At 47.9% G+C, this 543,039-nt stretch overlaps 5 protein-coding genes, 3 long non-coding RNA genes and 1 other non-coding gene across 20 annotated transcripts; 7 read left to right on the top strand and 2 right to left on the bottom strand.

Annotated features, from left to right (window-relative positions):
- Window positions 1-9,908: 9,908 nt before the first annotated feature.
- Window positions 9,909-10,483, bottom strand: LOC108581542. The gene is made up of 2 exons (XR_001893820.3): window positions 10,137-10,483; window positions 9,909-10,035 (listed from the first exon to the last, which is right to left on the bottom strand). It is a non-coding gene; the product is annotated as an uncharacterized LOC108581542 (long non-coding RNA).
- A 7,711-nt stretch (window positions 10,484-18,194) lies between these two features.
- On the top strand, window positions 18,195-35,367 carry RNASEH1 (ribonuclease H1). Of its 3 annotated transcripts, XM_009183628.3 has the most exons (9): window positions 18,919-19,025; window positions 19,488-19,679; window positions 20,220-20,335; window positions 25,917-26,081; window positions 27,751-27,850; window positions 31,322-31,376; window positions 31,713-31,797; window positions 32,395-32,519; window positions 34,587-35,322. In XM_009183628.3, the coding sequence occupies exons 2-9, from the start codon at window positions 19,672-19,674 to the stop codon at window positions 34,671-34,673; spliced, it is 741 nt and encodes a 246-aa protein (XP_009181892.1). In that variant the 5' UTR covers window positions 18,919-19,025; window positions 19,488-19,671; the 3' UTR covers window positions 34,674-35,322. The 3 variants fall into 3 exon arrangements, with proteins under 3 accessions (XP_021780156.1, NP_001272431.1, XP_009181892.1); NM_001285502.1 differs by lacking the exon at window positions 19,488-19,679 and having other exon boundaries at window positions 18,799-19,025; window positions 34,587-35,367; XM_021924464.2 differs by lacking the exons at window positions 19,488-19,679; window positions 31,322-31,376; window positions 31,713-31,797; window positions 32,395-32,519; window positions 34,587-35,322 and adding an exon at window positions 29,231-30,650 and having other exon boundaries at window positions 18,195-19,025.
- A 27,189-nt stretch (window positions 35,368-62,556) lies between these two features.
- ADI1 (acireductone dioxygenase 1) lies at window positions 62,557-88,567 on the top strand. Of its 2 annotated transcripts, XM_031654908.1 has the most exons (4): window positions 62,557-62,917; window positions 68,322-68,441; window positions 85,859-86,038; window positions 87,938-88,567. In XM_031654908.1, the coding sequence occupies exons 1-4, from the start codon at window positions 62,798-62,800 to the stop codon at window positions 88,055-88,057; spliced, it is 540 nt and encodes a 179-aa protein (XP_031510768.1). In that variant the 5' UTR covers window positions 62,557-62,797; the 3' UTR covers window positions 88,058-88,567. The 2 variants fall into 2 exon arrangements, with proteins under 2 accessions (XP_031510768.1, XP_031510769.1); XM_031654909.1 differs by lacking the exons at window positions 62,557-62,917; window positions 68,322-68,441 and adding an exon at window positions 75,418-76,449.
- Window positions 88,568-107,469: 18,902 nt separating this feature from the next.
- On the bottom strand, window positions 107,470-215,633 carry TRAPPC12 (trafficking protein particle complex 12). 3 transcript variants are annotated; one of them, XM_031654904.1, is made up of 12 exons: window positions 215,478-215,633; window positions 208,171-209,239; window positions 195,355-195,471; window positions 171,665-171,778; window positions 169,065-169,203; window positions 144,626-144,738; window positions 130,077-130,149; window positions 127,302-127,375; window positions 122,640-122,738; window positions 109,740-109,840; window positions 108,117-108,204; window positions 107,470-107,819 (listed from the first exon to the last, which is right to left on the bottom strand). In XM_031654904.1, exons 2-12 carry the CDS (start codon window positions 209,233-209,235, stop codon window positions 107,577-107,579), a joined length of 2,226 nt encoding a protein of 741 aa, XP_031510764.1. In that variant the 5' UTR covers window positions 209,236-209,239; window positions 215,478-215,633; the 3' UTR covers window positions 107,470-107,576. The 3 variants fall into 3 exon arrangements, with proteins under 3 accessions (XP_031510764.1, XP_031510765.1, XP_031510766.1); XM_031654905.1 differs by having other exon boundaries at window positions 215,440-215,615; XM_031654906.1 differs by lacking the exons at window positions 107,470-107,819; window positions 108,117-108,204; window positions 109,740-109,840 and adding an exon at window positions 115,469-116,608.
- LOC101025232 (60S ribosomal protein L4) lies at window positions 172,171-173,604 on the top strand. The gene has a single exon (XM_031654907.1). The coding sequence runs from the start codon at window positions 172,228-172,230 to the stop codon at window positions 173,509-173,511; it is 1,284 nt and encodes a 427-aa protein (XP_031510767.1). The 5' UTR covers window positions 172,171-172,227; the 3' UTR covers window positions 173,512-173,604.
- Window positions 215,634-217,345: 1,712 nt separating the features above from the next.
- On the top strand, window positions 217,346-389,051 carry EIPR1 (EARP complex and GARP complex interacting protein 1). Of its 6 annotated transcripts, XM_009183639.4 has the most exons (10): window positions 217,346-217,625; window positions 234,941-235,024; window positions 250,750-250,882; window positions 267,410-267,511; window positions 322,299-322,455; window positions 363,734-363,833; window positions 381,207-381,343; window positions 384,080-384,247; window positions 385,706-385,873; window positions 388,516-389,050. In XM_009183639.4, the coding sequence occupies exons 1-10, from the start codon at window positions 217,584-217,586 to the stop codon at window positions 388,688-388,690; spliced, it is 1,266 nt and encodes a 421-aa protein (XP_009181903.1). In that variant the 5' UTR covers window positions 217,346-217,583; the 3' UTR covers window positions 388,691-389,050. The 6 variants fall into 6 exon arrangements, with proteins under 6 accessions (XP_009181903.1, XP_003908286.1, XP_009181904.1 ...); XM_003908237.5 differs by lacking the exon at window positions 267,410-267,511 and having other exon boundaries at window positions 388,516-389,051; XM_009183640.4 differs by lacking the exon at window positions 234,941-235,024 and having other exon boundaries at window positions 217,403-217,625.
- Window positions 389,052-390,568: 1,517 nt separating this feature from the next.
- On the top strand, window positions 390,569-408,306 carry LOC116270230. Of its 2 annotated transcripts, none has more exons than XR_004178158.1 (3): window positions 390,569-390,759; window positions 390,916-391,052; window positions 407,644-408,306. It is a non-coding gene; the product is annotated as an uncharacterized LOC116270230 (long non-coding RNA). The 2 variants fall into 2 exon arrangements; XR_004178159.1 differs by lacking the exon at window positions 407,644-408,306 and adding an exon at window positions 398,865-399,193.
- Window positions 408,307-435,602: 27,296 nt separating this feature from the next.
- On the top strand, window positions 435,603-443,686 carry LOC116270229. The gene is made up of 4 exons (XR_004178157.1): window positions 435,603-435,652; window positions 441,545-441,852; window positions 443,060-443,156; window positions 443,433-443,686. It is a non-coding gene; the product is annotated as an uncharacterized LOC116270229 (long non-coding RNA).
- Window positions 443,687-489,720: 46,034 nt separating this feature from the next.
- On the top strand, window positions 489,721-489,820 carry LOC116270442. Its single transcript, XR_004178477.1, has one exon. It is a non-coding gene; the product is annotated as a small nucleolar RNA U13 (small nucleolar RNA).
- The last annotated feature ends 53,219 nt before the right edge of the window (window positions 489,821-543,039 follow it).

Below are 543,039 nucleotides of genomic sequence, written 5' to 3'. Positions count from 1 at the left end.
CAGAAACATTACACTAGGTGCCCTCTCAGGATTCCCAACCACCTTTACTAAGCAGAGATGGTATTCATCTCACATTTTTAATGCTAGGTATGCTCCCGCCCCATGCTTCTCTAATAATGTTTTTTAAAAGGCAAGTGACTATCTCCTTGGAAAATTAAGGATAACTTGAAATTTCTTCCAAATAGAAAGGAAACTACAGCTGCGTCTACAGTCTCATCTGGGCGGTCATTCTGAGGCCCCTTGTCGAACTAGGTCCATTTCCTTACTCCACATGCACTTTTCAGCCTAGCTTTTGTCTCTGCTGCTCTATAAAAGTGGTAATCTAAAAGTTCATCCAGTAAAGCTCTTTCTCTGTGAACCTGTCAATTGAGAAAAAAAATTAAAGTTATTTCTGGTTTCCAGTCCTTTGTTGAATAGGAGTGGTGAGCAAGGACATCCGTGCCTTGTTCCCCATCTTAGGGGAAAACAGATTCAGTCTTTCACCATTAAGTATAATGTTAGCTCTAGGTTTTTTGCCGATATTTTTAATCAAATTCAGGAAGTTCCCTCTATTCCTATTTCTGAGGGTTTTTTTTTTTTTTAAATCATGAATGGATGTTGGAGTATGTCAAATGCATTGTTTCTACAAACTAATATGATTATGTGAGTTTCTTCTTAGCCTGTTAATGTGCTGTTAATATACATAAATGCTTTTCCTTTCTAACTCTTTAGCTTTGAGCCTCATGAGATCCTAAGAAATGTGATTTTTAAAACTTAGAACCTGATAGAAGTTGATAAAGGTTGCACACGTATTTTTAATAGGTAGTTTCAGGATCATAATCACAACTTAGAGGATGATTCTACTAATTTTATGTAAGGAAATGCCTACTAATCGTTACATTATATTTTTTTTTACTAGTCTTACTAGTATTAGCTTCTTTATTATTTAACCAAGCAATAAGTGAGTCGATAATACCAACATAATTGACAAGGAACAGAAATATCATCTATCCAATCCACTTACTTTTAGAACACTTTGTTAACTCTTTTATGTATCATTATGGACATGTGACATTGCAGATTTGCTATACATCAATCAATCTCAGCCAATATTTCTCCTTTGATCCTCAAATTGTCTCAGTTGTGACCAGGAGGGGCCCCTCTTAGATAAGCAGCCAAGTCTTGTCATCTCCATGAATGTCTGAACATCTTGTTTTCTGGCACAAGATATTCCAGGCTCCTCTTGTAATTTTCTGCCTGAGACATAGAATGAGCCTTTTCTTCTAAAAATGCTTATATATATATTTTTTTTTTTTTTTTTTTGAAAAATAGTATTGGAGACCAGAATTTTGGCAGCAGGAAGCATCGTGGGGATCCTCGTAAGCCATTTCAGCGGACAGAGCTTAAAAAGATGCATTTAAAATAATGTTTTCATAAAAGATACAAGTTCACATTGACATTCTCGATCCACTTCTAACAGAACGATTCCTTCTGAAATCCTTGATTCTACCATAGCATCTCCTTTTCTCCTGTAATAAAAACCTTGATTCCTAAACACAAAAATACAATTACTTGCTTTATCTGACACTATGAGAGAATACATTCAAAATAACAATTCAGGCAGGCTGCAGTGGCTCACACCTGTATTCAGGCGGGCCTCAGTGGCTCACACCTGTAATCCCAGCACTTTGGGATAATCCACCCCACCCAGGGTGGGTGAATCACTTGAGGTCAGGAAATCAGCCTGGCCAACATAGTGAAGCCCTATCTCTACTATAAATAGAAAAATTAGCCAGACCTGGTGGTGGACGCCTGTAATCCCAGCTACTTGGGAAGCTGAGGCATGAGAATCGCTTGAACCTGGGAGGCAGACGTTGCAGTGAGCCGGGATGGCACCACTGCACTCCAGCCTGGGCAACAGAGTGAGACTTTATCTCAAAAAACAAAAAATCAATATATATATATTTTTGAGACAGGGTCTTGCTCTGTTGCCCAGGCTGGAGGGCAGTGGCATGATCACTGCTCACTGTGGCCTCAGCCTCCCCAGGCTCAGGCGATCCTCCCATCCCAGCCTCCCAAGTAACTGGGATTACAGGTGTATGCCATGAGGCCCAGCTAATTTTTTGTATTTTTTGTGGAGGGGGGGTTTCACCCTGTTGCCCAGGCTGGTCTCGAACTCCTAAGCTCAAGCTATCCACCCACCTCAGCCTCCCAAAGTGCTGGGATTACAGGCGTGAGCCACCACATGCAGCCTAACAATTCAACATTAATATAACCCATACAATTACTTAATAAAATTCAAAGATTTCTAGTGAGATCTGCAGTCTGTATGCATTTTCCACAGTTTACTCATCATCTCTCACTCTGCTGTCTGTTGGTTCTCTGATAGTTTGGGTCAAGAGTTTCAGCTCGTATTCAGTTTGAGGATTAAGTTTACAAAAGCAGATGGCTTTCAGCTACTAGAAGAGAGAAGGTGCTATTCTACCTTTCAGTGATGGAAAAACTCAGCAGCTCAATCTCCAAAATTATTTAAATGGACTTATTTAGCTACCGTCTGGAGTTTTCCATCCACAATAACCCAGTACATAGTCGCACAGAAATAACTGCTAACTGAACTGCTCATTGCCTCCTGCTTTTAAATTTCTAGGATGATCAGAACTCAGGTGTTTCACATATTCATAAAAATCTCTAAATATCCTAACTCCCGTTTTGATCTTTCAAGCTTTATAGTTTTCTTGATGTTCATATAAGCTACAAGTTGTCTTTCACTTTATACTATACAATGTTCCTTTCCAATCTAACATACGTGGTCATACCAAGATCTGCAGTGTGCCAGCCAAATGATTCGCCTAATGTTTTGATCTTGATAATTCCAAACTCCAATTGCTGGAATTGAGCAAGGTACTCATTGTAGGGAGGAAGACACCACCCTGAGCAACTGTGGGGCCTCCGCTAAGGAGGTGTCAGGAAACACGAATAGGACTCGGTTTTGTGTTGGGAATTTGGGGGAGGGCTTGAGAAAGGGGGGCTTTGCTTAGCATTGGATGCTGTCACAAAGCTGGAGTAATTCTGTGGTTGGGTGTCTTAAGTTTCATTTATAGTGAGAGCAGACGAGCGCCAGTCCTCGGCTGCAGTTGCTAAGGAAGCAGCCGTCACTCCTGCTAACCAGGAGAGTAGGATGTTTGGTGTTTTTGTGGCCTCGTCAGTGTTCATATTTTGCCTGGATTCAGACATGATTTTGCAGTGGTCTTGTTTTTGTCTTCGTCAGTCATGGGTTAATGTAGCCTTATCTGATTTTTTTTTTTTTTTTTTTTTTAAGATGGAGTCTCGCACTGTCGCCCAGGCTGGAGTGCGGTGGCGCCATCTCGGCTCACTGCAACCTCCACCTCCCAGGTTCAAGAGATTCTCCTGCCTCGGTCTCCCCGAGTAGCTGGGATTACAGGTACCTGCCACCAGGCCTGCCTAAGTTTTTTGTATTTTTGATAGAGACGGTGTTTCACTATGTTGGCCAGGCTGGTCTCTAACTCCTGACCTCGTGATCCGCCCACCTCAGCCTCAGTACCAAACAAGTGTAGGACAGCAATACGATGGAATGCTATTCAGCAATAAAGATAGACAAGCTGCTAATATAAGTTACATCAGCATGAACCTTGAAAACATTATACAAAGTAAAGCATTATACAAAGTGCTAGGATTACAGGCCTGAGCCACCGCGCCCGACCTTGACATTCTCTGAAATCATTTATGTTCAACAGGAAAACTAGGACTGCTGGGGTGCTAGGCCAGCTGTCACAACACCAACGCCAGCTAGTATTCCACGTGGCTGCTGGAAGTCAGAGACTACTTTTCTCTTTTTACCCAGTACCAGCCAAAATTTTTTATTTTCCTACAGAAGGCTCAAGGAATCATCAAGTACATTAGAATTTCACATAATTAGCAAAGAATTCATGAACACAGAGCCTTGAATTTTGCCCCAAATCATCTTCTGACTTATGAGTCACAGCTCATAATTTATATTTATTTATTTATTTAGAGACAGAGTCTCGCTCTGTCACCCAGGCTGGAGTGCAGTGGTGCAATCTTGGCTCACTGCAATCTCCACCTCCCAGGTTCAAGCAATTCTCCTGCCTGAGCCTCGCAGATAGCTGGGACTACAGGTGCCCGCCACCAGGCCCGCTAATTTATTTTTTTTATTTTTATTTTTTTTTATTTTTAGTAGAGACAGGGTTTTGCCACACTGGCCAGGCCAGTCTTGAACTCCTAACCTCAGACGATCCACCCGCCTTGGCCTCGCCAATTGCTGGGATTACAGACATGAGCCACCAGGCCCGGCCTGAATTCAGAATTTATAGATGTATATCACTAGTATTCTTACTCTTATTAGAGATAACATAAATGTAGACCCCAGCTTCTCAGAAGACTGTGGATACACACACATATTCACTACCTTCACGCTAATCATTCCAACTTCCTAAAGCCAATAGGATATTATATAATCTATTCCTATATATCTGGCTAAGAGAAATTAAAATTTATGTTCACACAAAACATGTGTGTGAATGTTTATAGCATTATTACTCATAATAGCCAAAAATAGGGACAAACCCAAATCAATGGATCAATATACAAACGAGTGTGGTACAGCCATACGAAAGAATACTATTCAGCAACAAAGACAGACAAGCTACTAATATAAGTTACATCAGCACGAACCTCGAAAACATTATACAAAGTGAAAGAAACCAGACACAGAAGAGCTCATGCTGTATGATTCTACCTACGATGATTTACCTCCAGGAAATCTAGAAAAGCCAAATACGTAAGGGAAAGCAGAAGAGAAGTCCCCGGGGCCCGCGGTGGAGTGATGGTGCCCAGGACAGGGAACATTTGGGGGATGGTGGAGGTGTTCCGAGCCGTGTGGTGGGGATGACTGCACAGCTCTGTGGCTTTACTGAGAGCCATTGGACTTATACACACAGGGGTGTTTTGTTTTGTTTTGTTTTGAGACAGGGTCTCACTCTGTCACCCAGGCTGGAGTGCAGTGATATGATCACAGCTTGCTGCAGCCTCAACCTACTGGGCTCAAGCGATTCTCCCACCTCAGCTTCCCCAGTAGCTGGAACTACAGGTGTGCACCACTATGCCCAGCTAGTTTTTGTATTTTTTGGTAGTGATGGGGTCTCATTCTGTTGGCCAGGCTGGTCTTGAACTCCTGGGCTCAAGCCATTTGCCCGCCTCAGCCTCCCTAAGTGCTGGGATTACAGTCATGTGCCACCTCGCCTGACCCAGGGGTGAATTTTATGGTATATAAATTTTAGCTCAGTCAAGGTGGGTGTTTTGGTTTTTATTTTTTGTTTTGTTACATTTAAAACAATAGAAAGCAATCATGCGTTCAGTCTGATAGCCCCGGTTCTCCAGCACCCAGTGCGTGGTCTCACTTTCCTTCTTCCCATATTTGTAAATTCCTCCTTCAACAGTGAGAATCGGACTCCCACCCATTTCCACAGTGTGTTTCCTTGCTCAGTCCTGGAATGCACAACAGGGAGCTTCAGTGTTGCTAACTGTACGCTGTGAAAACACACTCACCCTCCACATTTCAGTACTGGGAACACACTCGCCGTCTGTCGTTCAGTACTGGGGACTCACCCTCCGCATTGCAGTACTGGAGGTTCTCTGTGTCTTTCACTGACACAGTCACAATCATATGACTAAGGTTGACCTGACTTACTACAATTACTTCAAGGCACCTCCCATCCCCTGCCCTGTGTGGGCATGATTCATTGGAAATCCAGATATATTTGTTGAATTAAGTTTTTACTCCATTTTGGTTTTCTCGCCCATCCTTGTTATCTCGGCTCACTGCAGCCTCTGCCTCCCAGGTTCAAGCGATTCTCCTGCCTCAGCTTCCCGAGTAGCTGGAATTACAGGCGTGCACCACCACACCTGGCTAAGTTTTGTATTTTTTAGTAGAGACAGGATTTCTCCATGTTGGCCAGGCTGGTCTCAAACTCCTGACCTCATGTGACCTGCCCACCCTGGCATCCCAAAGTGCTGGGATTACAGGCGTGAGCCACCGTGCCCAGCCCTTGTTGACTTTTGACTATGTGAAACACTCTGCTTCTGAAAATCAAAAGCCATCTAAGGAGGTCACTCCCTCGAGAAGGCCACACTCCACTGGCCTCCGCCTTCCCTCCTGCACCCAACCTTGCTTTCTGGTTATCCCCCCTGCACCCAGCCTTGCTTTCTGGTTCATCCCCCCTGCACCCAGCCTTGCTTTCTGGTTCATCCCCCCTGAGTTTCTTTTTGCTTGAATGTATATTTTCTTACTTCCCCTTCATTCTTACACAAAAGCGCATTTGATTTTTGCATTTTGTGTTCCCCTAAACATATTTCCTGGCAATCCCCCCATGTCAGCTCAGGCGACCTCCCTCATGCTTTTTTACCGTGACATCGCTCTGCACTGGGCAGTTAGACCACTCTCACCCTGCCCGTGTTCTGTGGAGACACTTGGACTGCACCCGAGTCATAACTGAAGTTTTGTAATTTTAAACAACGCCCCACAAACAAACTCGTGCATACGCGTTAGGATGCTTTTGGAGCAGCCCCTTCGGGATAAATTTCTAGAAGTGGGATCTCAGCCTCGGAAGGTAAAGCCATGAGTAATTTTGTTACGCACTGCCACTTTCCCTTGGAAAAGCATTGTGCGTCATACTGGAATTCTTGTTTTCCCACAGCATTCCCAACAGAATGTGTCATCATACTTTTTAATTTGTGTCTGTCTGACAGGTGAAAAATGAGACCGCAGTGTAATTTAATTTGCATTCTCTAATTCGGAGTGAAGTTGGCATATTTCCATGTGTTTCATATGTTCAAGGACCATTTTAAAGCGTTTAATACGTTTTTGTGTGACTTTTTTCTGCTCATATTGTAACCATTTCTCTTTTCTTTTTTTTTTTTTTTTCAGTTGAAAGCAAAATTTTAATAGGTAAAAGAAAGAGAAGACCTCACTGCTGCAGAGAGGAATCCTGGAGAAATGGGTTACCCTCATTTTTCTCTTTTTTTTTTTTTTTTGAGACGGAGTCTAGCTCTGTCGCCCAGGCTGGAGTGCAGTGGCCGGATCTCAACTCACTGCAAGCTCCACCTCCCTGGGTTCACGCCATTCTCCTGCCTCAGCCTCCCGAGTAGCTGGGACTACAGGCGCCCGCCACCTTGCCCGGCTAGTTTTTTGTATTTTTAGTAAAGACAGGGTTTCACCGTGTTAGCCAGGATGGTCTCGATCTCCTGACCTCGTGATCCGCCCGTCTTGGCCTCCCAAAGTGCTGGCATTACAGGCTTGAGCCACCGCGCCCGGCCTTCTTTTTCTTTTTTTGAGACAGTCTCTCACTGTCACCCAGGCTGGAGTTCAGTGGCACATTCATACCTCACTGCAGCCTCAACCTCCCAGGCTCAATCAATCCTCCCACCTCAGCCTCCCGAGTAACTGGGACTGTAGGTATTTAACTATTTTTCTATTGGGATTTGGTCTTCTCCACCCCCCACCACAGATTTTTTTAATTAGAGGGCACTTTTCCAAACAAATTATTCTTAAGGTCCTGCTATCTCTGCATATTATTTTTATAGAACAAGCATAACTATAATTGGATCAATCATCTAACCTTTCAAATCCTCAACTTAGTCTTCTGTTAATGAGAGGATTAAATCCATGAGTTAAATGATCTCTAAGAATCAGTGTGTCTCCAACTTCAGTAAACAAACAGCAGATCACCCAGGGATCGTGGTGGGACGCAGACACTGATTCCGCAGTTGTGGACTTGGTGGGGGTGGGTGCTGTCTCCGTCCATCTGGGCTGCTATGCAGAGTGCCACAGACAGAGTGGCTCGTGAACAACAGACGCTGTCACCCTCTGGAGACTGAAAGTCCAAGATCAAGGTGGCAGAAAATGCCGTGTCCGAAGAGGAACCGTTTCATTGTTCACAGCGTCTTCTCTCTGTGTCCTCATGTGGCAGAAGGGCTGAGGGACATCTCCAGGGGCCTCCTTCATGAGGGCATTCATGCCATCATGGGACTCCGCTCTCACGACCTCATCACCTCCCAAAGACCATCACTTTGGGGGTTAGGATTTAACATGCACTTTGGGGGGACACACACATTCAGTCCACAGCAGCTCCATCCAATATGGTGCATTTCTAATTAGCTCACAGGCAATGCTGATGATACTGGTCCAGGAACCATACTTCGAGTGGAAACAAACCAAATAGCCACAGAGAGGAAGTGATAGATGTAGCATTAAGGAAGAAAGATTCCTTCCAGTGCCAAGGAAACTCATCACAGTACCTACAATACAGTGTCATCCTGGAGGGACCAAGAGACCCTTGGCCCAGGACAGAATAGTGCTGGGGGTTTGGAGGGTGGCAGTTAAAAAGCCAAGATCTGTTTACCTGTTAAAATACATATTCTTGATTAAAATATATTTGTTATATATATAATTTATTCTCTATTATGTAGGATCCTGTGCCTGGAATGTCTAACCTCTGTGCTGCGGAAAGCCTAGAGGTCAGATAGGTGAGGGAGGCCACAGGCTTCTAAGTCATTCTTCCCCTCCGAATCTTAGTAACGGAGTGCCAGAAGGAAAGTTACTAATGAGTCCTTGCATGTGAAATAAATTTATGGACCTGTCTGCTTGATCAAGAATTAATGGATTGCATTTAACAGAAGGTCCTTTCTCTCCCCTCCACTTACAGCTGGCAGAGCCTGCCTTTATTACTATTATCATCCGTGGACTGATGCGAGATGAATGTGCAAGGCTGTAATGAGGGTGAACTCCTGGGTTAGCACACGCTTAACTGAAGCAAGGTCATGGGCTTGCTCTGTAAAGTCAGGCCACTTTTCCTGTATGGCAGTAAACTGTCTCTAGACATGGGTGACCTGTGAGTATATGGAAGGTCATTGCTCATATATTAATATTTAAAATATAGAAATATTCGCACTCTTGATTTTTATCATAAATTGATAATTTGCTTACCTTTGATATATCTCATCAAAAGAAACACTATTCTTACCATTAATTGTCACAAATTAATTGTCACAAACACTCGTTCTTTTCATCCTCTACATGCCCGGATAATTTTTGTATTTTTAGTAGAGACAGGGTTTCACCAGGTTGGCCAGACTGGTCTCAAACTCCTGACCTCAGACGATCTGTCTGCCTTGGCCTCCCATAGTGCTGGGATTACAGGAGTGAGCCACCGCGCCTGGCCAATTATCTCCATTTTTTCACAGGAGAGAACAGAATTGGAGCAACGCACCAGATGCACACAACCAGCAAACATAGAGCTGGAATCCAAAGTCAATGCATCTGAATGTCCCAGCTCAGAGAGAGGCGGCGAGCAGGAGAGGACTGGGTGAAAACGGTTCCCACATGCACCTTTGTCTTCATCATTTAGTTCTCCAGGGTGTCACATCGACAACGCCACTTGACCTCCACAGCAATTCTGTGGCGTTTGTGCACCAGGAACTTTATCCCCATTTTGCCAGCGAGGAAACTCAGGTTTGGAGCAGGTAAATCACCACACAAAGCCTTACTGAACAGAGCGCCAGGCCTCAACTTTTGCTGGCATTGTCCTCCTTCGCAGTTTACTTTAGGGCCTGTCATTTACTGGGGTAAAACACAAAAATTCCTTGTCCCTGAAAGACTGCAATTAAAGTGCCATTAGCACAGTAATGTACCAACCAGTCGTTCCTCGGGCACAAGGGGGCGTGTCTACTGCTATTCAGTCTCAGTGGGTAAACTGGAGAGTCCTCCCACAGCGAGCAGATTGCGAGGGGGGTGTGTACGTGGAAGGACTCACAGGGGTTGGGGAGGCAGCAGTGGCGTTCTGCGTTCTGTCCGAGCCTTTGTGTGTTGCTATAAAGGAATACTCGAGGCTGGGTAACTTATGGAGAAAAGAGGTTTATTTGGCTCAAGGTTCTGCAGGCTGTACAAGAAGTATGACGTCAGCATTTGCTTCGGGTGAGTCCCTCAGGGAGCTTCCACTCATGGCAGAAGGGGAAGGGGAGCTGGCATCAGATGGCAAGAGAGGAAGGAAGAGAGGAGTGTTGGAGGTGCCAGGCTCATTTCAACATCAGCTCTGGCAAAAACTAACAGAGCAAGAACTCACTCCTTCCCGAGGGGACAAGAGGATGGCACCAAGAGGCACATGACCCCAAGACTCGAGACAGGCTCCACCACCAACACTGGGAGTCAGATTTCAACATGAGATTTGGAGGGACCAGGTATCCAATCTATCCATCCATTCCAAGCATCCGTTTGACACCGAGAATGCACTATTTCAGCACCTGTATCCATTCAACAAAGGTATTTTCAATTATAATCATGTAATAGGAATAATCGTCATTTTCCTAATTATTCTTTGGGTTTCAAACCAAAAATTGGCAGGGCACGGTGGCTCACGCCTGCACTCCCAGCACTTTGGGAGGCCTCAGGTAGATCACCTGAGCTTAGGAATTAGAGACCAGCCTGGCCAACATGGCGAAACCCCCCTCTACTAAAAATACAATAATTAGCTGGGCATGGTGGCGGGTGCTTGTAATCCCAGCTACTGGGGAGAGTGAGGCAGGAGAATCGCTAGAACATGGGAGGTGGAGGTTGCAGTGAGCGGAGATCGCGCCACAGCATGCCAGTCTGGGTGATGAGAGTGAAACTCCATCTCAAAAACAAAACAAAACAAAACAACCAACAATTATACTTTTAAAAAGCAATACATTTCTTTCCTTTTTTTTTTTTTTTTGAGATGGAGTCTCGCGCTGTCGTCCAGGCTGGAGTGCGAAATGGCCGATCTCGGCTCCTGCAACCTCCCGCCTCCCGGAGTTCACGCCATTCTCTGCCTCGGCCTCCAGTAGCTGAGCCCCTGGCGCCCGCGCTTGACTGAGCCACAGCACAGTGGCTGTCACTCTGGTCTCGATCTCCTGACCTTGTGATCCGCCCACCTGCGGCCTCCCAAAGTGCTGGGATTACAGTGAGCCACGGCCCGGCCTTTTTTTTTTTTTTGAGACAAAGTCTCACTCTGTTGCCCAGGCTGGAGTACAGTAGTGCAATCACGGCTCACCGCAGCCTTAGCCTCCCAGGCTTAAGCAATCCTCCCACTTCAGCCTCCCAAGAAGTTAGGACCACAGGCACGCTTGGCTAAGTTTTAAATTTTTTTGTAGAGACAGGGTCTCATATGTTGGCCAGGCTGGTCTTAAACTCCTGGCCTCAAGTAGTCCTCCTCTGTTGACCTCCCAAAGCATGAGCCAACGTACCTAGCCAAAAAAAAAATTTCAATTTTATTTTATTTATTTATTTATTTATTTAATTTTTTTTTTTGAGACAGTCTTACTCTGTTGCCCAGGCTGGAGTGCAGTGGCGCGATCTCGGCTCCCCAGGTTCTAGCATTTCTTCTGCCTCAGCCTCCTGAGTAGCTGGGACTACAGCCCCGCACCACCACACCTGGCTAATTTTTGTATTTTAAGTAGAGACAGGTTTTCACCATATTGGCCAGGCTGGTCTCGAACTCCTGACCTCGTGATCCATCTGCCTCAGCCTCCCAAAGTGTTGGGATTACAGGCGTGAGCCACTGCTCCCGGCTAAATTTCAGTTTTAAAGACATTATTCGAATTCAGTAAAATACGTAATATATGAGCTGAAATCCTCACTATAACAGAAATATTTCACCTTGCAGTTCCCACTGCCCTGTTTCACTGATTCAAATTTTAAGCACAGGTGATCACATAGAATGAAGCGAAGTAAAGCAAGTGCTCCTTGTTTGTCTTTATAGTCACAGTGCTACCATGGTTTACTTCAAACCTGCTGTTTAAATGCAGGAGGTTGCGGTGCCCATGAGTTGGATCAGACCGTGCCTGAAGCTAGCACTCTGCTTCTGAACCCAATCAACTTCTTGTGGCTGAATGAAGATGTGTTGGAACCAAGTGCATAGCTGGGAGCCCTTGGGATTAATTCCCACGTAAGACATGTTCATTAAAAGATTAGGCATAAAAATGGAATTATACACATATAATTACAGGAGAGTTTTTTTCTGGGAAGAGTATCACTGACAGTGTTTAGAATTCCCAGTGCTCGGTTATAATAACAGAGCACTCTGACTTTCAGTCGGCTTGATCACTTTTTTTTTTTTTTTTTTTTTGAGATGGAGTTACACTCTTGTTGCCTAGGCTGGAATGCAGTGGCGCGATCTCGGCTCACTGCAACCTCCGCCTCCCGGGTTCAAGAGATTCTCCTGCCTCAGACTCCCGTGTAGCTGGGATTACAGGCACACACCACCACACCCGGCTAATTTGGTATTTTTAGTAGACACGGAGTTTCACATGTTGGTCAGGCTGTCCTTGAACTCCCGACCTCAGGTGAGGCTTGATCACTCTTTTTAGGTTCTCTATGGCTAAGGTGACCCCCACATTGCCCGCACCATAGTGAAGTTCTCCCTCCCCAACCTTAGGCATCATGGGTCATGGCAGGAGGTGAAGGTGTGGGGATTGTTGAATAATGGATGGAATGCGATTATGGATGGAGTTGCATCAGGAAATGGAGGCTTAGCACAGTGGCTCCCGCCTGGAATTCCAGCCCTTTGAGAGGCCAGTACAGTAGGATTGCTTGAGGCCAGGAGTTTGAGTCCAGCCTGAGCAATATAGTGAAACTTTGTCTCTACAAAGAATTTTTTTTCCAGAGACAGGGTCTCGTTCTGTTGTCTAGACTGGAGTGCAGTAGTGTGATCATAGCTCCCTGTAACCTCAAAACTTTTTTTTTTTTTTTGAGATGGAGTTTCACTATTTTTGCCCAGGCTGGAGTGCAATGGCGCCATCTTGGCTCACTGCAAGCTCCACCTCCCGGGTTTAAGCGATTCTCCTGCCTCAGCCTCCCAAGTAACTGGGATTACAGGCGCCTGCCACCACGCCTGGCTAATTTTTTTGTATTTTTAGTAGAGACGGGGTTTCACCATGTTGGCCAGGACGGTCTTGATCTCTTGACCTCGTGATCCGCCCGCCTCAGCCTCCCAAAGTGCTGGGATTACAGGCGTGAGTCACCATGCCCGGCCTCAAAACATTTTTTTTTTTTTAAATTATACAGGAGGCGCACACCTGTAGTACCAGTTATTTTGGAGGTAGAGGTGGAAAGATGACTTGAGCCCAGGAGCTTGAGGCTGCAGTGTGCTATGACTGCACCAATGCACTCCAGCCTCGGCAACAGAGCAAGACCCTGTCATGACAACAAAAAATTAGGAAATGGACGTTTATGGCAAACTACTTCTGCCCCGAGATTTCCTGTGGGTTCTGCATGATTGGCCCTCAGGGTGTGGGCAGCTAAGGTTCCAAACTGTACCGTTTAATCCTAGCACAGCACAAATGGCTTGCAGGGGATAAGGCGGAATCTCATCGGCACATCAGAGTAAGCGCCCAGCTATCAGGGGCCAGACCCACGGAGAAGAAGCTGTGCTCTGGGACCCCCCTCCTCCTTCACTAGAGGCAGCGAAATGAAGCACTAGCCCCTGCTCTGACCTTGGTGCTCCCAGAGTCCTTGTGGGTGCTAGTTACAGCCTCAGACTAAGAGCCAGAAGATCTGCCATTGAAGTTTCAGTTCCAAAACTAATGCAATGACTTTGGGTAAGTCATAAAACCTCAAGGCTCAGTTTCTTCATCTGTTAAATAAAATCGACATCTGCCCTGCCGGGCTCCCAGGGTTGTTGTAAGAAGGAGATGGAATAACAGAAATGAAGGAGGGAGGCCAGCTGCCAGAGGGCGGGGACCATCACACACCGTGGCCTCCAACCGGATGGTGCGTCAGAATCAGCTGGGGCTGCCCAAACACAAACCGCTGGGCTCCACCCCCAGGGATCCCCATGCTAAGGTCCAGGGTAAGGCCCAGAATTTCCATGTCTAACAAGCGCCCAGGTGGTGCTATTGCTGCTGGTCCAAGGACCACACTTTGAAAACCATGACTTAGGTTTAGGAGGATGGACTTTGGAGGCAGGTTTGAGTCCTGGCTGTACCACTTCCTGTCTACATGTCTGAGGGCAAGTGACTTAATCTTTACATTTCAGCTTTCTCAGCTACAGACAATATAATATTGGGAGTGCAAATTAGTTCAACCATTGCGGAAAGCAGCATAGTGATTCTGCAAAGAACTTAAAACAGAACTTCCATTCAACCCAGCAATCCCATGGCTGGGTATATACCCAGAGGAATCTAAATCGTTCTGCCATAAAGACACATGCAGGTGTATGTTCACTGCAACACTATTCATGATAGCAAAGACATGGAATCAACATAAACGCCCATCCACAGTAGACTTGATAAAGCAAATGTAATACATATACATCGTGGAATACCATGAAGCCATAAAAAGGAACGAGATCATGTCCTTTGCAGCACCATGGATAGAACTGGAGGCAAACTAAGGCAGAAACAGAAAACCAAACACCGCATGTTCTCACTTATACATGGGAGCTCCACAGTGAGAACACAGGGATATTAGGAGGGGAACGGTGGGCACTGGGGCCTACCTGAGGGTGGAGGATGGGAGGAGGGAGAGGATCCGAAAAAATGCCTATCGGGTACTAGGCTTATTGCTGGGTGATGAAATTATCTGTACACAATCCCCCATGACATGAGTTTACTCATAAAACAAACCTGCACGTGGACCCTCAAACCTAAAATAAAAGTTAACAAAAAATTTTCCTGACCAACCTCTTCAGGAAGAGGGGCAGTCCTCAGTGTCACAAGCAATGCCAATAAAGAACAGGAACGCCACCTTTTTCAACTCCTGGGAGATGAATCCAACGCCTGACCCTGCATTGCACGCACTCTCGCCCACATCGGCTCTCATCCCCACGCTCCTCGTTCCCGTCACCAGCCTATGCTGTAAACACCCTAGCAGTCACGATCAGTCACTTCTCTGTCTTACGGGTTTATTTCATTCTCTGTCCTGCAACCGAAGTTCTGCATTGTCTTACCCATGTTTAGAACAGCTCCATTCAATGATGTCACACAAGCCTTTTAAACTTTTCTGGTGGTCACATTTGAAAAGTAAAACAGCAACAAATAATTTCATTATGATGATTATTATTATTGAGATGGAGTCTCACTCTATCACCCAGGCTGGAGCGCAGTGGCACAATCTCAGCTCACTGTAACCTCTGCCTCCCGGGTTCAAGCAATTCTCCTGCCTCAGCCTCCCAAGTAGTTGGGATTACAGGCACCCACCACCACACCCAGCTGATTTTTGTATTTTTAGTAGAAACGGGGTTTTACCATGTTGGCCAGACTCGTCTCAAATTCCTGACCTCAGGTGATTCACCTGCCTCAGCCTCCCAAAGTGCTGGGGTTACAGGCATGAGTCACTGTGCCCGGCCACTAATTTTAAATGTATTTCTTTAACCCAGTGTATTCAAAATATTATCAGTTCAACCTGTGATCAATATACAAAATTAACAATGTGTTTTGTTTTTTTGGCAGTAATGAATGCCATGTTGGCTTTTATTATTACTTTTTTCTAATTTTACTTTAAGTTCCAGGATACAAGTGCAGAACATGTAGGTGTTATATAGATAAACATGTGTCATGGTGATTTGCTGCACTCATCAACCTGTTATCTAGGTTTTAAACCCTGCATACATTAGCTATTTGTTCTAATGCTCTGCCTCCCCTCGACCCCCCCCCCCCTTAAAATTCTTTTTGTTTTTCACACTGAGTCTTCAAAGTCTGGTGTGTATCATACAGCACATCTCAACAGCCACATGCAGGCAGGGTGCGGTGGCTCACGCCGGTAATCCTAACACTTTGGGAGGCTGAGGTGGGCATTAGACGATGCAGGTCTAGACGACTGCCTGGTATATTGTGGACACAATTCTTGAATGGACCCTGAGAAATAAGCAGAAATGGTTTTGTTATTCCTAATTTACAGAGTATAATAGATAATGGCAATAGCGACTTTTATTTGAGTTTATGTCATGTGTCAGGAATAGGCTATGCATACATTTATTATTTCATCTAAAATCTCATCCTCAAAACAAAAGCCTTTTGCAGTGGGAATTATCACTCCCATTGTTTTTTTTTCAGTAGAGAAAATTAAGTTTCGAAGGAGCTAAGTGACCGAGACCACATATACACTCATCTTCTGATTTCTGATCCTGTGTTTGCTCAGGATGAGAAATATCCTATATTTCTTTAAGCCAGAGATTAAGATAAAAAAGATTTTCAGGAGTAACCAGTCAATGAAAAGTCAAAATAAATAGTTTTGGCAGCCAGGCGCGGTGGCTCACGCCTATAATCCCAACACTTTGGGAGGCCGAGTTGGGCAGATCACTTGAGGTCAGGAGTTCAAGACCAGCCTGGCCAACATGATGAAGCCTTGTCTCTCAAAATTCAAAAATTAGCTGGGCATGGTGGTGCATGCCTGTAACTCCAGCTACTCGGGATGCTGAGGCAGGAGAATCGCTTGAACCCAGGAGGCAGAGGTTGCAGTGAGCCAAGATCACGCCACTGCACTCTAGCCTGGGTGTTGGAGTAAGACCCTGAAAAAAGAGAAAAGAAGAAAAGGAAAGAAAAGAAAGAAGGAAGGAAAGAAAGGAAGGAAGGAAGGGAGAAAGAAGGAAGAAAAGAAGGAAAGAGAGAGGAAGGAGGGAAGGACGGAAGGAGGGAAGGAAGGGAAGGGGAAAGAAGAGAGAGGGTTTTGGCACTATGAAAAGTCATGTGGATGATCCTGCAAACATCCTCAGGTAATTCCAACCTAGGACTTCTCAGGGAAGATGAGTCCTTGTGATACAGGACCAACTTGTATGCATAGAAAAGCAAGCCCTTGGTAGGTCAACCCCCAGATATGCGGGTGAGGTGGGGGCAGCTGTTGGGTCATCCTGAGAGCCTTCCTGGGCATCTCTGGGCTTCCTCAGATACCTACACAAGGGTAGGATGATCAGTCATCAATGGACTTTAGGGACAGCTGTGTGTGTCTTTTTATTTTAAAATAAGAATCTGTCTTGAAGTGCAATAGGTAGGAATGAGGAATGAAAGCTATGGCCAATTTAAATTAAAATTAGGAAAGTTGAACTGTTTAAAATTGATGTTCTTTGGCCGGGCGCAGTGGCTAATGCCTGTAATCCTAGCACTTTAGGAGGCCAAGGCAGGCGGATCACTTGAGGTCAGGAGTTCAAAACCAGCCTGGCCAACATGGTGTAACTCCGTCTCTACTAAAAATACATAAAAGTTAGCCAGGCGTGGTGGCAGGCACCTGTAATCCCAGCTACTTGGGAGGCTGAGGCAGGAGAATTGCTTGAACCCGGGAGGTGGAGGTTGCAGTAAGCCCCGATCGTGCATCGTGCCACTGCACTCCAGCCTGGGCGACACAGCGAGACTCCGTCAAAAAAAAAAAAAAAAGATGATCTTTGATTTCACAGAGGAACACAAAAACTGACCATGCCAATCTACGCGTCGCTTTTGCCTGGGCGGTTCCTTCTTCCTAGAATGTCCTGCTTCTTTCTAATTCATGTGAATGAAATTTTAAAAAAATTATTATCCTTCAAAACTGTATTGCTTAGTCGTTCTGATGTGAGGCCCTCCCGACCCTCCAGGTGCAGTTGCTTCTCTGCTCTGTGTCTCTCTCTCCTCCAACAGCTTGTTCCGCCTGCGCACTATTTGCTGATGTGTTATCTCCAGGGATTCTCGACTTTCTCACCTTCACCCCCAGGGCCTGACAAAACACATGGCAGGTGTGCAAAAGGCTTGTTAGAAGACCTTAAGAAAATTAAAGAAAAGTGGTTTAAAAATAATTGGATAAACAATGTTTGCCAAAGGAGACTTTTTTTTTTGAGACGGAATCTCACTCTGTCGCCCAGATGCAACCTCCACCTCTGGAGTTCAAGCGATTCTCCTGCTTCAGCCTCCTGAGTAGCTACAGGCGCAGGCGACCACGCCCGGCTAACTTCTGTATTTTTAGTAGAGCTGGGGTTTCATCATATTGGTCAGGATGGTCTCGATTTCCTGACCTGGTGATCCACCCGCCTTGACCTCCCAAAGTGCTGAGATTACAGGCGTGAGCCACTGCGCCCCGCCAACCCATGGAGACTTTTAAAATAACTTGATTTGCTTACAGAGCAAAAGGTCAAATAGGGAGCAGAATTCTAAAAGCTGCCTTCTCAACTCAGTTTTCTCCCGGGTCGTGGTGCTTGAGGCACTGGACACGCCCTGATTAAACACGCACGTGCAGTGGAGCAGGGAGGGGACGCGACCCTTCGGGAGTGTGCGCCCGGGGCAAGGCGAGGAATGCGGCTTCCACGGCCTCCCCTCTCGCCCTCCTTTGTGCTTATTCTAATTCATGAATCCTAACATCTTCCTTCCCACTAAAAAATGTGCATTCATTCATTTGGCCACAGCCCTGACTGCAGATCCGCATCCCGGGAGCTCTCGAGGAGCCGCGGTTACCGCACGTGGGCGCCGGGCGCCAGGGGGTTCAAGGGCTTCCCGCGGTGACCCGAGCGCGCCGGGGCTTGGCCCCCGAAAGGCAGCCTGGGGGCGGCGAGAGAAGGAGCCCACACGGTCCATCTCGACCTTCCTCTGCGGGGCTCTGGGCTTCAGCCCGGTCAGGTGCGCCTAAGGCCCCGCTCCCATGGGCCCCGCCCCATCCCAGACCTCGCCTGCCTTCGGGACCTCAGCCCTCTCCCCGCTTCTTCAAGTACCGACAGGAAGTTGACGAGTTTGGGCTCGTCGGGGACCGGGCTCCAGGCTCCGCCCGGCGACCCCTCCCCTCCTTAGGCCCCGGCTCTCATCAGGACGCCGCCCAGACGTGCGTCATCTTTCCGCGCCGCGGACGGAAGTGCTGCGGGGTCGCGCCCACGCTGGGCCGGGAGTCGAAATGCTTCCCGGTGCCGGGAGTGAGCGATGAGCTGGCTTGTGTTCCTGGCCCACAGAGTCGCCTTGGCCGCCGTGTCCTGCCGTTGCGGCTCTCGCGGGTTCGGGATGTTCTATGCCGTGAGGAGGGGCCGCAAGACCGGGGTCTTTCTGACCTGGTGAGTGCCCGCCCGCCTAGGCGCCTCCCTGCCGGCACCGGGGTCGAGGGGAGGCCGGAGCTCGGCTAACCCCGGCGGCGGGAGCCTGGCGGGCCTAGTCTGTGCCGCGCGCCGTGGCTGTGGGTGGTCGGGGAACCGCCTCGTATTCCTGCTCGGCCGGCGGGGTTCCAGGAGGCTCACGACCGGGGACTGGACCGCGCCGAAGACTTGTTTGGAAAGGGGTGGCCTAATAAACCCTGTGTTTAATCCTTCATCTTTGTTGCAGTTAAAGTACAACAAAAAGTGACACGCCCTGAGAACTAACCCCCGTTACCAGATTTTCCGTACCAGCTAAATTGGGACTGGAACTCAGTACCTAATCTAATCTTCCCTTTTTAAAAAGGTCAATTCGAATAAGCCAGTATTTGCAGTTGGATCCTTGTAACAACGCTTGGAGGTGAGAGGGATCATTCTCACTTGCAGGTGTAGTTCCTGTGGTCAGGAAGTTCCCAGGGCACGAACTGACAGAGAAAGGACTTCAGCCCACGTGTTCTGCCTCTACCACCAGAACTCTTCCCACTACAAGATACCAGAGGTCGTTACCTGTGTTCCACGGCAGCTATAGTGTTGAGGAAGAAGCATCTCAGAAGTTGACCTTTTTGTCGTAATGAAATGGTTAATATTTTTTTCAAAGGCCCCAGTATTTTGTTACGCTTTGAGTTTGACGAAAGCCTTACGGTGCTGGTGTGCTGGCTGGCATACAGTAGAACACAGGTGTAGAGTCTGACGTGCAGGATGAAACTATAAGGCATGATTCTGCCCTTTTCACACTAAAATTGGTCCTCCATATCCAGTTTGCATCCTCAGTTTCAGCTAACCATAGATCAAAAATATTTGGAAAAAATAAACGTAGAATACAGTTTTAAAATACCCATGAAAACACAGTACAACAACTATATACATTGTATTAGGTATTATAAACTGGAGATGATTTAAAGCATACAAGAAGATGTGTGTAGGTTATGTGCAAATACACCATTTTATGCAAAGGACTTAAGCATCCTCTGCTAGTGGTATCTGTGATGGGGGTGGAGGACTTCCTGGAATCCGTCTCCCTCAGATACCAAGGGACAACTGTATTTCCAACTTTAAGAATCTTAATAAAAAAGGGGATAAGTTAGGGAAGGAGGAAATAACATTGCACATCTTTTCCAGGAATGAGTGCAAAGCACAGGTGGACCGGTTTCCTGCTGCCAGATTTAAGAAGTTTGCCACAGAGGATGAGGCCTGGACCTTTGTCAGGAAATCTGCAAGCCCAGAAGTTTCAGAAGGTAGTCACCTCTCATGTCAGTCTGACATTTTAACCTATTCAAAGGCTTTCATATGCCAGATGGCATTTGATCTATATAGCTACCCTCTAGGCATGTAGAGAACCTCGAGTGATCATTTTCATTTTACAAATTAGAACAGGCTGAAAGCAGTTACAAATAGTGGTTCATATTACTTACAGTATTAGGGATAAGCCAGGACTCAGTTCTCCTGTTCCATTCAGCCTTTTATGCCATAATTCCTTGTCTTTTAAAAAAAATACTTGTCCAGCCTGGCCAACATGATGAAATTCCATTTCTACTAAAATGCAAAAATTAGCTGGGTGTGGTGGTGTGCACCTGTAATCCCAGCTACTTGGGAGGCTGAGGCGGGAGAATTGCTTGAGCCCGGGAGGTGGAGGCTGCAGTGAGCCAAGATTGCGCCACTGCACTCTAGCCTGGGTGACAGGGCAAGACTTGTCAAAAAAAAAAAAAAAAAAAACTTGCATAGTTATTAGACTGAATGGGCTACAGTTTATAGGAATGAGTGTGGTTCTTTCATGGCATGCACCTTTATGGTGTTTCCTTTTTATTGAGGACAGTCACACAATCTGAATTTTTTTTTTTCCCTTCCGTGAGACAGTCTCACTCTGTTGCCCAGGCTGGAGTGCAGTGTCACAATCTTGGCTCACTGCAATCCCTGCTTCCTGGGTTCAAGTGATTCTCCTGCTTCAGCTTCCCGAGTAGCTGGGATTACATGTGCGTGCCACCACACCCGGCTAATTTTTGTATTTTTTTTTAGTAGAGATGGGATTTCACCATATCGGCCAAGCTGGTCTTGAACTCCTGACCTCAAGTGATTCACCTGCCTTGGCCTCCCAAAGTGTTAGGATTCCAGGCATGAGCCACCATGCCTGGCCAGTTTCTTCCAATTTTATGTGTTATATAAAGTATGGTTATTCAAAGTTTAAAGCCCAATATAAGATTAATGCCCAATATAATTTGAAGTTTAAAGCCCATTATGCAAACTCAGATGAGTGGGTGACAACTTTAAAGCACAAGATTTTAAAAGTATTTCTGGATCTACACTGAGGAAGTGCTCTTACATGAATGTTACTTACAAACTTTTTACTCCAGCAAATTAAAACTGAGCAGAGCATAATTTTAATTACCTTATCTTGAACAGCCTCTCTGGAGGCCACTGAGATGCCTGAACACTGAACAACTGCTCCTTTGAATCATCATAACAATCCTGGACAAAGCACAATTCAGAGAGAGGAAGGTTATGTCCAGAATGGAGTCCTGAAGAGTTAGTTTCCAAAGTAGGGGCGACCCTCACTTAGTGCATCTGCTCCACCCTCTCGCTCTTCAGTAGCTTTTAAAGGAGGTTCTGCTTGTTTGAGAATGAGGACACATGAAAAAGGCTCATCGATGCGACAGTTCTTACTGCTTACTGCAATGACAGCCCATAAGCTGAGAGACAAGGTGTTGGGGCAAGGAAGGCAACTTTTTTCCGAGAGCCACCAAGCCAAGAAGGTGGTGGACTAATGTCCTGAGGAACCATCTTAAGTTAATATAACTGGAGACTTCTTCTGTGTTAAGGGAAGGGGAAAGAAAGGCGGAGGTGAGATCAGGAGGTGACCGATGAGCACAGACATCCTGATGGCAGCGAGGGTCCAAGGGGATTGTGAAACTTCTCTGTCCTTGGTCAGACCATGATGCTCCTATAAGTCTTCAACATAACATTGTTTTTTTTTTTTTTTTTTTTTGGAGACGGAGTCTCGCTCTGTCGCCCAGGCTGGAGTGCAGTGGCCAGATCTCAGCTCACTGCAAGCTCCGCCTCCCGGGTTCACGCCATTCTCCTGCCTCAGCCTCCCAAGTAGCTGGGACTACAGGCGCCCGCCACCTCGCCCGGCTAGTTTTTTGTACTTTTTAGTAGAGACGGGGTTTCACCGTGTTAGCCAGGATGGTCTCGATCTCCTGACCTCGTGATCCGCCCGTCTCGGCCTCCCAAAGTGCTGGGATTACAGGCTTGAGCCACCGCGCCCGGCCTTCAACATAACATTGTTACTTGTGTGTGCTCCCTCTTTATCTCCTTGGGGGTTAGTTTTGGGAAGGGACCACTGTCATACTTGCTTTAAACTATAAATTCTTCCCATAGTTCTCTCAGCCTATACAATCCCACCACGGGGATGTTAGGGGAGAATGGAGGCAGTAATGCTGAGCCTCATCCTCGCTGTTACAGCTGTTCATTTTTCTACCAGATGGAAAAATCAGTTTGAGACAGAAAGCAGGTTTGAAAATATGGCTCTTTCCTTCTTTGCTGGGTTCCTGATACTTCCTTTTCATAATTTTCCTTTTCACAAATTTTTTGTTTTTAACCAATGAGTAATTTATTTGTATCTCAGTTCTGCCAATATAAGTATGTTTCTGTTTTTATTAAGTACTCTAAATCTTAAAGCAAGCTAGTTCCTTGTGAATCTGCTTCTTAAAACTTCAGAGATCTCCTAGTCAGTGACTTACGACTATAAATTGAGATTTAGTGCTTTTAATGATTCAGATCTGTATCAAAGAAAAAGCATTAGCCCCTTTGACAGTTTTTTGTTTTTTAACAGTACTTTTATCCTTATTTTAGAATTATTGAGCTATTTGCTGGTTCTTATGGTTTATATAAGCTGATTTAAGGTTAATTTACTTAAAAACCACAATTTTGTGAAGTAAAACTTAACTGACAAGTGTGGTTTTTTCCTCCTTCAAAGTCTTGTCTGTTCTGTAGGAAGTGTCCATCTCTGTTACAGTAGGTAAAGCCAGTATTTGTATCAGTGTTACGGTTCTACGAAATGACACTTTGACCTGGAGCGGAGTATTTGTGTTTACTTCAGTAGAGCACCTAGAGGCAGGTTTTGGAGGTGAGAATGTGATAATGAAACCTGGCAGTGGAAACGCCGGCATTGCTGACGCCGGGCTGATCAGAGTCAAGTGTCGCCCAGGCTCCCTGAGTGCTCCGAGAGGTGTGGGTTGAGAAGCTCCACTAGGCTGGAGATTTGTCTTGTGCCTTTCTAGTAGGTGTTCTGTTTGTGCCCCATTTCTTCATCCTTGGTTTAGGAGTTGAGAGCTGGAGGTGAATCCTGTAGTGTTGAGTTAGGGTTGTTTGCAGGTAGGTGGTGGCTCCTGTGTCTTTATTTTCACACCATAAAATGATAGTGTGGGAAAAGTCATTTCAGATCATCTAGCCCAGGGCTTCATTTTACAGAAGCCCAGAGGGTTTAATTCAGTTGACAGAGTTCACAGCTGATAAAAGGTATAACACAAATTGAAACTCTGGTGTTTTGAGTCGTGGTCTAATTTAGTGATTCTACTTCAGTTTCCATAATATTACCCAGTGAGTGAGATATGGGCCCTTCCCAGATAACCCTGAGATGGTATTAAGAATCTCTTTGGGGCCGGGCGCGGTGGCTCAAGCCTGTAATCCCAGCACTTTGGGAGGCCAAGACAGGTGGATCACGAGGTCAGGAGATCGAGACCATCCTGGCTAACACGGTGAAACCCCGTCTCTACTAAAAAAAAAATGCAAAAAACTAGCCGGGCGAGGTGGTGGGCGCCTGTAGTCCCAGCTACTCGGGAGGCTGAGGCAGGAGAATGGCGGGAACCCGGGAGGCGGAGCTTGCAGTGAGCTGAGATCCGGCCACTGCGCTCCAGCCTGGGCCGCGACAGAGCGAGACTCCGTCTCAAAAAAAAAAAAAAGAATCTCTTTGGGACTGGGCACGGTGGCTCACACCTGTAATCCCAGCACTCTGGGAGGCCAAGGCGGGCGGATCACAAGGTCAGGAGTTCAAGACCAGCCTGGCCAAGATGGTGAAACCCCATCTCTACTAAAAATACAAAAAAAAAAATTAGCCAGGCGTGGTGGTGGGTGCCTGTAATCCCAGCTACTTGGGAGGCTGCGGCAGAGAACTGCTTGAACCAGGCAGGCAGAAGTTTCAGTGAGCTGAGATCGTGCCACTGTACTCCAGCCTGGGCACAGAGCGAGACTCTGTCTCAAAAAAAAAAAAAAAAAATCGATTTGGGATTAACTTTGAGTACACCCTGAAGAAAAACTTTGTTGCAAAAGAAGAACTGCAAGAGTGCCCCCCCTGAAGGGACCCAGTTGCTTCCTTTTAGTTTCTGGTCTCTGTTTCCTTCTCTTTTTGAGATGGAGTCTCGCTCTGTTGCCCAGGCTGGAGTGCCGTGGCGTGATCTCAGCTCACTGCAATCTCCGCCTCCCTGGTTCATGCCATTCTCCTGCCTCACCCTTCCAAGTAGCTGTGATTACAGGCGTGCGCCACCACGCCTGGCTAATTTTTGTATTTTTAGTAGAGATGGGATTTTATCATGTTGACCAGGCAGGTCTTGAACTCCTAACCGCAAATGATCTGCCCACCTCGGCCTCCCAGCCTGTTTCCCTTTCTTAATATGTCCCATTATCTGTTTATTCAAACTAAACTAACCTGTACCCTCTAAGCCCTCCTAGAGGTTCTTAATTTGGTGTCCATGTAGTTGTATTTGAGGCGGGGAAGGGCTGAACCATGGCCATGACTCATCTTTTTTTAGATTTATTTATTTTTAAGCAAAGGAGTCTCACTATGTTGGCCAGATTGGACTCAAACTCCTGGGCTCAAGCGATACTCATATCAGCCTCCTAAGTAGCTGGAACTGTAGGCATGCACCACTGCACCCAGCAACATCACTCATGTTATATACACAATTTTGGACCATGTTTTTCCTGGAGAAAGAGCCCCTTTTATTTCAAACTGTCCATGATCTCTAAAGGGTCAAGAACTCTTGGTGTCATTATCTCCATCAAAACCACACTTTACTTTCTTTTATTTTTTTTTCTTTGAGACGGAATATCACCCTTGTTGTCCAGGCTGGAGTGCAATGACGCAATCTTGGCTCACTGCAACGTCCACCTCCCCACCTCCCAGGTTCAGGCAATTCTCCTGCCTCAGCCTCCCAAGTAGCTGGAATTAACAGGCATGCGTCACCACTCCTGCCTAATTTTGTATTTTTAGTAGAGATGGGGTTTCTCCATGTTGGTCAGGCTGGTCTGGAGCTCCCAACCTCAGGTGATCCGCCCACCTCGGCCTCCCAAAGTGCTTGGATTATAGGTGTGAGCCACTGCACCCAACCAACCAGATTTTACTTTCAACAGAAGCCTTGCTATTGTCTTCTCATTGTCTTTACCAAACTTATCTTGAAAAATTTAGAATTATTTCTCAGAGTATCAAAGTCTGAGATGGTGTGAATGGGGTCATTCCCTTGTAAGTCTAAGATGGCGTGGAGGGGGTTGAGATAGGGTGGAGGGGGTTGAGATGGCGTGGAGGGGGTTGGGGCGGCGCGGAGAGGGGGTTGGAGCGGCGCGGAGGGGGGGTTGGGGCGGCGCGGAGGGGAGTCGGGGCGGCGTGGAGGGGGGTCATTGCCTCGTTTCCCTCGTAGGACCACATACAGAGGGTGTTTTTAAGTCTGATTTAATGATACTAAATAACTTAAGACTGAATGTCTTCATTCTCTAGCATTTCGTGTTATGTTCATTGTTTCCAGCTCACTAGTGGACTCTGTCTTTCAGGGCAGGAAAATCAACATGGACAAGAATCGCAGATGAAAGCCAGCAAGCGACTCCATGAGCCACTGGATGGAGATGGAGATGAAAGCGCAGAGCCCTATGCAAAGCACATGAAGCCGAGCATGGAGCCGGCGCCTCCAGTTAGCAGAGACACGTTTTCCTACATGGGTACATCTTCCTTGGGTTTTCAAATTTTAATAGAACCATCATGAGCATGTTATGTGTAAAAGGTGTTTCCCACTTAATGGGGAGAGTTTGAGCTGATGTTTATTATCTTCATTCTTATGTGTAAAGATTATTTAGAAATCACTAAGGCCATTATTTTGTAATTGATCAAGTGGTGCAGAATTAAACTTTTGGATGTTCTTAGGAAAACCCTTACATGTAAATGAACAACCGTAATCTTCTGAAATACCAGTGCTCCCTGTGCATGCAGTACTTAACGTTATTAAGATAAAATATGAAGACTCCAGCTTTTTCAAATAAGAAACACCCCGCACGCCACTGCTTGTTATGATTGATTAGCACCAGCATTTTAACCTTTCATACCCAGTCTTTGAAAAACAGGAGATTCTATTTTATCCTGAGAAGCAAAGTAGTAGTGAACTTTTCTGCTACCTTTCACTCCAGGAATCAGTTGTATGTATTTAGTGACTCACAGAATAGAAGTCTCCTTTGTGTCTTTTACATGAGCAGAAAATAGAAATAAGTAGCATTAAAAAATATAAATCAGTATATTTATAGGTTCTAATTTAATTCAAGGGAAACCAGTAGAAAATGTTTTGCCAAGCTGTATTATTTATAGATACGTTTTGCAGTTATGTAAAAAAAGATCAAACAAGTATTCTTTATTTGGTGATTTACTAGTAGGAATTGAAGCAAAGATTTGTGGAGTCGCAGGGAGATGAGCCATTTCCAGGCACTGACCATTGCTGGAGGCTCAGTGGCCTGGAACATGGCGGGTGGCAGGTGCTGGCTCCTGAGACAGTTCAGTCGCTGGGCGGCAAGTTTGTAGTCGTGCTCATACAGTCAAGTTCCAGCTGAACTGAGGAGCCGTGCCCGACACCCACACTCCCCTTGGCGCTCAGCCCCGCTCCTGTGAGGAGCACGTCCCCATCCCTGCCCCTTCGCCACTGCTGAGCTCAGTTTGCCGTCCTTGGGACACGTACTTCCACTTCCTGCGCATGTCACCTCTATTTGCCCTCTCTCCCAGCTCTTTTAACACTTTGCAACCTGACCTCTGCTCCCACCACACTGCTGAAGTGTCCTGGTCACCAGTGGCCTGAGAGTGCCCCCATCCGTCCTTTTTTACCTTGTTCTTTACAGCATTGGTGTGTCAATCACACCCTCTATCAAGAGGGAAAGAAGCAAAGACAGGAACCATATTTAACTAGTGGCAAATATACCAGGGAAGAAATTGGACCAGCCCTGGTCAGGAGACTGGGCCCTCTGGCAGGCAGGGTCACCGTCACGCTGAGGCACTGCTTGTCTCTGGGAGGATGCTCCCTAGGAGTGAAGGTGACCCTGCCATGGAGACAGAGTCATTGTCCTTTGAACCCTCAGTGTGGGATGTGAACAGTAGTTCTTTGCAGCAGGCCCTAGTTTGACAAAGTGACTGCCTTCGTCCTGAACCTGCCTGGCCTACCAGATCAAAATGTAAGCGGATTCCTAGCATAGATGGTAGGTGCCCCCTCGTAAGGAATTGAGCACGTTTCCCGTCTGCAGCGCTGTAAAATGCCCTCGGGTTAAAATGCTAACTCGACCTAGAGGATTTTTGAGGTGAATTTCAGTTTTCAGTAAGGTCAGCCCAGCAGTATTTACTTCCCTTTTCCCACAGGAGACTTTGTTGTCGTCTACACTGATGGCTGCTGCTCCAGTAATGGGCGTAGAAGGCCACGAGCGGGAATCGGCGTTTACTGGGGGCCGGGCCATCCTTTGTAAGTAAACAAAGCAAGCAGAGTTTTACTGAATCATGTTCCACAAGTTGTGAAAAGATGAGGCGGGATCTGCTTATTATTTGATTATTGGGAAAACCTGCAGATGAATAGCTCTGGCAGCGGGTAGCAGAGGAGCAGCTTTGGTTCGTGTTAGGGCTAAGCGGCATTGCTTCTCAGAATGTCAGGTACCTCAGCTTTACTTCCTTTGCTTTTTTTTTTTTTTAAGACAGGGTCTCACTCTGTTGCCCAGGATGGAGCACAGTGGCACAAACACAGCTCACTGCAGCCTCAACCTTCTGGGCTCAAGTAATCCTCCCACCTTGGCCTCTCGGAGTGTTGGGATTACGGGCGTGAGCCACCACACCTGGCTTTGGCATTTCTTTCTTGCCCTGTGGAGGAGTCTATTTTTTTTTTGAGATGGAGTCTCACTCTGTCAGGCTAGACACCCAGGCTAGAGTGCAGTGGCACGATCTTGGCTCACTACAAGCTCTGCTGCTCAGGTTCACGCCGTTCTCCTGCCTCAGCCTCCCGAGTAGCTGGGACTACAGGCACCTGCCACTGCACCCGGCGAATTTTTTGTATTTTTAGTAGAGATGGAGTTTCACCATGTTAGCCAGGATGGTCTTGATCTTCTGACCTAGTGATCCGCCCACCTCAGCCTCCCAAGAGGAGTCTTTTTTTTAGTAGAGATGTGGTCTCACTATGTAGCCCAGGCTGGGCTCACATTTCTGGGCTCACGCGATCCTCCCAACTTGTCCTCCCAAAGCGCCGAAATCACAGGTGTGAGCCACCACCCCGGCCCAAAAATTGCTCATTCTTTTAGGAAACTGGATCTCCTGGTGACCCCCATTTTAAATAACTTGTCTGAGGATTTTTTGGTTCCTTAATTTCATTTCCTCCGTTACTTCTTGGAGGTTTTTAGTAGCTTAGTCTTGCTGATGTGGCCTCACTTCCTCTTGACTCTGCAGTCACATGGCACACTGGGAGATGGTCTTCGGAGGCATGCACAAGGGGGCAGGGGCAGTCTCCGGACTTGGAAGCCGTCACATCACCAGACTGTCTTCGAGGTGATGCTTTGTGTTTCAGAAGGCACACAGGGTGAAGTGAAGTGCGATTATCCAAACACACCTAGCCCCTGGATGTGAATGAACTTGAACTGTAGTGGGTAGCCCTAAGATTCAGTGTAGAGGAGGAATTTCAGCCCTGCAAAATCACCATGCACCGATGCCGACCTGCATTCTCCAGTATTTACCTGTGCCCACGAACGCCGTGAGGCAGATTTGATGTAATTGTTCCATAATAATACCACTTTACATTTCTGCTGCACTGTACAGTTGACAAGGTTCTTTTACTTTCTTTCACGTTACCATTTCATTTTAGCTTGGAACCCTGGAAGAGGAGGCAAGCGTGGGTCGCACTGAGTATCCGTGGGCTTAGCGCTTGCCCAGGGTACATGCTAATGCCTCTCAGGTCCAGAAATTCAACTTCACTCCTGACTTCTGACTTCTGGTCCGGTGTTCCTTCTATGATACCATACCATGGTGTTTTTCAACAAAGTCTTCATATTGTGGGTTTGATTTTTTTTTTCCCTCATCGATTTCATAGTTTACTCTCATCACACTGGGCTGGGAGAGGATGGGGTTGTACCGCAGTGTATACAATTGCTATTCTGTTGTCTTTCATACAGAATTTCAAGATCTAGATTCTAATTGTAAGTTGAGGGTTTGGATCAGAGTCAGAAGACATCAGCTGCTTCTGTTTCTGCTGGGGGCTACTGGGAGTATGGCAGGAAACAGACCTAGAGCTGACCACAGAGGGTTCATGTTCCAGGGGTCCCGTCTGGATACCTCCATGGAGATCATGGCTGGGCTGGGAGCTGCGCCTCAAAGCAAATGGGATGGCACAGACCTGGGGCTGGTTCTCAGAAGCTGGAAGGACAGACATTGTCTGTTTGTTTGTATCCAGAATCGTGTGTGTGGCCTCTTTGGAAGCACGGGGCCATGGAGGCTCCTGGGCCTCAGGTTGGCCTCATGGGCAGTTCAGGAGGAATCCTTCAGACTTCCCGTCTGGGGACATTGTTACCAGCTCTTCTTTCTGTGCCTGTGTTTGAGATGCTGGGCACTTGATTTAGACCAGCAATCTCCAACCTTTTTGGCACCAGGGGTCAGTTTTGTGGAAGACGATTTTTCCACAGGGCATGGGGCGGAAGGATGGTTTTGGGATGATTCAAGCATACTTAACGTTTATTGTGTACTTTATTATTATTACATTGTAATGTATAATGAAAGAATTTTACAACTTGCTCCTAGAATCACTAGGAGCCCTGAGCTTGTTTCCCTGCAGTTAGACGGTCCCATCTGGGGTGATGGGACAGTGATAGATGATCAGGCAGTAGATTTTCATAAGGAGTGCGTAACCCAGATCCCTTGGGTGCACAGTTCAAGGTAGGGTTCATGCTCCTGTGCACATCTAGTGCCACTGCCCGTCTGACAGGAGGCTGAGCTCAGGTGGTAATGTGAGTGATGGGGAGTGGCTGTAAACACTGATGAAGCTTCGCTGGCTTGCCCACCTCTCTCCTGCTGTGCAGTCTGGTTCTTAGGCCACAGACTGGTACCAGTACATGGCCTGGGGGTTGGGGACCCCTGCTTTAGACCATTTATTATTCTTCTGCCTCAACTCTTTGCATTCAAAAAATGCCCATTCTTTTTTGTTTGCTTGTTATTATTTATTAATGAGACAGGGTGTCACTCTGTTGCCTGGGCTGGAGTGCAGTAGCATGATCATAGCTCACTGCAGCCTCAAACTCCCAGGCTCAAGTAATCCTCCTGCCTCAGCCTCCCGAGTGACTGGGACTATAGGTCCACACCACAATGCCCAGCTAATTTCTTTTTTTTTTTTAAGTAGAGATGAGGTCTCACTACGTTGTCCAGGCTGTTCTCAAATTTGTGGGCTCACGCAATCCTCCCACCTTGTCCTCCCAAAGTGCTGGGATTACAGGTGTGAGCCACCACGCCTGGCCCAAAAATTGCTCATTCTTTTAGGAAACACTGGATCTCCTGGTGACCCCAAATTTTAAATAACTTGTCTGAGGGTTTTTTCTGGTTCCTTGATTTCATTTTCCTGTTTTACTCCCTGGAGGTTTTTAGTAATTTCAGTCTGAAACCTCACTCTCCATTCTTCTTCCTGAGTTTTCTCCTGGGATTCTTCCCGCCGCAGCCATAGGGCCTAACCCAGGGTCCGCAGAGAACTAGCTCTTACTTCCTCTGCCCTAGTGGAACCCATGAGAGTCAGAACGTGCCCGAGTGTGGAAACCTGTTTGCTCCTGTCTGCTTCTGGGAGTCTCTCTGTTAGTTTGATTTTTATATGATACTTTTATATTTCAAATAAGTATACACACTAGTTTGTTATCCATTAAGAAGAATCACTTTGAGAATTCACTTTATAATTTTCTTTTGTACTGTTTTGAAACAGAAATGTAGGCATTAGACTTCCTGGGCGACAGACAAACCAAAGAGCAGAAATTCATGTAAGTTATCAGATACATTTAAGCCTCTCATTTTTGAGCGTTGAGTATGAACTTATAAAATAATTCTTTTTTTTTCTACGTATATATACAAGATATTTGAAGAAGAGACGTTGGTTTAATAGCAATTTTGAAAAATAGGAATTTTGTAGAAAAATTGTAAAAACTTATTTCAGATAGATGTCTGCACAGGAGAATTGTATGTATAGTAGTGTTTCATACAGAGAATACGATCATCACAGTACAGAGGGGATGTTTCAATTTTGAAGTACTTTTGAACCTCAGTAATGTCAAAGTTGAACATTTTCTGTAGCATGACTATCGACTTGTCTTTTCAAGGCAGCCTGCAAAGCCATTGAACAAGCAAAGGCTCAAAACATCAGTAAACTGGTTCTGTATACAGACAGTATGTTTACTATAAACGGTAAGCTTTCACGTTTGATTTCTTCTGTTTTTCCAGTAACTGTGAAGGGAAATTGGTAGGAGGTGTTGTAACAGGGCAGGACCCAAATGGGAGCGTTGAGGGGGATGACATTGGTGTGTCAGGTATCAAGCAAAGAGTGAGGATTTTGGAGTCTGCCTTCTGCTGCTCTGATGTTTTCCACATGCTTATTTCTTCGCCAGGCACTGGAGATGCAGTCAGAAGTGGAAGTGGCTCTGCTCTAGTGTTACTTCTAGTCTGTGTGTGTATAAGTCACTTAAGATGGCGTGTTGACTGCTTCTTTGGGAAATGCCCTGAATAGGAGCATGTAGGGGATGCTTATGAGACTGGGGAAGGCTCCTGGGAAAAATGACATCTTAAGCTGACAGCTGTAGGTAGAATACAAGTTAGGGGAAGGGGAAGAGAAGTGGGTATTTCAGGCTGTGCCAAAAGCTAAAGCGCTGAGGCCAGCTAAGAAAGTGAAGAGTCAAGGATGGTGACTCAGAATACAAGTGGGATCAATTATAAGAGGTAAGACTAAGGAGGTGAAAAAGGCAGGACACTCAAGATTGACTCACCAGTGATCATGCATTTTGGTAGGTATAACTAACTGGGTTCAAAGTTGGAAGGAAAATGGGTGGAAGACAAGTGCAGGGAAAGAGGTGATCAACAAAGAGGACTTCGTGGCACTGGAGAGGCTCACCCAGGGGATGGACATTCAGTGGGTGAGTATCTTAAATGTTCATGTCTTATGGCTATTATGACCAAATAAGCTAAGTTTACTAGAGATTAGTGGTTTATGTAAGTGGTTTCATGACATAACAATTTCCATGCAATTAATATCATAATGTATATTAAAACATATTTGAGGCTGGGCACAGTTTCTCATGCCTGTAATCCCAGCACTTTGGGAGGCTGAGGTGGGTGGATCACGAGGTCAGGAGTTCAAGACCAGCCTGGCCAGTATGGTGAAACCCCATCTCTATTAAAAAATACAAAAACTAGCCAGGCATGGTGGTGTGCGCCTGTAGTCCCAGCTACTCAGGAGGCTGAGGCAGGAGAATCACTTGAACCCGGGAGGCCGAGATTGCAGTGAGCCGAGATCGCGCCACTGCACTCCAGCACTGAGCAACGATATGAGACTCCAAGACTCTGTCTCAAAAAAATAAAACTATTTGAGGCTGGGCACAATGGTTCACACCTGTAATCCAGCACTTTAGGAGGCCCAAATGGGCTGACTTCTTGAGCCCAGAAGTTCAAGACCAGCCTGGATAACATAGTAAGACTCTGTTTCTAGAAAAAATAAAAAATTAGCCAGGTGTAGTGGTGCATGCCTGTAGTCTAGTTACTCAGGATGCTGAGGTGGGAGGATGACTTGAGCTGGGGAGGTCGAAGTTGCAATGAGCCAAGATTGTACCGCTGCACTCTAGCCTGGGCGACAGAGCAAGAGCCTGTCTCAGAAAAACAAACCCACCCACATATACACATTTGATTCTTTCCCTTATCATACAAGTAATACGGTTTTTTGGTTTGGTTTGGTGTGGTTTTTGAGACAGAGTCTCACTCTGTCACCCCAGGCTGTGGCGTGATCTCATTACAACCTCTGCCTTCTGGGTCCAGGTGATTCTCATGCCTCAGCCTCCCAAGTGTCTGGGATTACAGGCATATGCCCACACACCTGGCTAATGTTTGTATTTTTAGTAGCGATGGGGTTTTGTCATGTTACCCAGGCTGGTCTTGAACTCTTAACCTCAAACGATCCACCTGTCTTGGCCTTTCAAAGTACTGGGATTACATTTGTTTTGTGTCACTTCCTATATTATTTTTATTTTATGATAAAAAGGTTTACAACTAAATAAATAATCATGTCAACCTTTTATTTATTGTTTTGAGACAGAGTCTCGCACTGTTGCCCAGGCTGGAGTGCAGTGGCGCAATCTCAGCTCACTGCAACCACAAGTAATACAATTTTAGTGAGAGTATCACTAGGCATAGAATACATAGGCAGTGTGGTTTGAGGGATGTTCTACAAAACTTACATTTTGTTAAGAACACAAACTAACACCTAACCTGGGCACATGACATTACTATGACAGCTGTATGTCACCCTGTTCGTTTCTTCGGAATGCATCATAATGTTAAATAAAACTATCAGTGTATTTTGTTTCAAACAATAGTAAGGTTGTGTGATTAAAGTCTTGGTGATAGAACTTTTATTCCAAGATGGAAGCATTTTTTAAAATTATAGATTGTGTTTATTAAAAAGTTTTTTTTAAACAATACAGAACAAATTAAACTGCAACCATTGTCTCAACCCTGCCTTGTTCTGCCTTCCCGGAACCACTGATAACAGTTGGGTAGCCTGATGTGTAAATTTGCTTTGGCAACGTAAATGTAGACAGTAGTTAAATAAGTACATTGGTTTTTCTGACAGCACTGCAAGGGAAGCGTGTGTGTGTGTGTTGCATACATATCCGTCCACCCATCTGTACATACATGTGTTTTGCCTGGAAAGCTTATCAAGTCCCATTGATAAGTGGGGGAGGAAATAGCAATATGAATGGTAAAATCCAATTTGTAGAAAAACAAAATGGAATGTTTGTAAATACATCCGTTGCATAAACGCATGAAGAATCAACAGCGTGCTGCTGAGGATCACGTTTGGGGAGAGGAGCGTCGAAGTTGAGCTTACACTATGCAGTCTTCTGAATGTTTTTTTATGGTGAGAATATAGTCATGTGTCGCTTATGTAAAGATGAGTAAAAATAAAAGGAAAACATTTATCTTAACAGATGCACATTCCTGGTCATTCGGGATTTATAGGCAATGAAGAAGCTGATAGATTAGCCAAAAAAGGAGCTAAACAATCGGAAGACTGAGCCATGTGACTTTAGTCCTTGGGAGAACTTGAGCCAGTGGCTGTCTTGCTGCTTGTGCTTACTGGTGTGGAAAACAGCCTGCAGGTGGGACCATCGCGGTGATGGGCAGATGCGTCTTTCACACGGAATCAGGCACAGTGGCCTTCTGTGACATGTTTTCATAAAAAATGGTTAAGTATATAATAAATTGAACATCTTTGAGATTGGAGAATTATGTGAGATTTCTGCATTATATTTACTGGGTTCGATACTGTTCTTGCTTGTTTTATTGCAGGCAAGCAAGGCAAATGGCCTAAAATTCTGTGGCTTATATTTTGATAAATCAAAGAACCATTGGTTAAAAGATGCAACTCAGAAATCTAGAAGTGTTCTGGAAGCTTCCATTTACCATCCAGTCGACAGGACTGAGTCTCCTGCTTGTATAGGTGACTTGTGCGCATGGGTACCTTAGAGAAACATGCTGCCCAGGGCCTGGGCGCGCAGCTCAGTGGGCCGGGCGTAGGCTGGGTCTCAGCCCCATGTGCCTGCTTGCCGGGCACTTAGTATAGGGCAAAGCCTGCCTGCAGGCGACCCTGGCTGCTAGGCCATTCTCTGGGAACAGCTATGACTTGTAAAAGACTGAAATGCATAAATAAATCTTTCAAATATCTATTTGGCTCTTTTGTTTAAAACTGTGCAAATTAAAAAAAAAAAACACTGGTTTGGCACGGTGGCTCACTTCTGTAATCTCAGCACTTTGAGAGGCCAAGGTGGGCAGATCACTTGAGGTCAGGAGTTTGAGACCAGCTGGGCCAACATGACGAAACCCTGTCTCTACTAAAAATACAAAAAGTATCCAGGTATGGTGGCATGGGTCTGTAGTCCCAGCTGCTTGGGAGACTGAGGCACAAGAATTACTTGAACCAAGGAGGCGGAGGTTGCAGTGAGCCGAGATTGCGCCACTGCACTCCAACCTGGGTAACAGAGTAAGACTCTGTCTCAAAAAATAATAATAATAAAAGTTTGACATGATTATTTATTTAGTTTTAAACACTTTTATCATAAAAACATACAGGAAGTAACACAAAACAAATGTATAGCTTATGAATGATTACAATTGTAAGGTGAATACCTTTGTGTCCACCACCCAGGGAAGAAATAGTACTTTGCCAGATACCCCAGAAGGCTCTCCAAGTACCCTTCCAGCCATAGCCCCCTTGTTCTCCCGCTCCTTGCCCCCAGAAGTAATCCCAACTTTTACAGAAATGACTTTCTTGGTTTCTTGATGGCAGTTTAGTCTTGTCTGCTTTTTTTTGTTTGTTTTTTTAACTAATTCAGTATCCATTTGCAGTGCCGTCTGTCTCGCTGTTTTCCCTGCCATTTATCTGTTGAAGAGCCTGGGCTGTTTGTCCCATGGCTTCCCACAGGGTAGATTTTACTGACCGCATGGTCATGGTGCAGTTCAGCATGGCCCTCTATCTTTCCTGCACATTGGCAGCTGGGTCCAGAGGCTTGATGAGCCTCAGATTTGATCCCTTTGGCAGAAGAATAGGCGGTTAGGTGCTTTGCTCAGGAAAGCACCATGTTGACAGCGGCTGATGCTCAGTGCCAAGATCTGTTAATTATTTGGGGTTGTGAAATGGTGGTATTCTTATTCTGTCATTTTGCTTGCCTTTATTAGCTGGAATGGTTTTCTAAGAAAGTGTTTTCTTTTTTATGCTTGTTTGGTTACGCAGTGGTACAGTTCATATAGGAAGGGCAGGATAAATGCTTGATTCTTTGCTCTTGTACACTAAGTTTTTAAGATAATGCACTAGTTGTCAAGGAAGGTGAGCGGTGAAGGATTTTTACTTATATACAAGAATTCATGGGCAGGGCATGGTGGCTTATGCCTGTAATCCCAGCACTTTGGGAGGCTGAGGCGGGAGGATCACGTGAGCCCAGGAGTTTGAGACTAGCCTGGGCAACATAGCAATAACCTGTTTCTACAGAAAATTAAAATAAAATCAAGTGGATGTGGTAGTGTCTGCCTGTTGTCCCAGCTATTCTGGAGGCTGAGATGGGAGGATCGCTTGAGATGGGAGGATCGCTTGAGCCCAGGAGGTCGAGGATGCAGTAAGCTGTGACCATGCCACCGCACTCCAGCCTGGGTGACAGAAAGTCCTTGTCTTAAAAAAAAAAAAAAAAAAAATAGAATTTGTGGAGTTAAGCATATTTGGTGGATTTCAATCCATTGTGATTTTTATCTTTATTTAACTCAGACAAGCTTATTTGGTCAGTGAGAGGGAGCCTCTTCAGCTTGGCTCTTGATTTCTTTTGGTAAGTGTGCATACGTGCACATACATGTGTGCACAGACCACATGCACAGTTATTCATAGCTCCGTGCAGCCTGGCATGTCAAGATGCTCTAGGCCCATTTTATACAGTTTCTGCTCCAAACCTGTCTTAAAAGAAAAACCTTAGACAAGTTAGCAGTTTAATTGAGCAGAAAATAATTTCTTCAGCCGGGTAGCACTCAGGACCAAAAGTGGTTCAGAACGCTCGCCTGCGCATTGTGTGCAGGCTGTATTTGTAGCCAGAGGAAGGGAAAGACACACGTACCTGGCCAGACTGACTGCAGGTCAGCCTCCGCCTCACAAAGGCATGTTTTGGCAGCCGTCAGCCTGTGATTGGTGAGACTCGGCTGCTTGTACAGAAGTGTACTCTTAAGTCAGGTCCCAGTTTGTGTATACATTAAGTGAGGTTGTAAGTCACTATGTACAGAGGCAGTTTTAGGCCAAACTTAATTCCGTTTAACACTTGGAATCCATTATTTTTCCCAGAGTCTCTGGTAGAGATGGTATTTCAGATCCACAGTTGAGGATGCTCATTGCTATCGGGTTGGTCATTGTTTCTAGACTTTTTTTGGACAGAGCTTTTTTTTTTTTTTTTTTTTTTTTTTGTTGAGGCGGAGTCTTGCTCGGTAGCCCGGGCTGGAGTGCAGTGGCCGGATCTCAGCTCACTGCAAGCTCCGCCTCCCGGGTTTACGCCATTCTTCTGCCTCAGCCTCCCAAGTAGCTGGGACTACAGGCGCCCGCCACCTCGCCCGGCTAGTTTTTTGTATTTTTAGTAGAGACGGGGTTTCACGGTGTTAGCCAGGATGGTCTCGATCTCCTGACCTCGTGATCCGCCCGTCTCGGCCTCCCAAAGTGCTGGGATTACAGGCTTGAGCCACCGCGCCCGGCCCGGACAGAGCTTTAAAAAAATACAAACATTGCACACACATTTAAAGGAAAAAATATTTTCTGAGCCTATATTGATATTCCCAATACAAATTCAGGGTTCTGGGGCCTTTACGTAGCCTCTTCTATATGATATCTGTGCCTCCTGCACTCAGAATCCTGCTTCTCAAGACACAGGACGATGGCATGGAATATCCCGTAATCACTCACTTGTTTTATTCCTCTTTAACATTTTGCATTTAAAACAAATATAATACCGTAGCATTAATTGTGATGATGAAAACAGCACATTGTCAGAAAAGTCACTCTCTTTTACTGCCATTGACTCATTCCTGTGTTTTCAGTTCTCATAACCGGTCTATAGTCAGTGTCATCTTGGGGACAGTATTCCTTGAGTTTCTGATGTTGAATTCAGTTTTGCCGGATACAAAATTCTTGCCTCAGATTTTCTTTGAGTATCTTGTTTTATTCTGTTATCTTCCAGCATAAAGTGATGCATGAAAAGCCTGGTGAATCTTATTTTCTTCCCCTGACAGTCATATGCTGTTTTTACTTAGATGCCCAGAGGATTTTTTCCTTTTTCTGTCAAGCCGGCAGTTTGATTCGAACGTGGCATGTGTTGGTATTGGTTGTCCTGGTCCGTATTTGCAGGTGTGTGGTGTGCTCTTTCTATGTGTACTTCACATCTGTTATTTTAAGATTTGCTTGAACTGGAGTTTAGTGTTACATTTTTCTTGCTTTGGCTTTTTTCTTTGGGGTTTACTGTTATCTGTATGTTGAAATCTAAGTTGCCTGTTTCCAGTGTTTGCCACTGTCTCTTGAATCTCTTTTATCTCTTTTTTTGTTTGTTTGAGTTTTAAAAGTTGTTATTGTACCACTTTTGTTTTGTTTTGTTATTTAAAATAGAAACAGTGTCTCACTCTGTTGCCCAGGCTGGTCTTAAACTCCTGGCCTTAAGCGATCCTCCTTCCTTAGCCTCCCAAAGTGCTGGGATTACAAGTATGAGCCACCAAACCCAGCCCCACCTTGCTTTTTAAAACAGCTCTATTGAGGTGTAACTGACAGAATGAATTGCACATATGTAAAGTGACTGATGCATTTGCCTGTGAAGCTATCACCAGAACATGTCCATCACTGCCAACAGCATTTTCACACCACTTTCTAAACCGTCCCTGGTGTCCCCCATGCTTAGGCAACCACTGGTCTGCTCTTTCTCACTAAAGGTTAGTTTATATATTCTAGAATTTTATATGAGTGGAATCACAGAGCAAGTACCATGTGGGGAGGTGCTTCTTTTACTCACCATAATTATTTTGGCATTCACCCGTTTTGTGTATATCAATAATCCACATTTTATATTGCATGGATATACCGCAGTTTATTTATTTACTTGTTGACCAATATTTCAATTGTTTCCAGTTTCTAAGTAAAAATAAAGCAAAGCTGCCGTGAACATTTATATCCTTGTCTTTGTCGTCTGTTTCTCTTGGGTAAATGCCTTGGAACAAGGAATGCCTGGGTCATATGGCAAGTGTGTGCTTTTTTTTCTTTTGAGACAGAGTCTCACTCTGTTGCCCAGGCTGGAGTCCAGTGGGGCCATCTCAGCTCACTGTAAGCTCCACCTCCCAGGTTCATGCCATTCTCCTGCCTCAGCCTCCCGAGTAGCTGGGACTACAGGCGCCGCCACCATGCCCATCTAATTTTTTGTATTTTTAGTAGAGACGGGGTTTCACCGTGTTAGCCAGGATGGTCTCAATCTCCTGACTTCGTGATCTGCCCACCTTGGCCTCTTCAAAGTGCTGGGATTACAGGTGTGAGCCAGCAGGTGTGTGCTTTTTAAGAAACTGAAACTCCAAGTGTGAACTTTAAATTTTACATTCCCTCCTGCCAGGCAGGAGAGTTCCAGTTCACTCCACATCCTTGTCAGTTCTTGTCACCTCATTCTGTTACAAATGTCCGTGAGTTTTATGGTTTTGCTGTTTAGTAGTTCTATTTTTAGGTGAGGATTTGAGAAGATTCAAAAAGCAATCTCCTACTGCTGCCTCTGCCTTCTGAGAATCTGTGATTTAAAAAAAAAGAAAGGTTGAACCAGAACTGGAAATACAGAGATGAAAAGTTGTGCCTCTAGAAACTTTACAGTCTGGGATTTTCACAAATATGAATGACGTTGGCTGGGCCTGTAATCGCAGCACTTTGGGAGGCTGAGGCGGGTGGATCATGAGGTCAGGAGTTCAAGACCAGCCTGAAAAAGATGGTAAAACCCCATCTCTACTAAAAATACAAAAATTAGCCAGGCACGGTGGCAGGTGCCTGTAATCCTGGCTACTCGGGAGGCCGAGGCAGAAGAATTGCTTGAACCCAGGCGGCAGAGGTTACAGTGAGCCAAGATCACGCCACTGCACTCCAGCCTGGGTGATAGAGTGAGTTTCTGTCTCAAAAACAAAAACAAAAACAAAAAAACAAACAAAAAAAAGCTATGTCAGTACAGCAGAAAGCGCATGAAGCCGGAGGGAAGGAAAGGTCCAACCACTTTTAGTTAAAAGACGAATCATAAAGTTTTAGGGGGCAATTTTTTTATTAAAAGAAAATGAGAATCAAAAAATCAGCTGTATTTTTTATATCTAGAAGTTTACAGTGATACATAATTGCATCTTAATCAGCTCCAACTCAGAAAATATTTGAGTGACTGTTATGTCAGATTGTGCTACATGTTGTGGAATATATAAGCTTTCAACTGGTGCTACTTTAATGGGATGTTCGTGCCGTACAAATAGAGGCCGTCGAAGAAGTGCTCTTTGTGCAGAACTCCCTCCTGGTGTCTGCGGGTGCTGGAGCATCACGGTGTCACCCCATTGCTGAAGCCTGAAGGTAGCCACTCTGCCATCTTGTAGGACAGGCACAAAAGTGCACAAAGCCGGAGGTCAAACAAAACGAGAAAGAAAAAGCCCTCGTGGCCGGTGGACAGCTTGGGTAACTGTAAATAGGAACCAGTGGAATCTGCACTCCTGATTCAGGTGATGCTGTTCATTTCAAGTTGAGCAAGTCTGGGCCTCAGATGATGTGTCTGAAAAGGAGGACCTTGGTGTAGATTTCCGGTCTCTTTCCTAATTCTAATATTCTAGTACTTCTGGAGCGAGAAGGAATAGGTCACTCAACTGAAGCCCCTTTTTTATTAACGTGATGAGCTGACATTCAGGACTCAGGAAAAGGATGTCATCAGAACAAAACGTGTAGCAGTGATCATGGTGGTTGTGGTTCCTCAGTTCGTAAACACTCAGGAGTAACACGGGGAGGGCTGGCTACAGCTGCCCGCATTGTGTCTCCTGGCACACAGAAGACACTAACTATGCTGGGTGAATACCTGGCCAGCTTGTTACAGCAGCTTTCATTCCTAATTGCCCATGGAGAGACAGGAATTGGCACAAGGCGACTCTGATATTGTGTTGACATAAGTATTTGTCAAAGAACAACTTTCATCAAAATATGCCCCCAAATTAACATTCTTTGGTGATAGGGGAAGCCACCAGTATATGGTGGTAGGGTTTTGGACAAAGACAAATATGAATGAAGTGGGAAACAGGTAGAATGGGCTGCTTTCTCTACCCCCAGCTGACAGAGCTGTTCTCTAAACCTAAATATGCACAGATTCATGTATATTAAAGGCAGTACCTCAACCATAAACAAGGGCCTTTAACCTAGGATTTAACATCCAGCAACCACGAAAGAAGACTACGTATAAATAAAAAGCTTAATATAAAAAAGGGTTTTGAAGAGCCATAAGCAAAAACAAACTAGGAAAAGAATTTGCAATTCATATCACAAAGGACTAATTTCCGTAATATATAAGAACTAGAAATTGAAAAAACTAATAACTCAGAAGAGTGGATTGGCCAAATTGTTTACAGAAAAAGAAACATGGTCCTTTAGGAATGAAAGGATGCTCAACTTCACTCACGAGAGAATGCAGATTAAAACACCTAGACACCATTTCTCTGTATGATATTAGCAACGGTGCATACGTTGATGAGGCTGCCTGGAAACGTGTGCTCACCTGTGTTGGTGCTGAGTGCAGATCGGCACCACTCAGCACCAGACAGGCGTTGCCCACTGTCAGAATTACAAATGCTTTGAACGTTAATCCACCAGTCCCTACTCTGCAGATGGTCTGCTGTAAATACACCTTACACACATAAAAGTAAAAGACCAGGTTTTCAATATCAGAGAACTGGAAACAATACTGGGACCTGAAGCGGCCATGGAATAAACAGCGTTAGAGTGACAGACCCCATAAGTACCCACAGACCAGAAGGCTCTCTGGGCGCTGTTAAGTGGAAAAAGGAAAGTACGGATTCATGTTACAGCAGGCTGCCTTTTGCGTCAAAGAGGATAAATAAAAATTCACAAACACTGAGCTATTCCTCTATTACACTGGCAGTGGGAAGAGGATGCTGTGGGTGGGAACAGGGCAATGATGAGACCTCCTGGTCTGTGCATCTTTGTGTGCTGTCTTTTTATTTTTTATTTTATATATGTATATAATTTTTTTTTTTTGAGACAGAGTTTTGCTCTTATTGCTCAGACTGGAGTGCAGTGGTGCGATCCCGGCTCACTGCAACCTCCGCATCCTAGGTTCAAACGATTCTCCTACCTCAGCCTCCTGAGTAGCTGGGACTACAAGGGGCCCAACACCACGCCCGGATAATTTTTTTGTATTTTTAGTAGAGACAGGGTTTCACCATGTTGGCCAGGCTGGTCTCCAACTCCCGACCTCATGTGATCCACCCGCCTTGGCCTCCCAAAGTGCTGGGATTACAGGTGTGAGCCAGTGTGCCCAGCCTGTGTGCTATCTTTAAAAAAAAAAAAAAAAAATGTTTCAAGACAGAGTTTCGCTCTTATTGGCCAGGCTGGAGTGCAAATGGCACGATCTCAGCTCACCGCAACCTCTGCCTCCCGGGTTCAAGCGATTCCTGCTTCAGCCTCCCAAGTAGCTGGGATTACAGGCATGCACCGCCATACCTGGCTAATTTTGTATTTTTAGTAGAGACGGGGTTTCTCCATGTTGATCAGGCTGGTCTCAAACTCCCAACCTCAGGTGATCCGCCCGACTTGGCCTCTCAAAGTGCTAGGATTACAGGCATGAGCCACTGTGCCTAGCCAAAAAGATTTTCTTTAATCTTTTTTCTTCTTCTTTTGAGACAGGGTCTTGCTCTGTCACCTAGGCTGGAGTACAGTGGCGCTGTCATAAGCTCCCTCCAGCCTCAGCCTCCTGAGTAGCTGGGACTACAAGTATGTGCCACCATGCCCAGCTAATTTTTATTTTTCTTAGAGCTGGGGTCTCACTATGTTGTCCAGGCTGGTCTTCAACTTCTGGGCTTAAGCAATTCTCCAGCCTCGGCCTCCCAACACGCTGGGATTAGAGCCATGAGCCATTGTGCCTGGCCTTTTATATGTTATCTTGATCTTTGAATCATGTTGTAATACCTGTTAATAAATATTTGATAAAAAATATTTGAAAAGTCTGCCTTCAAAGAGGGCAGGTAAAGGGCATGGGTACGTTACCTGCAGAACTCTTACCAGCAGAAACCCGGGTGGACACGTGCCTAGCTGAGGTGTTCGGATCCCACCCCAGTCTTTGCAGCTCCCAACCGCTCTGTGAAACACTGTGACACGGCACCATGTGTGTGTATCTGAGATTCATATAATATGTAGTGTCCTCCTTTTAGGTAGACAACATGCTTTAACCTAACATTTTGAAACCCAGAGGAAAACTTACGGGGATCACAGCTGTTATGAACTGAATGGATCCCCCAAAATTCACGTTAAACCCCTAACCCCTGGTGTGGCTGTGTTTGGAGAGGGGCCTCTTAGGAGGTACTGGAGTTAAGGTTATCAGGGTGGGGCCCTGACCCGATGGGATTGGTGTCCCTATGAGGGGAGACCCCAGAGTGCTCGTGTGCCCTCCTGCCCCCAGGGGCACTCGCCCGGGACAGGCCACATGCCAGCCTCTGCGAGCCAGGAAGGAGCCTTACCAGAAACAGAATCGGCAGGACCCTTGACCTCAGACTTGCAGCCTCCAGAACTGTGAGAAAATAGATTTCCGTTGTTTCAAGCCCCCGAGCCTGCAGTATTCTGTCCCAGCAGCCTGAGCAGGCTGAAACGGTAGGTTAGGATGCTTGGTAAATAAAAACATGAATTATCCTTGTTAGGGGTGTGAAGAAGCATTATTCAAGGGCCCTCTCCAGTGAGGTTTTGCAGTAAAGGAGAGAGACGGGGGTCAAATCCGAGTACAGGGATGGGTGGGAGCTGACAACCCTGGAGCGGGGTGGGGACCTGTGGACAGAAATTCCTACGTGGAAACGTCAGGAGTCAGGACTCTCAGATGCCCAGCGTGGGTTTCCCCCAAGCAGGCTCAGCAGGATTTGCTCAAATGGAGCCAGCCCAGGACAGAGCCCAAGGTCAGAGCCTGGTCCACGAGGGGGACTCAGAGGGGTGGACACAAGCTTGCTCTGGGAGGGTCTTTGTCAAGGCCCATTTGTTTTATTTTGCAGGCAGGAAACTGCAGCTCTTACTGCCGCTCCTCAACGTGCTGGGAACACTCCTGCCTCAGGGACTTTGCTGTTCCACTGCCTGGGCTTTACTCAGATGGAACTTTCTTTGTAAACATTATTGATTTCTAAAATTATGGTAAAATATACATAACAAAGTTAACATCTTTTTTTTTTTTTGAGACAGGAGGGTCTCACTCTGTCACACAGGCTGGAGTGCAGTGGTGCAATCACAGCTCACTGCAGCCTCTGTCTCCCGGGTTCAAGTGATTCTCCTGCCTCAGCCTCCCAAGTAGCCGGGACTAGAGGCACGCACCACAACGCCTGGCTATTTTTTCTTTTTTCTTTTTTTTTTTTTTGTATTTTTAGTAGAGACAGGGTTTTACCATGTTGGCCAGGCTGGTCTCAAACTCCTGACCTCAAGTGATCCGCCCGCCTCACCGTCCCCAAGTGCCGGGATTACAGGTGTGAGCCACTGCGGCCAGCCCATCTTAGCCATTTTAAAGTGTGCAGTTCAGTGGTATTAGGTACACTCACACTGCTCTACAGCCTTCAGCACCCTCCATCTCCAGAACTTCTCATCTTCCCAGACGGAAGCTCAGCTCCTGTTGGACACAGACTCCCCAGCCCCGTTCCCCAGCCCCTGGCAGCACTGTTCTGCTTTCCATCTCTGTGAGTGTGACTCCTCTAGGGACCCCATATAAATGGAATCATGCAGGATTTGTCCTTTTGGGCCTGGCTTATTTCACTGACCCTAATGTCCTCAAGGTTCCTCCATATGGTAGCAGGTGTGACAATTCCCTTCCTGTTAAGGCTGGAGAATACTCCGCTGTGTGGATGTGGCACAGGATTTTCTCGGTGCCACTTCACCAGCCGGAGACCTCCGTGGTCGCTGGCGCCCCTGCCTGGCCTCACTGGGCCCAAGGCCCGCTGCTGGAGGTACTCCGCACACTCAGCCCAGTGGGCTGCACCTCGGCCCAGATCCCACGCTTGCCACAGGTACGCTCAGTCGGTGATGGGGCCAGGCGTGCCACGACATGCTTCTGCCCTGGGCACCAGTGTCTGGGTGAGGGGAATGTGGCGGTGCCCAAAAACCCAGAGACACCAGGAACCGCAGAGCCCCAAGGGTCTCACAGCTCAACCGTTCCCGCCACCCGTGGCTCGGCGATCAGGGCATGTTACAGCCCTGGTTCAGGGAGTTGGAGGTCTGGGCTCTTGGGAAACACTGCAGCTTTCCCGCTGCCCGCAACTTCAGCAAACAGGGGTGTGTGGCACCCAGCGGCTTTTTCCCCACTGCTCAGCAAGCAGGAGGGAGGGTTATGGTGTTACAGCCCTTTTTTGCGCCCACTGTTCTGCAGGTCCCAAGTTCTTGTCCCACATCCAGAAGAATGAACTTATGCAGACAACCGGAGAGTGAGCTTTTTATTGCATGAGGGATCGGCTCCCAGTGTTGAGGGGACCTGAGAATGGGCATCCGCTACCTGAAGGTGAGTAGTCTCCACCCAAAGGTGGTAGCCCCGCTGTGTGGCTGAGTCCAGGGTTTTTACCGGCTCAGAATGGGGGAGTGTGTACTGATTGGTCCATGGGTGGGCCTAGAAAAATCCCCATTTGATTGGCTAAAAGGTCATGGACTTCACCTGGAACTGGCAGCCCGGTTTTCCAGCTTCAGGCTGTCTTTGGCTTGAAGGTCGGTTTCACTGGGGACCTGCCCCAGTCTGCCTAGAATCTGGCTTCTGCCACTCTCAGAGGAACCACGCTTCGCTTATCCAGTCGCCATTCACAGGACCCTGCATTGTCCCTGCCTCTCGGGCTTCGTGAAGAATGCTGCTGCGGACAGGGGAGTGCCCCTGCCTGTTCGTGTCCCTGCTTTCCATTTCTTTGGGAGGGACGTGGAGGGGAGATTGCGGGGTCCTGTGGTCATTCTGTGTGTGGCTCTCGGAGGAGCAGGCATCCTGTTTTCCACAGCAGCTCTGCCATCAAATGGCACTTTCTTAGTGAGGCCTCCCGGATCTCTCCCCAAAAATATTGCAACTCCTGGCTCACTTTCCTTCTTCCTGTAACTTATCACTGTGGAACTATCAGATGTGTCCGCACCCAGGAGAGCCAGCAGTGAGCCCCCTTCCCCTCTCCGTGGTCAGTGCCTTCATACGGGGAGTTTGGAGGTGGCTGTAGTGGGAGGACTCACTCCACAGAAATCAGCCAGTGCTGCAGGTCAGGGGCCGCCATCCCCCAGAGCTGCTGTGAGACATTTACCAGCACACCGGTAGCCTGCTTTCAACGTCTTTTATTTGTATGTATTTTGGTCTGTTTCTCTACCTAGAAAATGAACTCCCTGTGGCAGAAGTTTTGTCTCTCTGCTCCCTTCTTGGTTCCCAGCTCTTGGAACAGAACCAGACTTCTAGCCAGGGCTCAGTCAACGCTTGCAGGATGTTTGTTGGCACCAGGGTGTGCCAGGAGAGGTGAGTTCTGAGAGGGCAGTGTGAGGAAGGAGCAAGCTTCGTGGCTGTCTTTGGAGAAGAGGCCTGGGTGACATTTCCTGCATCCTTTCCCTTCCCCTGAGGCAGCATGATCGGCTTCTCTGTGGGCACGGAGGCCTGGGAGGCCTGCTGCTCGCCTCGCTCTGCCTGAAGGGCCAGCAGCTCCTTCAGTCCTGTCTGCACGGGAGAGCACCTCCATGCCTGTTAGTGCAATGCTTCCCGGCCTTTATAATGTCAGGGCATGGCTAGAAAATGTGATTTCTACAGCACATTGGCGCCAAGTGGAGGGGGTTGGGCGCACCTCTGAGGGCCTCAGTGAAAATTTTCATTAAATTCTTTAGATGCAGTCATGCACTGCATAGCACCATTTCTGTCAATGATGCATATTCAACAGTGGCCTCATCAGATAACACCGTGTTTTTGCTGTGACTTTCCTATGCTTAGATACACAAATCCTTAGCGTTGTGTGACAATTGCCTGCAGGATTGAGAGCAGTGACCCGCTGGACGGGTTTACAGCCCAGAAGCCATAGGCTGTACCACAAGGCCTGGGTGTGTAGTGGGCTATACGATCTAGGGGTGTGAAATCACCAAGGACACCTTCCTTAGAACCCATCCCTGTCAAGGGATGTGAGGCTGAGTAACCGGGCCCTGTGGGAGTTCAGCACTCAGCATGTTTCAGTGAGTGACTGAAATAATGAGCGTTCCGATCGGGCCCTCTCTGGCTGGCACCTGTGAACCACTCGCTTTGCGCCCATTATTTCTTGTTGCCACAACATCATTATAAACTGCTGATCTGCTGTTTCTTTGTCAAACGGGAGGAGATAACGTCAGGGTCATGAGAAACGTTTGCAGAGGGAGGGAGTGCCTCGAAAGTGCTGAGACCAGGTGCGGACACCCGGAGGCCCGGTCGCTTGCGGGGTTAGCCGCACGGAATAAGCGCGGACTTTCCCTGCATCCCCAAAACTCCCCCTCCCTGGCTGGTCAGCGGCATCAGAACTCTCTCCTCATCTCTGCCAAGGCGGATGTGAGAAATCTTGCTCTCTTGCCTTCTTGCTTTGGCCAAATGGAATAAACCTTTCTCTGTCTCCAGACAGCTGTGTCACAGTGTTCGGCATCAGCTACACAGCAGGTACATGAACCTGGTATTTGGGCTTCTACAACAACTGTACTTATAACACCCATAAAGTGCAAAGTATTAGGGAAGACCAAAGACCGTAAGTAGCAAACTTGTATACAACATCCAAAGAAACACTCTTCAAACACTTCATGAGCAACTTCCAGAAACATCACTTTTTCCTATCAGGTTTATAATTAAAATAGCTGTAGACTTCCCATCCACAGCTTTTTAATGATGATCTCTCGAAATTCTTTTTTGCCTCACTTTGTCATCCAGGCTGGAGTGCAGTGGAGCAATCATAGCTCACTGCAGCCTTGAACTCCTGGGCTCAAGCAATCCTCCCACCTCAACCTCTTGAGGAGCTGGAACTACAGGTATGCACCACCACACCTAGCTAATTTTTAATTTTTTTGTAAAGGCAGGATCTCTGTATGTTGCCCAGGCTGGTCCTAACACCTGGGCTCACGCAATCCTCCTGCCTTGGCCTCCCAAAGCACTGGCATTACAGGTGTGAGCAACCTGCCCAGCCTCTTCAAATTCTTTTCTTCTTTTTGAGATGGAGTTTCGCTCTTGTTGCCCAGGCTGGAGTGCAATGGCACTGTCTCGGCTCACTGCAACCTCCACTTCCCGGGTTCAAGCGATTCTTCTGCCTCAGCCTCCTGAGTCGCTGGGATTACAGGCATGCGCCAACATGCCCAGCTAATTTTGTATTTTTAGTAGAGACGGGGTTTCTCCATATTGCTCAGGCTGGTCTCGAACTCCTGACCCCAGGTGATCCACTTTGGCTTCCCAAAATGCTGGGATTACAGGCATGAGCCACTGTGCCCGGCCCAAATTCTTGATAGTCACCACTGATAAGAAACTCTGTATGCAAAAACAGATGAAAATGTTAAACAGCCCTTCCTTTCTTTTTATGGAGAAATGTAAAGTTGCAATTAGATTTTATATCCACTCAAACATTTCCAGATCAAGAATTTTTTCATAGCATCAAAGCTCTCCATTGCAAAACACACATACATTATTAGTCACTCACCCTGCAACTCCTTTACGAGTCTCTAAAAGGGCATATTAGCCTCGAACAGTCTCCAAAACACAGCTTTTGGGCTCTGCCTGGAGCTGAGCCCCAGAGACCCACCAAACCATCTGCCAAAGCCCCCCATCTGAGCTGTTCTCCTCCTTCTTCTGCCTTGACCTCCAGCTCCCAGCAGCCCCAGGCCCTCGTCCTGAAGGTGCTTCATGGTCTGGGGCCAGCTGCTGAAATCGGGTGTGACCAGCACCCTTGGCCACACGAGGACGCACGTGCGTCAGCATGCCATTGGCTGGCTGTTTCCCAATGTGTGCATCTTCAGTGGCTGTCTGTCCTGCTTAGCTCCCGCCTGGGAGCCTTGAGCAGAGTTACTCCTGGTTCGGGGGCTCAGGCCACCTCGGGCCCCGTGCAGCTGCCCGGAGGACCAAGGGATCAGCATTCGAAGGCGTATCTGCAAAAGACTGGACGCTGTCTAATGCGCATTTGGGTGGCACTGGTGATGGCCCGGTGCTTCCCCCCTGAGAAAGCAACACACGTGTTTACAAAGGGATTCAATGACCTTTCTCCACATTGGTTTATCCTAGGATTGTAAATAACTTTATTCAATCTATAATTTTCTGAAACACTCTCGGGGCTTTCTTCTATTTCTTCATGTGCTAATTCCTCTCTAATTCAACATTACTGTCAAATACATTTTTCTTTGCAAAACCTCACTCGTTTCTAGAGAGTCACAGAAGATTATATGACTTTCTAAAAGGACAGAAAATAGCAATATGAATTTCAGTTCTAATTTCTCACTTACCAACCTCACACCCACCTTCAGCAGACCCTGCCACCCTCCCATGTGCCTGAGGGTCTGCCTGCAGGTGTGAGTTTGTCACTTTTCATTGTAAGAAGTTTGCCTTTTGTTCTTTTTAGAGTCTACTGGGCAGGTATTATATTGAGATTATTGGTAACAAGAGAATGAATCAAAACAGGAAAGAATGTGAAAGGTGACCTGGTTCCCTCCACAACATATCCTACAACGCAGCGCCCTAAGCTTTTTCTAAAGGCTCTGGGAAAGATTCTTGCAACATTCAACCCTAGCTCGTCGGCTGCCACATTGTCATGATTCAGTGCGACACGTGTGAAAACATGGCAGCGTTGCTGACCCGCTCAGAAGGGCCTCTGCGAGGGGCTCATTAGCAGTAGTGACCTTGGTGGGACTCACCCGGCACCTCCCTGTGATGCCATGCAGTAGCTTGCAGTGGGAGTCCCTGCGTCCTCTTCCTGCCACCTCCCCTGTGCACTTGTCCTCCAAACCTACCTGAAGACCTGCAGGAGGAAGGCCTGCGATGCTCTCTTCTTGGGGTGGGGGTGAGAAAACATTTCTTCTACAAGGAGATGGTAAAACACAACCAGTGATCATGGAACCTGCCCTGAGATTTGACCAAGATGGAGGGAAGGACCCCTATGTCCTTGAGACCCCAGGAGAGGGATAGAGAGGAATTGCTGGGTCATATACACCCGTTACGGTTACCGCACCCTTGTGGAGCTGCTTTCGCCCTTCCTAAGGGCACCAGAGTGATTGTGTACGCTGGGGCCGATGGAATCCTAGATCTGCTGAGATATGCGACTCGATCCAAAGACAATGTCTTAGGCATGGGGAGCTAGAAAATCCTGCCCTCGGAAGAGTGTCCCAGAGTTTTGCAGGGACTCAAAGTAAAATGAACAAAGCTGCTGTATCCAAATTTCTGCAAATGCTGGAAGCACAGGGTGGCAGCAAAGTTTTGGGGCACATTAAGTTCAAAGTTTTGGGGCACATTAAGTTTGTTCCAAGTTAATTTGCTTTTTAATGCAATTATTAAGGCTGTTAGAAACTGTTCTTGTTTATACGGAAAAGTCACTGTCTTTTGTAACAATACCTGCTCACTCTCCTACTATGTCTTAACACTTCTCCTGTTAATTTCCTTGAGTTTGCCAGGTATGCAATCCCATTATCTGCTACTAATAATACTCTCATTCCTTCTTCCCCGTCCTACTAATAATAATACTCTCATTCCTTCTTCCCTGCATTACTAATAATACTCTCATTCCTTCTTCCCACTACTACTACTAATACTCTCATTCCTTCTTCCCCGTCCTGCTAATAATAATACTCTCATTCCTTCTTCCCTGCATTACTAATAATACTCTCATTCCTTCTTCCCCACACACTACTACTACTAATACTCTCATTCCTTCTTCCTGTCCTTAACTCATTCCTTCCGATCCATTCCTTCCCAGATCCATTCCATTCCATTCCTTCCATTCCTTCCATTCCTTCCTTCCATTCCATTCCATTCCTTCCATTCTTCCTTCCATTCCTTCCATTCCTTCCTTCCATTCCTTCCATTCCTCCATTTCCTTCCATTCCATTCCCTCCTTCCTTCCATTTCCTTTCTTTTCTATTTCCTTCCTCCAACCCTTTACCTACTGGCCATTGCTCGACCTTTGCAACGACTGCTGTGGTATCTGAACATTGCACATTCACTGGCGTGATAAAATACCGACATCGCTGCTGGCGAACGCCTGACGGCTGCTGCGCTGACGTTGCCAGGCGGTATACTGACGCGCTAACACTGTGGCGGCTCTGAACGGCGCTTTGCGGTGCCGTAATAATACTCTCATTCCTTCTTCCCATCCTTTTTTAAATAATGCTCTCATTCATTATTCCCTATTAATTTTGCCCACGGATCTCCACGTCATGGCCCCTCATCGCACTCATCAACATTTTCCGTTCAGATTGATCAGTTGGTGGTGGAGTTATGCCTCCAAAACACCATCAGTTGAATCGTTTCTGGCTGGGAAGAGTTCCGCCGCATTTCAGCAGAAAGTGGTGCCTGCCTAAGCCCCGCAGTGGGCCGGGGGCATTTGCAGTGTGGACCACCCAGCCCAGTGGTGGCAGCAGGGCTGGGCCAGGGCATAGCGGTGGACTGACAGGGCTAGAGGGAGAGAGCGTGTGTCTGCTCTGAGATCTCTGGGGTTGTGTCCCAGGGCACCATACACAGAGGAGTGCAGGCAGGTGAGACGGGAGACAGAAGGCGGGGGCAGCGAAGGGCGATGCTTTGCCCTGGGTGATCCTGAGGCTGGCAGGGCAGCCAGTGCTGCCAGGCCCAGAGCTTTGCACCATGTGAGGCACACGGAATGGGGGCGTTTTGAGCAATTCATGAGAGACTGCTTCGGAGTTTCAAATGTCTTGAAATGTCTGTCAGACAGGGACATGCGGGTCCCACTGGAGATTTTAGTACATATTTCTTTCTTCCACAATTTGCACAGTAACAATCATGGCAAACAACTAATTACATGTGGTGGTTGTTGTTGGCCCAAGTGGTACGATCACGGCGCACTGCAGCCTTGACCTCCTGGGCGGGAGCGATCCTCCCACCTCTGCCTCGTGAGTGGCTGCGACCAGGGTTCAAACTACATATCCAGCTTCTGAATTTTAAATTAAAAAAATTAGTTCCTTCAGGCTAATGAAGATAACCCAAGTTTCGTGTGCATATGTGTTTTATGGGATATTCACTTGTTCCAGCAGCGTTTGTTGTTGAAGCTAACGTGATCTTAAAACTATGTATTTTTGAATAAGTATCGATTCACAGGCAGGTGCAGAAAAAGTACAAGGAGGCCCTGGGTCTCCTTCACACACTTTCCCCCCAGGGCAATGTCTTGCACAACTATAGATAATGTATGTTTTAATTTTATCTTAAGCAAATAATAACAGTGGATAAAGCATGAACAAGAATGTAACGTAAAGTCACAAACGGCAACAATCTAAAAAGCAACAATAGAAGTATTTACATAAACGACGGCTCCGCGTTGCAGTGGAGTCCTGCGGGTCATTAAGAAGTGATGTCCATGTGTGGCCGTGCGGCTCTTGGCTCTCAACGTGTTAGAAATCAACATGTGGCGGGCGAGTTTCCCAGACAAGGCCGTTTAGAGCTGCACCCGGGAAGGTGGGCACGAGGGAGGTGGCACAGGGGAGGGGGGCTCGCAAGCTCCCCAGGGGCGTGCACTGCAGTCTCGAGGAGGGCGACGCGCAGAGTTCCCCAGTGTCCTGAATGCCCCTGCACGTGCGGGCAGAGTGCAAGGCATGCACACGCGGGAAGGGGCACGCTAGCACACGCGTGATGGTCAGGGAGCAGGGCGCAGGCCTCAGCGGGGATCTTAGTGTGATGCGAGGCCAGGGTCTAGGCGTCACTCTGCGGGCAGGCGCGTTTCTCAGTGTGACACACCCCGGAGGTGGCCCGTGAGGTGGAGCAGCAGCTTGTACCCGCTTCATTGGAAAGTCAGCTGCTGCGTCTAACGGCAGAGACAGCGCTGTCTGAGATCGGCTCATTCCCTGTCCTCCCAGAGGTTTCAGGATGGCGGATCCCTCGCTGGGCTGAGGGGAGCGTCATAGCCAGGAGCCCGGCCAGGGGTTCCAGACTCCACCGAGCCCATCTGGCCCCCTGCTGCCTCCCTGACGCAGACTGGCTCCTTCCAGCACTCCAGCAGACGCAAGCGCCCACAACACACAACACATATACAACACACAACACACTACATACACACAGCATACCAGACAACACACCATACACAACACACACCACACCACACACAGCACATACCACATAGCAGCACACCACACATCACACAACACACACAACATACCACACACAGCACATACCACACAGCACACACACACCACACAACACACACCACACAACACACAACACACACACCACAGCATACACCAGACAAACACACAACACACCATACACAACACACAACACACCACACACAACACATACCATACAGCACACCACAATAACACACCACACACCAGATAACATACACCATACACAACACACAACACACCACACATGTACATACCATGAAAATGCACTACACCAGCACAACATCATTAATAATAACTCACAATAATATAACATACCACACAGCACACATACACACACAACACACAACACACAATACACAACACACACACCACACCACACACCGGACAACACAACACACCATACACAACACACCATGCACAACACATACCACACTGCACACACAACACACAACACACACCACACCACACCAAACAACACACCACACACAACACCACACACCATAGACAACACACACAAACACAACACACCATACACAACACAACACATAACACACCACTGAGTACACAAAGCACAGCACACACACCACACACACCATAGACAACACACACAACACACCACACACACCACACACACCACATACAACACACACCACACACCATACACACACATCACACATCACACATACAACACACCATACCATAAAGACACCACACAACATACCACACATACACCACACACCACACATCACACCATACACTACAGATACAACATATGCACACCACACCACACACATACAACACACTATACCACACGTACCCAACACACAACACACTATACACACACCACAGACACAGTACACTACACCCACATCACACACACCAGACATGCCATACGCCACACATACCATACAACACATACAACGCACCATACCTACATACACACCCCACCATACACACACCACACACATTCAACACACAACATACTATACATATACCACATACACCAGGCATTACACACACACCACAGTATACACACACAACAGACACATCACACACCACACAACATACACACACCACACCATATGAACACACCACTCCCCTCATACACCACACCATACACACACCACACACCAACGACCCCCCTTCCGCACACACAGCACTGTGCTCCCACCTGTTGCCTCGCTCTCTGCCCCACCCTGTGTGATTTTTCTCTTTTGGGGGGTGGCGGGGGTGGTGCCCTGCAGACTGGGGAAGAGTGCAGGCTGGGTGAGGGAGGGGTGCCTCTGAGCCCTGCGCCCTCCCTGTGTCCCGGGATGCCAAGCTCCCAAGTCAGGGTGTGTGGAGCCCATGCTGCCGGCCTGCCGGTGATGACTAGGCCAAGGAGCGTGGAGCCACCGCTCTGATTCCTAAAACGACTCGAGTTATTCTGCCTTCGTGTGGAGCCACCGCTCTGATTCCTAAAGCGACTGCAGTTGTTTGCCGTTCTTGGGTTTCTGCTTCCCTGCCTTGGCCTCCCCAGCCCCCAACACTGGTGTTCACCGAAGAATGTTCTGCGGAACATTTTCGGAGTCAGTAGATGCCTCTCCCCAAAGAGCCAACAGTTGTGTTACCTGAAACAGTGTCTTCATCGCAAGCCTTCCTGCTGCGCAGGATAGAGCTAGGATGGGATTTTCTCACATTTTTTTTTTAAACTTCAAAACCCTTTTTGCTAATCATCTCACAACTTAGGTGACATGAGACACATTTTTGGAAACGTTTTGGGGACACTGTGACCTTGAAGATGATGACAAATGCAAAATGAGATAGCCTGGAATGGATGTGTGGTTAGATTTCATCCTGGGGGCACTGAGGTCTGGCGTAATTCACTGAAATGCTGTAAACCAGCCTGCATTTCCTCCCAGAAAAAACCTCCATCTTTACTTCAAAGATGTATGAAGACCAAGAGAAATGTTTTCCTTTTAATTCATTTCAACCGCATTTTGCTGACTGTGGCCTCCAGGCAGCTGTGTGTGAATATGCTGCTTCTTTGTGAAGAAATCTATACCCACACTCCCTTTTTCAATTAAGAAAATTCACATGCACAGATGGGCTGCTTCTTGATTTACAGAGAACATACCTTTTTAATTTTTTTATTATTATTTTTCGAAATGGAGTCTTGGTCTGTCACCCAGGCTGGAGTGCAATGAAATGATCTCAGCTCACTGCAACCTCTGCCTCCCGGGTTTAAGCGATTCTCTTGCCTCAGCCTCCCAAGTAGCTGGGATTATAGGCGTGTACCACCATGCCTAGCTAATTTTTGTATTTTTAGTAGAGACAGGGTTTCATCTTGTTGGCCAGGCTGGTCTCAAACTCCTGACCTCAAACATCCGCCTCAGCCTCCTAACGTGTTGAGATTACAGGCGTGAGCCACGGCGCCCGACCTATAGATAACATAACTTTTTTAAAAATTGAGAATTTTCAAAAAAATTTCAACTACACAAGAGAATGGTTTGATGACCATCCAAAGACCTCTGTCACCTACCTTCAATAATGATCAACACTTGCTAACCTAATTTGGAATGGTATTCTGGAAGTGTTTTTTTTTTTCATGTGCAGTACTAGGCCTGACTCTGATACCGGAATCTATTACAGTCTCTTGTCATTTTAGGTATCTTCTGTGAACCTGCCAGGCTTCCTTGACTTGTAGGGTCTGGGACAGTCTCACTGGTTGTCGTTACACAGGTCTGATTGTTAACCCCAGGCTTATTTATAGAGAGACCCTTACTTTCACTGCAAACATAGTATATTTTTAGCCGTTAGCTGTCAACTGTTCCTGAAACGATCTTTTCACCAGATGCTCCTCCGCAGCTTCCAGCCAACCACCGTCTTCCATTATTTATGATGTCCCTGGTCCCTTACTGTTTTCTCTATTTCCCAGCAAGCCCTCCAGGCTGTTCCATGTAGAAGACATCAAGTCAGGTTTGGCCCTCCCAGCAAGCATGGTGTAGACCCAGCCTCCTCCACAGAATCGTGTCTGCCCCGGCGGCACTCAGACTGGGTTCAGCAGGGAACGGCCGGGAGGGTATGAGGCCGGAAGGCATGGTGTTGAGAGCAGCTTTGCTCGTCTCTTTCTCTCGCAAGCTGTTGGAAACACTCACAAGTAGGGCACCTTGGCAGCTGAGGATTTGTCGTGGACATCTGGCCTGTTGGTCTGCCCTTCCAACATCCCTCTCCCTAACCGATCATGGGCTGAGGGGCTGCCAGGCAGAGCAGCTCCCAGGCTGGGCACCCGGCCAGGCCCAGGGTAGTGGAGTCTGCACCTCAGGCTCCCACAGAGATCTAAAGGGCTGGGCAATCTGGAATCTCCCATGAGACTGGATATCCAATCATTACATAACAGAGCTCTTTTGCCTTGAATTGCAAGCAAGTGTAGTCTTAGAGCTACTGGCAGCTGTTTCCTGACCTATGCAGAGAACTCCTTTCTAGTAGCTGAGTATTCAGACAATGCACAGAGAAAAGAGGGTTGAGATATGGAGGAGAGAGAGAAAGAGGAAGAGAGAGAGACAGTAGGAGGGAGAAAAGGGGGGAGAGAGAAAGAGAGAAGGAGAGACAGAGGGAGGAAGAGAGAGAGACAGTAGGAGGGAGAAAGGGGGGAGAAAGAGAATGAGAGAGGGAGAGAGAGGGAGAGAAGAAAAGCTAAGTGAAGAGAGAGACACACACATACAGAGAAGATAGACCAAGAGACAGAGACAGAGCTGTTAACATGCTTTCAGCCCTGAATCCAGCCTTGCCCGAGGTGCGTTCTGCTCTAACCCTTCTCATTTATGTGATCCAACATCTTTGTTTCCATTTGTTTGCTTAGGTAACTTGTTGAACTTCTTTCTTTTCTTTTTTTTTTTTTTCATTTTTTGAGGTGGAGTCTCGCTCCGTTGCCCAGGCTGGAATGCAGTTGCGCAATCTCGGCTCACTGCAACCTTCACCTCCTGGGTTCAAGTGATTCTCCTGCCTCACCCTCCTGAGTACCTGGGATTACAGGCGTGCATACCCAGGGTTTCACCATGTTGGTCAGGCTGGTCTCGAACTCCTGACCTTGTGATCTGCCCACCTCGCTCTCCCAAAGTGCTGGGATTACAGGCATGAGCCACCGCGCCCGGCCAACTTATTGGATTTCTATCACCTGCAACCTAAAGTACCCCGAACAAAAAAGATGAGAGCTGTGGTTCTTACAGTATAGGGATGTTTGAAGTCAAAACTATTTTTCTCACAATGCCAGGATGACATGTACCTTCTTCTCTGTGTTGAGCATTGCTCTCATGGGTGCAAAGTCAGTGACGAGTTCAGCAATCCGTGCCCAAGAGAGCCACACCACGGTACACACTGTACCAGCATTCATTGTGTTTTTCACACACCCGCACTGAAGCAACAGAAACAAAAAGAAACCCCCGCTTCTCTTAAGAATGTCTTTAATGAAGCTGTAAAAATGACTGGTTTTATTAAATTTCAACCTTTGAGTAGACATTTTTTTAACATTCTCTGTGACAAATTGGGAAGTACACAGGAAGCATTTCTGCTGAATACCTGAGTATGACCAGTTATCTGGAGGAAAATATTTTGGTTCTCCCAAGATCAAAGTTCCTCCCCTACAATGCAACCCACTGAGAATGCAGGTATCATCCCTCTTTAAGTCCCCTGGTGGGGACTGGTGTTCAGGAGCCTGTGCAAAAATGCAGACGCTGTGGCCCCTGTTACCACTGTTGCTCCTGAGTAATAGGTTGTGTTTTGTCTCTGAGTCGGTAATCTCACGTCTTCTGTTAACACCCATGAATCTGGCACAGGCTAATTTCTTAGCTTGCAAGGAGGGTACACATCTCAGACTCTTGGCAGTTCTTTCCAAAGGCCAGAAGTAAAGTACACTTGATCATCAGATAAAAATTAGGTATTATTAATAGTGCACAGCAGGCATTGGCAAACTCCAGGCTATGAGCCAGATTCAGTCTGCTGCCTGTTTTTCTATGTTCCATGAACTAAGAATGGTTTTTACGCTGTAATATGGTTGTTGTACAAGTACCTATATAACATCTTCAATGTTGACTCTTGGTCTACAAAACCTAAAGGATTTACTATCTGGCCTTTTCCAGAGAAAACTTGCTGCCCTGTCTATAGAGCCTTATCTGTGTTCCACATCCCAGCAGTTTGAATTGTCCTGGTCTTCTGTGGCTCTGCTGTATCCCTGCACGGTTTGTTAACGTGCCCCTGGGTTGGGAGCACATCACAAAGCCCAGACGGATAACAGTCTGTGCAGGTCTGCGGCAATGGCGACCATCTGTCTTTCAAAACATCTAAACAGATTCTTCCCAAGTGTCTTACATTGGGGTGATAAATTCTGGTCATGAAACATATTTTTGGGCTACTGCTGGCTATTCTTCTGGAAGAGATAGTTCAAGTTCCAAAGATTTCCCTTCAAAGGAGGAATCCCTTGGGCTAGCAATGTCCGTATGTAGTAATGAGTGCTGTTCTCATCTGATGCTGCCACTTGAACTCCTGCCAGCAGCAAGTGCTGGGCTGCCTTGGAGATTCCTCAGAGCCTCTCGATCATCTTGCTTTTCTAAAGTATGTTTTTTATGGCGTAAAACTGTTTCCCCCATACCTAATAGGAAAAAAGGAACATCGACTGAAGACAGAGGCTGACAAACGGTAGATACACAATGGTGTGGGGCTGCTGCAGCCTGGGGGTGGCAGGGGAACTGGAAGAACTGTTCCAATTTCAAGATGAAGTTTATTCTACAATGGGATGAAACCCGTATCATTACTTCTTGTACTTGATTTTAGCAGTTATGTGTACAGACTGTTGGACTGGGCTCTCTGAGCTCAAATACCAGCTTTACTACTTCTGGTTGTGTGACCATAAGTTACTTAACCTATTTGTGTCCTAGTTGTCTCATTTGTTTTTAAATGATATGGGGTCTTGCTACATTGCCCAGACTGGTCTCGAACTCCTGGGCTCAAGCAGTCCTCCTGCCTCAGCCCACGTCTCATTTTTAAAATGTGAATAATAAGTCATACCAACTTCATAGTGTAATCATGAGGAGTAAAAAGAATAATATGCATAAAATCTTTAAAATGTTACCCAGCACACACTGCTATTATTATTGTCACAATTACTATTTTCTTTTTGTTTTAATACAAATATTTTTTGTAGAGATGGGGGCTTGCTGTGTTGCCCAGGTTGGTCTGGAACTCCTGGCCTCAAGTGATCCTCCCACCTTGGCCTTCCAAAGTGTTGGGATTACAGGCATGAGCCACTGCACCCAGCTTACTATTACTATTTTCTAGGGAATGAGAAGCATGAGATAGGAGTGCAATTACAGTCAGGTAGTAAAGACTATTTGGAGTGTTCCTCATCCTATCCCTTCATTTTCATTCAACAAACTTTTAAAAAAATTGTCTACTATGTACCAAGCACTGAAGGACCAATAAGACACATTCTCTGACCACAAGGTATATGTGGCACTCAACAATGCAGACAAATCCATTCATTCGGCACTCAACAATGTAGACAAATCCATTCATTCAGCAAGAACCAAACAACACATGGGGTGGTCAGTCCTATGGTGAAAACACATTAAGTCAACATGTCCTGACAAACTCTAACCTAGCACTATGAAAGTGTTTAAAAGGGAGAGCTCATCTGGTTGTCTAGGGAGTGGTGAGAGAAGGCTTCTCTAAGAAAGGGATATTTAAGCTGAAATCAGAATTTTGTACAGGAGAAAAGTACTTGGAGGAAGGAAGAGCGTTTTCAGTGGAAAAAGTGCATGGGTGAGGGGCCCAAATGAAGGAGGAGCATACGACTCAAATACACTGAAAAGCCAAAGTAGCTGGAGGGCAGAGAACAAGACAGGAGGGCGATGGGCTGGGAGGTGGTCAGGCCCAGGCTATAGAAAGGAGGGTTGAAGCAGAAAGGGGCTTGACTGGATTCCATGTTTTTTTTTGTTTGCTTGTTTTTTTTTTTTGTTTTTGTTTTTGTTTTTGTTTTTTTTTGAGACAGAGTCTTGCTCTGTCACCCAGGCTGGAGTGCAGTGGTACAATCTCAACTCACTGCAACTTCAGACTCCCAGGCTCAAGCAATCCTCCTGTCTCAGCCTGCAGAGTAGCTGGAACTAGAGGTGCAAACCACCACGGCCAGCTAATTTGTGCAGTTTTAGTAGAGACCGGGTTTCACCATGTTGCCTTGGTTGGTCAAGCGATCTATCCTCTTTGCGCTCCCGAAGCGCTGGAATTACAGGCGTGAGCCACTGTGCCTGGCATCTGGCTCCTATTTTTAAAAGGTCACTCTGGGTGCTGTGCATAGAATGGATTGCACTGGGGCAAAAATGGAAGCGGTGTGTGTGTGGGGGGGGTGGCAATTTCAGTAGTCAATTCCATCAGGCAAGAAAAGATGGCGGAAAGAGTTGGGCTGGAGAGAAGTGAACGGATCTGCAGTGTATTTCGAATGTCAAAGCAACATGACTTGCCGATACATTGGATTGGATCTTGAGGGTGAGGGAAAGCGAAACTGAGAGTACACCTAGATTTTTTTATTAAGCCACTGGGCAGTCAGTGCTGCCGTTCACTGAGACGGGAAAGGCTAGGGAGAGGCATGTTTGGGTGTGTGTGTGGGGAATCAGTTGTTTTGGCCATGTTAGGTTTGACATACTTATCAGCCATGTATGTGACACTACCAACTGGATACTCAAGCCTGAGGTTCTGGAATGAGGTCCAGGATGGAGATGTGGCTGTAGGAGCCGGCAGTACAACATGGAAAGTCGCCTGGAACGAGTGGATAGGAACAGGACGTGGAGAGTCCGGAATGCCCCACCAACCAGTGGTTAGAGGAGCAGGAGCTACGAGGGGCCTGAGAGGGAGCAGCCAGGATGCCCTCATGAAGGAAAATGAGAAAATATTTCAAGAAGGGCATGGGCAACTGTGATGAAAGTTGCTGGTAGGAACAGAAGTGCCGTGATTGGATCTGGCAATATGACAGTCATTAGCAGTTCTCCAGTGATGAGAAGAGAAGCCTCATCGCGGTGGGTTAAGGAGAAAATGCGAGGTGTGAGATTGCCATTAGACTCTTGCATGAAGCTGTCATGAGTGCCGCAGAAAAATGGGCAATGACGTGTAAGATGCGGTCTCGAAGGATGAGTAGAAGCTGGTCAAATGAAGAGGTGGAGAGGTAGGCTCTCTAATGAGGATGTATTTGCAAAGTCATTAGAGCAAGGGAATAGAAATGAAAGAAGTGTGTATTTTCCGTGCAATATTTCTGGAAGTTCAAGAGTCATTTGCATGCTTTGGGGTTGTGCTCTTACAGCAGTCTCATTTAAATCCTGTATGCTTTATTGTTATTTGCTAAAGACACTGAGGGAATGGCTGAGATAATCGGATCTTTTTGAGTTGGTTGGTTTGAAAAGACATCTAGGATGGTCAAGCGGCTGGACTTTATTAGCTACACTGAAAAATTCAGAATGGGATAGGGGAAGCTTGTTTTTATTCAAAGACTAGCACATTACAGTGTATGGGTAAGGGAGAAACGATGAAAAGAGGAAAAAACATGAAGTTTAAAAAGTACGGGATAGCATTGCAGAATGCCGATACTGCAAAAGTCTGAAGAGCGGGGAGGTGGAGGACAATGTCTCACCCCGTACCTGGGATCCCAGCTGTCAAGTCTCAACTGTACCCATATGGGTTGCATGAGCTTAACAAAATCCTTATTATTATTTGCATTTGCTTTCCTTGCTCTAAACACGTTTAACGTCGTTTGCCTCACAAGATTGCTCTGAAGGTGCAGGGAGACGGCAACGGCATACACAAGGCACGTGCGATGCCTACGGTGAGCTTCACCCAGCCCCCGGCGCGTCTGGAGAACTGCTGACCCCGGGCCATGGGCCTCAGGCAGGTCCGAGGGTGCCCAGGGCAGGGCCGGGGTTTGAATGCCTTTGCCTCCGAAAAGCGGAGCCGTGGGGCCTGCCCCGCGCCGGTCCTGCCTCCGCCCCGCCGCCCAATCCCGGCTTCTCGGCGCGTCTACGTCTCCCTATAAAAGAAAGCGCGGCCGCCCGGCTCCCAGCGCGGCCCTACGGTTCGAACACAGTCTCCGCTCTGCGCGTCATGGTGCAGGCCTGGTACATGGACGACGCCCCGAGCGACCCGCGGCAACCCCACCGCCCCGACCCCGACCGCCCGGTGGGCCTGGAACAGCTCCGGCGGCTGGGGGTGCTCTACTGGAAGGTACGCGGCCCGAAAGCTCGCAGAGCGTGCGGGCGACGCCGACCCCGAGCAATGCGCACGGCCCAGCCTCCTCCGGGTGCCAGGTAGCGGCCCGGGAGCCGCGGTATGCTGCGCATGCTCAGCAGCGGGAAAGGGGGTCCGTGGCCGCTCCCGGTGCCTGGGGCGGGCTGCTCTCTCTCAGCAGTGCGGCTGGACGGTCAGGGCCTCCTGCGCGGCGCCTGCGTGTGCTGCGCATGCTCAGCAGCGGCATTGAGAGATTGGCGGTCGGCTCCCAGCGCCTAGGGTGTGCTGCGCATGCTCAACAGCGGAGTTTAAGGGGTCGACGGTCGGCTTCCGGCGCCTGGGGTGTGCTGCGCATGCTCAGCAGCGGGGCTAGTGGGGGTCGGCGGTGCGTTTCTGTGGCCTGGGGTGTGCTGCGCATGCTCAGCAGCAGAGTTGGCTAGTGAGGGGCTTCGCACCCGGGACTCGCTGCGCACGCGCAGCCCCGGGATTGGCAGCGGCCTGGAGGGTCGGCCGGATGGGCTGCGAGAGTTGCAGGTGTCTGGCTGCGAGCTCGTGGGATGCTTGGCCTTGTCCGACGCCCAGCGCCCGCCTGGCTGCCCCGGTTCAAAAGCCCAGGGGTTTCTCTTATATCGGAGGAAGGGGGACTCCGCATGGGAGTGTCCTGGGGGAGGGACCAGGCACCTCCGGCTCCAGGCGGGGCCCTGGGGCCCTGCTGCGGTCTGTCGAGGGTCCTGGGGGGTCGCTCTCGGTGGTGGGGTGGGGGCGTCTCCAGCAGGCGGTGGAGCTGGCTTGGGTACTGGCCAGGCCGGGTGTCAGCCCTGCCTCTGTAACGCTAGCTTTGCAAGGCGCTGCAAGGCTTTGCACAGGTGTCCCATTGCTTGCACAGCACCAGTCGTGATACGCTCACCTTTGTTTATTTGCAAGTGGTTTTGCGGTAACAAAGGTTTACTGCAGAGGAGAGGGCAAGAGGAGATCTCAGGGATAGGCTGAGGGGTCACTGGATCTAGTGTGCATTCTTGTGATTTAAATAAAACACACAGGATTACCCGGGACCATTGATTGATTTTACAATCAATTTGTACAGTTAACACAATTACCACACTTTTTCCCTTGGGAAAGGATTATAGAAAAGAATATTCTAGCATAATATATTTGGAGATCATCTTGTCGTATCCCAAATAACAAAAGAGGGAAGTGACAATTGGCATACCAGTGCCAAACAGGGTATGCGTGTTAATGTTTACATAGTATTTGCCCTTTCCTAGGAAAAGATGTAACACCTACCTTGCTGGAGGGTACTATCTTCAAAGCAATCAAGTGGTTTATAGTTTTCCATTAATGAGAGGAGAATACATTTTGGCGTATAATGTCTTATTTATCCACAATCCAAAGAACGAGAGGGTTCACATTAATACACCTGGGGAGTTTCATTGTGCATTTGAGGGTTTTAAGAACAAGAATGAGATTACAGGTTAACTTCTAAATGTATTCAAAGAATAAAAAAAGATTTCATAGGCATCTTTTAGATTATTACATGGGCTCAAACAGTTTTTTCTACTGTCTAGTTCTGCTGAGTCAAAGGGCTATCAAATCATGTTTACTCTGTGGTTTTAATGTCCTGTGTATTTTTTGTATTCTTTTTTTTTTTTTTTGAGACAGAGTTTCGCTTTTTTTGCCCATGCTGGAGTGCAGTGGCGTGATCTTGGCTCACAGCAACCTCCTTTTCCCGGTTTCAAGCCATTCTCATGTCTCAGCCTCCCGAGTAGCTGGGATTACAAGGCGCATGCCACCATGCCCGGCTAATTTTGTATCTTTAGTAGAGACAGGGTTTCTCCATGTTGGTCAGGCTGGTCTTGAACTCCTGACCTCAGGTGATCTGACGTCCTTGGCTTTCCGAAGTGCTGGGATTAGAGACGTGAGCCACCACAGCTGGCCTGTGTGCTTGCTTAATATCCATTCTGGATCAGCGATGTCGGAAGACAAAATTACAACAAATTTAGTTAAAGATCTAATTGACTTTTATTCTTGATTCGTGAATAGGGCAGCCTCCATTCTACAAAATAGAATAAGAGCTCCACAGGGTAATAGCACAACAGTGGGTTTTGTGTGGGGGCAACAAAGAAACATAACAATAGGGAAAACAGCTGATTGGTTAACATCAAGTTACGTTAGGTTACTTTTTTCTAAGAGTTAAAGCAAAAGCGACTTCCTTATTCTGATTCAGGAAGACAGGAATCTTCTGATCTCAGGAAAAGCTGGTCTGAGATTCACCTGCTTCTTTAAAGTTTTAGTTTGATCATGTGGCATATGGCATGAGTGGCTCCATTTTGGTTTGGTCTCCTCGTGGGGCCTAGTGCAGTGGCTTAGTCCAAAACAATGACCTCTGCTGGGCCAGACATGGTGGCTTCTGTCATCCCAGCACTTTGGGAGGCCGAGGCGGGCAGATTGCCTGAAGCTAGAAGTTTGAGACCTCATCTGTAGAAAAACCCAAAAAACAAAAAAACCACACACACACCCCATATAAACATTATATATATATAACATCTCCCATAATTTTTAACAGAGGTAACACAAATGGACATGTTTGTGTATCTGTTACTAATCTGTTATTCGTGACACAGAGTTCTAAAAAGCCTTTTCGCATACATACAATTGGAAGATTATTTTAGCTTGAATAAACTAAATCCCTTTAGAATAAACTAAATACCTGCTGCTATAACAAAATGACAAAAATAGCTTAAACTGGGCAATTTATAAACAACAGCAATTTATTTCTTACAGTTCTAGAGGCTGAGAAGTCCATGATTAAGGTGCCAGCAGATTCAGTGTCTGATGATGATCCTGTCCTCATAGATAGCCATTTCCTTGCTCTGTCCTCATGTGGTGGAGGGGGCAAACTGCTCCCTTACGTCTCTCCCTGTCTCTCTCTCTCTTTTTTCTTTTTCTTTTCTTTTTTCTTTTTTTTTTTGAGATGGAGCCTCACTTTGTCACCCAGGCTGGTGGCGCAATCTTGGCCCACTGCAACCTCTGCCTCCTGGGTTCAAGTGATTCTCCTGCCTCAGCCTCCCGAGTAGCTGGGATCACAGGCATGTACCACCATGCCTGGCTAATTTTTGTATTTTTAGTAGAGATGGGGTTTCACCATGTTGGACAGGCTGGTCTTGAACCCCTGACCTCAGGTGATCTGCCCGCCTTGGCCTCCCAAAGTGCTGGGATTATAGGTGTGAGCTGCAGCACCCAACTCCATCTCTCTTATAAGGCCACTAATCCTATAAATGAGGGCTTGACTTAATCACATCCTAAAGGTCCCACCCCTTAATACTGTCACATTTGTGTTAAGTTTCCACATAAGAATTTGGGGTGGACACATTCAGACCACAGCAAATAGTACTGTGCATATCATGCAGTGGATGTGCTAAGTTTTAGAGTCATCTTTGTAGAAAATAACATATCTATGACTAGTACTTTAATACATTCTGGAGTATTGGGGGAACCCGCCCCCAATATTTCAACATAGGTTCTATTTTCCATAAGTGTCAGCCAGCTGAGAAATAAAGAGAGACAGTATAAAGAGAGGAATTTTACAGCTGGGCCACCGAGGATGACATCACATATCGGTAGGACCATGATGCCCACCTGAGTCTCAGACCAGCAAGTTTTTATTATGGGTTTCAAAAGTGGAGGGGGTGTAAGAACAGGGAGTAGGTACAAATATCACATGCTTCAAAGGGCAAAAAGCAGAACTGCTAATAAGAGTTTAACAAAGATCACATGCTTCTGAGGGAACAGGACAAAGGGCAAAAGCAGAACTACTGATAAGGGTCCAACAAAGATCACAAGGCAAAGGGCAAAAACAGAACCACTGATAAGAGTCTATGTTCAGTGGTGCACGTATTGTCTTGATAAACATCTTAAATAACAGAAAACAGGGTTTGAGAGCAGAGAACCAGTGTGACCACAGATTTACCAGGGCAGAGTTTTTCCCCACCCTAGTAAGCCTGAGGGTACTGCAGGAGACCAGGGCATAGCTCAGTCCTTACCTCAACCGCATAAGACAGACATTCCCAGAGCGGCCATTTATAGACCTCCCCCCAGGAATGCATTCCTTCCCCAGGGTATTAATATTAATATTCCTTGCTAAGAAAAGGAATCTTCCTTACTTGCACATCCGTTTATAGGCTGTCTGCAAGGAGAAAAATATGGCTCTTTTTGCCCAACCCTGCAGGCAGTCAGACCTAATGATTGTCTTCTCTTGTTCCCTAAAAATCGCTGTTATTCTGTTCTTTTTCAAGATGCACTGATTTCATATTGTTCAAACACACATGTTTTACAGTTAATTTGTACAGTTAACACAATTATCATAGTGGTCCTGAGGTGACGTACATCCTCAGCTTATGAAGATCCAGAATTAGATTAAGAGATTAAAGACAGGCGTAAGAAATTATAAAAGTATTATTTGAGAACTGATAAATGTCCATGAAATCTTCACAATTTATGTTTCTCTGCCGCGGCTCAAGCTGGTCCCTCCATTTGGGGTCCCTGACTTTCCACAACACTGGAGTTTGTTGTTCAGTTAAGTAGTGATGATATAATGTGCAGTTTATTGCAAAACATAAAGTGTGCTAAATTCACTGCCAGTGGTTTTAAGAGTTCAGATTAATTCTGTCTGGAGCTTCGTCAGGGAAGTGCTTCGTAAGGAAGGAACAGTAAAATTGAACCTTAATAGGGATAGAATTGTAATAAATGAAAATGTTGAATGGGAATTTTAGGCACAGAAAACTGTCATGAGCAAGGCTGTGGGGATGTTAAATATCAAATATTTTTAAGATAGCCAATCATCCTATTTGGTTTAGAATGTAGAGTTCTTTAAAAAGTAGGAAACAAGGAACAGATAGAAGTAGAAAAGTCAGCTGGCGCCAGATGATAGAAGGTTAATTAACTCAGCCTAATTAACTTGAGTTTTATTTGCAAGCTGTGAGGGCATACAATGTTTTGGCTCCTGGAAACAAATTGACCAAAGAGATGGCATTGAGGATCAATGAGACTCAGGAGTGGGATGGTGGCAGAGAAACAGGGCACAGTGAGGGACCTGTGGATAGGTCAGACAGGCTTGAGTTGGTGAGACCATCATCTCAAAATGGGAAAAAGAATTCCCCGGGATGGACTGTTGCAGAGAAGGGAGGCAGAAATCAAACAGAAATCCGTTGTATGTATAGCTGGTGTATTGGAGAATGGAAAATCCATTAAATGGATAGAAGAGATGAAGAGAGTTAGTTGATGGTTGAAAAAATAACAAATGATAAATTTAGAGTATGAAATCATATTGGAGATCCAGAAAGAGAATGTTTCTACATCTCCTTGTTAATCTGAGCTCTTGTTTGTGGTGGGTTAACTCTTTTAGCTGGATGCTGACAAATATGAGAATGATCCAGAATTAGAAAAGATCCGAAGAGAGAGGAACTACTCCTGGATGGACATCATAACCATATGCAAAGATAAACTACCAAATTATGAAGAAAAGGTAAGGGAGCCCTGGATTACCTGGAAAAGCAGTATCATTATATTCGCTACTAATAAATGCAATATTTTCTTTCTTTTAATGTCTGTATGAGGCCATTCTTGCATTGCTATAAAGAAATACCTGAAACTGTGTAATTTATAAGAAAAGAGGTTTAATTGGCCCACAGTTCTGCAGGCTCTACAGGAAGCATCTGTTTCCTGGCACCACCACCTGCTTCTGGCGAGGCCTCAGGAAGCTTACAGTCATGGCAGAAGGCAAAGTGGGAGCAGACACCTCACATAACAGAAGTGGGAATGAAAGAGAGAGCAAGGTGCCGCACTGTTTTAAATGACCAGATCTCACAAGAAATTACTCACTGTAGCAAGGATAGCACCAAGAAGATAGTGCTAAGCCATTCATGAGAAATCCACCCTCATAATCCAGTCACCTCCCACCAGGTCCCACTTTCAATACTGGGGATTACATTTCAATATGAAATTTGGATGGAGACACAAATCCTAAACTGTATTATTCTGCCCCTGGCCCCTCCCAAATCTCATGCCCTTCTTGAATTTCAAAATACAATCATCTCTTCCCAGTAGTCTCCCAAAGTCTTAACTTGTTCTAGCGATAACTCAAAAGTCCCAAGTTCAAGTCCAAAGTCTCATCTGCTACTCATCCCCTTTTACCTGTGAGCCTGTAAAATCAAAACAACTTAGTTACCCCCAAGATACAAAGGGGGTAAAGGCATTAGGTAAATATTCTCATTCCAAAAGGGTGAAATTGGTCAAAAGAAAGGAGCTACAGGACCCATGAAAGTTCAAAATTCAGCAGGGCAGCCACTAAATCTTAAATCTCCAAAATAATACCCTTTGACTCCATGTCCCACATCTAGGGCACACTGGTGCAAGGAGTGGGCTCCCAAAGCCTTAGGCAGCTCTGCCCCTGTGGCTTTGCAGGGGCTTCTGAGGCTGCTGTCATGGGCTGGCTTTGAGTGTCTATAGCTTTTGCAGGTGCAGGGTGCAAGCTGCCAGTGTATCATTCTTGGGTCTGCAGGATAGTGGTTCTCTTCCCACAGCTCCTAGGCAGTGCCCCAGTGGGGACTTTGTGTAGGGGCTTGAACCCCACATTTCCCCTCTGCACTGTCCTAGTAGAGGTTCTGCATGAGGGCTTCTACCCTGCAACAGACTTCTGCCTAGACACCCAGGCTTTTCCATACAGTCTCTGAAATCTAGTTGGAGAATCCCAAGCCTCAACCCTTGCACTCTGCACTCACAGGCTTAATAACACATGCAAGCCACAAAGGCTTATGGCTTGTGCCCTCTGGAGCTGTGGCCCGAGCTGTACCTGGGCCCTTTTGATCTGAGGCTAGAACCGTAGCAGAACCCAAGCAGTTGGGATGCAGGGAGCAGTGTCCTGAGGCTCTGCAGGGCAAAGGGGCTCTGGGCCTGGCCCATGAAACCATTCTCTCCTTTTAGACCTCTTGCCCTGTGATGGGAGGGGCTGCCTGAAGGTCACTGAAATGCATTTGAGGTTTTTTCCCCCATTGCCTTGGCTATCTTTGAAGTTATGCAAATTTCTCTAGGAAGAGGTCTCTGAAATGCCTTTGAGGTTTTTTCCCCACTGTCTTGGCTATCAGCCCTTGGCTGCTTTGTAGTTATGTAAATTTCTCAAGGAAGTGGTTGCTCTACAAATCTGCTTGAAATCCTCTCTCAAAAACTTTTTATTTCTTTGCCATGTGGCCAAGTTGCAAATTTTCCAAACTTTTATGCTCTGCTTCCCTTTTAAATATAAGTTCCAGCTTCAGGTCATTCCTTTGCTCTCGCATCTGCGCACAGGCTGTTAGAAGCAGGCAGGAAACATCTTGAACACTTTGGTGCTTAAAAATTTCTTCTACCATATACCCTAGGTCATCACTCTCAAATTCAAACTTCCACAGATCCCTAGGGCATGAACAGAATGCAGACAAGTTCTTTGCTGAGGCAAACATGTATGATGTTTGCTCTAATTCCCGATAAATTCCTCATTTCCATCTGAGACCTCATTAGCCTGGACTTTATTGTGTGTATGACTATCAGCATTTTGGTCACAATCAAATAACCAGTCTCTAAAAAGTTCCAGACTTTCCCTCATCTTTTCTCTCTCCTTCTGAACCTTCTACACACTTCTAATCTCTGCTTGTTACTCAATTCCAAAGCTGCTTCCATATTTTCAGGTATCTTTATAGCAATGCCCCACTCCTTCTGCTTCTAGAGAGGCCTCAGGAAGCTAATAGTCATGGCAGAAGGCAAAGTGGGAGCAGGTATCTCACATAACAGGAGTGGGAACAAGAGAGAGAATGAGGTGCCACCCAGTTTTAAATAGCCAGATCTTGCAAGAAGTCACTCACTGTGGTGAAGCCAGCACCAAGGGAGTGGTGTAAACCATTCATGAGAAATCCATCGCCGTGGTCCAGTCACCTCCCACCAGGTCCCACCTCCAACATTGAGGATTACTATTTAACATGAGATTTGGGTGGGGACACATTGCCAAACTATATCAGTGTCTTAGTTTGAATTTCGTATCAGAGTAATGCAGATCTCATAAAATGAGCTGGGAAGTAGTCCCTCCTGTTCAGTTTTTTGGAAGAGTATATGTAGATAGTAGTATTCTTTCCTTATGTTCGGAGATTCACCAGTGAAGCCATCTTGGCTTGTAGTTTTCTTTGTGGGAAGGTTTTTAACTGTGAGTTCAATTTCTTTACTAGACAGTAGGGCTATTCAGGTAACCCATTTTTTCTTGAATGAGCATTATTTGTTTGTTTCTCTCAAAGCATTTGTCCATTTCATTTGAGTTGTCAGATTTATTGCCGTAAAATTATTTGGAATATTTTCTATTATCCTTTTAATATCTGTAGAGTATGTAGTGCTGTCTTCTCTCATTCCTGATACTGATAATTTGTGTCTTCTCTCTCTTTCGTGAGTCTGGATAGAGACTTATCAATTATATTGATCCTCTCAAAAAACTTTAGGTTTCCTTGATTTTTCTCTTTTTCTATTTTTAATTTCATTGGATTCTGCTCTGACCTTTATAATTTGTCTTCTTTTACATGTTTTAATTTGCTCCTTTTTCTAAGTTCCCTAGGTGGAAGCTGAAGTCACTGATTTGAGTTCTTTCTTCATCATTATTTTTATTATTATTTTAGAAACAGACATTATTAGTATTATTATTTTGCTCTGCCACCCAGGTTAAAGTGCAGTGGTGCAATCATAGCTCACTGCAGTCTCGAATGCCTGGGCTCCAGCAGTCCTCCCACTTCAGCCTCCTGAGTAGCTAGGACTACAGGTATGTGCCACCATGCCTGGCTAATATATATATGTATTTTTTTGAGACGGAGTTCTGCTCTTGTCACTCAGGCTGGAGTGCAATGGTGCGATCTCAGCTCTCTGCAACCTCCGCCTCCTGGGTTCAAGTGATTCTTCTGCCTCAGCCTCCCGAGTAGCTGGGATTACAGGCATGCGCCACCACGTCCAGCTAATTTTGTATTTTTAGTAGATATGGGGTTTCTCCATGTTGGTCAGGCTGGTCTCAAACTCCCGACCTCAGGTGATCTGCCCGTCTTGGCCTCCCAAAGTGCTGGGATTACAGGCATGAGCCACCGCACCTGGCCTGGCTAATTTTCTTAAAAAAAGTTTTTGTAGAGATGGAATCTCACCAGGTTGTTCAGGTTGGTCTTGAACTCCAGGTCTCAAGTGATCCTCCCACGTTGGCCTTGCAGAGCGTTGTTTTTCTTTCCTTAGTATGGGGGTTTAGTGTTGTAAATTTCCCCCAGAGTACTGTTTTAGTGGCATCACACAAATTTTGATAATTTTGGTATATTTTTTATTTTTATTTAATTTTAAATACATTCTAATTAATTTACTTTTCAATTTTATCTTTGACTTGTGGGGATGTTTTGTTTTGTTTTTAGATATTTGTTAGTTTCCAATTAATTGGGAATTTTTCTAGATTTTTTAATTTGTTTCTAATTTATTTCCGGTGTAGTCAGAGAATAAACTTTGTATAATTTGAGTCCTTGTAAATATATTGAGACTTGTTTTATGGTCCAGAATGTTATCTGTCTTGGTGAATGTTTCTTGTGAGCTTGAGAAGAATGGATATTCTATTGTTGTTGAATGAAGTAATCTATGAATGCCAATAAGAACAGTTGATTGATGGTATTATTCAGATCAACTATATCTTCACTGATTTTCTGCTTGTTGGATGTCAATTACTGTTAGTATTGAAATTTCCAACTATAATAGTGGATTTGTCTATCTTTCTTTGCAATTCTGTCAGTGTTAGCCTCACATATTTTGATGCTCAGCTGTTAGATACATATGTGATAAAAATTGTTATGTTCCCTTGGAAGATTGACCCTTTTATTATTACATAATGTCCCCCTTTATCTCTGATGATTTTGCTGCTTTTAAAATTCAGATAGCTGCCTCAGCTTCTTCCCCTCCCTCCCTCTCCTTCCTTCCTTCCTTCCTTCTTTCCCTCCACTCCCCTTCTCCTCCCTCTCTCCTCCCCTCCCCTCCCTTCCCTTCCCTTCCTTTTCCTTTCCTTTCCTCTCCTTTCCTTCTTGCCTTCTCTTTCCCTTCCTTCTTCCCTTCTTCCTTTTTTGACAAAGTATTTCTCTGTCACCCAGGCTGAAATGCAGTGGTGCCATCATGGCTCACTGCAGCCTCAACCTCTCAAGCTCAAGTGATCCTCCCATCTCAGCCTCCTAAGCAGCTGGGGCTACAGGTGCACACCACCACAACTGGCTAATTCATTTTCATTTTTCATAGAGGTGGGGTCTCCCTGTGTTGCCCAGGCTGGTTTTGAACTCCTGGGCTGAAGTGATCTTCTAGTCTTGGCCCCGCAAAGTGCTGGAATTACCGGCATGAAGCATTCTTTTGATTAGTGTTAATATGGTATATCTTTCTCCATTCCTTTACTTTTAACCTATTTGTGTCTTTATATTTAGAGAGGGCTTCTTGTAGATGACATGTATTATAGTTAGTTTTTAAAATCCATTTTGATAGTTTCTGTTAATGATATATTTAGATCATTCATGTTTAAATTGGTTATTAATACAGTTGAATTAATGTCTACCATATTTGGGACTGTTTTCTATTTGTCGTGCTTGTTCTTTATTATTTTATTTTTATTTATTTATTTATTTATTTATGTTTTGAGATAGAGTCTCGCTCTGTTGCCCAGGCTGGAGAGCAGTGGCGCAATCTTGGCTGACTGCAAGCTCTGCCTCCTGGGTTCATGCCATTCTCCTGCCTCAGCCTCCTGAGTATCTGGGACTACAGGCACCCACCACCACGCCCGACTAATTTGTTTGTATTTTTAGCACAGACGGGTTTTCACTGTGTTAGCCAGGATGGTCTCGATCTCCTGACCTCGTGATCCACCTGCCTCGGCCTCCCAAAGTGCTGGGATTACAGGCGTGAGCCACTGTGCCCGGCCTATTGTTGTTTTTAAATATTCCCCTCTTTTTCTGCCTTGTCTGGTTTTAATTGAACATTTTATATGATTCTGCTTTCTCTTCTCTTAGCTTATCATTAAAAAAAAACTTTAGTGGTTGCCTCAGAGTTTATAGTATACATTTACCCAATAACTGAGTATTCCCAATTCCTCCCTCCCATCTCTTACAACATAGCTGTTATTTATTTTATTCTCCATATCTCATAATCACCTAATACATTATTACTGACATTACTTTGAATAAAGTTATCTATTAGATCAATGAAGAACAAATAAATCAAAGATTGTGTTTCAGTTTTCTGCTTATTTCTACTCTCTCTTTCCACTTTACTTAGATCTGAGATTCAGACTTACATAATCTTCTTTTTCATTTGAAGAACTTCTGTGAACATTTATTTGCAAGATAGGTCAGTCTACTGGCGACAAATTCTTTTCTTTTTTGTTTGTCTGAGAAAGTCTTTATTTCTTCTTCACTTTTAAGAGATAATTCTCCTGGATACAGATTGCTGGGTTGGTAGTTTTTTTTTTCTTGCTTGCTTGTATAGTTTCTGAAGAACGGTCTGATGTAATTCTTTAGTTTTTTTCTTCTATAGGTTAGGTGCATTTTTTCCTTTGGCCTTTTTCAAGGTTTTCTGTCTTTTGCTTTCTGCAAGTTTAATATGATATGCCTAGGTACAGATATTTTCGCATTTATCCTGCTCGGTGTTCTCTCAGTTTTCTGGATCTGTGTGGTGTCTGTCATTAAGTTTGGAAAATTTGTGGACATTATTTCAAATATTTATTCACTTTTTTCTCTTTCTTCTACTTCTGTTATACCGTTTATACATTTGTTACAACTTTTATAATTGTTCCACAGTTCAGGGCTATTTTATTCTCCCCCAATCCCCGCTCCGCATTCTTTTTTGTCTTTGCACTTCAGTTTGGGAAGTTTCAGTGGACATGTCTTCAAGCTTGCTGATTCTTCCTTCAACTTAGTCCATTTACTAATGAACCCATCAAAGGTATTCTTTCTTTGTGTTAGAGTGATTTTGATCTCCAGCATTTTCTTTTGATTCTCTCTGAGCTTCCCTCTCTCTGCTTATATTACCCATCTGTTCTTGCATGTTGTCTACTTTTTCCATAGAGCCCTTTGTATTAGTCCGTTCTCATGCTGCTATAAACAACTGCCCAAGACTGGTAATTTATAAAGGAAAGAAGTTTAATTGACTCACAATTCTGCAGGGCTGGGGAGGAAACTTACAATCATGGCAGAAGGGGAAGCAAACACATCCTTCTTCACGTGGTGTCAGGAAGGAGAAGAATGTGAGCTGACTGAAGGGGGAAGCCCCTTCTAAAACCATCAGATCTCATGAGAACTTACTATCACGAGAATAGCATGGGGAAAGCCGCCCCCCATGATTCAATTACCTCCCACTGGTTCCTTCCAGCCACACGTGGGGATTATGGGAACTACAATTCAAGATGAGATTCTGGTGGGGACACAGCCACACCATATCACCCTTACTATATAGCCACAATTTTTAAAATTCTCTATCTGATAATTCCAAAATATGTGACACGTCCCAGTCACTCTCTGCTGCTTGCATTGTCTCTTCACACTATATTTTTTCTCGCCTTATATCATGCCTTGTTATTTTTGTTGACAGCCTGATATGCTGTAGCTGTTAAAAGGAGCTGAGGTGAAGAGGCCATTCATGTGAGGTGTTGTGTTATCTGGGTAGAAGTTTTGCTGTGTTGAATGTTTGCTGTAGCTGTAGATGCCAGAGGCTTTGGTTTCCTTGTCTTGTTTTGTCTCCCCTGGATGTCTTTGCTTTCCTAAAAACTCCTTTGTTAAAAGATTTATTTCTTGCAGCTTTGATTCACTTATTGTTCTGGAGCCCTGTTGATGTGAGGGTGAGGCATTGGGGAGGAGAAGTGTTCTATAATCTTAGGCTTATGATTAGGGGTCTTAGTCTTTTACTGGGCCTGAGTTTTTGGGCTGACCTTCAAAGTGTTTCTTAGCCTCTTCTTTGTTCCTTTGGGCTAGAGAGGGCTGGAGTTGGCCAGCTGCCCTTCTCCCACGACAGAGAAGGCTCCGGCAAAGTTGTTTCCCTTGGTTTTTGTTATGGACAGAGTTCTGGGTTTTTAAAAAAATGGTTCCTTTTTCCCTTTTATTGCCTGATACATAAAGGGATTTTTCTCGGATCTTTGTTGTGAGCACAAGGTGGGGGTTTCTGGATGTGCAAACCCATAAAAGTGCAGTGTCCCTGTCATACCAGGCGCCCAAGATCTCTCTCAAGCTAGTCCACACTCAGCCTGCAGCAGTTTGTTCAAATTGCCTTGGAAGTGTTCCTACCAGTTCATGGCTCCTGGGAAACTGATCTCAGCTGTGGTTCTGTGTATCCGCGTCTCTCTCCAGATTCAAGGTGGTAATCTATCCAGGGACTTCAGTTCTGTGTTGGATCTAAGAAGGGGAGTAAGACTTCCAAGTGCTTTACGTGTCCAACCAGAAACCAGAAGTTTCATCCTTGACCGACCTGCCAGCCTTCAGGTATTAGTGCACCTCTGCATGTCGGCACAGCTTGAGCTTCTGTTTCTCCACCTCATCTTGGTGCCATTGTTTCAGACAATTGACTTTTTTTTTTTTTTTTTGAGACAGAATCTCACTGTGTTGCCAGGCTGGTCTTGAACTCCTGAGCTCAAGCGATCTGCATGCCTCAGCCTCCCATAGTGCTGGGATTGCAGGCATGAGCCACTGTGCCCGGCCCAGTTTACTTTTACAAACCCCACAGTACAGTGTTTTTATTTTTGTTTAAATAGTAAGTTACCTTGTAAAGAGATTTGAATAAGAAGAAGAAAATCTTCTCTGATTACCCGTGTAGCTCTCATTCCAAGTGTTCCTCATTCTGTGGTGCGGGGGCCATGTTTCTGTCTGACATTCTTTCCTTACTGCCTGAAGGACTTCGTGTAACATTTCTTGTAGTGCACATCTGTTGTTAAGGATTCCTTCAGCTTCTGTGCGTCTGAATGCTTTCAGTTTAAAACAATTTTTTCAGCCGGGCGTGGTGGCTCACGCCTGTAATCCCAGCACTTTGGGAGGCCGAGGTGGGTGGATCACAAGGTCAGGAGATCGAGATCATCCTGGCCAACACGGTGAAACCCCATTTCTACTAAAAATTAAAAAAAAAATTAGCCGGGCGTGGTGCCGGGCGCCTGTAGTCCCAGCTACTCAGGAGGCTGAGGCAGGAGAATGGCGTGAACCTGGGAGGCGGAGCTTGTAGTGAGCTGAGATCGTGCCACTGCACTCCAGCCTGGGCGACAGAGCCAGATTTTGTCTCCAAAAAAAAAAAAAAAAATTTTTTTCAAAAAAATAAAAAATAAATAAATACTAAGTCCAGGTGCAGTGGTTCACGCCTGTAATCCCAGCACTTTGGGAGGCTGAGGCAGGTGGATCATGAGGTCAAGAGATCGAGACCATCCTGGCCAACATGGTAAAACTCTGTCTCTACTAAAAATACAAAAATTAGCTGGGTGTGGTGGTGTGGGTCTGTAGTCCCAGCTACTTGGGAGGCTGAGGCAGGAGAATTGTTTGAACCTGGGAGGTGGAGGTTGCAGTGAGCCGGGATCACGCCACTGCACTCCAGCCTGGTGACAGAGAGAGACTCTGTCCCAAAAAAATAAAAATAAAAATAAAGTTTTATTGGACTTTGTTTTTTAGGGCAGTGTTAACTTCACAGCAAAATTGAGAAGCAGATATAGAAGCTTCCCATACACACCCATCCCCCTGACCTGCACAGTCTTCCCCCTTATCAACCTCTCTCCCCAGAGCAGTACATTGTTTCAACTGATGAACCTGCACTGGCACATCAGTACCACCCAAAGTCTACAGTTCACATTAGGGTCCACTCTTGCTGTTGTACATTCTGTGGATTTGAACAAATGTATAATGACACATGTCCACCATTCTCAAGTCATACAGAGTAGTTTCTCTGCCCTGAAAACCCTCTGTGGTCCACCTCTCCATTCCTCCCCGCCTAGCCCCAGGGAACCACTCATCTTTTCACTGCCTCCATAGCTTTGCCTTTTCCAGAATATCCCATAGTTGGAATCATACAGTTGATAACCTTTTCACACTAGCTCCTTTCACATAATAAGATGCATCGAAGGTTCTCCCTTGTCTTTTTGTGGCTTGGTAGCTCATTTCTTTTTATTGCTGAGTAATATTCCACTGCCTGGATGTACCACAGTTTATTTATCCATTTACCTACTGAAGGACATCTTGCCTGCTTCCAAGTTTTGGCAATTAATGGATACAGCTGCTGTAAACATCCTCTTGCAGGTTTTTGTGTGGACATAAGTTTTCAGCTCCTTTTGGTAAATACCAAGGAACACAACTGCTGGATAGTGTGTTAGTCTGGGTTCTCTAGAGGGACAGAACTAACAGGACAGAGGTATATATATAAAAGGGAGTTTATTAAGTATTAACTCACACAATAACGGTCCGACAATAGGTCGTCTGTAAGCTGAGGAGCAGAGAGAGCCAGTCCGAGCCCCCAAACTGAAGAACTTGGAGTCTGATGTTCAAGGGCAGGAAGGATCCAGCACAGGAGAAAGATGTAGGCGGGGAGGCTAGGCCATTTTTCCGCCTGCTTTATGTTCTAGCTGTGTTGGCAGCTGGTTAGATGGTGCCCACCCAGATTAAGGGTGGGTCTGCCTTTCCCAACCCACTGACTCAAATGTTCATCTCCTTTGGCAACACCCTCACAGACACATCCAGGATCAATACTTTGCATCCTTCAATGCAATCAAGTTGACATTCAGTATTAACCATCACAGATCGTATGGTAAGAGTATGTTTAGTTTTATGTGAAATTGCCAAACCGTCTTCCAAGTTGACTGTCCCAGTTGTTCCTATCATCAGGGAGTGAGGATTCCTGCTGCTCCGTACCCTCCCAGCCTCTGGTGTGCTCAGTGTTCTGGATTCTGGCCATGCTTCTGGATGTACAGTGGTATCTTCTTGTTGTAATCTGCATTCCCCGATGACATATGACATGGAACATATTTTCATGTGCTTATTTGCCATCTGTACATCTTCTGTGGTGAGGTGTCTGTTAAGGTCTTTGGCCCATTTTTTAATCAGATTGTTTGTTTTCTTATGGTTGAACTTTAAGAGTTCTTTGTATATTTTGGATAACAGTCCTTTACCAGATATGTCTTTTGCAAATATATTCTCCTAGTCTGTGGCTTGTCTTCATTCTCCTGATAGCAGAACAGAAAATCTAGTTTCCATGAAGTCCAACTTATCAGTTCTTTCTTTTTTTTTTTTTTTGAGACAGAGTCTCGCTCTGTCGCCCAGGCTGGAGTGCAGTGGGGTGATCTTGGCTCACTGCAAGCTCCACCTCCTGAGTTCACGCCATTCTCCTGCCTCAGCCTCCCGAGTAGCTGGGACTACAGGCGCCCATCACCACAACCGGCTAATTTTTTTTGTATTTTAGTAGAGATGGGGTTTCACCGTGTTAGCCAGGATGGTCTTGATCTCCTGACCTTGTGATCCGCCTGTCTCGGCCTCCCAAAGTGCTGGGATTACAGGCGTGAGCCACCACACCTGGCCCAGTTCTTTCTTCTATGGGTTGTGCCTTTGGTGCCATATCCAAAAAGTTATTGCCAAACCTAAGGTTGTCTAGATTTTCTCCTATCTTAGAAGTTGTCTTAGAAGTTTTATAGTCTTGTATTTTATTTCTGTATTTATTTTTGAGGCAGTGTCTCACTCTGTTGCCCAGGCTGGAGTGCAGTGGTGCAATCTCTGCTCACTGCAGCCTCTGCCTCTCGGGTTCAAGCGATTCTCCTGCCTCAGCCTCCTGAGTAGCTAGGACTACAGGTGCGTGCCACCATGCCTGGCTAATTTTTGTATTTTTAGTAGAGACAGGGTTTCACCATGTTGGTCAGGATGGTCTTGAATTCCTGACTTCAAGTGATTGGCCTACCTTGGCTTCCCAGAGAGCTGGGATTACAGGCGTGAGCCACCGTGCCCGGCTGAGTCTTGCATTTTATGTTTAGGTCTGTAATCATTAAAAACCTTTTTTAAGAGACTTTTTTAAATGAGTCAGTGATCATTGTTCATTGCTGCTTTAAACTCCTGAGCTCAAGTGACCCTCACAACTCAGCTTCCTATGTAGCTGGGACTACAGGCATGCACCACCATGCCTGGCTTTTTTTTTTTCTCTCTCTCTCTTTTTTTTAATTTGCAAAGATGAGATCTCTCTGTGTTGCCCAGGCTGGTCTCAAACTCCTGGCTTCAAGCGATCCTCTCTCCTCAGTGGCCCAAAGCACTGGGATTACAGGTGTGAGCCACTGCACCTGGCCCGTGATCATATTATCTTAATTTTTGTTAAGGGTGTAAGGTCTATGTCTAGAGTAATTTTTTTGCATGTGGATTTACCATTGTTTCAGTACCATTTGTTGAAAAGATTATTATTTTTTTCATTGTATTGCCTTTGGTCCTTTGTCAAAGGTCAGTTGATCTATTTTTCTATTATTTCACCAGTGTTGCAGTCTTGATTTCTATAGCATGATAGTAAGTCTTGAAGTCAGGTAGTGTTGGTTCTTCAACTGTGTTCCTCTTCAATATTGTGCTGGGTATTCCGGGTCTTGTGCCTCTGCAGATAAACTTCACCATCAGTTTGCTGATCTGTGCAAAACAGCTAGAACTTTGAATTGGATTGTACTGAACCTATAGATTAAGTTGGGAAAAATGGACATCTTAGCACTACTGAGTCTTCCTATTCATGAACATGGAATATCTCTCCATTTATTTAGTTTTTGATTTGTTTCATCAGAGTTTTGTAGTTTTCTTGTAGATCTCATGCATGTTTTGTTAGATTCATACCTAAGCATTTCTTTTTTGGGGGTGCAAATGTATATGGTTTTGTGTTTTTAATTTCAAATATCACCTGCTGTTTCTGGTGTATAGGAAAGTGATTAACTTTTGTGTATTAACCCTGTATCCTGTAAATTTGCCATAATTGCTTGTTAGTTCCGGGAGCTTTTTGTTGTTGATTCTTTTGGATTTCCTGCCTAGACAGTGATATCATCTGCGAGCAAAGGGAGTTTTATTTCTTCCTTTCTAATCAGTATGCCTTATATTTCTTCATATTGCGTTAGTTAGGACAGTCTCAGTCTTGTAGTCAGCCTGTGCCTCTGGGCAATGAACTTCACCAGTGTTTCTCAGACTCCTTCCTTTAAGTGGGACATGATGGCTGATAGCGGCTGGACTTGGGGTTTCCCTTCCTCTCCTGTCTTAGTCAGCTCAGACTTCCGTAACCAGATACCATAAACTGGGTGGCTTAAAACAAACATTTATTTCTCACAGTCTGCAGGCAGGGACGCCCGAGGTCAGGACACCGGCAGCTTTGGTGTCTTGTGAGAGCTGCTTCCTGGTTTATAGATGACGGTGTTTTTGCTGTGTTCTCACGTGGTGGGTAGAAGAAACAAGCTCTGTTGGGAGTTTTATGAGGACACTAATCCCATTCATGAGGGCTCCACCCTCATCACCTTATCTAATCCTAATTACCTCCCAGAGACACCACCTGCCAATACCACCACATTAGAGGGTAGGGTTTCAGCCCATGGACCCCCGGGAGAGGGGTAATTGTATTCAGTCCATAACACGGAATTCTGGAGGCGCTGGAGTTGCGTGTTTCCCTTCACCCGGGTCAGGCTCTCATGAAAGCCCAGCAGGCAGGGATCTCGCTGGCTGAGGTCTCCTGACTTCAGGCCTTCATAAGAACAGATTTCACATGTCTCCTGATAGACTTCAGAACGGCCCCCTTTCCCTCCTTCTGCCAGAAGCACAGGGAACTTTCTCTGATACTCACTTTTGGGACCTGGTAGAGCTTTTGCAAGTAAAATTTACAAAAGTGTGAGGCCCCTGATGACTGGGTCTGGAGTTTTTTTTAGCTCTCCGACTTGTCCACACTGAGCCCCCAGCTGGTCAAGTACAGTTTGGGTTTCTCGACCCCAGCCCTGGTTCCCATCGGGGTTTCTGCTCTGGTTAGGTGTGGATCTTTCTGTCTACCTTCTCTCCAGTGTGAGGGGTGGTGGTTTGCTCTGTGACTTCACTTCTCTTACAGATTTAAAAAGAGTTGGTTTTTCAGTTTGTTCTGCTTTCACTTGGTAGGATGGAGTGGTAACTTCTAAGCTCCTTAGAAACATACGCAGGTGAACTGACAATATCAGATAGAACTAAGAGCAGAAGAGCTTAAGAATGTGGAAATTGTTCAAAAATAGATCTGTCGTGTGATTCGAGTCCTTTTGCTCTATGTCAGATGATTCTTGCTGGCCAGAGTCCAGATATTGTCTTTATTGCTCACTGAGTGCTCTACGATTCACGAGATTCTGGTGGATATAAATGGCGTGACTCTGATGCGGAAGTTTAGATGAGCCGGCCTCTTCTCAGCCACGTTTGATCTCACAAAGTAGAGGCTGGCCGGCTGCTGATGTTGTAAGTTACATTAGCTTCACCATCGCCGTCTTCTGGAATTACTTCTCTCCTGGTGTAAAACCCTCCTGCTGATGCAGGCTTATCCTTTGTTTTTCTAAAATAACCTTATTTGCTGACGATCTTGTGATTGCCACTGGTTTCCTCAGTGTTAGACAGGTTGTGTGTTTGTATGTAGTGGGAATCCTACACAGTGGGCGGTGGCGTTGTGAGTAAGCGTGTCCGAGGGTCCCTCACTGCTGATGACAGTGTGACCTGGGTGAAGCCGGCGTCCGTCAGGTTTCTCCGTGGGGAAGTTCCTTTTCTTTTCCTCTGTAACCGGTAAGATACGTGTGGAGAGTTACTTTTAGACCATGAATATCCCATTTCCCCTCACACTTTCACCCAACGTTTTTAGTAAGTCTTGATGCTTCCTGCCTTTGTGGGCTGTGAGTGTCATGGCCGTGCAATGGCACTCACCCGGGGGTTGGTTTTCACCGTCAGGAAGCGTGTCCCCTTCTTCCCTGTTCACTCGCTGTCCACTGGGGCTCGAGGCCTTCTTGTTTCACTTGTTGGTCTAGGGTCTGTTCTTGCTGGAATTTATTTTGATCTTCACGTTGTTCCAGACCTCAGGCTTGGCAAGCAGGAGCCTCGTTAGCTGGCGTCTGTCCCCTGACGCATCCCCAGCCCATTACTTTCTGGACCCACAGCGTGTCCAGGCCCACCTCCTGCTTTTCCCAACCTCGTGCGGGGTCAGCTGCTCTTCCTGGCACCTAGCCCTGGGGTTTAGAAACTCGGCTGAGAGTCACTGCTCAGGTGCTTTCAGTGGGCGGGATTAGAGTGTGTGTGTGTGAATACACGCATGTGAGAGTGTGTGTATGTGTGCATATGTGTGTGAATGCACCCAAGTGTGTATATGTACATGCACGTGTGCATGTGTGTGAATGCACACGTGAGAGTGCATGTGTGTGCATGTGTGAATGCATGTGCATATGTGTGTGTGCATGTGAGTGTGTGAATGCACACATGTGAGTGTACGTGTGTGCGAGTGTGTAGCTGTGTGTGGAATGCACGTGTGTACATGTGTGTGTGTGTGCGAATGCACACATGTGAGTGTACATGTGTGTGGATGTGTGAATGCAGTGTGTGTACATGTATGTGCATATGAATGTGAATGCACATATATGTGTACGTGTGTGTAGGTGTGTGTGAATACTAGCATGTGAGTGTGTGAGCGTGTGCATGTGTGACAGTGCACGTGTGAGTGTGCGTGTGTCCGTGTGTGTGTATATCAAATAGTTCAAACAGACAACTCTAATTCCAGTGAAATCCACAGGGCTTTCCTTTGCCTTCCTCATCAGTATTTGTGTCTTTCCTCTCACTGTGAGAAGCCCGGCTCCCAGTCATACCAATCTTTTTCCCATCCTCTCAATCCCACAGCACACACACCAGCGTCAGCATGGCTGCCCCCAGACTGTGACGAACAGCAGGCCTACTGAGTGCAACCTAAGCTTGGGTTGTGGTTTTTCTATCTTAGCCTGAGGATGTAGTCAAAATAATATGTTCAAGATTTATTTCTGTTTGTCGCCGTGTGTGGTGGCTCATGCCTGTAATCCTAGCACTTCGGGAGGCTGAGGTGGGCAGATCACCCAAGGTCGGGAGTTCGAGGCCAGCCTGACCAACATGGAGAAACCCCATCTCTACTAAAAACATAAAATTAGGCGGGTGTGGTGACGCATGCCTGTGACCCCAGCTACTCGGGAGGCTGAGGCAGAGAATTGCTTGAACCTGGGAGGCAGAGGTTGCAGTGAGCCAAGATTGTGCCATTGCACTCCAGCTTGGGCAACAAGAGTGAAATTCCATTTCAAAAAGAAAAAAAAAGTTATTTCCGTTTCTCTTTTCTTTCTGTGTGGCTATGAATAGATTGATTTCAAATTTAAGGTTTTCCTTCTAATACTGTTTTCATTTTATTTATGATTTTGTAAAGCATAACAAAGTAGGCTGGGTGCAGTGGCTCATGCCTATAATCCCAGTGCTTTGGGAGGCCAAGGCAGGAGGATCACTTGAGGCCGGGAGTTTGAGACTAGCCTGGGCAACACAGTAAGACCCTGTCTCTAGAAATTTTTTTTTTTTTTTAATTAGCCAGGTGTGGTAGTGCACACCTGTAGTCCTGGCTACCTGGAAGGCTGAGGCAGGAGGATCTCTTGAGCCCCAGAGTTTGAGGCTGTGGTCAGTTATGATTGTGCCCCTGCACTCCAGCCTGAGCGACAGAGTGAGACCCTGTCTTTTATATGTGTGTATGTATATATATAAAATGTATATGTGTGTATATATTTTATATGTGATATATATATGGAAGCTTTAAAACACACAACACACACATACACACACACACACACACACATATATATGGAGCTTTAAAACCCCCCGAGTGGGAGATGTGGAGATATGAACAATGCAAGCAGAGTCAGATTATAAGGGCACAGTCTTGGTGAAGGGGGTATGGATATTTACAGTCAAATACTCTCCATGTTTTTGCATACTTGAATATTTTTATTATAAAATGTTAGGAAGAAAACACCTTCAGAAAGACACAAAAGTCAGACCAGGTGTGGTGGCTTCTGCCTGGAATCCCAGCACTGTGGGAGGCCGAGGCGGGTGAATGACCTGAGGTTAGGAGTTCGAGACCAGCCTGGCCAACATGGTGAAACCCCATCTCTACTAAAAATACAAAAATTAGCTGGGCATGGTGGCAGGCGCCTGTAATCCCAGCTACTTGGGAGGCAGGAGAATCACTTGAACTGAGGAGGTGGAGGTTGCAGTGAACTGAGATTGCACCACTGCACTGCAGCCTGGGTGACAGAGCAAGACTCCATCTAAAAAAAAAAAAAAAGAGACAAAAGTCAAATGTGAAGAAATAGAAGGTGCTTGTGGGGTCTGTGCCTGCTTCCCTGCAATGTCCACTGGCTTCTCACTCACCCTGTGTGTTGTGATTTCATGACTGCTGTGTCCAGCACACTGGGTGGGTGTGAGCCTGGGGCCAGGGTGTCTTTGGGGCAGTCTCGCTGTGTGAGGTTGGGCCAGTGACAGCCTCTCTGTGCCACCATTCCCGCATCTGTAAAATGGGGCTGACAGAGCAGCCACCTCGTGGGGCCGTGCGTGTTGGGTGAGTTGGCCCGTGTGAAGCCTCGTGGGGCCGTGCGTGTTGGGTGAGTTGGCCCGTGTGAAGTGTTCAGAACCTTTGCTGCAGGTCTGTTCACTTTCAGTTACTGCCCATTTGTTGACAGGTTTCATAAAATATTCTAGCTCTGGCCCTTATACTGTTAGGAAAATAATTCTTAGCAAGTGTAGTTTTCATTTTTATGGAGAGAAATCCCATTCACCTGAGTTCTGACCCACCAGAGGCTCAGGCTGCTGAGTGGGCAGGTGCGAGCTTGCGTGACAGGTCTCTGGTAGACTCACAGGAATGTTCGTGCTGCACTAGATTAAGATGTTTTACGAGGAGCATTTGCACTTGGACGATGAGATCCGCTACATCCTGGACGGCAGCGGGTACTTCGACGTGAGGGACAAGGAGGACAAGTGGATCCGGATCTTCATGGAGAAGGGAGACATGATAACGCTCCCCGCAGGGATCTATCACCGCTTCACTGTGGACGAAAAGGTGGGAGCGCTGTGCTTTGTCCCCAAGCCTGGCCTGTGTGGTGGCCCTGACTGCGGCATCCCTGCCGCTGAACTGCACGGCCTCCGCAGACTCTGAGTGTGGTCTCCGGGCTCGGGACTCCTCGACCTGTGCTTCAAGGAGAGTCTCTGTGGAGCTGCAGGCGGTGTCCGAGGCGACTGCTGTCCTGTGGCAGCCTCCGGGGCCCCTGCCTGCGATCCTGGTGGATCCTGCGATCCTGGTGCGTTTCATACCCAGGTGGGGGCAGGTACAGGTGGGGCACACCCACGAGCCTGGCCCTGCCCCAGCCCCTGCTTGGTGCTGAGGCATCTGCAGGGTTGTCACGTTGCCACACTGTCACTTTTAAAAACATTTCAGTTTTGGAATTGAACAGTAACGCAGTCCAGTCAGGATTGGCAATAAACGTAAATAAGGTAGTTTTGGGGTTCACTGGAGGTGACTGGGGCTAACGCTGAGATTTAAGTGTAATTTTTGAATAAATAGTAAATGCACATGGTTTAAAATTTAGAAATAAGAGAGGGGACCCGATGAAAGGTATCCCTCTGACCCCTGTTCCCAGCCCCCCACTTTCTCTCCTGAAAGGAACCAGTATTCCATTTAAAAAATTATTTTTAGGGTGACTTTATGTATATCCAAGCGCATGTCAGTCAGGATTCTTTTCTTTTTTCCTTTGAGACAGAGTCTCACTTTGTCGCCCAGGCTGGAGTGCAGTGGCTGGATCTCGGCTCACTGCAGCCTCTGCCTCCCAAGCTCAAGTGATTCTCCCGCCTCAGCCTCCCGAGTAGCTGGGATTACAGGGGCCCACCACCACGCCCAGCTAATTTTTGTATTTTTAGTAGAGACGGGGTTTCACCATGTTGGTCAGGCTGGTCTCGAACTCCTGACCTCAAGTGATCCACCCGCCTTGGCCTCCCAAAGTGCTGGGATTACAGGCGTGAGCCACTGCGCCCGGCCTGGTCAGGATTCCTTTTTTTTTTTGACGGGGTTTCACCGTGTTAGCCAGGATGGTCTCGATCTCCTGACCTCGTGATCCGCCCGTCTCGGCCTCCCAAAGTGCTGGGATTACAGGCTTGAGCCACCGCGCCCGGCCCAGGATTCTTACTATCCCCCTTTTCAAACAGGAGGCAGCAGACTCTGCCTGTGGTTCTACGTTTTACTTTTTTCTACATGATGTTCACTGGGGACGTTTCATATCAGTATCTCCCAGCCTGTAGCCCTGATTACAGCTGCACTGTACTCTGGCGCTGGACATACTCTACTGCATTTAACCATTAAGTTATTTCAGCGAGTCCTTGACCCCCAATAATGAGGACATACATTGTTCCCAATTTTTTGCTCTTGTGAACAGTGCTGTAATAAATATCCTGACATGCTTGTCATTTTGCACTTATGTGTTTTTCTGTAGGGTAAATTCCTAAAAGTGAAAACTGAATTAAAAGGCACATGCGTTTTTAGTTTGGACAGAGGTCTCTGAATTGTCCTTTCCTGCCCACCAGCAACACGTGGGCCCTGATGCTAGTTCTTAAGAAAACTGTAGCCAAATGAGGTGGAGAGGAGGTGAAGGGTACATGGGGCTGGAGCTGGTGCTTTTCCTAACTGTGCGTCTCTATAGAGAGTGCGGAGGTGCGGAGTTCAACACCGAGCCTTGGCTCCAGATGCTCTTACCTGGTGCGTGAGGACAGGCAGTGCCAGCTGCACCACCTGATACAAACTTTCCATCCGAGAATAAAATGTGGCCTAAATTGTTAAAGACACAGAATAAAAATAGCAAGGGAAGTGTTTATAGCAATTAATGTTAATAAGTTGATATGTTAATAAATAAAAGTAAGTAGAAGGCCGGCTGGTTTAATGAGATGCTGGGCGTGTTTGTCTGTTTTCCAGAACTACGCGAAGGCCATGCGGCTGTTTGTGGGAGAACCGGTGTGGACAGCGTACAACCGGCCTGCTGACCATTTCGAAGCCCGCGGGCAGTACATGAAATTTCTGGCACAGACAGCCTAGCAGTGCTGCCTGGGAACTAACATGTGCCTCGTGAAGGTCCCCAGTATGATGACTGAGCAGAAAATCCACCATTTTCTCTTTGCTTTTAGAGGATAGACTTGAGGCTAGGTTATCTCTCCTTTGTAAGATTATTTGACCAGAATCTTTTGTAATGAAAGGATCTAGAAAGCAACTTGGAAGTGTAAAGAGTCACCTTCATTTTCTGTAACTCAATCAAGACTAGTGGGTCCGTGGCCCTGTGTGTGTTCATGCATTCAGTTCAGACCCAAATGAAAGTTTCATCTCCCGAAATGCAGCTCCATAGATGCTCGTCTGGACGTGATACCGTACCTACCGTGTAAGAAGGTGCAATCATAGATAACAGCTAGCCAGATAGAAGACGCTTTTTTCTCCCAAAATTATGCCTTGGGGTGGGGAGTGGTATGGGGGAAGAGCTCGCACCTTAAGGGGCACACACTGAGTTGCTTATGCCACTTCCTTGTTCAAAATAAAGTGAATGCCTTAATCTTATGCTCATGGCTTGGAGTTACCTTATATTCAGGTATGTATGATATTTTGCCTAGTTTGTTACAATCGCCCCATTTAGATTCTTTATGTAATTATTCTTTTTTTTTTTTTTTTTTTGAGACGGAGTCTCGCTCTGTCGCCCGGGCTGGAGTGCAGTGGCCGGATCTCACCTCACTGCAAGCTCCGCCTCCCGGGTTCACGCCATTCTCCGGCCTCAGCCTCCCGAGTAGCTGGGACTACAGACGCCCGCCACCTCGCCCGGCTAGTTTTTTGTATTTCTTAATAGAGACGGGGTTTCACCATGTTAGCCAGGATGGTCTCGATCTGCTGACCTCGTGATCCGCCCGTCTCGGCCTCCCAAAGTGCTGGGATTACAGGCTTGAGCCACCGCGCCCGGCCTGTAATTATTCTTATATATCAATAATTTATATATGAGCTGTGTTAGTATTTTTTCATTGTGAGATCTCTGGATTCTTTCACAATCAAGCTGTTGGATTTTAACAAGAGTATTAGTACATAAATCTTCTCAACAATTCTGAGATAGGATTATGCCTAGTTTGTTACATCATAGGAAAACCCAAGTTAACTTCATGTTTCGGAAGGGCAGGTCATTTTTAAAGTATTTCCTTTTTTAACTGGATGAAAACCCTTCATGTCAGGATTAAGTTTTTAATCACCTCCACATTGGACAGAGGAAACTCAAGCCTTAAATGTTTAAGTAAACTCTGTCTCAATTTTAGGATTAAAGTGTCCACAGGTGGTGTGATGATAACATACATACCCCAGGGCTTGCTTCTGTCGAGTATGACTCTATTTCAGTAATTAAAATAAGTGCTGATCTACTGATTTTTTTTATGGATTCATTTCTAAATGGGCATTATAAATACAGCTTGTTCATTTTTAAGAATGAAACATTCATATGATAAAATATCACCTTAAATTGCCTTTCTTGCTTCATATAACTTTTCCCTGTCAGGATCCTTAGCGTTTGAAACTCCTCGTGCGGCGCTGGCTTCCTGCAGACTCCAGTTTTGTCTCCTTGTCCTCCTTGATGTGGCGCCTCGGATTTCTTCACTTCAGAGCTGTATTTTTACAGGCAAGAGTAAGTTACTGGGTGCAGTGGCTCACACCTGTAATCTCAGCTACTCATGAGGCTAAGGTGGGAGGATTCTTAGGGCCTGGGAGGTCGAGGCTGTGGAGCTGTGATCGTGCTCGCTGCCCTCCAGCCTGGGCGACAGAGCAAGGCTCTGTCTCAAAAAAGAAAAGAGTAAGAACTGACGGGTATAATAGAATTATAATAGAATTCGGCTAAAGCACTTAAGGTGAAATCACATTTTCTTTTCCCAGGATATTGCTCACGTCTTTCGTTTTTATTGAGGTATAATTTACGTACAATAAAATGCACTCATTTTAAGTGTTTTTGAATTTTGACAAATGCAACATGACCACAGGCAGAACAACGCAGGACATTTTCATCCCCCAAAAAAGGTTCTCCTGCCCCTTGTTAGTCCCGCCCACCCCATCCTAAGCCACCCGTGTGGGTGGGTTTTGGCTTTTCTAGAATTTGATGCGTATAGAATCCTGAGCATGTTCACGTTTGTGTCTGGCGTCTTGCGCTCCCGCTTCTGTTCCCTGATCCCTACACTTACACTGTCTCCTGGGTCAGGGCAGCCGCTTGTTAGTATCTTAAACACTGGAATGGTCTGAGGAGAGCTGGAGGGTTGAAAAACACGAAGCGAATGGAAACGGACTGTAGTAAGAAACAGCACTCTAGGCGGGGAGAGAACCTAGGGAGGTAAAAGGCTGTTCTTCCTGAAGAAAGTCGTGGGCGTCTCTGTAAGCCGAGTGTTAGAGAAGACGGATCCTTGGCTGGGCACGGTGGTTCACGCCTGTAATCCCAGCACTTCGGGAGGCCGAGGTGGGTGGATCACCTGAGGTCAGGAGTTCAAGATCAGCCTGGCCAACATGGTGAAACCCCGTCTCTACAAACATATAAAAATTAGCTGGGCATGGTGGCGAGTGCCTGTAATCCCAGCTACTAGGGAGGCTGAGGCGGGAGAATCGCTTGAACTCAGAAGGCGGAGGTTGCAGTGAGCCAAGATCCTGCCACTGCACTCCAGCCTGGGCGACAGAGTGAGACTCTGTCTCATTAAAAAAAAAAAAAAAAAAGAAGATAGATCCTTTATAAACACATTCATTAGATTCTAAATCAGGTGTTTTTTCCAAGGAGCCCAACTGTTAGTTTCCCAACCGGGACAGCTGTTGGTTTTCACTGCGTCCAAGTTCGTCACTTTAGAGCGGGCTCTGCCTGCTTGCTGAGTAAGAGATTCCTGGACATGTGTTATTTTTCAAATGTGCCCTCTTTTTACAGGCACAGATGTATGTATTGCCATGGGGTTTATGACTGGGATATTAATAAATCAGTATGAATTACTGCACTTGGGTATGGCTTCAAGCTGGTTAATGTGTTGGCATTTTCAAGACACTTCGATTTTTCCTTGCTGTCCTCCTACTTAAGGTAGATACTGCACTGCAGACAACACAGGCAACCCGATGAGAGGCCCGCCCAGGTTGAGGGGACTTCGCCCTTGTTTCTAAGGAGTAGGTGGATCATCCAGGAAATGTCCAGCCTTGTTCTGTCTTGCTCCCGATTCAACATCTTATCCCAGTGAAGACCCAGCCCCAGGATACTTGCCCGGCTTGGAGCAGCTGTTAAAGGCCTCGTCATTCCTGTGGTGGTTCATTTCCCTATTTGGTTTTTGTCCTCACTTCCAAAAAGTGAATAGGATCATCTTGTTTCTGATGTTTTATTTCTCTTCTTGCCATCCATTTCTTCATCTTGTTAACTAAAAGATGACATGATCTATAAATTTAGAAAACGAGACAGTTTCTTTTTCTTTTCTTTTTTTTTTTGGAGATGGAGTTTTGCTCTTGTCACCCAGGCTGGAGTGCAGTGGCGTGATCTTGGCTCACTGCAACCTCTGCCTCCTGGGTTCAAGCGATCCTCCTGTCTCAGCCTCCCGAGCAGCTGGGATTATAGGCACGTACCACCATGCCCAGCTAATTTTTTTGGTATTTTTAGTAGAGATGGGGTTTCACCATGTTGCCAGGCTGGTCTTGGACTCTGACCTCGGGTGATCCGTCAGCCTTGGCCTCCCAAAGTGCTGGGATTTCAGGCATGAGCCACCATGCCCGGCCTAAAGACATTATTTCTTGTAAAGAGTTACAGTCTGCAAGGTGACATCCCGCAGGCTGGGAAGCACAGTCTCGCGCAGAGACCAGAGACAGGCACTTTGTAGGAGAAGGGGTTGGGGCAGGAGCTTTATGCTGAACGGGTTGGAGGATCATATATATTCAACAGGTTACAGGAGGAGCTGTGAATATTCATAAAGGTGGTCCTGACGCATGTGTATTGAACAAACATCCACGTAACATACAACTCACGTTCACCTTAGAGAGGAGACTTAACATCTAAATGCGTCGCAGGCAGGCTCTGCGCTTCTAAAGTTGAAACAGGGACATGAAGGCTCCCAGCGCTCAGCCTCTGTCAGCCGGCCAGAGCCCATCCATGGGCTTATTCTTGTCCAGAGGAAGTTACTGAAATCAGTCTCTTTTTCCATCAAAGCTGCAGTTACGGCTGGTGGAACGGGGCCAGTTAGCCAGCATCGGGTGGGGGGTAAACTACAAATTGTTTCCATCTTGCTCATCTCGAGGCCATCGCTGGTTTAGCTGCTGGAGAAGAAAACCCTCATGGTGGCGAGGACGGTTTCTTATTTAAGTGTAGGGTGTGAGACTTCACTCTAGCCTGGCTGAACCTCAGGTCCTGTGTGTGATTTGCGTCTTATTGCCACAGTCTGTTCTGTGGTCTCGCTGTCTCTCTTTTAACACGAATGCTGGCCAGTGGTGGCTAAACCCCAAAGGGAGGGGTGTGAAGCGTGTCTGACCTCCCATCCCGTCGTGCCTGGGAACTCATTTTTTAAGGTTTCTCTGGGGTCTCCTTGGCCAGCGGGGTCCATTCAGTTAATTGGGGGGCTTAAGATTTTACCTTAAATTTGCGATCCTTACCATTCAAGTGTAGAAGGAAGACTGGGGAGCCCGGTGAGAGGCTCTGCTGGCCTCTGAGCAGCGGCTGTCAGCGGGTGCCCCTCCTTAGCCAGGGCGCCAGTGATGGGCTGTGTGTGTGAGCTGATTAAAAATGACGACGAAGAGGCCTCCACTATTAGCCAGGGCGCCAGTGATGGGCTCTGTGTGTGTGAGCTGATTAAAAATGACGAACAAGAGGCCTCCACTGTCAGCTCATGACCCTGAACTCTTCATTTTAAAAAAGCCTAAATTGACCTGTTACAGAAGGGAAGGATGAAGACAGACTCCTCATCAGACTGGAACGAGGTGGAAGCAGGGAGGAGCTAGGCTCACAGTGACTGCGTAGCTCGGTTTATGTCCTGCAGTCCCCATTTCTGACATTCTATCCTCTGGCCGTATATGTAGACCACGTATTCTAATTTTTGATTAGAAAAATATAGCTACTAAATTCAATTCTTGCATCAAAATTGTATTTTAAAATATAAGCCTGTTTAATATTGGTCCTACAGAATGAGCTGGTTGCTTTGTTTGTACACAGAGCTCACATTAAGCCTCACATCCAATCGTGGCTTGCATCCACTGCGATGGGCAGATTCTTCCTAGGGGCCTCCCCTGGCTGTCTCTCACCGTGGACGCCACCGCTGTCTCCCGCCCACCCCACTGCGACCTGGCTTACAGCATCCCCCCCTCTCCTTCCAGCCCAGCACAAGCTCAGGACGCCGGATGTCCACACTGCCCAAGCTGCTGTGTTTCACCCAAGACTTTGGAGGAAATATTCGTTCTTAAATTTGTGTCAATAAGCCAGACAGCTTTCCAGCTTCCTTAGAAGCAGTTATCCTGTGGAGAGTGGACTTCATTCTTTACCTCCTTAAATTAAGATGAACAGTAGAAAGGCAAACCGGGCTGCAGTGGGCACCTGACTGCACAGAGCGGCTGCTGATGTGCCGATGTGCAGATTAAACCCAATCCAAGACGGAGGGGGTCTCGCTTCTGTGCTCACATCCTCATGCGTGTGGTTGGGCTTGTGTGCATGCGTGTGGACCTGCGTGCCTGCGTGTGTGCGTGTGCTTCTGCGAGCTCTCCAGAGAGCCTGTAGAGGTTGGTGGTTATGAGCTGTGGGAGGTAAACGAGCCACTGTGGGCTCCACGGCCTTTCTTTCCCTGTCTGTCCCCCAAGGAGGGGCGTGTGAGGTAACCACTGCAGACGTTTTGCTGCGTGTTCACGAGGAGATCGTCTGGTTCTGTTGATGGAGGTGTTTTCCCTAGTTATGTGGTGAAGTTGGCAGCTTCAGACATTTCGTTCTCATGATGCAGCTCTGACAACTAAGATGGGCTCCCCTGCCTCAGCTGCGCTCCTCAGTTTCCCCAGAGTGAGGCCTCTGTTGGTCGATCGTGTTACTGGGTGGCTGTGAGTTATGCAACTCACGAAAACATCTCATCCGGATGGGCATGGGGTGGGAGGGCCACCCCAGGAGCTGTGAGTAACTTCCCAGCGTGCCGGCTTCTTGCGCCTTCCCAGAGCCTGGTGTGCGGTACCCCAGGTGGGCGGGCGGATGACTGCAATCTGGTTCTAGTCACACAGACCCAGAATGCGACATTTAGATGTGATCTGAAAACAGCCATTTTTCCGAAAGCTGTTTACTGTTGGAAAGTGTATCAAGCAGCAGTTTCTGGAGACCTGTAATTGTTTTATGATTTATGCAGTGAAAAGTTTATTACAAAAAGGATGGGCGCGGTGGCTCACGCCTGTAATCCCAGCACTTCAGGAGGCCGAGGCGGGCGGATCACTTGAGGTCACGAGTTTGAGACCAGCCTGGCCAACATGGTGAAACCCCATCTCTACTAAAAATACAAAAATCAGCTGAGCATCGTGGTAGGCACCTGTGGTCCCAGGTACTGCGGTACTGAGGTGGGAGGATAACTTGAGCCCGAGAGGCATGACAGGTGTGTACGGGGGCTGAGCAGCAGGTACTTTCTGAATCTCAAGGGAAGACCTGCAGCCTGCGAGCACTTCATGGGCCACGGATGGAGCGCCTGTTGTCATCCGCATGGGAGAAGTCTAGGGATGTGGCTATGCTGAGGCCAGCGGCCTGCGGGTGCACGGCCAGTGAGCGGGACTCTTTCCAGCAACACCTTCAGGAGACTCTTTGGTGGTTTCTTTTCTCCCTCATTCTCTGATAAAGATGACGCGGGGATGTGCCATGCATCCCATATCTGAGAAATGCTTGCCTCCTGTGTGCTGGACACTGGGCCATGTGCTGGTGAACGGACAGGGTGGCGGTGCTGGTGGACGGACAGGGCGGCGGTGCTGGTGGACGGACAGGGCGGCGGAGCTGGTGGACGGACAGGGCGGCAGAGCTGGTGGACGGACAGGGCGGTGGAGCTGGTGGATGGACAGGGCGGCGAAGCCAGTTTATCCTGAAAGTTCTTTGCACACATCTCTTATTACGTGTGTGTCGAGACTGAAAATAAAGTATGGAACCAGGGTGTCACAGATGGGGGCCACAGACACACAGCAGATACAGCATGGCGCTCCCAGCAGTGATGCGGGAGAGCACGTACAGTCCCCGGACTCAGCCTGTGCACAGCAAGAAATTCATTAGGGGATCTGTGGCCCCAGGTGCCACCCGGGAGCATGCGTGTGCAAGGCCACCTGGCCAGCGAGGGCCCTGGGATGGCCTGACCCGTCAGGAATGCTGACAGCAGGGGCTGGCTCAGTTACCAAAAGGGGAAACAAAGGCACTCCAGGGCTTCCCTGGGGCTCGCACCATCCTGAGGTCTCCAGTCCCCCTGGAGATGGAAGGGAGGTGGCCGAGTGGCCTGTGGCGCAGGGCTCTCTTGCTGTTCCTTGCAACCTGGGGGGGTCTCTGACTCTTGGAGCTGAGTGACAGGTGGGGATTTTTGCCCCTCTAAGGGTCTTTGGATGATCAACTCCCAACTGACGCTCCAGGCTGGTATCTACAATGCATGCTCTGAGGAAAGCTAGTCTGTGAAATGATGCATTAAAGGGTTCTGTTATGGGTTGGGGGTCCGAGTCCCTCTTGGGGAGCGCCGTGGTGCTGGGAGCAGCTGGAGGCCTCAGGGCCGTGCTTAGCTTTGCTTCCCCAGCTTTGCTGACCCCAATAAGCTCTTCCCCACGTGGTACCTGTCAGCAGCGCAACAGGAAGTTCTGTGTGTGTGAAACCACACGAGGGGTTCAGAGCTATCCTCAGGGCAGACCTGGAGTTTTTTCTGGTGTTCCTTTTTTTTTTTTTTTTTTTTTGAGACGGAGTCTCGCTCTGCCGCCCAGGCTGGAGTGCAGTGGCCGGATCTCAGCTCACTGCAAGCTCCGCCTCCCGGGTTCACGTCATTCTCCGGCCTCAGCCTCCCGAGTAGCTGGGACTACAGGCGCCCGCCACCTCGCCCGGCTAGTTTTTTGTATTTCTTAGTAGAGACGGGGTTTCACCGTGTTAGCCAGGATGGTCTCGATCTCCTGACCTCGTGATCCGCCCGTCTCGGCCTCCCAAAGTGCTGGGATTACAGGCTTGAGCCACCGCGCCCGGCCTCTGGTGTTCCTTAAAAGCATCTGATGAATATTGGGATTAATTTCCTGAAGAACTTGGAAGAGAGTTTCTCTCTCCTTTCTGAAAACTAAACGTTCAGATCAGCACATGATAGGAATCTGGATGGCGGAGAAGATTTGGGTCAATCTCCCCAGTGCCCCAAATCCAGTGAAATCACAACAATTTTTTAAAAAATTAAGTGTATTGTTTTTAAAAATACATCCACAAGTTTCTGACGATCTCCCTCAGTTTATCCTCCCCTTCAGCATGGTCTCTCGTGGTCACTTGTTTTTAATGAGTAGGAAGCGACTGGGGTGGCCGTGGGTGGCTTCTGTTGGCATGTGGTTTCCTGCTTGCTCTTGGATGCTGCACTCTGGAGACGCTGGCTGCCACATCTGCAGGACACTTGCGCAGCTCTCTGGGGAGGTCTGAGGCCTCTCCCAGCAATGCTGCTGGCTGAAGGTGTGTGGAAGCAGGTCCTCCAGCCCCAGTTGAGCCTTCAGATGATGCAGCCCTAGCCGTCACCTTGAGGGCAACCTCAGGAGAGCCCCAGCACTGCCCAGCTAACCCAGAGACCACAGGTGAGAATGTATGTTCCTGTTGTAAGGCACAAGTTTCAGAGCAGTGTTACACAGCGTAGTAACTGGTGTCTAAGTGTGACTCCCTAAGCATAGTGCTCACCTCCACTCAAGAAAGTGCTGATGGTGGATCAGACATCTTGAGAAAGAGAAACTAATGGAACAGACGTCTGAGAAATAGGAGTAGAGCTGTCCTAGTCAGGCAATGTCTGGCCTTGGAATGGATGGGGAAGGATGGAGGCAGGCAGGTGGGATCGTAGCGGGGGGTGCATTCTGTCCCCACTCCCCAGGCTATGCAGACCCACTGGGCAGAGGCTGCTGGCCTGCTCTCCCCTCTTGCATGGTGCCCAGGGCACCAGGCTTATGGGGTGCACTCTGTTAGTGGGCAGGTTAGAGGGACTAGGACGGAAGACCTCTTGTCCCAGGCAACCTGCAGAGGCAGGGAGCTCCGGGGGGAGGCCCTGGGAGGAGCCCTGAGGGAGGGCTCTGGCTCCGCATCCATCTGGAGCTTTGCCCCGGATTGCCGTTCCCGTCTTCCCAGGATTCCGACTCTGTGCTTCGAAATGTTGTGACATGATCTCTTCTGTTGTCTTAGTTGGGGCTCTTTCTGTTGCAAGTGACAGAAGCCCAATGTGAAGGAGCCTGTGCCTGGGGGCTTCTGCCCTGGGGGCTCCTGAGGTGCAGCCACCGCCCTTGGTCCCTGCTGTGCCACTTTCTGCAGATGGCTTTGTCTCTACTGCCAGCAGGACGTCTGCTCACCGTGGGACACGTGTAGACACAGTGTTGACGTCTTAAAGCCTTACTTCTCATTCCGCTATGCAGAGGAGTCACTTCAGCTGCCAGCCCTGGTTCCCAAGGCTCCGGGAGAGGTTCTGTGGGACTAGACCCGGGTCAGCGGCTCTGATGGGCACAGGATCATGCAACGCAGGCATGGCTGTCGGCCAAAGGGCTTCTTGTGCCCAGGCTGCTGCCGGCTCATGTCCCGGTCATTTCTCCCACGCCGCAAATCCTGCTTGCCCAAAGTAAAAATGGAGCTTGTCAAGTTAGCACGGTGGACATTTGTGCACTTATGGGACAGAGAAGGCTTGAACTTCATTCCGAGGGGAAAGAAGCCAGCCCTGGCGTTATTACTCTGTTAGATAACCCCGTCTCTCTGGGGTTTACAAGTATCTTCACCCCATCGCAGGTGACCAGGAAGGACTTCTGGGCCTCACCCGCCTCACTGCCGCAGTGAGTCCCTAGTACTGGTGAGATGACCTATGGGTTGGGTCATGGGCTCCTGGAGTGCTCTGCCTGTTATGATGCGTGAAGTTCTTCTATTCACCATGTCTCAGTGAAACTCGGTCCCCCAAGCCCCCCCGGGAGAGCTGGTTTTGTCCCGAGTGCCGAGATGCATAAGTGGCTGGTCGGTTCCTCAGGATGCCACAGTCCGGTAAGGAGAGCAGAGGGTGCAGCAGCCCTTACGGCTGGGTGAGGGGTATGGGGACTCCGGGCAGGGACAGCTGCTCAGAGAGAGGGGTCAGGACAGTCATGACCATTGGGTGGATGGCTGAGGCAGGATGTCACTGCAGGCTCATTGTCCCTAGTCCTGACCAGACTTGCTGTGACCACCTGGCTGGGCCCTGAAGAGGGCAGAGGAGTTGCTCAGGTGGGGCCAGGGCACAGGGCTGAGGCCTGCAGTCAGGCCGTGCCAGTTTGCAGAGAACATCCGGGGCACCCCTGAGCAGGCGGCTCTTCTGAATCGTTCTGTGTTCTGCTGTCTGTTTTCTGCCTTGGGAAGTGATTATTTTTCAACACGATCTCTTAAATGCGGCGGGGGCAGGGCACTAGAAGCATCCAGGCATGAAGACAGCCCCCAGGTCAGCGGGGCTGGGGGAGCTGGGCTGGGCGGGGGCTGCAGGGCAGGAGGCTGTGCTCCCATCACGGTCTGTCCCTGGCGTGAGCAGCGCTGGTCATGACAGTTCTGGGGTGGAGCTTGCTTTTCGACGGAAGCCACTCTCCCCCGGACGTGCCTGCCTGCCTGCCTTTATTATTATAGCTTAATGTCTCAGCCTGCCTGCCTTTATTATAGTTTAATGTCTTTCATTGTCCATGTTAAAAATGCTTGTGTTTATTTTGCACCAACTGTTCAAAAAACCCACCCATTCTAAAATCCAAATAGGCTTTCATCTGAGTTATGCAACAGCCTGGCAAAGGGCAAGTCAATGAAATCAATATGATCTGCCCTAGCGTCCGTGTATTTTCCAGCCTGCTCCATTGCTAATCACTCCTGAAGCCGCCTGGGTGCCCCAGCTTTACTGATTGCCCCTGCAGAAGAATGTGTGTGGGGGGGTCCCCAAGGACACAAGGACGTCACTGGCAGGGCCGGAGACAGAGGCACGCTCTCCAGACAGCGGCCACCCATCATGACATCGAAGCCGGCCCCAGAGATACCAGGACCGAGGCCCCAGGGCGGCATCGCCCGCTCCACCTCCGCGGAGAGACGTCCCTGTGAGCTTGGGGTGTGGAGCAGACCAGGGAGGAGCCCTCCGTAGATGCCTTGGGCTTGGAGGTGTCGGCATGGATGAAGGCTCAGATGGAATCACCCCAGTTCTGCTGCTCCAGTAGCTGTATGGCTGTGGGCAGGTTCTTCAAGCTGTGCCTCAGTTTCCTTGTCTGTAAAGGGGGATGTCATGTACCCTCAGAGCAGGGTTGAGGTGAGGAGTCCACCAGAGCCTGTCTGTGAGGCGGAGGGGCTTGAATAACGTCCACTAAAAGCTCGTGTCTGCTCGGAACCTGGGAATGTGACCTTTTTGGAAATGGTCTTTGCAGATGTGATTAAATAGGGGTTGGAGATGGGATCATCCTGGACTAGGGTGGGCACTAGATCCAAAGACTGGTGTCTCTGCAGGAATAGAAGACAGAGACACAGGAGGCGGCCACATGAACACAGAGGCACAGACTGGGGCCACGCGGTCAAAGCCAGGAGCACCGAGGATTGCCACGGTCACCATGGAGAGAGGCCTGGGACAGACACCACTGCAGAGCCTCCAGAGAACGCAGACCACCCGCAGCTCACTCACAGCCTTCTGACCCCTGAGCTGTGAGAAGAAGCAGTTCTGTTTTAAGCTGCTCTGTTTGGACACCTTGTTACAGGAGCCCCAGGAAGCTACTCAGTGGGCGTTTGTGGTCGGCCACCGATCATTCCCAAGATCATGTCCCCATCCTAAGCCCTGGGACCTGTTCATGTGACCTATTGTGGAAAAAGGGCTTTTGCAGATGTAACTAGCTTAAGGATCTTGAGATGAGAAGATTATTCTGGATTCCCGTGGGCCTCAAATACCATCTTCAGTGGCTCCGCCAGAGATTTGGCACACAGAGGAGGCTGTGTGACCAGAGGAGAGACCGCAGTGATGTGGCCACAAGCCAAGGGCACCGGGAGCCCCCAGAGGCTGGAAGAGGAGAGGAAGGAGCCTCTCTAGGAGTGGCCACCATCAGCAGCCACCAAAACGGGGAGGGAATCAGTTCTGTGGTCTCATACTTGTGAGTGTCTTATGGCAGCCTCAGGAAACAGGCGCACTGTTTCCCATTCGCAGCCTGGCCTCTATCCCCATCTGAGGGTTTCCCCGCAGCCTGGCCTCCCCCCATAGCCCAGGGTCTCCCCACAGCCAGGTCTCTCCCCATATCCTGGGGTGTTCCTGCAGTCTGGCTTCTCTCCACAGCCTGGGGTCTTCCTACAGCCTGGTATCTTCCCATAGCCTGAGGCCTTCTCACAGCCCGGGGTCTCCCCACATCCTGGGGTCTCCCCGCAGCCTGGGGCCTTCTCACAGTCTGGGGTCTCCCCATATCCTGGGGTCTCCCCATATCCTGGGGTCTCCCTGCAGCCTGGGACCTTCTCATATCCTGGGGTTCCCATATGCTGGGTCTCCCCACATCCTGGGGTCTCCCTGCAGTCTACCCATGGTGCCAGGGCAGCTCTTCCTCCTGACAGGCATGAGGGGCCCTGGGTGTAGAGAATAAACTCCACCCATCGGATGCGAATTTCAGCAGCCCTGGGTTGGGTGAGTTTCCTGGAGCTGTGGCTGAGGGGTCAGGGGTGCAGTTCGCTGACTCTCCAGCTCAGCACGCCCAGGGAGCTGGCGGGGTTCCCTGACACAGGGCAGCAAGTGGAGGCTGAGACAAAGGCTGAGACGCACCAGGCCCACTCCACAGGCAGCAGGACCCCAGGCTCACTGTGGGCATTTGAGTGGGTGTTAGGGCGGCCAGAAGCAGCCAGGGTGGAGGTCGTGGGGGATCATCTCGGTGGGCAGAGCCTCGGGGCCCTGGGGTGGAGGGAGTGAGGCTGGAGAGCCTGGCTGGCTGCGCTGGCAGGATAACGCCTAACACGGTCCCGGAGATGGCGCTTCTCCCACGGACAAGGGTGGGTAACGCGGGACCAGACTGTAATCAGGTTCCAGGTCCAATAAAGGTAAACCTCGAGGCGGAAAGGACCTAGCTGCAGGTGAGCGCAGTCCTCCATGTGTGAGTGCATGTGTGTGTTGTATGTGTAAGCGTGTGGCCCAGAGCCCGTCCATGGCAGCCCATTGGTGGGTCCGGCCCTGCCTGCAGATTCAGCTCTCCACTGCAAAGCAATATGCAGCGTGTGAAAAGGCAACACAGATCCGTGGCACCACCATGAGCCTCAGTGTTAGATTTGGAATGGAATCCCTCCCTCCCTCCCACTTTAAACTGTGAGTCCTTGGAAAAGTCACCTGACATTTCTCATGTTCACATTCTTACCTGTAAACCCTCCTGGAGTTGAAATGAGCCGTAAGTGAAACACCGTGTGGCAACTGTGGGGTTGGGGATGCAGGGGAGAGACGCGCAGTGGTCTTCGGGAAGTCAGTGGGGTTCGGCCTGCAGGGGAGAGACGCTCTGTGGTCTTCGGGAAGTCAGTGGGGTTCGGCCTGCAGGGGAGAGACGCTCTGTGGTCTTCGGGAAGTCAGTGGGGTTCGGCCTGCTGGAGAGAGACGCTATGTGGTCTTCAGTAAGTCAGCCCTCAGTACAGCAGTTGTGGGAGCCTCTGTGGTTCCGGATCCACACCAACTAGAATTCTATGTTCCAGGGAAAACTGCTTTCAGTGCTGACTTATACTCAACACTGCAAGGCCATCCATGGAGCAGAGTAAACATCCCATCCCATCATGCCCCACGCCCTCCAGAACATCCCATCCCATCATGCCGTGCGCCCTCTAGAACATCCCGTCCCATCATGCCCCACGCCCACACCCTCCGGAACATCCTGTCCCATCATGCCCTGCGCCCTCTGGAACATCCCGTCCCATCATGCCCCATGCCTTCTGGAACATTCTGTCCCATGCCCCACGCCCTCTGGAGAGTGAGGGCTACAGGGCCGGCATCTGCCTAGCCCGTGGCAGCCTCAGCCCTTAGAGAGCAGCCCTGGTCGCCAGGAACCCACTGGGCAGAAACCCATCCAGTGACCACTGGCAAAGCAGCAGTTCCTCTGCAGGGGCTTTTATGTGTTGGTTTCTTTGGCACCTTCCAATAGAAACAGAATGGGAGCCACAAATGGGCGCCACATACGTATAACTTAGTTTTCTAGTAGCCATGTTAAAAACGTTCAAAGGTCATCTTAATTTTAATAATATGTTTTATTTAATTGACTGTATCCAAAATTACTATCATTTTAACAGGTACTCACTATAAAATGATTAATGAGATCTTTTATTCTTTTAGAAGTGTTTCATGAAGTCTGCAGCAGCACGTCTCAGGTAGGACCTGCCACGCTCCCCGTGCTCTGCAGCGGCTCACAGCCTGGATGGCATTGCGGTGTAGACACTGAGCTGTGGGCAGGACTCTTCCTGGTCCTCGTGGCTGAGCACACAGTGCCAGGCCGTGCACGCTGGGGTACCATGGGCCGGGCTGGTCCTGGCTCTGCACTGTCCCTGTGACCCTCGGGATGTTGCTCAGCGTGTTTTGGCGATGGTTCCTTTCCTGTAAGGTGCGCGGCCGAGAGCATCTGCTGCTAGGAGGACCACGTGAGTTCATTTCGGTTGGGTGCAGCGCCCGCCTAGTAATCTCAGTGACCCTCGGTCGCTCAGCCAGTGACTGTGCGCACCTGACACCATCAGAAGATGGCGGACTTGGGGGTCAGGAGAGCCCTTCCAGGACTGCAGAAGCTGGTCCTTGGGGGTCTCGCAGCAGATCCCGGGGGCGTTCCCTGTGTGAGTGCAATGCACATGGGGGGCTCAGGACTGGAGGCCCATGCCAGCCCTGGGGCCTCCAGAGCCGGCAGAAGGCACAGCCCTGCATGGCCAAGGGTGCTGGGCTGCGTGGAGAATGTGTGGGTTCTGTTGTTCTGCCAGCTTCAGCGGTTTATCAAACCAAACAAAAAAACGATATGCAACAGGGACAGCATGTGGCTCAGGAGGCCTCAGATATTGACTCTGGTCCTTCACAGAACACGTGTTCTAGAAAGGAAATCCTAGCTCTGGGGCTGGGGGCTTGCTGGGTGGGGAGAGGGGTTTAGAACGCAGTTTGTCACTTCCTGTGAGGGTGACCCCACAGGACTTTGTGGAGACGGTGGCATTTAAGTGGTCCAAGAAGAACTGGAAGGATTTAGGGGAGCGGAGGGACCCGCCCCAGTGGGTGGAAGTCATGGCTGGGTGTCGCAGGCTCTGCGTGGCTCTGAGGGCAGCTCCAACTCAGGCAGGCGTGCCCCATGTTTAACGGCCATTGAGTCTGCAAGTTATAAACTTGGTTACCCCCAGAACGTTGTTAAACAGTACTCTGTTCTAGAACATGCTGAGATAGCATTTATGCAAGGGATGCCAGGGTGTGGAACGGATTAGTCCGGCGTTCTCCTCAACAGTCCAGGAAGAGGACAGGGAGAAGGCAGCATCGCTCCTAAGCGGGTGAAGCCAATTTCATCCTGAGTGACGGTGACAGTAATAACTGATAAGAAATGAAATCACAGCTTTTCACACGCAGAGTCTGACAAATGGCAGACCCTTCCTCCATCTCTGGGTGCTCACGCTGGAGCGAGAGGGGCCAGCCCTCCACTCCTGGGCCATCCCTAGGTGCTCATGCTGGAGCGTGAAGGGCCTTCTGTCCACTCCTCGGTGCACGTGCTGGAGAGTGGCAGGCGCTCAGCCTTCTTAGGGCGTTTGGGACCCCATCCAGCGTGGTTTTGCTCTAGTTCCCTGCCTGGGGAGAGGAGCTCAGCAAGCAGCACTGGGTTTATTCTTGCTCATTTATTCAAAAGAAAGCTACTGAGTTTGAAAATGCACCAAGCACTGGAGAGAAAAGGTGAGAGGACCTCGGGGCCGCCTGTAAGAGGCTCAGGATGTGGCTGGGGATGAGGCCCGGTGGCAACTCCAACGCAGGAGATGAGGGGGTCTGGATCCCACCGTCGGAGCACCCACGCAACCTGTCCACACCCTCAGGACGGCAGAAAAGGTCCATTCTTGTATTTCTTTCTAAGTTGAATTAAATCCATCTCTAGTCCCTGCCTCGGAACTGATGCGAGTCTGGCTGTTACTGGGCCTCCCCACCTGCAAGGGATGGAACCAGAGCTCGGGGCTGAGGCGCTGCTGGAGTGTTTAGTGCCTCTGCTGTCAGGACATCCTGTGGCCACTGGCACGCTGTCTGCCCACACAGTGCCCCCGACCAGCAGCACAGCCACCCTCTCTCCACAGCCAGGGCTGGGAGCCCTGGGGCCCGACTCGCCGGTCCCACATGCCTCACAAGGCAGGACATTCTGGGTCCTGTCGCATCCCCGGAATCAGGGCCCGGACCCTGGTCAGAGCAGGACCTGCAGGCGACCCCGGGTGGGGCAGACTGTCTTCTGTCCTTGGTGGCAGAGCCGGCGTTCTTGGCGTCATGTCTGCACGTATGCGTCTGAAGCCACGGGAACGCAGGGGCTACCTCTGGGCCTGCGCCTGTGGAGCAGGATTGGGGAGGACACACGGGTGGGCGTCTCAAGAACTGTTGTGACACAGCTGAGCCCCTGCAGCTCTGCTCTGTTGGGCCTTGCCCTCGGTGCTGGGTGCAACGCGTGACGGGATGGCACGGGAAGCTTCCCAAGAACGCTGGAACTGGGCGTTTGAAGACCTCATGGCGGCAGCTCCAGCCCAAGCGCTGCAACTACGGGGCTGTGCCAGGAGCAGGTGCCACGGAGCCTGTGTGGGTCCAGGGCGAGAGGTAAGGGGAGTATGGACAGGGCTGTGCATTCCTGGGGTTGAAGGCAGGCTTCAGGGGGTGCCACTGAATAGGGACTGGGAAGGTGCATGCCAGGAGGGGTCCAGGCAGAGACAACAGGTGGGGGCACGATCCTCAAGGGGAGGCAGAAGAGGCTGGCAGTGTAAGGCAGGACAGCGATGCCCACGGGCTCCAGTGCCTGCTGCGCAATCGGAATTCTGTCTGTGGCCTCAGGCGTCTGACACGCATTCTCACACGTGCATGAGCACCAGGAGCCCCTGGAGGGCTGTGCAGATGACACTGTTGGGCCGGCCCAGGCCCCAGCAGTTCTGACTCCTCTGTGATCAGAGGGTGGGGTTAAGGATGTGCATTTCTGACAAGTTCCCAGGAGACCCTGGCGCTGCTGCTTTGGAGACCCCACTTTGAGACCCCACTGCCCTCGTGGCAAACGCGGAATGACTCCAAGATTCAGCTGGATGGATCATTCAGGGAGGAAATTCACCTTTGCCACCGGGCACACCCTGGCCGTTCAGTAACCGTGGCCATCAGGGTTACTGACTTTCATTCACCACTGCATTCCAGCATGGGCATTTCCACAGTAGTGAGCCCATCATCAACTCAGCGACGTTCCCATTTTCCAGTTAGAAAATAAGCTTTCTGATGGTTAACCATCCACTCTACTTGGCTCTAGAAAAGATTTCAGGGATGTGTAATTTATGTCTAACATAAAGAAAAGCTGAGTGTAAACTAGATAGGTTACAGTTGTCCCAGACATTATAGACACTCACAGCATCGTTTTCCTCCTCTAGCAAAACAAAACAAAAAATTCTGCAATCATATAGGCAGTAGGAAAAAAAAATTAGCAGGACACCATGGCTCACACCTGTAACCCCAGCACTTTGGGAGGCCGAGGTGGGAGGATCACTTCAGGCCAGGAGTTAGAGACTGGCCTGGCAACATAATGAGATCCCCATCTTTATAACATTAAAAAAATCTGGGCATGGCGGAGCACACTTGTGGTCCTAGCTATTCAGGAGGCTGGGGGCGGGGCGGGGGGGAATCGTTTGATCGCAGGAGGTCGAGGCTGCAGTGAACCATGTTTGCACCACTGCACTTCAGCCTGGATGACAGAGTAAGACCCTGTCTCCAAAAAAAAAAAAAAAAAAAAAAAAAATCAGGCAAGAACTGAGGCAGTGATGCTGTCACCTGGCCTGGCCTCATGCCAGCAGCAATGGCTGGGAGTGCTGTTCAGAGGGAGGGTGGGTTTAGGCTTACCGGCTTACCAGGGAACCTTGATCTCTGTTTCTAATTTGCTGGGCTCATGTCTAGTTGGAGCCTGGGTACTGTTGTCTGCTTTTATGCACAACTGGCTGGGGACAGCTCTGAGCCACGGGCCTAGAAAGGACAGGCTCCATAATCCACTGGCAAATCCCGCAAGATGCCTGCAGTGAGGTGCCAGGTTTGAGCGGAGGAAGAGCCTTGCATCACATCCCTGAAGTCAGATTTGAAGGAAGACCCTCAAGGTGAAGGGCTTCTAGTTACATCTTCAGCTTTCTGGGCTTTATTATAACAATAGTTTCATTTTTCTTGTTGAAGAGAAAGATTTTGAAACCGCCTTGGTGTCCAGCTGTCCTTTTGGCTGTCTCACCTCTTTTTTCTTTTAATGCCAAATTAACCTAGATATCAGCAAATGGGCTGAGACTGTCTGGTAGAGGCCGTGTTTCTATGTTTCTACTCCATTACAAAAATTAACAGAAATATGGCTTCACTTTGTATAGATGTTTATATCACAGTCTCTAAAATGAATTATAATTAAAACTATCCACAAAGCTAGATGTTTAGAGAACCCTTGTCAGAGTTCTTTCGTAATGTGAAGAAAGTTTCAGGTACTTTCAGTTCTTCAAAAGCAGGAATAACTGTGAACGTGAAGGCAAAAGGCCTTTCAGGCCTGTAAGAACATGTGAAAACCACGTGTCTGGCTTCAAAACTGCCCCAGCCCCTGCCCGCCTGCATTTTACGTGCTCTTCCTTTGCTTGCTTATGCGTTGTGGTTCCTGTTCCACTCAGCTCACGCTCCACCTGGACGTATAAACTCTGGGAGAAAAGGTGACGGCCTCTCCTCCACCACCAGGCTGGCAGGGGTGTCTGGCTGGCATCAGGCCGGAGGAGACTCGGATGGGTAAGACCAACGCACTTAGTTCTGGGTGTGTGGGGAGGGTGAGAGGAGCATGAGCAGCGATCTGTGGGGGTGTCTTCCCTGTTGCAAATCCCCCTGCACGTGCAGGTGCATGGCGAGAGGGTCTCTATACCTCCCAGCTTTTCTCTGAGGATGTCCAGAATGAATGAGCAAAGCAGGATGGCCTCCAGAACAAAGGCCCTGAGGCTGACTCCAGATTTCCTGTGTCTACGAGCTGTGTTCTCCCAGCACGCCTGCCCCTTGTGTTCATGAACAGGGGCCGAGCTGCAGGGACTGTGTGGCAGTCTTGGGCTGGGCCATGGCTTGGAACCAGGAAGACACGCAGCCAGACACCAGTGAAGCAGCAGTTTTATTGAGTCCGTGTCACATTAATACATCAGCTTCATGGACACAGTTTCAAAGACCCGGGTCATTCTGACATAGTATGCTGGAGGCAGCTAGGCCAGCTTGAGGCACTGCGTGTTAAAGCTGTCCCCCTCCTTGCCGGCGACAGCCTCCAGCAGGGCCTGTTTCTTCTGCATGCTCCGCGAGGACTCCAGCTCGTACATGGTGGTCAGGTTGAAGAGCACGCTCTCGTGCAGGTAGTGCCTGGGGTCCTGCTGGACCATGGCCTCCAGCTGCCGCAGGGAGTCCTTGAGCTTGCCCAGGTAGAGCAGACACACAGCAGCGTTGTTGTTGGCCTAGGGAGGAGCGCACGCACAGGGTCGGCCCATGCAACCAGGACAGACGCCCGCCCGCTCCAGGCTGCGTGCTGGGCCCTGTGTTGGGGGTCTGGAGGGTGATGCAGAGCTGCCAGGCAAAGCCTAGATGGCCCCGATGGCCCCGTTGGGTCACTTCCCCCAAAGGTCACGGCCGCTGCCTGGCGCCAGTGGACTGGAGAGAGAGAGTGCAGGCCCCCGCTGAGATGTGTGTGGGTGCATGTTTCTAGCGTCTGTGAAAGGCAGAGGGCGGAGGATCCTGTGGCTTGGGGATCTTACCACTGCGTTTGTTGGATCCATCCTTAAGATCTCTGTGAAGAACCTGTGGGCTTCTGCAAAGTTATTCTGCCCGAGGTGAAGGAACGCTCTGGAACACAAGCAACGGTGGCAGTCAGTGGGGAAACCCCAGGAGCTGCTGTCCCCCAACAAAACCCACAGGGGCTTTGGACACCACACAGACCCAATGTGTGACCCTGCGTGGCCTGGGGTTCCTGATCTCCAGGCAGAGGCAGTGAGCTGCATTTTGCATTCAGGCTCGCAAATTAAAGCCACTCTAGTTTTACTTTTTTTATTTTTTAGATGGAGTTTCGCTCTTGTTGCCTAGGCTGGAGTGCAGTGGCGCGATCTTGGCTCACTACAACCTCCGCTTCCCAGGTTCAAGCGAGTCTCCTGCCTCAGTCTTCCAAGTAGCTGGGATTACAGGCGCCCGCCACCATGCCTAGCTAATTTTTTTGTATTTTTAGTAGAGATAGGGTTTCACCATGTTGGCCAGGCTGGTCTCGAACACCTGACCTCAAGTGATCCACCCGCCTTGGCCTCCCAAAGTGCTGGGATTACAGGTGTGAGTCACTGCACCCGGCCAAGCCACTCTGGGTTTTATTAGTTGAGAATAGAGTAACTTCACCTAAATGACTTCCTGCTAAAAATGGACACCTGCTTCATTTACGCTTTCTGATCCTGGGTGCAGGCTTTGTCTGAGGCGCGTTTCCTCCTCACAAACGTGCACTCGCACAATGCCGTGCGTTCTACCACAGAACACCAGAGCACAGGATCCAGAACGGCTGCTATGCCGGCAACGGTGACCTTTACACACACATATGCCGAAAACGGGGGCAATACAAGCGCTACTCTGAAGAACAAGGGGGAAACGTCTCCTTAAAAATCAGCTTCTGTGACTAAAAGAACATCACTGCAATTCCAGAAAACACCCGTGTACTTCTTGGGTCTCAGTTCTGAGAGACACAGGGCAAGAGGAGGCACAGAAAGAAGCGCTTTCTCTGGGGGGCTTTCCCACTCAGTAAGTGGGGCTTAAACGCCTCTGGGAATTTTGAGAAAACATATTTAGTTTTAAAATATTTACCTAGGCCGGGCGCGGTGGCTCAAGCCTGTAATCCCAGCACTTTGGGAGGCCAAGACTGGTGGATCACGAGGTCAGGAGATCGAGACCATCCTGGCTAACACGGTGAAACCTCGTCTCTACTAAAAAATACAAAAAACTAGCCGGGCGAGGTGGCGGGCGCCTGTAGTCCCAGCTACTCGGGAGGCTGAGGCAGGAGAATGGCGTAAACCCAGGAGGCGGAGCTTGCAGTGAGCTGAGATCCGGCCACTGCACCCCAGCCTGGGCGACAGAGCAAGGCTTTGTCTTAATAAATTAATAAAATAATTTAAAAATTTTATTAAAATAATTTAATTAATAATTATAATATATATTTTATATATAAATATAATATTTATATATAATATATAATATATAAAATATATTTAAAAAATATAAAAAATATAATATATATTTAATAATTTAAATATAAATATAAATTATTAATTTATACTTAATAAATATACATTAATATATATTTAAATATATAAATTTATTTATATATTTAAAATAAATAAAATATTTACCTGTTCATTAAGACCATGATTTTACCCTGTAGTCCATCTAATTTCTGTGTTACTTTCTCAACATCTTGAAAATACTTTTCAGCTGTTTTTATGTCTCCAATCTGCTTTGACAAAATTTAGTCAGTTAGTTGACAAAAGAAATATTAAGTCGAAACTCGTACATTTAGTTCCCTAATATCATGTTACAATATGAAGACATTTACATGTCAGGCAGAGGAAAACTTCAGTAAACATTTAGTAATCATTTTTTTATAAAAAGGCAAAAGACATTTAAGATACAGTGGAATGTTAATGTTCTATATGTCAGAAACTAAGTTGCTAATATACATGCCTTATTTAAAAGTCTTATTAGTTTAGTAATTTGTACCTTTTGGAATGCTGGCAGAGCATTACGTAAAATAACATGAATAACTAGTAAGATGAAACATAAAATACTTAAAATATTGGTATAATATGAGCAGGTCCCAAGCCAATTTATGAGCTACTTGTGGCTAGTAAAATGGTAGGTGCCACCACATTTGCAAATTTCAAAGTAATATTTTGACCAATAATATAGAATTCTACTGTAAAAAACAAGCCAAACCAAACCCAAACTCAAACCTACTCTTGTCACACATGTCAGGAAACCCGCCGCCCGCCCGAATCAAATGCAGCCGGACGCAGCAGGCTGGCGGTTGAGGAGGCCCGGGGGGTGGAAGGCTGAGCCCCAGCCCTGACTCCTGAGGCCACAGCCTGGTTTTACAAAGGCAGATGCGGGTTTTCTTTCACCTCCAGGAGCATAAGGAAGGGAATAAATGATCTGAGGCTTACAATAAGAAATAGATAAAAATTAAAGAAAAGTCCTATTATGGCCCAAGCCATGCTCATGAAGGAAAAGACAGAGTTGCCTTGTGTCCGGGGCGCAGCCTGCAGGAGTCAGGCTCTGCAACAGTGAGCTCTGCTCATGGCAGCAGCAGAAACTTCACAAAATGCTGTCCTGTCCCGAGGAGAAACAAGCTGAATGTGCGCGGCTCACCTCCGTGAGGAGGGCTGGAGGACCCAGCGCTATCATCGCTGAGCAGCCTAGTTAACTCTCAGACTTCCCACGCCAGCATCTGTCCAGCACGAAACAAGCCTGCTAACTTCTCAGATGACTGGTGGGGAGGTGGTTCTCCATGGCTGTCATGTATCTGCATGTCTTCCAAGCACAGACACTGACCTGACAGGGCTTTGTTCCAAGCATTTACACAAGGACGCTGTTTACAGGACAGCCTTGTAAGCTAAACCGCGTCCCTCTGCGGCGAAGGGCAGGCAGGCTCACCTCCCAGGAGCAAGGATTTGGGTGTTCTAAGTTCAGGATTCCTCTGCAGCCACACAGCCCACTGCAGGCATCACGAGGCCCTGGGTGAAGACCCCGAGGAATCAGGGCCCCGTGTCTGGCGGAAAGAATGCCACTCTGGCTGTGCTGCTGTTGCTGTGTAATACATATCCTTCGTCTCTAACCTAAGAATCTTACACTTTTTCGCCAGCATCCATAAAAATGGCAGCCAACTCTACAGCCTGCACATAGGATAACAGCTCAGGCCCTTCACAATAGCACAAAAGAAATACCACACGAGGAGGAAGAAAAACAGAATGAAACACAAAGAAAACAGGCGTGCACACACCCCACACATGGAACAGCGTTTGTCCATCGCTGCCCTTCATCTGCACAGTTCGAAGCGGTTTGAAGTCCACTACTATGGACTCCTACTTGCTGACTAAAAAGAAACCAAAGGCAGCATGGGCTCCATGATATGGCCCTCAGCTCGAATGCCTGCGTCTCCTGCATTAACTAACGTCTGTTTAACAGGACCGCTGTGATACTGATCTGAAGATGCGCGGTGGCTCACGCCTGTAATCCCAGCACTAGGAGGCGAGGCAGGCTGAATCACGGAGTCCAGGAGATCCCGGGGAACCATCTGGCTAACAGTGAAACCGTCCCTACTAAAAAATATACAAAAAGTAGCGCTGGGGCGAGGAGTGGGGTGTAGTCTAACTTTCCGGGAGAGTGAGGCAGGAGGGATGAAAAAAGAGCAAACCCGGGAGGAGTTGGAGCTTGCAGTGAAGCTGAGATCCGGCCACTGCACTCCAGCCTGGGCAACAGGGTGAGACCCTGTCTCAAAAAAAAAAAAAAAAAAAAAAAAAAAGACTGACCAAGATTAACATGTGCTGGCAGCTGCAGCAAGTGTTTCAAACACAGCTCGCCTGAACCTCGCAACAGCCTGTGATGCAGACGCTGTCACTAGCTTTGCTTCTAGATGAAAAAGTAAGGCTTGGAAAGACGAGACAATTTTCTGAGGTCACACAGCTACCACAGAACAGTGTGGGGTCAACACCCAGGCCTGCCCAAAGCCCAGACCATGTGCTGATCCTCCGCACCGCAAGGCCTCCTGAGGCTGGCATGGGACTTTACTGAAACAATGTCTTAGAGGAAGAGAACAGAGAAATCTTGGGAAATTCTTTGCTACCCACTGATCTTCCTGATGATTAGAAAGTAAGTTGACATTTTCAGAATTATTAACATGTTATTAGGATATAAAATGCTACCGATTTCTAAAAGTTAGGAGCAACTGAAAAAATTAAACATAAAAAGGCAATTAAAAGTATTCCAGAATATGTAGAAAACAAATCAGTAAAGGACACTATTAAAAAGAAAATACCATGGCTGGGCATGATGGCTTACACCTGTAATCCCAGTCCTTTGGGAGGGCAAGGTGGGAGGATCGCTTAATTTCAGGAGTTCAAGACCAGACTGGGCAACAAAGTGAGACCTTATCTCTATTAAAAAAAAAAAAATAAGCCAGGTGTGGCCGTAGGCCCCTGTGGTCCCCAACTACATGAGGGGCTAAGGCAGGTGGATCTGTCGAGCCCAGGAGTTCCGCAGCGAATCCTAATTGTGCCACTGCACTCCAGCCTGGCAGACAGAGCAAGACCCTGTCTCACAAACAAACAAACAAAAAACAAAAAATAGTAAGTGTATAAACTAATCCAGAAAAAGAAAAGCATAAACAGAAATGTAAAAGTAGAAACAGCTACAGGCAGAGAAAGGAAACTGAAGTGATAAGAGCACTGTCTTTTACTCCGTGCAAATCCATGAGAAAACAGGGACAAAGCAGGTGGCTTTCTAGAAAACTCTAAATTAAAAAACCTGTTCCCAGAAACACAGAAAAATCCTCAGGCACACAACACTAAGGCAGACTAATAATAAATTATGAAAAGCACACAGCACACCTCATGTGCTCAGCAAAGGCAATTCTTAGGTGAATACTCAAACCTTCAAGGACTAGATCATTCCACATTACTCAAAAGTTTTCCAGAGAGGGAGAAAGACAGCGTCTAACCTATATGCCGCCATATCCTTTTGAGATGTCACCTGTACACACACAAACCAGACACCAACATCACTCACAAACGCAAAACCCGGGGAAATGCCACCCCTGGAGCTCCAACCTACTGGTTCTGAGTTTAGGAGCAATACGTCGTTACTGTTCCTGTGGCAGAAACTAGAACCGTGCACTGGGTCTGGCTCCCCCTCCCTGGGCGCTGTGATGGTTAATACTGAGTGTCAACAACCTGAATGGATTGAAGGATGCAAAGTGTTGTTCTGGGTGTGTCTGTGAGGGTGTTGCCAAAGGAGTTGAACATCTGAGTCAGTGGACTGGGAGAGGCAGACCCCCCTCAGTTTGGGTGGGCACCATCTAATCGGCTGCCAGCGCAGCGCAGCCAGAAGTCGGAAAGGGCAGACTTGCCGAGTCTTCCAGCCTCATCTTCCTCCTGTGCTGGAGGCTTCCTGCTCTCGAACATCAGACTCGAAGTTCTTCAGCTTTTGGACTCTTGGACTTACACCAGTGATTTGCCAGGGGGTCTCAGGCCTTTGGCCACAGACTGAAGGCTACACTGTTGGCTTCCCTACTTTTGAGGTTTTCGGACTCGGGCTGGCTTCCTTGCCCCTCAGCTTGCAGACAAGCTATTGTGGGACCTCACCTTGTGATCGGGAGGCAATTCTCCTAATAAACTCCCCTTCATAGATTCATCTATCCTATGAGTCCTGTCCTTCTAGACAGCCCCGACTCACACAGGCACTGAGGGCTGGGGGTGCCGTGGGTCTGTGTCTGGCCTTGGGTGGGGCCCTCCCCTCTGGCAGCAACCTGGAGGGCACAGGTTCCAGATGATGGGGCCACAGGAGAGGGCAACCTGGGTCCCAGAACCACTGCATGGAGGGAGTGCCCTGCAGAGCTGCTGGACCCCTGGGACTCTGCCAGGGCAGGAGAGGCCACTGTCTCCCAACCCAGTGCATCCCATCTCGACCACTCTGTTCTCCACCTGGCAGCCCTCTGGATGGTGAAGAGAGCTCCCATTCTCAGCTCTTTCACCTGCTTCTCTGTCGCAGGTTTGGGATTCCTCACCACCTTGGTGGCACGGAAGCCGTTACAGATGGGCAATGGCCATTTTAAAGCTTTCTCAAGGCGGAGTGTCCCGCAGTCCGTGGCTGTGAGCTGTTGAGTAGAGAGGAAGGCAAGAACGATTTTTCTCTGTGGTGTGGGCATCAGATGATTTTAAACCATCCAAAAAGAGCACGACTATGTTAACAGCCGCATAGGTTGCTAGATGACATTAAATGCGTAGTCAGCCAGAAACCCCAGTTCTTTTCATATTTACCACTGATCAACTTCAGTCACGGAAACATAGGTCTGAAATTGATACAGAAAACTCATTTCAGCTGGGCCCAGTGGCTCATGCCTATAATCCCAGCAATTTGGGAGGCAGAGGCAGGAGGACTGCTTGAGGCCAGGAGTTTGAGACCAGCCTGGGCAACATGGCAAGACCCCATCTCTACAAAAAACTTAGCTGGGTGTAGTGGTGCATTCCTGTAGTCCCAGCTACTCGGGAGGCTGAGGTGGGAGGACTGCTTGAGCCCAGGAGGTCAAGGCTGCAGTGAGCTGCATTTGCGCCTCTGCACTCTAGTGTGGGTGACACAGCCAGACCCTGTCTCAAAAACAAACAAACAAACAAACAAAACCACCAAAAAAATCCTACCCAAAACCAACACAGGAAACTTGTTTAGTCTAAATTTTTATGTTATAAAACATTCTTATATTTTAAAGCTTATCAGAAAAACTGTTGCATTCCAACTGGGCAAATCCCCTCAGGCTAATGTACATACACCAATAAAAGATGTGATCTATTTCAGAATACCCTAGCTTCTCTTCCATGTTTTTCTTGAGTTCTCCTTCACCAGCTCCTCTTCCCCACCCGCCGTCGTGAGCACAGCAGAGCCGGCCCCAGGGGTCCTCTCCTTTCCTCTGACCCCCCCTCACCTGCTCTCTCCGCAGAAGCCGAGGGCCTGCTGGGAACCAGGCAGGCTGTCAATGCATAAATTAGGCTGTATCCGCGCAGAAGCCTCCTCTACTAGACAAGCTCGACCTTGGCTTCCTTCTCTGTCCTTGTAGAATCCAGTGTGAGAAGAATCCTGCTAAGTCAGTTTAAGAAAAATCCCTGCCCTTGGTGCCTTAACACCTGGAGATCCTACCACTCTGGCCAGCTGTCAGCGACGATCCTATCAAGTCTGCTTGGCCAGAAACCCCTTCTTGATGCTTCCTCTGGGTAATTTTCCATCCACTGACCCTGACCCTGACCCTGGTCATCAATTCCCGCCTGTCCTCCGTGAAGTCGGAGTTGAGTCCAGTCTCTTTGCCTTCTGCATGCTACTGCCATGCATTGTTTTTTTCTTTAGCAGCTGTCAGAGCTCTTTATAGATTCTGGATGTAAGTCTCTTGTCAGATACAGGATTTGCAAATAATTTCTCCCATTCTGTAGGTGGTCTTTTTACTTTTTCTTTATGGTATCCTTTAAAGCACAACAGTTTTTAGTTTTGGTGAAACCTCCTTTACCTGCATTTCCTTTTTCCTTGCACTTTGGTGTCACATCAGGATGATGAGGCCTGACAGGGTGGCAGGGGCTGGGGGACGCTCTCCCCACTCTTTCCCTGACCGGAGCCAGCACACTCCCCGGCTCAGGGTGGCAGCCACAAGTGAGTCTCTTCTTTCTCTATTTGAACGTCTCTGTTGAGCTGTGGCTGATGCACAGGAACCTGCATGTCTTCAGACTGTACAACCTGAGGGGTTCTGGTACGTGGCTGTGTGTGAAAACTACCCTCCTGGTTGAGACGGTCAAGGTGCCCACATCCCTCCTGGAGCCTGGGGTCATGCCCCTCTGTAAAACATGCTCAAGTCTTTCCCAGCTTAACAGTGCTTCCCTGACCCTTCCTTCCCTTCTTCCACCGCAGCGTCTCCCCACCCTGCCCTGGGTCCCTGCCCCCTGGGAACTCAGTCAGAGGTGACCTTGGTTCTTGCTGAGGTCCTCTCAGCCATAGCATTGAGTGGTCCTGCATCCCATCCCCCTTCGTCCTGCCTGGGGCGGCTGGTTTATCCCAGACGTCCCACCACTCCTGCAGCGGCAGCGGCTTTCTCCTGCCTGATCACTTTGGGCTCTGACCTTTGGTCCAGAACACCGAGGCCTGGGACTGGCCACAGACACTGCAGAACCACCCTGCACTCAGCTGCCCCAATGCCAAGCACAGGCCCCTCACCTGTGCTCGGCTGCTGGACTTGCACCTGCGCACCACAGCTACCTTCCCAGTCCCAGTGAGGAGCCTCTGAGTCCCAAGTCCCAGTGAGGGCCCTCTAAGACCCAAGTCAAGAGAGTCTGAGGAGGTGGAATCTAAGTTGCAGTGAAGTAATTTTAAGAAGTATGAATATAACGCTTCTTCTGTTTGAAGATCGATTGCTTCTGCCCTTCCTTAATTTCGATTATGTGAGAAACTCCTCTGGAATACAAATGTCTCCAATCTCGCTTACAACACAGATTTCTTTCAGAAGTGGAAATTCCCACGGGCCCCACTCTCTCTTCTCCTAACCCCCAGCCCCCTTTGCGTGTGGAGGTCCCAGTGATGAAGGGACGGTGGAAATGCTGAGCAGGCATGTGAGTTTTAAACACGACTGTCACCTGGCTGGAGGGTGTGCTGACAGCTGGCAGGGAACGTGGCTATGACAGTCCCGCCTGCAGGATGAGGCCGAGGTGAGAGATGGATCCTCCCCTATATGCAGGCATTAAATCCCAAGTACGATTCTGCCATTGGAGCCAGGGTTTCCAGCTGTAACGTGAACAGCACAAACTGAATAGATGACCCTTTGCTCAGTGCCCGGAATTATGCTCTGAACTTCTTGGAAAGAGCAAGGATTGCTATTCAACAGTAGAATATGTTTTGAAATATTAAAATAGAAAGTCTGCTCCTTGGAGCCCTAACACAAAGTGGGGGCATCTGGGCCATCCTTGTATTCGCCAGTGTATCTTCTCGTGTGTAATGGCAGCTGCTGGTGTGGTGAGTGAGTTTCCTATTTCTAGCTCGCATATTTTAGAGGCACCTACATTCACCACAAAATTTTAAACACAAAGAGGAGGTGCAGTGTCAGTGGTCTCAGCCCAACTGTATGGAATCATCTAGAACCTTGCTGTCCGTCCACCCCTTTCACCTCTGTCCGGCTGGGTCATCTCTGGAGTTAGCATGCTTCCTTTACAGCACGTTTTCCCAAAGGTGTCTGCATATTTTGTTTTAGTAAAATCATTTTTTTCTATTTCCGCTCTTTAGAATGAAAATGGAAAATACTTCCCTTTCAATTAGTGTTTGCTTTTTAGTGCTCTTGTTTAAATTTTCCCAAACTCAGAAAAGAAAAGTGGCTGTTTCTCAGACTCTGCTATACACACTCACGCACACACAGAACAGAAAGCTGAGGGCGGAGGTGTTCAGCCCACTCTTTCGCCAAGTATTAGATGTGACCTAAACGTTCAGAAACGTTTGAGGTTGCTCGTTACTGATTTGGCGACGGCACCGGTGGAGGCAGGATTGGTCGGCTTTCCATGGGAAGATTCACACTGCAGTGCGCACTGCCAGCTGAGAGGGTAATCAGGACACACTGCAGACAGCCCAGCAGGAACAGCGGGGACAGCACGCAGAGCAGGCCATCATCTGCCGGGGATGCCAACCACACAAAGCAGCGCCCTGGGACGCTGCCCTGGAAGAATAGCCTTTCGGCTCGGGTCCCTGGGGAGGGGCACGTCAGCTTCTTGTGGAACAGGTCATTCTTAGGAGCTTGACATCTGCCTTCCCCACGGAGCGGCTCTGCCTGTGCTGCCTCCTTGCTAGGGCTGATCTGGAAAACCACAGTTCTCGGAGCAGTGCCAGGGCATGAGCAGAATGGGTCCAGCTACGTGGGTCCCTCCGCCTTCGTGCTTTGCCAAGCATTTCCCTACCTGCTGGGGACATTTCCTAGCTTTCTCCCCGAGACCCAGCATCAACGCGATGCACACCTCATCTCCAACCTTCAGTGCTGATGAAACACAAATCCTCCTTGGTCTGGAGATCGCATTCAAGATTGCAGAAAATACCGAGCCTCCCTTGTATTTCCAAGCACCTAGAGTAGAAACTTTCATCTCAGGGAAACGAAATCAGTCTTATTCCACGCGTGATTAGCTTTGTGTTATATGACTTCAGATGTTACAACATGATTCGTAAGGAACGCTCATGATTGCTGCTGGCTGCCTTCCCCGATTCTGCCCATTTCCCACCTGTTAGGGGTCCTTTCAAGGAGGAACCAGGAGGCTTGCATTCCTACTCTTGCAGGACGGGCGCCCCCGCGGCCTGGGCCCCCAGAGAGACGCATGCACGTAAGATGACGGTGCCTGAGGAAGTGGAAGGAGGCCGTGTGAGGGACCTGGGGACCTGGGTCTTCAGGGTGGAGACAAGACTCTGAGAGGCCAGGCAGAGCTGGCAGTGCTGTTCTTGCTGGAGGGGCCTCTGTGACATGCTAGGGCATCCTGGCTTCATGGCCCTAGAATGGCCTGTCTCTGGGCCCTCATGAAGATTCCCTGTATTACTGTCCGTGAATAAACTTTCTGCTTATACCAGCCACTGTGGATTCCACGGACTGCAAGCAAAACCTCGTCCTGTACTTTCTAAGCACCTTCAGTATTATTTTATCACTTGAGGAACGGTTACTAGTATACGCGTTTCTTATGAAATGTAACCCTCTGATATCCTGACAGCACAGCACACAGGCGCTGAGAGTGCATGTGATACTTCTTTGCTTCTGTACAGTGGCACCAACTCATTTCAGAATGGCTCGCACACAGCCAGTTTAGAGACCGTCTAATTAAGATACAGGTACTGGTGAGGTGCTTCAGGGAGAACAGCACTGCGGGAGCTGGAAAACACACGTGCTTTCTTGAAAGTGATTCTCTGAGGGCTGTTCCTCCAAGAATCGAACCACGGCTGAACACCCTTGAGTGTAAAGTGCTCACTCAGTGTGCGTCCCTTCGGAACAGAGCCTGCACTGGCTTTGCACGTCCCTTCGGAACAGAACCTGCACTGGCTTTGCGCGTCCCTTCGGAACAGAGCCTGCACTGGCTTTTACGTGATCACTCAATTCGAGTTCTTACTCCTTAAAACAGAGTAGAGTCAACTCTATCTACATTTAGTTCAGGCGTTTCTGCTGGACTCGAGTCCCCATTCAACCCCATCCTGTCCTGCACTGCTGACCTCACATCGCCGTGATCTGCCCCCACGTGGCATCTTCCATTCTGTGCTGAGACAGTGTTGGGGGTGAGTAGGGTGCACTGGCAGGAGCTCTGAGGCTGGCGCGTGGGGTCTGAGTGTCTGGATGCATGTGTGGGGACACTGCTTTTGCCCAGCCTGGAGGGCCTTGTGCCCATGTGTGCTCTGGAGTCACTCTACAGGGTGGATACCCCGCTGTGGGAGTGGGGTTTCCAAGGGCAATTCTGAGCACATGCACTTTTGTTGTGACCTGGGAATGCCGCCCTTACACTTGGATCTGTGAGGAAACGGAACAAACACACCCCATCCTCAAGACATACAAAAGACAGCAAGTCACACTTACAGTGCTCCTGGCACGTCCCAGGCAGGACACAGAGGATTTCACATGGATAAACTTCCTCATCTACACATGACGATGATGACTGTTTACCGCAGGCGGTTGTGGGCGGGGTGGGGGGGACCGACACCATGAAGGTGAAACCACCTGCTCAGAGCCACGTCACAGCCACATCAGAGCTACGCCAGCCTGAGCCACTGAGCCGGGGTCAGGTCTGTCTACGCCAGCCTGAGCCGCCGAGCCGGGGTCGGGTCTGTCTTGTTCCAAACCCCAGCTCCTGAGCCCTGTGCTTTTATCCCCGTAGATGCCTTGGGGAAGAGGGAAGGGAGAGTTTGCTGAGAGAGCTGGGGTGACTTTAGAGAAGTCCTTCCAGTGTACTCTCAAGAATGAACAGGGTTTGCACAGGCAGAAAGCAAAGGGAGTTCTGAGCAGCAGGAACAGCCCACGAGAGGTAAAAGCAGCAAGGGTGGCCCTGTCTGGGCAGCAGCAAATCAACCGTCTGGTGGGACTGAAGACATGAGGCGAAGAACACTGGGCTAGAAAACATTAACTAGGGCTCTGAATGGGAACTTTAAGTGTGGGCTCAGCTGACAGGCCACAGGGCCCCAGCAGGAGCTCTGACCAGAGGCGGCAGGGTGGAGTGTACTCCAGGAAGGCTAATGGCAGCTGCACACAGGACGGGGGACGAGGGACGTGCTGAGATCTCTGGCAGCTCAGCACCACGTGTACACACAGGGTCCCGCCTCTGCAACCCGCTGCTGAACCCAGCGGAGATGAGGAGGCACAAGCCCCAGCACAGGAGACGGCTGGCGATATAGGCGGTGCACCCAGGAGGCTTTCAGAATGGGTGGGGGTCTGCTGTGTGCTCGGGCACCCACTGGGCTGACATGTGGTCGTTCTTGCTGATCGCAACGGCGCTCTCGGGCCTCGACTCCCACAAATGGCTATGTTCTTCTAGGGCAAAACCTGCCTGCTTCACCCTCCTTCCGAGATCCAGCATCTTCAGACCACACACTGACCTGCCGAAGCAGGAGCTTCCGGGGGCTGGGTTTTCTGTGTGCGCAGATGGCCGTGCAGCCGTCCGTCGCGCGAGGCTGTCTGAGAAGTTCTGTAGCAGCCATGGCACAACGTCTTCAGAGATACCCCAAATGGTTAAGTACTGCGATCTCCATTTCCTTTAGAGAAACAGAATTCAGAGACTTTGCTCTTCAGCAACAACACAAATACCTGTGAGCGAGGTCTGAGAAATAATTTGCAAGAGGTGCAGACGGAACAGTGCTTGTGTGGGGCGTCGGTGAGTCCAGTCGGCCCGGGTGCTTCCGTCGTTTTCTCCATTCTCCTTTGGCAAAATCTCCTGCCCAGACACAGAGCCGCTGTCACCTCCCTGGGTCCTCAGGACAGCGAACGCCGAGGGCTTCCCTCACAGCCCGTTTAGCACATTCCGTGCGCCAGACGGGGCTTACATGACGCTGTGGAAGCTGAGCCTCCCTCCTGAGACTCCAGTCTCACTGCCAGAGCCCTCACTGTGGTCAAGCCAGTGGCTCCCACTGGAAGGAGAAGCACTTCCAGATGCAAAAGCAACTCAGCATCTACTTCTCAAATTGTGCATACTATGCCTCTGAAATAAAATTTCCGAGATCGTCTCCAGCGTAGCGAGGAATCTGAGCAGGCCCAGCGTACTATTTTACTATGATAACCAGGGGATAATGATACACGTCAGGCACCCTGGAGATCCCGGCCACATGGAGCTTTCTCACACAGGCGACGAGGGTTGCTGCAAGCATCCCAGCGCAGGCAGGAGCCGATGCCCATGGTGCCAGCTCACGCGTCACACATCTGTGCCTGCTCTGGATTATTCAGTGACAGTCATCTGCTGTGCCCCACCACAGGGGCCCATGGACAGGGCTGTCCTCCAACACTATCTGGTGTCCCGTGTGGATTTCCACAAGCAGGCAGCGTGCAGGAGATGGTGTGTGCACATGTTCCTACGTGTGTTAGTGCATGTGTGAGCAACTGTGTGGGGGAGGAGAGGACCAGCTGTTAGCAGAGAGAGCGCAGGCCCTGCGTTCACAGAGGCCCTGTTCAAATTCTAGCTCCCCCGTTATCTATGTGGCCTCCTGTCACTGGATTTCACTTCATCAGGAGACCTCAGTTTGTTGATCTGTAAAACAAGCTAGTCACACCGTGAGGTGAAATGCTCAGCACGGGGCCTGGCTCACGGTGAGTGGGTGCCTGTGGAAGGTCTGTGCTGCTTCTCCCCCCTTAGCGGTCCCTTGCTTGTGACTCCTTTCCCTGGCCCAGGTTTGGGACGTGACCTCAGAAGACTGAGGGTGGACGGGGCGGAAGCTGCCCTGTGCTCAGCCTGCAAGGGTGAAAGATTGACAGGGATGTGGGCGGCACTCATCTCTCCCCGTGACCTCCCTGTCACCAAATATCCCAGGAAAATGCATTCCAGCTTCAAGGACATTCTTAGCAAAGGGGGTTCTGTCCCAGCTTTGTGCATTATTGAGACCACTGTTCAGTCTGGACTTTGTCCAGCAAACATGATTCAAGGGTTCTTCAGGCAAAATATCAGCAAGTGACTATTATGGGCTAAGCTGAACTAAGATTCCTCACGGTTCAGTCAGCGCTTTTGTAACTGCAGCAGGACAGTGTCTAGAGTAACTTGTTTCAGTGCAGCTGCGATGACACTTTCTGTGGGTTCACCTTTAGCAACAGGCACAAAAGCCAGTAGGGCCTCCCACAGTCCAACCAGAACCCCTGGAAAGCACCCCCCCTTTTCATGGTCACACACATTGGAATTGGAATATTTTCTGCAGTCTTTCTCATATGAAAATGATTAAAAGCAAACAGTCGCACATCCAAGCAAAGAACTCCTATCATAAGGCCCTTTGCCTGTTCCTCTGGCTCACATCTGAGCGTGCCCACGTACCTGCAGGGAAATCCGGCCGATGCCGCTGAGCAGCTGCGGCTCTTGCTCTGGGTAATACTTGATAACCGCATGGTACGCCTCCACGGCGAGCACATAATCCTGCGGGAAGAAAAACCCAGCGTACCTCAGGGCTGAGAAAAGCACTGCGGGTTTCACACGTGTAGAAGAGCACAAGCGTATACAGACGCGGTGTGGAGAGAGGACACGCTGACACACGAGCTGGCGGGGAAGCTGGAAACCAGCACGCGGCGCTCGGCTGGGAGGGGGCGGCTGCTCTCCCAGCTGCAGTCAGGCCGGGATTCTGAGCTGTGTGCATCGCGCAGGCGGGGTCCTGCCTGTCATCGGGGGCTGTCGGGGTTTAGTTGGGCCTGAGGGTCTGTTTCCTGCTTCCATCTTCTAAACAGCAATTCATATTTCACTTGGACCGCACCTAACTCTCTTTCCTGACAAAGTTATTATGTGAATAGGCGAACGCTGTCTCATCTCCATCCTCCAAATACATAAGCCAAATTTTTAAAGTGTCTCTTAAACGTTTTCTATGCTAGAAACTAAGGTCAAATCTTTAAATGTAGAGAAAACCCACAAAACAACTTTGCCGAGGCTGAGGATGGCAATGGGGGTCACCCTTGCAGAGCAGAATGTGTGAATGTCATCTGGTCTCTGTGGCACACGTGAGACCCTCCCGTTTCGGAGACAGCTACGGGGGAACATTTAGGAGCACTGTGCCAGCTGCCGTGCTCAGGGCATCTGCTTTCTGCCAAGGGCCTTTGCTGGATCCCTCATCACTCTGCTCTGTCTGTGGTGGTCTGGCCCGTAGCCCCTCCTCAAGGACAAGGCCTGGCAGCACCGTCTCACTGTCCATCTGCCCGCTCATGCCGGCCCATCGCAGGCACTTGGTGGACGCTGAGTGGACCCAGTCACCCTTTCCAGGTGTGAGCAAAGCGGTCTCAGTGCAGGAAGGTCTTGCCAGAGTCATGTGGGACACAGTGGTAGCTTGTCTCAAGTCCCCAACAAACCCGGGCTCTCTCTAGTAAGACAGTGATCGCCACATTTACTGAGCGAGCTCTGTGCAGCAGGCCCTGCACTAAATACTCCCCTGCATTCTAGCACTTAGCTATAAGCACTCGGTCAGCAATAACGACGGCCACCAATGGTGTTTTCCTTCTTACTTATTCATCGTAAAATCCCAGAAGGTACTTTTATTTCTTTATTCTTCTACATGTTCCATTTCCTCCAAACTGGGACTGGAGTTACTAGCTTGCTAATTGGGATGTTACAAAGAAAGACAGACAAGTACAATTCCAGTTTGGTAGGAAGGAAAAAAAAACCCAAAAAAACAAAAAGACTGTCTCCAGTCTAGTACCTTCGAGTACAGCTCATTAAAACTCATTTTATTCAAGGCCTGACGCCCATGAGGAGCCAGACAGCACATGCCTCAGTCTCCTTTCCCACGCCTTCCTGCTGTCTAGTTGTGCGAGTGTGAGCCTGTGTGAACGTGCATGAGCATGAGAGCGTGTGTGCGTGTGTGTGAGCGTGTGTGAACGTGCGTGTATGAGCATGAGTGTGTGTGTGAGCGTGTGTGTGCGTGTGTGTGAGCATGTGTGAGTTCCCTTGCACAGAGGAGGGCTTTGTGACCTGGCATGGGGGCACTCGGGGTGGCTGAGGCTGCAGCTGGGATGGACACGGCACCCTTGATGCAGAGGCGGGGCCTGCACACCCTGGGCGGGTCCTGATCGGACAAGTTTAGGGGAGCAGCCCTGCCTTCCAACAGGGGCTGCACCCACCGGCTTTTCCGATCAGGAAAAATGGCCAAAAGAAGCTCTTTAGAGAGAGCTTAACCTACTCTCCAGATCACGTAGATTTGGCTTTGTGAAGGACATGAATGACTTGCTTCCAGGGACAAGCCTATTTTAGCTCAATCTTCACCATTTCTTTTCAGCAGCCACACGTGGTTTACTGGCTGTGAAACTAGATTTACAACCGTTCTGCAACCAGAAAGGACTTGTGCAGTCTAATTCCAGCAAGACGGAAGGTAGCTGATGCAGCTGCCTGCTCCTTTCCATCATGTGCGGAGCCATGGTGGGTGGTGATGTGCAGACTGGCGAGCTGTGGGGACACCAGGAGGGAAGTGGACTCCCAGGGGCACCGGGGGAGGGGGGCCCAGGCCACCTAAGGTGGCAGGCACCTGCATCCATATAGTCTGCCAGTGCAGGTGCCCTAAGGCTACGGTGAGGCCTAAGGAGAGGAAGCAGTATTTAAAAAGTGAAGATAGTGACATTTTCAATGCTTTATAATACGTGCCACTGTGCATTGTAGCATATCATGCAGATTTATCCAGGGCTAAAACATATGAATACATTTCATTGTTAAGAAGTTAAATTGATATTTATTTCACTGTAATAAAAATGTTATTCAAGATAATTAAATGGCTGATTAAATAACTCACTGTTAGCCCATACACATAATTTAATTAACAGGATACCCCCTTATTATTAAGACCACACACTGTTGCAATACCCTGTATGCTCACTAGATGGCAAGAGAGTGCATATGCTTGGATTGGCTTTAATTGCAACATTTTTTTGCTCCTTTTTTTAACTCAGGAAAATGAAAGCTTAAGCTGAACTTTCAAATTAAATCACGTCCATTGTAAAAGTATTTTTGAAATGCAATAATATGTTCTGTACTGAGTCCCAGCAATACAGGAGGAAGACTCCCATTTGGAGCCTGGTGGTGGTGTTACTACTACAGGGCAACAAAGAAAAGCTCACTCCATCGTTTTCTAGTAATGTGTCTTAAAATGCAAATAAAAGCCTGCCAGGGGAACAGGGAACTTTCCTCCCTGGGGAGTTTTAGCCCCACGATTAGTGAAACACCAGTCCTGTGAATTTATAATTGGTTCTTCATGTCTTTGCATAAGAATGTTCCAGCAAAGCTGGTGACTTTCAGGTGAAGCCGACAGTACTCTCAGCGGGTGGAGGCCTGCTGTGGGCGCCCAGACTGCCAGGTGGGGTGTCAGGGCTGGCCACAGGCAGCACTGGGAGAATGGCCTGTTTTGAGGGGTAGAGGGGTCAGGCCGGGTGCTTCGGGGTCACCTGGTTGCTGGCCCAGCCTTGGGTGAAGAGGCCACCTCCCGCCTTCCAGCACGGAGGCCCAGGGCAGGGGAGCGGGAGGGCCTACTTTTCACCCCCGCTCGGAGGTGGGCAAGCCCTGCTGCAGAAGCCAGAGGGGGCTGGAGAAGGGAAGGGGGGCGGGTGGGAGGAGGGTGAGGACCAGAACGAAGTGACCGTGCGGGCACCTGACCTCAGTGGGAATATCTCAGGGGTGGCAACGGAAGAAAAACCTGCTCTGAGCAAAACCACAGAACTTAAAAACCGTAATTTCCTTTATCCAGTGTGCTGAAGGAGAGGAGACAGCTGTGTGAATGTCAGAGCTGGGAGGAATTTCAGAGATCTCAGATCTACGCCCTTATTTTGAAGGAGGACGCTGAGGCTTGCAGCAGTGCGAGGCTGCGTCACGGGTGCTTGCTACCGAGGACGAACAGGATGCCCTGAGTCTCCTTGTGCGTCCAGCCCGACGCAGCTGCAGAAACCCAAAGGCAGGGGCCCTGCGCTGGGCACTAGGGCTGCACTAAAGCTGGGGTGTGTGCTGCACACCTTCCTGACGGAGTGCCTGAGCTGCTGATGTTTGTGAATCTACACCCACACCCAGCCTGCTTGGAGCAGTGCCCCCGGCCACAGTCGCCTCTGGGGATGCTGCAGGGTCCCTGCATAAAGCAGGGCTGCCACTTCAGGGTTCATGACAGAGCCTGCGAGCACAGTTCTCCACCTGGTAAACTGTCTGCTCTGCCTTGCTGAAAATCAAACTCAGGAACGACCTTGGCCACACGAAAGCCGCATGGGTGTGGGAGGAGTTACGATCACTGTCTTAGAACAGCCCAGGAGGTGGTGTGAGCACTGCTCCGGGGCTTCTGCTGCTAGCTGATTCCTGCAGCAGCTCTCAGTATGCACAGCTGGCTGCAGGGCCACTAGCTCCACACAGGGCACCCCGATGCCCAGTGTGGGAGGTGAGCCAGGCGTGGGTGCATTCCAAACAAAGAGAGGAGCCAAAACACACCGTTGCACAGGCTGGCGAGAGCCCGGAGACACAGAAAAACCAATGGCAGCCTCAGTTCAGCTCCCTGATTTCTAAGCTGTTCCCTGGGGGCTGAGAGCTCTGGGGTGACGTCCTAAGAAGGTCTTGTGGGGAAGCTTGTCTTCAGGTGTTGCGAGCATCAGTCATAAAATCAAAACCAAGAGGCGAAAAAAACACCCTCCACGAAGACAGGGAGAACAAAGGACACCTTCTGGGGTTGGAATTCAGAGAAAAACGGGGGAAAATGAACAACGCTTTAAATGAAATCATTTAGACCCACGTTTCAATAATGAAATCTGATCATGTAAATTCTACATTCTGTTGAAATCTCCTGCAGTAGAAATGAAAGTACATATAGCCCCGTAATGTGTCACTGGGCTCCCTGTGAAGCCAGTGCTTAGCTGGCTTCTCTCACGGCTACACCGGCCCGTCCCTGCCAGCATCTATTATACCAGCGGCTCCCTCACGGCTCCCACTGACACACCCTCTTCCAGATCCCATGGCGGCCCTGCTCGGCCACCCACGTACCTTCATCAGGAGCAGACAGTTTGCCATGGAGTACATCACCCGGCCCAGACGTGACCTCCACAACCGGACAGAGGCTGCAAGGTAAGAGCAGCCTGTAAGTGCACAAATACATTTGAGGCTTTTTCTAGCCATCAATTATTGGGTCCTGTGGATTCTAATTTAACTTTAAAAGATCCCTCTTGCTAATACCACTGGATTTCGGCATGGAATGCTGAATATGCTGCAGGCTGCACTGAGGCAGAAAATACAGCACTCGTGCTGGGACCAGAGGTGTCTTTGGGAAGAGACCCTCGGCATCAGGAGAACCAGGAGGGCGGCTGCTCAGCATCAGCCCAGACACGAAGCCAAACGGTCTGACCGGAAGCCCCGTTTCCAAAGCCAGAACCCTGAGAAAAGGAGCAAAGCTGACAGAAACGACGACATTGTCTGTAGCTCGACAAGGCCAGGAGGGCCACTGGCCAGGGTGGCCGCCAGCCTCTCACAGTTGACCTATGGGAGGCCACCCGGAGGCCCTACCCATGCCCAGTCACAAGGCCTCCCCTGCCTCCCGGCCATGGGCTGGTGCAGGTGCCAGTTCCCCCAAGGAGTGCCACACCCTGGTCCAGAACTCAAGTGGCTGGCACATTTCGCTGGGGACTTGGCACTCCCCTGCAGCCAGCTTCCTTCCCTAGCACCCACTGCCTCACGGTGGCTGACCGCGACCCTGAGCCTGGCCTGTCCCTCCCTGCTCTCCCCTGCACATTCGTTAGTTAGCAGCCATCCCTCCACTGATTTCAAACCTTCAGGGCCCATCTCTTCTAGAAGTTTCCAAACTGGCTTTGTGGACTTGCTGGGGTCTGCAAAGGCCCCTGGGGGAGTGCAGACTGACCAATAGCATCTGTTTATTACTGGGATGGCCAGGGGGAAGGCGCAGGTTGAGGACTAAGCTCATCTGAAATGAGTATGTTATCGACAGGCAAGCTGAGGTCCAGAGAGGACAGGGACGTTTCCATCTGACCCCCTGTCCGGTGCTCCTTGCGCTTGTACTGTGCCCACTTCCTCTAAGAAAAGTCCACACCCCAACTGTGAAGTGCCAAGATGCCACCCTGGGCAGCACCAGTGCCTGGGAGCGCTCCCAGCCTCCCTCATTGCTGGGCACTGGGAGCCGTGTGTCCCCGGCTGCCTCTGAGGCTGTGATTTAGGAGGCTGAAGCTGACCTTCCTCCCGCAGCTGGCACCACCTGTCCACAGTGAGATAACAATCACCTAGAAATGATGTGTATTCACGGTGTGCTTCAGGAGAACACACAGAAACTTAATTGCTAGAATTAAAAACTTAACTCTCTTTGCCTTTCAGCAATTAAAAACACATTAGCTGCTTATATTCCCCTTGTACCATTATTTTTGTGAAAAGAAATTCTGAATATCTTCTCTTAATGGAGGTAAAATATGGATTATCTCAATGAATTGCATATTTATTCTGATGATCTTTGCAGTTTCTTTTCCTGCTTTAAATCCTCCCCTACCCTCCTTAGAAATGCTCATGGTGTAACCTTTTGTTAGATTTCCAGGAACAGCCTTCTGCTCTCTGATAACTACATGCTCATTCCCACCAAAGCGGGAGCCCAACAAGGGGTAACATGACTGGGTGCCAAGAATGCTGGATGGGACATCCAGGAGCAGATGGCGACGTCTCTCCTTCAGACCTTGTTACTCTGCTTTCAATTAAATTACTGAAAAGAGAGCGCACAAGTGCACACACAAGCACACACCACACCCACACCACATGCCACAACATGCACATTCAACGTACACCCACCACATACACACCTCACACATGTTCAGCTCACGCCAGCCAGCAGTTCCCCAGAAACCCCAGCACACCTGCAGAAACGCAGACCACCCGGTCCCGACTTCGGCTGCACACCGAGTAGGACAGAAGCTATGGGAAGGAGGAGATGACCAGGCAACCAGGCCTGTCGGGAGACGCTGCCACAAGCAGTGAGGGAGTGAGGCTCGGCGGGGCTGCCCGGGAGGGAGCACTCAGGCCGGGTTTCCAACCGTGATCGGAAGCTGGCTCCTGGCTAACGCACTCCCCGAGACGCAGCTGGCACGGCCTCACTGTGCGGATCGGCCCGTGTCAGGCCTCCCTGCGCGGATGGGCCCGTGTCACAGCCTCACTGTGCGGATCGGCCCATGTCAGGCCTCACTGCGCGGATCGGCCCGTGTCACGGCCTCACTGCGCGGATCGGCCCGTGTCACGGCCTCACTGTGCGGATCGGCCTGTGTCACGGCCTCACTGTGCGGATGGGCTCATGTCAACCCACCCAGTACCCCAGGGGTTTTCCAAAGCCTCAGGGAACTGCCCAGCCCCCTCAGCCTGCCCCCAGGCTCTGGGCAGTGCCCATCTTCCACTCCTGCTCCTTCTGAAGCACCCTCCCGAGCCTCTGTCCCTGACGCGGAGGCCTCTCTGGGCCCCTTCAGCTGGGCTGGGCTCCTTCCTCACACCCACTCAGACCACCACTCGGCGTGCCAGGTTCCGGGCCGTGTGCTTCGGTGGTGAAGGCGAGTCTTCTCCCCGTGTGCAGGGCTCGGGTCTGAGGCTGCACGCTGCACCCGCAGCATCACCCAGTGATGTGCCTGGCTTCCCCAAGAAAGGGGTGAGTGGCAAATGCACGAAGGGATGTGTGCAGTGCTGACTACGAAAAGGAAAGGACAAGAGGAAGCGAGAGGCTTTGGACTCAGTCTCTCAATGACGTCCGAGAAGCATCTAGTCAGCAAAGTCCAGCCGACCCACCTTGTCTGCCCTCCTGAGTCACGCTGCTCATGGCCCCGTCTTCTGCTAAGCCTTGCTCCAAATTGGCCAGGATCTGCAATCATTCCAAATGAGAAGGACAAAATCATGGGAACCAATTTTTGTCTAAGACTTTGTTATAATATATTCTCAGTACAGCAAATTTCTCTGGATGAAAACAATTTGTCAAGGGATGTTCACACACATTTAAAAAAATATTAAAACATTTGATATTTTATTTTAAATTGCAACTTCATTTTAGATTCAGGTGGTACGTGTGCAGGTTACCTGGGCTTACTGGGTGATGCTGAGGTTGGGGGTATGATTGAAGCCATCACCCGGGTAGTCAGCGTGGGACCCAACAGATCGTTTTTCAGCCGTTCCTCCCATCCCACCCTCCCCCGACTGGTAGTCCCTGGTGTCTATTTTTTGCTTCTGTAGGTCCATGTGAATCCAATGTTTAGCTTCTACTTATAAGTGAAAACATTTACTATTTGGTTTTCTGTTTCTGTGTTAATTCACTTAGGATAATGGCCTCCAGCTGCATCCACGTTGCTACAAAGGACATGATTTGGTTCTTTTTTTATGACTGTGTAGTATTCCACGGTGTATGTGCACCGTCTTTTCCTTACCCAGTTCACCCACAGGGACACACTGTAAACATCGCCAGTCCCTATGGCGTGGGGTGACAATGAACGGGCAGGGACTCTGCTCCCAGGTGATGGTGAAAGTGGTGTTTATGATGTTCTTGAAGTATCTGCAGACATCATACATAGGGAGTATGTTTTTTAAGAAAAGCATCAACCCTGTAATCCCAACACTTTGGGAGGCCGAGGCAGGCGGATCACTTGAGACCAGCTTGGGCAACATGGCAAAACCCCACCTCTACAAAAATACAAAAAATTAGCTGGGCATGGTGGTGAGCACCTGTGGTTCCAGCTACCTGGGAGGCTCAGGTGGGAGGATCACTTCAGCCTGGGAGGTCAAGGCTTCAAGGCCACAGTGACCAGTGACTGCACCACTGCACTCCGGCCTGGGTGACAGAGTGAGATCCTCTCTTTGAAAAAAAGCATCGAGTATGCCACATGAGAGTGGTGATGACCTTCTGTGAAAATGTCAGTCTCATTCCCACAGGGCACTGTGCTAGTGGCCTTTTTAATGTATCAAATACGTTTTGTGCAACAACAGGTCACTTTCCACAGTTTTTATTGCTTGGTTTGTAACTTTTGGGCACTTCTTTTGTGTTTTGCTTTCTCTGAAAGCAAAGCTGCTGTGATCTGGGTAGAGAATTTAGATCATCTTGCCAGAATTTAGGTCATCTTGCCACATGACCTGCCCCAGGAGGTGAGGATTTCCGTGTGTCCGACTCCCCGGTCTACACACACTGAGGACGAAGGCGGCCTCTCCTCACCCGCAGGGGCCATTACTTAACACAAACTGGAGAACAGCTTGCTGTCAACACCAAGGATTTTTCCTCTTAACCGTTATCTTGGGCTACCTCGATGACTCAGAGGACAACGTGGGGTTCAAAATGGTAACCTTGAAAAGAATCTAGCCAGTTTAAACTAGGGAAACAACATTCTTCAGTGAATCTGTCTTCTAAGGAATGATCATAACAACAGAAACTGACAAAAATGGGAGGCTTGGTGTTCCCATGAAATTAACTTCCCTCACCCCTTGTACACAGTTGGTGGGAATGCAAATCAGCGCAACCACTACGGAGAACAGTCTGAGGTTTCTACAAAAAAACAAAAAATAGAGCTACCATACAACCCAGCAATGCACGCCTAGATACACACCCCAAAGAAAGAAAGGAAATCCGTCTATCAGAGATCTCTGCACAGCCGTGTGCGCTGCAGCACTGTTCGCAACAGCCGAGACTTGGGAGCAGCCTAAGTGTCCATCAGCAGACGACGGGAGAAAGGACTTGCTACATATACACGATGGAGTACGACTCGGCCATAAAAAAGAATGGGATCCTGTCATTTACAACAGCACAGATGGAACTGGAGGTCACTGTGTAAGTGACGTACGCCAGGCACAGAAAGACAAACGTTGTATGTTCTCACTTATCTGTGGGAGCTAAACATTAAACAACGGAACTCATGGAGATGGAGAGCAGAAGGATGGTGACCAGAGGCTGGGAACAGTAGTGGGGGATGGAGTGGGGATGGTAACGGGTACAAAAAAAAAATTAGAATGAATAAGACCTAGTATTTGCTAGTACAAGGGTGACTATAGTGTACATTAAAAAAATAACCGAGGGAGTATAATTGGCTTGTTGCAACACAAAGGATCAGTGCTTGAGGGATGGATGCTCCATCTACCCGATGTGATCATTACGCATTGCCTGCCTGTATCAAAATATCTCCTATAACCCATAAACACCTACCATGTATCCACAAAAATTAAAATTTACTAAAAAAAGGAAACTGACTTCCCTCAGGCTGGCATAGAGGGAGCACAGGAAGAAAGAGGAGCGGCACACCCATCACAGAGGCAAAGCCACTGCCTGAGCCAGACCTGGCAGCGCCCTGGTCAGTGGAGCCTTGAACACGCCCACTGGTGGTCCCCGGGGTGTGACACACCAGGTCAGTGGACTCCTGCGCTTGTTCTGTGCCTCCCCACACTGTGGGGGCTCTACGGGCCTGGGTGACCTCTCCACGTGGTGGGGGCTTTATGGGCCTGGGCAAACCCTCCACGCGGCGAGGTCTCTGTGGGCCTGGGCAATCTCTCCATGCCATGGGTGATCTCTCTACGTGCTGAGTGGAGAAGAAAACTCTGCAGAAACACCGCAGAACTTTGTAGTGAGTATGCAAGGCCTGAGAGAAGACCCGCACCAGAGGGCCATGGTGGTCTCAGCACAAGCTGCTGGGGCTGACGCTCCCTGTGGACTGTCATGGCTAATGAGGGGAGAAGGGGGAATGAGGTCCTTCAGAAGGGCAGCAGGAAGAGAAAGGTCTAGAAAGAAGGAAAAAGAGTTTCCCACCCCAGTGATGCATAAATGCAGGCAGAAACAGAAGCTCCATTGTAGTAGAGGCATCAAAAGCAGAGCACGTGAGTGACGGGCGTGCCACCTGCAGCAGCTGCTTCAGCCCAGATCCACCCACCCAGCTGGGAAGGTGCAGGGGTAGGAGATGGAGACACCAGGCAGGCTACACCCCTCCAGACCCACCCACCCAGCTGGGAAGGTGCAGGGGTAGGAGACGGAGACACCAGGCAGGCTACACCCCTCCCTCTCCAAAAAGCACTCTCCTGGCTGAGGCGGAGGGACGCACAGAATGATGCCAAGTGCCTGCAGGGATCTGGGTCACCGAGGTGCTTCAGCCCGAGAAAGGGACAGCTGGAGAAGGCACCTATTGTTGACACGAGCATAGGCACATCAGACACAACCCTCTGACCCTCGGTGACCATTGTTTCATTTGTAGGGTGTGTCATTTAATGTCAATTAATAGGTCCCAGTGTGATGCAGAAGAGCATCCATGAGTGAACGGAACAGAAACAGCAGTTCACAGTTGGTAGCTTTTGTTGCTGTCTATCTAGAGACAGTTGTCTGGCTTTATAAAGTAACAGTACATTGATTTACAAAAGGTTATTTCTATAAAGGAAAGTGACAGACACGTTCTCAATCCAAAGCCTGAATTATTTAAGAAATGCAGTTATTGCAAAAAAAGCCCGACAGTGTGTCGTTTGCAAATGTGGTGCGGCTGGAATTTCCTCCTTGGTTCCTTTTGCCCCAGACGAAAGGACCAGACTCCAGGGTCTATGTGAGAGACCAATCAGCAGTCCTGTGTTTGTGTCCCAGAAGAATAAAGGCCCAGCACGCCACACCCGGTTCATTTTGGAAGAGGCTGTGAGGAGTAGGGGCATGATTTGAAGCACAGGTGCCAAATCACTGCACTCACACCCTCCCTGCTGGAAGCCGCTGAGGGCCCAGGCGAGGGCATAGGAGGAAGAGGACAAAGATGAGGCAACAGTGCAGGTGCTTCAGGAAGATGCACAGGGCAGTAAGCGACCGACTGCGGGGGCAGGACTGTGGAGGGGAAAGTGACCACAGGGGCTGAGGGGCAGAAAGGGCTGGGTGTTGGGGGTACTTTTCTGCACATTCCCCGGGAGCTGCTCCCGGTGGGTTGAAGCTGGGTCAGGAGCTCAGTGGAGCTGTCTGGTCAGGCGCCGGCAGTGTGGGCGGTGCTTAGCGCCTGCTGGGAAGTACCAGGGACGATGTCGTTTACAGATGGGGGCGCAGGATGGTTTTTAAGCACAAACAGTATTCTGTTTGATTTCACAAAAATAAACCTGTGGAGGAGGCAGCATCATGCCCATTTGCAGGGGCCCTTCACGCTTTCCACACACAGAGCAAAGTGCTGCAGTGACGAGAACAGGGACGTTCGGTGCCAGAAGGCGTGGGTCCAAGTTCAGGCTGACTTTCAGTGTACCTTCTCTGAATTCCTATTTCCTTAGCTTCCAATTTTTCACATGCCTGTTTTACAAATCACGGAACTCCAATGAGAATGTGCTTGAAGCATTTTGTAAGCTTTAAAAATGCTGAATGGATATTAATTACAAATAAAAGGAGAAGCAACCAGAAATTAAACAATCCCAGTGCCTTGGATTTTCCCTGTGGTTTCTCTTTCACCACCATCCCTGTACTCAACTGTGAAAGGTTTCGATATGTGGGATCGGGGAGCAATGAAATTAATGCTGCACTGACTATTAAATATTAAGTGGGTCTTTGAACATCCAGGAGCTTCCACAGCTCCGAGGTTTAGCTGCTGGGCAGTCTCAAGGTGCCTGGAGGTTGAAGGGAGGTCCTCTCGGAGCCCATGGGCCTCCCAGTACGAGCTGCATGCTGGCAGGGTGAAGTGCAGTCCACAAACACCAGGACGGCCTGGGGTGGAGGCAGGTGAGCCTGTCCTGCAGGGCCAGGAGAGGCCTGTGCATCCTGAAGTGGAACAGACCCAGCTGACTGGCCGCGGGGTGGCAGTTTAAACGCGGCCATGCATTCCTGAGCACTCCTCAAAAGGCAGTCTCTTTCCCATCCCTCGCGTGTGGGTTGGACTTAGTGACTTGTCCAACAAACAGAACCCGGTGGAGGGGACATGGAGACCTCTGAGACCCGGCCATGCAAGGCACTGTGGCTTCCTCCTCCTCCCTCCCTCTCTGCAGGGAGCCAGTGGCTATGCTGTGAGATGCATGAGAAGCCCTACAGAAAGAACCATGAGGCCAGGAACCCAGCCTCTCACCCATAGCAGCAGAACTTGGAGGGTGTATGACAGAGCCTCCAGGAGCCCAGTTCTCCAGTCCCAGCTGAGCCCTCAGGTGAGACAGCGCGGTCAGCATCCTAACTGCAACCTCAGGACAGACCTGAGCCATTGCGACCCAGAAGCTGTGCTGGACTCAAGACCCACAGAAATAGTGAGGTCATACATCCCTATGGTTTTAGCCCATAGAGTTGCAGATGATCTGTTAGGCAGCAACTGATGGCTAACACACAGGTCAGTCGACGTTACCCCGCACCTTTAACTGAAGCCTTTGCTGGGGAATAGCGCATTGAGGCCATTCTACTGAAACACGCTGGAGGTTTAGCTTTAATTTGAAAATTCTAGGCTGGACATGGTGGCTCACGCTTATAGTCAGTCGTAGCACTTTGGGAAGCTGAGGTGGGAGAACTGCTTGAGTACAGGAGTTCAAGACCAGGCTGGGCAACATAGTGAGACCCTATCTCTACAAAAAGTTTAAAAATTAGCCAGGCAAGGTGGTGCATGCCTGTAGTCCCAGCTACTCAGGAGGGCAAGGCAGAAGAATTGCTTGAACCAGGGAGGTCAAGGCTGCAGTGAGCCATGTTCATGCCACTGTACTCCAGTCTGGGTGACAGAACAAGACCCCCTGTCTCAAAAAAAAAAAAAGGAAAATTCTGAACTGGGTTCTTCATTGGATATCTTAGCATGAGCTCATCTCTGAAAGCGACTGTAATCATGAGAAGATGCTGCTTGGAAATGCGTGGAAGAGGAGTTCGGAGAAAATAACACATCTAACAGCTGTGTGGCTGGAGACGATTCTAGACTCGGACTGTTCTGTGCATAGTGTGGAGGGGCTGATGCCAGCCCCACTATGGGGGATACTGCTCTGGGCATGTCGTGGCCGGTCCAGGGATGAACAGGCTTCAGGCTAACAAGGTGGGGAACCATCAACACCTGCCCACGGTACGGGAGGGAAGACCAATTATTCAAAATTAAAAACCTGCTTGTGTTTTGTCCCAAGAATGAAGAAAATTATATGCCTCGAATGAATATCCCAGCTGCTTGACTCCATATATAACCACCACCACTTGATCTCAAGCAATATTTAAAAAGGCAATCTGTAACCTATTCATATTTAAAGAGACCCAAATCTGTGTTCTCATCCTATGCAGTTATCCAGGAGGTGGTGAAGCAGGTTTTCCGGCTGGGTCACGGACACCTTCGGTGTGGAAAGTGCTGTCTGCAGGGGGCCTTGAGGAAGGAGCCTTTGTGCCTGTCCCTTTGGCAGCTGTCACGGGTCGTGGGTGAGCGCGGGATAGGTTTAGGGAACTGGTTTTATTCCCAAGGCATCTAGTGTACGAACTACTGGGAAGCTGACACTAAGCCAAGGACCTGAGAACTTACTAAGTGGACCCTTTTGAGTGGAGACGAAAGGTTGGAGCAGGTCTGTGCTGGAGAGCCTTAGACTTTGGGAAGTCCTGAGACCTTCCAGTCCCACCACAGCTTCCCAGGGGACCTCTTCAAAGTGAAAGAGGTTTCTTGGAGCTGCTCCAAAGGTCTCAAAGAATCATGAAACACCGACCACGTGCCAGGCGCCATGCGGGGTCACTTACGTGTGCCCCCTTGCCACCCCGGGGGGATCAGCCATGCTCCTCACTTGCACAAAGGAGGCCAACGCAGACACAGGCTGGACAACTGGTCATGCGGCCGGCACTTCAGAGTGGACCTGGAAGTTTCCGGACTGTCAGCCTGACTCCAAAGCCACTCTCACAACCACTGCTTTTGGGACAGTGTCCTCTGGGCCCCTCACACCTTGAAAATGCACTTTCTTCTTTCTGTTCAGATCACAGATTGACAGAACATATAGTGCCAAGAAAAGCAAGGCAAAGAATGCACAATTTAAGAATCGTCTTACACCAAAGGCCTCTTCTCTGGACTATCATGCTCGCTTCAGGACTGGGTCACTGGCGAGTGCTATGGCCTTCGAGTTCACATTTGGTGCATCTGGTTTTGAATCGCATTGCCATGGCTGGGTGGCAGGGCTGGGCATTCCTAAGTCCATGTCCCAGGACTGGCCATGATGAACTCTAGAGGTTTCTGAAGGTGTGAATTTCCACTGCCAGCTGGGTCAAGACATTCCTCTGGAAAGCCCTGATGCCCAGCGCTGCTCCGCTCCCTGTTTCTCCTGCTTGCACATTCTGAGCACACACGGGGTTCCAGGAGCATGGGCTTCAATGGAAAAGAGCAGGGACGTGGCCTCGATGGACGGCCATCCTCACTCGGCCTTTCCTTTCTTCTCCCCACCTGCCAATCATTCCCATCTCATCTGATTTAGCCATAATCAATTTGTTCTCTGCGGGAGGAGCAGAAAAGCAGGGCAACCAAGCCCTCTGGTCAGGCACGGTGATGGCAGCAACTGGCCGCTGTCGGCGTGCAGGTGGCCAGACCCTGAGCGCCGGCCCTGACAGTGTTAGACGCCAGTCACGCCTGTTCTCGGTGATGTTTCTAACTTTGCTTACAAATAAGACAGCAAAACCGAAGATGTCCATCTGTCAAAAACCCCTTTTAGACAAGATATTAACTCTTCCTACAAACAAAGCTCTCACTACCATATTAGCAACTATCAATAGAGAAGCAAAAGCTACATCGACATTGTTGAATACGTTTCTTTTCCAGAGTGCACGAAAATGCACCTTATCCTCGGCCTCCTCCAGCTGGGAGTGAGTCTGTAAAGAAGCACTTCTATGAACGTGGAACTCTCAGCCAAGCTGAGCTGGAGAATCTGGAGGCTGTGGAACTGCAGGGAAGGATGGAGCTGAACTCAAGACCGTGTGGGTGGATGCAGGTCAGTGACGAATGCAACTACAATCGAACTGTACATCATTCCGTATGGATTATGTCTACTTATGCAAATGGCTTGTAGAAATGTGTTTCCTTGGCTCTTTCCCAAATAGTCTGTGAAGCTCTCTCGAGTGGAGACCAAGAGGGAGACAGCCTGCAGGGCGCGTGGGAGGAGCAGGGTCAGAGGATGGCGGCATTGATTTTTCCAAGCCACAGTAGCATAGGAAAATTATTTTAAATCGTGGTATATTTTCTTCTTCACTGATGCAATCACATTTGCACCAAACATTTACTAATTCACTCAGTGGCTCAAAGACAACAGATAAAACAAAGTACCCTGAACTCATTTATAAAGATCCTAAGTGATGTCCTACTAAAACTGGGCACCATATAAAAATTCTCAACACTGTTCTAATCTGAAACACACATGCTGAACACAGACTCGAATCAGTCTTTCGTGAATCTTCAACACAGGAGAAGTCGGCCCCCTGAGAATCCGTGGGGGTTCAGCTTCCCGTTCCGCTCGCTCCCTTACCAGGAGCCTCGGCCCAGAGCGTGCTCCTGGCACCCCTCTGCCCTCGCGGACTGGCTGTTCTCTGGGCTTCCTTTATTTTCGCTCCTGCCCCATGGTCTTCATTCTTTCAACAGCAAAAGGTCTTACATGATAAAATGAATACATGCGTTGAGTGAGACGTGGATAAGAAAAGAGGAATTAAACGGCCTTTCATCACATCGTTTATGCCACTAACACACTGGGGCATTCTTCCTCCAATAAGTATCACTGATTTCATCACGGTCACGTTGTAATTATAGTTCTGGCTTTGAAATGAACGTGATGTCATGAGCAGTTCCCCACATGAGGCCACACACTCGACAGCCGGCACCCCGACCAGCCTCTTCCTTTGCTACTTCGGCAGCTACTGTGTCTCAAACCATGCGACTCTTGTGAGCGCAGCCCGCAGGTGACTGGGGTGGGTCTGTTCTGGCCTCTCCCCTGAGAGCTGAATGTCAAGCTCAACCTGCATGAGGCCTGGTCTGAGTGACCGGGGGCAGGCACTGCGCTGCCTGTCACTCTGGCTGCTCCCGAGCCCTCCTGCACCTCGCTCTGCTGTCACCTAGGGCGGCTTCTTTTCCTGTGGGAAATCACGCTGGGAACTGAACCTGAGAAGACTTGACTTCTGCTGGAGTGGCAATTACCAGACAGCAGGGCTCAGCACACATCTGTACAAATGGCAGCACGTTCATTTTCTGAGCAACCTGAATGCTCTGCGCTGACTTGATCACTATGGGATGAAAACCTTCCACCACCCTCGCTTGGTTCTTGCGTTACTGTTTACCCCCTTCTGAAGCATTTGATTCTACAGTCATTCCCGACCTCCAGCCTGGAAAAACTACTTTGAAGATCAACAACAGATGCCATGCAAGCAGTGAAAACAAATGGGACAGAGTTCTTTGGGGAATATGAACCAAATACCTGCTTTCTTTCTAGAAACAACTATCTCGTTTTGTAGAACATCCTTGAATTAAGCATCTCAGATCAGTGTCAAGGCTCTGGGCCAGTCAACAGCCACCGACTGCAGCCCCAGCACTGGCCTCCGCCTGCTCAAGCGCCCCCAGAAGACCTGAGAGGAGGGGCCATCCAGGACTCCAGGGCTCGGCCTGGGTATGGCCGGCTCAGGAGTGGTCACTGGAAATTCTCATGCAGAATGGCAGCGGTGGCTTCCCCATGCAGCTTCCCTTAGCAGCCTGAGGTGGAGCTGAAGACCAGGGCCAGAGGCGCAGACCAAGGAGGGTAAGCTGCGGGAGGAGGAGCTAATGGAAAATGGCACCAAAGGAAATAATGTTTAACATTCTAGACTCATTTCTTTTCACTCTGCTTGACTCACCTCACCCACTGGAAGAGTTCACAGTTCCCTGAACCGACTGAGAACAATTTTTGGCAGGAGCAAGTGCAGTCGGGATTGCTAAAATTTCTGGAACTGTTCAAGTGACGCTTAACACCAAACTTTAGAGCCCCTGCTTTACAAGGCAGCAGAGAAAAGTCTGTATTTGGAGGAAAAAACCCCAATCCTGATGGTCTAATTCACAGAGAACCGCAGACTGGTGGTCAAGGGCAAGGCTTCTGGAGCTGTGTGGTGGGGCTCAGCCAGGCTCGCTCTCTCACTGCCTCACTGCAGTTGTCTGGTGGATACTTCACCTCCCTAAGGCCACCTTCCTCATCTGGGAACCGAGGATAGTAAAGTCACCTGCAGCTGCTGTGGGCATTAGTAGGTAATCAACATGATGCATTCAGCACACATCCGTGCAGCGTTAGCACGTGACAGCACCTCAGTGCTGGGACACACAGTGCGTGTCCCAAGCAGAGCTGTGTGTGTGCGCGTGGTTTGGGGCAGGTGTGGTGAATGCTTTAAACAAGGCACAAAGAGCAGTCCACACAGGGAGCGGTCTCGCTGACACATCCTTAGTTTAAGACTTCCTGAGGACTTCCTGGAGTTGCGAAGGTCTGGGAAAATCAGAACAGTCATGCTGGAGAACCCTGGAGAGTCTCTGGTCTGACCTCTCTCTTTATTCACCAGTGGAGAGCAGAGAGGATCGAAGGCCACACCAAGCTGTTCACTTTAATCCACCAAATCAACACTGGCAGAACAGTGGTGGGCTGGCTTTTAGTATTTTCAGATTTTTGCACTATGGTAGAGTTTGGACATTCATCCCCTCCAACCCTCATGTTGAAATGTGAGCCCCAGTGTTGGAGGTGGGGCCTGGTGGGAGGTGTCTGTGTCCTGGGGGTGGAACCCTCATGGGTGGCTTGGTACCCTCCCTATGGCAATGAATGAGTTCTGGCTCCATTAGTTACTTTGGGATCTGATTGTTAAAAAAAACTCTGGTGCCTCCCTCGTCCTCCTCCTCTTCACTTGTCACTCTCGTTCTCACTGTGTGACATACTTGCTTCCCCTTTGCTTTCTACTAGGATTAAAAGCTTCCTGGCCGGGTGCAGTGGCTCATGCCTGTAATCCCAGCACTTTGGGAGGCCGAGGCAGGTGGATCATTTGAGGTCAGGAGTTTGAGGCCAGCCTGGCCAACATGGTTAAGCCCTGTCTCTACTAAAAATACAAAAATTAGCCAGGTGTGGTGGTGGGTGCCTGTAATCCTAGCTACTCAGGAGGTGAGGCAGGAGAACTGCTTGAACCTAGGAAGTGGAGGCTGCAGTGACCCAACAGTGTCACTGCACTCCAGCCTGGGTGACAGAACGAGACTCCGTTTCAAAAAAAAAAGCTTCCTGAGGCCTCACCAGAAGCAGATGCTGACACTGTGCTTCTTGTACAGCCTGCAGAAGTGTGAGCCAAAATAAACCTTTTCTTTATAAATGACTCACCCTCGGGTATTCCTTTACGACAATGCCAAATGGACTAAGACACACTTCTTGAGTAAAGAAATTCTAGCATGAACACAAACTGTCCCTGTTTAAATTCTGGATGATCATGATGTATTGGTGATGGCTGTAAACCTAAAAGGAACAGGTGAAACAAGCATCGTCTACCAAACTGTAAACTCACTGAGGGCAAGGCTGTGTTCTGTTCAGTCCCCAACTGCCAGCGTGCAGCACTCAGTAGGTGCTGAATGGACATTTGCTGCATGAACAAATGAACAAGCTTCAGCTCAACACTGAAGCAGTCACAGAAAGGTTAAGAATGCCCACATGCTGCCACAAGCCCCTAATGTGCAAGGAAGTGAGCGAGGAAGTTGGCAACGGTGCTTCTCCTGCGGAAGGTAGTGGAGAGGCCCCACATGCTGCCACGAGCCCCTAACGCGCAAGGAAGTGAGCGAGGAAGTCGGCGACGGTGCTTCTTCTCCTGCCAAAGGTGGCGGAGAGGCAAGGCTGACTGCATGGTCCTGCCCTGGGTCTTTCTCTCGTGGTCCAGGCATCCACCAGCTGTGCCACAGCGCAGCTTTCTCTCTCAAGAGGGTGTCAAATTTTAAGTCAGCACATAAAGGAACACATAGTAATTACATATTGAAATTAACCATGAAAATCCTTTAAGGTGAAGACCAACACACATCTTTTCATAAATCCAACTGCTTGTTTTTCTTCCAGGATTAGAACAAATTGCGATTTCCTCAATTAAGTACCACAAGGAATGCTGGCTTATATTTGGATCATGCCATAGAAAAAATATGTTATCTGTAAACATGAGAGACGCCTGACGTGTGGTGATGTATTCACACGCTGAGAGGCAGGTGGAACAGTAGACTAGCGGAGGGAACGAGAAGCATGAGTGGCTCTCTCACTGATGGTGGCCCCAAGCCCAGTCAGCCTGAGAGAAATGTTCCTAGGAGGTGACTGCACTGATCCTTCTGGTTTCTCCCCAACCCCTCAATGCGTAGCTGTCAACTGCTGTTGCCTGGAAGCCCCCGCAAGAGTCTCAGGAGGGCCCAGCCAGCAGAGCACAGGCTCGAGCCCATCTCAGGCATCAGTTGGGGGGAAGCACAGGGGTCTTCTGAGCAGATGTCAGTTGACCCCGGACAGCACTGTCCTTCCTTGGAGCAGAAATGCTGGTGCAGGGTGAACAGAGGACTCTCGGTCCTTCTCCCTTCAAACGGGACACTTTACAGTGACGGAGGCAGGTGAGTGATGACGAGCACGGACTCTAGAGCCAGACGACTTGGGTTCAACTCATGTGATCCTAAGTTGGCTAACCTCTCCATGCCTCAGTCTCCCCATCTGTAAACTGGGATAATAACATCTCCTTCATAGGGTTGTGATAAGGATTAAATGAGCTAATGTTGGAACTCAGAGCAGTGGCTGGCTCATAATGAATGCGACAAAGGAGTCTGTCGGGTGGAGTGGGTGCAGGTGCCTGGAGCAGCGGTGTGGGAAGCTCCTGCTCTCTGCTCCACTGTCCCTGCTGCTTCACAGCTAGTGCTAAGTGGCTCCCCTGATCGCCACACTGTAGTATACAGTTTTTTTTTTTCTTTTTTGAGACAGAGTCTTGCTCTGTTGCCCAGACTGGAGTGCAGTGGCTTGATCTCGGCTTACTGCAACCTCAGCCTCCTGGGTTTAAGCGATTCTCATGCCTCAGCCTCCCGAGTAGCTGGGATTACAGGCATGAGCCCCTGCACCCAGCCTGTAGTATGCATTTAAGAAGCATAATACTGAAATAGGAAATACTTTAGGACCAGGAAAGCTGACTTGCAAAACTACTTCAACTAACTTGGCTTTTCCATCCACAATCACCCTATGGCCCAGGATTTTCTCTCTCAATACCATAAAGATTTCCTACAACGTGACATGGAGGATAATGAAAAATTCGTGTACAGTTTAGAAAGTCACTGATTTAGAATTTCCCAATTTCAAGTTATGTGCTTCCGATTTCTGTAAATAAAATTAAACCCCGTTTTAAGATTCAAGAAAAGTGTTGAAATGTAAAACAGTTGGTAACATGATTCTCCATCAACAATTTCTATACTATATATATAGTATAAAAAGCAAACAATCTTTTTATCTTGTAAGTTATGGTATTAAAAAAATGGAAGTGGGTGCAAAGCCCAGGGCAATGAGGTGCCTAGAAATGCCTGATTTTCTCCACAGACAAGGAGGGCCCCTTCCTTCCTCGCTAGGAACACTGACAACACCACCGTTTTGGAACTCCACAAAACTTCCATCACAACAGCTGGGAAGTGAAAGGGGGAATTCGACAAGAATCATCTTCGTTTTTCCAAAAATCATACTATGCTGCTGCTCCTAAAAACTGCTTGTTGTTGTAGTTTTCAAAGTACTTCTGCACACCTTATGTCATTGAACCTACATAGGACCACTGTGACGTGGGTAGAAAGGCAAGATCATTCCTAATCTGAGATGAATAATCTCTAACAGCCTGTAGACAGCAAAGTCTCTGAGTCCCACGTTTCTTCCCAATGTCAGTTAGTGTAATAATGTGCCGCTTTGGTGGCTCCCACATTATCTGTGACTTCACAACCGAGAATGAGTCCAAAAACACTCTGACTCTGCCTTTGCAGTCAGGATCATGAGTGACAGTTGCCATAATGCAGTACCACTTACTTTGATTTGAAAGCTTAAACCATGATTGCTTTCAGTACTGCTCCGGCACCACCTCTGTCTGCACATGGCAGGTGAGCACTTGTGGGACACAGGAGTGGCCTGGCACACTGACCTTGAAGTTTTAGCCGGCAGCCTTGGCAAGAAAGAGGTCTCTGCCTTTTGGCTTCTCACAGTACCAGGCAGTAAGAATTATGGGACTTAAGCTCTGCTAGAAACTCTGACCATCCCTAAAAAATATTTCAGCAAGAGCCATGACTACCAGGCCACACAACTGGGTCACCTAGCCTTCTGAAGGCAGAAGCAGCGATGGTGCACGGGGCAGGATGGGCAGGGAACACCCCAGGCACGTCCTGTGGGGAGGGCGTGGAGGGCGTGTTCTCCCCGTGGTGGGGAAAAATGACAGCGCCACCTACCTTGCTGCAGACGGTCTTCACCCTGTGCAGTCTATCCAGCGACTCCTGTGGGTTCCCCAGGTACTGCTGAAGCTCCGCGTGCAAGATGCGCATCGAGAAGGGGACCATGGAGCCTGGAATCCAATCAGCGCTGAGTGAGTTTGTTTGCCATAACTGAGCACGCAATCATACTTGGCACACTTGAAGAAGGCGTCGCAGATGTCCCAGCAGAAGTGATGACAGATCCCTTTATTTCTTGTGAAGTATTTAACCGTGTCAGCTATAAAATACATGCTGGTTTTCTCTGTGGAGCTCTATCTATGTATGTCTAGACAATTATCAGAGGAGACAGGTGGATGACACCACGATTTCCATAGCTACACTGCAATCATTTAGAAACGATCCCAAAATGAATAAACAGTAGAGACCACCAACCCCTCCTCCAATAAAAGAAAAACCTGAATGCTCAGATATTCTTTAATATTTCTTTAGTTTAGCAAGCTCGAATGAAGGTTGCCTAGGTTGGGTACCCCAGAAGGAGACCCTGAAGGGAGAAGCTGTAAGCCAGCCAGTGGTTCTGGCCAGTGGGGAGGAGGGGAAACTGAGCACAGGTGCATCTCAGGCCTGGGCCCTGGGAATGGGCCTCCCACTGGATTCCACGTGGCCCTGGAGCCTGCGCTCTGCCTCTGAGCTGTCCCAACAGGAGGCAAGGGAGCTGGACTTGAAAAATCTATCACCCAGAGCTGCCTGGTTACGAGTGTGCTAAGAGGAAGAAGCCCAAGAGAAACCACCTTTATATCATATCACATGTGGCTGCATCATCTCTCAGGGTAAGGTAAACTTATTGTTAATATTGTGTTCTCTTCTAATAGGATTTGGAATTTGATCTGTAGTATATATACTAAGTAGATAACAATCAGCAAAAAATCAAATAGCATGCATTGATTATAAATGAGATAAAGAACAGAGAAATGCCAGCAGAGGGCAATCACATGTATTCAGCAAAGTGCTTTTCAAAATAGGCCTAAGTGATGAATATTCGGATCTGGAATATAGTCTGAAAGATGGTGAGGAAACACGCGTGTGACTTCTGCAAGCCACTTAACATCTCTGTGCCTCAGTGCATCCATCTGTCTATTCATTAACCATTACTGAGAATGGGCCACGACCACACTGAAATGAGCTTTATGGTTATGGTCTTTAATAAGAAAGGTCCAAAAAGAAGACAATGAAAATTAAGGAACACTATGGAAAATAGTTTTACTGTGATGATAAGCTGGAGAAAAGAAAGATAACAATTATTGAAATTAAAATGTTTAAACTTTCCTTTTTGATGCCACTAAATAATTTCTGTATCTCAAGAGAATGTCTGGCTGAGCTTAAGTTACAACCTGAGTCACTTCAGTTTCCCAGAAATAAACATTTCTAGACCATCAGTATAATGACGCAGGGGACTGGCCTGCAATGCAAGTCATAGGTAAGTCATGTCACTGTGGAACCGGCCCAACATGGTAAGTTATATGTAAGCCGTGTCACCTCCATCCTTCTGTCTCAAGTAGAGAAGGGGCCAGAATCACTCCTATGTGGCTGATCACTTACCTCAAGGCAGAGAGTATCTCAAGAACCCTTCAAGCTCTATAAGGTAAGCACAGAAACAAACCCCTACTGGAAGTTCTCAAACCCAACTTGGGACTAGATGTTAATACTCCGATCTCAATTTACAGACTGGCTGTTAATACTCCGCCTCACCTACAGACTGGTTGTTAATACCCGGCCTCAATTTACAGACTGGTTGTTAATACCTACCCCAATTCTATAGACTGGCTGTTACCATCTCATCTCAATTTATAGATCAGTTAATGCTCCTGGACCTCCATTTACAGACTGGCTGTTAATAATCTCGATCTCAATTTACAGACTGGTTGTTAATACTCTGATCTCAATTCTACAGACTGGCTTAATATCTCATTCCTAAATTTATAGACTGTTAATGCTCCATCTCCATTTTACAGACTGGCTGTTAATACTCCGACTTCAATTTATAGACTGTTAATGTTCTATCTCCATTTGCTATGACTAATGTTAATACTCCGCTTCCATTTACAGACTGGCTGTTAATAATTCCTATCTCAATTTATAGACTGTTAATAATTCGACTTCATTTACAGACTGGTTGTTAATACTCTGATCTCAATTCTACAGACTGGCTGATAATAATTCGATCTCAATTTATAGACTGTTAATGTTCGATTCCATTTACAGACCATTGTTAATACTCCGCTTCCATTTACAGACTGGCTGTTAATAATTCCCATCTCAATTTATATAGACTGTTTTGTATTCCATCTCCACTTACAGACTGGCTGTTAATACTCTGCGATCTCAATTTACAGACTGGCTGATAATACCATCTCAATTTATAGACTGTTAATGCCCACTTCATTTACAGACTGGTTGTTAATACTCCATTTCCATTTACAGACTGGCTGTTAATACTCCGATCTCACTTATAGACTGTTAATATCCGGACTTTTACAGACTGGCTGTTAATACTCTGATCTCAATTCTTACAGACTGGCTGATAATATAGATCTCAATTTATAGACTGTTAATGCTCCGATCTCCATTTTACAGACTGGCTGTTATCTACTCGGCTCTCCATTTACAGACTGGCTGTTAATACTCGATCTCCAATTTATAGACTGTTAATACTCGATCTCCATTTACACAGACTGGCTGTTAATACTCTGATCTCAATTTACAGACTGGCTGATAATGCTCCGATCTCAATTTGCCAGACTGTTAATGCTCGATCTCCATTTTACAGACTGGCTGTTAATACTCCGCTCTCCATTTTACGGTACAGGCTTATTGTACTTCGATCTCAATTTTATAGACTGTTAATACTCGATCTCATTTACAGACTGGCTGTTATGCTCTGATCTCAATTTACAGACTGGCTGATAATACTCGATCTCAATTTATAGACTGTTAATGCTCCGATCTCCATTTTACAGACTGGCTGTTAATACTCGCTCTCCCGTTTACAGACTGGCTGTTAATACTCGATCTCAATTTATGGAGCACCATTTAATACTCGATCTCCATTTACAGACTGTGTTAATACTCTGATCTCAATTTTACAGACTGGCTGATAATACTCGATCTCAATTTATAAGGGCTAGCTTATTGTGCTCGATCTCCATTTTACAGACTGGCTGTTAATGCTCCGATCTCCATTTTACAATTTGGCTGTTAATGCTCCGATCTCCATTTTACAGACTGGCTGTTAATGCTCGATCTCCATTTACAGACTGGCTGGTATGCTCGATCTCCATTTACAGACTGGCTGTTAATACTCGATCTCCATTTTATAGACTGGCTGTTAATACTCGATCTCCATTTTATAGACTGTGTACTCCGATCTCCCATTTTACAGACTGCTGTTAATACTCCAATCTCCATTTTACAGACTGTGAGTACTTCGTCTCCATTTACAGACTGGCTGTTATACTCCAATCTCCATTTACAGACTTATTATTCGCCGATCTCCCATTTTGCTGGCTTATTACTCAATCTCCATTTTACAGACTGGCTGTGTACTCCGATCTCCATTTACCAGACTGAGAAGCGTAGCCGATCTCAATTTATAGACTGGCTGTTAATACTCCGATCTCAATTTATAGACTGGCTGTTAATACTCGATCTCCAATTTACAGACTGGCGCTGTTAATACTCGATCTCGAATTTATAGACTGGCGCAACAATACTCGATCTCTCAATTTACAGACCCAGCTTATTAATACTCGATCCTATTTACAGACTGGCTGTTAATACTCACAGTCTCAATTTGCAGCCCAGACTGTTAATGCTCCGATCTCATTTTACGGGCTAACATTAATACTCATCTCTATTTACAGACTGTAGCTGTTAATACTCGATCTCAGGTCCCCATGAGGCTATTGTGCTCCGATCTCATTTACAGGCTGGCTGTGTCTCCGATCTCCATTTTACAGGGCTGGCTGTTAATACTCGATCTCCATTTTACGGACTGACATTTGTACTCCGTCTCCGTTTACCGGACTTGGCTGTTGTACTCGATCTCCATTTACAGACTGGCTGTTGTACTCGATCTCCATTTTGAACTGGCTGTATGCTCGATCTCCATTTACAGACTGGCTGTTAATACTCCGATCTCCATTTACAGACTGGCTGTTAATACTCCGATCTCCATTTACAGACTGGCTGTTAATACTCCGATCTCCATTTACAGACTGGCTGTTAATACTCCGATCTCTCCATTTTATAGACTGTTAATGCTCCGGTCTCGTTTACAGGCTGGCTGTTAATACTCCGATCTCCATTTACCGGGCCGAAAAACATTCCCAAATACTCGATCTCAATTTATAGACTGGCTGTTAATGCTCGATCTCAATTTTATAGACTGGCTGGTAATACTTTCGATCTCAATTTACCAGACTGGCTGTTATTGCTCGATCTCAATTTACAGACTGGCTGTTAATGCTCCGATCTCAATTTACCAGACTGGCTTATTGTACTCCGATCTGGTTATGGGCTGGCTGTGAAGCCGCCGATCTCAATTTACAGACTGGCTTATTATTACCGATCTCAATTTACAGACATTGTGCTCCGATCTCCATTTGGAGACTGGCTGTTAATACTCTGATCCCTCGAATTTACTAGACTGTGGCGTGCTCGATCTCCATTTCAGACTGGCTGTACTCGATCTCAGTTTGCCAGACTGGCTGTTAATACTCGATCTCAATTTATAGACTGGCTGTATACCTCCGATCTCAGATTTTATAGACTGGCTGTATTTAATACTCCGTCTCAATTTACAGACTGGCTGTTAATACTCCGATCTCAAATTTACAGACTGGCTGTGTACTCTGATCTCAGTTTGCATGGACTGGTATTCTCCGATCTCCATTTACAGACTGAAACATTAATGCTCAATCTCATTTATAGATAGCTGTTAATACTCGATCTCAATTTACCGGAGCTGGCTGTGTACTCCGATCTCCATTTGCAGACTGTTAATACTCTGATCTCCATTTTACCGGACTGGCTTACCTGTACTCGATCTCAATTTACAGGCTGTGGCTGCATGCTCGATCATAATTTATAGGCCTGGCTGTTATACTCCGATTAGTTTTACGGACTGGCTGTCTTCATGCCTCGATCTCCATTTACGGGCATGGCTATTGTACTCCGATCTCCATTTACAGACTGAAAGCGCTGGCTGCTCGATCTCCATTTTACAGACTGACTTATTGTACTCCGATCTCCATTTACAGGCCCCGAAACACTGTCTCCGATCTCCATTTTACAGACTGGCTGGTAATGCTCCGATCTCCGACAGACCCCGGCTGTTAATACTCGATCTCCATTTACAGACTGGCACATTAATACTCTCCGATCTCCATTTTACGGACTGGCTGTTAATATCGATCTCCATTTACGGACTGGCTGTTAATGCTCCGATCTCCATTTTACGAACTGGCTGTTAATGCTCCACGATCTCCATTTACAGACTGGCGTAATACTCCGTCTCCCATTTATAGACTGTGTGCTCCGGTCATTTGAGCTGGCTGTTAATACTCCGATCTCGAATTTATAGACTGGCTGTTATGCCTCGATCTCCATTTTATAGACTGGCTGTGTGCTCCGATCTCCATTTTACGGACTGGCAGCAATTGTCTCCGATCTCAATTTACAGACTGGCTGTGTACTCCGATCAATTTGCAGACTGGCTGGTAATACTCCGATCTCAATTTACAGACTGGCTGCTAATGCCGCCGATTCGTTATAGACTGGCTGTTAATACTCTGATCTCAATTTATAGATACATTATTCTCCGATCTCCATTTGAAGCTGGCTGTTAATACTCTGATCTCCATTTACAGACTGGCTGTTAATACTCGATCTCCATTTTACAGACTGGCTGTTAACCTCCAGATCTCAATTTATAGACTGTTAATGCTCGATCTCCATTTTACACAAGACTGGCTGTATCACTCGATCTCCCGTTTTGGGCCGAAGCATTGTGTACTCCGATCTCCGTTTACGGGCGGCTGTTAATACTCCGATCTCCATTTTATAGACTGGCTGTTAATACTCCTGATCTCCGTTTTACGGGCCTTTGGCTGTTAATACTCCGATCTCAATTTATGGGCCGAACATTAATGCTCCGATCTCGAATTTACAGACTGGCTGTTTAATGCTCCGATCTCAATTCATAGACTATTGTCTCCGATCTCCATTTTACAGACTGGCTGTTAATGCTCCATCTCCCATTTTACAGACTGGCTGTTAATACTCGATCTCCATTTTACAGACTGGCTGTTAATACTCGATCTGCATTTACAGACTGGCTGTTAGCCTCCCGATCTCCATTTGGAGCTAGCTGTTAGCCACTCCGATCTCGAATTTATAACGGAGCTGTTAATGCTCAATCTCCATTTACAGACTAGCTGTTAATGCTCAATCCATTTTACAGACTGGCTGTTAATGCTCGATCTCCATTTACAGACTGGCTGTTAATGCTCGATCTCCATTTACAGACTGGCTGTTAATGCTCCGATCTCCCATTTACAAGACTGGCTGGCAATATCGATCTCCATTTACAGACTGGCTGTGCATGCTCCGATCTCCATTTTGGGCGCAGCTTATTATTCGCCGATCCATTTACAGACTGTGGCTGTGTAGTAACCGGATCTCCCATTTACAGACTGGCTCAGTAATGCTCCGATCTCCATTTACAGACTGGCTGTTAATACTCCGATCTCCATTACGGGCTTGGCTGTTGTACTCCGATCTCCATTTACAGACTGGCATTATGCTCTGATCTCCGTTTACAGGCTGGCTTGTTAATGCTCGATCTCAATTTTATGGGCTGTGTGCTCGATCTCCATTTACAGACTGGCTGTTAATGCTCCGATCTCCATTTACAGACTGGCTGTTAATGCTCCGATCTCCATTTACAGACTGGCTGTTAATGCTCCGATCTCCATTTACAGACTGGCTTGTTAATGCTCCGATCTCCATTTACAGACTGGCTGTGTATTACTCCGATCTCCATTTACGGACTGTGTTATTCCGATCTCCATTTTGCGGACTGGCTGTTGTACTCCGATCTCCATTTACGGGCTGGCTGTTGTGCTCCGTCTCCATTTTACGGACTAACGGTAATGCTCGATCTCCATTTACGGGCTGGCTGTTGTACTCCGATCTCCATTTACGAGACTGGCTGTTAATGCTCGATCTCAATTTACGGACTGGCTGTTAATACTCGATCTCCAAGATTTATGGGCTGGCTGTTAATACTCTGATCTCAATTTTATAGACTGAAACATTGTACTCCGATCTCAGATTTATAGACTGAAAGCTTATTGTATACTCCGGAGTCGATTTTTGGTTTGGTAGATGGTGAGAAAACAGGCTGTGTGACTCCTGTCACTTCACCTGAGACGGTGGCAGAAAGTTACCTGCCCCTTACCCTGTCAACTGCCCATGGACATGGGGGTGCTTCTGGATGTAAAAGCACATGTGAAAATATTTTGAACAAAGTGAAAATAAAAATACAACATCAAAATTTGTGGGATGCAGCAAAAGCAGTGCTGAGAGGCAGCTTTTTAGCATTAAATGCATATACTAGAAAAGAAAGATCTGAAACCAGCTTCCACCTTTGAAAACTAGAAGGAAAGAAAGAGCAATATAAGCCTAAAGTAAGCAGTAGAGAATAAAATAATAAAAATAAAAATATAATAATAAAAATTAGAGCAGAAATCAGTGAAACTGAAAACAGGAAATCAATAGACAAAATCAACCAAACCAAAAACATATTCTTTGACAAGACCAATAAAACTCTGACAAGACCAATAAGCCTCTCCCCAGGCTAGTCAAAAAAAGAGAAGACATAAACAACTAGTACTAGAAGTGAAGGATTATTACTGTGGATCCTACGGACAGTAAAAGAATAATAAAGGAATATTACGAACAGCTCTATGTCCACACATTTGGTAACTTAGACAGAAAAAGAAAAACCTTTCCAAAAAAGCAAGCCCCAGACCCAGATGGTTTCACTGTGAATTCCACCAAACATTTATGGAAGAAATGATATCAGTTCTCCACAATCTCTTCCCGAAAACAGAAGCAGAGGAATACTTTCTAACTTCTTATATGAGGCTGGCATTACCCTAATACCAAAACCAGACAAAGACGTTACAAGAAAAAAAATATATAGACCAATATGTCTCATGAACATAAATGCAAAAATCTTCAACAAAATTAGCAAACTGAATCGAAGAGAACTGAAGTCAACAAAAAATTAGCAACCAAATCCAACAATGTATAAAAAGAATTATAAACCATGACCAGACAGAATTTATTCCAGGTATGCAAGGGTGATCTAACATTCCAAAATCAGTTAACATAATCTACTACATCAAACAGGCTAAAGAACAAAAATCTTATCCATAGATGTAGAAAAGCATTTAACAAAATCCAGCACCAGCTCATGATAAAAACTCTCAGCAAACTAGGAATAGAGGGAAACTTCCTCAACTTGATAAAGGACATTATAAAACAACTGCAGCTAACAACATACTTAAGAGTGAGAAACTCAGTGATTTCCCCCTAAGATCATGAATAAAGCAACAATGTTCCCTCTCATCTCTTCTACTGAACATTGTACTGGAAGTTCGAGCTAATGTAATGACAAGAAAAGAAAACCAAAGGTACACAGAGTGGGAAGAAGGAAATAAAACTATTTGCTTAAAATGACATAATTATGAAGAAAAATCTCAAAGAACAAAAAAACTTCTAAACTAGTAAGTGTTTAAAAGTCACAGGATACAAGATCAATATGCAAAAGTCAACTGGCTTCCTAGATACTACCAATAAAAGATGGGAATTTGAAATTAAAAACACACTATCATTTCCCATATAAATAAGTGAAATACCCTAGGTATAAAATGGACAAAATAAGCACAAGAGCTGTAGGAAGAAAACTACAAAACTCTGATGAAAAAATTCACAGAGCTGAAAAAAATCAAGAGATATTCCACATTCATGGACAGGAAGACAATACTGCTAAAACAACAGTTCTTTACAACTTGACCTACAGATTCGATGCAGCCCCAATCAAAATCCCAGCAAATTATTTCATGGTTATCAACAAAATGACTCTGAAGTTAATATGGAGAAGGAAAACACTCAGAATATCCAACATAACATTAAAGAGAGCAAATCTGGAGGGCTGAGACTACCCACCTTGAGAGCTACTCGAAAGCTATTGTAAAAAGACTGGGTGACTGTGTGGTCCTAGAGAAAGAACGGACAAATAGATCAGTGGCCCCGAGCAGAAAGACAAGAAATTGCTCCTCACAAATATAGTCAGTTTGATCTGTGACAGAGGAATAAAGGAAATGCAATGGAGAAAGAACAGGCTTTTCCAAAAATGGTGCTGGGACAACTGGACGTCCACATGAAAAAAATGAATCTAGACACAGATCTTACATCTTACACAAAAATTAACTCCAATAACAGACCTACATGTAAAGTGCAAAAACTATAAAACTTTTAGAACAGAACACAGATGAAAATCTAGGTGACCTGGGTTTGTTGATAATCTTTTAGATACAACACCAAAAACATAATCCATGAAAAGAAAAAAATCAGTAAGCTGGACTTCATTAAAATTAAAAACATATGCTCTGTAAAACGTAGTATTAAAGTAATGAAGAGACAAGTCACAGATAGGAAGAAAATATTTGTAAAACACCTATCTAATAAAGAACTTGTATCCAACATATACAAAGAATTCTTAAAAATCAACAACAGGCCAGGTATGGTGGCTGATGCCTGTGATCCCAGCAGGTGGGGAGGCTGAAGCAAACTGATTGCTTTTTTTGGTTTCTACAAAAAACACAAAAACTAGCCAGGTGTGCTGTGTGCCTAAAGTCCCAGCTACTCCGTTGGCTGAGGTGGGAAGACTGCTTAAGCCCAGGGGCTTGAGGCTGCAGTGAGCCATAACTGCACAACTGGACTCCAGCCTGGGCGACAGAGTGAGACTCTGTCTCCAAAAAACAGACAATAAGAAAACGAATAACCCAACTAATAAATGGGCAACAGATCTGAACAGACACCTCACCAATAAAGATTTATCAATGACAAGCATATAAAGATGCTCATCATCATATGTCATTAGGGAACTGCAAATTAAAACAATGAGATGACACTATACACCTATCAGAATAGTGAAAAATCCAAAAAATGACAATACCAAAGGCTGGTTGAGGATGTGAATCAACAGGAACTCTCATTCATTGCTCTTAGGAAAGCAAAATAGTATGAAAGCCTTGGAAGATGCTTGGCAGATATTTACAAAGCTAAGAATACTTTTACCATAAAATCCAGCAATCACAGTCCTAGGGAGTTACCCAAGGATTGGAAAACTTGTGTCTACACAAAACCCTGCAAAAGAATGTTTATAGCAGCTTTATTCGTAATTGTCAAAAACCAGAAGCAACCAAGTTCTATTCTTCAACAGAGGAATGGGTAAATAAGCTGTGGTATATACACACAGCGGAATATTATTCAGAGATAATAAATGTACTATCAACCAGAAAAAGACAGTGGAACCATAAATGCACATTCCTAAGTGAACAAAGCCAACCTGAGGACCATACACTGTATGATTCTCACTATAAGACCTTTGGAAAAGGTGAAACTATGGAGACAATGGAAAGACTCCAAGTTCCCAGAGGTGGTGGGGGACTAATCCAGGGGTGGTGGTGGGGGGTTAGTTCAGGGGTGGTGGTGGGGGGGTTAGTCCAGGGGTGGTGGGGGATTAATCCAGGGGTGATTTGGGGGGGATCAATCCAGGGGCGATGGGGTATTAATTCAGGGGTGATGGGGGATTAATCCAGGGGCAATGTGGATTAATCCAGGGGTGATGGGGATTGGGGGGATTAATCCAGGGGTGATGGGGGATTAATCCAGGGGTGACGGGGGATTGATCCAGGGGTGATGGGGGGATTAATCCAGGGGTGATGGGGGATTAATCCAGGGGTGGTGGGGGGATTAATCCAGGGCTGGTGGGGGGGATTAATACACAGGGCAGTGAAACTATTCTGCATGACACTACGATGAACATGGAATGTCATTAATTTGTTGAAACCCACAGAATGGACAACCCACAGAGTGAACCCTAAGGTAAACTATGTACTTTAATAACAATGTACCGATATTGGTTTATTAATTATAATAAAAGTACTATGCTAATGCAAAATTTTTTTACTTACTAGTAAAAAAGCAAGATGTTATTAAAAACTGTGCAGAAGAAAGAGGGTATATGGAACTCTACTCGATTTTTCTGTAAATTACAAAAAGGGAAGATAAACCTAACTACACATATAATTTAAAATATAATACAGATGGTCTCTCCGACGTACTAGATGGAAAATGGAGTTTTTAATGAGCGTGGTTCAAATATGGGGGCTGCCACATGAAAAAAGATAAAATCAGATCCATTTCTTTGGGGTGAAGGACTGTGTTCTTGGGATCTCAAATTGAAACTTAAAATATGTATTTTTTTTGGTCAGAAATACTATTAAATATAGTGGCCAGCTGTAGCTGAAAGAGTAATATTAATACTTGATTAAAGGTACATTCCGACCAGCTGCAGTCTGGTCACCTGTGTCCCTGTCAGAACTTCAGAATCTCAGGCCCTGCCCAGACCTGCTGCATCAGGGCCTGCCCACCACAAGAGGCTGGGTGACTCCTGCGCACGCTGAGATGGAGAAGCACTGCTCTAAAACAGTACCTCACTGATGTGAAATTAAAATTCGCTAACTCAAAGGTTATCAGGTAATATCAATTATATTTTTCTAATGTCTCAAAATGCACACTGACCTTCCTTAGGATCAAATTAAAACAGGTAATCAGTAGTATACGCTGCCTTAATTATAACAGGTAATCAGTACTACATATAGCACATTCATTACATATCACACAGGAAAATGTCCCTCATTAGATATATATTGTTTCCTTGCTACCTCCACCCTTTTAAAAACCACACAGGCGTTTAAAGCCTAAATGGGGGTTAAGGGAAAAGAAGGTGATGAAATTCTGCCTGAACTTCTGTGAGGCCTTGGGGACCAAACGCCTACTTGTACCTGTGGACTCCGCGCTGCTGGAGCAGGTGGAGTTGAGCTGTGGTCAGATCCTCCTCCTCCAACAAACCTGACTTCCAGGTTCTTTTCAAATCTCCCACATGCTAAGGTGCTCCCATTGCTCCTGCTTTTGGGAGGTGGGGAGGATATTTTTGTGAACAAAATTTATCCATTTCTTCCTTACATTTGGGGGACATATTGAATAAAATCACAATTAAAACTAGCACTAATGTAGCAAAATCCTTTCAGAATTAAATTTTAACATTTTAAAAAGAAAATACATTAATGTTATTTAAAAAAATGATAATGAGCCCTTCCCCTGCCCCCCACGTAACAGTTAATAACTCAGCTGGGCGCGGTGGCTCATGCCTGTCATCCCAGCACTTTGGGAGGCTGAGGTGCACAGATCACTTGAGGCTGGAAGTTCGAGACCAGCCTGGCCAACATGGCGAAAACCCTGTCTCTACCAAAAATACAAATATTAGCTAGGCGTGGTGGCACACGCCTATAATCTCTGCTACTCGGAGGCTGAGGCAGGAGAACTGCTTGAATCTGGGAGGTGGAGGTTGCAGCGAGCCGAGATCGCACCAGCGCGCTCCAGCCTGGGTGACAGAGTGAGACTCCATCTCAAAAAGAAGAACATAAAAACCACAGTAACTCAAACTTCTGCGCATCCTCGTTCCCACGGAGGGTGATCGGCTCCTCCTGCTCCACCGGCCAGTCCCTCAGTCCAGACGGAAAACTGCAGCCTGAAGGGGGACTGCCTGGGGTTCTGTGGCAGGGAAGAGATGGCTGGCTGTGTCCTCATTATGGTGGCACTATTCCCTCACGCTGCCACCTCTCCTTGTAGATACTCGGTTATCAAGTAAACAAACATTCCCTAATCCCAATTCATCCAAAGCTGCCAACATACGTCCACCAGGCCACTTGGCAGCCGCTCTGCAAAGACCGTCAGCTAGAAGCTCTGGCAGCATCCCCCAAGCAATCCTCTCTCATGCTTCCCTCAGTGGGAACCTAAAAGCTGGGCCCTCCCCAGGTAGATGCAAAACCAAGAATGACAGTAGCGGTGACCCAAGCCGGCCAGGTTCTTCCTTAAACACGCTGTCATTGTTTGTGCCTTTCCTAGCAATACCTGGAGCAAAGTGAAGACTGAAGTGGAAGAAGATCTTCCTCCTCATTGACTTGTATCATTGAAAAAGTCTCGCACAGGTTAAAAATCTTAAAAGAATAAAAATCCGAAGGAAAAATATATCTACAACTTCATATGAAAGAGAAAAATGTAGGGAATTAAATCAGAAAGAAAAACACCCCTTCCTAGAAAAAATAGATGGATCATAGAATTAAAACAATAAATGGAAGCAGCTGGAGAAACCGCCTGTGCGCTCCAGGTGGGGCGTGTGAATTTCACTGAGCTGACATTTACTCAGCAGCTCCTGGCGCTGGGCAGGAGGGCCTGCACCCTGTGCACACAATGAGAGCTATGGGGTCCGCGTCCTCAAGGAAACCACTCCCCTCTTCAACAAGATACATACAGAAGCTGCTTTGGTGTAATTCATACTTTTGTCTTAAGTAAATGCACATAAAAATACCTTTAAGCTGATTCAGTCACCAAACCTAGCCCCTGTCTCTGAAGAGCCACCCTGGGAATCTCAGTGAAATCCTCCATGCTGAGGGTGGTTGTCAAGTGAGATAAAATATGCAAGGCTTCCACACCAGCCCTGAGGCCTATCTTTCTCCTGCAGGGAGAAAGAGCATTGGAAAGGGAAAAAAAAAAAAAAAAAAAAAGGAGAAGCTAGTCAAAATCTGTAAGGAAAAACAATTCCTAGTGGATCTATTTTTCTGGAAGATTCCCATGTATAGTTGTGACCTGCCAAAATCTAGGTTGGTATAAATACTGTAGAAGTGTTCTCATTAATCATTTAGAAAACATTAAATGAAAATACTCCTACAAAATTTATTTCAGACTGTCCCTTGCTGTGCTGAAAATCCGTACTGCTACTATAGAAAAGAGAAATGTGCCAGGAATCGCCCAGGCCTTGGTGCTGGGCAGTGAAAAATGAAAGGGAAAAAAGATGACATTTCAGTTTCCCTTCAGTGGGGTATGCTACCTTCTGCCACTCACCAGCTGTTTGTACTGGGTGGATCACATCCTCTCTGCAGCCTTTTGTGTCACCTGCGCACTAGGGCGTGAGGGCCCAGATGCAGCTAGGTGGCCGTGAGGCCAAAGCAGGTGTGCCATGAGGATGCCTGGATGCCTGTGCCACCTGCCTCAGAGAACGTGGCTGTGGGAGCCTTCCAAACCCTTTGCCCAATTTTAACAGCTTTACCCTTTCTTCAAAAAGGCACAAACTTACAAGTTTGCCCTGGCATTTCCGTCTCATTTTCAAGTTATGCGAATGCTTTGCTGGGAAGACTGCTTTGTATTGATTTCCCTCTGTCTCTGCATGTCTGCGTGTGTCCTTCCCTATCCTGACCTCAGCAGGCAGGACAAGCCATGCGCTTGGTTTCCCTCTGCTCAACGGTGGGGATACTGCTTGGTGTCTGTGCCCTGCCAAGCACACAGTGTCACACTTACAGCTCTCAGCAAGTCATTTTTGAGTTAAATGTGGCACTGTAAATTAAAAAAACACTAAAAACAACACAAAAACAGTGAGAAAGTCCTAAGAGAAAAAAATACCTTAAATATAAATGATTCACTTAAGTCTCCAAGCCCTGAAGCATGAAGACAAACTGAGGCTTGGGTCACTGCCTCTGTATGAGTCTGCCACAGCCATGTGCAACCCACGTGTGGCTTCAGCTACAGCCCAGTGACTGGCCAAGGCCTGTATCTAGTGCAGACAGGGTAAGGAGAGGTCTCCATTTGGGTGTTCTCATGGTAGATATGGAGCCCCAAACTGAAAATTCCCATATTTTTAGTGATTTGTTCTAAGAAAAGACTGAGAATGTTAGATTTCATAAAAACAGTGAGCAAAGTGAAAAGCAGTAAGATGAACTAATGAGCCTTCTCCAAACAAATAAAGCAGCAATCATGTGTCCAACAATCAACACTCGGGAGTTCTGATGCAAAGCATTGTGACCTGGAAATCTAACTCAAGCAGAACGTGGTCACTCTGCAAGGTGAGGTAATTTTGTCATGAAAAATAAAATCTGACATTTGAAACATGCTGAGTATTTAATTCTGAGATATCACGTATGGTTATGTGTTGATAAAAAAAAGTTTCAGAATTTAATTTGAGAACTCAAAATGTGAATTTCATGATTTTGAAGGGAGGATGAAAAAGGACGAAAGGCCCAGTGACAGTGACAGTGACAGTGTGCCTTTACGCACACAGAGGAGCAGACAGCTGAGGGACGAGTAGAGAGATTCTTACGCGCACAGAGGAGCAGACGACTGAGGGGCGAGTAGCGCGATTCCGGTTAATTGAAGTGTTTGCCCCATCCACTTTAATTTGACTTGAGGGTAATCCGTAAGGATTCACTTCTGAAGTACGATTTCGTGTGAAGTCATTACAGCTCCTGTAACTTAGACTAACCATCCAGATCTGAATTTAGTATTAGAAGCAGCACCGTACTTCTTAAACAGCATAGTGAAGATAATCAAGTTGCTTTATTTCCAATGGGAAGATCTTTTAGGCTCCTGTTTTCCCTCTAGTTGCATGGAAACTTGAAGTGAGCAATTTAATGCAGAACGTGGTACTTTAAAAATTCAAAGCACTAGGAAAGTTTACATGCTCACTGCCATCGTGAATGTTTCTTTGGAACGAGAAGCGTAATTCCAAACAACAGATTAAAAAGATGGTGGTGGGGGTCTGGAAAAATTTAACTCTCTGAGAGAGGATGAAATTAACCTTGTCAGGAATGGACATTTAATTTTCTTTAGCATAGTGAATATGTACAACACAAGAGTGAACCCAAGTGTAAACTACGAACATTTGTTAATAATGCTGTACCAATACCGGTTCATCAATCGTAACAAATGTACCACACCAATGCAAGCTGTCAATATAAAATGCAATGAATGATCTAGAAATATTATTCAGAGATATAATCCCTACCAACACTTTTCATGACTGCAAACCCTATAATGGGAGAAACAATCTGTACTAGTGTAACAATTTAAAAAATAAAAAAAAATCTAAAAGAAAATTAAAGAAAGAAGGCTAGTACGGGGATATGAAGAATGGCTCTCAAAAGAGAAACTCTGTAGGATTTTGGAAAGGTATTTTAAAGCCCTAATGTGAATAGTAATTACGAAGTTAACAACATTTAAGACAAACAAAAACACTTTTGGTGCCGGGAAAAGGCTGGTGTCCATGGCGACCACCCTCTGGGATGGATGAGATTTCCTGGGACAGGGATGCGCCCTGCAGATGCTGAGGTGCCAGTGACGGCAGATGGCCGTGCTGTGGGGAGATTACAGAGGATGTCTGTCTATAGGGCCAAAGACTGTGGGAGGTGATCCCGGAGCACTCACGTTAAGTGCATCCCACTGCACTCGATGGAAGACGGCGAGGGCAGCAGGTGGCCTAGGGCCTCAAGGCTATGCCAGGAGAGAGAGCATCTTAGACAGGTGTGCACAAGGGACTCCGCGGGGCTGCCTCGGAGCTCTTGGAAGCTCCACGTGAAGAGCTGCAAGTCAGCAGCTGTGTAGACTCTCTTCTCAATACTGCATCTCCCAGAGCTCCTTCTACTGCCCAGGGACGGGTCCCAGCAACAGCTGCAGAGCTCCTCCACACCCAGCTTTGACGTCCCAGCAACAGCTGCAGAGCTCCTCCCATACCCAGCGGACGGTTCCAGCAACAGTGTGCAGAGCTCCTCCCATACCCAGCGGACGGCTCAGCAACAGTGTGCAGAGCTCCTCCACATCCAGCGGACGGTCCCAGCAACAGTGTGCAGAGCTCCTCCACACCCAGCGGACGGTCCCAGCAACAGCGTGCAGAGCTCCTCCCATACCCAGCGGACGGTCCCAGCAACAGTGTGCAGAGCTCCTTCCTCACCCAGCGCACGGTTCCAGCAACAGTGTGCAGAGCTCCTCCCATACCCAGCGGACGGTCCCAGCAACAGTGTGTGAGCTACTCCACACCCAGCTGGACGGGTCCCAGCAACAAAGGCAGAGCTACTCCATACCCAGCGGACGGTCTCCAAACAGTGTGCAGAGCTTCCTCCCATACTCCAGCGACGGTCCTAGCAAATACGCAGTAGAGCTACTCCACTCCAGCGACGGTCCCAGCAACAGTGTGCAGAGCTCCTCCCATACCCAGCGACGGTCCCAGCAACAGCGCAGAGCCTCCCATACCCAGCGGACGGTTCCAGCAACAGTGTGCAGAGCTCCTCCCACGCCCAGCGGACGGTGCTCCAGCAACAGTGTGCAGAGCTCCTCCACATCCACGGACGGTCCCAGCAACAGTGTGTGCAGAGCTCCTCCACACCCAGCGACGGGTTCCCAGCAACAGCGTGCAGAGCTCCTCCCATACCCAGCGGACGGGTTCCAGGCAACAGTGTGCAGAGCCTCCTTCCTCACCCAGCTGACGGTTCCAGCAACAGTGTGCAGAGCTCCTGATACCCCATGGACGGTCTCAGCAACAGGTGTGCAGAGCTACTCCACACCCAGCCGACGCGTCCCAGCAACAGCTGCAGAGCTACTCCATACCCAGCGACGGTCCTGCAAATAGTGTGCAGAGCCCTCCCATACCCAGCGGACGGTCCCAGCAACAGCGCAGGTGAGCTCCTCCTCCCACACCCAGCGGACGGCCCCGCAACAGTGTGCAGAGCTCCTCCACACCCAGCGTGGACGGTCCTTAAAAGCAACAGCGCAGAGCTACTTCCACACCTTACGGACGGTCCCAGCAACAGCGCAGCAGATTCTCCCATACCCAGCGGACGGTCCCAGCAACAGCGTGCAGAGCTCCCATTACCCAAGCCGGACGTCCCAGCAACAGTGAGCCTCCTTCCTCACTCCAGCGACGGGCGTTCCAGCAACAGTGCAGTGAGCTCCTATACCCAGCTGGACGGTCCCAGCAACAGCGTGCAGAGCTTCCACCCAGCGGACGGTCCCAGCAACAGTGTGCAGAGCTCCTCCCATACCCAGCGGACGGTCCCGGCAACAGTGTGCAGAGCTCCCTTAGGAAACGTTCTGGAAAGCTGTCTGGTAAATGTCTTTACTTGTCTCAGCCTACTTGGGAATGACAAAGGCATGATTTCTTTGCATTTATTATTCCTGATATAACAGTATGTGCAATCAAGAAGATACTCCTAAAACGGGTTATGTTGCAAACAAAAAAGGTTATGTTTGTATTTTTAAATTAGAATTTTTTTTTCAGGGTTGAAAATAGTATTTCCCAGAATGGGACAAGATATTAATATTTCCCAAATACAAAACAGATGAAGGATTAAATACCTACTATATAGAATGAACCTCAAGCAATTAATAACAAAGATAACCCAATAGAAATACAGGCCAAGATTATGAAAGAGTGAGTCACCAAGGAGGAAATTCCGACAAAGGACACATAATTCGGCAGAAATCAGAAAGACGTCAGTTGCGACAGGAGGTAGAATTTTAGACTCACTGGTGAAAGTCTGACAATCTTTACTTACACAAGAGTGGAGGGACAGAAACACAGGCTGTGGCTGGGAGTGGAAATTAGCATGGCCACTTTCACATATGCCACTTTAAATTTACACCTCGAACTCAACATGTACAAAGGGAAATGTACAAAGATGTCCATAATACCACTGTTCATCATAGCCAAAAGCTGGAAAGATCCTAATTGTTCATCTTTATGGATACGGATACAGATGGATATGAACAATGGCGAGTGGGGAAAAAAAAAAAGCAAATGAAGAATGATGTGCTCATGAAGTATATTTACAAAGCTTATAAGACAATACTCTCTCTCTGTACACATGTATTTCTCTGTGTGTATGTATATGTGTGTGTATGAAGCAAATATGTAAAAACATGATCTGGAAGGCTACACACCACACCACAACTGTGACTGCTTCTGGGAGGGACTGAACTGGGAAGGAGGTTCACAGGCTGTATCAGCAATGGGTGATTTCATTTGTTACAAAAAAGTAAGGCAAATATGAAAAATATTTGTTAATTGAGTATTTTATAAATACCAATTTTTGTTAAGCAAAGAGTGGATTCAACCAGATCCCAAAACAGAGTTTCTCATAAGGTACAGAAGTAGTGGGTTAGAATAAAAGTAAATACCTTTTATTAAAAAGCTATTAGAACAGAAAAAAAAGTAAAGTAAAAGTAAACAGTAAATAGATGTGGGCAACACAGAAAAATCAAATATCTGAATTTGCACAAATCCATCTGGAAACAACAGTGGCATCCTGTGCAATGAAAGAGTACTCTACCTCAACTATCTGAAGAATTCACGGACAGGGAACTTCTGTTTCAAAATCAGAGAAATACGAATAGGAAAGGCAACTTGAAGATATATTTATCTTTTTCTCTGTCCCTGGCGATGCATGATACAGGGTATCACTATGCAAGTGAAGTTCAGTTTTCAGCGATAAGACAGTGGCTATGAGCAAGTTTTCTGCACACTATTTTTATTCTTCTTGTTTTGACATCTTCTACCAGTATGACCAACACCGATCCTCTGAATTTCCTGAAGCCGCGTGACAATTCTAGACAGAAGAGCTCAGTTGCCAAGTTATGTGTGAAGTCTCAGGGAACTAAAGCCACACAGTCTTTAAGTGTGTCCTGCAGGGACACAGAGGACTTCCAGTGAATGAAAAGATGTGGACAATCTGCTCACAACCCCCAGCCAGTTGGCTTCTCAACACAAATCTGAGCTTTCAACGACTGCCCCACAACCCATGAAATGAACTCCGACAAAAGGCTTGATGCAAGCAGCTTCCACTCCACCGCCTGCGGCCTGGGTTCTGGGGATGGAGGAAGCTGGGCCCTGGGTTCTAGGGATGGGCGTAGGGTCTGAGAGGGGAAGAAGCAATGAATGCAGTAGAAGAGGAACAGAGGAAAAGGGGGTGGAGATTGAGGAGCAAGAAAGGAAGATAAAGAGAGGACACCCAGGTCAGAGTCAGTGCTATCTGGGCTTCTTGTGGTTTTGGGGGTCCCACCCAGAACCGCACAGACCTCAGCTCCAGGGGCGCGGGGCTGGGTGGGCCCCATGACTGTGTCCTGAGGATTCTTCCCGTGCGCAGGAGGGAGCGTCCAGACAACCAAGAGAAAGACAGCACTAGGGTCAGAAATGGGGCTGGGCTTTGGAGGGGGCTGAAAGCAACTGACTGAAATTGCGAGATATGACACATAAATACATCAACCATAATACTGTTCCCTTCTTGGATGAATTTTTTTAAAAAAACCTTCATGATTTTTACACACGATTCATTACATGTCTTGTTATGAATATTCTGAATGGGCAAAAATTACGCCCAATATTTACATGAAATATATTAAAGCTCATTCATAAAAGTTGTTTTTATAATTATAGACTCCTTTTAAAGCACATTTTAACAACTTGCTTTGCTTATATATTGCAAGCTAAAATGAAGTGAATGAATCAAAATCTTACATTTATGCTTTGTTACACCACAAAATGGGAAGAAAAATTAGTAAACATCCAGCATATTATTGAGGATGAATGTTAATACACTTTTGCTAAAATGTATGTATGATTTATGTCTATTTCATAATTTAAATTAGCTGCTTAATGATGCGTAGCTGCTATCTTCTCTTTATCCATTTACCAGTGCAATTTAATTTCAGGAAGAATCAAAGCATGTTTTCTAGGCTTGACTGAACATCCTTAGGAAAAAATGTCCTCAAAATGAGGAGGAAAGATGACAGGTAGTTCTCCACCTAAATCCACAGAGTTTGATATTCTTAAATGGCACTCAGTGTCATTTCCACCAACATCCTCTCCTGAGAGACGGGCACACCGTGCTACGGAGCCTTCAGCATGCTGTAAATAGGATGCGCAAGGCAAGGCTGGGCCTTCCTGAGCGGCCAGAGGTAAAGGTTAGAGCTGGAGCTTTTTTTTTTTTTTTTTTTTGTGAGACAGAGTCTTACTCTGTCACTCAGGCTGGAGTGCAGTGGTACGATCTTGGCTCACGACAACCTCCGCCTCCTGGGTTGAAGAGATTCTTGTGTATCAGCCTCCTGAGTAGCTGGTATGACAGGTGTGCACCACCGTGTCCGGCTAATTTTTTGTATTTTTAGTAGAGACGGGGTTTCACCATGTTGGCCAGGCTGGTCTCGAACTTCTGGCCTCAAGAGATCTTGAGATCTTCACGGCCTTCCAAAGTGCTGGGATTACAGGCATTAGCCACTGTGCCCAGCCGAGCTGGAGATGTTTATTTGGTCATCATAGGAAATATCTGCCTCTCAGTCACACTCATTCTTAAACACCTGTCATAAATTCAGAAGCAGGTGATGTAAGAGGAGTCATTTTGAATCTATAATTCACACGGACCTCAGTAGGAAAAGAAACCAGAGCACTTGGTGCAGCTCTGCCCTTCAGGGTATCTGCTGGTTTCAATTAAGGCCTGTGTGCTCAAGGCCCTAAGTTTTCTGTTAGCAGCAGACAAAATGCCAAAAAAAAAATCAGCTGTCAAGTCCCAGTCCCAGTCCCCAGCCCAGGCAGAGTCCCACAGACCTGGGTCCAGCCCCCTCCTGGGACTATGAATGACATGGGAAGGGCGGGGTTGGAGGAGATGCTCAGGCTGCAGTCAGGCAGAGGGGGAAGGAATGGTTTTATTTATGCCAGGGGGAAAACAAAGCGAATCCTTATAAGAAATAGGAAAGCAGCCGTTTCTTGACTATGATAGCTACCAGGCATAACTGACTAAATAGAAACACCCTCAAACTTCCCCAATTAACAACACCTTTAACCTTTCCATCTTTTCTTCACAACCTACCAAGTGACAGCCTCCCCATTCTTTCTGGGCTGGAAATTTGGTCTTACATGGAAAGGATGACCCTCAAATTGGTGACGAAGTGGAGACAAGAAAGGGACATGACAGAATCAGGGAGCCCAGTTAATTTACAAGGTAGAACAGTATCCCTGGAACGACCAGCAATGGCTGTATCTCTAAAACTCATGAGCGGTTGAGGGAACCACCTACAAGCAGACTGGACGGAACTTTGGGAGGGACGTAGATGAGACTTACTCCTGGGGAGAGGGGACAGATAAAGCCCTGCTCCTCCAGGACAGTGCTCACGACCACCGGGCAGCTTCCTGGCTGGAGTGCGGAAGAAGACCCCAGGGAAGAAGTCAAGACATCTTTATCCAACTCACGGCCGCAAAAGCCAGACTCCTGGGGACAGAAGGCGTGCTTGGCCAGCAACACCAGTGAGGGTCCCTCAGCAAGTTCCCGAGACCCCTCTGGCCCCACTTCCGCCACCTGTTGGCCACGCCACGGCAGACAGAGCTCCTGAACACGCACCATCAAGCGGTCCTGGCTTTGGTCTGTTCCTCCTGGTCATGTGGAAGGCTAGCAGGACTGGACAGGCCAGTGGGTGGGCAGGAAGTGTCACACATTAAGGACTGGCATCTACGTCCCTGGATGACACGGAGTCCTATGTCCGAGAGCGACAGTGTTGTTGCTGGTCCTTCCTCACTCTGTGGCTACCTAGATTGGCTGGTTCACTTCCATGAAATCAAGCCAGCCCCATCAAGACGATCTCTCTGATTTATGCCCTATCTTAGTTATTAGAAGTTACCCTTTCCATTTTTTTCTTTTCTACAAGGGGCAAATTCCCTTAGTCAGAAGGAATAAATAATTTTAATACCAGTGAGACTAAAGGTCAAAAAATATTTTATACTAAAAATGATAAAAATCTCCATCAATTCTGGGATAACTCAGAGTAATATGGACCAATTCCCTCCCGTCCTACCTGGAGGAAGGTAAAGATGATAAAGGAGAGAGCATGGGGAATAAAGAAAGCCGGCGTCTGCATTCGTTCCTATGCCCCTCCAAAGAAACAGAGCTGAGTTTTAAGCAAAAAACAACACACAAAGAAGATGAAAGATTTGTTTTTACTTCTAGCCTTTTTAGTTCATCTATTTACTTACTAGTATCAACTAAGTTAAATAGAATGTTTATTTAAATTTTCTGAGCCTTCTATAGGAATTATTATTTTATTAGTAATCAGGCCTTTGCATCTCTTGTACTGCTGGTTTTAAATATTTTCTACCTCCGATCAGGCTCTGCATTTCCTGACACGTAGGACCATTCTCCGTAGCTCCACTGCCGCAGCCAACAAATGCTGACAATCGAGCCTGCAAAACGCGGCAGTGCGAGACTCTCCCGTGTCACTGATACGTTCAGAAGAGAGTAAGAAAACCAGCAAATACAGCTGGTACTAGAGAGCAGCCACTATTCCAAGCAACTTACACTGACATCATTTAATCTTCGGGACAATCCAGGAAGCAAGCAGGACTGGCATATCTGTTTTACCGACAAGGACACTGGGGCACAGAGAGGTCAGATAACTCCCCCAAGGCTACACGAGTCAGTGGGGGTACCAGGATGTAACTGGGGATGCCTGACAACAGGGCCTGGGCTTTCAACAGCTGCTTACACCGCCCTCATGAGACATCCTGCCAGGACTGTTTTCTATTTAAGAACATATGAGGGGCTTCAAACATATTTATAAGGTTCTCCACCAAGAGCACACATTGCACAAGGCTCCCAGTGCTGCAGAAGGCTCTCCGTAACCCGTCTTCTCCCTTCCCAACTGTTGATTTCCTGTCACTCTCCTAGAACGACCCTATGCTATAGCCTAGTGTTTTCCAAACCATGGTCGTGACTGTGACCCAAAGGGTGAGTCACAACCAGATTTTTAAAATAAATTAAATAAGAATAGAGACGAATGGAAAATGTCGCGGCGTGTGCCACATGGCACGGACACGTTTGGTTTCACTGCTCTGCTTCTCTGTGCATCAGGTCCCGAGATGGGACGGTTCTTCCCTGTGGAGCACAGCTCAGACGTCTACCACCCGGGCCCTGCACCACATCATGCTGCCTTGACACAGCAGGTGCTAGATACACGGCTGCTAAATGCACAGACAGACGCACCAGGGAGCACCTCCAGGTCAATGTTTCGGTAAATCTGAGTGGGAGCATTTTGTAAGTCAAGGCTTGTTGCTAGGTACTTATCTGATTTTTTTCGAGACTGGATAAATAAGGAAAACTGAGGCTACCAAATTATGTATAAATCAAAGCAAACCAGGGCAAAACACATACAAATGTACAAATATTAAATACCATGGCCTTACCCCTGCGCCCAGGGTACACGTGTGGGTAGTACTCGTAATAAAGGTCTGGCTGATCAAGATTTCCAAAGGGTTCAAATTCCATCTCAGCATTCTGGAAAAGGCCCAACTTCACTAGTAGTGCCAGCCTCACAAACCAGAGCTAAAAACAAAAGACAATGGAAACAATAGGTTATCTATATATATCCAGTTCAGAAATTGCTATTCCTTATGAAGTTGGTTGTTAAGAGATTAATTTCTCATATATTAAAATAAGGGCTAACCTAACTTCCTATCTTTGCATATTTACAAAATCGTGTTTAAAAAAGCAGAACGTGGTCACTCTGCGAGGTGAGGTCATGAAAAATAAAATCCGACATTTGAAACATGCTGAATATTTAATTCTGAGATATCACTCATGCCTGCAGTTCCAGCTACTCGGGAGGCTGAGGTGGGAGGATCGCTTGAGCCCAGCAGTTTGAGCACAGCCTGGACAACATAGCGAGACTCTGTCTTTAAAAAAAAATTACTGTTGAGCTTAATAAAAATGTGAATGGTTTTACGTAACTGTTTACTCAGTAAGTAAACACTGCTTACTGAGCAGGTGTGTGTGCAAAGCACTGTGCTAGGTGTCATGAAGATGGAAACGCACCAAAGGAATGCGCCGCCTAGTGGAGGGCGGGGGAATGACGGCGGGAACGGGAGCAGGAAGGAGCGGAAGCGCGGGGATGGGTTGTGTTTGAGGGCAGCTCTCAGGGCTGCGGAGTTTCAAGGGGCCACAGGCTAAGGAAGGGTCTGCTCGTTCAGGGAACGTAAGGACAAAGGCACAGAGTGGACAAAACACGACGTACGAGAGCACAGCGTGCTCTGGCAGCATCTGGGGTACCTTCAGGAAAATGGTGGGAATTTGCATTAGAGAGCTGCACAGCCAGAGACTTAGGATTAAAAGGGGAACCTAATGTGATCTGACTTTACTGATGAGAAGAGTGAATTTCACCAAGTGTCCGCTGAGGGATGAATGGATAAAGGAACGCGGTACGACACACAGTGGAATACCACTCAGCTTTCATGGGGGAAATCCCGTTGTTTGTAATGTGGATGAGCCTGGGGGACATGACGTTAGATGAAACAAGCCAAGCACAGAAAGACAAACAGCGCGGGGCCTCACTTACACATGGAATCTGAAAACACTGGGCTCACAGAAGCAGAGTAGATGGCGGGTGCCGGGGCTGGGAAGGAGGGCAGGGCAGCGGAGGTCTGAGAGACGTTAGTCAAAGGAAACAAAATTCAGTGAGACAGGAGGAATAAGCTCAAGAGATCTATTGTAGACATGGTGACCACAGTTACAAACAACGTACACTAAAAATTGCTAAGACAGATTTTCAGTGTTCTCATTACACACACACACACGAGAAGATGAAATTTCGCATGGTAGGCAATGGGAAACTATCCAGCTCTTGACTAGCTCCGTTTCAGACCTAGTTGGAAAGGAGGGTGGTTCACCCTCTTTAGGCAGCCTGGTGGTCCCTGGCTCCCAGGAGGTCACCATATTGGTCTTGAGCTAGTGCCAACACGTGATCAGCAAAGTGCATTACGGCCCAGAACTCCTGGGCCCAAGTGACCCTCCTGCCTCAGTCTCCCCAGTAGCTGGGACTACAGTCATGTGCCACTATGCCAGGCAGTTTTCAAGCAGGAAAGTGAGATGATCAAAAGTGTGCTTTAAGAGTTTTTTTGGAGGTAGTTGATGGAATGAATGTGAATAAAGAAACTTGAACTAAGTTCATATAGGAGGCTAAAGCAACACTGCAATGAGAGCTTGAACTGCGGGTGGTGATGGGTTGGAGATGAATGATAGAAAAACAGCCTAGGATTTGGCAAACCAGTGGATGGACAGGAGATGGGGGAAAGCAGCTCTTCTTGTCGGCTCTTGCGGGAAGAGGAAGAAGGAGAAGGAGCTTGCTGGAAACAGCTAAGCTGTCAGGGCTCCCCAGAGCTGCTCCTTTCAAAAGCTCATCACAGTTCTGAAGGATCTGGTGATCTGTTTAGTCCCGGGGGATTCCCATGTAAGCTAGAAGAACAGTTGAAAAACTCCCCAGGGAAAGGTAAGAATTTATCAACGTTTGCAGCTGTTCCTTCTTCTCAGATGAGTTTCCTTTTGTTCACAAGTCTATTTTGTGCATTCCTTTTTTTTTAAATTTCAGAGCAAGTGATATGCCAGGAGGAGCAAACCCATGGCACATGGACCCTCCGTCCTTGGGGTGGACAGAACCAACTGCTCCTGTCACTGTTTCCTACCGGGCTCAGACATGCCCCAGATCCCCGCACAGGCCAGCTGCTGCTGCCAGTCGTGAGGCAAACCTGCCTGCTGACCCAAAGCCATGCTGGTCCCACCATGAGACTAAGTGTGGGCACCTGTGAGTGTGCTTCTGGGGCGCACAGGCGTCCTGATGGGCCAAAGTGAGAATTCCAGTGCCCCAGTATAGTATATACAATATAATTAGGAGATAAAGAAGCAGGATATGAAAATATAATTTTTGTTACTGGCATGAAAGGCCATGGTTCTGTCCATGTCCCCAAACTGTGATAAGCCAGGTTAAACTACAGCCCCTGAAAGGTGTTCTCACCTGCAGTGAATCTGTCGTGTGGCTGGTGGGCAGCCCGCTCTTGCCGTAGCCCTGGCCGTGGGCTGTGAGGAGACGTCCGCATAGGTCCACTGCTGCCCTCCAGTTTCTGCAGCTCTGCAAGACATGGCAGAACATGTGACCAAACACACATGCAAGGCATGGTGGAATCCATGACCCAAACGCATAGCCACTGGCCACAGCTGCTCACCTTGCTGGAAGCAGCGCCAGCCAGCCATTAGTAATCATGACAAGGTCAGTGTGCTGGCAGCACGGAGGGGAATGCCATTTGTCAACACTGCACATGTAATTAGGCAATAAGAGAGCCAAGCGTGAGATACAGTTCGAGCTGATCAAATCATAAAAACAGTAACATTTAGCAACTGATAGAGCATCGGGAAGAGGCTTTTTATTGGAAAGCTCCGCATCTCTCTCAATCTATATGACTGGCGTCCTTTTTACAGGATTGTCTTGAGATTTGTCAATTTAAAATCAGTAAGGAGCTTTTTTTTTTTCCTGTAGCAGCGTCCGGGGTGAGAGGAACGTGGTTTTCTCCTCTCTCCGCCATGGCGTGTGCTCGCCCACTGATATCGGTGTACTCCGAAAAGGGGGAGTCGTCTGGCAAAAATGTCACTTTGCCTGCTGTATTCAAGGCTCCTATTCGACCAGATATTGTGAACTTTGTTCACACCAACCTGCGCAAAAACAACAGACAGCCCTACGCTGTCAGTGAATTAGCAGGTCATCAGACCAGTGCTGAGTCTTGGGGTACTGGCAGAGCTGTGGCTCGAATTCCCAGAGTTCGAGGTGGTGGGACTCACCGCTCTGGCCAGGGTGCTTTTGGAAACATGTGTCGTGGAGGCCGAATGTTTGCACCAACCAAAACCTGGCGCCGTTGGCATCGTAGAGTGAACACAACCCAAAAACGATATGCCATCTGTTCTGCCCTGGCTGCCTCAGCCCTACCAGCACTGGTCATGTCTAAAGGTCATCGTATTGAGGAAGTTCCTGAACTTCCTTTGGTAGTGGAAGATAAAGTTGAAGGCTACAAGAAGACCAAGGAAGCTGTTTTGCTCCTTAAGAAACTTAAAGCCTGGAATGATATCAAAAAGGTCTATGCCTCTCAGCGAATGAGAGCTGGCAAAGGCAAAATGAGAAACCGTCGCCGTATCCAGCGCAGGGGGCCGTGCATCATCTATAATGAGGATAATGGTATCATCAAGGCCTTCAGAAACATCCCTGGAATTACTCTGCTTAACGTAAGCAAACTGAACATTTTGAAGCTTGCTCCTGGTGGGCATGTGGGACGTTTCTGCATTTGGACTGAGAGTGCTTTCCGGAAGTTAGATGAATTGTATGGCACTTGGCGTAAAGCCGCTTCCCTCAAGAGTAACTACAATCTTCCCATGCACAAGATGATTAATACAGATCTTAGCAGAATCTTGAAAAGCCCGGAGATCCAAAGAGCCCTTCGAGCACCACGCAAGAAGATTCATCGCAGAGTCCTAAAGAAGAACCCACTGAAAAACCTGAGAATCATGTTGAAGCTAAACCCATATGCAAAGACCATGCGCCGGAATACCATTCTTCGCCAGGCCAGGAATCACAAGCTCCGGGTGGATAAGGCAGCTGCTGCAGCAGCAGCACTAGAAGCCAAATCAGATGAGAAGGCGGCGGTTGCAGGCAAGAAGCCTGTGGTAGGTAAGAAAGGAAAGAAGGCTGCTGTTGGTGTTAAGAAGCAGAAGAAGCCTCTGGTGGGAAAAAAGGCAGCAGCTACCAAGAAACCGGCCCCTGAAAAGAAGCCTGCAGAAAAGAAACCTACTACAGAGGAAAAGAAGCCTGCTGCATGAACTCTTAAATTTGATTATTCCATAAAGGTCACATCATTTTGGACAGCTTCTCTTGAATAAATACCTGATCATACAGGCAGTGAGAAAAAAAAATAAAATAAAATAAAATCAGTAAGGAAATTTTATGCTATGTGTTGGACATACGTATTTGTATCTGTAAGCTCTGCATGTGACTATAAAATAAGTGGCTTTCTATGTTCATAATTCTAATTTATCAATATGAAAAAATCAATGAACTATGTGAACACAACATGTTCCAGGCCCATGTGGCAATGCACAGCATACTTTCACATCGCGTAATGTTACGGCTTCAACACGGAAGGGCTGGCTGGTACCGCCACGCCGGCTGATCCGTACAGACTTCTGTGTTTATCTTTGACCTTGTGCAATGCAGAAAGGACAGCCGTTAGAGAAATGAATGGGAAAATAAGGTCGGAATGTTTATACCTTTTAAGAAGCTAAAAGTGGATGCTCACTCTGTCTTTTCTCAAGGTAATGGGCACTATCTTTGAATACTGTAGATGTCCTCATTTCTGCAGCCAGTCAGTAAACATGCTTTAAGTACTTCCTGCCTGACAGAGACTGCAAGGCTGGCGGGGAGGTTAGTGAACGAGCACTCATTAGTGGATGATCTAGCAAGGGAGACAGACAATTAAACAATATGTTTCTCAAAAATTAGCTAAATGATTTTGTGTGCATGCCAAGCACTTCTCTGACAAGAAGTTTAGGAGTTTACATATTTTAAAAATGTGTGGTAGAGCCTGCCACACACGTCTTCTGTGTACTAGCTCACACATGCACTGCTCCCTCTCCACACCTCCTGCCCTCCACGCCCGGACAGAGAGAACTCAGGGCCTACTCATGAAGCGCCTAGGAGGGAAATGAGTGTCAGCTTTGCACTACGGTTGTTCTGCAGTCCTTTATTTGGGCTTCCTCAGGCAGGAGCTAACAACCTGCTCTAATTCCAGCTGCAGTGGGGGCGGGGGCTGTGTTGCAGGCAGGAGAGCGGGGCTTGTGTCTTCCGGGGCTCTGACATGTGGCCTCACACTCACACTGCAGGCTCAGCAATGGCTGAGTTTACAGAGCTGAGGTCATCTGTCCCACCTTACGGATGTGACAATTAAATAAGATATATGAAAGTCCTGAACACAGTGCCAGGCAGGAGGGAGGCATTAAAAATGTGGACGATGCTGTTAAAAATTCCCAAACTGCTTCTACATCAATCCAGAGCTGGCGTGTGCGTGCCCAGTGAAACTCTGTGTGTGAGGGAAGGAACTGGTGCTGGGCCCGGAGCTTCAGACAGGCCAGGCTCTGAGTGAGCAGCCGTGTGACCTGGTGCTGCAGACATCTCAGCTTCCTCCAGGTCTTCTCAGGGGTTGATAGTTCGTTTTTTAAAAATGCTGAACATTCTACTGTCCAGATTACCAGTTTGTTTACCCACTGACCTATTGAAGGACCTCTTGGTTGCCTCTAGTTTTTGGCAACTATGGATAAAGCTGGCATCAACATCTTTGGGCAGATTCTTGTGTGGATATAAGCATTCGGCACAACTGGGTGAGACATCCAGGAGCGGAATGCAGTAACCGCAGTGCTGGGTTGTATGTAAGAGTGCGTTTAGTGTTGCAGGAGTCACCAAGCTGTCCTCCTAAGTGGCCGCGCCACCTTGCCTTCCCCAGCAGCGAGGGGTCCTGCGGTTGCACATCCCACCGCACTTGGTGGTGTCCGTGGTCTGTTTTTCAGTCACTCCAACTAGCATGCGTTTCACTGTCTGGTGAACTTTCCACCGTTCTCTCACAGACTTTTTCCTTTCACTGTACCTGCCACAGCCTGACAGTGAGTACTGGCCTCCATGGCACCAACCAGCGAGCTGCAAATATTAGCAGGAGAACTCAGATTTTTTAAAATATATCTCGCAGCCTTTTTTTTTTTTTTTGAAAGAAGGAGACCAGAGCATACATCGTGCAGTTGGAGTCTGTGGTTTTCTTCACTAGCTGGTGCGCAGCCACTGGACCCAGTCAGAGAACCACTGATCGACGGTGAAGATGAAATCGGTGCCACGTTCCCCCAAACTGTCCACACTACAGCAAGTAACACAGGATTTCTGTGTTCTGGTTGACAGTTCAGAAACATTTTTAGATTGGTTAAGATAATTTACTAAAACGATCTCCAAATGCTTTCTCTAGTCTAAATTCAATGCAATAATCACTTTATATAATACAAATGGCTCTGTATATTCTCTTTGAATTGCAAATGTGAACGAGTGAGAGGGAAAGAGACTGTGCCAAGTCTGAACCAGTTCTATATATGCATCTAGGCAGACTCTGTATCCAGGGGCAACTAATAACTGCTCCCTTCCCGGTTCCCTACGCCTGAGGCTCTGGCCTGTCCTGCTACAGAGGCTGGGGCCCCTTCCCTCAGGACATGCCCTACAGTGAGGACGGGCAGGAGCTAATCAGGGAGGAGGGGGGCAGAGACCCTCGAAGAGGACAGAATGTGTGCAAAGCCTGGTGAGAGCAGGCACTGGGGGGCACAGGGAGCAGAGGGCAGGGTGCAGGGCCCGAGGGGATGCAGTAAGGACCAGGTGGCCGGAGGCAGGAGGTGGAGGAGGGGCCGAGCCGGTGAGGATGAGGGGAGGCTGGGGAAGCAGGTGAGGACGGGTGGCACAGGAGGGGAGGCAGAGGAGGGTTGGGTGTGCTGGCCTTTGCAGGCTTCCAAGAGCACAGGCCACAGCATCTGAAGGCCCCAGTCTCCCTGCACTGATGGGGGAACTTAAGGCGTCTGTGTAGATGTGAGTAAAGCTATGAAGAGGATGTTCCAGTAGCCGGGCCTGGTGCTGGCAATCTGTGCACATCCTGTGGACGCCCCCCACCCTCTACTGCCTGAGTTGGTGGGCGGAGCTCACAGGAGCCCAGAGGCCCACCTCCTGTGCACCTGCACAGTGAGAAGGTTCTGTGCAACCATGGAAGAGCTAGGCATGCGCGGCAGAGCTCAGTAGCTGGACAGATACCGCATGGCCAGGAAGTCTACAACGTTCACTCCATGGCCTTTTACAGAAAACGCTGGCGGGTCCCAGGTCTCGGCCCCTCTGGCTCAGTAGTTCATTTCTGTTGACTTCAAGGACCACTGTGGGCTGACGTTAGCCTGCAAGTGGCTTGTGACTGATACCCGAGGACGAGGCACAGGAATGGAGATGCTCCTGCAGTCATGTGACAGAGAACTTTACGTGTATGGCATGCCGTGATAACAAAGCAAGGGCCTGCATTTGGCATGTGTTTTCCATTTCATTCTTTCATGACTGATTACTGTGAATTAGTTATTATTTATATTGATGGTGCAGAATGGCAGAAGCAGGTGAGTATTTGTCCAGAGGGTCAGCGAGCAGACGTCGCCAGGAGGCAGCCCGCAGAGGAACTCAACATCCGGCAGGTTCCAGATAAAGCCATTAGCAGCTTTGTTGAGAGCTGGTTGGACTGGAATCAGATGAGAATAAGATTTGTGGAAAGGCCGGGCGTGGTGGCTCACGCCTGTAATCCTAGCACACTGGCAGGCTGAGTCAGGCAGATTGCTTGAGCTTAGGAGCTCAAGAAGGGCAACATGGTGAAACCCTGTCTCTATAAAACAAAAATGAGCTGTGTGTGGTGGCATGCATCTGTAGTCCCAGCTACCTGGGAGGCTGCGGTGGAAGGATCATCTGAGCCCAGGAGGCTGAGATTGCAGTGACCTGAAATCATGACACTGTACTCCAGTCCGGCGACAAGACTGAGACCCTGTCTTAAAAAAAAAAAAAACAAATCTGTGGAAACTAAGGAGAGGGAAACAGAGAGGTGGGCAGCTGTAGGAATCTGTGGAAACTAAGGAGAGGGAAGCAGAGAGGTGGGCAGCTGTAGGAACCTCCAGAGAAGTCGGCATGACCAGGGTGCCAGGGGAGGAAAGGGCGACAGCAGCCGCAGAAGGTGAGACACTCCGTGTCTGTGTTTAAGCAAGTGCTTGAGTGTGTGAAAACACAGCGGAGGAGGCTGTAGCTGGAGAACAGCTGATTACACATTAGGAAGAAAGGATGACCCATGGCTCAAGGTTCCAGGCGTCAGGGCATGCGGGCCGAGGGCCTCAGCAGGTGTGTGTCCAGGACTAGGGACGTGAGGTGCTACCAGAACTCTGTTTTGGCTCCAAAGCTGGGGGAACGTCACTCATCTTTAAAAGTGAGGAGGAAGGGGAGGGGTGGGAGGCTTGAGAGAGGTAGAGACAGTCTAAAAGGGCAGTGGGAGAGACCAGAGCAACCTGGCAGGAAGGCCCCGCGGTGCTGATGATCCACTCGACGCTGCCAAGCGTCACTGCAGATGCTTGAATGTGGGAAATGCTCCCGCAGCCTCAGCTGCTGGGTGTCCATGCAGAGGAAGCTGGAGGCTGAACCTGTCAAGAGCGCAGGTATCTGAGATGTGTGCAGTGGAAGAATGAAGGAGCAGGCATTCTGGGATTTGGGAAAGGCATGTGTGAGATGTGGATCATGGAAACCACACTGGGTAGAGAAGGAAGTGAAGTAACGAGGTGCGGAGGCACAGTCAGCAAGCAGATCGGTGAGCCATGGCATGCAGGAAGGCAGAAGAACTACACATGGGTGTGGATGCCACACTGACCAGCTGGCTGGCAGGAGAGGGCACTCAGGAAACAGCAGATGTGCCGCTGGAGCTGTGTAGGGTGTGGGTGATCATTAAGGCTCCAAGCGTGACCACGGGAGAAGTGGCCCCCACAAGAGCCAGAAGACGGCCTGGGGGAAGAGCTGGGCAACAGAGAGGCCCCTGGACTGGCTGGGCTGCCCTTGCTGACCCTGGAGTTGCGGGGTGAAGGGAAGGATCTGGGAGGAGGACTACCAGGTCACCGCTCCTCAGCCATTCTCAGCTACCTGACCCCCGCCAGGCTGCTGAACTGTGCCTTGGTGCCTGGTAAGTAAAACGGATGTATTAATAGTTCTTCGTGATTCTAGTGAGGATTAACAGTTAATACAGGTGAAGTACTCAGAACCATGCTGGGAGCCTGGTGAGTGCGCAGGCAACGCCAGCTTTTCTCCCTGGGGCTCTGCAGCGCGGTACCTTCACAACCTCTCCGTGTACGTCTTCCCTGCGGGACTGTTGGACCATTAGCCCTGTAAATGCGTGCGCTGTTATTATTTTCGGTCGTAACAACATTATAAAGTAGGCATTATTATGACTTTTTTTTTTTGAGACAGGGCCTCGCTCTGTCATCCAGGCTTGAGTGCAGTGGTGTGACCACAGCTTGACCTCCCGGGCTCAAGTGATCCTCCCACCTCAGCCTCCGAGTAGCTGGGACTACAGGCATGTGTCACCACACCCAGCTAATTTTTGTATTTTTTGTAGAGACGGGGTTTTCCCATGTTGCCCAGGCTTGTCCTGCACTTCTGGGCTGAAGTGAGCTACGTACCTTGGTCTCCCAGAGTGCTGAGATTACAGACACGAGCCACTGTGCCTGCCACTATGACAGTTTTTTTTTTTTTTTTTTTTAGACAGAGTCTCTGTCGCCCAGGCTGGAGTGCAATGGCATGATCTTGACTCACTACAACCTCCGCCTCCTGGGTTCAAGTGATTCTCTTGCCTCTGTCTCCCGTGTAGCTGGGACTATAGGCACCTGCCACCACGCCTGGCTAATTTTTGTATTTTTAGTAGAGACGGGGTTTCGCCATGTTGGCCAGGCTGGTCTTGAGCTCCTGACCTCTGGTGATCTGCCTGCCTCAGCCTCCCAAAGTGCTAAGATTATAGGTGTGAGCCATCATGCCCAGCCAATGATCATTTTAAAAATGAGAAACTTAAGGTTTTAATTTTCATGGAAAGGAGAACAAAGAAGGTAATGAATAAATATTGGCGAAATCTGCATTTCCTCATCCATTCACTTAGCAGCCATTGACTGACCACCTGCTGTGGGCCAGGCACTGTGCTAGGCTCGGGGCACACAAGGCCAATGAAGAGGGCCAGGTCCCAGAAGCCAGAGCAAGTTTCCAACATCAGGTCACAAAGGTGAGATTTCAGTTCCAGGCAAGAGGGGCAACTGGGTGCTTCTAAACAGAGAAATGCACTTTGAAATAAAATGTTTGGAAAATGACTCTAGCTGCAGTGTGCAGACTGACTGGGGCAGTCTAAAGACCGTACATGGTCAGGCGCTGCATCAGCCAGCAAGGCAGGAAGAGAGCAGCGAGCAGCGGGGTCCGGGTGGGGGTGGGTGGTGCCGTGGCTGCTCCCTAGAGGGTGAGAGAGACCCGGAAACAAACTAACCAATAACAGACTAACGCGGAAATCCAAGGGATGGTGCGAACCTGTCTCTACCCACTCGGGGCAGGCCGGACGTGGAGATGCCACAGGCAGATGAGCTGGGTTTTACAAAATGACAGAAGATACAAAAAAATGACAAGATGGTAGAACAGAAACGGCAAAGTGCCTGGTAAACGTGCAGATGGCAGGTTGCAGCTGAGGAGAGAAGACACCGGTTTGGGAGAAGCATGTGCCGGGGAGAGGTGACCCAGTGAGGGAGAAAGGCAGGCCCTCCCAAGAGGAGCGGGAGCAGGTACCACAGAGCAACTGCCCTGCAGCTGAGGAAGGCTGCCCGGGAGGGCACAGTGAAGGGGCCGGGGGAGGGCACAGTGAAGGGCTGGGGGCGCTAAGGTGCTTCTGCTCTTAGCTTCCAAGGACAGACCTGCCCCCGCAGACACACAGGAAAGCTCACAGAATGCCCTTGATGTTTCGGGTAAAGGAATAAAGAAACCTACCTGGGGAAGGCACAGTGTGAATTCACGGTGTGAATGCCTGTGAGGCGAAGCTGTTACAAGACAGCTCTTAAGGCAGGCTGGGCTGGCGGAGTGGGCTTAGCTTGCTGTTCATATTGTAAACAGAAGCACCCAGTCACTCCCTCACTTAAGAAGCATCAACTAAGCACCTGAGAGGAAGTACGTCCTACATCAGACAACAGGAGTACAAAGATGAACTCGGTATGACAGACAGTCATACAGAACATATGGCTACCAAACAGTGCATCAAGACAGACACAGATGCTCCGTCCATACCTATCGTAAGTTAGAAATTCCATGAGTTGAAAATAAGTGGGCTGGGCGTGGTGGCTCACGCCTGTAATCCCAGCACTTTGGGAGGCCGAGGCGGGCGGATCACAAGGTCAGGAGATCGAGACCATCCTGGCTAACACGGTGAAACCCCGTCTCTACTAAAAATACAAAAAATTAGCCGGGCATAGTGGCGGGCACCTGTAGTCCCAGCTACTCGGGAGGCTGAGGCAGGAGAATGGCATGAACCCAGGAGGCGGAGTTTGCAGTGAGCCGAGATTGTACCACTGCACTCCAACCTGGGCGACAGTGAGACTCCGTCTCTAAAAAAAAAAAAAAAAAAGAAAAGAAAATAAGTAAAAAGTAAATAAGTGAATGCAGGCCGGGCACAGTGGCTCAGCAGTTTGAGAGGCCGAGCTGGGTGGATCACCTGAGGTCAGGAGTTGGAGAGCAGCCTGGCCAACATGGTGAAACCCCAGCTCCACCAAAAATACAAAACTTAGCCAGGTGTGGTGTGAGCACCTGTAATCCCAGCTACTTGGCAGGCTGAGGCAGGAGAATCACTTAAACCCGGGAGAGAGGTTGTAGTGAGTGGAGATCGCACCACTGCACTCCAGCCTGGGCCACAGAGCCAAACTCCATCTCGGAAAAAAAAAAAAAAAAAGAAAAGGAGTGAATGCACCACCTAGCTAACTGAATGTTCCAGCACAGCCCAGCCTACCTTAAACATGCTCGCAACACTTACATTAGCCTACGGTTGGGAAAATCAGCCAACACAAAGCCTGCTTTATAAAGTGTTGGACATTTCATGTTGTTTCTTGAATTCACTGTGAGTGAGAAACAGAATGGCGTGTGGGTGCTCACAGCACAGTTCCCACCGAATGGGGAGCGCTTTTGCACCATCATAAAGTTGAAAAATGTTAAGTCAAACCACATAAGTTGGGGACTGTACATACTCACACATGCGTAAACACAAGCAGCAGACCCTCTATCTGCCGGGGAACGGTTCCAGGAGCCCCAGGATACCAGATCCATGACTGCTCAAGTCCTTAGTCGGCCCTCCGTATCTGCAGGTTCCACACACGTGGATTCAACCAACCACGGCTGAAAGGCTGCTGTGCACACCTCACCGTGTTTCCCATCTGCGGGTGGTGGAATCCGTGCATGCAGAACCTGTAGATATGAAGGCCCAGCGTACGTGATGTCCATATGAAATACATACACGCACACATATGTATGTTTATGAAATACGGACACTCCAGCGTGGGAGACACCGAGACCGGTGGCACGGGACAGGGAGTCTCGCACGATGAACAGAGCAATGCACGTGAACGAGGGGATGGTGTCCCTCACAGGGCAGAGGCACAAGCGGCACAGCTTGGACACACTTGACAGCTCTGCGAGGACACTGCTGGCACTGATGCCTGAGGATTCAGGAGGAAACGGGCCAACACATGGCAGAGCACGTTCAAGGCACTGCAGAGCGGGGACAGCTGGAGGATGAGGTCAGGGGGATGGTGGGGGTGAGGCTGAGCTGAGGCTGGAGCTAGAGGCTGGACCCCAGAGTGGCAGATCCCAGGGTGGCGGGCAGGAGGGGAGGACAAGAACCTGGGGGGCTTTGAGGGGAGAGAATGAATTCTAAGGACTAAATCCAGAGTGAAGTGACTGCTGCCAGGACCTCACTGCCATGATTATCTGGATCACACGACGAAGTGAGATTTCTTTTGAGATCACACGTGCCTGGTTTGAGTGACTGGTTACGATGGGTACTGGCTGCCAAGTGGGTCACATTTCCCAAAACTGAATGAGCTGAATCTGCAGTCCTACGTGCTGATGGAAATATAATTAAATCACATATGCAACATACTATGTGCTAAAAATTAATTATATCCTTTGAAACCATTTAAATTTATGATAAAACATTTTAGATAGCTTAAAAATGTCTGAGGGGTACCTAGTTTTCTAATTCTTTGGGGGGTATCATGTGGATAAAAAGGATACTGAGCTGGCTTCGTGAACAAGGCACACAGAAACAAGGCCTGAACTAGCACAGGAGCAGAGGGGCAGGGTGGAGGAGACAAACACTCATATGAATTATTTAGGAGGTAAAAGTCTTGGATTCTGGCCAGGGCAAACGGTACTACCATAAGCTAATTGAGAGGACACAGCAGAAACAGCAGGCTAAGGTGGTGGGCGCTGGTGAGATGATTATGCAAACTGACACCTTTTAAACACTCACAGTACTGTCAGGCAGGTTAGCCGCTTAAACAGAGTTAGCTAACCCCTCTATCTACCACCTCATCCCTGTGCACACTGTGGAATAATACAAACCGGAAAGTATGAAGTGAAACAAGAAAGTCAACTGTGGACAATGATGCAGTATTCTCAGATGCATCCTTGTCATCTCTTTTCAAAAAACATACACTGTTTTGTATCCTTTACTTAAACTTTCTTATATCCTCAAATATTTTCTTGGGACATGATTTATAATGGCGGCATGAAATTCAATCACACACACGTGCACATTATTTGTTAATTTGATATTTGAACATGTGTCACCTTTTCAGAAACTAGAAAACTGTTCACTAACCGAACACCATTCAACAAGAGCTGCTGGTGCTATGGAACTGGCCGAATGACACTCTACTCATGGTTTATCTAAAAGCTCTTCATCAAGGGTCTCTGGGATGACAGTGAGTAATGAAGATAATGAGATGATCCTCTGCAATGACGATGACTGGCTGTCCCAGGATGAAAGAAACCAAGAACATATTCCCTTGAGTCCAAGGAGTCGACTTTTTGCCTGTCACAAATAACAGCAGTACGAAAAGCAACAGAAAAACCAGAGAGTCCTAGATAAAGAGGGTATGCAGTGGTTAGACAAAGGAAACTGCCAGTTTTTATGAACAAAAGTTATAAACAGTTACGAAGAGAAACTATAAATAACAGCTAAGTTCTACCAGTAACCCGGAGTTGTCCTTTTGCACTAAAAGTGTTCAACTGTTTTCTTCTGGAAGGGTCTTTGGGAGTGAAGACCACCATTTATTTTGCATAACAAATGAACAGGGTCTCTGTACGCGGTATATTTTCCTTACTTTTGTGGTCATACAACTCCTATTTGTGTCCAATGCTCACGGCTAAGTTGGGCCTTTTCAGGTTGTACTCATCAACTTACTTGCCTAGCTCTGTGTGAAAGGCATTCTAATTTCATCAAAGTTGTGAGCGTGCTGACCAGGTCTAAAGCAACAGAACAGGCCATGGGAAACACAATTATATCAATGGTTCAGAACAGATGACGGCCCAGTCTTCAGCTGGCCACCCTGGAGTGGGAGATGACAGTGAATCCGTTTTAGACGAAGGTGCGGCTGGCTGCTCGGTGTCCCCGAGCCCTCACACGCCCCGCTCCAGTCAGAGCTCACCTGCACTTGCTCATTGCAAGATGAGTACCCTGAAACCAACCTCAAACCTGATCTCTCTTTTTTTTTTTCGAGATGGAGTTTTGCTCTTGTTGCCTAGGCTGGAGTGCAATGGCGCGATTTTGGCTCACTGCAACCTCCGCCACCTGGGTTCAAGCAATTCTCCCGCCTCAGTTTCCTGAGTAGCTGGGATTACAGGTGTCCACCACCATGCCCAGCTAATTTTTGTATTTTTAGTAGAGACGGGGTTTCACCAGGTTTGCCAGGCTAGTCTTAAACTCCTGACCTCAGGTGATCCACCCACCTCGGCCTCCCAAAGTGCTGGGATTACAGGTGTGAACCACCATGCCCAACCTGAAACCTGATTTTAAAGGTGCCTTTCCTGCTCATGGTGAAACCCTCCTATTCTTAATTCCTATCTCTCCTTTAGCTCCTTGGGGCAGTGGCCTCATCTAATGCATTGCTTTTTAATTTCTAAAAGTATTTCTTTAGTGTGGCACGTGGCACGCACAAAAAATTATGGAACAGACAGTAAATTCATAGCACTACAAGACCAATGCTTAACCATGCTAGTAATCAAATAAATGTAAATTGTAATTTACTAGTGAGTTGATCTTCACTAGCAAAAAAAATAAAAAGCAAATGTCATTGTTAGCCTAAAAAATTAGATTTTTTTTAAAAACAGATACAAGGCAGAATAGGCAAGGAGATGCTACAGCCGGTGCACTCAGGTGCTGCAGAAAACAATCTGGAACAACAATGGGAGTATTTATGAACAGACTTTGACCTCAGGATTCTCCTTCTAAGACTTATCCTAAAGAAATAATCACATCTGTAGAATTCTGTATAAGACAGTTCATCCTAAGATTATTTATAATAACTTCAGATTATGTGGCTATTAAAATGTTTCTAAAGACCCTTTAATATGGGGAAATGCTAAATATATATATAATAAATAATTAAAAGACATAAACTGATAGAAGCATAGGAATTTCATGCATAGCATATATACACAAATATGTATATCCATCTTCATACATGTACACTATGTATAGTATATATACACACACACATACGTATAACACATACACTGAAATGTAAAAGGACAGTGGTTACATAAGCAATCTTTTTTTCACTTTTTCTTTTCTCTTTCAGATACAGGAACTTGCTATTTGTGAAGGCAGGAAAAAAAGAGTTTTGTGAATTAAAAAACAATGATGGATCAGCACTCATGCAGACAAATCAACCGTGTGCGTGTCCACTTCTGTCCACGCAGTGATGCCCTCAGAGAGGATCGTCTCTACCCCATCTCTGTACCTAGAACAGTGTTTGATATGCAGGAACCAAACTGATGCTGTTAAAATAATACAGCATTTTCACAACAAGTATGGAAGGTGTAAGTTACTACTAAGTACAGCAGCTAAAGCATAAGCAAGGTTTTTGGGTTTTTCTGAAAAATAAAAGGATTTTGATACAGTAGATATGGAATCTCCTGATGCTCAATTCTGTGATGCCATACAACGCCCAGTGAACTCAATTTGTTTTTTATTTTATTTGTTTCTGAGACGGAGTCTTGCTCTGTTGCCCAGGCTGAAGTGCAGTGGTGTGATCTCAGCTCACTGCAACCTCCGCCTCCTGGGTTCAAGCGATTCTCCTGCCTCAGCCTCCCGAGTAGCTGGGACTACAGGCGTGCACCACCACGCCTGGCTAATTTTTGTGTTTTTAGTAGAGACGGGGTTTCACCTTGTTGGCCAGGATGGTCTTGATCTCTTGACCTCGTGATCCGCCTGCCTCGTCCTCCTGAAGTGCTAGGATTACGCGCCCTGCCCTCAATTTGTTATCTATTTGGATGGACCTCAGAGGCAACTAGAATTTGTGTGGGTACAAAGAAGTATAAACGGGAAAATCTGATTATGGATACTTATGTATGTTTTAAACACGTAAGAAATATTTTACAGTAAGGGCTTCTGTCTCATTTTATACCCACTATGTATAGATACTCACCACCAATCATTTACATGTTTAATAAAATTATTTGCAAGGACTTTGCAAATATAAAGCACTCCATAAATGATTAAAAATAGTAAAACATATCATATAAAAAGCCTTCAGCTTTTGCCATGATTTCATATTCTAAGACTTGTTTTCTATGTCTCACACTAGATCACAACTATTAAAAATAAAGCAAACGCCTACCATCTTAATTATTCATTTCTTGGGGAAATGTAAATCTTTTAAAAAGTGGCTTCTTTCCTGACTGAAAATAGAAAGCAGAAATGTTTATGCTCTTGTTACAGTTTCTCCCAATATAATTTTCCCACAGATGACTGAATATGAAAGATTTACTTGGATAATTGCTGCTATTGATTAAGTGTGTGCTATTAGAGTGAGCAATTTACTGGTTAATATCGATTGGTCTATAAACGACATGTAGTCCTATCTACAAACTTACACCAACCTGAGAGTCAATCTTCTAGGAGTCAGAACAACCCAATTCCCTGAGATAATAACACAAAAGAGTATGCGGCACAGAGTCTGGGCAGCCCTTTCCCCCTGCATCTCCAAGTGGAGGCGCAGAGGACTCGGTGTTGGCAGACCTGCTGGGGGACACGCAGGGGGAGCAAAGGGGCAAGGCCCAGACCCAGCCTCAGACCTCAGCTGGGGAGGGCCTCCACTGCAATTCAGGACAGAGGTGACTGAGAGAGCCCCTTCATCTCTAATTTAGATGTGGCGTGAGAGTCAGACACATCAGTAGAGGAAATAGAAAGATGATTTTTTCATTTCTTCCTTTTTTTTTTTTTTTAAAAAGACAAGGTCTTGCTTTGTTGCCCAGGCTGGAGCGCAGTGGTGCGATCATGGCTCACTGCAGCCTGGACCACCTGGGTTCAGGCAATCCTCCCACCTCAGCTTCCCGAGTAGCTGGGACTACAGGTGCGTGCCACCACATCAGGCTAATTTTTAAATTATCTGTAGTTAAGGTCTCCCTATGTTGCTCAGGCTGATCGTCAACTCCTAGACTCAACTGATTCTCCTGCCTTAGCCTCCCAAAAGTGTTGGGATTACAGGCATGAGCCACTGTGCCCAGCCAGATGATTTTCTTTGTATAATCATTTAGAAAAACATTAAAGGAAAAAAAGAGAAGAAAACACATGCTATTTACCATTTATAATTTATACTTTCCCAAATGGTGATTTTTTCTGATAAGAGAATATAAAATATTTGGCTATAGTTCAAGTTTACTTCGCATTTCAAAAACATTTCTAGGCACAGGAATATTTTTGTTCACACCAAAGGAGATCAACTGAGACCATAACTGGCTCTCCTCACTGTGGTGAGGCTTTGCTATCATATCCTTTGTCGGGGGCCTGGCAGGACATGATGGCTACTGCATGGTCACGAGTTTCTGAAGAGAGTCTTAGGAAGGAACTTTTTTGCAAAGCTGTGAGCAAGGGACAGTGATGTGCCCAGGGTATGGTGCCAGAGGGGACCGGGCTGCAGGACAGCTGTGGCGGCCTCAGGAAGAGGATCATAGTCGCCAGGAGACTGCCCCCGGCCGGGCAGGGGTCAGGAGCCACGGTGCACAGAGCTCTGTGCTGCAGCGGGCCACGCAGGGCAGGAAAGGAGGTGTGTATGGGAACCAGTGCACGTGCGGGATCCAGGGTGGCACTGAGTGAGTCTGGTGTGGGAACCAGTGCACGTGCGGGATCCAGGGTGGCACCAAGCGAGTCTGGTGTGGGAACAGGTGCACGTGCGGGATCTAGGGCGGCACCGACTGAGTCTGGTCAGGTCACGTTGTGCGGCCCAACATCATTTGTGGTTTTCAGAGGTTTCTGGGTTTCGCAGACGGAGCTAAGGAATTACTGACCTGTTTTCAAAAATTAACAGAAGCTTGTACATAGTAGGTGGCCTTTTGTAATTTACTTTTATTGCTCAACATTGCTTCTGAAATTTATCCATACTGATGAATATGGCTCTAGTTCCACATGATGATTTATTTCAATCGCTCCAAAGCATTTAATCGATTACATAGAACATAATTCTCTTCTTTTGAATACTGAATATTAAGGTTATTAATAAAATGTTTGGCTAAGTAATACAAGTAATACTGCAGCAAACATTCTTGAATGTCTTTTTACACACATGTACAAGTTTTTCTAAAGTATATAATTGAAAGTGGGATTGTTGAGTCAAAGGTTATACAAAGCATGTACTTTATCAACTTTTTTTTTTTTTTAATTTTTTTTTTGAGACAGGGTTTTACTCTGTCACCCAGGCAGGAGTGCAGTGGCTCGATCATGGCTTACGGCACCCTCGACCTTCCAAGGCTCAGGGGATCCTCCTGCCTCAGCCCCACAAGTAGCTGAGACTACAGGCATGTGCTACCACACCTGGCTAATTTTTGTACTTTTAGCAGAGGCGGGGTTTTGCCATGCTGCCCAGGCTGGTCTTGAACTCCTGGGCTCAAACGATCCACCTGCCTCTGCCTCCCAAAGTGCTGGGATTACAGGTGTGAGCCACCGCGCCCAGCCTTATTAGCTATTGTTAAATTGCTCTGCAAGGCAATTCACGTTCCCATCAGCAATGTGTGCTGCCTACCCTTACCAATTGGTGCTGCCAGTGTGACAGGCTTGTCGGTTTCCCTCTTCTTTAGTGTTTCTCCTGGTAAAAGCCTCCAACTGGAGGCATGGTAGACATTTCCTTGGCCACACATGTCAAGCACATGTGTTCGGAGGTTTATTTTTACAGCCTCAGCAGAGCACAGCCTCAGCCTGCTGATCTTCAGCTTGTCCAAGAGGTGATGTGGAACCAGCAGAGCCAGGGCTCTTGGTTAATGGACAAATGCTGGAGAGGGGACGACCGGCCAGGAGGAACCAGGATAGCATCATGCTCTAATGCCGTGCACTCTTCCTTCCAAGGTGGGATGTGACTTTGGCTACTGTGAGAGCCAGAGCCAGTTCTTATGATTGCATGCTGCCTGCTATTTGAAATTATAATTGCTTATTTTCTTAGTGTGCTTTATGCTATTTTTATCTTATTATTTTCTACCTTATTCCCCTTCCTGGTGGCCCACCTCCATTTTCAATGATAGATGCCAGAAATATGCAGCAAAGAAATTATTTTAAAAATCAGAATCTAAAGTATACCACATAAAACTTTTAACTTTGTGAAAGAAATCTTATGAAAATCTCATAATTACTGTACATGACATGTAAAATTCTAATAATGAAGTTAGTTTGATATGAGATAAAGATTTTAGATAAAAATTACTTTTACTTTTTTTCTAGGAGTATGATACAGGGTCTATTTGAAAAACTGAACACAGGCATCACACAACTTCCAAATGATGAGAAAAACAGTCTAATAAAAATCACTCAAGTAACTAATAGCATGTACATAACTTTTCTCTATCTAAGACTCAAAGGGAATATTACACGATACCATTAAATTGAGTAACACATCCTCCTCCCAGGCTGTGACATCCATTTCCCTGTCAATTACAATCTTAGGAAACTCTGCCATAACTTAGGAAAATAATTCAGAAACCCTTTCCTGGCTGCCTTAAAGACAACAGGAATTATTTTAGGACACACTAGAACGAAAACACCAGGGCAAGGTAAAGATCCTTTCATGAATACATTTTTCACCTTACGTAAGCTCCCTTGTTAGGCCTGTTAATAAAATTTCTGATGGTCTCAAGTATTTCCAATGTATGACACACATCAAACCACTGTATATATTTATTAATAACAGGAACAATCAAAGAGGGTAAAAAATAGCCTGTAGAAAAAATCCATCTCAATGAACATCCATGGCTTTGTGTGATTTTTAAACCCATTATTATAAAGCCCCGTCGTGCTGCCAGTTCAGTCCCTGCCTCAAGAGGACACATCACAGCAGCTTCTCCACGGCCAAACCGAGGGGCCACGCCCACACCCTCGGGAACAGAGCATGCGCCAGGGAAACGGCTACCCTGGAGATCCGTAACTGCATTAGCAAATTATAGAGGATACAGATACTTAGAAATTAGCTGTTTTTTCCCCTTTAAAAAAGAGTGTCTCCATCTCCCTCCTTTCCAAAGCTTTCCAATCATAGAAATAATTACAGAATCACTTTGGTAAAAGAAACTCAATGAAGCATTTCACTGACGTTTACTCACATTTAAACTTAGTGTGATGTCTGAAAAGTCTGCTAACCCCCTAAGCAAGGGATGCTTGTTTACCTTTTTGAGGACACGCTTCTGTAAATGTGGTAAAAGATGTTGGGAAGAAAGGCAATTTGGGGAGCGCACTTTCCAGTGGTTCACAGGCTACCAGAAGCATTCGGAGACCAAACACCTATACCTGAGATCATTTCCCGCTGCTATTTTAGGAGAGGGTCTCTGCCTGGGTTTTTGCACTTACTCCAAGTTAATGAGTACAGACTTCTGTGAGTATGCTGGGCGACCAGGTGAGTGACAGTTCCACAGCCTGGGGAGCGTGGTGCAGAGGAAGGAGGAGAGTGAAGCGTCTCTGGGGAAGGTTTGGTTTCTGAGTCTGGAAGGGTCCTTCAGTCTCTGCAAGTGGGGGAACCCCTGGGAACTTTGCTCTGGGGCAAAAGAGGCCTGAGGGATTCATGCTGGAGCTCTCAGGATTCCCACCAGTTAGAGAAGCAGGGCTGTGGGAACTGGTATTCAAGATGTGGTACAAGCAGCTTCTCTGCGGGAAGTGGATGCAGGTGACGGGGAGAGAAAAGGGAAACTTCACTGCTGTGGGATAGGAGTGCAGCTGAATTTGGGTCTGTGTCTGAAGACACCGATGGAGAATCGTTAAGAGTTACAATACATTTGTGAATCTGGAATATATACTTCTTTCAAAAACAGTGTATGAGCTTCAAGTCAGCAACAAGTAAATTAAAAATAATAACAGAGAAGGACTTCTAAGCCTGAGTAAACGCCATAAATGGTTAAGGCAGAACTTCACGGAGCAAGAGCCCTAACTTAGCAAACTTTACTGTTACTGCTTGAAAGAGAAGAGGCTTAATAAGTGTTTGCTCAATGAATACACGAAGAAACACAATTGAGAACTTGTTTGTTTCAATCTCATCAGATATAAGGTCTTCTCATGGGCAAATCCTACCCCTGGATACAACCCAGTCCTAGAAGCTGTATTGCAAAGCACAGTTCCCACAGCGCATAGATCCGACGGTTCAGAAATACTGAGTCATTTGGTGGGAAGCAGTCAACGAGCAAAACCACCACCAGCAACTGTTCTTTCCGCTGGGCTGCGGGGACTACGTAAGGGACACCAGGCAGCAGGGATGGTACTGGTACGTAAGGGACACCGGGCAGCAGGGACGATACTGGCACGTAAGGGACACCGGGCAGCAGGGACGGTACTGGCAACAGAAGCGAGGACATTTGTTTGGGGCCAACCTCTACACCTTTGCAGATCTTAGTGTTTTAATCTACAAAGTAAGCATTTTAGACTATGTTAAGTTTTTCAAATTTTTAAATAGTAAATCACCCACCTTTTCCCCCACCCCCCAAAAAAAGACATCTCAAGAGAGACTTATATATAAAATAGATCCCGCTGAAATGCTCTGCGTGACACTGGCCCTAGCAAGTCGCCTCCGCAGGCCATGCCCAGTCACCCCGAGGCACCTCCCTGGAACCCCAGGGTTCTCAGAATCACAGTCTGAAAATGTGCTAGATTCGATTTGCATTCCTATCAAATCCTTCCTTTCCTTTTCTGTCATTGCAGAGGAAGAAACGTTCCATCTTTCCCAGACTCATCTTGTGGTTTCGCCTCCTCACTCTTTGCACCCCCTCCCCTGGAACCGGCCCCTGCTCTACCCTTTGGATGAGCTCCTTCTCTATTTCTTTAAACCCAACATTCTGGTGCTACTTCTTTATCAAAAGAGTAGCTTACCGACGGGGGTCCTCTTACTATCATTCCCTCATCCCTTTATTTATTCAAGAAGACGCTGTGTACCATTCGGTGCCCGACCATGCTGGGTCCTCAGATGCACTGGTGAACAAGACAGACGCTTCCTGACTGTCACGGTGTTTATTACCGATTTTTCATTTTTGTAGGTTGGCTCTGTCTCCCCCTACAAGTTACAGCATTTGTTATTGACACTGATGACATGTCACCTCCAGTTCATGCATATAATGAAGTCAGGATAAAATCCAAGTAACTGAGGCTGCTTTGCCAAGGTTCGGTACTTTTTCAAAAACAGGCTTTTTGGGCAAGACTCCAAAAAAGGTTTTTTTATTTGGGAAAAAGATCAGGGATCAAAGGAAGTTAACAATCAAGACTGAGAAGAATATAAGAAACTAACTTTTGAGTAAAATGGGGAGGACTCTAGTTTTTTTTCCTTTAGGCTCTCTTAGGAAGCAAGAGATCTGCTGACAATAGAACACTGGAAAGCAGAAAGTCAAAGAGAAGTTTAAAATCAAAAGAGAGGGACTAGAAAATCCAGGAACCTAGGGCACGATGTCCCTGTGTGACACCACAGCGGAGTGCAGCCCCTGCCTGTGCATCGGACAGGCCCTCACACAACCGCAATCTGGGTCATCTCCGCCGGGAGCGGGGCCCCACGCGAAGGGGATCAGAGCCGGGAGCCGGGCCCCACGCGAAGGGGATCAGAGCCGGGAGCCGGGCCCCACGCGAAGGGGATCACCGCCGGGAGCCGGGCCCCACGTGAAGGGGTTCCAGGTGGCCTGGTCAGTGTAGCTGGCAGCCCCCAACCCATACTGAACCCAGGAAAGCTTCTCAAGTGGCACAGAAGTCACAAAACCACACATAATAAAGATGTGTCTGAATTCAAGAGAACTAGTCAATTAAGGAAAAAATTTTGTTACTTTGCTAAAGGCTATTGCTGAAGATCAAGAAATCACTCCTCTCCTGTGGTTCTGCCTCAGGATTTCGGCCTCACGAACATCAGTCATTTCTGGCAGAATGCGGACAGGCTATACCTCACTTTCTTTTTTTTTTCTTTGAGACGGAGTCTGGCTCTGTCGGCCAGGCTGGAGTGCGTGGCGCGATCTCGGCTCACTGCAAGCTCCGTCTCCCGGGTTCACGCTGTTCTCCTGCCTCAGCCTCCCGAGTAGCTGGGACTACAGGCGCCGCCACCTCGCCCGGCTAGTTTTTGTATTTTTAGTAGAGATGGGGTTTCACGGTGTTAGCCAGGATGGTCTCCATCTCCTGACCTCGTGATCCGCCCGCTTCGGCCTCCCAAAGTGCTGGGATTACAGGCGTGAGTCACTGCACCCGGCCATCTACTCACTTTCAAATACAGAGGCAGAGGTGATGGAACACAAAAGGATACTGGAATTATTTTCTTCTGAATTTCACTGTAGTCTTTGTGCAGTAAAGTGATTTACATATCACCGTTTTCACACAAAAGACAGTCGCTTCTGAGCGGGGACTGAGCCACGTCCTGCTCCAAAATAAACCTCAAACATTTTCATTTTGAAGTTTTTCTGTTTTAGTTCATAGGCTAACCTTCACCTGTCATTTCAATGGGTGGTAAAGTTTAATCCTCAAGAAATTTCTAAACTTCTCAACTATTATGTCTTTAGGAGCTAAAATTTGCTTAAAATAGGTGAAATCTGGTCCGGTGCGGTGGCTTACGCCTGTAATCCCAACGCTCTGGGAGGGCAAGGCGGGTGGGTCGCCTGAGGTCAGGAGTTCAAGACCAGCCTGGCCATGGTGAAACCTCATCTCTACTAAAAATACAAAAAATTAGCTGGGTGTGGTGGTGCGCGCCTGTAATCTCTGCTATGTGGGAGGCCGAGGCAGGAGAATCGCTTGAACCCGGAAGGCAGAGGCTGCAGTGAGCCGAGATTGTACAATTGCACTCCAGCCTGGGTAACAAGAGCAAAAAACTGTCTCAAAAAAAAAAAAGGTGAAATCTGAAGCTTGGTGCAGAAGAATTAGTAACAATTGAGAAAAACAAGATGGGGAACTATTAGAAAAATAAGTAAATTAGGAAATTCCATTCTCTTTTTTGAAGGATGACAGGTGAATATATGTCCTCCAGATCGTTCACCCAAATCGAGAGTGAGTCCGGACCATGTGCTGCTGAAATTCAACAGTCAGGGTGAACACGAGTTTCAGACAGCCGGTGGGACTTATTCCCAAAATCAAGGACCTCACTCTCCAAACCCCTTCAAGACAGTGCATTTCGTATTTTTAGTAGAGATGGGGTTTCACCATGGCCAGGCTGGTCTTGAACTCCTGACCTCAGGTAATCCACCCACCTCGCCCTCCCAGAGTGTTGAGATTACAGGCGTGAGCCACCGCACCCAACCAGATTTCACCTATTTTAAGCAAATTCTAGTTCCTAAAATTTGACTGCATGCAGGCATGGGAGCATGGCTTTGCTAAGTCCACTCTAGGCAACCGTCTGGATGAGCAAGAAGAGCAATTCCACAGCCCCCTAAGGAGATGACACTGGGGAGCTGAGATTCGGCGTGAGACGGGGCTCTCATTTCAGAGTACTTACCCGATGGCTGCCTTAGGATTCCTGAGGGAAACATATACGACAAACTTCCAATATCTTCTCCTTCATCTAGAAAAGCTATCCAACACGATTCCAGCTGCCTTTAAGATTATAAATTCACTGGAATCAAATCAACCTGTACAGCAATGGATCAGTGATCCAGTATTAATGATTTATTTTTTATTTTTTTAAGATGGAGTCTCGCTCTGTAGCCCAGGCTGGAGTTGCAGTGGCGTGATTTCGGCTCACTGCAACCTCCACCTCCCGGGTCCCAGTTCAAGCAATTCTCCTGCCTCAGCCTCCTGAGTAGCTGGGATTACAGGAATGCACCACCATGCCCAGCTAATTTTTGTATTTTTAATAGAGACGGGCTTTCACCACGTTGGCCAGGCTGGTCTTGAACTCCTGACCTCATGATGTGCCCGCCTCGGCCTCTCAGAGTGCTGAGATTACAGGCGTGAGCCACTGCGCCCAGCCATGAATTTTAAAAACCTTATAGAATTCATGACAAAGCTTAAAAATGTTCAGAAATTCACCCATTCAATAAATTTTCTATACAAAATGCAGAAAATGCAATATATTTTAAAAACGAACACAAATCATTTATCTCTATTATACATGATGAAGCATACTCGATCAAAGTATATGCTGCTTTGAGTAATCTGATCATTTCCAGTAATGGCTTTTTAACTAATTAGGCTTAAAAGTATCCATGTATTAATATGATGCTTTTTGGTGCACAGGACTGGCATCTACTCCAACAAAATTCTACTTATGTGCAAAAGCTATGAATAATATTCAAAATAATTAATTTCTAGAGAAAATATTACGAAGGCAGGCAGGACTTATCACAACACTGAAATCAAACACATTGTCACTTACGATTAGCTGTTTCAATCCAACAAAAGACTGTTCCACTGAGTCGGCATTTAGGACTTGTCTCTTTGCTGCAGCTTTTTCACCCAGAAAGCGAAGCATCAACTCTTTAACTGCATCTCCCTGGGAAGAAGAGAAGAAAAATATGTCAAGACAATAAAATGTCAGTTAAACTCAGCTAACCAGAACCCATAACTAAACAAAATTTCTTTTTTCTCTAGTGGCTTATGGAGGTAAAAGTAACGGTTATAGTATCGTAAAACTTCAATTAACCAGAAGCTAAATTACCACAATTGTTAATAAAATGCATAATTTTAGAATTGCTCCTTATTCTTTTTATTTTTAAAATTATATATTTATTCACCACTGATCGGAAAGCATGTTCTTTATTCTGAAGAGGAAACGGTAAATCCTGCCACCTACCACCAGGCTTGCAGTGCGAGGCAAAGCCAAGCCAGCAGAGGGGCCTCAGGTGAGGGGCTTAAGGAGGCCCAGGAGAACGAAGGTGACACTGCTGGGGACCAGGGGCTGCACCACACAGTGGCCAGACTTGCGCTGGTGCAGGCAGGCCTGAATAGTCTTCCCAAATTCCATCAAGGCCCCGAAAACTGAGACCCCCTTTCACAGCAGGTCCTCGATAGCCTCGCTGAGCCAAGCCCTGCTCCAGGAGCTGGTGGGCTCACTTCATGCTGCAAGCCAGGAAAGAATCCAGTTGCCTCTGCACGGGACTGTTTCTACCTCCTGACCCAACTCCTCTGATTATACTGATCTTTCGATGGTGCTGAAGAACACTGAAAGTGGAATCTGAAGCATGCCACTTACTTTAAAGGGAAGACACAGAAGGGCAAGGGGAGGGAACCGGTGCTTTTGTGTGGCCTGGGGACAGAAGAGATGTGCCAGTGACCTGCACTGAGCAGGGAGCGATCTCATAGCTGGTGTCAAGCCAGATGCTGGGTGAGCTGGCCTTCATGAGCCTCAGGAGTCAGCACGGTTTGGGGGCCCCAGGGAAGGGCGTGAAGTTACCAAGTCTGTTGCATGGGGACAAACTAGTCATCCCAACAGTGCAGAGGAAACTGTTACAGTCCTCGGGCCTCAGTGCTGTTTCGGTGGCTGCACCGCAGGCTGAGGGAGAGTCCAGGGTAAGTAAAGGCTGCTCACAGGACGCAATGTTCTCCATGGGCAGCAGGAGAAGCCTCTCACACACAGCGGGGACCAGGACACAGCCCTGGACCATCTCTCTCCCTTCTGGGGGTGCTGCTGACTGAGGAAAGGCACCTGGGAAGGGGCAGCGGCATTGAGGTCCCTGAAACACCTGAGGCAGGGGCAGCCGGGGGGACAGAGCAGCCCAGGGGGAAAGGGCAGCAGCACTGAGGTCCCTGAAATGCCAGAGACAGTGAGCAGCCCGGGAGGAGGAAGCAGTGGCTCTGAGGTCCCTGAAATGCCCGGAGACAGCAAGCAGCCGGGACCTGGCTGGACCTTCCCTGACATGTGCTCTGGGCATCTGGCCCGCAGCAGCTGCTGACAGGGACACGGCACAAAGGCCCTGCAGTCTCTCGGGTGAACAGAAGAAAGACTCAAACTAGGACAACCCCAAGATGGGGGGTGGAGAAAGCCAAGACCTCTCCATCCCAGCACAAAGCTGCCTCCCAGCCGCAGGGAAGCTGATGCTCATGCTGCAGGCAGGCCACCGGGAGCACACAGTGACTGAGGGTGCACAGACGCCTGCGTGCCCCCCGCCTGGACTTCACCACTGGCTCAGATCTCTTCCTATTGTTCTCCTACCCTCTTTTTGCGGGGGAAAAGAAAAGCATAGAAGTTGTTTCTCCTAAGAAGCAAGGTTATTTCAATCTTTCGCTCTCTTTCTTCTTAAAAGAAGAACAACATCTAGAGCATGAGAGCAAGAGAATCAGAAAAGCTGCTGACATTGCTTCTCCCCTCTGCTGCCTCCCTCTCTCCCGGGAGAGATCAACAGCCTGCGGCAGGAGGGGCCGGGCAGCTCCACGTCACAGACCTGTCTTTTCCCTGTTGCTCAACCTGGTGCTCGAGGCCGACCTCACGTTTTCTCACATTGAGGCAAAGACCTAGGGGCAGCCGTTGTATAATTTCTGCGTTCAGAGTGTAAGGTGAAGTACTTCAAATACCAGATCCACAAAATCAGCTAACTGATCTAGCAGCAATAATTACAGGGCAAAATAAAAGAGTTCAGACCCAGCGCTCCAGAAAGCTCTGCAAAAACGCAACTCTTCTCAGACAAAGAGCATCTCAGCCAGAGGGCAGCGAGCTGGGTGAAGAGCAAAATCAAATCGCAATGCCCGGGACGGGGGGGCAGGGACAACTCCTCCATCCCCGCAACATTCTCAGTGAGACCACGCTGCAAAAATCTCGCCCTTAAAATTCTGTTAGTTAATATTTTAGTTACCACAGCAAGTTCCTGAGATATTAGCATATGCACGACTATCAAATATCCCATCAACGGAGGGCCAAGGATGTGACAAGCGTCTTAAGACAAACCTCGCCCTTGCTGTGTGGCTAACGGCACAGGGAGGTGGAGACGCTGGCGCTGCATCTCCTCCAGTGGTTACTGTGCGGAGGGGAGGGAGCTTCCCGCAGGGCCTTCTAGAGAGCTGTGCTGCTGCACCTGGATGGAATCCAGCTAGAACCAATGGCAAACCATTCAGCGAGGGTCTACTTTATCCAGGGCAAGGTTCAGGGAACACGAAGGAGATATATGAACATATCACAATCTGGGACTCATCGTGATCTCACCATCCCATTCTCCTGGTCAGGTGCATTTATGGAGGAGCAAGTGGCTGTTCTCACAGCTGACAGGCGCTTAGGGGCCTGGCTGTCTTTCCTGCAATGGGGGAATAGTCTCAGTTGTCTCTTCTTGATTTTCATAGTGAAAGACAAAACAGAAGCCAGAGCAGCGGACTGAAAGCTTACGGGCCTTACTGCCTGGGAAGCCTAAAGACACAAATGCTCATGGGGTAGTGTTGCTGAAAGGCAGCAGGCCCTGCACCTGGCACAGAACTCGCTGAGCTTTCCGCCACATCGCCAGTGCAGAAAGGTGCCTGTTTATCCTCGGAGGGTCTATCCTCTGGCTCCAGTGTTTGCTTACTCCGGGGAAAAATGAGACCACCTGAACCAAAAACCACAATTAAAACAAAACCCAAACCCAAACTGAAGGATGTGGAGAAACTGGAACCCTCACGCGCCACATCATCGGTGGGGATTCAACATGGAATAGCCATTCTAGAAAGTCTGGTGGGGCCTCAGAATGTTGAACAGAGTTACCGTAGAACCAGCAAGTCCATCCCAAGCTATACATCCCAGATAGCTGAGAACACACAGACACAAACACATGTGTGTGAATGTTCACAGTAGCATTACTGACAATAGCCAAAAGGTAGAAACAGCCCAAATGTCCACCAACTGATGAACGAATAAAAAGCAGCAGTAATTTTCTTCTCTCCATTTCAGGGTAACTGGGACTGTCTTGATGTGAACAACTGCAATATTGCTCAGAGGAAATCTAACAACTGTCTTCACACACAGCAAAGGACTGTGACCCGAGAGAAGGAAAACATGACTTGAACTCTTGAACCCAATGGCACTTTTTGGACCACACTGCAGGAGAATCCCAAGCAGGGTTTGGGATGTCACGGAGGTTAAGGCGGACGGGCTGAGGAGGTTGAGACTGTACTCAAATATGCTTTCCCAACATTCTTATTTTGCTAAATTACTAGCAACAATGGAGGGAAAGTGTGAGAGTATATGTGTGAGAAAGAATATACAACATTATCTCTATATAAGTTCCACCTACATAATCCTTTGTGGTTTACTCTAAAAACTCAGCTACAATTTATAACATAATATACTAGAAAATGGTTTTGGAACCTATTTACAAACTGTATAATTCTTATATCCAGAGACCTAGAAAGGAAGGAGCTAAGCAGAGAAAGGGTTTCTGTGGGAGCCCTTGAGTTTACTGCTGATCACTCAGCTATATGTGCAGACGGTGCAGCTCTGAAGACTGGAAAGGATGGGGCGCTGTGAGCTGGCAAGCCCAGAGCTCACACAGGGCTGAAGGGTGCTCAGTGTGGGTCTGCCATGGACGGGGCGCTGTGAGTTGGCAAGCCCAGAGCTCACACAGGGCTGAAAGGTGCTGAGTATGGGTCTGCCACGGTGGAGTGCTGTCACTGAACAGAAGGGGCATTCAGAATAGACTTCAGAAAGGTCACCTAAAGGTAGAAGCTACTACTCTAAAGTCATTCTAAAAAGCCTAAAAACAAACATGAAACTAAACCTGTAAATAAGTTACTTGCTTGTCAGAATAAAGGACAAGTCTTTTCAAAGGAAGATGAAAAAGCCAGACATATAACCTGAAATCCACACCTTCTAATAAAAAATTACTAGACATGTAAAACATGTCCTGTAACTAAGAGAAAAAGTACATAAAAATAGATCCAGATATTACATAGATAATGGAACTTTCAAATAAGAACTTTTTTTTCCCTTTTCTTTCTTTCTTTTTTTTTTTTAAAGAGGCCTATGTTGCCCAGGCTGGCCTCAAACTTCTGGGCTCCAGTGATTCTCCTGCCTCAGCCTCCTGAGTGGCTGTGACTACAGGTACATGCCACCACACCCGGCTCAGAAAAGAACTTTAAGGTGTCTCTTATAAATGTTCTCAAGAGCTTAAAGTAAAGCTTGAAAATGATAAGAAAAGAAAAATGATACAAAGAAGAACCACATAAAAATTCCAGAGATAAAAAACACGGAAAAGTCAATAGGATTAGCTGCAAACTAAAAAGTCACAAGAAAAGATGAGTGAACTTAAGGACAGCAATAGAAATTCTAAACTTAACCACAAAGAGAAAAAGACTGGAAAATAAAAACAATAACAAAAACAGATCCTCAGTAACTTCTGTGGCAATATTAAGCAGTATGTATACTTGGAGGTTCCAGAAGTAGGAAAGAGAAAAAACACAAAAAATACCTGAAGAAATAATGACCAAAAATTTCCCCAAATTGACAAAAATGATAAACTCTCAGATCCAAGATGGTCAACGAATGCCGAGCAAGATAAACATAAATCCCATGTGAAGGTACGTCAGAACCAAACTGCTGAAAAACCAGGGATAAAATCGTAAAAGCACCTAGAGGAAAAAGATGCAATTAGGCACAGAAGAGCAAGGATAAGAATCACTACAGACTTCTCATCAGAAACTATGCAAGTCAAAAGACAGTGGATGGCATTTTACAAGGTCTAAAAAGAAAAAAAAAAAACTGCTAACCTAGAATTCTCCATACTGTAAACATGTTGTATATTCAGCAAAAATAAGCTTTAATAATGAAGATGAGGCTGAGCATGGTGGCTCATGCCTGTAATCCTAGCACTTTGGGAGGCCAAGGCAGGCAGATCACTTGAGGCCATGAGTTCAAGACCAGCCTGGCCAACATGGTGAGGCCCTGTCTCTACTAAAAATACAAGAACTGGCCAGGCGCAGTGGCTCACTCCTGTCATTCCAGCACTTTGGGAAGCTGAGGTGAGCGGATCACTTGACATTAGGAGTTTGAGACCAGCCTGACCAACATGGCGAAACCCCGTCTACTAAAATTACAAAAATTAGCTGGGTGTGGTGGTGCATGTCTATAATCCCAGCTACTCAGGAGGCTGAGGCAGGGGAATTGCTTGAGCCTGGGAGGCGGAGGTTGGAGTGAGCCGAGATTGTGTCACTGCACTCCAGCCTGAATGACAGAGTGAGACTATGTCTCAAAAAAAAAAAAAAAAAAAAAAAATTAGCTGGGTGTGGTGGTGCATGCCTGTAGTCCCAGCTACTTTGGAGGCTGAGGCGTGAGAATCACTTAAACCTGGGAGGAGGAGGTTGCAGTGAGCTGTGATTGCAAAACTGTACTCCAGCCTGGGCAACAGAGCAAGATTCTGTCTTGGAAAAAAAAAAAAAAAGATGTAATAATTTTGAAATCAATAAAAGCTGCAAGAATCTGTAGCTAGTACACCTGCACCCAAAATTAAAATTTCTGCCCTTCAAAAGATACTTAAGAAAATGCAAAAACAAGGCACAGAATAGTAAAAAAAAATTTGAAACACATTTATGGTGTATGATAGCTCATTTCCAACTAGGGTATTTACAGAACTCTTAAAACACAGTAACAATAAGACAAATATCCACAGTCTGAAGGATGGAGAAAACATCTGAAGAGATACTTTATAAAGATATACAAATAGCCTATATATCAAAGGATTAATAGATCAGATCCTACGTATCAAGTAGCCTGTATAACCTCAGTCATCAGAGAAATGCAAAAATCGAAAAAAGTTGATTATACCATGGATATAAAATAATTGGAACTCTCATGGGCTGCTGATGGAAATGTGAAATAGTGTGCCCACTTTGGAAACTGTTCTATTTCTTATAGAACGAAATGCATACTTATCATAAACCCCAGAAAGTACGCTAGTAAGTTTTTACCCAAGAGAAACGAAAATATATCCACACAAACGACTGTGCTCAAATATGCTTTCCCAACATTCTCATTTGCTAAATTACTAACAACAGGAGACAGTATGTGTGAGTGTGTGTGTGAGAGACAGAATATACAACATTCTCTCTCTGTAAGTTCCACCTACAGAGCCCTTTGTGCTTTATTCTAAAAACTCACCTACGATTTATAACATAATTTACTAGAAAATGGGTTTTGAACGTACTTACAACCTGGATAATTCTTATATATGCAGCAGTGGGAATTTAGTTAACAGCAAAGGCTCAAGGCTGGCAGTAATTATGGATTCTAGATTCAAGATTTTTGGTGCTGGAAGGACTCACTGGAGGAGACTCTCAGCCATCATCCACCAATCTTTGATCTCCCCTTCTTCTTTTTTTTTTTTTTTTTACTTTAGACAAAGTGTCAGAGTGGCTGGAATGCAAAGTTGCCCAGGCTGGAATGCAATGGTGTGATCTCAGCTCACTGCCACCTCTGCTTCCTGGGTTCAAGTGATTCTCCTGCCTTAGCCTCCCAAGTAGCTGGGACTGCAAACGTGCACCACCACGCCTGGCTATTTTTTGTATTTTTAGTACAGATGGGGTTTCACCATGCTAACCAGGATGGTCTCGATATCCTGACCTCGCGATCCGCCCGCTTCGGCCTCCCAAAGTGCTGGGATTACAGGTGTGAGCCACCGAGCCTGGCCCTCCCCTTCTTCTAGTAACAGAACTTCGGTTTTGCCTGGGCACATGACCCCTTACCTAAAGACTATTTTCAGCCTTTCTTGCAGCTTGGTGTGGCCAAGTCACTAAATCCTAGGCAGTGGGATGTGAGTGGACACATTGTCTTCCAGATGACGCATTGTAAAAGGAATGCTGCAGAGCTCTCCAGCCTTTCCCTCTTCCAGATAGCTGGAAGACAGCAATGGGAAAACGCTTCCTGGACTTGGTTGAGGAAGGTGGAGCCAATCCACAGCGCTGGTTCCTATCTCCAAAGTGTTCCACCACCCTGAAATAAACAGGGATCCCATTCCAGCCACCGTACCTTTGCCTTGCTTTGTTAATGCAGCTGAGCCTACAGCCTGACTGACAGACTTACCAAAACCTTTCATTTTACAGAGAAGAAAATAGAGCCACAGATGTTCAATGAATTCCCTTACGTTACACAGGTTATTGGCAAAGCAACAATTTGAAACCAATTCTTCCAATTCAAGACTCTTCCTAAGTTCACATACTGATCAGGGATATGTCTACGTATCAGGCAACTTCTGGGACCCTGGAGGAGACTTAGCTACTCATTCTTTATAGAACACTAAAATGAAGCCATTTGACTTCCAGTTCTTCTTCTTCTTTTTTTTAATGTGGGTAAATAGAAAAGGCATTTTATTTTTAAATTTTATAATATTTAGTTGACAAATACAAATTATATATATTCAAGGTATACAACATGATCATTTGTTATAAGGAGACGTTGTGTACTGAATTCCAAATCCAAATAATTAACACAACCGTCACTACCCATAGTTACTGTGTGCGTGTACATGTGTGAGGGTGGTGAGCGGACACTTGAAATTTGCTCTCATCAAATTTCAAGTAAACACTGCAGTATTACTAACTACAGTCACCATGCTAAATGTACATTCCATCCCCAGCACTCCTTCCTCTTGCATAAATGAAGCTCTGTACCCTTTGAGTAACATGTCCCCATGCCCCTCACACTCCCAGGCCCCAGCTTCTATGAGTCCGACTTTTGTAGATTCCACATGTAAATGAGATCACCTGGTATTCATCATCTTGTGTCTGGCTTATTTCACTTAACCTAATGTCCACCAGGTGCATGCATAGAGTCACAAATGGCAAGGTTTCCCCTTGTTTTTTAAGGACTAAATAGAATTTCATTGTGTATATTTTCTTTATTTTATTTTTTAAGAGACAGGTCTTACTCTGTTACCACGCTGGAGTGCAGTGGTGCAATCACAGCTCATTGCAGCTTTGAACACCATGGCTCAAGTGATCCTCCTGCCTCAGCCTCCTGAGAAGTTGGGATTATGGGCGCGAGCCACTATATACCACATTCTCTGTCCTCTCACCTATCGATGGGCGCTTAGGTTGATTCCCTATCTGGGCTACTGTGAAGAATTCTGCAGTGAACATAGAGCGCAGGCATCTCTCTGAGATCCTGATTTCAATTTCTTTGGATACATACCCAGAATGGGGGACTGTTAGATCATATGGCAGCTCTATTTTTAACTTTTTAGGGCACCTCCATAATGTTTTCCATAATGGCTGTATTAATTCACATTCCAACCAACAGTGTACAGGGGTCCCTTTCCCCACACCCTCACCAACTCTTGCTGTCTCCAGAGTTTTTGGTTAATAGCCATGATATCTCATTGTGGTTTTGATTTGCATTTCCCTGATAATTAGCGCTGTTTCTAGTTCTTTGATTTAAACAGAAATCTTTCTGAGAGAAATATAATTAGTCATTTTCTATGGTAGAGAGAAATACAACATAAGACGAAGAGGCCTGAACTAAGGCAAACAGGACCTGTGTTCTGGCACTGGCTCTGCAGTGTACTGGCTGCATTACCTAGGGTGAACACGCCCATGGGAATCTGCCTGGACCTCTACTGAGCCACAGTGCACTGAAATTATCCATTTGCAGGTCTGCCTTCCCTTGTCTAGGCCATCTGTCCTGGTCTGGGCTGGCGGATGGGCACCACGCCCTCCTTTGTGTCACGAGGAGAGAGGATGTCTGGGACATGGCAGGCTTGCTGGTGAACGCACCAGTCATTCGGATCTGTTTCCTCATCATAAAAGGAGAAACTGGACTGAATCAGAGGCCTTTCAGCTTTTTTAAGGAACAGGTGCTTTCCATTCCTTGAAAGCTTTGAGCTTGCTGCAAGGTATTCAGTACTCTTAGCCCTACTCACAAAATGTCATATGCTGACCCCAGCCCTTTTGTCAACCACAGTGAAACACCTCTGCCCATTTCCAAATGTACCTAAGACCCTTGGACTCCAGCACCCAGTTCGGAAGCAATAGGTTAAGTCTTTCCTGTGGCAGCCTTCAGATTTCCTCTGAGTTACAGTCAGAGGGAGAAGGAAACGGCGAGCATCAGAGGGTTTGAAAGACAGTGCTAAAGGCCAGACCCACAGATGTTAAAGGAATTTCACAGCAGAGAGGACAAACAACAGAGAGAAGGGAAGAAACATGGAGAAGAACACGAAAGCCATCTTGGGGGTACAGGGTACAGAGACAAGACCAGGGAGTGGGAGAACAGGTAAGGATTCAGCGACAAATAAATCTAATCCTACAATCCAAATACCCCTGACATCAAAGTCCGGAATTGGTATTCATTAAAAAGATCCTGCAAAGGTTAAAATATGCTCAGTATATTCTGCCTAAGAGGGTAGAGAAGGATGCCTAGACCAATGCCTGGTCAAGAGTAAGCACACAATAAATACAGTAAATGAATATTAGTAAATTAGTCAATGAATATTCTGGAAAGACTGCCATGTAAAATACCCAAAATATGGATGTCTATAGGCTTACACTTCAGTTATCTGAAAAAATTAATTGGCTTCATTTCTCTAGCATGTCACTTTTCTTTTCCTAGAGAATTCATCACTCCTAGGTCTCAGCCATCTATCAATTCAATAAAAATAGTCACAGTCATACAACTGGCTTATTGGCTTACCCGCCTATGTTGAGGAGTGGGTAAGTGGCTGCACTAAAGGGGGCTGTAGGTCCTTCTTTCAGTTCAGGAAAACAGACGCGCACAGGACCTGAGGCCAGTAAGCTGGGAGGTGGGGAGCCCCGCCATGTACAGTGCCATATGGAAACTACTAATCCTGTCCCACAATTTGGTTGCAATAAACTAAAATTGACATGCATATGATTTAATCTGATACATATGTATACATATATTTATAAAAAATTTTATTATACTATGCATGCTACATGTTATCGTCTGTCCTGATTTTCAAATTTAACAGTATGAGATGAACCTCATTAAGTATTGTTTTATATGTTTTTAAAAAATAGATTTTACAATTTATATTATTACTCACCAATGATCAGAGGAAGATTTTATTATTCAGAGCACTTTTAGGTTTGCTGCAAAATTAAGCAGGGTATAGAGATCTTCCATATACTGCCTGTCCCCCCCAACACACAGTCTTGCCCATTAGCAACACACCTCGCCAGAGTGGTCCACTTACTGCAACTGATGAATCTACATGGACATGGACACATCATTGTCACCCGAAGTCCACAGCTTACATGAGGGTAGACTTTTGGTGTGGTACATTCCATGGGCTTGGTAAAATAAATAACAACATGTACGCAGCATTAAAGTATCACACAGAATAGTTTCATTGCCTTAAAATCCTCTATGTTCCGCCTGTTCATCCCTTCTTCATTTTAAAAACTTACGTCAATATTCCATTGTAAAGATGAGGTGAGTCATATGTATTCAAGTCTCCTAATAACGGGCTTTTAGATTATTTCAGATTCTTCGCAAATATAAACCACCCTGATAGACATCTCAACAGCTGGTATATGTATACAAGTATGATTAGCTCCTCACAATACATTCCTAAGAGTGGAATTTCTGGGTCAAAGGAAATGCACATGTTGATGTGCATTTTAAAATTTACTTAAATATGTTTGTACTGATTTTGGTCTCATCTGGGCTGCCTTAGAGAGACTATTTTCCCACACTTCAACAAACAGTAAATCATGATTGATAGATGGAAATGGAAATGACTGAGTGTGATGGCAGCAGGAGGCAGACAAATCTCAGGCAGACAAATTCTAGGCAGACAGGACGTCCCCAGTGAAACCTGACTGTCGAGCTCCAGAGTTTAAAGCCTGGCTGCAAGTCCCGGATAAACCTATGGAAGGGACTGAGACCCTCTCGTCCCATGTGGCGCACTTTTATCTGACTGATTACCCCTCTTCACCTATTTTACATATACCTACCCTTCCCCAGTTGGTTTTTTCCACTATCGTTCCCACCTTTGAGTGGTGACTTCGTTTTAGCCTTCTTTTTTGCATGCTCACAATCAGCATGCACCCCTCCATTCTGAGCCCAAAAAAGCCCCTGAGTCAGCCACATCAGGAGAGAGACCACCTGACTTCCGGTGGGGGACCACTCTCGCCTCCCCTCTGGGCTGAGAGCTGTTTTGTGCTCAATAAATCTCTTGTCCGCCCTCCTCACACTCTGGTTGTCAGCATAATCTCGTTCTCTTGGAAGCAGGCCAGGAACTCAGGACTCCGCGGAATGCAGGTACCAAGACAGCAGTAACCCTGTAACCCTCCATCCCCCACTCCCTTCGGCTGCCCCACTCAACGGGAAGCAATGGTCTGTTAATGTGCCCGTTTGGAGCGGTTAAGATGCGCGTTAGTCGGGCTGCAGACGCGGGTCGAAAAGAGCCATGTGCACGCTCCAACGTCCCTTCTGGGGCTTCGGGGTCGCGGGCGTCGCTGTTTGGGCGCCACGGTGTTCCCCTCGCCTGGAGGCGAGAGTCCACTGTGGGAGTCACTTGTCACATGCCTGGTCCAGCTACAAGCCCCGCGTGGAGCCTACTCCTGTGCTGGCGGTTGGAGAAGCCCCAGGACCCCTGCACTCGGTTGCTAGCACAACCCACCTGCTGAGGGCTGAGAGCACAGTCACCGAGGCCACAGCATATGCCAAAGCGCAAGCCAGGGCGGCCCGGCAGGCCTAGTGGGCGAACCTGGGCCAAGAGGCCTGGGTAGGGGCATCGCCGACCGCGGAGTTCTCCGGCTGGCAAAGCGGCACCGAAAAAAATCCTGCGTTGTCTTTCATTAGCAGCGAGATCGAATATTTTTATATTACTATTTAGCTTAACATTTACATATTTCTGTGATTTGTTACTTTTTGGGTCACGCATATTTTTCTTATTCAACCTATAAAAATTCTACATCAGGCACGTTAAATGTTACAGGAATGTATTTTTCCCTATTTTAAAGAAAGAAATGGATTTATCATTTACCGGAGTTTAAATGTCAGATGGATTACAGGACATGGAGAACTGACTGAGAGAATTACCATAGAACTGTCTGCCTTGCTGGTATTTATTTCTGCAACTCTGAGTAGCAGTCCATTAAATACATTCTGTTGGGGGAAACCAACAGATCCTAACTACCCAGGCACAGAGGAACACAGCCGCTCCCAATCGGATGTTAGGAACTACTGAAAACAAGGCTTTCCCCGTCCCTTGAGGGGCACCACGCGTGCCTCACAGAGGCAGAGGGGAGGCGCGCCCTGCGGAGGCGGGAGACCCGGGCTCACCTGGATGTTGTCGAACCTGAGGCCCGGCATGGTAAGGTTCTCCTTGTCCACGAACACGGCGCCGCGCTGCTGGGCGGCCACGGCCCGCAGGACTCCACGCGTGGCCTCGCCGGGGAGCCAGGCGTCGTTCCTCCGGTCCATCTCGCTCATGCTCAGGGCGGTGGCGAAGGGGTCGTCACTCCCCGCAAACACTGCCTGGATGTGCGCGAACGGCTCTGGCGACGCCGGGGGCGCAGCGGCCTGGGGTCCTCGCATGGCCGCGGGTTCGGGGCGCCCCTCGGTCCCGGGCACCGACACGGGAGGCGGGCTGGCGGGAGCCGGGGAGCCCGCGCCGGGGTTGCTGACGGAAACGAAGGCGGAGGTCGTGAAGGAGTCGAAGAAGTCCGAGGCCAAGGAGTGGCTGGCGGCCGCGTCTCCGAAGAACGTGCTGAGGCTGGGGCTGGGCTGCACCGCCTGGGGCGGCGTCCTGGCCGGGGCCTCGCTGGCGCCTCCGAAGCTGGGCGACTTCACCATCTGCGGCTCGAAGCCGTCCCGGGGGGCCGGGGGCGCGCGCTGGCTGAAGATGGTGCACACCGGGACCGGCTCCGCAGCGGGAGGCTCCTGCTCCGGGCGCGCGGCTTCGCTGCCGGGGGCCTCGCGGGCCGCATCCTGCCTCGGGGCCCCTCCGCTCCTGGGGGCCGCGTCCTCGGGGGCGTCCTCGGGCGCACAGTCGCCGTGGACCTCGCCAGTGGGACTCGGGGTGCTCGCGGGCTCCGGGCCCGGGTCGCCTTCCCCTCCGGGCTCAGCTTCTTCCCGCGCTCGGCCCAGGTCGCCCGCGTCGCCCTCGCTGTTGTTGGGGGAGTCGGAGATGAGGACGCTCTCCATCATGTGCTCGTTCAGCTTGTCCGCGAGAGGACTCGAGCCTTCCGACGCGGTCTCGTTCTCTTCGGATCCAAACTCATCTCCGCCGAGATCGATGGTTTCCTCGTGGAACAGCAAGCCCTGCTCCTCCGGAGGCGCGAGCTGAGGGGGGTGCGGGGCCTCCGGGGCCGGGGTCTCCTCGCCGCCGCCCCCAGCGTCCTCCATGCCCCTGAAAGCAAAGACAGAAAGAAGGCCCCTCAGTGTGATCTTCGTTTACCTTAACCGAAAAATGCCTATTGCTTATAGACTCAAATGACTCAGACTTCCATTTCTCCGGCTTCTTATCCATGTGCTTTTGATTATGGTAAAATACACATAAAATTTAACACTTTAAGTTCAGCAGTGTTAAGTGCATCTACATTTCTGTGCAACCAATCTCCAGAACACTTTTCATGTTGCAAAACTAATATCCTATCCCCATCAAACATCCCCCCGTATACCCATCTCCCCCTGCCCAGAACATCCACTATTCCACTATAAAGTAAGTGGAATCACCTGATAATCGTCTTCTTCTCACTGGCTGATTTCACTTAGTATGAAGTCCTCAAGGGCTATTTACACTACAGTTTGGTCTGTTTTCCTTCCTTTTTATGGACGGAAAATACCTAAGGTATGTGTACACTACATTTGGTTTATCCAGCTATCTGTTGATGAACATGTGGGTTGCTCCCATCTTTTAGCTATCGTGGATACTCCTGCAATGAACGTGGGTGTACAAATATCTCTCTGAGACCCTGCTTTCAATCACTTTGGGTATATACCTAGAAATAACTGCTGGATTATATGGTAATTCTATTTTTAATTTTTTTTGAGGCACCAAAAATCTGTTTTTCATAGTGGCTGAACCATTTGTCATTCCCACCAACAGCGGACAAGCGTTCCAATTCACATCCTTGCCAACACTTGTTATTTTGTTTTTATTTTATTTCATAGTAGCCATTCCAATAGGTGTGAGGTTCCAGCCATATAAACACTATTTTATTCTGAGACTCAGCTAAGTCCCTCCTCTTCCATGAACCTCTCCCAAGACTCTTCAATTTATAATAGTCTCTTCACTCTTCCCCATGCTGTCCGCCCCCCTGCCCCAGCTCATATTATCTGCCTAACTCTGGAAATCTGAGACAGTGAGAATGACATGAAAAACTTACACAGTAAGAAAACAACAGCACGCTCACTAAGCACTGATGGCTGAAGCTGACAACACAACTAGCTAACATTTATCGGCACATACTATGCCCCTGGCTGTATACACATATGCCTATGTGATTCTCAGAACACCACTCCGAGATAGCTGCTAGCACTGTCTTCGTTTCACAGATGAGGACACTGAGGCCTTGGGAGGCTATGTTAGCCAAAATCACATAGCCAGTGAGTGGGGAAACCAGGACCAGCCGAAGCCGGCATGTTGAGGGGCCACTGGCTGGTAGAGGCCACAGAATGAAACAAAGAGCTCGAACTGTAAAGAAGTATTTGTTCCTTTCCTTGAAAAACTTTTACTTTATGTAATTTTACTCTGATAGTGAACAAATTCAAGTTAAGGAAATCTAAGAGACTATGATAAAAGATAAGGGATTTTTTTCAGAATAAAACAACACGTACCTTTTTTACTTAAAAAATGACACTTAGCTGATCTCTAGATAAGACTACCCTTTTCTCACTGTCAGCACTTCCATCACAGTATTCCCAAAGAGTCGGCCTTCCCAAAGCATTATGTTAAAGTAGTTAATCCAAGTTATACATTTGAAGAAGTTTCCGGTTCAGCCTGGTCAGTTACGAATTCCCTTATGCATTCATCCAATAATTGTTAAGTGCAAATGAATAAAAAAATCCAATGAAAAGGAGTAAAACCTTTGTTTCCTGCCATGTTTCACCGCGAGCCCAAAGAACAAACTGCCCTAGAACCCCAAAGGGGGAAGCCCCCTGGGCATGCTAAGGCTGCTCCTTCAGGTCCCACCTGCACAGGGGTAGAGGCTGGGCACAAGGAGCAAACAAGCAGCCTGAGGCAGTGCCCTCTGGAGTCTCCCAGCAGGACCTGAAGGCACTACCGTGGTCTGCATATTTTATTTTAGAAATAAGAATTTATTTCCATATAAGCTAATGATGAGAGAAAGGGATTTTCCCTCCCTCTCATCTCCCCTCAGCCCTAACAAGATTCTAGGTTCTAAAGCTAATTCTGATTCAATCTCACAGATTTAAAAAGTTGTATTGCCTTTGTGAAGAAACATTTTTTAAGAAACAATTCTTACTATTATGAAGATGAAGCTGCTTTAAACTTCTAAGATTTAGGGAAATCTGTTTATCAGAGATACAATAACAAAGAACATCGCCTAGAAAAAATTACCAAAATAATAAAAATTAAGGTAAAATGCTTCTAAATTATAAAGCTTAAAAACTTTATAAAATGTAAATTAAAGAGAACTGATAAAATAGGAATGTCCAAAATTTTCATTAATACCTGCAGACCACTTTTGAGAAGAGAATAAAAAAATAAATTTTATTCTTAAGTAAATACCAAAGTAATAAAAAGCCCTAATAATTTAGGGCAGGGATGATCACTTTTGCTTTCACACAAATAAAATCTAGATGCAGGAAAATGCTTGTAAGGATCTGAGGGTTTCTTCTCTAGAAAATCAAGAGGAATGCTCAAATAAAAATGATACAAAACATGATTTAGATGACGCTTTTATGAATGGGAAGACATAAAGTTACATCTATATAAATTATATACGTTAGATTTTGTTACAAGGGACATATAATTTTTAGCAAAATAGCTTCTTCACTTCAAGGGTTTCCGTACACTAATCTTGTTCCAATGTAAGGTTCAAATGTAAAGCAGACAGTAGTAATAACCATGTGTATATGACCAGATAGTTCTATAACCATAAAAAAAGTACAACTAGTAGTTAAGTCTTCCCACAAAGAAAATATAGGGTCCAGATGGTTTACCAGTAAAGTCTACCAAAGATTCCGTACAGATAATTCCTATAGCACAAAAATTCTTGCAGAGAAGAAAAAGGACACACGACCCAATTCACTTTATAAGGCTAACATAATCTTGAGACCAAAATATGACAAGGCCATACTAAAAGGGAAACTATCATCTCACTCATGAACACACATGCAAAAATCTTGAAATATTAGCTAACTGAATCAGCAATGTATTTATCTTCATACCAAACTCAGGTTATCCCAGAAATGTACTGTTGGTTTAATGCTAGGAAATCTTTTTACGCAATTCAACACACTGATAGATTAAATCATAAAAAGTACATGACTATCTCAATAGATGCACAAGAAAGTATCTAATAAAATTCAGCATCTGCTCAAGATAAAACCTGTCAGCAAACTAGCAACAGAACGCAACCTCCTTAACGCAATCAAGGGTACTTACCAAAAACCTAAAGGAAACCTCAAATGAACGGTGAAACGTTTAAAGCTTTCTCTTTAAAAGTAGAAAAAAGATAAAGATGTCCTCTTAAACGTTTTTATGCTGCCTAATACTAGAGGCCTCAGGCAGGATTAAGACACGAAAAATAACTAAAAGCTACAATAAAAACTGAAAAGAAAAAAATATAAACCTTCATTCTTCATGTATGATTATTTATGTAGAATACATAAAAAATCTATGGTATAAAGACTGAACTATTGGGCCGGGCACGGTGGTTCACGCCTGTAATCCTAGCAATTTGGGAGGCCGAGGAGGGTGGATCACCTGAGGTCAGAAATTCAAGACCAGCCTGGTCAACATGGTGAAACACTGTCTCTACTAAATATACAAAAATTAGCCCGCCGTGGTGGCGGGTGCCTGTAATCCCAGCTACTCGGGAGACTGAGGCAGGAAAATTGCTTGAACCCGGGAGGCGGAGGTTGCAGCGAGTGGAGATCGTGCCGTTGTGCTCCAGCCTGGGCAACAACAGCAAAACTTCATCTCAAAAAACAAAACAAAACAGAAAACAAGACTGAACTATCACAAGGGAATGTGTTGCACACATTAAGGGAAGAGATGATTTCCCTCAAGTGATGTGTCAACAAATCATGCATCTGGGAAAAAACAAACTTGGAATCTTGCCTCACCTCAGACACAGTATCAATCTCAGGGACATTAAAAACTTAACTGTGAAGGCCGGGTACAGTGGCTCACACCTGTAATCCCAGCACTTTCGGAGGCTGAGGCGGGCAGATCACCAGGTCAGGAGTTCAAGACGGGCCTGGCCAACACGGTAAAACCCCATCTCTACTAAAAATACAAAAATTAGCCAGGTGTGGTGACGGGTACCTGTAATCCCAGCTACTCTGCTACTCAGGAGGCTGAGGCAGGAGAATCACTTGAACCCAGGAGGCAGAGGTTGCAGTGAGCCGAGATCGTGGCACGACACTTCGGCCTGGGTGACAGAGCAAGACTCCATCTCAGGGGAGAAAAAAATTAACTGTGAAAGGCAAAACTTCAAAACTTTCAAAAGAAAATATAAGATAATAAACTAGGCCTAATAAATAAGTACAAACCATAAAGGGAAAATGGATACATTTGCTATATTAAAATGGAAAGTTGTATCATGAAAAATCTAAAAAAAGTGAAACAAATGTATCATTAAGAATCTATAAAAAGGGAAACAAACAAATGTAACTGAGAAAGGATTAACATGAAGAATACATACAGAATTCCTACAAATTAATAATAGGATACTAAATGATCCATAAGGAAAATAGGCAACAGGGCTGAAAGGGGTGTACCTTTGAACATCCCTATTGAGAAACCACTTGGTATTATCTAGCAAAGTTTAAAAAGCACATATCTTATCACTTCAATAACTATACATTTCTATTTTTCCCAGAACAATTTTTCACCCATGGTTTAAGTTATTACTATTATTTTATTAGTATTGTTATTTTCTGAGACATAGTCTTGCTCTGTCACCCTGACGGGAGTGCAATGGGACGATGGTGGCTTACTACAGCCTTGACCTTCTGGGCTCAAGTCCATCCTCCTGCCTCAGCCTCTGGAGTAGCCGGGACTACAGGTGTGCGCCACCACACTCAGCTAGTTTTGTATTTTTCGTAGAGATGGGGGCTCAATATGTTGGCCAGGCTGGTCTCAAACTTCTGGGCTCAAGTGATCCTCCTGCCTTGGCCTGCCAAAGTGCTGAGATTACAGGCGTGAGCCACTGTGCTTGGCCTCAGTAAAATCATTAAGTGTCTCCTTTCACTCTTAAAGGAGTCTTGGTTGAGACAATTAATATGCGGTCATAGTACCTAGGACCTAGCAATTCCATTGCTAGATACATACCATGGAGGAATACCTGTACATGAGCAGTGTAAGCTATGATGCTGACTTCCATAAATAACAAATCAAAATACCTTTCTTCTAAGTCCTAAAAGAAAAAGCAGGCTGGACACAGTGGCTCACGCCTGTAATCCCAGCACTTTGGGAGGCCAAGGCAGGCACATCACAAGGTCAGGAGATCGAGACCATCCTGGCTAACATGGTGAAACGCCGTCTCTACTAAAATACAAAAAATTAGCCAGGCGTGGTGGCGGGCGCCTGTAGACCCAGCTACTTGGGAGGCTGAGGCAGGAGAATCACTTGAACCCAGGAGAAGAGGTTGCAGTGAGCTGAGATCGTGCCACTGCATTCCAGCCTGGCGACAGAACAAGACTCCATCTCAAAAAAGAGAAAAAAACAGTGGAAATAAACACTGCTTGTAGACACAGTAATAAGTAAATAAGTAGACTGTGGTATACTAAAACATAAAATATTAAAATAGCAGTAAAAATCAGTGGTGAACTGTTCCATATCTAACATATAAATTATGTTTGGATCTCGCAAATACAATTTTGCACAAAGAATGAGTAGAAAAATAAACAGCATGACTGTATATTCAAAAACATGTTAATGAAACAAAAGTGTTGAATCCAAACACTTTTTTGTGTTTGGCAGGCAGGTCATTAGTAACCTCTTTCCGCAGGAGGGTGAATTAAGCCTAAGAGAAGTTAAGGGGCTTGCTGGGGGGCCAGGCTGGCACCGAGCCTGGAGCTGGGGGTCTCGGGGACGCCTGGACGCGCGCCAGCGGGTAGCTTCCCGCCCGCTTCGCACCAGCTTCCCCTCCCTGTAACCTCCGCGGGCTGCAGAGACGCTTCCAGCCCTCTGCAGACGTGGAGCGCGAGGGCCGCGGCGGCGTGGAGCCTGGCACAAGGCCCGCGGAGCACAGACGCCCTCGGGTGGCAGGCGACCCCGCGCCCGGACCCCACGCCCACTCTAGCATCGGCCCCAGAGAAGATCCCCCGGGCTGAGGCCGAGGCCGGCGTGCTCCCTCCCCGAGGAGGCTCTACACGGTCCCATCCCCTCTTGACTGCCGAGGCCCTGATCCTCACCTGCCACCCGCCCACTGGGGCTGGGGGAAGGGGGTCACCTGCGGGCGTGACCAGGGTCCAAGAAGGTGACAGAAGCCGGGAATCGGAGAGGAACCAGCAGCCCGGGCAGCCCTTTGCGCCTGCGCGTGCCGGGCCGCGGCACGCCTACTTCCGCGCATGCCTGGTGCAGGAACCCGTGGCCATGGTCCCAGGCCGGAAATGGGGTTCGTTTCCGGTTCGTCTGCTGCGAGCGGGGCCTGGAGCCCAAGATGTGAACGCGTCTAGGCAACCAGGAGCCGGTAGTTGAGGGAAACGGACCCTGTACTTGGAAATGGGAACGGAGACAACACTGCATCTAGCCTGATTCTGCCACTCAGAGGCAATAGGCAAGCCTGTGGCAGATGCGGCGGGTGAAAGGGAGTCCCTTAGGCTATTTTTATTGGCCAGCATAGCCTAGAAATCAGTGTTTCTAGGGATTTGTCTTTGTGTTTATCTGTATTTTGTAAGTTTCTTACCATGCAGCTGCAGTAGTTGCATAATAAAATTGATGATAAAGATATCAGTGATAGGTGGGTGGATTTAATCCCGAAGTATGAAGGCCCTGTTAGCTCCGCAATATAGGCAAACGGAGCGGTTGAAAAGGATTACTCTCACGTCTGGGCCATTGCTTACTTGCTTTCTTACTTTTCTTACTTTTTCTTTCTTTCCTTTTTTTTTTAGACCGAGTCGCCCAGGCTGGAGTGCAGTGGCGCGATCTCGGTTCACTGCAACCTCCCCCTCCCAGGTTCAAGCGATTCTCCTGCCTCAGCCTCCCGAGTGGCTGGGATTACAGGCGCGTGCCACCACGCCCGGCTAATTTTTGTATTTTTTGTAGTGAGGGGGTTTCACTGTGTTGGCCAGGCAGGTCTTGAACTCCTGACCTTGTTATCCACCCGCCTCGGCCTCCCAAAGTGCTGGGATCACAAGCGTGAGCCACCGCGCCCGGCCTGCTTGATTTCTAATGTAATCTCTAAAATCTCATCCACTCAACAGATATTCATCCAGCCTTAACTCCATACCACGTGCCGTGCTCAACTGAGCAAAACCAGGCCCAACCATTTCCGTCACGGAGATCAATAAAGGGTAGAGGGGAAAGCTAATCACAGAAATTGAGGAAAGGTGCGGGTCCTGGAAGCCCCGGTGGAAAAGGCTAGGGGCGTGATACAGCTATGATGTATTTTGGAGTCCTTGCAATGCCATTTCTGCTGGCCCAAGGCCAGGGCAGGGACTTTGGGCGGGATGCGTAAGACTGGCGGTCTCTCCACCACAAGTCTTCATTCTTTGGAGACCTCTAGGAACCCCAGGGCCTTCCCTTCCGACTCCCATTCGGAGGCATATGCTGGTCCAGGACCACCAGTGGTGAAGTGCCGGCTTTCATGATAATCCCATCCTTGGTAGGGCTTCCTTTGCCACACAGTGCTGGGCACCTGCAGAAATACATTTGGCATGGCCCTGACTTAGAGCACCTGGGGCCGAACCTAAGGGAGTCAGACAGCTCAGGTGCCCATCCTGGCTACTCAGTGGACCAATGCGCGCTGCGACTGTGTTACTCAACTTTGCAGCATCTCATCTGTAAAATGGAAGTGTAACCGCTTACTCATAGGGTTGGATGAAGCTTCCTATGGCACTGCGTGTGAAGCGCTGACCCAGCGCTCAGGAACGCCAAGTACAGTACAAATGACAATACATGGTGGCGCCCAACTACGGCGCGAGCGATTCTTAGATGCGATGGCTAGCTAAGGCTAATCGCCGCTTGCTGCCGACGGTCTGCGCCCAGAGCCAGCCTCCGCAGTCCGCTCCGCCCACCACCTTATTTCTTCTTGGCCGGGTTCTCGCCTCCAGTAGCCAGCGCGCTGAGAGCCCGGATGTGAGCCCAAGTGAGCATGCGCAAAAGCCAGCGCCGCTGCCATTGGTCGCTGGTGAGGAACAGATTGATGACACATCCGAAAAATAGGAAGTGGCCACTACGGAAGCTGTTCTGGTCCAGAAAGGCTGCCAGTTTGGAGTCGTTTGCTGCGCGGAAGGAATGAATGGGCGCTGGGAACACGCCCGCGAGGTGGGGACGCGCCGGCCGTAGCGAGGGCCTTAGCGTGTGAGTGGCCGGGGTCTGGTCGCTTCCCCGCAGCATGGAGGACGATGCACCAGTGATCTACGGGCTGGAGTTCCAGGTGGGTCACTCGGAGGGCGGCAGGTGCTGCTCGGCCTGGCTGGTGACAGCATGAGCGGTCCCATGGTGACTTCGGTTTGCAGATCTCCCACCAGCCCTGCAAGGACCCGTGTCTAGTTCCCATTTTGCAGAGGAGTAAACTGAGGCTTCAGGAGGTTAAACGGTTGTAGTGGATAACAGGGTTGGCACAGCCGGCCTGCCTCCTTCCCCTTCACATCCTGTCCCGAACATGACTTCTGACCTGGAAGTTCTCACTCACTTTGGTGGACTCATTTGCTTACACGCCTACCTTTTCCTCTAGAATTTGAGTTCCTTAAGGTAGGGACTGTATGTTGTTTTAAAAAAAATCGTTTGATTTTAAAACAATTTAAAGTATTTAGAAGAGTTGCAAAGATACATAGAAAGTTCTTTACCCTCCACCCAGCTTCCCTTAATGTTACCACTTTACATAACCATGATACATTTATCAAAGCTTAGAAATTAACATTGGTACACTAATATTAAGTGTACCACTAATATTAAGTATTACTTAATAATTAATAATTAAGTATTAAGTAACTGTCTTCGGATTTAACTGTTTTCACACTAGTGGGGGCCTATTTTTTATCTTGTAGTTTCCAGTGCTTATTCTTGACTGTCACATAGTAGGTGTTCAACAAATGACTATCAACTGAATGAGCCCCCAGAGCATAAGCAATGCACATGGCAGTTCAGGACAGCAAGAGAGCTGATGTGGATAGAGCAAATGCGTCAGGGGGAGTGAGGTAGGGAATGAGATGAGTGGGGGAGGAAGATGACGATTGTATAGGGCCTGTTAGAGCCCTGTACTGGTTTTCATCTATTCAAGTAGCTTTTGAGAATGTATTATGCCTAAAGCACTGAAGGACAGATAAAGAGATAGAAACACAGTTCACTGCCACATGAAATACTTGATACATAATTTTGTGCAGCAGTATGTGTTAAAGATATAAATGATGTCTGTTTTTTTTTTTTTTTTTTGAGATGGAATCTTGCTCTGTTGCCCAAGCTAGAGTGCAGTGGTGTGATCTCGGGTCACTGCAAGCTCCACCTCCCGGGTTCAAGCGATTCTCCTGTCTCAGCCTCCCGAGTAGCTGGGATTACAGGCATCCACCACCACACCCAACTAATTTTTGTATTTTTAGTAGATAACGGGATTTCACCTCTTGGCCTGGCTGGTCTTGAACTCCTGACCTTGTGTTCTGCCCACCTCGGCCTCCCAAAGTATTGGGATCACAGGCATGAGCCACTGTACCCAGCCCATGTCTGCTTTTAAGTAGGTTACAGTCAGAGAGGCAGCAGAGTTAGTAAAATAATATATGCTACCCAGACACCTAAGTTTTAAATCTTGACTCTAGCACTTATTAACTATGTGACCTTGGGCCTCAGTTTCCTTGCCAATAAAATAAGCATCTCCCCGCCACCACCCAGTGGCTGTTATGAAATTAAATGAGTTAATACACTTAACTGAAGCACTTAGAACCGTGCCTGGCACATAGTGTGTTCAATAAGTGTTGTTCTAATTGTTATAATGAGAGAAAATTCTTTTTTTTTTTCTTTGTAGAAATGGGGTTTCGCCATGTTGCCCAGGCTGGTCTCACACTCCTGAGCTCGAGCGATCTGCCCGCCTCGGCCTTGCAAAGTGCTGGGATTACAGTCATGAGCCAGCGCACCCTGCCTAAGACAAAATTCTTACAAATAAATTTTGTACAGGGCAGCAGCTAAGTGTCCTATGTAATAAACTAGGCTATAGGATTTGACCAGTGGCTGTATCACATTCACAAGGCTGATGGCTTAACTACCAGTGATTTAGCTCTGGACTTTGTGTCACTCTGCTTAACACTGTACAAATATTTCGTTTAATTCTCACAGCAATCATTATTGGTAGGTGTTATTGTTCCTGTTTTATAGATGAAGAAACAGGCTCAGAGAGAACAGTTACCTGTCCAAGGCCACTTAACTAGTAAATGATAGACCTTGAATTCTGACCTAGTTAGGCTTTTAACCCAAACTGACCTCAAAGCCCCTTACCTGCTAAGTTCTACTGCTTTTTCCTTAACTAGATATACATAGGAATACATGGGGAGAGACCACATGGGTAGACAGAAGGTTCCATAATCTTGTACTGCTTGAAGGTGCATACTCTGCCAGTGCTACTTAATATAACTTCTTGATCTCCTTAAGAAATCTCTCAAAAAACCCAGAGGATTTTATCTTCAGCATCTTTGTATCTTTGAGGTTAACTGAAATGTCATTTTCTGAGATTTGAAAAATGAATGAAATCGATTCTCCTAAGGGAGTCAAATATATTATTGGATTTTCTTCTTTATCTTAAAAGAAGTAGCTGACTTTTGCTGCTTGGATTTTATTGGATAGTACCATGGACCAAGACTTTCTTGAGTTTGAAGAACCATCATTGCAGTAAACAAGAACTGAAAACGATAGCCTTTTTTTTTTTTTTTGCTTGTCAGTGACATTCAAATCCCATGGAAAACACTTTACATGAAAAGATAGAGATCTGATTCTTGACCACTGAGTGAAGGTAATGAGACTTGAAAGGTAAAGGGCAATACTACAACTGCAAATAAAAGAAGACCAACATAGAGGGTTGTTAAGATCGCAAAATGCCGAGCAAATTCATCATAATGATTCTGGATTTTTTCATAATTATATTTGAAATGCATGAAATTTCAAATGATATTTGAAATGCTTTTGCACACTTTTAGTTTACTGGTCAGTAGAAATCCATTTTCTCAAAATGAGTTTAATGAATACTTGTCAATTAACAAAACAGTAGTTCTTTGTGACTATCTCAAAGTATATACAAACAGTATGACTTCTGTCCTGCAATCATGTTTCTTTGAACTTTTGACATAAATAGACCTTCTTTAGTTGTGTGGGTCAAATCTCCATGTGGCAAACATGCCTAGTGATGGGAAGAGTGAACCTCTAGGCAGCAGTGGCTTTGCCCATGTGTAGGTCTGGGGGCAGGCATGTGACTAAGATGGACCAGCGGCCAGCAGGGCCTGCAGGTGTGGGCAGAGTGAGGGCTGCGTCTGTCAATTCCCATTTGAGCCCACTGCTGCCAAGTGAGCTGGGCCAGACCAGAAAGGATGGCCAGGGTGGGAAGGTGGGTGACAATGATGACTTGGGCTTGTTTCAAGTCACTTTCCCTTAGGTTTACCACCAAAACCAGTAAGCAAGCAGGGCAGGTTGTAAGCCACACAAGGGTATGAGTGCCTCCTTCCTGTTCTGGGAGGTTCTCCTGGAGTCCTGAGATCAGTGCAGTCAGGTCACAGGGCAAAGAGACCAAGGGCTTTTGGCTTTTTGTGCCATCAGGCTGAGGGACAGATGGACCAGGCCAGCGCTCAAGGGTCTGCCTGTTGCCAAGTGAGGAAAGAGTTTTGAAATGGAAGATAGAGGTTAAATTTTCTTTTCTTTTTTCTTTTTTTGAGACGGAGTCTCGCTCTATCACCCAGGCTGGAGTGCAGTGGTGGGATCTTGGTTCACTGCAAGCTCCGCCTCCCAGGTTCACACCCTTCTCCTGCCTCAGCCTCCTGAGTAGCTGGGACTACAGGCGCCCGCCACCATGCCTGGCTAATTTTTTGTATTTTTAGTAGAGATGGAGTTTCAGTGTGTTAGCCAGGATGGTCTCGATCTCCTGAGCTTGTGATCCACCTGCCTCGGCCTCCCAAAGTGCTGGGATTACAGGCGTGAGCCACCACACCCAGCCTAGAGATTAAATTTTCAAATGCTTTTTTATATCCATGGAACTGATAATTTGGTCTTAGGATTTTTCTCTTTTGATCTCTTTGGTCAGTTACGTTAATAGCTTTTTAAATATTGGCCCAGCCTTTGCATCCTTAGAAAGAATTCCATTTGATTGTGGAATAGTCCTCTGCTGGATTCGGTTTATGAGTCGTTTACTTAAAATTTTCACATTATTATCTGTGTATTTTCTTGGTTGAGTTTTGTTTCACTGCTATGCTGACTGCGTAAAAAGCACTTGGGAATTTTCCTTCTGTTTCTGTGTTGGAAATAACTGAAGGTAGTGATGGTGTTGCCTGCTCCTAAGGCATGGTGCTCTTACGACATTGACTTTTTAATCTGTGGTAAGTTACATTTTCCTGGAAAATCCATAATTTATTCAGTAGACAAATATTTATTTATTCCCTGCAATAAGGCACTATTGTATGTGCCTGGAACACAGCATAGGAGGAAACAGACAAAATCCCAACCCTCGTGGATTTATGCACCCAAGAGGCACCCTTGCAGAGGCATTTCTGTAGAGGAGCGAAGTCTCTGAGAATTGAGGATTTGTCTTTTAGGTTGTTCCCATTTTTTTTTTTTTTTTTTTTTTAATTTCATCAGTTGAATTTTTTTTGTTAATTTTTTATTTATTTTTATTTTTACTTATATTTTGGGACAGAATCTCGCTGTGTCGCCCAGACTGGAGCGCAGTGGTGCAGTCTTGGCTCACTGAAACCTCCACCTCCCAGGTTCAAGCAATTCTCCTGCCTCAGCCTCCTGAGTAGCTGGGATTATTGGCGTGTGCCACCACATCCGGCTAAGTTTTGTATTTTTAGTAGGGATGGGGTTTCACCATGTTGGTCAGGATGGTCTCGAATTCGTGACCTCATGATCTGTCTGCCTCAGCCTCCCAAAGTTCTGGGATTACAGGCGTGAGCCACCATGCCCGGCCAGTTAAAATTTTTAATACAAAATTTTAAAAACAATTTCCATTCATTTGCTCAATACTTTTTTTTTTTTTTTTTTTTTTTTAGAAGGAGTCTGGCTCTGTCACCCAGGCTGGAGTGCAGTGGCGCGATCTCGGCTCACTGCAAGCTCCGCCTCCCGGATTCACACCATTCTCCTGCCTCAGCCTCCCAAGTAGCTGGGACTGCAGACGCCTGCCGCCACACCCGGCTAATTTTTTGCATTTTTAGTAGAGATGGGGTTTCACCATGTTAGCCAGGATGGTCTCGATCTCCTGACCTCATGATCCACCCGCCTCGGCCTCCCAAAGTGCTGGGATTACAGGCGTGAGCCACCATGCCCGGCCTGCTCAGCATTTTTCTTTCTTTCTTTTTTTTTTTTTTTGAGACTGAGTTTCGCTCTCGTTGCCCAGGCTGGAGTGCAATGGCGCAATCTTGGCTCACCACAACCTCCGCCTCCCAGGTTCAATCTGCCTCAGCCTCCCGAGTAGCTGAGATTTCAGGCATGCACCACCATGCCCGGCTAATTTTTTTGTATTTTTAGTAGAGATGGGGTTTCTCCATGTTGGTCAGGCTGGTATTGAACTCCTGACCTGAGGTGATCCTCCCGCCTCGACCTCCCAAAGTGCTGGGATTACAGACTTGAGCCACTGTGCCCGGCCCATTGCTAAGCATTTTGCTGTCTTAATTACCCTCTATGTTCTTCTTCTGTCTTTTATTTGCAGTTGCTTAATTATTTGTTTCCATTCTTTTTATTAATACAAGCATTTTAAGCACATGGATTTTCTTTCGAACATTCACTTCTTGATTTTATTGTTTTGTGGATGTTTTGCAGCTTTGAATTTAATTTTGAATTTCAGGTCAAATTTCTTTTTTGATCTGAAATTCGTTGGAGGGACCTTTCTCAGTTCTGTCCCTGTTGCCTGCTGTGTTTGGGGGCTGTCTGTCTTTGTGTCCTTTCCACTGCACACTTCCTCCTTGTGCTGGAAGTTTTCATTTCCATCTATGTGTCTTGCGTTGTCTTGCCATATCTTCTTTGAGCTCTGTTTGCATTTTTCTCTTTTACTTTTCTTTTCTTTTTTCTTTTGAAACAAGGTTTTGCTGTCACCTAGGCTATAGTGCAGTGGTACAATCTCAGCTCACTGCAACCTCTGCCTCCTGGGTTCAAGAGATTCTCCTGCCTCAGCCTCCCAAGTAGTTGTGATTACAGGTGCACGCCACCATACCCAGCTATTTTTGTATTTTTCATAGAGACAGGGTTTTGCCATGTTGGCCATGGCAAAGGTTGGCCAGGCTGGTTTTGAACTCCCGACCTCAAGTGATCCTCCCACCTTGGCTTCCCAAAGTGCTGGAATTACAAGTGTGAGCCACCATGCCGGGCCTCTTTTTAAAACAGTTTTTTTGAGACAAGGTCTTGCTCTGTTGCCCAGGCTGTAGTGCAGTAGTGCGATCATGGCTCATGGCAGCCTGGAACTCTTGGGCCCAAGCCATCCCCTGGCTTCAGCCTCCCAAGTAGCTGAGACTACAGGCCCAGCTCATTTATTATTTATTTATTTATTTATTTATTTATCTCTATCTATCTATCTAGTCAATCACTTAATTAATCAATGAGATGGGGGTCTCATCATATTGTCCAGGCTGGTCTTATACTCCTGGACTCAAGCAATCTTTCCACCTTGGCCTCTTACAGTTGTGGAATTACAGTCTTGAGCCACCACACCCAGCTTCTTCTTTTTTTTAATTAAAATGATTTTTAAATTGATGCATATTAAATGTATATAGTTTCAGGGTATATGTGATAAGTTAATACATTCGTATGATTGTAAAAATCAAATCAGTGTATCTGAGATATCCATCATCTTAAGTACTTGTTTCTTCTTTGTGTCAGAACCATTCAAACTATTCTCTTTTAGCTATTTTGAAATGTACGATAGACTATTGTAAACTGTGGTGAACCTGCTGATATACCAAACACTATGCCTTATTTCGTCTATCCAACTGTATATTTGTACCTGTTAACCAACTTTTCTTCATCTAAGCCACCTGCTACTTTTCTCAGTCTCTGGTAACCATCAGTCGACTCCATCTTCAGAAGCTCCACTTTGTTTTTTAGCTCCCACAGATGACTGAGAACATGTGTTGTCTTTCTGTGCTTGGCTTAGTTCACTTCACAGAATGACCTCCAGTTCCATCCATGTTGCTGCTAATGACAGGATTTCATTCTTTTTTCTTTCTTTCTTTCTTTGTGAGACAGGGTCTCACTCTGTCATCCAGGCTGGAGTGCAGTGGTGTGATCGCGGCTCACTGCACCTTGCCTCTCAGGCTCAATTGATCCTCCCGCGTCAGGCCCCGGAGTAGCTGAGACTACAGGTGCACATCATCACACCAGGTTAATTTTTTTGTGTGTTTTTTGTAGAGATGGGATTTCGTCATGTTGCTCAGGCTGGTCTCGAACTCCTGAGCTCAAGCAATCCTCCTGCCTTGGATTCCCAAAGTGCAGGGATTACAGGCATGAGCCACTGTCCGTGGCAATTTTATTCTTTTTTGTGACTGAGTAATATTCCACTGTGTACGTATACCACATTTTCTTTATTCATCTGTTGATGGGCACTTAGATTGATTCCATGTCTTGGCTCTTGTGAACGATGCTGCAGTGTACCCGAAGGTGCAGGTATCTCTTCAACATACTGATTTTCTTTCCTTCGATTATCTGCCCAGTCGTGGGATTGCTGGATGATATGGTAGCTCTAGTTTTAGTTTTTTGAGGAAACGCCATACTCTTTTCCATAATGACTGTACTAATTTATATTCCCATCAGTAGCATATGAGGGCTCCCTTTCTCTACATCCTTGCCAGCATCTGCTATTGTCTGTCTTTTTAATAAAAATTATTCTAACTGGGTGAAATGATATCTCATTGTGGTTTTCATTTACATTTCTCTGACAATTAGTGATGTTGAGCATTTTTTTTATATACCTATTGGCCATTTGTGTATCTTCTTTTGAGAAATATCTGTTCAGATCTTTTGCCCAGTTTTTAATTGAGTTATTTTATTTTATTTTAGTTTTTGCTGTTGAGTTGTCTGAGCTTCTTTTTTTTTTTTTTTTTTGAGACGGAGTCTCGCTCTGTCGCCCAGGCTGGAGTGCAGTGGCTGGATCTCAGCTCACTGCAAGCTCCGCCTCCCGGGTTTATGCCATTCTCCTGCCTCAGCCTCCTGAGTAACTGGGACTACAGGCGCCCACCACCTCGCCCGGCTAGTTTTTTTGTATTTTTTTAGTAGAGATGGGGTTTCACTGTGTTAGCCAGGATGGTCTCGATCTCCTGACCTCGTGATCCACCCGTCTCGACCTCCCAAAGTGCTGGGATTACAGGCTTGAGCCACCGTGCCCGGCCGTCTGAGCTTCTTATATGTTGTGGTTATTAATCCCTTGACAGATGGATATTTGCAAATCTTCACCCCATTCTGTGTCTTTTTCTTTTCTTATCTATTTTTTTGAGACGTGGTCTCACTCTGTCAAGCAGGCTGGAGTGCAGGGGTGCAGTCTCTGCTCATGGCAGCCTTGGTGCTCCAGCCTCCCATCTCAGCCTCTTGAGTAGCTGGGACTACAGGTGCACACCTCCACACTTGGCTGACTTTTATATTTTATGTAGAGACGGGATTTCAGCATGTTGCCCAGGCTGGTCCCAAACTCTTGAGCTCAAGCCCACCTTGAGGCCCACCTTGGCCTCCCAAAATATTGGGATTATAGGCATGAGCCACCATGCCTGGCTGCTTGTCTTTTCTTCTCTTCCCTGTTTTTAGAAAGACGATTCCTCCATTAAGTTTTACGAGTTTTGTTGATACGTTTGATTACAATTTTCAGCTACCCTGTGTCAATACTGTGTCAACACAAAAACTTTGTGTTTTCCATCCTTTGATGTCTTTTTCTGTTTTTCTTGCCTGCCCGTCTCCCTTTGTAGAGCCTTTGCTTGGCGCCTGTGCTCATTTCTTTTGATCGCTGGTCTTTTCATGGTGAATCTTTCCTGGTCCAGCAGGATCTATATGTGGAGCTGGGCCCGGCCCCCATCGCGGGCTGGCAGGAGTGCTGACAACATGCCGTTGTGTTTGTGAGGAAATTCTTTGAGCTGTCATTTACCCCAAGCCAAAGGAGAAGGGCAGATGCAGGCCGCCCAGGATGCAACGCGTCTCTCCTCAGCTTGAAGAGCCAGAAACAGCTTCCTGAGAAGACACCAGGCGTCCCTGCCTGCCTACTCTCCTTCCTACCATGTGGTGTGTGGGAAGCACCTGGCCCCAGCCCGGTCACCTGTTGCCGTTGTCCCCTCCAGGGGGACATTGCCCATTTCAGCATTGCTTCCAGGGCATGCACGTGGTCCAGGGACTGCTGCCTGGGTGTGTGGGGCTGTGGCTCCCCCAGCCCGCCTCCAGCACCTGCTCCCTCTTGACCTCAGCAGCCAATGCCGTCTGTCTTCAGATACTATGCCTTTGGATTGTAGATGTCTCTGAGTTTCACTGTAGATGGAGTTTATATTTCCGTTTTTTCTTCTCCTTTTTTTTTTTGAGACAGAATCTTGCTCTGTCGCCCAGGCTGGAGTGCAATGGCCTGATCGCCTTCTCCTTCCTGCTTTTGTGTGATTTCCCAGAGTCTGAGAGGAAAGAAATGAAGTCTTCAGCCCACTGCTTAAAACCTGAAGTCCAGATTTGACTTGATAAAGTAGCTTTTGTGGCGAGGTTTAGGGTAAACTGGAACATGGACTCAGTCAGGAAAATTGGTTAAGAGGTTGTTAAAATGTAATTTAAGCACAGAATGGGGAGAGGAGGGTAGGGATGGAGAGTGCTGGAAGAGCCAGAGCCCAGGTATTGGGTGTGGGGCTGGGAGGGAGGGGCTCACCCCTGTGTGTGTGAATGGGGCAGGCTGGAGGGAGGCACTCATCCCCCTGTCTATGAATGGGGCAAGCTGTGGGAGAGGGGCTCATCCCCCTGTCTATGAATGGGGCAGGCTGGAGGGAGGGGCTCATCCCCCTGTCTATGAATGGGGCAGGCTGGAGGGAGGGGTTCATCCCCTTGTGTATGAATAGGGCAAGTTGTGGGGGCGGGGCTCACCCCCGTGTGTATGAATGGGGCAAGCTGGAGGGAGGGGCTCATTCCTTTGTGATGAAAGGGGCTGGTGGGACTGGGGAGGGACAGGGACCAGAAGGGTAGTAGAAGTCCAAGCTTAGTTGAGTGGACGTGCCCAGGGGCACTTAGTGCAGGTCTGGCTCGGGCAGTGTAGGAGGTGCCTGGGCATTAGATTCACATTTGGAAAGCATGGGCCTAACTTACAGAAGAGGGAGCATGCCTAAGACGAAGGTGTGGATAAGAAAAGTCAGAATCGAACTCCAGAAGCAAAAATGTAGGTGAAAGGAGAAAGAAGAGCGTGAGGCCATTGGGAAGGCCTTGCAGGGTGTGCAGAGTGTGGAGGTGCCGGTGCGAGGGAGTCCAAGGGCTTGGGCAGGATCAGAGGGTGGAGGCACCCGTGCGAGGGAGTCTGAGGGCTTGGGCAGGGTCAGAGGGTGGAGGCACCCGTGCGAGGGAGTCTGAGGGCTTGGGCAGGGTTGGCGCTGGTGGCGGCTGTTGGGTCTGACAGTTGGGTGACTGATGACTGAGTTGGGGTCATGACGGTCAGCACAGGGTGAGGAACTGGGCGCAGCTGACTGGAAGGGCTGGAAGGGCACTCCTTGCCTGCTTACCCATCGTTACATCTGCTGTGAGTGGAAGGACGGAGATAGGGGAATAGCTTGGGAGGGACATTGAGTCAAAGACAGTTTTAAATTTTTTTCCCCCGTGGAGAAGGAGACATGTGAGCTATTAACTAAGAAGCCAGAGAAGAGGGAGAGGTGGAGAGCAGAATGGCTGTTATGGGGGGGTTCCTGGAAGCCAGAGATGGCTCTGTTTCCTTGGGGACCCGTGAGTGAGTTCTTTCATTGCAGCTTAGGGGGCTAGGCTTGCACGAGGGGCTTGCGAAGAGATTACTGGTAATATCTGCCCCAGGCAATACAAAATGGAGGCGATGAGGGTGGAATGAAAGCACCTTAGCTATGTGGAAAGGCTTGGACTTCAACAGGTAAGTGCAGGAGCGAATGAATGAATGTGTGTTAGGGCTTCTGGGCTCTCAGAAATAGAGCTTCACCACCTCAGTTTTCCTGGAGGGTTTATTTTCCTTTTAATGCACTTCAATTCTTTGACTACATTTTTTCTTTTGGGTGTAGATGAGAAATGGGTATTTAGGTAACACAGAATGGGGCAGTTACGACTTTGCCCCCTTTCCTTCTTTTCCTTTGTTTCTTCTCTTCTTCCCTCCTCCCTTCTCATCTCCTTCCTTCCGCCTCCCCTTTTCCCGCACTTTCCCCTTCCTGACGGTGTCCTGGTGTTTGGTGAGCAGCGCTCTGTAGTGGTCCTTTCTGGAGGGAGACTCTCAGTGTAGGAGAGCAGGTTCATCTGCCCCTGGCCTGTGTCTCCCCTGCTTCAAGCACAGGCCCCTTTCCACCTGCCGTCCTTAAACCTTCTAAGCGGGAGAATTCTGATAGCAAGCTTTAGTGGACATGGTTTGCTAGCTGTTTCTGGTAACCACTTACTTGCTTAACCTAGTAAGCAAATGAATACAGTTGTGAGTTTCCCAAGGGAATGGTGTGCACTCAGTTAATATGTCTAGGTACTGATATTTCTACCTTCTCCGAGTAGTCATAAGGTTCCTGATGATTCTTTCCTGCTATGATCCTGAACTCTCAGCATTTCCAGTTCCTTTGCCTGGTTTGGTTCCCTACAGGGTGTTGGCAGACTAGAAATTTGGCTTTGTGAGAAAAACACCTTGGCCTGTCTTTTCCTTTTCTCTTTTTTTTTGAGATGGAGTCTTACTCTTGTCGCCCAGGCTGGAGTGCAATGGCACGATCTTGGCTCACTGTAACCTCTGCCTCCCAGGTCCAAGTGATTCTCCTGCCTTAGCCTCTTGAGTAGCTGAGATTACAGGTGCCCACCACCACATCCAGCTAAGTTTTGTATTTTTAGTAGGGACGGATTTCACCATGTTGGCCAGGCTGGTCTCGAACTCCTGACCTCAGGTGATCCGCTCGCCTTGGCCTCCCAAAGTGCTGGGATTACAGGCATGAGCCACTGCGCCCGGCCTCACCTTGGCCTTTCTTTATGAGAACTGGGGAAAACGCATGGAATTTCTATTATAAAGTGACCTGTATGCCAACTTCTACCAAGTGTGCCATTTGTGTTGCCGTCTACCCTACTTTACCGTGAGAGCCATAGCCGGGCTGAACGTTGGGAGTGTGGGTTCTTTTTCCCCTTTAGTAGCTTCCAGGCAGAGGCCAAGTCACATGACCTTGCTGGTCCTCAGTTTCTTTATGTACTAAATGGAAATAATCCTCATCCTGTCTTCCTGTGTACTTCATTGAATTATGAGGGTGAACCAAGACAGAATATGTGGAAATGTTTTTTGACATATTATACCATAAAAATTTGATCTTTTATCGTAAGGTCATTGGAACACCTGTAAAACGATCATTCTGACTAGACTTAGTGGTCATTTTATCATTACTTTAATCGAAGAGGTAGAGTGATACACATAGAGATCTGTCACCAGAATGGCCCAAATTAAATAATTTTTGGAAAGCTCTTAAACTTTTTATTTCACTGTGATTTTTAAAGATACATTTTAGATATGTCTATACAAATGATTTTCCGTTTCCATTTCTTTTTAAGAAGTGTCTTTTCTTGTATGAGCTTGAATAAGATAGTTCCAAATTTGCAATGCTTTTCTAAAACTACATCCTCTTCACTCCGTCTGAAACAGATGATCTATTTAGACTTGTTTTTCTGCCTGCTTACCATGATTCCTCTCCAGGTATGCAGCTCTCAGCTCTGCAAATTGCTTTACAGTGGAGTAAATTGAATGCTGGTTCATTATTGTCACTCAAGTAGCTTCTGCATTTTCTGAATTGCCCTTCGTTTTTCAGTATGATAGCCACTGATACAATTTGCTTATTTTTGGTTTTCTTCTATTTTCAAGTGATGGCATTTAATCCTGCCTTCTGTCTAACTTGGAGCTCCTGGGTTCATTTTGATAAATGTTAATATGTTGTTATTATGGTCTGTGCCAGAGTTTTTGATACTTAATCGTCTATCATCTTGTCTTTTAATCTTTTTGAGTCTGTGTTTCCTCTCTCCTAATGAGAGTCTAAGTTTCCTGAGGGCAGAGGTGGCGCCTCGTACCTCTTTAATGCCTCCACTGTACCTGCTACTAGGCAACCCTTCATCACTGACTTGAGGCATAGACAAGCTTTTCTGTGGAAAGTAGTCATTCCCCTTCAGGTGGGTCCTCTCCTGGGGGCTGTTTTTGGGGCCTTTTGGGCTTTTTAACGTCCAGGGTGACAACACAGTCCTGCATTTGAAAATCGTGGTGTTCTTGTCTGAAGGTGGACCTGTCCAGTGTTCGCTCTCCTGACCTGGGCTCAGCCTCGGAGCCACCAGGGCTTTGTCTTTCAGGAATGGCTTGAACTCCTCCTCACCAGAGTCGTCTTTCTCCAAGCCAGAGTCAGAGGCTCTGTGAACTTGCTAATAATTATATGCAAAGTTTTCTGTGCATATATGCACAGTTTTGGCAGAAGGCCTATAACTGGCTCCAAAAATTGTCCAGGGAAGTTGCAGCAGAGGGTAGAGGGATACCGACAGTGGGACTCTTAAAGGCTCCTTGAAGAGCTGAGTTGACCCGCACAGGTATTTTCTCCAGGTGTCTAATCATGGACATGTTGCTCTAGACATGCGTATTCTTGGTTTTTTTAAAATGTATTTTAGCTGCCGAAGTTTTGTGCTGCTATTTTGGGAAGGCTGGAAACATAGATAATATTGGTTATGTTTTCTAAGAATAGTTCATGAAATTGTTCTCTCTCAACTTTTTTTTTGCAATGGACACCCAAGAGATGTCATTGTTTTGCTCTAGCTGTGGAAACCAAGTCAAAACTAGGCAGACTAAATGGTCAGGGCAACTGTTCACTTGTTTCTCTTACCTGGTTTTGAAAGAAATGAATCAAAACACCGGAAAGAACATGTATGAGTTGGATGTGAACGCCGACGAGGTGGGAATTGGGTGTCAGGTGTGTTCGGAGCTCCATATGGGAAGGGGGCGTGACTGAATGGGGGTGTTTAGTGAACTGTATGGTGCAGGGTTAGTTTCCTGTTGCTGCCATAACAAAGTCCCACAAACATAGTGGCTCAAAATAACATTATTTGATTATTTTACAGTTCTTGTAGGTCACAAACCCAAAATGAATCTCCCTGGGCTAAAGTCAAGACATAAGTAGGTCTCTGTTACTTCTTGGAGGCACTAGGGGAGAATCTGTGTCTTCCCCTTTTTTAACTTTCAGGGGCACCCACATTCCTTGGCTCATGGACTCTGTTAAAAGAAAAACTTAGCTGAATTAAATGTAAAGGCGTTTAATTGAACAATGATCAATTCGTGAACTGGGCAGCCCCCAGAATCACAGCTGATTCAGAGAGACTCCAGGGATGCCTTGTGGTCAGAACAAATTTATAAACAAAAAAAGGGAAGTGACACACAGAAATGGGAAGTGCGGTACAGAAACAGCTGCATGGTTTACAGGCTGGAGTTTGCCTTATTTGAACACAGGTTGAACACTCAGCAGTGTATGAGTGGTTGAAGTATGGCTGCTGGGATTGGCCAAGACTCAGGTGTTACAGGTGCAGGCTCCTAAGTTAAGTTCTTAGTCTTGTCTACATATTAAGTTAGGTTGTGGTTCATCCACAAGGACTCAAATATAGAAGCATGGAGTCCTTCTCAGGCCATATTTAGTTTGCTTTAACAACTCCCTCATTCATCTTCAAATCCAGCAACAGCCACCGGGTCCTCCTCACAGCTGCCGTTGTTACTGGTGGAAGGTGTCCAGATTTTTGGCATCTTGAGCAAAGAATTGGACAAAACACACAAAGTGAGGAAAAAATGAAGCAACAAAAGCAGAGTGTTACTGAAAATGAAAGTACACTCCATGGGGTGGGATTGGGCCGAACAGCCGCTCAAGGGCCCCGAATACAGAATCTTCTCAGGTCCAAATACCCGCTAGAGCTTTCCCATTGGCCCCTTGGTGTTTACCCCGTGTAAATGAAGTGATGGCCCACAATCAGTGTGATTGGTTGTGGAAAGCAACCAATCAGAGGCTACAGTGAAGTTACAAAGTTACAGCCTTATCCAAACGTCTGATTGGTTTGCAAAAAGCAACCAATCAGAGGTACTTTCAACTTCTCTACTGCCATGCAGAAAAGGTGAGGGTTTGCAAAGGGTGTAGCCTCTAGTCCTGTTGTTACTTGGGTGTAGAAAATTAGGGTTTTCCTTTCAGTTTAGTTCTAGGAAGTCAGCGTGAGTTGGCCTTAGGTTCCCTGCCTCCAGATTCTGTTCTCCTGCCTCACCACCTCTCTGGTTCTCTTTTCTGTGGTCGCATTTCTCTGGAACTACAGCCAGGGAAGGTTTTCTGATTTCAGTGACCCACATGATTAAATAATCCAGGATAGCCTCCTCATCTCAAGGTCCTTAATTTAAGCACATCGGCAGAGCCCGTTTACCGCGTAAGTTAACATTCACAGGTTCTGGGGATTAGAATGTGGATATGGGTGGAGGGCCATTATTATGCTGGCCACAGGGACGTGATCCAGGTGCAGTTAATGCTTGTCCTAAAACAGAGATGGATTTGAATTTATAAGCCTGCAGTGCTAGTCACAGCTGTAGTAACCAGTTGTATAACTTTTTCCTCTAAGCCTCAGGTTCATCACCTGAGATCTTAGTTTTATCTTCTAATTATTAAACATATTAACCATAGCTATTGCAACTCAGGCTGTTGTATACAGCCTGCATTTCTCTTTCAGGAAATCCAGCCACTTCTGAGATTGTTAGAGGCTGATAGCTCTCAGCTGGGCCCTGCTCCAGGCATTGCCCTCAGCTGAACAAAGGCACGTTGCCCAAGGTCACACCCCTCCTCGGGGACAGCCTGCATCCAGTGACTGACCCATGGGGGTAGGGGTTGGGTGGTATAAAACCCTGGCCATTTGGCCTTAACTCTGAAGGGCCATCCAGCTCTAGAGCTCCCCATTGGATTGGCTGAGGCCTCCATTGCAGATGTGATGCATTTCATCTTCTCCCTCAGCCCAGCCCTTCCTCCTTCACCCCAATATGGAAGAGTTCCCAGGAGCACTCTCTAGCAAGTCTCCTTTACATACCTTTAGAGCTTTAGAGCTTGCTTCCCAGGGAATCTGTTTGAATCCTCTGTAGCCCTTTTTCTGTTGGTGGTTGTTTCTTTTGGTTTTTTATTTTGGTTTTGTCTTATTGTATGACTGGCTATTTTAATTATTTATTTATTTTATTTTATTTAGACAGCGTCTTGTTCGGTCGCCCAGGCTAGAGTGCAGTGGTGTGATCATGGCTTGTGGTAACCTCAATCTCCTGGGCTCAAGTGATCCTCCTGCCCCAGCCTCTTGAGTAGCTAAGTCAACAGGCATGAGACACCATGCCCAGCTAATTTTTACAATTTTTTTTTTTGGCAGAGATGGAGTCTTGCTATATTGCCCAGATTGGTTGGCCAGAACTCCTGGCCTCAAGTGATCTTACTGCCTCAGTCTCCCAAACTGCTGAGATAAGAGGTGTGAGCCACCATGCTTGGCCTTATGACTGGCTAGTTTTGATTAAATGTTGAACATTTTTCTGTGTCGGATTTTAGAAACTTTGGATGTTATCTTCCTCCAGAGGATTGACTTCTGGCAGGAGTCTGGCTAGCCTAAGAGCACTGACCTGCTCCAATCAGGATTGAGATGACTTGGAGCTTTAGCCTGTGCAGGTTGGTCTAATTCTAGTTTGCCTTTACTCCTGGGCTGTATACCTGTGGGGTTAGTGCTTTACAGGCTTTTCTCCCAGGTGGACCCTGTGCTTGGGTTTTTGTGCCCTGAGCTCCAGGAGTCTGTCAAAGCTCTCATCAGCATCAGCCTACCAGCCACGCTTTCCAGATTGGCAGATGCCTTGAGGTGAAGAGTGACTAGGTGTTGGGCTTCCCCGCTAGGCTTCCTCCTGTCCTGGATCTTGGCATTTCTTCGTTGCCTTGGTAGTTCTCTGAGGCTGTGAAACAGATTCAGGTTATTCCTTTAGTTTTTCTTAGTTGTTATCTGCAGAAGAGTTGGTTTAAACCCCCTACTCTGCTATTGCTGGAAGCTATTTTCTGCTGTATTGTTGAAGTATAATTTGTTTAACCAGTCTTTTACTGTTGAAATAATAGTTTTACTAAAAAATAAACATTGATGTGTACATAATTTACATCTTTATTGTTTGATTTTTTACCCACTTACAATTATTTCCATATGCAAATTTGAAGTGGAATTGTGTTGAAAGTGTGCAAAAGTCAAAGACTTTTAATACATATTTCTAACTTGCTTTCCAGACACTGTACTAATTTATACTTTATCAACAGTAGATGAGATCAACTGCCTTTTTCATCTCTATTAAATCTAACTTCATAAATGTGCATGTGTTTTTCTTCCGTCCTGCAGGCACGTGCTTTAACACCTCAAACTGCAGAAACAGATGCCATTCGGTTTTTGGTTGGGACACAGTCTCTTAAATATGATAATCAGGTAACTATTTTTGACAAATGTATACATGATAATTACTAAGCCTATTCTTAGTTTCATAACCATTTTGCTCTGATTTTCCAGCAACATTTGAGAAATTAATGCCACATAAACAAAATAAAACTTTCACTGGATTTAAGTCTATCTTCAAATCAAAGAATATTATCCATCTCTGTGCATCGACTGTGTTTAGTAATTTAAACTTCCTCTGTCTGGTATGACCTTTGTAGTCTTGTTTGGCTCTTGAGGTTATATAGATTTGGTTCTATAAGCAATTGAGAAGCAAGGATATGTGGTCACCACTACCCCTTCTTCTTGGGCCTGTGGATTACTTCTTTAATTGCTCATAGAACTCTTTCTAGGTGAGTGTGGGCTGGTTCACAACCTCATCCTCACTTGATCCAGGCTGTGGGGAAAAGAGAGATCAGACTCTTACTGTGTCTATGTAGAAAGAAGTAGACATGAAAGACTCCATTTTGTTCTGTATTTGAGATGCTGTTAATCTGTGACCCTACCCCCAACCCTGTCCTTGCAAGAGACATGTGCTGTGATGACTCAAGGTTTAACGGATTTTGGGCTGTGCAGGATGTGCTTTGTTAAACAAGTGCCTGAAGGCAGCTTGCTGGTTAAAAGTCATCACCATTCTCTTAATCTCAAGTACCCAGGGACACGTACACTGCGGAAGGTCGCAGGGACCTCTGCCTAGGAAAGCTAGATATTGTCCAAGGTTTCTCCCCATGCGATAGTCTGAAATATGGCCTCGTGGGAAGGGAAAGACCTGATCATCCCCCAGCCTGACACCCGTGAAGGGTCTGTGCTGAGGAGGACTAGTACAAGAGGAAAGAAGGCCTCTTGGCGGTTGAGATAGAGAAAAGCATCTGTCTCCTGCCCGTCCCTGGGCAATGGAACATCTTGGTGTAAAACCCGATGGTATGTTCTATTTACTGAGAAAGGAGAAAACCACCTTAGGGCTGAAGGTGGGACATGCTAGCGGCAATGCTGCTCTTTATGCGCTAAAAAGGTTTATGGAGATGTTTGCATATGCACATCAAGGCACAGCGCTTTTCTTTAAACTTATTCATGTCACAGAGATCTTTATTCGTAGACCTTCTCCCTACATGATTCTATTTACCTACCACTTCCCTTTTTCTAAGACGGTAAAGATAATGATCTATAAATACTAAGGGAACTCAGAGACCAGTGCCAGCGCGGGTCCCCTGGGCCCACTTTTTCTTTCTCTATACTTTGTCTCTGTGTCTTATTTCTTTTCTAAGTCTCTCGTCCCACCTGACGAGAAATACCCACAGGAGTGGAGGGGCAGGCCACCCCTTCACCAGGCCACTTGATCTGTCACTGCCACTTGATCCAGGCGGGGATACAGATGGAACCCTTTACTGTTCTGGCCACTGTAGCGGACACTCAGGAGATCTAGATTCGGTTCATGGCCTGGCAGTAACCATGTGACTTTGAGCACATGGATTCCCCTTCTGGACTCCATTTTCCTCGTTGCTAAAGTGGAGATTAAAATGAGATGCTGTGGTGATTGCGAAGATGTGCATTGTCTTTGACACCGGGAAAATGTGCGTGAGGCCATGTCAGACATAGTCTAGGGCCTCTGTCTAGCTTACCAGATCACACGGGGAAATGGCATTCAAATAGCTGTTGAAGAATATGCAGGCCTGGATAGGATATAGTGAAACTGTCACTCTCATATGTCGATAAAGGTTTAAAATCAGCATAGTTATAGCTACTAATTCAGTGATATATCCTTAGAGCTTCATAAATAAATGTTTATGTACTTAATCTGTAATTCCTGTATCCCAAACCTAGAAAAAATCATTATACATGAAGAATATTAGTTATAATGATACTTATAAAAACTTACAAGCAATCAATGTCAAAATGCGTGAATGTTAGGTTGAACGATATGAAGCCACTTGTAATGACAGATTCATACACTTCTCTCAGGTTGAATCTGGTTACTCAGAGTGAATAGTATTCCCTTATTATACTCGTTAAAAGTTACAGACTCCTAAGAAACATGACAGCTTAAGAATTGTTAGGTGATTCGGTGGGGTGTTAACGTTGTGTTTATAGTATGATCACCGCGGTGTGAAAAAGCAAAGTGCACAATTGAATCTCTTCTTGGAATAAAGACTGGAAGGAAATAGGCCAAAAAGGACGAAAAATTGAGCCACGGGTTATCTTCAGATGCTATTCACAGGGTATATGTTCCAAGACCACCCAGTGGATGCCGGAAACCTTGGCAAGTACTGAACCCTAAGCATAATACGCTTTTTCCTATACTTACATATAGGTAAAGTTTAAGTTATAAATTAGGCACAACAAAAGGTTAACAACATAACTAATAAAAAAAGAACAATGATTATTAGTTATGAAAGTTATATGAATGTAGTCTCTGTCTCTCAGAACCCCGTACTGTGCTATACTCACCCTTCTTCTAGTTTTTTTTTTTTTTTTTTTGAGACAGAGTTTCACTCTGTTGCCCAGGCTAGAGTGCAATGGCATGATCTCAGCTCACTGCAACCTCTGCCTCCCAGGTTCAAGCGATTCTCCTGCCTCAGTCTCTTGAGTGGCTGGGATTACGGTCATGCACCACCACACTCAGCTAATTTTTGTATTTTTTTTTTTGTAGAGATGGGGTTTTACCATGTTGGCCAGGCTGGTCTCAAACTCCTGACATCAGGTTATCTGCTGGCCTCAGCCTCCCAAACTGTTGGGATGACAGGCGTGAGCCACTGCGCCCGGCCACTCACCCTTTTTCTCGAGAAGATGTGCAATAATACAAGGCCTATGTGATGAGATGAAGTGAGGGGAATGACATAGGCGTTGTGATGTAGCGTTAGGCTATTATTGACCTTCTGAGGATATGTCAGAAGCAGGAGCATCTGTTTTGGGTAATCCGGATCATCACGCCATACAGTGTTGATGGTTAGATGTCAGGAACAGACAGTGTGGATGGCTCAGGGGCAGGTCTCTTTTGTAGCATGGATATGCTGATCAAAGGTGTCAGGAACAGAGAGTGTGGATAGCTCAGGGTATGGATATCCTGATCAAGGGATGGTTCATGTTTCTGGTGGGATGGAGTGGGACGGCTCCAGACTTCACTGCACTACTCAGGATGGTGTGTGATTTAAATTTACGAATTGCTTATTTCTGGAATTTTTCATTCAGTGTTTTTGTGCTACACTTGACCACAGGTAACTGAAACCTCGGAAAGCAGAACCTCAGATTGGGGCGAGGTGGGGGCAACATCTAATCAGGATATAAAATTATTTTATTTCTAATATTTTGTTTTCAGAATGTGTATATATGTATATGTGTTACTTTTCTACTGGAAAAAATACAAGAAGGGAATTATTTATTTATAAAAATAGTTACCAATGGCCACCTGAGAAGGAAGGAGGACCCGCCATGAAGATGGCCTGTGGTTTCAGGGATGGCGCCTCCAGGGGAATTGGGGAGTAAAACCCACATGGGCAAAAGAGGCACAGAGATAGGATGGGAGGCATGCCACTCTGCCTTCCAAATGCAGCTCCACAAAGCAGAAGCCAGCAGAAACCCAGGAATTCAACACAAAATGGGGCCATGGAAAGCATGATAGTTATGAGCAAATTACTGTGTACCTGCTCTTAGCCAGAATGTGGTAATGGCATTTCCATTTGGTAATGACATTAATGAAGAATCATTGGTACCAAAGTTATCAAAATAGAGAAATAAAAGAGGCCGGGTGTGGTGGCTTATGCCTGTAGTCCCAGCACTTTGGGAGGCCAAGACGGGTGGATCACTTGAGATCAGGAGTTCGAGACCAGCTTGGCCAACATGGTGAAACCCTGTCTCTACTAAAAATACAAAAATTAGCTCGGTGTGATAGCAAGCACATATAATTCCAGTTACTTGGGAGGCTGAGGCATGAGAATCGCTTGACAACTGGGAAGGCGGAGGTTGCAGTGAGCTGAGATCACACCACTGCACTCCAGCCTGGGTGACAGAGCGAGACTCTGTCTCAAAAACATTAAAAAAAAAAAAAAAAAAGAGTCAGCCCAAAATGACAGAAAGGGTTTTAATCTGCCTTAATTTGTTTTTTGTTTGTTTGTTTGTTTGTTTTTTGGAACGAAGTAACATCCAATTAATTATTTTAAAGAAGCTTTCCAGTTTTTCTGTTTCCTTTCTTCTAATTTGAAGAGTTCTGCTAATTACTCAAGTTAATTTCCCAGTATCTTATTTATTGAGTCAACAGTAGGTTTTATTACACACCTCATGTATTTCCATACTTGCCTGCAGTTGTCTGTGTGTGAATCCCTATGATAGGTACGAAGCTGTGTTTTTGACTTGCTGGTTTTGTCTTTCTGTTTCTGGTAAAGGCATGTGACATTGTTGAGCTGTTAGTTCATTCATCCACTCAACAAATGCTTACTTCGTAGATTGACAGAACTCTTTAATTCCTCTTTTTTATGTGCTGAGTACACAAAAACTGAACAGATATTTGTGTTCTGAGTGTTCAGTGTTTAGTGAAATGGCGAAATGGACAAGCAGATACTCACAGTACTGTTAGTATTACCATCTGGTATAGTTTGGCCCTGTCTACACCTAAATCTCATGTTAAATTGTAATCCCCAGTTTTGAGGGAGGGACCTGATTGGAGATGATTGGATTATGGGTGTGGATTCCCCCCTTGCTGTTCTCGGGACAGTGAGTGAGTTATCACAGGTCTGATTGTTTGAAAGTGTGTGGCTGTGAAGGCTCCACTGGCTGCGGGCTGCAGCCGGGCCCATGTGCCTTCTGTGACAATAGAGTCTGGCCTCCTGCACAGTCGGAAGCCCCCGCCCCTCGCTCTGGAGCTCCAGCTCTCCCGGGGAGTGGTAACTGGGAAGGGTTAATGGCTCCTGGCGTTGCCTCAGGCCCTCTCTCCTTTCAGGCAGTCATTAATTCCCTGGAAGGTGCCCGGTACCTGCATCATTACTCCATGATGCAGCTGCGCTATCTTTCTGAAAATGTGGGGACTGTCACAGTTGCCGACTTTCCTCGGAGGGACGAACTGATTTGCGTCTGTTTCCTCCTATGGGACAGGACTCTGTCGTAGCTCCCTGTGCCTGAGGAGGGGGGACAAGGATTTCTGGGGTCTTTGCTCGCTTTCTGGGGTTCTCCTTTGAGGAGGAGCTGGAGTTCTTCCTGGGGGTGTGCTTATGGCTTAGCATGGGCAGGGATGAGGAACAAGGGGATTTCCGACCTGAGGCACTTTAAGTGCTTCTGCGGTCTGCATTTCCCGCAGACTTTCCCCATATATTGGTACCCCCCACCCCCGCCGTCTCATGTAGATAAGGGATGAGTCTTAATCTTCCTCTGGAGACCTCTGGGAGTGCCATGGTGACAAAGAGGACCAGCTTTGCCTCTTCTAACGTGGAAGCATTGACCCGGTGGCTGGGATCCTCGTCAGTGAAAAGACTGATGTCACAGAAGGGCAATGACAGAGCAGCTCGTTTCTTCCCCTGGGTAACTTCGTAGTTTCTCAGCTCAGCGGCATGGTTCTGCATCTGTTTGGATTTGTGACAGCTTTGTGCCTGCAGCCCCGCTGCCTGCAAGTCCTGTTCTCACCTGTGCTCAGAATCACCAGGGCGCTTGGTCAACGTTCAGATTCCCAGCCCCACTCTAGACTAACTGAGCCTTGACTTCTTCCCTGCTGCTGCCGCTCTCTCCTCCTCACCCTTCTCTCTTCCTTTAATGGTAAAAGGACCTGGTTGCTCAGGGTCACTGAAGCATCATAGGGTAGCCTGGCTTCCTTTTGATGAGGCCTGATCCAGAGGCTCCAGCCTGTCACTAAGCGTCCCTGACTCGCATTTCAGTTTCTTACTGTCCTCAGTGTGAGCTTTATCTTCAGGGGTCCTGTGTTTTTAGGGTATATCTCTAGATGGTCTGCCATACTTGGAAATTCTTTAATTGGTTCTTTCCAGCTTTCAGGTTCGGTGAGTCTTAAGATCTAACATATAAAGTGTTCTCTGATATTCCCCTTTTCCCTCACTCTTGAAGAATCGGTTTGACCCTGTATCAGTCTGTTTTCATGCTGCTGATAAAGACATACCCGAGACTGGAAAGAAAAAGAGGTTTAATGGACTTATGGTTCCACGTGACTGGGGAGGCCTCACAATCACGGTGGAAGGCAAGGAGGAGCAAGTCACATCTTACCTGGATGGTGGCAGGCAAAGAGAGAGCTTGTGCAGGGCCACTCCCCCTTACAAAACCATCAGATCTCGTGAGACTTATTCACTATTAGGAGAACAGCACGGGAAAGAACTACCCCCATGATTCGATTATCTCCCACCAGGTTCATCCCATAACACTTGGGAATTCAAGAGGAGATTTGGGTGGGGACATAGTCAAACCATATCACACCCTCAGATCTGTTGGTGTATTAGGCCATTCTTGCATTGCTATGTAGAAATACCCGAGACTGGGTAATTCATGAAGAAAAGAGGTTTAATGGTTCTGCAGGCTGTACAGGAAACATGGCTCTGGCATCTGCTTCTGGGACGGCCTCGGAAAGCTTCCAGTGATGGCGGAAGGCGAAGTGGGAGCAGGCACATCACATGGCGAGGGCAGGAGCAAAGAGTGAGGGGGAGTGCCACGCTTCAGTGGCCAGATCTCAGGAGAACACACTATCCAAAACAGCACCCAGCCATGAGGGAGCCGCCCCCAGGATCCGAACACCTCCCACCAGGCCCTGCCTCCAGCACTGGGGATTACAGTTCAACATGAGATTTCGGCAGGGACAAATATCCAAACTACATCAGGTGGCATTCCTGCAAGTGTTCAGCTGGACGGGTTCTTTGGGTTTAAGGAGAAATTTATGATTTTTGTCCAAGGTTTTTGAGTCCTGATCTCTCCTACAGACAGCTTCTATCGTCTTTTCCGTGAAATCTTCCCTTTTCCACCCCCTTTTCAATTCCTGAGCTGGAACTAATTGATGCCTTTTCTCTACTCTTGTCTGTCTTTGCGTGTGCATGCCTCTAATATAAGGCTTCACGTTATAGGATTCCTGTTACTTCTATTCTGTATTTATTTTTCTCCAAACGGTCCTTGCCATCCCTGACACATATTGTGAGGCCAAGGACCGTTCACTGCTGTGTCCTTTTGATGCCTAGTGCTGAGCAGGTTGTTGGATGGGTGTATTTTAAGGAAAGTCACAAACTTCTGTAATAATTAATTCTACTGTAGCAAATGTACTCACTTTTCACAAGTAAATCTTGTGATGTCCTGTTGGGCATCTATTACATTTTCAGACAAACATCAGATTTGTTTCTGTCTAAAGAAGTCACGATATCCAGAAACCCCATGCCTGGACAATTCCGGGGTTTTGCTGCAAATTCCATCAGGTTCCCTGGTGTCCATATGAATGAACATTGGGTCAAAACCCACAGCCAGTTTCGTCTGTCCCACCAGAGTCACAAAGAGTCAACCCCCAGAATCTCCGTGGGCCCTGCTGCCGCCCTTGGGCCAGCCATCAAGTGGTGCCCCTCCCACACGGGTGGGCTTGTGTTGCATTTGCCTCTGCTCGGTTTGTGAGGTGTGGGGGTGGGCAGGGTGTCTGTCACTGCTTCGGATGAACAAAACATGCTGTGAGAAGTGTTGTGGACTCTGGATCGTAGGGTTTCCCCAGTCATCTGTTTCATTAGGGTTTCCTTAAAGCGTTTCTGTGGCACGGTGGTGGTGGTGGATCGTAGGGTTTCCAGTCATCTGTTTCATTAGGGTTTCCTTAAAGCGTTTCTGTGGCACGGTGGTGGCGGTGGTTTTCACTGGACTTCTGTACCAGGAACGAGTCGTGTGTGCACCAGCGCAAATCAAGGCAAAGATGAACACGGTGCCCTGTTTCCCTCTTCTGCGTGCACCAAACTAGATCTAGGGAAAGATAAGCATGGTGCCCTGGGGCCGCATTCCCCCCCACATGTGCATCCATGTAAAGAGAAACAGAAGTTAGTGCCACGGTGCTGCCTCCCACTGTGCACTTGCTTTTCTATTTTCCTCTGTGAATTGTACCCTACTTTGCTTTCTGAGAATTTTGGTCTCTCTATAAATATGCATATTTTTCTTTTTTTCTTTTCTTTTTTTTTTTTTTTGAGACAGAGTCTTGCTCTATTGCCCAGGCTGGAGTGCAGTGGTATGACCTCAGCTCACTGCAACCTTTGCCTCCCGGGTTCAAGTGATTCTCCTGTCTCAGCCTCCCGAATAGTGGGGATCACAGGCACGCATCACCACGCCTGGCTAATTTTTATATTTTTAGTAGAGATGGGGTTCCATCATGTTGGCCAGGCTAGTCTTGAACTCCTGACCTCAGATGATCCACCCACCTCACCATCTCAGGGGATCAGCAGTCCCAAAGTGCTGGGATTACAGGTGTGAGCCACTGCACCCAGCCTCGTCTCACTATATTGATTATGCCCCAATAATTTCACTATATTGATTATACCCCAATTTTTTTTTTTTTTCCTTTATAGAGTTCTACTCATGTCTTTCTGATTTTTAGAGTGAAAGGCAGCTCCCCACTGAAAGGAAGAGCCGGTACTTCAGCCCTGTTCTCTGCTACCAGAGGCAGCTGGTGGCATTCCAGTGACTCAGTTAGTTTCCAGCCTCTGCCGCAGCCCTTGCCCACCCACTGCACAGGCTGTGTCACCTTCTGCACAGTTCTGAGCAACGTGCTCCTGGGGCACAGGGAGCTTACAGGGAGCTTCTGGAACGTGGAGTCTTTTTTCTCCTCCACTGCCAAGTGTACTGTTTGGGCTTCATGGGCAAGAGCTGTTAATACCCTATGCTTTAATTGCCCAAGAGAGAAGTATTACTATGTTTGGGGAAATGGCGGTTATTGTGTGGGACTCATAAGCACTGGAAAATCAGTAACATACTTAATAACTGTATTACTTACCATTTAAGTTCTTAGCTAAAGGACCAATATGTATTTTGGCCGAGTGTGGTGGCTCACACCTGTAATCCCAGCACTTTGGAAGGCAAAGGCAGGCAGATCACAAGGTCAGAAGTTCGAGACCAGCTTGGCCTGGCCAATATGCTGAAATCCCGTCTCTACCAAAAATACAAAAATTAGCTGGGCTTGGTTGGTGCCTGCCTGTAGTTACAGCTACTCAGGAGGCCGAGGCAGGAGAATTATTTGAACCAGGGAAGCGGAGGTTGCAGTGAGCCGAGATCACGCCACTGGACTCTAGCCTGGGCGGCAGAGTGAGACTCTGTCTCAAAAAGAAAAAAAAAAAAGGAGTGTGTGTTTCTATTAGAACAAAGGGATCTTAGAGATGTAGTTTCCTAAATGTACAAATGCTGAGAAGGGCCCAGATATACAAAGAGCCCAGAAAGGGTTAGTGGCTTGCCCAAGGTCACACAGCCAGGAATGACAGAATCCAAATGAGAGACCAGGTCTCCTGACTGGCGGGTCACGTTCATGTCAGCACCGAGCCGAAGCGTGAAGCCGACTACAGTAGAAACTGTGTTTTCAGGGTCACTTGCTGTAACCAGGAGTAAAGAAAACCAGCGATACGGGGCCATGGCTTGTCCTGTCCAAGATCTGGTCCCAGGCAGTATTCAGTATTCCGCATAACTCTTAAGGAATTGCCACTGAGCAGGTGGGTTTTATTAATGGATGACGTGGCAGGGAAGGCGTCTCCTGTCGTCTGTCCAGTGGCTGTCCAGGGTGAGAAGCGGGGAGGTTTGCCATCAGTGGCCGAGGGCATCTCCTGTCTCTGGGGAAGCCATGGGATCATTCACTTTCCCTAGGAGGGTGGCTCTTGAATTTTTAATATCCAGTCTTATTTATGTGTGGTAGTTTTTATTTTTATTTTTTTCTGTGGAGATCAGATCTTGCTGTGTTGCCCAGGCTGGTCTTGACCTCCTGGGCTCAAGCCATCCTCCCGCCTCCACCCTGCAAAGTGCTGAGATCACAGGTGTGAGCCACCGTGCCTGACCCTTTTCTTTTCTTTTCTTTTCTTTTTTAATTCTCAAGAGTTTTTAAACTTTCACTTGAGAAGCGCAGATGAAATGGACAGCGCGGCGGCCTCAGCTCTGTACTCAGCAGCCTGGCCCTGGGCTGTGGCCTCAGCTCTGTACTCAGCAGCCTGCCCTGGGCTGTGGCCTCAGCTCTGTACTCAGCAGCCTGGCCCTGGGCTGTGGCCACACCGTGGCATTTCTCTCCAAGCCCCAATTCTTCCAGAAAGGAGGGAGAGGTGATTAAGTTCATCTTTACTCACTTTCTAATAAATTTTTATAACTATTCTAAATCTTTACAATGTCGTCTATGGCCTTAGCCCAGCACTGGTAAAATCAACTTTAAAAATTTTAATGATTCAAAATATGTGAGTTTGATCTTCATTATAAACGATTAACACATTTAAAAAATCCAATGTGGTGTGAAAAGTTTAAAGTAACATTTAAGTACTGCTCACAGGGCGACCGTCTTTCCCGACCTGCCCAGCTGGTGTTAATGGCTCTTTCTTTTGAGCCCTGGTAATCTTTTGCACTCACCTTAGTTACGGTGTTTCTTTCTCACATTACTCGTTTTCGGAGCGGGCCTGTACCTGCATATGTTTATTCAACAAAACAGTTGTTTATGCTTTCAGGTGAGCTGGGTGTAGGGTGGTGCCCTGAGAACAGAGAGTTGAGGTACTGGTTCTTCTTTCCAGCTGGGAGCTGCCTCTCACTCTGGCTTGCTGCCGCCCTGCAGAGCGCATCTCTGGGGCAGGCGGTGGGGCTGCAGAGCTCGCGTGCCAGGACCAGGGGCTCCCGTAGGCCTGGCTGTGCTGTGCCTGACTGTGCCCAGGCCCTCCACTCTTCAAGCCTCCGTCTTTTCACCTGTACATTGTGGTTAATAGTAATATATTCTAGGGCTGTTTTAAGGATTAAGGCACTAACCAAAGTGTATAAAATACTTCGCATAGTGCCTGGTGCAATATAGATTTCAGCCATTACTTCGTTATTTTTGCTCATGGTGGTTGATGGCATCCTGTTTGAACAGCCCCGTGTTAAAACAGTGCGTGAAGATGTATACTTTGCGCTACTCTATGAATCAACCATAAAATAAGGGATGTGGGAAAATCTCAAGACTCATCAGGCTTGGCAATGAAGGTTAAAGACCATTTCTATTGCAGTGTGCCAGATTAGGAGACATGGGCTTGGGAGGAACATGGATCCCCCTTCTGCCCTGTGCGTGCTTGTTGGCTGGAAGAGGTGAACCTAGAGGAGCTGAGTCCCGTTGGAAAGCTGTGCCTTGTGTCTCCATGAGAAGGAAAACAGCTTTATGGGAAGAAAGTGGGTCCAGCCAGAGGCAGAGCCTGTGGGGAGGCAGGAGACTAGGAGAGAGGGTCTGCTGAGACTTGCAGCCAGGCCGAGGGGCCAGCGTGGGGGCCTCGCCGCACTGTCCTGAAGACACACCCAGAGAACCCCCGGCTGTGCCTGCTGCCCTGGTGCATTTCAGAGGAGCAGATTTGCAAAGTAGTACATTTAAGTGCGTCCCTTTTTTCAGTGCTAATGGATTTCCTGATAAGTAGGAAATGTGAAAAATGCCGAGGAAAAAATTCCCTAGCAACACAAAAATTACTTCTAATTTTCTGTATCCCCTTGTGGTCTGTGTTCCTGTGTGATGGTATTATATAATCACATGCCATTTTATAGCCTGCTTTTAAAATTTAATACTCTTGTAACATTTTTGGTATTAATAATTGCTCTTAATCATAACTTTTAAAGCTATATAACATTTCATAATACACCTTTTTTTGTTCATTTATTCTTTGGGGCAGATTTCACAAAATCAAATTATTGTTTCAGTTTCAACATTTATGTAGTTCTTATTTACATATTATAATGACCTTATAAAAGAATTGGACAAGTTATAATGTGGACCAATACTATCATAGAATTCCCTGTATTGGTTGCCATCACTTAGAAGAAGTTGGCTAATATAGTAAATATTAATTGGTATCATGAAATTCTCATTTAAAAATTTTTAAGTTGTTGGTTATAATAAAGAATGAATTTTCTTCATGTATTTGTTACTAGTTTTTATTCTAATGCATTTCTGCCTGTAAGGTATAACTATAACTTAACATGCATCCAAGTGCACACATCCAGAATATGCTACTGGGGGCGTCTTTACACATGCATGCACCAGTTCCCCACACCCACGTACCCCCCCCACCCACACCCATGATGCACCCACACCCTCCCACACACCTCCCACACTCCTGCACCTGCCTCACACCCACACACATGTGCATTCACACCCGTGTACACCCACCATACCCATGTACCCACAGACCCTCACACACACACTTACATACACACCTGCACCTGCCTCACACCCACACTCCCTCCACACACACCTGCACCTCCCTCACACCCACACACACACATACAGAGGTGGGCCACATACCTGTGCTCCCACACATGCACACCCACGCATATACACGTGTAGACCATGTACCCATGCTCCCACACACAGGTGCACACCTGCATGCACATGCGCCCACACCCACGTGCACCCGTGTCACTGCCATGGAGGGCACCCCAGCAGTCCCCTAAGATTCCTGGAGTCTGGGCCAGCTCCAGGCCTGTGGTGAATGGTCTCTGTCATTTGCCTGAGGTAATCGCACAAGGTGCTCCTTCTCGTGTCTGATTTTTCTCACTCAGCGTTGTCTGTGCGTGTGTTGTTGTTACTTGTCATTACTGTGAGAACTGCATTTATGAATATACCACAACTGATTTACCCATTCTATTGTGGGTTTTTCTTTTTTTTTTTTTTGGAGACAGAGTCTTGCTCTGTCACCCAGGCTGGAGTACAGTGGCGCGATCTCAGCTCACTGCAACCTCCCCTTCCTGGGTTCAAGTGATTCTCCTGCCTCAGCCGCCCAAGTAGCTGGGATTATAGACGCCTGCCACTACACCTGGCTAATTTTTAAATTTTTAGTAGAGACGGGGTTTCACCATATCGGCCAGGCTGGTCTTAAACTCCTGACCTCAGGTGACCTACCCGTCTTGGCTTCCCAAAGTGCTGGGATTGCAGGTGTGAGCCACCGCACCTGGCCTACCCATTCTATTGTTGATGGACATCTCAGATGTTTACTGCTTTGGCTATCAAAAATATATCTGCTGTGAAAATTCTTGCACTTGCCTTTTCTTTGGTGTTTGTAGGGTCTGTCCCCAATTGTAGAGATGTGGCATCATAGGACATATGTATTTCTGCCAAATATTTTTCTCAATATCACTGAGTAATTATTTAATAATTAATAGTATATTATAAATGTGTAACAGGTCCACAGAGGAAAAAAACTGTTCATAGGTAAACTTTCCTTGGGTGTGGAAAGGAAAAAGAGTACAATAAAGTTTCACTTATAAAAACAAGTGCTGTGTTCATTCCCCTGGTTCTTAGATGTGTGATTTGTAATTGGAAGCTGTTCACTGGGAATGTTTCTGAAGCTGCTGTGGGAACTGCAGTGGCCCCGAATGGAAAGGGCGGGCGCACATGCTCACCGGGCTCCTGCTCTGCGGCGGGCAAGCCGGCCATGTCTGGCTTCTCCCTGGCCCCAGCACCCGGCACTGGCGGCCCCGCTCTACTCCTGGGAGATTCTGGCTCAGCTCACACGGCTCTGGCACTGGCCGGGTATGAATTCCATTCTGAGCAAGTCCAGAATGACTCCTCGGGGTGACCTTATACTGCTGTGAAGAAATAACTGAGACTGGGTGATTGATAAAGAACAGAGGTTTTTTTGGCTCACATTTTGGAGCTGTGCAGGAAACAGCAGCATCTGCTTCCGGGGAGGCCTCAGGAAACTTCCAATCATGGCGGAAGGCGAAGAGGGAGCAGCCGCCTCACATGGTAGAAGCAGGGGCAAGAAGAGGGGAAGATGCCACTCACTTTTTGGTGGTGGTTGTTGTTGAGACGGAGTCTCGCTCTGTCGCCCAGGCTGGAGTGAGTGGCGCGATCTCGGCTCACTGCAAGCTCCGCCTCCCGGGTTCACGCCATTCTCCTGCCTCAGCCTCCCGAGTAGCTGAGACTACAGGCGCCGCCACCTCGCCCGGCTAATTTTTTGTATCTTTAGTAGAAATGGGGTTTCACCATGTTGGCCAGGCTGGTCTCAAACTCCTGACCTCAGGTGATCCGCCTGCCTCATCCTCCCAAAGTGCTACAATTATAGGCATGAGCCACCACGCCCAGCCCATGCCACTCACTTTTAAATGACCAGGTCTCAGGAGAATTCACTCTCGCGAGGACTGTACCAAGTGGGGATGGTGCTAACCCATTCGTGAAGGCCCATCCCCATGATCCAGTCACCTCCCACCAGGCCCCACGTCCGACATTGGGGTTACAATTTGATGTGAGATTTGGACGGGACACAGATCAGACCCTGAGAGGAGCAGCTGGAAATAATGAAAGGACCATCTGAGGCTTGGGTGACGTGTAGGTGCTACTGGGTATTGTGGAGACAGTTTAAAAATAGCATTTAATGTTTGTTTTCATTGCAGACGTATTGCGGAGTGGGCCAGGCACGGTCAGTCTCAGACCTCATTAGGCAAAAATGTTAAAAGTATAAATAAAGCACAAAGAAGTAAGGGAAAACCACCTACAATTCCACCATACGGACACCATTCAGGCACCTGCTAGTTTTTTGTTTGGACACGCATACTTTTTAAAAACAAACAAACTAGAAAAGGATGTAGCATTCGTACAGTTTCTTTTTTATATTATCTTCTAAAATATATATTACATCGTTCCATGCCACTGAGTAGTCTGCAGTATACCGAATGGCGTCATAATATATTACCCTCAAATACTGCAATTTATCTGAATAGTTTCCTATTACTAAACATTTAGGTGACTTCTAATTTTTTTATTACAATAATCAATGCCATAGTAAACGTACTTGGATATAAATCTTTTGTGCAGATCCATGAATATTTTTCTTAGTACAGATTTACTTTTAAAAGAGGAATTACGTTTTCTCATTGACTTGGGTATTGGTAAGAAATTAAATGTGAAATCATTTCAATTCCTCTAAAAGTTATCCTGGAAAGCATGGCGATAGTATATTTAACTTTCTTATGTAGTGGCTAAAATGTTATACCATTTAATGTCATAAGATAATAGGCACCAGTGGCTGTTGGACTTGTTTTTGAAAAGAGAATAAAAGCGTGTGAATATACAGCCCTTTCTTACTCTCTCCCACCTTAATCATGTCTGACATATGAGTCGAGTTCTGCCCACTATAGACAGAGTGGGCCAGGCACGGTCAGTCCCAGACCTAATTAGGCAGTCGTGGCCTGCTGCCCCTGCCCTCCCCAGCAGCCATGCAGCAGGCTGGGAGGACCTTGCTGATAGGGACAGCCCTGAGCAGCTCTGGCCTTGACACCAACAGTGGCTCAGTCTTAGAACCACTTGAAGACACAGCATTTGGTGCCTTCTTTCTTTAAGACTGGATGTGACCAGAGGGCAATCTTACGTAGCTTGCAGTCTTAAAAATGTTCCACAGGGATTTTCTAACTTGTCTTTGGAGAGGAGTCCAGTAAGAAATTATAGAAGTACATACTGTTGGCAAAATAACAATCAATTAAAGATGTATCTGTCATGAAATGTGCATGTGATTATTCTTTGTAATCATGACGTCTGATGAAGGTACTGAGGAAAGTGTTTGAGATCCTGATGTGCTCTTTTCTTGTATTTCTAGATCCACATCATAGATTTTGACGATGAAAACAACATTATAAATAAAAATGTCCTCCTCCATCAAGCGGGTGAAATCTGGCATATTAGCGCTAGCCCTGCAGACAGAGGTGTGCTGGCGACCTGCTACAACAGAAGTAAGTGTGGCTTTTCTAAGGTACCTGGTCACTGGAGGTAACTGGAGGTATTTCCTAAGACTGGTTTTGTATTGCTAATGGGTCGACACATGACTTAAAAGATTTAGCCATTAATGAAGGTGTTGCATACACAGAGAAGCTGTGATATTGTGAGTAGATGTTTGCAGAAATTATTAGAATCTTAAGAGTCTAAGAATTGAAGCTGGAATCAGCTGTTCCAGGAACGTTGACCCCTTGGTCAGGGAAGTACGGTGCTGGAGGTTCTGATGAGGCAGACACAGGCGTCCTGATGCAGAAACTCTGCGTTGCAGGGAGCAGCAGGGATTCACCTCTTTCCTATAGTGTCTTGGTGACCGTCTTCCAGTCCTCTTTGGTAAGGGCAGTTCCATGCACACACGTGCGTTGACTGGTGATACGCCTGGTAGGCTTCTTCCTGCCTGCTGTTGGGCTCTCCAGGCTCTCGGGGCTCTGGGGCTCTGGGACCTTAGTTTGTGTCAATGCAGACGCCTGAGTCACTGAACTGAGGCTCCCTGTTCCCCAGTTCTTGTTTGGTCATCGTCAATGACTCCTTTCTGAATTCTGGCTCTATGGAGAAATATCTCCTAGGATCTCCTTCTTTACCATGTAAGCCAGAACAAATTCTTTCTAGTTTTTGATATGTAGTTTCTAAAATGTTGCCTTCATTTGTCCCACAGGCTGAATGACTGTTTAGATACTTTTAATGCATTCTGTCTGATCTTCTCTCTCACACCCTGGCTTCAGAATATTGATGTGTAGGGATTGTGTGTCAGGCTGGTCACCAGGACGTATTGATCTAAAATTCTGCTTTCACCGAGTTCTGTGTATGTTTTCCTTCCCTTTCCCTTTCCTTTCCCTTTCTTTTCCTTTCTTTTCTTGACAGAGTCTCACTCTGTCACCCAGGCTGGAGTGCAGTGGTACAATCTGGGCTCACTGCAACCTCTGCCTCCTGGGTTCAAGCAATTCTCCTGCCTCAGCCTCTCGAGTAGCTGTGATTACAGGTGCACGTCATCATGCCTGGCTAATTTTTATATTTTTAATAGAGACGAGGTTTCACCATGTTGTCCAGGCTGGTCTCGAACTTTTGACCTCAGGTGATCCACCCGCCTCGGCCTCCCAAAATGCTGGGATTACAGACGTGAGCCACCGTGCCCAGCCCTCCTTCCACTTTAACTTCACAGCCGCCCTGTGTCCACTCTCTGAGGGCCCTGCCTTCCACTTGGAGGGCACTGTGGCTTGTGGCTGAGTGTGGCTGTGCGCCTCCCTCCTGCCAGCGGGAGGTTGGGGATCCGAGAGCCTCCTTGTGTTTTGTCTGCTGTCTGTGCCGATTGGTCCAAGCTGACAATGTCTCAGCAGAAACACGTTTCTCAAGAATCTGTGGGTCTTCAGTAGATTTCCTGAGACTTCACTCCCTCAGACAAGAGCCTAACTGCAGATCTTTTAGAAACGATCTCTTCTCTGCCTCGGTCTCCTGCTAAGACGGCCAAGGGACTGCCTCCTTCACCCTTGACCTTTCACCTTCACCCTTCACCCTTCACTCTCTCTTCTGCCTGAGGATCTGTGAGATGCCTCCTCCGCTTCTTGAGAGACCCTTCCTAGGCCTGCACTCTGACCTCCTGATCTTCCCGAGGCTTTAACCACATGCAGTGTGGCCCATCCTCAGCCTTTTCTTAGGGGCACACCCTCCTGACAGTCGGGATATTAGTCCATTCTCGCACTGCTATGAAGACCTACCTGGGACTGAGTAATTTATGAAGAGGTTTACTGGACTCACAGTTCTGCAGGCTTAACAGGAAGCGTGGCTGGGTGGCCTCAGGAAATGCAGAGTCACCGTGGGGGTGACGGGGAAGCCAGGGCCTTCTTCACAAGGCAGCAGGAGAGAGAGAGCAAAGTGGGAAGAGCCACACACCTTCAAGCAACCAGATCTTCTGAGAACTTACTGTCACAAGAACAGCAAGGGGGAAATCCACCCCGTGATCCGGTCGTCTCCCACCAGGTTCCTCCCCTGACACGTGGGGATTACAATTCACGATGAGATTTGGGTGGGGACACAGACCCAAACCATATCAGTTAGGCTTTTCATTTCAGCGCCTTTTCCGGCTGGAGACGCTGGGCTTTTAGTTACTCCACCATCGTATAGCGCTTCCCGCATTTACCCTCTCCTCCACCCTTGCCCTGTCCCCCGACCAGGAAACCCCCTGAGTGCAGGACCAGCCTCAGCACAACAGGAGCTGCCTCCACGACCTGCAGGGCACGGCCTTTCTGCCCCCTGGGTATTCCAGGCACGCTCTGCTTTTTCTGTGGCTCCTCAAAAGCCTCCCAGCCTCTACCCACTGCTGGAAACCAGAGCTCCTCTGCATTTCAGGCATTTGTTACCGCGGCCCCTGCTTCCATAGTCATTATACACTGCAGAGGAATTCCCACAAACACAGCGGCTTCCAACAGCACATGCCTCTTCAGCGGTATGTACTGGCTATGGCTTCGTAGGGCCCTGGCCTCGGGTCTCCAGGCTGCCATCCAGGCCCCTGCCAGGCTGTGTCAGGGCTCTCACCTCACGTGGCTCCTGGGGTTGTAGGATGCAGGCTTGTCTCCTGGCTGTCTGCTGGGACCACCCTCAGCTGCTCCCAGCTGTAAGTGGGCTTTGAGTTAAGCTGCCAAGTTTGTGGCAGTTTGTAGGAGCAACAGAAAACTAACACAGTTGCCGAGCAATCTTGGTCTTGTTGGTCGTCCACAGGCATAAGTTGATCGCGTCCTTCAAGTTACCCTGGATCTCGTGATTTTCAGTCGTGGCTTCCAGAGACTGACTCTTTCTGCCAGACTTCGAAGGCAGCATGGATCTTCTGTTAAGTTTTCCCTAATCTGTCAGCCTCTCGAGGAAGAAAGACAAAATTGTTCCACAACATTCATGTCTAAGTTCCAAGAATTCTGTTTTATTCCTGCCATAGGCAGAACTGAGATTTCCATCCTGCAGGGAAGGCTGTTTTCCAGTGTGAAATGCTGCGAGTTCCTGCTCTGATCAGGAAAGAGCAGCACAGCTACTTGACTCGTGCTTAACCTGGCTCTTCGCCCTTCGAAGCACGCGTGGCGCTGTCTCACCTGAATCGGGTCATCTGCAGCAGCGGTCGTGCCCATGGGGCACGCCGCCAGGCCCTCCGGCTTCAGGTGCCTCCGGAAAAGCCTGGAGTCACAGACATAAGCTTGCTCTGCATAACCCAGTGCAGGGAAAACGTTCTAGAGACTTCCTGTGTTTTGCAAACGTACTTGTGCTCTGTAGTTTTTGCACTTAGCTCGCCTCTAAATCACTAGGCTTCCACATTGCAATGAATCAAATATGAATTAAATCCAAAAGCACCACAAACTTAGATTAGACGACATTGCTTAAATTATCCCTTCATTATAACAAATCTCTTTGCAAAGATCAGAGTTGCACTGTATCCTCTTTGTCTTCCAATAGTGTTTTCTCCCATTGTGCTTTTCCCCTGCCGTTGCCTGGGCTGTTGGGAGGCCTCTTGCGGCGTTTACTGTGTGTCTGTTCCTGGTGTGCTGTTTATTAGGCTGTGCTTATAGAAAAGCTCCTGTTGTCTGCTGTCCTTGGAGCCCCACACGTGTTTTCTTTGTTTCTCCTCTTTTGTAGCCCTTCCTTCTTTTTGTTTCCATTAGTGTGTGTGGTATTTTGGTGAACGGTTGGCATCTTTTAATGAAGAGACCGAGGGCTTCTGAGACACGCCTTTTGGCGCACACCCTGTGTGGGGCAGGGGCAGGCAGTGTGGGAAGTAGAACCGTAGGTGGAGAGGGCGGGCAGATCACAGGGCCAACTGGCGTGAGTTGTTAGGAGCACCCTCTTTCCGGCAGACGGTTGCCCGCTTCTAAAGTTGCTTTCCGTGTCTTCCTTCACAGATGTCCTGAAATCCTTTTTCAGGCTTTTTTTTTTTTTTTTTTTTTTTTTTTTTGGAGATAGAGCCTCGCTCTTGGCTCTTGTCACCCAGTCTGGAGTGCAGTGGCACAATCTTGGCTCACTGCAACCTCCGCCTCCCAGGCTCAAGCAATCCTCCCACCTCAGCCTCTCGAAATAGCTGGGACCACAGGTATGCACTACCATATCTGGCTGATTTTTAAAAACATTTGTAGTAGAGATGAGGTCTCACTGTGTTGCCCAGGCTGGTCTTGAACTCCTGAGCTCAAGTGATCTGCCTGCTTCAGCCTCCCAAAGCACTGGGATTACAGGTGTGAGCCACTGCACCTGGCCTTCCATGGGTCTTATGGGGAGGAAGGGAGACAGCAGCCATGGAGACGGGGCCTCTGGGGAGAGTGTCTAGAAACAATTCATTTGGAGGGCCTCACTCTTCTTTAGGATGTTGCTATTGGTTATTTGTCAGAAGCAACAGTGTTTACATTCTGTCTTTATTGCTTCACACTGAATCTCTTCTAATCAGTGGAAGTCTGCAGTGTGGTAGAACTCTTGTGCACACAAGCACACGTGCTAGAATGAACATCACAAATAGGCAGAAGTGGATGAGCTCGTGACTTATTTTTTTAAATGCAAGCAAGAAACCCTTTCTCTGTACCCTTACTGTCCATAAGAAGGGTGGTCAGGAACGGCAGTGTTGAGTTCCCCGTGCACAGCTGAAGGATCTGGAGGATCTGGTGCTCACAGGCAAAGTCTCCTTGAAGTGTGATGTTCTCTTCACATTGTCTTAGAAAATGATAGAAAATTTGCATGACGTTAAAGTATCCTAAAAAGTCAAACATTTTCAGATTAAACCATACATCCATATCTCCTAGCTTAAATCTCTATCCATGCAAGGAACAAGTGACAGATTGCCATCGATTACTGACAGGGATTTATACCTGCTGCTGATCTATTTTCAGTTATTACCCGTGATGATTGTGAAAAAGACATTCTTGGAGTTGGTGAAAGGGGGAGTTGTAGCACAATAAACTCATGGAACGTTTTCTACATAAATGATGAAGATTCAAAAAACAACTTAACTCTCCTTTCTGATCATTTTATAAGAAAAACGCATGTCTATGAAAGCAAAAGGAGTGACTGTGGCCAGGGTAGAAGCTGTCTCGACGGGACTGTACGTACTTGGAACAGGAGAGATCTCCACAGTGACTGGTCTGTGGGAGTAGATGGCGGGTCGGACACGGAGGTGGGGACGTGGCAGGTGGCAGGCTGCCCTCCGAGGAGCACGCAGGCCTCCACACACAGCAAATAACAGCGCAAGCTGCAGGTCTCAATCGGACCTGGAGCCACGAGAGGCTGTGGTGCTGCCACCTGAAAGACGCCTGGCCATGCAGGGAATTAACATGAGTGATATATTTCTCTTGGGATTTCTCCCTTCGGAGCTGCCGGGTACTTCCAGTCACCTCCCTCCCCAGTTTATGTGCACTTCAGAATGTGCTGCCAGCAGGCCTTGACCTTTCTATGCATCTCACTTCCTAAATTTAGAACTTGTTTCACCCAAGGTTTTCTTAAGGTTCATTGAGAAAAAAGCATATGTTTCAGATAAACATAAAAAAAACCCAACTTTGCTGCTTTAATTTCTAATGTATGTTTCTGAATTAGGGTACACCATGTACGCCTGCCTCTGATCACACAGTCTTGTGATTGTGTGCCTGCCTCTGCTCATACCATCTCATGAGTGTACATGTGCCTGCCTCTGCTCACACCGTCTCATGAGTGTACATGTGCCTACCTCTGCTCACGCTGTATCATGAGTGTGTGCCCCTGCCTCTGCTCACACCATCTCATGAGTGTATATGTGCCTGCCTCTGCTCACACCATCTCATGAGTGTACATGTGCCTGCTTCTACTCACACCATCTCATGAGCGTACACGTGCCTGCCTCTGCTCACACCATCTCATGAGTGTACATGTGCCTGCCTCTACTCACACCATCTCATGAGTGTACATGTACCTGCCTCTACTCACACCATCTTATGAGCGTACACGTGCCTGCCTCTGCTCACACCATCTCATGAGTGTACATGTGCCTGCCTCTGCTCACACCGTCTCATGAGCATACACGTGCCTGCCTCTGCTCACACCATCTCATGAGTGTACATGTGCCTGCCTCTGCTCACACCATCTCATGAGTGTACATGTGCCTGCCTCTGCTCACACCATGTCATGAGTGTGTGCCCCTGCCTCTGCTCACACTGTCTTATGAGTATACGTGCACCTTCCTCTGCTCACACCACCTCATGAGTGTGGGCCCCTGCCTCTGCTCACACTGTCTCATGAGTGTGTGCTCCTGCCTCCGCTCACACCATCTCATGAATGCATACCTGGCTCTCCTCACACTGTCTTGTGAGTGTGCGCATACCTACCTCTGCTCTCAGTGTCTCCTGGGTGGGTGTGTCTGCCTCTTCTCACACTGTTTCATGAGTGTGTGCCTGCCTCTGCTCACACCATCCTTGGTGACACTCTGTATGGTGGCCTCACAATCAGCAGAGGGCACCAGTGGTCTGCCTCTGTGTCCCCTTTGCTCTGGACCTTCCATTGTCTCCCCTTTCGTGTCTTCATGACCATGTCCTAACTTGATCGCTTATACTGGTGCAAGCCATTTTTAAAACCTTCATCTCCTTCTCTTGCTGCTCTCTAAATATTTTCACAGACTTTTACACCTTGTTTGAAAAACACATTTGCAGAGTGAAACTAACTCCTGCATTTAGCTGAGGTTATACGCATTGAGTGGTGGTCACCCAGAGCACTTTGTGGGTTTCTATAGAAAAACAAGAATGGAATTTAGTTCCTCATTCCTAAACTTCAGGAATTCGCCGAGGGGAACCTTGTCAATATCTAAGGACCTCTGCCCCAGGGGAGCCTAGGCTGGTGCCTCGAGATCATTAGAGAGTGGTCATGGAACTGTGACCCAGGGGAGCCCAGGCTGGTACTCTTAAGTTCATTAGAGAATGGTCATGGAACCCTCATCTAGGGGAGCCCAGGCTGGTGCCCCGAGATCTTTAGAGTGCTGTGGGTGGGCTCTGTTCGAGGGTAACCGAGTCTGATGCCCTGAGATCATTAGAGTGTGGTGGCTGGACTCTGATCCAAAGAAACCCAGGCTGGTGCCCAGAGATCATTAGAGTGCTGTGGGTGGGCTCTGTTTGAGGGTAACCCAGTCTGGTGCCCTGAGATCATTAGAGCATGGTGGGTGGTCTCTGATCCAGGGAACCCAGGCTGACCCCCTAGAGCATTAAATGTGGTAGACCCCATGTGATGAGCAGGCGGTAGGGGTGGCACCCCAGGTGGAAATGGTCCTTAGAGAGGGATGTCTCAGTGTGAGGCAGACTCATGTGCTTCCCGTCCGAGGTAGTCCTGCTATGACAGGTGTGAGCACAGATGTTTGGACCTGGAGGTCTGAGTTCCAGGAACTGATGCCAACACACCAGCTTCCCACGGCTTCCCAGGTGACATGCCTCTGCCTTTGTGCCTTTCTGTAGCTCTGGCCCACTCCCCACCCTCTCTCTTGTCTACACATTGGGAGCTCTTTTTTACCCTTAGAAATGGAGGCCAAGGTGGGTGGATTGCTTGAGCCCAGGAGTTCAAGACCAGTCTGGACAACATGACAAGACTGTGTCTCTACCAAAAAAAAGAAAAAAAGAAAAATTTAAAAGTTAACTGGGTGTGGTGGCATGTGCCTGTCGGTCCAGCTACTCAGGAGGCTGAGGCGGGAGGAGCACTTGAGTCCAGGAGGCTGAGGCTGCAGTGACCCGTGATAGTGCCACTGCACTCCAGCCTGGTGACAGAGTTAGACCCTATCTCAAAAAGAAAAAAAAAAATACAGGATAGCTCATCCATGGAGTTTAACAACAAAACACGTTGAGTATACAGAGATTGAGAATAAAACCATGGTTACATGGTTAAGGAAGGGGCACTGGGAATTGTAGGTCTGAGGATGCAAAGTAGCAGGTATGTAGGATGGAGAAGGCCAGAGACCTCATTTACAGCGGGGCTATTGTTGATTGTCTTGTATCATATTTGGGATTTTCGCTAAGTGAGTGGATTGTAGCTGCTCTTGCCACAGAAAAAGAGAACGAGTAGCTGTGTGAGCTGATGGATATGTTAATTCTTTTCACTATAGTGACCTTTTCTCTCTGTATCTCAGCATCATGTTGCAGACCTTAAGTATAGACAATAAAATTTTTTAAAAAATGAAAAAGGGCCAGCGCATGACTCACACCTGTTATCCCCGCACTTTGGGAGGCCGAGGCGGGCGAATCACTTGAGGTCAGGAGCTTGAGACCAGCCTGGCCAACATGGTAAAACCCCATCTCTACTAAAAATACAAGAATTAGCCGGGTGTGATGGTGTGTGCCTGTAGTCCCAGCTATTCGAGAGGCTGAGTCAGGAGAATCGCTTGACCCCAGGAGGCAGCTGTTGCAGTGAGCTGAGATTGCGCCGCTGCACTCCAGCCTGGGCGACAGAATGAGACTCCGTCTCAAAAAATAAAAATAAAATAAAATAAGCAAAATAAAGTAAAGTAGATAAATTAAATTAAAGTAAAATAAAATAAAATAATAGAACTATGGCATATCCACCGCCTCCTAAAAGCCCCGCTCTCCCCTAGCTCCCCGGGGTCCCAGCCCGTCTCCGTGCCCCTGTGTGGCTGCTTCTGCGAGAACACTTGTCTCCCTGTTTCCTGTCTTGCCTGCTGACTGGAAGCCCCTGGCAGGGCTGGACGCGGCTGCTTGCCTCTGTGCCGAGTGCCCTGGCCTGCAGAGGCCGCGCAGCTTCAGCCGCTCATCCTGGCACCGTCTTCCTCTGAAACATGACCCCGTTTGAGTGATCAGCCATTTTGCTACATCATAGCTATTCAGAACATAGTGACAGACTGAATCAACTAATTTGAACTATGTTGAAATTATCATCTCAGTGAGATTTAGGAAGATATAGTGGATTTTTCTTGGGAACAAGGCTGCTGAGGTGTACTGAATAAATGAGTAGGAGGAAACGTAAGAAAATGACAACTGAGCAGCTAAATTCATTTGGGTCTGTGTCCTCAGGGACTGCACTGTCCTGGAAGTGAAGTGTGTGTGACCTGGAATGGGTTCCTTACCCTTTCTCTGTCTCGAGTCCTCTGTCACACTCTAGACATGAAAACTTAGCACACCCCAGGGAGGCGTTTGTGAATGAGTGAGACCCATTGTCAGATGGCACTGAAAAATTAAAAAGGGAAGCTAAATGTCAAGTGGTCCAGTTATTTTCCCAGCCTTCTTTTACCTCCTTAGGTGGGCATGGTGGGAGCAGGGCAGTGGAGGCTGCGGGGGCAGCAGTCTTACAGGGGTACCGGACAGTAGAGAGGCACCAGGTTTGGTGGCTGGAAAACCTAGACTTTCTGCTTTTCCCTCTGGTGTTTACTGGCTTTCTAATCCTGGACCAGTCAAGTAAACCTCTGGAGCTTTCATCTGTAAAATGGACACAGTTAACTAACACTGCTGTTAAATAATGAGAAAACATGAGGCTGTTGTGAACAGGTTTGTCTCAGACTTGGGTCTATGTACCCTGCAAGGACGGGACTCCAGGGGTGTGTGCAAACAGTCCTGAGCAGTGGGCTCTGAGCATCTGGAGCACACCGTATGCCCACTCCAGTGCACCTTACCCCCAGGAGAGGTGGGCAGTGCTGCAGCCATAGCCTCCTCTGCACTGGGGAGCAGCCACCGCAGGAGCCCCCGGCACAGGCAGCAGAGCCCACTGGGAGCATTGGGCCAGCCCAGGAGCCCATCCCCCTCACGGCTCGCTGACCGAGCCTTCCCTTCCATGATGGGAGCTTCTTAAGCAGGGCACAACACCTCCTGGGGTGGGTGGCAGGGTGCTGGGGTGCTTGAAGCCACAGGATAAGGGTGGTGTGGCTTTCTGTAGTGTCACTTCTATTGGATTTTAAGTAATGAAAACGTGATTTGTAGCCTCAAATGAAGGTGGATATGTTAGGAAGTAGGATGCAAACTCTGCGGTGATCTCTCGAATGAAACATGCGGCTTGCAGAGGGCCCCTTCAGAGAAGGTCCCCAGACCTTGCTATGCAAACCCTTGGCACTGTGTAAAGGATGCTGTCACAGTAGGATATACCTTCTCGTTCCTCTGCCATTGGTGCGGCTCATTGAAGACAAGGACAGAAGCTCTGTTTTGGGGGTTGAGAGTAGGGAGGGTGGCACAGGGAAGGTTTTGTGCTGAAATAGGCCCCTTTCACTGGGAGGCCCTCGAGTGGGAGGGGGCCTGCCCCAGCTCCTGTCACCACTTCCCTGCCTTGACTTTCCTTTGCCAAATCGAAAGGGCCACAGAGGACAGGATGCTGGTTCTCTGTGAAGACTTTTCACCTTGGCTTTTCACCTCCTTTTCCCCTTGGCTCCTCCGCAGTGGGAGAATTCCTACTACCTGGAGATGCACCTCCCACTGTGACCCGTGAGAATCAGGCGTGCTCTGCACAGGAGGGATCCACTCTGGGACACCTCTTGGGGCTGCTCGGTGATGCAGGGTGATATTTGGGGTGGTCCTGACCCCCGGCCCTTGCAGGGAGCCCAGAGGTTGGCCTTCTCATCAGCTTTTCTTTCTGGGCTCAGTTGTAGCTCTCTTTCCCTGGGAACCAGATGGGGGCAGTGCTCTAGCAGGTCACTAGGTAGGGCTGCTTATGATACAAGATAAAGAGAACTGATCAGGCAGTTGTGTCTGGACTTAGGAGTCTGACCCTAACCCCCTAGAGGCTGTTCTTTGACCTTGCTGAGGACAGCGGTCCTGCCAGATCATGGGAACCTGGAAGCGCTGCGTTTCAAGTTGTTACAGCGCCTGTGAGGCCTGAGGCCCTAAAACCAAGGAGCCGCTGACCCCAGCCTGATAAGGGTCGGGCCCTTTCCCCGAGGTGCTGGAGGTGTGGCCGTGGCCGCTTCGGAAGTCTGAGCACGCGGGCTGCCTGCACTCCCCGTGGTGTGACTGGGGCCCACGAGGCTGAACCCCGGGGATCTTCCAGCGGGCCTCCCGCCTACTGTGTCATTCCACTGACCAGAGTTGAGGATGTCCTGAGAGACTGATTATTAGAGCGAGGAGTGGTCACGAAATGCTTCACAGACAAGTGGTGCCCTGGGCAGGGTCGCCTTTCAGAAGGTGTTGCCCTGAGCGGGTGGGTGGCCAGGGGCTGCCCTGAGGCACCTGCCCTGAGCCTGAGTTAGCACCATGGGAGAATCCCCCCAGGACAGACAGCTTCCCAAAGCTGCAGGACCCATATGTGGCCGTGGCTGGGGAGTCCAGCCTGGAGGGCAGCATCCTGAGGAGCAGCAGTGGGCAGGCGGAGGGACGCCGCCTAAGCACTGGGCCACTGCCCGGGAGGAGCTGGGAAAGCCCGGTGGGTGCCGGGAACAGCGTAGCCGTGTGTGCTGCTCACCGTGGGCTCTGTGGGTGTCCCCGCAGGGGCCGTTAATCATGTCCCTGGGGCAGCGAGCTGTCATGGGTGGGTCCTGCGCTCCAGGGGCTGGGGACCTGCTCTGGCTTTCACAGTGCCACGTGTCTCTCGTGCAGTGCCTGGGGAGGAGGTGCTCCTGTCTCTGAGCCTCAGTTTTCTCATCTATGAGATGGGAGGAATTCTGTCTGCCTTGACTACTTTAGACTTTGTTGGGATTCAGAGAAGGCCGTGTGCGTGACATGCTTTTGTTATGTGATTTCTGACATCGTTGATCTGTCCCGTCATTGTTTTCACACTGGCGCTGTAAATTCAGTTTTCTCGCATGTCTGGGCCTTGACTCTGAATCTTCCAAGACCGTTCAGCCTCACCCTTGCTGCCTGCCCCAACACAGCAGCAGTGGAGCGCCCCCGCCTCCGCCAGCAGGGCCCAGCGCTGCCTGTGCCACGCACTGTGCTGCCTCCGTACGCAGGTTGGTTCATTTAGCCCCGTGATGCTAAGCAGCAGACACTGTTGGAAATCCCAGCTTTTCAGATGAGAAAACAGGGTTCATAGAGGTTGCCTGGAGGCCAGATTCAAACCTGGGCCCACCCAGACTCTGCTCTGGGTATCTTCATGTCTTGCCACCTTAGCTCCCAGACCTTCCCTCACACGGTAATTCTCTGTAAGGGACTTTAAAACTCCTCCTCAGGAGAAGGCTGCTCACGTGGCAGGTTTCACGCAGGCTGACAACATGGCGAACGTTGGCCGAGGGACCACGTCCATCATGGACCCGTGTCCCGAGGCTACAAGGAGAAAATGCAGAATGAAGACCTTGTCACAGGCAGGGCTCGGAGGAAACTTATGGAACTCATTACTCTCATCAATGAAGGAGACTAAAAGTAGGAACAGATGAAAGGCAGGGATGTCCTCATGGTGTCAGATTTGTCGTGGGAAGCCAGGGATACTGGGGACAGTTCCCCAAACCTTCCAGGCAGATGCCACACCCACGTCACCTTTGGTGTCCCCGCCAGAAGCCTCGTTTCCTGGCAGGGGGGCCCACTGGTCTAACCAGGGATTCCACGTCTTGAGCCTAAAACTTTTACTTTCTGGTCTTCTGACATGCCTATATGGAATGGAATTGTATAATTTTTATCATGCTGAGAGATTATCCTCTTCAGTGACTAGGTTTTTTTTAAAGAAAAACTCGGAGAGAGGAACTGTAATAGAAGATTAGCTTATCTGCCAATTTCTGAATCTCCAGAAAGAGCCAGAGGTTGTGAAAACTTTACTGTTTCTGCATTTTCATAACGTTTGTTGCTGTTAGTTTATATATTGGCAGTGGCGACAGGGACGCCTTGCACGTACGCTGAGGCATCCCAGCCAGATCACCCGCTCGCTTCGCAGCTGCGGGAGGGACGGTGCTGATGGGGCCGGGGCCCTGCCTCAAGCTCCCTAATGAGCACTGGCCCGGGGACTCTCCATTTTGCTGATGAAGGGACTGGGGCATTGTCAGTGACTTTCTCAAGGCCACAAGGGCAGTGCGAGGGCGGATTTGGGATTCTGGCTTTGCGCTCCGCCTCCAGGCTGTGCTGTCTTCACTGTGCCCTGCGGTCTCTGTTCAGCCAAAGGCAGATGCACGTGCGAGGGACTCTGTCAGTGGAATTCATCCCAAGGCTGTTCACCGAGTTAGGGCGTCCACAGTCAGTTCTGGATGAAGAAGACCACGGGATTGCAACTTAGGAGGCTTAAGTTTTGCCGTGATTTTGCCAAAAATCAGTACTGTAATCTCTGACACTTGAACTTTCTAGGTTCCAATTTTGTCATCTACAAGAAAGGAAACTTAACCGTGGTTATGGCTAAGACCCTTTTCTGTTTCCTGCTTATTTGCCTTTCTGAAACAACTTTTGAGCTTCTGTTGTGATTGAGACAAAACAGTAAGTACTCAGGACAGAGAGATGAGAAGACTCGGTCCCAAACTCCGGGCACCCACTGTCTAATGGGGCAGACAAGAGAGACACAGCCAGGGTGCCCTGGTCAGTTAGTGCAGTTTCAACACTGCTTTAGGGTCTGCACCGTGACCGTCAGCCCTAAAGCCAACGCACCACGGAGGCCCTGCCGGGGGAGGACCCTGCTGAGCTCACCGGGAAGAGCAGATGTCAGAATCCCACTCTGGCTCCTGATCCGACAGTGAAATATGCCACAGGTCATCTTCCCGTGAAGTGAGGGTGGAATTCACCACTGATCCCTCAGATAAGATGCTGTCGAGAATTGGCTTTCGGAATCCTTCATTGTGAAGAGCAGCCTGTATCATTTGAGCGTGTGTGTGGCCGTGGGCGGCGTGGCCTTTGTGGAGATTTCCACTGCCGAGGAGTCCGTGGATGAGGCAGCGTCTGTGCCTTCTGTTCACTGGGAATGATGTCTGAGCACCAGCCTGGTCCAGGACGTGCTTCTGAAGCTGTAGAAAGAAGGTGCTGAACTAGAGGGTTCCTCAGATTTCTTATAGCTTCCAGGTCCGGAGGCTGTCTGCTTGTAGTAAGAACTGTATCTTCCTCCACAGATATAACAAGAAAGTCAAAATACAATTGTTCTTGTTTAAAGATGCATTTTCCCCTTGATCTCTGCACCCAGTGAGAAGAAAGTGGCATTTCTGAATTATTACTTTGCATGGTGAAAATAAGCTGAAAGAAGAAGTGGGTTTTCCCTAGAAAGTAGTATTCTTAGGCTCCTCTTTGTGAAACCAGAATTCTGAGAGAAAATGACCGAGAGTCCTCTGAAAGAATTGAGTACGCGAGAGGCGGGAGAGAAAAGTTAGAACCCATCAGCCTCATTGTCAAGTGCATGCTTCAAGACGGGGTGGCGGGGGCAGAGGACGCTCTGCTGCACACAACGTGCTGATACTTCTGATGCATGCCGGCTTGTGTGTCTCCGGTTACAGTTTACTTCCCATTTTCTGTGTTAAAAGATTGACTACTTTCCTTTTTTCAGGGTATAGGTGCTCAGCTGGGAAAGGTGAGAGTTAAATTTTCTCATGATGCTGGTGCCAAGAAATAGCACCTTGAAAAGAGGAAGAAATCAAGACATGATCTCCAGGGAGCTGTCATTCGGAGCACATCCCTGAGAGCCCTCCCCGGGCCGGGAGGCTGCGTGCTGTCGTTCCCCTCAGCAGCACGCTTCGGGTGGAGCCTCCTGCCCTGTTCAGACATGTCATATAGAAACACCTTGACAATGCCAGCCCATCTTTAATTTTCACACCATCTCAAGTAAAATATGTTTTGAAATGAAAACATTTTGCATTTTATTTTAAGCTTGTTTTTGGGGCTCTCATTTTTTTAAGACTAACAAAAATAGAGTTGGTTGACCTATCTTCTCTGGAATAGCTGTGCACTAACCAAATTGTCAGCTGAAGAGGGTTTTGCTTTGCAGGCATAAGCCAGACAGGTCTGAAGTTGAGTGTGTCTGCTGAATTAACATCAGAAAGGGTTTCTTTTGGTCCTTTTTCTTTTGGGATTCCTATGGAAATAGTTCAGTGGGGTCACTTTGGCAAGAGACAGGAAAACGGCATGAAATATCAATTCACCCGAGTTCTGTTTGTTGTGATTTTAGGGAACAAGTTATTATTTCAATTCAATAATAAATACTTCCTTTAGGGTGTGGATTGCTAAGTCTTATTTGCCGTAAACGGTGAGTTTCATTGCTGCCTAGTCTAATAAATAGCTCATTTGTTAGTGATAAATGTAACATAGCCCAGCAAAGAGAGTGGCTGTGCCCTCCCACCTTAGTGCAAGACGAGGAAGCAGAGTTGCTGGGGGCTACCCCCGGGACTTTGCGTGCAGGACCTGGAGCACGCAGGTGCAGTGTCGTTTCCAGGTGTGGTGGTGTCCGCAGGTGCAGTGTTGTCTGCAGGTGCAGTGTTGTCCTGCCTGCAGGTGTGGTGTTGCCCACAGGTGCAGGGTTGCCTGCAGGTGTGGTGTTGTCTGCAGGTGTGGTGTCACCCGCAGGTGTGGGGTTGCCTGCAGGTGCGGTGTTGTCTGCAGGTGTTGTGTTGTCCTGCCCCCAGGTGTGGTGTCACCCGCAGGTGTGGTGTTGCCCACAGGTGTGATATTGCTCTGCCCGCAGGTGTGGTGTCACCCGCAGGTGTGGGGTTGCCTGCAGGTGCAGTGTTGTCTGCAGGTGTGGTGTTGTCCTGCCCCCAGGTGTGGTGTCACCCGCAGGTGTGGGGTTGCCCGCAGGTGTGGTGTTGCCCACAGGTGTGATATTGCTCTGCCCGCAGGTGTGATGTCACCTGCAGGTGTGGGGTTGCCTGCAGGTGCAGTGTTGTCTGCAGGTGTTGTGTTGTCCTGCTCGCAGGTGTGGTGTCACCCGCCGGTGCGGTGTTGCCCGCAGGTGCGGTGTTGCCGGCAGGTGTGGTGCCACAGATGCAGTGTAGTTTGCTGGAGGGAGGAAGAGCACACCGGGTGTGAAGGACAGAATGGCCTGGATTGCAGCCAGTACTTGGGCATGGAGAGTGATGAGGAAACCTCAGAAGACTGGAGTTTAGGCCCCAACTCCACTGCTTGTGGTGGGTCCTTGGGCAGGTCATTTACGGTTTTTGGCTCCCATCATTTTCATCATCCTTATTTTATACATGAGGGAACAGGATAATGACAACGACAGTGAAGGTGATGACAATGACAGCTCCCATCGAGTGCTCGTGTGCCAGGCACGGGGATCAGCGCTTTCTGGGAATTATCAAGTTGAATCCTCTGTTCCATTGGCCTTTCCCCATGAGGGAGTTGTTGCAGTGACCCACCAGGCCAGCAGTGCTAATTAGGAGCGCACAGCGCACTTCCAGGGCACCTGACCTACGGCTACAAGGCTTCAAGGATGCTGCTTCTGGGGTACAAATTTTGTAAATATGCCTTGTTATGTAAACAAGTTTTCTTCTTGCTGGTTTTTGTCACGCAGGATGGAGATGTAACTGTCGCCTCTAAGTGACACTGGTAATGAGGCTCAAGCACTGGAGTTTAGAGGCCGATGAGATTAAAGATCTTAAACACTTTTTTTCTGTCTTTAGAAGTAAAATTAGATTTTATGGCCCCAACTATTTTGTTGCTGGGGTAAGTTCCAAGTATCTGAATTCCTTCTTGTCTTTTTAGGAGACATCATAGAATCCTTTGGCATTCTTCCTCTAGCTCAGAGTCCCACGATTGTCTTTGTAAACACGTTGCACCAGGTCTTCTTCAGGGGACAGGTCGCAGGTGAGCGCAAAGGTGTTTCTGTAAACAAGCACCCCTCCTGAGTTTGGGGTGCACGCGTGGGGATCAAGGAATGGCACGTCAGCAGATGTATTTTGGCTTTGGAGTTTGGAATGGCGTGTGAGGAGAACTCTGATTGCCAGGACACAGCTGAGCATTGCAGAATGAGAGTCCTGGTTCTGGATATGAAGGACTTGAATAGCAAGGGGCTTCAGACAGTAGGGAGCACCTGTATTTTTTATTTAGTTGTGTATGGAAACGAGGCATGGCCTGGAATAGTGGGCTATTTTTTGATCTTCCTTTTTTCGAGGCCGACTCCTGTGTTGTTTCTTGCGTTCCTTACTGACTCTTGAGATCCCGTTTGTATCATCTCTCCGTCCTCCTTGACTTTCTGTGGCACCTCCAAATTCAGTGTCATCTGGAAATGGAATTAATGTGCTGTTTACGGCTCCTTCCAGATCGCTAATGAAGATGTGAAATAAGACTTGGTCCCTGGAGCAGCCCATGACGGCTCCTCACGGCGTCCCGCTCTGTCGTTTGCCAGTGTACTTTGTTTATGGCCGTTTCTCCAGGTTTCAGCCCACGAGGGGGTGCTTAGACAAAGCCCAGTTTGAATTAATTTTTCCAGTAAGACGGTAAAGAACACGGGGCCAGCTCCTCCCTCAGCCCCAGAGGTGTCCTGTGCTGTGCTCTTCTGCGGCCTGCTGGTCTGCGCCCTGCCCTTGGCCCACAGCCCCTTCGACGCGGCAGCAGTTCCACTTGGAGGTGCAGAGAGGAGCCGTTAGGAGCCACGGCTGTGCTGAGACCCAGCAGGAAGCAGATGTGACCTTGAGATGATGCCCCGTCCGAAGTGCTGCGCATCCTGTTGGGCAGGTGCTGAACGCGTGTCTCAGGTGTCCTGGGCGACTGAAGCAGAACTCTGTGAACTGGGTGGCCCAGGCGATGGAAGTTAATTTCCTCCGAGGTCTGGAGGCTGGAGGTTCGGGGTCAGGCATGGCAGGGCTGGTCCTCCTGAGGCTACGCTCTGGGTCTTGTGCGCTCCTGGGGCTCCGTGCTCCACCCCGCGTGTGAGGCACACAGTAGGCCCTCAGCTCAGTCAGTGCCTCATGTGCTCCATGCTCCACCCCACGTGCAAGGCACAGAGTCCTCAGCTCACACGTGCACTGTCTCTGTGCGTGTGACTCCTGGTGGTACCTGACAGCACGTGGTCTGTTTTCCTGAGGCATTTTGAGCCTCTCACTGTTGGGACTGTGTCTAGACTATGGCAGGAGGTTGGCGTGGCTGGGGAAGGTGTGGACCACGTCAGGGGGCTGGGAGGCCGAGTAGCCTGGTGGCCTGCCTAGCATCTGTTCTGCAGCCGGCTTTGTGGTTTGTTACTTGAAGCTATCTGTATGGCAACCCTTTGGGGGAAAAAGTAGTAATTAAACAGCTTCCTTGTGAAAAGTCAGCGTGAAGACAGAAAAACTGGGTGGAAGTTGAAAAGCAGTGAACCTGAGGAATGGACCTCATAGAACGTGTGAGTGTGGCCTGTGTGGTGGGAGAGAGGCAGGATTCTGTCCGAATAGTAATGAATTTGCAACATCAGGTATAATGGCTGTCTGTGGATTGCCTCATAGGAAGTTTGTGTGAAGTATGGGACTTAAATGTACCTAATCAAGGTCTATTTCAGGCATTAAATACATAAATAAATAAGTACTTTAGCCAAGCTGGTGTGCCACAGTGGCTTTGCAAAAACGTGGTAAACAGATGGTGAGGAGATTGTTCCTCTGGGCAGGTGCTGGAGACTCCAAGATAAAAGCACCAGGGTAGAGGGGTCCTGGGTGTGGTGGAGGGGGTGGGAGTGGGGATGGTGATGATGACGATAATGGTGGTGGTGATGATGGTGGTGTGGATGCTGGTAGGGAATAGGGATGGTGGTGGTGAGGATGTGGGTGGTAGTTGTGATGATGGTGTTGTAGATGGCAGTGGTGATGGTGGTGGCAGTGGGGGATGTGGATATTTTATATAATAAATTAAAATAGAAATAAATGTAAATAAATAAAATAAATAAAAGTCATAAAAATATAAAGTAAAATAAATAATATGGGCAAATAAATGCATGTATTAAAGAAATGGAATAAAGAATAAAATATAAAATATATAAGTAATAAATAAAGTAAAATAATAATAAAATAAGCAAAAGTATAGAATAAAGTAAGTAAGTAAAAGATAAAGTAGTATAGAATAAAGTAAATAAAAATAATAAAATAAAGTAAAAGATAAGTAAATAAAAGAAATTATAAAATAAGAGATAAAGTAAGTAATAATAAATATAGTATGAATAAATAAGTAAAATGAATAAAGTAGTAAAATATGAATAAAATAGTAAATGAATAAAAATAAAATACAAAAGAGTATAGAATAAATAAATAAAGTAAAGAATAAATAAAATATAAGATAAAAATGGTGGTGGTGATGGTGGTGGGCATGGGGGGATGCTAGTGGTGATGATGGTGGTGTGGATGGAGGTGGTGAAGACAGTGGTATGGATGGCAATGGTGATGACTGTGGTGGGGTACCGGTGTTGGGGGCAGGTGGCGGGTGACGGTGGAGGCACGTGAGTAAATGCAGCACGAGGGGATGCAATTTGCTGGAGAGCAGCAGCAGAAGATGCTGTGTGGACACGGCCAGGGCAGGTTCTTGCCAGGGAGGGCTCGGGGTGACCAGCCCGCTTGCTGCTGGTCCTGAGAGTGAGTAGCAGGTCACCAGGCAGAGCCCATGGGGCACACCTCAGGCCTAGGTGAGAGCATCTGCAGGTGTGCGTGGCTTGTTGGTCCAGTGCGGCTGAGGCGGGTCCTGGGGAGAGGTTAGCTGGAGGCCGGGGGAGAGAGCTTTCTTCAGGCAGTCAGAGGGGCATTGGAGCCCGGAGCCAGAGGAGTCCCAGGATCAGGCGGGTCCTTCAGAAGGCTCCCGGGGGATTGGGAGGGGACAGGAGAGAGGGACGGAACAGGCTGGCCGGTCAGCGAGACCACTGAGGACCCCGAGCCCGGCTCCTGCTCCTCTTCTGCCTGTCACAGAAATGCTTGTCATCCTCTGGTCTTGGGACAGCAAAGTAGTCTTTAGAAATAAAAGCCAAGTACTATGAAAATACGAAAATCCTCAACATACGGGTAAAATTTCAGGAAGACCAAGAAAGAGAGGATAGCCTTAAAAATAATAAATGTCCACCCATGATGGAGAATAAACGTAAAACGACGTGACAGAGATTGATAAATTAGGACTGTAAAGTCTGCTGTATAATCGGGGACGGGCTTAGTTCAAGCAAGCCCTGGCCCCAGGAAAGGGGGCTGAGTGGCAGCTGGCATTGGCGGCAGCCAGAATCAATCTCCTGCCTCGGTACTTGGGAACGAGCGGCCCGCGTTAGGACTGGGATGAATTTTTCAGCAGAGGAAGGGGAAATGTCAGGAAGACTGTAGATCACGCTGGCGCAGAGTCCTCGGGAAATTAGAGCCATGAAAAGCTGCCAGCGCGGTGCCCTGATGACATACGGCCGGCGTGTGTGCTCTGCATCCCCCGATGCTGCTCCCTGGGCAGTGGGCGGTGCTCTCTAGGGAGCCAGCGTGAGAGGAGGGCTGGGTCAGCCAGTGCCGCCCTCCCCGGGTCCCAGCGGCTCAGGGCCATTGACCCAGGCCCGCAGCTCGGGGACAGCCCCAGCTGCTGCTGTGACCCCCTGCTAATGAAGACCCTGGGGTGAGGGTCAGACACACATAATGAGCCCTCCCGCCTCTGCCTTCCTCGCCCTCCCTGATCCGAATCCTGTTTTTTTCTTCGTTGCTGCCCAGGCCCCAGCTTGGGCCTTGAGTTTCTCGTGGGAACAAAGACAGTTTGACTCCTACAATGACTTTTCTGAAACATGGATCCAGACACTCACTGTGCTTCTCAGAAGCTAGGGCGATAAAGCCCAGGCTCCTTCCTATGCTCCTGACAGTGAGGAGAGCTGTAAATGGCTATAAATTTAGGCAGATGGGGATTTTCACCCTGGCCCCAACGTTTATTACCCCTGAGGCCTTCAGCAATTTGTGGCTTCTCTAAGCCGGTTTATATCCACATAAATGGGAATAATACTTGTGGGAGTCCGGCGAGTGTTCAGTGCCCGTTCACCCGGAGGACTGGGCTCTGTGTCCTATTGTGAGCTGGCTCCAAGCCGCCTTTCCACCCTCGCCTCCTGCCACGCCTGTCCACAGTGCTCAGGTCTGTGTGCCTTGAATCCCCCACCCACTTTTCTAACTCTCAGGCGGCGTTTCGTGCTGCTCTCTCAGCCTTCGATCTTCTTCCTCCAGGTCTCTGCCTCTCAGAATCCATGTCCTCTCAGGGATCGGGTGATGTCCAGTTGGGTCCTCACTGCCTTTAACGCGCTCAGCACCCCTTCACCTCGCAGGAGACTTTGTGTGAAAGGGGTGGGCGGCTGTCTGGCCCCCAGTGGGAAGAAGTGGAGCCCTCATCACAGCCCTGTCACTGTGGACTCTGAGTCGGAGGCAGTCACCCAGCCTCACTGGGTCACTGGGTCTCCTTGGGGCTGATAGGTAATGCATGTCCTGTACCTTTCTTGTAGATTTGTGTTGAAGCTGAGGTGCAAAGTGTGCATCGGAAGTAGGGTTGCCTGATAAAACACAGGACACCCTGTTAAACTCTAATTTCAGGTAAACAAGGAATAGTTTTCAGGGTAAGTAAGTCCTGTGCTAAGTTTTTATTTCTCAATCTGTGGGTGCACCTCCATATGAGGCTTCGTTAGGTAGCATCCATTCCAGAATGAGGCCCACAGCGGTGGTCAGGCCGTGACGTGCTCATGTCACAGACCAGCAGAGGCAGACAAAGCAACTTAACCATCAAGAATCTTCTCAAGCCTGGGGCACCAAAGATCTTGTTGAAGGGACCAGCGGAGGCTCTTCCCCCTCCCTGCTGTTATCCCCTGAGCACAGAGGCAGTGGCGTCGCGGCTCCTCCTCCCTGTCCCAGCCTCTATCTCCTGAGCACAGAGGCGGTGGGTGTCGTGGGTCTTTCTGCTTTCAAAGCTTTACCTGCAAAGCTAGGGATAAAACTTCACATTTAAGAGACCAGAAACACGCTGACAATGATGAGCAGGCCTGAGTGGTGGGAGGGAGCCTTGGGAGGACCTTGGGAACCCAGAGATGCAATATTGGACAGGGTGTATTTTGGAGGCAGTGACAGAAAGTCCCATCATGGGGTCCGAAAAATGAACTGCGCACCTCAGATGTGAGCCTCATCCCCACAGCAAGCACACAGAACCTTGCAGGGACTCTCTTTGCCAGAAAACTCGATTTTATGCCACAGCCACCTAAAAAGTAGTGCAACCTTAGCCTCCATGGACCAAGCTGTGGTCAGTGGGATGGCGGGTGAAAGGTTAGAGCACACCTGGAATGCGGTCTCAGTGGCCATAGGCAGAGCAGACAGATGGGGACTGACATGGCTACAGGTCACTCCATGTGCAGAGTGGTGGACAGACTCGGGGGGCAACTTGAGGAAGTTTGGGAGAGTCCCGAGACTCATCTTCAGGCATGTGACAGAGGGATAACTGCGCTTTGCGGCTCCAAGCCGGGCAATCTTGGGTCAATGAAAGCTTCAGGGTGGAGGGTGTCATTTGTATGTCAGCACGAGAGTGACCGCCAGGTCCTCGTGTGGTTCCGTGTGCTGCTCCAAAGAAGGCCGGGTCCAGGTTCCCACAGGGTTCAGCAGAGGCTGCTGACAACCCTGACACTGCACAGGGACCCCAGTGTCCCAAGACTGGAGCCCCCCCCCCCCCCTGGTACCCCAGGGTGGAGCCCCCCGCCCAGCACCCCGCGAATGGAGCCCCCCAGTGCCCCGTGACTGGAGCCCCCACCACGGCATCCTGCGAGTGGAGCCCCCTGCACCCTGGGACTGGAGCTGCCCCCCACGCCTTGCGACTGGAGGCCCCCAGCGCCCTGTGACTGGACCCCTAGCCCTGTACTCTGCAGACACCACCTCATGCCCTCCTGTTTCTGAATGAGGGATGGTGGGTGAGACAAGAGTTAGTGGGGAGAATGTCTGGCCTGTCTTAAGCCTCAACACTTTTTGAACTAAATGAATAGAAGAAAAACAAACTGTTGTAAGAGAATGCCACACGTTCTCAGATTTAAAATATGCCACTGCCTTCTATATGTTCTAAATGTGAAAAAAGCAAAGTCCTTGACCTTACGGGACTTGCTTGTAGTAGCCCCCTCACCCCCATAAAAATCACACATCATTACTTTCTAAAAATCTTTTATGTTTTCATGTGAAAAGAAATCATTTCCAGAATCTCAAAAGATACAAAACTACTAATTATCGTATTTTTGAAAATCACATATTTCTAGGAGGAGATCAGCTTGAGAGTGTGTAACAGGACCAAGGAGAAGAAAATTCTGTGGGATTTTTCTGGTCTGTCAAATAGTAAAGCGTAGAAGGTGGAGGCACCTGTGTTGCTAGAGACCCTTCCACCTGTGCGCATACTAGGCCTAAGTAAATAGTAACCTTATCTTTGCATAGTGCCTGTCAGTTTTCAACGCACTCTTCAGGCTATTGCAATGTGATATTTCTGGTAGTCGTCTGAGAGTGGGCATCTTCATATGCTCCATTTTTGTAAACAAGAAAGTAGGAGGTTCGGAGACACTGATTTGCTCAGGGTCTTGTACGTAACATTTCAGAATCAAGTTTCAAGAAAAATTTATTTTTTACCCAGCAATTATTTCCCCTAATATATGGAAAACTGGGCTGATTTGTTTATTTGAAAAAAAAAATTGATTGATTTGGGGGAAAGAATCATAAAATATCAGTGTAACAAAGTTTAGCATATACAATAATTTTAAATATTTGTATACCATTGAGACATAGCATACACAAGTATAACTGTACCCTGAGGATTCTTGTGTTAAATATAAATATAAAGCCGTCTTACTATAAAGTTTAGATAAATTTTTAGTTTTAAATGATCAAGACTTTTAAAAGCACTTGAGAACTTATTGGTATTTCTTCTCTCCCTAAGAAAAATGTTAGAAAGGGAAGATTTTTATAATACCGTTACTATCTGTTTCCTGTTGTTTGGAAACCATTTGTAGTCTTCAGGTTCTAGAGAAGAAAACAGAACAGATAGCTATTTGCTGTAGTCAATCTTGGGTGACTGTGGAAACATTGTTTTCTGACCTTGGCGCTGAACCAAGCGTGCACTCGTGATATGTAAACAACTTTTCAGCTCCTTTTTCTCTAACAGAGTGAGGTGATCTTGCGGCGGGCGCTTACCCTCGGGGGCTGTTCTTGCTTGTGTGGGGTAGTGGCTGTATTCAGGTTTCTGCAGTGGGCGGACACAAATATTCCAGTTTGCAGCAGCGCAGGGAGTGTCCCTGCCCCGCGCGTACACAGGGGCACTGCCAGAGCCTGCAGAGAGAATCCTGCCCACACCCATCTCTTTCCTAACCCCCGGCTCTGCTGCCTCTCTCCCACATGGTTACCTCCTTCAAACAGGTAGTAAGGCGGGTGTTAAAACAGAAGGGAGGTGTGGACCTGTCTCTTCAACCCTCACTCCCATTGGGAAGCATCTGTCGTTTTGGGGTCTCAAGTCAGTGACCCTGGTCCTGGTCGAGCGCCAGCTATTTTACCACCCTCCCGCGCCTTTTTTCCTTTCCCGGGATGCTCTGGGTTTTGGGAGGTGGGATTTTCTGTAGACTGCATAGGCCATATGGAGCTGGGTTGTGTGTTTATTCCCTCTGACAATCTCTGTCTTGCAATTGGTATACTTAGACTATTGACCTCTGAAGTATTGATCTCTTAGGGCTTGACTCTGCCATGTTGTTACTTGTTTTCTTTTCTGTTTCTCGTTGTTGTGTTTCTCTTTCGCCTTCCTGAGTTACGCAAACATTTTTAACACTCCGTTTTGATTTAGGTGTAGTGTCTTTGAATACACAACTCTGTATAGGTGTTTTAGTGCTTGCTCTAGATATGACAATATACATATGCTACTCACCAAACCCACAGTTACCGGCATTTTTCTACCTCGAGAGGAATAGAGCAGCCCCGCTTTCACTGAGGCCATCTCCACCCTCCCACTTTAAGAATATAATTGTCTTAAGTGTTTAATCTCTGTACATTGACCATCAGTTGTGGTGGTATAATTTTTTCACCAACCATCAAATGTGGTTTAAGAAGCTCATGAGGAGAAAGGTGTCTATTGTATTTATTGGTTTTCACCCATTCCGTTGTTCTTTTCTTTCAGAAGTTCTAAGCCTTTTTTCATTATCATTTCTTTCTGTTTGGAAAATTTTCTTTATCCATCCTTTGAGGTTAGGTCTGCTTGTGGCTTAGTTTTCCTCCTTTTGAGAATATCTTTGTTTCCCTTTCATTCCTACGGATACTTGCACTGAATATAAAATTTAAGGTTGACAATTCTCTGAAAAATTGAAATATTTGAACAATATTGTTCTACTTTGTTCTGGTCTCTGGTTTCAGGTGAGAACTTGGTGATCCAGTTTGAATGAAGAGCACAGACTGCTTTCAATTTTTGTTCTTTGTCTTTAGTTTTTAGAAGTCTAATCCTGCCATGTCTTGGAATAGCTTTCTTGGGGTTTATCCTACTTGGGATTTTCTCAGGCTCTTGAATCTGTAGGTGATGTCTTCCCCAAATTTGAGGAGTCTCCATCCATTATTTCTACGAATGCTTTTCAGCCTCACTTTCTCCTCTCTGGAGACTGACGCCATCTGCCACTGTCCGGAGTTCCTGAGGCTGTTCATTTTTTTTCCATCTATTTTCTCTCTGGTCTGGTGTTCAAATTGGGCATTTCCCATTGTTATGTCTTCAGATGTATTCTTTTGTCTGTCGTATTTATTGTGCTGCTGTTGAACGCATCCATTTGGTTCTTTTTTATATCTTTCATCTCTTCGTTGAACTTCTCTGAGTTTTTCCCTTTATTTGTTTCAAGAGTCGAGTCCCTCATGGAAGCATCTGTATGGTGGCTGCTTTAAGATCATCCTGTCCATTGACAGTCTTTTCTCATTCAAATTGTGATTTTCTGGGTCATATTTCAGCCAGCAGTCATCCTGTTTAGGTTTGGGGACTGGGTCCTGGCCTCCTGGGCTGTGGTTCCAGTGGCAGCTGTCAGAGGCCCACAGTCTGTGCAGGTGGGCCTCATTCTCTGAGGCCTCTGTGGCCACACGTGGCCGACAGCATTGGCCAGCACTGGAATGTTCTTCCTGGGGCTGGTGCAGCTCTGTTGCATGTAGGAGACGCCAAGAGCATTCCCAGGCCTGCTCTTTTTAAAACTGATACAGCGCAGTGTACGTATTTTGGAGGTACATGTGATATTTTGATACGTGCATACAACGGGTCATGATCAAATAGGATAATTGGGATAACCAAATGGCTAATGTATCTTTCCTTTGTGTTGCGAACATTATAATTCTTCTCTTCTACTATTCTGAAATACACAGTATATTTTTGTTAACTCTAATATCCTACTATGCTATCGACTGTTAGAACTTATTCCTTCCATATAACTGTGTTTGTACCATTCACCAGCTTCTCTTCATCCCTGCCTCGCTTCTTTTCCCAGCCTCTGGTAACAGGCAGTCTACTCTCTCCCTTGAGGAGAGGCGCGTTTTAGCTGGCACATGAGCGAGAGTGGGGATGCCGTCTTTCCATGCCCGGCCTGCTCCTGGGGCTGTTCGCGGGCAGTGGGCAGGGTGGGGCTCTTGTTTCCTGGCTGCCTGATGCTGCTCCTGCAGAAGTGGGACTGCTGGTTCTATTGCACAGAGACAGTCTCCAGAGGCCTGCTTTCTGGGACCCCAGCATGGTAGGGCTCCTGCATGAACACTGTCTGTGCCACTAAGGAAGGGAGGCACCCACCCCCGTGCCCTCTGCCTCTGGCTTGGGGCCGGGAGATATTAGGGCAGGAGCCACTGGGTCCAGGGAGACACTGGCAGGAGCTGCTGGGTGAGGGCTGGGAGGGGCTGTCTGGATTGACAGATATTGGAATTCAGGCTGGGCACAGTGGCTTGCTGTAGTCCCAGCACTTTAGGAGGCTGAGGCAGGCAGATCATTTGAGGTCAGGAGTTTGAGAGCAGCCTGGCCAACATGGTAAAACCTTATCTCTACTAAAAGACAAAAATTAGCTGGGCGTGGTGGCGGGCACCTGTAATCCTAGCTACTCGGGAGGCTGAGGCAAGAGAATCACTTGAACCCAGGAGGTGGAGGTTGCAGTGAGCCAGGATTGTGCCACTCTACTCCAGCCTGGGCAATAAAGTAAGACTCCCTCTAAAAAAAATACAAATAAATAAAAAATAAAAAGGTTGGAGTTTGAAACCACATATTTATGTAAATCCTAAATAGTAAATATAGGAAAAGGAGTTCTCTTTTTTGACTCTATAACTAAACAGTACAGTTGATTTTGAACAACATGGATTTGGATGGGGGAGAGGGGTCCACTTACGCATGGATTTTCTTCCGCCTCTGTGAACTCTGAGGCAGCAAGACCAACCCCTCCTCTTTCTCCTCCTCAGTCTGCTCAGTGTGAAGACAACGGGATGAAGACCTTTATGATGATCCCTCTTCCACTTAATGAATAGTCAATATATTTTCTCTTGCTTATGATCTTCCTAAAAATGTTTTCTTTTCTCTAGCTTCATTATAAGAATATAGTCTGTAATGCATATATCATACAAAATATGTTAATTGACCCTGTTATCAGTAAGGCTTCCGGTCATCAGTGGGCTATTAGTAATTAAGTTTTTGGGGAGCCAAAAGTTATACACGAATTTTTCACTTGTGTTGTTCATGGCCCAACTGTAATTTCATAAAGAAAGCCAAACTTCTTATGACAAAAGGGAATATATAACACTAAAAACAGTGGCCAGAGAATAAGTTAAAGAATCTTAGATAACGAATCCTGCGTAAAACACTCACCTGGGAAACAAGCGGGGCGGGGGGGAAGAGAACAAATTCGACCAAATACCCATAGAAAGCCAGAATGTGGGAAAGGTGTATACAGCGCTGTCCAGAGGAGCCAAGGGAAGGGACGCGGCGGGACCCAGGCCACCGCCAGCAAGATGAAACGATGACTTCGGGCCTCTGTCCCTCAAGCTGAGTGCGTCTGCGCTGGGTGCCCATGCAGGTCACCGCAGTTCCGTTTTTGTGTGTCAGTGAGTTCGGCACAGTGTTGTTGGTAAAAGGTGTGGCTTTGCATCGCAGTGGGCTCACACCCAAGTGACTGCCTCGGAACTCAGCAGGAAGTGGGAGGCAGCGATTGGAAATTTTCAGATCATAGAATTGGTGTGATGATGGTAATACGTAAGAAGCTTGTAGGAAAATACAGAATAAATACGAAATAAAGGAGAACAAAGCCTATGAACCACCTGGGAGGAGGTGAGAATTGATCAGAAATGGATATGACAGACATTTAGAAGACTGTCTGGATATACACATAAATGAGAGGGGGTGAGTCGAAACCGTCAGATCACTTTCAGCCCAGCTATGGGAGAGATTGTGGCGGTGCCATCAATGATGAGGGCCTTTCTGGAGGGCAGGCAGGTCCCCCTTTGTCTGTCTTTCTCTGTCCCCTGCACCTGCTCCTCCCCAGGGTTGTCAGGCCTCTGAAGGTGGCCCCAGTCCCTTACTCGATGGGGGCACAGGACGGGAGTGGAGGGTGGAGCTGGACGGGAGTGGAGGGTGGAGCTGGATGGAGGGTGGAGCTGGATGGAGGGTGGAGCTGGATGGGAGTGCAGGGTGGAGCTGGGCGGGAGTGCAGGGTGGAGCTGTGTGGGAGTGCAGGGTGGAGCTGAGCGGGAGTGCAGGGTGGAGCTGGGCGGGAGTGCAGGGTGGAGCTGGACGGAGGGTGGAACTGGACGGAGGGTGGAGCTGGACGGGAGTGCAGGGTGGAGCTGGGCGGGAGTGCAGGGTGGAGCTGGGCGGGAGTGCAGGGTGGAGCTGAATGGGAGTGGAGGATGGAGCTGGACAGGAGTGCAGGGTGGAGCTGCAGGTGTCAGGATCACATAGTCTTGGTTGCTGGATGTGGAGCAGAACCGTGTCTTCTGATGAGGTTGCCTGGGTGATTCTGAGAAACGCTGGGAACCCTGGACACTTTGTTCCTCAGCCCTGGCCATCTCAACTCCGATCTCTCCAGACCACCTCCCTGCGCACAGCGCGCTGTTCCCTGGACCTCTCCAGCCTTGGTGGCGCGCCGTGGGGTTTTGGGAAGATCATTTCTGTGACTTCACCGCTGCCTGTCCTCGTGCCTGGGCGTCTCCAGCCCTTCACATGGATCCTTTCTGTGGGGACTTGGTGACCGTGTCTGTCTTTCTACATCAGAGTCAGCAAATCACAAAATGGGGATTTTGTAACAGGAAATCTTCCTTTCAAACCATGAAACGGTGACTGTAAATCGGAGTTTTGAGTCATAGGATTCTATGAGACTGTTCATTATTCAACCCAAATTATATAATTATATAAGCTTTTTAACCGTCTTCCTTTGAAAGCGATGGGCTCTTCGGGGTTACCCTCCTCTGTTGTCTGTTCTGGCCGAAGTCAGCCTGCTGTGAGTCCCCGTCCTCCGCGCACCCGATGGATCCCGCCGTCCACCAGCAGAGGGCGCGGCTTCCCGGCCCGGAGGCCGCGCGGTGCCACGTGTCCTCTATTGTGTTCCCGTGCAGGGAAGCGCTCGGAAGTCAGGTGGCGGGTTTGTGGCTGCCCCTTGTCTTTGGAGGAGTCTTCCTGTGCTTCAGGAAAATTCCTAGGTTATTAGTCCCACTTCCCAACATGAAAATAAGAAATCGATTTTCCAGTTTTGCTGTGACCTGGCTCTGGGGGCCCGAGCATGTGGGTGAGACTTTGATTCAGAGGTGGCAGCGTGAGGGGCCAGCGGGGGCTGCGTGAGGGGCCAGCGGGGGCTGCCACGTCTGCTGCTGCGAGAGGCAGTTGAGGTGGCAGCAGTGCCGGTGACTTCCAGGTGGCGGCAGGTCCCTGGCACGCAGCAGCCTAAGGCAGCAGCAGAGCTGTGGGGTGGCTTCCTTTGTGCTGAGTGGCGGCCACAGAGACTCCGCTGCTGGGCCATTGCCTGGTGAGGCTCCGGGCTTGGCCCCCAGACGCTCCACATAGCCTGGCCCTCGGCGTGGCTGGTGAGAGTGAGCTTCCTGGTACCCCTCTTCTTCCACCGAGACCCTCACGTTGATCTCCTTTTCTGCTTGTCAGCCAGAGCCAGCTTTTGTGAATTGCAACTATAAGTGCAGCAAATACTTGTGACATTGGGCCATGTAAGGCCCCAGGCTGGGGATGGTTACATAGGTGGGCACGAGGGCACTGGCTGTCACCACGACTGAGTGCAGCTGTGAGCCGGTGCCGCTGTCACTTTCAGCGGTCTTACTATTTAATCTCCACAGCTCTTGAGTCACAATTTCAGTTTTACAGATGAAAAAAATGGAGTCAGAATTCGCATCCCTGCCGTGGCTGCCCAGGCCCTCCCTCCCACTGACCTTGGCCCTGGAGCTTCTGCCCTTTTCCTCTCTTCTGTTCTCAGTATTGATCCCTCTCTCCTGCGTGCCAGACGCCCTGCTAGAGCGCCTCGAGCTCAGCCGTGCAGACTCGGCTGGTCGGGCCTTTGGGAGCCTGTCCTCTGATGGGGAGACAGACACAAAGCAAGCAGTTTACCCGGAGTGACAGCGACAGGGCGGCGGGGGCCCCAGGATGCGGGGAGGTCTGTGGATCCGCACTGGGCCTGGACTCCTGGCCACGGCCACCGCAATGGGGCACAGCCTCCATTTTCGTGACGTCACGTCACTGCCATCGCTATCCCTCATCCAGCCTGTCACCGTCCATCAACTGCACTCAGGATCAGCTTGCTGAAGCCCAGCAGCAGAAGGAGAAGCAGCCAGCAGAAAAGAATTGGGGGGCAAAGAAAGGAGACTGCGGTGCTGGGAGGACGAGGCAGCATGAGAAAGTGAAGGACTTGGACTTCAGAAGGGGGATCATCTTTTAATTGCTTGAAACCGCAGTTTGCCACTCACCACACAGATTTTATTTCCATTTAAATTTTAATTAATTGTTAATATTTTAATTTTTTATAGAGACAGGATCTTGCTATGCTGCCCAGGCTTCACCAGAACCACAGAGTATCAGGCAGAGAGACTCCGATCCTGTGATTCATTAGACATTGGCCCAGAGGCACCCTCGTTACTGATTGAGTTTAGGAAATGGGGTTTTTCTTTTTGCTGCATGCAAGAAAGTTTTCAGATGGCTGGATCTGGAGACCCCAAGTCGCTGAGGGAGTATTCTATACGCAGGTTTCTTGAATTCAGTTCCACTCGGGAGGTTTTGCCACTGCTGGCATGGCCTCAGGAGCCCTGTAAAAAATGTCCTGTGAGCTTCTGCTTGATCACCTCTGGCAGTCTCTCCGCCTTCGGAGACCTCATGGTGGTCCTGTCAAATCCTAACTGGTGGGCTGCTCCACCTTCTGGCCTCCTGACCCTTGTTTTAGAAGTGAGAAGCCCAGATGTGAGTTCTGAATTTGTTTTTATTCCCTTGTGTTCCTGATAGAAACACCTGCCACATCTAACGCCTAAGACATTTTAAATGGTGGGTTTGAGTATCCACAGGTATCAAAGATGACTAACCATCCCTTGCCACTTTTCACTTTATTTTTATCCTACTGTGTTATTTTATCACCTTGAGACTGTATTTAATCAGTCTTTGAAATAAAAGAAAGAGGTCTGAGTTGTCAAATATTATAAGACCAGAAACACTTTTCCCGTTTGGTTTTGTTTTTAACACAGTTCAGGTGTGTTTGGCCTCCATTGTGGGTCCTGAGTAAGAACTAATTACTCAATAATGAGCCTGGTCTGCTTGGAAGAAGAAAGGGCATTCTCTGACTTAGTGACCTGGCCTGGGAGAGTCCTCAGTGTTCAGATGGCTGTCCCCTGGCAGGCACATGGAGTGAAGGCCAGTTCTTGGAGTCCCCGGGATCTGCCTCCGTGCTTGTTGTTGTGAAGGGGTCAGAAAAAAGATGTGTGTCTGTTGCCGTCTACTGCATCTCACTTGGAACTGAGTCACTCATCCCGGAAGCTGCATCTGAAAAGCAAGGCTCATTGTGGAATCTCATGCAGATACAGAGGAACTTGCATGCCTGTGAGTGCTGACCTCTGCTTGTGCAAAGAAACTGTCATTTCCCAAAACATTTTTGGAACTCTTCTTTCAAGAAATGCTCTGAAAGTCAGCTTCAATGCCATCTGAGAAAATCTCTCTGCTGTGTTTTTGTGGGATACTTTTTGGCTCCTGATAATTTAGCCCTATGAATCACCTTTTTCATTCATCGGGCTGGCCTCTGAGATTTTTGACTATTTTGAGAACTCAACTGTGCCCGGAAAAACAAGATTTCTCGTAATGAAGAACACACAGGAGCCTGTGCTGTCGGAATTGGCGCCGTTAGGAGTTCCCAGGCTCACTCGCTCCCTCGCTGATTAGAACCCATGACATACATGCCCTCTTGTAGAAAGCGCGCCTGGGTGACAGCGGGTTTACAAACGCTTTTGGATCATTAGGTATTTGTATGATTGGGACTTTCCAGCATCATCCGGAAAGAAATGCATGGTGTGCAGCTTCTTGTTTTTGTTTTTGGTTGATTCTTTTTCATGGAAATCGTTTTGGCAATAAGGCTGTTTGATAGGGTATTAGCACGAAAGCCTGTTTGACCCTGAAGTACAGCCTTAAGAAATGGACACATTGGAGAGGGTGTGAGGCAAGGATGTGGCCGTGGACATGCAGGTGGCATTGAGGTGAGACTGCTGGGAGCCTGGTATAGGCTCTTTAGGGGACAATGACGAAAGCACTGAATAGCAGAGGAGGAGGTGCTTGCATCCTGAAGCCGATGAGAAGGAGAGGGGGCGGGCCTCTGTGAAGGCACTAGATAGACCTGTGCTGGAAAGACCAGGAGCCAGCCATTCATATGTCATCACTGTCTAGGTACAAAGGAGAGTGCACACGCTACAGGGGAAACTGTCGTCTTAATGTGCCAAATAGAATTTTGGAGCCTTTTGACATCTTAAAACTACTTTTCCCTAATACACGACGTTCATTTTGCAGTCATGAAAACTGAGAGGTTAAAAGTCGTGTTTGGGATTTCACAGGTTGAATTATATGAAATTCCTGAAATTTGACCCTTTTTGACCTATAAGAATGGCAGTTTCATATGGTTCAAACTATTGATTTAGTGATCCAGCCACAGCTGTCTGCACTGGAGTTTGCGCTTTGCCAGGCTGCATACTTCATTGGGGAATCTTAGGGTCCACGTCGAGAGGCACCTTGGAGACCAAATAGTCTGACTTTTGCATCATAAATTTGCTGACTCTGGGCTCTGAGCACTTGAGTGACTGGCCCAGGATCCTTCGACCGTGAGTGGTAGAGCTGAGACTGGGAATGAGATCCTTTTCACTCAATGCCTAGAGAACCAAGCTTTCTACAGACTCTGTCAAAAGAGGGAATGCGGCCTGGTGAATGACACCTTAGAGACATGTAAGATTGCATGTAAACTGCCCAGGATGTCTGTCTTCCATGATTTGGCAAAACCTAAGAAGAGCATAACACAGCTTACACATATGGCCATAACACAAAGAGTGTGTGTGTGTGTGTGTGTGTGTGAGAGAGAGAGAGAGAATATTTTCCTTTCTGAAGTTTAAAACATACACATAAATGGAAATTTCAGCAGGCTATAGTGTCAAAGTCAACAGTATGATTTGCCTATTGAAACAAAAAAACAATATAATCCAAGGACTCTCTTTTCCTAAGAGAAGGAGATATTCATAACAAGACCATGCCTGGTCAGATCACATTCATGTGGCATCCAGCTCTCAGAACACCATCAGCAGAGCCTCAAGCAGAGCCACCATGACAGTGAGCTGACCCAGGGCCGAGCACTGCAGGACGAGGGGGCAGTCCACAGAGGCTACCCGGGAAGCCCTGTGGGGAGACAGACACAGCGACATTCTCAGCAACAGCTAGGACTTGTGATGAATCTTGGCCAGGTCAGACGATGTCCCCTGGAAGGCTGGGCTTGATGCCTGCAGCTGTCCCAGAGCTGTACGTGTCTTATCCCAGGAAGCATTTGTGCCAACACTGGAATGCCTTCTTATGGGGGGCGAGTCTTCTGACGGTGGTTGGATGGAGTGTGTTTGGGGGTTCCTTCCCTCTCATGGAGAGCCCGAACACCTTAGAGAACGCAGCCCCTCTTTGGCTGCTGTCAGTCCTGGTGTGGAGCGTTGCTGAATACCTGAGTGGGCTCTCAGTGTAGCAGATCAAGAACCCCACGACATCTTGTCGGGGGAGGACACTGGAATTTGCTTGTTGTGATCGCAGGACACTCAGCCAGGGGGAAGATCATTATTACAGAACCAATTTACCAACACCATCAAAATAGTAAGATCCTAGATACTATTAGGATGACTTTGGAGGCCATAACTCCCTTCTGGTTAATTTTATCTCTTTCGAGGGCACGACGACGGATGAGATGGGCCCAGGGGAAGCAATAGATGTAATCTGACACTAGCAAGACTTGGATTCTCTCCCACATAACCCAACCATCAATAAAACGGCAATATCTAGGCTAGACCAGTGGCTTTGAAATCTTGTTTTAAAGCTACAGAACCCCTTTTCACAAGTGACAAGGAACCCCAATATATAAGCCTGTAATAGACATATAAATAAAACCCCAGTATGTGAAACGGGTAAGAGCGGGGCTGCAGTGGTTGAAGGGGCGGGCTGCGTGAATCTCAAGCCTTTCTCTGCTAACAAGCATCTCTTAAGGGAATGAAGGGAAAATACAATACATAGAAGGAAATGTAAAGCATTATCCATGAGTCCGAATTGTCTGAGATGGCAGATCTTTCGGTGATGATCCCTGCTCTGCCCCACAGGCTCAAAAGTGCCTGGCACATAGTAGACACTGAAAAAGTATTTGTTGAATGTAGTGAATGAGCAAATGAATGAAGGGTTTCTCCTAAATCTACTTAAAAAGCAAGACAAAGCTGAACCCAGGAGGTGGAGCTTGCAGTGAGCCGAGATCGAGCCCCTGTACTCCAGCCTGGGTGGCAGAGCAAGACTCCGTCTCAAAAAATAAACCAAAAAAAAAACACACAAAAAAACAAAAGACAAAGATTTTCATGGTCTAGCAGAGGGGTCAGGAAACCACAGCCACAGCTAATTCTGGCCCACTACCTGGTTTTGTGAATAAAGTTTTACTGGCACACAGACACACTCGCTTATTTCCATAATATCTGTGGCTGATTTTGCTCTGCAGAGTAGCTGTGTGGCCTGCAAGACCAGAAATATTTATGACCTGGCCCTTTACAGAAGAAGTTTGCCGTCCCTCGGACTAGAATGCAAGGGAGAACCTGGCTGTTTCCCCTGGGCATGAGGCTGAACTGGGAGGTGGAACCTCGTAGCTCAACTCATCTGAAACTGGTTGAACTCCGCTGTAGAAGGGACTTTGAAAATCAGCTCATCTACAGCCCTTATTTGACTGTTAGGGCAAACGCCCACCATCTGCTGAGCCCTGTGCTTACTACTGGCCTCACCAGCGATGTCAGATGTGAATGGCTGTCTCTGCACGCTGCAGGTGAGGCAGGTGTGGCTGAAACACTCACTTCATGCCACTCAGCAGTTGGCTTTCTTTTATTCCCCACTGAAACATCAGCCTTTCCTCGCCCCCACCCTCTTTGTTCAGGAGTCAGATTCCATCGATGCTGTTTTCACAGTGTCCCACTCACCTCTTTCTTTTGTGGTCACCAGATAGATGCTGAGCTCCTAGCATGTACCACACTGTCCCAAATGCTGGAGCCGCAAACACAATGAAGCCCCACCTAATCCCTACCACCCAGGAGCTCATGGACAAAGGGAAGTGATTCTGGTCCAGAGAGAAGCATTTTAATTGCCACCACTTGCCTGCCAGATGGGTGCCGGGAGAGGTAGATGGCTTCCAGGAGAGGCAGGAGAGCAAGATTAACCCTCAAATTGGAAACCCCTAAAGAAACAAGTCAGAGATTCGGAGTGGCTTGGTCCTAGACAGCTGAGGTGGAAGAAAGGTCAGAGCCCCGGGTTCACATGTGAGGACAAAGATGCCCAAAGCTGGATGGGCAGTGTGTGGGTGCAGAGTGGGCAGGCTGGATGGACAGTGTGTGTGCAGAGAGGGAACAATGTGTGTGTAGAGAGAGCATCGGCTGGATGGAGGGTGTGTGTGTAGAGAGCATGGGCTGGATGGGAGGATATGTGTGTGCAGAGAGGATGGGCTGGATGGAGGGTGTGTGTTTGAATATCAGTTCAAGGGCACAGGTCAAAGCCGGGTCACGAGTCAGCTAAGCTGGTTGAAAGCCATCACATGGCTATAATTATTCCTCCTGTGGGATTCTCTTGATGAACAGTATTACTTCTGCACAATAAGATTATCATTTATGACTTTAAATGTATTTGTTAAATGGTTATATATAATGTTTTGTTTATTGATTTTAAAAAGTTCAAGATTGAAAACAGTATTTGCACTTTGGATATCATCAAAGAATTGTTAAGGCTGATGTTTGTTGAAGTGTTTGGTCTGTGGTGTTCAAATAGCCACTATTCCATTTAATTAAATTTAAGAAAGAAAAATCTTTCTTTTTGAATAGCGTGTGGTTTCTGTAGCTTCACAGAACGTTAAAGGATGTGTTTAGACATTAACATGTTTGGTGACGGACAAATTCAAAGTTGTCTGTAATCAAGTTGAAGATGACGTGATCATTCCCTTAAAATCATAACATCCAGCCTCTGCTTCCCGGGGGCGGGTCTCACCTGCAGCATATGAAGAGCGTTTACCTGCTGCTGCGGCCACCTGCATCCAGCAGCTGTGGGGACCGCTCCTTTCCTGCAAACCCGGGAGGACGTCACCACGTGTGTCCAGGGTGAGGGAGAGGAGTGGAGCAGAGCTTATGGGGTTGAGGTGCCCGTGGGGACTGGTCCAGTCATTGCTGATGGGCCTGTCTTTGAAGCAGGTCTTCTGTGTGTTGTTCTCACAGCCTGAATGGCTGTCTGGGTGCCAGGACCCCCCTGAGCAGTGCGAGTTCTTCCTGGGGCATGTGACTTTGCCGTGAGAGGAAAAGCAGGCCACATCTGATTGGTCCAGGCCCTCCCCACACATGGACTCCCGGCTATACCAGCATTTCCCTCTGTCTTCCGCCACGCCCCTCCTGAAGCCTCCCAGGAGCCTCCTGGAGGAGCCACAGACCCAGTGAATATGCCCTTTCCCAAGCCTGCTAGCAGGTCCTGGGAACCTGGTTAGTGTGCTGCAGGCTGGCTTAAGGGGAGGCTCTTATCTGTGCTAGAATGTTGCTGAGTTAAGCTCAAGTCACCGCACAAGCCATACCACGCTATCGATTGTGGGGTGATAGTCGAGATTGTTCTGTGATGGAATGAGAGGAAACAGAGGAAGACTTGTAGGCTGGCAGAGGACTTGGGAGGACCCACGTGGGTACAGAAGAACTCAGGCCCGGGCCAGTGTCTGCACGGAAAGGCTCCGTGGGGCCGGGGTAGCAGGGCTTATTTCGTTTAATGTGGAAAAGGAACATTCTCTCTCTCCCTTTCTCATTTTCTGCAAATGACAGTTTTTTTTAGACCTAGCCACTAAAGTTTATATTTAGTTTTAGTTTTTTTTTTTTTTGCAAAACATTTTTGCTCTCTGCCTCATATCTCATTATTTTCAGTAACAGTCGAATTCATTATAAAGAAATAGACATTATTTTAATCTTCCACATACTACTGGCATCATTTTGGCAGAAGTTGCCATAATGTAGATGAGAGCTTTTTGGTGGTGGTTACCTGTTCATCACACGAGGCTGCGTGCCTCAGGCAGCACAGACGTCAGCGTCAGACATACCTGGATTTGAGTCCCAGCTCTGGCATGGAGGCTGTATGGCTTTGGGGAGGTCTCTTAGACTTAGACTCATTCCTTGTGAAAGAGGGACAGCAGCACCTATCTGGAGATTGCTCTGGGGATTAAGGAGAGGTACTCGTGAGGTGCACAGAGCCGGCCGTCTGTGAGCTACAGGGGGCTGTCCCCCCCACAGCGTGGTGAGCATGGGGGAAGTATCTGGACCTGTCGTGAGGTGCACAGAGCCGGCCGTCTGTGAGCTATGGGGGGCTGTCCCGCCCCAACAGCGTGGTGAGCATGGGGAAGTATCTGGGGCCTGTAAGGCTCATGGTCTTTATTGGATGAGTATTCTATGAAAGGCTCTTGAAGGTGACAAACCATTAACATAAATGACCGGTCAGCCACTTAACAGACTGGGTCCCAGTCTGGCCGCGCATCAGAGTCACCTGAGGACTTAGGGAAAGTTCCAGTGCTGCAGGCCTCACCTTGACCCAGAATATTTCCCAACAGGGCCCGAGATGTTAGCAGGTTCATTCCGGAGTGATGTCAGCATGCAGCAAGAATGGGAAACTCTTCAGCCTTCCTCACAGAGCACAACGTGTGTGGCAGGAGGGTCCGCAGACATAGGCTGCCATGTGGCCCCGTGGCGAGCACGTGTGCATGGTGCCTGGAGTGGATGGCCCAGCGGGGCCCCTGATGGCCACAGGACCAGGACACAGACAGGCTTTTGGCCGACAGCATCCAGCTGTGCCACTTGCTGTGACATTGCCATGGTCAGGCGAAGGTGACCAACTTACCTTTATGTAGCATTGTGTTTCTCCAAGAAAATCAGGAAAACGGCAGTAAGGTTGATATTTGAGAACTTTGGTTTGCTCTTTAGAAAGTGGTAACAATACAATGATATAAAAAGGTAATAACTTCCACGTCCATTATACAGATTAAATGAGAGAAAGCATGGAAAGTGCCTGGGTGAGTTTCTTAGCCACACTTCCTCGGGGCATCGCCCCGTAGATGACTTGAATGTGTTCCCTACTCAAGACAAATGGATGCAGATTGAATTTAAAACCACTTTTTTTTAGGAGGTGTGCTTTGTATTTAGATGAAACTATCTTTTAAATTATGACTTTTTTGATATAATTTTGATCTATATCATAATGCGTTTAACAACTAGCCATCTCTCTTAGACTCCTTTTGAAAGCAGATAGTTTTGAGTTCCAAGTGTTCAGCACCCAGCATAGTCTAAAACATGGATTCGGGTACACGGCAGGACCGTGTGTGCAGCCCACTGTGGATTCGGGTACACAGCAGAACTGTGTGTGCAGCCTGCTACCGTGGATTCGGGTACACGGCAGAACTGTGTGTGCAGCCCACTGTGGATTCGGGTACACAGCAGAACTGTGTGTGCAGCCCACTGTGGATTCGGGTACACGGCAGAACTGTGTGTGCGGCCCGTTACGTGGTTTCGGGTACACAGCAGAACTGTGTGTGCAGCCTGCTACCGTGGATTCGGGTACACGGCAGAACTGTGTGTGCAGCCCACTGTGGATTCGGGTACACGGCAGAACTGTGTGTGCAGCCTGTTAAGTGGTTTCGGGTACACGGTAGAACCGTGTACTCTTCATATAGGATGATAGCCCACTCTGCACTGATGTATGTCCTAATTACAACAGAATTGAATTCTTGACCTCCAGTTGTGTGTGTTGTGATACTGGGTGTATCTGTAGCTTCATTCTGGGTGTTCTTGCCCTGACCCCCGGGCATCGCTGCTGCCGTGGGGCTGACATGCAGCCTCGTGTCTGAGGCATGTTGCTCGGGGTATCCTCATCGATGCCAGCGGTGGGGGAATCTCTTAGGGACTTGGGCAGAAGCCAGATTAGACCCAGTTTACTTCCTCATCAGAAAACGGAGGGCTGGCCCGTGGAATGTGACGAGTCCATCCCACTCTGGCCTCTTTCTCTCAGTCCTGGCCTGGAGCACCAGGAGATAAAGCAGATTCTCTGTGTTCCTCTCGCGTTGCTCGGGCTGTGACACGTGCAATCTGATGGCAGTTAGTGCTGGTTGATTTGCGAAAGGCCCAGATGACCGACGGTCCATGTCGTGGGACCTCTCCTGTCACAGCAAGTGTGCTCAGCCCCACTGAAGTGGTCAGGCGCGGCTGCCTGTGCAGTGAGGAGAACGTGGTTCCTCGCTGCCACACCCCCGCCAGCTGCCCCCAGCACCCTTCTCCTTGGAGAGCCATGGCGTCCCCTAAATTCATGGCCGGATGAATTCTACGGATGGCCAGGGGGCAAGATCATTACAAAGACTGAGCCTGTGTTTTTTAAGGAAAAATCCGTAAATAGGTACAATCTACAGCTGGTTGCTGCCGCCACTTCTTCAGGGAGATTTTTCTCTTGATTGTGGCTTAGGTTCCTGGGAACCTTTGACTCTCCCAATTCCAACCCTTCCTCATCCAACCCGCTGTCACATTTTAGTGGTAAAATACCATCTTGAAAAAGGACTCTTCCTTTTGTGTTCTTTTGCATTTAAAAGGTGTTATGCGTCTCATAATCTTTTGTGTACTTCATATAACATGTGGTAATTACGCATCCACCACCCTTCATTGTGCATCTTCTTCTGCTCCAGGCAGCATTCTAGGCCTGGGGGCTGCATCCGGGTGAGCGAGACGAGCCACTCTCTTGTGCCAGGCACTGCCCTGTACACTGGGCCTGTAGCATCCGCCAGCTACACACCTTGCCCTTGTAACCTGGAGGCTTGACGGGGGACAGACAATGCTAAGTACAAAAGAAAATGTGTAACTTGTGCAATGGGATAAAGGAGAAACAAGTGGCTGGGAAGGAGATGCCAGCCGAGTCTTAGCCAGGAGCCATGGCAGGAACCATCAGAGGGCATCGTGTGGTCCTGTGAGCGACCGTGGCAGCTGGAACTGGGGCACTCACCCTGGAGGCCATGACAAAGGACACAGTGGTCATGATGAGAGGCACGGATCAAGGTGGGGCCAGTGTCTCGTGTCCTGAGCAAGTGTGTAGTGCTGATGCTGCCTGTTGAGATGGGAAGCCCCGGGAAGGATGAGGCTGGGGAGCCGCTGGCATTCAGGTTTGGACAGTAAGTGTTAATTGCATATCATGTGTCTATGCATCTGCTGAAGCTGGTGTCTCTGGGAGCCTGTGTCGGGGAGGTGAGCGTGGGAGATGTGAATTGGGTGCTGTTAGCACACTCTATGGGATTCAAAGCCCTGGGGCTGATTTTAGACTTAGTGCACATAGGGAGACAGGATCACGGATGGGTCTGGGCATGCCTCGTTTACAAGCTGGGAGGGAGACTGAGGGAGCCAGCACAGAAGCGGAAGCTCGGGAGGCTGGTGTAGAGTGGGGAGCAGGGCATGGCTCCCAGGGTCCCATGGTCCCTCAGTTCGGTTTTGGGTCTGCCATTGCCCTTCTCCCACAGAGGACGAGACTGTTCCTTCTGTCATTTTTGGAGGCATTCGAGATCCGACAACATACTCTGGGTCCCTGGGTCACACGCACCATCCTCTGGACAGAGAGAAAGAAAACCCTGAGCTCGGCATTCTTTGTTTTAAAACCACAATTTAGAGGATCACCCAGAGAGAAGAGAGTGACAGCGAAATGATTGAGAAGAAAGAGACAGGAAGAGCGAGCCCTGAGAGGTCCAGGAAGCAGGCGGCAAAGAGGTTTGCCAATTAATATGGAAACGAATCCTCCCTTGTCTCCCCTCTCCCCTGAAACCGGTGGGGAGATATTAATAGAGCAGTTCTGTTGCCAGGAAGAAAGCAAATGGGCAATTAAAACTCCAGAAAGCTGAGCAGTGCGTGTGCGCCATGGATTTGAAAGCCTGCATTTTAATTGCGGGAGATGCGGTCGTGCAGGCACTTGGACGCTGTGTGCAGGGTGGGGCTCCACTGGGGGCCTGTGGCTGCGTGGGGGGCCAGGGCTGCTGGGGCCTGTGGGCGTTGCCAAGGCCACCACCCAGCCCTCCTGCCCATCCCATGCAGGAATGGCTGGTGCACTAGAATCTGGTTTCATCCCCATTCCCCCGTGTCATGGCCGCTGCGTGCGCGCGTCTGTCCTCTGTCCCAGGCTGTGCGCCATCTGATGCTGCCACGTCTGACGGGGCCTGCTGAGCAGTGTTTCCTGGGCTTGGTGGAAGGTCAGGCTTGTCTCGGGATCCTCACGTTTGGCGAAGTCCAGAGGTGGACACCCGAGGAATGGGGAGGGCTGTTGCTTAGCAACAGATTCCAGCCACATCTACCCTGTAAGGGCCACGGTGACTCCCTGGTTTTGTCCCCGGCAGTGCTTTTCTTCCTGGCTTGGGTTACTACATCATTAATAACTGTCGTTCACTCTGCCACCAGTCAGAGAAGCAAAAGAACTTTCTGGACACCCCAGCAGCCCCAGCCACACAACACTCATGTTCAGCTGTAACGTGGTATTTCACGCCACCTCCTTGTTCGCCCTGTGGTCACTTTTGAAGAACTTGGATAGTTTCAATGACTATGTCCTAAACTGCTAGAGTTCCAAAACTTGCTTTGGGTTCAGTGTTTGAATTTCTTTCTCGTCTTGAGGTACGAGGGTGGCCTGCGTTTTGGAAGACCTCCAGGCTAGCAGAGGGGCAGGGGTTGGAAAAAGCACACCTGCTTCCAGAACAGCATCTGAAGGGCGGCAGGACAAGCACGTGCCGAGGTCCCAGGTGGCGGCGGGAGACTGTGACCCTGCCCCACCCGCTGCTTCCACCCGCCGCAATGCCACTCCGTCAGGACGTACCCCGTGACAACCTTACCTACAGCAGACTTGGGCTGCAGGGAGGAGAGGGAACCGTGTGAGGGGCCACGAAGAGCTCTCATGGCACTTACCCCTTGGTGCAAGCAGCCTACTCCTTACTCAGTACTTCTGCACACGACCTCGGCCCCTCCACCGCCCAGGTCCGTAGGGGCTAGAGCGTGGTGAATGAGCTTTCTGGAGCATGGTGAGTGAGCTTTCTAGAGCATAGTGAATGAGCTTTCTGGAGCATCGTGAACAACCTTTCTGGAGCATGGTGAAAAAACTTTCTAGAGCGCAGTGAACGAGCTTTCTGGAGCATGGTGAACGAGCTTTCTAGAGCGTGGTGAATGAGATTTCTGGAGCATGGTGAATGAGCTTTCTAGAGCGTGGTGAATGACTTTTCTAGAGCGTGGTGAATGAGATTTCTGGAGCGTGGTGAACGAGCTTTCTAGAGCGCTGTGAACGAACTTTCTGGAGCGTGGTGAACGAACTTTCTTGAGCATGGTGAATGACTTTTCTAGAGTGTGGTGAACGAGCTTGGTGCTGCAGCTGGGTCTAGGTATGATCTGCTCCCCACCGCCCCCTCTGCCAGCCGGCACTCTGGTGTGTTCTTGGATGGTGGCTTCAACTCTCCGAGCCTTGGTTTCCTTGTCTATATGTGAAATTGATAGCTCCGCCTCTTGGAGCTGCTGGAGGATGGACTCGGCACGTGGGGATGCAGGGGCTGGCTTGTTCCTCCGGGGCATTGGTGCCTGTGCTCTGCCAGCCACTGTCTCAGGTGCTCTGTGGGGCACTCTGGACTGTGAGATCCGCTGCTTCCCCGGAGCACACTGCCTATAACATATGACATCTGCTTCTGAAAATGCTTCCAGAGTCACCAAGGTAGACACAGCCGAGCCTGATGCCTCAGCCTTTCCCTGTCACGGACACCAAGTGTCCCTCACACCTCAGTCTTCCCATGTCCCTAGGACATGCCTGGTAGAACGGTCCCCACCCCTGGGGGTCCTTGGCACTGCTCCTTCTGGGCCCACTCCTGGGGCTTCCTGGAATCTGGCACTTGACACCTGGAGATGAATGGAGGCCATGTCATGGCAGCACATTTTACACAGGAACGGTGTGTGCATGCATCATGCACAGGCAGACACAGTGACAGCAGTTGTCGAATCACCCTGGGTTTGTAAATGAGGCCAACCTATTTGTTTTTATTAGCATAAAAACCTTTTGTGCTGCTCGTGAGTTCTGAGGGTCGGGATTCAGGCAGGGGTAGCAGGTGTGGCTTGTGTCTGCTCCATGTGCCCGGGGGCTTAGCTGGAAAAAGCTGGAGTCCTGGGAAGGTTTGTTCACTCCCAGTTGCTGCAACTAGCGTTGGCTCTCAACTAGGAAGATGGAGCCACAGCTGGAACACCTACAGGCGGCTGCCCTGTGTCCTCAGGGCAGGGCACTGTTTCCAAGGTGAGGGTCCCGGAGACAGTCGGTGACTTCTGCTCCATGCGAGGGTCCCGGAGACAGTCAGTGATTCTGCTCCGTGCGAGGGTCCGGGAGACAGTCGGTGACTTCTGCTCCGTGCGAGGGTCCCGGAGACAGTCGGTGATTCCGCTCCGTGCGAGGGTCCGGGAGACAGTCGGTGACTTCTGTTCCATGTGTTAGTAACTCTTGTGCAGCGTAGGAAGCTGAGGCTCCGCCAACGCCTCTCAAGCTTTGCCTCCGTGTGGTCGGCAGAGCTTTCTTTGGACTCCAACACTTTAATTCTTACGGAGCAAGCAAGAAAGAAAACAAGCAAACTCTTGTTTTGAAGCTAGAAGTGCTCAGTCCCCAACACTTGGTATTTAATTGACCCTGAGCCTTAACAGAAGCAGAGGCCGTGGGGCCGTGGCCGTGGGGCCGTGGCCGGCGCTCGCTTGCTGCAGCTGGGCAGGCGGTGGGTGCTGCTGCTCCTGTTCACCACAGCCGGGGCCTGGGGTGGGGTGGGGTGGGGTGGGGGCGCTGACTGTTTCCTGGCCCCCATTCTGACCCCAGCCCTGACTTTGAGGTTTGCTCCAGGGTGTGCTCGGAGCCTGCTTCTCCCCTGCCCTGTCCCAGGTCCTTCCTCCTGGACTGGGGGTCTCTGGTTTGTGTGGAGACAGAGGCAGTGAGGGCCGCAGGTTCGCTGACCTCGGGGGACTGTCCGGCCTGCCCCGAGATGGAGCGTGAAGCCGTCTTTCACGAGGACATTTTCCGTGGTGATTTGACGTGTCCCTGTGTATTTAACCAGTTCTCCGTTGGTGACCACTGGCTTTCAATATCTTGCCCTTGTACAACACTATTGAAAATCCATACCTACGCGTCTGTTCTTTCTGGGGGAGAATTGCTGGGTCATGTGGTTCTGACGCCCGCTTTCCCTTCTCGGGGCGACCTCACCGGGACCTACCTCAGGCCGTCTGCACTCTCTCCTCCCACAGCCACCTTCTCTTCCTCTGACTCTGCTGCTGGCGGCCCCCCTTTCCCAACTATGCGCTCCTTCCTGCCGCAAGCGGAAAGGCAGGATAATGACACGGGGAAATGGATTGGGAGTTGGGCAGACCTGAGTTGGAATCCTGGCTCCATTGGAGTTGCTGTGTCCTGAGAAGTGAACTGCTCTCTGCCCCCGACGTTTCTCATCAACAGAATGGAAATAACAGCTGCTTCATGGAGTGAGATTAGGTTGGCTGAAGAATGCAAAGTGCCGGCACGTAATAGAAATTGAGTGCATTTTGGTTCTGTTTCCCTTTCCGCACCACGGTCCGTGGTCTGCACACAGCTCAGGACCCGGACTCCGGCCCTGTCTCCATGCTGCCTGGTTTATGTGCAGCCGTGGCTCAGCCTTCTGTGCCTGTGGGCTCTCCCATTTGTGCACTGTCCGCTTCCTGGCCTGTGTCTTGGGGAGACAACCTGGGACCTCTGCAGCGCTCCCTTGTATATCCTCAGGTGGTTTTCCCTTTTCCTTTTTCTTTCTTTCTTTTTCTTTTTATTTTTTTGAGATGTAGTCTCGCTCTGTCGCCCAGGATGGAGTGCAATGGCGCAATCTTGGCTTACTGCAACCTCTGCCTTCTGAGTTTGAGTGATTCTCCTGCCTCAGCCTCCTCTGAGTAGCTGGGATTTACAGGCAGCCGCCACCATGCCTGGCTAATTTTTGTATTTTAGTAGAGATGGGATTTCGCCACGTTGGCCAGGCTGGCCTCGAACTCCTGACCTCAAATGATCCTCCTTCCTTTGGCCTCCCAAAGTGCTGGGATTACAGGTGTGAGCCTCTGTGCTCAGCAGGTTTCCCTTGTCTTCTCTCTCCCTCTTTAATTAGTGGTGCTCACTGGTGTCTGGCCCTTCTGCTCTTCTGGGCGCCCTTTGCAGCTGGGGGAAGGCATGGCGAGTTTTGGCCAGTGTGCCGGGAACGTGGCACATGACTTCTGGGTGTGAGCTCCTGAGTCCTCTTGTGCCACTGCAGGCAATGCTGAGGCAGCAGCTTCCCTCTCTGCATGGGTTGCAGAGTGAGGAGATAGGAATGGCCTGGCCACCTGCCAGGAGGGGTGGCCGGGGCGGGAGCTGGGCCTGGTTGTTCAGAGCCCCTTGGGTGCCTCCATGTTTGTTGGCGCAGTGTCACTTGGCTGCTCGGACCGGTGCGCTGTGCTGCTGGTGTAGGGAAGGAGGCCAGCCTGGCGTGGTGGTGCTGAGAGGCGCATCTGCTGCATGGACCCTCTTAGGATGCCCCTGCCCCAGGAGAGCCTCATCACTGTGATGGCAGTGGGAGCCGAGGGGTGGGGCATCTGGCCTTCCCCTGATTCCTCAAAGTGGCAAGGACTGGGACATTTCTTCTCCAAATGAGGACTGCAAAAATGGGGAAGACTAAATTGGGTTGGGGGGCATTGGAAGTGGAATAAATAAGTGAAACAAAGCCGAGTTTGCGTTCCGTAAAAGGACAGATCACCCCTAGGTATGCAGGGCGACTCCACTGCTCTGTGGCTGACAGGCATTGTCTAAAAATAGTGAGAGCACCTCCTCGAAGCTAATTCTTTCCTCCTACTCTGTGCATTTTGTTTGGGTGGTGAGAGTGGCATAGTCATTAATAAGGCAGCAAGGCAAGCCCGTTTGTCAGTGGGAAGAGCGGGGCCTCTGGACCTGCTCCTTGTTCCGGGAGCACGGAGAGCACTAATGGGCACCCGCCGGGCACAGCCCCTGCAGCGCCGAGGTTCAGCCAGCACGGCGACAGGCGCCGGCCTGGTGCAGACTCGGGAGCGCACACTTCAGTGGCTGTTCCCTGGGCAACGGAGTCGCCGCCGCCAGCTGGCTCTGCCCCCAGAGCCCATCAAAGCACACACCCTGCCAGGAGCCGGCGCAGCAGCCCGTACGGCCGTCTGTAGGCACCGATGTCGGCACGTTGGCAGTTGGGTTTCAAGGTTAAACACGAGGGAATGAACGGGAGACTAACTAGACAGAGACCGTAATCTGGGTATGTTTAGTATGCACCAGGTGGGAGGGAGTGAAGAGGGAGCGCAGGAAAGGAAGTGCCGGGCTCACTGAAGCCTGTGGGGCTGTGTTTTTTGTTTGCTCCACACAGAAGGCTGGAAAGAGATTTCATCACTTGGTCTGAGGGTAAAAGCATGTTCCGTCCAGGGCAGCTGCTAGCCATGTCCACAGAGCTGTCCGTCTTCAGGCCTCTGTGCAAGCTGCACGGAGGGGCAGTGCCCCCACCAGATGGAGGCCCGGGGCTGCTGATGGCTGCCGACATGAACCCAGCGGGGAGCTGACTTGGCTCTCCTGTTGGCTGGTTTGTCCTAGAATTTTCATAAACTTACTTATTTGATCTTTGCAGGGATTCCCACTTCACGTGATGGCTGCACCAACTGGCTCTCATCAGTGAACTTTTTTGTAGCATTGAATATAAATTTCTCATTTCCACATACCCAGTGTCCCTTTTAAAGCATCCTGGCATTTGAACTTGGTATTTCCACCTAACACTCAGTTCCATTCATGTGAGCCCCTCCAGTGCTTAAAAAGGGTCACTACGAGCCGGGCACGGTGGCTCACGCCTGTAATCCCAGCACTTTGGGAGGCCGAGGCAGGCAGGTCACGAGGTCAGGAGATCGAGACCATCCTGGCCAACACAGTGAAACCCCGTCTCTACTAAAAAAAATACCAAAAAATTAGCCAGGCGTGGTGGCGGGCGCCTGTAGTCCCAGCTACTCGGGAGGCTGAGGCAGGAGAATGGCGTGAACCCAGGAGGCGGAGCTTGCAGTGAGCCGAGATCGCGCCACTGCACTCCAGCCCGGGCAACAGAGAGAGACTCCATCTCAAAAAAAGAAAAAAAAAAAAAAGAAAAAAAGGGTCTCCTCCATCCTGCAGAAACTTTGGTTTTAATCTCTCATTTTTTAAAAAACTATTTTTTGTTTCTGTTTTTCCTCTCTGATCTATCTATAGGAATTTGAAATAAACACAGTTACATTTGAAAAGATATGGAAAATTCAAATAATGTATTTCAGAATCAAGTTTCAACATAAAATTTTAATTTGGGATGGTTGGACGGGTAAAAATAAGAATATTCAGCATTCCCCGTTGTCATGTAATTAATGTCAATGCTGTTTTCGCCTTGACCGTCTGAAGGGAGCTGGTTAGGACCTACTGAGCCCTTCCAGGCCTGCGTTCCTGTGTACGTGGGTGTTGCTCATGAGTGTCGTGTGATAATAGTGACTTTCTGGAGCCGCTGACTATGTTTCCAGATTTTCCCTCAATTTTTTCCTCTCACCACTCCAATCGCTCTCTTCTCTGTGCCTTTTTCCATCATTTTGCTTTGCTTTACCTTTTCATGAAACAGATGTCAGTATTCCCAGGCGCCTAATCCCTGGATCTGTTTACCTTTCATAATGAAGACTTCCGTCTTTTGAGAAGTGCTCGCTAACTTGCCCTACGTTCTTGGGAAACGTGCACTCTCGCTGGATTTCTATAAACAAATCTCCAGCCTTCCTGGAGGGATGCCGAGAAGCAGGGCAGGTCCCGGCCACCACAACCAGAGGGCACTTTTGGGCCCAGAAGAGAAATCTGACTTCCCTGATTTTCAAGTTGTTGAGCGGATGTTTGTATTCACTCAACAGTGGGAGCCAGACCTTGAGTACAGAAAGACGAGGGAGTGTGGCATACATTCCAGCCATGAAGGCAAGGACAGGGTGCTGTGCCCAGGGAACATGGCTTTATGTGGGATGGGGGTGGGTATGGTGCTTGGGTTCGCCCGGAGGACCACGTAGAGACAGCACCCCAAGCTGGAGGCCGGGACAGAGGATGAGACACCAGAAGGAGGGAGATCAAGGGGAAGAAGAGTGTCCAGCAGCGGCAGCCGCACAGGTGGCACCTGGAAATGACCACAGGAGGAGGCGCGGGTGGCACTGGCTCCTCGTGCTCAGACCTCCAACCTGGGCGGGCAGCTTCTCATGTCCTGGGTCTGAGAGGAGCTGCCTCTCCTTGAGTGCCCTGGAAGGCACAGCTTTCAGTGTGGCACTGGCCATGTCCCCCTGGGTGCCACCACCTCTAGGAGCCACATCGTGGAAGCCATACCAGTGACCTGTCATGGAAGTGAAGGAAAGAGTTTTCCCTGAACAAAACAGTCTGCTGATGTTAAAATCAGAACGGATACTGGCAGCTGACTTAGACAAGGCAACCTCATTTGCTCGCAGCCGTGAGCCCTTCCCGTCTGCAGGCGTGGTCAGGGTTGTGAGCAAGTTGGCCAGAGCCCCTCTTCCCCTGGAGCAGGTTAGATTCAAGTTGGGGGAGACAAGCAGGGAGGCAGGGCCAGTCTGCCCAGGGCCACTCACCTGCAGCCCACCCTGTTCTTCATGCCAGCGTGTGGCTCGTGTGAAGCCTGAGATGCCACCTCGAGGCACCTGGAGGATGGGAACGAGGCTGGGCGAGGAGTTGGGAGACCAGGTCCGAGTTCCTCTGTGTTTGTGAGGGAGCGTGGAGCCTCCTTGAGGTTTTGTTGACTTGTCTGTAACTGTGGGTAACCACCAAGGTGCTTTGCAACCTCTGAGGCTCCAGACTCAGGTTTAAAGGGGCTACTCAGAGCGGTCAGTGTGGAAGGAAGAATGTTTTGGAATTACTGCTGCATCCCCCTTTTCCCTCAGTTAAAGAATCAGAAAGGCATAAACCACAACGCATCCCTTTCCTCTTCTAAGGTGATTACAAAAAAATGGTGAACCAGAATGGGCTCCATAGAAATCATACAAATACATAAAAGTAGAAAGATAAATAGTAACATTTATTTTTCTTTTCTCTGTCCTTGCAAAAAGCTACTTGCAAAACTGCAGCTGATAGACTCCAGGCTGCGCTATGGTGACTAGTAAGAAGATGAGGTCCTGTGGCTTCTTTTTAGCCCGAGACATGGATATAAGTGAGAGGTGTTTGATTGCAGTGAGTCGTATGGCGTGTGACGGAACGCACCTAAACTCCCCAGGTTGTGTGTAACGTTGCATCCCGGTGCTGGTTCCCCTCACAGCTCTGTGCATCGGGTCAGAAGCAGCCTCCTGCAGTCGCACAGATGAGCAGGCTGCTGTCCCGACCCTTGTGCCTGGGCGTTCACCATTCCACACCTTCTTTAAACTCGCTTCTGTTGAGTGTCTACCTTACCTCCTGGGCTGTGTGATGTGTGCATTCATTTCCACCTCATTTAATATTTTAAAAATCCCCAGAAGAGAAGCATTGATATCTGTCTACATTTTGCAGTTAGGGAGACTGAGGCTTAGGGACTGTAAGCAACACCTTGCCCAGGATCCCAGCCGGCAGGCCACAAGCGGGGACTGCGACCTTGCCTGGTGTGATGTCCATTTGGCCCTGCATCCCTGTATCCCACGCTCCCTCGCTGGGCTCAAAGTGACAGACTATTCCCACCTCTTCCCAGTATTTACTGACAAATACGTTTTTACAGATAAATTGATTGAATATTTTTATAAGAGAACATTTTTGATATTTCAGTCTGGGAAAAAATACTGGAAACCTAAATACATCAGTCAGAAAATCATCAGATTTCCAAAGAATGAAGGGATGAAGATTTTTTGGAGTGAGGGGTGTTAATTAATTTCTGACAGGATCGGTTGCCAGGTGTATAATGCTGATTTTTAAAAACTACCTCCTAAGGTGCTACGTGCCACCTTTCCTTTAGCAAATGCTGGCAAATCCACACTTTCCTGTTTTAGTGAGAACATGGGTAGTGAGTCACTGTCCGGAAAGTAGTTTGATGTCGAGCAGACGTCACTGTTTCCTTCTGTAGGTATAAAAAAAGACTTGATGTACTCAGAGTACAGGTGAACTCACGTATCAACCAAGGTTTCTGCTGTCTGCCAGACTGCTTCTGTTGGCTGGAGGTGAGGCTGATGGGCTGGTGGGAGGTGGGGTGGTGCCCCCCGTGACTCCTCCCTGCACAGGGCAGCCATTGTGGGGCTTATGGGGGTGCTGGGCAGACATGGCCTTCCGTCTGCTTCATCTTCCGGGCCTGCCTGAATCCTGTATGTAGTTGGGTTTGGAGGTGGGCCGACCTCACTGATGATCTGGGGCCCTGAAGCAGACTCAGCAGGAGGGGAAGACCCCTCCCCTTACAGAAATGGCCACAAGTGGAGCCTCCAGTAGTGCAGGCCAGGCCAGGCCGACCTCAGGGGTCGGAAGTCGTGAGGAATGATGAGGGTGAGCTGAGCCTGGCTGCTTCCCCACCTGCTCCTGCCAGGATGCTGTAGGGACTGGGGAGGATGGGGCTTGGATTAAGGAGAGATAGTGCCCCGGGCAGAGCAGCTCTGCACGGAGGGAGGGCATTCTGTCAGAGAGCTGGCAGGCCACAGGTGAAAGACAGGTTCCCCTGGCTCCTGCAGAGAAGTGGTAGCTTGGAGGAGGCAACATGGGGCCCATGGTCCAAGGGCAGGGCATGTGGGCAGTGGCACCAGCCGCAGCCTGTATGTGGTGTGGATGGCAGCAGCCGATGGGGCAGGATGCAGGCATGCAGGTGGCCTCTGCCATGTACCTGCATCTCCCCGTCCTCTCGTTTCCATCTCAGACTCCCCTGGGCCTCTGGGGCCTGTGCCTCGTACCTGGAGTCCCCACAGACAGACTGAGGGAGCCTGGGGACAGTGGTGGGACCAGGTGAAGTTCAACCACAGGTGCAGACCCTCCTGTTCCCAGGGATGATTAGGGAGGGAAGTTCCCTAGTGAGAGGAGCAGAGGGTGGGTTGCGGCCCTGAAATGGGAGCGCTGGTGCACCCCTGACTGGCTTTCGCCCCCTCATTCCATGAATGGCTGGAGAACACAGGCACAGGCCGAGGAAGTGCCGCCTGCTTAGTGCCGCCCAAGGGCTGGAGTCCACCGTGAAACATGCCTTCTCGTGTAGCTCCCTTCTGTCCTCACCGCAGCCTGAGAGATGCACAGACGGGGCAGCAGCATTCACAGCAGTCAGGGCCCCGAGCCGAGGCTGCGCAGCAAGTAAAAGGAGGGCGGGGTGAGATGCGGCCGACTGCAGGCAGCGCCCAGCGGGGACCCCACTCGTGCCCTGGGCTCCTCAGAGTAGCAGGTGGGCGTTACTCAGCCTACTCAGGTGGTTCTCACTTAATTAACAAGAAAAGGAACCCAGTGAACACCTGGGGGAGTAGTCCCCGGGGCCTGGGCTGTTACCAGGATAAGTGAGTTCATATTTGTGAAGCACGTAGGTGAAGACCACAAAGCCAGGGCGAGGTAAATGTTGGCAGAATGGTCGCGCCACCCATCACCTGGTAAGGTTTTGAAGCTGTTCATCTTTGATATGGGGTCAAGGCATTTCTGCAGACCTGAGTATCCCGCATGTAAATCACCCTTCTTATGTAAATTATTCCCAGCAATGTCCTCTACATTTCCAGCTGTAGTTTCAATGCACAGGATGGAGAACAGAAGACACGTGTGGAGCCGTGTGAGTGGAGAGGCTCCTGGATTTCTGTGGTTTCTCCCCCAACGTCGCACTTTGTTTTGCCTGCATCTAAATGGGCAGGGTTTTTAATAATGTGTTTTTACTGAGACTTCCTAACACATTCAACTTAGTTTTCCTGGTACCTTCTCTTTCTTTTACGTTTTTAATTAGAGTATTGGATTACACAGTACCCGTAACTGACAAACACGTTTGCTCCCTGGTGACTCCTCTCGTGGTTTAAGGTATTACTCAAAATATAAAGTGTAAATTTAGAAATTTCAGTAAATTAATCTATCATCGTAGGTGTTTGCATTTTAACCTAATCATATGGATGCTATTAGTTTTAATACTACTCATGCTTAGAGTTGTGTTCCTTGTTAAAACCACCAGAACTTAGAGAAAACTGTGAACTCAGCGCACATGCACTGAAAACGCCATCCGCTGATAAGTTACATCTGCAGATCTAGAGGAAACCTTTCCAGAGCATCCCAGCATAATTCTAGGGATGCAGAAGAGCAGCCATATTTACAGTTTTTCAAAACCAGTTGACATGGAGGTAGTGGACAGTGAGCCGGCCACAGTCTGAGACCAAGTGGCCCCTGTGCTCCCAAACCAGCAGGAAGACACATAGCTTTGTGTGGAGGCCCAAGGGTGCTGGGTGCAGCAGGAAAGAGCAAGGTGACTGGACTCTTGACCCTGTTAGAAGAGCAATCTTGCAGAAAGACTGCAGCTAAACTGGATGTAGTCCATCTCTTACATGTTACAAGAAAAAATTATAAAAGCGGTATTTTTCAAGAAAGGAAATTTCAGAACTGTGGATAAAAGTATTTGTTCAACGTAGGCTCCCATATCATCCCTTCTCTGTCAGTAGATGAATATTTATGCATCAGAATAGCTAATTATGTTACCAATAAATCATCAAAGAGTGATTTTAAAAAGTTTTTGATATAGCATTTGCAACAGCAAAGAAGCAAACAATCCACTTTAGATTGATTTTCGCCCTAAATGGTAATTTCTAAAAATCGAGTACACTTATCTCGACAATCTTTCTGTGTTTCATAGCAATGCCTATGAAATTGAATGGTTTCTTCACTTTAATGTGGTCCTTTCGTTGTCTACCCTACTGTTTTGTAAATTTTTAAAATACTTATTTGCTTAAGGTCATTAGTACAGTGGATGCAATAGAGTAGAAAAATACAATCAACTTTGAGTCCGAAGCCTTGAGGTCTATTTTTGCTCTGCCGTTAGCACTTGTGGGACCTGAGGCAAGTTACTTAGCTGTCATGGTAGCAATTTTCTCCCGTGACCTTTATAATAATCTTCCTGAGTGTATAGTCTTTGGCAGCTAGATCATTTAACTTAGCAGTGTTTACACTGTAGGATTTCAGCACATCTTCAATTCTGCCTTTTCACTTTTAGCCATTGTTTGCTGCTTCTCACGAGGGTGTGTTATTGTGAAGATGCAACTTTTTCCTAATCTTTCATTCTCTCTTGGTGGTTTTTAGAAATTCTGATATTGATGTGGAGTCTCTTTTCCATAAAAGGGGAACGTCAGTTAAAAAAGAAATATGATTGTTTAAGACTAATTCTTTGAAATATATTGAGATTTTTAATGGTCTATTGTATGGGTTAATTTTTATGTTGCGTTTGAGAAAAAAATTGTGTTGTGTTTGATTCTTTTTTAACCTTGCTATTTTAAATTTTTTCTAACTAGTTCTATCAGTTATTGAAAGATTTAAAGTCTCCCACTATGATACTAGATTCCTCTGTTTTTATTTGTTCTGTCAATTTTTGCTTTATATGTTTTTTGTGTAATTTTATTAAGGGCATACAAGTTTAGAATTTTTTTGTTTTTCTGAACTTTTGTATTATTAAGTGGTGACCTTTGCTTCTTTTGCTCAGATCTATTTTGGCAGATATCAACATGGCTAAATCAGTTTTCTTTTGTTGCTTGGTGTGACATTTTCTGTTCTTTGCCTTCCTGTGTCATTAAGTTTTAGGGATATGTCTTATAAACAATGTTGGCTGATTTTTAAAAAATTCAGTCTAACAATGTCCAGCCGATGTCCATTATAGTTATTGTGAGTACTGATCTACCTGTAATAATTCTTGTCATCTTTCTTTATACTTTTCTTTGGTACTACTTTCCTTCATCTCACTTTATGCTGTTTTGGGGGGTTTTGGTCATTTCTTGTTCTCTTGAGTGATTGTAAATCTTGTTTTTGCTCCATTTCTCTTCCTCTATTGTTTTAGAAGTTATATGCTCTTTTTCTACTCATACCATGTTGTTATTCTTGTTATTCATATTTAACAGAAATCTGAAATTAATTATTCAGTATTTCTCTATTCCAACAATATGAAAACCTTTTAAATCTATTTTCATCCCCCTTCTATCTTGGATATTTTGTTGGCCAGTATTCTAATTTTACCTTTGAGTATTTTTATTAACCTCAAAAGTAAATATTATCATTAGTGTCACACATAATTAGATGTTTTCTAGATTTTTGCCACGTATTTCTCTTAACTTTTTTTTTTTTAACTTCGAATTTGAGACCTTTCTTCTGGGATCACTTTCTTTGTTTTCCAAGTATGTCCTCAGAAGTTTCCTTAGTGAGGCTTTTGGAGGTAAATTCTCATGGTTTTTAAAAATATTTTATTTTATTTACACCCCAAGTAGGGTCTCGTGGCTTGATTTACCTTAACATGCCTTTATTTTTGAGTAGCCGACTGAGCAGCTCTGGTCTGACGCATGTTGTCCTGTGCTGGATTCCTTTGTTGCCCTTGGGAAGTCAGCTGCCCAACTGTTGACAGCACTGGCAACCTGTAACATCTGTGTTTGTCTTTGGTGTTCTGCGTTTTTGCTACAGTGTGTCCAGGAGTGGTTATATTTTTAATTATGGTTCTTGGAGATAGTTGTGCTTCCTGAGTCTGAGAATTTGTTTATTGATACCGTGCCTGCTGTCTTCTGTTTCTCGTGTGCACCCCACTTAAGGGTACGGCGAACCCTCCCAGCCTTTCTCCCACATTCCCATGCCGCAGTCTCTGCTGCGTCCTGGGTTCTTTCTTCACATCTTTATTCCAAATGATTAATTCTCACCACTTATTTCCAATCTGTTAAATTGCCAACCGAGACTTTCATTTCAACAGTCATAATTTTTACTTTTAGACATTTTATTTAATTTTTTTAGGAAGATTCTTGGTAAATTGTGATAGTGTTTTGTTGCCTGCTCATAACCCGGCTTTTATTTCTTTGAACATTGCGATTCTAGTATCTGAAGTCATTGGAATGCTAATTTGCTCTGTTCTCTGGGCCTGCCCTCATTCAGGCCACTGTCTTCATGGGTTTGTCCTGGGTCACAGGCTCCTATCAGGCTGCTCTAAGTCCATGGGGCCTCCAAGGGGCTGGCCTGTGGGTGCGTTCCTCCAGAGACGATTCTCATTTGTTTCAGAAAATGTCCAGGGTGGCCCAAAACCCAGGACTTCTTTAAGTTAGATTCTTGGCTTAAGATTTCGTGGACCACACCAGTAAAATCAAACTCAGACTTTTGTAAGGATCAATGCAGTTTTCAGGTTCTCAGCATAGACTCTATTTTTTATAAGAGCCATAGCTGAGATAAACAAGTGTTTTTTGTTTTTGTTTTTGTTTTTGACATTTGTCTATGCATGCCAGCTGGAGAATAATGTTTTCTAGCTCATTCCTGTAATGAGGATGTGGGTTTTAAGGAGCCTGGATTTTTGCAGAGGTCCTAGTATCCCCTCTTTACCTTTTGTGGACCAAAAGCTTACTTTCCTGTTCTGTGTGTGGCCTTTAGGTTCCTAACAGAGGCCAAGGTTGAAGGGTAACCATGGTTTATCATTTTGTTTTCAACAACAGCTTTACTGTTTGCTCTCAGTCATATTCTTCACTTCCCTGAAAGCATAGCTATGCCTTTAAAAATGTGTCTAAGTATTTTAGAAAGCCAGGTTTTTTTTTTGTTTTTTTGTTTTGTTTTTTTTTCCAAAATTAGCTGTATTGCTAGAATCCAAAGTCCTAGAATCTATTGATACATGAAAGAGAATGTGAACAAAGATACTGTAAGGTAAAATAATCCTAAACCTTTACTTCCATCCCTGGGCTTCCCATAACAATATCACACTGCCTGGTAGCTGTTTTCGCCTAGATAGCTCTGACATCTCAAAAGCAGCACAGTCTAAACTGTGTTCTCTGAATTACTCATGTCAGTGGATGATGTCGCCAGTGGTGTAGATTCTAGAAGACTTTGTCAGTCAGGGTCAAGAAAGCACTCTAGATACAGGCGCACCTCATCTTATTGCACTGGGCTTTATTGTGCTTCTCAGACATTGTATCTTTTGCAAACTGAAGGTTTGTGGCAACCCTGTGTCCATCAAGTCTGTTGGCCCCATTTTTTCAATTACATGTGCCAACTTTCAACAGCACGTCCCACTCTGTGGCCCATTTTGGTAATCTCACAGTATTTCACCTTTTTTCATCATTGTTGTATCTGTTGTGATGCTCTGTGGTCAGTGATCTTTGATGTTCCTATTGTAATTGTTTGGGGGCTCCACGAGCCGTGCCCATGTAAGATGGCAAAGTGAATCTGTGTGTGTTCTGAGTGCTCCATCAACCGGCAGTTTCCCATGTCTCTCCTTTTCCTCAGGCCTCTCTATACCCTGAGAACAACGATATTGAAGTCAGGCCCATTAATAACCCTATAGTGGCCTCTAAGTGTTCAATGAAAGGAACATCTCTCACTTTAAATCAAAAGCTAGAAGTGATTAAGCTTAGTGAGGAAGCCAAGCCTCAGCCAAAAGCTGAGGTAGACCAAAATCTGGGCCTTGCACACCAATAGGCCAAGTTGTGAATGCAAAGGGAAAGTTCTTGAAGGAAATTAAAAGTGCTGCTCCACTGAACACACAAATGATAAGAAAGCCAAACAGCCTTACTGCTGATAGTGGAGAAAGTTTCAGTGGTCTGGATAGATGATCCAAACATGCACAACATTCTTTTAAGCCAAAGCCTAATCCAGAGCAAGACCCCAACTCTCTTTATTCCATGAAGGCTAAGAGGAGTGAGAAAGCTGCAGAAGAAAAGTTGGGAGCTAGCAGAGGTGGGTTCCTGAGGTTGGAGGAAAGAAGGCATCTCCACAGCATAAGAGTGCAAAGTGGAGCAGCAAGTTCTCCCGAAGATCTGCCTAAGATCATTGATGAAGGGGGAACACGTCAGAACACTAAACAACAGATATTCAGTGTCAATGAAATGCCTTATATTCGAAGAGTATAAGCCATCCAGGACTTTCATAGCAAAAGAGAAGTCAAAGCTTGGCTTCAAAGCTTTAATGGACAGGCTGACTCTCTCATTAGGGGCTAAATGGAGTTGTTGACTTTTAAGTTGAAGCCAGTGCTCATTTACCATTCTGAAAACACCTAGGCCTCTCAAGAATGATGCTACATCTACTCTGCCTATTCTCTATAAATGGAACAACAAAGCCTGGATGACAGCACATCTGTTCATAGCATGGTCTAGTGAGTATTTTAAGCCCCCTCTTGACACCTACTGCTCAGAGACAGATTCTGTTGGAAATTACTGTCCATTGGCAATGCACCTCGTCACCCAAGAGCTCTGAAGGGGTGGTACCAAGAGCCGAATGCTGTTTTCATGCCTGCTAGCACAGGATTCATTTTGCAGCCCATGGATCAAGGAGTAATTTCAACTTTCAAGTCTTATTATTTAAGAAATACATGTCTTAAGGCTGTTGTTGCCACTGACAGTGATTCCTCTGATGGGTCTTGGCATAGTAAATTGAAAACCCAGAAAGGATTCACCATTCTAGATGCCATTAAGAACATTTGTGATTCCCAGGAGGTGGTCAAAATACTGACATTAAAAGGAAGTTAATGGGGGAAGTTGACTCTGGCCCTTGTGGACAACTTTGAGGGGTTCAAGACTTCCATGGAGAAAGTCACGGCAGTTGTGGTAGAAATAGCAAGAGAACTAGAATTAGAAGTGGAGCCTGAAGTTGGGACTGAATTGCTACAATCTCACCATCAAACTCGAATGAATGAGGAGGTGCTTCTCAAGGATGAGCAAAGCAAGTGGTTTCTTGAGATGGAATCTACTCCTGGTGGAGACGCCGTGAACACTGTTGAAACGATAACATAGGATTTAGAATATTACGTAAGCCAGGTTGATAAAGCAGTGTTAGGGTTTGAAAGGACTGACTCCAATTTTGAAAGAAGTTCTACTGTGCATAAAGTGCTGTCCAATAGCATCACGTGCTGGAGAAATCTTTCATGAAAGGAAGAGTCAGTAGATGCAGAAAACTTCATTTTTGTCTGAGAAACTGCCATTGCCACTCCATCCTTCAGTAGCTGCCACCTGATCAGTCAGCTGCCATCAACACTGAGGCAAAACCCTCCACCAGCAAAAAGATGACAGCTCCCTGAAGGGTCAGGTGATTGTTAGTATTCTTTAGTAATAAAGTATTTTAAAATTAAGGTATTCCCAATAGCTTTTTAGACATAATGTTTTTGGACACTTACTCGACTGCATTATAGTGTCAGTGTAACTTTTACATGCACTGGGAAACCAAAAAAATTCATGTGACTCTCTTTTTGCAATATTAATGTTATCGTGGTGGTCTAGAACCAAACCTGTAATAAGTGTGCCTGTGTTCCAGAAAGCGGGGATTTCATCCAGGGAGGAAACACAGATCTTAGTTACCATGGGAAGCAGCTACCACCCCCGCATGGAGACGCAAAAGGAAAAGGTAATAAACCTGGAGCTTGGAGGAGGTGCCCCGCAGAGCACACACTGGCACATGCCGACACACACCAGGCCCTCTGCAGGAGCACTGGCATCCGCAGAGCAGGTCTTCTGAGAGCCTCTTTGGAGCTGAGACCCTGCGGCGAGCATCCATGTGGGCACAGATGGGCTTGCACCCTGCTCAGCCTGAGCCCCGACATCCCCTCTTGTTTCGTCCCCGCTCTGTGCTTTCCAAGTCCTTGTTATAAGGGCAAAATGGAGGCTACTGCCTCTGAATCAATACAGACTCATATCTCTGCGCATCTGGACAATGTGGACAGCCAAGTGTCCTGCTCAGAATTTTGCCTCCTGGTATGATTTCTCTTTACCCGTTGTCGTCAGAGACACTTCTTCAGGGAGCACTTCCCATTGCTGCAGCTCATGAGGCCGCGCTATGTGCAAGCCAAGGGTCGGTGCTCCCGAGCTGAGGGCTGGTGCTCCTCTTCATTCGCGGTGCTGGGGAGCTTCCCAGGAGAACAGAGGCAATGCAGCGGTGCCAAGGCAGAGGGAGCTGCTGCCCGTAGTTATGCCACCTGCCTGTGCCTCAGGACCTGCTTGAACACAATTTTGTTTGGAAGAAGTGAGATTTCCACGCAATGACTGAGTGCGATGATTGAGTGTGATGATTGACTATGACTGCTGCTTCTGCCTGCGCTTAGGGCTTGATGTCAGACCACACGTGTTTTGTGGTGTGCAGTGCTCAGTGTACAGCGTGTCCACATGATGGAGTGGGTAGGGAAGCCAGGAGCTGTGTCCGGACAGGAGAGAAGTTACATGCAGAAGGGACACTGCTTGCCTCCCACACCTCACTGGCTGGCCTGTGATTCTCCCATGGGCCCCCCAGAGGCCCCACACAGCATGCTTGTTCACCCCGACACGGAGTGCCAGTGGGCATGCAGGTCTTCACAGCCCGCCATATGACAGAGGTAGGCTTTATGTCATATGTTACCTCCCAGATTCAAAAAGCCCCACCAAAGTCGGCCTCGTGGTGGTGAAGATGCCCCCATCTGCTCCACATCACCAGACCTTGAGACCTCCCTAAGCCAAGGGGAGCCGGCTTACTTCCCACCTCTGTGTACCTGTGTTGTTCAGGCATCTGAGGTGCCCGATGCTTCCTGGTCAACAGACCCCAAGCGCATGCTGTCCTGAGTGTGCTTTCTGTCCTGTGATTGAGGTCTTTGTGGATGAGGTCAGGCTGTATTGGTCTGGGCAGGAAGTGGAAACAGCAGGTTAAACAGGAAAGTTTAGTATAAAGAAGCGCTAAGTGTGGTAGAAGAGTCACAGGCGTCAGGTATTAAGAAACTCCCTCAGGTCACCCCGGACAGAGCAAGAGCAACTCAGGAAGGAAGATCTTGGTGGGGCACAAACCTCAGCCCACTGTGCAGCAGAGGTGGCTGCTCTGGCCAGGCTGGAGCTGGTCCACAGTCGCTGGATTGGCAGGAGGCTGCCCTCTGGATTGCAGGTGGGGAGTAGGTGGTCACAGCTGACAGCATGCCGTGCCGAGGGTGTGGGAACCCTCTGGGCTGTAGGCAGGGTACAGATAGGCCCCACAGGTGCCTTCAGAGGGAACCAGGACACTGGCACGGGCTCCAGGCCTCCCGGAGCTGGTGTGGGCAGGAAGTCTTGGGGTGCCAGTCTCTGGATTGAGAGGCTCATGGAAAGGCTATCACCAGGCCGAGGTGACGGGGTCACAGAAGGACCAAGGGCCCAGTGTTGGGGCCACGCTTCCCTGCACACACTCACAACCACTCCAGGACTGTGGCGCGGAAGGCCCTGCCTCCTCCTGTCTCCCTCCAGGGCCTTTGGCTGAGAACAGGGCGCATCTCCAAGGAGAGCAGCCGAACAGTCTGTGCTACACAGGGCACGGTCTGCAGGGCGCCTTCAGCACCTGAGGCGGCAAGTGGGTCACTGGCACAGGTGGATGGAGCCAGCCAATTTCTTCCTTAAAGGGCCAGAGAGTAAATATTTTAGGCTTTGTAGGCCATTCGGTCTCTGTCTTATATTCTTCTCTGTGTCCTTTGATGTCTCTTTAAAAATGCAGAACCACTCTTAGCTCATGGGGTGCAGGCCAGATGTGCCTGATGGGTACAGCATGTTGGCCCCAGGCCTGAGTCTTGATGTAGGTCTGCAGCAGGACATGAACAGGTACTGCTGGCCTTGCCAGGTGACAGCGAATGGCTTCTGGTGACCCTTCAAATTGGTGGTGTAGACCAAATTGCTAGATCAATCTTTGCATCCGAAGCCAGGGCCTGCATTCTTGTGTAGACGTGCTCTGTGACAGCAGCGTATCTGAAATGGCTGTGTTGGGGTTGCCCACCTGATTAAGTTTATGATCATGCACTGTCATTCTCCGAGAACCCTCTGCCGCTACGCAGGCCAAACAGCTGGGTTTGGTGGAGTGTGGTCAACGGCAGCACCCGGCATCTTTCCCAGCCTCCATGGTGGTCCTAACTCTCCATCCCACCAACACTGCAGTGCTGCTTTCGGTGGACTATTTTCATGGGTGAGGGAATGTCCCGGGGCGTCCCTCTGGTCCTTCCTGTCATCACTGGCTCTGTAGCCATGGAGTGGGTGCTGTGTGGTCGTCCTGCCAATGCCAGGTCCGTCTATTCCAACGCACATGCAGGGATTGGAGAACTAACCGCAGGTTGGATTCACTGACCCCACTGGGTTCTCTGAGGTGGACTTGGGCCACAGCCTCCAGGTCTCTGCTTGGGGCCGTAGACCCTGTGATGTGTTGGGTCCAGCAGGACTGGCATTGATTCAGGGTCTGGGGTAGTTCCCTCTCCCCATGGTCAGCTCTCCTATAAAATAGCCATGGGTCCTTCCCCAAGGGGACCTGGGTTCCCCTAAACCGAGGGGCCATAGGTCTGTGAGCTGGCTTAGGTGAAGAGCTGAGAGAGGCCGCGCCTCTGCACTGTGGTCGTCAGGCCAGCTTTCTGTCTCTGCCCTGAGCCTTTCTGGCATGTGGAGTTGGGGCTGAGCAGCCTGCCTGTCTTTTTCTCCCTTGGCCTCTGCCGCAGCTCCATCTGGTCTAGACTGCTCTGATTGGCATCTCATGCCTGTGCCCACTGTATCTCTGGAGCTCATGGCCGGCGAGCCCCTGACACCCCCACTTCTCAACACCCTCTTCCTGTTGGGGCAGCAGCCTGTTGTGATGCTGGCACCACCTCCTGCTGCCTCCTGGCCAGCAGAGCTTGTCAGAGGCGCGGGTGCCCCTCACGAATGCCTGGAGGATAAGAGACCTGATGTCATCCTTATCTTGCTCATCAGCCTTGCCGCCTTCTGCAGTCAGTCTCTGCCCCTGCACACTCAGGCGCTGCAATCTGTACATGGTGCCATCCCTAAGGCATTTAAAAGGCCATCGAGGAAGGTATTTTTAGGCCCAGATTTTCAGGCATCCTGTCGTGCACCCCGAGGTGTACCTGCATCAGGTGAGCGCCCAGTGAGGCTGTCGTTTGTCCTCACCCCTCCTGCTCAGCGCCTGCCAGACTCAGAGATGGCTGCAGGCTCTAAAAATAGCCCCATCTTAATGTACTGCTTGTGCAGCCTGGAAGCCTCCTCCTCCTCCAGCTGGGGATCAGATTATGTCCCCCAGGCAGGGCATTGTTCACCCTTTAGCCGGCCTGACTGGAGCTACTATTCATGCTTACAAAGGCTCTAATCTCCTTTGAATTCCTGTAAGCCTTTTGCCTGGTAATCCCTTCCAGCAGGCAGCACAGGCGGTCACGAATATGCCTCCCTCCCTTCATTTTGCCCTGATTATCTCTTTATCTCTTTAAGGGTCTTTAGCTTTTGTGTTAACATGTAAAAAGTAGGTAGTGGCATCAAATTGGCTTTAAAGACACAACTTGGAATTTTCTCTTTCAAAGCAGGGGGCTGTTATGGGAGTCAGGAGGCTCCATTCATTCTGGACATCAGTGCTAATGAGCCGTTTGAACTTGGAAAATCAGTGGCTTCACTGGGCCTCAGTTTCCTCATTTGTGAAATGAGGGGGCTGTGTTCATTCAGCATGATATCGGAGTTCCCTTCCAGCCCAGGTATCCTGTGGTTCTCTGACTTCTGTCGGCACAGACGTGGTGTCTGTGGGCAGTGCTGCTGTGGTTTGTGCCATAGGCCTGGTTTTATGTGGCAGCCTTAAGCCCTGCCCTCTGCTGGCTCCTAGTCATTGTGATATTAATTCGGCACAGGAAGTTACATTTTCAGGACCCCAGTTCAGGAGTGTGTGAAAAACACAGATGAAAGATGAAATGCCTCCCTGCTTATTACAGCATTTTCCTTCTAAAGATCAGGTTTTCCTTCTTAAAAGCTCCTTAGTTTCTTTGATGGCTGCTGGATGTGTGTTGAACACTCTTTTGGGATCCAGCAGCTACAGAAATCCTCAGAGTTTCAGAGCCGATGAGTGTGTCTCCATGGGTGCTTCTTCCTTAGTGCTGTTTACCTTCCATTTCATCTGCCTCTGAGGATATGGAGAGTTTCTGGAGGTAGGAATGCCTACCGTATTTCCTGAACCCCAAGCACACTCCTTATTCAGCAACGTGTGCAGCTCTGTTCATTTCTTTGGGTGGCAATGCCAGAGACACCTCCTGCCTGCACACACCTCTAATGTCCTCTAATCTTCCTCAGGGTGATTTCTGGTGTTCACATACTTTACTAAGGCGTTTTGAACACATCTTGTACCCACCAGATTTTCAGACTAAATTCTAGAAGAGCAATTTTATAATCTTTTGGAAAATCTAAGTACATTTTTCATACACTAGAAATTTCATTAATTTTATTTTCCTTTTATTTACCAATTTTTAGAAAAATGCATTGAGGCCAGGTACGGTGGCTCAAGCCTGTAATCCCAGCACTTTGGGAGGCCGAGGCGGGTGGATCACAAGGTCAGGAGTTCGAGACCAGCCTGACCAACATGGAGAAACCCCGTCTCTACTAAAAATACAAAAATTAGCTGGGCGTGGTGGTGGCGCCTGTAATCCCAGCTACTCAGGAGGCTGAGGCAGGAGAGTCGCTTGAACCCAGGAGGCGGAGGTTGCAGTGAGCCGAGATGGCGGCACTGCGCTCCAGCCTGGGCGACAGAGTGAGACTCCATCTCAAAAAAAAAAAAAAAAAAAAAAAGGGAAGAACAGTGCATTGGTTCCGTAGTGTTTTGCAAAGGAACGGGGTGAGGTTGTCTTTGTGTGTCACATGACCTCGCACGTGGCTAACACCGTTGATGCTTCCACCCACTGCAATTCCCTTTTTTGATCTGTCCTGCCCCAAGGAAGCCTCCTGTGGCCCCTGCTTTTGACACTTCCCTAGCAGTGCTGGGAGCTTCCTTATTTGCCAGACACAGGAAAGCCTTTATTTATCCAGTTCTTCTGGGGCATGGCAAGCTGAAGATGATTAGGACATTCATTACAATATGGAAGCAGCTTGGGTATGCATCAAGGCTAATGAGCCGGATGAATGGATAAAGAAACATGATACAAATAGAGCACTGCTCAGCCCTAAGAAGGAAGGAAATCCTGCCATTTGCAGCAACATGGATGAACCTAGAGGTCTTCGGTGAAATAAGCCCAGCACAGTCAGACACCACGCAATCTCACTGATATGCAGAATCTAAAAATACTGAAGTCACAGAAGCAGAGTAGAAGGTGAGACCAGAGACTGGCCGGAGGGCAGATGGGGAAAAGGGAGATGTTGGTGAAAGGATACAAAGTTTCAGTTAGGTGGAGAAATGAGTTCTAGAGATCTATTGGCTGTCTTGGTGACTACAGTTAGTAGCAATGTATCATGGTAACTAAAGTTATTAGCATTGTATCATATACTTGAAAATTGTTAAGAGAGTAGATTTCAAGTGTCTTCACAACAAAAAATAAGTATGCAAATATGAATTGGCTTAACTTAGCCATTCCACAATGTATACACATATCAGAACATTATGTTGTATACTATAAATATATGTGTTTTTAAATTTGTCAAATAATAAGGAAGTTCATGTTGCTGCAGCATCATTTGTTGGGACACAGAGCCATCTGGAAATACTGGGTTCCACGCCTCTGTGTGCTATTATCGGGGCAAGGAAACTGACAGAGGAGCTGGGTCCAGCACCGTGCTGCTTCCTGGGGAAGGCGCTGGCCACGCCGTGCTGCTTCCTGGGGGAGGTGCTGGCCGCACTGTGCTGCATGCTCTTGCTGCATGAACCCGGCACACCTGGGTGGTGTGGTGTGATGTGGATAGGAGATCCTGGGTCCACTCCTGCTTGTTGCATAGTGCGGTTCTGTGGCTTCTCTGATTATGTGCGTTTGTGGTGGTGGGGCCATTGCGGGGTGGTCTCTGGTCAGGGCATCAGGGTGCTGGCTTTGTTTTTGCAGCCAAGAAAGGCAAAGTCATACTTGGAATAAGTATCGGGTGAACCCCTTCCTGTTCTCAGGATGGAAGGGGCCCTAGGCATCACCTTGCCGCATGCAACACCATGAGTCTCCAGGTTCTCAGTCTTTTTCCTTCCAGGCTTCTAACCAGTCACCAGGCAGTTGGCCATGCCCTTGAGCACGGGCCACTTTTTACCCGCTGTGGGGATGGCCAGAGCAGTGCTAGGAGCCCTGCCTCATGATTGTCTTTCTTCACAATCACCTTTCCCTCCATGCTTTTCCAGCCCTCTTCTGAGTGTAGCCATCTGACAGCGCCTGCCCATGTCTGGCTTATGCCCTCTCCTGAACTCATTGATCTATAAAGCAGCTCAGATCTCTTCTCCTTCTTCAGCTAAAAGTACAGGACTCCCGCATGGCCACAGGCATGAGCGCAGGGAGGGTCCAGGGCGGGGAGGTCATGTATGGTTTGGGCACCTACCATGCAGCTTTCTGGTGCCCTCTGGTCCTGCCTGACTCTGTCCTGTGTGTGCCGTCTCTACTTTGTAGTAAATCACTGCTGGCCCTGCCCAACCCTGTGACCTGGTGGCTATGACTGAGCTCTTCTCATGAGTGACACGTGGCACTTGGGGCCCCATGGTCAGGAGCTCCGTTATCAGGACCCGGAAGCATGGTCACAGCTGTTTATCAAAGATGTGGTTCTGTGCTGCAGATGGCATGGCTTGCTCCAGAGCCCCAGGACCACATGGTGACTCCACTCGGGCTCTCCACAAAGTCCACACTGCTTGCTTTCTACCACTGACAACATGCTTTCTACCACCGACAGCTTCCACACCAGCAGGTCTACTAGGCGTCCCCAGAGGCGGGGCTGCCTCTCCCCAGCCTGATCTTGCTGCAGTGCCCTCTTGGCCTAAGCTGGCAGCTTTATGTGCTACGCCAGCATCTGGGCTGGCCCAGCCTTCCTAGGTGTGTAATGTGTCACCTCTAGAATGAAGAGGCCTGCCAGGCATTGCAGCGTCATTTCTGCTTTTGCTCTGGAGGGGAAGTCCTGGTGTCCTCAGCAGAAGTAACAGTTCCTGGAATCACCATAGCCTGTGTCTCCTGCCGTCTTGCCAAGGTCTTCTGCATGCTCCTCCTACCTCGTCACTGTGATGTCATGAATGCAGTGGGTCCGTGTGATGTTCTCTGGGCTAACCAGACCTCTTTGAACTATATTATGGTAGAAAATGGGAGACCAGCACAGCTCTGTGGCAAGAGTGTATACGGTTTTCCTTTGCTTGTGAATGCGGATGGTTTTCTCATCTTCTTTCTTCATTGGGATAGGACAGGATGCATTTGGTGGTCCGTGTGCACACATCATGTGCCTAAGGGCCTGGGAATCTGCTCTAACAAGACTCCACGGCTGGCACTGTGGATCTGAGCAGGCTCCTGCTTTGCTGAGCTGAGAGTCATCCACAGTCATTCTCCAGGGCCCATTGGCTTTCTGCAGAAGCCAGTGGTGAATTCAGCAAAGCCACACCCACTTCATACCCTTGATCCTTAAAGTAAGCACAGATCTCTACCACTCTTTGATGGGATGGGGAGCGCAGTTTCAGAGGCTTCTATGTGACCTTCCCATTAACTCCACGGGCCACAGACCCAATATGGACTTGTCACAAACTGCCCAGTATGTCAATCCTATTTGACCTTAACAGACCCTGGAATTGCCCACTGGGTGCATCCACAGACCCAAAGGATCTGCGGTAAGCCAGGCTTTGCCTAGGACTTTACTTATTACCTAGTGTCCCCATGCCCCACTCGGGCCAGAGGACACTGGGACAATTTGGGTTGCTGGGCCTCTGTGCGTATCTTTGTGTTCAGCAGACCTGGAAGTGTGTGGGAATTACCCTTTGCCCAGGGAATGGCATTCAGGAAATGGCAGTGGGTCCCTTTGGTACAGACTGGGGTAATTGTTGCAGTGTACACCTGCCCTAGGGTTGCAGGTTCCTAACTCGTGGGGAATCAGACCATCTTTATAGTCAGTGAGTTCCAGCTCTGAAGCTGGCTCAAATCTGGAGCTGGGTAAGGGATCATGGCGGTGAGTGGGGTGACTTCCCTCAGCCTTCCGCTTATTCATTCTTGTTTTCTTTTTAATACGTATGTGTGCTATGTATGTTTGCATGCATGTGTGCATGTGTCAGGCAGGCAGTACTCTCCTTGCATGCCTGTCTGTTTCGCCCCTAGGAATACCATCTCCATTAACTGTCTCCACAGCCCTCTGCCAGTTGAGCTTCCTTGGCCGGCACTCTGGTCTCATTGGTCATTATGATAATCGCTACCCCCTGACTTCTGGCAGTTACATCCCGTCACCCGACCACAATTACTTGGGGCTGGGTTTCACCGCCCAAGTCAGAAAGCGGCCACAAGGCTTATTATTAACAAGCCAAGCTTTGTGACAGCTTCTTCTAAGAGTGGAATTATTGGGTCATCTGGTAAGTGAATGTTCAACTACAAAAGTGTTTTCCAAAATGTGTGTACTGTTTTACACTCTTTTTTACAATCTGTGAGAGATCCAGTTACTGTACATCTTTGCCAATACTTGCTACTGTTGGTCTTTTTTAAATGAAAATTTCACCATTCTAGTAAGGTATGTGGTGAATCTCATTTGGTTTCACTTTGCCTTCTTCCAATTATTAATCATGTTGAGCATCTTTTCTAGTGCTTGTTGAACATTCATATGTTTTCTTTTGTGAAGTGTCTGATTTGGTGTTAGGTACATTTTTAAAAACTAAGGGTTGTTTCATTATTAAGCTGTAGGAGCTCTTTATATACATTCTGGATACAGGACCTTTGTCAGATGTATATATTAAGAATATCTCCTCCTGGTCTCCCTCCCTCCCTCCCTCCCTCCCTTCCTTCCTCCCTTCCTTCCTTCCTTCCTTTTTTTTGGTTTTTGTTTTTGTTTTTGATGGAGTCTTGCTCTGTTGCCCAGGCTGTAGTGCAGTGGCGCGATCTCAGCTCACTGCAACCTCCACCTCCCAGATTCAAGCAATTCTCTTGCCTCAGCCTCCCGAGTAGCTGGGATTATAGGTGCCCACCACCATATCCAGCTAATTTTTGTATTTTTAGTAGAGATGGGGTTTCACCATGTTGGCCAGGCTGCTCTCAAACTCCTGACCTCATGATCTGCCTGCCTTGGCCTCCCAAAGTGCTGGGATTAGAGGCGTGAGCCACCACGCCTGGCCAGTGCTTCATTTCTTTAATAGTGTCTTTCTAACAGCAGAGTTTTTAATTTTGATTTTAAAGAAGTTATAAATGTTGATGAAGTCCAATTAATAGGGTCTTTTGGTGAATAGAAGTTCTTAATTTTAATAGATTCTATGTTACTGTCTTTTTCTGTATGATCCAGCTTTTTTCCCCCTGCCATTTAAGAAATCTTTGCTTGTTCCAAGGTTGAGAAGATATTCTACTATGTATTCTAGAAAAGATTTGTATTATTTCATCTTTACATCTTTATCATCAGTCTATCTGGAATTGGTTTTTGAGTATGTGATGAGGTAGGATACAAGTTTATTTTCTTTCATATGGATATACAATTGATCCAGCATCATTTATTGAAAAGACCATCCTTTCTCCACTCTGAGTGTTGTTTTTGTAGTAAATCAAGTGACCATCTTTCTAAGGGTCTGTTTCTTTCCAGCTTCCAAAACTTCATTGCTCTTCTTATCCTTGTGGGTTTATGTTTTTAAAAGAAAATAGAAGCAAAAACCCCTCTTTGTTACAACATTAGAAAGGTTTCAGAATGAAAGTTTTCAGAATGAAAGGTTTCAGAGTGAAAGTTGAAGTGAGTGTAGGAAGTTGAAGTGAGTGTAGATTCTCTTAACGATATTTTCTGGGAGGTTCCTCGATTGCCTTCTCTACTCTATGAAGTTGATGGACTCTGGGGAGAGAGGTGAATAGCGCTAGACGAACTGGTTATGTGGAAACTTCGCTGTCCAACTAGTCACTTAAATATCATCTCCGGTGTAGACTTTGAAGGAAGGTAGCTTACCTGAGAGTGGAAAATCTTATTTCACATGCACCACTTTTGCTTTATTGAGGGCAACATGGAGTTTGGCGAGCTGGCAGTTACAGGAAAGTCACTTTGTTTACACCTGAAAAGAATTTGCCAAAGAAGGAATTTGTTGGGGATGTGGTGGGGAGTGTCTGCCATCAGTAATTTCTTCCACAGAATAGCTGTTTTTACTATACCCTCCCTTTGTCATCTTATATATTGCATTCATTTTGAAGTACAGCCACAGTTTAGTGCTCCTTTTATTAGTTCTATCATTTGTAAGATTAGACATGTATTTTTCTGCCATTTAGAAAGATTAAGATAATCTCCACCTCGTTGGGTTAGTGTGTGCTGGTGGGTTAGGCATTCCATTTTTTCTTTCCTACTCCAAATTGCCAACTTTCTCTTCGGTTATTTGCGTGTTTCCAGGAGTGCCATTGCCAATCTCATGAGCTCTACAGAAGACCGTGTAACTGAAAATTTCAGCAAAATAAATAAATAAATAAATAAATGAAATTCTCATGTAGACGGAACTGTCTGTACGCTCCATTTTTGTAAAGTTGGAAATGTTAACATTGTATGAGTATATGATGAAGGATTTTTTTTTTCTTTAAGCCACAATTGCGTGTTCTTTTAGACCCAACATGGTATATAAAATGGGCACTGAATTTGGAATCAGAAAATCCTGGTTGAAATCTTAATCTTTTAACTTCGTATCATTCGATCATGGTTAACAATGGTAATAATAATATTCACAAAGCTAGATATTTTGTCATTGAGTTCGTTGCTGCACATTTCTTGGTTGATTAGTTGATATTCAGATTGCAGGAGCATCATCATTATCAGTAAGTGATACATTTTCGATTGTAACATAAGGTCATTGTTATTTTGTAATGCCATACTGTTTTTCTTCTTGACTACTCATGGGATGTTTTTTTGTTCTAACACAATATATAATATTTTTATATTCTTCACTTGATATAAGTTGATGATTTAATGTTGAATCCTGTTTGCTATTTTACTACTATTCATTAAAGGCCATCTTTAAAAGGGAGAGGTGTTTAGCACATATTCAATTTAAAACTAAATGGAAAGCAAACTCGGAAAGGATTTATCTTCAAGAATTCAATGTTAAGTCTAATTTTTAAAAAAACTTATATTGAGAAATTTTCTAGAGAGTCAGAGACCTAGAGCCTGGCGCCTTCCCTGAAAACAAGTGACCCCAGTCTTTCTAATGCAAGTTGAGTCTCTTTATCCACAAAGTAGCTTTTCTAGGTACTCTAGATTGCTGGAGCATCTTAAAAATAAAGAGTGTCAAGACTCAGGGAGACCGAACAGCCACCAGCAGGCCCACATAAGGATGGGACTCCCATTTCTAGGAGAAGGGGCTGTATTGATGACATGGTGAGGCTGGGCCGCTGCCTGTTGCGTGCCGGGGCTCCAGGCCTCAGCCTGCAATGCCTCTGAATGGCGTTATCTTCCAGTCCCAGACACTCATCACTTTAGGTAAACTGAGGCAGAATAACATGAGTGACAGGATTTCCAAATGGAATATTGCTCAGTGTGCTTAATAGTCATTTAAGGTGATCTCATACAGCTATGAGGAGAACACCCATTGAATGCCAACCTTAGACACCAGCTGCATGTGTGGTGATTATATCTTTAGTCCCCCATTTCACTCCCTTTTTTGAAGAACTATTGAAGAAGAACGGAAGGAAATCGATTTTGAGGGAATTAAATTTTCTTTTGAAACAGCATGATGGTGTTTAAAACAAAGAGAAAGTGAGCGAACAGGATGCCGATGACGGACCGTGCCGGGTTCTGCCTGCCGACTCAGGCTGTGCTTCTCCCTGCTCTGTCTTTGCTGCCTGCAGTCGTAAATATTTTAAAGAGCAGATGCGCCCGCTTATGGATTTGTGTAAATGTGGGTGTGCTGTCTGCAGAATGCGGGGCACACCGTGCTCTGTTGACATTATCCATTATGCTCTGTTGCTCAGCTTCAGACAGCAAAGTCCTGACATGTGCAGCCGTGTGGAGGATGCCGAAGGAATTGGAATCAGGCAGCCACGAGTCCCCCGATGATTCATCCAGCACGGCGCAGACCCTGGAGCTGCTCTGTCACCTTGACAACACAGCCCACAGCAACATGGCCTGGTAGGATTTTGCATATTTCATGCGCCCAGAATGAGCCTGCAGGTTGGCCAGGTGCAGGAGCTTGTGCAGATTCCTTTGCAGGAGCCACTGTCCACGCTTCAAAAACGCTCCTTTCTTTTAAAAAGCTGCTAGAATTTGATTTTTAATTTTAGTCCCCGTGTTTTCCAGATTAGCCACATTGACAGAAATGTAGCAAGCGCGCCTGCATCCCCTCTTTCTCCTCTTCATCTCAGAGGAGTGTTGCCCACGGGGACCTGCCAGAGGGTAAAGGGTCAGGCGCCGCACTGCCCTCAGGTGCTGTGTGGCTTTTCAGCTTGGTCAGTGTGCATCGAATCATACTCGCACGTAAATTATTTACCACTTCAGGTTGCAGCCTATAATCCCTTCCTTCTGTGGACAAAGCATGAATGCACAGTGTGCATATGGGGCTGCGTGCCCGAGCCCGCCCCTGTACGGCATGTGGCATGTCATTCACGTGGCTCCCTGGCCAGTGGCTGCTTCATGAGGTTGGAGGCCTGGCTGTGTCCACCCACTGGTCGTTCCCAGGGACCTCTCCACGGCAGTCAGAGCTGCTCTCTGAAGGCCCTGAGGCCTTGGTAAAAATTAAGAAGCCGCATTTTCTAAAGGAGATTGCGGGGGCATAATGTTGTTATGAGTGTTGACAATAATGATAGTGATCGTCTCACTTAATGCAGTAACACGTGCACATGCGTGTGTGTCTGCAAGAGACTCATCGTTTGTACAGTGACTTCTGTCTAGTCAGTTCTACCAATTAAATCAATTTAATACAACAAATACTTATTAAACACCTGCTACACAAACCCTGCCAGGCTCCAGGGACACCAAGGTGACAAGTTAGAGGGCCCGGCCTCCAAGAGTCATGATCTCCATGGGGAGACCCAGCATGTACACAGCTAACTGTGGGTGGGACCGGCCATGATGCACCCGAAATCATTACGGACTGTACCCTGTGGCCCCGGAGGGAGCAGGCATTAATTGTTATTAGAGGAACTGAAGAGGGATGCGCTTATGAGATGATGTTTGGAATGGGGACCGAGGACCAGCTCAGGTTTCCTTCATCAGGTATGGAGGAGAGCAGTGCTGTAGGTCAGGCTGTCTGTGGCTCCGGATGCTCTCTGTGTATCAGTTTGTGGTGGAATAATAATTATTATTATTATTTATTTTTTTTTGAGATGGAGTCTCGCTCTGTCTCCCAGGCTGGAGTGCAGTGGCGTGATCTCGGCTCACTGCAAGCTCCACCTCCTGGGTTCACGCCATTCTCCTGCCTCAGCCTCTGGAGTAGCTGGGACTACAGGCGCCCACCACCATGCCCGGATAATTTTTTGTATTTTTAGTAGAGACGGGGTTTCACCATGTTAGCCAGGATGGTCTTGATCTTCTGACCTCGTGATCCGCCCGCCTCCGCTTCCCAAAGTCCTGGGATTACAGGCGTGAGCCACTGCGCCCGGCTGGTGGAATTATTTGTATACTTGCTGTGCTTCTACCAGTGGATATTTCTTCTTGCGGAGATGCTCTGAGTATTAAAATCACAGCCAGTCTTGCACAGTAAGGGGAGGCAGATGGAGAGTCCCAAAGTCCCCAGGAGTGATTGCCTCTGTGCTGTCACTGCCTGCCCGAATGCAGGCTCTCTGGGCAAACCACACCGCACTGTTACAAGGTCCACATTTCAAATCATGGCCACATCCCCAGCAAATAGACATTTGTGCACATCTGTGTGGTGCACACGTGAGCACATGTGTGTATGTGTTAATGTGTGTACACATTGCAGGAGACACTGGCACCAGGGAGCAGATGAGTGAGACTCTGTGCAGGTCAGTGGTCATGTTAGGGAGGTTAGCATGTGTAGAGGATGACAGTCCTGCTGGGATGTGCAGAGACAGCTGAGCTCAGAAAAGGGACGTTGGCCTTGGCCCTCCCTGGGGACAAGGAGCTGTCAGACTGCTTCTCAACTTCCCACCTTGTGCAGACACCATCACATACACTGTATGCAAAGACAGGCCACACGGGTGTCTGTCGTGGGGAACCAATTATTAGATTGTAATGTTACATTGCATTGTATGTACATACACTTATGAACATAGTTGTTGAAGGCTGGGTGCAGTGGCTCACACCTGTAATCCCAGCACTTTGGGAGGCCGAGGTGGGTGGATCACCTCAGGTCAGGAGTTCAAGACCAGCCTGGCCAACATGGCGAAACCCCATCTCTGCTAAACATACAAAAATTAGCCGGATGTGGTGGCATGTGCCTGTAGTCCCAGCTACTTGGGTGGCTGAGGCAGGAGACTCACTTGAATCTGGAAGGCGGAGGTTGCAGTGAGCTGAGATCATGCTACTGCACTCCAGCCTGGGTGAGAGAGTGAGACTCCGTCTCAAAACAAAAAATAACAAAAAAAACAAAAGAAATTGTTGATATTAAACAGGCAAATTCAACTATCTTGAACTATCTACCTTGGAATGCCATTTACTCTGATTTTGCCTCTATTGTTTAAAGCATTTCTTGAATTCTATTTTGTTATCCAATATATTATTGCATATTCTTTTTTTTCTTAAGCTTTTTATTTTGAGGTGGTAAATTCACATGGAGTTGTAGGAATAACAGAGAGATCCCATGTATCCTTCAGCCAGTTTTCCCCAAGAGTAACATTGCATAACTATTGTACAGTATCACAAACAGGAAACTGGCATTGATACAGCCCACTGCACTTACACAGATTCCACCTGTTTATATGCATTTGTGTGTGAACACTGGCTTCTATGCCATTTGTTGTGTGTGTGGGTTTGTGTAGCCACCACCAGAGTCAAGGCACAGAACAACTCCAACCCTAGGTCCTTTGTGCTACCTTATATTTATAGCCACAGCCACCTTCCTTCCCCCTCTGAGGCCTTAGCCCCTGGCCACCCCGAATCTGTACTCTATCTCTGTATTGTTATTTGGAGAAGGTTCTATAAATGGAATCACACAGTGTAACCTTTGATAACTGGTGTTCTTCACTTAGCTTGATTCCCTGGAGGTTGAGTTGCTGCTTCATTTTCAAGTTTGGGTTCCAGCCGCCACGTGTGCCGGTCAGTGGCCGGTTCCTCTTCGCTGCTGTGGGATATTCCGTGGCATGACGCACCACGGTTTGTTAAGCACTGACCTATTGAAGCTCATCTGGGTTTTTCCTTGTTTTTGGCGATTATGACTACAGTTGTGGTAACTATTAACGAACAGGTTTTTGCATGAACGGGAGGTTTTATTTCTCTCGGCTCAGTTAGTTTTGTACGGAGCTGCTGCATGTGTGAGCCATGGCAGAGCATGAGGGCCTCCTTTCTGCATCCTCCCCAGCATTTGGTGTCGTCCGGCGTGTTCTTTTAAGTGTCTTCCATGGCGTGGAAGTGTTGCGATTAGACAGGGAATTTGATTTTAGGGAACGTCGGCCTGGTGAATACAGCACAGGTGAAGGCCGCCCTTTGGGGTCAGACTCCAGGTGCTTGGTGGTAGTTTTGTTTGCCTCCTTTTGGCACATAATTGGCAGCAAGAACAACTCCAGGAAATGTTTACTGCACAAAGCTTCTGGCCAGCAGGGAGTGCCCGAGAATGCCACACGGTTCCCCACACTCATGTTGCTACCGCTCCAACCACTGTCACGGCCGCCATGGGTGTGCCCTACGAACTAGAGGCATGCCCCACACCCCAGGGAATGGTGTTCGGGGCTCCTGTCCTCCTGGCCATTTCAGCTTTTGCCTGTCTGGAGCAACCCGATGTCCTAATTTCGGTTACCTCTCCTGTATCTGTTTTCAGCCCTCCAACAAGCAGAGGCTGAGCAGAGCACCCCTCCAGTTGCCCTTAGCTCCTGCTAGTGGGAACAGTGAAGGCTAAGGAAGGAACTTATAGAGTCTTGTGACCTGGCGTACCGCCCTGAACACTAATCAGACGTGCTCCAGAGCCCGGCAGCCTATGGAAGCAGACGGAGACTGGCCGGGAAGTACTGAGCCCGGTTTCTCGTCCTCACCCACTCCTCGTGGGCAGTAGGGTCATGAGGAAGTCACTCATCTCTCTAGCTCAAACCTTCATCCCTGAAGCGGAGATGACGTTCCTCAGCTGATGGTTATGTGGCAGGGCCTCTACATGGTGTCCACCAAGAGTCCAGCTCTGTAAAATATTTGGAGAGATTTATTCTGAGCCGAATATGAGTGTGGCCCGTGACCCAGCCCTCAGGGCGTCCTGAGAACATGTGCCCAAGGTGGTTGGGGTGAAGTGTGGCTTTCTACATTTTAGGGAGGCACGAGACATTAATCAAATACATTTAAGAAATACATCGGTTTGGTCCAGAAAGGGGGGACAACTCAAAGCGGGAGGCTTCCAGACTGTAGGTAAATGTAAACATTTTCTGGTTAACAATTGGTTGAATTTGTCTAAAGACCTGAGATCAACTGAAAGGAATGTCTGGGTTAAGATAAAGGACTGTGGAGACCCAAGTTCTTATTTGCAGAGGAAACCTTCAGGTAGCAGCTTCAGAGAGAACAGGCCGTAAAATGTTTCCTGTCAGACTTAAAGCCTGTGTCGATGTTGATGCCGGAGAGGCAGAATGAGGCACGTCTGATACCCACTTCCCATCCTGTCCGGAAACAGTCTTTCGGGTTAAATTTTAAAAGAGCCCTGACTGGGGAGGAAGTCCATGCAGATGGTTGGGTTCTTAGAATGTTTTATTTTTGTTGTGTCCCTTACCATATTTGCTAAGGAAGATCCTAAAAACAAGGCACAGTCAGGATTCCTTGAAGTCGCCCCCGAGGTCCCCGCCAGCCCTGGTGCTCTACAGCTCTGCCCGGCAGGAACGAGGCCCTGAGCTGGGCTGAGAGGAGCTGCCCCGCCACCAGCACCACTTAGACGCTCCTGTCTCAGCCTCGCCTGTTTACCTCCCTCTCAAGTCACCACGCTCCACCCCTACCCTGTGATTTCTTGCCATTTTGCCCATTTTTTTTGTGTGTGTGTGTGACAGAGTCTCCCTCTGTCACCCAGGCTGGAGGGCAGTGGCGTGATTTCAGCTCACTGCAACCTCTGTCTCCCGGGTTCAGGCAATTCTCCTGCCTCAGCCTCCTGAGTAGCTGGGATTACAGGTGCCAGCCACCACGCCTGGCTAATTTTTGCATTTTTAGTAGAGATGGGGTTTTGCATATTGGCCAGGCTGGTCTCGAACTCCTGACCTCAAGTGATCTGCCCACCTCGGCCTCCCAAAGTGCTGGGATTACAGGTGTGAGCCACCGTGCCCGGCCCATTTTGTCCAATTTTATCTTTCTTCATAGGAGTTATCGCTGCTCAGTATTCCCGTCTCTGTTCTCACTCACGTGTGGTTTTCTCTGTGGATGCTGAGCCTCTGCAGAAGCTGCTGACTTTGTCAGGTCCAAGCCTGTGTCCTCAGCACCAAGGACAGCACAGGGCAGACACTCCGCGTATTTGAGTGAGAAAGTGAATGCTTTGCAACAACCATATCGTATCGAACCGTTCTATGAACCAGGCCCCTTTGCTAGGGTTTTGCGTGCGTTACCTCATCCATTTCCCAGAGCGATCCTGTAAAGTGGGGACTGTCCTTACCCTGTGGCCCCGAGAGGTTAAGGTAAAGTGTTACTCACTCCTGCAGAGGGAGTATTCAGGATTCATAGCCAGGTCTTGCCCCAGAACTCCAGAAACACTGGGGTCACCTCCCTGCCGAAGGAACAGAAGGAGCCATATGTGTTCATCACAGTGTGATTAAGAAATTGTTTCTGTTCCTGGGAATGTAAATGGATCTTCATGAGAGTAAGTTTTGAGGATGTTTCAGTTTTTCTAACTGGTCCTTTTGGTTGATAAACATCAATAAAGTATGCTGTATATGGGAATTGCACATTTTGAAAATTACAAAATGCCTTTCTTTTCTAACCTGCTTTCCCCTCTCTACCTCTGGTTTGCTGCTTCTTCAGCTGTGGTGACTGTGGGAGAGATGGTGGATTCAAGGTAGTAGACCTAGGGTGGAGGCTCTTGTTTCAGATTTGCAGGTAGTTATTTGTAGTGTTCTACCTTTGGGCAAGTCATTTCTGTTGAGGCCTTGTTCCCTTGTGTGTGGAGTAGGGGTGGTTGTGGGGCCTCTGATTCTTTCCAGTTCTACATTTGTTAGATATAGAGGACATTTATTTATTTGTTTATTAGATGTAGAATCTACATTTATTGACTCTTGCTCAGTGCCACATAATTTTGTTTTTAATGAATCAAAATAAGTTACAGACCCTCTTCCCACCCTCCCTTTAGCCTCACAGTGGCTGATGCCCCTGCTACTCCAGCCAAGGCAGCCGGCCTCAGGAGTAGGAGCTTACAGAGGGCACGGCCACAGTCTTCTGACTGAAAAGGACTTTGGAAATCATTCAGATGAGTTCCCTCTGTGAATGAAGTCAGTTCCGCAGACTGCTGGCCGCCTGGGTGGGATGAAGTCAGTTCCGCAGACCGCTGGCCGCCGGGGTGGGATGAAGTCAGTTCAGCAGACCACTGGCCGCCTGGGTGGAACTGGACCGAACACTCCCTTGGGGGTGCTTTTATCAAATTACACCCATCTAGTGTAATGTTTTAACTATTTTTCAGTATATCTCTCACTGTTATATTTTAGGTTAGCTGCCAGTGTTAGTCTGTTTACATTGCTATAAAGGAATACTGAGACTGGGTAATTTATTTAAAAAAAAAAAAAAGATTTATTTGGCTCAGGGTTCTGTAGACTATATAAGCATGGTGCCAGCATATGCTCTTGGTGAGGCTTTAGGAAACTTACAACCATCATGGAAGGTGAAGGGAGAGCCAGGACATCACACGTTAGGAGAGAGAAGCAGTTGCCTGACTCTTTTAAACAAGCAAATCTTGTGGGAACTAACTGAGCAAGAAGACCCACTCATCTCCAAAGGATGGGTGCTAAGCCTTTCATGAGGAATCCACCCCTGTGATCCAATACCTCCCGCTAGGCCATGCCTCCAACATTGGGATCACATTTCCACGTGACATTTGGAGGGAACTAACATTCAAACCATATCATTCTGCCTCTGCCCCCAAAGATCTCATGTCCTTCTCACATTGCACAATTCAATCATCCCTTTCCAATAGTCCCCCAAGGTCTTAACTTGTTCCAGCCCCAACTAAAAATCCAAAGTCTCATTTGAGACTCAAGGTATGGGCTGTAAAATGAAAACCAAGTTATTTATTTTCAAGATACAATGGAGGTGCAAGCATTAGGTAAACATTTTCATTCCAAAAGGAAGAAATCAGCCAAAACAAAGGGGCAGCGGACCCCATGCAAGTCTGAAACCTGGCAAGAAAGGCATTAAATGTTAAAGCTCCAACACTGACTCCACGTCCTACGTCCAGAGCACACTGGTATGAGGAGTGGGCTCCCAAAACCTTGGCCAGCTGTCCCCATGGCTGCTCGCATGGGTTGGAGTTGAGTACTTTTTGACTTTTCCAGGCTCAGGATTTAAGCTGCCTCTGGCTCTACCATTCTTGGGTCTGGAGGGCAGCAGGTTCCTTCCCACAGCTCCACTAGACAGTGTCCTAATGGGGACTCTGTGGGGGCATCAACCTCACATTTTTCCTAAGCATTACCCTAGTACAGTCTCTCTGCAGTGGCTCCACCCCTGTGGCAGGCTTCTGCCTGGGCACCCAGGCTTTCCCATGCATCCCATGAAATCTGGGGGAAGCTGCCAAGCTTCCTTCACTCCCGCATCCTATGCACCCACAGACTTAGCACCATGTGGAAGTTGCCAGGGCATATAGCTTGCACCCTCCAGAGCTGTACCTGTGGCTCCTTTGAGCTATGACTGGAGCTAGATGCAGGGAGCAGTGTCCTGAGGCTCTACAAGGAAGTGGGGCCCTGGGCCCTGGGCCTGGCCTTGGAACCCATTCTTTCCTCCTGGACCTTTGGACCTTGGTTGGGAAGGGCTTTCCCCCTCCCAAGATGCCTGAGATGCCTTCAAGGCCTTTTTTCCATTGTCTTGACTATTAGCCCTTGGTTCCCTTTTAGTCATGGAAATCTCTCTTGTAAGAGGTTGCTCCACAGCCCTCTTGGATTCTTCCCCTGAAAATGCTCTTTGCTTCTTTTCTGCTACATGGCCAGGTTGTGACTTTTCCAAACATTTATGCTTTGATTCCCTTCTAAACATAAATACCAACTTTAAGTCATTTATCTGCTCCTGTATCTGATGGTAGGCTGTTAGAAACATTTCTTTTAAGTTCAAACTTCCACAAATTCCCAGGGAGTGGATACAACGCAGCCAAGCTCTTTGCTAAGGCGTAGCAAGGATGACCTTTGCTCCAGTTTCAAATAGCTTTTCCTCCTTTCCGTCTGAGGCCCCGTCAGGCCTTCCCTGTCCATATTTCTGTAAGCATGTTGGCTACAATCACTTAATAAGTCTCTAAGAAATTCCAAACTTTTCCTCATCTTTCTTTTTCTGAGCCCTCCAAATTCCTTCAACCTCTGCTCGTTACCCAGTCTCAAAGCTGCTTCCACATTTGCAAGCATCTTCGTAGCAATGCTCCCCTCCTCAGTACCTATTTAATGTGTTAGTCCATTTTTGTATTGCTATAAAGAAATACATGAGACTGGGTAATTTATAAAAAAAGAGGTTTATTTGGCTCACAGTTCCACAGGCTGTACAGGAAGCATGGCAGCAGCATCTGCTCCTGGTGATTCTTTAGGAAACTTACAATCGTGGTGGAAGGTAAAGGGGTTCTGACACATCACATGGCGAGAATAGGAGCAAGAGAGAGAATGGGGAAGTCCCAGACTCTTTATTTTTAATTTGATTTATTTTTTAATTTTTTAAAGACAGTCTCCCTTTGTTGCCCAGGCTGGAGTGCAATGGTGCCATCTTGGCTCACTGCAACCTCTGCCTCTGCCTCCCAGTAGAAGCGATTCTCCTGCCTCAGCCCCCCGAGTAGCTGGGATTACAGGTGCCTGCCACTACGCCCGGCTAGTTTTTGTATTTTTGGTAGAGACGAGGTTTCACCATGTTGGTCAGGCTGGTCTTGAACTCCTGACCTCAGGTGATCCATCCACCTCGGCTTTCCAAAGTTCTAGGATTACAGGTGTGAGACACCACACCAGCCCCCAGACTCTTTTAAACATCCAGATCATGTATGAACTAACTGAGCGAGAACTCACTCACCACCAAGGGGATGCTGCTAGGCTATTCAGGAGGGATCCATCCCCATGACCCAATACCTCCCACCAGGCCCCACCTCCTACGTTAGGGATCACGTTGCAATATGACATGTAGAGGGGACAAACATCTCAACTATGTCACTGCCTTAAGTTCTTTCTGGACAAGATGGGCTATAGATTAATAAGAAGAATTAATAAAATTCTACACTTTGTTACAGAAATTGAGGCTAAATGAGATGAATACAAATATCACCCTTATAATTGATAATACATTTTTACCTTCCAAGGGTAGGTAAGAAAGGTTTCTTTAGGAGGCCTTTTAAAAATATTGTATATGGTTATTCTTCTATAAAGGATTAGGTTTCTCCCTGAGTCAATGATTAAACTGATAGCTAAATGCATCTTATCGATATATAGAGCGTACATATTGATAGTGAATAATGAGCAATTGACTGTGGACCCACCACATCCTCTAATGCTTCCCGGCACTTTACACCTACCCAGCTCATGTTTATACCAGTGCCTTTCGGAGCCCTGATAAAGGGGAGGTTTCCTGGAACTCTGCAGGTAAGAGCAGGAAGGAGGTAATTATATCTTCTGCAAGTACTGTTCTCTTGTGTCGGCTTGCTGTGAAGTTGGGATGTGGTGTCTCCACAATGCATCATCATCACCATTGGTTCGATGGCTGATTAGCCACAACAGGGTAATTTTATGGTTTTCCATCTCCCTTTGATGATAAAGAGTATCCCCAGCTGTTCAAGAGTTATACACCTTCACTGTAGATTAATGCTCCCTGCCGGCTAGTGGAAGCAACATCAAAATAATGGAAACTTCAGCGTATTCTTGTTGTGCTCCGTTTCCCAAGTGGTAGTGAATCGATAGCTAGTCGTTCACATTTAGTAAATCGCCTTGTGTTCTGTGGATAAGTAGTAAGAAAATCTCCTTTAAAGGCAAAGTTACTCAGAGATCCTATAATAAGATTCTGCTGTTAATGAGGGTAGGGAATTGTCCATGGTTATGGCCGTATTGGCACTGAAGGTTTATTCGGTTATTTTTTTGAGACAGGGTCTCGCTCTGTCACCCAGGCTGGAGTGCAGTGGTCTGATCACGGCTCACTACAGCCTCAGCCTTCCAGGCTCATGTGATCCACTCACCTCAACCTCCCACAAAGCTGGGACCACAGGCGTGCACCACCATGCCTGGCTAATTTTTAAATTGTATGTAGGGATGAGGTCTCCCTACATTGCTCAGGCTAGTCTCAAACTGCTGACTCAAGCAATCCTCCCACCTAGGCCTCCCAAACATTGGGATTACAGGTGTGAGCGACTGAGCCTGGCCCAGGTTCTTGTGAGAAAGATTTACATTAGTGCTGGTTGGTTTTAGCCAGCCTGGATGCACTTAGGTGTAAAGTGCCTCACGCTGGCATGCTTTCCGGGTTAGTGGCTCGTGAGCAGAGTTGTCCATTCGCTTTCCAAAGGAGCTCAGGATGATGCCTAACATCCCTTAGTTTGTGTAGGAAAAGAATGACTTATGATATTGTAGGAGAATAGAAAAATATTTTCTTTCAAGTTTGCTTAAAGTCTCCATTTAAAATGAGGAATGCGGCCGGGTGCAGTGGCTCACGCTGTAATCCCAACACTTTGGGAGGCCAAGGCAGGCAGATCACCTGAGGTCAGGAGTTTGAAACCACCCTGGCCAACATGGTGAAACCTTGTCTCTACTAAAAATACAAAAGTTAGCTGGGCACGGTGGTGGGCACCTGTAATCCCAGCTACTCAGGAGGCTGAGGCAGGAGAATCGCTTGAACTTGGGAGGTGGAGGTTGCAGCGAGCCCAGATCACTCCACTGCACTCCAGACTAGAGCAAGACCCCATCTCAAAAATAAATAAAATAAAATAGGGAATGGTTATCAGAGTCTCCCTTGCCCCATATAAATGTTATTGAAGTTAATTACTAGAAAGGAGATGATGAGAAAATACTTTAGTAAAATGCAATGTGCAGGTGCAGCTTATTCTAGGAAGAGTCAAAATACAAAAATCTAAATATACAGTGCAGAAAATATAGATAATTACTTATATTACAAGAGAAATTCCTATCTCCCCTAGGATTTTAGTTCAATTTCCATTAAATAATGTGGTTCAAAAGTATGTTTTTGTTGATCCTTTTATGAAGCAAATGGGTGTTTTAGGTAAAGAGAGGCAGGTCAGTGTGTCCAGGGGAATGGCTTAGGAGAGGCCTTAGTCCATCTGGGCTGCTTTAGCACAATCCCATCAAACCGGGTAGCTTCCAAACAGCAGAAATGGATTTTTGTGCGTTCTGGAGATTGGGAAGTCCAAGATCAAGGCGCTGGCTGAGCCGGGGTCTGGTGAGGCCCCTCTTCACGGTTCACAGATGGCGCCTTTTTGCCGTGTCCTCACTTGGTGGAAGGGAAGAAGGAGCTCCCTCAGGCCTCTGTGATAAAGGACACTGATTTTGTTTGCCAAGGCTTTGCCCTCATGACCTGATGACCTTCTGAGGCTCTGACTCCTAATACTTCCACCCTGGGGATTAGAATTTACACATGTGAGTTCTTGAAGGGGGCGGCTTCCAACAAGAACACAGCAGAATACGTTTTTTGAAGTTCTATTTGTGATATTTAAACTTGAAGTTTAAATAATTTTAAAATGTTATGCCTGAAGGTATACTAACCCCGCATGTAGGGAATTTTAACTAGAGTTGACTTTTCTTCTATTGCTTAATAAACAGGGGTCAAGGCAAGGAGAAGGAGAAGAAGTAGAAGAAAAAGGAGACCAAACTGCTGTTCGGTTTTAGGCAGCACGTTTTACCTAGAAATATGTTACGGTTCAAAGGCTATGTTTGGACTTGCTGAGAAGACCCAGAGCGAAGACTGATTTGTTAACGTTTCCCTCGAAGCCCTTTGCTGATGCAGCTGTGCTGTCCCACCCGCATCCTAGGGGGAGCTCTGCAGTGAGGGAGCCCCTGTGGGCCTGGGTTGTCACAGCCTTAGGGAGGAGACACCGTGTGAACCCGAGAGAGGACCCAGGTGAGCCTTGGGGCTGGTGGGAGTTCTGTCCATCAAAAAGATATTCTGAGCCCTGGCTGTGCTCCTCCAGCCCTCTCTGGGATAGAGGATCAGGACCGTGAGGCCTCCAGCATGGAGCCATGTCCTGGATGTCACAGCTGAGCCATGCCCTGTACGTCACAGCCCATGTCTGCCCCAAGGGCAGGCTTGCCCGGGCCGTGGCCCCTTTTCCACCAGAGGGTAGAGTTTTGAGGAGTGGAGGGCTAGGTGATGAGGGCCATTGTTTTTCTGCCTACACACTTGATAAATGGTCCTGTTTCTGCTTGTGAATTCTTTTTAAAATTTTTTGATTTTTACTTTAATTTCTTTCTTTCTTTCTTTCTTTTTTTTTTGAGATGGAATCTCACTCCTGTCACCCAGGCGGGAGTGCAATGGCGCGATCTCGGGTCACTGCAACCTCCGCCTCCTGGGTTCAAGCGATTCTCCTGCCTTAGCCTCCCACGTAGCTGGGATTACAGGCATGGGCCACCACACTCAGCTAATTTTTGTATTTTTGGTAGAGATGGGGTTTCACCATGTTGGCCGGGCTAGTCTCGAACTCCTGACCTCAGGTGATCCACCCGCCTTGGCCTCCCAAAGTGCTGGGATTACAGGCGTGAGCCACTGTGCCCAGCCTTGGTTGTGAATTCTTAGTGTTAGAGTGCTTGTTTCTGTTGAGCCATGTTCAAGTTCTAGGAAGCGTTTACTTAGGCTGTTAATTATTGATGTCAGTCTCCACAAAAAAGAAAAAAAATTGGAGAAAAAAAGCCATTCCCCTCATGCGCAGCCTGAATCTTCCCTTTGTTTTCTGTCAGACTTTAAATGGGGTTATTTTTTTGATGGAGCTATACTTTTGTCCCAGTGAGAGATGTCTGAGTAAACACAGACTTTCAATGACTGAGTCACCCCGTGTCAAACTTCCATGCCTACCTGTCAGAAAAGGTTACCAGAAAGCACAGAAACATGATTCTGCTCCTGGAAGTATTCCATAGGTCCCAACATAAAGAACTTGTACATCTGCAGATTTGATCAAAGCGAGCTTGGGGACTGAACGGTGTGATTCTCGGAGTTTCCTTTTTAATACTTCTTACACCTGTGGAAAGCTGTCACATGCTTTATTGCGGCTTTTCAAACAGGAAGAAATTAACCGCATTGCCAATCCGTATGTTGTAAGCAATTTGTAAGCTTGGGAAATAATTCATTACATTATTTTTAAAAAGGGTTTTTCAAAGTTTGACTGGTAAGCAATGACATCATCATCATCACTGGATAGATACATATCTTTCTTAAAGTTTTTCCTTTTTCAGTACAATAATAAACTTGAGTTTTAGAAAGCATTAGGAATCTTCGTCTGAGCACAAGCTTCCACGCCATCTGAAATCTGCCTGGTGTCTTCCAGCCATCGGTGGCTGCTGGCTGGTGCCTGGTGTGGAGTCAGGGGCTTCTGTTCTGTTAGGAGCTGTGCCTGTTGCCATTTGTCCCGGCACCTCCCCTCAGCATCCTGCGCGGTGGCGGGGCTAGGAGGCATCTGCACACCATCGAATGTAGTTGGTTTTATGTTGAGGTTGTTCTGAGAATTTCTTAGTGTCCCTTGAGTTATCCCCACCCCACGTGCCAGACTCCGGAATGGATAATCATTTTGGAATCACTTATTTGAAGAAGAAAAGTATACATTTTGTTTGATCAGCATGAAACCTGCCGAATTAGGACCATATCCCACGATGATGACCCTTGTTAACGCCTCAAAGAAGTTCAGCTTGTTGTTTGCTTGTTTCAATTGATCTGGGCTTATTGACAGAGACAGCCCCTTTCCAGCACCTTCCTCTCAGTGGCGGTGAAGGGACGCCGCATACTGACATCAGGTGCGCACCACTTCGTTCCCGACTTGTTCATATCGTTTTATGTCCTCTCCAATTCAGTGGGAGAGAGTGATAAAGCAGAAAAGCGGGTGATTTTTACGAACAAAGAAATAAACATCTTAGTTTGGAGTAGCAAGTACGGCAGAAATTCTAGGTTATTTTCTCATGTTTATGGCACTCGTTTCATGGTGATGGTCCATGATAAAATAGAAATTCTCTTTTTATTGCACTTTGCATACTCCAGTTATTCCAAGGTATACTGCAAACAGTAATGATTATAGGGATTGCTACGTATAAAATAACAGCAGTTATTTCCAGATGTATCACCCATGGATAAATTGTGAAAGATACGACAGAGGAGCTCTCCCTACCATCATTCTGCCTGGCAGTTGGGCCCCCCTGGATTACCTCGTGGCATCTGCATCTCAGCTCTGCTGAGCCTCCTTCAGAACACTTTGCTTTAGGAGGGACCTGCTGGCTGTTCCTGAGGAAGGATCTGCTGGCTGTTCTTGAGGAAGAGTCTGCTGGCTTTGCTTTAGGAAGGGTCTGCTGGCTTTTCCTTAGGAAGAGTCTGGCTTTTCTTTCTTTACGAAGCGTCTGCTGGCTGTTCTTGAGGAAGAGTCTGCTGGCTTTGCTTTAGGAAGGGTCTGCCGGCTTTGCCCGGTGTTCTAGTTTCATGTCACCCTGGAAAAGAACAAAGAGACCTGTTTATGTGTTTGAAGCTTTGTATGTGAATACATGTTATAGGACCGAAGACCCATATGTGTAAGGAAGGAGGTGGAAAGAAAATAAGAGTTAGGAGAAGAGAAGTCTAGGGTGGGGTTACTGAGCAGCCAGGAAGGGATGCCCTGAGGGTCTGCGCCGTGCTGAGCGCAGGGCCACGTGTGGAAAGCAAACAGGCACCCAGGATGTCCCATGCAGAGCAGATGCACAATGCCCACCTCATGGCCAAATCAGAAGACAAAACTGCCGGCACAGTGAGCCTCCTTCCTGTGTCTAAGCATCTGTGCATCAACCACAGAGATGGTCATTTTTCTAAGAAAGTGAGCCCGGGTTGTCTGTACTTGAAGATTCCCCAGCCATATTTCCTGTGTGAAGGCAGCTTTTATCTGCTCTCCCTTCTGTGTGTACCTGTGGGGTTTTGTTTGCTTTTCTTACATATTTTAATTTGTGAACTGGCCCATACCCGCCTGTAATATTGAGAGGGAGGACACAGCCCGATGGGGCCTGTCCCCGGAGGTCCCAGACCCTCGGTGCCTCCTCCTTCCTGTCGATCCGCTCTCAGACTCTCCCAGTGGCCGGGTGGGGTTGGCTGTGCTGGCGGCCGAGCGGAGCCAGGTTGCGTCCCGTCCTTGGACGTGGCGCTTCACCTGTTGACTGTGGGTTTCTGTGTCTTGTCTTTTTCCTTCAACACACCCTCCCCTTCGAGGCTGTCCTAGAGACTTCATGCCAAGCTTAGACAGTCCTGGAAGGAAACCTCTGGGAGTTTCTCCATCCTGGGCTGGCTGGCTCCCTTCTCCTTAATGCAATCTTTTCCAAGGCTAGGTAGCTGACGGTGAGTGGCATGGTGAATGTAAGGAGCTGGAGGGCCCGTCTTGTCTGGGAATCTCAGGGCATGCGGATGGTGTGGCCAGATGGCCTCTTGCAGCATGGGAAGCAAGCTCCTTTCTCTTCACATTCATATAATTCAGACTGCGAGATGAACCCTTTCAGAAATGAATGGCAAACATTCAAAGGCATCCCTTGATTCATACCCTGAAGTTATTCAGAGTTAATTTTCCACATTGGATGCTTTCTCTGTAGAAAAGAAAAGTCTTCAAATTCTCCCGACCGTGGGGAAACCTGGAGGAAGGCTGCACTCTGGGCCACAGTGGCAGTGTGGGGTGTGCATGGCGTATGGTGTCTAAGAGAGAGGGAATGTGAGGAAGGTCCCCCACTTTGTGCACAGCCTTAAAAGCAGAAGAGAACAAGCAGCATCCCGGCAGGGACCCAGAGCCCAGGGCTCCGGGACGGGAATCGCCTGTGCAGGACACAGGACCTCCCGTGGCTCTGGAGTGTCAGCAGCCCGTGGAGGGAGACCAGTGAGGCCCAGCTGGCTGATGTGGGTGGAAGAGCCCCAGGGGGAAACGGGCGCTCCTGAAAGCCGTGTTGGTGACTCCGGTCCTGAGCTGCTGGGTAAGTAGGGTGGCCGCACATGATTGAGTTTGAATGCCTTTCAGAACAGATGAAACATTTAGTTTTAGACATCTCTTGGAGGATTTTTTCTCTTAAAATGTATCTCCATGACTCTTTTTGGTGCATGCAAAGGTGATCATTTCAGTGTTCCAGCCAAATTTTAAAGAAGCTTTTACAGTTTTTGTGAGGGAGGCTATTGGTATTTGGGTGAGATAAGCCTTTGTCATTGAAGTTGTTTGCACGTTAGGGAGGTTTGTGAAACCAAAAATGTCCTTCACCCCTTGGATTTCTCAAACACCCATGGAGGGCAGCACCATGTCCAGCTTGAAGAGCACAGATCTAATTGTGTCTGATAATAGTGAAGGCTTATTGAACAGCAATCGTGTGCAGGCCTGTTCTCAGTATTGACTATTGACCATCCCAAACCTGTAATGTCAGTTTACTGCTGTTCTCCCTGCTGGACGGATGCAGAAACCAAGGCTCAGAGAGATGCAGGCACCCAGGGCTGAATCCAGCCAGGCTGCTGCAGACTCATGTGCTGCACCGTTCCATGCTCCCCTCTCAGCACATTCCATGTGGTTGCCATGCCGTTCCGTGCTCTCCTCTCAGTGCGTTCCGTGTGATCTGTGCTCTTAGTCATACGGCCGTCCCTGTTCCAAGACCCTAGCAGACCCCTGAAATGGCTGATAGTGGGGAACCCTAGGTGTACAGTGCTTTTTCCTGTGTGCAGTACATATGATAAAGTGTAACTTATACATTAGATGCAGTACGAGCTTAACGCAGTAATGACTAATAAAATAGACCACCTGTAACAAAAGACTGGACCAAAGGTTCTGTGAATGTGGTCTCTCTCTCCCTGTCTCCCAGTATCTTGTTGTATTCACCTGTTTTTAGACTGTGGCTGACCTCAGGTAACTGAAACTGTGGAAAGCGAAACTGGATAAGGCAGGACTGCCATATGTATGTTGTGTGTGTGTGTGTATGTGTGTGTAGTTTTCAAAATACACCTTAATCCTGAAAAGTCAGATCTTGTTTCCTCAGGTTATTGATTTGCCGTTTTTTTGGACAGTTCCTCCTCACCCTCCCCGTCTCCCAGGTGGACCTGTGTGGGGATCACTCAGTCGAATCCCTCCCCAGGTGCATCTGTGTGCGCCTTGTGAGGAGCTATGGCAGCTGCTGCAGCCACTGTAAGAAATCACAGCCACCCGTCTTTGTTTTTCTCATGTGTTAACATGGTACAAATCAGTATAGTCAGAAGCTTTGAAGGCACCAGATAGTGTTCCCTTAGTCCTTTTGCCTAATGGTGATATCGAAGCCAACAAGCTTCCTGAAAGTTATGAGCTTTCAGGCCACGTGCAGACCTCAAGAGCCCTTGGTTGACTCTCAGCTCTGCCATTTATACCTTTTTAATTTGGGGCTGGTCACCCAACTTTCTGTGTTTGTTACCTCATCTGTACAATAAGGAGGAGCGTAGGAGTCACCTCCCAGGCTCACAGTCAGTGTGAGAAGGAGAATGCCATCCAGGTAGCCCAGGGCCTGCACCGAGCAGACACCTTAGGTGCCACCTACAATGAACCTGGTCCTCTGGGATCCTGTCCTGAAATGGTACCTGGCCTGCCTGGTCTTGCCCACGACTGCATCCCTTCTATGCCCTGGCCCGAGTGTGTCCTGCCCTGGCCCTGTAGTCACCTTTCTTAGGTGTGGTTCTCAGCCAGGTCCTCGGGCATTGCTCACAGATCCCCGTGTCCTCCTGTGTGAGGTCATCACCTGCGCTGAGCTCTCAAGGCTCTCATCAGTCCAGCCTCTGCTCATGTCCCTGGGCCAGGCCGCGAAGGACAGGGATGAGGACTGGGATTTGTTCCTGACTTACCAGAGGTGCCACTTTGGCCAGGTTCCTTAACAGACCTCTCTGAGCCCAGTTTCCCATCTTTAATCGTTGTATTCCTGCCCAGTTCATGCTTTTCCCCACATATTCTTGGTGGATATAATAGTATTCTGTAGACGTTAACACACAACACACATACGGCAACGTCATGACAGCCTCCCTGCCTCACAAGATTGTTCAGCGCCGTGCTGCGGGCTGTGACTGTTCATGTCTAGGTGGCAGGAGGATGGTGTGGTGCCGGCACCGTCATGCATGTGGAGGCGCTCTTAGCGTGTCAGCAGGAGTGCCCGGGTGTCGGTGTTTAGGTGGCAGGAGGATGGTGTGGTGCCGGCACCGTCATGCATGTGAGGACGCTCTTAGCGTGTCAGCAGGAGTGCCCGGGTGTCGGTGTTTAGGTGGCAGGAGGACGGTGTGGTGCCGGCACCGTCATGCATGTGAGGACGCTCTTAGCGTGTCAGCAGGAGTGCCCGGGTGTCGGTGTTTAGGCAACGGGAGGATGGTGTGGTGCGGCACCGTCATGTGCATGTGAGGGCGCTCTTAGCGTGTCAGCAGGAAGTGCCCGGGTGTCGGTGTTTAGGTAGCAGGAGGATGGTGTGGTGCTGGCACCGTCATGCATGTGAGGCGCTCTTAAGCGTGTCAGCAGGAAGTGCCGGGTGTCGGTGTTTAGGTGGCAGGGAGGATGGTGTGGTGCGGCACCGTCATGCATGTGAGGACACTCTTAGTGTGTGTCAGCAGGGAGTGCCTGGGTGGTCGGTGTTTAGGTGGCAGGAGGATGGTGTGGTGCCGGCACCCGTCGCTCTATGTGAGGGCGCTCTTAGTGTGTCAGCAGGAGTGCCGGGTGGCCGGTGTTTGGAGTGGCAGGAGGGGCGGTGTGGTGCGGCACCGTCATGCATGTGAGGACGCTCTTAGTGTGTCAGCAGTGCCGGGTGGCCGGTGTTTAGGTGGCAGGAGGATGGTGTGGTGCGGCACCTGCGTGTCAGCAGGAGTGCCGGATGTGGGTGTTGCTCTTGCCATAGTAGTGCTCATTTAGCCGAAACCCACTTTTCTCCGCCAAGTCTTGATCCGAGGGTCTCACGGGAAGGGAGGGCCATCTTAAAACTCCAGCTTCCCATGCAGAACTTAGGATGCAGTGGTCGAAGCTGATGGGTGCTAATTTGGGGCCTTCTTTACCTCTGGACCAGAAATTCTTTGATGTGGGTCAATATCTGCTGGAAATCTGATTAATAATAAGCTGATTAATAACAAGGAATTTATTGCTCAAAGAAAAGGATTTTTGATGAACTTTCTGAGTAATTTTGTTCCTTTGTATTATGTGATAAGCCTTTAAAATCCTGCATTCTATAATAAATGTGTGGAATCTTAAAATAAGTTTTGCAAAAGCAAGTTGAATTAAGGTCATTTGAGACTTCTTCAAGAGCTGTTGCAGAAGACGCAAAAGGTTTCCACGCTTGTCGGGTGCTTTAAAACATTAGGCAGTGCGTGGCTCATTGAACCTGAAGACCCACGGCCCCACTTGAGCACTTGCCAGTCACCTTGGGAAGTCACTGAGAGCTTTGGCTAGTGGGGGTGTGTGTGGTGTGTGTGTGTGTGTGTCTTGTGGCAGCGTGCATGTGTGGTGCATGTTTGTTTCTAAAGGAAACCTTTTGGTGAAACAAAGCCACCCACTGCTGTGCAAATGGTCTGCTTCATTACTCTTCAGGCGAGATAGCGGTTGAGGCCAAGAAGAGGAGGAGCTGAGGGATGTGACCTGTTCCTGTGGCTCCGATGCATCACCTTTTTAAGTCATTGTAAGCTCCGTTGACTCATACATCTTTGAAGAAATTTAGTAGTGAATAACAGGTAAGCAGCCATCAGAGGTAGTCATTTTCTTTTTCTTTTGGTTGCATCTTCTTCCAGAGTTTTTTTTTTTGAGGCGGAATCTCGCCCTGGTTGCGGGACTGGAGTGCAGTGGCGGGATCTCAGCTCACTGCAAGCTCCACCTTCTGGTTACGCCATCCCTCTGCACCTCAGCGAGGCTGGGACTGCAGCCGCCACCTACGCCCGGCTAGTTTTTATTTTTAGTAGAGGCGGGGTTTCACCGTGTTGCAGCTAGGATGGTCTTGATCTCCTGACCTTGTGATCCGCCCTTGGCCTCCCAAGCTGGTTGGCGTGAGCCACTCGCCCGGCATCTTCAGAGTTTTGACATGCAGGGTTGCATGTTAGTCTGAAAACTGTTCTAACTTGCTGGTGGAAAACACACATACGGACTGAAAGGCAGGATAATTACCTTACTTGAAATTCTTTTCTCACCTTTTATGAAAGAAAGCATTTTCATGAGGAGTCAAGTTCCTATCCAACAAGGAAAAACTGATGACAGATTGAGGATGTAGCCACAGGCCTGGGACCAGCTGGCTAGCTGAACTCTCTGGGTGTCTTTTGGAGGCCCGTGGCCTTGTGACATGAGATGAACACTTGTTCAAAGCAGGATCGCCGAGCACTCAAGGTCTCTTGTGCAAAGTAGGGCGTCTTCCAGCCAAGGGCAGGGCTTGGAAAGAGACTGCAGAATCGAGGAGCAGTGCTCAGTTTTGTGAATACTGCAGCTTATAATTCAGCAACCCACACTTTTACAGCATGTGCTGCAGCGACACGGGCTGCAGGGGACCCCCTGCAGAGTGAGGATGGGACTTTCTTCTTCCCCGCCTATCAGGGCGTGAGCCGCCCACGGCCCATGAGCCCCGGCAGCCTGGGTCTGGTCTTATTTGTGTGGGTTCACATCCGTGCTGGGCCTCCCAGTGTGAGGCGTCGTGACACAAGGCCCTGGCTGCCGGAAGGAGCCTCGATGTGGCGATCACCTCCCGTGGATGCCCCAGCCGAGCCACAGCAGACACTCTGCCCACTCTCAGGGACTCTTACCTGTTGTTAAAAGATTGGAAAAGGTAAAGCAAAGAAAGGAATTCTGAGCAGTTCAGTCAGACATGTTTAAACAAGGATTGGCTTATCCAGTTTCAGAATTTAAGCATCTGCGGCATTAGATATTTTCAGTAGTGACACTGGTAGCACAAACCACAATTTATTTTGCACAAAACAGCAAAATACAAGACATGTAAACCATGTGTCCTCATTCCTGTAGTTTTTTGTTTTGTTTCATTTTTCCAATTCTGCTTGTTAACATGGATCCACACTACCCCCTCACTCTGTGGCCCTGGGCTAATCCAGCCCTGCCGCCTACTTGTGAAATAAAGTTCTGTAGGATCTGGCTGCTATCCTTTGGTTATATGTTGCCTGTAGCCACTTTAGGGCTACAGTGACACAACTTGAGTAGCTCAAGCCTGACCTGGCTCCTAAAACTAGAAAATACTTGTTAGTGAACCTTATAGAAAACCTGGCCTTCTGCTCAGGGTGGTGATAACTGGCGTCTATCGTTTGAGGTTTAAAGTTCTAAGGAGAAGTTAGTGACTTCTCTATTGCTGTAATTCTTCACCCATAGGCCTCAACTCACTGGACATTTTGCAGGTGGAACTTTGATGAAGAACAAGTCAACAAACTTTCGTTTGAAGGCTCCTTAGCTTGACTTCAAATAGATCGCGACGAATGAAGCAATTGTCACACAAGCTGATGAGAAGCAGCGGTACACATTTGTGGTGGACAAACTTCTAGTTGTTAGGAAAGGCATGAATTAAAAGCCAAGACATACCCTGTGAGTGGCTTGGGGTTACGGCTGGGATCCAGTGTCCCTGAGTTTTGAGCATTACCTTCTAGGGAGAGACAGTTTGGGAAATGTGTCTGTCTTTTAGCCCAGCAATTATGGCTAGCACTTGTGCCCTAAAGTGTGCCAAGAGTCTGTCTCAGGGTACTTACTGCTTCATTGTATGAATCAGTGTGAAAATTAAAACAACTGAAGTGTCATACACAGGAATTGGATTAAAAAATTATGGAAATTCACCACGATAAATTCTAATGTAGCCTTTGGAAGGTATATCTGTTTGATATGGAAAGTTACCAGGATATATTTTAAGTTAAAAAAAAGCAAGTTGCAAGAATAGCGTTAATAGCCTGATCACATTTTTGTAAGTCATAATTGGTGTATTACTACCACCAGTATGCATGAAAAGACCTGGAGAAAACTGCATATCAATCACTTATTAACAATAGTTACCATCTGGGGTGGGAGTATGAGAGACTTCTACTTTTCCTAAAGTTTTAAAGTTTTTAGTGGGCATATGTGACTGCGTTTACCGTGTACAGTAATACAGCTGAGCGTGAGACTTCACAAAGGCAAAAGAGCTTCTTGTTTTACTCAAAGGAGAACTCCTTTAATGCCATAGAACATTTATTATTGTTAACAAAACTTGTTAGATCTAAGTGTGTGTGCTTTTCAGGGTGGCTGAAAGAGGAGAGGAGAAGCCAATTTTTAGACAGAGCACACAAGAAGCAGAAAGGAGTGGACAGTCATCCATGGGGCTGCTGACTGAATGTTCATAAAAGCAAACCCTATTCGGAGCCTATTCAACATGCAGGAACCGGCTCCCGAGGGAGAGATGTGAGTGTGATACTGTCTACTTGAGTGTGAAATGGGTCATAACCCCAGCCTGTGCTCCAAGTGAAGCAGGCAAAAGGGGATGATGCACCTCAAAAAAGTAGAATTGTAGGCAAGGCCTGAAATAACTAAAAGAGACCAGCGTTGAAACAGGACATCAAAAAAATATCTTAAGGCAAATGAAAATGGAGCCACAATATACCAGAACTATGGGATGCAGCAAAGAAAGCAGTTCTAAGAGGGTAGAATAAATGCCTATATTAAGAAAAAGAAAGATCTCAAATAATCAACTCAACATACATCAGGGACTAGGAGGCAAGAACAAACTAAGCCCAAAGGATTGTGAAGGAAGGAAATAACAAAGCCCAGAGCAGAAATATATGAAATAGAGATGAGGAAAGAAACAGTTGAACTATCAAAACTAGGAAGCTGCTTTAGAAAAGATAAACAAGAAGTTGACAAGCCTTTAGTGAGGCTAAGAAAAGTGAAAAAACACAAACAATTATCAGAAATAAGAACCAGTATAAATGGTTCCACAGAAATACAAAAGGATCATAAGAGAACTACTGTGAACAATCATGCATAAAACAAATTGGATAACCTAGAAGAAATAGAAAACATGCAACCTACCAAGACTGAATAAAGAATAGAAAATCTGAATAAAATCAGCATGAGTAGACATTAAATCAGTAATCAAAAACCCAAGAAAGAAAAAAGAAGCCAGGACCTGATGAAACTGCTGCTGGTCATGAAACATTTTAAGAAGAATTAATGTTTAGTGGAGTATTTAAGGGTTTCTATATTAGGATCATGTTGTCTGCAAACACTTTTTCCTTTCTGATCTGGATGCCTTTTGCACTGCCTTTCTTTCTTGCTAATTCCTCTAGTTAGAACTTCCAGTTATTATGGTAGATAAAGTGGCAAAGTGGGCATCCTTGTCTTATTCCTGATATTATACAAGAAAAACACAACTTTTCAGATGTTAGTTGTTGGCTAACACACATGCCATATATGTCTTTTTATTTTGTTGAGGTAAATTACTTCTATATCTAATTTATTTGAGTTTTTATCATGAAAAAGATGTTGAATTTGAATTTCTTTTGGAAGAATGTTTGAATTTATTTTGAAAAGTTGTTGAAAAAATTTCTTTTCAAATTCTTTTTTTTTTTTTTTTTGGTAGTCTGTCTATGCTCGCCCAGGCTGGAGTGCAGTGGCCAGATCTCAGCTCACTGCAAGCTCTGCACTCCGGGTTTCGCCATTCTCCTGCCTCAGCCTCCCGGTAGCTGGGATTACAGGCCGCCACCTGGCCCGGCTAGTTTTTGTATTTTAGTAGAGAAGCGGGGTTTCACGTGTTGTAGGATGGTCTCGATCTCCTGACCCTGCGTGATCCGCCCATCTCGGCCTCCCAAAGTGCTGGGATTACAGGCTTGAGAGCCACAGCCCGGCTCAAATTCTTTCAACAAAATTAAGAAGAGGAACACTTTGAAACTTGTTTATGAGATAGCATTAGTCTGATGTTAAAGCCTGACAAAGACACTACTAAAGAAATTACAGGCTAGAATATCTGATGAAATGGGGTGCAAGTCTCGATGAAAATATTAGCAAACCAAATGCAGCAGCACGATCGGGATTATATACCATTATTATGAGGAGTTTGTCCCTTAGATGCAAGGATGGTTCAATATACCCAAGTCAGTAAATGTGATACACCACATTAACAAAATGGACAAAAACCATACAAGCATCTCAGTAGAGGCAGAAAATGCATTTGACAAAATTCAACATCTTTTCATGATAAAAACTCTAAATAAATTAGATATAGAAGTAGTTTACCTCAACAAAATAAAAGACATATGGCATGTGTGTTAGCCAACAACTAACATCTGAAAAGTTGTAAGCTTTTCTTATAACATCAGGAACAAGACAAGGATGCCCACTCTTGCCACTTTTACCTACCATAATAACTGGAAGTTCTAACTAGAGGAATTAGGCAAGAAAAAGAAATAAAAGGCAAAAGGCATCCAGATCAGAAAGGAGAAAGTGTTGTAGACAACATGATCCTAATATAGAAAACCCTAAATACTCCACTAACACATTGTTAGAATCAGTAAACAAATTCAGTAAAGTTGCAGGATACAAAATCTGCGTACAAGAATCAGTTGCATTTCTGTATACTGACAATGAAATATCCAAGAAAGAAATTAAGAAAACAGTTCCATTTACAACAGCATCAAAAAGGTAAATTTCTTAGAAGTAACTTTTACCAAGGCAGTGAAAGATCTGTACACTGAAAACTATAAAACATTGATGAAAGAAATTGAAGAAGATGCAAACCAATGGAAAGATGTTCAGTGTTCATGGATGGGAAGAATTAATATTGTTAAAATGTCCATACCACCCAAAATGATCTACAGATTCAATGCAATCCCCATCAAAATTCTAAGGGCATTTATCCATAGAAACAGAAAAAAACGTCCTGAAATTTTTATGGAACCCCAAAATACCTTGAATAAGTAAAGCGACTTTGAGAAAGAAGAACAAAGCCCAAGACATTACACTTCCTAATTTCTTATCATAAGACTGTTGTAATAGAAACAGGATAGTATGACATTACAAATTGACATATAGACCAAAGAAACAGAATAGAAAGCTCAGAAATAAACCCACACGTGTATGGTCAACTAACCTTTGAGAAAGATACCAAGAATACACAATAGGAAAAAGATAGTCTCTTCAGTAAATGGTATAGGTTGTGTATCCGTGATCTCAAAATTTGAAATCCTGAATGCTCCAAAATCTGAAACATTTTGAGCATGAATATGATGCCACAAGTGGAAAATTTTATACCTTATCTCATATGGTGGGTTATAGTCAAAATGCAGGCCCATGACACACAGTTTTATTAAGCATCCCCAATGGGAAAATAATCCTCCCACCCCCTTCAGCTGTAGGGTATCTTTTCTGCACACACCCAGATTTCCCCACACACCCCCACGAAGAGTAAGAAAATGTCATGTGTGCAGGCTGGATGTGCCAATGGCAGGTTCCCCACAGTGTTCCACGTGGCCAAGACCTATGTGTGTTACTCACCATGTTTTTTGCTTATTCTTTGCATTTCTATATACTGACAGTGAACTATCCAAGAAAGAAATCAGGAAAACAGTTCCATTTACAAATCAAAAAGAATAAAATTTTTGGAATAACTTTTTACCAAGCCAGTGAAACATCTGTACACTGAGAACTATAAACCATTGATAAAAGAAATTGAAGAAGATGCAAACAAATGGAAAAATGTTCGGTGTTCATGGATGGGGAAGAATTGTGTTCTTATATGGTGTAAAGATAGTGTTGAAAATGTCAAAAAGGTCAGCAGATACCCCTGTAAGTGATAGTGATACGAAAAAAGGAAGCATTTGTATTTATCTATAGCACAGAAAGTCGTGCTATTGGAGAAACTGGACAGTGATGTAAGTGTGAAAAAGAAGAGTACCATGTTGGAATGATCACCATATATGAGTTGAAGAAACAGAAGGATAAAACATTGAAGTTCTGTGCTGAAAGTAATGAACAGACGTTAATGAAAAATAGGAAAACACTCTATAAAGCAAAAAATGAAGATCTTAATTGTGTATTGAAAGAGTGGATTCATCAGCATTGCAGTGAACACCTGCCACTTAATGGAATACTGCTCATGAAACAAGCAAAGATCTATCACGATGAACTGAAAATTGAAGGGAACTATGAACATTCAACAGCCTGGTTGCAGAAATGTAAGAAAAGACACAGCATTAAATTTTAAAAGATGTGTGGTGATAAAACATCTGCTAATCACGAAGCAGTGAAGAAATTTATTGGCATGCTTGCCAAGCTCAAAGCTGTTGAAAATCTCATGCCAGAACGAGTCTGTATTGCTGATGAAACATCACTGTTTTGGTGTTATTGCCCTGGAAAGACACCGACTTCAGCTGATAATAGAGCCCCTACAGGAATTAAGGATGTAAAGGAGAGAACAACTGTGTTAGGATGTGCTAAAGCAGCAGGCACATGAAGTGCAAACCTGGCTGTGATAGGCAAAATCTTGTGCTCTTATTGTTTTCAAGGAGTGACTTTCTTACTATTCCATTATTCTAACAAAATGCATGGATCACCAGGAAAATCTTTTCTAGTTGATTTTACAAATATTTTATACCAATAGCTCATACTCACTTCTAGGAAGTTGGACTGGACAACAACTGTGAGATTTTGTTACTCCTTGACAACTGCTCTGTTCATCCTCCAGCTGAAATTCTCATCAAAAAGGATTTCTGTGTCATGTACTTTCCCCTAAATGTGACTTTATTAATTCAGCATTTGACCAGGGTATATTAGTCCATTCTCATGCTGCTAATAAAGACATACCTGAGACTGGGTAGTTTACAAAGGAAAAGGGTTTAACTCACAGTTCCACATTGCTGGGGAGGCCTCAGGACACTTACAATCACGGTGGAACACAAAGAAGAAGCAGGTGCCTTCTTCACAGAGTGGCAGGACGGAGTGAGTGCAAGTAGGGGAAATGCAAGATGCTGATAAAACCATTAGATCTCATGAGACTCACTCATTCTCACAAGAGCAGCATGGGAGAAATTGTCCCCATGATTCAATTATCTCCACCTGGTCCTACCCTTCACATGTGGGGGCTGTGGGGATTATAATCCAGGGTGAGATTTGGGTGGGGACACAGCCAAACCATATCATTCTGCCCCTTCCCCATCCCAGATCTCATGTCCTCACATTTCAAAACACAATCATGACCTTCCAACAGTCCCCCAAAGTCTTATTCAAGCGTTAACCCAAAAGTCCAAGTCCAGAGTCTCATCTGAGGCAAGGCAAGTCCCTTCTGCCTATGCATCTGTAAAATCAAAAGAAATTTTGTTACTTCCTAGATATAATGGTGGCACAGGCATTGGATAAATACACCCATTGCAAATGGGAGACATTGGCCAAAACAAAGGGGCTACAGGCCCCAGGCAAGTTGAAAGTCCAATAGGGCAGTCATTAAACCTTAAAGTTCCAAAATGATCTCCTTTGACTCCATGTCTCACATCCAGGTCATGCTGTTGCAAGAGGTGGGCTCCCAGATTCCTTGGCCAGGTCTGCCACTGTGGCTTCACAGGGTACACCCCTCTGGCTGCTTTCATGGGCTGGCATTGAGTGTCTGCAGCTTTTCCAGGTGCACAGTGCAAGCTGTTGGTGGATCTACCATTCTTGGGTCTGGAGGACGGTGGCCCTCTTCTCACAGTTTCACTAGGCTGTCCTCCAGTGGGGCACTGTGTGTCCCGACCCCACACTTCCTTTATGCACTGCCCTAACAGAGGTTCTTCATAAGGGCTCTGCCCCTGCAGCAAACTTCTGCCTGGACATCCAGACATTTTCATACATCCTCTGAAATCTAGGCAGAGGTTTCCAAACCTCAATTCTTGACTTCTTTTCACCCACAGGCTCAGTACCATGTGGAAGCACCAAAGCTTGGGGCTTACACCCTCTGAAGCAATGGCCTGAGCTATACCTTGGCCCCTTTTAGTCACAACTGGAGCAGAAGCAGCTGGGATGCAGGGCAGCATGTCCCAAGACTGCGCAGAGCAGGGGGGCCCTAGACCTGGCCTGTGAAACCATATTTTTCTCCTAGACCTCTGGGCCTGTGATGGGAGCAGCTTCCATGAAGGTCTCTGACATGCCTCAGAGAAATTTTCTCCATTGTGTTGGTGATTAACATTTGACTTCTTGTTACTTATACAAATTTCTGCAGCAGGCTTGAATTTCTCCCCAGAAAATGTTTTTTTCTTTTCTGTCACACAGTCAGACTGCAAATTTTCCAAACTTTTATGCTCTGCTTCCTCTTGAATGCACTTCCACTTAGAAATTTCTTCTGCCAGATACCCTAAGTCATCTCTCTCCAGTTCAAAGTTCCACAGATCTCTCAGGTGGGGGCAAAATGCCACCAGTTTATTTGCTAAAGTATAGCAAGTGACCATTACTCCAGTTCTCAACAAGTTCCTCATCTCCATCTCAGACCACCTCAGTCTGGACTTTATTGTCCGTATCACTGTAAGCATTTTGGTCAAAGCCATTCAACAAGTCTGTAGGAAGTTTCAAACTTTGCTACATCTTTTTTGTCTTGTGAGCCCTCCAAGTCTCTAGGAAGTTCCACACTTTTCCACATTTTCCGATCTTCTGAGCCCTCCAAACTGTTCCAACCTCTGCCTGTTACCTAGTTCTAATGTCACTTTCACATTTTCGAGTATGTTTACGACCGTGCCCCACTCTCTGCAATACCAATTTACTGTATTAGTCTGTTCTCGTGTTGCTAATAAAGACATAGCTGAGACTGGGTAATTTATAAAGAAAAAGGGGTTCAATGGACTTACAGTTCCACATGGCTGGGGAGGCCTCACAATCATGGTGGAAGGTGAAGGAGGAGCAAAGGCACATCTTACACAGCATCAGGCAAGAGAGTGTGTGCAGGGGAACTGCCCTTTATAAAACCATCAGATCTCATGAGACTTATTCATTGTCATGAGAACAGCATGGGAAAACCTGTCCCCATGATTCCATCACTTCCCACCACGCCCGTCCTCCGACCAAATTACAATTTAACATGAGATTTGGGTGAGAACACCAAGCCAGACCTTGTCAGTATTGGCCTTGGCAATGATCTTTTGGATAAGACACAAAAGCACAGGCAGCAAAAGCAAAAATAAACAAATGAGAGTGCATCAGATTTAAAAGTTTCTGCACAGCAAAAGAAACATCGGCAAAATGAAAAGGCAGTGGACGGAGTGGAAGAAACCATACATCCAATAAGGGGTTAATATCCAAACTATATAAAGAACTCATACAACTCAATAGCAAGCAAACAGCATAACCCAGTTTAAAAATGAGCAAAGGACCTGAATAGACATTTTTCTAAAGAAGACATATAGATATCCAATAGGCACATGAAAAGGTGCTCAACGTCACTAACCATCGGAAAAATGGAAATTAAAACCACAGTGGGACATCACCTCACACCTTTTAGGATGACCAGTATGAAAAAGACGAAAGATAAGTCTTCGGGAGAATGTGGAGAAAAGGAAACAGTTTTATATATTCAAGGTGGGAATGAACAAAATGGAAAACAGTTTGGAGGTTCCTCAAAAATTAAAAATAGAACTACAGCCCAGCAGTCCCACTTCTGGCTACATATCCAAAGGAAATGAAATCAGTAGCTCAAAGAGATCCCTGCACCTCTATGTCAATGGCAGCTTTATTCACAGTAGCCAAGATGTAGAAAATACGTAATTGTCCATTTGACAGATGAAGAGTTAAAGAAATTGCGGTAGATCCATATAGAGTGGAATGTTATTCAGTCTTTACAAAGAAGGCAGTTCTGCCATTTGAAACAATATGGATGAACCTGGAGGACATTGTGCTAAGTAAAATGAAACAGAAAAAGACAAATACTGCACAATCTCACCTACCTGTGGAATCTGAAAAAGCCAAACTCCTAGAAAGGAAGAGTACAATGGTGGTTACCAGAGGCTGGTGGGAGAGGTTGGAAACTGGGAGGTGTCGGTCAAAGATTGGGAACATTCACCTTATAAGATGAATACGTTCTGCACACCTCATGTACAGCATGAGAACTATAGTTAATAATAATATATTGTGTACTTGAAATTGGCTAAGAGAACGCATCTTAAGTGTTCGCATGACAAAAAAGGCGGTTAACTATATGAGGTGATGGATATGTTACTTAGTGTAATTGTGGCCGTCATTTCACAATGTACGTGCCTATCAACACATCACATTGTGGCCAGGCGTGGTGGCTGATTTCTGTAATTCCAGCACTTTGGGAGACTGAGCCAGAAGGATTGCTTGAGCCCGGGAGTTCGAGACTAGCCTAGGCAATGCAGGGAGATCTTGTCTTTACAAAAAATTTAAAAATTAACCAAGCATGGTGGCATGTGCCTGTGGTCCCAGCTACTTGAGAGGCTAAGGTGGGAGGACTGCTTGGACCCAGGAGGTCAAGGCTGCAGTGAGCTGTGATTGCACCACTGCACTCCAGCCTGGGTGACAAAGCAATACCCTGACACCCACACACCACAGTGTACTACCTAAATACACACAAATTCCATTTGTCAAGGACACTTCAGTAAATCTAGGGGGAAAAAATACCCCAACAATATGATCTGAAGCAGTATTTTCCAAATGTGTTTTGACCGGACCTACAGATAGTTTTACATAATGACTTCCCCCACACATGTAAATATATGTGCACGTAACTGAAATATACTGTTCACAAGGGAGTACTCACATTGAAAACCTGTGGCACACTGTGCTCCACTCCATTCCACACCAGCCTGGTGCTGGCCCTCGTGCCCTGATGTGGCTTCATGGCCCGTCACAGGCTGCAGCCCCCAGCGGAGGAGCTCCGGTGCTGGGATTCACGATATCTCACGAACCCTCAGGCAGCCCTTGGAGTAGGCAAGTTTCTCTTCAGATGTAGCAGGGGTTCCGGCAGGTTGTGGCATTGCCGGTGGCATTGCCAGCAGGGACTCAGGTGAGCCTGACATTCAGACTCGGTAGGTCCAGTGCTGTTACCGAGGGAGCTTGCATTTGAATTAGGGAGATGTCCGTGCCGGGATGTCGAAGGACTGCGTGTGGTGGGGAGGAGTCTTGTTGGAGCAGTTATCCCTGGGCAGCTCAGCCTCTGCCAGAGTGGCAGAAAACTTTCACACGGGGCTGCCTTTTCCTGGCCACGTATGGGCAGGCAGTGTGCCTTGATCATGGGGCCCTGCAGCAGAGCCTGGAGCCTCGTGATAGAGCGTGCAGCCAGCCACCTCTGGTCCTTTGAGGTGAAGCCTGTTTGGCAGTCAGGGCTGGTTGGACAGACAGGTGTGCAGCACCCAATTCTGAATCTTTCTGGTTGAGCAACCCAATATGTAAAGTAAGGTGGATGTGACAGTATTCCAGGTAAAGCCGGGCGCGCAGTGGGAGCTCCGTAAGTGCCGGTTGCCGTTACGGCGTGGTTGAAGCTGACTTCCTGTTGGAAGTAGCACTTGAGCTTGAGACTCTGTCTGGATGATGAGTCCTTAAAGTAAGACACTGTATGTTTTCTTGTTTTAATAATGGCAGACAGCAAATACAGGCCGAGGTGGGACCAGGCAGAGACTACAGGGAGACAAATTTAGCTGCTAAGATGGGAATCAGGCAAGTGGTGTCTCCAGACAACCTGGGATGAAATAACAAACTCATGGCCAGATCTTAGGTTAGATTGAAGAAAAGGCAACACAACAGACATTAAAAAGTACAATTCAGTGAACTTTGTTTTGCATTTAGAGTTTGAGAATGATAGAGAGGTGTAACTACTCCAGAGGTTTGTTCCCGGGATGGTTCTCGTGGATGGAAGAGGTGGGTGCCACGGAGGAGCACTTTCTGCTCGATACATGGGGAGTTTAGGGGTCACACGGGACATGTGGTCGGAGCTGGGGAGTCCACTGGACAAACCGGTTCTGGCTTTGTCCACAGGCATGCCGCCATGCCGTTCCAGCCCTCGGAACAGGTGCGGGCAGGTTTGGGAGGAGGAGCATAGAGAGAACAGAGGGCAGGTGTCCACCCTGGGGGCCACCTGCAGGGCTGCACCTTGACCTGGCCCCAGCAGCCCCTTGCGAATTGATTCACAAGCAAAACCTCTTTTTTAATGAGGCACTTTGGATACTGAGTAGCAAACCCTTTCCATGGGGTTCTAAGGTGAACCAGTCTTCACTGAGTTGTACTTGATACACAGACTTTTTCTAAGTTTATTTTTTATGCATTTAAGAATGCACAGAACATCCTCACATACTCAGAGGGGGTGGGATGAATTCTTCTCTCCTCCTTCGTCAGCACACAGTTTACTAAGGGCCTCTTAGGTGCCCGTCACAGCCTGTGCTGGCTGTTTGCATGTTCCCATGAGTGGGAGGTGTGAGCTCGTTGCTCGTACAGTGGAGAGTCTGGCCAGGAACGTGGGTGCCGGTGGTGACCCAGGTTCTGCATGTGTGGGGCTGTGCAGGCTGCCACCTGGGAAGGACCAGGGAAAGTCCCAGCGACCTTTGCGGATCCGTCAACTCCGTGGGAGGAAGTGGTGTTTTGCCAAGGCCTGAGAATGTGCAGGCCAAGTGATAGGAAATAGGCCACATCTCTCTTCGTCGTCATCTGCGAACTACGCATTTTATTGTAAGCGATGTGCCCTTCCAGCTTCAGTCCTGGTCCTGTGAAGAAGAATCCATCTCACCAGTCTCAGGCTTCTGCAGTTTATAGGAGCCTGAGGCTCCTGGGCTCAGATCCTTCTGAATTGTCTTTCTTGACCCTTTCCCTCTTTGCCTTGACATTTAGCTCTTAACGAGAAACAGACACACAGAACTGTGATTGGTTAGGGAACCACCCGTCACTACTCTGCAAATATGTAGCCGCCACCCATGGCTGTGTTTCCAGAAACCCACGGAGCTTCTGCTTGTGTAGCTGGTTTCCTAGACTTCTAGCAAGATGATGTCTCAATCTGGTCTCTCTGAAAGCGAAGCCACGATGTCATCGCGCACCCATCTACCCAGATGACAGGTTTTCAGTCTGTCTGGCAATCACTCTTCAGGGCCCTCCATGCCCAGGCCTCCCTCCCACAGACTCAGTCAGTACCGAGGCTCAAGTGCCATGTGACCTTCGTCCATTTCCCTGTGCTCTTCGCAGACTTCATCACAGCCTTACAATGTTCTCTGTGATCTTCAGAACCCAAGAAGCATTTCTTGAAAAAGCTTCACCTGTGAGAACTTGAAGCCAGGTTATTTTATAAAGCAAATCAATATTACCTCCTGTACTCTTTAAGCCTTTTTTTTGCTTCTTTTTGAGTTATAGTTTTTCTTCATAGATCTAAAAAGTTACTTACAGAGCCACTTGAAACTCATTTTATAGTTTCCTCTGATAATATGACTGAGAAATATGAGCTTTTTCATAGAGAAGTATATCCCTTGGCCCACGCCAAGGCAGACATAAAATCAGTAGCATGCAGAGAAAATGAGTGGAGTAGCACACCATGATTTCCTGCAGGAAATACCCTCCTCTCCCCCACTTCTTTTATTCCACGCCTGGAGCAAAACTAGACTAAGGTGACCCATTTTCTTCTAGCCAGGGGAAGAAGGCGTTGCGGTGATATGTCTGCAGGGAGAGCGTCTTTTAGAGCACATGCTCTTCTTAAGTGCAGGATGCTGTGCTGCTGGATGTGCATGTAGAGGCAAATGTTTGATTCGGCTTTGAATCTCTGCCACTTTGGAATTGGGATCCATTCAAATGCATGTGTGTCTTGCTAAGCAAAAAATAAATAAATAAATAAAATAAAATAAAATAAAATAAAAAAATCTGCGAGGGGATTTGGGAAACAAGTTTTCAGGAGCACTGATTATGACCATCAGCTCCCTAGGACATGAAATGGATGCTTCAGAATGTCCCAGAGCTGTCCGTGGCCATCACGTGCATGTGCACCTGACTCTATAAATGCTCTAGAGTGTAGCATGGCCATTGTGTGCATATGTCCTCAACTGACTGAATGCTCTAGAGTGTACCTCAGCCAATGTGTGCGTGTGTTCCCGACTCACGGTGAATGTTCTAGAGTGTACCTCAGCCATTGTGTGCGTGTGTTCTTGACTCACTGTGAATGTTCTAGAGTGTACCTTGGCCATTGTGTGCATGTGTTCTGGACTCACTCTGAATGTTCTAGAGTGTACCTCAGCCATTGCGTGCTGTGTACCTGACTCACTGTGAATGCTCAAGAGTGTACCTCAGCCATTGTGTGTGTGTTCTTGACTCACTGTGAATGTTCTAGAGTGTACCTCAGCCATTGTGTGCGTGTGTTCTTGACTCACTGTGAATGTTCTAGAGTGTGCCTCGGCCATTGTGTGCATGTGTTCCATATGCACTGTGAATGTTCTAGAGTGTACCTCAGCCATTGTGCGTGTCTGACTCACAGATGCTAGAGAGTGTACCTCAGCCATTGTGTGCGTGTGTTCTTGACTCACTGTGAATGTTCTAAAGTGTACCACGGTCATCGTGTGCATGTGCACCTGACAATAAATGCTCTAAAATGTACCATGGCCATTGTGTGCATGTGTCTTCAACTCACTGTTAATGCTCTAGAGTGTACCATGGTCATGGTGCGTGTGTGCACCTGACTCTGTAAATGCTCTAGAATGTACCACGGCCATCATATACATGTGCACCTGACTCACTGAATGCTCTAGAGTGTACCATGGTCATGGTGCGTGTGTGCACCTGACTCTGTAAATGCTCTAGAATGTACCATGGCCATCATGTACATGTGCACCTGACTCACTGTGAATGCTCTAGAGTGTACTTCAGTCACTGCGACTGTATGTACCTGACTCTATAAATGCTCTAGAATGTACTAGAGCCATTGTGTGCATGTACTGACTCTCTCAATGCTCTAAAATGTACCATGGCCATTGTGTGCGTGTGTCCCCACTCACTGTGCATACTCTAGCGTGTACCTCAGCCATTGTGTGCGTGTGTTCCTGACTCTATAAATGCTCTAGAATGTCCTATGGCCATTGTGTGTGTGCACACCTGACTCATTTTAAATGCTCTATGGCAGTAGTCCCCAACATTTTCAGCACCAGGGACCAGTTTTGTGGAAGACAATTTTTCCATGGACCAGGGTGGATGGTTTCGGGATGAAACTTCCACCTCAAATCATCAGGCATTAGATTCTCATAAGGAGTGCACAGCCTAGATCCCTTGCGTGCATAGTTCACAACAGGGTTCCCGCTCCTATGAGAATCTAATGCCTCCTGATTTGACAGGAGACAGAGCTCAGGCTTTAATGTCACTTGCCCACTCCTCACCTCCTGCTGTGTGGCCCATTTCCTTACAGGACATGGATTGATACCAGTCCATAGTCCTAGGGTTGGGGACTCTTGCCCTAAGAATGTACTCGGGCCATCATGTGCCCGAGTGAATGCTATGAATGCTGCATTGAATGCTCTGGAGTGTACCAGAGACATGCAGGGTGTGCGCCTGACTCACTGTGAACGCTCTAGAGTGTTCCAGGGTCGTGTTGGGTGTGCACCTGACTCACTGTGAATGTCTAGAGTGTACCAGAGCCATGCTGGGTGTGCACCTGACTCACTGTGGAGTGCTCTAGAGTGTAGCAGGGTCGTGTTGGATGTGCACCTGACTCACTGTAGGCAGCTCTAGAGTGTACCAGAACCCGTGTTGGGTGTGCACCTGACTCACTGTGAACGCTCTAGAGTGTACCAGGGTCGTGTTGGATGTGCACCTGACTCACTCTGAGTGCTCTAGAGTGTACCAGGGTCGTGTTGGATGTGCACCTGACTCACTGTGAATGCTCTAGAGTGTACCAGAGCCATGTAGGGTATGCACCTGACTCACTGTGAATGCTCTAGAGTGTACCGGGGTCGTGTTGGATGTGCACCTTACTCACTGAATGCTCTAGAGTGTACCAGAGCCATGCTGAGTGTGCACCTGACTCACTGTGAATGCTCTAGAGTGTACCAGGGTCGTGTTGGATGTGCACCTGACTCACTGTGAATGTCTAGAGTGTACCAGAGCCATGCAGGGTATGCACCTGACTCACTGTAGTGCTCAGGTGTGCCGGGGGTAGGGTTCGGATGTGCACCTTACTCACTGAATGCTCTAGAGTGTACCAGGGTCGTGTTGGATGTGCACCTGACTCACTGTGAATGCTCTAGAATGTACCAGGGTCGTGTTGGATGTGCACCTGACTCACTGTGAGCAGCTCTAGAGTGTGCAGGGGTGGAGTGTTGGATGTGCACCTGACTCACTAATGAAGCAGCTCTAGAGTGTACGAGTCGTGTTGGATGTGCACCTGACTCACTGTGAGCAGCTCTAGGATGTGCGAGTCGTGTTGGATGTGCACCTGACTCACTGTGACAGCTCTAGAGTGTGCGGGGTGTGGGATGTGCACCTGACTCACTGTAGGCAGCTCTAGAGTGTGCAGTGGATGTGCACCTGACTCACTGTGAGCAGCTCTAGAATGTGCCGGGGTGGGTGTTGGATGTGCACCTGACTCACTGTAGATACTCTAGGGGTGTGCAGGGAGTGCGTGTTGGGTCTTACCTGACTCTGTGAATGCTCTAGAAGTGTGCAGGGGTAGGTGTTGGATGTGCACCTGACTCCTGTGAGAGCGGCTCTACCGTGTGCAGAGTGCGTGTTGGATGTGCACCCACGACTCACTGAATGCTCTAGAGTGTGCGAGTCGTGTTGGATGTGCACCTGACTCACTGTGAATGCTCTAGGTGTGCGGGGTGGTGTTGGATGTGCACCTGACTCCTGTGAATGCTCTAGGTGTGCGGGGTCGTGTGTAGTGTGCACCTGACTCTGTGGACTCTCTAGGGGTGCGGGGAGTGCGTGTTGGATGTGCACCTGACCTCACTGAATGCTCACAGAGGGTACGGGTGCGTGTTGGATGTGCACCTGACACACTGTGAATGCTCTAGAGTGTACGAGGGTGGAGTGTTGGTGTGCCTGACTCACTATCGAATGCTCTAGGAGCCGAGGGTGCGTGTTGGGTGTACTGACTCACGTGTATCTAGCATTGCTTTTGAGGGGTTGGGGAAGGAAACCTCCCTTACTGCCTGGGAGTGGCCATGGGGGTTTCTCAGCTAAGGTGACAGTCGCACTCTGTGTGGTGTATCAGGGTAGCCAGTGGGGCCTCTGAAGATTCTCGTGTGGGGCCCGGAAGTGGTATCTCAGACTGGTACCGTGCAGGGTCTTGCTGGTTGTAGCCTTTTTGTGACACGTGGTTCTGAATATCTGCCGTCAGATTTGACCCGTGATGCTGGTGTCTGCCTCCCTCTTTGGAGCGTGTTGCTTCACAGAGGGCGGCTTCCGCTTCTCCACTAATCTCCAGTGGGATATAACATGCACCTCTTTGTACAGTGCTTTTACATGAGTTTAACTCAATTTTTTAAAAAATTTGGATTAAAATCTTAGCTATCTGAAATATTTAGGGTTATTCTTTTTAATTTTTGTATTTGTTAATTGACAAATTGCAGTTGTATGAGGTTACTTTTCTTGAGTTTTATTAAGCACCTATGTTTAACCTCAATAACATTAAAACATTTAGATGAAAACTTTTCAGAACGTATTTTGATGTTTACTACTTTTTAGCTAGAACTTCCTGCAGGTAAACCCCAGTGATGCTTGGCCGTGACTAAGAACAGTTCCTTCTACAAACTAAGACAGTGCTGCTCTTACCGCTTTGTGAGTACACGCTAGTGTTTCAAATTCCATCCAAAACCAGCTGCCCTGGGTTATGGAGTCTTATCAATTCCTGTATTTTTGCTTCCTTCCCCCCAGTCTATTTTGCTCTGAATTAATCATCTTTTATAGCTTGCTGAATCACCTACATTTCTGTTTGGAGCCACCCCGTTTCTCTCCTCGTCCACGATTTTGTTCTCTTGTGGATTCAGAAACCAGAGGGTGGCACAGGTTGGGACTGTGGGCAGTTGGAAGGGGCACCCTCATCTTCTGAGGAAGGACTTGAGGATGCCGCTCTTTGAAACACAGTGTTCGAAGCTTCAGAGCTGTCCAGAGGCCTTTAAAACATTGCCTCGTTCTAGAGTTGTTGGCTCTTTTCCAAATCCAAATGTACTAACGGTGATAACTAAATTTATTTTAAAATAGTCTCGTTTGTTAATATGACATCTTCACTCTTACCTGGAATTCTTCACTCTTACTTAGAATTCGTCAACAGGTATTAAGTGTTATGTGCCCCAAAGGTTGCCGGTCATTGTGGGGAACACAGAAGAGTTTTAATACGTGGGGTGTATGATTCAGAAACCTTTGCTCTCTTTAGAGACACTGTAGTCAAATATTCATGGCACTGAAGGAGGTAGCCAAGATTGGTTGCATTATTAAAATTGGTCTATGGGAAACATGTGGATAACTTATGAGCTCTTAACTTTGATTCATAATTAGGTCGTCTTTGACATCAGACTGGCTAGTTCCCATCCTGCGACGTGTGAGTTAGTTGGGAAGGGAATCTCTGCCTTTCTGGAGTTTCTACTAAAGACCCCAACTGTCTTGGTGCTGACGTAGACTGCACCTTGCTGGTCCCACTCGGAGAAGTCACTGTCACTGCACGCGCTGGCATAGCCCACACGGATACTCCTTGCTCCAGCCTTTTGCTTGCTTGTTTTTGGTGGGAAGCCCATGTGAGTTCTAAGTGAGATCTGCTGGGGAGCTTATGAATCCATCTCAATTTACTGCCCGTCATATAGAAAATGTTCCGCACGGGGTCAGTGCGTTACCCCACCAGCACAAGATCTGTGGGCTGCCCATGACATCCTTCTCTCCCTGCATTCCCTTCGTTCCTTGGAATTCATTGTCAAGCTGTTCGAACTCTGCCTGTGTTTACCTGCAATAACTGGGCTACGGAGAGAAGTGTCATCATTTTGCTCCAAACAAGTATCTTCACCATTAGGATCAGCCATTGTCTTAACTGGATGTGAGCAGTGGGTTTTGGAGCAGGTTTTTCAGCATCCTAGCGATAGAGTTTTGGTCTTGTTTACTACGTATTATGTGTTTATTATGATTATGATTAGATAAGATACAATAAACTCTTGGTCTAATGTAGGCGTGATGTGCCTTTGATCACAGTACTGTGAGCTTTCTGTGTGTTCCTTAAGCTACAAATGAGAAAGAGATTGTGGTTTTGAATGATGTTAATGTGATTACAAGTAATAGCTCCATGGACAGTCTCGAGATGATGGTGTAAGGGAGGTATGCTTAAGGGTGCCCCCAATCAATTCGTATTGTGTTCTGTTTAAAAAGAAATAGTGTGGCCGGGCGCGGTGGCTCACGCCTGTAATCCCAGCACTTTGGGAGGCCGAGACAGGCAGATCACGAGGTCAGGAGATCGAGACCATCCTGGCTAATATGGTGAAACCCCGTCTCTACTAATAAATATAAAAAACTAACCAGGCGAGGTGGTGGACGCCTGTAGTCCCAGCTACTCAGGAGGCTGAGGCAGGAGAATGGTGTAAACCCGGGAGGCGAAGCTTGCAGTGAGCTGAGATCCGGCCACTGCACCCCAGCCTAGGTGACAGAGTGAGACTCCGTCTCAAAAAAAAAAAAAAAGAAATACTTTAGTACCTTATTGATGTCTTTAATTACTCACAAGTTGAATCACATGGAATGAAATTCCCTTCTTTGTAAGTAAGCGTTTAAGAATTTCACCAGAGAAAACAGAGATCCATATTTGCGACCACACTGAAAAATTCTTGGTCTCTTTATGGCTTTATTGCAGAGGTGAGAGGATTTTGGTCTTCGTGGAGTAACTGAATACACATTGTATCATTTAGGATGGCTTTGGCTGCAGTTGATGGGAAACTGTGGCTCCAACTGGCTCAAACATTAGAATGGCCTCACATCACAGGCAGGGCAGACCTTGAGCCTGGTGTGGCCGGTGGCAGCTCCTCTGCCCTGCTCTAAACTCTGTCCTCCCATCTCCTCGAGTATTTTGCCATTATCCTTGCGTGCCTAAGGAATCGCTGCAAAGGATGTGGGCATCCTGTACAAATCACCTTCTCCCCTCTGCCTCCCTAAGACTCTCCACCCTCCAGCCCCCACAGGCCTCCCTCACGTCTCGTTGGCCACTGCTGGTCAGTGTCCATTCCTTAGTTCCTGATGAAGCCCACGTTGGTGAGTGTCTTAGCTTGGGCTGCCACAAAAAGCGTCACATACTGGGTGGCATCAACATGAAAATGTGTTCCTGGGGCGGGAAGTCCGGGATCAAAGTGCTGGCTGATTCATTTCCTGGTGAGGACTCCCTTCCTGATGTGCAGACAGCTGCCTTCTCGCTGTGTCCTCACGTGATGGAGAGAGACAGAGGAAGCCTGCCCTCCAGGCCTCTTCGTCTCTTCTTATGAGGGCATGAGTCCCATTGTGAGGGCCCCACCCTCATGACCTCCTCTAACCCTAATCACCTCCCAAAGGTTCCATTTCAAGTACAGACAGTCCCTGACTTATGGCTTCTTGACTTTACAATGGCATGGAAGCACTATGCATTTGTAGAAATTGCATTTTGAGTCCCATACAACCATTCTATCCAATCCATTACATGAGATATTCAGCACTTTCTTATAAAAGAGGTCTTGTGTTGGATGATTTTCCCAGCTGTAGGCTGATGTGAGTGTTGTGAGCGTGTTTAAGGTAGGCTAGGCTGGCTCTGACATTCACTGTATTTTCAGCTCACGGGGTTTTAAACTTACGATGGATGTGGGGACATAGCCCCCGTGTACATCGAGGATCATCTGCAGCGTCACACCGGGTGGGGGGCTGGGACTTTCACACACGAATCTGGGGAGGGGGGCACAATTCAGTCCATCACAGTGAGACAATAAAAGTGTTGTCAGCATTGCCAGATGACAATGTGATAAATACTCTAGCGACTACAGGCCAGGAAAAGAGTTCCTGCGTCACGAAGAATGTGTATCACAGCTCTTAGCTACCAGCCTGGGTATCTCAAACGTTTATGTTAACATTTGGTACTTCTCTTTCTCTTAGTGTCGTGTGGGAGCCAATGGGAGATGGGAAGAAAATCATTTCATTGGCCGATAACCATATCCTGCTGTGGGATTTACAGGAAAGCTCAAGCCAGGCTGTGGTGAGTAAAAGGAACAACACAGCGTTTGTTTTTGTATTTTTAAACAAAACCGCATGTTCTCACTCACAGGTGGGAACTGAACAATGAGAACACTTGACACAGGGTGGGGAACACCACACACCAGGGCCTGGAGTGGTGGTAGCGGGGAGGGATAACATTAGGAGATATACCTAATGTAAATGACGAGTTAATGGGTGCAGCACACCAACATGGCACATGTATGCGTATGTAACAAACCTGCACGTTGTGCACAGGTACCCTAGAACTTAAAGTATAATAAAAAATAATAAATAAATAAATAAATAGGGCCTTTGGGCTAAATTCAGAATATAATTCTTGATTCACAACAGTTTAGAATTTTGACCTTAGTTAATGAACAGACTGAATCATCAATCAAAGAACTGAGTGATGGGGTCTTTCAGGTGAAAGCCGTTTAGATGTCACTCAGGGCTTGTGAGAGATGACGCACAGAACCCAGCTGTTTGCAAAACATCTGCCTTTTGCTGCACTTTGAGCAAAGGAGGGAGTGGGATGCCCAGGAGTATTTTCTACTGTTTCAAGCGTGCTGTCCTTTTGATGAATGGATTCTTAAAGTATATTTGGGTAAAATCATACTTTAAGTAGGAGCAATTATAACATTTTAATTTCATAGTGGTGCCTCGCTCTTTTCATGTATTTGCATGAGTTATGAAAATAACGTTTAGCACTTTCTTTGGGTTGAGTTTTGCTTTTAAATATGCATCGTTTGAATACTTTGTCTCTCACAGAGTAAATATTAATATATATTTTTCATATTTGACTTCTTAAAATTTTCTGCTTTAAAATGTGGTTTTTACATGCATTCATAATTTCATTGCGTTTGTTTATGTCAAAGTAACCACTTTAGAAAAGAGAAAAGGGAAGAACTTTGAACTGATAGCGCTTACAATGTCATTTACGCCTTGGGGGCCGTGTTGCCTACACACAGTCAAAGGGATCTCGCAAGCATCCATTGGATAGATTTCTCCAGTGATGGCCTCATCTTATATTTATTTGTTCCTAACATGTTTTTTTAGCTCTTCTCCCTCATGATGCCTTAGAATATTAATAAGTCCTTTCCTCACCCCTCTAGGCTGACGAGGTGGCATGAATAATGATCCATCATTATTAATAAGTGGCACAGAAGTAAGACTTAAAAATATTAAATGTCCTGTTAAAGCTTTAAACCTCTGAATGGACAAAAGGGAGTCTCACAGCCTTCACTGTGGAATTAAGTGTTGGGCATTCACCCGGAGCATCAATGGTATTTAAGGAAGAGATTTATTATTTTTATGAGAAACTTTAAATGTAAGGCATAGCTTCATATCTTGGAGTAGAATGCAAATTTCACACAAACTTTTAAGATAAAACAGGAAACTTGAATCATATTTCATGCCTGAGATTGACCCCTGTGGACCACACCTGCAGGCCGGGGAGGTCTCATGCCTGAGATTGACCCCTGTGGACCACACCTGCAGGCCGGGGAGATATGTTCACAGTCTCCACCTTCCGGGAGATTTGGCAGAGTCCTGGTCACGGTCGAAGGCGATGCCTTCCTTGTCCCTTCCCTCTAAGTGCCAATGGGCTGCCCTCACTTAACCGTAAACCTCCAGGAAGAAGGAGGAAAATACTTTCCTATTGAAACGCCAGGCTCATGGTAGGCTTTAGGCAAGACACTTGGGCAGAGGGCCCGCCCTCCCATGCGTAAGACACTTTGGCAGTGGCTTCAGCTCCTGGTGCAGACATCTCTCAGCAGAGGGCTCTGCTCCTGTGTGGTAATGGCCAGAGCCCAGCTCTGCACACCTTGGGGAGAGGGCTCATCTCCTGGTGTAGACACTTTGGCAGAGGGCTCAGCTCCTGGTGCAGACACTTGGGGAGAGGGCTCATCTCCCAGTGCAGAGCACTTTGGCAGAGGGCTTAGCCCCAGTGTAGACACTTGGGGGAGAGGGTTCATCTCCTGGTGTAGACATCTGGGGCAGAGCCTGGCTCCCAGACACTTGGGAGAGAGTGGGCTCATCTCCTGGGTGCAGACACTTTGGGCAGAGAGCCCAGCCCTGGTGTAGACACCCTGGGGAGAGGGCCATCTCCTGGTGTGCAGACACTCCTGGGCAGAGAGCCCAGCTCCTGTGCAGACACTGTGAGGGCGGCTCATCTCCTGGTGTAGACACTCCTGTAGAGAGCCCAAGCAGCCCTGGTGCAGACACTTGGGGAGAGGGCTCATCTCCTGGTGTAGACACCTGGGCAGAGGGCTCAGCTCCTGGTGCAGAAACCTGGGGAGATGGCTTTGCTCCTGGTGCAGACACTTGGGGAGAGGGCTCTGCTCCTGGTGTAGACACTTGGGGAGAGGGTCCCGCTCCTGGTATAGACACCTGGGGAGAGGGCTCTGCTCCTGGTGTAGACACTTGGGCAGAGGGTCCCGCTCCTGGTGTAGACACCTGGGGAGAGGGCTCTGCTCCTGGTGTGGGAAGAGCTGGCTGGAGCCTTCTGCACACCTACTGTGCTCGCCGTCTCAGGGAGGTTGCCAGGGAGAAAGGAAACCCCAAGTCCCACACGTTAGGATGCGGCAGGTTCTCATCTGCCCCAACTTTGGAGACCTATTCTGTAATCAAACTGTGAACACATCTTCAGAGCCTCGGTCATCTCAAATGGATTTCATGGTAGAGTGATTAATCTGTAACTTATTTTCTGCAGAGATCAATTTAGTTTTCTCTCCCCCTTTTTTATCCACTGTCAGCAGTTCTGTCAATATCACTTTGTGACCCTCCACTACAGTATTTAATACAGAAACCTTCCTATCGATTTCAGCCATCTTCACACCCAGCTTCTCAATGTTTTTTTATTGTTTGAGGATATTGCCTTCTGTGGTGAATCTAATCTCATGCTCACTGCATCATTACCTTTTGCAATTAAATCGGAGATTCCTTGCCATTTATAATCATTAGCAGAACTCAGGGGAGGCCTGGAGTGGAAGGTTCCATGGGGGCCACAGACCCCAGTGAGGGCAGAGGGATGGCCGCCCTGTGTCTGTGCTTGCTCATTCATCTTCGCCTCTCCCAGCTTTCACTCGCCATGAAATAAATAGCTTCTGTCAAGGAGCCGACAGTAAGCCAGAAGAAGGAAGCTTGCTTGAGGATTCGCTGCCACCTCTGCCTTCTGTTCACACAGGAGAGCAGGAGCTCCTTGAAGGTGGCCATCTAGAGAGTGCCATCTGCTTGGCGTGACACACAGCACCTCTTCGAAGGAAGGGAGTGTGCTTCAGGAACACAGTGTTTCTGTTGGAAAGTTTCTAATCAGAGGTTTAAAATGTAGCGCAGGAGGATCAGATAAACAAACATAAGCTGGGGGGTGCTCCTAGCAACAGCAGCAACGCCACGTTCAGGGTGTCTGTAAATGCAAACAGCGTTTGTGTTTTGGGGACCAAGAGAGCAGTGGGCAGAAGCCGAGTTTAATGTCAGGGCTTGTGGGGAGGGGCTCAGAACTTGGTGGGGGTTGGTGGGTTCTGTGGCCCCTTGCCAGTGCACCTTGGAAAGCCTGTTCTGTTTTCATCTTTCTTGTTCTCCAAACTGGAAGAGACGCGGTGCAGAGGAAAGAAAGAAGCTTGTTTTGTTAAAGTGGAGAACTTCGTGTGTAGAACCTGACCACTGGTTCCAGCGGCCACCCTCCTGTTCACAGCAATGTGCCCATAGGTGGATTCAATTGTCTTTTTATTTCTGATATTTTATTAAAATTGTATTTATTTATTTTTAAACTTGCGTTTTAGGTTCAGGGGTACGTGTGCAGGTTGTGACGTAGGTAAATTGCATGTCACAGGGGTGTGGTGTACAGATGACTTCATGACCCAGGTAATAAGCACAGCACCGATGGGGAGTTTACAGTCCTCTCTCCTCCCATCCTCCACCCAAACTATGCTCTCACTTAGAAGTGGGAGCTAGGCCAGGCGCGGTGGCTCACGCCTGTAATCCCAGCACTTTGGGAGGCTGAGGCGGGTGGATCACCTTACATCAGGAGTTCAAGGCCAGCCTGGCCAACGTCATGAAACCCCGTCTCTACTAAAAATAAAAATAAATTAGCCAGGCGTGACATGTGCCTGCAATCCCAGCTAGTCAGGAGCCTGGGACAGGGAGAATTGCTTGAACCGGGGAGACAGAGGTTGCAGTGAGCCAAGATCACACCACTGCACTCCAGCCTGGCGACAGAGCGAGACTCCGTCTCAAAAAAAAAAAAAAAAAAAAAAAGAAGGGGGAGGGAAACCCTGAGAAGACCTGAACACGGAGAATGGGACAGCAGCACCGGGACCTCCTGAACTCGCCTGCGGACATTGTTTTCTTGTCTAGAAATCAAGCATGCTCACCCCTGCATGTGGCTGTCATTGCCGTGGGGGTGTTCAGGGGCACCTCCTTGTCCTAGTGTCTGTCTCCTGTCCTCTGTGGCAATACAAACCAGGACAAGCCTCACTCCCCAGCCTCTCTGTAGCCGGGTGTGGCCGTGGACTGAGTTCTGGACAAACAGATGTGGGTGGGACGGGTGCGTTCACCCTGAATGAGAAGACGTTCCCTTCGCGTTTTAGGTCTCTGCTCCTGAGAGGTGGAGGCGGCTGGCAATGTTCTTCCCTATTCTGTCACTTTTCTTTTCCTCTTTTTAGTAGGGTCTTTTTCAGAGTAAAAGTTTCTCTCTCTTTTTTTTTTTCTTAGGACAATTTTAAGTTCACGGCAAAATTGAGTGGATGATACAGAGATTTCCCACAGCCTCCCCCACTCTCAGCATATCCCCCGCTGGTGTGAGACCTTTGTTATCACTGATGAACCCACATGGGCACATCACCGTCACCCAGAGCCCCTCGTTGACATTAGGGCTCCCTCTTGGTGCTGGACGTTCTGTGGGTTTGGACAAATGTGTCCTGACACCTGTCTTCCACTGTGGTGTCACACAGAGTTTTTCACGGCCCCGAAAATCCTCTGTGCCCCAACGATGATTCTTTCCTCATGCTCTCCCTCCAAGCGCTTTGCAAACCCGATGTTTTCACCATCTCCATCGTTTTGCCTTTTCCAAGATGTCACAGAGTTGGAACCATACAGTGTGGATGATTTTTAGATTGGTTTCTGTCCCTTAGTAATAAGCAGTGAAGGTTTCTCCAGGTCTTTTCATGGCTTGAAAGCACATTTCTTTTTATCACTGAGTAATGCTCCATTGTCCGGAAGGTTCTCCATGTCGATGAAGTTCAGTTTGTCAGTTTTTCCTTTTATGCATTGTCCCTTGTCCCAGGGCTGAGAGCTGAGATGACTCGGATGCTGAAGATCGTCTCCTGCTTTCTCCTGAGGGGCTGATCGCTGTGCATTTGACAGTGACGTCATGGTCCACTTTGGTTAAGAGGCACAAGGGTGTCTGGGCCTCCTTCCACCACCCTTGCCATGTGGGGGACACGGAGTCCAGGCTTCCCTGTTGGGGTAGCACGGACATGGTTTTTCTGGGCTGCTTGTCTGGAGTACATGGTTACTGTCTAGGGGTTTTGTGTCCTACTCGGCTGCCCCTTTTTGAAAACGTGGCTTTCAGTGGCTCTTCTGGGGCCTTACTTGGTGGTGTTTCCTGGCTGCCTGCTTCTTCAGCTCCAGGTCTGGAGTGAATGAGGCAGAAGGAGACCCCAGGGAGCCCCACTGCGTGTCTCCTCATGCCCCTCGTGGGCCTGCCCTCTCTCTCCAACTTTCAAATCACCCTCTGTTGTATGTGCAGTGTCCAGGCTTTCATTGTACTTAGTGAGAGAAACACGGAACAGGTGTACGCTCTGCATTCCCGGCAGCAGGCGTCCCGGAAAAGATGGTGCCGGTCACCCGCTTCCACTAGTTGTTCCTGCTTCTGGAGACGTTGATAATATGAGAGCTCTTCCCTTGTGCAATTAGAGGGAAGAATCTAAACATTCCAAATGAGCGTGCATGGACCCTGTGTGTGCCGTCATTCCCAGGCTGGAGGCCGTGTGGGGAGGAGGAACACGGGAGTCGGGGAGCAGGGATGGCCCCAGACGCCTGCACCTGCCACGAGCCTCACTCATGCAAGAACCCGCCACAGGTCTCACGCACGGAAGAAGGACCTGCCGCGGGCCTCGCGCACGGAAGAGGGACCCGCCGTGGGCCTTGCGCACAGAAGAAGGACCTGCCGAGTGTGTCCTGGGGGATTTGGTGTTGAGTTATGACTGCAAGAAGTCAGCCACGCCCCAAATTTATTCAACAGATACTCAGTGAGCTCACTTTGGAGAGGGTAGTGAGGACTTTTCCCAACACATGGTCATTTCTCACTATTTTTAAGTAGTCCTTTTAAACAGAGACACAGACCTCGTCGTCATATAGTTGGGCCCCTCCCAACTGACAGATGAGGAAAGCTAATGGAAGCAGAGGAAGTTTCTGAAGGTGACGTGGTCTGAGTGCCAGATTTGGGGCTGCAGGTAAGGTCTGATGCCCTGGGAGTGAGTCCCACCCAGGCACAGAGGTGTTCACAGCGGCGCCTGCCTGCCCAGACCTCTCCTGTCCTCCTTCAGGTCTGTGAGGTTCTCAGATAACTTGCTCTTACTTGAGTATCTTGAATGATCAGTGACATTTTGTCCCATGAGCATGAATTTGATTTTTGGAAAAAGTTGATTGGAACAAAATCTGGTAAATAAAATAGGTAGGCAAGCTTTGCAAAAGCCGATTAGTGGAAAACGGGTTAAAACCACATGAAAACCGATTTCCTTGTGAGACTCATAAAAAGACATTCCAAAATATTTTGAGCAGAGACTTTGTCATTAAAATAAATGTCACCTTTATAGCCAGGGGTTTCAGACAATGGCCAGTGAAATTTATGTTTTGGACATTTGTTTTTTATATACATTATATATTATATATCTATATATATTTGGATATTATCTTTAAGAAAATATGTAGTCAGTGATTTACTAAGTTGCATATTTTGATATCATAGTATAATTTACCAAGTTGCATAGTTTTAATATCATAAAACTACGTATATAGTTTGATTTTAAAATTTTGGAGCGCACTAGCATTTTCTTTTTAGTCTTCCACTCAGATCTTGAATAAAATTCATTAAAACACAAAAGTGGCTGGGTGCTGGTGGCTCTGGTTGCTAGAGAGCAACTGAGCGTCTGTTTCCCAAGCTCTTCAAAGACTTCTTTCTGGTGATACAAAACAAATTGTGTGTTTCTAGAACCAGGCGTCTTTAAGAAAGAGGAGCCGCTCACCCTGGGGAGCTTCAGCACAAGCTCTCTATCAGCACCCTGTTCTTTTTTTTTTTTGAGACGGAGTCTTGCTCTGTCGCCCAGGCTGGAGTGCAGTGGCCGGATCTCAGCTCACTGCAAGCTCCACCTCCCGGGTTTACGCCATTCTCCTGCCTCAGCCTCCGGAGTAGCTGGGACTACAGGCGCCCGCCACCTCGCCCGGCTAATTTTTTGTATTTTTAGTAGAGACGGGGTTTCACCAGGTTAGCTAGGATGGTCTCGATCTCCTGACCTCGTGATCCGCCCGTCTCGGCCTCCCAAAGTGTTGGGATTACAGGCTTGAGCCACCGCGCCCGGCCCAGCACCCTGTTCTGAGTGCCTGCCATGTCCGAGGGCCACCTGAGCTGTGACATGCTGCTGGAGCTTTGATGGCCAACGCAGAGCCTCTGCCTTTTCTAATGTGCCATGCGGTTATAGGGCCTGCAGTATCTAGATGATGCATTGAATGTAAGATTTGAGGTTTTGCTGGAATAGCTGGGACAGGCACGGGTCAGTGGAAGGTGCACGGAGTCCAGGACGACCTAAGCTGGGGGCGGCGAGGGAGGCCTGGAGGCAGTAAGTCCTCCTGTAGCTGGGGCGGCAGTGCAGCCTGCAAAACCAGGTCCCCTTCCTGCCACTCCTTAACAGTGTGACCTGGGACATGTTCCTTGGCCTGACCAAGTGTCAATTTAACAGTGGAATTACAGGTTACAGGACAACAGCGTTTCTCACAGCAAGCACTTAGTGTGTGCCTGTCGGGTAGATGGACGGGCGGATGGGTGGACGCGTAGATGGGTGCCTGGGTACGTGGATGCGGACGGAGCAGCTGTAATACATGATCTCCAACACTGGGCCATGGGCGAAGGTCACCCAATAGGAGGGTCACCAAGAAGACCCTCGTGCAGAGGCAAGACAGAACGTGAGGTCCCAGAAAGCAGTCTGTGTCTCCTTCATAATTAAATGACTTTCCCCAAAGTCAGCAAGTGATCATTACATTTCAGACACGAGGGATCCGGCGTGCTTTCATGACGCGCTGCTCCCAGTGTTTTCTGCCCTCATTATTCTTTTGAAAAGATCTTTTTCCCTCTCCCAAGAATTGCCTCTAATTAGACCCACCTCTCCAACAGATCACTAATGTCTAATTGGGGTTGCAGAAATATTTTTTATAGTTTAGTCTATCTTGGTAAAAAAAAATTCAGATCTGTACTCATGGCCTTTCCAATTTTGAGTGTGTAAAACTGAGGTCAAATCTGCATTTTGGGGTTTAAGACACACAGTTTTTCTCCAGAAACAGAGCTTAGATTTTGGTATAGCAAAGGAGGAGTGAAAAAACCCTTTTAGTTATATTCGTCCTACAAATAGAATCCTTTTAGAAATAAACTAAAAATAAGTTTAAAACATCACGTCCTGTCACCTAATGGGGACAGCTGATGCCCTGTGTACATTTTCTAATACAGGAAGGCGCTACTCTTCCAGGAGGCCACATTGCAGACTCTCATGGGGGTCAGCTCTGTGCACCTCAGACATTGTCTCCCCAGGAGATGGTGCCCTTGATGGTGTGTGGGAGCCTGCAGCCTGCTGGGGGTCTGTGTCCCATTCAAGCTGGGTGTGCAGCATCCCTCAGGGCCAAGGGCCTACCTGCTGTGTGACCCTGGCAGGACCCACCTCCACCCTTTCTCTGGCCCCTGGTGCTACCAGCTCCTGCCATCTGGAAACAGGAGCCCCGGCAGCCAGGTATCCCACCACAAGAGCCTGGGTGTCCTGCCAGGAGAGCCCAGCCCTCCCCAGATCCTCTTCCTTTTCTTTTTCTTCTGCATCCTGAAGGTGGCGCTGGGTCTCAGGGACTGCAGCAGATTTCATTTCCATCGCCTCCGTCAGACCCTAGTGCTCCAGAAGGCAGTGTCAGTGTTCGCCCTGCATAGAGACCGCTCAGAACTCTTCGGAATGTTCCAAGGTGCTGTTTTTTTGAGTCATAGTAAAGACGAAGAAAAACATGTTTAAGATGCCTGCCACGTGCTAAGCACTGTCTGGACATTTGACATGTATTATCTCCTTTAATCCTTATAACCCTGCAGGGTGGATTCTTTAATATCATACTGTACGTGAGTTATGGGAGCTGGAGCCAAGCCCCAAAGAGACTAAGTAATCTGCTGATGGTGGCTTACTGGGAAGCAGAGCTGAGATTCAAGCTCGGGGTATTCACGTTCAAAGCTGGGACTGGAATTCCCAACCAGAGATAGGGAAGAGAAGTTTCCAGAGGTGTCATTGGCATTCTCAAATGGGCATTACAGGTGCAGCAGTTAGGATGTATTTGGCTGCAGGAGACAGGGAATGACTTAAACAAATGAGGAATCTTTATTATCTGCTGTAACAAGAAGTATGGAAATAAAGTGGTTCAGCATCTCCACAGCATCAAGGCCTCAGTTGCTGTGCATCTTTCCACTCTGCCGTATCCACGTGTGACTGCTTTCTGCCTTCGTGACTGCAGGGCAGCTGCAGCAGTTCCAGCCATCACATGCAGACTCCCACAATTCCTGTGCAGAGAAAGCAGATTTCTCTGCATCTCTGTAAAGAAGGCCTTTCTTAGAGGTGCCTCTGTCCAATTGTCAGACACAATGGCAAGTCATGTCTAAACTAGTCATTGGTGAGAACAGTTTCCTCCTGCTCGGCTCAGAGCAGTGTCGGTCCCTGAGGATGGGATGGGAAGGGGCTCAGGGTGGGGTGGGCATGGCCATTTTGTGAGCCAGCCCCTCCCGCCTGCCATGCAGCCCAGGGTGCACAACCTGGGACACGCCTGCACCAGGTGCTTCGTGTGTCCTGCGCCCTGGAAACGCCTTGCTGTTTCTTCACCCTGCTGTTCTCTGGCCGTGGTGAGAGGGTGGTGCGTGCCTGCCTCTGCTGACCCTCCAGTTTCCTTGGTATTGGTCAGCGTGCAGGTGTTAGGGTCTGCTGTGAGCGCGGCCTGCAAGTAGTAGGGTCTGCTGTGAGCAGTTCCACACGTAGTAGGGTCTGCTATGAGCATGGCCTGCATGTAATAGGGTCTGCTGTAAGTGCAGCCTACGCGTAGTAGGGTCTGCTGTGAGCATGCCAGCACGTAGTAGGGTCTGCTGTGAGCGCAGTGCTGTGTTCTCTGTGGGTTTCCTGTCCCCCAAATCAAGCCACCCTTGTCAGCTCTGTGGCTGTTGATGGCAGGAAGTACAGCTTTTTGTCTTTCAAATTCTTGTGCTGAGACTCTTCTTAGATATGCTCCACATGAACTGCTAAAGACGATGCCAGGCACATCATTCTGCTCGTTAGGAGGTGTATTCTTTTGTTCATGTCCCGGCATTAGTAACATCTCCCTTGAAAGTTTTGTGGGCGCCTTTAATCATTGCTTTTGGACCGGGAAGCACTGAATATTCTTCTTTAATGCTGGAAAAGATTACCGCATGCATCGTGCCCTGTGGAGTTCTCGCTGAGTTCTGTCTCCGTGTCCCCAGGAAACCAAAAAATGTGATTGATTAACCTTACAACTTACACTGTACCGTCTGCCCTGAGTAGACCCTCAGAAATTGATGGTGAAATATCTTTCAGGCTTTTATTAAAATTTACCTTCCAGACTTCTCTGCACCTGTGAGCGTGAAGTTTTCAGGGCCTGGGAGTACAGACATTAGCATGATCAGTGGAGTGGAGTCAGGAGACTTTCCCTGTTTCTGCCTCCGGCTGGCTGTGGCCACAGGCAGCTCGCCCGTTCTCCCTGGGTTCTAGTTTTCCCAGCTGTGGAGTGATGGGGGCCAGAGCCTGCCACTGAGCTGCTGAGATCCAGCAGGGTCTCCCCTTCTCTGGGGGCATCTCCCCCTCACCTCTGGTCAGTGCCTCGTGTTAGTTGTCTGTTGCTGGAACAGATGACCTCGAAATGCTCAGCACGGCCCACGTGTGTGACCTCAGCTTTTGTGTGGATAACCTGGAATCCAGGCACACCTCAGCTGGGTCCTCTGCTGGAAGCCTTCCTCGCACGAGGCTATGGTCTCAGGGTCAGTGGGCTGGGCTTGCTGCTGGTCAAATGTGGCTCCTTCTGGGCCGCTGGACTGAGGGCCTGGATTCCTCTAGCTGTTGGCCAGAGACTGCCCTCAGCTCCTGGCCATGTGGCTCCGCAGTGTGGAGCTTGCCTCATCTCAGCCAGCAAGATGAAGCCCAGATCTCTTCTCATCTAATCCGCCGAGGGACCCCACCCTGCTATGCTGGTTAGAGGCCAGCCCTGCTCTGGGGCAGGGACTCCACAGGCCACCAAGTCCAGGGACTCCACAGGCCACCAAGTCCGGGGGCCATCCCACACGCTGCTGACCATGGGCCTCTTCTGCCTGCAGCTTCCGGGGTTTTCAGCCGCCTCATGTCACAGCTTCACCTCTGCCAGCTCTGCTTTTTTTATCTACCCTCCAGCTGGAGGAGGCGCCCTGACTGGGCTCTCCCACCTGACTCAGTGCTGTGCTGTTTCGGCCTCCTGGCTGGGTCTGTTTTGTCTCTGACTACCGGCACGTGGTTCCCCTTCAATCAGGTTTGTTTACGTTACCTGCCTCTCTGCTTGGTGAGGCTTTTGTTTTTGCTAGGAATGGCTCACTCCTGTGTTTCACTGATTTAGGTTCTGTTCAGTCGGTAAAGCCCATCTCAGTTCCTAAGCCTCATGAAAACTTTCCTTAGTTACTCTAACCTGGATGAGTTCTACTTTCTTTGAAATCCGTCTCAATGTACGTTATTATCATTTACCCTGGCTTTGTCACTTGTTAGCTAGCTTTTAAAACATTGTACAATTATTTAATTGTTCCAAACCTCAGTTTTCTTATCTGTCAAATGGGGATATTCACATCTACATCATGTGACTTGTGATAATTTCACTAGGAAATGAACATAAAAGCTCAGCACAGGGCCTGACATTGAATAACTGATAACGAGTTGTATTTGTTGAGTAATTTCTTTTCGTTGCACACCTTTACCTCTGCAGCTAGACAGTGAGTGTGAGAACAAAACCCACGTCTGCCATCATGGCACTCGGCACGGCCGAGGAGCTTGCTCAATAAATACTTGTTGATCACTTGCAAGGCTAACTGGTGGTTGGTTGGTGGCCTAATCAACTTACTCTTTCAAAGATCTAGATAAGTCCATAAGCTGAAGGCTAGGACGTGTTTTATCCCGTGAGTTTTGGACGCAAGCAGTGCTCCGTCTTGCTGACTGAGCTTCTGCAAGGAGCGCTTATGGGGTTAGAAGCTGATGAAATGCAAGAGCTTGGGATGGCACAATGGCTGTGCTGGGGGCTCAGCTTGCATTGGGATGGCAGAATGGCTGTGCTGGGGGCTCAGCTTGCATTGGGATGGCAGAATGGCTGTGCTGGGGGCTCAGCTTGCAGTGCATGGCTCGAGGTTCTGGGCCTTCTCCTTCTGAAATGGCCCTATGGCGTTTCCTACACACGAGTCATCAAGAACGTGTCCAGGTCACTCTGCCTAATTTGCATTACCTTCTAGCAATGTGACCTTGCATTCTGTCTTCCTAAAGAGTTTCATAATGAACCAATACAGTTAGTGGAAGGTTAGCTGGAACACAGTATTGATTAGTTAGAAACAATATCCAACCTTCTCATCATATTTGCTTATTGGTCTTTTTTACTATATTCATTGTCGTCAGTGAATAATCATTAACCTGATAAGCAGGTCTTCAGAAAACTGAAATAGTACCTGTAAAAAATTTCACTTGACTTGTTTTTTGTTTACCTAAAGGGAATACTACAAAAGTATTTCTTCATTCATGTTGTCCATGTGGAAGTTAAGACATTGAACCTAGGTTGGGCGCGGTGGCTCATACCTGTAATCTTAGCACTTTGGGAGGCCAAGGCGGGCAGATCACAAGGTCAGGAGATTGAGACCATCCTGGCTAACACGGTGAAACCCCATCTCTACTAAAAATACAAAAAATTAGCCGGGCGTGGTGGCGGGTGCCTGTAGTCCCAGCTACTTGGGAGGCTGAGGCAGGAGAATGGCGTGAACCTGGGTGGCGGAGCTTGCAGTGAGCCGAGATCGCTCCACTGCACTCCAGCCTTGGCGGTAGGGTGAGACTCCGTCTCAAAATAAAATAAAACAATAAAATAACATAAAATAAAAGAAATAAAAAACATTGAACCTAACTAACTGTAAGTTGCCAAAGTTAAAGCCAAAAATTAGCTCACCCTGTGTTTCTGAAATAATGTGTACACTCGAATCATTGCTAGTTTTTGAGGTAATGTTGCTACCAATTCTTCTCTTTAGGAAACTGTATTCCATCATTGCTGTTGGCAACATTTATTTCGACTTACTCCCAAATTGGCTTTTACTAAAGGTTTTCTTGTGGCTTAGCGTTTAGGGTCGTGAATTTTCCAGCTCCATTTTCTTTCTCCCTCGGTAGCTTTGCGAGGGGGACCCTCTCCTTGGCTCCTGTGTGCCACCCTGCACACTACATGGTCCCTTGGAGCTTGCTGTGGGAGCCACGCCCTCCCTCCCTGCGATGCCTGTGACCCCGCTCTGTGCCTGGGTCCATGCTGAGCGTTCCTGGGAGCCCACCTCCTGCACCAGCTGGAAAAGCTGCGCCCTTGTAGCAAAAGTAATGAGAAGGAAGAGATGCTGTAAAATCTGATGGAGTGAAATAGAAAGGTGGGAGGCGCCTCTGATTTTATGAGCAGAGCACTCCCCTCTTTTGTTAACATCCCCCCCTCTGCCATGGTTGATTGTTCCTGGCGAGTGCCTGGCCCGGCTGTGCCAGTCTACCTCCTTCTCCAGGAATTTGGGGTGAGGTCTAAGGGCTGACTCACCTTTGGGTGCCTGGTCAGGGGGACGTCAGGCCCTGGTGTTCCCGGTGCCTTTGCCTCCTGCTCTGTGGACATACGGGAGCCAGGCTGGAGTGAGAAAGAGAGAAAGAGAGCTGGTGTGGAGAGAGGGGCCCAGCTCAGGGTGGGAGCACGTGCCTGGGGTTCGGCAGCCCCAAAGCCCAACGTAGTTCCCACCTCTTGGTCCTGAGACACCCCGGGCTCCTCAGGTTCAGTTTCCCTTTGCTGGCGCTAGTTTGAGTCTGGCGTCCGAGCTGCTGCACGTACTGCCGTCACCGTGCCGAGTGCACAGGCCCTGGCCCGCCTCCCTGCCCATAACCCGAGACCTGCTCAGCCTTTCTGGTTCGGTCACTCTGTCCTGCTGACAGCTGGCCTGGACCCTGGCTGTCCTCACCAAGTTCAGTGCTTGGTTCCAGCCCTGTCCCCGCCGTTCTGCCTGGCGCTGCGCTGGCTGCCTTGGTGAGCCGACCAGACTCTCACCGCGCACGCCTTGGCCTGGTGTTCGTGACTCAAGCTTAACCCCGCCGTGATCACACGTGCTTGTGCGTTCTGGTGTCTGCCCCTGCCACCCTCCCTGCCCTGCCCCTGTGTCCACCTTTCAGTTCTGCACAGGCTTCCTGAGGCCCCACACATGGCAGCTGCTCCAGCCTCCTCCTCTGTGTGCTCCTGGCATCTTCCTGCTTGGTCCCTGCGTGGGACACATGCCTGCCAAGTGTCCCCACACAGCAGGAATGCAATTAATATTTCCTGCATGGAACAGAAATAGCCCTTCAGCTTACTGTGGAGAGAGGATCAGTAAGTCACCGTTGGTACATACGACAGTAGAGCAGATAGTTTACCAGGGATATTGTAAAACAAAAGCCCGGAGCTTTTCCTAAGGAGATGTCCTTTGACTTCCTGAAAGTCACTTGGTTGTGGGGATGAAAGTGGTGGGCCAGGGTGGGCAGGGACCTGGGCACAGGGGAGCTGGGTCGGGGGCACGCAGGAGGCTCTCCATAAACAAGAGAAGGAGCCCGTCGGCAGCCATCCGCTTGGGCCTGGGAGGGAGTAGACAGGTCCACTCCTCGGCCTGCCGGTGCCCCTGTCCAAGTGATTCCTAGAGAGTTCCTCTGACCATCACTGTGGCTGTTCTTCTCCTGGCTCTCAGTGAGGCCCCAGGTGCCACCCCAGCCCTAACCCCCTTGCCTGTTCCCAGATGTGGACACACCCTGCCATACAAGCCCAGATGCAGACACGCCCCTGTCACCTCTGCCCGGTGCTTTTCCTGCACCTGCCAGATGCAGAACCTAACCCCATGCCTGCCCAGATGCCAACATATTTCCCCCATGCCTGTCCAGTCACAGACACAACCCCCCATGCCTGCCCAGATGCCGACATATTTCCCCCATGCCTGTCCAGATGCAGACACAACCGCCCATGCCTGCCCAGATGCAGACACAACCCCCATGCCTGCCCAGATGCAGACACAACCCCCCATGCCTGCTGGTGTATATTTCCACATACCTGTCCAGATGCAGACACGCCCCTGTCACCTCTGCTCAGATGCAGACTCAACCCCCTATGCCTGCCCAGATGCAGACACAACCCCCCAAGCCTGCCCAGATGCAGACACACATGTCACCTCTGTCCAGATGCAGACACAGCCCTGTCACCTCTGCCCAGATGTGGACACACCCCCTGTGGCTGCCTAGATGCAGACACAACCTCCTCACTTCTGCCCAGATATGGAGTCATGGGTACCCTGTCCCCCCAATGGGTCTCTTGTGTCCCCACCTTCTCTTGACCTCTTCTCACCACAAGGCTCTGCAAGGATGGTGGCTTTCAGTTGCCAGAAACTTTTCCTAAGCATCAGAGCCGGCTTTAGGAGTGGGAGATGAAGGTGTGGCCTCTCTCCCTGACTGAGCGCAGTGTCTCATCTCTTACTGATGAGGGTCCTTCTCGGCTTCTGACCAGGACTGTTCTGAGTTCTCAGTCTCTCCCACAGCCTGTTTGCACAGGACAGGGGGGACACCAGGTCTTGGAGCTCGCGCCTCCCAGTGGCCACCTCTGAAGTTGGGAGGCCTCTTGCTGGGAGACACAAGGAGCATCTGCAGCTGGTGTGCTCTTTCCGGAAAGCCCTTTACCCGTGGCTTAGACGTGCCCTGTTTCTCACTGGGAACTGCCTGTCTTTCCGTTCTGAGTGGTGGTTTCCAGGCAGAGCCCCTTCCTGTCTATGCAGCGGGCACTCACTCTGTAGGGACCTCCAGGCCTTGTTCACCCCAAGCCTGGGTGCCCACCCTGCCCCTGCCCAGCAAAGCCCCTTGGTAAATCTCGTGAGATGGTGAATAAACCCCAGCACCAGCTCGGTCCTTGGGCCTCTCACGGCCTGTCTAGCAGCTCCATCTGGACCCGCCCTCGGCCCGGCCAGGCCCACCTCACCAGCCACCTGCCCCAGGCTCCTCTCAGAGGGCTCTGAAGAGCACAGCTGGTTTGAAAGTTAACAGAATTAGTGGTGGGAACTGTGTCCCTCAGGAGGACTTGGGGGCAGGTGTGACAGAGGATCCTGGGGTAGACCTGGACCCTTCTTGCCTTTAGCAGTCGTCCTTTGCATTGAAATTCAAACCCCAAATTGAAATAACGATGCAGCCAACACGCGCAGCCTTTGTGCATGAAATCCCTGGCAGGCAGAGAAAAGAGCTGGGGATCTTCTCCCAGGCTCATAACTGGGCCCACCCTCTTTTAGGCAGGAGGAGGTTTTAGCCCTAACACCAGCCCCAGAAGGCCTTGCTGAGGTCTTCGTGGTCAGCTCACTGGCTTGGGGCGGTCTGATTAAACGCCAGGTGAAGGCCATGTGGGCCTCGAGACGAAGGGAGGGAAGAGGCTGTGCACTGAAGACAGCATCGGAGGGACCGAAATGTGTTTGTCCCTTTGTTATTCCAGAACCGGTCAGGTGGACCTGACTTGTTTTGTCTCTTTCTTTGGGGAGAGCCAGATGTTTGAGTTATTTTATGTTGTTTTCCTTGAAGTTGGAGTTGATTATCTCTAATCACATACTTGCAAGCGAGTGCTCTTTAATAGAGGCCTATTAATATGCTTTCTGTTTTTTGCTCTGCTCAGTTTTATAGATTTTCCCAAGTAAGGTTCATTTTTGCCATTTAAGGAAAGGAAACAAAGACAGAGCTTCCTAATTATTCTCAGTAATTATTTTCCGTAATGTCCTTGAATATAGGATATCCTCTCGCATTTTCTGAACAGACCTCACATTCTTCTGCTTTTCTTGTTCCTTTGGAAAACATCATGACACTCCCAGCTGGCCAGCTCAGCCTCCCTGGAAGGGAAGGGACAACTGAAGTTCACCTCGGGACGGTGGAGTCCGCATCACAACTGCACCCAGGTGGCCACAGCGAACGACACCACCCTCCGTGGCTGGGACACCCGGAGCATGAGGTCAGTGAGCCCACTACGCACGGGCCCCGCTTCCTCTCCTCCCTTAGCGAGCAGAACTGGGATGACGGTGGAGCTGATCGTGAGCCAGATGCATTTGGGGGCGCATGGTTGGTTTGTCTCCATCTCGTTCTTGCAGGAAATCATAAATCTTCATCTTGTTTCTTCACCCCAGATTAAGCGAGCACATCCACTGCCGTGGAACCGGTGCACCTCGGTGGCTGTTGAATGTTCCGTGTTGATATCCCTGCATTAACAGCAGTTGACGATGAAAACTAGGAATTGGGGCTTTTGTAACACTGAGCGAGATGGGGACCACAGGGTGCCCTTCTCTGATGAGCCGCTGCAGGCTGACAGCTGCAGTCCCCAGGTTAAGTCTCTCCTGGGGTTGTCCTTGACCGTAGCTGTGCCTTCTGGAGACGCACCTATATAGGGCAATCATAGTTTGTCATTTAAGTAATTATACCCAACAGCCAGCAGCTCTAATGGAACAAATAAGAGCGAGTTTTCCGTTCCAGTTGTGATTTTGATAGGCAAAGGAGTGATGGTAGCACGTCTGTTGCCGTGGCAACGGAAGCCCACACAAGCTTTTTTAAGATACAGTTTATCCCCTCAGCACACCATAATTTATCACCGAGCTGAAAAGACGGATGTCATGCAGTAACTCGTGTTGATTCCAGGGTGGGGGCACAACTTTAGATTTAGTTCCAAGGCCCCTCTGAAAACTCAGGGGCTAATGAAGAATCAGTCGCCACTTCCTCCCTTGTGCACGTCTGTGCAGAGGGCTCATTTGGTTTCCTGATCAGAAGCTGGAAACCACAGACTCAGCCCGTGATGAACATCCTGCTGAAATCCATTTCTCCATGTCCTGTGGTCATCATGTCCTTCGTCTGCATGGTTCTTTGAAGGATATGAAGAATTTCAGTATCTGAAGACAAGAAACTCAAAGACTGACATTACAGACCAAACAAATAAGCAAACAAAAAGATGCCGGTGGCTTTGATGGGCGACATCTGGCAGTGGCCTCATTTTGCCCGTGTTGTGTCTGTGGTGAGGACGTGCCAGCACAGCCCAGAGGGTCCTGGCGCCTTCTCACTGACTGTCATTTCTCCTTTTGCAGACAGCTTTGGTTTGCATGGAGCCAGGATGCCTTTGGTGCTTTTTTAGGTGGTGTGATGCTTTTGTGTGACAGTTACTGGCAATGGAGCATGCAGTAACCTTTAGTTAATATGTTGTGCCCGTGCGACTGTCCATCCAGTTCCCTGGGAATCTGCCAAGCTTTTAATTTTCTACCTTTGCCTGTTTCCCTTGAAAGATTTAAAGGTTTAGGTATCATATTTTAGGGAAGAAATATTAAGATATTGAAAAGGTGCAGGATATAAAAACCAGAAGATTTAAAAGTGGTTTAGGGCTGGGAGTTCTAATGTGAGAGAAAAAAGATGAAAGGAATTGAGTTCATCTGCCTTGGAGAGCAGAGAACAATGATGGTCTTCAGATAAGTGAAGCAAATTACAAGGCACAGAAGTTCCCCATTGCTCATCAGCCCCACTGAAGCCTGCGGGTGAGGAAGGTAAACAATGCAGGAGTGATTTCAGTCCCGCCCACGGCAGTGCTGGGGAGGCCGTGCAGGCAGGAGCCGCTGGGCAGCTCCAGGCCATGGGTTCTTTGCTTTCCCGGTTGCAACCTTTTGTTTCAAGCCACTGTCCAGCCTCACCGGATGACCTGTCCTCTGGGATTCATGACATCAGAGGCCATAGGCAGGATATTATGACTTCAGACCCTGCGAGGAGCAGCCAAGGACTATAGGATCCAGGGCAAAGTGAGGTGTGTGAGTGCGGGTGTGCATGTCTGCCCTCTCATGTGTGGATGTGTGCGTGTGTGTGTACATACATATGTGGGTGTGCCCACAGATGCACACGTGAGTGTGAAAACGCATGTACTGTGAACAGCCGTGTGACTCATTTCAAAGAGTCCCCTTCTCCTGCCCTGGAGCAAGTGGGTTGCACTGGCCACCAGCAGTGCTGGACCTGGAGCTGGTGTGGACAGTGGAAGGGTAAGCCCAGCTGACACGGCCCTTCCAGCTTCCATGGCCTTCCCCACTGCTCCTCCCTTTCTCTCTCTCTCTCTCTCTATATATATATATCTATAGATAGATAGATAGCTGGTCCCTTCCTGCTTCCATGGCCTTCCCCACTGCTCCCCACTTTCTCTCTCTCTCTCTGTATATATATAGATCTGTATATAGATAGATATTTTTGTGTGTGTATACATACATATATATGTGTATATATATATAAAATTTCCCAACACTATATTCTACCTTCATTCCCTGTCTTTTTCTTTTCCTTCTTCACTACATCCTTCCAGAAATGTGTCGGGCATCCTGTCCAGACGTCTGCCTCAGCGTCCCCGTGGCGGCTGCAGCCCCTCTGGCACGCTCTCATTCTCAAGATACTAAGTCACATTTTTAACAGCTGCAAAGCAAAATCCCTTCCATGGCTCGCCCGGAGGGTCACAGATAAGCTCCTGGAGAGATGAGCGTGGCACAACCGCACAGGGTTGCTGGGATGGAGGCGCTGGTGCCAGCCTCCTCCTGCAGGGCAGGAACGCCGAGGAGACGAGAGCACCCTGGGCCGGGGGATTCGACAGGGTCCCGGGAAACCAGTCGTGCCTGCAGCACTCAGTGGCTTTGCATAATCCGTTTGCTATTTTTCTCTACTGTTCTTCCTTCTCCCTCAGCCAGATCTATTGCATAGAGAGTGCCCACGGACAGCTGGTGCGGGATCTTGACTTCAATCCCAACAAGCAGTACTACTTGGCCAGCTGCGGAGACGACTGTAAGGTGAAGTTCTGGGACACCCGAAACGTCACCGAACCCGTGAAGACCCTGGAGGAGCACTCCCACTGGTAGGGCCGCTCCTGGCTGCTTCAGGAAAGAGGGGATCATGCAATTGATTTTGCTAATTACTTTGCCATTGGGAAAGACACAAACCAGCTTCGTTTGTGCTGCTGTGCATCATTCAATCAACCCAGTTTTATTTTTCCTAAAGAAACACTAATTCCAAATCTGAATGTTTGTGATTTATAAACATAGGAAAAGAAGAAAAACATTAAATTCTGTTTTCTCTTGAAACAGTGCTGGTTCAAGTATGCAAAAATAAATGTGCACAGATGTTCACACAGCATTGTTTGTAATGCCGGAAACCTGGAAACCACCCAAATGTCCATCACTAGGGGACTGGTTAAGTAAATTAGGTGACATCCATGCAGCGGAGATGAGGCAGCTGTCAGGAGAATGTGGAGCATCTCTGTGTGGCTTTGGGAAGATGTCCGAGGTCACTCATTCTCCCTAACATATTATTTGAATGTTTTTAAATGTGCCTAGTACTTTTTGCTAAGTAAAAAGATCAAGTTGTACAGTGGCATGTACAGCATGAATCCATTTTTATGCAAATAAAACGTGTGTGCACACGCAGGGGTGTACACAAGTGTGAGTGACAGAGGTATGCAGAGGAAATGTCTGAAAGAGTAAGAGCCAAAAGCTCCTCAGGAATCCTCCCCCAGTCAAAGAGGGGCATTCCCTGCATCTCTGAATTGTTTGAATTATTTATCTGAAGCTATATTGTTTTTGCAATCAGAAAGTAAAAAGCCTGGATTACTAGTGCACAGTTTTGATAAATTCAGTGACTTGCTGGAATTTCCTGTGGTCTGAGTGGCTGGGCCTCCCTGTGCCCCTGGCCATGCTGGATGCACCTCCTAGTGTCAAGCGCCCAGCACTGTCTGCCACCCGGGCCCTGGAGCTTGTTTTGGCCTCAGCATGACTGGGAGGCAGAAGCTCCCAGGCTCTAGGACCCGTGCCAGAAAGAAAGCTGATCCCAGTAGCCAAAACCAAGGACAGCCCTTGTGCCCCAGGAGGCCGCCATGCCCTGATCTCAGGACCCACAGTCACTGCCAACTGGGAACATGCCGTGAGGCTTGTTTGATATTACAGGATGTCGCTGTGAGGCTTGTTTGATATTATAGGATATCGCTAATCCACATGTTGCTTCTGGGGCAGTTTTTTTTTGTTTTTATTTTCGAATTTTAGAAAGTTTGTCTGAAATATTGAGTGATAAGCCTCCTCCTCCTGCAGTTTTCAGCCAACATTTAGTCTTCCCTGTCTGTCTGTTGGGACTCAAGAGAAACCTACAGCAAACCCAACCTCAGCGGAAGACTGCCTTCTGTCAGGCCCTGGGATTGGGGCTCATTGCCTGGCAGTGTCTAACGTGAGCCCCAGCCTAGTGGGGCCCTCAGAGCCGGTGTGGCGTGTTGTTGGTGTTGCCTGCGGGTGACGGGTCATTTCAGTAGCTGCTTTGCCTTCTGCAGGGTGTGGAACGTCCGCTACAACCACTCTCATGACCAGCTGGTCCTCACTGGCAGCAGTGACAGCAGAGTCATCCTTTCCAACATGGTGTCCATCTCGTCGGAGCCCTTCGGCCACTTGGTAGACGACGATGACATCAGTGACCAGGAGGACCACCGTTCCGAAGAGAAGTAAGGGCATGCACTGCAAAGCGGCTCACACTGTACCAGAGCCTCCTTTCCCCGCAGCCATCTCCCGAGCCAGGCTGTGTAGATAGAAAGCTTACAGGTGTGCGTCTGGGGGACACTGTCCTTCCCCCCTGCAGCTGTGGGGACCCACAGTTCCAGGGGTGCCATCATTAGCAGCCCAGGTGGGAGGCACTGCAGGTGGGTTGGGGTTAGGTGTGGTTTTAAAATAGATCTCTCTGTGTTCGTGTTTGTATTCTTATTGAATGCAATAAGAATAATAATATTTTAAATCTGTAAGATTTAAAAGACTGTCACTGGTCTTCAAACTTGAGCATGAACAATAATGAGAACGAATATATCCCAATCCTCACAGCACTCCCTGTAAGAGACGCATCACAATCGGTGTCTTCACTGGCGTGGATTTGAGCGTGTTGGGGTCAGGTTGTTGGCCATCAGCTCATGGGCCTTCCACTGACTGGTCGCAGGGCTGAGACTCCAGGCCAACCTTCCCAGTTCAAACGCAGGTCCTACTTCGCTTCTAGATACTCTACAAAATGTGGTCAACCGTGATGTGTGTTTTCTAGTCATACCCTCATTGTTCTGGATTTTCCCAAAGCTTTTTCTGGTGCACTTTGATTTCCGATCCTAGGTGAGATGGGAGATTGCTAAGGGCACCCTCTTCATGTCCACATCTGGTCAGCGGTGCAGTGCCAGGGCCCCTGTGTCCTTCAGTGGCCCACCTTCACAAGTGGCAGCTGCTTCCTGGGGGCTGACTGGGCGCAACTCAGATGCAGCCGCAGAGATTCATGCCCCAGGTTCCAGAGGAAGGAGGTTCTGGAATAAAACCCTGTGAAGTTGGACAGTTAGAGCCCTGAAATATGGTGGGGTCTGTCACTCTGTTTTGGGATCCTTTGCACTGTTTTTTGTCTGAATTCTTCCCCTACCCACCTGAACTTGGTCTCAAATTCCTCTGTGAGAAGACCTCTGTCTTCGGACTCTCTTCTGCAGTGGCGATGGGCCCATCTGTTTGTCTTTTGATTCTACTGGCTTTGTTTTGTTTTTGAGACAGGGTCTCACTCCATCACCCAAGCTGGTGTGCAGTGGCACGATCATGGCTCACTGCAGCCTTGAACTCCTGGGCTCTTACCTCAGCCTCCCAATTAGCTGGGACAACAGGTGCACAGCACCATGCCTGGCTAATTTTTTTATAGACACAGAGTTTTGCCATGTTGCCCAAGCTGGTCTCAAACTCCTGAGCTCAAGCGATCTGCCCACTTCAACCTTCCAAAGTGCTAGGATTACAGGCGTGAGCCAGACTCTGTTGTTTTTCTGTTCAATCCTTAGAAACTCAGTCCGCCGTAGAATAGTATTTAAGCACACGCACGGTGGAGTGTGCCCAGTGGTCTCCTGGTGCCTTTGGGCCTGGCTTCCTTTACCATCCTCTCTGCCAGTGGCCCGGGGAGTCTGCACTTGCTCACCGTGTCTGTCCCTGTTAGGGAAGGAGCCCGATGGGCCCGTTGGTCGGAAGACTGCTGGAGTTGTCCTCCGGGCGGCAGTGTCATGGGAGCAAGGCAGGAAGGAAGGAGGTGATCAGGGCTACACAGATGTCTTAGGACACCCCTCAGTCCTGATGTCCTGCTGCACTCAGGAAACCATTATTCCCCCTGAGGGTTTGCACCTGGCATTTGTCACACAACAGCAGTTGGCCACTGGCAGGTCCACTTTGTGGGAAGCCAACTTCCCAGAGACTGTGCGAGTTCTGGAGGGTCCGTCCGTCTTACTGGGGGAGGCGAAGCATTTTCCTACAAAGAAATGCAAAAGCAGTTCGAGTGCGGTACACAAATTAAGTGGGAATTTTTTTGTGAAATGGGAAGGAAAGTGCCAGAGAAGCCTGTGTCCGCCGGAAAGTGGCCACCGTGAGCCAGGCAGGGCCCCTCCCCACGCGCACGCCGTATGCTGAGGAAGTGGTGGCTGTTGTGTGAGGATCCCCTGGCCAGGGCTCCCAGTGAGGGTAACTCAGTCAAGGGAGGCGAGGTGGGAAAACATCCTGGGTGAGGCCAGGCAGGTCACGCCCTGCTGTTCCCACTGGGCTAGGGTCGTCTTCCTCTTGGTGTTGTGGGGGGAGATCCTCAGTCCAGCCCCACTCCCATCCTAGCACGGCCCCTCGGGCCCCAGCCGCCGAGTCCTGCACAGCCAGGAGCTGGACCAGCTGCTTCCCAGGGTCCTTTCTGCTCAAGCGACAGGGGTTTTTACATCCTGTGTTATCCAGACACGGTGACCGCTTCCCCCAATCTTTCCCCTGAGCAAAGGAAGCCCTTGGAAGACCTCCGACAGAATGTCACCCCAGGCACCCGTGGGCCAAGGACAGAAGCAACCAAGATACCACGTGCCAATGTCGCCGATTTCCATAAACCTTTTGAGAAACGCCTGCTCCTCACGGCGACAGTGAGGGTTTCTGGCTTCTGCAGGGACCACCCCACTGTCCTTAGCGTGGGCTCCTCTAATTCCTCCCATCCCACAGCGGAGAAAGCTGAGGCCCCGGGACCTCTCGTGTCTCCTGATGGCAGCGCTCGCGTCCTCCCTGCGCCTCTCCTGGCCGGCCCACCGGAGCTGCCGAGCTCACGGCCGTCTCTGTTGCATTGCAGGAGCAAGGAGCCCCTGCAGGACAACGTCATCGCCACCTACGAGGAGCACGAGGACAGCGTCTACGCTGTGGACTGGTCCTCGGCCGACCCGTGGCTGTTTGCCTCCCTGAGCTATGACGGGAGGCTCGTGATCAACAGGGTGCCCAGGGCCCTGAAGTACCACATCCTGCTGTGACTCCCGGGCCTGAGTTATCCAGGTTCCACTGGGCGGTTATGCTCTTGGCAGGTTCTCAAACAGTCACAGCTCTTTGGCGGTGACTCATTTTCCAGGTGCTCCCTCTCTGGGAGAGCCGCTGTCCCCTTCCTCTAGCAGCAGCGTTTATGAATGGGGTGAATGGAGCTGTTGTCGACGGCACAGCTGACGCCTGAACCCAGCCCCTGTCGGCAGAGACGGAGCCCCACATTGTTATGTGAATAACAACGTTTTCTGTTTTAAGGGTGTTAGGAGTTTCACTTTTTAAAAAAATGTTCCTGCAATAGTAACTCTTCTTTCTCTTCAGAGTAAACAATGAAATAAAATAAATCCACGCTGCACAGATGCTCGGCTCATTCTTTCAGGAGCTCTGCCCTGTGACTGCATCTCCTGGGTCTCTGTCCATTTTCTCTTTCCTGACCCAGGAAAAATGCAGATGGACAGACGTGTGCTCTTCACGCCGCCCTAGGATGGAACTCCCGGGGGCCATGGAACTCCCACTGGCTGCGGCAGTGGTGGGCGCCCGGCTCGCGCCCTGGGCTGAACTGGTATGATGCATTTTCACTGCTGTAGACACAGGCTCTGCCCGTCCTGGGCCTCTCCTGGTCTCTGCAGCCTGTCCTGTGCTCTGTCCTGCCCACCTTGGCTGGTGGCCTTGGAGGTGCCGTCCTCCCTCACCGGGGAGCTTGGGGTTGGGCTCCCACGTCTCAGTTGTCAGGGACCCCACGCTCACAGGCCCCTACAGTCATCAGTGCCTCTCCTTAGGAATCCTCAAACACTGACCTTGCAGCCTCGGTTCGTGGTTCCCTTGGCTGTGCGGGGTCTGTTCTGTGCATCTGGTGCGTGTTCCCACTGGAGAAGCCACCCGGGCCCTGGACTCTGGGCTCCGACTCCCTTAAGCCTCCACCTGGCCAGGTGTCCCTGCAGGGCCACTTCTGTGCTCCGCTGCCCCAGTCACCTCATCCGTAATGATGGGGAAGGACGGGCTGAGCTCCCAGGCCCGTCAGCTCCGGGCGCTGACAATTCTAGGACAAGCCTCGCCCAACCTGCAATAAGGACACGTTCCTGCTGCAGTGCCCCCGCCGGCACGTGTGCTGTGCTGCTGAGGACACTGTGCACCCAGAGGGCCACGTCCTGGATTTTGTTTTCATAGATGGAAGTTCACAGCCAAGTGGAGGCCATAGGGGAAGGGTGAAAAGGTGGGGTCCTGGGGGAGAGGACAAGTGCTGAGGGGGGTCCACAGATGGGGGCCCTAGGGAGGGGTGTGTAGGTGGGTGGGGCTGTGGGGAGGGGCGCTGCTGATGGGGAGTCAGTAGAGGTGCACAGCTGGGTGGGGCTGTTGGAAGGGGCACACGAGTGGGTGGGGAATGGGGAGGGGGACGCAGGTGGGGGGACCGTGGGGAGGGGTGCGCAGGTGGGGGGGGCCGTGGGGAGGGGTGTGCAGGTGGGTGGGGCCGTGGGGAGGGTTGCGCTGGTGGACGGGACCATGGGAAGGAGCACGCTGGTCGGGGGCCCGTGGGGAGGGGTGCGCTGCTGAGGGGAGCGGTGGGGAGTGGGTGTGGGCAGAGACAGGTGTGTTGCAGACCCTCCAACATTTCTGCTTCCAGGTAAAACTTGCATGTGTGGGAAATGCGTGGCATCTAATGTCAGTCCTGCCTTCAGTTGCTGTCACTTGAAAGAAATTGTGTGTGTTTGTTTAACAAACATAAATTGAGTGCCTACTGTGTACCCACACTTCTAGATCCTGCAGTTGCTGCCACCATAGCTGTGATTAGGGCAAGTCTCAGCTCCCCTGGAGTGAGTGCTCCTGTGGACCATCAAGTGACATGGGGACAGATGCCACAGAGGAGTGCAGATGGATGTGGCCTGGGGACTATTTGCCAACACCAGCCCCAGAAAATAAAACTTATGTTTGTGTAAATATCTATACACAGGTATTTCGACCCAGGCGTAATCACCAAGTGCTGGAAGTGACACAAGCGTCCTTCAGTGGTGAGCGGATGGCAGGGCCCCCAGGAGACCACAGGAAAGTCACGTAGAGAAGGCATTAGGTGAGCCCTGGGGCAAGGAATCTTCAGAGAAGGCGAAGATTCCCCTGAATCCTCCTTCAGAGGAGTCTGGGGGTGGGAGGGCACAGGACATGGGGTATCCAGGAGCCAAGCAAAGTGGGGATTTCCTGGAGGACTGAGGCACCCTCAGTGCTGCAGGTGGGGCGTCAGATGTGGGGGAGAACGAGCTGGAGACGGACACGGGCATGGAGGTGTGGATGGCCCTGGGGAGGCCCCTGGCAGCGGGTGGACGGCAGGAGAAGCGTGGATGGCAGGAGCAGCACGGGATGAGAGAGGTAGGAAGATGGGAGCAGGAGGGGTTGTGTAAAGGAAACAGAACAGGAGGAGTAGCCCCCAGGGCCTGTGACCACAAGGAGATTTCATTTTTCTTTTTCTTTTTTTTTTTTTTATGGAGATGGAGTCTTGCTCTGTTGCCCAGGCTGCAGTGCAATGGCACAATCTTGGCTCACTGCAACCTCTGCCTCACAGGTTCAAGCCATTCTCCTGCCTCAGCCTCCCGAGTAGCTGGGATTACAAGCATGCGCCATCACGCCTGGCTTATTTTTGTGTTTTTAGTAGAGATGAGGTTTCACCTTGTTGGCCAGGCTGGTCTCAAACTCCTGACCTCAGGTGATCTGCCCGCCTCAGCCTCCCAAAAGTGCTGGGATTATAGGCATGAGCCACCATGCCCAGCTGAGGATCTCTCTCTTTAAGAAGGAGAAATATCTGTATTTCTAAATGCGGACAGACTAGTCCAATGGAGAAGCACAGAAAGGGGAGAAGGGATATCATGGAACAGGAAGGTGAGGGTGCGATCTGGCGAGTAGCTCCAGATGAACAGGGCGAGACGTTCTGTTAGAGAAAGCGAGTGTGTTCCCAGGACAGCACCCAGCGCCATCGTCAGCGTGGCCACGCTGGGGGTCAGGGGGTCATCTGGGACCAGCGCCATTGTCAGCACGGCCACAGTGGGGGTCATCAACAGTACTTCTATTTGTAAAACGCACACACTTTCAAACACAGGACATGGTTTTATCTTAAGGACCCCTTGTAAACAGAGCAAGCATCCCCCTTCTGAGGATTTTGAAACAGCCTGGCGGCACCTTGCCCAGCTCTGTCCGCAGTCCGGGGCGCAGGCCGTGTCCCCTCATGCAAGTCTCTCAGGCTCTGTCTCGAGCAGTTCCTACCCAGAGGCAGCCCAGTGACCAGTTAGAGCAGTTCCTACCCAGAGGCAGCCCAGTGACCAGTTAGAACAGTCCGGATGCAGCCACGCAGAGGCTTTGGGGTTCATTGCAAGCCTCCTCGTTGCCCATGCCATTTTCAGAGCTAGGCCTGCCTCCCTGTGGGTGGGGTGGTGGAGGGACCGCACTGGACAGCCTCCTGTATAGATGGGGTTCTTCCCTGCATTACCTGGAAGCCGTGTTGCCAGTGATGGGATTACATGTGGACCTTCTTTAGCAGGACCTGGGGGGCGGGAATATGGGGAAACAAGTCAGCCTCGACCCATCCTTCCGGCCCCTCTGCAGTGTCAGGTGCTGTGCAGCATCACCTGCGGCTGTAAACGGCAGGGTCCGTGCCAGAAAAGATGAATGTCACCCATGGTGTACCCTGGCCGGGGCCTGACTTACCTCGGCACGTGTCCAGCTGTACAAAGCAGGGTCATTAGTAACCCACTTTCCCCGCAGGCATCTCTGCAGCACGGGCCTGGCAGGGCTAAATTTAGGAGCAATGGGCGATTTTGGATTTAACATTTTTCATGAGCCCCTTCTGGCGTGTGCGGCCCAGCGAGCTAGCACTGCTCTTAAATGGCTGGGCCGTGGCTCTCCATTCCTGCTCTCTGCCTGGCCAGGTGATAGGAGGGTCGGCGTTAATTGAGAATCATCTTCTGACAGCAGCAGGGGAAGCGCTGCCAACCCACAGCAAGCATCATGCAGCGTCCTTAGGGTGTCCTGGAGCTGGAGCCGGAAGACCCCTCCCCACACCCAGGGCACACGCTGCAGACTGCAGGGCCTCGCTGTGTGGGCTGCGGCTGCCCCATTATCTGTGTGGCTCATTCAGAAGAGCTGTGGCTGCTCCTCTAGGATGTGAAAAGCTGCGGTGTTGGGGGCAGGGTGTGAGAGCCCTGGATGGGCTCTTTGGGGTGTCACCAGTGACATTAGGACAGCCCTTGTTAGTGGGAACTCCAGCAGAGCCAGCTTTAGTTCAACAACAGTACCCCAGACAAAGTTCTCGGGGGACGGAGTTGGGAGAAGCAGGCCTTCAGCAGGGCGGGCGAGCCTGCTGCTGTTCTCCCTGAGACACTGTGCTAGGCCCTGCAAAGGCTTCTCCTGTAGCCAGAGAGGCAGAGACTGAAGACACCAGAAATGGGGGACAGGGGATCAGAGGAGGGAAGGAAGGGGTGGGGGACAGAAGGCAGAGACCAGATCAAAGATTTATGGGCCCCTGAGGACCTCAGGGCTAGAGACAGTGGGTGCCAGGCAGGGGACGGTCAGGCTGGGGTGGATAGGTGGGCGGGTGGAAGGGTGGATGGACAGATGGGTGGGTGAGTGGATAGTGGGTGGGTGGGTACAGGTGGATGGATGGGTTGATGGATGAATGGATGTGTGGATGAACTGGTGGATGGGTGGGTAGATGGGTGGATGAGTGGGTGGATGGCAGGTGGGTGGGTGGGCGTAGGTGATGAATAGTGGATGGGTGAGTGGATGGGTGGATAGACAGTTATGTGGATGGTGGATGGGTGGGTGAATGAATAATGGGTCAGTGGGTTGGTGGGTGCGTAGATAGGTAGGTGAGTGGGTGGATGGATGCATGGGTGGGTGCATGGATACTTAGGTGGGTGGATGGTGAGTGGATGAGGGTGAGGGGTGGGTGGGTAGGTAGATGGGTGTGTAGATGGATGGTTGGTTGGATGGGGGTAGGTGGGTGGGTGGTGGTTGGATGGGGGTGGATAGGTGAGTGGGTGGCTGGATGAGTGGATGGATGATGGGTGGCTGAGTAGGTGGATGGGTGGTGGGTAGGTGGATGGGTGGGTGGATGGATAGGTATATAGGTGAGTAGGTGGTTGGATGGGGTAAGTGGGTGGGTGGGTGGAAGGGCTGGATGGGTGGATGGGAGAGTGGATGGGACAGTGGGTCATATCTTAAAACACTAGTAGGCATCATTGGCTCTGCTAATTTTACCCCTAAATGCTGAATGAGGAGATACCGAGTTTGGAACAGTTCTAGAATTGGGTCCCCACTTTCAGTAAATAATCCAAAGCTCTTAGTCTATCTCAAGATGAAGTGTTGATGGGTAGAGGAGAGGGTAACTGAAATTCTGCCTTGTATATTTGTATGAAATATGTGAAAATGAAAGTTTTTAATTCCTTTGAGACATTGAAAGCCATAAGCTGGGTCATTTAAAAGCAAGATCCCCTAAATAGAGATGGATTAAAATGGAACTTCCCAAGGTATTCTGTGCTGCGAGTGAATTCAATGTGACGATTTTGCAAATAGAAAGCAGCACATAGAAGGCCATTTCCTAAGAATCAAGAAAGATGGCTCCGTAACTGACCGCACCCCTCTGTTGATGGATTTTGTCCTTTTGACTTCTCCTGATACCCTCTTTTCTAATCTAACAGAACCTTAAGAACATGTCCCATGCACCAGTAGAGTGGCCAAGCTTCCAGAACAATGCAGGGACTCGGAGCCCATCACAGATGCCCCGGCAGTTACGCCGTCGTGCGCTTTATGGTCTCAGGAAGTGACGATGAGGATTGTGATTGATTAGTGTTTACTGAGCCTTGCTGATTGGATTTCTGCATGGCTTATTGAAGAGGCACTAAAAATCACGTAGGGAACAGCCTGCGAGTTTCTGGTTTGAAATGCTGCCTTATGTGTAATAGCACTTAATGAGGGTTTATTAAGTCAATCAATCACCTAATCATCAATCACAGTCCTCTGACCCAGCCTGCCTTTTCATCGACATCCCCGCATCTCTGTCGTAGCTGACATTCTGATCAAACAGATGGGCGGCCCTTTCCAACGAGCGCCAGATCACCTTTGTCTATATTGGCTCTTCTTTGCAAATCCTTTGGAAGTCCTCCTCCACCTGGTGAAATTCTGCTGATTCTTGAAAGCCAGCTCCAGTGTCATAGCCTTGGGGCCTTTCCCTGTGTCTCCTCCTTCCCTGACTGTGTCCTAGAATCCAGTCCCTGAGCTGCCTGATGGAGGAAGAAGCCCCATTTGCTGGTTTACACGGGCTACCATGTTAGTGCTGGAATAGTAGTGAGCGTCCCCATGTCGGTGCTGCAGTAGTGATGAGTGTTCCGTGTCGGGAACACTGGAATAGTGAGCGTCCCCGTGTCGGTGCTGGAATAGTCAGCGTCCCCATGTCGGTGCTGGAATAGTGAGCGTCTCCGTGTCGGTGCTGGAATAGTGAGCGTCCCCGTGTCGGTGCTGGAATAGTGAGCGTCCCCGTGTCGGTGCTGGAATAGTGAGCGTCCCCGTGTCGGTGCTGGAATAGTGAGTGTCCCCGTGTCGGTGCCTCATGTTGGTGCTGGAATAGTGAGCGTCCCCATGTCGGTGCTGGAATAGTGAGCTCAGTGCCCCCTATGTCAGGAAGGGCAGGAACCCAATCCCTCAGTGTAAGTCAGACTCTGGAGGTTGCTCTGAGAAGTGTGGAGGTGGAAAGGGAGAGCGGGAAGGGGCAGAGCAGGCATGGCCCCAGGACCCAGTTAGGCAGCCCCCGGGACATCAGGCATCAGCCCCAGAGCTTCACTCTTGGTATAATTGATCGTCTTCACCTATTTCTATAAATTCATTAAGAGGAAAGCATAACGATGTCTTTCTGAACGATGGACACTTTGCAGATTACAAAGGGTTTTTAAGAATGTTTTGCTTTTGACAGCAGCATCAAATACAATTCCTGCAAATACAGGAAGCGCAGGTTCAGCAGGTGGCACCCTCCTGAGGCCTCGCGGCTTGCTGTGGGTTTGGGTTCACCTCTTCCCTCTCTCGTTCCTGAGTCAGGTTCTGGTTCTTCCACTGCATAGACATCCTTGGAGTGGCCACTGGCTGCCAGGGCCCCTGTTCCACCTTCAGCAGGGAGCGTGTTCCAGCTCCAGCTGTTGTTGACAGGGGCCGTGAGATCATGGCACAGCATCTGCCCACCCAGCCAGCTGCGTCGGGCAGTGGCTGAGTGTGCAGTGAGCAGCTCTCACCCTCTCTCTGTGGGCACAACACCCACCCACCCACCCAGTCCCTCCATGCCAGATGGGAGGTCTGGGGAGCCCCTCCAGCAAACACGCACCCTGCCTTGAGGCCTGGGACAGGGAGGAAATGCATTGCCAATAACCTCTAAGCTCACAGAGGCCAGCCCGGGACAGAACCATGCAGCCAGCATGGGGCATCTGCCAGCACGGGTGGGCAGTGAAGAGAGGACGGCTCCCCTGAATCCTGGAGGGGTGGGGGCACCAGCCAGGCATGGAGCTGGGTGGGCACAGGAGGGCACGGGTGTCTGTGCGGTGCGACTGCAGCAGCAAGACTGTGGTCTGGATTTTATAGGCTGTGCGCTGGGCCTGCACGTGGAGGAAGAGCCAGCCCTGCTGGTTCTGAGGCCCCCTCTGCCCCCGGCGAGGGAAAAGGGGGCTCTCAGGGCGGCCTACCAGTGGCCCCGGGGCCACCCTTAGCTTCCCAGGAATGGGCGGCCACAGAACCCTGAGCTGCTCCCAGAGGTCTCTCCTAGGGGAAGCCCTGCCCTCTCCCGCTCCCACCTGGCAGCAAGAGCGGGCGGGGAGTGAGGGCTGTGGTGTGCAGCAGGACTGGTCAGGGAGCAGCCCTTGAGGGTGCTTCTGGTAGGGTCCACCTGCGTCCCAGGGGTCTTTGAGATGCACCTCTGCAGGCTTCTCCTCAGCACTCCTTATCTAGCATGTCGGCCCCACAAAGGGAGGCCTGGGGGCCTCTGTCCATTGCTGGGTCCTCAGGGTCTGGCATAGCGCCCCACACAGAGTCGGAGTGTGGTCACACTTGCTGATGAACCAGCCTGGCTAACCCCCTGGAGCCGCATGGTTCAGGGCCCACAGCTGGGGCCCTCCAGCGGCGCCATCACGTGACAGACCTCAGACTGCTGTGTGCCCTCCCACCCTCCTGATGTGGCACCCACAGACCAGCGGGGTCTTCAGGCAGCCCGTGCCCGAGGGGACTCACCCGGCCCCACAGGCCTTTCCACTGGGCACCTTCTTCTTCTGCCTTTTTTTTTTTTTTGGAATAAGTAGCAGGGTCTTTATCATCATCACCAGTAACAGACTCTAAACCCAGAGGAAAGCATTCAAGAGGTTTTCCTGCTCAGCTGCTGGTTTATTTTAAACTGTCGGAGTTGATAGCCCAATCCACTTTTTGATGTAACTATGATGGTTTTAGGAGATTTAGACATGATTTTTTTTATAGCATGAAAAAGAAAAATAGAACTGAATATATGATAATGATGAATCCTTCAACTTTTGTGTCTGAAATGGCTTCTAGGCATGAGTTATTGCATAATAATTCATGCCCTGTTGTGTCTTACTGCTTAATAAGCCTATGGAAAATGGTGATGTCGGAACTGCCTTTCTGTTGTCATTTTGGTGCTGTTGAAATTGTGCTTGTGTGGCAGTTGAGGGGAGAGCTGAGGGCCCTCACTGATGAAGCCATCAAGGGCACCCCCAGGAGAAGCCGTTCACGGGCCGCGTACCAGAGGTTGGGAAAAAATGAAAAGATCTGTCGGCATCAACTTCTCCTCCAACAAACCACAGGATTTCCTACTAATACGGCCACCAGCTTCTCTCTCTTCAGGTGTCTCAGCCACAGAGACACCGACTCAGTCCTGGACACACGTCTGAAGTTGACATTGTGTCTTAGGTGGAAACGGCCATTTGCATTTGCGTAGGTGTGGATTTACTTGCACCCGAGGCCTCCGTCACAGGGCATGGCTCCTGACATCCAGCTCGAAAAGGGCGGAGAATCCTTAGGGCCGCTGGTCCCACGTGGCGGACCCTGGTGCCTGCCTTTATCATAGCTTCGGGCCACAACTCACCTTCTCACTAGACCGTGAGCTCATGGGGCTCAGACCCCTTCTGCTCTCGCCTCAGAACCCACCAGCAAAGGCCTGCGGCCAAGCCAGTCAGTGTGAGCCAGAGGGGGGTCAAAGCAGGTGTGAACGGAGCATCTGCGTTAGGAGCGCATTCTGCGCAGTTTCACTAGTTGGGAATCTTTATTCCGAGGAGTTAATCCAAGACGTGTTTTGTAAGTAGCTCAGGACAAGGACTGCGGCCCAGGTGTTTCTCTCACCACAGAGACGACTCTGACACGCACTCGGGCATTGTGTGAACGCTTCGCAAACACGTGCACCCGGCCACTGACCCGTCGCACAGCGAGCCCTGATCTGCGCTGTAGGAAAATGGCACTTGGGGAGGGAAGAAGCCCCGTGGCCAGGAGCAGCCTGGGCCATGTGTGTTACACACAGCAATAGACGGATGCTCCTGCCCGCCTTTCTGTCCACCACTTTCCAGCCAGGAGACACGGATCAAGTCCCTTCTCCCCTCTGGGCCTTCGTGTACAACACAGGGAAGCTGACCTGTGACGGCCAGACTCTTTCAGGTCTGGGTGGTTCCTGTGCCCCAGGACCAGGTGTTCAGGCCCATCAGGCCCCGTCCTCTTCCCAGGGCAGAGCCAGTTCTGTCTGTGGGCTCCCTGGGAAGAATGCTGGGAGTCAGGGTTAGTGAGGACAGGGCAGGAGCTGCACCCCGAGGGTCACTGGAGGCCACAGAGTCCTGTCCACACCGTGACTGTGACCCAGGGCCCATCCACAGGTTTCCTTTGTTCTGGTGAGCAGGCCACAGAAACTGGCGCCAGCAGCCAGCGGAGCTGCAGAGTGGTCAGGCGATTGCTATCGAGGGCGATTCCGCTGCCGCCGCTGCCCTGAGGGACCCTCTCAAGGCCTGGGGACCCCTCAGCCCGCACGGGAGGCTGGCTCACAGGCACGGCCAAAAGCAACTTTGTTTTGTCTTCAGCCGGCTGCTTGTGCTCATGTATTTATACACAGGAGAAAGTGCAGTTGGCCGTGGGAGAAGTTCATTTTGTTTAATTTTTAATCAGAGACCACTGCGGAGTGGCCCTCGACAAATTCGAGTGCAGAGGAGAGCTCGTCGCATGGGGCTCCTAAGCTCACGGACAGAGCCCCAGGCCGCTGCCTGACCCTCCAGCTGGAGTCAGGCCAGACTCCAGCGACACTTCCGGAATGCTCCACACAGCCGGTGTCCTGCTTCCCCACCCTGGGAGCACCTCACGCGAATGTCCTCGGTGATTCTGCATCTTTAATCCTCCCCAGTTTTTGTTTGTCTGTTTTTGAGACGGAGTCTCCCTCTGTCGCCCAAGCTGGTGTGCAGTGGTGCAATCTCGGCTCACTGCAACCTCCACCTCCCAGGTTCAAGCGATTCTCATGCCTCAGCCTCGCGAGTAGCTGGGATTACCTGCATGCACCACCACGCCCAGCTAATTTTCGTATTTTTAGTAGAGATGGCTGGTGTCAAACTCCTGACCTCAAGTGATTCACCAGCCTCGGCCTCCTAAAGTGCTAGGATTACAGGCATGAGCCACTGTGCCTGGCACCCGCTTTAATTTTGTTTGACTTTGTTTGTGGCATCATTTAGTGGAATGGGGTCACGTGAGTTTCGCAGCCAGCGGTCCTGAGTTGGAATCATGGTTGGGCCACTTCACTACTTGGGGCAATGACCCTTCTTCTGGGCAGCAGTGTCCTCATCTGTAAAGAAATGGCATTAATGCCCTCCTCCTGAAGGTGCAGGATCTATGGCGAGATGCACGTAAGGTGCCTGGCGTGTGACCGATGTTCAGGCACTGGTCCCTTCCCTCCATTTCCAGAAGCCCTTGTGTGTTCGTGCCTCCCCAGCTCACTGGAGCGTCACACCTCAGGTCTTCCCTGGGCCGTGTTCTGCTCTGAACCCTTCTAAGCATGACAGAAAGTGGACTCAGCCTGCCGGGCAGGCAGGTGAATTGCACGAAAGTGTCTGCCTCAGTGTCCTCGTCAAAGGCATGTGGCAGATGCCCTTGGAATGAGGATGAGCCCTGCCACAGCCATCAGCTGTCTGGACATCACGCTGAGCAGCACCCTGCAGCCTCCCTGGAAAGCTGGTGTTCTGTGGCCTCTGCAGCTTGTCTCGGCCTCGCCAGGCAGGGTGACAGAGTGACCTCCTGGCCGGGCGTGATTGTGGTGCTGGTCAGCTGCCTGTGAGAGCAGGCAATCTAGCCGTCCTCTGTGGACCTGCACGGTGCCCTCCAGACACCCACGAGGAGAGTGTGGTGATGTGGGGAAGGAGGGAGCCCAGACACTGCAGAGGGAACAGACCAGCCTGGACTCCCCTGTGGATAGAGCCCCGGTGGGTGAGGCACCCTGCTTCCCCACTTGCCTCCAGCATGCAGCTGCAGAGCAGGGACCGTGCAGATCAGTGCACTGCGATGAACAGCCGGGCAGTGTGCGGACAGCACTGCAGACCCAAGCTGGCCACATGACGCGGGGGCGCCCGAGTGCCCAAGAACTGACAGCTCTTGGAGTCTGCAGCCACACGGCAGGGCCTGGTTCATTCCCGACTTCCTGGTGCACGCCCTGCGCACCTTCCCTGTGCGGAGCCCACCTGTGCTGCCCACTGCCCCCACAAAATTCCTCCTGGGAATGACCCTCTGTAACCAGGACTCGTGGGCCATCGTGGTTATGACTATGTGCTCGGCCCTATCACATCCCACCAGAGATCAGAGGCCCCGGGAAGCACCTGCAGTGCTGGGGTTGCAGAGCAAATGAGCTCGGAGCCAGGATTCAAGGCCGGGGCTGAAAGGCAGGGCTCGGCTGCCTCTTGTGTGTTGACGTTTAGCACGATGTTTGCAGGACTGTGTGTGTCATTGTGCCTGGATTCATTCTGGATTTGGATTTCTACTTCATTTTTAATATATTTAATTTAAAGCAACTATCTGATTTCTGGGCTGATATTCAGAGGTCAGAAACCAAAAATGGGGAGAGGGCAATGTGATTCGTGCTTATCTTTGAATTATCTGCATGAAGCACAGGGCCTGGGCCATAGCCTTCACTTAGATGTTACTAATAAGTGAATAAAAAATCAAATTCCATAAATGGTCTGTATCTTATGCAAAATAATTTAAAAATGTTAAGAGGAGACTATGAAACAATAAAATGGCAACCATTAGACTTACTCTTAAAGCTTGAGCTGTCCAGGTGTTTAGAGCAGAGTGGTGTATGATCTGTCCAATGGAGTCATGGTAAAGTAGTATTTGAGGCCATTCATTCAGCAAACATGTACTGGGCTTCTGATGCTCTGCGAAGTACTCAGGATAGAAAGCAAGTAAAACACACTCTCCTGCTTGGAAGGGCCCACAGCTTAGTCCATTCACGTGAAACAATGGAGGCGGGACGTCAGGAAAGGCCCATCCGCATCGCGGGTGCAGAATCCGCGCTCAGGGACCCAAATTCCCCCTTGAGAGGCAGCTGGACGTGGGGCGGGGGTTGTGCTCCTCTTTCCAGCTGTCTTGGGCCCCACCTGAGGCAGAGGCAATGGCCTGGCAGCGTCAGGAAGGTTCAGAGGGCTGGTGCTTGTGGCCCCCGTCTCCTACACAGTCAGGATCAGAGCCCTAAGTGCCACGCACAAGCCTGAGAAGAGCGAAGGGTCTCCTGACCTTCGTGCCTCTACAGTCAGTCCAGACCCTCGCAAGGGGGAGCTGCAGAGACCCTCTTGGGGCATCTGTAGCGAATAGAACACTTTGTCTTCACAACAGCCAAGCGAAGTTCTTCCTCCTGCTGAGGGAACAGATCCCGTGTGACCTTCACGCCGTCATGGATTGGAAACTGCTAATGTGTGTTCCTTTTGAAATATGCAAGATGTTGCGCGTGATTAAACTGAGGGAAGATTAAGGGGAGTTACTCCTTTGTTTAAACTTTGGCTTCTTGGGTAGTCTTATTAAGGGAAGGGATTTAAAGTGCTTAAAAATTCAATAGGACAAAGGGCATGTTGTGGTTCAAGACTGATGTATTGCCATACAGGATGCGATCTGTTCCAAAGGACGTAAAGCAGTCAAGTGAGCTCGCTGTGGTTGGAGCCGGCCAATTACAACACCTCCTGAAGTCACAGGGACGCAATCTGCAGGCTCCTGGGATGGCTTGGCTGGCAGCTTGGACAGCTGGGCTCCTCCAGGCGCTTCCGAGCCCCCTTCCGTCCTGTCAAGGTCATCCTAGCCATTCCCCTGTGGCTGTCTCCCCAGCCAGTAGCTAACGTCACCTGCAGACCAGCCTTTAAAGATAGGATGCCCCTCGCTTCCCTTCAACATCCACTTGACTGTTTGCAAAATCCTTATCTTAGACATTCCTCCTGATCCTTAAGACATGTCCTTTGGTGGGGTCGTCTCTTGGGGCGAATCCATTCAGGGCTCACAGCAAGAGGGGAGCACAGGAAGGAGAAGGACTGGATTAGGGGACAGGAGCATTGGGAGGGTGTCAAATTCTCCATCTCTGTGTTTTGTGGCTTCTCTGAGTGTTTCCTCGTGGGCACTGGGAGGAGGATGTTTGCTGTGGGAACCAACCAGTGTCAACGTGAGAACCAAGTGCTGCTTGTTGAGTGAGGCCTGAAGACCTGGAATCTGGAGTCAGACAGGCCTGGGCTTGTATTTCACATCTGCCACTCATTGTGGGGCCAGGGTGGCAGTGACTTACTTTCCTTGTGCTTCGGTGCCTGCATTTGTTAAGTGGGGATAATAGCATCTAATTCATTTCGATGAGGATGTTCTCAGGCTTAATGCTATAATTTATGGAACTAGTGCTTGGCCCAGTGCAGAACCTCAAGGAATGGCGGCCACTTTTACAGTTATTACCACAACGATAGTGTTATTATCACTCTTACTCCTACTTCCATTACCATGACTACAATGCACGGTGCAGAAGCCCTTCAGAAAGCGCAGAGCCCCTTGCAGGTGCGAGGGCTGATTCCGGGTAACGTCCAGGCTCACCTGATGAGGGCTGTAATTACCCAGAACTTGCTACTGGTCTTTCCTGCCAGTAACCCTTGCAGAACAGCCACCGGGAGCCTTTTATATTGTGTGTCATAAAAACAACTCTGATTGGGTTCTTATGAAGTAGGGTGTGTAATGGCCCCACCTGTCACCGAAGCAGAATGCATTTCCAGATTGAAAACGACGAGGACTCTGTTGCTCCTGTGCGGGCGAGCTGTGACTTGCACTTTGTAGCTTCACACACTGGCGCATCCTTGTGCACGTAATGACTGCCTCAGGCCAGTGTGTGTATGTACAGATGGCACTGCCCTTCCCTTCAAGCTGTGCTAGTGAAATACCTCTCACATCCACCCTGTGAGGCCCAAGCCTCTTCCTGTCTCAGCCTTCTTCACTCTCATCTTAGCCTTTTTCTTCCTAGTCGAGGTGTTGATGAGTTAGTGCAGTCACTCATTCACACCAACAAGCATGTATGGAGGGCCTGCGGTATAGCAGCACCAGTGACACCAGCTAGGAAACCAGCGTGTAGGCTGCCCACTCTGTGGGGCACACACGTCGGGGCCCGAGAGAGCAGGAGGAGCTTGTGTGCTTTCTGCTTGGCTGAGGAAACCAAATACAGGGACAAAGGGACAAGTCACCCAGGCACCACACTGTGCTCGCAGATGTGCAGACGTCCCGCAAGGGTGGACCCCGTGTGGGGCCTGGCCTGTGCCCAGCACTGGGTTAGAATGTGGCATCGTGCCTGTCTTAGTGAGCTCACACCTAGATGAGGGACGCTCTGGTGAACACACAGTTTAATCTTCAATAGAATCCAGACAGGTAAATGTCAGGTTTTAGAAGGGGAGAAAGACCACGTTTGGCAAAGAGGCACATGATGGCTTTGAAGATCTGGGAAAGGTGGAGCTTGAGGTGAGTCAGGCCCGTGCTGGGATGAGAAATAGGGGTTCAGCCGAGGAGACTCATGAGATGCAGCCAGAGGAATGGTGCCAGGGTGCACACACACGGGGACCCCCTGCCACGGAACATACACAGGAGAACCCCCTGCCACGGTACACTCACACAGGAATGGGATGTGAGTCAGACAGTGACGAGTGATGGTCCCCCACGCCAGGCAGACAAGCTGAGGTGGAGCTAGGTGGCAAAAAGGATGGAGAGAGGTCCCAGTGTGTGTGGTCCGTGGCAGGGGGTCCCTGTGTGTGTGCACCGTGGCAGGGAGTCCCCATGTGTGTCCGCTGTGGCAGGGGGTCCCCGTGTGTGTGCACCGTGGCAGGGGGTCCCCCTGTGTGTGCACTGTGGCAGGGGGTCCCCGTGTGTGTTCACTGCAGGGCAGGGGTCCCCGTGTGTGTGCACTGCAGGGCAGGGGTCCCCGTGTGTGTGTACTCTGGCAGGGGGTCCCCGTGTGTGTGCACTGCAGGGCAGGGGGTCCCCATGTGTGTGCACTCGGGCAGGGGTCCCCGCGTACCTGCATGCACATGGTGCGCTTCATGCACACAAATATGAGTTGACCTGGAAAGGACAGACTAGCTTGGAAGCTGTTGTAATAATTTCGGGTAAAGCGGTTTAGGCTCGATGGACTGGCTGTAGAACCGGAGAGGAGAGGCAGCTTTCATCCTGGGGAAGGAGTGGGAGATGACACGAAGGGTGGGTTTGTGAAAAGGAGAAATAGGTGTCAGGGAAGAACCCTAAAAGGCCCCTGGACCTGATCTCCCAAGAAGACACGCCTCAGCTACTCTTGTGATCATTAAAATGTGACAGAGTTAAATCTTCAGTAGTCAGAATTTCATCCTAGCACCCCCTCCCATCTGCAGAGCACTGATACCTGGTGTTGGGAGTGGTGGCCAAGACTCCAGAGAAGCAAGTCAATTAGGTGCAGTTCTACCAGGGGAATTTAGCCAGGGAAAAGGCAACCCTGCCTGAACCAGAGCATCCACCAGGGCCTCAGGATGCCCCCTGGAGAGCCCCACTGGCCGCCAGTCTTCTGCAGCTAACAGGCTGTGGTCAGGCAGGCAGGGGTCAGTTGGATGTTGGGGTAACCTAGCGTGCACCTGCCTTCCAGCCTAGAGGACTTGGGAGCTCCTGCAAGCAGGCGAGGTGACCCTCTACAACCCAATCAGCCAAGCCCTTCCGCAGACATCACCGACCCCAAAGGGCTGACTACACTCCCCTGTAAAATTACAATCACAAACCAATACCTCCCATAATAGAAGCTATTTTCATATATAAATCAATATATTTCCCTTTCTCTTTCTGTAAGGAAGACAGAGGATTGTAATTTATTTCTCTTTCCTTCTGTGTATAAACTAATTTTTTCTTGTTATAAAAGAAAGAGAATTCTAATTTGCTGCTTTGGAACAAGCCCAGGAATGGAGCCTAAGTATGTGGAGGGAACTCTGGAGATTACAGAGTGAAGCTCAGCTGACCTGGTGCCACAAATTAAGCTGCAGTCCACTTAAGCTGCCAACAACAATAAATTAAGCTATTGTGCTTGGAGGACGTTGGGATTGGCACTGCATAGGATCAAGGCTGTATTAAGTGGAGGCACTTACTCCCTCGCTCCTGCCGCCAGCCCTAGCTGAGGGGGCTTGGCGTCTACTTCTCCTTGAAATGCGTGATGTCTGAACTTCATTTCAGCGCGCGTATCATCAGCACGGTGCCCCAGGGTGCTGAGAGTGCACGTTGTTCTTGGTCATTTAACAGGGTAAGGGTGATAAAGTCAGGAGATTCGCCTTTGACGAAATAACATGAACATTCTCTAAAGGGAGACCTGTGAGTAGTAGAGGTGGGCTGAACCGCAAGATGCACTGATGAGGCCCATACTCTTTTCCTTTTCATCTGAGGCCATTCTGTCTGGCTCTTCATACCCCCAGAGGCCAGTCATGGTTTTGTTTACAAAATGACATAAGGTAGCCTCTGGAAACCTTGTTGTGGGATGACTCAGAGGTGATGAGCCTCAAATGAGTTGGAGGTTCTAATAAGGGGGTTACATATTCCACGCTCCCACAACTGCCTTCAAATCTATGGAAATCTTACAGAAAAGAGTGTAGTCAGCCACTTGGGGTCGGTGATGTCTGGGGAAGGGCTTGGCTGATTGGGTTGTAGAGGGTCACCTCACCTGCTTGCAGGAGCTCCCGAGTCCTCTAAGCTGGAAGGCAGGTGCACGCTAGGTTACCCCAACATCCAATTGCACCTAATTTACTTGCTTCTCTGGTCTTGCTGGTCTTTCCTCCAAGTAAATCATTAGTTATTCTGAGCTTGCAGAGAGGGCTAAGGTCACTCCTTTTCTCTTTTTCTTTGTCTCTTCCCCTTCTCTGTCTTGTATTCCTGTCCCACATACAGGCATTTGAGGTGGCTCATAAATCAGTCATAGCAGACAATGCTGCTGTCGGGAATAAGGGCAGAAAAGAATTCACAAATGGGCGTGAGGAGTTCAGGGTTCCCAGCACGAGTGTCTTCTGGTGCTAAGTCGTAGTCTGCAGATGCTGTGCCTTGAGACACTTTCCCTCACACCTGTCACCGTGCCCTCCCCTCCCCTGGGGTGACTCTAACACAGCTCTCCTTGCTCTCTGGAATGTTCTAATGTTCCATAAATTAGTCGACGCCCATCCAACCTGAGGCAGGATGTGCAACTTGTGGCTTCACAGAAGCTTGGATTTGGTCACCAGGGCCCTGTCTGGGCCTCTAGCCATTGATTTAGCAGGTTCAGTGGGCAGCTTGTGCTGTCTGGGCTGACCCCTGCCTGCCTGACCACAGCCTGTTAGCTGCAGAAAACTGGCTGGTGGGGCTCTCCAGGGGGCATTCTGAGGCCCTGGTGGATGCTCTGGTTCAGGCAGGGTTGCCTTTTCCCTGGCTAAATTCCCCTGGTAGAACTGGCTGGCCTCTCCTGAGCCGCCATGGCGGAGGGCTGAGAGCCCACCTGCTGCAGCTCAGCCCTGCATATCCACCTGGAAAGGCACACGTCCCTGCGAGGGACCCCGTCTGGGTCCCAGGATGGCTGGGAGGTGCATTAAAGCTTTTCTCTTCTTTTATTCTTATCTGGTGAGTCTGTGTTTTTTTGGGTAGGGACCCACTTCACTTGTTTAGAGGAATAATGATACGTACTTTTTACCTTTCAGACAAGAAATTTAGTCTTTAATTAGATTAAAACATAGGGAAACATAAAAACACAAAAGCAAAACAGATTCATTTGCAAAAATGAACGTATTCTTGGAACTAAAATGCAGTTCTCGGAATGAAGTTCTGTAATGACTTAGAGCAACACAGTAGACCATATATTCAACCCCGGTTTTTCTAAAAGAGATGAACATGCTGTTTAAATGACTGTTTTTGTTGTTGTTGTTGTTGTTGGGGTTTTTCGATGGAATTTCGCTCTTGTTGCCCAGGCTGGAGTGCAATGGCGAGATCTTGGCTTACTGCAACCTCCGACTCCAGGGTTCAAGCTATTCTCCTGCCTCAGCCTCCTGAGTAGCTGGGATTACAGGTGCCCGCCACCACGCCTGGCTAATTTTGTATTTTTAGTAGAGATGGAGTTTCACCATGTTGGTCAGGCTGTTCTCTATCTCCTGACCTCAGGTGATCCACCCACTTTGGCCTCCCAAAGTGTTGGGATTACAGGCGTGAGCCACTGCGCCTGGCCTAAATGGCTGGTTCTTATAATGATCCTTCACAGAGGGCTGAGGCTGGCATGCTAAGTCACAACATGGTGGTGGGATTACCGAAGGAGTGAGTACGGAAATCAGATCCAGGGACAGGCACTTGGTCCAGTTCCATCTTTGACAGCACAGATGGAAAATGCCAGTGATATTAGCTACACGTACAGTGGATAATATATTTTAAAGACTTGTTCTGTTGTTAGGTTGCAGCCACCACAAAAACTTTTCAAAAATCAGACTGTGGAGGTCCTGTGCAGCCCGTCCCTGGCCACAAACCCAAGTCGGGGTGGAGAAAGAATGCGTCCATTTGAGCAGGTGCAGAGACCCTGTCAAAGAAGACATGCAACCGTGCACCCTGCAGCCCCACGCCGGCAGCTCCGTGTTCCAGCCTGGCTCAGCCCCGCGCCGGCAGCTCCGTGTTCCAGCCTGGCTCAGCCCCGCGCCGGCAGCTCCGTGTTCCGGCCTGGCTCAGCCCCGCACCGGCAGTTCCGTGTTCCAGCCTGGAGTCAGGCTCACCCACACATCTAGTCGGCCACTCCCCAAACCAACAAACTCATTGCCTCACGGTCCTGGGCATGCTGACAACCTGGGCTTTCTGCTTCAGGGCCTTTCTCCAACTGCTCCACCCCTTCATAGACCCTCCCTGTTCCCTGTCTTGCCTCCTCTTGAACTTTGGGCCAACACTGAGCTGTGCTGCAGCCACTTGAGCACACGGGTTTCCACTCCTAGACTTTTTTAGCCACCATACTGCTGCCTCCATGCAGACATCTTCACATTTATTTATTTTTTTAAGGATATCCAGGTTTTTGTTTGTTTTGAGATAGAGTCTCGCTCTGTTGCTCAGGCTAGAGTGCAGTGACTCGATCTTGGCTCACTACAACCTGTGCCTCCCAGGTTCCAGCAATTCTCCTGCCTCAAGCCACCCGGTAGCTGGGATTACAGGTGTGTGCCACCGCGTTCGGCTGATTTTTGTATTTTTAATAGAGATGGTTTTGGTCATGTTGGCCAGGCAGGTTTTGAACTCTAGGCCTCAAGTGATCTGCCTGCCTCCCAAAGTGTTTGGGTTATAGACATGAACCGCTGTGCCCAGGCAAATATACCGAGTTTTAAAATGTGCATCCACTCTTTTTAGTATCCAATCTATGAGTTTTTGACAAATGCATGCTGGAGCAGCCACCACCGCAATCGAGACACAGAATCCACCCTGGCCGGGTCCCCTGAGCCGTTCCATGCGGCTGAGTCTCCCCTCCCTCCCCCTTAGCCACCCACAGCCTGTGAGCTGGTCTTCATCTCTGCATTTGCCTTTTCCAGAAGGTCATGTAAATGGAACCATACATGTAAAAATACGATCAAACATGTAAATGGGGTCAAAAGTAAACATGTTTTACTAAACACGGTGCATCTGGGACCCCTCCACGCTGATGCAGGCGTCCGCGGTTCCTTCTTTGTCGCTGATGAGTGCTCCTTTGCACGGACGTACCACGGGTGACCTGTTCTCCGGGGCTGGATATTTGGGTGAGTATGAGAACGAGGATGAATAAGGCTGCTATAAACATTTCATGCAGATTTGTGTGTGGTCATAGTTTGCTTTACTCTCACCTGCTCGGGAGAGCCCTAGTCATGTGGTAAGTGTTTGCTGAACTTGATAAGAAACTGCCAGTTTCCCGAGGAGGTTATGGCATTCTGCATTCCCGCCAACAGTGGAGGTGCATTACAGATGCCCACACCCTTGCCAGCGGTGATATGATCTGTCGTTTTAATGTTCGCCTTGCTGGTAGGTATGTAGAGGCATTTAATTGTGGTTTTCCTTTGCATTTCTCTAATGACGCCATGTTGAGTCTCTTTTCATGTATATATTTTCTATCCATACATCTCTGGTGAATTATCTATTCAAATTTTTGTCCTTTAAAAAAAACTGGGTGACGGTTGATTGGATAAAGAAACTGTGGTCCGTAATCACCACAGAACACTACACAGCCATAAAGAAGAATGAAATTATGGCCTTTGAGCAATGGATGCAGCTGGAGGCCATTATCCCGGCGAATTGACACAGAATCGGAAAGCCAGATACCGCGTGTTCTTACTTACAAGTGGGAGCTAAATCTTGGGTACACGTGGGCATAAGGAGGGAACAGTAGATACTGGGGACTCTAAAAGGAGGGAGGGAGGGGGCCAAGGGCTGAACAACTTCCTAGTGGAAACCGTGTTTACTGTCTGGGGGATGGGATCAATAGAAGCCCAAGCCTCAGTTGGAAAAACCTGCACATGCACCTCCTGAATCTAAAATAAAAACGGAAATTAAAAAACTGCATGTTTTCTAACTGTCGAGTTTGAGAGTGCTTCATATATTCTAGATATAAGTTCTTCAGCAGATATGTAACTTGTAAATAATTGCTTTTAGTCTATAGTTTGTTTTAAAATTTTTGTTAACAAAAGTTTTGAATTTTGCTGAGGTCTACTTTATTAATTTTTTGAACCAAGCATGCTTTTGGTGTCATATCTAAAACCTAATTGCCTCACACAAAGTCTAAATAGTTTTCTCCTATTTTTCACTTAAGATCTTTACAGTTTTGCGTTTTCCATTTAGACTTGTGATCCATTTGACTTAATTTTATGAGCTATGGAAGGCTCTAGGGAGGCTCATTTTGTTGCATATGCGTTTCAATTGTCCTGCATCTTTTGTTGAAAAGATGATTTCTTGAATTGCCTTTGCAGCTTCGTCAAAAATCAATTGACTATATATTTGTGTGGGATTATTGGACTCTCTGTTTTGTTCCATTGATCTATGTATTTGTCCTTTCACTAATACCACATGTGATAAACTCATTTATTTACTTTAGGAGCTTTCTTTTTTCCTAGGATACTTGGAATTTTTCAGGTGGACATTTATGTTTTATGCAAACCAGAAACAGTTTTGTTTCTTCCTTTCTATTCCATATGCCTTTCATTTCTGTATGCTGCTGTACTGCAGTGGCCAGAACCTTGGTATCATGTTGAAAAGGAGTGGTGGGAGATGACATCCTTGTTTTGTTCCTGATCAGAGGGGATAAATTTTTCAATCTTTGACCACTAAGTGTGATGGCAAATTTTAGTATTTTGTAGATGCTCAATATCATGTTGAGGAATTCCCTTCTATCCCTATTTATATGAGCATGAACCAGTATTGAATTTTGTTGAATGCCATTTCTGTGTTTATTGATATAATCAGGCTTTCTTCTTTAGTCTGGTAACATGGTGGATTACGCTGATTGATTTTCAAATGCTAACCAGCCTTACATGAAGTTGAAGTCCCATAGTGTTGATTTGCTATTTGTCTTAAATATTGAGGATTTTAGTTGCTATTATTTTGTGGAGGATTTTTGTGTCTTTGTTCATGAGGAATAGTGGTCTCTTTTCTTTTATTGTGGTATCTTTGTCTACTCTTGACATCAGAGCAATGCTGGCCTCATCAAGGTGAGTTGTACAGGCTTCCTTCTCCTGTTTTCTAGTTTTATTCCTCCCTTAAATGTTTGTAGAATTTGCCAGTAAAACCTTCTACATTCTGAGTTTTCTTTTTGGGAGGCTGAAATTGTCCCAGAGGTTTATGAGACTATGTTCTCTGTCCCTACCCCCACCTCCCTGTCACTTTCTTCCCCCTTCTCTGTTCTTCAGATAGGACAATTTATACTTTCTACCTTCAAGTTTTTGGGCTCCCCCCACCCTGTTATCTTAATTCTACAATTGAAGCCTCTTTGTGATTTTTTTTTTTGATTTTTTTTTTTTTGCTTCTGTTTTATTTTTTCAGTTCTAAAATTTTCATTTTTCTTCTATGATTTCTATTTCTTTGCTGCAATACCTGTCTTTCTCTTTGTTTCAAGAGTGTTCACCTTTACTCATGGAGCATGGTTATACTAGCTGCTCGAAAGTCTTTGGTAATTCACACACCTGAGCCATCTCCAAGTTGCATGTGTCCTGGGTGTTTGAGTTATCAGACCTTGACAATTGGGCAGATTTTCCTAGTTCTTAATATGCTGAGTAATTTTGGATTATATCTTGGGCATAGTGGCTATGATGTTGTGAGATGCTGAGTTTGTTTAAATCAATGGTTTTCAACCAGAGATGATTTTGCCCGACAGAGAACATTTGGGAATGTCTGGAGACAATTTTGACTGTTCCAACTGTGGGGTACTACTTACTGGTTTTTAGTGGATAGAGACCACGTGCTGCTAAACATCTGATAAGGCACAGGACAGTCTCTTTCAACAAGGAATTATCTTGTCCAAAATGTCAATAGTGCGTAAGTTGAGAAACCTGTGTTTAAATCTTCTAGAGAATGTTAAGTTCAGGCGAAAATGCTTTCTCACCTTCTGTAGGAAGTGATTTTAGCATCAGTTCAGTTTTAAAAGCCTTTGTTCTATGTGCCATGATTGAATTGTGTCCTTCAAATTTATACATTGAAGCCCTGCCCCCAGTGTGATGGTATTGAGAGGTGGGGCTATTTAAGGAGGTAATCAGGTTCAGATGAGGTCACAAGGGCGAGGTCTTCATGATGGGATTAGTGCCCTTATAAGAAAGACCAGGGAGTTCTCTCTGATTGAGGACACTGAGAATGTGGTCATCTGTAAGCCTGAAAGAGGGTCCTTCCCAGAACTAGATCCTGCTGGCACCTTGATCTCATTCTTCCAGCCTCCAGGACTGTGAGAAAATAAGCTCCTGTGGTTTAAATCACTCAGTCTATGGTATTTTGTCATGGTCGCCTGAGCTGACTAACCCACTCTGGCTCTGTGTTCTGTGCATGCACAGCCTAGAGGTAAGCCTAGGGTTCATGGCGGCTCACACACAGTATTAGGGGGACTTCTTCTCAAACTGTCTGCCCCCGGGAATTCCCCAGTACACTCAGGATCATGGGGGCACCTTCCACAGTCCTTGGCTAGAAAGCTCTGGTTTCTCAGCCATGTGAGAAACTGTATTGCAGTTTCGCCTGACTAGGGTGGTTGTCAGGGCAAAGTGGCAAGAGAAAAAAGAAAAAAATTAGTGGGTCCCCCAATACTTTTGGAACACAGAGGCCCATTTTCTCAGTTCCCCCAGCCAGCGGGATGAGGTTTTTCTGGTGTTTTAGTGACAACACCCCTGTCACTGACGTAGTTTCAGGATGGGGTGGCCTCGGAGCAGGGCGAGGAGAGGAGACAGAGAAAGGACATTGACGCCCCAGCTAGCTCCCTCTGGTCCTCTTTTTCTGTCCTCTGGTCAAAAAGAAAGGGATTCTCTTGAAGGTATTTCCGCACTGCTGAGAAGTGCTGAGGCTCTGGCTGCCTTCAGGACAAAGCTGAGAGATAAGGAGAAAGAATTCAATAACTTCATGCCTACTGGTCACCTGTCAAGTTCCCACTTCCCGTTCCAATCTGCCTGCTGTTGCCCACTTTTTGGAGTCCTCAGGTGCTAGCTTTTTGTACACTGTCAGAGTGTTTTGTTGTAGTTGGTGGGAGAGAGCCTGTAGTGGACTTACTGCATCTTGACCAGGACCAGAGCGATTTATTTTCCTTTTTAGGAAAGAGACAGCGAAGGGAGAGAGCAAGTGACTTGAGATGGTAAGTAGATTTTCTTTAGACATAGAGGATATTGGTTTCTTTTTTTGTACTACTTTGAGGTAGTGTGTTAGCTGGCATGAGGTATTGTATTTATACGTTTTTATTTTGTTTCATTGGTTTTTTTTTTTCTTTTTGAGACAGGATCTCTCTCTGTCACTCAGGCTGGAGGGCGGTGGAGTGATTACAGCTCACTGCAGCCTCGAACTTCCAGGCTCAGTCCTCTCACCTCAGCTTCCAGATAGCTGGGATTACAGGTGTACATCACCACACCAGGCTACATTTTGTATTTTTTGGTAGCAACAAGGTTTTGCCATGTTGCCCAGGCTGCTCTTGAACCCCTGGGCTTAATTGATCCTCCCTCCTCAGCCTCTCAATGTGCAAAAATTAGAGGTGTGAGCCACTATGGCTGGCTGATTTTTGTGGGTTTTTGTTGTTGTTGTTGTTGTTGTTGAGATGGGGTTTCACCATGTTTCCTAGGCTGATCTCAAACTCCTGGGCTTAAGGGATCCTTGGCCGCCCAAAGTGCTGGGATTAGAGGCATGAGCCACCGTGCCCAGCCAGCATAATGTATTTTAAATGTATTCTTCTCCTTTGGCATTCCTCCTGAGGAAGGTTGATGGAGTTGGTACTCCAAATATGGAGGCACGAAAGTAGATGTGCTGTCTCGTTCCAGAGACTCCCAGTATATATTCTTGCACATTCCACATCGTTTCCAAGCCTGTTTTGCAGTCAGTCATGGCCACGTGATTGAGTTCTGGCCAGAAGTGAGCATAGCAATGAGTTGCAACCCTTTCAGGCCCTGCCTGAGGACCCTGTGCAACCTTTCTGCTGTGGTCTGTGCTCCCTTCCTGCTGTGGTCTGCACATCTGCGGGACGCGACCAACGGAGCTCAGTGGATGCTCTAGAGGCCCACAGGCCAGAGAAGCCCTGGACCCCTGAGTCACTGCATGAAGGAGATAGCCCCATGATAGCTGCCTGGCCCACATCAGACTGTAACACGAGCAGCTAGTGGGTTCTCATTGGGTTGAGTCGCTGAAATGTTTGTTATGGTAGCTAGAGTTGATTACCCTAACAAATACCATCTTCGATGGGCGATTTGAATCTCTCCCTGGTTGGACTGCTGAGTGAAATGTCAGTCTTCTGATGAGTCATTTTCCGGCTCTTATTTTGGTTAAACCGCCTGTCAAATGGGGGTGTATTAGTCTGACCCGCCAATGTTACTTTTTGCTTTCCACAGCAACGTCAGAAGATAAATTGAAGCAATCTGAACGATTTCAAACCCTTCGGAGGAAAGAAAGGCTATAAAGCCAAGGTATCATTATCATTATTTTGGCCACCACTCTGCCGAGTACACAGATACAAATTATTAATCATCTCTTAACTTTGACAGAAGGATCGCTTTTGCAGTTGAAATCTGTGGATAATTTAAAGTGCCCTGTGCCTGCCTTCAGGGTGCCGCCTTCCCGCTGACTGTTGCCATTCCCTTGGGTGACATGGCTCGTAGGCACTATGTGCCTTGGCAGCTGAAGGATCCAGCCCCAGGAGCCTGAGGAGTGAGTGCTTCGCGCGAGCTGTGGACGGGATTTCGTGGCACACGTTCGGGGAAGCAGCACACCACCACCTGTCCAGATCACTTGTTAGATGTGGTTTAATTAAGCAAGGAGGGTCACTGTGGAGGAGACTGCTCTGCCTGCGTTTTGATTTGTGTGATGGTTAAAATGTTTGGAAGCTCCTTTAAGAAGCCAGGTGGTGTAGATGAAGGGGGTTGTTCGCCAGAGTGAGTTAGAAACAGCTGAGAGGCACCATGCCTGCTTTATTCAAGGCATTCCCGGGAAGCTGCGGCCTCTCAGCCCCCACCATGGGAGGAGAAGAGGAGACAGACATGGCTGTGGGGGGCCGGGGGGTCGGTGCTGTGGCTGATGGTTCTCAGTCCTGGCTGGCCACCAGTGCCCTGGGGAGTCCATTCTTCATCCTGGCCCCAGGCCCAGCCAGTCCTACCATGGCAAAGACATCTGTCCCCTTCTCCTCCCTTTTAAACATTTTTACTTTGATGTAATTGTAGATTCACATGTGGTTGTAAGAAATAGTATAGAGAGGGCCCGTGCACTCTCTACCCAGCTTCCCTCGACAATGGCATCCTGTAAAACTACATTCTAATCTCACACCTGGGATGTTGACGTTGGTACGGACCAGCGATCTTTCAGACTTTCCTGGTTCTGCTGAGTAGTGTGTTTGGATGCATTTGGTTCTGTGCAATTTTGTCTCATGGTCGGCTCCCCTCTCGTCAGGACACAGAACGGTCCCATGGATGTAGGTTGCTGGTGCGTGGTGAGGCCTCCATAAATCTTCGTTGAATGACTCTTCAGCTCCTCTTTGACGTGGAATGTGGGAGTTCTGTGCCAAATCAGAGAAGTGCTAAGGAAGCAATTATCAGGTAGAGGACACGCTGGGGACATCCAATCAGGCCAACAGTGCTGGAAGAGTCTGGAGCAGGCGAGGTGACAATGGTGGCTGGCACATTTCTGTGCCACTGGCGCATTTCTGTATTAGAATGTGAAACAGATGAAGGTGTGTCTGTGAGTACATTTAAAAAATATTCAAAGTATGTTGAGGTGCCTAGTTCTTGTATCTGTAACTGGGCTACGTTGGTTGAATTATACTGATGGTTGGCTGAAGAGCTGGCTGAAGTATTTTCATGTTACTAGGGAGACATTTTAGAGTCTTTCTAGGACTTAGCGTCTGGTTGCCTCACGCCGTGACAGAGTTTCTGGGCCATGTATGAGAAGCTCGTTTGATCACACCAGTTGCTGTGCTGTTCTTCAGCCCACATTGATTTAGATCAATAAACTTCAGATCCGTTCACACCAGAATAGGCGTGGAGTGTCAGCATATCCACATCAGAAAGGCTTTCAGGGGACTTCTCATCTGCAGTAGACTCCCTAACTTCTGCACCTGGCTGGGTGCCTGCAGTTGGTGCTAGCTGGTGTTGGCATAGTGTTAACATGGTATTAGCATGCTGCTAGTGTGGTGTCCACATGGTGTCTCCATGATGTTAGCATGGCAATAGCATGGTGATAGCACGGAGTTAGCATGGTGTAGTGTGTTAGTTCATGATGTTAGCATGGTGTAGCATGGTGTTAGTGTGACGTTAGCTTGGTGTCAGCATGGTGTTAGTGTGATGTTAGCATGGTGTAGTGTGATTTAGTGTGGTGTCTGCATGGTGTTTGCACAGTGTTAGCATGGTGTGACATAATATTAGTGTGGTGTCTGCATGGTGTCTCCATGGTGTTTGTGTGGTGTTAACATGGTGTTAGTGCGATGTTAGCATGGTGTAGTGTGATTTAGTGTGCTGTCTGCATGGTGTCTCCATGATGTTTGCATGGTGTTAGCGTGGTGTTCACATGGTGTAATATGTTGTTAGTGTGATGTCTTCATGGTATTTGGATTCAGCTGTGATGTACTTGGAAGAGCCCTGACTTTGGAGTAAGATACAGGTTCAAATATCAGTCACATCACCTTTCTCGATACTGAAATTTCTCTGTGCCTCAGTTTCTTTCCCCATTTAACAATAGCGCCCCTTTCTTTTTTTTTTTTTTTTTTTTTTTGAGACAGAGTCTTGCTCTGTCACCCAGGCTGGAGTGCAGTAGCACAATCTTGGCTCACTGTAAGCTCCACCTACTGGGTTCACGCCATTCTCCTGCCTCAGCCTCCCGAGTAGCTGGGACTACAGGTGCCCGCCACCATGCCTGGCTATTTTTTTGTATTTTTGGTAGAGACAGGGTTTCACCGTGTTAACCAGGATGGTCTCGATCTCCTGACCTCATGATCCGCCCGCCTTGGCCTCCCAAAGTGCTGGGATTACAGGCGTGAGCCACCGCGCCCAGCCTAGCTCCCCTTTCTTTATTGAGTAGGAGTAAACGAGGCTTTCTGGAGGTGCCGCCACCATGCTTTGTGTATTGTTAACAGAGTTCAACAAGTTTTTTGCCCTGCAATTGACAGAAACCAAAAGACTTTTCTGTTTCTCACTGCTAAGGCCTGTGATCGAAAGTCTGCATCGTTTCTTGGCTAGGACAGGAGGGCACGAGCGGTTTGCAGAAGTGCAGCCGTCTCAGGGAGGCAGCACGTTATAGGGTCAGACCGTGGGCCTTCACAGCTGTAGGCAGCACCAGGCTGGATTCATCTCAACATACTTGTGACCGGGCGAGCCACGGATCCTCCTGCAGACAGGCGACAGACAACACGTGAGTCCCACGTGGAGGTGCAGAGCATCGTGATGGGGAAGGGGTCTGGAGAGCTGAGACACTTTCACAGATGGGGATTACTGTGTGATGCAATTTTCTAAATACAAATATACAACCAAAACCTAATGTCATGCAGAGAAAACAGTTCAGAAGCAAAGCACTATGCTCAGTTCTGTTCCTTCCTTTCCCTAAACTAAAGAACCGCACTAACCAGACCCTCCCCTCTGGCATCAGCTCCACGTCTCTCGAGTCCCCAAAGCCCTAACAGCCACTGTAGCCTCGGAGGAGCCGCTGGGGGTGCACTGACCTCGCCCACCTCTTCCTGAACAGCCCCTCAGTCCAAGGCCGAAGTGCCTGTCACCAATGCTCTGTTTGACAGACTTGGCTAGATTCTGATTCAAGATGATTGACAGAGCATGGTGTTTATTTCCTCTCCCTCCTCAGGTCCCTTTAACACATGGCAGTGAAATTATGAACAGGCGAAAACTGGTTGGAGAGGAGTCATCAGAGAAGGAACTCTAAGTGAATCTCTTGATGATGGTCCGCGGATGGATGGAGGAAGCCTCCTTGCTTATATGGAGTTGTGATCCAGGGTGGATGGGGGTGCATATGTGTTGGGGGAAGGCTGTGGGGATGGAGGGAGCTACTCCTGGCGTGGGTGGCGGCCTTGATTCTGTGCGTTAATGGAACGTACTGGGGATGGTCAACTCTGGTCACGTTCACCCTGCAATCTGACGGCGCCATTGCCCACTGACTGGCCCAAGTCACTCTTCTTCAAAGATTCTGAAAGGGCTGTACATCTAGGGTAGATCTAGGGCTTTTGCAGTGTTGGTGACTTAGAGTAAAGATCTTCAAATTACGACATTTTGGGGTCTCTGCTCACTCCCCCAAAGCAAAATTTATCCAATGACAATCTACAAAACTCAAGTAAGCCTCCTTCTTAAATGTGACTGGAAATATTTAAGATAATCCAAAATAATCAAAGAGAATAAAAATAGCCTATGAAGAAGCAATTTAGAAAAAAAATCCTCCCAATAATTAGAATTCTCAGAGAGATTTAAGGATATAATGCAGCCATAAAACATGAACATGTACTTTAAGAAAAGAGCAATTGTGCCTCATAAAAGCTCTTAGAAACCTGGAATGTGGTAACTTCTGATTTTTTTTTTTTTTTTAATCAAAAGAAAAGGGGAAATTTTCTAAAAAGTAAAACAAAGGAAGTGAAGGGGTAATGAGGCATGAAGGATTCTTCTAGGATATAGGCCACATTCAGCCAATAGAAGTTTTAGGAAAAGGAAACAGAGAAAATGGAATAGAGGCAATTTTCGAGTAAATAGCACCAGGAAAGGTCCCCAAATTGTCAGGGAGACTCAAATGTTCATATTGAAAAAGCTGTGAACTGCTAAGATGAATTTTAAAAGATATCTTCACATGTTATTGTAAAAATTCAGAACACCTAGTTTAAAGAGAGACTAAATTATTACTTAAAGAAAAAAATAATTCATCTACAAAGAAATACAAATCAGACTGGCATTAGATCTCCAACAGCAACGAAGCGTAGTAGCATTCCAGGAGGCGGCAGGGTGATGCCTTTCAAGTGCTGACGAAGTTCCCACCTAAGTTCTACATCTGGATACCTATCAAATACGTTGGATTTTCAGACATGCAGTGACTTCTAAGGGCCCCAAGATCCTTTCTGTTTAGCCAGTATTGGAACAGTTTTAACCAAGCATCCTTTCTTAATGAGTTATTTGAGCACTTGAAATAGGGCACTGAACAGGAACAGAGGAAATGACCGTCCAGGGTCTGAGGCGGCAGCGAGGGAACCAGAGGTCCCAGGGTGGCCCCTCCATGCAGGAGTGTACGATTGGATGGGCTCAGAACAGGTGTTCTTGGAGAAGGGGATTCTCAGTAGGTTCAGTGGGGAGACTGGGCAGGTGGGAAATGCAAGGACAGGATAAAAGCAGAGGTTGAAGGAAAAAAAGAAAAGCCGTTAGAAAGAAGCAGAATAATAACAGTAACAAATATCCACTCAACCCAGCCAAGGCAAGCAGAGAAGCAGAGATGTCGTGGCCTAAATATGGAGCAGTGGGTCCAAACTGAAGCCAGAGTGAATCTAACTTAATGAAAATGACAACTGCACCAAAAAAAAAAAAAAAAAAAAAAAAAAAAAACCAAAAAACTGATTCTAAGCAATCCATGAAATGCATAAGAAGCTCAAATGTAATTGGGACAATGGCGAATAGCATTAATATTTCTTCTTTCTCAACAAGGAAAAGGCAATTAGAAATTCTAGGGGAAAACAACCAGGTAATAAAGACAGGGCCCCAGTGTGGAACAATAAGAACAATGGTGGTTTTGAATAATTGGTACAGTCTAAGAAAGGAAAAGTGATTTGAGTTTGACACCAGGAACATTCTCCTAGGAGCGGCTTATGCTTTGAGTCAGTGGACGTAGATGGAGGGTGCAACCCTGCGGCGGTGCTGGGCTCTGCAGTGACCCATGCAAATCACCCGACTAATGCAGCTGGGAATGGGGCTCAGCCAGCCAGCTGCAAAGCGGCTCTAGGTGCATCTTCCGTGCATCTAGGTGTGCCATGCAACAAGGTGCTGTCGGATGCCTGTGAGTGGAAATGATGCCGGTGTACCCGGGCCTGGCCCATAAAAACACCCACGTAGTGCTCCTTTGGCCACTTTCCCCTCCCACGGCTGAAACTGGATGACCGCGGAGTCCCATGCTCAAGATGTCAGAGCCTGGGTCCCCTGGGTCCCTGAGTGCTGAGGCGGAGGTGCCACTCCATGGACCCACTTATCTTCAGGAACACGTACATCAGCAAGAAGCAAATGATGGTGTTTATGCCATTTTATATTTGGAGGTTTATCTATAAGAGGAGTTAGCTATGCTAACTATTCATAATTCAGGTTAACTGGTTTTCAACTTTTTGACTCTATAGACAAAGCACACAGACTTACTCAGGAGTGAAAATACAGCGCATGTGTCAGGAACCTTAATAAGGCAGGGCGCCCCTGTCAAAAGCAGAAAGAGGAAGCTGGTGGAGGACGGGGCAGGGCGAAGGCTGGAGGCGCCAGTACCTAGTCCTGCACCTGTGTCTCAGGGATGGGAGTGCCTTCTGTAGTTAGTGGGGAGTGTCAGGTGTGTCCTGCACCTGTGTCTCAGGGATAAAGCCTGTGCTAGTGGGGAGGTCAGGTGTGTCCTGCACCTGTGTCTCAGGGATGGGGTTTCTCTGTAGTTAGCAGGTGGAGGCCAGGTGTAACTCTGCACCTGTGCCCCCTGGTGGGATGGGGCTCTGCATAGGTAGGGAGGCCAGGTGTGTCTCGCACCCAGCCCCAGGGATCACGCTGGGTGGGGAGGTCAGGCGTGGTCCTGCACCTGTACACCCCAGGGATGTAGCCTTCAGTAGTTAGGTGTGGGAGGCCAGGTGTGTCGCCATTGCTGCAGATAGATAACAGGCCGTACACTGTCAATATTGATGTAACTACTGGGAGGCTGTAACAATAGTAAAGACAGCTAAATTCTTATTGATCGTAATAGGAAAATAAGCTGATCAAGAAATGGTGGTTTAACCTTCCAGAAAGATCTGGAAAGTAACCAGAGAAGAACTGGAATCAGAACCAGTTAAAAGCGGTTACCCCATGGGCAGGCGCAGTGGCTCAGGCCTGTAATCCCAACACTTTGGGAGGCCGAGGCAGGCCAATCACAAGGTCAGGAGATCGAGACCATCCTGGCTAACATGGTGAAACCCCGTCTCTATAAAAATACAAAAAATTAGCCGAGCGTGGTGGCAGGCACCTGTAGTCCCAGGTACTTGGGAGGCTGAGGCAGGAGAATGGTGTGAACCCGGGAGGCAGAGCTTGCAGTGACCCGAGATCGCACACTCACTGCACTCCAGCCTGGGCGACAAGCGAGACGTGGTCTTAAAAAAAAAAAAAAAAAAGGAAAAAACATAGGTTACGCAGCAGGGCTGCAGGTGGGGAGGGCTGTTTGGGAGCTGCCCAGCATTTCCCTTTTTCTTTCCTTTCCTCCATTTCTCCCTCTGTCTCTCTCTGTCTCTCTTATCAACCCTCCTGCACTCTTTCAAATGTTAAACATATGCATTTATTACTTTAATTAAAATTTAAAATATTTAAAGGTTTACTAAGTACATACTAGAAATTAGGTTACTCAGGAGAACATGAAGTAATTGATATGCGGCTCCCATGCCATGGTCGTCTATTACAGTAGGTCTCCATACACCTGGCTGAATTCTTTTTCAGGTAAATCAGGGATTTCTTCTTGGTTTGGATCCATTGTCAGTGAACTAGTGTGATTTATGGGGGGTGTTAAAGAGCCTTGTTTTGTCATATTACCAGAGCTGGTTTTCTGCTTCCTTCTCATTTGGGTAGTCTCTGTCAGAGGAAAGGTGTAGGGCTCAAGCCTGTTATTCAGATTCTTTTGTCCCACGGGGTGTTTCTTTGATGTAGTTAGTAATCTCTCCCTTTTTCTATGGATGTGGCTTTCTGTGAGCCGAGATGCCATGATTATTAACTCTCTTCTGGGTCTAACCACCCAGCACATCTACCCGGCTTCAAGCTGGCAGTGGGGGTTGTCTGCATAGAGTCCTGTGATGTGAACCGTCTGTGGGTCTCTCAGCCGTGGATACCAGCACCTGTTCTGGTGGAGGTGGCAGGGTGGTGAAATGAACTCTGTGAAGGTTCTCAGTTTGGTGGTTTAATGTTCTATTTTTGTGCTGGTTGACCTCCTGCCGGGAGGTGGTGCTTTCTAGAGAGCATCAGCTGTGGTAGTATGGGGAGGAACCGGTGGTGGGCGGAGCCCCAGAACTCCCAAGAGTATATGCTGTTTGTGTTCAGGTACCAGAGTGGATAGGGAAGACCCATCAGGTCGGCATGTCTGAGCTCAGACTCTCCTTGGGTGGGTCTTGCTGTGGTTGCTGTGGGGGATGGGGATGAGGTTCCCAGGTCAATGGAGCTGTAAATCTAGGAGGATTATGGCTGCCTCTGCTGAGTCATGGAGGTTGTCAGGGAAGTGGGGGAGAGCCAGCAGTTACAGGCCTCATCCAACTCTCATGCAATCTGAAGGGCCGGTCTCACTCCCACTGTGGCCCCACTAACAGCGCCGAGTCTGTTTCCAGGCAGTGGGCGAGCAGGGCTGAGAACTCGCCCCAGGCCACCCACCACCCGCTAGCTGCAAAAGCAATTAGGGCTGTCATTCTTCCCCCGCCTGTGGAGTCTGCACACCCGGATTCTCACCCTCCCCTGAGTTCTGGCCAGGAGGCTTCTCGCCTGGTTCAAATTGTTACAAAGTTCAGCTGGAGAATTCCTTCTCCCTGTTGCATTTCCCCACCCTGCACCTCCGGTCACCCTGCCGAAGGATTCCGGTGCTGCCAGGCAGGAATGGGCTGCTTGGGGACCCAGTGAGCTCCCAGGGTCTTTCCCGCTGCTTCCTCTCCCCTGTATTTTGCTCTGCTCTCTAAATGGACTCGGCTCCAGGTGAGGCTGGAAACTTCTCTCGAAAACTAGACCTTCAGTTTCCCCAGTGGGGTGTGTGCTCGGGGGTGGAGGATCTCCCTTTTCCACTTCCACAGTTGGGGAACTCACAGTATTTGGGGTGTCTCCCAGGTCCTGCAGCTGTCTCTTCCTTCAGAGGGTCTGTGGGTCCTCTTGGGGTTCCTGGTTTGTTCTGGATCTAAAATTAATGATGCGAGCCTCCACACACTGCTCAGTCCATCTGAGTCAGAGCTGCAATCTAGTCCTATTGCCTATCTACCACGATGATCCACGATGCTCTTTTTTTTAAAAAAAAAAAAAAAATTCTTTTTAGAGTAAGGGTCTTATTCTGCCACCCAGGCTAAAGTACAGTTGTGTGGTCATCATTCACTGCAGCCTCAAATTCCTGGACTCAAGTGATCCTCCAGCCTCCCGAGTAGCTGGGACTACAGGTGTGCACCACCACACCCAGCTAATTTTTTAAATTTTTATTTAATTTTTTCTTGTAGAGATGGAGTCTCACTATGTTGCCCAGGCTGGTTTTGAACTCCTGGCTCAAGCCATCTTCCCACCTCGGCCTCCCAAATCACTGGGATTACAAGCATGAGCCACTGCACCCAGTCAGGATGTTCTCACATTAGTCCTTATGGATCATAGCCTGCCCTTGAAAATCCTAAAATTGCAGTCCTTTGAGAAGAGTTTCCAATTGCGGCTCTTCACTTTCACATACATTGTCCCTACTCCCCTCCAGGCCCCAACACTAATCTGATTTTGTGAGGTTTAAGTGGACCTGTTTTTGAGCGTTTTGTAGCATATTGCTGGGATGGAGTGGGAGGGTTGGAGGTGGTGAGCAGCGTTTTCCTGCCAGTCAGCCAAATCAGCCAAACTCATGTTTACCGATTGCTTAACAAAAGTCAAAGTGAAACCACCTCACTGGATCCCTCAGAGAAAAGAAATGCAGATTTGTTTTACTTGGACAACCTAATATTTGAATAAAAGCATCTCTGAAGTCCTCGCCCAGTCATTAAGATGGCAATGGCCAGGTCCATGTGAAACTGTCCCAGGCAACCTTCTGGGGCCTGTGCCATGGGTGGGCAGCTGGCCCTGAGCTCTTGGCCACTCGAGCCATCTCCAGGACCCCCTTGGCAGGAACGTCCAGGAGTCAGCGCTTTGAGTACACTCAAGCCCCAAGTTCTGTTGCAGAAAAGGCTCTGTGTACTCTCATCTCAGCTGCTGGGGCGTCTCCCAGGCTGTCAGGGGTCAGGGTTCCCCCAAGCCCAGGTGTGCCCAGGTCAGGCATCTCTGGAAGGGCCACATGCTGGCTATGGGTAGACATCCTGAGGGACTGGTCTTGCCCAACGGGGCCCGACTCATTGCAGACTGGGTGCGTCTCCCTCTGGCCCCTACCCCAGGAGAAGATTTCCGTGGAGTCGCAGCACTTTTCCTAGCAGGGACAGGAGCTGGGGAAGGTCCTGCCCCGCCTGGCTCAGGACAATGCCTCTTGGTGACAGCGTGGTCTTCATGCTTGGTCCCCCCACTTTTTCGTGACTGGTCCACATTGGCTCAAAGAACTGAAGTTTCCCTCTCGTGGGAGAGACTTGGTGGACAACACTGGAAATATGGGCAGGGACAGGAGGGGCTTTTATAATCCATCAAGATATGAATCTCAGTGCCTCATTTCTAGTAGATAAAAAGTTACATTGTCTTTGCAATAAGGTATACATTCCTTTACAATTAATTTTTTAAATTCAAGTGCTGCTACAGAGTCGATCTTATGTATCAACGCAGCAAACAGGTTCCAGGTGGGCAAAGGACATGCCGATTCTCCACGTGTGGGTGAGCCTGGTGCCAGGTTACCCATGCTCGCCATGCTAGCCACGCGGCCTCCTCATCCCAGCCCCTCCCCACCCATCTCCGGCTGCTCCCTGAGCACACGCCTCCTCCGGGGCTGGCTCCCGGGGTCTCTGCCCCGGCTACAGGGGTGGTGTTTCCCTGAAATGCGACACACATGACGCCCAGTGCTTCACACGTGGCTACGTCAGTCTCCTCAGCTGTGCTGCAAGCAGAGGCAGTTCTCCTTTCGAGCTCTTCTCAGTGCCTGTGCACCCTGCGGGGGTCTAGCAGCACCTGTGCCCTGGATGCTCAAGGTAAGCGACAGTTCCTACTCATTCTGAGCAGCCTCAGGGCTTTCCGTGGCTGTGCTCATCCTTATCTGTCTTCATGGCATCAGCCTTGCTGTGCGTGTCCTTTGCCAGCTACACTGCTCTTGAAATGAGGCAGGGTGTAAACAATGGCAGTAAATACAGAGGTTGCCTGGAGTCCTTGCAGAGGGACAGTGAGGTAGCATTGTTTCCAGGCCTGCCTTGAGTGAGCTGACCGGGGTCCCAGGAGGATGGAACGAGGAACAGTGGGCTTTCTAGAGTCGGGGTGTCTGAGGGTGGGTCTGACTGTGGGGAAGGATGAGGGTAGCGAGGGACAGGGGGCATGCTAAGTCAGCATGGCAGGACCTCCAGGAAGCCATCATGACTCTGAGATGGATCAGTGCGGGGTGTGTTTGGCAAGTGAGAGTAGCAGCCTGGGTGGTCACATGGCCAGAGTCCTGTGTGCCAAGGCTGCAGCAGCAGAAGCGAGGGAGCAGCCATCTACATGGGAACGTGCATCCTGTGCCGGGCTCGGAGCCCCGGGCTTCTTATGCACGGCCCTTTACTCCCCACTGTGCCCGCGTGAGATCAGGGACACCCCTGTCTCTCTGCAGGGGTTGGGGACTCCGTTGCCTGCCCGAGGTGGGGCAGCCAGGGGAGCTGCTGGGTGGCCCTGTGGGCACCTGTGGCTCCGTGGTGTCCTCCGGCCTCTGAGGCGCCGCCGCATCCAGGCCTGCTGTGTGCTGACTCGAAGACTACTGTGGAGGTGGCACTGCCCACAGGACAGCGGCAGTGACCGCAAAGGAAGAGAGGAGGAGGGTAAGGGTGGTTCCATGGAGAATGAGGATGTCATGATTATTTAAGGAGAACAAAAAATATGTGTGCATCCCTTTTTGCCACCTGCAAACACCCATCCTTCATCCACATGGCCACTGCCCGTCCATCCTTCCGTTCAGCAGGGGCTGGTGGGGCCTTGTGCTGGGTCTGGTGCTGGGGCCGGGGACGCTGGGCTGACAGCCTGGCCCTCAGGAAGGTCTTTGGTGGGAATGGAGAAAGCGGGAGTCTTCACCAGCGAGAATCAGGATGTACTGAGTGGCTTTTGATGAGATGGTGGTGCGGTCATTCTGCTGACAGTGATAGCTTCCAGCCGTTGAGGGCCTGCTGAGTACAGAATTTTACAGAAGTGGATTCAATTAATTTCCCCAACAGCCCTGGGAGGTGTGTACAATTGCAATCCTTTGACCGCAAAGAAGACTGAGTCTCCGTGAGGTTAATGACGCGTTCCAGGTCATGGAATTGCATGTGGCAGAGCTGGGATCGTATCTGGCAACTGTGTCTGTTCTCCTGCTGCTTCCCAGGGCTGGGCCCGTGTCAAAGGGGTCTTTCCTTGGTGAGCTTCGGCCATGTGCCACCAGGAAGGAAGGGTCTGGGGGAATAGACCCAGCTCTGTGTGAAAGGCAGGCGGGTGGTGGCTGCCTGCAGGTGGCAGCCCGAGGGCCTGGTCCCAATGGCCAGTGACGCCTTCCCACCTGCATCCGCTCCTCTAGCCCAGGCTGGCAGTGACTGCTGTGATCACTACATGCTGTGAAGGGCACGGTGCCAGCCTCTGATCTGGGTCCTTATATGAAGACGCCCACCTACCCTGCTGGAGGTGGGCTCTGGAGGACCAGGGAGCATAGAGAGAGGGAGGACAGCTGGGCTCTAGCCGGTGCCCCATCCAGACCCCCCAGACAGGACAAAGCCATCCCAGGCCCTCCAGTCCCTCATTGGCCATCACAGCACATGCCACCGGCACAAAGGTAAGCGCTGTCCGGGCTCTTGGCCTCAGGGTGGTGAGCAGTAGACCAGTTGTATTAAGTCTCTGACTTTGCAGGGCTTCCTAATGGAGACCGTTCACCGCCTGGTAAGTGACCTAGTGGAGAACATGCAGGCAGCGTCAGCACTGCTAGGGCTGGAGCCAGACAGGATTGGGACGGGATGGCTGAGTGGAGCAGTTCAGAACCTGTTAAGTGTGTGCTTGGCCTGTTGTGGGCTCAGAGGTGAGTGCAGGTTGAAAGATCCTCGAGGAGTGGCAGAAACGTCAGAGGAATCAGAAAAGCACCTCCTAGGGCTGTTCTCCTACAGGATCAAGGGAAAGGAGAGTTTGCCTTCAAATAACTGTTTGTTTAATACAGGAAAGCATAAAACCAGGCTCTGACAGGAGAAGAAACAGCAGCAAATGAGCTCGGCCAAATGCTTAAAATGGTCCCAACCACAGGCTCCAGCCACAGACCATGTGGGCTGAGAACCACGGAAATGGGGTCCACTAGCTCCTGGGTACTGGATTACAGGTCTTCAGGGGCATGAGGGGAGCAAAGTGGAAGAAACCCACTGACATTCCAGCATCACTGCCCATGTTCCTTTTGGTCAGGATGCTGGGTCCAGTCCTGATTCCATGTTCTTACAAGTTAGGGAGCTGGGTCCAGGCCTGATTCCATGTTCTTACAAGTTAGGGAGCTGCGTCCAGGCCTGGCTCCATGTTCTTATGAATCAGGGAGTTGGGTCCAGTCCTGATTCCATGTTCCCACAAGTCAGGGCACTGGGTTCAGTCCTGGTTCCATGTTTTTACAAGTCAAGGCAAGTCTTCCCCTGAGTGATGGCTCCTGGACTGTGCCCCTCTGGGGCCCTCTCAGCTCTGTGTCTGCCATCTGTCACCTGCCTGGCCATTTTGGATTTGATTGCAGTGGACGGGCTCCGTGGGACGTCAGGCCTCGGGGGAGACTCAGGACCCTGGGGTGGGCGTGGATGGGGATACTGGACCCCTGAAAGAAGGGAGGCTGAGATTCTATTTTTCCTTTAAAGACTTTTCCATGTCATCTCCACTCAGAGATTCTTTTCTGCAAAGCCACAGGAGGGAGGTGACATTGAGCCCTCCAATGTGACAGAAGCTGTGCTGGGAACTTTAAATGTGTTACCTAATTTATTTAATTATCTCAGCAACTCCACAAAGTAGGCATTTTACTGGCATTTCTCCAGTTGAGGAAACAGAAGCTTAGAGACTTTGTGAGACTTGCCCAAGACCCCAGGTCACATGCCAGCAAGGATGAGGTTAGGCTTTTAATCCAGCTCTGCCTGGCTTCAAGTCCACACCCTTTCACGACAATGAACTTTCTTTATGATTGCAGATATTATTCGGGGAACTTTACATAAAACATGGACTTACATAAAACTTCGACCATAGACTATATTCTTTGTTTGGGAAACTGTGAAGACCCAATTTTTTTATAAACTCAGAACAGCTTCCAGTTTTCATTAGATGTCAGAAGATGGGCTGTGTTTTTTGTGTGTTGTTCAGTGAGGCTGATTTATAGTCACAACACGTGAATCAGTTTGATTGGAGCAGGCTATTGTGGTTCTGTCTCACCAAGAAAGAGGGGATGCACTGGGCCCCTCAACTCCAAGTTGGTGGTGCAATGATTGTTCCATATTTTCCTTTGTCGGGCTGTGAGGGAGTCTGGGCCAGGCACTAGGCCATGAGCAGGGCAGACCTGGGGTAAACCCTTAGTGAGCCTCTCTCCAGCCACAAGGAAACCTGGAGTGTGTGCGTGCCTGTGTGCTGCTGGTGTGTGTGTGTAAATTGCACGCATGTGTGTGCATGCACTGTGAGCTGGTGTGTGCATGTGCACTGGTGTGTGTGTTCCTATGTGTGTGTGCACGTGTGTGCTGGGTGCACACATGCGTGTGTCTCTGTGTATACATGTGTATGTGTGCCAGTGGGTGCATGTGTGTGTACAGTGTGTGTGTGTGTGTGTGCGCACACAAGCTGCCACACACAGATGAGCCTTGTGAATTAGGGGAAGAAGACAGACTCCGGCTTACAGAAAAAAAAGGAAAACTCCTGCAGAGATAATTACCATTAAAATGCCAAGGCTGTACATGTGAGCTGCACTGCCTTCCCCGAAAGGGCCAATCTGCCGCCTTTTCTTTTGCTCTCTCTTACAGCGACAGCCAAGTGAATGGAGCTGTGTGGCCCGTTGGGGCTGGTGCCCAACTTCTGGTGAGGAGCAAGTTTGGTGGAAGCCAAAGCTGAGCTTTTTTCCTTGTTGACCTTGGCAATACAGCCTCAGATACCCGTCTTTCCTGGAGGAGCCGCATGCAATGCCCTTGGTAGCTGGCTGTGGCCTTTCACCGTGGTCCCCAGACACTACTCAGGGCACTGAGCTGTTGGATGCTGCTCCCATGGAGACGCTCGCTGGGACCCATTCTCAAGGCCATCTGCCAGGTAGAGATGTGGTTGTTGCTGTCCTTGTTTACCAAGAAGAAAGCAGAGGCATAAACCAGCAAGGCCATGGAGTCTGGGAGAGGTGGGGCTGCCCCCGACAGCCTCCACCCTTCTCCCAAGCAAGCGCTGTCCTTGGGGCGTGTGCCCAGAGTGAGGCATGTGCACATGTGCGTGTGTGTGCATGTGAGAGGCAGCGCTGTCCGTGGGATGGTGGGGGATCTGGACTCTGCTCTGCCATCATCGAGTCATCTGGCAGAGGCAGAGAGCCTGGTGGTGTGTTTGGATGGAGGAGGGGGGTGTTTTTTAGGACATCTCTTCAGCCAGTGCCACCATCCCCAGGTGGCCACAGAATTGCTCAGGGACCCACATGTCTCCTTGTCTTTAAAATCTGCTTTTGTTTGATGCCTCCAGGAGAGGAAGAATGAACTTGCCCGAGGCTGAGTGGCCCGACCACTCCCCTGGGATCCCCAAGACCCTGGCCCAGGAAAGCATCCCTGTGCAGGGCTGGGCACAGAGCTTCCCTGCAGAGGCCACATGCTCTCCTTCTGCAGCAGGGACAGGAATGAGTCCTGTCTTAGTCATGTCTCTCCCTCCCTCCTGAGACCTGCAGGCCCAGACACCCTCTGTGGCAGCTCTGCACGCAGGCCCATTCGGGGCAGCCTTCGTGCCAGCTTCCTGCAACCTTCTTTGCTTCTTTTTTCACCTATAACTTTCACCTTCTCAAGAGGCTGTCGCATGAGCAGTTCGGAGTGAGGCTGTCGTGGTTTTCGAGTTTCTAATCTAAACAAGATCCTCTGGATGAGTCCCTCTGAAGGAGGAGCCTCTTACGGAGTTCACACAAAGTTGAGAACCCCAGAAACCGCAGGAGTATGGGGGTAGTAGAGGAAGGCAGTGTCCTTGGATGTTTAAATAAATCTGTAACTTATTGTTGACCAGACCTAGTGTGTCATGGTGTTTAAAATTACTTAGGTAATGATGATTTTGTCATGTCTTACAAGAATTAGAGACAATGATGACAGCGACAACAATCACAAACCACAACAATGGCTGTGGCCATGCACCAGGAACCAGGAATGCAGAGATGACTGAGGTGCATCCCTGCCCACAGGAAGCTTGCAGTCTAGAGGGGAAGACAGTGTGCACACATGACTATAACAGAGTTCTTTAGGCAACGTGCTGCAGGCACCATCGGGCTGCTCTCAGACACGTTACTTCAACAGCCACTGTGGGGACCCAGTGAAAGAGGAGGCCCTGCCACCGTCCAGGGCAGCTGAGGTAGCTCAGCAAGGCGGAGACAGCAGGGTGGGTGCAGGACGGCCTGGGTTAGCAGGGCATCTCTGAGAACTGATCTGGTGTTTGGAGTGGAAGGGAGGGTGCAATATGGCTTCTGATGGAAGTTTCTAGCTTAGAAGACTAAATGACATAGGAAACTCAAAAGGAGATGAACATTGGTGTGGACGATTCCATGTCTATCAGCATTGACTGAGGGGCTATGGGAGTGGACACTATGGGAGTGGACTGTGGGAGTGGACGCTATGGGAGTGGACTGTGGGAGTGGACCACTGTGGGAGTAGACGCTGGTGTGGACGATTCCATGTCTATCAGCCTTGATTGAGGGGCTGTGGGAGTGGACGTTGGTGATAAGGATTCCATGTCCATCAGCATTGACTGAGGGGTTGTGGGAGTGGACATTGGTCATAATGATTCCATGTCTATCAGCATTGACTGAGGGGCTGTGGGAGTGGACGTTGGTGTGGACGATTCCGTGTCTATCAGCATTGACTGAGGGGCTGTGGGAGTGGACATTGGTCATAATGATTCCATGTCTATCGGCATTGACTGAGGGGCTGTGGGAGTGGCAGTCTATGGGTGGAAATGGCATCTGAGTGTCAAGAGGGAGGATGTGAGCCATGGCCTGGAGACTGCAGCTTCTCTCTGTCACCCGCAGTCTGTATTTCAGGGCCTTTTCAGGATGGTGAGAGTAGGAATTCTTCTCAAGTTCGAAGCCCGTCCCTAAGACTTTGTTCCACGGGAAATGTGCCTCGTAGCCCCCATCATTTATGGAGAAAGAGGTTTTCTTTGCATGAAGTTTGCATTGTGAATGGAAAAAGAGAAAACACTCTTTATTTGATTTTTCTTTTTGTTGTTGTTGTTCACTAACTACAGTGATGCTTGGGGAGGGAAATTTGTCTGTAAATGATCCTCCACGAAGGAGGAGGGTTTCACAGCAGGAGGCAGATCTTTGAGAGGGGACTTCAGAGGCATTTGAATAACAGGAGCTGTGTTGAGAGGAAGACTGGAAAGCTCTGTCATCAAAGCGAATCTGGAAATTGATCAAGGCACTGCCAGCTGTGGGTTGGCGAAGAGAAGACAACTGCGAGGCTGGCAGGATTCAGGCTCCTTTGTTCTCACGATGGACACAATCTCATGGAGAAGGAGTGATTACGGAGTAATCACTTGGGGAGTGAGTTTGGAGTAATCATTATCAATGAGGTACAGTTTTGAAGGCAAAACTAGACAAAAGGCTCACAGTTCTTGAACTCATAACTTACATTTGTTAAGAAATTCCAGATTAGGATTTCCCAGAGTTTCTTCGTACATGAGGTTTTTTCCGTTGTGAAGTGTAGTTCATTGTCATCTTGAAAGCGCTGTGGGCATCGCCTGACAGGGAGCTCCAGGTTTGTTTTGGTGCTGTTACTGGTCCCTTCATTTTCTCACTTTCCGAGGAATTCAACTCATCCAACTTCTGTTTTGAGGCAGAAATTCCTTCAACACTGTCTCAAGGAGCTTAGTCCAGGTGCTTCCTGGACACTTGATGAGGCACTGCTGTCTCCCGGGTGTGGCAGTCAGGAGCGCAGGCTTGAAGACCTTTGCATTTGACCTTGAATGTAGCTTTGCCTCTTTGAGCCAGAAAGTGAAGTCTCAATTTCCTCATCTGTGACATGGGGGCAATGATGATGACATGAAATTAATGTAATCGATGCATGTAAAGTTGTTTATACTATGCCTGGTATATAACAGACACTCCGAGAAATGCACTGTCTTCTTGTTCCCCCCACCACACCTCCGATCCATCAGCCTGCTTTTGCGCAGGGTGTGCTATCTGAAAGACAGTCCTGCACCTGAATCTTTATGGCCTGACCTTGTCAAAGGAAGTTCATAAAAGAGAGACGAAGAGGGAAATGAAGACATCTGCTGATACCACATCGGATGTGAATGTGTGTGCCTGTGCATGTGCAAATGTGCATGTGTGTGGCACCGTAAGTGGTATGTATGAGTGAATTCATGTGTATATAATTTTGACATTTTCATGGGCTTCTCAGTGAGCAGGGACCAGTTTCTCACCATCTTCCTCATTTCAGCTGATGGTGTGAACTTGGCTCTATCTTTTTCTCTTGTCTCATAAAAGATGCATTTCGTGAGACAGCCGAAAAAGAAACAGAGAAAGGAAATGATCATTGAAGCCTGATCATTTTCTTCATAGAAGCCGGAGGCTGCTACAAGGCTCGCATGTCCTGTGGGGCTCCTTCTGACCCTATGGGATGTTTGCGGTCCACGACCTCAGCCCCTGTGGGCTGAGCGCCTGTCTGTCCTCTGAGGGGACACGAGGTTGCTCCGCTCCCACTGGAGAGGTGGTGCCAAGCAGGCATCTTCGGGAAGCCCGAGGAAACTGTGGAGTCCATCTCACAAGTTGGGATCCTGCAGTTCTCCCAGATCTGGACGTGCGTAGGATGAATGCGTGGAGCCGACTCCAGGCGTGGCCACGCTGGGGGAAATGTGAGGGAGTGCAGGAGGCTGGTGTCTCTCGGCTGTTCACAGTTGATGGCGTACGTTTGCAAATGTGTGCCAATGTGTGTTTGCATGTGTGTGAATGTGCATGTGTGTGGCATGGTGTGTGCCATGTGTGAACGAATTCGTGCATGTGATTATGTGCATGTGTGAATTCATGGGTGTGAATGAGCATGTGTGTTGTGAATATGTGTGAATGTGTGTGCTTATGCATGTGCAATGTGCATGTGTGTGGCACGGTATGTGGCATGCATAAGTGAATTCATGTGTATGTAACTCTGAGTGTGTGTGTGAATGTGTGCACGTGTGTAGATATGTGTGTGACTGTGAATGTACATGTGTGTTAATGTGGCTGTGTGTGCATGGGTATGACTGTGTCTACGTGCATGTGTGTGAATGTGTGACTGAGAGTATGTGAATGTACCTGTGTGTGCATGTGTGTGACTATGTGTGACTGTGAGGGGGCATGTATGAATATGTGTGTGACTGTGTCCGTGTATATATGAGTGTGAATGTGCATGTGTGTGAATGTGCTTATGTGTTAACTGTATATGACTCTGTGAATGTGTGTGTTAATGTAATACATGTGTATAGATGTAGTATGTAATATGTGTATGAACAGGCGTGTTAATGTCTTTGTGTGTGTGCATGTGTGTGACTGTCTGTCTATGTGCATGTGTGTGACTGTGACTGTGTGTGAATGTGCATGCATGTAGATATGTGAGCTAATGTATGTGTAAATGTGTGTGGCTGTAATGTGACTATCAATTAATAATGAAGATATATGTGGCTGTGTGTGACTGTGTGTGAATATGCATGTGTGTGAATGTGTGTAGTGTGTGACTGTATGTGTGCATGTGTGTGAATTGTGTGGTTGTGACTGTGAGAGTGCATGTATGAATGTGTGTGTGTGAATATGTATGTGTGTGAATATGTGTGTAGCAATTAATGTGAGCTATGATTAATGTGAATGTATTACATGTAATATTACATGTGTGTGAATCTGATGCTGTGGCTATGAGAAGTGCATGTGTAGATGTGTGTGTGAAGATAATACAGGTGTAGATACAATATGCTGTGATTGTGTGTAAAGATGTATTACATGTATGACTGTGAGAGTGTGTGCATGTGTGTGCATGTGTGTGTGACTGTGTGTGACTGTGGCTGATGTATGTGTGAATGTATGTGTGTAATACATATAAAGAATTATCATGGAGAAAGGGATTCTTTGCTCAGCCTCAAGAATTAGAATTGGACTTTAGTCCTGTCACTAAAATAAGAGTCTCACTGCAGCTGGTCCTCTCTTCCCTCTATCCTGTGGGCGTGGCTCCTGCCCTTGGTATTTGCACAACACCCACTCTTTCTAGTGATTTCAGGTTCCCCATGAAAGTCATTCACCCTCTCCTAGGAAAGAACCGAGTTTTCAAAAGGTCACACACGTGTGTGTCAGTCTGAGCCACTCTGGGTTAATTAGTCATCAAGGAGAATTGAATAATATGAGATCAAGCTGCAGGGGTGGCGGGGGTAACCTGGAACCCACATTTTATTTTAAAATTATAATTTGGTGTCATATTTAAAATGCTAGTTCTCAGGGGATGATGCATTTTTATTTCTCAAGTCTTCATAAAAAAACCAAAATAGAAAAAAAAAAGTATAACTTGTAGCTTGATTTGTGTGTGTTTGGTAGAATATCCTGATTTAGTTCACAAGAAATATTCATGGTAAAAGCAAAGGAAAGAGCCCCAGTGAATATTAGTGGATATTTGCATGCAGAGCAACTAAACCTTTATCCTCCATCTATTTATCTCAAAATGGGTGGGAGCCACGGGGAGAGGACAGGAAGACAAAAGATGAGGAATAAATCTGATTGCATTATCTGGACAAAATTCAATCAATTTGCAGCTTCAATACTGGCTGCTACATTCAGATTGCTGCTGTTAAAAAATAGCTGTGGCCAGGCACAGTGGCTCACGCCTGTAATCCCAGCACTTTGGGAGGCCGAGGTGGGTGGATCACGAGGTCAGGAGATCGAGACCATCCCAGCCAACATGGTGAAACCCCGTCTCTACCAAAAATACAAAAATAACCCTGGTGTGGTGGTGCGTGCCTGTAGTCCCACCTACTTGGGAGGCTGAGGCAGAAGAATTGCTTGAACCAGGGAGTCGGAGGTTGCAGTTAGCCGAGATTGCGCCACTGCACTCCAGCCTGGCAACAGACAACAACAACAGCAACAACAACAAACCCAGCCTTATGGGGATATAATTTACATGCCATAAAAGTCACCTGTTTTAAGTGTACAGTTCAATGAACTTTAGGTTGTTTAAAGAGGGTACAACCATCACCACCCTCTAATTTTAGGACCTGCAGTCACCCTGTGATGACACCTCATTCTGACACCCAGTCCTAGCTAATTATTATTATTTTTGTGACAGAATCTCCCTCTGTCGCCCAGGCTGGAGTGCGGTGGATTAATCATGGTTCACTGCAGCCTCAACCTCACTGGGCTCAGGTGATCCTCCTGCCTCAGCCCCCCAGTAGCTGGGACCATAGGCAGGCATACGCCACCACGCCCAGCTAATTTTTGTATTTTTTTTGTAGATGTGAGGTTGCCCAGGCTGGTTTCAAACTCCTGTACTCAAGTGATCCTTCTGCCTTGGCGTCCCCAAAGTGCTTGGATTACAGGTATGAACCACAGCACCTAGCTCTTAGGTAATTACTAATCCACTTTTGATCTCTTGCTATTTGTTGTTGTTGTTGTTTGTTTGTTTGTTTTTGATACTTGATATAAATTAAATGACCCACTATATCTTCTTTTGTGTCTGCTTCTTTCAGATAATGCAATGTTTTCAAGGTTTATCCATGTGGTAGTGGATGCCAGCGTTTCCTTCTTTCTTATTGTCAATTAATGTTCCATTTGATGGATATACCACATCCTGTTTACCACATCACCATTTGATGGCCATTGGATTGTTTTCACTTTTTGGCTGTTGTGAATAATGCTGCTATGGACATTTGTGTGTGAGTGTCTGTCTGGACATGCACTTTCATTTCTCTTGAGCACATACCTAGGAGCGGAACTTCTGAGTCACCTGGTAACTCTAGGCTGAAAATCGATTTGATCCAGCAATTCCACTACTGGGTATCTACCCAGAGGAAAAGAAGTCATTATACGAAAAAGGTACTTGAACACACATGTTTACAGCAGCACAATTCACAATTGCAAAATAGTGGAACCAGCCCAAATGCCCATCAATCAATGAATGGATAAAGAAACTGTGTATGTGTGTATATATACATATATATACACACACACACATACACACACACACAAAAATATATATTTAATGGAATACTACTCAGCCATAAAAAGGAATGAATTAATGGCATTTGCAGTGACCTGGATGAGATTGGAGACTATTATTCCTAAAATTGAAATTATAGGAAGTCAGGAATGGAAACTAAGCATTCTAATGTTCTCACTCCTTAGAAGTGGGAGTTAAGCTATGAGGATGCAAAGGCATAACAAGGATATGATGGACTTAGGGGACTTGCAGGGGAGATGGTGGGACGGGGATGAGGGATAAAAGACTACAAACTGGGTTCAGTGTATACTGCTCCGGTGATGGATGCACCAAAATCTCACAAATCACCACCAAAGAACTTACTTGACTAGGGCGTGGTGGCTCACACCTGTAATCCTAGCGATTTGGGAGGCAGAGGCGGGCGGATCACCTGAGATCAGGAGTTCGAGACCAGCTTGGCAAACATGGTGAAATCCCATCTCTACTAAAAATTACAAGAATAGCTGGGCATGGTGGCGGGTGCCTGTAATTGGCTACTCAGGAGCTGAGACAGGAGGGGAATCACTTGAACCTGGGAGAGTAGAGTTCACGGTGAGCCCGAGGATCATGCTACTGAACTCCACAAACACTACCGTGTGCTGTTGGCCTTAGTAGTGATGATGTCGGCGTCTTCTACCGTCGCGGCTTGTTGGCCATCGGTGACAATGTCAAGAGTCTTCTCGTGTGCTTGTTGGCCATCCGTGACGATGTCGAGCCCCTTCGTGCACTTGCTGGCCATCGGTGATGATATGCAGTGTCTTCTACCGTGCGGCTTGTTGGCCATCCGTGTGATCTTCGAGAGGCCCCTTCGTGTGCTTGACATTCATGGTGACAATGTTGAGGGAGTCTTCTGGAGTGGCATTGTATCATTGTGATGTGGGCCCCTTCATTGTGCTTATTTAGCCATGTTGGCGATGTGAGCCCCTTCTACCGTGGTGCTTACACTGGCCGCCGGTGGCGATGTCAAGCCCCTTACCGATATTAGCGGCTGGCCCATTGGTGATGATGTCAAGCACCTTCTCGTAATGCTTGTTGGCCATCCGGTGGCGATGTCAAGTGTCTTCTCATCACGATTTGTTGGCCATCGGTGGTGATGTCAAGCCCTTCTGCGTGTGCTTGTTGGCGCTGATGATGTTGAGCACCTTCTTGGCCAGGCTTGTTAGCCATCGGTGATGATGTCAAAGCGCCTTCTCATGTCTTGTTGGCCGGTGATGTAAGTGTCTTCTTGTGCTTGTTGGCCGCCGGGATGATGTCAAGCCTTCTGGTGTACTTGTATGGTGACAATGCTCGAGCCCTTCTACCGTGTGCTTGTAGGCCGTTGGTGATGAGTGTTGGGCATTGGCGTCGGTGGTGAGCGATTGGGCCTTCGTTAATGCGTGTTGTCCATCAGTGATGACGTGGGCACCTTCTTATCAGCCATCAATGATGATGTCAAGTGTTGGCTGTTGCTGATGATGTCGAGCCCCCTCTTGTGTGCTTGTTGGCCATCAGTGATAATGTTGAGTGTCTTCTCATGTGCTTGTTGGCTGTCAGTGATGAGTTGAGCTTCTTCTCATTTGCTTGTTAGTCTTGGTGATGATGTCGAGCATCTTCTCGTGCACTTGTTGGCCATTGATGACGATGTCGAGCGTCTTCTCATGTGCTTGTTGGCCATCGGTGACGATGTCAAGCATCTTCGTGTGCTTGTTGGTCACCGGTGTGATGTCGAGCATCTTCTTGTGCGCTTGTTGGCCACTGATGACGATGTCGAGTGTCTTCTCATGTGCTTGTTGGCCTCAGTGACGATGTCAAGCGTCTTCTCGTGTGCTTGTTGGCCATTGGTGATGATGTCAAGTGTCTTCTCATGAGCTTGTTGGCCATCAGTGATGATGTCAAGCATCTTCTTGTGCGCTTGTTGGCTCTCGGTGATGATGTCGAGTGTCTTCTCTTGCGCTTGTTGGTCATCAGTGACGATGTCAAGCCCCTTCTTGTGCGCTTGTTCGCCATCGGTGACGATGTCAAGCATCTTCTTGTGTGCTTGTTGGCCTCGGTAGCGATGTCGAGCGTCTTCTCGTGCGCTTGTTGGCCATCAGTGACAATGTTGAGCCCCTTCTTGTGCGCTTGTTGGCCATTGGTGATGATGTCGAGCATCTTCTCATGCACTTGTTGGCCATTGGTGACGATGTTGAGTGTCTTCTTGTGTGCTTGTTGGCTGTCAGTGATGATGTCAAGCCCCTTCTCGTGTGCTTGTTGGCCATCGGTGATGATGTCGAGCACCTTCTCGTGCGCTTGTTGGCCATTGGTGATGATGTTGAGCGTCGGCCGTCAGTGACGATGTCGAGCCCCCTCTTGTGCACTTGTTGGCCATTGGTGATGACATCAAGCCCCTTCTTGTGTGCTTGTTGGCCATCGGTGACATTGTCGAGCCCCTTCTCATGTGCTTGTTGGTCATCGGTGATTATGTCAAGCGTTGGCCATTGGTGACGATGTTGAGCCCCTTCTTTTGTGCTTGTTGGCCATTGGTGACAATGTCAAGCCCCTTCTTGTGCGCTTGTTGGCCATCGGTGATGGTTTTGAGCATCTTCTCGTGCGCTTGTTGGCCGTCAGTGATGATGTTGAGTGTTTTCTCATGTGCTTGTTGGCCATCGGTGACGATGTCAAGCATCTTCTCGTGCGCTTGTTGGCCATCGGTGACAATGTCAAGCATCTTCTTGTGCGCTTGTTGGCCATTGGTGATGATGTCGAGCATCTTCTTGTGTGCTTGTTGGCCATCGGTGACGATGTCGAGCCCCTTCTTGTGTGCTTGTTGGCCATTGGCGATGATGTCAAGCACCTTCTCATGTGCTTGTTGGCCATCGGTGACAATGTCGAGCCCCTACTTGTGTGCTTGTTGGCCATCAGTGACAATGTCAAGCACCTTCTTGTGCGCTTTTTGGCCATTGGTGATGATATTGAGTGCCTTCTTGTGTGCTTTTGGCTGTCAGTGATGATGTCGAGCACTTTCTTGTGTGCTTCTTGGCCTCGGTGATGATGTTGAGTGTCTTCTCGTGTGCTCATTGGCTGTTGGTGATGATGTCGAGCATCTTCTCATGTGCTTTTTGGCCATCGTTATGCCCTCCCTGATAGGTTTTCTTTTTTAAAGTTCCGTGAACATTACGCCCTTCACGCCCTGCTGCAGTTGTATTTTTCCATCTGGCTGTGAAGTGTGGAGCTGCCACTGTGCCTCAGCGGGCTCCTTCGTCACCAACTGCCCTGCGGCAGCTGCCAGCATGAAGGGAGCTGGCAGTGGAGTCATCCCAGCAGGATCTCCAGCTGGCCACTGGAGCTGGCCGCAGATTGGGCACCACCAGCTTGGCTGTTATCTTCCCTCCCACCTGGGCCACTTAATGGTATTGGACAGCAACTAACAACCTACAACTCCTGCTCAAAAAGTGACTATCCACATGGGATGCCATGTGCTTTACTCGGTAGGCTGTAAGCTAGTGATGACTCTCGCCCATTTTGTGCAGAAGGAACCTGAAGCTTGTCCAAAGTCACTGAACAACCTGACCTCTGGTCCCACATTCTTCTCTTCATGGCAAGTCCAGAAGGCCTTCAAAGTGCATGAGGTTAAGACCACATAAACACATTTCTCCAAAGTTCTGCTTTTAAGACCTGGCTTTCTTTTTCTGGCATATATTTTTATTGTGGCATAATATGCACAACATACAATTTTCCATTTTGACTTTTTTAAGCGTACAGTTCAGTGGCATTAAGCATGTTCATGGTGCTGTGCAACCATCAGAACTACCCATTTCCAGGGCTTTTTCATCTTGCAAAATTGGAACTCTATCCCCACTCAACACTGAGTCCTCATGCTTCCCCCTCCCCTAACCCCTGGCACCCACCCTTCCACTTTCTGTCTCTATGAATCTGCATATCTGAGTACTGCATGTAAGTGGAATCACATAGTATTTGTCCTTTTGGTTCTGGTTTATTTCACTTAGCATAATGTCCTCAAGCTTCATCCCTGGTGTAGCACATGTCAGATGTCCCTTCCCTTTCTGAAGGTGAATAATATTCCGCCATGTGTCTATGCCGCATGTTGCTTATCTGTTCACCCACTGATGACACTGGGCCGTTAACACCTTTTGGCTGTTGTTAATATGCTGCTGTGAACGTGGAGTGCAGATGTCTGTTTGAGACCCTGATTTCAGTTCTCTTTCATATATTCCCAGAAGTGGGACTGGTAATCAGAACAACACTCATGTTTGTTTTTTGAGGAGCTGCTATACTGTTTTCCATGGTGACACAGTTTCACATTCCCACCAGCAATGCAGGAAGGATCCAGACACAGCTTCCTTCTTAGAAGTGGAAAGAAAAGATAGAAACGGGCCACAGCTCAGCACCTCCGGATTTCAGGATTCGCCTTTTGAACTCAGCTCTGTGAGCTCAGGGACTCCACAGAGGACAGCGGGACTCTGAGGGCAAGGGGACACCAGTGTGGCTGCTGAGTGTCATGGGTGCCCTCGGATAACGAAGGGTTGGGTGTGTGAGAGGCAGTGGCACTACCATGCCATAGCCAATGCCAGGTCGGGTCTGAGCCATCGCTTTGTGATGGGAAGTTCACTCCCTCGTGGGCAGCGGATGCCACTGATTGACTGCTCAATTGTTACCTCGCCACTTTCCCTTCCAAACAGACGGCAGTGCTGCTCAGGTGGACGGGATGGTAGGACCAGGTGTGCCCATTCATGGGATGAGCGGCCAGGCCCTGAGGGTCCCCTGACCCTGCTTCCTTCCTGCACAGGGACAGGTGCTTCCACTCTTCCACTCCCTTCTGGGCTGGGGGACCATGTGAAGTGTGAGGGTGGGGTGTGGATTTGCAGGGTTGAAGTGGAATCCAGGATCTGCCTGGGGCATACTCTTCACAGCCTGGGCAGGGCAGGCAAACCCCAATTTCCTGGAAAGGAGGCCCGAGTAGGGCCACCCAGGGCTGGCAGAGTGAAGTCCTTGAGTCCTCTGCCAAGGGTGCTGTGTCTGGGCTGTGGTAGTCATCTGCATATTTAGAAGGAAAGGCAGGGGTGAAAATATCCCTTTGTGTGCTGAGAGGGTCTGTGGTCTCTCCATTCTTCCTTTGATTTAATAAGAAAGATAAACACTACACAGTGGGTGCTCCTGTGCCAGGCAGGTGCTAAGCCCCCCTAAGATGCCGCCGTACACCAGCTCGCTCGTTTAATTTCAGGTTTAAACAGCTCTGCAGAATACAGGAAAAAGTAAAATATAAAACCCTTTTATATTTCAGGTAGGCACCGGAAGTCGGCTGGCGGGTACCTCTGAGCACACTGGACTCATTCCCAGGGTGGCCACACAGCTGTGGGGCCCTGTGACCTTGGCACTGACCACCCGCGGAGAGGACGGTATTTAAAGGGGCTGAGTTCTTCATCTCTCTCTGCTGTTTTCTCTCTTGTTTCCCTTTTACGTTTTTGACAAGTCCCACCATACTCAGTTCCAGCGTGGGACACACACTAGTGGATTGCTGATGGGTGGAAAGTTGTGCGTGACGTGTTGTGTTGCTGACACCGAAGGCAAAAGCCCAGGACCTGGCCCCAGGTTAGGCTCACACACGCCTGGGCTGTCCCATCTCGGGGGCTCCTTGGTTAGAGCTGAAGGTCTTCAGGCTCTGGTCCCCGTGGGGCTCCCTCACTGGGGAGTGTGTCCAGCCCCTGTCCTCCAGCACTGGGCCCCTGCCTCCCCAGACACGGCCCTCAGGGCAGAGGGGACCACAGACATTCTGAGGTGGACTCTCCTCCGTGTTGGAGATATGAAAAATAAAAAGGGAAGGACTTGGGGAAGAGAATGGGCACTGTTTACTTCCTCCCAATTCCATGTTAACGAGTTCCCGCTGAATTCTCTGGGTAAGCAGAGAACAGCTGTGCAGAGCATGAGCTGTGAGTCCCAGGCCCGTTCTCCTGGTAAGACTGGGCCCCACAGTGCTGGAGCTGACCTCTCACCAAGGGTCCGTCCCTTTGTCCCTTCCTATGACTGATTCTTTCATGGCGTCTAATGATGAGGCAAGGAAGCTGTCAGCTTGGAGTTTCGACACCATTGATTGCCCCCATAAGGAGCCAGTGGGATGGACACCAGCTCCCACCCGTTGCCCGAAACATTCCTGCAGACCCTCAGCCTGCAGCAGTGCCCCACCAAAGGTCCCCACCTACAGTTCTGCCCACACCCCCAGGCTCTCCCCAGCTCACCACCTCCCAGGGTGCTTCCAGCTCTCCTCCCCCAGGGTCCTTCAAGCTCTCTCCTTCCAGGGTCCCTCCAGCTCTCCCTGCTCTAGGCTCCCTCCAGCTCTCCTCCCCCAGGGTCCCTCCAGCTGGGCTGTCTCTTGCACCCTGGGGCCTGGTGCTCTACTGCTCTCTGTCCGCTTCCTGCCTCCAGGCTGTGTCCCAGCTCTATGCACCTGACACACATATCTCCCCTCTTCATCTGTCTAAAGCCTACCTGTGCTTTCCAAGCACATCTCAAATATCATTTCAAATGTCAAATAACAGAGTGATCTTTTAAAAATATAAATCCGATCATGTCATTTGTGCTTAACGCCTTTCATGGTTTCTGATTGCACAGTAAACCCAAGGCCCTTCTCTGCAGTCCAGGTCCCTGCCCACCTCGGTCCTCGTCCCCCTGTCCCCTTCATCCCCGAGCTCATCCCTGCCCTGGGGACGTGCCACTTGCCATAGCTTTGCAGGGATGGCTTTCCCTGGTTCTGCATGTGGCGAACTCTGTCTTGACGTCCACATCTGTTCAAATATCACAGAATCTGCAGGAGAGCTTCTGTGTCCTGGATCTGAGGCAGCCCCTTCAGGAAAAGAATCACAGCCCTGAAGACGTCCATGTCCCCATTGCTGGTACCTGTGAGTATGTTATGCTTTGTGGCAACAGGGGCTTTGCAGAGGGAATGGAGGATACAAAGTTTAAGGTTTCCTGGCTTATCTGTGGGGGCCCAGCGTGATTATAAATGTCCTTAGATGTGGAAGGGAGAGGTGGGAGGAAGAAGCAGCGTGGGTCCACGTGAGATGCATGGACGGCCGATGCTGGCTTTGATGGTGGAGGAAGGGGCTGAGCTCTGAGGAATGGGGTTTTCACAGGAGCAGGAAGCAGCTCTTAGCAAGGGAACCTCTGTCCTGCAGCCACAGGAGCTGAATTCTGCCAACAACCCACACAAGCTGGAAACAGACACCCCCAGGGCCTCTAGAAGGAAGGCAGCCGGCAGACTGGTGACTCCTGGGAATGGTAGGATCACACACTCGTGTGGTTTCAGCCGCTGAACATGTGGTTATGGCAGCCACAGAAAATGAATGCAGCCCACATCGCTCTTTTTTTTTTTTTCTTTTGTGAGACACGATTTCAGTCTGTCACCCAGGCTGGGGTGCAGTGGCACGATCACGGCTCAGTGCAGCCTAAACCTTCTGGGCTTAAGTGATCCCCCTGCTTCAGCCTCCCAAGAAGCTGGGACTACAGGTGCATGCTACCATGCTTAGCTAATTCTTTTTTTTTTAATGTTACTCATTATTTATTGAAAAATAAAACCTGAAAGGCACTGGATTCAGTCATAATATGTCCAGATATTCTTCTGTTTTAAAAAAATTTTACTTTAAGTTCTGGGATACATGTGCAGAATGTGCAGGTTTGTTACTTAGGTATACATGTGCCATAGTGGTTTGCTGCACCCATCAACCCGTCATCTAGGTTTTAAGCCCCACATGCATTAGGTATTTGTCCTAATGCTCTCCCTCCCCTTGTCTCCCACCCCCTGACAGGCCCCAGTGTGTAATGTTCCCCTCCATGTGTCCATGTGTTCTTGTTCATCTCCCACTTATGAGTGAGAACATGAGGTGTTTGGTTTTCTGTTCCTGTGCAGGGACATGGATGAAGCTGGAAACCAGCTATTTTTTTTTTTAGATGGAGTCTCTTTCTGTTGCCCAGGTTGGAGTATAGTGGCGCGATCTTGCTCACTGCAACCTCTGCCTCCCGGGTTCAAGCGACTCTCCTGCCTCAGCCTCCCGAGTAGCTGGGACTACAAGCGTGCACCATCACACCCAGCTAATTTTTTGTATTTTTAGTAGAGATGGGGTTTCACCGTGTTAGCCAGGATTGTCTCGATCTCCTGACCTCAGGATCCACCTGCCTTGACCTCCCAGAGTGCTGGGATTACAGACATGAGCCACCTCGCCTGGCCTGAAACCAGTGAATTTTTAAATTGTTTGTAGAGATGAGGTTTCACCCTATTGCCCAGGCTGGCCATGAACTCCTGGACTCAAGCAATCTGCCCGCCTTGACCTCCGAAAGTGCTGGGATTACAGATGTGAGCTGCTGTGCCCAGCCCCCATGACTCCTTAATCAGATCAGCTGATTCTGTCATCTTCATAGCTTCTGTCATTTTCTGACCTGAAAGTGATGTTTCCCCTGACATGCTGTGGCCTGGATAAACCTTTCGGACATCATCAGAGAAGCACAAATACTGTGGAATTCCACTTCCTGTGAGGTCCCTGGCATAAACTCTTAGAAACATAAAGGAGAATGGTGGGTGCCAGGGCAGTGGGGAGGGTGTGTCTGGGGGTTGTTTCATGGATCCCTGGTTTCAGATTTGCCAGGTGAGAAGCTCCAGCCCGGCTGCACTCCACACTTAAGATCCTAAGCTGATGTTATATAGATATATTTTTCAACCAGGGAAAAGGTGGTCTTCTCTTGCGTTCTCGTGTGTCTCCCAGTGCCCTCCTGGTACCCCCACTGAAACATCAACGTTCGAGCAGGGTCCCATCTGCCTTGGTCGTGTGATATGGTTTCGCTGTGTCCCCACTCAAATCTCAACCTGAATTGTATCTCCCAGAATTCCCACGTGTTGTGGGAGGGACCCAGGGGAGGTAAATGAATCATGGAGGCCGGCCTTTCCTGTGCCATTCTCGTGATAGTGTGTAAGTCTCACGAAATCTGATGGGTTTATCGGGTTTCTGCCTTTGCTTCTTCCTCACTTTTCTCTAGCTGCTGCCATGTAAGAAGTGCCTTTCGCTTCCCACCGTGATTCTGAGGCCTCCCTAGCCATGTGTAACTGTGAGTCCAGTGAAACCTCTTTTTCTTCCCAGTCGCGGGTATGTCTTTATCAGCAGCATGAAATGGACTAATACATCAAGCTAGTCCCCAGTGTGTGGAACAGAGTCCCAGTGTGTGGAACAGAGCAGGTGCACACATACATATTATTTATTGTTTATTAAAATATAAATTTGTTATTTAACAAAATATATTAATTCACATATAAGTTAATATGATTTGTGAAACCTCTTTCTAACATCTCAAATACATTTACTAATGAGAAAAATCTTTTTTAAATTGTCAAAACCTGTGTCTCAACTTTTGCCTCAAAAACTGCAGTCCTGCTGTCTGCAACGGCTTTGTGAGTTGCTTTAGGGAAGAACCCGAGCAGGGAGGACAGACCCTGCAGACCAGGCTGGGGTGAGGGTGTGACTATTGTCTCCTGGCCCCCATACATTCAAGAAGAAGGTGTTGGGGCCTCATCTTGGCCCTTTGCCTCTTGCCTCTGATCTGTTTCCTTAGGATGGATTTGGGACAGAGCTAATGGAGGCTCCTCTGGCGTGTCCCGGGGGCTTTGGCTCAATCTTGGTGATTTTAGCTCCTCTGAATTCTTCTTACTGTTCTCCTTGGGGGCCAGTAGTTGCAGATGGCTAGGAGAGGGTGGGGCAGCTCCGGTGCTCTCTGCACTGAGGAAGGACTCCTGCCACCCTGTGTGTGCTGCTGTGGATGCTGAGCGCAGTCTGGATGGGGTTGCCAGCTGGGGCTGCAGGCGTTCCCTTCCTGTAAGTGTGATGAGCTCCTCCACCACACGAAGTGCTCCCAGCCACACACCCCCACCCTCCATCTTCTACCCTCCAGCCTCCACCTTCCCACCCTCCAGCCTCCACTTTCCCACCCTCCAGCCTCCACCTTCTCACCCTCTGCCCTCCCACCCTCCCACCCTCCACCCTCCATCTTCCCACCCTCCACCTTCCCACCCTCCACCCTCCTACCCTCCACCTTCCCACCCTCCACCCTCCACCCTCCACCTTCCCACCCTCAACCTTCCACTCTCCCACCCTCCACCTTCCCAGGGAATAATTCCAGGGATATAGTAATGTGTGGTGTCTGGACAGTCTCCATGGGATTAAAAAAGCAGCTGGTTTGGCATTTTGGAGACAAAACAAGCCTGCACTGCAGAGGCAAGCACTGCTTCTTCCCGGGAGATGCCTCCTGTCAGGTCAACACCAGCAAATCAAAATCCAATTCTGCAGAGGGATGATTTTCGCCTTCCAGAAGATGAAATCAGGAAAGCTCAGAAACAGTGCGCGCTCTGTCCAAATCAAATTATTCTGCGGCCTGTGTGGATTTCCTGCGCCTGGCAGCCAGGTGCGTGCATACAGGAAGTGCTCATTACTGGCACAGCAGCAGATGTCAGCCCCAAAGTGTCCGTTTTACTAGCTGGTGTTTCAGCATCTGTTACGGGGATCAACGAAGTGCGACAGCCGCCAGCGTGCCTCCATGTGGACTTTTGTGATGCTGTATTTCCTCTTGGGAGGGGCCCCCGATTCTGGACAGAAGGCACTGGATAAGTCGTTACGACTTCATAGCCCCAGGCTCCTGGCCCAGGCAGGATGAGGAAAGGATGCTGCCCCAGGATCGCCCGAAATGTTTGGTTTGTTTTGTTTTGTGTGGCTGGATGTGGCCGAGTTCCTGCAGCCCCAGCAGCTCTCAGGTCTGGCTGCCCGGCTGCTGCCTCAGGGCTGCACCTGAGCTGAGGCCAGAGCAGCTTCCAGGGTCTCATTTCAGTCGTTTGTATCATCTAGGAGTTATCCAGGTTTCCAGTAAGTCACATTCCAGGGCAAGCAGCGCAGAGATGTGGGTCCTTACTTCCTCTCCCAGGCTAACAACAAACAACTGATTTCCTGTCCAAAGCTGGGTACTCCAGCCAAAGGAGAAGTCCCACCTCCAGGAAAATAACATTGTGTCTCTCAGCCCCATCTCTCCAGCCGAAGGAGAAGTCCCACCTCCAGGAAAATAACATTGTGTCTCTCAGCCCCATCTCCAGCACACACCAAACACGGACTGTCTCTGGCCCTTGGGCAAGCTGGAGCAGCCTTTCGTTTCCTGTCTGCCTGTTCGTGCACGCCCCACCCGTCTCCCAGCAAGCAGGCGAGGCACGGCTAGGAACCCATTTTACAGGTGAGAAAAGTGAGTTTGCAAGACAGGCAGTAAGTGGACAGGGCCAGGCCAGGCCGGCTCTGTGTTCCTAGGAGACCCCGTGATGACCACCCAGCCCCTTCTGCTGCTGCCGGTTGAGGTGAGAGGTGCTTATAACTCAGAGATCTTAGTCATTTGGGTTCTAAAAGCAAACGCCACCTTGTGATGCGTGTCCCAATCCGCCAGCAGCTTCAGAAGCAGCATCTACCTGTAGCCTGCGCAGTCTCCCTTTCCCATCTCAACAACCTTCCTGTGTGCGGCTTCCCTCTCGGATCTGTGCAACCCCCTGTTGAGAAGAGGCAGCAGGAGCAGTGTGGGCGGTCATAGCGCTATTTTACAGACGAAGGGTCAGGATATTTAAACAATTTGGCCCGCATCTATAGATGAGAGGGTGGAAGAAGCTGGAGGAGACCTAGACATTCTCTTTTTGTTTGTTTGAGACAGAGTCTCGCTCTGTGGCCCCAGGCTGGAGTGAGCGGCGCCATCTTGGTTCACTGCAAGCTCCGCCCCCCGGGTTCCCGCCATTCTCCTGCCTCAGCCTCCGAGCAGCTGGGACCACAGGCGCCGCCACCGCGCCCGGCTAGTTTTTTGTATTTTGTTAGTAGAGACGGGGTTTCACTGTGTTAGCCGGGATGGTCTCGATCTCCTGACCTCGTGATCCGCCCGCCTCGGCCTCCCAAAGTGCTGGGATTACAGGCGTGAGCCACCCGCCTGGCCGAGACCTAGACATTCTTCTCTAAAACCCACTCACTGACACCAGGACACAGAACTGTCCTTCCTCACCGGCCCCTCCCCGCTCACGCTGTGTTGGTGGAGACCTTGTCTCTCTTGGTGCCGTGGGAACAGCGCTGGGCCCACCCATCAAGGGCTCCCTGGAAGCTGAGCATGTGGTATGAGGAGACAGTCACCGGCCACCCACGCTGCCTCCACACCGGGTGTCACTGTGATCTTACTGGACAACAGGGTCCTCCCGAGGAGAGAACACAATAGGCACACTGGGTGGGGGTAGAGGGTCCAAAAGCCCCAAGCAGGGGGCAGGTGGGGGCAGAGGAGAAGGCGCTGTGTCTGTGGGTGGCACCGGTTGCCTCGGAAGGTGCAGGGCCTCCCTCCATGGCTACCCAGGACCCAGGGCGCTGACCATCTCTCCTGGAGTACGGCAGGGCCCAGGGGGCTGAGGCAGGGCCCCGTTTGGCAAATTCTTCACTCACAGAGGTTTCGGGCCTTTCTCTGTAAAATGAAGATGCGAACATGGTTTGTCTTTCAGGATAGCTGTGATTGGAACATGTGTGTAAACGCCCGTCATGGCAGCATCCTTCTCCTGGTGACAAGTCTTCACTTGCAAAACAAGTCCTTTTAGGTACAGCAAAAGCTGCTGCATGCAAGCGGGTGGAGGGGAATGATGGCAGGAGGTGTTGAAGGGCGGGGGTGGGGAGTGTGCAGAGGCACCGGAAACAAACTTTTCCAGTTTCTGTTTTGCCTGGGAACAAGCTTTGTGACAGCTGCTGCTATCCAGTCGTCTCTGGAACCCTGGCGTCTTCGCCAAGGGCACGGGCTCCCTCTGTGGTCCTGGAATAACGGGGCCTGCCTGGCAGTCTCAGATTGTGTGGGGAGCCGTTTGACTTCAGGTTGGGCTTTTGTGGATGACCTGCAGTGGCATTAGGTCAGTTGTCAAGGTTTGGCCGACTCGTTTGAGAGACTGGGTTCATGCCCTGCCATTTCTTCTTCCTGTTGCAAGTCTCTGCAAGGAATGTGGTGTCAGAATTTTAGTGCCTCATATTTCCTACAAATGATAGCAGTAAGCTAATGGTGCGATCGAGACAGCGCTTCATGTTGTGCAGTTTGATTTGCTGATATTCCCAGCTCTTGCGTCTTTGAAGGGCGGCTCTGTGCAGAGATGAGATGGTGTTCCCAGCTCATCACAGCGTGCCCGGTAATCTTACGTTCAGGCACACACTGTTTTTGGAGAAAACATACATTCTTTGTGGATTTCATAGCAGTAATGAGGAAACTTGATTCCTTAGAAAATGTTTTTAATGTTAAAAAAAGGATGACGTTCTTGGGAGGCATTTTAGTTTTCCTGTTTTTATTTTCTGAGGATTTTCGTAGACTAAAGACTGAGAATGCAGGAATAACTTATCTTATTCCAGAAATTATTTTTACCCAGACCTGCTGATTTTCCCTTTAAATTTGTATAGATGTTACACCCTATGATATTTAGCTCAAACATGAACTGAGCGCTCTCGGCTGTTTTAAAGGGCAGCTCAGTAGAGGAATTGCTGCTTTTCTTGATTTTCCAGAGTTTTGTATTTCACCATCCCCAAACCTCCCCACACCCCGTCATATTCAAAACACTTCACTGCCGCAAGATCATGTATTTTATCTGCTCTCTACTTATTGTTTAATAATGCTATTTTGTAACTGAACCTGGTATTCCTTCAGGGTGTGTAGTGTGAGCACGGATAAGAGCCTATTTATTGTCCTCCCAATTAACTAATTTTTCTAACATAACTTATTTGTTTTCTTTAATAAATTCTTCTATAGAACTTGATATATGCAGGCCTTCTTTTTAGGGCTTTTCATCTATTAACTTATACAATCCTCACAACAACCCCGTAAGAGAGATATTATTTTCTTTATTTGACTGGCAAAGAAATGTAAAGCAAAGCGAAGTTAAGGAACTTGCTCAGGGTCACACAGCTGCTAGATGATGGAAACAGGGTTCCCTCTGGACAGCCTGGCTGTGAGACCTGGGTTCTGGGTCTCTGCTCTGCCTCCTGCAGATTTGAGTTCCAAACAGTGTTAAGGTCGCTCTTCCTATCTGCAGCTTCCACTTCTGCAATTTAATCACCACAGATGGAAAATATTCAGGAAAAAAAAATAACAGCGCAACAATAAAAACCAATACAAATAAAACCGGTGCATTCCAATGACAACTGTTGACATGGGATTTGCATTGTTTTAGGTGTTACAGGTAATCTGGAGATGACTTGAAGTATATGAGAGGGTGTGTGTAGGCTTTATGCAAATACAACACCATTTTATATCAGGACTTGAGCATTCTCAGATTGTGGTGCCTGCAGGGAGTCCTGAACCCAATCCCTTGTGGGTATCCAGGGATGACTGTCTAGGCTGACTGCTTGTATATATTGGACATATTTCTGGGTCTGTGTTCTATTCTAGCGATCACCGTGTGTATTTTTGCCCTAGTACTTCACCCACTTACTTATTGCCACTTTATTTCAGCCTGAAGTATCCTGTATGCATCCATGTTATTATTTTCTTAAAAATTTCCTTGCCTTGTTGTTTTTGTTTTTGTTTTGCTTTTCATTCTTCTAGACAACATTTATAACCAAGTTCGCTTACGAAATTCTATTGGAAGTTTGAGTTGCATCAAATTCATAAATTAGTTTGGCAAAAATGTGCATCTTCTTAGCATTTCTTTTTAGATATGGAGTGTACTATATTTCTCCATTTGTTCAAATATTTTCTGTGGTGCTCTCTTGGGCTTATGGATTTCATTATTTGAGCCTGACAGACTTCTTGCAAGGTTAATTTCCAGGTACTCAGTTTTACAATTGTGAATAGAATTATTTTCCCATTGTTTCTCTGTTAATGCTGATATGTAGGACAATGACTGCTTTTTATGTTCCTATTATTAAAATTTTTAAAAAATTAGTATAATTTTACATTATTTTCTTTTTCTCAGGTAGGCAATGATACCAAATTTGAATAATGTCAAAATTTCACCTTTCTTTTCAAAAAGTATGTGTGAATGTGTGTGTGTGTGAGTATATAATATGTGTATATATACAGTTTTCCCTCCTTTTATTTTGTTGTGGATCTGAGAGTATGCTGGCCACAGTAAGCTGCTTTGTCTTTCCCATTGTTTAAGTGAGAATACTACCAGATTTACTGTTAGGTATTTATTGTTAGGTAGGTATTAGCTATTGACTTTGAGTAGGTATTTGTAATCATGTTAAATAAGTATTTTTCTTTCCTAGTTTATTATAAAGTTTAGTAAATGTCTTTTCAGTATCTATTGACATAAGCATAGTCCTTTTTCTCTTTATTTCACATATCGTTTTTGCATCTGTATTCATAAAAGGCATCTGTGTCTAGTTCCCTTTTTAGTCTGTCTTTGCTTGTGTCTCTAGGACATGCTGGCTTTGGGAAATGAATTATTGGGAAACATGCCACCTTTTTGTGTTCTCTGGAAACACTTATCTAGCATGGAAATTATCTGTTCCATGACAGTCTGAAAACCCAGCCTGTGAAAATGTCTGTGGCTGGAAACTCATGAGAAATACTTCTTCAAGAACATTTTCAATTTCATACACGACTTTTCGTTTATTGCTTATTGATTCAATTATGGTGACTCTTTTTTCTTAGACAAGAAAAGAACATACATTGTTTAAATATCAACATCAAGAATGAAACATTGATTTTTCTTATATAAATTGAGTTGATTGGCACACTTACTTTCTTTTCCTTTTCTTTCTAGCTCCTGTGTATCTTTTTTCTCTTACACTGTCACTGGGCTATCTTGTACATGAAATGCTTTCATTTTTGAGTATTAAATGTGACAGATGAATATAAGTTACAACAATTATTTAGAGTTGTTTGAGTAAACAATTTTGATTCCCTTTGTCAAATTTTTATGCCATGACTTTTCCATCTTTGAGGGATTAAAAAGAATCTTTTTGTTGATGGCCTAGAGCACATTTCTGAGGAAAGATGTGGATATCAGTTCTGCAACCTTAGGTGGGTATGGAATTTTGGAGTCACAAATGTTCTTTTAACTTTGAAGTAGTTGCTTCACTATTTTCCAGTATTTAAAGTTGTGTAAGAAAAATTGAAGCCAGGCTTTACTTCTTTCTTAAAGGAAAATGATTTTTGCTATTTTATTGTTAACTCTATGTTTAACATGTTGAGAACCTGCTAAAATGTTTTCTAAAATGCATACACAATTTTACATTCCCACCAGGAATGCATGAGGGTTGAATTTCTCCACATCCGCATCAACGCTTGTTATTGTCTGTAGTTTTCACTTTAGCCATCTTATTTGGATGTGAAGTTGTGTTTTATTGTGGTTTTGATTTGCATTCCTTGGTGACTAATATATTGATCATCTTTTCATATACTTATTGGCCCTATGTATATCTTCTTTGGACAGATGTGCATTAAATTCCTTTGCCCAGTTTTTTGGTTGTCTTTTCACTGTTAAGAATTTCTTATGTATTCTGGATACTAGATCTTTGTTAGATATATAATTTGCAAATCTTTTTAACTTTGCTTTTTAGCATCAGGGCATCACTCTGTCATCCAGGTTGGAGTGCAAGCGGTGTGATTATAGTTTACTGCAACTTTGAACTCCTGGGCTCAAGCAATCCTCCTGCCTCAGCCTCCTGAGTAGCTAGGACCACAGGCACAGACCACCACATCTGGCTAATTCTTTTTAATTTTTAGTAGAGACAAGTTCTCACTACATTGCCCAGGCTGGTCTCAAACTCCTAGGCTGAAGCAATCTTCCTGCTTCCACCTTCTGAGTAGCTAGGACTACAGGTGTGTATCAACACACCTGGTTAATTTTTTTTTTTTCTTGAGAGACAGGGTTTTACTATGTTGCCCAGGATGGTCTCAAACTTTGCCCACAAACAGGCCTCCTGCCGTGGCCTCCCAAAGTACTGGGATTAAAGGCATGAGCCACACCAATTTCTTGATAGTATCTTTGAAGAACAAGAGGTTTTAATAAAGTTCAGTTTATCTTTTTTCTTTTGTCACTTATACTTTTGGTATCATATCTAAGAAACAATTACCTAATACGAGGTTATGAAGATTTACTCCTGTGTTTTCTACTATAAATTTTATAGTTTTAGCTCTTACTTTTATATCTATGATTCATGTGGAGTTAATTTTTATACCTGGTGTGAGGTAGGGATCTGCATTTATTCTTTGCATGTGGATATCCAGGGTTGAAAATACTGTTCTTTCCTCATTGGATTGACTTGGTGCCATTGTTGAATATCAACTGACCATAGGTATAAGGATTAATTTCTGGATTCTTCATTCTATTCCATTGAACTGTATGTCTACACTTATGCCAGTACCTCACTGTATTGATTACTATAGCTTTGAATTAAGTTTTGAAATTGGAAAGAGTGAGTCCTCAGACTTTGTTCTTTTTCAATATTTCAGATAAAAAAAAAAATATTTCAGATCACGAGGTCAGGAGATCGAGACCATCCTGGCTAACACAGTGAAACCCCATTTCTGCTAAAAATACAAAAAATTAGCCAAGCATGGTGGCAGACACCTGTGGTCCCAGCTGCTTGGGAGGCTGAGGCAGGAGAATGGCGTGAACCCAGGAGGCAGAGCTTGCAGTGAGCCAAGATGTTGCCACTGCACTCCAGCCTGGGTGACAGAGCAAGACTCCGTCTCAAAAAAAAAAAAAACCATATTTACAGAATGCAAAACTGATGTATATGGAGGGCTGACTTTTTGAATAAGTGGGCTCTGCCAGGTCAACTGCTGGACTTGCGTATGCACAGATTTCGGCACATATGGAGTCCTGGAACCAATTCCCTACATATACCAAGGGACAACTGTATATTTTTTATCTTTTAACTTTCAACCTATTTGTGTCTTTAAATTTAAAGTATCTCTTATAGACAGCATATAGTTTGATCATGTTTTTTAATTCATTCTGTCAATCTTTGCCTTTGATTCATTTGTTTAATCCATTTACATTTAATGTAATTATTGATAAGCTAGGATTTACATCTGCCACTTTGCTATTTTCTGTATCTTATGTCTCTTTTGTTTACCTATTCATCCATTATTGCCTTCTTTTGTGTTAAGTAGATATTTTGTAGTTACCATTTAAATATCCTTGTTTCTTTTACTAAATTTTTTCAAGTTGTCATCTTACTGATTGATATGGTAATTAAAATTTACATCTTATAATTATCTAATTAATATTAATACCAATTAATTTCAATACTAAATAAAACCTTTGTTCCTACATAGCCCTATTCCATCTTCCTTTCATTGTGCTATTATTTCATACAAATTACTTGCTTATAAATATATGCCCATAAATATGGTTTTATAATTATTGCTTTATTCAGTAGTCCTTTATACTAGATTAGAGAAGAGTTACAAACAGAAAAAATACTCGTTCTTTTAAATTTTTACCAAAGTTGTGATCTTTACTATTGTTTTTTATTTCTTCATGCAGATTTCATTTATTGTCTAGTGTCCTTTTACATCAACCTGAAGGACTTCCTGTACTTCATTCATGTAAGGAATGTTGGATAGCAATGAAATACCTCCATTTTTCTTTACCTGGGAATATCTTTATTTCTCCTTCATTTTTCCACATTAAAAAATTTTCTGGGTAAACCTTTTATTTTGGAATTTTAAACATATCCAAAAAGAATTTTATTACTAAGTCTTAAAGAAATAACATCCACATTTTCTTGAGTTTTGTTGAGTTTGAAACAGATGCTGCCTGAAAATTACTTGTATTTTCTACAGAAATCCTGTGTGCTAATTTCTTCTTTTTATCTTACATGGCCATAATGTCTGCAGGTATCTGGGTTAGTTAACTCACTGTGGTAAGGTGTATCACTGCACATCCATTTCCAGTGTCCCTTCTGGGAGCAAATTCTATCTCCCTGCCCCTAAAGTGAGTCTTGTCCCTGTGAATTGGTCAAGAAAGTTTGAACAGAACTAATAGGTGTCATTTCTGGGTGGACACTGTAAAAGCCAACCTGAGCTTCACCATGCTGTGTTTGTGCCCTGGCATTCATCTGCCCATGCTGTAGATAGTGACTTGGGTCCCAGAGTGAGGATGAAAGTGACACTGAGTGGAGATCCCAGGTAACCTGCATGTGGAGGAGAAATGGACCTTCATTGTTGCAACTTTTTTAAAACATAATTTTTAATAGAAAATAATTTCCAAATGGTTCAAAAATTAAGACTAAAAATATGCTAAGAAGTGTGCAGTCGCCTTTAGTCTTTATCTCCATCTTCTCAGTGCCATCTCATCCCATGCCTAGGAATCGTGATCATTAATTTTTTAATGTATATTTCCAGAGTGTGTTTACGTGTCTATGGCAAACATGCCACACACATGCTCACACACAGATCTTCACCTATTGTTACTTGACAGATGCGCCATCCCACTGTGCTGCATATGGCTTCTTAAATTTAATATACCTTGAAGATCTGTGTATATTAATTTTTTTATTTATTTTACAGTTACATAGCATTTCATTTATGGTTGTGTCATCATTTATTCATGGAAGTGTTGGCCAGGCGCAGTGGCTCACGCCTGTAACCCCAGCATTTTGGGAGGCTGAGGCGGGCGGATCACTTGAGGCCCGGAGTTCAGGACCAACTTGGCCAACATGGTGAAACCTTGTCTCTACTAAAAATACAAAAATTAAAATTAGCTGGGCATGGTGGTGCATGCCTGCAGTCCCAGCTACTTTGGGGGCTGAGGTAGGAAAATTGCTCGAACCCATGAGGCAGGACAATTTCTTGAACCCATGAGGCAGAGGTTGCAGTGAGCGGAGATCATGCCACTCCACTCCAGCCTGGGGAACAGAGCAAGACACAGTCTCAAAAAAAAAAAAAAAAAAAAAAAAGTATTAATTCTTGAAATTTTGAAATTTCACCACAAGAACATGTTAAGAGTAGATGCTCTTCTTTTCATCCTTTCAGGCACTTTGGAGACTCTCTCAATCTCATATTTCATGCTTTTTTCTCCAACTCTTGAAAATTTTATCTTATTACTTAAAAAATATTTCATGAGCTCTTGTCTTCGTTTTCTCTTTTATGCAACTCTTATTGCAAAATACTCTGGATTGATTCATTGTCTTGAATTATTCCTCATATTGTATCGATCTTTTTCTTATGTTTTGGATTTGTCCTGAGCTCTGTCTTCTTGAAAATCAATTAAATCTTCAGCAACATCATATTTTGTTTTTAAGTTTTTCGGATCTTCTGTCTCTCTCTGGGCGCTACCCTCCTGGTGGGATGTTCCTGTCTTCCTGTGTGCTTGGTTTTATTTCTGTAGCTCTTTGGCTTGATCCTGGAGGTGGCCCTGCTGCTGTGAGTGACTGCAGGTGAGAAGGAGTGGTTTGGGGACTCCTAAAACCACTAGAGAGAGAGATGTTCCTTCAATTAACCGTCCAGATTTCAGCCTCGTGGTCCCGCAGCTCACCTGCCTGCTGGAGCCCTGTGCCCTGGCAGGAAGAGGGGCTTCCGCCCTCACCGCTCAGCTGTGGTCCTTGCAGCCAGTGCTCACCTGCCGCAGCCTGCCTGTGCTGTGATCCCGCCCACGTTCCATCTTCTGGAAAACCACCTGACTATCTGGTCTGCTTAAGGCTCCTGTGCTCGCTGTGTTATAAATCCACACATAAATCCTGTGTGGATTTATGTACTTTGGTGAATTCTCATTGTCATGCCATAAAATTTAGAAAGGAAACAAGGAAAATCCATCTGCTAATTCTACTATTTTGAAAGGAGAACTCGGTGGGGAAGGGTGATTGGCAGAGACAGGGAAACAGGCATTTGGAAAACAGGGAATTGCCTAGACTTTGATGGGAACAGGGAGCTTGCTTGGACTTCAGGGCTGGTGGCCGCTCACTCATCAGAATGACACCTTCCTCTTGGGGGAGGGAAGTCGTTAGAGGGACCTGCAGGTTGGGGTGGAGAGGACCCAAACGCAGGTTCTACCCTGGCCTGGATCAGAGCCTGTCGCCTCTAAGGGCTCACGTAGTCTCTTTAATAGCCGTTACCCGACCCCACATGACGGCTGATGTCGTCTCTTTAATATCCTTTATCCAGCTCCACGCTGTGAAGCTTTTGCCTAGAGAAGAAGTGGTGGTTCTGCTTACCTGGTAACAGGTGCAACCGGATCCACACTATCGGGGGCCCTCACGGCTTCCCCTGGGTATATGGCAGGTAAATTAGTTAATTATTGTTTTCGAATTGACATGCAATTCAGGCTTTTGATTTGTAACTTAATTATACTGCCTTAGGTAACTTCCAATTTTTAACTAGATCCATTTGAATAAGCTTAGTGTTCTATCTCAGTATGTCCTATCTCAGGAAGATGAAGAAGTAAGCTGGGGAGTTTAGTAGCTTTGTAACAATAGCATGAAATGTGGAATAATGAACTGTAAATGTGTCTAATTACATAAATAATGCATTTGTGTAATTGTCAAGTAAGGGGGGTGTGCTAATGAATCAATTATTTTTAATTGTAGGATGCTTGATTGTTTCAGAAATATAATTGATTGTAATCAAGAATCAATTAAATGTTGATAGTAATTATGTTTATAAGGCTTAAATACATGACATCATTACACTATAACTGCTTCAGGAAGAAGAAACTAGAATGAGGTTATTATAAGTGAAGGAGAAATAGCTCATGTTTATGTCAACAGCTTTGCAGTCATAGGACTGCGCAGTAATGAGGTAAAAATGAGGAACACGTTCTTCAGGGCTTATCAACGAAGGCTGATGAGGGCCGGCTCCCACAGCTGGGAGCCTTCACGCCCCCACCACAGAGCAGGTTCCGCCCGTGGTGTGTCGGATCAGGGACCTGCAAGGGCAAAACACATTTGCACTAGAGGTGTGGGCGTGGCCGGGCCTTACCGATGTTGCTTTTGGGGAAAACTGTGTTGCTGGGATCCTGTGACTTCTTGGACTCTTTTGCAGTCCGTGTGGCACTAGTCTTGCTATTCTGCCCAAGTTGATGTGAGACCCCTGACTGCCCAGTGCACCACGGGTTGTCTAAATGTTATAGAAATGAGTGCCACTGTGTGAGGTCCTGCTGAAGTCACTGCTCTGCAAGCTTCTCCGGGGCCCGGGGCTGTGTCTCGTTCATATTTGTACTCCTGGTGCCTGCCACATAGTTGCCCTTAGCAAGCGTTAAGTGAATAAATAAAAGTGGCTGTGGTTCAGTAGCTCCTTAGAATGCTGCTCCTGGGTGGCTACTGTTGTTCTCTGTTGAACAAGTGTTGACTTACCCACACTCTCACCCATTCACTCACTCATTCAATATTTATTGAACACTTATTGAAACATTCAATGATATTTATATGTGCCAAGATCTGTTCCAGAGATTTAGGACTTGTTATTTAACGTGGTTAGAGGGTCCTTGTCCTGGTGGTAAGAGAGGCAGGTACCAGAACCATCAGTGCAATCGGAGGTGACAAGTGCTCCTGGGTGGGTGGCGCTGGATGCACACAGCAGAGGCACAAAGAAGGACTCGAGTCTGGTCCTGCAGGCAGGACGGAAGAGGGCACAGTTACAGGGAGATCTGGCCTGAAGGGCTGAGGCCTAGAGGCTCCTGTGTGCCAAGGAGTGAAGCAAACTGGTGTAGTGAAGGCCCCTGTGGGCTGCGCCGGGGAGAGGGTGTCAGGAAGGAGGAACGTACGCAGTGAGACTGCAGGCGGCCAGGTCTTCAAGCTGAACACAGCAGGCGGACTTCAGCCCTTATTTTCCTGGGTCCCTGTCTCCTTTTCCCTGAGGGGCCACCTAATTCTTTCCTCCCTTCTTCCAGGTCCTCCCGTCTTGGCTCTGCGACACCGTCTCCCATTGCTCTGTTTCACTTCTCTCCTCCCACACTCCCTGCTGATACGGTGTGGCTGTGTCCGCATCTCAATCTCATCTTGAATTGTAGCTCCCATAATCCTCATGCGCTGTGGGAGGAACCTGGCGGGAGGTAACTGAGTCATGGGGGCGGGTCTTTCCCGTGCTGTTCCTGTAATAGTGAATACGGCTCACAGGATCTGATGGTTTTATAAAGGGCAGTTCCCCTGCACTCACTCTCTTGCTGCCACCATGTAAGAGGTGCTTTTGCTTCTCCTTCACCTTCTGCGATTGTGGGGCCTCCCCAGCCATGTGGGACTGTGAGTCCATTCAACCTCTTTCCTTTATAAATTACCCAGTCTCAGGTGTATCCTTGTAGCGGCATGAGAACAGACTACACCTGCCCTGCCCAGCCTCCTTTGCTGGCTCTCCCACAGCTGGAGTCACCCCAGAAGCGGCAGCAGGAAACGTCCGCACGGCTTATTGGAGCTTGTGCTCAGAGGGTCCCAGCGTCCTTACGAGGCGCAGTGAGACCCGATGCTCTGCCCAGGTACGTCTGCTGTGAGGGCGTCGGACTCTGGAGTTTATAGGGGGTCTGAGGACTCTGGTTCAGGGCTGGGGCTAGTTCCTAGATGTTTCACAACATGGTTAATTTCTCAGTGTTCGCAGCAGCCACCTACCCAGCTTTCGCAGTGCCTGGGAATCAAATAGGCCCAGCTTGGGTTCAAGCCTGTGGGTAAAACTTGCAGCTGCCAGGGCCACAGAGGGGTCAAGGACCCTGTGCTTCTCTGGCAGAAGAAAACTAGGGGGCCTGGGGGCCCTTCCCTCCTCTTCAGCAGTGTCCAGCCTGGCCTCTATGATTCCTCTGCATGCACAGCCCACAGCGGTCTTCCTGCTGGCCCGGAGTCTTCCTCTCAACCACCTGGCCCCTGAATTCCCGACCCCTGAGCTCCCCCGCTCTGCCTGGTGGTGCCCGTCCCACACTCCACTTGCTGCCTCAGTGACAGACACGCCTTTGTGCCATTTTCCACATCCCGTCCCTGTGGTTGGAGAGCAGCTGCTGCATCTTTCCGTGACTCTTAGCTAAGATTTTGCTGTTGTTTGTGTTAGCCTGAGGTTCCTCTCGGAGAGCTACTATCTTTTAAAAAATCAAAGTAAAAATAGAAGCAGTGAACATTTATTTACACAGCGTCCTAAATCATCCTGTTGTAAATGCTCTGCATGTATTAATTAATGGAATCCTCTCGTCAAACCCACGAGGAAGGTACCATTATTATCCTGGGTTACAGATGGAAGAAACTGAGGCACAGGGAAGGTAACAGAAGCCTGGCTAGTGAGTGGCAGACAGACATGGATGGAGGGAGCCTGGCTTCAGAGTCTGTGCCCCCAGTCACAGTGCGGCAGGATATTGGGTCCAATGTGAGCATTGTAAGTCACTTTTTTCCATGGGTAAGCCCTGAAGTGTGCCATATTTACACTTCCTTTCCCAGACACTACTTTCCTTTCCTAGAGTCACTCATTTTTTTTTATTCATTAGTTGTGTGTAAATGCCCCAAAGTCTCCTGTGATACAAGCACTGCAGCTGATCCTCCAGCTTCTCTTTCTTCACAGTGAGGATCTCCCAGGGGCTGTGCCCTCCTCCTCTGGTCACCATGCAGCTGTCCTGGGCTGGTCTTGCCTCCCACTGGGGGTCCCTCCTGCCTCTTTCCTCTGCTGCCCTTTTCTTGCGTCCCACAACCACTGTTCTCTTGCTCAGTCCCTACTTCTGGTGGCCACATTTCCGGGGGCTTCGTGAGTTAGGGTGCGTGGGAGGTAAAGGTTTTGAGTTTTTGCTGCTTAAAACTTGAATAAAACTTAGTCTGTAGATATACAACTCTAGATAGGGCTTCATTTTTCTTCTGGAATTTTGAGGGATTGTTTCCTTATCTTCCAATTTCTAACGTCACTTTTGAGACATTCATCGTATCTGTTCTTTTGTGCAGAACCTTTTTTTTTCTCCGTATGCTTTATATGGTAACAATACAAAATGTATTAAATCCATACTATGTGTCAGATACTGCTGTAAGTCTTTAAATGTATTAATTTAACATTCAGAGTAACTCTACAAAGTAATAATATTATCATTTCCATTTTTCTGATTAAGAACGCACGCATGCACCTGGGACACAGAGAAGACGTGTAACTAGTCAAGCTTCCCGCGGGCTGAGTGGAGGAGCTGGGGGTTCACACCAGGCAAAGCCATGCCGAGGCACCCATCACCCCGTCCTGGTCCCTTCCCAGCTGAAGCTCTGAACCTTCACACGATGGGCTTGGAGGGGCCGTCTTATTCTGTGGGCACTGGGTGGCTGCTGTCCGTCTGGAGTCAACATCCTTCCGGTGGCGAATGTGGCTTCCAGCATTTCTTTGGTAATTTCCTTCTCTCTGTTGTCACTTTTCTCTCCTCCTGGGGCTTCTGCTTTGTGGGTGTTGAATCTCCTGGATGGAGACTCTGATTTTCTTATGTTTTCAGTCTCATTTCTTGCTTTTTGTTTTGTTCTGCTTTTATAGCCTAAACTTATTATTTTATTTTTAGAGTTTATTATTCTACTTTGAATTCTCGAGTTTTTTTTTTGTTTTGTTTTTTGGAATGTTCTTTTATTCATAGCATACTGCTCCATGTCCTGTTCTTTAATTTCTGAACAAATTAACTATAGTTTCTTTTAAAAATGTTCTTATGCTCCCGTTGTTTCTTTCTGAATTGCTGTTTTGTTTGCATGTGCTGGGTTTGGTCTCTGTGTTGGAGATTCCCCCCATGTGCCTGGTGATAACGGGCAAGTTCGCCCACATTTGTGAGTGTTAGCACCTACTACAAGCTTTGTGTGCATGGGTGGTACTTGCTGGGTTGTGGGCTTTGTTCTAGGATACCGGGAAGGGGAGCCAATGGTTGCGGTGTGGAATTCCCAACTGACAGAATCTGCAGGTCTTTTCCCTTGGGCTAGTCAATTTCCTCAGAAAAAAATTCTCCAGGGTTGTAAACCTTGGCGTTAGCATTTTGCACGTGGGGTTGTCCAGTCAACACCTGCCATCTTTTCCCTCTCCTGGACACTTCCTGCAAAATGCAGTCCTAAAGACATTCCATGGGGTTGAGCAAGGCGGGTGTCTACGCAGAGTGGGGCTGGGGGGAGTCCAGGAGCTCAGGAGGGCGAGGAGGGTGCCCATGGAGGGGGCTTCAGGGGTGTTCCAGTCCAAGCAGAATTGCCTGCTGTAAATGGCTGTCCTTTGCACAGCAGGAAGCAGACTGTGAATAGCAGCAGCCCCGTGGATTCCCTAAAGATTCAAGGATTATTAACTGTGTTCTCTACTGACTGGCTGGGCACCCTGAAGGTTAGAATCCTCACTGAGAGTCCGTATCCTTATCTGCAAAATGAGTGGGCCACATGGCGTGCACTGAATGTCCCCACTGGCTCCTAGGATACATGGCGACATGAAGACGGCAGCTGAGTGAGTGTGCTTTGGTCTCATGCCCTGTCTATGTTCTTTGTAAATAACTGCACATGTGTCTTCAGCCTCAGCATCTTGGTGTTGTCTACCACCTTGGAAGTTCAAGGAATTCAAGCTGGTTTTTTTTTTTTTTTTTTTTTTTTGAGGTGGAATCTCACTCTGTTGCCCAGGTTGGAGTGCAGTGGCACGATCTTGGCTCACTGCAACCTCTGCCTCCCAGGTTTAAGTGATTCTCCTGCGTCAACCTCCCGAGTGGCTGGGATTACAGGTGCCCGCCACCCACCCAGCTAATTTTTTGTATTTTTAGTAGAGATGGGGTTTCACCACGTTGGCCAGGCTGATCTTGAACTCCTGACCTCAGGTGATCTACCTGCCTCGGCCTTCCAAAGTGTTGGGATTACAGGCGTGAGTCACCATGATCAGCCAGTTGAAACCTCTGAGCCGTGTCCTCTCTACTCCACCCGCCGGGCTGTGGAGGCTGATCCGCCAGTTGAAAGCTCTGAGCCGTGTCCTCTCTACTCCACCCACCGGGCTGTGGAGGCTGTTTGGCAACCTCCAGACTCGCTTACCTTCGAGGCCGTCTTTGCACAGACATCTGTCCTGGATGACCTGGAGCATCACCCTGCGTCATGGCAGCTGAGGCAGGGTCTCGTCTGCTCCCGGGTTTTGCTCCATCACAGGGCCTTGTTCCTTTTCTGCCTGACTCTGCACTGGGCTCTGGCTGCTTGAACGCAGGGGCCAGATGTGGCTTTCCCTGTGGCAAGAGTTGTGGAAAAGGACTTGTGACATGAACGAATCCCTGAGAACATGTGAGCTCAGCTTCTGCTGAGGTGGCCCAGGACCACCGAGGGGCAAGTGCTTGTTAACATTCCAGTTTTTTTGGCCTTGTGTCCAAACAAGTGAGTCAGAATCTCAGCTGTGTGGAGCTTGCATTTATATATGATTAAAACCAACTAGTATTTGAGACCATGTGGGTTAGCTAGGAAGAGCTGCTCCCAGGATGGCTCACAACTGATTCTTTGAGTTTCTGTTAAGAAACCGTCCATGTGGCTTTAAGCACCAAGAAGTGTCAACGCAAAGTCCACTGTTGAGTGAGTGAACAAGTGAGTGAACACTTAAACAAATGCAAGGACACATATGCACCTGCACACACACGCACACAATATGCACACATGCACACCATGACATGCACACACACATATGCACACAGTATGTACACACATGTACACAACATGACACGCACACACATGATGCACATACATGAACACATGACATGCACACACTATGTACATGCACACATGGCATGCATATACACATGCACAAAAATGCACAGCATGTACACACATGCACACCATGACATGCACACACGCACACACATGCACACAATATGTACACATGTACACATGACATGCACACACATGCACACAATATGTACATGCATGAACACATGACATGCACACAATATGTACATACATGCACACATGACATGCATATACACATGCGCAAACACAATATCACAATATGTACACACGCACACATGACATGCATACACAAATGCACACACAATATGTACACACATGCACACATGACATACATGACACAATATGTACAGACGCACACATGACATGCATACACACAAATGCGAAGACACACAGTATGTACACATGCACACATGACATGCATACACAATATGTACACACATGCACATGTGACATACATGCACACACAATATGTACACACATGCACACATTCATACACATATGCACACACGGAATATGTACACACATGCACACAACATGACATCCAATCACATACACCTGATTGGATATGGAGTAAGCTGTGGTCAGAGTGAGGTGAGGTTGGTCAGAAAAAGCTTCCAAATGGAAGAACTTCATTGGTGTGATTTTTCTGACCTTGAACCCGTGGCCCCGGGTAGGTGGAGAGGGCAGACCTCTGGGGAACTGAGCAGGGGCCTGCAGGAGCTTTTGCTCTCTGACTCAGGTTCTGCTGGTTCCCTTCCTAGTGGCTCTTCTTCCCACCTTCCCCCGAACACAAGGGCCTGGATGGTTCATGCTGGACATCATGTTAAAGCCCGGCCTGTATTTTGGATTCTCCCTGACCCTACCGTGTGCGTTTCTGGCCTTGTTGCTCCTCCTGGTTTTGGTGCAGGGCGCCTATTCTGAAAGTGTGGGGCCAGGACTGCTCCTGTGCTGTGCGGTGAGCCCGGGGTCCACGGCGCCCTCCCGTCAGCTCTCGGATTTACTCAGGGTTCATGGAAGGTCTTGGGCACAGGAGGCAGAGCTCCGTGAAGCAGGGTCTGGTCACAGTCTGATGAGAGATGTGGCAGGTGAGCCCTGGGCCCCACTGGGGTCTTGCTATGGGGGTGAGTGCCTGGAGGAGCCCGGTGCTGCCTGGCCTGGGAGGGCAGGGCTCAGTACCTGGGGGCTCGGGCTGCCTTGAGAGGAAAGTGAGTTTGACCGCGGGTGTGTAAGGGTGAGTGTTCAGGGAGGGGCAAGGGCAGTGCATGGCCCCAGGCTCTGGAGGCTTTGATATGACGTCTGGCTGTGGGATGGAGAGTGTGGGACCAGGGGGTTCCTGGGGGACAAGGTGACTATGTCTCTAAGCGTCTGTGTAGCAAGGCTGCACTCTTCTGTCCACCGGGACCCAGGAATGCCACGAGATGGGAGGGGACAACCAATGTGTCCAGGGCCTTGAGATAGCCTGGATCACGGGCAGGGCCTGGCTGGGCAGATGGGGACAGGCTCCGCAGCTGTGCAGGCCTGAGGGGCCAAATTATCCGGCAAATGGAGGGGATGCGTCCCGGCAGCACCTCTCGGCACAAGGGTGATGCGCCGGACCCTGTCAGGGTGCCAGGCCGTCGTGGGCAGGTGAGGCTATCGAAGGCGGGTGAGGCCATTGCAGGCAGGTGAGACCATCGTGGGCAGGTGAGGCCATTGTTGGGTGGTGGACAGTCCTGCGCTGTTGTCTGCCTGGAGAAGGCGAGGGTGGTGGGACTGCGACAGGGTCTCTGAGAGGACGGAGGAGCAGTGTGGAGCCGGGCGGCCACAGCCCTGAGCAGGGCTCGGGAGGAATGAGACCTCGGCACCAGGCATCCACGTTCCTGTTGGAGCCACGCTAGCGGCTGGGAGAAGAACCCATGCGTGTAACAGAACAGCTGAGTTGGGAGCAGATGATTGAGGGTCTTACCAGGAGCCTGGTGAAGCTGCCCTCGCCTTTCCTTCCCCACCGAGCAGACCAGATCTTTCTGGGAGTTGATACATCTTGAATAATACATGTAAACCTATTTTAAACCCATTTTTACAGGAGTAGGAAAAGGTGTAAGTCATACACTGTGAGGTCACCTGAAGAAGACAAACATGTGTAAATAACGTGCAAATAACGAATCCTGAGAGCTCCACTGCAGAAATCCAGCGACCCCTGCTTCACGGCTGAGACCCAAGGCCGCTGCAGGGCCGACCCCAGGGGCGCATGTGGGATGCTGGCGAGTGGGGCTGTGGGGCCCTCTCGGGGTTCCTGCCCTCCAGGCCCCTCCTCCGTCTGGCCAGGGTCTCTGCTGGGACAGGCCTTGTCTGGACAATCATAGAATTCCCGAGACCCTGTGAGATGGACAGGGCTTGGCATACCCGGGTCTGGCGGCTGCTGCCCTGGGGCCTCCCGGGGCTTCTTTGCAGGTGGAAGTGGAGCGGAGAGGGGTGGCGGCCCTGCTCTCCCTGAGGCTGTGCTGCTCTCTCCTGCCCTCCTGGCCTCCCTGTCCAGCATTCACCCACCCCAGGCTTCCCCTCGCCTCGCCTCCCCTCTGCTGTCTCTGCCTTTCCCCTCGATCTCCCTCTTTGCTCCTTCCCTTCTCTATTCGAGGTCTGGTCTTTTCCTTCCCCGTCTTTCTTTTTTAAAATGAGATGTAAATAAGTGAAGAGACTGCCTCTGAGATTCCGGTGCCCTGTCTCTAGAGAGAAGACCCTCCTTCCACTTGTCCTTGCAGCATCCAGCCACTTGGCGGGGGTTGTTTTTGCAAAGCGGGTCCGTCAGCGCCTCAGCCCCGCCCCAGCGTAGCTCTCTAGGTGTGCAGGAGTCAAACACAGCCATGACAGGTAGGCGAATCCTCACGCGAGTTCACAGTAAAGGTCTTCCTTTTCCTTTTCTTGCATTGTGTAAGCTTTAAGCTGCTGAGAGTTGGATGTGCCGACGTTTTTTGATGGCACCTGCGCTAGACACAGGCATGACACATCAAGTGGAATTCACAGCCAGGATTTTCCAGAGGGGGCTTATTACTGGTGGGTGCCTCTAAGGAGAGGTGGGATAGCTTCTCTGCAGCAAGACGTTCTGGATGAGTTCTTTAGTTTTCATGAGGGGATATCGGCCGCCTCCCTCGGTGCCACTGCTGATAAAGGCATAGACTCCTGTTTTCATGAACAGCACAGAAACCTGCACCCCAGGTTCTTCTCAGCGAGCATGGGGTGCTCAGGGCACCCTAAAGGCAGATGGAAACCATCTCGGGGTGTGGGGGGTGCCGAGCCACCCATGACCTGCACCCCAGGTTCTTCTCAGTGAGCAGGGGGTACTCAGGGCACCCTAAAGGCGGATGGAAACCATCTCAGGGTGGTGGGGTACCGAGCTGCCCGCCACCTGCACCCCAGGTTCTTCTCAGTGAGCAGGGGGTACTCAGGGCACCCTAAAGGTGGATGGAAACTGTCTTGGGGTGGGTGGGGGTGCCGAGCTGCCCGCGACCTGCGCATCCAGGTCAGCACTTCCTGACGCAGAAGGTGAAACATCCTTCGTGATCTCAAAAACTTTCAGTACCCCAACCCCAAAGGCCCGCTTATTGCTGGCCACCTTTTAACATTTGGTGATTAAGAATAAAAACATAAATGAAACTGAAACCATCATGCATTTATTTATAGTTTTAAAATGGATTTTTGTATTATAAAATGCAGCAGCTTCTATGCACACCTGGAAACAGCCCATTATTTAGTCTACAGCGAATTCTTGGAATCACATGAGACCCTTGCAGTGGCTCCATGCTCTCCCAGGGTGTGACTATCCGTGAATTCTATGGGGTGGAATCTGTTGCTCTGGATCTTTGAAATCTCTCCCTAAACTCGGCCTTGTAGGTGGACAGGCCATTACTTTCAGTGGCAAAAACTGCAGTTACTTTCGCACCAGCCGAATACATACATTTTCTCTCTATCTTTCCTTCTGTACTGAAACTTCCCCGGCTGAATTGCACTCTGTGAGATCCATGGGTCCCCAGGGGTCACAGGAGGTGCCCTGGAACCTGCCTCGGGGGAGGTTCTAGAGGACGTTATTTATCACACGGCTCAGGCGGGGCTCCTGGCGGCCAGCGATAGAAGCCTGTTCTGGCTGAGCTAAGGTGAAAAGGAGCTTCTGCAGGGATATTGGGCGGGCTTTGGCCTCCAGCTCTGACAGAGTCCTCGGTCCTGGACTCACCCTCCCACATTAAACAACCATAAAATTGGACATTTACGAGACAACTGATTTCAGGTGTGGACAACAGGTAGGGCAAGGCACCAGGAAGAGGAGGAGGCGTGCGCCCCATAGTTCCCGGGCTCTCAGCCCGGCTACAGCTTCCCACCATGGCACCACGAACCGAAGTCCAAGGGAGCTGGCGGGGTCCCACCAACCCAAAGATGGTCCCACCGTCCTTGGTCCCACCGAACCGAGGACGCAAAGATCGGAATTTGGGGAACGTCAAAGTGCTAATTCCCAGAGCCTGGGAATGTGACCTTAAGTGGAATAGGGTCTTTGCAGACGTAATTAAATTGAGGTCACCTGAATTTAGGGCGGCCCTAATTCAATGACTGGTGTCCTTATAAGAGAAGGGAGAGGGGGGTTTGGCACAGAGACGTGGGGATGGAGGCAGAGACTGGAGTGGCACATCTACAAGCCAAGGAGAGTCAAGGGTTGCCAAGTTAAGGGAGAGGCGTGTGTGGATCGTCTTTCTCAGAGCCTCCGGGGAGGACCAGCCAGGCCAACACCTTGGTTTTGGACTTCCGGCCTCCAGGACAGTGAGAGAGAACTATCTATAGTTTTAGCTGCCAGGTTTGTGACAATTTGTTACACTGGCCCTGGGACACGAATGCACTTCATCGCCAGGCATGGCTTTTGATGTTATCTGCTTGGATTTGGTTCTGCTATCAAGTTACTGTTTTTATTGGCGATTTGAAGAGATTGTAAAAAACGATGTGACCACTGCCGCTACCTACCCAGCACTGATTTATTAGTTTCTGCTGCTTGTTCACGTTGGATCCTTCTCCTTCAGGCCTTCTGCCCTTCTGTCTACCCTGGACTGCTTTCTCTCAGCCTGCTCCGTGGCCGTCACCCTGGGAATGAGTCCGCCGTGGTCCTGGGAATCCTCTCCCTGCTGTGGGACCCTGCGTTTTCTGTGTCCTGTACTCTCTGTCTTTTGTTCATTCATTTGTTTTTTGTTTATGCTGTTTTTAGAGTCCACTCTAAAACACTGTGTTTTCAGTCCTTGCACGCCTGGAAATGGCTTTATTCTACGCAACGGGATCATTTTGCTGGCTGAAGAAATCAAAAGCTGAAGCGTGGCTCCACGGTGTTCGAGAAGCTGGTGCTGCTGCCATCCAGATGCCGCTCTCTTTCTTTTCTTCGCTTGTGACCTGCTTTTCCTTTCTGGAAGTCTTTAAGATCTTTTATTTATTTATTTCGGTCGTTTAAAATTTTATACACGGTGGTGTGCATCCTCCCTCATTTACTCTGACGGGTACTCAGTGGGCCTTTGCAGGTGAGAAAAAGTTTCTTGTATTGTTTCTTTGATCATCTCCTTCTATCCATCCTCTTTTTTGATGTTTCTGTTAGTTAGATGTTGGACAGCCTGTGCCAATCCTCTAAATCTTTAACATTTTCTCTGTTATTCTTCATCTTTAGCAGTTTTCTTTTACTTTATTTTCCAATTGGTCCTTTGAATTTTGTCTATCATCATTTTAATTTTAAAGAACTCTTTCTTTTTCTTATTCTCTTGTATTCCTTTAAAAAAAAAAAAAAGCAAATTCACTAGTTTCCTAGTCTGAGAGCATTTCTTGTATATAAATTTTTCTTCAATTTTTCTCTGTTTGTTTCATCATCTCTTTCCTCCTGATTCTGTTTCCCCTTTGGTCCCTATTTCATGCTTGGCTGTCTGTTCATATTTAATAGCAAGGAACTAAACATTTTTTGGAAGCTCCCTGTGCATGGCAGAGTTTGCCAACTGGTTGACCTCAGAGTCGGGTTATGGGGTCGTGTGACAGGCGAGTCTTAGTATCTAGAGGTCCTTTTTCTGAAGCTGTTCAGTGATTCCTAGCAAAGCCCTCTGATCTCCTGCTTGGGCTTTAAGCCTGGTGTTAGCAGCCTAGCAGCAGGAGTGTGGCAGAGGGTGGAGGGGGTGATGGATTTGGGAAGCAAGCTGAGGGGACAGGCTTCCAGTGTGTAGAGTTTAGTTAACCCCATGTCGTCCGCCTTCTCCTTCACCTGGTGCCCCTGGCCCAGGCCCCTGTTGTTAGAGTTTCTCTAGGAAGTGTCTTTGGTTTCCTGCTCGTGGTACGGGTGGTCTGGGGAGGGGTAGAGAATGATCTGTTGTGTGCATTTGGAAGCTGCCTGGGTTATCCACCCTCTCTGTGAATTTTTACCCAGTCCCCCATTCCCAATCTTGTTCCTCATCCATGCCCTCCCCAACCCCAGCTCCTTTCTCTGCACTGGTGTCCTCCAGGTCTGACTCTCCTCCCTCGGGGGAGCCCAGTGGCTCCTCCCCGGTCCCCTCGCGTCACCTACCGCCTACAACCCTGTTCTCTCATTCTGTCTGGTCTCGTATGTTTACAGCGTTCTAATTCCTTCATGGCTGTTTAGTGGAGCCTGAAGGGTGGGGACTCGTGTGGCCCGTCGCCCTGCTTCCTTCTGTGCCGCAGTGATGCATTTCATGTGTGCTTGGTGAGAGTCTTCGGGTCCTGCTTGGAGGAGGCAGAAGTGTGAACGGTGCCCCCAGGGCCAACCAATGGTCTGTGGTCATCAGCAGGTCTGGAGCGGCCTGTGCGGGGTGGAGGCGGCTGTTCTGGTCTTGGCCTCACCTCATCTGCCCCAGCTGCAGGTTTAAGTGCCTAACCCATCAGGGTCAAACCCAGGGGAGTGCTTCAGCTGGCAAGAAGGCCCACAAAGAGGGGTGAGCCCTGACTTCCGCTGTGCACCCAGCACCGTGACCAGGAGGCCCCAACGTTGGTCCTCGCAGGACCTTGTGTGGACCCTGGTGAGGAGGAAAGGTGAACACGCTTGTCGTGGTGCACCACACAGTGACCCACGGCTGATTCCGGCTTCAGCTTGTTCCCTGTGGACCAGAAAAAGGCAACTGTGAGCAGCACGCAGGGAGAATGGTCCCAGGGGCTCGGCCTCCCGCCTGCCTGTCTCAGGACCCCAGGGCGCTCCGGACCCCAGGGCAGTGGGGGTGGGAGGGGCACCTGTCTCTACTCCTGGCGCTGCTCTCCCCAACCTGGGGACTAGGGAGGGTCAAAGGGGGTGTGAGGGCATGTGCCCAGATGTCCCCTCCAGTGGTCTGGGCAGGCACCCTGGTGCTTGTGCTGACCCCTCGGTCCCCTGTCTCTTTGCTTGTATGTCTGTGTCCTCGTCTCCTCTTTGTGTAAGGATACCAGTCCTATTGGATCAGGGCCTACCATGAAGGCCTCATTTATCTTAGTTACTTCTCTAAAGATTCTTCTCCAAATACAGCCCCTTTCTGAGGTGCTGGGCGTGAGGGCTTCACCCGATGAATTTCAGGGAACCTGACATTGCCCACAGCATCAGCGCTGGCTCCTCGGAGGCTGTGAGGGCGGGGTCTGCCTCCGCTTCTCTCCTGGTGGGCAGGTGGCCGTCCTCATCTTCACGAGGACATTCTCTTTGCATGTGTGTCTGTCTCCAAATGTCTCCCTCTACACGGACCCCAGTCGTGTTGGATCAGGACCCACCCTGATGACCTCATCTTAGCTTGATTAGCTCTGGAAAGCCTCAGTCTCCAAAGAGGGTCACATTCGGATGCGCTGGGGGTTAGACTTCAACGTGTGCATTTTGGGGGACATAATTCAACCTGTAGTAATGTCCTTTGGGAATCTGATGGAAACCAGGTGCCCTCTCTCCAGAAACACGCCACGCATGGCTCACAGTCTGAGGCAATCACAATCACAGAGAGCTCCAGGCTCCTCTGAACCCCACAGGATCCATAGGTTCCACTCATGAGCTGACCTCCAGAGAGTGCCCATCTTCAACCTGGACCCACCGCCTTCTCTCCTCTACCCTCTTTGGAACGTGCCGCAGATCCTCCCCTGACACTTACCCGCTGCAGCTGTGTCCGGACAAAGCTGCCTGGGGCTTCTGAGATCTCACAGCACAGCAGCCCCAGTTGTAGTCACTTTTAACTGAAGGTAACCCCACCGCGTCCTTGGGGGTTTTGGAGGCCAGTTGCCCCTGGCTGGCAGTGGCTTTTTACCCTGCACTGAAGGCGCTGCCCCTGCTCTGCACCGCCCCTGCTGGACACTCACGCGTCCATCACTCCCCCACACTCCAGGTGGGGAGCAGGCTCCACCGGGCGGAGAACTGGCCAGTGAATGAATGGCCCCCCACAGCAACCTAAAAAGGAAAGGTAGATGTCTGGGTTGGAGTCTTCCGGGTCACCTCTCCTCCCACCATTTGCTGGGGCCGGCCCCACTGTCTCTTTCTCCATCCTCTGTCTGCAAAGAGCTCCTGCAGGGATCTCAGAAATGCTTCTTCATTCTCCAGGTCCTTTCAGCCCAGTCTCTGTCTGCCTTAGCCTCTCTGGACCCTGCCAAAGGCGAATCAGCCAATTCCCCTTTCAAGCCCAGGAGGGCCAATTCTCAGGGAGGAAGTTGCTCTAAAACAAATACACACACAATTTCTTCCAGGCTGTGAGCCCCTGAGAGCAGTTCAGCGTTTCTCTTTACACATCAGCTTCTGCCTCAGTCTGGGAGGCTGGTGAATGTGTGTGGAATTGAGCCAGGTCAGGAGGGCTCTCTCCCCTGGGGGCTGGGGGAGGGCGGGGACCCTTGCCTGGGTCTGCACTTCCCTCCACTGGGGCTGGGGGTCATCCGAGAAGTTGGCCCACAGGGAGAGGGCAGAGGTGAGGGTTGGGCCCTGTGATCTCCTGGGAGAGGGTCGGGAAAATCCACAAAACAGGGCTGGAGAAGCTGCGTTCTAAAGTGGAAAGGCCACGTCCCCCTTCTTAGGGACTTCTGGCTTGCCCACCCAAGTTATCTCTTGAGAAAGTTCACCATTTGTTATAGAGTCTACCATAGGAATGAAATTACTTACGGTGAAAAGTGATGATTATTAACCACGAAGGTTAAGAAAACAGTCCTCAAAAGGGAATGAGATTTTGCCAGATTTTCTTAATGAACAGGATTATGCTTATAAAATTGCGCATTTTGCATACACATTTTAAAAAAGGAATGAGGACTTTTCAGAGTGAAATGAAGTTCTTTAATTAGAAACCATTTGCAAAAGCAAAATAGGAAATAGCACCCACACTTGTAGCTTTGCCCGCATTTCCTTGCAGGGCCTAGAACATGCATCTAGACTGCGGTTTCTGTGGAAAAGACTCGTTTCACGGCAGCCTCAGGGCATGCGGCTGTGAGAGAAGGAAGCAGGCAACATGGTCAAGGCCAGGACAAAGCCCCAGTGTCGCTGTGCGCCGGGGCATGCGGGAGCTGGCGTGGGAACAGGTCCCTGGGGTGGGACCCTGTGATTGGAGGCAGGTAGCCCTCAGGCACTCTCAGGGATGAAGATGATGAGACTTTGGCAGCTTGAGGGGAGAGGGATGATTGTCAAAGCATGATGGGACTGTAGCCTTGTGCAGTGGGGAGCAGGGGGATGTGAGACCACTTAGAATAACTAGACCCAACTGGAAAAAAGACCCCAATATATGCAATGGTTCCTTGCATCAGTGATTCTCAACTGGGGGTGATTTTACCCCACAGGGGACATTGGTGATGTCTGTAGGCATCTGTGATGATCATGGCTTCAGGGACGCGACTGGTGTCTGATGGCTGGAGGCCAGGGATGCTGTGAAACGTCCCTCAGTGCACTTTTTTTTTTTTTTTGAGATGGAGTTTTACTCTGTCACCCAGGCTGGAGTGCAGTGTACAGGTCCTGTGCACCGAGGGACGTTTCACAGCACGACCCCCACGACAAAGAATTATTGTGTCTAAAATGTCACCATGCAAGTGTTGAGGGATTCTGGTCTAAAACACAGAACTCCTGATTTCCAGCACACTGTCCTTGCTAGAAGTTTCTGCTTGATTCTGAAGGCACATATACATTGTCTATGACTTACCTGGAAAACTGTGAGTGTGAGTCGTGTACTTCCAGGTGTACTGCTGGTGCAGGAAACCATGGCAGAATCACGCGCAAAGAGAGAAGCAGATTCTCTCAAAGCCAAACAGCATCCCGGTTCTGAGAGGCAAACTGCCCCGCCCCAGCCCAGGGCAGACATCACCAATCAATCGTGGCATGCTTTGTTATCATGGGCACCAGATCCTCACTACATTACTACATACGGCCCACACAGACTTGGCAAGGGACAGGTACTTCCCACTCCTAGTGCACATGATGTGAATTTGTGTGTGGTCACCACAATGATGACCTCACCCCCCACATCTCTGCATCAAGCAGTCATCAATGCCTCTATCTTCCCTTCCATAACTTTTTTTTTTGAGATGGAGTTTTGCTCTGTCACCCAGCTTGGAGTGCAGTGGTGCAATCTTGGCTCACTGGAGCCTCTGCCTCCAAGGTTCAAGCGATTCTCCTGCCTTAGTCTCCTGAGTATCTGGGACTATAGGTTCATGCCACCATGCCAGGCTAAGTTTTGTATTTTCAGTAGAGACGGGGTTTCACCACGTTGACTAGGCTGGTCTCCAACTCCTGATGACCTCAAGCGATCAGCCCTCCTCAGCCTCCCAAAGTGCTGGGATCATAGGTGTGAGCCACTGTGCCTGGCCCTCATTCTTGTTTTAAAGGCTATAAATATAAAAACACCCCTGGAAAGGGTCAAATTAACCTTTTATCACACAATGTGAATAAAGCTATTGATTCCAGGCCCTACTGATCATTTTCTGAAACCAGAGAAAGTTTCCATACCAATCAGTCACTGGAAGGTTCTGTAGATGAAGAGAAAACTCATGTTGAGTGTGGGCCTTGGCAGAGAGGTGAGCAGGGAGAGCCTGGAGGGCTGGGGAGGTGTGGCCCCCAGGACTCAGGCGGGTAGGACTGACAGCAGCCCACAGGACAAGCTCAGCTACATCCCCTCAAGATCAGACTTGTCTGGGGGCCCAAGGGCAGAAGCAGGCCTACAGTGTAAGCCTTGTGGTGTTGGAACGGAGTTTCCTGTTGCCAGGGGCTTGCTGAGGCTGGAGCTGCCATCACAGCCCACCCACCCATGATGCGGGGAGAGCAGCAAGCCTTAGCAGGTCCAGACCAGAAGCTTCTCTGGGTCCATTTTCCCCTGGAAGGCAGTCATTCTAGAAAATAGAGAATTCTAGAGAGAAGTCGAGGATTCAGGGACTCTGCCGATAGGTTCTGTCCGAGCTGCCTTGCAAAGTTGCCCCAAATCCCACCACTCTGCACGAGACCCTCTACCGGCTCCCTAGTCCAAGCCATCACTGTCCCTCATCTGGACAGAGCTGTGTCCCCAGATGGTCTGTGACGGCTACCCTTGCACTGCCTCTCCCAGTGTGTCATCTACGGAGCAGGGCAACCTTTCGGGTCCTGTTTCAGGGCACATTATCGTGTACAGAGCAGGGCAAGCTCTCAGGTCCTGTTTCAGAACACGTCACCATGCTGCCTGGTTCCCCCATAGGACTGGAAATTGGGCCCCAGCTTGCTGGCCCCGGCGGGGCACCTGCCTGCTCTCCGTCTGTCCGTCCTGGTTGTGGGGTGCTTCTTCATGCTCCTGGATGGCACCCAGCCTGTCCGTGCCATAGGGTCCTTCTCTTGCTGTGGCCTCTGTCTCAAAGGTCTTCTCTCTGCCTTCAGCTTGTTTCTTCCGCCGCTTGAACTGACTCAGTGCTGGCTGTTCCGTCTGGAACCCAGGTCATTCCCCTTTTTTTTCATTCCCAGGACTTATCACTACCTGCAATTGCATTGTTTGTGTGTTGATTAACAGTGACTGAGGTCTACCTGCCCTCTCCTTCTGTTCCACCTCTCTAGGATTGCTCTTACCTCTTAAAACCAAATAGTCCTGCAGATCCCTGCCCACCTACGCATCTCAACAATTATTTTATGTTCCCAAACGTACTGATAAAATCTTATCATTTTGGTTTATTAAGCTTATTAATTAAATTTTATTGTTTAAGTTGATTTATTTAGGCATTTCTGTGATTCACATAGGAAATGCTTATTTACTGCTACTTATTTACTGCCAAGCACAGCCCTAGTCACCAGGACTATGAGGAAAAAAAGAATTCCTGCCAACCCAGGGCCTTTGATTTAGTGGGGAACTTAGGTAACAAAATAAAATCTGCACCTCTCCCCGGCCTCTGGCTGCCACCAGTCTTCTTCCTGTCTTTATAAATTTACCTATTCTAAATATTTCATTTAAGTGGAATCACATGAAATGTGACCTTTTATGTCTGGCTTCTCACACTTAGCACAATGTTTATGAGGTTCTTCCACATGGGAGCATGTATCAGTACTTCGTTCCTTTTTATGGCTGGTTAATGTTCCATCATATGTATAGACCCACAATTTGTTTATCCATTCATCTACTGATGGACATTTGGGTTGTTTTCACCCATTGACTGTCATAAATAGTGCTGCTATGAAATTCTTTTACAAGTGTTTGTTTGGATACCTTTAAAAATTCTTTTTGTAAATATATGTAAGAATGAAATTGCTTGGTCACATGGTCATTCTATGTCTAACTTTTTGAGGAGCCACCAAATTGTCTTCTACAGTGGCTGAAACGTTTATATCCATACCATCAATGTATAAGGGTTTCAATTTATCCACATTCTTGCCAAGGATTATTATTTTCCATTATGAGTTAATTACTTTATACATGGTGTGAGGTAGGAGTCCAACTTCACTGTTTGCATGTGGATATCTAGTTCTGACACTATCTGTTGAAGAGACTATACTTCCCCATTGGTGGTCTTGACACCCTTGTCAAATCATTTGGTCATAGATAGATGGACTTATTTCTGTACTCTTAGTTTGATTCCATTCCATTAGTCTATAGGCCTGTGTTTATTGAATACCAACTGCTTTGTTTCCTATAGTTTTGTAGTAAGATTGAAATAAAGAGTGTTTATGTTCCCACTTTGTACTTCTTTTTGAGTTTGCTACGGCTACTCAAGAACCCTTGCAATTCTACATCAATTTTAGAGGCAGATTTTCCATTTCTGCTAAAAAAAGGTTACTGGAATTTTGATAGAGGTTGTGTTGAATCTGCAGATCACTTTGGGAAGTATGGCCGTCTTTACAACGTTGAATCTTGCAGTCCATGAATATGAGCTATCTTTCTGCTTACTTAGGCCTTCTTTAATTTCTTTCAGAATTGTTTTATAGTTTCCAGTGTACAAGCCCTACAGCTTCTTGGTTAAATTTATCCTTAAATATTTTATTTTTTATGCCATTATAAATGGAATTGTTTTCTTTAGTTCATTTTTGGACACTTACTGTTAGTGTATAGAAATACAACTGAATTTTGGTATTTATCTTGTGTCCTGCAAATTTGCTGTGTTTAAAATTGACTTTAATAATTGTTTGTGGAAAATATTTTTATGGAAAATCTTTAAGGTTGTTTACATTTATGATTATGTTATCTGTGAATATAGTTTTACTTCTTCCTCTCCAGTTTGTACACCTTTTATTTGCCTTTTGCCTAATTGCTCCAGCTAGAACTTCTGCTAAAATGTTGAATAGAAGTGGCTAAAGTGAGCGTCCTTGTTTTGTTCCTGATACCAGGGGGCAGTTTCCAGTCTTTCACCAGTATGAGATTGTCTGTGCATTTTTCACATGTGGTTTTTATCATGTTGAGGCAGTCTACTTCTATTCTCAACTTTTTGAGTGCTTTTATCATGAAAGAGTGTTGGATTTTGTAAAATGCCTCTTTTTCTGTATAAATTGAGATGGTCTTATGTTTTTTCCTTTGTTCTATTAACCCAGTGGATTAAATTGACTGCTTTTCATATGTTGAACAACCCTTGTAGTCAAAGGATAAATCCCACTTGGTTATGGGGTATACTCCTTTTAATATGCTGTTGGATTCAGCTGTTAGTATTTTGTTGAGTATTTTTGTATCTACTGGTTTTCCTTGACTTATGAGGGTTTACATCCTGATAAACTCCTTAAAAGATGAAAATATTGTTGCAAAATGCATTTAATATACCTAACCTATTGAACATCATAGCTTAGCCTAGCCTGCCATACATATTCTCAAAACATATTAGCCTTCAGTTGGGCAAAATCATTGAACACAAAGCTTATTGTATAGTAAAGTGTTGAATATCTCATGGAATTTATTGAATATTATAAGTTGGGGACCATCTGTATATTCATAAGGGATATTGGCCTGTAGTATTATTTTCTCATCATGTTTTGGCTTTGCTAGTAGGGTAATACTGACTTTTGTTTTTTGGAGGGCTTGGGGCTCAGAGTGAGGGTAGAGATTTTTGAATACTGATTAAATCACTTTACTTCTAGATTGGTTTAGATTTTCTATTTTTTCTTCAGTATGTTTTTGTAGTTTGGATTTTTCTAGTAATTTTCCAATTTTGTCTAAATTATATAATTTGTTGGTATACAATTGTTCATAGTATTATCTTAGAATGCTTTTTATTTCTGTAATGTTGGTGGTACAGTAGTCCTCCCTTATCCATGGTTTTACTTTCTGCAATTTTAGTTACCTGTGGTACAGTATAATAAGATAGTTTGTGAGAGAGAGAGAGAGAGAGCAAGAGAGAGAGAGTACACATTTGCATAACTTTTGTTACAGTATTTTGTTATAATTGTTCTATTTTTTATTAGTCATTGCTGTTCATCTCTCGTTATTGTCATTAATCTCTTACTGGGTATGAGTTATAAATAAAACATCATCACAGATATGTATGTATAAGAAAAAAACACAGTATACATAGAGTTTGGTAGTGCATGTGTTTCAGGCATCCATGGGAGTTCTTGGAATGGATCCTCCAAAGGTAAGGGGGAACTACTCTCATTTCTGATTTTAGTGTTTTGAGTCTTCTTTCTTTTCTCTTGGTCATTCTAGGTAAAGAATTGTTAATTTTGTTAACCTTTTCAAACAATCCACTCTTGGTTTCCTGAATTCTTTCTGTTGTTTTTCCATTCTCTATTTCATTTATCTCTGTTCTGAGCCTAATTTTTTTTCTCTTTCTGCTAGTCTTTCGTTTAGTTGGCTCTTCATTTTCTTGTTCTTTAAGATACAAAGTTAGGTGATTGATATGAGATCATTTTTTTCTTTCAAATGTAAGCATTTATAGCTAAAACTTTCCCTCTGAGCACTGCCTTCATGGCATCTCATAAGTTCTTGTATGCTGTGTTTTTGTTTTATCACAATGTATTTTCTAATTTCCAATGTGATTTCTTCCATGACCTACTGATGTTTAAGAGCATGCTGTTTGATTTCCATATTTTATATATTTTCCAGTTTTCCTTCTGTTACTGTTGTTGTTTCATTCTATTGTAGTCTTAGAAGATACTTTGAATAATTTAAATTTTCTTAAATTTATTGAGGTTTATTGTGTGGCCTAACATATGATCTACCTTGGAGAATGTTGCATGCACACTAGAGAAGAATATGTGTTCTGCTCATGCTAAAATGTTCTAAAAATATTTGTTAGATCTAATTCTTTTATCATGTTGATCAATCCCTAAATTTCCTTACTGATCATCTGTTTAGTTCCAGCCATTATTGAGAGGGAGGTATTGAAGTCTCAAACTATTCTTGTTGAACTTTTTCTCACTTCAATTCTTTCAGATTTTGATTCCTGTTTTGGAGTTCTATTGTTAGGTGTGTGTATGTTTATAATCATTATTCTTTCTTGATGGATTAACATGTTTATCATTATTTAATGTCCTTTTTGCTTCTTGAAACAATTTATCCTTAAAGTTAATTTTGTCTGATACTATTATAGATACCGTAGCTTTCTCTTGATTAATATCTGCATGAAATATCATGTTCCATCCTTTTACTTCCAATCTGTTTGGGTCTTTGGATCTAAAATGGGTCAGTCTCTTGTAGGAAGCATTCAGATTATGTCATTTTTTTTGTTTTTTGAGATGGAGTTTCACTCTGTTGCCCAGGCAGGAGTGCAGTGGCATGATCTTGGCTCACTTTAACCTCCAGCTCCTGGGTTCATACAATGCTCCTGCCTCAGCCTCCCAAGTAGCTGGGACTACAGGCATGCGCCACCACACCTAGCTAATTTTTGTTCCACCATATTGGCCAGGATGGTCTTGATCTTCTGATCCTGCGATCTGCCCACCTTGGCCTCCCAAAGTGCTGGGATTACAGGCATGAGCCACCGCACTCAGCCTGGATCATGTATTTTTATGTAATCTGCCAATCTCTGCCTTTTAGTTAGAGAGCTTAATCCATTTCAATTAACATAATTATTGATAAACAAGGGATTATGGCCATTTTGCTATTTTTCTATACTCTAATGTCTTTTCGGTTTCTCAGCTCCTCCTCTATTGGTGCTTTCTTTGGTATTTAACTGATTTTTTTTCTAGTATACTCATTTGATTTCCTTTTTATGTCCTTTTCTAGGGATTATAATTCAAATATTAAATTTACAGTAATCTACTTTTAATTAATTCCAATCTAGCTTCCAATCTAGGTGGATCTTTTATAGCTCTGTCCCCACCCCTTATGTTGTCACTGTCGCAAATTACATCATTTTATCTTGTGTGCCCATTAACATAAATTTGTTTTGTTTATTCATTTGTTTTGAAATGTATAGGGAAAATAAGAGAGTTACTAACCCAAAAGATTATATTTTATATTAACTTACGCAGTTACCTTTAGTAGTGTTCTTTATTTCCTTGTATGGCTTGCAGTTACTACCTAGTGTTCTTTTATTTCAGCCGTAGAGACTCTCTTTAGCATTTCCCATATGACAGGTCTACTAATTATGAACTCTTTCAGCTTTGCTTTATCTAGAAATGTTTTAATTTCTTTTTCATTTTTAAGTAGTTTTGCTGGATATAGAATTCTTGGTTGACAACTTTTTTTCTTAAGCACTTTAAATCTGTCATCCCACTGCCTTCTAGATTTCATAATTTTCATTGAGAAATTGTCTTTTAATTTTATTGAGATACCTTGTATGGATTGTTTCTTCTTCTTGCTGCTTTCAAGATATTCTTTATCTTTTTTTTGATACAGTCTGATTATAATTTGTCTCAGTGTAGATTTCTGATTTTACCTTAGTTGATGTAGATTCATGTTTTGTTAAATTTAGGAAGATTTTTGACCATTATTTATTCAAAAATGCTTTCCTCCCCTTTCTCTGTATCTCTCCTTCTGAGATTGCCATTATATATATGTTGGTATGCTTGTTGGTGTCATAAATGTCTCCTGGACTCTGTTTTTCTTCATTTTTTTTTGCTTTCTGTTACAAAGACTGGATCATATTAAATAACCTATCTTCAAGTTTGCTAATTATTTCTTCTGCCTGTTCATATGTATGTTTCAGTTATTATATGTTTAACATTGATAATTTCTACTAGATTCCTTTTTACACTTTCAATTTCTTTATTGATATTCTTTATTGATATTCCTCATTTGACATAATTTTCCTGGTTTTCTTTAATTTTTTGTTCATGGTTTCCTTTTGCTCTTTCAACTAATTTGAGATGGTCTTTGATTTACAGTTTTTATCTAGTAACTGTTTTGCAGAGATTTTTCAATTAATTTCTTATTTTCTTATGAATAGGATAGACTTTCTTACTTTTTTTTTTTTTTTTTTTTGAGACGAAGTCTCACTCTGTCGCCCAGGCTGGAGTGCAGTGGCCGGATCTCAGCTCACTGCAAGCTCCGCCTCCCGGGTTTACGCCATTCTCCTGCCTCAGCCTCCCGAGTAGCTGGGACTACAGGCGCCCGCCACCTTGCCTGGCTAGTTTTTTGTATTTTTTTTTTTTAGTAGAGACGGGGTTTCACCGCGTTAGCCAGGATGGTCTCGATCTCCTGTCCTCGTGATCCGCCCGTCTCGGCCTCCCAAAGTGCTGGGATTATAGGCTTGAGCCACCGCGCCCGGCCAACTTTCTTACTTTTTTGAATGCAAAACATTTTTACTTTTGTTGAAAACTGGACTGGACATTTTGTACATTATAATGTGGTAACTCTAGAAATCACATTTCTCCCCCCTCAGGGTTTGTTGTGCTGCTTGCTATGGATTATTTGTTTGATTTAGTGACTTTTCTAAGGTTTTTTTTTTTGTAAAGATTGTATTATTTGTTGTGGTTTACCACTGAAATCTCTGTTCCACTATTTTAGTGATCTGTGAGTGATTTGGCAGAGATCCCCTTAAATGCCTGGAGCCACAAACAAGCAAACAAATGAACAAACAAACAAACAACAAACAAACACATAAGACCGCTCCTGGTCTTTGCAGGTTGGCTCTGTGTTGGAGTACTCTGTTTACAACTCTGTTTTGCCTTCATCTCCTGTTTACACAGAGCCTAAGCATCAGGCAGAGGTGTAAGCTTAGGATCTCCTCAAGTTCTTATGAGCACGTGTTCACCTTTGTGCATGTGGCTGTCTTGGTTCCCATTCCATCGTGTATCTTCCTTTCCTAGCATCTTTTCTATTTTACTTTTTGGTGTGTCTATTACTTCCTCGGACGCCTATCCATTTCCTCGTGTGGGTGTGGCTAGTACATTTACCTTTAAATACTTTAGACAAATATCACCCAGGAAACCAGTTCAGCCCTGGAAAAGCTTTAAGGCAGTTGAGGCAAACCCTTGAGTTGATCCTTTAGGGAGCCACCAGAAAGGTGACATATAACCACAATTCCTTGGGAGAAGTCCATGTTGGACCATCTGGTGCCAGAAAGATGCACCTGGCATGTGGGCCACCACCTTCAGGGCTGCCACTGAGCCCAGGGGGAGGGGATAGTGAGTAGGTAACTAAAATCACAGGACTCTCTTACTGAACTCCAGGAGCCCCTTGCCTCATTAATAAAGAAGTTCCTTCAGGTTGTTTTTTATTAGATTCCAGAGTTACAAAAAAGTCAATTCTGACTGTTTTTGCCAGTTCAATCACTGCTGTGTTGGAGGGATGGAGTCTTAGATTTACCTAGTCTGCAATTTTGGTGGGAGATGATTTTTGACAAAGGTGCAAAAGCATTTCGATGCAAGAAAGATAAGCTTTTCCATAAATGGTACTGGAGAAACTGGACATATGTTAAAAAAGAATCTGACCAAAGACTCACATGTTACACAAAAATTAACTCAAAATGGATCAAAGTCTTAAATGTAAAATGTAGAACTATAATTTTTTTAGACAAAATCAGAAAATTTCAGGACCTAAGGCTAAGTGAAGATTTTTTAGACACCAAAAGCACAAACCATAAAGGAAAATAAGGATAAGTTGGACTTCATGAAAATTTAAAACTTTTCTCTGTTAAGAGCATAGAAAACAAGCAAAAGACTAGAAGGAAATATTTGCAACCACATATCTGAGAAAGGATGTACCTAAAATATATAAAGATCAGTAGAAAACAAAGCAACATTAAAAACAACCATTCCAATTAGAGAATAAGCAAAAGACACGAACAGACACCTCACTAAAGAGGTTAAACAGATGGCAAACAAGTTCATAAGAAGATGTTCAACATATTAGCCATGAGAGGAATGCAAATCAGACCACAATGAGACACCACTGCACTCCTATCAGAATGTGTAAAATAAAAAGCTGACTGTACCAAGGGCTGGTGAGGATGCAGAGACACTAGATCACTCATACATTGCTGGTGAGAATGTAAAATGGTTCAGCCACCCTGGAAAAGAGTTTGATGGTTTCTTAAAAAACAAAACATGCAATTAACTACTGTGTGACATAGCAATGGCATTCACAAGGATTTATCCCAGAGAGATGAAAACCTATGTTCATGCCGAAATCTGTGCATGAATGTTCATAGCAGCTTTATTTGTAATAGACTGGGAAAAATCCTAATGTCCTTCATGGATGCATGGTTAAACTAAGTGGTACATGCAGACCACGGAATACTACTCAGCAATAAGGAATGAATTATCGATACATACAACAAGTTGGGTGGATCTCAAGGAGCTACGCTGAGTGGAAAAAGCGAACCTCAAAAGTTTACATACTCTTTGGTTTGGTTTATGTAACATTCTTGACACGACAAATCATAGACATGGAAAACAGGTAAGTTCTTGCCAGAGACTGGGGTATGGGGAGGAGGGAGCCTGTGACAGTGGCACTGTTCTGTATTGTGGTTGTGGATACACAGAGCTCCATGTGACACACACACACACATACACATGCACGAGTGTATGTAAAAAAAAAAAAAAAAAATGCATCCTCTGGTCTGGGTCTTTTGCATGGGTAAGATTTTGGCCAGAGTCATATGTCACCTGGTTGTTCCCTGAACCTGCCACATGTATTTCCCCTCCCTGCCCTTCCCTCAGGCAGAAGTGGAAATAGAGCAGCTTCCATGGGAACCTGAGAGAGCAGAAGAGGTGGAGGTGGAGGCTGTGTGGTTCTGCATCCACGCTGCTTCTGCAGCTCCTCTGCCTCTGAGCCATAGGAGGTGGTTGTGCAATGTGCAGAGAGGCACTGGGCATCCCAGGATATTAGAGTTAGAGGTCGGCCTCCTTCAGCATCCACCAGGATAAACTCAGGGCCTGTGTGAGGAGCCCAGCATTGACTCCAGTGGGGTGGTGAGGCAGAGAGCTGCCCTGAGGAGGGGGTGCCCAGACATGCCGTAAGACACAGGGTTGCTGGCTATTTGGCAGGAGTAGAGGGTGTCCTGTGTCGATCTGACGTGTCCCACACACCCCAGTGAGGCCAACTGGGGGCACTTGAGCAGGCCTAGGGAATTGCCAAGGCCCGGGGTTAGAAAAGGGGACAGGTGGCCTGGACGGTGGTTCAACACCTCGTGCCTGACTGATGCTTTTCCAGGCTGGGGCTGACCAACTGCCAACCCGGTGAGACCAAGAGGGTCCTGAGGGCCACATGGGCCCAAACCCATCTCCACCCTCAATACCGTGGAGCTCCCCAGAGACTGAGATGCCACACTGGGGAGAAACACGAAACAGAATTTTCCTCAAAGAGACTAAGTTAGTCTCCTGGAAGAGAAGGTGAGGCCTCAGAGTCACACGTCCTCCCTCTCTCCACCCCCCAACTCATCAGGATGGAACCGTAAGGAGCAGGCTAAGTTTTGGGGGTATTGCATCTGAGTCACATAATGTGCCATTTTTCTTCCCAATATATTGATATAAAGGTAGAATATTCAAGTATTGGGGATGACCCAAAATAAAAAGTAAAAGCCCCCTTTCCCCAAGTTCTCTCACCAAAGGTACTTACTGTCAGCAGTTTCTGCAATTCTTCCCCAAATATTTAACTTTTAAAAAGTATTTAAACCAAAAAGATAATCTACAGCACTCTAAGTGCCTCTCTTGCCTCTTTTTCTACTTAAATTGTCCTGAGAATCTTTCCACAGTGACCCCGCCCCTTTTACTCCTAATGACTGTAGCATTTCTCCATCATCGGTTTCCACACTGACCCCACCCCTTTTACTTCTAATGACTCTAGTGTTTCACCATCATCAGTTTCCACACTGACCCCCCCCCTTTTACTTCTAATGACTGTAGTGTTTCACCATCATCGGTTTCCACACTGACCCCCCCCTTTTACTTCTAATGACTGTAGCGTTTCACCATCATTGGTTTCCACACTGACCCCACCCCTTTTACTTCTAATGACTGTGGTGTTTCATTAACATTGGTTTCCACACTGACCCCCCAGCCCATTTACTTCTAATGACTGTAGTGTTTCACCATCATCAGTTTCCACACTGACCTGCCACCCCTTTCACTTCTAATGACTGTTGTGTTTCACCATCATCAGTTTCTACACTGACCCCCGACCCCTTTCACTTCTAATGACTGTAGCGTTTCACCATCACTGGTTTCCACACTGACCCCACCTTCTACTTCTAATGACTGCAGAGCTTCACCGTCATTGGCTTCCACACTGAGCCCCCCACCCTTTTTACTCCTAGTGAAGTAGAATTTTATCATCTTTGGGGACCTGATTTATTTCCCCTGTCCTCTTTGTATGAACACTTTGCTTGTTTCGGTTTTTGCTATTTCAAAAAATGTTGCAATACACATCTTTCTTTTTTGTGTATATTTTGGGGGAACACATCTGAGTACCTACACAGGACAACAACTAGCAATGTATGTTTGGATTATGGGGCATAGGAATGTATTTATTTTTAATAAAAAGTAAAACATGCTCAAAGTTAAAAAAATCAATCTGATATTTGAAGAGTAAAAAGTATAGCTCCTTTCTATTCAAGCCCCCATCCCCTATTCTCGGGGGGTCATCATTTTTATTTCTCTTTCTACATCTCACCTGTAATTCCCTATGCCAAGGGTTAAAACTTGGTCCCCTGTGGAACACACTGTATTTGATGAATAATTCTCATTGATTAGATATGTAGATTTTATGAATGGAAAGGATGAGAGCGAGATAGATACCTACAAGGAGAGTGTTCGTCCCAAATCCGGACTAAGCAGAAATGTCCAGGGACATCCGATGGAGGTGAGACCTTGCTTTTTGCTTCTCTGACTGCCCTGCCTCCCAGGTATAATTGTAGCTCCAGTGAGTCCTTGGAGACCTACAAGCCAAATGAGATAGGGATTGAGTCGTTCCTCTTGAATTTCACAGTCCAGAGTGCTGAGAGCCATCTGATGTTATGGCTCTGGTTAAAGAATTCTGGCCATCTAGCGGCCTGTAAAGGAGACTTGAGCACACACTAAGGCCTTGTTAGTGGGGTTGCCGTGGTAGGAGGTCCAAGTGCAATACAGAAAGCTACAAAAAGAACGCACTGGTTCCAAAGCAGGGATGTTTATGGAAGGAAGAAGGAATTTCAGACACCCCGACATAGAGGCACCATTTGGAAGAACGACCAAAACCACATCAGTCTGATAACATTTAACCTGGAGGAGAAGAGCCCAGCCTTATTTGCAGCTTCTCCCTCCCCATGTGTAGGAGGTGGTGTTTGGGGGGCAGAAAGGCCTGGGGGAGGAGATGGGGACCCGGAGTTTGTTTAGCACAGGCAGACACACGTGGTGACTTAACGTGCACCATCTCGCCATTTAGTTTCTGATGGTAAAAGGTGGGATCACTTTCTCCATTCACAAGTGAGAAAAACCAGGCCCCCAAAGAGAAGGAATCGGGCCAGACTCCACTCACAGTGATCACTGGAGACAGCTGGAGAGGACGAGGCTGCATTTACGCTCCGTTTAAGAAGGCAGAGAACACGTATCTAATGCAAAAACGTTTCCAGAAATATGGTTCTACAGAAAGGTTTTGGTCCTGAAAGGACTACGTTTCTATTATCTCAAAACTGCCTGCTGTGAAAAGTGAAAAGTCGCTATTTTCTTGGTGTTCAGTGCAATGAATTGCAAACACTGAGCCCTGGGCGCCCTTCCACTGCCCTCGGAAAGGTCTGGTTCTCCCCAAATGATCAAACTGAGGGCTCCCTTACAATGACTTTGGAGGGAGAGGCTTATTCTAATTTGGGGGATCCAATGAAGGAGGTTTCGGGGTGTGACTACAGCCCGCAGAAGGTGGGGATTTGTTCTGATGGTGACCAGGTAACAAGGGATTCGTGGGCAGGCCTGAGGCTGTGGCCATACTCTCCCTCTCCAGACATGGGATTCCCAGATACAGGAGGGTTCAGTCCTGCCTGGGCGAGTCTTCCCTCAGTCCCCATTGGAGACAGCGGCTTGTGCCCCGAGCTGAAACAATCTCTTATTTGAAAATAAGTCCATGGTGATTTTACAGAAAACAAAACATGAAGAAAACACTCCAGGCTGGGGGTTGCTCGCCCCAGAGAGCAGTAAAAGCAGGTGGAGGGGACACTTCCTGGCTGGTTTTTCTCTTCCTCTTGCCTCCTGGCTCTGGGCGAGCGCGTTGCTGCGAGGCGCTCAGGGCCTGGCCTGCCATTGCCAGTGAGGGCAGGCGCCTGTGTGCAGGGACCTGGGGGGCCCATGCCTGAGTAGACAGCAGGGGGGTCACAGGGATGGTAGGGACAGCCAGCCCTGCTCCCTGGTGACCACGTGCACACAGCCTGCTTCCTCCCTCCGAGAGGCCTCTCTCGTCATGAAAAACAACGGATATTCATTCTACAGGCTTTGGGAACTAGCCTTTGTTCCTCCTGGCCCTGGAAAAGTGGCCTTAATCCAAAGTGATTACTCTGCAGCTCCCTCAGATTTATTCTTCAGTGATAGCCTCTCCTCTGCCGCCTGAATCTTGAGCTCCAATTGCCCGCGGCCTGTCACAGAAGGGCCATATGTCTTTCTGTTCCTGTGTAGAGAATGACATTGAAGTCTCTCTGTCCGCTCTGAAGCTTTTGTGTGTGCGCGTGTGGCGTTGACCTCCGTGGCTCCTTCCACCCGCAGTGAAAAGGAGCCATAAAAAGCACAGGGGTTTGAAAAGTAGCCCAGGCAGAAGGAAGGAGCTCCCGCCTGGATGCTCGCGGGGTCCCTGCGTCTGTCTCCTTTGGCCGTTGGCAGCACTCGGACCCTGGTGCGGGCAGCTGGAGGCGCGCCTGGGTATTGTCTGGGCAAGGGTGTGCGGGTCAGCCTCCTTCCTTGCTGTCCCTGCCATCTATTGTCTTTCTGGGCAGGCTGAGAAGCACATCTAATAGGGCTTATGTTCTTTGTTGCTGGGTCACTGAAGCTGCAAGAAGGAGGATTCCTTCTTCCCTTGAGGGTCTCAGTTCCTGGCAGAGCAGACTGGCCGATTGTCTTGATACCAGGATTTGCGGAAACCCCCTTTCTCCATTCTGGTGTTGCCTTTTTGTCTGCAGGGGACCGTGCTGTCTGCCTTTAACCTGATGCTTTAAGTCTTGCAGAGCCCTCCAGGGGGGCATGGGAGCACATTGCCTGCCTCTTCTCCACTGTCCCTCCACCATTTGGCATTTATATCCGGCAGGAGACATGACATGCAACAACTTCATTTCCTGGTTGCCAAGTATTGATTGAAAGGTGTGTGTAGCCACACCCACTTTTCTGCCTGTTCAGAGTAACGTGTATAATTTCTTTGGTCGTTGTGTCTTGTCTCTGCTCAATGTGTTTTGCATTATATAAAAAAATAAATTTTCAAATTAACTGCAGTTTAGCTGTGACTCAGTTTTTAATTGCTTGGAATTAGCACTTGATTTGCATAGTACTTGATTTGTCAATTATCTGTGACTTTGTGATTATCTGCGCTAAAATGGGGGACCCTCCTGATTATGCTCCATAATGGAAAGGGGCAGGACAGTGGGGGATCCCATGATGGGAAAATCCAAAACCCACCGTGGTTTAATGCTGCCAGGCATGTGTCTTCCTGGTTCAGGAGGAACGTGCTGCTCGTTCTTGAAATTCACTTTTCCGGAAGAAACGGCAACCATGAACACTGGGTCAGAGGCGGGGAAGCTGCCTGGCTTCCACTGGGCCCCGCCCATTCCACCCATCATGGCCTCCCCATTCTCTCTGTCCAAGGGAGGTGACAAGCTTTGCCCTGACCTGAGCCCACATATCTAGGTTTGCACCTTCTCTGGAGTGAAAGAGGAGATGAGTTATTTTAATCTTGAAGATCCCAGGTCAGAACATCGGGTTTCTAGTCCAAGTTCTGCCTCACTGTCCTCATTTATCAGATGAGAGAGGGGATGCACTGTTCCCCAAATCTGAGACCCATGGTATACATGACTGGAGCCGAGTCTCACAGCTGGGGAGGAGCGGCTCTGGCACTTGAGTTCAGTTTGCCTCCAAATCTGTAGTGAGTGGGGGTCTCCCTTAGGTAAATAGGTTAAGATCCTTTTGTGGTTCATAAGCGTGATGATTGGGTTTTCATGCTCGTGTGTGAGATGTGCCTCTCTCAAGCCTTGTTACGAATCACATTACCTGTCTGATGTTAAAAAAAAAAAAAAAAGAAGAAAAGAATAACAAGAACAACCATAAAAAGCCCCTCGTCATCTCTCTGGGGCGTGCCGTGGGGCCGTTTCTGCTGGGGTGGGCCTCGGAGCCCTCTGGCTGATTCTGCTGCAGCACAGAGCCCCACCGTGCCGATGTTCCGTGCGCTGGTCTGGGATGGTTCCGGCACCCACAGCCTGGTGTGGTCAGCAGCAGGGTTTCATTCAGGTCGCTCCTTCCTGACCGCAGTGTGAGACCTGCAGGCAGAGGCTGACCTGAGTCACCTTTAGGGTTCCCCAGGTGAGCTCTTGAATGTGTCCCCAGACCACCCCATCTCTCTGCTCCCACTCCAGGTCCTAACACGGTCCTCCAAATCCACAGTTCTTACAGGGGAAATCTGCTCACTTAGGAGATGGCCTTGTCCCTGAGCGCCCCCCATGCCCTCCAGAATGGAGAAGACACACAATTCTTCATTTGGGTTGTGTGAAGCGTTGGCCCCTCACTGTGATATGGACAGGAAACTGGGAGGTGCTGGGTAGAAGACCGAGGTTCCCTGGCAAAGGCCCTGCCCTCAAGCCTGAAGACCTGAGGACCTGAATGAGGACAGGCATTTCTGTTTGTCACTAAAAAGTTGCCTTTTGGCCCACTATGCCCCCCATCCTGTCCCCATGTACACCCGAGGGCACACATGCAAGTGGCTGAACGTCAGGACCAGCAGAACCGGCAGACCAGTGACGGCAGAACAACGAGGCAGAGAAAGAGAGAAGCGGAGGGACATCTGGAGGCCGAGGGGAGTTCAGCCAGGGGTGGCTAGAGAAAAGGCCAGCAATGGACGGCCCCATTCCAGGTGAAGACCACCTTCCCCCTCCATCCCCTCCTTTGGGCTCCCCATCCATCTTGCTGAGAGCCACCTCCTCCACTCAGTACAACCTTGCACTCATTCTTTTTTTTTTTTTTTTTAATTTCATGGTTTTTTTAATTTTTATTTTTTATTTATTTATTTTTATTATTATTATGCTTTAAGTTCTAGGGTACATGTGCATAATGTGCAGGTTTGTTACATATGTATACTTGTGCCATGTTGCTGTGCTGCACCCATCAACTCGTCATTTACATCAGGTATAAATCCCAATGCAATTCCTCCCCCCTCCCCCCTCCCCATGATAGGCCCCGGTGTGTGATGTTCCCCTTCCCGAGTCCAAGTGATCTCATTGTTCAGTTCCCACCTATGAGTGAGAACATGCGGTGTTTGGTTTTCTGTTCTTGTGATAGTTTGCTAAGAATGATGGTTTCCAGCTGCATCCATGTCCCTACAAAGGACACAAACTCATCCTTTTTTATGGCTGCATAGTATTCCATGGTGTATATGTGCCACATTTTCTTCATCCAGTCTGTCACTGATGGACATTTGGGTTGATTCCAAGTCTTTGCTATTGAACCTTGCACTCATTCTTTACGCCCACATGTGATCTGAATCTTCTGGTACACTGGGCAAGAACTCGGGATACAGAATGCTGTCATACTAGCCCCCTGCTCTTGCAATAAGGCAGAGAGTCCATTGTGCTCATTAACACACAAGCCATCTGCAGATGGCAAATCTAAAAGAGTCTGGTAACACACACCCATTTGGGCTTTGGGGGTTGCAGACATCCACCTCTAGATGCTGCTGTGGAGCCAGAGCCCAAAAGCGCTTGTCCCAGCCTCGGCACCTGCCCGTCTGTCTGCTCCCCTGAGGGTTTGAGCTGTGGGGTGACCAAGCAGGTGACGACCCTGTTGCACATCCTGCGAGGGGAACTCTCTGGTTTCAGCTGCATGGGGATCGCCTCACCTTTGCAACCCGGCTCCTGTTACTTGAACACAGAGCACCTGCCCTCAACGTGGGATGTGTCTCGCCTCCAAGCTCCTGTGTCCTGGGCATCCCTTCCCACTGCTCATGTCATGAAGCCTACTGGGCCTTCAAGGCCTAGATCCAATGCCACCTCCTTCAAGGAGGACACCTGGATGTCACCAGGTAGGGCATTAGTAATACGACAGCAATGTGGCCTAGATCCAATGCCACCTCCTTCAAGGAGGACACCTGGATGTCACCAGGTAAGACATTAGTAACACAACAGCAATGTGGCCTAGATCCAACACCACCTCCTTCAGGAGGACAGCTGGATCTCAAGCAGGTAGGATATTAGTAACATGATAGCAATGCGGCCTAGATCCAACACCGCTTCCTTCAGGAGGATACCTGGATCTCAGCAGGTAGGACAGTAGTAACATGACAGCAGTGGGCACTTATTAGCATTTGCTGTGCCCGGGGATGTGCTAACACACTTTATGGATGTGGCTGCATTCCGCCTCAGGGCTCTCTGTATAGTCGAGACTCTTGTTTTCCTCTCCCTGTGGGTGAAGGACCTGAAGCTTGGGGATGTCGTGCTTTACAGGAGGCAGAACCGCGTTCCTGGTCCGCCGCATCCGTGTGCTGGACCGTGGGATGTGCCTTCCAGTGTAGACCGATCCCACAGCGTTTTGTCTGCTCCTCCTCGTGTCCTTTTGAATTTCTAAATTTCTTGGCATTTCTGAATTTCTTGTCCTACTCAACATCTCACGTGTATTATTTATTCTTGCCTTATTGCTTTGAATTTGTGGCCATAAACTCTTTGAAGTGGGGGAGCTGTTTTTCCCAGGACACTAGCACTGTGTCTTGTACAGGACGGGTTATATTAAATTTTGTTAAGCGAAAGGGTTGATGACATAGTTGAAGTATGGGTTTGTTTTACTGGCTGGTGGCGTTGAGCACCCCCTGAGGCTCTGCAGGCTGTGTTCTGAGTGTCTGCACAGACGGCCGTGTGGGTGGCTCCCTGGCGTTTCTCTACCTGCGGTGGGTCGCTGCTGCCTGGGGACCGTCGCGGTTGACAGGTGCAGCAGGAGCTGCTGACGCCGGGCCACTGCGTTCTGGAAGGCTAACCGTGTGTCCCGTGAGGAGGGTTTCTTCTCCCTAGTAGCTGGCATTCCTCGGTACTTTGGATGAAAGATTGCTTTTTCCTCCGTTTGTGGTGTGGGTAAAATCCATGATGTTGAACGAGAAGACATTAAAGGGATGGAGTTCTTTGTTTTGCTGAGGTTTTGCTTTTCTGCCTTTGCAAAATCAATGATGTCTGTGTGGTCCAGAAAGGAATTAATCCTGTGTGGTGTAAATGGCTGCGGCTTGACAATATCCAAACCTGAAGTGTTCCGCCCGCCTCTGCCCAGTGCTCTAATGCGGGTGTCGACGGTCAGGCAGAGGGGCCTTTCCCAGGCTGCTCCCTATAGAATTGTCGGGTTATTTGCGTTGATTAGATTTTGTCTTTTCTTTGAGAAAATGTTTATAGTAATCTAGTTCCCTCTCTGAGTTAAACAATAATTAAAAACACATAATAAAACAAGCTCCCTCCGGCGTCTCTTCGGCCCCCGGGGTTGGGGATCGATTCTGTGGCGATCTGGCTTTGCTGTGGATTGCAGAATGTCTGTGAGTTCATCAAAAGGTCTTCAGTCAATACCCTTCTTTTCAGCTTGCACCCCACGGAGCAATGCCTAAGCCAGCAAGGAAAAAGCAGGCAGGCCACGGGTTCCTCCAGCCCGGACCCTTCCCTGAAGGATTGAAATTGTATTACACGCGAACTGTGGTTACCTTTGTCAAAGAATAACACCTTCCATCAACTGTTGTGTTTTGGTGTTTCAAAACCTTCTGTTTCAAGAGGTCATAGCATTTCTTAGTAGAGAAAGACCTCAGGACGTATTTAAGTGTTTACCAATGATATTTTAAAAGCCATAACTTTAGAGAAAGAACAAAAACCATGAGGAATCCATACCCTCTTTTCCTGCCTCTCTCTCCCTCTTTCTTCCTGTCTTTCTCTCTCTCTCTCTGCCCCTCTCCCACCCGCCTTCCTCTGACCTGAAGCTCACATGTGCTCAGTGTGTCCTCTGGGCCTGGCGTTGTTCTGTGTTCTCTTGTGGATCAGCTAATTAGTTCTCCTCTCAGCTCTGAGAGGTGGGTTCTGATGCTCCCATTTTGCAGATGAACAAGCGGAATCACAGTTCTGGGGCTTTCTCAGGGTTACATGGCCGGTGAGTGGCGGCATCCAGACCCAGGCAGGCAGCTCCACAGCCCACACCGCGTTCTGCGGCCTCCCTCTTTTCATGCGTGTAGTTCATCATCTGTGTGCTGCAGTCTCTGAGCCCCTTTCTGCCTTGTCATCCAGTCATTCGGTTTGAAGAAATATTTCTTCCATGCCTTCTTGATGCCAAACCACAACCTGGGAGACACAGCAACAAATAAGATGCTGCCTGCACCCTCCAAGGGGCCGCAAGCAGCCCGGGGAGGAGAGGAACTAGAAGGCACCTGCGGGTAACAGAGGATGGGGGAAGTGGGGGCGGCTGGGCTTATGCTTTGAAGGTCCCTCCCAAGCAGTGTGGATCAGGGTTTGGAAAGGGAGGAGGTGGCCGCAGTGGTTCACACTGCCTCTTAGTTCTGGCAGCATGATGTCATGGTTCCAGGTACGGATTCCACAGCCACATTCCCTGGGTTCTACTCCCACCCCAGGACAGGCTGGAATAGAAAAATGGCAGATTTTTCCAAAGTGTGGCTGCGAAAGATCAAATCTGTGAGATCTAGAGAAAAACAGTGCTTCATTATCATTTGGAGGACAGGTGGGCCCAGCAGACCAAAGAGGAGGCCAGGTCAGAACATGGAGGTGGGTGCCTCGTGCTCCAGGTAACAGGAAGCTGGAGCTAAACTGGCTTGAGCTTGTTCAACACTAAAGACACGTGTTGGGTGTGGAAGGGGAAGTCCAGAGGCGGGGTGAGCTTCAAGCTCCTAGAGAACCCTGATTCTTTCTCTGTCTCCACTGTGATGCCACCAGCATGGCACAGTCTTCAGTGGGACCTCCCTAGGGTGGCAGGACACAGCCCACAGCAAGCAACAGCACCTCTTATCTGTCTCCAGCAATGACAGCCTGCTGCCCCAGGCTGTGCTGGACCACCTCCCGTGCTACTGGCCCCCTCCTGGACTAACGCCAGGCAAGGGGAGGGGGGCTACTTTCGTCGGCTTTGACCTGTTGGGAGTCCGGAGTGGAGTCAGTGTCTGCTGAGCCCATGGCATGGCGCAGGTGGACACACAGACATCATTAGAAGGGGAAATTGTGCTTCTGAAAAGGCGGCTGAAAGTACCCACTCGTTGAATCGAGACGTGAAATTCCTCTAATTTACTGAAGACCAAGGCTGCCCTTTCCCCTGACAGCATTGCTGGAACAGAGCACTCCAGGAATAGGTGCTTTGGTCTCAGTCTGGATTTCTATCCCCAGTGCCATGGCGACTTCGAATCCACAAAGAGGTCCCCGGAATAGCTGGACCCCGACGGGGATGATGTGGGCCCAGGAGCCACGGGACTCAAGGCCCTCCTGCCTGGAGGCCGTGGTTACTATTTGTTGATGCGTGTTCCAGGCACGTACAACCTGTGGCGGCTGGGAAGCAGCAAGAGCTTGGAAGTGAAATGAATCTGGGCTCCTGTGAAGCGGCTTAGGCTGTGGCTACTTGAACTCCTTGTGTTCTTCTAACGTTCAGAGAAGGAATAAGTAAATGCAGTTTTCCTGGAGAGCAGGAGAGGACATCATATTTCATCCATCAGCCAGTGTCACGTCCTGATTGTGTTAGGAATCTCGGGAAGTCCACCTTTGTGAGTTAGAGGACGCCAGCAAATATCTGGAATAACAATTCATCAGGGATTTATTTTAACTGCCAGGCATTTCATGGTCTCCCCCTTTTTCTTAAGGCATTTATGGCTCTTTGTGTCAACTGAGAGCAAAATAGGGACCTGTTTGGTTGGAAGAATCTGAGATGATTTTGTAGCTCATGAAGCAGATGCAGTTTAGTGGTTCTCAAAATCTAGGGTGCTTCAGAATCTGTGGGAAATCTTGTTGAAATTGAGATTTCTGGGTTCCACTCCTAAAGATTCTGATTTAATAGGTCAACCATCATGCTTGAGAATTGACATTTCTTTTTAAATTCCTCTCTCTCGCTCTGTGTTTTTTTTTGTTTTTGTTTTTGTTTTTTTTACATTTATGGGGTAAAATGTGGTGTTTTGAGCTATGTAAACCATGTGAATGATTGAATCAAGCTATCTAACATATCGTCACCTCACTCATTTTTTTGTGGTGAGACATTTGACATTTACTTGCTCAGTTATTTTGAAGTACACAATACATTATTATTGATCATAGTCACCAGCCTCTGGTAACTTTCATTCTACTCCCTATATCCACGAGTTTGACTTTTTAAGGCTTCCACCGAAGTGGGAATGTGCATTTCCGAGGGTCCCCACGTGATGCCCATGTCTGGCCAGGCCTCACACTTGCAGAACCAGCAACTCAGTTCATTTCATGGGAATTGGCTGAAGTTCTGGGACCAAAATAAAACGAACCCGAGCAGAGACATTTTCAAAAAGATCTAAACAAAAATGTTAAAATAGCCTACGGATTCCTCTGCCATTTCCTCTTCTTTCTGTTGTCTTGAAAACCCAGAGATCGTAGGCTCCTGAGCAGAGGTTTTCTTTTCTCTTTCTTGCATTTTGTTTTAAATTTTGCTTGTCCAAGGGCTTTGTCTTGCCCTTTGATACTCAAACTTCACAAAATTGCCCCTAAATTAAGCACCGAGCTTTGGAGATCCGTGGTTACCTAAGCACATCACTGGTGTTTCTGCTCAAAGCTTTACAGGAAGTAGTGAAGGAATTTTAAGGGAGGGATATGGGCGTGGGGGAGACACAGGGAAGTTCCGTGGGGAAAATGCCGCTTCAGATCCCGTGGGGCACCCAAGGACGGGGAAGGGCAGCAAAGCAGCTTTCTACTCTTGAGATGTCACTTCCCATCCTGCTTTCTATTTTATTTTTAATTTTGGTAAGATACAACATAAACCGTATCATCGTAATCATTTTTAAACATAGAGTTCGGTGGTGTGAAGAATATTCACTTTGTTATGCAACCATCATCATTGTCCATCTCCAGAACTCTTTTTCTCTTGCAAAACAAAATTGAACGATAACTCTCCGCCCTCTGCTTCCCCCAGCCTCCTGGCAACCCCCATTCTACTCACTGGGTCTATGGATTTGACTACTCTAGGGACCTCAGATAGGTGAAATCATATGGCATTTGTCTTTTTGTGACTGGATTATTTCACTTAACATAATGTCCTCAAGGATGATCCATATTGCAGCGTGTGTCAGAATTTCACTCTTTTCCTTTTAAGGCTAAATAATATTTCAATGTATGTATATAGCACATTTTGTTTGTTCGTCTGTCATTAGACATTTGAGTTGCTTCCACCTTTGGGCTACTTGTGAATAATGCTCCTATGAACATGGGTGCACAAATATCTCTGTGAGCCCCTGCTTTCAATTCTTTTGAGCATATACCTCACAATGCAATTGCTGGATCATATGGTAATTCTATTTTTATTTTGTTAAGGTACTGCCATACTGTTTTCATGGCAGCTACACCATTGTACGTTCATTCGCGGCAATAGAGCAGAGGGTTCTCATTTCTCCACATTCCCTGCAACTCTCCCTCTCCCTCTCCCTCTCCCTCCCCCTCCCCCTTCCCCTCTCCCTCCCTCTCCCTCTCACTCCCTCTCCCTCTCCCTCTCACTCCCTCTCCCTTCCTCTTCCTCCCCCTCCCCCTCTCCCTCCCCCTCCTTTCCTCTCCCTCCCCCTCTCCCTCTTGCTCCCTCCCCCTCTCCCTCTCGCTCTCTCCCCCCTCCCTCTCGCTCCCTCTTTCTTTCTTTCCTTCTTTCTTTTCTTTTTTTTCTTTCTTTTCTTTTCTTTTCTTTTTTTTCTTTTCTTTCCTTTCTTCCCCTCTCTCTTTCTTTCCTTTTTTTGTGTTTTGGAAATAGCCATCCTAGTGGGTATGAGGTGGTATCTCATTGTGGTTTTGATTTGCACTTCCCTGATGATTACAGAGGTAGAGCATCTTTGCATGTTCTTATGGACATTTGTATACCTTCTTTGGAGAAATGTCTATTCAAGTCCTTTGCCCATTAAAAAAAATGGATTGTTGTTGTTGAGTTGCAGGAGTTCTTTATATATTCTGGACCAAACCTATTTTGATTAAGAACATTCCAGACTGGTGCCTGGAGAGGCTGCTTTCTGGTCTTAGCTCTATCCTTAAGTAGCTGTGTTATGTTAATCCAGTGGTTCTCAACAGAGGGGGAGATTTTGCCATCACCTGTGGTCAGAGGTCAGGGATGCTGTTAAGCCTCCCACAATGTACAGGAAAGTCCCCCCAAAACAAAGAGTGACCTGGCCCAGAAGCCAAACGTGCCAAGGCTGAGCAACCTGCGTAGAGCAAACCACACCCCTCCTGGGGATGGGAGTCCTCACCTGCATGGCGGAGGTTGGACTATGTGGTCATGGAGGCACCATCCTATTTTAATCTCCTGTGTGTTCACTCCCTTTCTATCAGTTAAAAAACATTGTTACTGGTCCTCTTGAGTCTACAGTGGGTGTTTACAAAGTCTCAATTTTTGCTCAATCCACATCAGTTCTCAGTTTGTTGAGCTTCTGATCCACTTTGGCAAAGCCGGCCAGGAACAAGAGGGAGCAGTGCCCAGACCACTCCTCCCCTGCACAGCTAAAGGGGCTGCACATGTTGTGGTGGGAAGGCTGGAGCTTGCGGGTACAGACCTGGATTCAAACCCTTGCTAGCGACTTGAGGACAAGTGTGCTATTTACTCATCGTGCATTTTTCAGTTCACATTCATTCAGATTTGTGGGAACAGGGATGTCCGTAAGTCTAGCACTGCTCCCTTGAGGGACTCAAACAATCTTGACCCCATCTGATCCTCGGTGCCTCGGTGCCCCCAGCTATGAGATGGAGACAGTAATAGCTGGCTCAGAGGCTGACGGAGGGTAAACAAGGAAGCCTGAAGAGCATCACCCCAGCAGCGCTGCCTGGCACATGGTATGTGCTCATGAGTGCTCACTGACGACTGAGTGGAAAGCCTCCTCCGAGAGTCTTCTTGGGCATAAAAAATCCAGTTATTCTACAGTTCCTGGGACTCTCAGTAATAGTGACCATGATCTGCAGAAATTCTATCATCCTCATTCTAATCTACACCTGTGTATGGAAAACAGCCCCTAAAAGTTGCAAATTCTTTCTCACAGCATTCAGCCTAGAAATCCTAAACCATGGATGTGCTATCATCACAGACACTGAAAAGATGGGGTTGTTTTCTCTCTGTTCAGCGGGGCAGTGATTGCTCGAAGGGAAAGAAGCGTCCCTTAGCGCGGGGAGTAAGTTTGGCCTAAATTGAATCATATCCTGGTGCCAACCCTCTGCACTTGCTTATTAGTGGCCCCATCAGGGGCCGTCAACACTCAGAGATGTGTGGCCAGGAAAATGCGCCTTTTCATTTAGAGCAAATTCCTTGAAGACTTTTCCTAAATTATTTCTTTCCCAAGAGTGGCTGGAAAGTGGTTATTCATTTAAATATTTACCATGGGGAAAATCTCTCACCGACGGCAGGCTCTCCTTGACTGAGGGACCTGAGACCTGAGGCTGTGGGAATGTTTCTGCAGTTTCGTTTACAATTCGGAATTGCCTTTCGAAGCACTCCCAAAATACAGAGCCGAGGAAGCATTGGTCTCACACACAATGGGAGAACAAAGCCAGGTGTTTTGTAAGGCAGCCATGGCTGACGTGTAGTTGGTGAGGATTGAACCGTTTTTCATACGGGCACTGAGCTATGAGCTCTCCTGTATTATCTCATTGCATCCAACAACCCTATGAGGGCTGAGTCATTTGACAGAGGTGGAAACTGAGGGTAGAGGGATTCAGTCAATTGTCTGCAGTCAAATATATCTGGTCAGTGGGGAGCCCAGGTCTTCCTGATTCCAAAACGTATGCTTTTAACCACTCTGTTATAGCGCAGCAAATGACCCTACACGAGGGGAATGTTCAACTTTTATTATTTATGTTCTTTTTTAGTGTAGGTAGCACTCAGCTTAGAGAGGTCTTTTTGGAGAAAATGGGAAGAAAATGTCTATTCATTTCAAGGATGAATCCCAGACTTTCAAATATTAAAAATTAGGCTTATTGACTGAAGCTTTCAAGTCTCACAGCGGCGGTGCTGTGGTTAAATCAGCAAGGCTGTGTCATGCATATTTTCCTTTGCAGCTAGAGGTGAGGACACCGTAGAGAGGCAGCGGAAAGTCTGAGGACGCAGCTTCCCTGGTGATGTTGTCCCTGGATGGTGTTTACAGGGAGGGTTCCGAGTGAGAATGAATGGCTATTTTCTGATCAGCCAGCCTGCCATTCTGAAGCTCAGCTTGGCCAAATGCAGAGAAATCTTGAGAGCCTGGAGAAAATAAATGCTTCGGTCATGCACTGTTCCTTTCCCCTCATTCTTTCCACCTTCCTTAAAGCTAACAACTTAGTAGAATGAGCTCTTTTAAAATTGATCTAATTGCAAAAGTAATACACACCTTTACAGAATATATAGAAAATATAGGCAAGGAAACAGAAGAAAACAGAAATAAACCATAATTCAACTGCCTAGCAATTAGCAGTCCCCACTGGGAAGATTTTGGGGTTGGCATTTCCAGCCTTTTTGTTATGCATTCATGTATGTGCACATCTCCCCGACTCCAGACACACAGATAAAAACACTTGAAATAAGCACAATAGAAAAAAAAATATGTATTGTGTTCTCACAGTATTTTTTCTTTCTTCAACTTTTAAGTTCTGGGTGCATGTGCAGGATGTGCAGGTTTGTTCCATAGGTAAATGTGTGCCATGGTGGTTTGCTGCACAGGTCATCCCATCTCCTAGGTATTAAGCCCAGCACCCATTAGCTATTCTTCATCACTGATACTCTCCCTCCCCCCAGTCCTCACCAACAGGCCCTGGTGTATGTTGTTCTCCCCCGTGTGTCCATGTGTTCTCATTGTTCTGCTTGCTCCCACTTATAAGTGAGAATATTCGGTGTTTGATTTTCTGTTCCTGCGTTAGTTTGCTGAGGATAATGGCTTCCAGTGCCATCCATGTCCCTGCAAAGAACACGATCTTGTCCCTCTTTATGGCTGCATAGTATTCCATGGTGCATATGTACCACGTTTTCATTATCCAGTCTACCATTGATAGGCATTGGGTTGATTCCATTGTCTCACAGTATTTTAAAACTATTTTCTTAGTATAAAATAATCAGCCTTCTGTTTAATTTTCTGTTTCAGGCTCATCTCACTGTTGTACTATATAGGCTGGTTGGCGTATAGGTTGTCAGACATTCTCAGCTGAACTGAGCACACATACTTGTGCTTTCTCTGATCTGTTCATTACCTCCTTGGTATCTATGGGGCAACTGTCAAGAGCAAGGTGTGTGCAGCCTACAGGGTGTTTTAGAGGACTCGAACCCAAAGACTCACACCCAAGGAGGTGACATGCGTGTGAGCACCCAGGAGTTTGAAGCTAGTGAAGACACCTCGAGACAGGTCACTAGGAGTTCACCAGCCTCACTTCGTGAAGGTAGGGGCATTTGTCAGGGTCTTCGTGGATGGGTGATCTATTCTGGGGGAGGGGGTGATGAGTGGAGGTGTGTCTTTCTAGACGACGGGGGGACCTGGGGCAGGGAGCCTGGGGTGTGGTAGGGGTCATGGCTGGACCAGGCTGGCTAGCTGGAGGGATGAAAGGAGTTACCCGGTGAGTTCAGCCTAAGAGCCAGGCCAGGCCCAAAGTAGGAAACACCTTGCAGTCTGGACCAAAGTCTTGGAAATTTCTGGTTCTCACATCAAGCAGCACTGTGATCTTGAGCAACTGAACCAAACTCTCGGTCTCTTGCCATCCCATTCCATAAAATGGGAATAATTTATTTGGAACTACATGTATTCATCGGCCAGGATACTTGAGTTTATAATAAAACTTTACCATCATAACGTGCCTGATAAACAATGCCCCTCTGGTTTTCCGCATGGCGGGTTACACCACTGCACAGCTCCCGGGGATGCCCGGCGTGGCGAGTGGTGCTGGGACAGAGCTCAGGGCAGGTCGGGTTACACCACTGCACAGCTCCCGGGGATGCCCGGCGTGGTGAGCGGTGCTGGGACAGAGCTCAGGGCAGGTCAGCGTCTTCCTTGAAGCCACCACCTGCGACTGTGGGAATGAAGTCCACACTGCACACTCGTCATCTCGCTGGCACGCTGCGTCCGTTCAGCTTTATGACATCTGGGGAATCCTGTGGTCAGAAAAGCCCCCTCACCTACGAAGCCCAGTTTCTGCTCCTGATTGATGGGGCTGGTGCCTCATCAGGATTTTTTAAAATTTTTTTGAGACGGAGTCTCACTCTGTTGCCCAGGCTGGAGTGCAGTGGTGCAGTCTCTGCTCACTGCAAGCCCCGCCTCCCAGGTTAACGCCATTCTCCTGCCTCAGCCTCCTGAGTAGCTGGGACTACAGGCGCCGCCACCGCGCCCGGCTGATTTTTTGTGTTTTTAGTAGAGACGGGGTTTCACCGTGTTAGCCAGGATGGTCTCGATCTCCTGACCTCATGATCCGCCCGCTTCGGCCTCCCAAAGTGCTGGGATTACAGGCTTGAGCCACTGCGCCCGGCCACCAGGATGTTTTTATAGGGAGATGCCTACAATTTGCTGTAGGCGCCTACAGTTCTTTGGAAAATTTTAGGAATCTCTAATTAAAAGTGGTATCCCAGGAAGTAGGTTAAATTCAAGCACTCAACCCTATTGGCGAGTGGTTTAGCAGGGACTAACTTGAATGGGAGGCAGACTTTGGCATGAGTTCAAGCCTTGGCTCACTTTACCCACTGGCTGTGACCACAGGCAAGTCACCTAACTGAGTCTTAGCCTCCTTGTCTTTAAAATGGGAGCAGTGGCCAGGCATGGTGGTTCATGCCTGTAATGGTAGCACTTTGGGAGGCTGAGGCAGGCAGATCACTTGAGGTCAAGAGTTCAAGTCCAGCCTGGCCAACATTGTGAAACCCTGTCTCTACCAAAAAAATACAAAAATACAGGCGTGGTGGTACATGCCTGTAGTCCTAGCTACTTGGGAGGCTGAGGTGGGAGAATTGCTTGAACCCAGAAGGTGGAGGTTGCAGTGAGCCGAGATGGCACCACTGCACTCCAGCCCGGGCAACAGAGTGAGATCCTGCCTCAAAAAAAAAAAAAAAAGGGAGGGCCAGTGATGCTTACGCCTGGGGAAGATGCAGGATTCCAATGTCTCGCATGTGGCAAGTGCTGTCCAGGGTCTCACCCCTCTCAGAGGCTCAACAGAGCCCGTTCCCTGCTTGGCTGCCCTATGTCTGTTGGCTGATAGTCTGTATTGCTCGATTTTTCAGATTTTGGTGCCTGCCCAATCTCTCGCTGTCCCCTCCTCAGCTCTCAGTAGCTGCCTGTCGGCCTCAGGGGTGGTGTCCTGGCTGAGCCAGCCTCTGGCCCCACCTGGCCCACTCCTTGAGGTCTGCGTGGCCTTCTCAGGACCCTCGATTTTGGGGACCCAAGGCCCCAATGTGCATGTTAACCCTTGTTAATGGGCCCCATGGATGGGTCAGCTGTGAGAGGGACCGTCTAGGACTTAGGGCTGGACGCTGGTAGAGAGGCTTGGGATTTGCAGTGCCATCTCCAGCTGTCTTTCTGAAGCACACAGGGGCTGTCGTGGGACTCAGATCACCTCACATTCCCTGTAAGTTGACTTCGATGCCTACATGATTGGTTGCATCTGCCTTTAATCTCCCCATTCTCAGAGGTTCAGGTGCAGTGAGGGCCTGACAGTGAGGATGCCTCCCCCTGTGGCGGTTCTGGGAGAAAGCTCCCCTGAGTGTGCTGCAGGGAGGGCCTGACAATGAGGATGCCTCCCCCTGTGGCGGTTCTGGGAGAAAGCTCCCCTGAGTGTGCTGCAGGGAGGTGATTCCTGGATTTCACAGGCAGCCTGTGATCTCAACTTTCAAAGGGGTGCAGGTGATGGAAGTACAAGTAGTGATTGCTCCTACACGTCTCCGGCCTGAGTGCACAGAACCAGAGGCTCTTCCAAGCCAGAAGATTCCGCACGTCCTCTAACCCCATCCACCTGGGAGATGCCGAGCCTGGGGCTCAGGATCTTAAACGCCATCCTGGGGGTGCTTTCAGCTGGTGGAGACAGAGCCGGGGCAAACCCAGCTGCTCTCTGTGCAACCTGGGGCATTTCTCCACACCACAGAGAGACTGGAAAATGTGGCTCTCCCGAGGAAGGTGGAGACCACGCTTGTCAAATGCCTGCTGTGCATTGGGAATTTCACCTGTAGTATCGCGTGGGATACTACAGAGTATTTTGCAGGAAGGCAGAGGACTGAAGACATTTGTTCAAAGCCACGTAATTGAATTCAAGACTGAGCCCAAAATATTTCTCAGTAGTAACGTCAGCTACCACCTTACGCACCATCTCAGCTTACCCTCCCAGTGACCCTACAGGATAGACATTTATTACTCCTGCTTCACCGAGAAGGAAACGGAGGCTCAGAGGGATTAAGAAACTTGCCCAAGTTTGTGGCAATAACACGCCTTAGTCAGGTATGGGGCAAGGTCCGCTCGACTCCTCAGTCTGTTCCCTCCTCACTGTTCTCTAAGTCTTTCTCTCTGCACTGAGTAGGCCCTCACAAATGTATCTGATGTATTTTGTCCCCCTTGCCAGTGATTTATGTTTATGAAAGTAATTGGTCATCATGCATAAATGATGTAAGCTAATGTTCTGTGTTGTTTTCTAGAGAAATTCAGCTAACTTGCCCAAGGTCACATGCCTGACCTTGACCTTGACCTTTGTCAGTGGTGGAGCTTGGTTCAACCTTTCTACCTTTTCAGCAGTTTGGTTATAGGAACCAATATAATTCTTCTTCATTTGCTTACAGCAGTTCAAGTTGCGTTTCTTCATTTACAATGGAGGGTCCTGACGAACGTCTGTGACGTATGCTGGACTTGTGGGTGGGGAAGGCCTGGGAAGTCCCGCCGGCCTCGGTCGGGTGGCCGTCCTGAAGGAGGCTTCCTCTGCTGTCCTCAGGCGGGTCTGTGGCCCTTATGCTGTCTGGCCGGTGTCAACAGGACGGGGCCTGGTCAATGCGTCCATTTCTAGTCTCTTCTCAAGGGCAGAGGTTTCCTGACCACAACAGGAGAAGTGGAAACATTTCTAAACCAGAAATGTAGACAAACTGGTATGTTTTTGTGGACTCGGTACTTTAAGGTAGAGAGGAAATAGAGACTTTTTTAAAAAGTCTAATTTCTGACCTGACAATTCCCCTTTAAATACTTTATTACTTTTTAAAATTGCTTTCCATGTCCCCAAGAAAAATTATCCCTACAGTGACAAATGGCTTGTTTGTCATGGGATCCAATTGTGCTTATAGTTAACTAATATAAGAGTTTGGGCTAATATAAAAAAGGTTGAAAAAAAGGTGCCTTTCTCTAAATCAATTATTCTTTCCTTTCCCATATTGCATTACCGGGAGTCACCATCATGGGACCTCGTATATTCCTTTCTCATGAGCCACATTTTATTTCTTTATCCTCCTCTTTTCTGGGATTCCACATTGCAGGCCCCATTGCCTACGGAGAGTAGACAGGAGCCCGGGCGAGGCAGGCCGGGGAGTGCCCAGGAGCACGGAGGCCATTTTAAGTGAAGATTATCTCTCTGGAGCAGTTCTTTGGGAAAAGATGAAAGCCGATTCTCAATTGATTCTCATCCTTCTTTAGATTGATTTAACCCTGAATCCAGTTCACCCTCCTTCTCCCACAGGGGCCTGGAAATGGGCTGTGCCGCCTTCTGAGCCCAGAGTGCCAACTCTCGCTGTTCCCTCAGTCACCCCCTCACCTCCTCTCTCTCCTTACTGCATTTTTAATACTTTCTTTCCTTTCCTGGAAAAAAAAGAAAAACCCCATGAGAAAAAAAGAATCTTTTCTCCAACTGGTGTTAAGAAAGCTCGCAGGAGATCAAAGCCACAGATCCAAAGATGCCTTCCCGCTACTCATCCATCTCTTTGGCCCATTTAAATATTTTAGCAAATAAATGTCAAGTCATTAAAGCTACCGGATCAGAGGATGCCTGTAAATTATTCGTAGAAAATAATTCAACTCTCTTAATATGCACTGTTATCTCCCCCACGAAACACACCCACACAGCAAGAAAACGTCCGGCAACACCCCACTGTCTCAAGGTGAGGAAGATAAATAGCAGCTGAACACAGGCCTGGCTGGTTCACGGAGGGAGAGACGTGATTGATGGCGCTGGTTTGAGTAACCTGCGCTGCATCCTCACGCACCCTCCTACCGATGACAGCCCAGGAGCCGATGGGGAGAACTTGAGCATCGCCTGACCCACAGCCAAATCCTCATGCCTGAGCTGTGGACTCCTCGAGGCTGCAAAGTCTCCGGTCACTTTTCATGCTTCCACCACCATGCCTACTGTATGGCACATAGTAGAAACTCTAAATTTTGAGAATTCCTAATTTATGAATGGGCAGAACCGTCTCCCTTTCCCCTTCAGGTCTGCTGTGTAGCTCCTCACTCCGCGTGGTGCCGGGGAGACTGACCAGTGGATCGCATCAGTCTGGCCCCTTGGCCTCCGCAGACGGTGCCGAGCAGGAGGAGATGGGGTGGGCGTGTGTGCTCCCAGCTCCTTGCAGCCGACCTGCCCCACAGAGCGGGAGGGCCATGGCCTTCTGCCTGCTCACGGCCTCTCCCCTTGCCCTGTAAGCCTGGACCGCTGCTGCTGGCCCCGGGGCCTCATGGTCCTGCTTTGTTCCTTGCACTCTGTCCACGCCATTGTGAACAGTGTCACTGACGCAGCCCCTTCACCAGCACGGTGGAAGGTGCCATGAATTTTCCGCTGACATCCTGACTGGCACGATTAACAGTGTTCTAGGCGGTGGTGTTCTCGTCTGTTTGTTTTTGGGACAGGCTTATTTTTACTCCTTTGAGAAGATAAATTTGAGAAGATAGGTTTAGGAGGTTAGTGAGGAAACAGTGTTCTTTTTCTGGGACCAGATTTGCCAGATAATTTTTCCATTTCCCTCCGGGTCTTTGAGCCGCACTCTGTTCTGTGTTGAGGGAGCACCGGGTACTGTAGGGGGTATGAAGTCAGGCAGGATTCCTGGCTCGAAAGCGCTTCTTGCAGGGTGCAGGAGCCTGCACACACGCTTCCACGGAAGGTTCCACACCCACGTGGCCCCCGTGTGCTGCTGTCGCCTGGGCGGCCTGCTTTCCTCTCTAGAGTGGGACTTTCCTGAAGGCAGAGCTGGGCGTTTCTCATCTGGGCCCTCCCAGGAAAGACTGAAGTCTGGCTCCTGAATCCGCACCCAGGAAAGACTGAAGTCTGGCTCCTGAATCCGCACCCAGGAAAGACTGAAGTCTGGCTCCTGAATCCGCACCCAGGAAAGGTTTGTTGAATGAATGCTCAGGGTTCAGGAGATGCCAATACCAAATTTTGCTGCTTTTCAGAGCCAGGATAGGTCCCACGATGAAGCATTTAGATGCTTCTGCACCCAGTGTGATCAACACTGCTAGAATTGCAGGTTTTAATAGACGATGAGTGGTCTGGCTGATTCAGATATGATACTATGCAGTTTTCTTCTCTGAAACAAGTTTTCTGGTATAAACTTTGTTACTGTATAGAAGTAACAAAGTAAGCCAGGTGCAGTGGTTCACACCTGTAATCCCAGTACTTCGGGAGGCCAAGGCCGGTGGATCACCTGAGGTCAGGCGTTCGAGACCATCCTGACCAATATGATGAAACCCTATCTCTACTAAAAATACAACAATGAGCCGGGTGTGGTGGCGGGCATCCCAACTACTTGGGAGACTGAGGCAGGAGAATCGCTTGAACCTGGGAGGTGGAGGTTGCAGTGAGCCAAGATCATGTCATTGCACTCCAGCCTGGGCAACAAGAGCGAAACTCCGTTTAAAAAAAAAAAAAAAAAAAAAGTAACAAAGTAAAATACTAGTTACTGGCTTTAAATATTCCATAGAAACTACACCATTAACAATAGAAAGTTGTCAGAAATGTGAATTTCTTCCAAGTGTGTGTCATATTTGTCAAGCCCCGAGTTGAGATAGGAGAACCCTGCCTGTTATCTTACATTAAAAGGAAGGCAACTGTGTAAAATGCTCATAAAAGTTCTCCTGTTGTTTGTGATCATGGTAATACGATTTATATTTTCCATTTTAGAGGCTTCAAATCTATATATGATTATCACTAACAATAATTCACCATGTTCAAAATCAGAAAGCCTGTCATTTTATATCTTTCAAGCCCCATCTCTTTAATTTGAGATTGCTGGGTGAGCCTCTCTGCTGAGATGATATGCTTTAACTTTTAATATCTTTTTCATTGGATGAAATAATGAGTATTTTGGAATGCTTTGCCCATTAATTAGTGGTGTTGCACTCCTGCTGAGAATAGAAAGGTGTGCATATACATTCTTTTTAGAAAACTCATTGCAACATTCTAAAAATTGGAGTTACTATAAACAGAATTTTCAAAAGTAGAAGTGAGGGGTAAGGAAATTAGGGTGGGAAGAATGACATGATAACGTCAATACCATCACCACCACCACCACCACCACCATCATCATCGCCATCACCATCACCACCATTATCATAATCCTTGTCTTCATCATCATTATCACCATCACCACCACCATCACCATCACCACCACCATCATCTTTGCCATCACCACCATCATCTTTGCCATCACCATCACCACCACCATCATAATCATTGTCTTCATCATCATTATCACCACCACCATTATCTTTGCTGTCACCATCACCACCATCATCATAATCCTTGTCTTCATCACCATCACCACCACCATCATCATCATTATCATCACCACCATCATCAGCATCATCACCATCTTCTTCATCAGGACACTAGTAATAATACTGACACTTACTGACTCCTTACTCTGTGGCAGGTGCTGTGATAAGCATGTTTCATGTAATCTTTCACCTTTGCTATAACCTTTGAGGTAGGTAGAGTCTTCCTGCCATTTTACAGATGAGGAATATGAAGTACAGGGAAGTTTAAATAAATTGGCCAAAGTGTCTAAGCCAGCAGCTGGTGGAGCTGAAATTTAAACCTAGCACTCTGACCCTAGAGTGTGTTTTCTTAACAATTAAGCTAATCAACTGGTATAGCTGTGAACACATTGGCATTTCATTTGTATAATAACACCTTATCATTAAAAGGCAGGTCAGGCGTACATAACCTCTTTGCTACAGCTAGTGAAACAAAGTCCCAGACGTGGAGGAAACAGTTGTGTCTTCTCTGTGCAACTTCCCTCCTTTGCGTGATCCCTGTGCTTCCTCCTCTTCAGAGGTGTCCGTTCCCCTCAGATCTTTCCCTCTCGGAATTCTGAGCACTCGACAGTTCAGTGGGAAAGGCACACAGGACACATCTTCATGACTTCTGACTCCATGATGCAGAAGGATGCTCCCCATTTCCCAAGCCATCCTGCAACTCTGCCCTCAGGAAACTTTGTCCTACTCTGACACTGGGTGTGGCCACAGGACTTGCTTTGCTGATGGGACAGAGATAATCTTGATGTCCACTGAGGATGGAAAAGTTGCTCGTGCATTTCTGCCTCTTCCTCTGGACCCCTGCTTGCTGAGGGAATTGAGGGACAAGGGAAGGAGAGCTGAGTCCTCCATCTAGGCCCAGGATGGTAATCTCGGGTGCATGGGCAAATCCAGCCAAGAGCAGTGCACCTGTCCTGCAGGCACTAGACTTGTGAACAAGAATAAATGATTGTTGTTTATTTTTATTTTTATTTTTTCTATGGCTTTGGGATTTCTTTTCTTTTTTTTTTTTCTGCTTCTGTTGCCTTTTAAAAAACTTTTAAATTCAGGGATAGAAGTGCAGGTTTGTTCCACAGGTAAACTTGTGTCTGGGGGTTTGTTGTACAGACCATTTCATCACCCAGGTTCTAAGCCTAGTAACCATTAGTTATTTTTCCCAATCCTCTCCCTCCTCCCACCATCTGACAGGCTGCAGTATGTATTGTTCCCCACCATGTGTCCATGTATTCTCATCATTTAGCTCCCACTTATAAGTGAGAAGATGTAGCACTTAGTTTTCTGTTCCTGAGTTAGTTTGCTAAGGATAATGGCTCCAGTTCCATCCATGTCCCTGCAAAGGACATGATCTTACTCCCTTTTTATGACTGCATAGTATTTCATCATGTGTATGTACCACATTTTCTTTTCTTTTCCTTTTTTCTCTCTCTTTTTTTTTTTTTTTTTTTTGAGATGGAGTCTCGCTCTGTCACCCAGGCTGGAGCTCAGCGGCCGGATCTCAGCTCACTGCAAGCTCCACCTTCTGGGTTCACACTATTCTCCTGCCTCAGCCCCCCGAGTAGCTGCGACTACAGGTGCCCCCCACCACACCCGGCTAATTTTTTGTATTTTTAGTAGAGACAGGATTTCAGTGTGTTAGCCAGGATGGTCTCAATCTCCTGACCTCATGATCCACCTGCCTCAGCCTCCCAAAGTGCTGGGATTACAGGTGTGAGCCACCGCATCCAGCCGTATGTACCACATTTTCTTTATCTAATCCACCATTCATGGGCGCCTAGGGTGATTCTATGTCTCCGCTATTGTGAATAGTGCTGCGATGAACATACGCATGCATGTGTCTTTATGACAGAATGATTTATATTCCTTTGCGTATACACCCAGTAATTGGATTGCTGGGTTGAATGGCATTTCTGTCTTTAGATCTTTGAGGAATCATTACACTGTCTTCCACAAGGGCTGAACTAATTTACACTCCCACTGACAGTGTATACTTGTTCTCTTTTCCCCACAATAGTTGTTATTTGAAACCACTAAGTTTGGGGTGGCTTATTATGCAGCACTATCACGGCAATTGGTAGCTGATGCAGCATCTAGATAATTTCCAAGTTATGATGGTTCAACTTAATGATTTTTTGACTTACAATGAATTCGTGGGGGTATTAAGTTCATTTTTGACTTATGATATGTTTGATTTACAATGGATTTATTGGGACGTAACCCCATCTTAAGTTGAGGAACCTCTGTGTAATTGGAATCAAAGCCTTACAGCAAAGGAACGGAGCAGGACACAGACGAGCTGTCAGGCACGGGGCTTTGGTAGGGACTGAGGATGTGCACACGTGAGGTCCTCCTGAGCCTCTGGCTGCCTCCTGAGGTCCAGCTGTCCCTGGGCCCTGGGCTGCCCTCCCCACGCTGGAAAAGGCTGTCGTTGTCTTTCTCCCCATTGCACTGACTCTTCAATCTGATGCCCTACTTTTATTTTCTGTCCAGACAATTGTTAAACTTTAGAGAAGGACACAAATGCCTGTGCACAGAGATTGTGAAAACAGATAGTGTGTGGGGTAAAGTGGCTGCCCACGGACTGGCTTTGTCTCCATTATTCCTTGAACAGGGGCTGATGTGAGCTGGAATTAGCAACTCCTTGAGACGAGGTAGCTGCTTGTGTCTAGCTGAACAGTCACCGAGAGTGAGGCCGCCCGGTAACCCTCCACTCAGGGTGCAGAAATGAAGGCCAAGGAGCCCTGGGATTCAGGGGTTTGTGCAGCCCTTGGAGCTGGGGGAGCTGGGTTCTGTTTTCAACCTTGATTCTGTTTTATGGTGGCACCTGGGACAAGTGACCCGTCCTCTCGGCACAGATACCTGACCACCTGTGTTGCTGCCATTCTTCTTCCCTGTCCCCCGCTGCATTTTCCCCAGTGTTTGCTGACATGCATCTGATGCTGCTGGCATCCTGCTGCTCCTCCGCCTCGGGCAGCTGGGCATCCACTTGTGGGAACAGAGGCCTGGACAGCAGATCCCTGCTACCCCCAGGCTGGGATGGTGCCTGGAGTGCTCACTGTGGAGTGAGCACAGCGCCCCACCTAGGAACAGCAGAGATTGGGGTCACTGTTCCTGAGGTTCCAGTGGGGAGACCCCCCACCCCCCACCACCACCCGCCGTTGGCTGGCTAAGTGGCCTCAGCAGCGACCGTGCTGCTTTCCGGTTCTCTTCTGTGGAGGAGCAGAGCTCCATCAGTGGTGCCTACTCTTCTCAACTCAGGAAACACCTTTTATTATTATTGTTTTTAACCCTTCTCTCTCTCTCTTCCTCTAATTTCAGGAGCAGAAGAAATTTATTAACTAGATGGTAATGTTTATTAGGAAATAATTTGTTCTCTTTTCATCAACCAAATTTACACTCCTCATCAGAGCCCATGAGCAGTGGGGTTCCTGGTGTTACCTTCCCACAGCGACAGTTTCCCCACTTGGGAAGAGCAGGTGGTTCTACGAGCTCCAGCAGAGCCGGGGAAGGTGTGTGCTCTTGCTCTGGGCTGGAGGCTGTGGTGTTGCTGCTGCCTTCGTTGCTGAGGGACCTGGGGCCAGGCTGAGTGAGACTCACTCCTGTTTCCTTCAGCTCACGTGTACTGTTTTTTCATGAATACAAATTTTAGGTGTTCCTTTCCATTTCCTAAATACCCCAATCTGTCGGCCCAGTGCAAATGGAAATACAGGACTTTTTGGAAAAAAAAAAATTAAGAATTTCAAAATGCGACAGCAGATTCTTAAATGAAGCATGGAGCCTTCTGAACACAGAGGCCCTGTTCTGGGCCTGTTCTGTTCCTGTTTTTCTCGGTGTTTCTAAAGAGGCGTAATTTATCAAGTGGATGTTCTAAGTAATACTGGATAGATAATGTTTCCAAAGCGCATGACAAATCAGGGTGCCAAATACTATATAGGAAAATAGGAATTGCTTAAGGAAAATTTTCCTAATTCATTTTCTGAAGGTGGTTTTTTTCTCTTTCTACAATCAGATGATGTAAGTATTTACCATGCATACTGGTATTGGTACTAGTAACATTGGCATTAGTAAAATCATTAATTTCATTGCAAATATATTTTTATTTACATAAATATCAATGCCATTAGCATGTGGAACTATTATAGATTTATGTTCTTCCTCCCTACCTCTCTTTCTTCCTCCCTCCCTCCTTCCTACTTTTCTTCCTCCTTGTGGGGTGAGAGCTGAGAAGAGAGCAATCAGTCCAAGAGAAAGAGGAGACAGGGCTCATCACCTGCACCCTGCTCCCCAGATGTTCATGCTGCTCGCTCCCCCCACAAACTGGGCTCCTCCTCCAGATGTTCACCCTGCCTGGATTCCTACCTCACCTGGACTCCTCCTCCCAGGTGTTATGAGGACTAAATTATATAAAGCGGGTGACGTGCTTTGTCAGTTGTTTGCTTCATAATGCATGCCCAGCTCATTGAGGTCATTTTTGTTGGTAAGAAAGTAGCAAAGAAACCAAGACCTGTTGAGTGTGGCAGGTTTGCCAGGCGGTCGTTTGAGGTTTCTTTTCAGTTCCATCTGCGAAAGGTTGCATGGCAGGCTCGGGGGGCAGTGCCCATATTGACACGGTGCCCGGATCATAGGGCAGTCTTGACTTTGCAAGGGAGTCTGATGGTCAGGACAAGGACAGACATGTAGGTGGAACCATGACCCTCACTTGCTCCCAGGCTGGAAGGTTGTGCTCTACGGACCCTGTGGTCCCGGCAATGCTCCCCAGGAACTCTCTGCCTTCGTTACCCACTTGTACCCTGGTTCTGCTCATTCTATTTTCTTGGCGTAAATTCATTGCACCTGAGACTCTATCAATTACAGAATCAATTTCACTGGGTAATGGAGAAGAAACAGCGGAATAATTCTCATCGAAATGACCTTTATGTGAATAAAGTTTTACTAAAAAAATAGAGCTCTTCTGAAATCCTCCCACAGTATCAAACACCTACCTAAGACTATCCTCATGATTTTATTTTCCTGAACATGGTCACTCTGTTGATACTTGCCGTATACGGGGCCTATTAGAGAACGCTGTTGGCATGGGCTGCTAATTTTTCAGGAGTTGCATCCTGGAAGACATGAATCTTTCTGATAATCTCAGGTGTGCAGTTTATTTGAAGCACTGAGCACCTGCATTTGTCAAAACTCTTTTGACAGTTTATGTGATCCCTTTCACCTAAGCTTAAGAAAAATCCAGGAAGCCTGAGGGGGCACGTGGGCTCCGGGGACAGCTGGTGCCAAATGCTCTCCTCGAATCTCTCCCCCTTCCCATCTGGTGGGTCTGCTCACCTCTGCTTGGCTTTATTCTTGAACAAGCTTCTCCAAGTGGCAGTAAGATGGCTACTGGCTGCCACGTGTCACTCGTGCCTAGAGAGATCTCAGAGAAAAGAGACAGCCTTTCACTTTCAGATCTGCCCAAATTCCTAAAAAGATGTTCACTAATTGGCCTGCTTTGAGTCCCATGCTTGCCATGGAAACACGTGGCCTAGGTGGGAGGTGGTGGGAGTGGGGGTGAGGGTCAAGGGTGGCCAAACCCAGACAACACAGATGTGTGGAATTGTTCTAGGCTGGAGGAGAGGGCTTTCTCCAGAGGAAAGAATACTGAGCAGACAACACTAATGTCAGCCCCACTAGTTATTCCAAAAGGGATCATCTTTTTAAAACAAAAAATTTAGAAGGACAGAAGGATTCCAAGGAGTGGGCCCCAGAGACTCAAGTTTTGGGTACCATATGGCATTGAAGTACTTTGTAAGCAGAAGGAATGGTTTCCTGGTTGATTTGGAGGAGATTTTCACAGTATTGAATCCTCAGAAGGTTTAGTGATGTATATCAACCAATCAGGGATATTCATTAAGTCACTGGCACTGTGTATGAGAGGCATGGTCAATCAGAGTCATAAGATGTTTCATTATTAGGAGTTGTGCAAATACCAATAATGCCAACAAAACAACTGTGAAAAATAGAATCCAGGAAAATAATGGTTTGCCAGAATTTGTAATATCGACCGTTGGTTGCTGGGGGAGTTGAGAGGCTAGGGAGAGGCGCGAAGGCTGGGACAGCAGGGAGGGTCCTGGAAGATGTGAACCCAGTGCCGGAGGAAGGGCAGGGTGAGGAGAAGAGCTGATCAGTCCTGATCAGCCACAAGGCCTCCTCAGGGCCTGCCCTTCGATCCTTTCCCTGCCTGTGGCTCTGAGCCATCCATTGTATCAGAGTTTGTGGGTTCCACTTAATGGAGAACTTGTAATATTTTTGGCTTTGTCATTTGTTGTGCTTCTGCAGAACTGCGTTTGAAGTTCCCTCTTGCTTTGCTCTGAGTTGGGTGATGTAGTGACCACATCCTGGCCATCAAAGCTGCTCTCTGAGCACCGTTTGCAAGAGAGAGCTTATCAAGAAATGGGCTTCTTGTCTAGTGGATTGGGCCATCTTAGTCCCTCTTCTGTTGCTTGTAGCAAATTTTAAAGAAAACCACTTGAAACTGAGTAGTTTATGAAGAAAATGAATTTCTTTCTTAAGGTGACAGAGGCTGAGAATTCCCAGGTTGAGGGGCCACGCCAACTGAGAGCCTTCTTGCTGTGGGGACTCTCTGAGGAATCCCGAGGCAGCCCAGGCTGTCCCTGGCAGGGAGGTTGGACGTGCTCACGTGCCCAGGCCCCTCTTCTTTTTATAAAGCCAACTGTCTTACTCCCATGACAACCCGTTAATCCATTTATCCCTATGAGTGGTGAATCCATTCAAGAGGGTAGGGCCCTCATGACCCAGTCACCTCTTAAATTCCCCACCCCTTGTTGGGGATCAAATTTCAATTTGAGTTTTGGAGGGGACAAATATTCACGCTCCAGCATGGACCATGGTGTCATAGTTGTTATGCTTGGGGAAAATGAGTCTTTTTTGTTTCAACACCTTGAGATGAAAGAGCGTAAGTTTTTAATCTTTGTTTTCTAATGTCATCTAGGCAACGTTTTTGGCTAATTCCTTTTAGCATTGAAACATCGATTATATAGCTTAGACCTGTGTTTATGTAAAGAAAGACAACTAGTATTAGCAAAGTGTGTATTGTGACAGACATTGGTTATTAATGGCTACAGTAGGATTTTGACAAGTTGACAGATGGCTAAAAGTGTTAAAAGGTTTCTGGAAAGCATTCTGTCAGAGTTTTGAGGAAACTCAGTGAGGATCACCTCTTGATGGTCTTCCTGGAGGAGGGAAGTGTTGGTGCAGGCAGGGGCAGAGGAAGATGTCAGTCTTCTGTTTCCTGGTAACAGAAGGCAGTCTGGCGTCAGGACGCCTGGGTCCTAGATTCAGTTCTGATGCCAACTGTGACTTGGGCAAGTTTATAGAACTATCTGGCCTCAAAATTCCTCATCTCAAAATATGGTACTGGATCCTTTTTTACCTAAATTCATATGGTTTTGTGATTGAGCCCCATTGAAGTAGTTCAATTCTCTGCCACTTAATACCTGAATGTGAAGGTGGCCTGTTTTCTCCAGGGCCCAGGTGTGGGTCTCTGCTGGAAGGTGGAGGAGATGAGCCTCTGAAGGCATCAAAAGGTCGCTTAGCACTGAGGCCACACGTCACCAGGATTCTTCTCATTCAGAAAGGAAGAGCCTCCTTGCCCATGGAGTCGGAGATCCGAGGCTAAGCTTCGGTGTTGGCTCTGCTGTTGCCCAGCCATGCGCCCTGAGCACACCATTTGCCTTCTGGGGCCCAGTGTCTTCCACAATACGGTGAGGGCTGGGCCACGTGACCTTGAAGGTGGCCTCTGACTTCAGCAGTCTGTGCTTACTTGCTTTCCTCTGTCTTCAAGAATCACGCTCAGAAGCTGCAATCCTTCTTCATTATTATATTTTGAGATAGATTCTCATTGCCCGAAGGAGGTGCAAAATGCATCCAAATTTCTTTTTAAAATAAAAGTGAATTAACATTTGATTTTATTTGGATGTACAGATACTGATAGAGAAATATGTTTAGATGTATTTTGAGGTGAAAAAAGCAGGTAAGACTTTGTGTACCTGATGCCCTTTTTTTTTTTTTTTTTTTTTGAGACAGAGTTTTGTTCTTGTTGCCCAGGCTGGAATGCAATGGTGCGATTTCGGCTCGCTACAACCTCTGCCTCCTGGGTTCAAGTGGTTCTCCTGCCTTAGCCTCCCTAGTACCTGGGATTACAGGTGTGCACCACCACACCCAGCTAATTATTTCTATTTTTAGTAGAGATGGGGATTCACTATGTTGGCCAGGCTGGTCTCGAACTCCTGACCTCAGGCGATCCACCCGCCTCAGCCTCCCAAAGTGCTGGGATTACAGGCGTGAGCCACTGCGCCTGGCCCCGATGCCATTTTTGTAAGAAGAACAAACTTCTCTGAACATATTTTCAGGGGAAAAGTCTGGAAGGATAGACACCAGAACTTTCCCAGTGGCAGTAAGATTTGGGGTTGCTTAATTTACTTTACTTTTGTTTTGTTTTGTTGTATTTTCTACCTTTTCTATAATGACTATATTTTACTTAGAAAAAAATTGGGGGTGTGGAATTTTATTTTGTTCATTTCAGGACGCATGTCGACCACTATCGGAGACAGCCCTCGAGGGCAGTTTCTATTGTCTTAGATGCGTGGCCTACCGCTTTTTAACTCTGTTTTAAAATTTTAAATATACTCAGAAAAAGAGGAACAGCATAATAAACTCAGGTATCCATTGCCCACCTTCAATCATTCTCAATATTTCATGGATCTTATTCTATCTACCTATCACTTCTTTTTATTTTGTAGGAATATTTTCCAGCCAATCCCAGATATACCATTTTACCCCTAATACTCCAGTTTATCTTTAGAAGTTAATTTTGTAAACATAGCATCATGGTACCTAACAAAATAAGCAGTGCATTAGTATCATCGATGTATGGTTCAACTCTCCCTGGCTGTCTCTTGGAGACAATTGGATATAATTTTGTACTTGGGAAGACACACATGCCTAAGGGAGGGAGGGTACACAGGTGAGGAGCTTTGGAACAAGGGCCTCACTTGACTTGCTTGGGCACTGGGTGCCTTTGGTGAGACTGTTGGATTCCAGACCCCAGGTGCTTGCTTCGTTATTGTAAGAGAATGTATTAGTCAGGGTTCTCTAAAGGTACGGAACTAATAGGATAGAGGAATAAATTAAGAGGAGTTTATTAGGGGAATTGACTCACACGATCACAAGGTGAAGTCCCACAATAGACCATCTGCAGGCTGAGGAGCAAGGAAGCCAGTCCAAATCCCAAAGCCTCAACAGTAGGGAAGCTGACAGTGCAGCCTTCAGTATGTGCCTGAAGGCCCGAGGCCCCCTGGCAAATCACTGGTGTAAGTCCAAGAGTCCCAGAGGTGAAGAACGTGGAGTCTGATGTTCGAGGGCAGGAAGCATCCAGCATGGGAGAAAGATGAGGCCAGTCTAGTCCTTCCACGTTCTTCTGCATGCTTTATCCTAGCCATGCTGGCAGCAGATTGGATGGTGTCCACCCAGATTGAGGTGGGTCTGCCTCTCCCAGTCCATGGACTCAAATGTTTAGTTCCTTTGGCCACACCCTCACAGACACACGCAGGAACAATACTTGTCATCCTTCGATCCAATCAAACTGGCACTCAGTATTAACCATCACAGAGAATAGCATTGTGCTTGCTTGAAAATTGAGGAAAGAAGCATGTCATTACTATTATTATTATTTTTGTGCACATAGTAGGCGTATATGTTTATGGGGTACATGAGATGTTTTGGTACGGGTGTGCAATGTGAAATAAGCACATGGCAATTAGGTTGATGATTCCCTGATGTGCAAGGGTCACCCCCTAGAGCCAAGGCCCAAAGGTGGATTTGCGGGGAGCGTCAGCTTCTGAGATGTCCAGGTGCACTTGCTGAGGGCAGGGCAGGCTTTCCTGAGCCTCCCGATGTCTGCAGATAGAGCAGGATTTGAATAAGAGCCCTGGGCCATCCCGCAGGGACAGTGTCTGTCTCGGAGATCTTGGGGATCTCCCAGAAGGCCCATGGCTTTGCTTTGGAATGCATCCCAGTGTCTGCCAGCCCCCCTAAAGCATTGCTACGGCGACGGGGAGTGCGGGGACCGGTGAGGCTCACAAAGCCATGGAGGCACCGGAGCGGTGTCAGGGATGGCTTTCCTTTCCCACATGGCGCTGCATCTATCATTTAGGGGATGTTCACGTATTTCCCTTCTTAAAAAACGTGGTTTTGGTACAAAATGCTATGAAATAGAGCCCATAGAGGATAATTCGGAGGATCAGCAGGTACGGAGGAAAGCTCAGGGCCGCCTGGCTGTGGACGTGATGATGTGGGGCGGCCTCCTCTGAGGGGCCATCCCGAGGCCGAGTCCCAGGGCCAGCTGCAGTGAGTAAGGGCCACGCCAGGAGCCTGCTTTGGGTCAGACCCAGCTCGTCATCCTGTGGCTCCGTTTAGGACGATGGCCATCAGCTCCCAGGATGCGTGGCCAGCACCCTGCCTGGCGCCTGGTGGGGGCGATGAACCCCGCGCTCCTCCAAGCAGGGGGCTATGGGCTTGCAGCCAGGGCTTGGCGGGAGAGAGACCCCTGCCCTGAGCTCGCCATGGGGCACGGGATGGGGTGGGAGGGGATGTAAGCGGGTAAATGGTTTGCGCACCTGCTGTGTACCAGGCCGGCACCGGCTCCCTCACAGGGGCGAGCGGCCAGAGCGCGCAGGGGCAGAAAGTGTGTTTGTGGGCCCCGCTCACCCTCCTCGGGCAGCTTCAGGCGGCAGCAGCCACAGGCAGTCAGAGTGACGATGAGCAGGCGCTGCTTCACAATGTGGGGGGCACGGTGCTGCTGTGAGATCCGGGCATCGGCGTCACCTCTCCACACAGCCACTCCACTGCACCCCAACAGAGCATCCACCGCACTGCGTCCCGACAGAGCAGCCACCACACCAGACCCCAGACACAGCGGCCACCGCACCGCGCACCGACAGAGCGGCCGCCCTACCGTGCCCTGACAGGCCAGTGCATCCGTCCCGATAGAGAGGCCACCGCATAGCACCCCAACAGAGGCCACTCCACCGCACCCCAACAGAGTGCCACCCCACCATGTCCTGACAGAGCGTCTACCCCACCAGCCCCCAGACAGAGAGGCCACGGCACTGCACCGCACTCTGACAGAAAGGCCGCCCCATGGTGCCCCAACAGAGCAGCCACCCCACTTCGCCCCCACACAGAGGCCACCCCGTGTGCACTGACAGAGAGGCCACTGCACTGCACCTCAGCAGAGAAGCCATCCCACCCGCTTCGATGAGAGGCCGTCCTACCACGCCCCAACAGACAGGCCACCCCAACTGTCCCGACAGAACAGCCACTTCACCCAAGGGCTGGCTTTCTCCCAGCCCTAACAGAGTGGCCGCCCCACGGCACCCTGATGGAGAGGCCACCCACCGCACCTGCCTGGACAGAGTGGGCATCCCACCTCCCCCAACAGAGAGGCCACCCCACTGCACCCCAGACAGAACGGCCACCCCAGCCGCCTCAGCAAAGTGGCCACCCCAAGTGCCTCAACAGAGAGGCCACCCCACTGCACCCCAGACAGAACGGCCACCCCAGCCACCTCAGCAGAGTGGCCACCCCAAGTGCGTCAACAGAGAGGCCACTCCACCCGTCCAGACAGAGCAGCCACCCCACACTCCTCGACAGAGATGCCACCCCATCCGCTTTGATGAGAGGCCACCTCACATGCCCCCAAAGAGAGGCCACCCCACCATACCCCAGACAGAAGGGTCACCCCACTGCACCCTGGACAGAATGGCCACCACACCTGCCTGACAGAGAGACCACTCCACCACCGGCCACAGAGCAGTCACCCCACTGCAGAGATGAGGAGAGGCCTCCTGGGTAGGCCTGGGAGAAGCAGGAGCTTTGTCTACACACACACCACACACCATACACATCACACACCACATACATACATACACATACATCACACACATACATGCACACCACACATACAATACAACACACAAACACTATACACACAGCACACACCACATACATAAACACATACCACACATACACACATAAACATTACACACCATATATATCCACACAACACACGTCACATACAGTATGCATACCACACAACACAAACTATATACATACTACACTCACTCCACACACTACATACATACACACATTACACACCACACGTCACACACCAGACACATACATATACACCACACACCACACATCACACACCATACACATGCATACACATACATTGCATACATACCACACAGTAAACACACCATGCAACACAAACACTACACACACACCACATATATAAACCCATATCACACATATCCACACACCACACATCACATATCTAACATCACACATATACACCACACACATACATACACACCACACATACAGTACACACACCACATAACACAAACACTATACACACAGCACACACACACACACCATACATAAACCCATATCACACATATCCACACACCACACATCACATATCTAACATCACACATATACACCACACACATACATACACACCACACATACAGTACAATACACACCACATAACACAAACACTATACACACAGCACAATAATAACACACACAAAACACATCACACACCACACACATTACCCACACATACAATACACACACCACACAAACACTATACACACCACACAAAACATACATGAACACACATCACATATATCCACATGCCTCACATCACACATATACATCACACACATACACACCACACATACAGTACACACACTATACAACACAAACTGTACACACAGCACACAATAACACAGCACACACTGCACACATATACACCTTACACATCACACACCACATATATCACACACATACACACACCACAAACATAGACACCATCCATCACAATGACACACTACACACATATATACACAGCACACAGCACACAGATACACACATCACACATATATATACATACCACACATAGAATACACATACCACACCACACAAACACTATATACACACCACCTACCACATACATAAACATATACCACACATACATACATAAATATACACTACACAATACTTACATCTACATACCACACACCACACATAATCACACCACACATCATACACATCACACACCACACATCTACATACATGCATCACACATGCAATACACACACCACACACAACATACACACTGCACATACCATGTACATACCATGCAAAACAAATACTATACACACAATCCATACAGGCACATACATACCACACACCACACACATCACACACCACACACACACATACACACTACAAATACAATACATATGCCACACAACACACACTATATACAGAGCACACCTCACGCACTTACAAACATCACGCACTACACACATACACACATCACACAATACACACATCACAACGCAAACACTATACGCACACCACACACATACATACACATACACTACACACCACTTACATCCACACACCACACCACACATCACATACCACACACCTACATACACACATTACACATACAATGCACATACCATGCAAAACAAATACAATACACACACCACATACACCATACACCATACCCACACATACATACCACACACACCATACACTATACCCACACATACATACCACACACCACACACATTACACACCACACAATACATACCCCACATACAGTGTGCACACCACACAACACAAACACTATACACATACCACACACCACACACACCACATATACAAGCCACACACCACACACACTATACATACACACACCACACACACAGGATTGGTTGGTCTGATTTTGCTACTAAAAATCTGAATTATTAAAAATACTTCAAAAATAAGTGCAGTTGAATCCTTTCGGGAGGTCAGTGCGAACCTGGAAGAACTCTAATCACATGTAATTCAGTCATGGTCCATCAGGGCCTAATTTAGTGCATTGTTAAGAAAGACTGTAGTTAGCATTGCAATTATTTCTGTAGAAATAAGTGCCGCAAGGCTGAAGGAGATGGGAAGTTTTGCTTTCTTTAGGGGGCACTCTCCTCCTTTTAATTACCATTTATTTATTCAACAATATTTATTGAGGACCTACTATGTAGTACTATTTCTTGAGTTCCTTCTATGTGATGCTGCTTGTTGAGTTACTATGTGGTTCTTCTTGTTGAGTGCCAATTATAGGGTGCTGTTTGTTGAGTGCCTGCTATGGGTATTGTGTGTTGAGTGCCTACTATGAGCGCTATTTGTTGAGTACCTACTATGTGGTGGTGTTCTAAGTCAGTGCTAGGGCACAGCGGTGGAAAACACATCAAAATCCCTGCCCTTTTGGAATTTACATCCCAGTTTACAATCCAGTCATCCTGCTTGGCAAACCCTTACTTTCTGGAGATTTTCTGGTTTTCAGAAAAGGCTGTGACCCTCACACTGGAAAGGGCACGTGTGCCAGGCAGCCTGGGATGCTGTTGATCGTGATTATGATTCCTTGGGGCTTCTGAGCTGGCATGTGGGCTGGTGCAGCGGACCTGCCCTTTCACACCTTCCTGGAAACGGTTACTGTCTGTCACACAGAAGCTTTGGATGTGTTGTTGTCTGAGGGACCCTTGTAACCCAGTGGTGCAGATCTCATTATCCCCACTCTACAAACAGAAGACCTCCAAGAAGCTTAAATGCAACTCATTCAAGGTCACTGCTGCTGAGTGAGTGATACGGGCCCAAGAGAACTCCAAGTTCCGAGCCTTTCTGTGAGTAGTTTCCACGCACTGACTGCCTCAAGACCTGCACGAAATTTCGGTCTCTATCTTCCATTTGAAAACCAAACAGCAGTGACCAAAGGCTCCCTATCGGGTTCTGTTTGAACCAGCACGTGGGGAGGCTCAGCATCATCAGCTAGACGCAATTCACAGCAGGCAATGCAGGCCCAGGTATGGCCACAGATGCTGCATCAGAACAGCTGGCAAGAGACTTGAAAAGACACATGCACAGACACACTCAACATACACACATGCACACACACGACACAGATACACACCACACACATACACACCATATATCTACACACATGCACACACCCTATGCGCATACACACCACACACACAGCACACACATCACCCACACTGCACACATACACACCATACACATACACACCACACATACATACACAGCACACATATATGCCACACATACACACCACACACATGCACACACCTGCATACACACACCACACACGTGCACACCACATATCCACACACATACACACCACACATGCACACACAACACACATACATACCACACACATGCAAACCACAACTACATACACACACCATACACATGTACACAATCCACATATTCACACACACACACAGCAAACACACATACACACCACACACACATGCACACACACTACACACCAACTACCACACAAACACATACATACACATGCACACACGCCACCACACCTACATGCATGCACCATACACATGTACATACCACACACATACACACATGCACACACACCACACACATACACAAACCCACACATGCATGCACACCACATATCCACACATGCGTAAATACTACACATATACACACCAGACATGTGCACATACATTTCCACACATAAGCACACACACCACACACACACCCATACACACACGGACACACACCACACACATGCCCACACACACCACATATCCAGACACACACGCCATGCACATATACACCACATACATGCACATGATGTACATACACACAACTACACACCACAGCACACATATGAATCACACACATACATGCACCACATATCCACATACATGCATACACACCACATGCATACACACCACACACATGCACACTACACATACATATACACATGCACACACCACATGTTCACACAGAACATACCCACACACATGCATACACATACACACTACACAGGCATACACATTACACACACCACACATACACATACCACACACACATATCCACTCACATACCTACACCACATGCATACACACCACACACCCACACACCACATATCTACACATGCACACACCATGCACATATGCACCACACACACACACCACACATACATTCACACATGCACAAAAACCACACACATGCACACACCAGATATACACATGCATGCACACACCACACACATGCACACCACACATACATAAAAACACATGACACATACACACTATGCATGCAAACACACAACACATATCTACACATGCACACACACCATGCACATGCACACCATGTACACACACACCATATGCATACATACATGCACAGATGCACACATACCACATATCTGTACACACACAATATACACATACCACACAATACACACCACATACATACACACACATGCACAACACACACATGCACATACACATCAGATATCCACCCACATTCACACATCATATGCATACACACCACACATTCACACATATGCACACACTCCACACACATATACATTGCACATATGCACACATTACATACACATACACATTTACACCACATATTGACACATGCACACACACCATGAACATACACACCACACATACATCCCCACACATGCACAGGCACACACCACACACACGCACACACACCACTGACACATACCTGTCACCCATGTGCACACATCATCCACCACATTACACAAACATATATACACACACAAACCACACACACCCCAAAATGTACACACCACACAGTACACATCATAGATATGTACACACACCCCACACATGCACTCGGACACATACGTGTCACCTATGTGCACACAAGCCACATACCATATCACACATACACCAGACACACGGCACACACATACATACACATCACACACATGTACAGACACACACCAGAGTTGCACCACACACTCATACACACATATCACACATGTGCCACACACACCACACACACATGCATACAGATACATATACCACACGGAACACTCACAGGGGTGCATACACAGACGCCCCTCCCCCACTACCCACACAGTGCTCTCTTCAGATAAGCTCATTTTTGTAGTGAGTTTCCAAGGTGAGACTCTAGGAAGAGAAGCAACCAGTGTGGCTGAGCCTGCTGTCTCACTGTGGAGGAGGCAGTGACCTGCAGACCTCCTCTGTTGCTCAAGAGGGTGTATGGTAAGAGCTGGCCCTGGAGGTGCAGCAGGGTGGTCATTGGCCAGTGAGGACCTGGAGCCCAGGCAGATTACTGTGCTTAGAAAGCAAAAAAGTGTGCGTACCACTGCAAGCAAGGATTGTAAACTTTCCCCATTGTGGAGCGTGTTTATTCTTCCCTTCACTGTTCCTCCCCCTTCCTGCCAGGGTAGAGGTCACAGAAAGTGATCGTCCAACTGTGGACAACCAGGCAGGACTAAAGGTGGCTGTGCAATGCCCATGAGAGATGCGTCAGGTGCAGGAAGCCCCACAAACCCTCCTGGACTAAAGGCGGCCGTGCCGTGCCCATGAGAGACAGATCAGGTGCAGGAAGCCCCACAAACCTTCCTGGACCCCTGCAGAGTCACCTGCCCCCACAGCTGGCTCAGATCCACCCTGACACACCCCAGCCAGGGTGCATGGCCACCCAGGGAGGAAGAAGGAGAGAAACACTCTGGCCAGGCCCCAGGCAGCGCCTGCCTCCCTGCACCCTGGCAGTCTGCGAGTCCCGGGACACACGCCGTGCCCAGCAGTGCTACACAGAGACCCAGAGGTGGAGCATGTTCCCTGTGCCTGTGGCTATTTGTGAACTCCTTGGAGTCATGCCTGTTCAAATCCTTCACCCCTTTCTTTTAATGGGGCTACTGGTCTTTTTATTATTGAGTTGAAGAGTTCTCTACATAGTCTGGATACCAGATCCTTATCAGACATGTGATTTCAGATATTTTCTCCCATTCTTTGGGTTGTCTTTTCGTTCTCTGAAGAGTGTGCTTTGGAGCAGAAAAGGTTTTTAATGTTGACGAGGACCAATTTCTCCACTGGTTTTTTTTGTTGTTGTTGTTACTTTCGTGCTTTTGGTGGCGTATCTAAGGAACCATGGCCTGAGGCAAGGTCATGACAGTTTACGCCTGTGTTTCCTTGTAAGCATCTTATAGTTTCTGCTCTTCTGTTCAGGCTTTTATCCAGTGAGAAATTCAGTATGGCTCTTTGAACAGATCATGGTTCTACTCTCTGTGTAAGATTTCAACAACATGAGCTTGGGATTTCTCCCAGATGAGGGACCGGCTGAGACCTCTGAGACACAGGAGCAGGCATGGCTGTGGTGAGGCTTCCCGTTCACAAATGGCCCCTAAATCCCCCTCCAAACAGAGGCCCCTGTGACCATGTTTGCCTCACATGACCTGCCTTTAGGGTCACTGGTTATAGAGCTGGAGGAGGACTCTGGTGCCAAAGTGGCCAGTGCGGCCCCTCCCCCGGGCATTCCTGTGCCCAGTTCTCGCTGCTTTTTGCTCCCAGCTCCCAGACTGGGCTCCCTACCCTCGCTGCCTTTTCTGTTTTCCTCCCAGCTTCCAGGACTCTGCCTGTGGGCTTCAGAGGAATGCTCTGTCTGGGCACCGTTTGTGATCAGTGCTCAGCAGGCTACGTGCAGGAAGATCTGGCCTCAAGAATGGGGCCCAGACATCCCTTCGCCCTGTGTTCAAAACACAGACTCATTATCCAGGTCCACCTTAAACCTTCTTCCGGGCTGAATGGCTTCTCTCTCTTCCTCCCTCTGTTTCTCTCTCTCTCCCTCTAACCCTGTCCTTCCTCCTCTCTGTCTCTTCATCTCTGTCCCTCTCTCGTCTCTCTTCCTCCCTCCGTCTCTCTGTCTCTCTCTCTATCAATGTCTCTCTTCCTCCTTGTCTCTATCTCTGTCTCTCTCTTTTCCTCCATCTCTGTCTCTCTTCCTCCCTCCCTATCTGTCCCTGTCTCTCTCTCTTCCCCTCTCTCTTCCTCTCTCCTTCTACTCGCTCTTCCATGTGAACTCCTGACGCCTTATCCCCATGCTGCCACAGCATGCCTGGCTGCCCTGGATTGGGTCTATTTCTGGACACGAGACCTTTGTGGTCAGGGACTTTGTCTTATCCATTCTGTATCCTCTGAAGCCAGACAGCCCAAGGCATCGTAGGTGCTCAGCGACTGTTTGCTAAGTTGATGAGCTGAGGCGACCCTGCGGTGCCTACAGGGGCATGCTTCCATTTTGTTCTCCCAAAGGCACTTGTGTGTGTGTGATAAACACCTGTGTGCCTGTCCTTGCCGTGCCCCTGTCCCATACTCAGCTTTGGCACGCCCCTGTCCCGTGTTCAGCCTTGGCACACCCCTGTCCCATGCTCAGCCTTGGCACGCCCCTGTCCTGTGTTCAGCCTTGGCACACTCCTGTCCTGTGCCTGGCATTGGCTGCCATGCCTGGCCCCTGCATGCCCCTGCCCTGTGCCTGGCCTCAGCACACTTCCCATGAGCAGGATTGTCAGGGAGCACCCAAGGGGAGTTTCCAGAACCATCGGTGAGTTGCTCCTCCAAAGTCATTTTCCTTTACTTTGATGGAAAACTAGGGAAGTGTACTTTATTATTTCTGGCACCAAGCCACAGATGAGGCCCCACTGTCATCTGGTTATTCTCAAATCTTTGTGGGCACAAGAGCATTTTAAATTATGCCAATGAACCTGCTTTGGATGTCTGACTGGCCTAGGGCTGTGCACATGTGAGGTGGCAGGCACCGGCTCTGTGGATTCGGGGCACAAGGGCCCGTGGGGCCTGTCTGTACTTGGGATGAAGGGGTTAAACTGAAACCTTGAAGGAGGGGACCATGGCTTGGCTTCAGCAGGCTGCTTCTCTCTGAGGATCAATGGATGATGGTGTGGGAATTGCACGGCTGGAAAGGGGCAGGCCCTGGGGAAGCCGCCTCAGGGTGGGGAGGCCAGACAGCAGCCACGCTCACTTCCAGGGCAAGATTGCTCAGAATTCTGGAAGTTCTTCCAGACCAGCCACTTGCTAGGGACTTTTCAGTTAAAGAAACTGAAATCCAGGCAGTTCAAATGAGGTCAGGCTGAACAGGCCCCGCAGCAGAGCAGAGCAGCAGAGGCCGCGGCCAGGCCAGGGACAGCTGGGCACCGGGCCCATCCCTCCCTGGGTTGAGAGCTCCTGGGCTGTGTTCTCCCAGGGAGACCTCAAAGCCCTACAAGGGAGCACCTCAGACTTCCTGCGGAGAAGGCACACGAGAGATACTGAGTCACCGATAAAGAAAATGAAAAATGGAGCTGAAATTTACCCCAGGGTGGTGATGTGCTGGTGAGTGAACACGTGGCTGTTGTATGGAAATCCAACTCCAAACCAAAGACCCCTTGGGACAAACCAGGAGATGGCCCCTGCGAGCGCTTGCTGCTCCCCAGCAGCTCACGTTCCAAACAATGAATGAAAATACCAAAGGAATGGTCATCTGATCCCATATCCTAAGTGAAAAATAAAGTCCTGCTTCAAAATATTCCCTGCACGTTGGTAAGTTCTGTTTCGTGATCTGACAGCATTAAGAAAGATGAACAAAGAAGAGGTTGTATCTTTTCTTCTAAATCATTAATAACAAAAGATCCAGGCCTTTAAACGAGATCTCCAAGAAAAACCGTCTTTCTCACTCCACAAATGTCATGACCGATTTTAACCCAACGCTGGGAGAACTTTGACTGGGGTTTCCAGGCCTGTTACCTTGAAGCAGTCAAAGCAAGAGCCTCTTATGTTTTCCTACTGATTAACTTTGATGAGCCCTGAACAATGACTCCTGTGGTTGCAGATGCTGCAAACACACCGTGCTTCCCGGTGGGGTGAGAGAAGGAGGCATCACGTGTCATGCCTGGGGCTGCCCTGTTCCTCCAGTGAGCCTCCCTCTGGTGCAAACTGTGCTGGCTGCAACCACCCTCGGGCGAACTGAGGTAAAGCCACTCAAATCGCCTCTGAGGGCCTCATGTCCTCATGGAACCCTGGTTGAGAGAGGATGCAATGGACATTTCAGACCTGGATTCAGGCAGGGCTCTATCTGGAGAATGCTCCAGGCAGGCATCACTGGTTAGCAGCAAACCTCACAGCTGGGCCTGTCTTGGCTCTGACCACTGGGTGTCTTAGTGGTCTCAAATATTAAAAAAAAAAAAAAAGAAAAGAAAATATCTGGGGAAGCTAAGAAGAAAGTTAAATCCTTAGATTTAAAAACATCCTCACATTGTTATGACTTAAGAAATGTAATTTTCTCTTTCACAAATCTTTCTTAGTCAAATAAAGACGTGCCCCTTCTCTGCAGAACCAAATGGTCCTTTGTCTGCGACTCGGAAATGCTTCACCTCCCTGGGCGATGCTCCCGACGCTGCTGGGGAGTCGTGTTGGCGCCACTGCTCCTGCAAGGATGAGAGCACACGTGGTCACCAGCACAATTCCAGCGGGAAGATGTCAAAGCATTCAACACAATCTCAGATATAAGCGCAGGGGATTACCAGGACTTTTTAGATTCACATTCATTTTCATAATGTGCTTCATTTTCTGAGAATTTTGTGGCATTTTGGCCTCTGCCATGAGGAATACGTTCTCATTCTGACAATTCAGAATTGGCTCTTTGTAGTGTTTGTCCTTGGGGAAGAATAAATTGTTGGAGAAGGTGTTTGAATGACCTTGTGCTTCAGAGCTAATCAAGAGCCATCCACAGAATCCGTCTGAGCATCATCCTTTCTTCTGGGCTGCTGGGCTGTCATTCTCCAGCAGTGCCGGGTCACGGAGGGAGGACGCACTTTGGAGTCAGGAATCTAGGTTTGAATTGTGTTTCTGCCACTTACAACTATGTGGCCTTCAGTGAATTACTCAACTGTTTTGGGCCTCAGTTTCCCTATTTGTACGATTGCATTTTATGATCGCAGCCTGAACAGACCAAGAAAACTACCTTTGAAATGTGTCCAGAATTTAGCTTGTTGTCACCTCCACAGTTCCCACCCCACTCTGAGCCACTGTCATGTCTCATTTGGAATTTTGTCTTAGTCTCCTACCTGGACTCCCTCTTTTCCTTCCTACCCGGCCTCGCTCCTACCTGGTCTCTCTGGTTCTCTTGTTTACCTGGTTTCCCTGGTTCCTCCTACCCAGTCTTCCTGGTTCCTCCTCCCTGGCCTCCCTGTTCTCCCTCCTCCCTGGCCTCCCTGGTCCTCCCTTCCTACCTGAATTTCCTATTCTCCCTCCTACCTGAATCCTGATTCTATCTATGTCCCCAACAGCCTGTTCTCCACTGAGCAGCCAGATAGGTCCTGTGAGAACTCTAATAGGAGGTGTCATTGTCCTGCTCACACTGCTCCAGTGACTTCCTGCCTCGTGGAGGGCACAGCCCTCTGCTTGTATTCACCCCGTCGACCTGCTGTGTCCTGCCATTGTGTCCCCTCTCTCCTCCAGCTCCTTCGGTCTCATCCACACTGGCTGCTCCTTGGAGGCTCCAGCCTCATCTCTGCCTTCAGCTCTGCCCTTGCCCATCCTAATGTCTGGACGGTTGTTCCTGGTGACTGCAGTGTCCAGCCCTTCCTTCTGGCCTCATTTGCTGACCACCTGCATTATTTAGAATAGGATTAACTATCAGAGACCTGAAATAATAGTGCCTGAACAATATAGAAATGAATACATTTCAGTCCGACTATGCGGTTTGGGTTGACATGGCAATGCCAGCATCGTTTGGGACCCAGGTCTCTCAACTGTGACTCCAAATGACACAGGCTGACACCTGTGGTCCACCTGGCCACTCCAGCTCCCACCTTCAGGCCAAAGCCCAGCCCGTGGGAAAGAGAGAGAAAACAGGGGTGCACCCTTCTCCCTGAAAGGGCCTGGCCTGGAATATGCACCAACATTTCCCCAGGGCCCATTGGCTAGAATTTGACATGAGCACCCTAGCTATGAGGGGGTCAGGAAATGAAGTGTCCATCGGTGAAGCAATGTGTCACATTATAGAAGAAATACAGGCCCCTCTGGTCCTGGTGTGATGCCCTGGTCCACTCTCTCTGCCCCAGGAGGTCTTTCTTCACCCACTGTCCTTCACAGCCTCATGTGAACTGGGCATAAGGCCACGTGGTCTCCTGGGGGCTGTGCAGCTCTGTGAGCTGTTTTCTGCTAAGGGGGTTTTGGGGGACAGAGTTTGATTTAGGAGTAGAATCCTTAAGTTTTGTAGTCCAGACTTTTATTTTTTGACAGAATAATTTCCACAAAGACTGTTGGCTGTGACTTCAAAATATATCTAGAATGCAAATATAGCCACTGCCAACATTTCTGTCCCTGTGGGCCTCACCTGGATGGGCTCAACATCCTCTGTTGGTCACGTGCACTTGTGCCTCTCAGCAACCAGAGGAGCCCACTGGAATGACGCTTGGAGTGAAAGCTCACGTTCTCACACAAGCTGGGAGATCCTAAGCCCTCTGTGCCCTGGTCACCTCAGAGAGTCCTCTCCTGACTGATGCCCCACCAAATGCAATAGACTCCCAGCTGTTGCCCGAACTCGGCCTTCCCTCACACCTGAGGCTGGTCCTGGCCCTGCCTTTACCTTGGGAAGTGCGTCCTCCTCACCCCATGCTATGCCCCAGCCTCTTCCAAGTCGTGGTTCACACCACAACCCCATCGCCACCTCCACGGGCCTGTCTGCAACGCTCCTGGCAAATTCCAACCCTCAAACCTCCTCCTCAATAATACACAGGACTTACAGAACTGACCACTTCTTAAATTTGCTATTTAATTCACTTGCTTGGCACCTAGAACATGAGTTCTAGAGGGCAGAGACTGGGTTTTGCTACTTGTTCTACCCTCTATGCCTACCACAAAGCCAGGCACACAGTAGGGACTCAACAAATATCTGCCCAGTGGTTGAACAGTGGGTGATATTATTAACACACACACATTCTAGAATCAAGTCAATTTAAAGGAGGTGGTATTTTGTTGTTGTTTTGCTAACAGCTAGCATGTGACTGGCACCAACTAGACTCCACAAGGTTAATGAGGTGGAGTGAAAAGCCTTGATTTGGTCATCTCATGCTTCGTAACATTTTCTATCACATTTAAACATAATATCCTTCCTTCGATAAGTGAGTATCCTTAGTCAACTGCTTTTGTGAGTATTGATCCTGATAATTTATACATTTCTATTTAATGCAACCATCTTTGGTTGAATGTTTAATTTGTGCAGGCACTGCTGAAGGGGGGTGGGATGAGCGAACACATTCATGGATCCTGACCCCAGGGAACATCCATCCTGGGGAAAAGACTGATGTGCAAACACAAAACCATAGCACGCTGGATGAGGTCATGGAAACGCACATGGAAACAGGGCTGTGGAATGCGGAAGAGGGAGTAGTCAGCCAGCATGTTTCAAGGTGGAGCTTTCTAGGAGGTGTGGCGTGAAGATACCGCCACGCCCAGCTCACAGGCTCTTGACATCACTTCTGATTTCGGCCTTTCTCGGGCACTGACTCACTTCCTCTGAAGACCCTTGTCTCAGGAGCACCAGTGGTCCTGACTGTCTTACCCCCAGGCTGTGTTAACTCTTGCTCTCTGTCATAAAGCCATCAACAGGGTGCAGTGGCCTGGACCTGCTGCTGAACGTCTCTTGGTCCCTCTAAGTTGACAACGCCAGGCTAACTGGACCCAGAGAACAACAGGTAGCTGTTCTGGGGGTCCTGGTGAGACCACGCATGCCAGAGGAGCCCAGGCCAACCCTGGAAAGACTCAGGCTCCCGCCATGTCAGAGCGAGGTTTCACATGCAAGGATCTGGGGTGTGCTGGCACAGTCCTTTCAAGGTAAAAGACAAATTATTGTACCTTGTACCTCTAACCACTCAGAAGCACAGAACTGTCCCTGGAAATACTGATTTGACTCATCTGTGCAGAGGGCTGAAGGCTGAGGAGCCTCTGACACAGGGCGAGGCCACTATGTGAGCTGCACTGCCACTCATGCCGGCACCGGGGATGGGTGTAGCCTGGCAGACAGGTTTGCTCTGGAGTGGGTCCTCTAGCAAGCCCAGGAGGGAGTCATGGCCTAGACCCCCCGGTTTTCAAAGCAGAGCTACACCTTCTGTGCCAGAGAACCATTTGCCATGGAAAAGACGCTCCTAGCAGGCTCCTGGGCCCTGGCAGATACCAAGGGCTCCCCGTGGAATATGGGTGACCATGGCTGGTTCTTGCCTTTGTGAGCTGGATTTTGTCAGACACACCAAGTCTAAGGGGCTAGGGGCAGCCACGATTCACCACATAGTGAATAATGTACCTTTGGGGTTGGGCCTGCGCAGGGCCATGGAGCAGAAGTGAGTTGATGGGTTGGGGGTTCAGTCTCCGGGCTGGCGCCCGACACCTTCTCTACCAACTCACAATAGTGGTTCCATCCTGGTTCCTCACAGCCAGTGACAGGAACAGGCCCTGTTTGCAGCCGGTCACCCCAAGGATGGGGCTTGAAGCAGCACACTGGGCCTTTGCTGTGTGAAGCGAGAAGGGGCCTTTGGGAAAGGTATGGAGGATCCTGGGCAGGGACAAACGGCCCAGCTGTTTGGTCAGAGCCTGGCAGGAAGGTCAGGAAATGGACGTGGTCTGGGAAAGGCCACAGGGGTTGCACAGCGTGCAGGTCCGTGAGTCTCATGGGACACCCACCACCTACCAGAAAGCACATTAGCTAAAGAGTCTTCAGGACTAGGGTGATGGGCTGGCCTCTGTCTGGGGCTGCCCCGTGGGCTGTCCCAAGGCAGAGGGAACCACAATGGCAGGGGTTGAGGCTGTGCCTGGCCCAACACCGTGGGGTCCTTCTCACCAGGGCTGATCTACCCATGACTGCTGCGTGCCTGGCCTGCTCCCCGCAGGGATCCACATGGAGCACTGGAGGAGGAGGAAAGGGCGTCATCTCAACAGCACCACGTGTGTGGAACTCTTTCCAGATTTGGGGAGGGGGAAATCCATGACAGGTTTTCACTCGAGTGTTCACGTGTTCTGGACACAATATCGCTCTTTATGCTCACAGTGCCTCTGGATACGGTATTGCCTCATGCTCACGGTGCCTCTGCCAGCTCACGAAGCTGAAGGGTAACAGAATACCTGAGTAACCAAAAGGTGATCTTGTTGGGTGTGGGTCGGACCTAGGTGCCAATTTTGTGGTGAAGGAGGTGCAGCCGTGGGTATGTGACCGGCATGTGGGCTTACCCACCACCTGGAACCACCTGGAGCCAGAGAGCCTGCTCAGATGACAGAACGGGTTTTAAGGCTTAGCTAAGCGGCCACTCAGCTTTGCTTGGCAAACTCTGCTAAGCCCATGCGAGGCGCAGGTGTGGCCTGACAGGGCCTGTGATGCTTTCAGGTGGATCGGGAGTAGAAGTGCAGGGTGCAGGCAGCAGGCATGAAACTGGTGAGGGAGGGGACGAGGCGAGGGCTACTGGGGCTGGGATGTCACATGCAAAGGGCATCAGGGATGTGACATGGGGCCTTTTGTGACAGGCTTCCTGTCTGTAGGCAGCACTGGGTCCGCAGCAGCAGCAGGAAGGTGCAGAGGTGACTTCTGGCCTCTGCCCCCAGGCGCGGCCTCCTAACCGCCTTTCACGTTCTGCTGGGAGACCTCGAACATGGTGCACCAAATACCTCACACCCTGGGATGGAGAGAGGAGGCTTTATCCTCCGGGTCAGCGGCTGGGGGACAGTGACCCACTGGCCAACGCAGCCCGGCCAGCTTTCACAGCGTCCTTGGGGAGTACAGCGGGGCTGCTGCGTGCTGCTCTCGTGCTGCCATGAGAGCTGAGTCACCGAGACGGAGACTGCAGGGCGGCAAAGCAGAAATACCTCCTCTCTGGCCCTTACAGCGAGGGCTCTCGCACCCCTGCGCTGGGCAACAGGGGCCCAGTGAAAGACTTTAGGTAGGGAAGCGGCACAGTCAGGTGTATCTTTAGAAGGCCTCTGTGTCAGCATGTGTAGGAAGAAGGGGTGGCCTGGCCACATGGGCATTGTAGGGCTACATGCAGTAGCCCCAGCAAAGGCAGTAAGGACAGTCGAAGACAGAGGCCAGAGGCAGGGGCTGGAGGAGACGCTGAGGACAGGAGCAGAGCAGAGGTGCTGGGAGGCGAGGCGAGAACCCAAGTTCGGCCCCACACAGCGCAGGGCAGGGGCTGCCTAGGGGCTTCTAGTGCAGTGAGGGTTTCCCTTAGTGCTTGGACTTAAGTGGCCCTGGTGCTTCATTAGGGGCCTGTGGTCATTGCAGAACTTAAATCTTCATGGGCTGTTTTTGGCATAGTAATAAACGGACTTGCCCTCTCTTGTTACTTTTTCACATAGTGTTAGTGATGTGGCAAAGCACATGGCTTGTGTTGGGGAAAACACAGTTTTAAGGCCTGATTATAGATTTCAGGGCCCGATTTGAGAGGGCTTTGAACGCCATGCGTGTTGGATTTCACACAGCTCAATGACTTCAGGAACGGGGTTTGAGTCAGCAGGCTGGGTGGGAGGCGCCTGTGCTTGTCACCACGGGCAGGGGTGGACGCTGCGTTTCATGTCCTTGCTTGCCAATGTGGACTGAGACGTCACAGGAGCCTGGGCCAGGCGGGGCACAGTGGCCTGAGAGCTGCTTCTGAAATGCATTCCTGACAGCAGGTGTCCTCTGTTCATCTTTTAGTCATATACATCCCTCTTGTAAATGAGGACCCCGGGAGGAAAATGGAAAACGTGTGGAAATTTCACTCAGGACTTCAGTTTGCTTCTTTCCATGATACTTGAAAGAGCGATAGGTGTAAACTTCAGTTTGATTTTTTCTCAACCTTTAAACTTGTGCTTCTTCTGCTTTGTCCCTTTTTTCTTTCTCATTTGTGTATGTTCTCAGCTTTTCTTATTTATAAATTATTTGATACTGTTCAAAATTTAATATCACGTTAAAAAGTATCTTTGATTGCCAACTACTTTATCTCCCCGTGACCAAACTCTAATCAATTTTTAACTTCTTATTCTGTGCAAGAAGTTTTACAAGGGCAATTACAGCTGGACTTCCTCAATTTAAAACAAAGAAAACTCTTGATGAATATTTTGGAATTCCTCGGGTAGTTCGCAATACTCTCGCAGAAATTGCCCCATAAATTATACTACATCATTTGAGCTTTAAAGTTAAAAAAAAAAAAAAAAAAAGGTATACATCCTTCTTTATGGCAGCATAATTATTTGATGTGACTACATTTTATGAGGCATTAACTATTTTTCTACTAGAGGAAAATATGATCTAACCTTTTTTGTGTGTATGGGAACTTTCTGGGACTCTAATCCTGCAGTTCTTGGGATGAGGTTACATTGTTCAACAGCTTTTGCGTGTGAGTCTCACCACACTCTTCCAGCTCCTCCACCTTCGCCTGTCTCCGCTGCAAGCTGTCCTGCCTGAGTCCAGACTCTAAATGTCGGTGTGTCTGGGACACAGTCCTTCACCCTCTTTTCTATAGCACCTTCTCCTAGACGGTGTCCTGTGATCCTGTGACTGTGTGTGGATGTGTGCGGATAACCCCCGTGTGTGCTTCCCCACCTCCGACCTCTCCCCTGGTGAGGGCGTCCTCTGTGGAGCACTGACCTTGCGGCTCTCTGCCTGATGTCTGGTCAGTGTCTGAAAACCTCGTGCCTGAACGGCTCCTCTCCAGCCCTCCACGTCTTGGCCGTTGGCATGGTTATCCACCAAGGAGCGAGGTCAGAGGCAGGAATCGTCCTTGAGTCTCTGCTCTTTCATCTCCATGTGAAGTTAATCCTGGTGCTCCACCTCCAACACTTCCCAAACCTGAGCCCTCTCCTCGGGGTGCTGCCGCTCACCTCTGTCAGCCCTGGCCTGCCCATCGAACGAGTTTCACCTTCTATCTCCAGCCCATTCTCTATGTGGGAACTGGAATTATCTTCTTAAAATGTAAATCACTTCCCTTTACTGCCCCTCTTAAAACCTTCTTAATAGTCTTCTCTCACACTTGGAGTAAAATCCAAAATCCTCATCACCACCTGTAAGGCCTGACTTGCTGCGGTGTGGATCTTTCCTTGACATTCACTGGACGACTAGAGTTATTCCATGTCCGCTAAAAATCCTCCTGTCGTTACTTTCTTTGGTGTAGTTTGGTATGGGTTGCTATATTGAGATGACATAACACATATTTTATCAATAAATGATGTTAGTGATATGGCCTTTACATCTTTAGATTAATGTAGCAGTTCCTCTTGATATTTAATTAAAGACAATGTTTTCTTGAGAATTGTAACAAGGAACATGGGCTGTGTGAAGTCCTCCTCTGCATTTTAGAAATGTATCATGCATTTTCTGGTCGAGGTAGTTTTACTGGAAAAGCATTGTTCTCCGTGTGCCTCACTCCTGCCCTCCTCTCTGGGCGGTCACTCCTGACCTCCCTGTTCCTTGAACACACCAGGCTCGTTCCCGTTCCAGGGCTTTATGAATCCTCCTCGCTCTGCCCCTGTTCATCTGAGTGTCTCCTTGTCATCATTCCAGATGTCACATTATTAGGCCCTTCCTGGATCCATATCCTGGGTGGCCTGCTCTGCGCCCTCTCCCGCCCCGCACAGCAGTCATCCGTCATCCTTACGTCTGCATGTTGTCACCGCCTGAGTTGCACGATTTGTGGATTATTGTTTATTGTGCAAGTCTCTGCACTAGAATGTGAGCTTTGGGAGGGCAGGAGTGATGCCGATCGAGATCGCTGCTACATCCCATCACCCAGAAAAGAGCTCGGCATGTGGTGTGCACTCATTTGACATGTGCTAAATGAAAAGAAGAGCATGAATGGCCAGCCATCCGAACGTGCCTTTTCAGACCCAGTGTCTTTGCTTCCAGCAATATGCACAGATAACGAAAGGACGCCCCAGGAGGTCTAGGGCCAGGAGCTACGGAACTTTGAGATCTACATCATTTCCCTACAGTTAAGGTTCTTTGTCTTTTAATTGTCAGTGGTTCTGACCTTGTTGAGGATAAAGAGATGACCTATATGATCCACAGAGCAGCTTGGTCCTCAGTAAATAGTGGGCCCCACATTCCTTCACCCTGAGGTTCAGCTTCATACTCATGACCACACACTTATGATCTTTTGGGCTTAGTTTAAATATAACTTCATTTTTAAGAATTCCAGCACTGTGGTGTGATCAGGAGACCCAAGCATCGGTAAAGATGTGTCTGTGCGTGAGCGTATGTGCATGAGTGTGTCCCTGCCTCCTAGCACTAGAGACAGGTGGAAGCATAGTTGTAATTTTGGAAATATTGGTAAAGTGCTACAGACACATCAATGGGATGATTTTGATCATCTCATATGATTGCTAGTTGTTTACACAACTAGTCATAAGACTGTAGGTTGCTTGGTGATGGAGATGCAAGAGAATCAATATTTTGAAAAACTCTTAAATTGAACTAGAACACATAGTTTTTTAATTTTTATTTTTATTTTTATTTTTATTTTTTTTGAGACGGAGTCTCACTCTGTCGCCCAGGCTGGAGTGCAGTGGCGCGATCTTGGCTCACTGCAAGCTCCGCCTCCCGGGCTTACGCCATTCTCCTGCCTCAGCCTCCCGAGTAGCTGGGACCACAGGCACCCGCCACCTCGCCCGGCTAGTTTTTTGTATTTTTTAGTAGAGATGGGGTTTCACCGTGTTCGCCAGGATGGTTTCGATCTCCTGACCTCGTGATCCGCCCGTCTCGGCCTCCCAAAGTGCTGGGATTACAGGCTTGAGCCACCGCGCCCGGCCTTAATTTTTATTTTTAACTAAACTTTTATTTCAAGATAAATGTATGTTGACGTATAGTTGTAATAAATAATATAGAGAGATGCTATGTAGACTTTACTTGCTCCTCCTCATGATAATATCCTGCAAAAAATATTGTATCCCATAGTACAATCTCACAGCCAGGTTGTTGACACTGGCAGTCATGACACAGCACATCTCATTACAGCAAGGATCTGGAACGCTGTCCTTTTATAGCAGCCTCCACTTCCCTTCTGTCCCCCCACCTTCTCCTTAATCCCTGCCAAATGCTCACCTGCTTTTCATTTCTATCATTTGTCATTTCAGGAATGTCATATAAATAGAGTCATACGGTATGTAACCTTTTGGGATTGCCTTTTTCTACTCAGCATAATTCATTCTGATTGTTATCTATGTCTATAGAGTGTGTGTGTTTTAAATTGCTGGGTAGTATTCCATGACATAGATGCACTAGTTTGTTTAATCATTCACCCACTGAAAGACATTTGGGTTGTTTCCAGTTTAGGGCCCTCGTGAATAAAGCTTCTATGAGTGTTCATGTACAGATTTTTATGAGAACATAATTGTTTTCCAGGGCTACCATAATGAAGTACCACAAACTGGGTGGCTTAAAACAACAGAAATTTATTCTCTCCCAGTTTAGAGACCAGCGGTCTTAAAGTGTTGGCAGGGTGTATTAGTTCACTCTCATACTGCTAAGAAAGACATACCCTAGACTGGGTAATTTAAAAGGAAAGAGGTTTAATGGACTTGTAGTTCCACATGGCTGGGGCGGCCTCACAATCATAGTGGAAGGTGAATGAGGAGCAAAGTTATGTCTTACGTGGCGGCAGGCAAGAGCTTGTGCAGGGGAAGTCCCACTTATAAATCCATCAGATCTCATAAGATTTATTCACTACCATGAAGAGAGTATGGAGGAAACCACCCCCATGGTTCAACTATCTCCACCTGGCCCTGCCCTTGATATGTGGTAATTATGACAATTCAAGGTGAAATTTGGATGGGGATGCAGCCAAACCAAAGCACAAGGTTGCTTTCTTCTGGAAGTTCCAAGACAGAATCTGTCCCATGCTTCTCTCCAAGATGTTGGTGTGGCCTGCAGTTCCTGATGTTCTTGGCTTGTAGCTGCATTGCTCCAGTCTCTGTCTCCATCTCCACATGGCCTTCTCCCCAGTGAGACCCTGTGTCTCTTCTCTTTTTATAAGGCCGCTGGTCATATTGGAATTAGTGCTCACCCTAATCCAGTATGACCTTATGTTAACTACATCATCACAGACTTTACTTCCAAGTATGGTCATATCCAAAGGTACTGGGTGTTGGAATTTCCACATATCTTGTTGAGGTACACAATTCAACCTACAAGAATAGGTTTCCATTTCTCTAGGATAAAAGCTCTGGAGAGAAATTGCTGCATCATATGGCAGTTGCATGCTTAATTTCAAAAGAAACCAAACTACTTTCCAGATTCAGAGAGGCTGTATCATTTTATATTCCTATTAGAGACGTATGAGTGATCTGTTTTTTCTGCATCCTCATCAACATTTGGTGTCATCGATATTTGTTGTTTTGTTTTGCGCTTAGGCACTCTGGTAGGTGTGTAGTGATCTCATTGTGTTCTTTGTTTGCATTTCCCTAATAAATAATGATATTGCATATCTTTTTCATGTGCTTATTTGTGCTGTCTATATATTCACTTCAGTAAAATGTGTCTTTTGCTCACTTTCTAATTCAATTGTTTCTTTTACTGTTGAATTTTGAGAGTTCTTTTATATCCTAGATACTACTCCTTTATCAGATATTTGGTTTGCAAATAATTTATCCCCATCTGTTCCTTGTGTTTTCATCCTCTTAACAGAGTATTTCACAGAACACAAGTTTTTAATTCTATGATGTCCAATGTATCAGTATTTCCTTTTGGGGTTCATATTATTGGTGGTCACATCTGAAAACTTTTTGCCTAGTCTTCGATCCTGAAGATTTCCTCCTATGTTTTTCTAAAGGTTTTATAGTTTTACATTTCATATTTAAATCTATGATCCATTTTGAGGTACTTTCTGTATGATGTGTGAGATTTAGACCAGCGTTCATTTTCTTGCCTATGCATGTCTAATTGCTGCCACACTCTTTATTGAAAAGGCTATCATTCCTCCATTGAATTGCTTTTTCCTCTTGCCAAAAATCAGTTAGGCACATTTGTGTGGGTCTATTTCTGGGATCTCTATGCTGTTCTATAAATCTAAATGTCTATCTCTTTGCCAAGAGATACACTGTTTTGATTATTGTAGTTATATTGTAAGCCTTCCCATTGGGTAGACTGATTTCTTCCATTTTGCTTGTCTTTTCCAAAACTGTTTTTTAAAATTTATTCTAAGTCCTTTGCTTTTCGTATAATTTTTTGAATAATCTCATCTATATTTACAAAAAAATCTTGCTGGTATTTTGATAGCAGTTGCATTAAACCTGTATGTCAGTTTTGCAAGAATTGACATCTTTGCTATACTGTATTGCAGTCCATGAACATGGTATATCTCCCCATTTATTTTTATCCTCTTTGATTCCTTTCATTAGCATTTTGTAGTTGTCAACGTACAGGTCTTATACATGTTTTATTAGATTTACTTGTAAGTATTTCATTTTTAAAGTGATTCTAAGTGGTAGTATATTTTAAATTTCAGTGTTCATATTTTCATCACTACCATACAGAAATGCAATTGATTGAGTGTTGATCTTGTATTCTATGACATTTATAAACTCTTACTAATTCTGGGAGGTTTTGTTGTAGATTCCTTGGGATTATCTGCATGGAAAATTATACCATTTACAAATAGGAGTCACTTTATTCCTTGCTTTCTGATTTGTGTGCTTTTTACTTCCTTCTTTTGCCTCATTGCATTGGCTAGATTTTCCAACACTATGAATAACAGTGGTGAGAGCAGAGATCTTTGACTTGTTCCTGATGTTATGAATAATACAGTGTTTCACCAGTAAGTATAAGGTTAGCTTGGGCTTTTTGTAAGTGTTTGTTATCAAGCTGACAAAATTCCCGTCATTTTAACTTTTCTGGGAGTTTAATTATACATGGGTGTGATTTTTTAAAATGCTTTGTCTGCATTGATTGATATAATCGTGTGATTTTAACTTTTTAGCGTGATAATATGATCATTTACATTGATTGACTATTTTTTTTTTCTTTTCTAGAGACAGGGTCTTGCCTTGTTGCCCAGACTTGTCTTGAATTCCTGTGCTCAACTAATCCTCCTGCCTTAGCTTACCAAAGAGCTGGTATTATAGGCATGAGCCACTGCACCTGGCCTTGATTGATCATACCAGCCTTACCTCCCTGAAATAAATCTTGGTCATGGTGTATAACCCTTTTTGTATAGTGTTAAATTATATTTGCTAATATTTTGTTAAAGATTTTAATGTCTATATTTATGATGGATCTTGGTCTGTAACTTTAAAAAATATAATCTTTGTGTGTTTTTTTAAAATCAGGGTAATATTAACTTCATAAAATCATTGCAAATTATTTCTTTCTCTTCTATCTTTTGAAAGACACTGTTTAGAATTGCTGTTAGTTCTTTAAACATTTGA

The sequence above is a fragment of the Papio anubis genome, chromosome 14 (assembly GCF_008728515.1).
Source record: "Papio anubis isolate 15944 chromosome 14, Panubis1.0, whole genome shotgun sequence".
NCBI lineage: Eukaryota > Metazoa > Chordata > Mammalia > Primates > Cercopithecidae > Papio > Papio anubis.
The sequence above is the reverse complement of the archived record's forward strand: the minus strand, read 5'-3'. Positions and strand labels throughout refer to the sequence as shown.

Excerpts from the sequence above, each read along its gene's own strand:
- RNASEH1 (NM_001285502.1), top strand. The coding sequence starts at position 18,898 with ATGAGCTGGCTTGTGTTCCTGGCCCACAGAGTCGCCTTGGCCGCCGTG. Across the intron at positions 19,026-20,219 it reads ACCGGGGTCTTTCTGACCTG|GAATGAGTGCAAAGCACAGG; the intron begins GTGAGTGCCCGC and ends CATCTTTTCCAG. Across the intron at positions 27,851-31,321 it reads TGGGGGCCGGGCCATCCTTT|AAATGTAGGCATTAGACTTC; the intron begins GTAAGTAAACAA and ends GTTTTGAAACAG.
- ADI1 (XM_031654908.1), top strand. The coding sequence starts at position 62,798 with ATGGTGCAGGCCTGGTACATGGACGACGCCCCGAGCGACCCGCGGCAA. Across the intron at positions 62,918-68,321 it reads TGGGGGTGCTCTACTGGAAG|CTGGATGCTGACAAATATGA; the intron begins GTACGCGGCCCG and ends TAACTCTTTTAG. Across the intron at positions 68,442-85,858 it reads TACCAAATTATGAAGAAAAG|ATTAAGATGTTTTACGAGGA; the intron begins GTAAGGGAGCCC and ends GTGCTGCACTAG.
- LOC101025232 (XM_031654907.1), top strand. The coding sequence starts at position 172,228 with ATGGCGTGTGCTCGCCCACTGATATCGGTGTACTCCGAAAAGGGGGAG.
- TRAPPC12 (XM_031654905.1), bottom strand. The coding sequence starts at position 215,597 with ATGCGCGGAAGTAGGCGTGCCGCGGCCCGGCACGCGCAGGCGCAAAGG. Across the intron at positions 109,841-122,639 it reads TCGGCCGGATTTCCCTGCAG|ATTGGAGACATAAAAACAGC; the intron begins GTACGTGGGCAC and ends TTGTCAAAGCAG. Across the intron at positions 107,820-108,116 it reads TGGATCCAACAAACGCAGTG|GCCAACAACAACGCTGCTGT; the intron begins GTAAGATCCCCA and ends GCTCCTCCCTAG.
- EIPR1 (XM_009183639.4), top strand. The coding sequence starts at position 217,584 with ATGGAGGACGATGCACCAGTGATCTACGGGCTGGAGTTCCAG. Across the intron at positions 217,626-234,940 it reads TCTACGGGCTGGAGTTCCAG|GCACGTGCTTTAACACCTCA; the intron begins GTGGGTCACTCG and ends TCCGTCCTGCAG. Across the intron at positions 363,834-381,206 it reads AAAGCTCAAGCCAGGCTGTG|CTGGCCAGCTCAGCCTCCCT; the intron begins GTGAGTAAAAGG and ends TGACACTCCCAG.